This window comes from Planococcus citri, chromosome 5 (genome assembly GCF_950023065.1).
Source record: "Planococcus citri chromosome 5, ihPlaCitr1.1, whole genome shotgun sequence".
NCBI lineage: Eukaryota > Metazoa > Arthropoda > Insecta > Hemiptera > Pseudococcidae > Planococcus > Planococcus citri.
In genome coordinates this window covers 29081131-29559728 of record NC_088681.1, presented here as the reverse complement: position 1 = coordinate 29559728, position 478598 = coordinate 29081131, and the positions used below count along the sequence as shown (strand labels likewise).

The window sequence follows — 478598 nt, the reverse complement described above, 5'->3', positions numbered from 1 at the left end:
TAATTAAATCACAAAGTTTCTCACTAGAAGAACACTACCGAACCGATATGAGTCAAATTTCGTACATTGATTTAAATTAGGGTATTATTTCAAAATATAACGTTGGTTATTTAAAAAAATCATTTTTGACTCCCTTTTTCACAATTTTAAAATTGCTTTCCCCCATAAAACCCCCCAAAATTGAAAATTTCTCGTTTTACCGTAGAAAAGGGTCATCTACATTATATTCGGTATCATTTTGCAAAATTTCCAGCAAATCGGTTCATTTGGAGAAGCTGTAGCCTTGTCAACGGAAATTTAAGCATCAAATTTCATGAATATTTTCATTTTTCACTCTCAATCACCCTAAAAATAAAAATTGTTTGCTGTACCATAAAAAAGGGTCATCTGCATCATATTTAATACTACTGTGCAAAATTTCAAGCAAATCGGTTCAATTGGAGGAGCTGTAGCCTTGTCAACAGAAATTTTCATGAATTTTCATGCTGAAATTTCCGTTGACAAGGCTACAGCCTCTCTTAATGAACCGATTTGCTTGAGATTTTGCACATTGATAGTGAATATGATGTAGATGACCCTTTTTTATGGTACAGCAAACAATTTTTATTTTTTGCGTGGTTTAGAATGAAAAATGGAAATAGTCATCACGAAATTTCATGCTTAAATTTCCGTTGACAAGGCTACAGCCTTTCCAAATGAACCGATTTGCTTGAAATTTTGCACAGTGATGGCGAATATAATGTAAATGACCCTTTTCTACGGTACCGCGAAAAATTTTCATTTTGGGGGTGTTTTAGGGGGGAAAGAAATTCTAAAATTAAGAAAAAGGGGGTCAAAAATAATTTTTTTTCAAAACTGACGTTGTATCTAGAAATAACTCATTAATTTACACCAGTGTACGAAATTTGACTTGAATTGGTTCAGTAGTTTTCTCTTGACACGAAGATTAGTGATTTCAAAAATTACCCCAAAATGCTAACTTTGGGTATTTCAATCTACATCATTTTTTACCGTAGAAAGTTTGTAAGTATACCAAATTAAAGCTCTCGTTGATGTCAACAACATATCAAAAAATCAGATTCGTGCGTTTTTTTATTCGCGAGAAATTCATCATCGAAAATACGCTTAGTTGTTCAGGGAATGTAAGCAGTAAGTGGCCGGACTGTCATCGCGTTTGGTATTATCGTTTTTGGTTTTTTTTTGTGTTCGTTTTTTTTTCTTGCTTGGCGGGGCAGTCCGACCGGACTGCTTGATTCGATCATCTCGACCATGTTTTTGTTTACTAGAAACACGGAAATCTGGTCCATATACTTAATGATATAATCTGCTAACAGGGTATCAGGTATACATATAAAGCTGACCCTTGGCCAGGAATTGTATGGAATGTATCATCGCTCTCGTACGTATCGGATTTATCTACAGAGTAACTACTTATGGGGAGAGAAGACCAACAACGAGTAGGTATTGTAACGGATGCTAATATGGAGACGGATTTGCCGAATGAAGGAGTCCCAATCCGAGTTTTTATCAATAGTCATATAATTGGAAATCGCGAGCGCATGAATTAATCCCCAAAGAAGGGATCGTCGTCGCGATAAAGAAATTAATCATTTTCAAGGAAAACATCAACAGTTTTCCCAGGACTGGATTAAATATACGAATATCGATTGCCGAATAATTTTCAGCATCTACTGTAGGTACCTATATACCATTTTATGTATATAAACTTTAGCCAGCCACCCTACCTGTCCTGTACCTGCCTCTTTTGCACGTTCGACGAAAGGTAATTCTACTTATACCTTTTGTTTGCTGCCTCAGGTGAAAAACACACAGCAGACTTTTAGGCATTCTGGCGGCCAAACTTTCAAACAACGCACGCGTTCGACGCGAACCGACCAGAAATTTTAACGTGAGTAACACGTTTTCTCTTTATTTACTATAACGTCATCGTTTCAAGTAGTTGTGCAGGTTATTGGCAGCATTTGCGGAGATTTTTTTGTTTCGTTGATGTAAATTTTTTTCGCACGTTTTCGTCTCTGTGGTGATCTCGTTGCCGCGATAAAACTTATTTTTAATTTTGTATTTTTTTGGTTCAATTTTTTTTTATTATAATGGTTTTAAACGGTTATCGATTGATCGAGTTCGTTACATCGAGTGATTTTCACCTAATTGACTCGGAGTACTGAGACGAAGCTCGTGATCTGCATTAATTGGATCAAAGATCAGGTAAAATATTCCACCCCTCGAGGTGCTCATTATATTTTCCTATCTTTAATTTATAATTTAAAAAAAAACGTATTCTTAATTTAAAATTATTCTCGTACCAGCAAAATTCCGCCGATTTGAAAAACAGCATGCAGACGTATCGAGTTTCCTGTTCGATCTCTCTAACCCTCGTTCCGTTAAACTTTTATTACCGCACGTTATCGTATTTCGATGAAAATCTTTCCGACTAAAGTGCCATTTAAGCTGAATTAAGTAATTTTTTAATGGCATCGAATCACCCAACAGATTTCCAAAGCTTCAAGAGTACCTACTTTCTCGCTGTCAAATAAACGTCAAGTGGGCAGCAATTAGAAGCTTGTGAAAAAATATTTTTTAAAGTGATTCGACTCTCGCTATCTTGAAATCTTCGTATCGATAAGTGTAACCTTTACTTTATAGAATTTTTCGACCATGTTTAATCCTTAAAATAAGCTCGTTTCCTTCCAATGAATTTTTTTCATCCTCGTGTTGAGAATTTATCGTCGATTTTTCCCCCTCTTATTAGGTGCAGCAAAAAAATTTTCTCATTTTTAATCTTTTTTTTTTTTTTTTGAAACGAGACGGGAAGAGGAATCGACAATAAATTTAAATTCAATAAAGTAAGGGGAAAAAATTCGAATAAAATTCATTTAGATATTCGGCGACCAAAACCACCGTCATGGAAAACTCATCTAGGATAAAAAAAATTCCTCAAACGAATACCATCGTAACTTTACATTCTTAACGCATTTTTTTTTTTTTTTTTGCATAAAAAAATAATCATATAAAAGTTACAAAAATGGTGACTCGTTAGAAGGCACGGCAGGCGGAATAATTTTAAAAGGAATTGAAGTATAATAAAGAATAAGCTTAGTTGTATTCGAATTACGTTCTCTTGCTTGAAAAATTCTCACTGAAAAGAGATCTTTTATGGTTTGATTCCGAGATCCTTGAGATTTTTTGGATTTTTATTCCATTGACCTCTTTATTTTTTTCTCAATTTCTACGCAGGGTTTGTTAAACTTTTTAATATTTTTCCTTTCCTCGTGCACTTGTTTTACTAATTTTTAAATTAAAAAGAAAGAAAATTGATACTTTTTGAATATTTAAATCAAGTAATAATAATTTTATCATAACTTAACTCCAAACTCATCTTATCTTATTTAATTATATTTCGTCAAAAAAATATTCGTCTACGAAATGACAACCATCTAATTATTTTCAACGCACCTTTTACCAACGAAAGTACAATTGTATTCGTACAGTTGTTCTCGTAAAAGTATTTTCAATTATCGTTACATTCTTTTTTTTGCGGTTTACTTTTACCGTAGAAGTTGTTATTTTTTTTTTTTGCAAATCGATAATAACCTAGCTGGGTATTTACGAAACAACGCAATAATTACTCTTTAGCCCACGCAAATCGCAACTTTCCCAGACAGCGAACAATACTCCCAATCATATTATTGAGGAAATGTTGAAAACATGATGCAAAAATTACTCTCGCTTTGTTAAACGACTAAACTCTCGAAACTTCTCTCACAGGAGGGAGGCAGAAAATGAATTTTTTACTCTTTGTGCCAACGATTAGGTACCTACTTCTTCAAAGTGGGAATAAGTTTATTGGAATTTTTATTGAAATTTCTATCCGAAGTAATTGCCCACTTCGGTAGTTAAATTTCGTTTGAACTGAAAATTTCCTCTATAGACGGTAAACTCGTAAATTGGAAGCGTTTATGGGAGGTCTAGATTCGAGTTGGTAGGTCAGTAGTGAACCGTAAGTACTTAGGTAATAAATGTAAACAATGTGGGAGAAAAAAAGTTACATTTTGTTGGTTTTGCACGAGCCCAAAAATAATTAAGTTTTGCTTTACAGGCGAACCTTTTAAATAATGGATTTGTTTTCGAGTCTGAAAATGATAAAAATTGGTTGGTATTTTGATAAAACTATCTAAGTATGAAATTTTGTCCCTAAAATAATTCAAATTTGGAACTACGTATTGAACAAGGGTTTAAATTGACGCAAGGCTGCTCAAACATTTATCACGTCATTTTTCAGTCCATCAGTAAGGCTCGAGAGCCCCCTCCCCCCACATTGCATCTCTCAATATACCATAAAAATTACTGCAGATAGGGTCAATGGTGTTTCATTTACTCAATTTTTTAGCAGGAATAGGAAACCGTCTCATACCTGTGAATTTTTTCAATAATTCGACGACCGAAACGTACCTAATACCTATCTAAAGGAAATTATTTTTGATGACAGAATTAGATAACGTGTCCTTAATTGATTCAGTGTCTCCTAAAATCAACATGAAAATGTTGAAGTCATTGACGCGCTGCCCTATACTCATTCTATGTATCTGTGATGATAGCTTTATTATTTCGAGACATGCAATTTTTTCATTTAAAAATCATCAAGGTAACAATCACTGGATCAGCGAACTTCTTAATTTATATACTCGGCTACCTAGATATCTATTTATCTATAAATAGGAGTGAATAGTAAATATTGGGATGGGTCGTCATTTAATTTTTTCGTGGGGAGGGGTAAATGATGACGTCAAAAGAACGTGGCATAAATTGAAGGCCATAGAGGTAATTTTAATTCCTGCTTTCTTTATTCATCTCTGATTACAATGTGCTTTGCAGAATCACGCGTGAATTTGCTGATAGCCTATTTTGAATAAATCATCGTACGAGTGTCAACATTATCATACTTACCTTGTTTCAAGAGTTATTTCACATAATTATATCGTCACATTTCATAGATTTCTGAAGTACGAGTAGATAGGCACTTTTGCCTCAATTTTTTCCAAGTTTTTTGAAGAATTATAATAAGCAGGTTACAGCTGTATGTTAATCCAAAGCACACCGGGAACGATCATCATTATATAGTCAAAATTAAGATTTTAGGGACCCCTGTAAAACACATACCTATTGTTCTTCCTTATAAAGGAACTTGTCGATCACACAGTCATTAATTTCCTTCATTTTTCCATTGAGCATGAGGATCCATAGACTTGACTCGGGTAGAAAAAACCCAGTTACCAAATCAAAGAATAATTGGAGGTCTTACAAGGGCTTGAATTTTACAAATCATCTTGAAAAATTGCACATTATAAGTAGATAAAAAAAAAACATACCCACAGTTGAATTATTGCACAGGTAGGCCTATTCCAAAAAATATTCATGATCAATTGATTATTTTTTGAGGTTCGGCAACACCATATGTCAATACTTTGTAGTACATATCAATATTTTATTTAAAATATCGACTACTTTTTCATCAATATTTTTCAGTTTGATACTTTGTAGTTATTAGTGTCAAAATTTAATTTTTGCCCCCAAAAATTATGAAAAAAATTGCAAAAACTTGAAAATCCATTCAAAATAACTCAATATTGTCTTCTAACGACTAGAAAACGTTTGCTTTTTTCACACTTCTACACTCTGGTGAATTTCAAAAAGTTCTTTTTTAGATTTTTCATCACTTTTTGGCGATCATTGCAGAGAATAATCCATCATAAAGTATGTACCTACCTACATATCAGGCTCGGCATTTTGAGTATTGATATTTCTGAGGTTTGATGCTTGTTTGCTTGAGGTTAAACATATTTCATCTCAAGAAGTAGTGATACCATAAGTATCGACACTTCTTTCGAGTATTGACAAGATAGAACCAACTATTAGGTATCGATCATTAATATCTACCAGAAGGGGGGGAGCAGTATGAAATCCTGAGTGAAGCTCTCATTAAGGCTTCGTGTGAAAGAAAAGGAACTAGAGATGTGCTTGACTGATTGCCTTGCGAAAAGTTGAAATTAAAAGAGCACTAGACGTCAAGAGGAAAATTCTGACTTTTTTTGCAAATTTGGAATTTTCCACCTCCCACCTCCTCCCCCAAAGTTGTTACCTCGAGTGAGAAAATAATTCCCTATTTTTTATTTTACCCCTATCTACAAAAAAAGTGATGCTGCTAGCCCCCTAAGTTGAAAAAAAAAGTTTTACCTAGGTATTCATGAAAATTCTTTGTTGCTGCATCAGAATTTTTCTAAATAATCCCTTTTTTTTGATAAAAAACTTTCTCCGGCCCTTCAAACCATATTGGCTCCCAAGTAAGGAGTCCCTCAAAGTTGAAAAAATCACAAAAAAAGGGAAAATTTGTTGAAGATATCTCATTTTCACATTAGAATTGTTCTATATATCTAACCCCCTTCTCAAGAAAAAATCAATGTTGGACTCCCAAATGATGCTGGCTCTCCTGTATGGAGCCCCTTCCTCCAAGTTTGGAGGAAAAATGTATGAAAAAATTGATATCTGCAGAAATGTTTTGAAAATTTTTCATTCATGTGTAGAACCTTTCTGAATAGTTGAGCACTTTTTCACCCCCCCCCCCCCCCCCCCGATCTCCTAAATCATGTAGGTTCCTTATAAAGCCCCTCAAAGTAAAAAAAAAATAAAAAAAAAAATCAAAAATGCATATCTGTACTTTGAAAATGCTTAATTTCTGAGCAGACGAGTACTTTTAGATAACCACTTTTTCAAGAAAAACACCCACTGGTCTTCCAAATGATGTTGGTCCCCTTCTATGAAACCCCCAAAATTGAAAAATATTGAAAAAGATGAAAATTGATGTTTGTACTTAGGTACAAATGATATGAAAATTGTTCATCTCTGAGCAGAATGCTTTTAGATAATTTTTTTCTTCAGAAAAACCTTTCCTCAGTTTCCCCCTACAATACTGACCACCTACATAGACACCTCCAAAGTTGATTTTTGTTTTTAAATGGAGGTAAAGTCTTCTCTGCGAGGAAACTTTCAAAAGCCAAATCTCATTGATAGGGATTCTAAGTATTTATAAACACACCCCCCCCCCCAAAAAAAAAAAGATTCCTTCAATTTTTTAAAAAAATTTTCCAATTTCAACGCACTGAAGCACACTGATGAAATATCACAATTGGATCCAAAATTTTTGACGTTTTATTGCCATACACCCACAGGTGGCTGAGTTCTTAAAATTAAATATAAATAGGTACCTACTATCTAGGTATCTAAACACAAATGCAAAATTATTTTCATTATTCGACTACCAAATTTTTTGAATTTTTATACGCCCACTTTTACATTTTATACGCGAAAAAAGATGAAAAGAAACACAAAACCATTTACTTGATCCTAATCATAAAATTTTATCAACATTTTCACCTCACTTTCCTTCTCTTTTTTTCTTCATATCTCGGCTACAACATTAGGTACCTAGTTTTTTTTTCTCTCAAAAAAGAAGGAAGTACCAACGAAATCCCATTCTTGCTAAAAAATTCATGTTTCGTTTTACTTTAAACTTTTAGCTGCGTTGTTTTGAAATTTTTGAATGCGTTAACGAGCCTCATTCTTTTTAGACGACGGATTTACACTCGATATGAAACATTTTTTCACGGTCACAACGAAATAAGATGGAGCAGGATAAATTTACAACTGAATATTTTATTCCAAGTTGAACGTAACACGTCGTATTATACCTACTCTTACAGCTGAACACTGAACAGGATATTATAATTCGAATAAACTGATTCGGGACAATTTGACACACCGAGTCGTGAATTTCGCGAGCAAATAATCTTTTTTCTCATAGCGACGCGACGAGAAAAGGAAAAATATCGCGACAGGAGGAGGATGGGGGTGGAGGGATGGCAGGGGGATGGGGGTTGAACGACGAGATGAGTTTGACGATAATCGCGTATGCCGGAAAACGCTTATAAATGGGCGAAACTTTAAAGTAAACGAAGGAAAGCGGCTGCGGAAAACAAACAAGCCGAAGTCGAGTCGAGTTCATGATAACACGAAAGTGAAAAGAAGCAAAACAAACAAAATGAAAGTAAATACGATGGAAAATAAGACGGAAAAATTTATGCATTTTGAGAAATACCTACTCTTTTGTAGGGTAGTAGGTGCAGGTACCGGCTTTCGTATATTTTTGTCCTGCTTTAAAAGCTCTTCCTCTCAGTGCAGCTACCTATAAGGTTTATAATCTGGCACCTTGGGATAGATATGTTTGTTCAGCTGGTGTTGTATACATAATCGAAAATATGACTTATATTTAAAGATAATTTAAAGTACAGATGAAAAAATACCTAAGGATTATACAAGGCGTCCTACAGAAAAGAGTATATAAATGAGAATATAAGGCAGTGTTGTCATCTTAGCACAATCATTGAAAGATTTTTAAAAATTCGTCAAAAATCGAAAAATGAACTTTGGTAGCTCAAAATTTAGTTCCCAAGTGTGGGTGATATGCTATTTAAGTGAGCCAATTTTCAGCCCAATCGAAGTTGATGGGTTGTAAAAGGTCTTTATTTTTAATCATACCCATCCAAAAGCAAAATATATGACAAACATTTGATTAAAAGGGACATTGGGACACCTTGTATAATAAAGGAAATATACTATGCAGTCCCTACACATTCCATAATTATTTTATCGTATTTAAATTTATCCGATTCTATAGTCACGGTCATCTTTTTGGCGATATCCTATCGTATAAGTGAGTAAAGTGAAACAATGTCAACAAAAGTAACAGTTGAAAGATTTATTAATGCTTCAAATACATCCAGAGAAGTACGAGTAGCTCAGCCAAGAATGATTTTTATGGTCGTCCGAACGAAACACTAGGATGAAGTGGACCTTTTTCCATCTCTTTACCTCGCACGTTATCGAGTTTTGTATATAAATAAATTCACCGAGATTTGTAATTTAATTTCATCAATTCTACCGTACCTACACTCGCTCGACTCCATCGCTAAAAGACAAATTACCTCACTTTTGTCTTTGAAGTCGATTAATACGGTTCCGGCCACGTCTACGATACCCTTACCTACCATCTTTGTGGCGAATCACCTACGCAGCTTTATGGCGTTTTCATTTACTCTCGAATTTGAGCAGAATCGTAAAAAGTTACTGATTTATGAAATTTTAAAAATTGACATCGGACATAATGCGAAAAATGTATATATAGATCGATGACTCTTTTATACAAATTTAAGTACTAACTGTAATATGTGTACTAAAAGTATAAAATTCTCTACTACTGCGTATAATTTTATCGGCTATATAGTATTTGGGTTCTTGTCATAAATAAATTTTTTAACCGTTTAAAAATACAATTTCTTTATGACGTCTTCGCGACGTATGTAGTGTACTTGACAATTGCACGACATAATCAAATCACAAACGATAACCTAGACGAAAGGGAGAAAAATCATTTTATTATACAACATCAAAAGCTCGTAAAAAATAAAACCATGTGAAAGTTTTATTTTCAACGGAAAATGTGCAAAGAAATGACAGCTTTACACAGTTTTTTTTTTCTCTCTCTCAAAACTGCATAATGTTTCAAAAGTTATGTGCATGATTTTGTAAACAATAAAGTCGCTGTGCGAGTGTTCCAGGTTTAGAATTCGGTTTGTTTGAAAATATTACACTAAATGTGACTCATACATGAGGTTTATAGTGTTCAGGACTGTGTATTGTGAGTTTCATAACGATGAAACCCTCAAATATTGGAAAGAATCGTCAAAAATTATTTTATGCATTTTTTTTTCTATAAGAAAAACAGGAAATTTTGTACTTATCGATCACAAAAAGAAAAACTCCATTTTCACATCTCATCCCATAAGTTTACGAACGAGATTTGACTGTGAGAGAAAATTATATCTACCGATTAATTGTTGTAAAACTTTGTGATGATGATTTTTTGCCCAGCATGCAAATTGAAGGAGCTATTATCACATTTGAGGGGTTCCATTGAAAAGGGGCCTTGGTCAATTTTTTTGTATTTTTTTGATTTTTACAGTTTTGAATGTATTTAAAATTATTATTTTTTATTAATTCCATCATATTCAATGATATTGAAAATATTCTTCCATGAAAAAAAGACGATTTGGAAAATGTTTGCTTGTAGAAAAAATTGTCAAGTCTATTTTGAACTTGTGAAAATCAGTGAAGAAAAAAATTGACTTAGACCCCTTTTCCACGAAGCCTCACATTTAAAATGAAACTTGCAAAATACAAACTGGATAGATAGGTAAGGACAACTTTTAAAGTTACATTGCTCCTTCAATTTTGATTACAGGTCAGAAAATCTTCACTATAGTTACAACCTGTCCAATCCCAGCTCATATCCCTAATTTAATACACGATGTTCAACAAAAACCAATTTATGGATAAAAATGCACAACTTTTGTAAACATTTTGTAGAATTTTTTCGAAATTTTTGCAAAACCTTGAGCAGGCTGTTTTTAAGATTCTCTTTCCCTCTTTCTTTCAATTAGTTGCAGAGTGACTGGTTCATTATAATTTACCAAATTGAGCATTTTCATTTTTCACAGCTTTTTCAGCAGCAAATCCCATTACTTTTTCACTTCAAAATAATAAATTAGGCAAAAATGAATTTTTTTTACAAATTTTAAATGAAAAACGTTAAATTTTTGAGCCAAACGCATAACTTTTTTAGCATTTCCTCGATTATTAGCAGTGTTCTTCTAAAATGCAGAACATTTTTGTTCAACGTGTAGGACTTGCAACACAAATTAATCACCATTCACCATGTAATTTTTTTTCAAGATTTGGTATTTGGAAATATTTTTGAAACCGAGTTTTTTTAGTTGTGGTCAATTTTTTTTCAATCAGTGATAGGCTTACGTGATTTAAATTTTTTTTTGTGATATGCCTCGCTCTTCAACACGCTGTCGGAGAAGTATATTTTTTGAAGTTTCAATCAGAAAATATTTAGAAAACATTTTCACAGAAATTGATGAAAGAAACGTACCTATGATGATGAAAAAACAACAACAACAAACGACATAAAAATGTAAGAATTACTGCCAAATTTATTTTGAACTTGAAAACTAAGCGAAGGGCTGTTAAATTTTGTTAATTGGTAACAACTAAAAAGATCCTATAAAAAGTCACAAAACTCCAAAATGGGACATTTTATTCATAAGAGAATAATTTAGATCTGTACATGGAAAAATCAAAAGAGCATTCAAAAATACCTGAATTTCATTGTGCGATTTTTGATGATTTTTTCGCAAATTCACATTCGACTCTTTTTCCATGAAAAAATAAAGAATTCAAAATGTTGAAAAATTGAGGCAGAAATCTGAAATTTGTTTTATTGATGGTGAATTTCATTTCCAATGGCTGGGTCTACCACAAGTCGATTTGAAAGGAGGTTTCAAACAGGATTTTGACTAAGTTTCAGCTCTTATAGATCGAAAGATCACAAAGACGATCAATTCGAATTGATATGTAAACGCCGAATAATATTTTGACTCATTTTATGACGGCCTTCCTAAAACTGGAAAATCCAAAAATCTGCTCGAGGCTCCAGAATAGTTCAAAATCATCTTCAATTGATTTGAAAGGACGTGGGAAAAATTTGTTTCGCAGAATTCCCTCTCCCTGTAAAACTTTTCTGGGGGGAGAAGGAATTTTTTTGACAGAAAATCAGATAAATAAGTATGTTTTTAAAGATGCTGATTCTGATCTTCGAAAATGTTTGACTCTAAAATCTTTGAACTCTCCCGAGGGAACAGATTTTGACAACCATATTATTGCATCTTTCAAAATTTTAGGTTCCAACCTCTCATGAAACTAAGTTTGATTTTGGAATCGAACCAGTTTCTGAACCAGAATTGGTGCCCTCGAAAATTAATCATGATTCGATAGGTAGGTACCTACATACTATATAACTTTTTTCAATGGTTTGAAATTTTTTATATTTTTATCCTTCCTTTAAGTATAGGTCAATTTCGCGAAAGTATTGTTAAAAATTCATAATGTGAAGAAACGGAAAAGGAACTTTAAAAGTCCCTACATAAAGAAGCCATTTTCTCTTAAATTTCCATGCTTGGTCCTTTTTTTCTGGTACGAATATTACAAGAAAAATCTTTCTTAGGGATGAATTTCGGGGAAAGAACTTTCATTCGTAAAAAAATGTTACCCTGCGTACATACTTATGCAAGAATTTTCCCTCAAGTTGAATTTTACACAGAGAAAATTTTTCCTGTGTTGACAGTTTGAAAATAAGATGGATATTTAACCTTCTCGCTTTCTTTCTCAATTTCAAAAAATTTAAACTTTTTTCCTGAATAGTAAACCCCATAAATTTTTGAAAATCAGCCAGAAATCTGAAAAAAAATTGGCAAACCAAGTTTGGCCGGCTTGGAGAAGTATTTTTTTTACATGACTTTCCAATTTTTTGTTGGAACCAACATTTTTTTGGTTAGTTGGGACACCTGCTTCGTGAGTCAAAAAATTGGAACAGTAAGCAAATGAATAAGAACGAAACATTTGACCAATTGAACTCGGGGGGGGGGGCAGAAATAACACTCCCATTTCAAATGTATGGGGTTAAACGACCAGCGAAAAGTGCAGTGTCACAATATGAAAAATATTTCCTAGAAATTAGAATGATAAATCCTCCCTTCTCCTCTTCCCTTATTTTTCTTCTCCTTCAGCCATATGACAATATTTCAGTCTATTTTCCAGGTTTTTAAAAAAAATCAACAAATGAAGAGTGATATTCCAAAACTCGCTTTGTCCATTTTTATCAAAGTTGGGTTTTCAGTGGTACCTGGTAGATGAAGTATTAACCCACATTCCTACATCATCAACCTACCAAAATGAGGTGTTTAACTCACCTAAATAACCAATTCACTAAAAATTAAAAAAAAAATAACGTTCCGAAACGCGTTTTGTCCATTTTTATTGAAATTTTTTTCAGCAGTATTTAGTGGATGAAATGTATACCTACACTCCTACATCATAAATCCACCCAAATAAAGTGCTAAACTTGCCTAAAAAGCCAATTTACCCGTTTAAAGGGAAACTGTTTTTCCTCTCTCCTGAAAAGTTGTGAAAATGGACAAAGCGAGTTTTGGAATATCACTCTTCAAATACTTAGTGAAAATTTTAGACTTTTTGAACAAAAAACTCTATAAAAATGTTGAAATTGGATCAAAATCTTGATTTATTTTGAAAAAAGCAAGTACCTATCCTTGAAAGAGTCAAGTAGCTAGCTACTGATTTACTCGTAGTAACTAATTGAAAATGGCAAAAATGTAATATTTTCATAAAAATGTAAGAAATATCGTAAAATTAATTCAAGTAATTTAATTTTCTCTCGCTTTGCCAGGTACTTTTTCAGTCTGCTCAGCTTAATCGAGAGCAAACGTTTGAAAAATTAAATTAAATGAAACCAGCAAAAAGTTACACCGCACCGTATACTCTCGTCAGCATAAAAAAATATGATCTCGATGCAAAAAACTATACGTACTTTTTGGTTGATTTTTCTCAAATATAATTTTTATTCAACGTCACTTGCAGAGAAAAAAAAACGAAAAAGAAAACTGCAGCAATAAAATACGTACATCTCGTAAATGGTGAAATTTTAAATAAAAATAAGATGTAGCTAAATTAATTTTACCTCTGGTTATATTCCATTCATCGTTGAACAGATATGACATAACAATATCGACACAACACAAAAGAACGAAATGACAGCGAATACATTTCATTCTTGTTCTGCAATCACTCGAGCGTAGTATTTGTTTTGTTACAATTTGATTAAAAATCCTTCGTTTCCGCGTCGCGCGTCGGTCGTTGAAGCAAAATAAAAAGCGCAACTTTTAAAAATACCAACAGCAGATAATACAAAGTGATTTTTTTCTACCTATAAAAAAAAGGAGGAAGAAAAAAAATTAGGGTTGGACTGAAATATCGCGAATTAATTTTATTAATTTTCATAATTACCATCGAGATGGCCTCCAATAAAGATATATAGGTGATGAGTGACACGTTATATAGGCTATACGATAGAGGTAAAAAAATGAACAATGACACAGCATAGCGCAAATTAGTCAAGATCAAAGACCATTGTTCGGATAATTTTTTTTTACTAAGATGTCGTTTGATTTATTATGAAAAGATGAAAAGCCAATGAACTCCAAGTTGTTCCGAACTATAGTGAAATATCAACGAGAAAGCCAATTTCCTACCTTGTAATAGGTTTAATGGGTAAAATAATTTTTTCAAACTTGCCAGCAAGTTTTTTCAAAGTTGAAATTTTTTTTACACCGTTCTCAAGTCATTACAAGTTGACTTCTCGACAATTTCTATTTCACGTTTAAATTAAAACTTCGCCTCGTTTTAAAGGAATGCCTGAGTAAGCTACACAAGAGAGAACCATGCTCTTGCCGTCACCGAATCGAGCTACTAAGCGAGAAATATTCTTAAGAGGGTGAAAAAAAAATTATTAAAATAAGGAAGATGAATGAAGCAGCTTACCATTAATTTAAAGCTAATTTTCGAGTCTTGCAATTGGCATAAAAAAGTATCGTAGCAAAGATAATAGTTAGGTAATGATTATTACGATGGGGAAAAAACCGCCACCGTCGTTAATGTGCAAATGCAGCGTACCAATTGGCTACTTTTGGTTTCACTTTGATTCACATTTATGTATCAACCTACATAATAGCGTACTCAGAATGGCGATATAGAACGTTTTAATGGAACTTGCGCTTCCTTCTTGGTTTTTTTAAAAGTGTAATTTTTTTTCCTAGATATTTTCCAGTCGTGTTTAGCTAGCGAATAATCGAGTTAAATGAGAATCTTCATTCTGCGGATATTTTTCTCCAACGTGTAGGTATCGAGTACGAAATAATTTGAATATCTCTAGTAAAATAAAAACTTCCCATGTACCATTTTCAATAAACATAAATCTCGATCTGTGTTCTTTGAGGAATTAAATCTAGCAAAATGTATCCAGCACGACTTTACAGCCCACTCTCTAAATATGAATCAGTGGAAATTTCACTGATTGCATGAGTAAAGGGTGAAAAATATTGAGATGACTGAAAAATTTGTAAATTCTGTTCATAATTACGAATAGATCAGTAAAATCTGAATTCATTTTACTGATTTATTGGTCATTAGAATATCACTGTGGGCTAATCAGTAGTCTTTTGAAACAAAATACTGATTAAACAGTTACTGTCACAGTTTTATTGAATAATACCAGTAGAACACTGCTAATTCAAATAGTAAATAAAAATTATATACTGTTTAATCAGTAATACTTGTAGAAGTCACTGGGTCATCAGTAAAAATCAACCATTGAATCAGTAATTACACACCAACCATCAAATCGGTAAATTGAATTGATAACAGTTATGCAAAATGGCGAAAGTTGCATTGAATGTTGTAAACATGTGGATAATTTGTGATCTAGTTAAATGAGTTTTTGCAATTAATTGTTGAATAAATGTATAAATTTGATCTTTCATTGGGTGTTTGCGTTCGATGGATGATGTACCTTCCCAGTATATGTGACATGTAGCTGTTTTCAGGTTGGTACAATAACGAACTATAAAAATAACGATGAAGTGATAGTTAATGGTGAATTAGAACTAGTACCTAGGTGTAACATACGCGTAATGTGGTGTATTGATTCTAATTCATCTTTATTTTGCTTTTTGTAATTTTTATGGCTTTTGTTATTATATCAAATAGCTCGCTAAATAGTAAAAAGTGGCACGTCATTCATGAGGAAAGTAGGCTTATGAGAAAACAAGTAAAGTGTTCAACAAACGCAAAATAAAACACGCGCGTCACACGCATGATTAGTTTTGCTTTTTTGAACACTTTACTTTTTTTCTCATGAGCCTGCTTTTCTCGTAATTTGCCAAAAATAACGTGACTGTATTCTTACTGATTTAGCATAGTGAAACTACATCTACCAAAATTTCAGTAATTAAACAACTATTGAATCAGTAAAAAAATCACTGTTCTTTCAGTATTTTTTTAACTGATTCAAAAGTAAAGAATTTTACTGAATTTCAGCAGTAATGTTTTACTGATTCACTAGTAATCCAATTTTGCCTCTTATGAATCAGTGAAACATTACTGAATTTCAGTAGGAAACGACTGATTTATATTTAGAGAGCAGCGAAAAGAACAGTAAGAAAATTTCGTACGAGAATTCTCGAAATTATAAAGCAGATAGGGGTACCACGCTTCATCGAGTATATTCAATTTGTTGATTTCTCTGATTGTTCATCTCATATATATAGCTAGGTAGATACCTACTAGTATTTTTCTGCTTGCATAAGCTCATTTCTCCAGTCCATATTAATACGGGTATGCCTATAGATATTTATACGTCTTAATGACGATGAAGAATACTATAATGAAAACTTATCTGACTTACCCTTCCCTATGGTATTCGTTTCACTAGATATAGTCCGTTCTACGAGTATTATTAAATATCTACAACTTTGGCGAAACAATTTTTATCAAATAAGTATCTCATCGTGGAAAATCATCGAAATATTATAACTTTGATATTGAAATATTATCTTTTGGAGAAACATTTCACCACAATTTAAACTATCTATGCATAATTGCTTTATAAAGCATACTGATTGAAAAGTATGAAACTGGGGTATCTCGACTATGGGAAAGGTCAGAGAAGTGGAGATTTTGCATAAATGGATGCTGGATATTTATTACGTCTTAACAAGTACGTTAGGTACCTACGTAGAACACAAGTTTCTCATGTTTCAAATAGGTACAAGAAATGCGGTATTTTATGAAAATAAATACTTACATAATTTTATGCACCCTTCAAGTAAGTATTCGTTCGATACAGGGTAAGTATGGTCGTATTTATTTCTTAATAATCTGTTCATTAAAGAAGCAACTGAAACTACGTAAGAGTATGTGGGTTTGCAGACTCCGAGCTTTATAAAGCGATCAAATAATTTGGAATCAAATTTTGAATTTATATTTCAACATAATTCTCAGCTCATTTTACAGACGTCTGCGTCCACGAATTGCCCAAGATGTACTTACTAATTATACTTATTTTTAAAATTTGTTGTATTTTTTTTAAAAAAGTAATAAAGGAAGATAGGTAGAGGAATTCATAATTTCGAAATATACACCTTTCAATTAAGTATAGAAAAATATTTACGCAATAAAAGAAAAAAATATATATATTTTCAAGAAAATTCTGAAATTCCAAGCATCAAGTAGGTGTATCACACAGATAGTTTTTCGACTAGTGCATTCCAAGTCTGTATTAAATGAAATGAAATGGAAACATCTCAGTAGTAGGCGGGTCACTTTGGGGGTCCTAGACTTTCCGGCGCCAACCCAAAGTGTCCCGTCTACTTTTTTTTTTCAAATTTTTTTTTTGCATTTTTATTTTTTACATTTTTTTTTTTACACGGATACTTTGGGGGTCCTAGACTGGACTGGCCAAAGTGCCCTGTGTGTTGACGATGTGTATTTGAACCTAACCTAACTGAGGTGTGTTGACTATGTGTATTTAAACCTAACCTAACCAGCACTTCAAAAGCTGAAGTAGAAAAAAATGACTTGAAAAAATGGTTTTGTCTTTTAGTTTTTCGTATATACTGCACGAACCGTACGTCCTAGCAAAAATCTGATGAGAGTGATCTGAAAGAGAATTGAATTCTCTACAATTTCATTCGCGAGAAATTTTTGTAGGACGCTTAGTTTTAAAACTACAGCTCTTTAAAAGTTGCAGTAATAAAAAAATTGCTTAGTTTTACTGAAAATATGGGCAAATCGATTCTTTTTTCAAACAGAGGGTGTAATTGAAGGCATTTTGAGGGTTTTGTAAAAGCTTTCCAAAAGCTCCAAAAGTTGCAAGTGGGGATATTTTTGGAATCAGCATGACCTCAGCTTTCTAGGTACACCAAAATAACTTTTCAGTAACGGAAACCGAAACATAACTTTATTTCGTTATTTTAGCGTTATGGTTATTTGCCTACACTCATACTCATGCTGACTGCTCAGCAACTTGATTCAAAGCCTTCAAAGGTTCAGAATGTTAAAAGTAGTGAAATGTACTTATATTTATAGTTTTCAAGAGACTGCACTGACACAAATGCTGCATTCTGATTGGTTGGCAGGTTAATACAAACTGACCAATCAGAGAGCAGTATTGGCCAGAAGGTATCCTTAGAAAACTATAAATACAGGTGTAGTATGACAGACTTCTCATTATGCAGAACAGCAGAGCTCTGGTACACAGCTAGTCTATGAGTGTATACCCTACCCTGCATTGTTGAATGGTATACTTTACTACTCTTAGATAAAGTATGTAGCCATGTCTATATAAGGTGGAAAACAGCTCTGCTTTTCAAATCAAGACCAGATGGTTTGAAATTTAAATATTTCATCCTATTCTCGAATGAATTGAGGTCTGGCCCTCCACCAGAGGTATGTAGACTGAAGTCTACCATTTTTGGTAAAAGACCAGGGTTCCCTGGCCTTCCTTGTGGTGGTTAATGATGATCATAAACCATCTCTGGAAGTATGTAGAGTTTCTCTACCATTTTTTGGGAGGTGTGTGGAGTACATGAAGAGAAAAACATAAGATGCAGAAACGATCTGTGAAGGAAAAAAGTTTACTACACAAAACATGTTGGTAAATTTTTTTCTGCACGGATCATTTCTGCATGTACTGTTTTTTCTCTTCAGTGTACACATGGAGATGCAGAAATGATTTGTCAAGAAAATAATTTACTACACAAAACATGTTGGCAAATTTTTTTCTGCACGGATCATTTCTGCATGTACTGTTTTTTCTCTTCAGTGTACACATGGAGATGCAGAAATGATTTGTGAAGAAAATAATTTACTACACAAAACATGTTGGCAAATTTTTCTTCTTCACAAATCATTTCTGCATCTACCAATTTTTTTCATATTTTTCCCTCTTATGTGTATATAAGCACTTGTCAGAGTGACAGCTGAGTAAATGATTAACTTGAGTTATGTAACCAGTATTTATAGTTTTTTCTCAAATCTATTTGAGTTATCTGCTTTGTGATTGGCTGAATTTCAACCAATCACAATACAGCAAAATCTTTAATGATTTATGCAGCTGTGTGTGCAGATAAACTTCTGTTTGAAGTGTGTAAGGGAAAAATGACTCTTAGTGATTCAAAGAGAGGCGAATGCCAGTGCAACTGTGCTGTGCTATGATTGGTTGATTGGATTTTTCCAATCAGCCAATCAGAGAGCAGATAGCCCAGAAGGGTCTGTGAAAAAACTATAAATAGAGTTGTGGTGAGAGAGAAAAGTTAATGTGCTCTAGAATGTCTTCCTGCCAACATCTCTTGCTAACTGGTAATACGATGGCTACTACTACTTCAAATGCAGAATTCAATGCGGCTCTTGGAGCTTCTTGTTGTACTGTGGTCAGTCCTTTTCAGGGTTACACAGTACAACAACTGCGTGATGAAGCGAAGAAGAGCACACTTCGTTTTCATCATGCAATGAAAAAAGATGATCTATTCAACTTGTTGAATAGTCATCTTATAGGGAATATTTTCCCTTTTCACTGCAGCTTATTTGATTCAAATAATGCTTGTGAACCAACTGCTGCAGCTGCAGCTCCCATTCAGCCACCTAGTATTGATTACAATCAATACAAAGTGGTTGAGTTGAGGGTTTTGGCAAAGCAGAAGGGAATCAAGAATTATTTCAATATGAATAAACTGCAGTTAGTGTTAGCGTTAGATAATAGTGTAGGTAATGATAATTTTAATTTAGGGGAAATTTTCCCATTTAGTAATAGTTTATTTAATAAATCTGCACCAAGGAATGGTTGGCAACGACCAGGACTGGGTGCTTACTTAGCTACCTTAGATACTTTAGATTTAAATAGTGATAAAGTAGGGACCAAAAAAAGTTTAAAACGTAAAAAATCGACTTCTAGTGTTAAAATTATCAATAATGTAGGTTCTAAAAAAATGAAATTTAAGTTAGTTGACTATAGTGATACCGAAGATGAAGATGATGATGATGCTACTAATCTTGCTGGAAGGCCAGCAGAAGCGATTTCTTTTGTTTCAGGAGTTCCTAGTATTGAAGAAGAATGTCAACAACAACAACTACCACCACCACCACCACAAACTGCAGATAAACTCCAAGATTTAATTGCTGAGATGGAAATCGATGATGATGATGATGATGCAGAAATTATTCAACAACCAACTACCCAGGATTATGGACTTTACACCAACGAGGAAACCAGAAATGCTGTAGATGGAATATTAGCTGAAATGGATGGTGAAGAAGAAAAACAAGAACAGGTAGTAATACAGATGGAGATGGAGGTTGAGGTAGAGGTACCAGAGGAAGATACTCTTGAACAAGTTCTTGAGGATATGGAGTTGGGTGATGACTCAATTCCTGAACCTCAACGAGGATTGCTTAAAGAGTTATTCCCTGAGAATCTTTTACCCAACCTTATTGAAGAAGAACAGCCTGAACCGAGAAATGTATTGGATATATTTTTCGGTTCAAATAATGATCCAACACCGTTTTTGGAACCACATAGACAAGTTGTGGAGCTAGAGATCGATGCTGTGGAGATGTATATAGACCCTCCAGTTGTGAATACTCCTATGGTATCTCGGGCTGATAAGATTAAAGAAATCTTCAGCAGACCCGTGCCGCAGTATCGACCTCACGCTCCACGACCTGGTATGCCCAAATATTACCCAGAGTTTCCAAAACCTTGCATTAAAATTACAAATGAAGTGGATCCTCTGGAGTATTTGGTTACCCGAAAACCTACCAGACCCCAGCGCCTTGATAAATATCATAACGCAAGGGCTGGTGGCGGTGAAATTATTCATGGACACAACAACCCGAATATGATACCAGCTGAACCAAATGAAATTGAAATGGATCAGTTTTTGGAAGATTTGTTGAATGGTGGTGGTGGTGGTGGTGATGATACGGAAAGTACCTCCTCTAACACCTCAACAATTTCAACCAATGATGATGATAGTTCAGATGACTCGACTGACGATGATTCAGATGAGGATGATTCAAATGACGATGATTCAGACAGTGGACCAAATGATGACAACCCTGATAGTGACAATAGCAGTGATGGTGATGATGATTCAGATCATGGCAATCCAGATCACGGTATTCAACCAGTAGAAGAAGAAGAAGAAGCTGAAAGAGTATATATTGGTGGAGGTGGAGGTGGTAATGTTGCCAGCACTAGTGCTTCTACATCCAATACTAATGCTCCTACAGTTGACGCTGCTGCTGATGATACCAATAGTGACGACGATGATGAAGATTTACCTCCAGGTACTGTAGCTTTACAATATATCAATGTTACTCTTGTTGATGCATTGATAAGAGCAAAGTTTGGCCTAACAGAACATTCTTATAGAATTACGTTGAGGAAAAATATTGAAAAACTACCTAGAGTTGATCTCATCTCAAGAGCACTGAATGAGATGATGGAATATGCTAAGACAAAATCCGGTTTCATATCTGGTGATTTCATTGACCTTCAGGTTACAAACCCTGCTCTAAATCAACCGATTCGAACAGGTCTTCAAACAAACGACCATGTTGAATCATTGAAGGCAAAATTGGAACAAATTTTGACTTCGGATGAAACTGTGGATCTTTTTGCATGCAAGTTCCACGTTCAAACGATCAAAATTCCACGGGGTGAAGGCCGAACAAAGATCTTGAATTTGGCCAAGAATAAACATACAAAGACCAGCATCAACCAAATCAAAAATGATGACAAGTTATGTGGTTTACGAGCTGTTATTGTTGGTATGACTCATCATACTGATAAAATTTTGGACGAAACTTTGAATGATTCTCAAATTAAGGATACACGAAAAGGTAAGCCAATTCAAAACAGACTAACCAATAAGTTGCACAATCAATTGGTTGATAGGTATGCTGGTGATGGTTTCACATGTGAAAATGGTTTGACCATAGCCAACATGAAATTTGTTGAGGAATACCTGGATATTCAAATTGTGGTCATTGAAGCCATAGTTAATAACCCTCGAATTTATAGTGGTATTGAAAAAGAAATGAAAATCTACCTGTATAAGGATGGTAATCATTTTGACACAATTAATTCGATGAAAGGGTTTTATGGTAGTGTATACTACTGTGAACTTTGTAATTCAGGTTATCAGAATCCAGATGAACATCCAAACTGTACAGGAGGTAAAAAGTGTAAGCTATGCAATGAACTTGTACACAGTGATGTGAAACGTGTTCTTTGTATAGATTGCAACCGATATTGTGTCAACAAGGACTGCCTGAAAAACCATAAACAGACTGTCTGCAAAGAAGAGTTTAAATGTATTGGTTGTAGCAATGTTGTTCAGCGTTCAGATGTAGACCATAAATGTGGTTACTCCGAGTGTGGGAATTGCAAACAACACGTTGATACAGCTATACATAAATGCTTCATGAAGGACATTCCTGCTATGGGTGGTAGATGTGCATATAAGTGTAAGAATTGTGGTCCCAGTTGGTGTAACAGGGAAAACAAACGTTGCACTTATACCGAAAAATATATATTTTTCGATTACGAGTGTCAACAAGAAACAGGCCAACATGTACCTAACTTGATAATTACACGTGATTTCAACAACAACATATGTTGGTTTGATTCGAACGAAGAGTTTTGTGCATGGCTTGTTGATAAACAGCACAAGGACTACACTGCAATTGCACACTATGCCCGAGGTTACGATAGTTATTTCATTTTGCAATATTGCATAAAGAATACAATTGAGCCAGAAGCAATTTTTTCAGGTAGTAAGGTGATGATGCTGAAGATTGGACCACTAAATTTACGAATCATTGACAGCCACAACTTTATTGCGTCACCACTAGCAGATTTTCCAAAAACTTTCGGATTGACTGAGTTGAAGAAAGGTTACTTTCCTCATCTCTTCAATACAAAAGAAAATGAAAATTACGTGGGAGACATTCCAGCTGCACATTATTACTGTCCTGACAGAATGAAAGCAGAAGCACGCAAAGATTTCCTCAACTGGCACAAACAAAAGACTGAAGAACATTACCAGTTCGATTTGAAAAGTGAATTGTTTCAGTATTGTAGTTCAGATGTTGATATTCTGCGACGTGGATGCTTGAAATTCAGGGAGGACTTTTTGGATAGTGGCAATTTGGATCCATTCTGTTATACCACCATTGCTAGTGATTGTATGGCTTTGTATAGAAGTAAATACTTGAAGCCTAATACAATAGCAGTGGACAACAAGGAGTTTCACGATCAGTTTTCTAAGGTTTCAATATCTTGGCTAAACTCATTTGACAATCCTAATATTGTTCACGCTAGCAATGGAGGTGAGAAACGAATATGTGGAGCTAAAGTTGATGGCTTTGATTCCACATCCAACACAGTTTACCAATTCCACGGTTGTTTCTGGCATGGATGTCCTGATTGCTTCGATGAAGAAACCACTAACAGGGTGAATCACGAATGCATGGGTGATCTATACCAGAAAACTGTGGAGAGAACAGAACAGCTTCAAAGAGCTGGGTACACTGTAGTTGAGATGTGGGAATGTAAATGGAAAAAAACTCGAGAATACTCTAAGAACTGTTACTTGATCAACAACCAAGTAATAGAGCCACTAAATCCACGAGATGCATTCTTTGGTGGGCGTACAGAAGTCTTCAAATTAAAGAAGACAGTTGATGGTGTTGATGGAAAAATCAAGTATATAGATGTCTGTTCACTGTATCCGACCGTAATGTATTATGATCCGTATCCAGTTGGACATCCGATGAAGATTTTGAATCCGCCATGTTACGATCCGAATTGGTTTGGATTTGTTAAATGCAAAGTCCTACCACCTCGTGATCTCTACATTCCGGTTCTTCCATGTCGTGTACAGATGAGTAAGAGTGAAAAATTATTGTTCACTATATGCGTGAAATGTGCCATTGATAATCAGCCTAGGTGTACCCACACAGATGCAGAACGTGAATTTGTAGGTACTTGGTCCACTCGAGAAATGAACAAAGCTATTGAGATGGGTTATGAAGTGCTGGAAACATACGAAGTGTGGCATTTTGACAAATCAACTGATTTGTGGAAAGACTACATTACCTATTTCTTGAAAGTGAAATTGGAATCTAGTGAGCACTCATATCCAACCAAAGAAGCTTATGTCGCAGCTGTGAAATGTGATCAAGGTATTGATTTGGATATTGACAAAATTGCCTATAATCCAGGAAGAAGGGCTGTGGCCAAATTATGCCTCAATTCACTTTGGGGTAAATTTGGACAGCGAGACAACATGGGTAATACCGAATACTTAACGGATCCATGTCGTTTCTATAAAATTCTCCTGGACGATAAGCTGACAAATGTTCACGTGTTTCCATTGTCTGAGGAAATGGTTCAAGTGAATTACAAATTCAAAGATCAATATGTTGAACGCAACTATAAGACCAATATTTACGTTGCAGCTTTCACAACTGCTAATGCCCGGCTTAGACTTTACGATCAGTTGTCAAAATTAAATGAAGCAGTTCTTTATTGCGACACTGACTCAATTGTATATGTAGATGATGGAACCAATACCGTGACAACTGGTGACTTGTTGGGTGAGTGGACTGATGAGCTGAAAGGAGGTTACATTACCAAATTCATAGCCTCAGGTCCTAAATCTTACTACTACAAGACAAACACTGGTAAAGAATGTCTCAAGGTGAAAGGTTTCACTCTACACTATACCAATGCGAAGAAAATCACCGGATCGGTTATGGAACTGATGATTGATAAGGAATTTCCAAACGTGATCACTGTTGATAAGAATATTGTTCGAGATGTGAAGACTAAGCAATTGGTTAACACAGATCAGACAAAGAAGTTTGGTTTCAACTTTGATAAACGTGTGATTTGTGATAATTTCGACACAGTTCCTTATGGTTACATTGCTTAGTGAAACGTTGAAGAATTATATTACAGCTGGCAATGGATAAACGTAGATTGAAAAATTCGATAACAGTGATTAATTTCGACAATCAAGTTAAGAAAAAACAACGTAAAGTAGAAATGTTTCCTGATGTGATCCGTTGCGGTATGTTTGGACCTAGTGGGTCTGGAAAATCAAACTTACTTCTTACCATGCTGGTACACATGAGACCATACAAAAATTTGTATCTATGCTCGAAAACGAGTTACCAGGAAAAGTATGGAACACTGCGTGAACTCATAGCTGGGCACAATAAAAATAAGAAAAGTCGAAAGCAAATGATTAATATCCAAGAACTACAAGTTGAATCACTCCCTGAACCTGAAGATTTGGAAATGGATTCCATTGTGATTTTTGATGATGTACTGACTGAAAAGCAAGATAAAGTTGCTAATTTTTTCCTCAGAGGCAGACATCGTAATATTTCTTGTTTTTACTTGAGTCAAGCTTACACAAAAATACCAAAAAAGAGTGGCATACGTGAAAATTTCAATTACATTATACTGTTTAGGCAGGATTTAGTGAATTTGCGTCAAGTTTATACTGAATACATCACAGATGTCACTTTTGAGAAATTCCGTTCAATGTGTAACAATTGTTGGCGTGAACAGTTTGGTTTTCTGGTTATTGATGTTGAGAGTGATGAATGCAAGTATAAAAAGAAGTTTGAAGAAAGTATAAATACCTGAGACCTAATTTGATAAGGTACATAGGAAATTGGTTCAAAAAAACTATACATAGAGGTACCTAACACTGATAAGTTATTATCATTACTATGGCACCTGCTAATGAAAATTATGACAATTTCTTTGAACGTTATGATTTTTATGACTATAGACCTCCTTCATCTGAGAACATTAACCAGCCAGGTGGGGAGTTTCCCATTACAGTTTATAATGAAGATATCATTACTTTACCTTGTGAAAGTAGACTTGTGTTTACTGGTCAAATCAGTGTAAATACTATAGCCACAGATGGTACTGCTACAGCTGTCACCAACATTGATACAAGTAAAATTGATTTTGATTTGAATGGTATTTTACATCGATTTGAATTCATTGAATACAAAGTTGGCGAACATAAAGTTGATGATATTCGTAAACCAGGTATTTCAACAACCATGAAAGGTCTTGCTTCATTCAGACCAAATATGGCTCAAAGTCTTTCTGGTTGGAATATTTATCAAGGAGCAAAAAGTCTAATCAATAGTTCAGGGTACTTTACAATTATTAAACCTCTTTCTGAATTGATGGGTTGTTTTGAAGATTATCGTAAATGTCTTGTTCGTATACCTCAAACATTGATTTTTCATATCAGTACATCGTCTGACAATAATTGTTTTTACTCAAAGGAGGGTACAAAATACCAAGTTTCTTTCAAATTCACAGACATTATTTGGCGTATGCGCCACATAAAACTGAGAATTGATAAAGAAGCCAAACTTCGCAAAGAAGTGTTGACCAGTACAAATTATACAATGTATTTTCGTCATTGGTTGTATCAAAGCACAACATTACCTGTTGGTACTACTGAATATACGTGGGATGTTCCCGTTTCTCATTCTAAAGTCAAGTATGCTATAATAGCTTTCCAAAAAGATGTTGTGGGAAAACTTGACAAACAAATGGGTAGATTTGATTTACTAAATGTTGAAAATGTGCAGTTGGAAATCAATAACTACTGGTTATATCCTAAAGATCGTTTGAACATCAAGTACACAGAAAATAAATGTGGTAATATTTTTGAAATGTTTAAAGCATTTCCCAAATCTTACTACAATCGACCAGAAGAAGATCCAGTCTGTGATTACATCACATTCCTAACGGATTTTCCGATGATCATTATTGACTGTTCTCATCAACCTGAAGTGATCAAAGATTCTTTGATAAATACAAAAATTCATTTCAATTTTCGAGATGATGGGTTTCCTGATAAAGGAATGGTACACCTACTCATGATTATGGATTGTAAAGCAGTTTACAATCCTCTGAACAACCAAGTTATCACATAGAATTGACAAATGAAGTTTTTTCGATATTTTATTTTTTCAAGATGGCATTTCAGATTTCATTGACTGAAACTTCTTCAATTTTTGATTTTGAATATGCAGATGGTATCAAGTTGAATGGACCTTACGAGGTCTGTTTGAAAAGTTTTGTGACTTATAACAACATACCCAACATATCGGAAGTGAATAACAATATAACTTTTGTGGATGTGGATGTGGATAAGGATAATGAAATTCCTCAGGCTGAGTTTATAGAGATCAGAGACACAAACAATAATATTATCAATGCCAATGCTGAAAGTCTCACTTACGACCTTCCAAAAAAGACAAAAGGAGTATATCCCTTTACTGTACCCACTGGTACATATGAGATTCAAGATATTGTTAAATATATTGAAAATTTGGATAAAATTAAAAACAGTGGTACCTTCTTGAGGTTAAATAAGAACACATTCAAAATGGAAATCAAAAGTCCTTTGCATATTGATTTCAGACCTGCAAACTCAATTGGTCGAACATTGGGCTTTAGTCCTAGACTTTTGGCTCCCAATGAACTGCATCGTTCAGATTTACCTGTGCAGATTTTTACTGTGCACACCATCAAAGTTAAATGCAATTTGATTAAATGCAATGTTGATAATCTGAAGCGTAATGACAATACACTTTATGAATTTCCATTAAAAGTTGAAAGTGGTGAGAAAATCATTGAAAGACCAATTACGTTGTGTTATTATCCTATTGTGAGACTAGATAGCATTTATCAGCTGCATTTGAGAGTTGTTGATCAAAATGATAGGTTGGTTGATTTTCAGGGTGAACAAATTGCAATTACTTTGGGTTTTCAACCAACTAGATGAAAATCGTTAAATAGAGGTCCATGAGCCTGTTGATATTCTAATTATAATGGATGATAAAACAATCAGAGATTATTTGGAATCTGGTAGAGCTCTGAAACAAAAGTTTGAAGAAATGAAATTTGGTAAACTAACCAAACGTATTCAGTTGGAAGAAAGGTTTAAACCAATTACAGAATCATTGCAAACTTTGAATGAAAATATGACAAAGTCTATACAAGTGCAGGGAGACAAAGGTATTCCTTTCATTTTGAATGACTTATTAAAACCAGGTAAAAATATTGATAAACACTTTGGTGTAAGAATTGAAAATAGAGGTTTATTTGTTGGTAATTCCCAATTAACAATCACACCTGATAACAATATTCTTTTGGAATCAGATCAAAGCTTGTATAAAGGTACTCCTGGTCTTTGGGAATTACTCACTGCTGAAAATCCTCAACATTATGATGCTAGAGATTTGAGCAATTATGAACAAATTGTGTTACGTTCTTATGCTTATAGGCGTAAAAATGATAGACATAGCCCATACTATAAAGCTACAAATACTAACAAGTATAGAACCTTAATCAGGCCAATGCTAGTAAAGTACCACATTATTAAACAACAACAACAACAACAACCTCTGTCTGTAATAAAAGAAACTGAAACTGAAGATGAAGATGATGAATTCTATGATACCTCATTTTATGAGGATGAAGATCTTAAAAAAGGTTCTGGATTGCGTAAATTTAATACAGGGCAACCTGTGGAGTATGTTCATTGGAATACTGTTGATGAATTAGTTGAAAGACTGTGTCATTTGTGGGGTGAAATACAATCTGGCAACACAAATCCTATTTTACTCAATGAAATAGTCAACATTATTCAGGAATTCAAAGAACTTTGAAAAACGTTATATAGACTTATGAGCAGAAGAAAATTCATTATTTTAAAATGGATTATCGTTATCAAAGATATCTAAGATGCATGGAGGTAATGCCTGAGCCCGTAGGTACTTCTAGTCCTATTTATGGCAGAGGTATTATCAATTCTATGATTAATAATTTACCATTTGAAATGCATATGCCTGGCTACAATTATTTAGGTCCTGGTACCAAGCTTGAAAAGAGATTGAATGCAGGCAGCCAACCAACAAATAAACTTGATGAATTAGCTATGAATCACGATATAGCGTATTCAAAGTCTAAAAATTTGGATGATCGTCATGCTGCTGATTATGATTTACAAGAAGGAGCTTGGAAACGTGTGTTGGCAGATGATGCAGGGTTGGGAGAAAAAGCAGTAGCATGGTTAACAACTAATGCCATGAAAGCTAAAAGAGCTTTAGGTGCTGGCTTGCTAACAAAGTACCCTGTATCTCTGGAACCAGCAGAGCAAGAAAAACTTGCAGCAGCTGTACAGGCACAGAAAGGTGTTTCCTTAAAAGTTAGTACTATACGTACCAAAGAATCTGTGATGAGTGAGTCCTACTTACCACTAACAAAAAGTCAGATTGCAAATCTTAAAAAAGGTGGCAGTGGTAAGAAAACCATTAGATTATCAGCTGCTCAGGTTGAAAAGGTCAAGTCTGGAGGTTACCTTAAAACAATGCTTCAGTATGGTCCTGCAGCCATAGGTGCTGTTTCTGCTCTTGTTGATCTTTTCAAAAGTAAGGAAAAAGATGGCAAAGGTGTTTACATCAACAAGAAACCTAGAGGTTCAGGAGTTTACATTAATAAAAAACCAAAAAGTGGTGAAGGTGTTTACATTAATAAGAAACCTAAAGGTTCAGGTGTTTACATCAATAAAAAACCAAAAAGTGGTGAAGGTGTTTACATTAACAAGAAACCTAAAGGTAATGGTCTTTTGGATGAACTTCTAAAAAAAAAAAAGCTACTCCATTGAATAATTTGGAATTGACAGAGTATGCCATTCAATTAAAAATACCTTTCTTTAGAGGTGTATTCATGCGTGATAAGTTACCAACAAAAATTTTAAATAATGAATCTGCTATTGTGAATTTAGATTCAAGCTCTGGTCCAGGTACTCATTGGGTTGCATATGTGAAACGTGGTCAAAATGTAGAATATTATGACTCTTTTGGTGTTGCCCCACCAGCTGAACTACTTGTTTACTTTGGAAAGAAAGCCAAGGTAATTTATAATTATGAGCAAGATCAAAAATTAAGTCAAGTCATTTGTGGTCATTTGTGTTTGAAGTTTCTACATAAATACATATGATTTCAAAACTTTGATATTTGAAAAATGGATTTAGCTCTTGAATTGCACAAACCTGTGATTAAAAAATTTAAAACGCGCCAAATCATCACCAAAGGTATTGATCACATTTGGCAAGCTGATTTATTAATCATGACACAGTATAAAAAAGAAAATGATGGCTACACCAATATTCTGAATGTTATAGACTGTTTTAGCAAATATGCTTGGTGTATACCTCTGAAATCAAAGTCTGCCAAAGATGTTACTGAAGCATTTCGAAAAATACTCAAGGCCAAAAGACCTAATCGAAAACCTAAATTGCTGCATATTGATCGTGGTAAAGAATTTGTAAATTCTACTTTCAAAAAATTGTTGAAGGAATATAACATTACCATGTACCATACATTCACTGAGATCAAAGCAGCCATGGTAGAAAGATTTAACAGAACATTAAATGAGAAAATGAAGCTACATTTCGAAGTTAACCAAAATCATCATTGGATAAAAATTCTACCAAAGCTTGTTAACGAATATAATAAACACGACATACATAGATCTATAGGTATGACTCCTGCTTCTGTTACAACAAAAACAGAACCAGTAGTTTATCAACGTTTGTACGGGTTAAAAAAATTTAAATTACCAAAACCTACACTTAAAATAGGCGATCGTGTTCGAATAATTGCTTACAGATATACATTTGCAAATAAGTACTCGAGAAGATGGACAAAAGAAATTTTTATAATTGATAAGGTACACTATACAGTACCCATAACATATACCATAACAGCTTTGGATGGTGAAATAATCAGTGGAAAGTTTTACACTCAAGAGTTACAAAAAACAAAATTTTAACTATAAATAGAGGTATGGATGCTGCTACTGCTCATTATTAAAATGGGTTCGGTACAGATACCTTCTGTTCTACGTGCTGCTGTATTAGGATCTGTTGATAGAGAGATTCAGGAAAATGTGCTGCAAAAAATATTGAGATTCAAAAAATACTATGGCCAGATCTTCATATGTTCTACAAAACCAAATATTTTCAATTTGGACCAAAATGTGTTGACTTTCACCGATATAGGAGACTTACCAAAACCACTGCCACCAAATTCAGTGGTAATTCTGGAAAATATAGCTGCTTGTAAATCTCTTAAGCGTCTCATTAAACAACAGAATGTTTCCTGCATTTACTTGTGCAAAACGTACAGAGAATTACCTTCAGATCTAAGTTGGCCTCTCAATTATGCAGTTCTATTCCAACAGTCTGAAACTGATATTGCACAGTTTCATTCTGAACAAATTTTTGGTATGTCCTCTGCTTTATTTGCAGATCTGTGTGAATTTGTTTGGGATTCCCCTTCTTCAGAAAAAGATTATCTGGTAGTTGATATTTCCAAGTGGATATATATGAAAAATTTCAGGTTTTCGGTTAGGCTTCCTGCGCATGCGCAAATCATACCAAAAAAAGTATAAATACAACCACACTAACAGTTGGTCGTCATTACATCTCTAGCAACCATGGCGAACACATCTCGTTTTCGTGCTATCATCATGGCTATTGTAGAATTATTCTTGTTATGCGTACGACTCTTCAGACGTTCTCATAATATAGATATTCAAGAGCTGCATCCGTTCGATTGGGAAGCTGGTGGTGATTATTGTTGTCTGAAGCATTGTTTCAATACTGCTATGATTACTACTGTTGTTGATGGTCTAGCTTGTCGGGTGTGTGGTTCTTTTTGCATCTGCTACTGCAAATGTGTAACCTATATGGAGTGGCTTCATCGAAAGAAATTACAACAACGTCTCATTGAAGAAGAACTGAAGAGAAGACGTAAACACCCTGAATGCCCAAACTGCAAATGCTATCCCAAACATCTATAAAAGACACTACACTGGCTATTGTCCTTAATTCCAATATTCCATTTCGATTTTGATTCTGAAGCTGAAGATTAGCACTGTGTACCAAGTTATCCCCACCACAACAAAAAAAAAACCCTTTTCAGGGCTATAAATACAAGTACAATAACATCTGAAGCTCATTTATGATCATGGCTTTTGTACCGACAACACGTTGCAGTTCCTGCATGCCTCTGTATCAACCAAGTTCGTTACTACTTTTGTGTGGTAATAAAATTATTGATTGTATCGAGTCAGTAGAGGATATCAATTCTTTACATCTACCAAATACATTAAAAAGTCAACTGGAAGAGTTGGTTCCAGAAGTAAGTTCAGAATCAGACTGTCTGGGGTGTGGTAGCAGCTCGGAAGACAGTGATGATGGTGGTTGTTGTGGCGGTGGGGGTGGTATTGGTGGGGGTTATTTTGCATGCAATCTTTGTTATGCAGACAAACGTTCAGATTGTGACTGTTCAGTTTGCCCTCGTTGTCGTAGGAAAACACCAGAGTATAAGGTAGCCTATGAAAACGGATACTGTAACAGGTGTGATTGCAAATGCTGTAAATTTTGCAAGTGGTGTAAGCGAAAATTCTGCACAATTTCCTATACTTGTGCTAGCGATTACTGTGTCTTATGCCACTACTGCCTCCCCCACCCTTGCAAATACCCAAAGGCCTAGTCATAAATACGAGTGTTTAGTCACTTACAAGTCATTCTTAATTAGTATGCCAAACTTAGTAGAACTAGCTTCAATGACTTCACTAGTGCAAATTGATTGTGCAGCTAGTCCTGTTAAAATAACCTACCATCCAATGGCTCTTCAACTGCAAGCTGCAGATAAAATAATCGACAACATTAACTCGCTATTGAAAATATTACAACTACCACTGCCCAATATTATAATTGAGCACTTGATAGAATTATACATCAAGTACCATGATGCAGGCTACTTCAGTATGGATGAAGAAGACAACGATTCCGATTAGTTCCACAAATTACCCCCACCACTTTCAGAAATGTATAAGTAGAGCTACACCAACATCTCAGAGTCATTATACATCTGACACTCATACACGATGGACGTCTCTATCAAGAACTTTAATGATGTCAACGAGAAGAAGCCCTTTGAAAAATTTACCAACTTTACCATTGGTACTACTTTCAATGTTAAAACGTTTTTCAAATGCAAAACTGTCTACGGACAATCAGTTGTTGTCGAGACAGATGAATATCTGTTTCACTTACCTTCTCGATATACTCACCTATTCGATACAGATGAGAAGTTGCAGGCTTGGAAAGAAGAAAAAAATCTTCGCATCACTTACACAGATCTGCGTGGAAAATCAGTATTCTTAACGTTACACCAATCTTCTTAAGTTTATAAGTTTGTTAATTTTTATAATTGTAAAAATATAAAATGTAAAAAAAAATATAAAGAATAAAAAAATATAAAAAAAATATAAAAAATAAAAAATGTAAAAAAAATATAAAAAATAAAAATGCAAAAAAAAAATTTGAAAAAAAAAAAAAAAAAAAAAAAAAGTAGACGGGACACTTTGGGTTGGCGCCGGAAAGTCTAGGACCCCCAAAGTGACCCGCCTACTACTCATCTCATCTAATTCGTAAAATTCGGTGAAAAATTCGAAATATTTTATTATACTTATATTCTACTTTATAAAAAATTAAAAATATACAGAAAGACAAAACTTTTAAAGTAAAAAAAAAAGAGAAGAAAACGCAGAAAAATCCAGTGGGTAGTTCTTCTTTTTATTCAGCATTCTTGCAATTTTTTACTTGAAACAGATGATATGTGGGTATCTCAAATAAAATAATTGAATTCTTTTCAACTTTTTACTTTACTTTACGATAAAAAAGGATCACTATTCTTGAAAATTTTTCTACAGCTGGGGTCAAATTTTTCCAAATTTTGGCGGCGAGTGTAGAATGGAATAAAGTATGAACTCAGAATCAGAAACATCGAAAAAAAATAAATAAATATGCATAATAGAAAAAATTAAATACTTTCTTTTTTAAAAAAAACTAATTGTTAATATTTTCAATAACGTTTTGTCGATGTACTCGTAGATCTTTACGAGTATGGAAAAAATTGAGAAAATTATGAGAAAGGTACTCCAGTTGATCGAATTAGAAATTTAAGATTTCATTGGGCGTGAACAAAAAATCCAACATTTTTAAAAATATTGATATACTCGTAAATGAGGAAAATAGGTCTTAGATTTTAATTAATCATAATGGTTCGTGATTTGTGAACAGGGACCAAACAAAAGATTGAAAGCACATGCAAAAATACCTCACCAACCAAAATTCTGGGTACTCACATAGATTCATTTTTCAATTTTTGGCGAATTTCCGAAAATCAAATTTTGGCCAAGAAACCGAAATTGAATTAAAATTTTACGAGCTTCAGCTAAACTTTGATGTATATCCAATTTTCAACCTCTTAAATTGATCGAAAGCAGTTTCAAGCCTTTATGAGCAGTTTAGAAGGCTCCAGTAAATTTTTAGAAATCAAAACTTACAAAATCGCACTAACTCAATTTTGAAAGCTGATAGATTTGGTAAGTACCACATATTTAACCCTACAAATCGATTGAAGCAGGTTTCTAGTCCGTTGGGGCTGTCAACCCCCCTCCCAGCCGTTTCTCAGTCGGAATTTTTGGCAAAATTTCACACAAGTCGACAAAACAGAATACAGAAAAAATTGGCGATTCCCCTCTCCAAAAAAAAAAAAAAAAATACCTGACGGTAAAAAAGAGGTGTTTTGAAAAAGAACACTCGAGGGAGGCGGGTCACCTTTACCCTTCTTTTTTTTACCCTGACGTATTTTTGGAGGTAAAACATGTCAAACGATTTCCAAGAGTAGATTTTGCCAGTTCAAAATTACACATTTCTTCAGCAATATCATGGCAAAAAAATTGAAATATGGTGCCAAAATGACAGAAAACAATTTCTAAAAAAATTGCCCAAAAATTGGTTAAAGGCTTCAAAACTGTTCAAAAATACTGTAGGGCAAAAAAAAGGTACATGTCAAATTTCAGCTTTTTAGCTCTTCTTCTTCTTCATCATTCACTCGTATCAGAGCATCGTGACTACGGAGCCTTCCCAATCAGCTGCCTCCAACCTTCTCTGTCTTTGGCCTGCCTATAGTGGATTCCCTAAGGGTGAGCCCTGTAGCCTTTTTGATAAGGTCCGTATACCTTGTGGGCGATCTCCCGAACGACCTCTTTCCCTCTACTTGTCCCTGTACAGTCAGCTCCTCTAGGTTGTCTATGTCCAAAATATCTCAGGATCCTTTTTCTTACAATGGTGTTGAGTCTATCTTTCACACCTAGCTCTTCCAGTATTGACCTGTTTGTTCTTTTCTTGGTCCATGAGATTCTAAGCATTCGTCTATAGCAATACATTTCAAATGCATCTATCCAACTCTGGTATGTTTTCTTCACTGTCCATGTCTTGGAGGCATATAGGAATATTGAGAATACAAGCGTTTTTACAATCTTTATTTTGTTCTCTTGGTGATTCCATGGCTTTTCCACATTTGGTAGAGTTTTCCTACAGCTGTCTTCGCAATTGATGCACGTCTTCTTATCTCATCCTCTAAACCTCCCTTGTTGGTTATTAGGGAGCCTAAATATACAAAGCTTTATACTACTTCAATTCCATCTATCTCTTGCAGCTCAGGTTGGTTGTCGTTCACCCTGTCTATTATCATCATCTTAGTCTTTGATTTGTTCACTTTCAGACCCCTGGCTAGGCTAACTTGTTCAATGTTCAATCTTGCCCATGATCTCCTTCATGTAGTCCATGTTTTCAGCCAGTATTGTGGTGTCATCTGCGTATCTCAGATTTGATATTTTCCTGCCTCCTAGTATAACTCCTTTCTTCCACCCCTCTAGAGCTTCCCTCATTATCCATTCTCCATATGCATTGAACAATATTGGGCTGAGAATGCATCCCTGTCTCACTCCTTTGCAGGTCTTGAAGTGATCAGGCAGTTCCCCTTCTACCTTTACCTGTGCGGTGTTGTTTTTGTACACGTTCTTCATCGGTTCTATCAGGTGCTTTGGTACTCCCATTTTTCCAAGGTTTCCCCATAGTATCTTCCACTCAACGTTATCAAAGGCTTTTTCATAATCAATGAAGCAGAGGTAGATAGTTTTGTTGAATTCTCGAGCCTTTTCAATTAGGATTTGTTCTCTTGTTCCTCTTTCTGGAACAAAACCTGCCTGTTCTGGAGGTATTTGAGGAAGTATAAATGACTTGATACGTTTGTGTATGATATTTAGGAGTACCTTGCTGGCATGAGATATCAGGGAGATTGTTCTGTAGTTGGAACATTCGAGCTTTGACCCTTTTTTATGCAGGGGTATGTATATGGATGTGGTCCAGTCCTGTGGCCATTTGCGATCTTCTCATATTTTGTTACATATGTGGTGTAATATTGTGGTACTCTCTTTGGTTGCTGCTGTTATCATCTCTGCAATTACACCATCTGCTCCGGCTGATTTGTTTTTCCTGAGCTTTTTTATGGCTGCCAATCAGGTAAAATTTCGATTTTCCACAATTTTGGCGACACTGATTTTCAAAAATTCACCAAAAATTAGAGAATGAACTTTAGTGCTTGAAATTTTCTTCAGTGGGACATTTTTGCATGCAGATAGGTTCCTATTTCAATGTACATATAGCTTTGTTTGGACCCAAAAATGTTATTTTTACAAATTCAAGGATACTCCCCTCGTAGGTAACTTTTTTTTTGTCCTCTAAAACCAAAATTTGGGATCCCAAAAATTCAAAATTTTGATTTTGGGGCCCTCACTGTCCTCATTAGGTAAAAGAGGCCCTTTTAATTTACCCCCGAATTTTTTGATCGCCCAAATTTAAAAATTAGCTCCTCCTCTTATTAGGGTTTGAAAAAATCGTACGTTTACCTATTAGGTACCTTCAAATCGTAGATTTTTTTTTGACGAAAACAAAAAAATCGGTATCAAAACTGAATGGAGTGAAATCGTATTTGAAGCAATTTATAAGTTAACACGGCTTTACAAGAATGTTTGCGAAAATAGAAAATGTTGGCAAAAAAAAATGACAATAATTTCGTTATTTATACATAAATAACATACACATACGAGCTTTTGAGTTTTGTGATTCACGTTTTTCGAGTTTTAATAATTTTTTGTGTGATTTTCAGCAATTTTTTTTGTGAAATTTTGAATAAATGAGTTTCTGATCTTTTTTCTAATAGATAGGAAGTATTTACGAGTATCTTGAATAAGAAAAAAATGATGCAAGGAAATCTGGTATAAATTTTTGGGATAATTCAATGAAGATTTTATACACCTATTGAAGTAAAAGAGTACATATTAGCTTAGTAAAATAAAACTCAATTTTTCAGGCATTCGAAAATTTTTAAAACCAACATAGACTGACGAAAATAGCTCAAAAAATCGAGCGTTAAAAAATCAGCAATTTTTTCTGCTTTCGGGCACATTGTAGCCGAATTTCTCTCACCATATCAGGCATTAAATAAATTAAGGTGGCAACACTGTCAACTTTACAATTCTCCCTCCCTTTCCGCATTCAAGAACAAGCCAACTTAAAATAATATTATCTCTACTGTCTACAGCTCTAAACCACGTGACTTTTTCGATTTAATTTACTCGAAAAAGCCAAAGAAGAAAAAAAAATAACGCCGAGTTCATACCAAATTTCGACTAACTTGGTGCCTTCCGAACTCAAATACCCCAAATCTACGTACGTTTGTGTATACTTTAAGTAGCCGAATGACTGCAGATAAAAGAGCAAGAACCGAGACTAAAACACCCCGTACACTACTGATTGTGAAGCATTTCTCGCGGAGACGTTTTTATCAAACTGTTATGTTTTTTTTATCGCTCCAAAAAAAATATACCGTAATTTGATTACGGTTATTTTTTCTTTAAACCTCTCTAATGCCAACAACTCGTCGTGAAAAACTTGACGTTTCAAAAATCTTGATATCTAATCAACGAGCGTAGATTTTCTCCCTGAAAATGGCCGATATGAGAAATTTCCATCAAATATACTTTTGTTTTCGCCGTCCTTTGGAGAAGAAACGCATTAAAAACCAAGCCCGCGGTATTTTCTCCATTTTATTTTATTTTTTTGAAAAATTAAAAGCAGTCCTGCTTCCTGGTGTCGTCATTGTTTTACAATTATAATTCGAAATACAACACGTTAGTGTAAAAAGCAAAATTCAAACGGAAAATTATTATTCTTCGACTCGTCATCGTTATTTTTTTTCGTATCATTTTCAAACCCGGCAAAAAACAAAAAAGCAAGTTGACGGAAAATAATGCGAAAACAGTTGTACGTACATAAATGTTCACTGTCAATCTTAAGTCAATTACGTTCGATAAAAAAAAAGAAAAAAAATTGAGTAAAAACAGCCAATCAATCAAACCTTACACATTCATCTTTTCGTTATGACAATATGACGAATTAAATTATCCATTTACGAATATTCCATCGTGCTGTATTGCCATGCCTATGCCTGCGCCTGCTTTACTATGGCCATTTTTAAAGAAACAATTTTCTTCGCTATAAATATAGCTCATCATTTCAATTTACCTTTGACTGGCAGTCAAATAATTAAATTATCGACCGCTAACCAAAGAATCGAGTTTATTTAAAAATTTAATTCTTAGCTCAATACCTACTTTTGGTGTACGTACAATTCCTTTTTTTATTGTAGGAAAAAAATTTTGTTGCGTGGTACGTAGCTACTGGACGTGCACAATACGACGATGTAAACAAAAACTGCTGTTTATAAGTGTAAACACAAAGATATGGTACGCCTTTTGTCTAGCAAGATGCTTTACAGCAAATCGATATGCACTTTGTATCAAAGTCAATACTTTTAAAAAGGAATGAAAAATTTTCAATCACGAGATAATAAGGTTTGTTAGACAGCCTTTCAACTTGGCTACTTTTTGGTACAGTAGCCATGTAATTGTGTAAAAATGCGAGTGGGTAATTGAATTTCTTTGTGAAAGGGTAGAAAAAAAATTAAATGCATTACGAAAAAGAATATTAGACGCTACACGCTGAAAAAATTGCCTTAGATGTCGATAATGTGATCAAAAAATTAACAATTCGTTAAAAAAAATTATCTATTATATCGAGAATGTTTCTAAAGTCTGAATGAAACGAAATTGAAGAAAAAAAAATTGGTAAGTACTTTTATGTACTATTGAGAATTATTTTCTATTAAAAAAAATCTCATTAAACCCGAGACGCTTGAAAATTAACAGGCTTAATTCGTTTTCGATTCTCTAATGCTATAAAATTATCACCCCCATTTATAGCATGAATAAATAACCAAATAGCAGTTGTGAGTCTTAGCTGAGAAAATATACTTAATTTTTAAAACACTTCCGCTAAATTATTCCCTTTTTCTTAATTGCAAATATTGTACTTAGTTGAAATTCATTTCGCTCGGTTAATTTCCAACTCGGCTGGAGGGCACCTTAAGTGTATCCCCTTACTCTTAAAGAGTAAACGGTACTCTTTTTTTTTCTTCAAAAAACCACAACGACGCTTGATGTTGATAAACCTTTATTTTGCTTCGGAAATCACTTGAGTTGAAAAAGTATAGGGTTAAAAAATTGATCATTCGTAAATGATGAACTAGGCTACCGATACTATAAGGTTGTTAGCGTTAACGCCACGTTATATGTAAAATATCACTAGGTGAGTGTTCTAGAAAAGAACATCAAAGGTCATACGCACTTTTATTTTTACCCTAAAACGTTACACACTAAATTCTTTATAAAACGACTTGGATAAAATTTCACCTTTTGCATACAGGCGAAATCATGTATCTTTCTGTCTACCGATTTCGACTTCCACGCAAATCATTCGAGAGCAATTAAATGTTACTTTGATCGATAAAGGCAAAATTTTACCATATATTCCTTTTAAACGAGCTTCTCACATGGAAATTCCTGCCAACGCCAACGAAAGCGTATGCAACTTAACGTACACGTGTGAAAATAAAGTTGCCCGACCTCTTGTCACAGGTGCGTTGTTTGGGGTACGACTACACACTCGTACGACGAAGGCGAAGGCGAAGGCGAAGCCAAACCAACCAAGTCGACGAAATTACGACTTATTTTATTGGAAATACTTATCTAAGAATTTTCAGCACTATGGTAAAGCTAAACACCTAACCAATCCAAGTGCTGAGTGATTAGGAGACAGAATTTCAACGTTATCCTGTCCCTGTCACTTGCCAGAGACGAAGGTTAATGCTGAAATGATGTGTGGTCGTGAGATTATAATATACTGCAGACTGTCTACGCTGCGGGGATAATAGTTATTCAGATAATGATGTACATTCTGTACTTCAACAACTTTATTTTGTTTATTCGAATAATTTAGCGTTTCGAGTAAGATGTTGTAATGGGGATTTATAAAATGTGAAATGAATTAGACATATTCTTAAAAAGTGTCAAAATATTTTATCTTTTTGAGTAGATAGTGGGTTGAATTGATAATGGATGAGTTTGGCTATATGTAGGCCTCTAATACTAAATTCCACCTTTGTTTCTCATTCTTGTAAATGATCATCCCCCGCATTGTCATCAATCTTTAAAGCTGAGTATTTTTAGAATCAATTGGCTTATTGAATGTTGTAAGGGTTCAATGTCTTCGAAGATGGGTTTTTTATATTTTTATTATTAAAATAAATTATCGTCGAAATTATGATTGTACTTCAGGCGTTTAAATTCTCGAGTTACTATTAAAAGTGAAATTCTAAACATTTAAAAATCTTAATATACAACTACTAAACATGATACGAGGAAGATGGGAAAAAGGAGATATATTTATTTTGCAACAGAAGATAATCTGTGTACATTTCGTAGATTTGTTTAGTTTCCTTATAGAAAATTTGCAGTTCTTTTTTTTCAAAATTTTGCAAAATCCAAACTTGAATAGTTGAATTTACAAAAAAAATCCGTAAGGTTGGCAGCACTATGCCTGCTCGTCTCGAATACGTAGATCTTGAGTAGTTGAACTTTGAGATGGCTAATTAAAATAAATAATCTAATCCACGATTGTAATTTCTTCTGTTTCAGGTTAGTGCAAATTTTCTCTACATGGAACTCATATCATGAGAATAAGTAAGTTATTTCTATGATTTTATGAAAGAATCACTCACTTATTGAAGGAATTCACTCTGTGTCGTTTAAATTCGGGAAGGAATCTGAAGATTGGAGAGAGGAGAAAAAAGAGAGTTATTCGATAACCAATTTCCTTTGCACACTTCGTCACCTGCAGACCTCCATGAATCTAAAAATCAGAAATTACACGAATTTATCCCAGAAAATCGAATGGTACTAACTCTGAGAAATAATTTCAAAATTTTGTAATGTAGAGATAAATTTGAACTCTGAAATTATTTCAAAATTTCATAAATTGGAGGAAATGAGAACTCTGAAAAACCAAAATTTAAAATTTGAGAATTCGAATTCTGAAAACTGATTTGGAATTCTGTGATTTGGAAGAGATGGAAATTTTGAAAATTGAGTAGAAATGTTGTAATTTGGAGGAAATATGTAGAAATTTTGAAAAAAAAATTGAAATTTTAAAATTCTGAGAAACAATCCCAAATTTAGGAGTTTGGAAGAGATAAAAACTCTGAAAAATGATTTCAAATTTTGTGATTTGGCGCAAATATAAACAGTGGAAAACACTTTAAAATTTCATAATTTGGGAGAGGGGGGATGCAAAATCTGAAAAACAATTTGAAATTTCCTGGTTGGGAGATGATGCGACCTCCAAAAACTGAATCGAGATTTCGTAGTTTAAAGGTAGCAAGCTGCGAAAAATGAAACAAAATTTTTTAATTTGGAGGGATAAGGCACTTTGAAAATCAGCTTAAAATTTCGTAATTTAGAGGCAATGCGAGCTCTAAAAATCAGTTTGAAATTACGTTGGTAATTCAGAGTACATTCAGGCTTCGAAAATTGAATCAAAATTTGATGATTTGTAGGCAATGTAAGCTCCAAATATCAACTTGAAATTTCGTGGTTTGGAGACAATGCGAGATTCAAAAATGAATTTAAATTTAATAATCGAAAAATTAAGCAAAATTTTGTAGTTTGGAGACAATATGAGTTCTGAAAATTAATGTGAATTTTTGTGATTTGAAGGTAAAGCGAGATCCGAAAAATGAACCAAAATTTTTTAATTTGGAGAGTGTGCCAACTATGAAAATCAGATTGAAATTTCGTTATTTAAAAACCATGTGAGCTCCAAAAATTGAATCAAAATTTTGTAATTCGGAGGCAATACTATAACTTCTGAAAAGCAATTTGAAATTTCTTAACTTGGAGAGGCAATGCAAATTTTGAAAAACAATTTGAAATTTTGTAATTCGGAGAGATCAGAATTCTGAAAAACAGATTGAATTTTTATAATTTGGAGGCAATGCAAATTCTGAAAATTGATTTAAAATTTCATAATTTGGAAGCAATATGAATTCCGAAAAACAATTTTAAATTTAATTGTTTGAGCAGAGATAAACAAACTCTGAAAAATGAAAAACAATCTGAAATTTCGTAATTCGGAGGTAATGGAATTCTGGAAATTGACTCAATTGTCACTTTTCAATTTTATTCTCTGTTGACTTCATTAAGTACTTTTGTTTTGCCTACATTTATTTTTCATTGCATGTTTTGTTCGTTGAATCTACACTTCTGTCCCAGCAAGCACAATTTGCACTTCTCTCATGATTTCCTTCGCATGCATGTTGAAGAGTCTTGGGGAGAGTGGACTCCCTGTTTTTCAAAATTTTTGAAGCCCATAACTCTGCCAAATGAGCTCTCATGAGATCAAAATGATCATGTAATGAGGTTCTGGTTTGTTTTCTATGTTTTGTATGTATTTTGTAATTTTATTTTTGGATCGAAGAAGTGAACTTTGTGGTAGAATGTTTTGTTAAATTTTGGAAGCCTTTGAAATAAATTGCAGTTATTAAAATTGAATTTAATTGGATTAATTTTTTCTTTCTCCCCCTTTGTCTTCATGTTTCACTCAAAACACAAGCATAGCTCAAAGCTCTCCAGAACTGTCATGATGAAGAGGAGAGGGGTGCTTGCGCTCATCGCCTATATTTTCAAAATTAATAGTGGTTCTATAAACAAGTTCTTTTGCCAGTAGAGCAAAAAAAGTTTTATTTGTCCCTTCCTCGGGCCTCAGCCTCTTTATAATAATGATGAAAAAAGTGAATTTTTATATACCGAGTAAGATACACCAAGGTAGATAGTAATGGCAAAAACAAACATTCAGGATAATTTCCTCGCATCATAACAACTTTTAAATCCACTAAAAATGTTAACGATTCACCTCATCGTAATGATTCCTGTAGGGCTGTTAATACATACGTAAAATTCCTGAAATCTTTTATAACATCACGCGAGTATAAACTACAACAATATGAATTTTTTCCAACAAAGAGTTTGCTACTCTACCTAGTATACCTACCTACCTGCCTTTCTAGTTTAGGAATATTTAGCTCGCGCGTTCAAGTTGTTTTTATCTAACATGGTCCACTTACCTGCAACAAAAATAATTATTTCAGTTAGCGATTAAACCAAAACTTGCGAATAACATTATTAGACAACTTAGCGTATGCTAAACAAACAGAAAACTTTTGAAATATTACCGTTACGAGAAGGTTAACGCTAAAAATCTCTCGTAAACTCGATGAAAATGCTTTAATTTATTTTCGCATATCAACTCTCTAGTCCCTAACTTATAACTGACGAAATTAAGTACGAATATCATTACACAAAAGGTTGAAAGATAACACTGGCAAAATTTTACAACTTTCATTACACGAATAGTACAACTACCAAGGACCAGCACGACACGACAACACGAGTACGAAATACTCATGCAAACGAAAAAGACTCCCGAGTAAAATAGGTGAAATGCCCCTGTCGTCGGATTTTTGAAATTTTGATAAAACATTGTTAAATTTTTCAAAATAACCGATTTGCAAATTTTCAACCGCTCAAAAGTGGTTTTGCGTTGAGCCCTTTTTCGAGAAATAAGATGAGAAATTATTTCGAAGAAAAAAAATTTGTGAGCTTGACTTTTAATCATCACGCACCTAATTCAAAAAAATCATTCTGAAGCGTAAAAAAATGATTTAATCTTCTTTTAGTAACAATTCAACAAATACATGGAAAGGCAAATTGGATTAAAATTAGTGACAAGTTTTTAAAAACGTTATGATTATGAATTACTTCCTATACTGTAGCAAATCAACGTCTCAAATTAGCCTCAAACTGAGTAACTTTTATTCAATTTATACGTACATTTCACATTGACAAATCAGCGGATAAAATTACTTCTCGATATCGTCCTTTGACCACCACTCGGTCAACTTTTCGTTAAACATTTTATAATTCAGGGCCACGCTCGTGACCTCACTCTGCTCCCCCGAGAAAAAAGTAAAATAAGGATTACTACGATCATGATCACGAAAACGCAGAAGGAGCTGCTCATAAGGAATAAAAAACGAACGTTTCACTTTTTTCAACTCATCGTCTACAAATACCATTTCAACAACTTTCACGAGATCATCGAAACGATTATAAAGGATTTCAAAATTTTTAGAGTTTTTGTAGGCAAAGGTGGCCATCCTTGATACGAACTTTCGCTTCACCACCAATCTTGAGGTAAGATCGTTTTCAAAAGTTTCGTCGATAAATTCGCTGAATTTATTCCATTTATTGACGTCGGTAATGAGGCCAATTTCACAAGAGTGTGCTCTTAATTCTTTTTTCAGGAACTGTTCTGTGAATACTTGTGCAGTTCTTGCATCATAAGAACAATAAAATTTTATTTTTCCAGCGAATTTTTCATACTCTTGATCACGGATTAACAAACCATATAAATATTTTTTGAAATGGCGAGACTGCAATACGAATTCTTTCAACGCCAATTGGTCTTTGAAGTCTGGCAAAAATGAGTTCACTAAAAAGTTGAACGATTCAGAACTACACTTGAAAAAAAAAGGGCTTTCAGCTACCTTGAAAATCAGTTTTTTCCTCTCTTCTGAAGAGAAATGATAAAGTAATTTGTTGACAAATTCTAGAAGGCTGGGGCCGTCCAGACAACAGTGAATGTATGAGCACAGCCGGGATTGGACGTGAATCAGGTAATTTCTTTGAGAATCAGAAGCAGTATCCCAAATCTCAACCAATGAAGACATCAATGCAGGATTACGTTTAGTACGAAAGATTTGCTGAAGGATAATTACCGAAAATTCTATCTCTTTGATGTGATTTTTAGTATGTCTCCAAATGCAAAGTGCACATCGTGGAGAATCGGAATAGCACATGAAGAAAGAAAATATTCCCATTCCGATATCAGAAAGTTTTGCAAACAAACGTCTTTGCTGATTGCAATTCATTTTAGAAATTGTTTGCTCCAAAAATGCGCAAGTCGAAGTGTTGTAATATTGGTCATTTATCCCGTACTCGTCGAAAGCTCGATAAATCCAATCTTTGGCGATTGCTACCTGATCATAGTCACTTGAAAGGCTCCAGAAGTAATAGTTTATGAACCGATCACGAATATTGAAGTTCACTGCTAGGGCGTAATATGCCACTTTACACAGTTCATTTCGAAGGTAACAAATCCAATAAAAAAATACCCAGCCGTTGGAACGTGTCATATTTGCATAAAATTCTGCCGGAAGCGAATCCAACGAAAATTCTTTCATCTCTTCTTCCAAGCAATAGACGCTCATAATAATAAATTTATGCACGTTGGTCAAACAGTCGACTTGTAGCATGTTTTTGGCAGTTTTTCTGCAGTCGATTTCACCATTCATCGACCAAACAAACCAGTTAGGATCAATGCTAGGAATATCATAATCGTACTTGGAAAATTTCTTGGGAAATTCCATGTAAAATAAAAAATGTTGCCCCCATTGTTTAATCCTTCGATCAACTTTCAGTAGTTCATTTTCGAGTATATCTCCAATGCAACTAGGAATATTCAAATCCTGTCTCAGTTGTACAAAACGTTCTTGATGAGAACAATCTTGCTCATTTTCAAGCTGAATTTTCTCCGAGCCACTGCACCATATTCTTTGAGCTACTTGGTATGATGTTATTTCTTGTAAGTTTGGTACGTTGTAAAGATATACAAAACGATCGTTGCTGCTACCGACAATACGATTTCCTTCGTGTGTTTGATTAGTGGACATCTTGAGTGATCTGTAATATTTAAAATTAAATTATTGTTGTGCTGGTTTTCAGAAGCCCAGAGTTGGGAGAAAACTTACAATTTAGTCGCTTTTCACTGATTTCAATTCACAGAAAAGTTACATAATTTTAATCACCATAATAGCTTAATCTTATGAAAATACCAAAACTACCTAAACCTAACTCATTTCAAGGCTAAGAAGGCATAGGGGCAACGTTGCAATTTTTCTTAAAAGGTGGATATTTGGAAGTAGGTACCTACTTAATGAAATCGCATTTACATTTTATTTGAATTCAACAACGCACTATTTATGACGAGCGGAGATAGCGACGAAATTGAACATCTGAACACGAAAAAAAGTCATATTTACAAACTACAGACTACCTTGACATTTTTCAAGTAACAGCATTAAAAATTTTAAAATAAAATCTTGCAAGAACGTGACAGGTAGTTAAGAGCATTATTGTGCATTTTCTATGTTTCGAAACCTGATTTTTTTGAGAAGTTTCCACTACTTTATGATTAATTAATGATTTTTACTCTAGAATGATTATATTGTGGGTTAAAATCGCAGACGTCTCTCAAAATAAAGGAGGTTAAAAAAATTATGATATTAGGGTAAAATTTTAAGAGCAGTGAGTAAGAAATAATTTCTTGTGGTCATCCTATGATGAAAAATAAACGCTGATTTCAACGAGCTACTCAGTTTTTCTCTACGATGACTAGACTGGGTGTCCAACAAAACTACAAGACATAAAATCACGACTTTTTCATGATTTTTCATGACGTATTTTTCACATTTTTCCGCATGAAAACAACCTCTCCTCCCCCCCTCAAAAAAATAATAATTAAATATCTTGAAATGCCAGAACATTTCCATTTCATCAACGAAAACTGTCTATATGTATACTTCTCGTTTAATTATCGCAGCTCTCAAACCCAGTAGGTAAATAAGAAGGGTGTCTAGCAAAATCTGAAAACTAAAAAGAGAGTTTTTTTTGGAAGGACATTTTCAAAATTGGAAATGTGCTTATCCTCATCCCCTTTTATTTTCACAAAAAAAATTTTAAACAAAAAAATAATCAAGAAAATACATCAAACAATGGAAATGATCAATCGGTTTTCATTAACAAAATAATTTAATTTTTTACTATTGTAGTACCTACCTATTTAATTGCTTATTTTGACGCTAAAAAAAATGAAAATTCTGAAAAATTGAGTTTTCATTTTTCGGTTGATTTTGATTAAATTACAGGATTATTTGGAAATTCGGGGGAAAAACGATCTTCGGACAAAGAGGAGGACTTTTTTCTGACTTGTTTGAAAAAAAGGTCCCATATAGGCAAAAAGACAAACTTTTACCGGATCAAAAATTAGGTATTTCTGTTTTCTTCATTTTTCTGATTTTTTGAACAAATTTTTTATTTTTATTTTATTTTATGGGATTTTAAAAAAAATTTAAATTGTGTTTCCAGAAAAATTCATGACTATTTCATGACTTTCATGACCGTTATACCGTATACGTACATCCTGTTAGACAATGAGTATTGAGTCTTTAAAAAATGTCCTGAAGGGGTAAAAAAAAATTGGCGCGTTGCCCCAACCTAATTAAATTAAAGATTTTATGAAAACCGAATCTTGTTGAGCAATATATTCTGATTTTAACAGGCTTTTTTAGTTTTTCTCTAACTTCATTAGATCAAAAAAATTCCGAATAATGCCATTAGGGGGATAAAAAATAGGGCCCTTAGCCCTATTTATACATATGTATCAAATCATGTAAAACTTTGAAAAAAAAAATTCAAAATGTTTGATATTTTCAAAAGTTTGAGCAAAAAAGAGGGTCACAAAAGATCGAGCTCATACCTACATATTGTGATCATCATTTGGGTATTTTAGTGCAATTTTGTCATTTTAATATTATTACAAAACCAGTATCGTGTTCAATTTCTAAAATGTGCCTACCTATTGAGTTCATGATACATAGATTGACTATCTCTAAGTAGGTATTAAGTGGGCGATATTCAATTTTCGATCATTTCAGCGATCTGCGTGTGTATTTTCAAAAATAATCTCACCAAACACTTTCAAGATAATATGATTTTAATACTCACTATAGTTAGTTAGCAATAAAAATACATACGTACCTACCTAAGTGAAGTGATCCACGAAATAGTAGTAATCTAACATGAAACTCAAATGAACGCGAGCACGTGTTAATGAACATACAACCAGACAGGTCTTCCTCTTCGTTATAAATGCAATGCATCAAAAGACTACACTAAACGAGTTCCTAGTTCTTACATTCAAAGTCCTAACGTTAGTTTGTACTTTGTACCTATGCTTCAACAGAGATGTTTAGATGAAACCGGAAGTCGAAATGTCAAGATTAGATCTTCACCTACATATGTACATACAAATACCAAGTATGCGCAGCTGCCATGTTTTCCCTTGAGGATAGCCATCTATACATACACCATCCATGCTTAAAACTGTACTAAGTTATCAACCAACACGTTTATGTCTTACATCATTCATTATTGTTACATTTTTCCTATGGAATAGTTGTTTGATTTTAAAGTTTGAAAAAAATTCCTTTAAAAATTTCAAATAATACTTGAAATTTAAATGGCAAATCGAGAAAGTAACAATTCGGGAAATACAAATACAAATGTACCTATGTATCGAAGACGAATTCTATCGTCAATATGAGTAACATTTTTGATGAAATTAATTTCTTTCTCAGCGTTGCCACTCACCTTTAGAAACATTTGCGGATAAATAAAAACAAACCGGGAACAAAGGCAATAACACTGCTCTTTTTTTTTCTCACAGCAGCAGCGAGTTTATTAACAAAGATTACTTATACAAAGAGAAAAAGAAACAGGCGATCTTGTAAAAAAAGTAAAAAAATTAAAAAGCTTTTCTCTCAGAATTCTCTGTTCAGAGCTGTTGACGAATTTCACATCCAAGAAATTTCTACACTTTATTTATTTTAGAAGATGAATCGTCCTTTTTTTCTTTCTTTCTTTTATACAAAATAAAGAGTTGAAAAAAAAAACGTAAAAAAATGCCTCAATTTCAGTCATTTTTTTTCTTCTATACGCAGTCTTTGGGGTATTTCCTGTAAAAGGTAGGTATATTCGACCAATAATAATACGATCGAATGTACATATGTGACATTGTGATTGATGATAATCAGATTGAAATAATTTTATGCCAAAAAATTCAATATTAGTTTCCACACGCGTGATTCTCATAAGCCCACCCAGTAGTGATGGCGAATCAGTCGCAAAAATCACGTCGACTATTTCTATTCATCGTCAGTTTCCATTGATGGCTTTGAGTGATTATACAACTGCATTATTCCGTATGTTCGATCCCAACATTATCAGGACGAAACAATTCGCCAGAATTTGACGAAGATTGACAAACACTTTTTTGATAATCTGCAGGGAATTGCGGATAGAGATTGTACGTATGTATACAAATCAATATGGTTCCTATATGTACTAAAAGCTGTTCCATCTAATGCCGTACATTTCTCGTCTATACTGCCGAAGAGAAACCAACTAAATATATTCGAAACTTTGTGCGACAACGTCGACTTATACGTTGAATAAGTGTTTTCAAACGTGATTGCCTTTTTTTTCACAACAAACAGGTCGTTTTTGCACAAATGCGGGACCCGAGCGAGGATTATTTACGGCGTTTCGAACATTCAATTTTAATAACGCTTTTCAAATGTGTTGAATATGTTGCATAGTGCATTTTCCTTATGAAACGAACGTTCGATAACCTGATGACGCTATAGGCTTACTTTTGAAAAAATCAAACAAAAAATGATGCATGAGGGGGAGAGGGGGTTTTACTAAATTTTTTTTCCAGTGAATTAACAAAATATGTAATGGATTCAATGTTTTATATAAATTTCAAAACCATCTTATTTTTTAGAAAATAATTTACCATTTTTAATTTTGTTGCAAATTGAAGTTTAGATGATGTCACGAGCTCCCAATCTCCAAGAGTTAAAAATATAAGTTGAATATTGCTAAAAGTCTTGGATTTTGCAAATAAGTTTTTGACTTTTTTGTTTCCATTTACCAATAGGATTTCCGCCATTTTCAAAAATTCACCATAAATCGAAAAATCAACTTTAGAAGCTCAAATTTGGTTCTTAGGTCTGCATGATATGCTTTTTCAAAGAGATAAATTTCAGCTTAATCAGAATACACAAGCATGTAAAATTTCCTTGTAAGGGACTTTTTCACAAAAAGATACTTTTGAAAATTGGAACCATGAAAAAAGCTATCTCAATATCTACGTACTTTCATCTCACCATTCTTTTTTCCCCTTGATGAAATTTATATCAATAATTGGTGCACATATGTTACATAAGCAAGCACGTGTATTCATCATGAATAAATGGAAATCAAAAACAGCGAAATATAAACGCAAAGTATAACCAATATGCAAATTAGTTCGCATCACAAAAACCCATCTTCTGTACGCTATTATTTCAAGGTTAAAAAGCAAATTCTAAACGCATTTAGCAATTTGGATGTAATTTTTCATTTATTTCCATGATCCGATTCATTATTCGGCAATTAAGCGTTTTGCTGGTTGTTTTCTTAAAAGCCTGCAACATCGTTTATTTTGTCGTCAAATTTACATTTTCTTCGACATTCTGTTATTTTATAAAATTTCACCCGCGAAATTACCTACGTACTTAAAAACGCAGACTTTGTTTTGGAAAATTAGCTCGCCTAAAAACTAAAAACGGGGCGAAAATACTCGAATAACAGCTATTCGTCATTTATACAGCTAGCATGCGACTAGACCATCAGAAAACATAACGAATCAAATAGATAAATGGGACACTTGTTGAATTTCCCAAAAAGAATACTTCAGGTAGGATAATCGGATTTTTTTTAACGAAAAAATATTCCTCATTCTATACAAAAGCGTAGCTGAGGCGAGCTATCTTACGGATATAATATTCTTTTTAATTTTTCAATATAGTCGGTGAAAAAAACCGAAGGTTTATTCGGCAAGCTTATTTTGCTTGAATGGGCATACAGTTCGCTTTCATTATGTTGGTAAATGGATAAAATTTCAACATTTACGTAATGGTAACTCCTTGTATATATTTTTTGGTTAAAATACGAGCGCATCGTTAAAAAAAGAAAAGAAAAAAGTCAACCTACCAAGATCAACGATATTCCCGAAAGACTAGAAAAAAAAAAAAAAAGAAAAACCATTTCTTCGTGAAATTCGCTGCCCATTTGGAAATATAGATTTATATGAAGAAATGCTGCAAGTGAAACAATAAGCTTTAAGACATGAATTCGCTAAATTTAAATAAATTATTCAAAACGTAATTATTACGAAATAGTAATTCAACATTGAGACAATTTGAAAAAAAAGAAGACATGTAATAAAATTTTCTAAATGTTTTTAAATACGATTATGACATTAATTAAAAAGTTAACGCGACGACAAAAAAAAACAATTAAAAATCAACGATTCGTTTTCCTCATTGGTAATTTTCTAAGTTGATTTAAAATTTTAATGTCGCTGACACCCTTGATCAACATGATTTGAATACCTATAGTTCAACGGAACCTTTTCTATTACTTTCTCTCTTTCTCCTTCCTTTTTTTCACGTTATTCTTTATTTTACCCTTTTACCTAATCGTTTACTTGGTCGTTACCTGGAAAAATCAATATTGGTACTCGTATTTAATGTGAAAAGTTTATTATAAGACCGCAGGTCTACATTGTAAGAATTTCAGACTTCGATGAACTTCTTTTTTGGAGAAAATTTCAATTCTACACTGAATGATTTTAAATAGACTTTAGACTCGCTCAGGTTTTTATAATGGCCGAGCAAATAAACTGAGATTACCTAAAGCACAGAAAATACATAATGCTTACGCTGACCTCGTTTTTAGTTTCAGTGTTTCTGGAATATTCCATTACTGAACAAGATTCGATCTCGACGCACCACGTAGGATCAAATACGACCTAAAAACGCCTAGAAATGAAAAAAGTTTTTTTTGCGATGCAAACGTGCCAATTCGGATTTTTTTGCAATAGCAATGAGCCACAATTTGTGCACTTGAATGTTTTTAGCCTTTTTAAATGCTTTTTAATTCCAGTTTCGGCAAGAAAAGTAGCTAAAAACTCGTCATTTTTTTTTTTTGGTTTTTTGAAATTGGCAACAGTGACCAAAAAAACTGAATAATCCATCTCGACGCACCATAAAGGATCAAATACGACCAAAAAACGCGTAGAAATGAGAAACGTTTTTTTAGCAATGCAAACGTGCCCATTTGATTTTTTTTACAATGACAATGAGCCAAAATGTGTGTGTTTGGATGCTTTTAGCCTTTTCAATTCCAGTTTCAACGAGAAAAGAAGCCACAAAAATTCATCAATTTTTTTCGGTTTTTTGAAATTGGCAACAGTGACCAAAAAAACTGAGCAAGATTCGATTTCGACGCACCATAAGTCCATAAAGGATCCAATACGACCAAGAAACGCCTAGAAATGAAATAAGTTTTTTTTGCAATGCAAACGTGCCAATTTGATTTTTTTTGCAGTGTCAATGAGCCAAAATTTGTGCATTTAGTTGGATGCTTATAGCCTTTTCAATTCCAGTTTTAACAAAAAAAGTAGCCAAAAACTCATCAATTTTTTTTCGCTTGTTTGAAATAGGCAATAACAGTGACCAAAAAATTGGCATCACTGTATTCCAAAAGATTTTCCCACGTTCGAAAATGATATCTTTCGATGTTTTGACTGAATTAATACATATTGAGAAAAAAAATTTTCAAAACACGATTTTATAGGAAAAATTAAGCGGTTTGCAAATTTCCATCCACTCAGTAGAATTTTAAAACCGGTCTTGCATATCTTTAGGAACTGGTTCATTTTTCCCAAAACTTCCCTCTTTGAGAGTCCACATCTCAACTCAAGGGGCACCTCCGGAGCCAAAATAATTTTCTGAGTGATTTCCAACTCAAAGTAAAGGTGTTCGCTGAATTTGGTCAAAATCCGTGATCCACCCTGTATAAACTCAAGATGAGATGCCCAAGTCTCTGGAGAAAAGTGGTCACTCTCAAATGAGACATCCTTGTATGTATAAAACACATCAAAGAGGGACATAGTCTGCAATCTGTACATTTATGATATTCATACCTCTAATATTAATAACAGTCGTGTACCGCCGGACAACTCTTAATCGTACCCGGCATTTTTAATGCGCGGATGGAAAAAAAAGGCCGGACATCATCTCCCCTTCAACACCTGTTACACGCGACGACGATGAAACCGAAATTTTCATGGTCGTGAGACGAATAACACACCCGCTAAAAAATATATCTGCGTATATATATTCGAGAGCGAAGTATAAAAAGCGAAAAAGTTTTAATAAAAGAACAGCGCAGTGCGCCACGAAGCTGCGAAACTGCCGTGAAATAAAACCCCTCGACAAAAGCGTCCCTCGCTTGATTAATGATTCGGCGGGAAATTTTCGCTAATAAAACAACTCGCACGATTATTCGAAAAGCAAAGAGGCGCGGCTACAGGCTACAGCCAAGCATTTGAAAACGGATGTCGCTCAATTAAAAGCCTAACGAGATAAAAAGCTCGTTTCGGCGTATTTCTACAATACATTTCCTGTAGGTACTGCAGCAATACAAATTTAATACCATTTTCAACCCTTTTTTTTTCCGCCTATCTACGATTTAAAAAAATTTCTTTCAATATTTATCAAGCTTTTATATCCGCGAGGCGTCAAATATTCCGACAGATTCCATTTCAAGAGACCCTCGCAATAGATACGTAGGTAATCCTCATACAGGTAGGAGTATCGAACCCCTACCTACTCGTACGAAAGTAAACTAATACACAAAAGTCAAAACAAAACAGCAAGTTCAGGGTATTATTTCAATATTAAAAGTTGAGCTTTTATTTAAAAAGTTTTTTTTTCACTTCGCCGAAAGACAAAGTTACCACGTTGTCTTTTTTTCTTATTTTCTTTTTATACCCTTCGTTAACAACAGACTGAACTTATTTTATTTGTGGAGCTTTGCTTTTCGTTTTTAATCTCCTTTTTTTTATTTTTTTTGGATACGCGCGTCCAAGAATTTTTTAATACTTTGTGAAAAAATATTTGAATAATTCCATCGCGCATCGGCCGGATTTATAGTAATGAAAAATAGCCGAGTAAATTAATTTTAAAAAAACAAATTACGAAAGCGGCGTGATTTTTTTATTTTATCTAATTTTTTGACTTCTCTTTCTTCTCTTTTTATTTTTTCCAACGCTATGACGGAACCGTTTCCTAAACTTGGGGGTTTCAAAGTTTTTGAACAGAAGTTGATTCTCTATCCTTTTAGTTTTAACCCTTTCTCGGAATGAAAATTCCCACTGAAATCTTTTTCACTTTCAACGTTCCTTCTTCAGATTATGAAAGATTGAAAATGAAGTATGCTAAAACTTTACGATCCCGCCAAGACTTTTTGCACCTATTACTTTAATCGTTAGGTAGGTACCTTTAAATTTTTAACTTAATTTTTGTAGATTAAATTAAACGCTGTTTCTCTATTAGACGTGCCTTAGAAAAAACAGCATTAATGAAATGCGCTGTCTCGGAATATACTCCTACATTCTGTCAAAATACCAACCTAAGCAGAAACTTTTACCAAGGAAGGAACCAGAGAGAAGGTTATAACTTTTGAAAGCCTGAATAAATATTAAGCTGTAATCTGGCATAACTGACGTTGAAACGTGTACATATTTTAATACCAGGTTAGGCAGTTTTTGGAATCATATTGGTTTTCAATAAATGGAATTCAGGTGTACCTAATTGATCACAGTATAAGAGATTTGATTCTAAAAATTTGATTGCAACACTGAATTTGAACATTCCATGGATTCAATTTAATCTGGTCAGAGCAAAGTTTTCGTGGAATTAGATTTGTCCATACGTGATGACGTGATGAGATTCAATGTAGGAGGGACCTGAATGGATCTCACTGATCAGACCTCATAAAATCCGAGCATTCTATGGAGGCATCCAATTCGATCTAACCAGGTTTTAATCAGATTAAAATGTGAGAAGTTTGACTGAAAAATTGAACTGAGAAAAAAAATGAATAATAAAGATTCTCTCAATTTCCTCGAAACGATCATTCAAGCTCATTTCTATACCTACATAATTATCACAAAATTGAGGTGGCGTTTTTTCGTATTCCTGACACTTTTAAAATTCCAAAGATGACTAGAAAATATGTACAATCTTTTTTTTGAAGGGTTTAAATCGCGCTAATTTACATATTTTCATCAATTTTACACCATACCTATTTTCAAAAAAATTTAAAATGAGCGTTGAACAGTAAAGTATCTTAACAAGAACTCAACCGACGATATTCCACTCAATATTTCAACAATTTTTTGAATTCTGATGACAATTTGAAGACTATTTTGACTCTTTGAAGGCTAAGGAGGAGAAGTAGGTGTGTTTTTCAGGTTTGACTATCACAAAAACTTTGTAAGTAAACTGGAGACATTAATTTTTTTGAAGCAGTGGTAAAGCGAAGAAGGGGTCAGAAGAGGCTGGATTTAAAAAATCGGCTCATATTCATCATAAAGCACCTTTGAAAACAAAACCAGCCGCAGTATTTCAAAGATGTTAATAGAATTGCATAACCAGTTCGCCGTAAATACGAGAATACATTTTTGATATCATTCGTTCCTTATCAACTTGAACAAAATTGATGGAAGTCTCGCTCAATTTTTTTTTACAAGCTGTCTATCCACCCATCAAGTAAGAAACCCGCAATCAGTGTGGTCCTAACCCCCTCAGGAGGCGGGTGGGAGGGCTTCAATTATTTTCACATTGTCTCGAGGTACTCAACTTCAGCAACGCATACCTCCAAAGCTATGATACTATGATCAAAACTGATTTCACAGTTCGAAAGGGCATTGCATTTTGAACTTTTTAACTAATTTGAAATTGTAAAAAGTTGGAAGTTGAACTTTCAAATTAAAAGTTCAAATTTAAAAATGGCGCTGTAAGTGGTAGCTACCATTTAAAAATCTGAAAAAATGTTCATAGATGTACCTTTGATGCTTTTTTTCGAAATATTCAATTTTCGAGATGAGATCTTTCAATGGAGTGGGAGCAACCCCTCCCCCAAATTTGAGCAAAACTTTTAAAAATAAATCTGGGGCACGTGATATATCGAATTCTATGTTTTTGGTAACGCTAAACACGAATATATAGTCAGATTTTTGATTGGACCCCATCCAGGGCCCTCAGCACCTCCCCAAATGGGGTAAAAGTTCAAAAAAGTGTTTTGTTCGTGCGACACATGAAATAGTATGTTTTTGGTGACGCTGAACACGAATATGACGTCAGATTTTTGATTGGACCCCCATCCACGGCCCCCAGCACCTCCCCAAGGAGGTAAAAGTCAGAAAAATGGTTTCATTTGGTAACCCATGAAATAGTATGTTTTCGATATCGCTGAACACGAATATAGCCTTAGTTTTTCAAATTAACCTCACCCATAGTCCCTAGAACCTCCCCAAATAGGTGAAAGTTTAGCAAATAGGTAATGATTTCCATATTCAGAGTAAGATCGTATTGGAATAGGTACTATTTCATGTGCCACACAAATGAAACAAATTTTTTGGACTTCTATCGAAGGATATGACTCAAAAATGTTAGTCAAATTGAGGCGGAATGACTCTCCCACTACTACAATTCAGTCTTACACACTCCTCTTGAGGTGTCAATACTATAACTGTTAGTCTGTAATACGCTGCATTTTCTAAAAAAAAATAATCGGACTAATTAAAAATGCTTTAAATTAAGCTTTTACTGTTTTGAAAAATTCAATTTATGCTTACGGGTGTTTTGTTTGTATATTTTTGTAGCTAAAATTATCAGGGGATTTGCTGTTCGGTTCAACTTGTACTCTTGAATGGGGTGAAAGCTGCATTTAATATTCAACGAAAAATGAAATTATGGTATGATAACTGTGATGAAAGATGGAACTTCCCTATACACTTCTTTATAATGCTATTTGTTGGTTTAAATTATGTTTTTAGACGCGCATATTTAAGCATAATTTGCTAAATAAGGTATTAGCACAGTAAGTAATTTTGGTATTTGTTGAGGTTATCGTGTGCAAGAGTGCGTTGTTCTTCGGTCAAAGTCACAGCTCGTGGTAAATAATTAATGCGACATTTGGTTACCACAAATCCATTGAACTCTTTAGCTAATACGGTTGGTAGAGTGAGAGGTAGGTAGGTTTGTTAAGTGCACGCGTTTCGTTAAAAGGTATAAGCACTAGGTACGTTGTTTTTTCAGATACTTGAAAATTCACAGCATCTACGAATGCTTTTAAGAATGTAGGCATTTTTTTTACATGTTTATTACGTCATTAATTAAGAAGTGCGTCTGTTCACCTACGCTTTTAATTCATTATGAACGAATCTCTATATAGTAAGCCTTCTTATGAAAATTCTCAACGCCTATTAGGAAAAAAATAAGATTCGAATGAAAATAAACGACTTGTCGTCGTTGTATAAGATTGAAGAAATATTAAACAAAAATTATCGTTTGGCCGAGATCAAATTATCTAAGGAGGAAAAGTCCGACTCTCGTGCTAGGTTTTTAATAATAATTTGTCTCGACCTGGAAAAATTTTCCAATTAACAGAGGATAAAATTATTTTAAAAATCTCATCAGGTTGAGAAAATGTCTCTGCTGTTTTCTCCTTGGAGAAAAAGTAAGGAATATTTTCTGAAACTAGGTAATTTTCAAGATGATACCTACTTTACGAGGCTATGGGTTCGCTGTTGTGATTTACTTTTTAATAATTTAAACAACTTGAAACTCGAATCTCCAAAGTAGATATTTTTTTTTACAAGGTATTTTTGGTATTTTTCAGAATAAACTGAATCACCATTGAAAATGTCTACTCGGAACGTGGCTGGGATTATGAAATTGAATGAAAAAAATATATATATATTCGTGTAACGTGAATCCTTTTGACATTAATCGAAAGAAATTCAAAGCTTTGGGTTTTCACATTCTCCCGCGAGGTGAATGACGATTCGAATGGAATTTTTTTTCAACAAGTCTGTCAAATTTTATTTCGCCTACGAAGAATTTGATATCTCAACAGGTTAATGTTTTTTCTTCCATCATCGAGTAAATCTCATTCGACTGTGATTGGTTAACTGTGATACACAATTCACACGTTATTTTTATAAGAAAGGAGAAAAGCTATCTCGAAAGGAAAACTAGAGATATATACTTCATTTAGACAATAAACGAGATTTTCGTTCGACGTATAAAATTCATTTTGCTTTTCGCTAACATCTTTATAATCGTTAGCTGGCACCAAAAGTAGCATTATAGTTTATTGCGCTTGTGAGAAAGATTCTATCGCAGGTAAAGTTTTTAAGCTGTTTAGTTAAGAGACGCGATAACATCGGTTTGAGAGAAAGTTTTCTATTTGGAAGCAAATACGGAGAAAATTTCCGTAACAAGGGATTGCGAAATGTAAATAACCCTTCAGTGATTACTATTTCATTAGATGGTTAAAATAATCGTGCGGTTTGACGTGTATATTTAAATATGCAACACGCAACCTGTAATTTATACCACTGATAGGGAAGAATTTTCTATTAAAAAATCATTTTCGACGAATTTTCTATCAGAAAACAATTCGTCTAATCGATACGAGCGAAAAAATATAATTTTTATCGACGCCGCTTTCCCGATCGGTGTAATTTTACCTAAGCTTAATGATATGAGTGGTAGATACATACCCTTCTCTTCGTGTTCGGATTTTAGGTGTCTCTCTTCCTCTCCCCTTTCGCCTATTTTACGTAATGGTTTCGCCGCTTTGCTTTAATAAGATATCAAAGTAAGCTCTTCGCTTTTCCTAAATTTATCCATTTGTTCCCCTTCGAGATGAGATATAATTTAGGTAAATATACTGGTACCTCGTTATTAATTGGAAAACCGCATTATTTTAAAATAATAAGGGCATCTTGAGGCGAGTCGAGCTTATCAGAAAGGTTGCCATGTTATAAACTCGAATACTTTTCGCAAACATTGTTATAGAATGGGGATTTTTACCCACGAACGCGGAAAGTATTATTTGAGATGCTTCAATCTGCTGAAAAAGAAAAAAGGAGTGTTCGATATTTCCTCTTATAGGGATACTTATTCATATATTTTCCTTCTTGGCTACGTCATGCTCTTAGGTAGCCATTGAACCCATAAAAATATCATTATAACTTAAAATGGCCACACGGTTGCCAAAGTAAAATCATAGGTGATTAGAAGTGTTCCCATTTCTTTTCCGTAATCGTTTGGTGCATTTTTAATGCTTGACCTACGTCGAGGGGAGCTGAAGTAGATACATGTATGATTTTTTCCCAAAGTTTTTTAGGTATATACGATGGAAAGTTTTTTTTTGGAAAAATTCCACCAAGTCCTCCAACAGGGTGACCTCTGAAATCCATCAATCAATCATTCATTTATTGTTGATGGTAGTTTTGAGCTATTCTAAAGCTTACTACAAATTTTTTAGAGCTTCAGTTCTCGTGAAATGGATGCAAATTTAGTACTTTTAAAAATAATTTTCACTGATAGAAACGTAATTTGAAAAATTTTTTCATGAAGTTTGTATAAACTTGTAGAAGTTTCAAATTGAACAAAGCATTCCTTTGCTTTCTTTCCTTTCGGATACCAGTAGATCTCTCTCAAAAATACAAAAAAAAACTAGTTTCACTTTGAATCACCCTGTAGGTTTATTTGAAAGGACGACAAACCGAGAGGGAAATGGCACTTGATTTAAATTACAAATTTCGTTCTAATATTCCTTTTGGTACCAAGTGTAAGATATTGTAAGAACGACACTCGAACAAGCACGACAAAAATTTTCTTACATACCTCATTAAATAATCTCAACTCGAATTAAAGACGGGTTTGATTGAAACTCTTTACACTAATTTGAATGTTTTAGGCCGTTTTTTATTAATTTGCTCGAATTACAACTCGTCGAGAATTCCAAATGCTCTGTATAAAATTTAATTTCGCGCTCGAATCTATTTTTTCCACAACCCCTTATGACAAGTTCATGAACCACATAGAAAGTTGAATAAAACTCGTAAAAATAAACTTTTTTTTTTCGTCGAACTCAGTCAAATATTCGAGCTGGTAAGACGTACCTCCATTCCGCTGATCAAATCCAATAATGGAAATTCTCCGGTGAATATCCTTTGAAACTAACCTCTATACCAAAAATAAGAACGATAATTCGTTCGAAAATAACCTTTCGAGAAGCCTATTGGCAACAGTAGCGTGTTAGTTTCTGAGTGGAAATTCGTCACACGATAATTTTCCAGTCAACGATTTCATGTACTTATGCTTTTGCTTTTAGCCTTGTATATGCAACTCTCTTATTTACACAGAAAATAATTATAGTGTATCATTTGAAGTGTGCAACGCATTAGAAATATGTATTGCCGCAAAGTGTGCTGCGGCGGCATAGTCAGAATAGGTTTATCTGGTTTATGGGTATATGGGTATATGATGTAAAGATGTACATTCAAATAGTTATAGAACAAATACTTACTTCATTTTCTTACTACATCTCCCATGAGATCTGTAGTAGCCTTTGGTAGAAATTACAAATTCACTATCTTTCAAAGGCTGCCATTTACTTCTTACATAGGTACTGCACCCATAATTCATGTTTTGCAAAAATACATTAGAACTGTTTTCGCATGCCAGTGCAGTATACTCTTATGTCTTAGTTTTTTTGAGATCTCTACCATCGCTGTTCATTAGAGCTTCTAGATTATTGGAACTCATTCACAATTTCTATTTCTTGTGACCCAATAACAATAATTTATTTGCAACATTGTTTTCATTTTGTATTTCAGTCCTAGGTACTCTGTTTATTTGATGCAGCATTTTTTGCATGTGGGCTTCTATCCCTATGGTTCCATCCATACACTAGAGGTCTGCACAGGCCGGTTCTTAATTTTAAATCCAAAAATCAGAACACGTGCTCTAGCACCAGAGGTTTGCACATTCCAAAGTGCTAACTAGCAGTGACTTGAGGGTACTAGTGGTCTGCACCAGCCAGCCCAAAAGTCCAAAACAAGCCCATATGCAACGCTATGCTGCAAGGGGTTGGTGAAAATTGAACGTTTCAAATTGCACGTGAAAAATTGCACGTGAAAAATTGCACGTGAAAAATTGCATGTACTCGTATACAATTAAACGTGTGTGATAATTGCACGCATGTGAAAATAGAACGTTTACAGCGTTCAATTATTACATTCAACTATCTGTATTGTTCTGAAGGCTAAAAATGAAGTTCAGCCCCTATAATTTTGGTCAGTGCACATTGAGCACCCTCTCGACCATTTTAGGGAGTTGTCGCGAAATTCCATGAGTTTGATTTCAAAAATAAATTTTTTATCTGCTCATAAATTCCAGAAAAAATGAAAAAAATTCAAGTGCTTAATACCGTAAATTTAACATGCGGTCGATTTCAGAAGGTTTGTTTCAACCTGATCAACAGCTGGTAGCCATATTTTGAACGTTCAAAAGTTAATTTATACGGTTTTTATGGAACTTTGTGAAAATCTGAAATTTCCAAAATACAACCAGAGGTTCAAGTTCCAGAACACCTTGAAACCGTCTCCAATTGACTCAGCATGTTGAAGTAAATTTTAGCTTTCCACCTTCTTTGAGTAACATTTTGCGAAAATTCCAACTTTCAAAAATCCGCTGGAGGCTCCAGAACTGCTCAGAACGTTTCAAAACTGTATTTTGGGTTGGCGAAAATCTCACATTAAATCATTTTCAGATGTTAAATTTGCAGACATTCTATTTTCACATACGTGCAATTATCGCACACGTTCAATTGTATAGGTGCAATTTTCTTACGTGCAATTTCATACGTGCAATTTGCCAGTCCTCGCTGCAAGTGACTTGTGCAATCACTGCATTCATGTTGGGCGCCAAAGAAAACAAGCCCGACCCAACATCATATCGCACCCCGGGAGTAATAAGGTCACATCTCAAAAAAGTGAAATTTTACAAGAGAGTGATTTTCTTTTTTTTAAAAACTTGATTTATTATTTTCATCAACTTATAATTAATTGTGAGGAATGAATAGCACCTCATTTTAAAGATCTGGTATCCTACCTTCATTTAGCATAAGAACACTTTGAAAAATAAAATCTTAAAGAGGAAATATTTCAATGTTTGGAAAACATTTTGAGTTAGAACCTTTCATTAAAGTTGATGTGGAGGCGAAAGGAAGCGTCCAAAATAAATTTCATGTTAACAAAGTTGTAGAGAATTAAATTTCCAATCAACATAATGTCGTTAGTTTTTTTCTAGAGTGCTTAGTTTTTGAGTTTTTCTCAAAAAACTAAAATTTCATGATGTGTGCAAATTCATTTTTCTGAAAAGTGATCAATTTAAAAAAAAATTTCCATTTGATACAAACCAATAAAATATGCACTCCTTGTGACTATTTCTAACTGACAAACATTCAAAACAATCAAAACTATTTGTTAACACTTTGTATGTATGAAATTTGCTCAAAAAAGGTGGAGTTTTTTGAGATGTACCCTTATAACTCCAAACAACTTGCAATGTTGTTGAGATTTTGAGTTAGGCCATTTGGGTTTTTTACAAGATCTAGATAATGTACCCAACTCAAAGTGTAATTTTTGGTTGAGGGGGGTCATACAAACCCCAAAAATGCAAAAACGTCAATTTTTTTTTGAGATGTGACCTTATTACTCCCGAGGTGCGATATGACTTTTTAGATATTATACAGTCCATAATTTATTGAGTTATCAACCAAAATTGGTCCTCTGAGCCGGATGCAGAATGTCTTCTAGCAGACGGCAATCAACGGTAAATGAGCAGTCATCCGCTCAGCAAGACAATGGTACTGGCAATGATTGAAATTCATCAACAAGCAGTTTCGACGACAACCAGTCATATTGTACCATCATCTATAACGGTCTCAAAAAGAGTACAGACGAAAACGAGCCGATCCCAAATGTTAAAGAAATACTCGAGGAAGAACTGAAAGACCTGCAGTTGCTAAAAACAAAATACGACGAAAAATCGATTGATGCAGAACTGGATGGCAACGTCGATTTGGTTCAACGCGCTGCCTTTACAAAGCTATATAAAGATCAATTTTGGTTGATAACTCAATAAATTATGGACTGTATATCGTATGAGAATCAGTTTACTTATGAACATTATTAAAGAATACAGCTTAAAGTTAATTTATAATATATTTGCTTAGCAAACCTTAAGTAAGACATATTTACCAATATGGATTAGCTGCTAGTGACCCATGAGCCTAATTTACAGCCATTGTCTATGACGTGTAAACATTTTTCAGATTCAGGCATGCGCAGAAGCCAAACCTCAACTATCTGATGAATGTTCAAAACCATTGGCTTATGGACCGCTAGCAGTCCTGAGTCCATATCTAAAAAGTCAATGACCAACACAAATGCAGTGATCACATGAGTCACTCTCAGCATAGTGTTGCATATGGGTTTGTTTCATGCTTTTGTGCCGGCCTGTGCAGACCACTAAAGGGTACTACCCTTTCTTCACCATGACATAAAATTTTTTGGAATTCAGTGCTATTTATTCACATGTTTTTGGTTCAATTTGCATTTTGTTGTTTTGAATTTGTTTTCAAATACAAATTTTCTAGTTACCCTGGTGCGCCTTGCATAAAAAAAATCACTGCAATCATGTCGGGTTGGGCTTGTTTCAGGCTTTTGGACAGAACTGTGCGGACTTCTACTATGCACAAAGTATTTTTGTAAGTTACTCTTCTTGGGTATTGGTACAGTTCACGGGTTTGAAGATTTCAGGCAATGCTCCCTCATTATATTTTTTCTTTATCGACTTCAAAAGGTGTTTCTAGTACTTAGGTGGATGTGACATAGCACCTCCAGAAATTTAACATATCGTCTGAGTTTCAAAATCAAATCATTAGATTGGTTAGATCTCAGCATTTAACCAAACTTGAAACATCCGTCTTCAAGATTTCAAAAAACACGAATGGATATTCAAGCGATTCGATAACATCCATTTCGATAACAATTTTCCATAACCAACGAAAAGTTCAACTAAATTGCATCAATTATTAGGCTACTCTTCCGGTAGGCGTTAGTGCACGTAAGGGTACTGGTTGTGTGACATGCCTACCTTACAAGTTTTACGAATGACGATAGAATTCAGGTCAATTTAGCTACCAAGTATCGCTGAAATATTTCCTTATAAGTCTAAAAATTCCAATATGTAGCTCGGTGATAATTTTGAATAGACTGTTCGTTCTTTTAATATTGAATTACACGGTATTCGTTTATAAAAGCTTCCGTACAATGTGTTGAAACTTTATAAAAGCCAGAATATATGTTTTTATGTGTTATAAATTTTATTAAACTTTCGAAAATACCTATACCTAGGTACTCGTATTTTTCTCCATTTTGATTAACTTATAACCAATCCAATAACGAAACTGTTTCTGTCTCATTTGATAAGAATGAAAAATATTTTCAATATTTTGTAGTTATAGGTATCCAATTCCAAATTATTAAAGTAGAAATATTCTAGTCATGACGATGACGTCTAATATTTTCGCTCGAATGTGAGAAACGATATTATGTTCGAAGAATCTATAATATTTTAATATGATATCTTGAAATCACAAGTCGAGCTTCGAAAAATACAACGAATACTAACACGTTTCCGTGAATAGGAAGGCTTACAATACAATGTACCGAAATATCTGTTATGAAAAATATACGAGTAATTGATCACAGATGTCCATATGGCTGTACTTACGTATTATTGTATTGAATGAAGTTATGAAGCATGTTACGTCCTGTAATATACTTTTACTTTAATTTCTTGGTAGGTACATCTTGTAAGAACGTAACGTATTCGATTTAACTAAAGAAGAAACATAAGCACGAAAAGAATATAAGAGTAATAATGAAATTCGCCCAAAACATCCAAGTTGGTGGGAAATGAGAAGAGTTCGCCGAAAATGAGCACAATTTACCAAAAATGCTGCTATCTTTTAAAAAGAGAATTCCTATGTTGAAAAGTCTTTATGTAGTTTGTTAATAAATGAAGCGAAACAGAAGTTGATAAAAAAACACGAGAATTTGCGATCTTTTTTTTTTCATTTTTTTTTTTTTAGTGAGGTAAGGTAGGTACTTCAAACAACGCTGTTCGTCTCGTGTAAAATATTTCGAGAGTAATTTCATCTATATAGCGTAAGAAAAGCTCATTGCGTTTTCATTGTCACAAATAGGTATTTATCATGGTGGGATGCGATCTTGGTGCTCGCAAGTATCGATAGGTGCAGGTATTATAGATATTATATTTTGGGCCGATTAACTGACGCAAGCTGTCCATTATGTAGTTAATTTAAATATCAATTGGTTTTTAGCTTTGACAAAGGTTTCATTATGTCAACCTGAAATCAGTTCCATAAACTAAGCGAGTGAATATTTTCATTCATTTAAAAGTGATACCTACCTACATAGGTACGTTCATTAACCTCTATTCTATTTTGATACTTTATCTATCATGTAAATCGTTCCATTAGGTATTAGTAGCAATTAAATTAGTATCATAGGTATCTACTTTTTAATTCGGAATGTGAACGTTTCTGCGAATATACATTGTTAATATACTAGATATAAAATACAATACTTTTTCCGAAGAGGTGGAAAGAAGATGGTTAAAATTTTTATACGATAGGTACGTTTTAATTTGACCTTTTCTACAGTTTGCTTAGACTGCTTTAGGGTAAATAAGCAGGAATCGTTACATTGAAGTGAAATTCTGGTAAAAAGCTCGCTAGTAAAATGAGCAACTATTTTCATTTATTTTTTTTCTCGCAGCCTAGTTAATGAAAAGGATTAAAAAGCGCCGAGAAAAATATTTCCAAAAGCTTTTTCTTGTATATTTTTAATTTGTCATCGTCCCTAATGACTACGGTGACGATTATTTTCTGTTTTTACTCGCTCCTTTACCGGCAACAGGTGCGTGTGAAGGTTTACTTTTCAACGCTTCATTAGAATTAATTCCTTGTATGATCGATCATATTTTTTACTTCTGTCTGGAGAACGATACACATTAAGCAAAGTTGTGTTATATTGAACAGAGCACGAGCGCGAATGCTGCTTTTTCACTATAAATTTAATATGATACAAGAGTAAGTATGGAAATTTTCGTGCTTTTACCACAAACTGCAATTATTCGATAAACTTTGGTTTTGTCATCGTTTCATACTACTTCCTTCTTTATGGTTAATCCAACTTGTGTATGTGGTGCCTAACGTCGGTCGTATTTCTCTGGTTTGTTCGTACTATGTACTTCAGACCGAAGAAAATTTGATTTCGTGTTTGAAACTTTGAACGTACTCGTAGCTTATTTGTATCCTCGATAGTTTGCATTGAGTGGTTAGATTGCAAAACGTATACATACAAAACTTCTTGTAATGGGATGTTGATTTCTTCGTGTTAAATTTTTTCAGTAAATTACCATTTCTGAATAGATTGCTCCAAAAAGAGATTTAGATGTGGTTCTTGAGAGAAGTGGTTTTGTGATTGATTTTCTAAACCAAAAAAAAAAATCAGCAAGGTGATTTTTTATCTCGCTTTATAATTCAAAGTTCCATTTTATTATCTTTGAAACGCGTTCAACTACTCATCACTCATCAGTCATCAAAAATAGACTTATCAAAAAATTACTCGAATAAAAAAAGAAAGCTCCAAACATATTGTGCATGATTTCATTTATAAAAAAAATTCGCAATAAGCCTCCTTCCGTTCCTTTTAAATCATGAACATGTAACCAAAAAAAAAGACCTTTTAATTTTCTGCCACTTTAAATAAGTAGGGAATTTTTTGCCCTGTAAATCGACCACCTATAGGCTATGTAATTTTGAACCTTGAAGAAAATAGCTTTTTCATGGCCAAAAAAAAGGACTGCAGACTGAACCAATCACACAAAAATTTCACACAATACATCAGGTGAAGGATTATACGAGGTAATTGGGTAAACCGAATAAAAAAAAAAAAAAGGTAAACAATACATCTATTTACCACCACAACTACCATAAAGGAAAAGAATTTCGTGGTCGAATTCCTTTCAGAGTGGTTGATTCTGAAAACGCACCTAGCGGAAAATTCGACGAACTCTATTAATAAATTATTCGCTGCCGAGTTATGTGTCGTTATTGTATAGTATAGGCTGGGTAATAACTAGTCGCTTCGAAATTACCGCTAATAATGAAGTCATCCATCATAGCAGTGTCAATACGTTTAAGGTGGAATATTGACGGTATTTGTTTTATTAATCGTATACTTATTGATGTGTGATATAATTGATGGTGTATGTAGTTTCATATATGCACAAGTACCTTACCTACCTACCTCTTTATTCTGTATAGTCTGCTATATAAGTGCCAATGTTGTTGATTTTCAATCTGTTATATTATCTTTAAGTGACGAAGAATTCTTAAATTTTGACTTTATAGAGTCGATGTCGTTTACTATACCTATCTTGTTGTGTGAAAATTTTCTCTTCCCATTTTAAATGTAGATACTCGAACAGTAGGTACTAATTAAATTATTATTGGGATACATCGCAACAAAATACAAGGGAAAATAATTTATTCGATATATTTTTTTTCCCGGTATAAGTAAGTTACATCTACTGAATTAATCGATCTGTCTTATATACGCGAGAAACGTCAAAATGCTAAAATTTTTCTCACTTAGAGTAATATCAAAGAAAGACGAAGCCGCTGCATTATTAGAGAATTGCGGTGTTGTAAATTTTGTTTGTGTTTTCATTAGTCGCTAAAATGAATCCTAGCTGTCGTATTGTATAAAAGCTATGCGGTTTTTAAACCCTCTTAATGTGGTTGCCAACTTTCGACTCGAAAATCTCAACGTCAAATTTTTGACGAGCGATATTTGTTTCTCGAGAAATATTCGACCAAACTGCATACAATTTACGGAATGCTCTTAACCTTACTCCATCAACGAGTCAAACAATGATAGATTTTTGTGCCAGTGCTTCGTCTTGGAAATGTACTCGTAGATACTCGAGTATTTTCAATCTTGATGGTTAGAATGAGACTAAATGTTTATAGCGAAACTTTTCACGTGTGTTTTATTTCTTTTTATGACGTAATGCGATACTTTTTCAATTTTTATAGTAATTTTTTGTTTTTCTCTGTGTATGAATTTTTTTTATTCGGAATGAAAATCTGTTTTGGATGAATTTTTTACCCGAATAAATGTACATTTTTGTCTCGACTGGAGACACAAACTAGGAGTACATAGGTCATTAGTAGGAGTTGAGAAGGGATCAGTTGAGCGTGTACATTCCAGAAGTACTTACCTACCTACGAAATTTCAAACCAACAGAAAAAGGTGATGGTTTTGAATCAAAATTATGTTTTGGCCAACATCGCAGTGCGGCGTGTTTTGCCTTAAAATCTCTATTACACGTAAATCGTTGTATTTCAAAGATGTTAATAAAATTGCATAACCAGTTTGCCGCAAATACGCGAGTTCCTTCCGCATGACTTCGGATTCCTTATCAAAAAATGGAGTCTGGTATTTTAATTTTGCTCGACTTTTTTTTCCATGATTTTTGTTTGATGGATTCAGTCAAATAACCACCGTAATTTCCATCCTAACCTTCCGGAAGGTGGGGAAGAGACTTTGTAGTTTTCATGACTTCGGTTTTTTCTATCTCAAGCTGCCGTTTGATCTCGAGACTATTAGTTGAATTTGGAACAAATTTGTCCAGGAAATTTCAAAAAAAAAGTTTATCTAGTTTAAAAATTAATAATCAAAATTTTCAAAGTTCAAAACTAAACTTTCACAGTGAAAGTTCAATCAATAAATTCAAAAGTTGAAAGCAATAAACAAATCACGAATAGAGGCATCTCTCAGCCTTTTTTCAAAAGTTACTTTCAAAGTGAGATCTCAATACCCTTGAGGAACACTGGGAGCTCAGATTGCAATAAAATTTAAAAAAACAAAAAAAAAACACTTTAGAAAACGAAGTCTATGGTATATTGATTGAAATTAATTAAAAAGTGATATATTCAAATAGGTACCCATTTGGCGCATTTATTTCATCAGTACTCTCTGAACTCTTTCCAGTGCCCGTGATGGACAAAATACCCCTCCTGCCCTCCCTCCTAAAATAAGAATAAGCCTCTTCAACATTGAAATTTTTTTGAAAAATCATAAAATGTGATGTAATATGTCGATTTTGACAAATTCGATGTCTCGTTGAAATTCGAATAATATTTTCTGTCGCTTGTGATACGCTTCCCTTCTGATTGAGAAAAAAAGCTCTACTTAGGTACATAACAGGAAGGGACACTGAAAATTGAATCGAAAAACTTATATTTACGAGTAGATTTATAAAATTTTTCGAACTGGATAAAGTTGAATTTTAAAAAACATGCAAAAATATGTACATCACCAGCCAAAATTTCAGGTTCTAAGGTACCTACTTACATTTTTCAATTTTCGGGAAAATTCTGGAAATTTCTGGGCCAAAAATTTGAAAAAATATAAATTTTATCAAACATACGTAGAAAGCTAAAAGGTATGTACCCCATTTTTGACCTTCCAAATCGATTAGAAATGGTTTCGAATCGTTTTGAGCAGTTCATTTTGAGCAGTTTTGGAGCCTCCAGTGATTTTTGAAAGTTGAGATTTCCACAAAATCTTACCTAATGAAGTTGGAAAGCAAAACTTCCTTCATACTCTAATTTTAACATGTTGAGTTGTCGATTGGAAGTGGTTTCAAGTCGTTCTGGAGTCCGCAGTTATATTTTAGAAGTTCCAGATTTTCAAATAGTGTCATAAAAACTGTCCAAATCAACTTTGACACGTATGAGACTGACCCTTGACCCACCTGACTGATTACACATCAATTTTCCAAATTATGTTGGAACTGTTGGAAGGGTCGAAAGGGAATCAAAATTTCAATATACAGGTACCAAATTTCAGCTTTCTAGGTCAATTTAATAAAATTTTGATTTTTTCCATTTTTGGCTCAAATTTTATTTTAAAAAATTTACTAAAAATCAACAAACTATATTATAGCTTTTGAAATTTTGGACTCAAAAAAACGTTCAATTATATGCATTATGGAAAGTGGAATAAACTTTAGTTTTTTGGTGGGAGAGGTTTGTTGAAAAATGAGGGCGAGTCACTGCTAATTCATCCATTGCAATCATGAATGGTTCAAACACTCCCTTCAGATCAGAAAAAAAAACGTTAAAATGAGAACGTTTTCGATTCATTCATATCATTCAACCACAACAAATCGATGAAAATGTACGAGCAAAAAAAAAACAAAAAAAATCGATAGGATGTAAAGTCGCCATAAATAACGATCCTAATTTCATCTTTAAAGGTGTTGCGAGTACCAACCAAGCACCCGTTATGAAATTGGTTTACCTTTATACTCAACTTATAATAAACGTTTCAAGAGTGAAATTTCCAACTAGTCGACCAAAACACGTCCATAATGTATTAATAATTCATGACGATTTTTTTTTCGCGCCAATTTTCTCGCCTTGTGTTGTCGTGAACAAGAACGCCAAACGGAGAAAACTTTGAGAAGCATTGTAAATATAGCCCGTCAAAATACAGTGAAATAAATTGAAAGAGTAACATTTCTAAGATTACAAGGTATAAGTTTTAGTAGTATATTTCGAGACGTGACTAAGTTGATGATATTTTTTTCTCGCGAATAACTTAGGTATATGTGTACTTCATCAGGAAGAAACGCTTTATTTATAGAATTATATATTTTCTTTTCGCTATTTCCGTAGATACTTACTACAGCAAGGTGTAAAATGTTGGCGCTGTATTTTATAGTAAAAATACACTATTGACAAAAAATTATCGAGTGTATTTGAACACATGTGTACTCATATATTATACCTATGCCTACATTCCATACGTACATACAATTTATATGCGTATTTTCCTCCTTGAAACATTAAGATAATAGCTCTCGTGAAAAAGTTCAACGAGTATTAATAACACGTGCCTCGAGTTTTCATTTTTATCCTAAAACAAAGAAAACATGGGCATAGGTTTCTAATATTTTAGGTACGTAGTACGTACGAGTACTTTGCGTACCTGTAGTTGAACTGAGGTTTATGCTCGCTAGTTTCGTAATTTTTATCAAGTTTGATATTTATTGAATAATAAAAATGGGTAGGTATTGCATAAAGCGGCGATTTTTTTATTTGATACTATAAAAAGCTTTAGAGACCCCCAAATGTTAGAAGTATGAAGAATAATGGGGTTCATAGAGCTTTATTTTCCGAATCCAGAAATTTTTTTTCGTGTGTGAGAAGGAGAAAAATTACAAAAACAAGATTAGGCGAGTTTCAAGTTGGAATATTCAATGATAGAAGTTGATCAACACAACTGAAAATTTTTAGAGAAAAAAAAATCACAAATTTTATAGAAACCTCTGCGAAAATAATCGAAATTTGAGTTACGTACATTGGCCTATTTTAAGAATTGATTGCGTCTCCAAAGGTTAATTTACTTTTTTTTATACTTGAAGGGAAAAAAGGGATAGTGTTCTTTACTAGATTTATGATTAAATTACAAATTTAACACGATAAAATTGAAATCACAAAATCCCATAAGCTAACATATAATTAAAAAAAAAAAAAAAAAAAATCATGCAAACAAATTGCTCCTACGCTCAACATATTGTATGTACCTACTTATACATTCTATACCTTGATAAAAAATATATATTTGTTAAAACCCAAACACTTCCTCAATAAAATCAAAAAATACACGAGCACGAAACGATATCTACACATCTACTACCTGTTGTTCCCATCACGAAACAGGAATGGAATTGAAAAAAAGGTAAAGTAGGTGTAATAAGCGTAGGTAAGGTACTTACTTATAGCCTACACAACGAACGAATCAAATTTCGCAGTTTATTTTTGAGATAAAAATAATCCAGACATATTAAATTCAGCTTTCCTGTTTCAAATTTCAGCCTTAAAATCCTGACGTGTGTTGAAAACATTGCGAATAAAATCGATGACCAAAACCGATTCATAGTTAGTATTTACATAATATTATTGTTTGAATTTTGAAACACCATCAATATTCGCAATCTTTTTGGATAATGCATGCAGCTAGAGTATTCTGTAATAAGTGTCCACTGCCCAATAATCTACGTATAGACAGGGCTCGTACTCAATTTTTTCCAAAAAAAAAAAAGCAACTTGAGTAAACAAAAAAAATGCAACTAAAAAGAAACTAAAAACTAACCAAAAAAGTTACAAGTGTGAACAAAACATTTTTTATATAGAAAAAAAATCACAAAAAATATAGAAAATTTACATTAAAAATATTTTTAAAAAATTGTGAAGCAATAAACATTCCCATTAAACTTCAATAATAGAACTAGATTGCAGCTTTATCAATTTTAGCTAAAATCATGATTTTTTGACAATGGTGATTACTGATAAAAAAAATAATACAGGCACATTTTCCAAATTTTTCTTAGAAAAACGAAACTATGTATTTAGCAACGTTTTTCATAAAGTAAGTAATACTTTTTTGCATTTTTTGGCAAAAAAACATGTCTTTTTTGTAAATTCTTGAAAAAAAGGAGACTCTGGCAATTTTTGGAATTTCAAGGTAAAAAACCAAAAAAATTCATCAATTTTGGAAAAAGGAAAGAATTTTTTGGAAGTTTACTGAAAAAAGTGAAATTTATTTTTTTGGAATTTATGCTTTTTTGCAACACAATTTAAACTCACCCAAGGCAAAGATTTGATGATGAAATAGGTACAAATGAAAAACAATAAAGATGTAGGCACATTTTATACGTAGGTACATCTTGGTTTTAAAAAGCTGAATTCATTTTTTAAAATTATAATAAAGAAATTTTAGACACAAACGATTGTGGCGATTTTTCAATTTCAATACTGAAAAGAGGTTGAATATAGCCAACAGGTCGAGAGCTCGAGACCCTCTGGAAGACTACAGACAGGTCTAAAGGTCCATAAATATTCGGAAAAGGGTATAAAAATCAACCTTTTGTTTTCTGAAGATGAGTCAAATAGGGCATGGGGAGGTCAACGTGTGCAAAAAACAAAATCTGTGGCATAAATCGAGTTTTTACCTATCAATTAGGTAGGGATGGAGATAACTTAGAATGCTAAGATTTGTATGTATGTTCGTCACAGTGAAAGTATTTTCCATAGTTTCACTTTTAGCCATTTTCATCGATTTGGGTCTTTTTATGGCCCTTAAAAAAATGACCTTTCTGTGATTTTTAACTTTGACTCTATCCGCTCCAAGGATAAAATTCGCAGCTCCTAGAGGAATCCTATTCTCAAAGTTTGATCTTATTTGACCCATTATAACATGCATCAGGTGAAAAAAAAAGAAACGTAGACAATAACTTACTCAACACTTTTGACAAAAATTTGTCTGAAAATATTTTTTTTTTCAAAATGTTCTATTAGAAAAATTATCCAAAAGTTTTTCAACATTTGTGCAATTCGAAAATCAAATCAGTAATCTACAATTTTCAAAAGCGTTGCTCCCATGTTTTCTACTCACTTCAAATTCGAACTAAACATTCGAATAACATGATGTTTGATGAAAGGTACATGTATTTTAAAATCATCAGATAAACGTCCATATCTAGGTATGTGTGATATGTTTTTTTGTTTTTTTTTTGTTTTTTGTTTTTCAAACCAGCAAGGAATAAACGTATCTGAATCTGAAGGTAAATTTGAACACATTTTTTTAATACTCTCGAATCAACTGGTGTATTGTATGATTTTTCTCCTTCATTTGTGACATTCTCGTCATTTTTTTTTTTTTTTTTTTGACCAACAGCAATAAAGAAAGCACTATGGTACAGTCGCTAATAAAGGTTCAATGCTTCACGTGAAAAATTTCAGCATTTATTACTCGTATTCTCAATTTTACCACTGTATTTTTTTTGCTACCTACTCGTATAAGTAGTACCTGGCTACAGTTGTCCTCGTGGTATCGTTACAGTAAAAAGTTATAAACAGAGCAAAAATATAGCCTACCATCGCACTATGGGATGGTCTATAGTCTACACAACAGCCTATATGTATAGTACATATCGAAAGAAAGTAATGGAAACGATCTTAAGGGAGAACTTTTTACATTTTCTTACCGTAGAGGTATAATTTTAATTGGAAATTCGTTCAGAACTGCATCACGTACATAGAAGACTACTCTTTTCTTTAATGTATTCAAACGGTGGAACTATTTTCACGGTGTTTTATTGCTTAATGGTGTTACAATTGCAAAACGTGGGTAATTCGGCGAGCGGGGTGAAATAAAGAATAAAGAATATGATGTAAAAATGTAATACAAATTTCAAGGCACGCAGTTTTAAATTATGTCATGAAATTTCAAATCCTATACAATATACCTAAGCGGTAAAAAATGCAATAAAAAGGATATTGTTATTCATTCAACCGGTACAAAAAATATATTAGATCGAAGGCCTGGAATCTGATTTAGAATAAAAATACTAAAATACAGTCTACAGAGGCACTTATATTCTCGAGGGGGAATGAAAAGTCGCCAAATGAATGTTTTGTCGAGTTCAGTTTATGGCATGCGCTATTGTATCGTGGCGAAAATACAAAACCTGCGGATAGGTAGGATCGTACAGGGTGCGGCAGCTTTAGGTTATCATTTTGGTAACACTGTTGTGGTCTCTTCCTCGTATCCGAGAAAAAAAATGAATACATGGTTGGAAAGAGGATAAAATGCCATTTTAAAAAAGTTCATTTGATTTTAAAAATTACATCTGCACAATGTTTACCAGTACTTTTTACAAAAGTTGTCGTTTTTCAACACTTTAAAACATTCTCCAAAATTGGTTTTTCAATTGCGGCACATTCAGCACAAATTCTTTCTTTCAAATCTTCCAAATCATGAACTTTGGTTAAATATACTTTTTTTCTTAAAATGTCACCAAAGAAAAAAGCCACAGGCGTTACGAGATCCGGTGACCTCATTGGCCAAGGAATGGAGCCGTTTTTTGAGATGATTCTGTTCCCAAACATCTTCTCCAGACGTTATTGTCCTTGATCCTTGAACAGGGGTGTGCAGTGGCCACATCTTGTTGAAAATAAGAAGTAGACAATATTCGTTTTCTATGAAGAGCAGTTGGGGCCACTGCGCACTCGTTCAAGGATCAAGGACAATTCAACTTTTGAAGAAGATGTTTGGGAACCGAATCATCTCAAAAAACGGCTCCATTCCTTGGCCACTGAGATCACCGGATCTCGCAATGCCTGTGGCTTTTTTCTTTGGTGACATCTTAAGAAAAAAAGTATATTTAACCAAAGTTCATGATTTGGAAGATTTGAAAGAAAGAATTTGTGCTGAATGTCCGCAATTGACAAACCAATTTTGGAGAATGTTTTAAAGTGTTGAAAAACGACAACTTTTGTAAAAGGTACTGGAAAGCATTGTTTAGATATTATTTTTAAAACGAAATAAACTTTTTTAAAATGGCATTTTCTCCTCTTTCCAACCATTAGAGCGGGAAAATAACGTAAAAAAGCAGTGGCAAAAAGGAAAAAATTGGCACATCAATTTTTTCTTCGGGAATGTGTTCGGATGGACCCTCTGAACCACCAAAAAAAAGCCGACTCTCCTATCCCTGGAGGAAAATTTTTTAGGGGGCTGAAACCGGTTCTGATTCACGTTTTTTGCGTTTTACTCCGTAAATATTAGGTTTTTGAGAAAAACTACCATGACGAAAAATGTTCCCCTTTGAATTCTCGACAATTTGATGCTACACTCGATACCCTTTGCTCAAGGGGGGTGTCCAAAAAAAGGGGTGGAAAAAGTAGGTGTTTCAAAAAAGGTCAGTCCAATAAATTAATCAAAATTACCACTTAAAATCATTCGTTTTGGCTCAAATTTTTTTTACAAAATCTACTCACCCAACTACTAATAAAACTATCATTGGTTTGTCTTCAACCCTCCTCGGGGGTTCGTGAGGGTTGCTTGATTTTTCAAGTAACACATTACTGAATCATATATTTGAAAAAGAAATCTGGACGTGCGATATATCGAATAGTATGTTTTCGAGGTCGCTGAATACGAATATGTACTCATTTTTTGCATACAACCCCTCAAAGCCCCTCTGTGCCCCAAAATGGGGGTCAAAATTTTGAAAAATCGTGAAAAGTCGAGTGATATATCGAATGGTACGTTTTCGAGGTCGCCGAGTGCGAATATGAACTTATTTTTTGGGTCCCACCCCCCAATGTTCCCCTGTGCCCCAAAATGAGGGTGAAAATTTTGAAAAATCGTGAAAAGTCGAGTGATATATCGAATTGCATGTTTTAAAAGTCGCTGAGCACGAATATGAACTTATTTTTTGCCTACAGTCCCTCAAAGCCCCTCTGTGCCTCAAAATGAAGGTCAAAATTTTGAAAAATCGCGAATAGTCGAGTGATATATCGATTTGTATGTTTTCGAGACACTGAACTGGAATATGCACTTTTTTCCTGCTCTACTTACGATCCCTCAAAATCCCCTTACGCCCCCTAAATAGGATAAAATTTCGAAAAGTCACCAAAAAACGTGTAATACGTCGAATAGTATGTTTTCAAGATCGCTGATTACGACTACAGACTCATTTTTATTATTTCACTCATTTTACTATTCAAACGTCCTACTAACGCCACAAAATTATCCTCAATGTCTTTAGTAGGCAAGATGTCAATCTTCTTGTCTATCTCAGTGTTTTCATTTCGATTGTTTTCCTGTAAAGTTTTCGATTTCATTTTTTACAGTAGACTCCCAATTATCCGACTTTCAGGTTATCTGGTACGAATTTATCCGACTTACTTTTCGCATTATCCGACCCACCAAGGTCGGATAATCCAAAAAACATCTAATTTTTGATTTTGGAGTGTAAATAATAATGCAGGATTCAGCATTTTGTATTCTAACGGTGTTATTTTCCTTGAAATCGATCCAACTTATCTCAAAAAATTATAATTTGAGTCAGTATTTCATTGTCTTTTATGTACAAAAGTACGTTATTTTTGTTTATTAGTTATTTTTTCGATTCTTTGTTCCTGCTTTGAGCAAAAACTTGATTTTCTGAATGAAAGCTTGTCGTCTCAAGGTTATGCACTTCATTTTTAAGGCTTAAAACATCAATTTTGGATTATCCGACTTTTTTGATATCCGACCCACCTTACACCCCCGATTAGGTCGGATAATCAGGAGTCTACTGTATTGGCTACCAATCGAAAACAAAATGAAATCATTTTTTTTTTGATGGAAGAAAACATCGAAAATTAGTAGTTCGTAGTTCGTGTTTTTTTAAAAAAAACATACCATTCGATATATCAGTCGACTTTTCACGAGTTTTCAAAATTTTGACCCTCATTTTGGGGCACAGAAGAGCTTTGAGGGGCTGTAGGCAAAAAATAAGTTCATATTCGTACTCAGCGATTTCGAAAACATACCATTCAATATGTCACTCGACTTTTCACATTTTTTCAAAATTTTGGCTTTTTTTTGGGGCAGTTGGGAGCTGTGCGGGGTTGGGCCCAAAAAATAAGGCCATATTCGTGCTCAGCGACTTTTAAAACATGCAATTCGATATATCACTCGACTTTTCACGATTTTTCAAAATTTTCACCCTCATTTTGGGGCACAGGGGAACATTGGGGGGTGGGACCCAAAAAATAAGTTCATATTCGCACTCGGCGACCTCGAAAACGTACCATTCGATATATCACTCGACTTTTCACGATTTTTCAAAATTTTGACCCCCATTTTGGGGCACAGAGGGGCTTTGAGGGGTTGTATGCAAAAAATGAGTACATATTCGTATTCAGCGACCTCGAAAACATACTATTCGATATATCGCACGTCCAGATTTCTTTTTCAAATATATGATTCAGTAATGTGTTACTTGAAAAATCAAGCAACCCTCACGAACCCCCGAGGAGGGTTGAAGACAAACCAATGATAGTTTTATTAGTAGTTGGGTGAGTAGATTTTGTAAAAAAAATTTGAGCCAAAACGAATGATTTTAAGTGGTAATTTTGATTAATTTATTGGACTGACCTTTTTTGAAACACCTACTTTTTCCACCCCTTTTTTTGGACACCCCCCTTGAGCAAAGGGTATCGAGTGTAGCATCAAATTGTCGAGAATTCAAAGGGGAACATTTTTCGTCATGGTAGTTTTTCTCAAAAACCTAATATTTACGGAGTAAAACGCAAAAAACGTGAATCAGAACCGGTTTCAGCCCCCTAAAAAATTTTCCTCCAGGGATAGGAGAGTCGGCTTTTTTTTGGTGGTTCAGAGGGTCCATCCGAACACATTCCCGAAGAAAAAATTGATGTGCCAATTTTTTCCTTTTTAAAACCGCTATTTGCCCGCTCTACATGTATTTATTTTTTTTCTACGACACGCGGATGATACAATAACAGTGTTGCCAAAATGATAACCTAAAGCTGCCGCACCCTGTAAAATTAATATTCTTTTTAATTGTGCTTCGAGACAAATGCATATTTTTAATGTACCTAGGATTAAATTTTTCAATTTTCAATTTAAAGTGCCCACCTGTTTCGAAACATTTGCAGCAAGCAGTGTTGTCAGATAGAACGGCCTTTATTCACGATGAGAATTTTTTACACCTTTCTTTTTCAATAGAAAGATTTCGAGCATGTCTTTAATGGGTGTGATTTTCATCAATCAATTTTTAATTATCCTCGAAATTTTTGTACGGAACGAATTTTCGGCGAACGAGGCTTAAATAATGTTGAAAAATAAATATGTGGGTAGTTCAAAGTTTACGCTTCAAGGCAAAAGGCTTCTCAAAGACACAATGTATAGTCCAACATTAACTGAGTCGACTTCACGGTCATAAATTTGATAAAATATTCCAAGTTGTGTTCAAAGTTTTTGCCATGTTTACGGAAAATAAGTACGATATTTTCGAAGCAAGTACAGTTTAACATGTCTATGAAAATTAAAAAGAATAGCTTTGTACATAGGCAAATGAAAGTTTTCGGCAAGTCGTTAAAAAAATGCTCAACTATGTAAATCATTTGTTATACAAAACACAACGAAATATTTCGCGAAATAATACGCGCCCGTAGAGATGTGAAAAAAAATACGCGAGCGAGCAGACAGAAACAAAAATCTCTTTCGGTTATCTTTGTGCGATGATTTCATTTAAACATGTCACTTTTGTATACGCTCAAACTGATCTTTTAGATGGTATTTCAGAACGAAATGTCATCGATATTGAAAACAACCTTTTGTACGATAACGTAAATTTCAATAGTAGAGGTATTTTTGTTACTCGAAACAAAAACATCTTCAACTTTTGTGTAAAGAGTTGTAAACTCGTGAAGAATGTGAAATATGCTGTCTCATGTGAGAATGATTAAAAAGACGCGCTCATTTCTGCATCGTTGTTCCATAGTTTCCTTTTTCACGGCTCGTTTAACTCTCGGCTTGACGCAAACATTGAAATTAGTTTTAATTTTATTCGTTTCGGGAGATTTTTACGTTTTAGTTTTTCTCAAAATTAAAACAAAAATATGGAAATGCTCTGTTCTCATCTATTCCACGGGTAAATTTATATACTTATACATTTCGTCGCAGCGAAATGTCAAGATGCTATTAAAATACGTAGATTATGGTTTCAAATCGCCTCTTATTCCGGATTTCTACGAATGTGTTTTTTTCTCTCTCATTCTCAGTATGTTCAAAAAATCTCTTGTACAAACGGAAAATTCAAAGTATTCGATTAAAGCTAGAAAATCTTGTTGCATAACAACAGGACTACTCGTACGTGTACGTTTAAAGCCACCTATTCTAACAGGAAACCGAGATATTTTGCCATATTTACGATATGTTGACGGTATTTACATTCCAACGTTTCAATAACTTTGACATTGTGCGAAGGAAATAGCGCGACTGGAGTCGACTACCTACAATTTTATTATAAAATTATTTCCCGGAGAAAAGAATTATAATCGGATGTTAACCAGAGCTTTTTTTGTGAGCTACGTTCACTTTGAAATATTTTGGTAAACTAGAGTTGTACATTCAACGTGCATGTTTAGGTTTTTATTTATTTATTTTTTGCTGAAAAATCGTGCATTGTTTCCAACCAGTGAGCATAATGTTTGTTGACTGCTGTCAAAAGCTGTAACGACTACAATCGTTTCAAACTTATTTGCGATTTCATAAACGTATTTGAACTTTGAATGAGTTTTTGATTGGCAAAAGAAACCTACAAAATCGTTCACTTTCAACGCAGTAAGTCTCGGTATTACCCACCTACTTATTTGTCGATATTTTAACGCATTTTGTACCTATCGTATTTGAAATATGTTACAGTACAAAAGTTATACCTCCGAATAGTTATAAAAATATAAAGAAATCGAATTCTTGTTGGAATTGCATCACAATTAAAATAAAAGGCATCCGATTAAAATTATAAAAATATGAAGTCAATGCATCAAGGGTATTCCCAGGTAAAATAGGCTAAATGGCCCTGTTCCCAGATTTGGAAAATTATGATAGATCATTGTTGGGTACTTTCAGAAAAATTTTCGAGCGGAATATCCGCCCCTCAACCCATCCCCCTTGGACAGTATAGCCAAAAAACGCGTTTTTTGTGAAAACAATTAATATCCATGAGTAGTGGGGAGAAAATTCTGATACCATCACGCGGAATGTGTAGTGGAAGCATGGGCCTTTCAACACAATTTTTTTCAAAATTTTTTATCATAGTGGTTGGGGTAAAATTCACAAAAGAAAACTGAACCGCCACTACTCCAGGTTGAAGAGTTGGGCACAAAAACTGTTTTCGCCAAAATGTATCTTTTTACAAATACATACTTTCTTCCTACCGATACATAAAATTAAAATTTTGTCTGCAAAAGGCTCATATTTGCAAAAAAAAAAAACCTGAAAAATACAAGTTTTGTTTGCAAAATTAGGCAAAATATGCGAAAAGTGTAAAGGACAAAAAATATTCAGCATCAAATTTCACCTTAGGAAACGTGTTCAAAAGGTTGTCAAAACGCTCATCTACTGAAGTTAGCAAGAATTGTAATCATGAGCTCTGTGAGTAAAAAAATAGCAAAAAAAATCAAATTCAGTTACAATTCTCACATTCTTTTCAATTTAAACATGTTTCCACAATGCTTTATGAAAAAAAGTCCTTCAAAATGAAAATATCCAAAGTCAAACTTACAAAAAGTTACCAAGAATGGGTAAATTACCCAAAAATTGTTCAGATGTCCAATTCAAAATCAGTACCTACATTGTAGATATAGACACTGGGCCTGCGTATAAGACAACCAATTGCAGGCCGAGGGGAACGGAAATGGTAAGGAAAACTTGAGTAACGCCAATTTATCCCGCTGGGTGATCTTGGCAGCGCTGTACTTCAATGTTGCCTGCAAAATTGAAGTACAGCGCTGCCAAGATCACCCAGCGGGATAAATTGTCCTTACTCAGGTTATTTTGCCAAGATGGCTGCCAGTTGGTTGTCTTATACGCAGATCCAGTGTCTATAATTGTAGAGCTGAAAATGGTACTCGCTGACAGCAGATAACTACATACTGTACCCTTACTGTAAATTCTCACTTCTAGCTAGTAGCTCATAGCAAGTTGAAAAAATTTCACACCTGTTCATATTATAACTTGTAGCAAGTTGAATGCGTTGCTGGTGTACCCGGCATGACATCATCATTGTCATCAAACACTGTCAAACGTCAATCACACATACAAACAACATGTGTCAAAGTGTAACTCCTCCCACTTACGCATTATCAAGTTTTGGGGTGTGTGCCCAGACTAGTTCAAAATCAATTGGGTTGTGCTCGCTATATGCTACTATCTACACCCGAATCAACTTGATACCCGCCACTAGTGGGTTTAGCAAGTATTTTCACCAGATACTGGTTAGCTGGTAGCGTAGCTATTTTCAGCTCTACTACATTGGAAAAAAATACAAATTTAGATTTCAATTTCAATTTTCCAAAATTTTAACAAAATCTTTTTCAAATTCAAAAAGTACTATAGGGGACCCTGCCTTATTTAGACTGCGCACTTTTTTTTTTTTGAAGCCTGGTACTCCTAAAGTATCCAACCAAAATAGACAAAAATTTGATAAGGTCCCTCAGACTATCTACTACTTACCACAAGAAATGTAAAACTTTTGGTTTCAAACTCTTGTCTCAATCAAATGAATTGTAAGTAAAGTGAAATGCACTGATGGCGCAAGCTGCAAATTCATTCCTAAGACAGCGCAAATCCAATTTTAAAGTAAAACTGTAACTATATAGTTTGAATTTGATTGAAATCATCATGTTGAATCCATTAGGATCCCTAATTTACCCCATCTCATTTGTTTAAAGGCTGTTAGAGTTTTTTCATTGAATTTGGCTGACAATCCCACTTTTTTCAATCTTTTCACAATAATACATTTTTATGAAATATTTTGAACAGAAACATGTTACATTAGGCACACTATACATATACACTACTACACGATTCGCCTAAATCTACCAGTTTTTGTTGATGAAAAACTCCTGCTTTTGTGGCTGTGCCATCATACAAAGGACTCGTTATATGAATTAAAATTTTAGTCAATTTTGAATGAACTCATGAAAAAACTGAGTAGCACATTAAAAAGTAGATGAAATATCGCACATTATAAGATACTTTCAGTCACTTTTAGTAATGAAACCAATTTGGAAGAGCTTCCTGACAAAAAATTGCAACGATGAAAATTTTTAAGCAAAAAAAAAACAAAAATATGTTCTCAAGAAAGCAAGATAATTGTTCGAGCAGGTACGACTACGTTGAAAAGTCAAAGATGTGAAGCACAAAGACAGGGTGCAGTTGGTTTTTACATCAGTGTTGCCATACGCCAGAAATTTGAATTGTGTTGTCATAGGGCAGGGTCCCCTACACGCGTATTCAACAAATCTTACCAAAAATTAAAAACTGATAAAAAAAATCCCAAAATTGTATTAAAAAGTCATTCAAAATTCGTTCTAAATCATGGATTGGTTCAAAATCAGATTATTGTCCCAAAATCAAGAGACTGTAATTTATACGATTATAGAAAAATCAGGTCAACGTCTCATGAAAGTGAATGAAAAAAAGTGATTCCAAAATAGCCGAATGATAAATTACACAATTTATATTTTTCAATGGGAATTACAAAACAATAAAAAAATTGACCAACTTGATCCAAATTCGGCTTGACAGAGTGAGGAAAAAAATTTTCGACCAAAATTGACCCATCAAGAGGGACAGATCGTTTGAAAAATCAATTTTTTAGCATTTTTAAAGGTCCTATACCCACACTAAATATTCTGAAAAAAATATAAGTTGTTTACCTTATCCACAGATTAATCATTTCTGCAAAAAATATTAGAACTTTTTCTGATAACGTCAAAAAAAGTATTTTTCGACTATTTCGGCAAAAAACAGAACTTTTTTGGCAATTTAGACAAAATTTGGGATTTTTTATCATTTAAAAAAAAAACTTTTGTACTTACAATTTTCGCAAGAATGGGACTTTTTTGACATTGCTCTGGTGATAAGATTTTTTGAATATTTTTGCAAAAACAGGTGCTTTTTTGGCAATTTTTACAAAAAGTTACGATTTTTTGATTGAAATTTTGACCAACAACAGGGTTTTTTGTTGATTTTTACACAAAATATTAGGACTTATATTTGATTTTTTTTTGACAATTTCGATAAAAGTTGGAATTTTTTTGATAATTTCAACAAAAACGAGACTTTTTTCTTCAAATTGAAACTCCAGTCCATAGGTGGTATCAACCATCAACGATAGATCAACATAACGAGGAATGAATCACGTTCGACGTAAAAGCCAAGTCTATTCATAACCATCCCAGAGTCAAGGAAATTTACCCCTTGCGATAAAACGACCAACGTTTTAAAACAGCAATAACAAACTAAAAGCTTGGAAACATCGAAACAAAAACATAGGTGATCGCAAAATCCTACGATAGGTGTTCCTTTTTTCACCGTAATAAACCAGAACAAGCACAGCAAACAAAAGCGTCTCTCCTGCGAGCCTTCTCGCCAAATGAAAAACGAACCCGTAAAGGTGATCCCATTAAGGAAAATTTTATCCACTTTGTTTTAATAATTCGAACCATTTATTCGGCGAATGATAAATATGGTACATTTCGACGCGTCGAGAACAACACAGAAGTTGAAAATATTCAACTCGTTAGAAGCGTTCGAGGGGGTGAGAAAAAATATTATACCCCCGCGAGGAATGCGGAATTTCCAAATACCAGAAGTATAGGTGTATGAAAAATTATGCGAACACCGCGATAGAACGTGTGGTGTGGTTCGGCGAAGGGGGAATTTTTCGGTATCGTTTGAGGAACGTGAGTCATTACTCGGTAAATTATTCGATTCACGATGCAGGTCATAACTTTCATATCGAAGCAACAGGATCATTGAATGGGGTTGAAAAATAGCGAAACTCGATGCTCGTATTAAATACGTGATTGAGATTTGTCGTAATCCTTTTGATTAAGAGTTGAAGAAAAAAAAGTTTGCCATTGTGTGAAAAATTTCATTTCAATGATTATATCCATCAAATGTAGGTAATAAAACTAAGTGGTTCTCGATTGATCGCGTAATAACAAAGATACCACGTCAAATGTATTAGAACAGAGTTCCTCGAAAGTTATAAACTTTTCCAAGTTAATTTTTACTCTTTTTTTTCTTCTTTTTTTACTTCTTCTTCTTCTTCTTCTTATTAAAAACCTCTTAAATTAAATTTCACGTTGAAAATAACTTCACCATCTTGTAGCAGAATTTACATTCGCTTTAAATGCCAGATTAACGTTTAATGACGTTTTATATACGAATTGTACTAAAAAGCTTCATGGCTGTGTGAACGTCGACAAAAGCTTTCTTTTCCATCTTCGTTGTGTGCCTACCTAATACTCGTAGTATTGCCATTGCCAGTGAAAATGTATACAGGTAAGATTGAAATTCTTGATAAAACTTTTCAGTCGCGTAGTACAGGGGCTTTTTTTTTCTCAAGAAAAAAAATCAATATTGAAAAACTTCCAAACAGTTGAAATATGTATTTATGGATACGAACGAATTAAAAATTGAAAGACGACTCTTTTTTAATTCACACATTAAAAACCACACCAGCGTTCTACGTGCGTATAAATTTCAAGCGTGGTGAAAAATTTATTCCAAGTGACGTACCAAAGGTACCTATCTTCATCTGTAGATACGTACTCCTACATACTTACCTACTTTTTTGTGGTACGCGAAACCCTACACTTTAGCGCAGTAGATAGATTCCTACGTCGCAATATTTTCAAACGTGCTGGAATTTATAATGCTACAGAAAATAAACTTGTGTATGCGTACCTATGTTGATTTTATAGCAAAAATTGGTATCTAATAATACATGATTTATTAAAATAAAAAACAAATCCTTTTTGGTTTTGCTTTGAAATCATTTTAAGTAATAACAAAAAGTTTGCCATATGATATCAAACATATACCTCTATACTCATCTCAGTGTAAAATAACTATACATTTACTTTATTAGATTAAATAATGAGGCTTTTTCATGGATTAATAAGGCGGTGTATTGAATTAATTTAGAATTTATTTTCACTATCGGAAAGTTATACGATGTTAACAAATTAGAAGATTAAATAGAGTTAGAGAAGCCTCGAGGGATATACAGGGTAGTATTTATGCATTCAAGGAATAACTTTTCCCATCGTCTCGTGCGGTGGAATTAACGTTAATAACTTCGACTCGAAAGCAAACTCATAAATTAATTTACTCGCAATATTTTTCACCAAAAACTCGATAAGTATAGGAAGAAAAATAATTTTTAATCCTTATATCGTTTTATAAGCTGTAAGCACGTGTACTTCTAACTTTATTAAAAGTAACTTATATTCGTCCGCTGCTTTTCTCCCTCTTTTCTTTTTTCTTGTACCAATAAAAGTAACAAAAGTTTTTTTTTTCGCGAAGAAGATGGATTGACCGTCGAGAGACGATCTTTCCTTTTTACCAACTCATTTTCAGAGATTATCCATTATATGAAATTTTCAAAATTGAAGTTGTTACTTGTTAGTGAGTAATGCTATTAAGGTTTTCTCCCCTTTTACATAATAAAGAGTTATAAAGGAACCTGGATCGTGTATTCATTTCGTTGCTGGAGACCTTCGAAGGTAAATCAAGAACGAAATTTTACTTTCACGAAGCCACCAGCGCAGCAAATATTCAAATTTCCCCAGAAGTTTCAAATCGTTTTGAAAAGGCCAGTAAGATGAACTTTAGGATCTATCTAAAAAGGTCAAACTAAGATTTTTCAAGTCGTGTGATCGTGTAGACTCACCAGACCATATATTTTTAAAAAAAAACTCTCGTGAAGTAAGTACTTGAAAATTTAATTTTTACACATTTTCTGAAATTCACAAATTATAAATTGTATGTTCTAAAATTCATTTGCAGTCCTTCCAGAGTGATATTAAATTTCTGGAGAAAATTGAAAAATTGCTTGAGGCTCCAGAATAACTAAAAACTAATATCTACGTAGTTGATGTGTGGGAGTTGAATTGAGACAATTATTCACACTGGTTCATTTTTCTCAAAAAAAAATTACATTCATTAAAAGTTTTAAAATTACCCTTAAAACAGCTTTTTTGAATTATTTTTCAATTTTTCAAAAATTCGCTGAAAATCCAATAATGAACTTCAGGATATAAAATTTCGAGTAGGTAGTTACGGGAATTTTAGAACTGGCTCTTTTAATCTATCTTGGCTTCGTTCAAATAAGAGAGTGCCAGTTCAGAGAGTTCCCTCGTAAACAAACTGATTTTCGATGTGAAAAATGGGAGTGAGCAACATAATGACCAAAAAAATGCATATTAGAATGTCGAAAAATGAATAAAATTCATTAACACGCATTTTTGTCTACGACTAAAAATTTGAAAAATTAATAATTTCTAAAGTTGACAGACTTGAAATCTTTTTGAAACTGTTTTCATCAACTTTGAATACAGATAAGTACCTAACTTTTCAAATAGATTTTAGCAAAAAGTTATTATAAATGCCTGATAAAATGTGTTCAGTTTTCAATCTACCTACACTAATAATTTCCTTGATCATTTTTTGGAATAACGATTTTTTTTCAAATTCAATTTTTAGCCCCTTCAATGAATTCGTAAAAAATCTTCAAGCAGAATCAAAAAACGCCACTTCATTTTTTGGTCCAAGGTGGTACGTCAAAAAAAATTCCAAACATCCTTTTTTTCTAAAAATTCATATTTTAGTAGTTCAATATAAATGAAAGTTTGTACGATAGGTGCATCTCTTGATTTTGTTTTTGCTTTTCATTCTATTTGAAGTTGAAAATTACCGGGCACTAAACTCACTCACAGGATCTTTTGACGTAGGTAGCTGGAATTTTAATTAAGAGACAAAACGTTATTATACGAGAAATTAAAGCATAATATGATGGCCTCGTAAAACTTTAAAATGTCATATCAAAATTGAATTCATTTCACAACTATCAAACGAAAGTAATAGGGTAGATGATGAGTTTTCTCGGTACCTACGGTAAATTTTAAAATATGTAAAAGTCATTCCCAGCATTCAAACAGCGTACATATATTTACACACATCAGACCTCCAACTAAGGGTACTATATTTACATTCGTAAACATGTTTCAATTCGTTTCCAAAACTTACAAAAAATTTTAATTTCTGTATTTTAGGAAAGAACATCATCATCAAAGTTATACGAAAATGTTTTCCGGATGAAGAAAAAAAAAAGATCATCAAAAATATACCCAACCCTAATGCTGCGAATAGCTAAAAATACTGTAAATTAACAAAATATTCCGAGCATGTCTTTTATGATTACATTATACGGACATTTCATTTCCATTTCCTAGACAGCCCTGCGCAAAACTCTATCTTTAGGCTGATTCTTATATCCACTACACCTACCTATTTCATTAAAACATTGCCTTAAACCCTATACCGCAGAATATTCTTCAAAGCAATTGAAAACGGTCGTAAAATTTATACAGGTTATAATAAGTCGACTTTCCAAATACCTAACCTAGAAATGAGGCGATAAAATGAAAAAAATCGTAGGTATAATTTGAAAGAATAAAATTTGATTTGAAAAAATATGAGCTTATAAGAGCATAAAACTTTGAAATTTCAAAATAAAATGCTCGATTAATTTTCAAAATACTCCATTTAACTAATTAAAAATACGTTTTACATTTGAATACAAAGACGTTAATTTAACCTTTATATGCATAAATAAGCGAATTGCTAATTATCGAAGTGTATTGTTTTGAAATATTATTAGATTTCGTTCAATCCCCATTTATTTTCTTAAAATACATTTTGTACATATAATGAGAATATTGGATTCGTAAACCTTAGATTTTTACAAATTGACCAACGTGATTTCAACCCACCTAAATATGTATTACAGCCAGCAAAAACCAAGCTCTAGAGAAACCAACCCACAAATACTTTTAAAAGATTAACGAATACGATGAAAAGCTAGGTATACAGCAGTGTACTTACGAATACATCAATTTAATAAAGTAAAATCTTTTTCATTTGTCATATTCGTACGATACAGTTTCAATTTCGCTTGCAAAATGAGCCACATTGAAAAATTCAAGTACCTAGCTAATAATAATATACATCAAAGCGTTTCATTTCTCTTTTTTTTTCAAATTACATTTATGTAAATAATTAAATATTAAATGAAAGCTTTACCTTTTTTTGCTGCTAAAAAAAGAGCTTCGTTTGAAATGAAAGTGTAAGCTACCTGCAACAAAATAAATGTTATTCGTTAATATAAAAAAATTCATAACAAGTATTTACCATCTATTTCATTAAAAACGAAAGAGCTGAACAAATTTGATATCCGCGTAAAAGAGCTACACAATGAATGCATTCTGACAGATAATTCACTAGGAAACCTTAACGAGCAAGCATTCTTTCATAAATCTAATAAATATTTTTGGTGGTCGTTTGAACAAAAAGGAATTCGTACTATAAATCTGCAAACAAATGAAATGACTCGCTCCAAGAAATTAGTGTTTCATTATTTTATTTTCACCAACTGAGGTGGATTTTGCCGCGAGTGGTTTGGAAATACGAGTACGTCTGCCTGTTTGTAATTTGTAACAATGAAATTAAGTGTCAGAAATTGAAATAGATTTTGACGAAGATTGATCATAATTTTAAAAATGACAAATAAAATGGACTCGATGTCGAAAAGAGAAAAAATTTCAATTTCATCGTAACAACTTTTTACCTGAAGTTGAATACGTTATTTTCGAACTTTCTTAAAATAATTTTTAGAATTTTAGTCATGAGCAAAAATTTGTCATCATGACATTGTGTTCACTTTTGACCTAGAATAAATCTTCTTGATAATTTTTCAGATCACGATTTTTTCCAACTGTATTTGTGACCCCCTCCCCTCAAAATTTGAGTGAGGTAGAAACACGTCTGATTCGATCATTTTTCTTCAAATATCCTCTGCTCATTGATGTTCAATGCAGACAACATATTATTAGTCTAAAGTTGCTTTACATCGAAGAACTACCCGGGAAAAAAAGTTTTATAGAATTTTATAAAAAATACCCACTTATTTTCTATACAAAATTTGTCTCTATCAAACTGTATACAACTGTATAAAATTTTATGCAGTTGTATGCAGTTGTATACAGTTTGATAGAGACAAATTTTGTATAAAAAATAATTGGGTATTTTTTATAAAATTTTATATTTGGTTGCTATGAAGACAAATTTTAACATTGATTCAAAATTATTCATGAATTAATGCAAGATCATTTGATGAATAATACCATTTTGTGAATTGTGGGCTTCCAAAGCATCCACTTTTTATCAAAAATTAAGTCCCACGCTCCTCACTTCACTACACATGACACTTTGAGTGGAATATTTAGAAGAGACCAAGAAAATCAATATATAGAGAATGATGCAGTACTTTATCTAAGAGTACTAACTATACCATTTCATTTGATACAATTGTATCATTTTTGATAAACTTATATAAAAATGTATACAATATTGTCTATTTGATAAAATTACATAAATTTTGATAAAAAAAAAATTTAAAAACTAACACCATATTTGATCACTTTTATCAAATTTTATACAGCTGAATCAAATTCTATACAAATGTATACAGTTTTAAACAATTTTATAAACGTTTATACAATTAATGGAAAATATCCATTCTACTGAAAAAAATTTTATCCAATTTTATCAAAGCAATTACTCTTCTTTTTATCAAAATCTATATGAATGTATAAAACTGTATACAATTATATGCATTTGATACACCTTTATAAAAAGCTAATTCAATTTTGATGAAATTCTATAAAATTTTATGCAATTTTATCAAAGCAATTATTTTTCTTTTTATGAAAATGTATAGGAATGTATAAAACTGCATACAATTGTATCATATTTGATACACCTTTATAAAAAGCTATTTCAATTTTGATGAAATTCTATAAAATTTTATGCAATTTTTATAGAACTCTACACAAGTTTATGCAATTTTTATAGAATTCTATACAAGTTTATAAAACTTTTTTTCCTGGGTATTATTATAGCCTTTTTCAAGTGTAATACAAAGGGAAGTCACAAAAAATACATTTCTCAGCGCTGTCAATATCGCTATTCGCTAGGTCAGTTCGAAAGTTTGTTTGTTTTTTCCAACATGTAAAATATACAACGATTCAAGAATGGAAAAATACCCAAGTAATAAAAAAAAGTATTTGTTTATAAATTTATCACATTAAGCATATTTTACAAGACAATAAAAGTTTAAACTTTAAAACAGACACAGCGGGAATGAAGGGTATCGAGGTTTGATAAGTATAGGTGAGTAATGTGATGTACTTAATACTCGTATTTGTGTTTGACTTGAAAAAGACAGTGGCCGAAACGAGCTTTCGTAAAAACAATGTATTTTTCTTGAAAATAAGACGTTCGAGCTTAATAAAAATAAAAATTTCTCATGTTCAGTCTGACAATTTCAACTGTTTGTGTAGTGAAATCAAATTGACAAATTACGTAGGTATGTGAATTTTAAAAAAGGAATCAATAGACGTCATTCATGTAAGTAGATTTTTATGTAGGTACATACTTATTTTTTCACTTTTGCTTTTCTTCTAAAGATTTTATGAAGGTTACTCCAAGCCATGTTGGGGTTGGCAGGGTTTAAGCTATGTTAAATTTATGCATAAAAATTTAATTTTCAACCTGCCTTTCTCGTTTATATAGAATTTAAATTCATGTTAGGTTAGGTTAGGTTAAGGCATGCCTAAAAACAATTTTCGTCATCATTCTCAATTTTTCAATTTTACCTGAAAAAGTTACGTCATGCTGAGTCTTGTAAAACACAGTCAAGGTCATTGAACGTCAAATGTTAAATTACCTATCATTTATCAATTATTATGATTCGCGAATTAAATTGAATTTTTTTCCTTCATACATTTTTTTACCCTGAATTTCCTTGAAGCAGATAAAGACACATTCTCCCAAATGAAAAAACCCGGCATTGTTTTATTTTTCCGAATGAACAATTTCCCGAATCAGTTTTTTCTGAAAATTTCAATATCCTAAATGCACAAAAGTGGGGAAAATAAGTTCAGTTTTTTGCTAAAATTGAAGAAAAGACCGGTTGTTGTTGTTGTTGTTGTTGTTATTTTTTCAGGTCAAACTTCCCAAAGACTCAGTCCTGATTCCAGCCAAAATTGCAAAAAATCCTAGTTCTTTTTTTCTAAAAGTTGCCAAGAAAAATCTGTTTGTTGGCACAGTTATCAAAATGACTGGTTCTTTTTTTTCATTTCTTTCAAATATCAGAAAAAAAAACTTTCAAGTATTCGGTCAGAATTTTCAAAAATTTTGTCAAAATTGCGAAAAGTAATATTTTTTTAATAAAAACTATAGATAAAGCATATTTTTTAAACAAAATTTCAAAAAGTCTTGTTTTATTGACAAAATTGCAAAAAAAATGTTTAGTTGAAATTTTCAAAAAAAAATGGTCGCAAAATACTTCTTTTTTTACCAAAAATGCAAAAAAATCAGTTTTACCTTACCTCATTTTTTTTGGAAAAAATTTGAAAAAACCCTACTTTTTTGCAAGAATAAAAAGATCTATTTTTGTCAAAATTCTGTCAATTAATCTCCCCAAAAAAACGTTATTTTTGTTGAAACTTAAAATTGTCAAAAAGTCTAGGTTTTTTATGCCAAAATTGCAAAAAGACATTTTTTTTAAAGCCTTTACTCATCAACTATTTTTAGGAAGAATTCGTACCCTTTCTTTCTCATTTTTAAATGCAACTATTCTCTGTATAAAGAACTTTCAAAGAAGAATCCAGGAAGTATAATACTCGATGAACTTCATTCATATCACAAAGATGATTAATTACTAAACAAAACCATATGTGAAAAATTTCTCCACTTAACCAAAAGTGGTGTCGGCTTCTTCGTTGAACCACAATGAGCTGGTACGTGATAGTAATTAAATTTCTTCAACATAATTTAACGGGAATAACGGGATCCTCGCTTTGATGTGTTAATCAATGACAAGAGGGTGTTAATTTTTCAATGTGCTACGTTAGTATTTCTTCAGAACCAAGCTCTTATACCATAAAGTGGTTAATTTCCTTATAAGAGGCAAACTGGATTTTGATAAATTGCCTATGATAAATGTATCTAGTAGTAGGTAAATGTAGAGATAGGTACCGCGTATTGTACATATGAAATTGCAGTAATTTTAATTTGACAAATTTCATTTCAGGTTGGATTTGTAATCATTGTCCTATGATACTGTGAAAGGAGCCATGTCCGAAGAAGAGGAACCAACAAATTCTCAAACGCAGCAAGAAGAGTGAGTATACTTGGATTTTCACAAAAAAATACAAATAGCTAATCGTATTTACACTCGAATTATCCGGCACGGTGGTGATGTTTCGATTTAACCAAACCTAATTTAAAATAGTTATTACGTGAAAATGGAAAGTTTTCCATTTGTCTTCTTGCTTAATAGTATACCTATACATAGGATTGAGTTAATTTTGACGTTTCGTAACAACACGGTAGCTTTTTTCTTCACCATTCAAGTCACGAAATTGGTAGCGTTCAAGCGTAAACAACTCCTACTCCGAATCTCAATAGCTTTGTATACGTAAAATCGACGAGCATTTTATGCAAAAATGAAATTCACCGGCGCGTATTCTAAGTTGTAAAAAATTTCCATGTTACCATTGACCTTTTACTAAGTAACATATCGTTCGAAACGCCGAGCTGAGCGTCGAAACTTTTGCCATTCTCTCGTACTATAACACCATGTGTAAGTGCACCATCGTTCGTTCGTAATTATAGTGCGAGTAAAAAACAAAAGGCTAGGTTTAAGAAAATACAATACACACACACACACAGATATCTAATGGGCTATTCAAATTAACGCGGATAAATCATCGAAAAGGGTTACATTATGTTATGTTTCTGCTTTCTGCGCATATTGCCGCAAATAAACGATTAGGTATATACGCGATGGTGTTAGGATTGTTATATTGTGTATCTAAATTCGTTATATTTGTATACTGATTGTTTGTACATATCTACTTGTATACAAAGATGTATAATCGATGTTATTTCGAGGAGCACAATATAATATACATACGTATATCCGAGACTAAATTACCTATTTTCCATTCACCGACATTATAGCTCGTAACACTGAAGTTACTCTTGCACATTTTACATGCTCTTAATAGTGCTAGTTTTACTGTTAACAAAATAGCGATACCTTGTATTTAGTGTGCCGTGAAATTCCTCGCGAAAAAATACTCTCGTACGGACAAATTATGCAACTTGTTTTACATCCTGGTAGGTAGCGAAGACGATGCTTTGCATATTCTCGATTTTAAAAGGGATACTTTTGTATAGATATCTCCCTAGGGGGATTTCGTTTCAACTTTTAGGCAATTTTAAGGTCAAGGTTGTTCTATCTACACCCACATGATACACGAAAAGAAAAAATATAATATACATGTGGAGGTTCTTAACTAATTCAGCATGTACATGTTTTGAAATAGGTAAGTCAACGAACCACATCCAGAAGATAGTATCTCAGGTGCTATGTCGGCCTAGGCAATTTCCATAAAAATTCAAGACCACTTTTAGGGTTCTACTGGGGGGTTGAACATTTTCAAATCGCTTATTTTAGGGTAAATTCACATTTTGAATGTTTTTTTTTTCTAATACATATTTTGAAACAATTATTCCAAAATATCAAAAGTCATCATTTCTGAAACTAGGGAAATAGTTTAGAATGCAGCGGTGCCAATTTTTCGGGCATTAAGTATAATTTGCTTCAAAAAAATCGAAAAAACTAGTCAAAAACTTATCAAACTTTTTCGGTTTTTTGAAATTGGAAATCATGACCAAAAAATTGACACCACTGTGCTTTAAAATATTTCCCCAGTTTCAGAAACGATACCTTTTGATATTTTTGCATAATTAATTCGAATTTGCAAATTTTCAATCGCTCAATAGAAACCTAAAAATGGTCTTGAATTTTGATGGAAATGACCAAAGTCGACGCAAAATCTCAAAAAAATACTATCTTTTGGAACTGTGCCATTTTCCCCAAAACAACAAACCACAATTTTTTTGAAAAGGCTCACTGTTTGAGGACCCATATCTCCCTATCAGAAGCATCTCAGGAGCTAAAAATTTTTTTTCCAAGTGTCTGTCAACTCTAAATGGAGTTCTCTACTGAATTTAGTCAAAAACGTGCAACAATTTCTTTTTTTTGCGATCCATCCTATAATAATAAGCACTAAGCAGTCTTTCAGAACCTTGAAATTTTTGAAACACACGCTCTAAGATTACAAGTGTGGTCTTACATGAAAAACAAAGAAGTAGTGTGAGGTAGCATCCATGCCAGTATGTGATACCTACTATGATTGTGACTGTATTATTCTCCTCCTTGGTCTACGTGTCAACTCCCGCTTAAGCCAAACCCCAAAGTGACTGGAACAGTTCAAGGCTCAACACACTGAACTGGAACTTTCTCTCATCACTGCATAAGTAGCAGGGGCAAAGTAATACACAGGAGAATTTGGTCTGTTATGCTTATGTATGTCCTTGCACTATAGGTGACCAAAGATGGTAATCTTGGGTACCTGATCAATATACTTGAGCCCTTTGTGCGTGCCATGTTGTGATATGTGATTCTAATTGTTGCAATAATTATACATATTTAACTATTCAAAAAGGTTTCTTGCGAACACGGATTCCTGGTCATCATTGTTGTGCTATGTGTATAGTCTCTATTAATTTAGGATACAGTTAGTTATAATTACATCCAGCTAATCTGTGTGTATTGTTGTTAAGGTGTATATTTATGAATTTACTGCGAATATAGGAGTGTAGATATAGGAGTTGTGAGTTCTTATTTTGTTGTACAGATCACCTGTAATTAAGTAGGTACTCTTACGAATATATCAGTTGTGAGTATTGTCAAACCTATACTTGATAGTTATAATAGGTAAGACTACAGTAATGTAGAGTTGAATAAGTGAGAATCCCGTAGGCTATCCAGGAAAATCATAAGGGACGATACGTCTATTCTTCGTGAATATATTCTGACCTTAACCACCTCTCTGATTAATTATCATCTAAACCATCACTACCATTCTTGTCTCTTTAACCCTTCACAGTAGGAGAATCAAACTTGAAACAAAAGATGACCTGATCTTTCAAAATGAACGTAATTGGCATAAAATTTTAAAACAAAAAATTGCAGAAATTCTTCCACGAATAATTTTTTGAAATTAGCATTCCTCCAGAAAAAAAAAGTTGAAAAAAGTAAGTTCTAGAGAGACTATTCTGAAGTGCAATGTTGCTTAAAAATTGAACAGTCGTGGAAAGAGGTTTTTTACCCTCTGTTCTGGCTTAACCTACATTTTCTGGCAGACTATAAGCATAGTAATTTTTTTTTTAAAATTAGGATAAGTCGCAATCTGAGAGTAAGAAAAATTGGAAAGAATGTTCACGAAAAATCAATATTTACAGCAAGTCATTTTTTTCAAGAAATTTTTGTAAAATTTTTTTCAATAAGTAAAATTTTTTTGCAATGGCTCCGGTCCGGAGCTCTTCATCCTGCCTTCAGGAAAATTCTTTTTTTTTGTAGGTGGGGAATTTGATTCTGGGATAATTTTTTCTTCAATTAATAATTTTTGAGTTTTTTCGCCTTATTGTTAGTATTTCTAGACCTGAAATTTAATTTCTATCCCATTTCTCCACCGTCTTGACTGAAAAGTTCTGTGCACCTGATTCATTCCAAACTTGAAAACCCGCTCTAACAATGAATTATGTAGAAGCAGCATTTTGAGCAGTTCTGGAGCCTGCAGAAGATTTTTGGAAATATAATTCTACCGAAATGTCGCCGAATTACATTAGAAGGCTGAAATTAGGTTCATACCCTTTCTTTGACCTGCTCAGTCAATTGGAAATAGTTTCGAGCCGCTTTGACACCTTCAGCGATATTTTGGAAATTCCAGTTGTCTAAAAAATGTGTTCAAATAGGGACACCTTGTATGCAGTTAATAGCTACCTACATTAGTTATCAAATCACTACATCACCTACGTCTCAAGTCTGAACATGTTATTCGAATTAATTTACTTCCTTTTTCCAAAATCACAACAACTAAATTGCGCATAAGAACCAATGTCGAATATGTGTCTAATATACCTATACATTTTATTATAATAGATGAAACGTAAATCATCATTAATAAAATAACGCTGTTGCGAATTCAGAGCAGACAGCTTAAGTGTTGGTGTAGGTAAAGTGTACCGGTAGTTTATTTTTCAATGTTCAACTGTTTGGCATTATATTCTGCGAACGTTATACTCGTAATTCGAATTCGACAGTTTTAGTTTTTTTATATTATAAAGCTTACGCTTCTTAAAAAGGGTTAAAATTTCAGATATTTATCGTCGGTAAAGATGTCTTTTCTCTCACATTATACCTAAACTACGTCGAAAGCGTTTAATAAATCAAGACAAGCGAGGTTAACATAATTTCGCCGCAAACATCGAACAAGTTGAAAGTTTTTGAATTAGTCGAAGCGTGAAAAAATACACTGTATCGAGGCACATATCTATCTATAATCTATGTATACAATGTATACATCGTGTTATGGCTCGAACAATGGAAAAACTATACGTATAGTATGGCGGTTTTATGCATTCTGTCGACGTATAGTATACGTAATGTACTTTACCGAATATTATCGCACTTACGGCAACGTTTTATTCATTATTTTAACGTACTCTCCGCTACACCTTCGCCGTGCTTCATCGTTCCACAACCACGTGAGCTGGCCTGTATTTTACACTTTTCTAAATTGCGTAAAACTTTCAACACTTGTTAATGGAAAATTATAGTTTTATGTTCGGTTCACCTATATCCTGTATGAGAATCCACATGCTCGTGCTCGTGCTCGTCCTCTTTTCCTTTTTGTATTACCAAAATACCTTGTATACGTTAAAATATCGACTTTGTTTCGCGATAAAATTCCTATTTTATGGAATAAAACAACGTGTGCAGTATTAACAACATAAGATACCGATTAAAATTACCACCAGAATGGGTATAAAATTTCATGCATGGGCATGGACAAAATACATTTTGTTAGGGGACGCAGTTCGGATGTTTTGACTCGTTACCTACTTAAAACTGGAGAGGATGAGAAACCTAAAGTAATGAGTTTGGCTAACTGGTGCTATATCATTTTGACATATTTCTTGAAAAATTTATTTGACTTGGTTTTTAAAAAATGACTTTGAAAGTATTATCGTGTTTTTGAATAATAATCACAAAAATTGCACATTTTGCACCCACCGTTACTAGACCTACTCATCTCTGGTATATGAAAATATTAGGTAGGTAGGTACATATTTTCTCCTTCCATAGTCGAAAATTTGATTCAGATTGAAATTTAACTGACCTATTTCTTAGCTAGGTACTAGAATATTTAAAGATGCATGAGGCAGAAGCTATTCGCAAGTTTATAATCCGCAATACAGGTTCCTGAGAAAAGAGCTTAATATAACTCGATCACGTTAATGATATTATCGTCTTAACAGCGTGTATACCTTATCTAAATTTTCATTTCCTCGCTCTATACTTGCGAAAGTACACCTAGAAGACGTATACATACCTACCATTCTAGTCGAGCGGAGGATCACTGAAGGTGATTTTATGCATGTATTTTTTGAGAAGGATATCGTCTATGCTGTATTATTCACATATCTGGAAATTCTAAAGATGGCATCTCACACCATCTCAAAAATAGGAAAAAATCTGTTCACCTATCTATTTTTCCACGGAACTTCTCGAACTGGCACTTTATAATTTGAACGAAACAAAGCTAGATCAAAAGAGCATGACTCAAAACCCTTGTGATCAAAATTTCAGGTCCTCAAGTTCATTTTTGGATTTTTGATGCATTTTTGAAAATTTAAATAGGTATAAAATTTTAAAATTTTTTCATAAAGCATAAATTTTTTTGACAAAATTGAACTGGTGTGTCTATACAATCAACTGACTCAAGTCAAGAACAATCGAAATTTGACCTTTCTGGACCCTTCAGCGATTTTTCAATTTTCCCCAAAAATTTCAAAACATTCTGTAGGGGCCAAAAATAAACTTGAAACAATTTTTAAAACTTCAAAGTTGAAATGAAAGATTAATTTCAGAAACCGAACTCGAACCGAACAAATATTTTTTATATGGGTAGACCTTGATACGATATGACAAATGGTGTAAACCGTAGTTCTCAAAGTGCATTTGCAAGGAAGATAGGGGTTCTCAAAGTTTTGAGGAAAATAAGGATATTGTAAAGTTCAAGTGAGGTTACTTGAAAATTACAAATGGTACATTTTTGATACTTTTGCCAGTTCGTGGGACCATAGAAGAGATTTTTGTTGATGCGCTGAAAATCAGTGTTGCCACTTTTTAGAGTACCGAAAATTGGCTGAAAAAGTTTTAAATGATATTTCTCCATGGCGTTCATCGTGATCAAATATGAACATTCTGAAAAAATTACCCCAAGTTCAACTTTTTATGCTGATTAACATATCAGACAATTGAGGTGGCATTTTTCTTATACTCAATTTTTAAAATTCCAAAGGTCACCAGAAAATACAATTTCTTGAAAATATGGTGTAAAATTGATAAAAATATGTCAATTTGCGCAATTTGGTCTTTTTAAGGAAAGAAATTATATTTTCTGATTATCTTTGGAATTTTAAAAATCGAGAATAAGAAAAAGGCCACCTCAATTTTTTGATACAGTAATCATTATAAAAAGTTGTAGGCACTTGGAATAATTCTTTCAGAATTTTTGAGCATTACATGGATACCTTGAAAAAAGGTAATTTTTGGTGCTCAAAAAGTGGAAACACTGATTTTCAGCCCATCTCTAAAAAGCTCTTCTACGTTTCCACGAACTGGCAAAAGTTCCAAAAATGCACCTTTTGTATTTTTCAAGTTACCCCAACTTGAACTTTAGCATATCCCTATTTTCCCAAAAACTTTGAGCACCCCTATCTCCCTTGCAAAAGCACTTTAAGAACCGCAGTTTGCGCTATTTGTCATCCCTCATCGAAATCTTCTATCCTCATGGAAAATATTTTAAAAATTGCTGACCTCAGAGTGCAAAAAGCTCAGCGATTTGACAGGGAATGATGCAGTTTTAAAATAAAACAATTTTTAGTACGTAAAAAGGGCATCACTTCTCCGCAAATTTTGGAGGTACAAATGCTTTAATTTTTTTTTAAATTTGACTTCCCCTGTACTGAATAATATCTTTAATCATCCCCCTCCCTCAATCAGATCGCAATCAACTTTTACAAATATTTTTATCGAGTACATTTATAAAACACAGAAACCAAAATTTCTCACCTGCTAAGACACAATAAAAAAAAAAGAAAGGCAAAAAGAATTCATCATATAGAAACATTCTAATTGGAAAACACGACTATATGTTTTGAAATGGGATAAAATTTATAGCGAAAATATCACGTTTCGTTACAATTCCTGGCACAATGATACTCGCATCAACGTATCGCCGTATTAACCTCTTTTCATGCCCATGGGATGAAATCATTAGACCGGTGTTTTAATAGATGATATGTCACCAGGGTAAAATTTTTTATTATACCAGAAATATCGTTTATATGAACCCTAAGAGTGTCGATATCGGTAAATTATTTTCGAACGATACATAGATAACATTTTTTCATTCAAATTGAAGGGGGAGCTTCGTACTTCAACTAAGGAAAGATTTCTTCGATATCGAAACATGGATTTATTTGCTGATGATTTCGCATTTGTTTACGTCAATATTTCTATACGTAGCTATAAAAAAAACAACCACCTACAAGTGAACATGATGTGCAGTTTCTCTACTAGCAAAAAAAAAAAAAAAAAGAAGAAAGAAGGTAAAATCAAACAGGGTGTTTTGTGCAAGTTGTATACGATATGAAGAAACTCGCGTAACAAAAACTTTCATCACTAAATTAAACCCACGAGGGTGTTTTTTCTTTAGCTAAAATTAGTATTTTTTAGTTGGGAAATTTTCACCCAAACTTTATAAAACTTGGCCTACCCTCGCAAAACCGCCATCTGCAAACATTCACCTTTTTCTATGAAATTTGAAACACATCTGCGTGTAACGTAAAACGTACTAGGTAACGTTTTGTAACTTGAAAAGCTTGTAGTTTCTATGTGCGATTACACGTATTCACTTTACACCACTTGATGACTCCTTTAATAGGCGCATGAATTATACCAATAATGTAGGTACGGAATATTTCATACAACAAATTATCACACAAAGCTGTTAAAACTTTCGATATTACGTTGAATGTTTTTCAAAATACATTTGAAAGTTTTATCTGATTGTAGTGTGGAAACTAAATCATAATAATAATATAAAATACCGTAGCTACTTATCGAAGCGAGGGTAAAATGGTGAAGGAACCCTATTTTATACATTATTTATGAAAACCGATGTGCGGCAAGAGGTAGGTGTAGGTATCACTTGAAAAACAAGAAAATTTCATTAATATACCTACCCATGTTTAAGCGTCACTTTTCAAATGAGTATGACAAAAAAAATGTGTTAGGTACATTTTTTTAAAAATACGAGCATTTCATCATCGTAAACAAATCTCTCTCCAAGTAGGTACCTTTTATTTAATTTTTTTTATTTTCGCGGCGTTGAAAAATGTCTACCAACACCTACGCCTCCTCTTCTATATAGTTACGTAAGGCATACAATGACAAAAAAAAATAAAGAAAACAATGCTTTGGGAGAACTTTATCAATGAGAAAGGAAACAAAAAAGTACTATAATTATTTGCCGGGTTTTTGTTAAAGTGCGATAAAATAAAACTATCTAGATTTTATATTCAATTTTTATACGAAAAAATAACAAAAGTGGAGTATTTTTTCTCCCAAAGTGAAACTTTTTAATCTTTTATTGCCTTTTGAAATCGATAAAATGTACAGGTCGATTGCGAACTGGTACCTAACTGTGATTTACTTTAAACCTTTCAATTTCCGGCTGGTAAGAGAAAAATTACAAAATACAACGACCATATGATTCAAATAGTGGAAATTTTCATCATACGGATAGACATGTACGTATTATTGGGTTACTTTCAAGAGTAACTTTCGAGCATAAAAATATCCTCAATTGTTTGGCTAGTTTTTTTTCCCCTTTTCGAAAAACGAGAAAAGAAAGACGTCGCATGTCGAACACTGGTTATTTCGCTGCCTCTATACACGTGCTTTTGCTTTTTCTAATCGAGTTACTTAATCCATTCGTTTCGAAATGTAATTGGATATTCTGTTCGATATGTAAACAGTCATTTTTTTCTGCAAAATGTTGTAATTTGTACTTTTGCTTCAATTTTTTTTTTTTTTTTTTGGAAAAATCCATAGAACTGAAAAAAAGCCTGAAGCTAGTAAGCTCAAGTTTTGTTAGGAAATTATTGATTTGATCGTAATTTTTAAAAAAATGAGTTTTACAGCTGATAAAAGACGACGGCGCAATCAAATTCAATCTCTATTCAAAGTATATTTACTCCTTAATTTCTGGGTTGAGCAACCCAATTCACACTTGTGTAGTTTGGGTTGCTACATCACGAGGCAAATTATTCGTCATCTGTTTCAGAACACCCAGTAGGCTATACTAAATTATAAAGAAATACATTTTCGAGCTTTTTCAATAACTGAACAAACACTAATACAGAGAAACTTGCCTGAAAAAATTTTCTAAATACGACACTTTCTCAGCCTTTTCCAGAACAATAACTTTTTCAATCCAATTTGCCATCTTTATTACACCCTTTCACAGTTGACAATTCATTTGGTGGTAAAATTCAACTTCACGGTTTACCTTTTTCTTTCTGTAAAGTATTTTTCAAAAGTTTTATAAATTGGCCAATGATTAGATTTTTTCTATTATTTTATTTCGCCAACTTTAATATAGAAAAGTCGAAGGTCTTTAAAAACAAATTCTTTTCGACTTCTCGAACCTTGAAGTTTTAAAGTCGAAAAACCAAGTCATCGAAAGTTTCAAAAATAAACCAGGATGAAATATATTTGCTAAAAATGTTCAAAACTAGGTGAAAAAACCGTATCGAAAAAGTTTCATATCACGTTTAAGTAGGTATAGTTTGGTAACTATAGAAAAAAAAACGAATCCGGTATAAATGAATCGCGTCGTGCAATTTGTTTACATAAAATAACCCAAGGGTGTTGAGTTTGATCTTTTTTTTTGTGGTTTTTAGGTTTGTCGATTTTTGCGGCGAAAAAAATTCACCTCAGTCGGCCATTTTACGTTTATCATGCATAATAAAACAAACATATACTGTAATTTATGAAGGGTAATTTTCAGTTTTCACGAGTAAGATATTTAAGACGCAGACGCACCGAGTGTAAGTTAAAATATTCTCAAGTTTTTAGCATAATTTTAATATTTTTATCATCACAAGCTGAAACGATGTTCCTACTCGAAAGAAAGTTACTAGGTAACGTATAGTAAATTTATCTTGTTGCCTTTTCTTCTGGTAACCGACTGAAAATGAGAGTGAATGGAATAAAGAAGAAATGATGATGAGAAGGTGTAGGTTTTCAGAATGAAAATTAACCGGGGAGGAGGTAATAGGTACTCTGACTGAACCACACGTGGAAGGCTTTTTGATTAAATTTGCACCTTTATTTGAATAAATGCACGTCGTAATTCCCCCAATGGTGGATGTACATACCCTATGTATAAGAAGATGAGGGGTCGTTGAAGCTGGCAAAAAATTAAAATTGCTTTAATAAAACCAACATTTCAATAGCAGTATTTTTAAAAACAAAATCCCCTCCCTTCCATTACAATATTTATGAAGAATGTTAAAAAATGATGTTAGAGAAAATCATAACACCAGCTTCCCAATGTTCACTATACGTAGGTATTATACGTACATAGTAGGTATAGTTTCCATCTTCAAAAAAAATTGATTCCAGAGCATCTTCGAGTCGCTGCTTAAAAGTAATCTGATTCTATTTCATTTTCGATGGTTCTGAAGATATTTCCACTCAACTTGTAGTAATTTCATTTCCTTTATCACTATCAACGTTTCCACGAGTGGATAAGGATTTCATTTCGTTTGAGGGAAAAATATGAAAAGTTGCCAAAATATGAAAAATTCCTACCCGAGTTGGTGGAAAAACATCAAACACCAGCTATGCATTCATCATTCGTGATACCAGACGCCACACACATGGTGACGGGACACGTTGCTCTTCGTTTCCAAACGTCACATAATTTCTATTCCTATATTGCAAGTATATTTTTACGTCACGTACTCGTTGTGAAAACAATAAACCCTTTATCCGTTCGAAAAACGCCCGTCAACTCTCGAACCCTTACGCAAAATGGAATTTTTTATTCCAACGTATATTATAGACACACTACTAAATAGAGAACTGCGTAAACGACGAGCTATAATATGTGAGAAAACTCTATAAAAAGGCTTTTCCCAGACACGAGTAGGCATTTGAAAAATTTGATCACGAAATATAAATATCGCATTTATGTACACATTTACCCCCATGCCCAAAGATCTAGTAGCAGTTTCATTGTTTCTTCGGAATTTCGCGACGCAGTCGTATTTTTTGAAAAAATTGTGTCAGTGGTACAGTATAGTTTCATTTGAATTTTTTTTTCAACAAAAAAAGTAGATAAGCATGTGAGCAATTTTCTTCTCACATTCTGCACTCATGGTCCAGGTTTTGCAAGAATGCATTAGAATTGTCTATACAATACAAAGCAGCACATACTTTATCCCTTTTCTAATGTTCAGGTTCATTGTTTGATTTCCAAGCACTTTGTGAAAGTTGCTGAATGTAGTCCTAGCCATGCGAATTTGTGTCTTGATTAGGTACATCATGATCTCTCCAATCATTGTTTATTGGAGCTCCAAAAAGTACTTTTTTGTCGATATTTTTCAATTTGATACTTTGTGCCTCAAACCCAAGTTGTGACCTGTGTTTGACATAGACACTGTTTCAATCAGTGGGTGTGTCAGATCCAAGTTAGGACTTGTGTTTGAAACAGACACTTTTTCAATCAGTGGATGTTTTCAGACCCGAGTATGGATATGTGGTGACTGTGGTTGAGACAAATACAGTGAGAGTTTCAAATTCAATATTTCCGAAAAATTTCAAAAAACGAACAAGAAACCTACTACACGTTCTGGCCAAAATCAAACAATCAGAATAAAAAACAACTGTGGTAGTGTTCAGATCCCAGTTAGGACCTGTGTTTGAAACAGACACTGTTTCAATCAGTGGTTGTGTTCAGAGTTGTGGTATCAATCCCAGGGATATTAATAAATATCAAAATTTTATTTTTTGGGACCAAAAGTGATGCGAAAAGAAAAGCTTGCAAAAACTTGAAAATTCCATCAAAACATCTTGATGACTTCTTTACATTAAGTATGTAGGTCTAGGTACTAGAAAACGTTTCAGACCAGGTGCTCTCTTTTGAATGAAGAAAACAAATTATGCTAAACTTGGGCCCCCAAAACCATTTGGTCCATTTACCATTATTTAAATAATGTTAGTAGGTAAATACAGTGAACACTGCTTATTATTATCATGGTTAATGTAATCTATCAATCACTTTATGTTTCCCATTGGGAGAAAATCTGCCCATACACTGAAAAAGACGCCAAAACCAGCTGGTTTATTGACATATTCTGAATATATGCATGAAAAAGCACTGTTCAGAAGGCGGATGGGTGCATCAAAAAAATCTGCTAAAAAATACGCTATGTGAGTATTTTGTAGCGTATTTTTCTCGTGTAAGGCCACTGCGCTTTCAAATTACATGGCGTGTTTCTTCCATCGGGAAGAAACCCACTAACCTGTTTTTTGGCGGATTCTTTTGCATATTTGCTAAATAACACACATAAATGCGGTATTTTACACAAATGTTTTAGCATAGTATAGAAATATTTGCATTCATTCCATCACATGTCTTGGTGGTTAGGTAAGTAGAAAAGTTGCTCACCAATTCTGAGACCCGGGTTCGATCCCCGGCAGAGCAAAAAACTATTTCATGAATATTGGACATTGGCAGAATTTATCATCAGCAGATTTTCACCCAATGGGGTTATCAACATCATTCAGTCCAGATCTTTTGTATCTAGAATTACTCGTCGTCGTCGCCATCGCACTCCTTTACAGGAGATAGCGTATACTTCTATCTATATCAACCAGTTCATAGCGTATCTGATAGTTTCTTTCAGGGTCTTACAGGGAGAGTTGGCCGATGAGTTTGTTGTTAACATCTCCGATTGTTTCCTCCCTCTTGTCATTCTTCCTTTAATTTTCCCCTGTACCGCTAGCATGAAGATACAGTTTTCTTGTATTTTATGAGCTAAATTCTTTAGTTTTCTATTCTTTATATCTTCTACTACGTCTTTCCGCTCCTCTCCTATTCTTGCTAATACTTCCTGGTTGGTAATGAAGTCCTTCCATGAGATCTTTAGTAGCCTTCAATAGCACCACATCTCAGAAGCAGATATTTTCTTCTCGCATTCTGCACTTATGGTCTATGTTTCACAGGAATACTTCAGAATGGTCCATATGTAGCATCGCATAATTTTCTTTCTCAGAGCTAAACTAATCGTTCGATTTCCCAGCACATTGGCTAGGTTGTTAAAGGCGCTTTTGGTCATTCCAATCTGCGATTTGATCCAGCCCGACAAACCACCTCGACACAATCTTGAAAAAAAAAATAGGGTCGAGTTGACTCAAATTCTAAGTCAAATTTGAACCAATTTATTTCCTTTTCATCATTTTTTTCGGCATAAAATCGACCTATTCTCAAAAATTATTGGTATAAAATTGATCCAAATTTTCCATCAAGCATATTTCATATTGAGCATCGTCACATATTTTGTGTAGGGTGGTTGCGGGTTAGATGCCCATAGTCGGGGGTTAGATGCCGGTGTGTCGCGGTTTTTCGAGCCTCACTGCCATAATTTTCATCGAAATGATTTCAAATTTGCGCGAATCGGTAGAGCAATTATTCCTCTATATTATACTAAAAGCGTAATTTTTTTTATCCAGTAGTTTTTTTGCAATTTGAAAAAAAAACAAGGTCACTTTTTGACCGGCATCTAACCCGCACCTACTGGCATCTATCCCCCCAGTGCGGGTTAGATGCCGATTTGGTGAGGGATAGATGCCACTACCCAAAACCCCCCCAAAAAAGGCTCCTGGAAGATTGAATTCGATGAAATTCTTTTATTTTATGCACAATAAATAAAATGAACATCAAAAATTCACAATGGAAGTTTAATTAATGAAAAAATGAAAAAGGTGTTTTTGAGAATTGACAATATGTGTTAAAAATGAATGTAATTCCAAAAATTGACCACGCCAGTTGAAAATATTTAAAAAACCATCATTTTTGGACTTTTTGCCGCAGTATTAACAAAAAAAAATTTCACCTTCCTCACTCCCATTTAATTACTATGGGCATCTATCCCGCTCACAAAAACCGGCATCTATCCCAAAATGATGGGTCAGATTGCAAGGTCAATTTTCATACCAGAATTGAAACAAATTTTTGTAAATTTGCTTGAATATGTTAGTTCAAGGTATATATTTATGCGTGAGATACTTACATGCAGTTTTGAAACACTTTTTGTGGAGAAAAAATGCGTTTCAAAAATTACGTGAAAAAAGTATCACTGGTTTTAGCTACATAAATTTTTTCATTCGCATATCAAACCAGGTTAACAATAACCGTCACAGATCAAAACTTTAACACAAACTATGTTCACCTTAAGGTATAATCTGTGCTAATCAGTTTTCAGAAAGAGTTGATAGGGAGCAATTGGTGACCACACCGGCATCTAACCCGCACCGGCATCTAACCCGCAACCACCCTAGATAATTTGAAGAGTGTGTGTAGTTTTTCAGTTGATTTTTCAATACTTTTTTGTGATTTGATGCAAAATTGACTCAATATCTGTGTCGATGGTTTTGAGTACATTCTATCGACACATTTTTCTGATCAATTTTGTGTCGAGCTTATGTAAAACGACCTTAAATCTTCAGAAAATTGCTCTTCATATTCTAGTGCATATTAATGCAAATACATAATATTATATTGTGAATTGATATTTAAAATGATTTGATGGGAAAAATCCCTGCACCTCGACTCTTTCTTGACTCAAAAATTGGATCTAGATGACCCCTTAGAAATGAAGCGAAATGTTATAACACTTCTTTTCTCCAACATTGAAGTTTTTTGAAAAACTACCTACTTATAGTTTTTGCTACACACTTTATCTGCGAGTAGTGAAATGATGTCAGCGATGAATAATTGATGTCTATTTTTTATCAATTTTCGGTCTACTTTTACTACTACTGTGCTGTTAATCAACCACAAAATTTTGAAGCGATTTTCATACTATTTTCATTTCTCAACAAAAATGAGTCAAAATCAACTCCAACTTCAATGTGTAGAAAAAATTTTATACTTTTAAGAAAAAAATTGATGAACATTTTGTGTCAAGTTTTGACTATTTTCAATTCATCAAAAAATCGATGAAAAATTGATTCAAATTTTGAAGCCTAAAAAAACAATTGACTACAACAACACAAATATGCATTTATTTTTAATCAATTTTCATGCCATTTTCATTTCTAAGTGATAATTGGCTTAAAATCAACTTCAACTTTTATGTGCTAAATTAATGTCTATTTTCAAGGCAAAATCGATAGATATTTCAAATCAAGTTTTCATAGTATTATCATTTTGACAAAAATTGGTGAAAAATAGATCCAACTTATGATTTGAAAAGTAATCAATTTTACTACCATTTTGCAACAATTTTGAATCGATTTTTTACATATTTTCATTTGAGCAAAAAATTGATAAAAAAATCGATCCAGCATTGAAATTTTAAAAAAGGCATCGATTATGATATCACAAATTTAGAACAATTTTTAATCGATTTTCACATCATTTTTATGACTTGGTAAAAATCGTCCTATAATTGACTTCAAATTTTATTTGCATAATTGATGCCTATAGAGAAAAAAAAATCAACTAACATTTGCAGTCAAGTTTAGGTCCTCAGCAAGAAATCGACCTGAAATTGATTTGAATTTTCATCATGAAATTTTGATCGATTCAAGTACTACAATAAAGGATAATTTGGGATCAAGTTTCCATCAATCTTACATTTTTTAAAAAATTCTTGAAAACTATCAGTCGATTATTTTTATATTTTTTGTCGATTCTCAAAATCGTCAAAAAAATGATCAAAAATATTTGCCGATTTCTACTTGATCAAAACTCGACCTCAAACTGAAAGCAGGGCTTAAAACCACCAAAACCAAAACCAAATAAAACCACCATAACCATTGTTTTTAATTGGTTTTAACCACTACCACAACCATTTCAACTTCTTTTTGTAAATTTCAAAAACAACAACAACAAAAAACCAATATATTTAAAAAAAAATGAAAACCAATTCATTTAAAAACAACCATTTGGGAAAAAAATTTGAATTGAAACAACCAAAACCACCAAAAAGTTGTGTTCTTTGGAGAAAACCACAACCACAACAACCATTTCAATTTTCAAATGTAACCATAACCAATTACAACCAATTCATGAAATGGTTCTTTTTGGTTTTTGCAATTTTTTTTCAATTTTTCCAGACCTGTGATGGAAATTTTCTGGTTTTTTGTCTCAAATCATACTTTTAGTAGTCCTGAATTAGTTTTTGTATAAATTTATTTGAAAATCAAAATTGTTTTTGATATCAAAACCACCACAACCACCAAAACCGTTTGAAAATTTGAAATGATTTTTGATGTGAAAAACCACCACTACCTAAAAAAAACTATTATTACAGAACCAAAACCACATCCACACCTTGTTAAAAAAAACTGAAACCATTTCAAAACCAGAACCAGAAAAACTTTGAAACCTAAACCTTAAAACCAATTGGAACCGTTATGGTTTGTGATTGGAAAACCAATTCAGAAACCATAACCTAAAACCATTTATTTTTGAGTCCTTTAAAAACCACCTACCACAACAACCAATAAAATCCAAATGGTTTTAAGCCCTCACTGAAAGTCGATTTGAATTGATTTACAGAAATTTCATTGATTACTGCGATTGGAGCATCGCAGTTTCACCCTGTTTTTGCCTAATTTTTCTGAAATTTCAGAAGTTTTTTCTGTTTGACATCATTTTTAATATTTTATACGTAATTTTTTGAAGTTTTAACATACGTTCAACATTTTTTCAGTTTGCTGAAAATTTCTGCAAAATTTTAATTCAATGACTGTTAACTCTGTATTTGTAAACTACCTACAACCTAGTTATGTCCAAATAATCACTATAAAAAAATTTGTCAAAAAAATCAATTTTTTCAATCAGTTTGTATTATTAGCTGCTTTACTTATGTTATTAAATTGGGCTGGGACAAACGTGGTAACATTAAGCGGCTTTTACTGTAAATCTTTTGAAAATAGAATGAAAAACATTTACCACCCATTGATTGTTACAATTAAAGATAGATAGGCAATTCCAATTTGAACATTTCATCTCTCTTAACAACATTCTAAATAAAATTATGAAATGTTTGAAATTTTATAGCCCAGAATCCAACATAGGTAAGTACATAGGTAGTATAAAATTAACTGGCTTGAAAATTGTTTATCTTATAACTATATTTTCAAAGAGTGAAGTAATGTCGGGACCTTCGCCTGCAAATTATAAAACAAACCAAAAATCAAAATCTCTACTAGGCTCTTAATTTTTCCAATTAAACACCCAAGTGATCATTTTATGGTAGGTGGCCAGTGGCCACATTTGGACACTTCATTCGTTTATATTTTGCCCATGTCTAAAATTGAAGAAACTAGAGCTCTTTGACAATTTTATTTCAATCACTGATAGTCCCTTAAAATTAATCTCAACATTTATAGGGACCTGCAGCATGCAACCGCAAAAAGAGTCAAAAATAAATACTCCATAATGCTCCTTCAATCCTTCAGTCAGCTAACCAATTCTCAGCTGCGAGGTTTGAGTGGCCTATTTCACCAGTCAAATCACTCGACACTTCGAACAGGACACCCTGTACACATGCTTTGAATGGTAAATATGTACGGGTCAAAAATGGTGATAATTTTCAAGTACGGTGTTCATGCGTTTCGCATGTGTACGTATAGGTAAAAAAATCCACAGCGACAAAACTAAATAAATTATGTTTTGTATTTTGATTAGGGTATTGAAAAGTTAGCAGCGATGCGAAGAGTTCACCTCAGAAAACTTTCGCCAAATAGTTGATGAATTTTGCAAACGTCACGCGAATTTCCACCTTATAGGTACATGTGTAAACTGTAAACCTACGTAGGTACAGCATGGCTATTATAGGATATAGGTTGATAAATAAAATCTCCTCGCGTATTTGTCGATATAGGTAGGTACGTACGCGTGAGACCGAATCCGCCTACTAAACTTAATTCTTCATCTTGCGGGGAAAATTTTCAAAACATCGAGTTTGGCCGTACATTGTTTTGGATAATATGAGACATGGAACGTCGCCTTTCGTACGTACTTTTCCAACGAAACGTGATACCTATAGTTTCGGAATTCTGGGTCGGTAGTGCGGGTTTCTTCGGAAGCTGCGAGAGTTGAGGCAAGCTGCATAGGTTAAAATTTCAAACTGTTTGCGAAATTATACGCCAACAAAATACTCGTACTCGCGTATTCGTGTAGAAAGTCGCCAACTATTCGTGTTAGATTTAGATAGGCTCTATAGGGTGTATGAAGTTTGAATTAGCACTAGTTAGTAACCAGATCGTACTTATGTACAAGTTGGCGAATTAATCGAGAATGCGATTTCGTTCGTGACTGCACAATGCATAGCCTATTATTCCATGCAACGTGCGTCGAGTACCTAAACCGTGTGTATTGTTCAATTTAGCGAATAATACATACAACGTACGAGTAAGTACCTACCTAGTTATCTTCGTATCTCGTGTCGGCAAATAATGCGAATATGTTTAACTCGATGTTGGGCAGTAAACCATAAATAACGAATCATTTAATAACAAATCGCAAATAGAAGGAAAACTAGTACATATACTTATCACTATTATGAACTGGATATTTTCCTAAGCAGCACATGTCCTCCTAACATCTCAAAAAATAAACTCGATTTCAAGTGAGGAAAATTCGTCTAAAAAAAAAAAACAAAAAATTGTACACTTCGTATTATTAATTTATAAATAATAAATTACCCAAAATAACACAAAGAAACGAGTACAAGAGTAAAAAAAAAAATAATACATTTCCGCAATATGCGTGTCTTCTTCGCACACATAAAAATAAACGAATAAAGAAACAGGAACTCGTGTTATTAAAATGACAATTTCACCAGCTGAAAAAATGTTTTACATTTTATCACAATTTTAAGCCCGTCAAGTGGAATTTTTTTCTACCAGAACTTTATAATTTCGCGATTCTTTCTCTGTCGTGAGTTTCGTTCTTTGCTTTGACTCGTAAATTCTACGTCATGTGGTATTTTTATGGTCGAGATTGTTTCATTATTAGAGTCTAATGCCACCTTCGTGTTACATGAAGATTGAGTATATAGTTGAATTTTCACGTTACATTGTTTACTCGCGTAGACTTGGGGGTAATATTTTGTTATTCGTCGTAGCGTGGATCAAGCTACGATGTGTTTTGAATTAAACCTATATGATTTATGAGGAAGAAGAAATAAAAATGAGAATGAAAAAGCAAAAGGTGAAGAAAGTCAAAACATACATGGCAGAAATTGAGAAAGGTACCAAGGCACATGAACTCGATTTGTCATTTTTTTAAAACAATATTCTGGCCTATCAATAGTATTTCATTTTCATATTTCATTACGTCTAAAAATACAAGGAAAGAACTTGAGAAAAAGCAAAATAATGGTCAAATATAGCAAATCGACAAGCCTACACAATTCCTACACAGTCTTCGTATTATCGTAATAAAAAACATCCCAACTCATTTCGTTATCTTACACTGCATTAAATATACTGACCCACAAAAGTAATTAACGACGAGGCTCTCGAGTTTCGGGGTCTTTAGCAGGCTTATCTGTATGTCCTACAAATACCACAACATTAAAATTGATCACATACTCGTATCTCACTCCTACACCCAAAGTTCAATAACTTTCCACAAAAAAGTTTATAATTATCGCCAGTATGTAGCACGCATATGTAAAAGATATATTCAACTCGTTCATTTACCAGCACGTAAGAATTACTTTTTCAAATAAATTCGATCGTTTATTCACTTATAAAACGTTGTGTGAATTGTAATTTATATAAAATTGATGAATATTATAATCCGCATTCGGCAATAAATTATGATTAGAGTTTCATTCGCGATTCATCCCTACTCTATAGGTAGGTCTAGGTACCAACAATCCATCGCGAGCAAATAAACTTTGTAAAGATTTGTTTCATTTAATTTACATTAGGCTTTTCATTTCGATTAAGTTATGCTTAAAAGCCAAGCAAAAATTGAACTCGTATTGAATACGAAAAACGTTTTTTAATTACGATGCAGCATTAAAACGTTTCAGCTATCGCAGATTTAAAAAATCAACGATACGCTGAATTGATTTGAACGTCAGGTAGATATTTGTGCTTTATTTATTTATTTGAAATATAAAAAAGTACGTTTTTGTAGGGTGGCGAGTTCCAATTTCAAACAGTATCGCGTTCTTTTATTTGCGAAAAAAATGACTCGAAATACGTTCGGAGAATACCTAACAAATAATTTGTCATTATTTTCTCATTCAAGTTTCATTAATAAAATTATTGTACGTAGAGCAAATCGATATCTTAATTGGAAAATATGGTTGGCAAATTTGAAAATTTGTATAAACTGTTATGGAAAAAGGTGGCCACTGGAACATTAGATATTAATTCTGCTGACCGAGAAAAAATAAAAATTAATCGAGATTTATGAAGGGTGTAAAATTAGTTTTTCACCTTGACTCGAATTTTTCTCTGTAATTATTGATCTAAGAGGGTGAAACTGGAATATTTATAATTTTTGGTTGTTTTATTGGCAACGCTGAGTGTCATTACTTATTAAAAAAAAAAAAAAATGAGAAATTAGAGGAAATTTTCACATAACACACTTTTTAAAAATAAAGTATGAAATTAGCATTTAAAATGGCATAATTACTCGTAACTTAGTATTATTTTTAAATTTCGTGTGACGTCTTTGAATAATCTCAAAGGCATACTTAATATCTAGCAAAACACTTCTTACGGACAAAATGTTACATAAATATTTTTAAAGTCATATCTAAAGCTGTATCAACGTTTCCTCGGCGAGTAATTTTCTTAAATTCGTTTTTCGGTAACTCATTGGTACATTTTTTTGGAAGTTTTATTTCATTTTTATTGAGCATTATTCACGAATTTCCCCATGCAAATATATTTCAAAAAATTAATGTACAAATGATATCTATACCTACATCGTAATAGCTACCCAAAGTACACAAATGTGATTTGGTCAGAGTCATTTTTCAAAAAAGTTGAACATACAAATAAAATCAACAACCAACAAACCAAAACTACTGACTTGAAAATTTGAAATTCGAATGCAATGAAACGATGTTTAAACCTCACACCTGGTTTGAAATCTCACTAAATAAGCAAATCCTGTTCTTAAATAAGCATTTATACACTCGTGCAATTTGGGTTGCTGTACCTACTGTCTAATGGAAAGAGCTAAACTACGGCCGACACACCCGGCATAATTATATTTTCTATAAAAATAACCTCAAGTTTAGAACGCAGAATCACTATATCGTAACGATTGTATGGCATAAATTCCTAAACTAAGGACAACTTAATTAAACTACCCTTTAAAGAATCATAACACAAGGGTTTGATAAGTTTACTACAGATTACGATACGTTCAAATTATCAAACCTTTTGCCTACAGCAGGCGACGAGGCCATCGAAAAGGACGCGCAGTTTATTTTATTTCAACATCAACAACGTTCCAGACACGAGAAAATGGAATCTAACAAAGACTCGGTGTGTTCTCAAGGTTTTAAAAATATATCTGCATAAGTACGAGAAAAAAAATTTAAAGTTTCATAAAAGTTTATAATTTAGTATATGAGTTTAAATTAGTGGTACGAAATGTTTTGTTCGATGATAACATACTACATAATTTTAGCAATAAATAACTACATAACGTTACATATACTGGAATAATGAAAAAACTGATTTCCAACCCAAATCTCGAAGAAATTCGACAATGGCAAAAGTTTGTTCGAAAGTTATTAACGAAGATGCTGCATTTCCTATCTGAAAACCGATTAGAAGGCCGAATAATTTTCTAGTGATGATTTCATTTTATACATAAGACGCGATGTAAAAGTTCACCATGGAGAATTACTAAAGGCTAATATTTGTAGGGGTGCTTTGTGTTTTGTTCGAAAGCCTACGAAAGCAAATCGTAATCGAAAAATGTACTCTTTGTCTTATTGAATAATCTATTCGTCCTTGAAGCACATTTCTTATGGAGTGGTTTGCAACCTTAGGTAGCTCAAAAATTGTACTTTTCTTATTGTTTTTTCTTCAGGGGACGATTTTACAGCACAGAATATCAGAAGTAAAATTCCTGAGGAAAATTATAGGATACAATCAGTGTGAATCGATCTAATTCAAAAAAACTCAAATCTGATTAGTAAATGTAGGTATTTGTAGTCAAATGATTGGATCCTGAGAATGCCCGGATCCAATGAGATTTTATAATTTTCCTCTGGCAAGAGAATCTTTCGACGTGTCCGTTTTAGATTTGAGTTGGGCCACGATTTCTGGAAAGAGGCTAATCTGAAACTCCATAGCCAAACTTTCAGCTGCCCAAATTAATTTTTCGAGTTTTGTCGGATTTCTGAAAGTTCAAAATTGATAATTTCTGGTAATTTGTGTTTTGTTCTAAAAATGTATACTGAGTTGACTACCTCGAATGCCTATGTGGGCACGGGACGAAAAAAAAGGGTCTCTTGAAAATTTTTCACTCCACCGCCCTCCTCTAAAGCAAGTAGGTACCCATGTTTTATTTTCAAAAATTGAGGTCGAAAATGAGTTGTTCACAAAACAGAGTTTTCCATAAAGTTTTTCTTTGTGGAAACCCCTCTTCTTCCTCTTCCTCCTCCTCCTCCCCCCCAAATGATTTCGTTTTCTCAAAAAAGTTTTTGGGAGTAGTTTCACCTAAAAAGACGTTTTCCCATCACAGAAGAAATTTTCTGAATAATAGGTAAGTAAGTACCTATTCTTGAAAAATAAAAATTCTGGAGAAATCAAAAATCGCGCTGGAAGCTCCAGAATGGCCAGAAATTGTGAAATTGAATTTGAGTGAGTTGATTTTTTTTAGAATCAATTTCCACCATTTTTACTGAATCAATGAATCTTTTTTAAAAAAGCATTAGTCGCCAAAAAGGGTAAATTTTGAATTTCCAGAAATCATTTTCGAAAGGTTTAGGTCAAGAACTTTTGTTTCGCAACAAACAATTTTTGGAGAGAGGTTTTTCTCTTGTAGAAAGTTTTTTTTCAAGAAAGTTTCTCACGAGAGACTTATTTTAAAAACTAAAGTTGAATAGCTTTTGTTCTGCGAGTTCCTATTATACCTACATATGTAGTTTCCATTTTTCCTTAAAAAATAAGATTTCCAGTTTTTCTTGAAAAATCAAGACTTTCTCCAAAAAATGAATTATGAAGCAAAAAAATCGCCAAGTTGAAAAAAAATTGTATACCTCCTTGGATCATAGACATTATACTTGTAGGATATCAGGGTTTGGAAAATTCTAATCGTATTTAGAATCTCAAATAGGTAGATATAGATACTTTACATCTCATTTTCAAGGTGTGCCCGCGTCTTCGATTTGAATGGAACTGTAATTTTTGAAAAAAAACATTGTCTGAAAATCTCGTAATCAATATTTCAGCTGCTCAAATTGATTTATAGATTTTTGGAAAATTTCTGAAAATTCAAAATTGACCATTTTTGGCGATTCGTGTTTTTTTCTAAAAAAGTATACTGATTCAGTAAAAATTGTGGAAATTTGTGCTGAAATTGATATTAACTCCCTCAAATCGAATTTCCCCATTACTGGCCATTCTGGAGCCTCCAGCGCGATTTTTGATTTCTCCAAAATTTTCAAACTTCTCCAGAGGACGTGAAAATCAATTTTGTCATCTAAAAATCGAGTCGTATGACTTTTTTCGAGTACGTAGGGAAATTTTTGGAAACCAGTGTGAAACAGAAAAAATTTTAGATTCGAGTGGTTGGTTTTAGACAAGATGCACCCATTGGTAAAAATTTCAACAACAAAATTCGAACAGAAAAATTTTGATTTTTTTGAATTTTTTCCCACAACTACCTATTTGTATTCTGGTCAAAAAACGCTCTTCAGGTGTCTGGCTGGAAATCGCCTCAATGTGGATAAATTTGTTAAACAGGTTGAGAATGAGCCACAACTCGATTTTTAGCTGCCCAAACTAATTTTCGTGTCTTCTGGAGAAATTTGAAAATTCTGGAGAAATCGAAAATCGTGTAGGAGGATCCAGCCAAAACGCCCAGAAATTGTAAAATTTGATTCAAGAGAATTGATATCAGTTTAAGGATTAATTTCCACCATTTCTACTCAGTAACTAGGTACATCTGTTTAGAAAAAAGCACGAATCACCAAAAATGATCAATTTTGAATTTCCAGTAATTTGCAAAAAATCGAAAAATCAATTTGGGCAGTTCTCAAGTGCAAAATGATTTGTTGAATCTAGAAATTGAAGGGGTCAAGTTAGCTACGTATCTAGCATTTATTACCTACTCATGATTATTCTCAACTCCTTTATAAAAACTATTTTAACTCACATAACTCGAAAACTGCGTTAAAAATTAAGCATGAAAAAGAAAAGAAAAGAAAACACTTGTCAAACAGTCGAAGTGTAAAATTAATCCCGTCAAAGGTTGCAAGTAAAAAAGCAATTTAATTAAACAAGGTAATGTTGAAATTAATTGCATCCCGTTTCTGAATGTAATTTCCTTAATGTTGATCTAAATATGAAGAAAGTTACGTACAGTGGTAAGAATAACAAAAAAAATTGTAATTTGCTCGATGTAATATTCGACATTTTCTCCATCTAGGCTATTCGTTTATTATTACGATAAGTGCTTCAGCAGTACCCTTTTTTGTTATGATATGATTCTGCACCGAGGTACTTTTTTAATTAAAAAATTGATACTTTGTTCCACAAGCACCCTTATAAATGTACCAAACAATCCGTCGCGTTAATGATTCTCGCGACGACGTCTACCTACTCGTAAGTGCAAGATTTATAATTTTATACAGTACACGATTCGTAGGTACTTTTATGCTACGCGGAATTCATAAATAAAAAATGAATCGTCATTTTAAGGCAAACTTGTATAAATACCTCGAAGCATATTCGCGTATGTACACAACGAGCAACAGTTAGCTAATCTTTCATAATAAACCTTCCCTCTACTCAGTTTGTATTCGTGTTCTAAAGGAACCTAACGCCACTTATATCAAGGAGAAGAAGGTAAAGAAAGAAAAAAAAAGGAAAAAAATTACAGACTGACTCTATAAGCTGTTAAAATCGCGTTTCTCAACCTAAATGGGGGCAATTTTGGAAATTGTTTTGGAAAAATGAAGCGCTATTAATTTTCTTAACTTTACCTCATTATTGATCTGCCAACACGCTATATTTTCGCATGTAAATTTCGCTATAATTTAGTGCTTTTGCCGGATTAAGGGAAAATATTCGGCGCTACCTCTAGTTAGCTGCTAGGTTTTCAAAAAATGCACAATTTCATTCCCTTCCTTCCTCGATTAAATGAACCCCTCATCAAGCGGCCAATTCTAATGAAAGGTAAGAAGATAATAAGCGCCGGATTTAACCGGTAAAATGAAAAATTATTTTATGACGATATCTTTGGAATTATAAAAAAATATCCCGTAACTACGGGCGTTCAAGATTTTACAAACTTGAGGGTTCTTTTTTACGAATTTCCTCCTGTAGGTAGATAAATTTACAGGGATACGGATTTGAAAACGAATTTTGATTATTTTCATTCTAAATATCGGTAACTTCTTGCTTTTTTATGAGCTAAATCTCTATTACAGTCAGTTGAGAATGACGTAGGTAGAATTTTGATTACGGAATAACTCCTTTTTGAATAAGAAAATAAATTTATTACATACCTAGATCAACAATAACAATTTTAATGTCTTCTAAATTTGTATTCAAAATTAAATTTAAAAAGTAAATTTGCTAAAAAAAAAAAAAAACCAAAGCATTTTACGTAAAATTTTCTAACCAATCAATCGTGTTAAAGAACTCTTTGCATAACTCTAATGAATACCAATTACATTTCCAACCCTTAAAGTAGGTACCTAGGCACACAAAAAAAAATAAAACAAACGCGAAACGTATACGAATGTGTACGAAAAAGATGATACTTATTACTCGGTTTAAAGTGGAAATCGGAGATGGTGTTTTTCATAAGCTACTTATATAAATTTTCACGCTTTGGGAAACTACCTAGCTTTTTTCTCATTTTCATTTCTCCGGAGTGTGCTTGAAATCTGCACGAAGTGGGTAGAAAATGTGAATTTTTACTTTTAGCAAGATGCAAAGGCGTAGATGGAATTTTTAAACGTGTACGATTAAATGTCGCGAATTAATAGTTGGTTTACGATAACTGTTCCTATACCTATCACTGTAGTATATCAGAATATGTTCTGCAACAGTGTATAACTTGAGTGTATTTTTTCCCGCGAATAAAGCACTTCATTTGATGTAGTAGGTCTATTGTTCATCAAGTTGGGGAAAAGCGCGGCCTATTTAAATGCGTAATATAAATGAAACAATGCTTCATTTATTCATTCGATATGTCAAAGTGTCTAATATTGAAGCTGTTTCAGCATAGCAATGTGTTCACGTGCAAAATACACCCGCGTTTAATTAATAGATTGATATCAAAGAGTTGGTAAATTGCCTTTTAATTTAACTTCATTCAGTGCAAACGCATGGATTTCCTATCGACGCGCCAATGCCAATGCGAATGGAAAAATTCGGCTCGAAAAGGCAGTTTATAGGAATCGAAATTTCATAACGACTGTGAGTTTTCTGCATCAGTGTAGGAAATTCAAAGCATACCTATTATTTTACAGAGCAGAAAATTTCTAGTTTGGAATCATCGAGAGACCTTTTCTGATTGTAGCGATTCGTGGATGTAGGGCTTTTTTAGTGGAGAGAGAAGGTTTCAATTTTGATCATAGGCGAAACACATATGCATTAACATAAGAATTCTTTTTTCAAAATTTTTAGTCTTGTAGTTTTCCACATATACCTGACAAATTGTACATCCTAGCAAAAATCTGATGACAGTGATCTGAAAAGGAATTAAATTCTCTACAATTTCACTGACATGAAATTTTTGTAGGACGCTTAGTTCCAGAACTGTACTTCTCTTTGTACAGGAAAATTTCCTGAGAATTTTTGTGGTCTTTTAGTTTTCCACATAAATACCGGCCAATGAACCTCAAGTCCTGGCAAAAATCTGATAACAGTGATCTCAAAGAGAATTAAATTCTCTACAATTTTGTTCACATGCAATTTTTTGCTAGGACACTTAGTTTCAAAACTGTACGCCATTCAAAGAATTTTTTTTTAATGTCTCGTTACATCTATGGAGAGGTTTGATTTCATTGAGAGGATGATTTTGAAGGCGGCATGAATGCTTAGATGCAAATCATTATATTTCTTCAGAGATATGTAGTTCACATTTGTAAGTTGCAATGGAGGTCTTTGTTTCTGCTGTACCATGGCGCCCAGGTGATTTGACAAAGGTATTTGTTCTGCATCCACCAAATTATTTCTATATTTGAAGGTTTTGCAGTGCCCCCATAATTGGCAACCTAACGTCCAAATAAGTTTGATAATAAATTTGTGAAGTAGAAGTTTGTTATTTTTAGCTTTATGTGCCAAAAAGCCAGCTCATCTTTTCAAGTTTAGGTTTCATTTCATCTCATTTTTTCTGAATATGTGTTCTCCCCATGTTAATGTCTTGTCAAGGTGAATTCCCCCATATTGCGTAGAGTTCTTTTATGGTACCTATCATCATGTTGTTGATGGTGACTGGTAAGTTGCAGATTCTGCATGCAGTGAAGATTACATGTTCAGATTTGGATTCATTAATTTTGATACGCCATTTATTTAGCTATCTTTGTAAAAGGTCATATTATTGAAATTAACTAAACAAAAATGCAAATTAAGACGACTCTGGCAACGTGATCGATACCCTGCAATGAAATTGAAACTTTTAAACATATCTCATAAATCTATCAGCATAGGTACTAAAGACACAGATTATTCACAATGGAAAGCTACAAAAATACTTATGAAAGGCACAACTACAGTAGAGAAGCTCATTATAACGCTTTCGGTTATAACACTGATTTCCTCTAGTCCCTAGACAACCCCATTTAAACCAATGTAAAATTAATCGCAATATAACGCTCGTGAGTGATTATAAATCGCATTCAGTGTTGCGGAGTGGAATGAATTTTGTTTCGGGTTCAGGGTTCCGCTCCAGCATAAAAAACAATTCTGTTCTGGTTTCTTATATCATTCCGCCATGCTTAAAAATATCGTTCCATTCTAGTTTGGTGTTCCGTTCATCTTTGGCGTTCCGTTCTGCTCCGACTTTCTTTTTTGTTTTAGAGAAGGTTGCATTCAAAGTACATCAGAATTTTCGTGTCCAGACTTCCAGAGCAAAAATTGAAGTTGAAATACCCAAAATTTTGAAAAATGGTTGAATTCAGAGTGTTTTAATGAAATTTAAAGTCCATCTCACATAAAAGAAGCACCAAAAACACCCAATGAAATTTGGAAGGTTTTACTTGGTGTTTTAACTGTTTAGAATTTGAATTTTTATGAGCTGAAAATGGTCTATTTCATGTCATTTACCATGTCTTGTTATAATTTTCTGGTTTATTGAGGTAAAATTTCAGCAAAAACATGTGTTGTTCACACTACAGTCTTGCAAAACGTTCATTAAAAGTCAAAAAAATTTGTGAGATCGGAGCGTTAAAAACCCATATTTTTATTCCGGTTCAGTTCCGGTTTTGCTCCAGTAAATTTTTTGTAAGTTGCTCCAGGTTCCGTTCCACTCCGCAAAAATTCTCCCAAAAGTTAGGGGTTTAGCATTTCGGTTTGTTCCAATTCGGTTCTGCTCCGCAACACTGCGCGTTTTAATCCTCTAAATTTCTGGAAAAGTTGCGTTTTTTTTATAATTTTGGCAACAAACCCCCAGTTTTACTACAAAAAAGCAAGACTTCCTGAAATTTTTGACCGCAACAACAGTTTTTTCTTGCAATTTTTGCAGTTCTGATTTTTAAAAAAGTAAAATAAACCTTTAATAGAAGCTTGCATCATGCATGACTACATATTCTTACAAACAAAGGCAGATATCTCCAGTTTTCACAAAAGAGTATAGTTCTAGCTTTTTCATCATAATCTGGAGAAGAAAACTTGATTTTGGTAAGCAAGTGATTACTTTTTGGAAAATTCGGAACAAAAAAGCAAGGCTTTCTGAAAATTTTAACCAAAGAAAATGGTTTTGTAAGACTACTGACATAATTATTATTATAGCAGACCTCAAAATCAAAGTAAAATTTCAGATTTTTTGATTTTTAACTGAAATAGTTGGTCAGATTCAAAATAGAATTCACGTTTCAACTTTCTTTTACTACACTTTTTTTGTTTTGAAATGAGAGTTCACGATATTACACTCATCAGTGTTAAAATGAGACATTTGCTTATAGCGCGTTTCGGTTTATAACGCTCTTTTTTCTGTCCCTTGAAGAGCGTTATAATGAGTGTTTACTGTAATTGCGCTCCTATTCAAATAAACAACAGATGGATTGCATCTGACAAAGAATAAGCTGCTACTTTTACTGAATATCTAGAACAAATTTTCCAGCCATATTCCTACACTCTCCAATGAAGAAATCAAAAACTACATACGAAAAAAACACAACTGCATTTCCTAAACTCAAATTCATTCTCTTTGAAATCAACAAAGAAATTATAAGAATGAATCCAAGAAATAGCCCAGAATATGACATCATGAATGGAAAAATTCTACAAGAATTACCAATAGAAGGTAGAATAATGATTATTAAGTGCTTAAGCTAAAACAAAATTCCGAGTGATTTCAACTTACAAGGAAGGGCTCCACTGAATTTGGTTAGAATCTTCCAACTTTTTTTCGCGGACCAACCTAATACTTATTTAGAGAAACTAAGAATACATTGAAAATTTAATAATTTAATGGTTTTTTCAAACCAATATTTTGTAAAAATTTATTGAGAATTTGTTTCTTAGAATGCTATGAAGAAAGTTTGATAAAAGCTTACATTGTGGAGCATTGTGAAACCTGGAAAAATGTCTCCGAAAATGCTTCAAATGACAGGAAAATGTATGTCAAAAAATTGATCAGATATGTATTATCGCATATTTCAGTTGGTCACAGTGAATAATAATAATGATAGCATATGATTGGTTGTTGGACTGAGATAATAACTTTCCACCAACCATATGCATCTACATATGTATTTCACGTTGCCAACCAATATTTTTAATGAAAAACTCTCTCTGGGATTCATGATATTTCTGTTCATCCCGTATGTGTAGTATATAGCGATGTGCAGTACTCGACCTACAAAACGTTTCCGCGAAACTTCTTATTTGTCAATAAAAACATTGTATAGGGATGTAATATGCATAGTTAAATATGAATATAAGAAGAATAATCTTTAAATAATGTGTTTACGTAGGTATTCGGAATTTAACACGTGTTCTGGATATGTACATCTGAGATAATGCCTTGTTGCACTTACTGCTATAAGTAGGTATTAAGTATAATTCTTTGTGCATCGAAACCTTTGGTGCAAAAATCGTTTACTAACAGTTTGGTATCTTATACTCGTTCTTTACAGCTCAATTATTATTGAACCACGTGTTTATTTCAAGATTTTTTTTAAACTAAGTGGAAAATTTTCCATCATAAAGGAGCTCATCAGGTTATTGCACTTCCATAATAAACATTTTTATGGAGTAGGTAATTTTTGGCTTCTTTGTCAGTAAAAAAGAAAGAAAAAAAAAACAACATAAAATTGAACAAATTCATAAGACACGTAGTAAGGTACGTAGTACACGTAATTAAGTGAGCAAAGGTGCCCCATTACGACATGAAAGTATACAAATTTATACCGCGAACAAATTTCTTTCCACATAGTGCTTTTTCAAAGTTGACGTTTGTTCATATTGTACATTCGTGCTATGAAAATAACTAATAAAATTATATAGAGATTCTATTTAATTAAAATCGAATTCATCTCCTTATTCGGGCATAATTAGCATACTAGCGTAACTCGGGCATTAATTAAAATCTTAAGCCTTAGAACGTTAATTAAAACCGAATCGTCGGCCAGTTGCCGGCTTGATAGCCTTTTACCATCAAACGGTGACACTAAACGACAGAATACGCCGTGTTAATCTTTTTTCTTATCTTTTAACCATTCTGTAAGCAAACAGCGGTACACAAATTTCATCTTTTAAACTAAATCGCACACAATCTGCGACGCAGCGTGCGGCGTGCGGTTTTCTTCAACCATAATGTTCATCTTCCTGTGCTCGCGTAGGTAGGCAACGCTATGTACTTTCCACTCGAACGAATACAGATTTTTCAACTGTTGTTTGGTTTTCAAATACCTACGCACGTTTGATAATACATCGCATAACTGATACATACATATATCAATGCCTTTCTATACCTACATCAAACTGGCTGAGAATATTGTCAACTCAGCAGGTGAAAATTATCTGCTTATTGGTGATCGTTCTTTTTTATCATAGGGATGACTTCTTTTGTCGACTTCGATGTATTGATTCGAATGCATTTTTATGGGGAAAATCCAAAAGTATAGAAAAGAAGTGTGAGTATTCTCTTGTCGATCATTCTTATAGCTTTTTGATTCGAACTTTCATTAATCGTTATGTAGGAAAAATGAATCGATTGAGCTATTGGAAGAGATGAAAAATTGGGGGGGGGGGGGGTAATCCACCTCAACAATACGTATTTGTAAAAATTTACTCGCAGAAGTTTTACGAGCAATTTTCAAGAAAAAATAATATATTAGAATTTTTTTGGACATTTGCACAACCGGACTAGGTTTATTGGTATAAAAAAAAAATCGTGTATTTATCTATCTGTAATAGAGAACACGTGTAATGATGCGAGAGGAATGACATTCGATGCTGAATAGACTAATTTTATCCCTTCGAATACTATTTTTTAGACGGTTCTATGCACACACCACATTGCAATAGTTACCACATCATTAAGTAAATGGCGGCAAATTGATATCGAAACATCCCTGTAGGTATTCGAGCTACGTACCTATTGAAAAAATATGCGGAAAAATTATTCTCACCACCGATGCATTTTGATCCACAGAGATCAGTGTAGAAGAATAAAGTGTTCATCTCGCTAATGTATCGAAAAAAAATTATCTTCGCTTCGAACGAGTATAGGATTTAAAACCCCTTTTTTATTACACCAATTTCACAGTATTGTTTTTTTCTCTCGCAAACTCTGCCCTCATTCAATGTATGTTTGTGAACTTGAACGAAAAGCCCAAACCTGGATAGGATACTTTTAGCATAAAAATTTTATACACTCTTTGGTGGTAATTTTTACTCGTATTTCGTAGAATTCGCATCGATATAAAGACCCGGTCGTAAAACTCACGAAGGAGCGTTCATCTCCGGTACATTGCCTTTTATTTGACAAATTCATCGATATTGTATACGTATGTGTGTGTTTTTTTGTAGCAAGTGGCGTGCTTAAAATGAGATTGAAGACGTTTCGACGGATCATTTTTTTCTGACCATAACGACGAATAAAAATACAATCTAGAGTAAGTTTTACATTTTCAGGTCACAGTTTCGAGACAGTTTTTCCGCTTATATTTTGCCAGAGTATTATTTATTTCCCAAACTGGTCGAAGTTGAACCCGTGCTGTGGTTCTACTATACAATCCACGAAATACGATTCGTTGTGAATATTGATAAAGACAAGATAGCATTCGCCTTCTTTTTTTATTTAGAAACTCGGCCTCGAAGTTAGAAAGTCATGCTCAGAAGGTTATCACGAGGTGGTATTCGAGACGAGCATTAATCTTAATTTCGTAACCAATACCCGGAAAATATGCGACGTAGTTGTAATACAAAGGCCATATAACATCTTTTTTCAAAGCTTTTTTTTCTCTCTCTTCTACCTATAAACCTTTTTCGTCGATGACTAGTCTGAGATTGGTGAAACTAGAATGGAAGATATTTTTCCTTCTTTTTCCTTTTTCTTTACGCGTGTACTCGAGTACTTGGAGTACGTGTTGTTTATCACCGAAGCAATGTTGGACATCTTGGGTACCTAAAAAAATTCGCACCTTTTTGAAAATGATTTTTTTTAAAGGTTTATCTTGACTTTTTTGTCACCTTGGTTGTTGATTGAGAGAATAGATGCACCATTTCATTAAAATTCAATAAGCCCGTCCAAAAACCTTAAAATGAACAAAATGGGTTATGCGTTATTTAATAAACTCGGAGAAAATTGCCAGAAATGTTATTTTTATGCGAGATTTCGTACACTTTTTTTATGGTTTATTTTATGCAAAGAATTCTTTCCAAATGTTATACTTTCGTAGAGCATATTTTTTATTCATTTTTGTTACAGCTTGTTAATTTTGGAGCATCTTTTCCTACTTCGTCCTTTTTTTTTGTATTCTTCCGACTACCTCTTTTACGTATACACGTTGTAACTCGACTAAATTGTATTTTACATCGAGTACTTAACTCGACTTAATTCTAATTCATAAAATGTCTTCAAACAGCTCTTCAGAGCTTTTAGCATTATCTGTATCACTTTTTCGAAAATGTAATTTTTTTTCCAAGCGTAATGTAGTAATGTATTCTTTTTTCTGTCACGTGTGTGTGTTTTTTAAATACTGATTTTCGATTTTTTCGGAATTTTTGCTGTTCTGAAATGACGTGTGAACCATTTTTCACGAATAGAAATACTACGTTACTACGTATTATATTTATACACATAGTTCCCTCGCAGGAATAAGTTGAACAAATTCGATGATGCGTGCAAAATATTCAACTATACTTTGTAAAATTTGACTACTCTATTTCGTAGTGCTCATCACGTACGGTATAAAGAATTATGTGAGAATTTTACTCGTGCTTATACGTATGTGTATGATAGTAAATACCGAATGAAAAGTGAAACTTTACGACATTCAGAACACTCATTCTGTTTTAAAATTCACCCATTTAGCTGGTGAATTTTTATGGCTTTCAAGTACTAAGTTATATATACGATATTATCTCTCTTGAAGATGCATTTCAAAGTTGGAGTGAATAAAATGTGGCAAAATTGAGAGAAATATTCGATATCGTAATAAGGAAATAATTGAGACATTTTTCAGTGAAATTTCTCAAGTTACTCAAGAGGAAATATATTGACAAGGGTGTGAAAGGAGAAGAATGAGGAGACGAAAACCTCGAAATTCATCTTAAGATCATGAGTGACATACGAACCGGGATGTTTTCTTAATATTGAGATTAAAATCTGGCATTAGTTTTCTCGAGAAAATATAAATGAAGCATGAAGAAGACAGAAACGTGTAATTACTAATTTTTCTTATAATCAGGGATGCGTCTTTTAAGCACGAAAAAACACTCACAAAAATATGCAAAAATATGCATTTCTTTTAAAAAGTTAAAAATATATTTAATTTAAGGGATCAAATTACTCCTAAAATGCATCGAATCGAGAGCCAAATTCGGCACCTCACAGCAAAAGAATCAAAAATTAAAATTATGCATTTCTCTTTGAACATAAAAATTGAAGTTTTAGGTACTTGGAAAAAATTATGAAAATTGAAGATTTACGAGAAATTCTAAAGCATAAATCCGAAATAAGGAATAATACGAAACAAACACAATGAAGTCAAAAGTGGGCAAATCTAAAAAAAATAGATCATACTTACTTGTATTCGTCATGAACTCATAAACATCTTAGAAAACATACCATGAGGTACAGCACACCATTATTGTCTTTTCTCCTTAAAACATTAACCCAATAAAAGAGGCACTGGGGAAGTTCAATCTAAAAAATAAAGTCATATTTTGTGTTCAGCAGTTCAGCACTTTCGATATTTTTCATCATGCCCCAAAATTGGGGAAAGATGCCCCTTTCTGTTGTCGAGAGTGCTAGATTTGAAAATATCACTTTTTGAATCAACATTCAAGAAAGTGATAATTTTGGATTAAAACGGTTTTTTTTTGCCTCCAAATCTCCATCACATCAGGAAACGATAATAATGTAGGTATTTCAAAAGATGTTAATAAAATTGCATAACCAGTTTGCCGTAAATACGAGTACGCAAGTTCTCGATTTGAACCAAAAATACAATCTGGTAGGTCTGATCTTACTCACCATTCTTTGTAGTATGATTTTTTTTACAATAATCCGATAAAACAACACCGTAATTTCCGCCATAACCCTTCAGAGGATGGAGGAACTTTGCAATTTTCACGAATTCGCGATTTTTCAACGAAACTGACGAACTTCAAAGGCTCATATCTCGAGATTGGTTGAAATTGGAATGAATCCATCAGCGAGATTCAAAAGAGAATAAATGGTCTGCTCAAAATGTGTAATTTAAATTTTAAAAGCTCAAAGTTGGGCGTATGCAGGGAAGGTTTAACTTTTCGTAATGAACTCAAAAATTAAAATGAGCTATTTAAAAATGTGAAAAAATCATAAATTGAAGACTTTTTAAAGCTTCGTTTCAACAAACCTTTTTTCAAAGTGAAAATTCAATATTTCGGGGGGGGGCACAAAAGCTCCAACTTTTGATTGAATAATAGATAAAAAGTGAAACAGCCTATCGACTGTTACTAAATGAGAGGCGAAGAGTTCCAAGACTGGATTTTTTCGATTCAGTCACATTGGTCCTCTCCACCCCCCCCCCCCTTTTCAGTGTTCTAAACGTCATCAAAACACCAAAAAATTGTAAATGACGTGTATTGTTAATTACCTGTTGGGGTTTCGAAGGCATCGACGACCATTCAGTTGAAATATCCGCCAATTTTCAAAATTTAACTCTACAGCACCCCTCCAGTTACTCAAATGTTGAGGGAAAAAAGTTGAAAAATAACGAAATAATGTGTAGCATGACGATAATTTCATAATTTAGAAGTCTGATTTCCCAAACCTCCCATTTTGCAACATGGACAAAGATTTAAACTTGAAAAAATATCTCAAAATTGAGGCAAAATTCTGCAAAAAAAAAGTGCCAAAATTATGGAAAATTCATTATCAAAACTGAATTGAATTTCGAGAAAAAGTTGCATAAAACATCAAAATAATTAGCGTCTCTCCTCGCTAAAAATCAGCTTCTCAAGCTAAAAATTGATGGTCCCACTGAGTTTTGAATTTACCAAAATTTCCCAAAAATTCTCATATGTGAAATTAAATTACCACTGAATTTAGTCGCATTTAGAATCCCATTTCTGATGTGAAAAAAAATATTTCTTTTTTGAGAGGTTCGCATTTTTCTAAAAACGTGGAAAATATTGAAAGTGATTAAGAATATGATTTATGTAGAAAGAAGATACGCCCAAACCGTTGTAGCTTCCTAACGTCCATATTTTGAGATTTTAGTACATTTTTTCGAACAAGTATGGCTTCCAACAAATATCATCATCTTCACTCATGTCCAAATAGAGCCTCTACGTAGGTAATTCAAATGTTGCTAGAGAGGTGTTTTTCTGGGATTGTACCTATAATCATTCAACTTTTTCTACAATGATTTAATTTTTGGATCACATATTTTGAAAAAAAAAAACATTCCTCGTAGGATTAATTTTTTTTCGAGTTTGGAACTGCTCTGTGAGTCCCCATTCTTTGGTAAAAAAAAATGAGCAAAATCAGTGAGAGAATGACTGAGTTGTTTCCTCGTCAACACTACAAACATAGGCTATACAGTAGGTAATATTCCCGTCAAAAAAAATCAGTTCTTCTTAAGAAGAAAATATACGCATTCATTTAATATCAATACAAAATAAAAAAGGAAAAAAACTCTTCAATTACGCTGTTTAGTCAGAAATCTATCCGATCAATGGTACACAGTGGGGAAAAAAAGAAACTCTAAAATGAAAACTTAATCGTATATTTTCAATCGAATTTAACAACGAATCGACGTCGATTTAACCAAGCACTTAAATATAAACCATCGCGTCGAGCAGAGAAAAAAAAACATTCTCCCTCGATGAAAACTCCATTTAGGCAGCAACGCACAAGTATGCCATATTTTCTAAGTAACAAGCAGATAAAAGCCGAATCAAAACATGAATAAAAATTGACCGTACAACCTTGACAATCACGAAATCTTATTTCCTCTTTAGAATTTCCATTTCAATATGGAAAATGTATTTTTACAATTCGCGAAGAGCTTTTATGGGGTTTCGGCCGATGCTGGCTGTCACGAGATTTGATTAATGGTGCGTTATTTCGTCTCTTTAAAGAAAGTACATTATTTCCATGTTGAAAAAAAAACGGTTTATTATTTTATGTACGAGTTCCGTACACTAACGCGATGTATTCAGAAATCGTTTCCAACGATTAAATACTCCTAATGTAGCCCATAATTTTGATGCATTTTTTTTTATTACGGGTGTTTCTTTTCCGGGACTGTACTAGTAAGTATAAGAACACATTCAAACAGGAGTCTACTTTACAGACTAAACATATTCAACAAACTATGTTTTTTCTTTTTATACGTACTACGTATTAACGAAATAGTGAATTTTCCTTCAACTTGAGAAAATTTACACTTTACACCACATTGCGAAAGATTGCGGAGAAAATGAAAATTATTCGGAGTAATCTCGATTCGTATTTGGAAATATGTTTGAATGGAAATTAAACGAGTTTTTTTTGCTCCCAGATGAATTTTTTGATATCTAGGTATAGGTGCCTTGCTTATATAGATCAATAAAATGGTGCCTAATTGTAATTCTTTAGGCGTATCTACCCGATTTTCTGAAAATTTTCCTGTTGACAGGTAGTTGATTAGACCTACTTTTTATAATATAGAGAGACCATCGATAGAGGAAAATTGTTATTTCAATTGCATATAGGAAATTGAACGAAAGCTTTGTAGTTTGTAACCCTTTTACAAAATCTATACCAGTAATTGAGAGATGAAAACATCGATAAAAATTCAAGTACATAGGTACCTGATCACTTTTCCTATAGCTATTTACACAAATTAAACGTCAACAAAAAGAAAGGTCTGTTTAGTATCAAAAAGCTTGATTTTTACTACGTTAAAAATTGTTTGATCTTTGAAGCTTATTCTAATCGTTTGGCGTTTAACGAATGCGAATAAGATAGATGAAATTTCTCGGACCTTCGGGTAATTAACATTAACGTAATTCCCTAGACAAAAACGTTATAGGTATATAAGTTATACATTCTCGTGCACGTGCACGTGGTACGCATTCGTTCATTCGTTATATTGCCGGTAATCGAATTAATCCCTGAGGGAGGAAATCACCCGCTATATGTAATTAATTTAATCTATAGGTCTATCGTGAAACATTCATTTTGCTTCGTTTTATTTTAAAAGCGATACTTCCTCGTTAAAGGCGCAACAAATGGAAAAATTTTCCGTTTGGAATAACGCGGTAGAATTTTACGCAAAACGTAGTTTGCTTCTCTGCGAAATGAAGAGGTAGTAGTGGTTTAAAGTAGATGCACATTTTTTGATTGAAAAGGACAACTCTTCCTCGAATCTACTGTATTCTTGATGGTTTCAACTTTCATCAAAGTTCTCAAAAGTCACACAAAATATTGCAAAATCATTGACTCAAAATGTTGGAAATTGATCCATTTTTTCTACGTTTCTAAAAGTCTGACATAATAAGTAGAAATTCAACTATTTTTTTCTCCAAATTTTCAAATTTCAGTATCAGGGCGACCAAAGATCATAAAATTACTAAAAATCACAGATACATACATAATCATCAAAACTTAACAATAATTTAAATAAAGTTACTAGTAAATCAGCCAGATAAAATCACAACTTTTACCAGAAATAATTGATAATCTGCTGTATGGTAAATTACCAGTAACTTACTAGAAATTACCGGTAATTTACCAAAAACCACCAGCAAATTACCACAAATTACCGGTAATATACTAAAAAATTACCAACAATTTATCAAAAATTATTAGTCATTTACCAAAAATTACCAGGAATTACCGATAATTTACTAAAAAATACCAGTAATATTACAGGTACCTAATTTACTAAGAAATACCAGTAATTACAGGTAATTTACTAAAAAATGCCAGTAATTACCCCAAAAATACTGGTAATCTATCAAAAATTACTTACCAGTAAATCACCAGTAATTTTTAAGCACTAAAAATTACCAATAGGTAGGTACTTGTTGTAGGTAATAAAATTTACTCGTAAATCACCAAAGATTTAAATGGGTCAAAAATAGACATTTTGGATCAAAACATTTTTTTTTTCAATTTTTATGCATTTTTGATTTTATGGAGGATTACAGAATATTGTACACATTTAAAATCGAATCATAAAGGAGAAATTTATTCTTTTCAATAATTCGAACCCCCTCCCCCGTAGGAACAATTACTCTGTAGTCTGCCAAATTTTGAGACTTTCTGGAAAACTTTATTTTCTTCAAACGGAGCAACACCTACCTACGTATTTTTAAAAAATCACAAGATGCTTTTTCCAAATGTCTCGAGTAAAAATTCAATTCTGTGGATAAAATGTTGTCAAAATGACGCAAGTAAGAGCAGATTATAAATCCTGTAGATCGATTAATTGAGATACAGTTCTGTACATTTTCAGAGTAAATCTTATTTCAATAAAGCCTAACTACATACATTTTAATGAAATCAGTTTTCATCCAGCTACTTTACCATCTATACACTTTTCGATAAATACAGCTTTTGCCACCATTAATCTATACGTAGGCTGCGGGTAAACAGTATACCTAATGAAGTAATGGAGCGATTTTCTCCAACATTGTTATCGCTACAGCTGCTCGTAGCGAAAATCGTGATTCCATTTCGTGTATATGTATAGCCAGTTAATGCATTTTCTTTACTTGAGAAAAATCACTATGATAGTAATCTGGTTTGTTTTTCACTCCAATTATAGTCCATCTGGTGGGATAGCTTTGTTTACGATGGAATTTCGCGTGCCATCAAAAGCAGCCCTCGCAGAAAAAAGCTTTTAATAATTGTTCATCCGACAGCAAATTCGCGACGATATCTCGCCGAGTTTGCGATAAACGTCGTTACAATCGCATTATTTCATAAGCCTATGGTATTTGGTGGCGAAAAACTTATACTATACAATCGTTATATTGCTTTTTGTTCGCCAGCTATCCCCTATATCGTGTAAATAAACCCAACATCCGGGTTGGAAAAACACTTTGAATGTTATGCGCCGCCGAAAGCTACGCTGTATAAATTACTCTACTTATACATCGTCATAGTCCCCCCCCCCCTCAACTGGTTGAGTTTTTCGTGGTTAATTTCTCTTTGATTCGTTTGCCCGCAAATTAAACGACGTATTTATTTGTTTTAATTACGATAAATTTCGTTACCAAAAAGAGAGTTAAGGAGGGGCGAAAAAACAACATGAAAATTACGAGCCTCGTTTACGATAAAATTCTTGTAAAATTCTCGCATCAATGAGTTACCTACGCGTAAAAACACACCCCATCTTCATAAATCTTTCATGTGACATATTTTACGCTACAGAAGATCTTGTTTTATTAATTAATCGTATCATTTTGATTAAGAGGTTATCAGGGGAATTAAATTCCAGTAGGTTCTTCATTAGGGTTTATGTCGCGGTATCACATACTGTTTGATATGTCTCCTGATAACACACGTAGTACTATTACCTACTACCTAACCTACCCAAAATGTACATAGGCTATATGTGTTTGACATCGTATGGTATCGTTTCACCATTTGCTCGTGGTTTACCGTGGGCCAACGTTAACCTTTTTTCTGCGGTTTCTTTTTCGACGAAATTATGTGGGATTATTTTGAAGATTGGTAGGATTAGAATTTCAAATAAGTTGCGAATACGATCATACTGTGATTTTTGCTCGTAGGTACACATAAATCTATAGGTTAAAAGTTGACTGTTGTTGCGGTTTATTAATTACTATTATTTCGTTATTGATTTCTGGCATGGGTAGTATTTCTTTATTTTTCAATAAGATAACTACAAAGTTGAAGAATTTAGCGAAGTAGAATTTTGATGAAGATAAGTATAATACTTATTCCAGATTTTATTCAATTTGAGGAAAGAAGTAGATATTTTCAGAGGAAAGTAAGAGTTGAAACTTCATATTGCGATAATCCTAAATTTATGATAACAATGAACATAAGGTTAGGAAGATTCATAGAAAAACAATAAGGTACCTATCTACGTCTTGTTCACCAAAATAACGATTTCTATTCCATGTAATTTTTTTAAAAATAATCATTTTGTAACAGAAATAATTTATTTACTAAACATAACAAATATTTTCAAGAAATTATTTAAAATTTTTCAAAACAATTTTTTGAAAAAAAATCAAAAACCCCGATTATGATATGGATGCTTAAAATCTGAGCTTCTAGGTATACAAACCAACAATATATTTTGGCCAATCATATTGTAGACTTTTTCCAAAAGTTTAGGTGACGAATAAGCATTTCAAAATAATTGAATATCATCTAGACTTTGGTAGCCTCAAGTGCCAAGTACATATCCATGCTGCTCAAGTGCTTGGAAGACGTCAGTGCAAGATATGGCCTACTGATCAACAGGACAAAAACAAAGATGATGATAATTGACAGGCTGGCCAACAACTCGCCAGAGATCCAGAAAGTCAATGGAATCTAAATCGTGAAGCAATGCTCTTACCTTGAATCCATCCTTGAGAACGCATGTGGATGTGAAGTTGAGATATATCACTGCAGCCAGTTCACCAAAACTGTGATGACTTGTTTGCAACAAATGTGGTAGCAATTTGGCAATCAGCAGAACCCTTGAAATTTGACTGGTTAACATGCTGGTCTTCTCAGTGTTCCTGTATGCATCAGAGACTTAGACCATTTGCAAAGGGGATTGACAATGGATCAACGTGATGGAAATGTGATGCTGAAGGTGGCTGCTGTGAGTCCCTTGGACAGCGAAGAGAATTAATGCCTCAATACTCAGAGAAATAATTGGTGTGACCAAACAACTATCTTTGGTGGTCCTTGGTCGGATACTCAAGTACTGTTCAGAAGGTAGAGTAGATCGAGCCAGAGCAAGAGAACGATTATCGACTTAGTGGACTGACTCCATTCTATTCCATCCATTTTGCATTTTCTTTGTGGTAAGGTTATTCCTTGTTTGATTTCATCAGGTGTGGGTACTCTCTAAATTTAAAGCAGTCAAATTTCACTGCTTAGCAGTCACGACATTTTGCCTTTTTAAAGCAGTAGTTTTTTTTACTGCAAAACAGTAAAAAATTACTGAATTGGTCAGTCAAAATGATTTTTTACTGACCAATTCAGTAATTTTTCACTGTTTTGCAGTAAAAAAAAAACTACTGCTTTAAAAAGGCAAAATGTCGTGACTGGCTGACTGCTAAGCAGTGAAATTGACTGTTTCAAATTTAGAGAGTACAGGGACAGAAATTGATAGATTTTTTGTTTGTACAGTTAAAGCCGCTCAGTATTATAACGGTCAATGTTATAAATCGCTTAATGTTATTGAAATCTTTCAGTCCCAATCTTTTATACTTATCTCATTACATTGAAATTCCATTGGTTATTGTAATTGGAGCATCGGATAATGTAAAAAATTTCAATTAATTTTGATGCATTTTTTCACATTTTTATAGAATTTTAAAATATTTTCAACACTTTTCACCGATTTTTTGCCTAATTTTACTGAAATTTCAGACTTTTTTCTGATTGACAATCATTTTTAATACTTTTTTCATAACTTCTTGAAGTTTCAACCTATTTTCAACACTTTTTCTTTCAATTTTTTGCAAATTTTCAGTTTAATAACTACCTACATATTTATGATCATAGGTATAAAAATTTCTGACAAAAACCCCACTTTTTTTCAATATTGGGGTATTCCAGTATGGGTATAGGTTCGAAGCACTGCTTCAAATATGTACATGAAAAAAGATTGATTTTTAGATGTATCTACAAATTTTACTTGTTGCAATCACACTCTTCAATTTCACATCCTCAACAGCACATTTCATACTCTCTTTGTCCCATTTTCACCACTTTGGAATTGTCTTTGTTTCTTAATTACAGTTTTCTCAACATTCTAAGAAACATTGAAACAAAATGGAATAAAAAATGTAGGGGTCCATAGGTACACAGTTCGAATCCAGCTACAGAGGCAAGCTTGAGCATGTAATTTAAAAATCTTGCATGCATTTATCAACATTACACATCAAGTACTGGGGGACCACCAGTAATTAAATTAGCCGAGTTAATAGATCCTGCGCACCATCTGTTAGTGGAATCAAAAAGCTAGAACTAGTTTGAGTGTCAATAGAGGTCAACATCAAGGGACTCAGGTTCTCTAAACAACCTGGCTAGCTCCAAGGTGCTTGTGCAGATGTCACTAATAAGCAAGTGGGAAATTAAATTACCAGGGTTGTTATACTGTACCAGGCCACGGTATGTACCGCAGTAACCTGGTGTACCCAAAAAATTGTGGTACTGGGATTGGTACATGGTATCAGAAAAAATTAATTGTGGTATTGGGATTAATATATGGTATTGGTATTTTTGAATTGTGGTACATATTGGGAATTGGTATATGATATCAGTATAGATAAATAGTGGTATTTGGTATTTGGTACCCTCATTATAGAACTTGGTACGCAGTATTGGTACACTGGGAAACATTAAATTTTTCCCAGTAAGTACAATATGGTCCATTTTTTACTGGTATCCCCTGGTATTGGGAATACCATCCCAATACCGCGGCAAATCCCCGGTTTTTGGGTATCTGGTCTGGTAATAGTGAGGCAAATAATGTTTTTTTCTTCAAAAATCAGTGACTTGGGGTGGGGAGAGATCCTCTAGGTCACAAAAATTCAATAAAAACTTACAAATAGGGGCACCTTTTGTTTGCAAACCAATTTTTTTTTAAATTGTCACTCCAGCAGTCTCTTGCAATAACTTTACCTGCTGCAAAATCTACCTAAAAATCTTGCATTGTCTTTTATCCTCTCCCCAGTGAAATACAAGCTCTGCCAGCACCATCAACACGGCATAAACCCTTCACAAATTCCAAAATATCAAAAAAAAAATTTTTGAATTACATTACAGATACCAATACAATACCGGAAAAAGTACGTGGTATTGGTATGCAGAAGTTAATATCTGATACCGGTATTTGGTAATGGGTATCCCATATTGAGTTTCTGGTATTGGTATGTGGTATTGGGTACTTGGTATTCATGTTCCCTGCATTGGTATTGGTATTTGGTATCTATGATTTTGGCATTGATATTGGTACTTGGTATTTGGTACCCTCATTACAGAACTTGGTAGGTATGAGGTATTGGTATACCGGGAAGACCTAGACATACCAGTTCCCATCGGTATCTGCTGGTATTGGGAATACCGCCCCAATACTGGGACAAATCCCCGGTATTTTGGTATCCGGTAATACCGGTATAACAACCCTGGAAATTACTAGTGGAAGCTCTCAAATAAATTTTCATGAGATGTAATCAACGTGATAGAGGCAATACCAACATAAAGGATGCTGGACCAAATACCCAATTCGGCCTAAGGGTACGCGTTGATTTGCACACAATACTCCCTCAAAAAGTAGTACAACTCGATGATGATGTATACAGTATATGTATACCCATACAAAAAATCTGCTTGGTTCATGAAAAATGAAAACAATTAGGAATGAAAATCAATTAAAGTAAAGACAAGTATCAAAGTATATTCTGAAACTACACATTGAAAGCTAAGTACGTACTTCGCTGATAATTTTTTTTCAACGCTTCATTTAAAAATGCCTCTGTGCAGAATCAAAAAATCAAAAAAAATGCCAATAAGGTCAACTGTTGATAACAGACACCCAATAGGTAAGTTAATATGAACCCAAAATTGTTACCCAGATTGTCGATACTACACTACTGTCATAGTAAATAATTTTTAGTACCCAGTGTGGTCATTTTTCTACACCACGAGGGGTCCATATTTGTACCTTCTCATACTCGTTCAAGGCTTGTCTATGGTCGTTGACTCATTGGTCACAAAAACGCACTTTAAAATAAGAATCAAAGTGCATCGATATTTCATAAAATTAGATTAATAATTCAGCCATTTTTTCCTGGCATGAGCCTGAAACTCGTAAAAATTATTCATTCAATATAAAAACAATAGGTAGGTACTCTCTCAGCACAGTTATGTCGTATAAATGCATTCGCGGATATTAAATTCACGTAACGAGCTTTTAATGCGATATTAAAACTCATCCGAGGATACTTTTCATTTCGCAACGCACACGAAATATTTTTTATTAAATGAAGGTATGCTCTCGGTAATTTTACACCTAAGCAGGACTACAGGAAATATAATTTAATATCTTGACAATATGAAAACCCCTCGATTTGGTCAAAAAAGGTTTAATGCGAACAAAACTGATCTCACCTTGACATAATTTGAATTCCTTGTTCGCATTTTGAAAAAAATGGGGGCTAGGAAGACACTGACAAGGGAGGTAAGCGAATTAGTAGACAAATTTTTGCATGTGTACAAAAAAATCGATTCAATCAAGTTTTAGGTACAAAAATTCATTTTTTTTTAAATTTTTGGCGGACTTTTCAAAAAAATTTTAATTATGCCCATTTTTTCTTGAACAGATTAAAGTGATTTCGAGATGTTCTGCAACCTGCAGCGGATTTTTGAATTTTTCAGTTTTCGAAAAAAAATGGAAATAATAATGAGTTTGAACCGCCAGAAACGATTGCTGAAAATTTTTGTTTCTTTCGATGGAAAATTCCTCAAAGAAAGCATATTGAAGCTCACATGGGGGCTGAATTTCATTCAGTATCTTTGTATTATAATTTTACCTTTTTTCGTATCTATTTTTTCCAAAATTTTCAAATTAATTACATAAGTACTTATAAGTACTCTTATCTGCTAGCAAAAAAAAAAAAAAAAAAAAAACTCACAATGAGTGCGAATAAAATTTCCACGATCTATTATTCACTTCACGAAACGCCATAATGTAGTGATTTTATTTAGCTACTACAATAGCAACGAGGAAAGAGCTTTTTTCAAACGTAAGATTATATTTTTTTTACACAAACGAAGAAACCGATTCGACAAATTGTGAAAATTCGCGTGAAAAAAAAGCTTTATTTGATGTTTCGCGGCGTAAAAGGAAATTCAATGTAACGTAGTTAACAGTAAGCTTTTCTGAAATTATCAACGAGAAGCTGCAGATTACACCGGCGGTACTGGCGCATACCGTGGTATTCTTTATTTGACAGGTTTAATATTAAAAAGGCGTCGACAATGGATTCGATTAAATTTACACCACGAAAACCGCAAAGTCACATTTATGAAATATATATAGTCCTTATTTAAATGTAACCGTTTAAATTGAAAATTTTAAACTTGGCCGCGTTCGAATAAATCAAAGAAAACTCGTTACAGATTCGACGAGAAAACCAAATAAGTTACAGTGTATTTTCGTTAAACAGCTTGTAGTACGATGAATAATTTTATTCTCGTACATAGAATGCGATGCATCTTCGTATGCGCGTTTATTTTATAAGGCGAGAAATGGCAAACTTGGTTATAAGTAGCATTAAGAAAAAATTCTCTCGTACGTAGCTGGTGAAATATTGTATAAATAATTTTTAGGTAGGTACACGAAAGTCTCGGCGTGATAAAATGCAAGTCACATACTTTATACCCAAAAAATCACCAAAATCAATACGAAAACTTCTCTAAACAAAACTCGATGCGCGAAAAAAGCAAAGAAAAAAGAGGAAAAAATCTCGTAAAAGGAGAAACTGTCAAGGGATATTTTTCCTTATCCTTTTCGGATAAATCTCTCAAATACAAGTTATGTATTTCTGAAAAACCAAACAAACAAAACCGAAACTATCGATTTTGAAAATTCAACTATGATAATCATTTTTTCCTCTTCAAAATTCAATCATTTTTTTAAGCAACTGCCAAACGTAATAATTCTTTTAAGCTTATCTGGGATATTTCAATGCCGCTGTATGTTTTTTACCCGAAAAATAAAAATAGAAATCCGAAACGATAAACCTTAAGCAACAAGTGAGAGGAAAAAACCGTCGCAGCAAGCTGCCATATAATAAGACTGAATTTTTCAAACGAAAACTTGGCGAGGGTTGTTTGAATGGGAGAAATTTTTCAAAAAAATCAACTGAGTAGGTACCAAAGTGAAATGTTGAAATTTCTGTAAAACGAGAAGGTTTGAAATGACGAATTTTCAAGTTAACTAGATGGACAAAATTACTAAATTTTTCGCGTAATTATGTAGGCTATATGTAGTTGTAGGCGAGCTTGATTCTTTGAAATCTTCCTGAAACAGTTGGAAAACAAGATCTTTCTGAAAATTAGTTACTTAGTGATACTGTGTACAAAAGTTGTATAAGACTATGACTAATGTTTGAGTTTAAGATTAAAGAGTTCCATTATGTAGCAGAAAGCAAAAGTAATATGCAAAATATGGAAAGACGAGGGTCTTTTAGAAGTAGAATTATAAGAATCCGAATGAAGAAAATACATCTCTGCTTCAATGTGAGATAATTTAAGTCGTCGTAATTGTCAAAAAATGATCCGGGGAGAAAATTTTTATGGTGGAATGAATTTCTAAAAATAAGAAAAAAATATTCTGGACTGAGTCTATGCAAAAATTGATCAGCCTTAGGCCTTAGAATAAGTTAATAATAATTTTTATCAAAATTTAAAAACTTTTCTGAACTTTGACAAAAAAAATGAAATTTTCTGTCACTTCAATGTCGTCAAATTTACCCATAGTTAACCCCCCCCCCCCAAAAAAAAACAAGTATATTCAAAATGTCCCAAGATTTAAAAAATATTCTAATAAAAGATTTTTTTGATTTTTTTCTCCATAAAAGTACATAAGATCTCAAGATTCACCTTCTTCTCCCCGCTCTTCTCTGCCCATTTCATCATTTTATTCAAAAGAACCAGAGAATTGTCAAAAAAATTTCACGCAACATCTAACAAGGTTCGTGTAGTTCACTGAATTCCAGAGTCAATGCATTTTTGTGATTTTTTGACTACTTTTTTGAATTTAAAAAAAATCGATGCAATTATAACCTGCAAAATTTTAGTTTCTTTCCTCGCCTACTCAAGATTTTGTACAACTATCTCATTGTTTTTGAACAATCATTTTTCAAAAAATTAATTAAAAAGTCAAGTGTCCTAAGCATTAGGATCAAAAGAAAACTTGTGATTTAAAAACGTTTTTCCGATATTTTTTCGAACTATTATGGCATAAAGTTTGAGAAAATATTTGTCTTATTTTTTGCAGTATTTTTGTTGTGCTTATTTTATTTATTTTTATATTTTTTTGGTGCTGTTATTTGTTGGGCTTTTTTTTTATTGAGCTTGACTTTCGTTGGGTTTATTTTGTGATCATTTTTTTTGTTTTTTCAGATCCCATTATTTCTCAAGCTGCCATTCTAACTTTCCAAGCTTCCCTGCATCCGAAATAAACTATTTCTTTCCCATTCTTTACCTTGTAAAAGACTCGTACAATTAATAATTCAAATTTGATTAAGAGATACAAATACGTACTTCAAGATGAGAAAATTTCAATTTTTAGATCCACCTACTACAATAATAAAGACAATAATTTGATAGATCCCAAAATAGGTAACTACTACGAGAAAATATAAACTTTCTCGTTCATTTTCCGCGTACTTAATACTAAATGGGAAAAAAATAGGTATCCGCCTGACAAAAATACGTAATCTACGGTACGAAACGAATCCTCGAGGATAAATTTGGCATTGACATTGACAATGGTAAAATTCAAACAAGCGAAAAGCGCAAAAATATTAATTAAGCCTCCATCAAAACGGTTCTTCTCGTTAAAAAGCGTCGTAAAAAGACAAATTTACATAATTACAACAACAAATAGAAATTGGCGAATTTCAATTAATCTTCAAAGTTGAAAAAATTTTAATTTTCTGATCGAAATCTTACAAAGAAAGGCAAAAGAGGATAAGCTGTCAGAAAAATAATCATTGCGGAAAGTTTTTCAATTAAAACTTGAAAAAAGAAATTTTTCATCGGTATAAATTTGAATTCGGTCCATTTTTATTACCTCGTCGTCGTTTTTTTCCCTCTGTGTTTAGCGCTTTGCTGAATTGTAATAAATTTCATCTTGATCTCTTAAATTGATGTGGCTGTAATAACGAAAGATGAAACGTTTCACTTTCGGAAATTAATGACTTTTCTTTTTTATTTCGGCAATTCCGAGTAAGACTGATGGGCTATAAAGAAACACGACGCGACGAGGGGCCGGTAAAGGCAAAAAAAAATATCTATAACGAATGACAATTAATCGCGTTTAAAAACTTGTAAACTTAGTCAATTTACAGGTAATTTACGCGAATCGTCTAAGTCCTTTACTTTGTTTGATAAACCTATCTCTCTCTCTCGTTGGCGTCGCTCATCGTCGTCGCAAGTTGCAAACAACGAGTCAAATTAATGACAGCCGATTTTCACACAGTAAATATTCAAAGCAGCTAGAGGTTAGAATAACAACGACCAAACTTCGAATCAGCCTAAATAACTATTATCCTTCGAAACATTCGCTTACGAGGAAATACAATTTAGATAACTCGCTTCACTTTGTACTATATGCAGATATATAATCTGAATATATGCCGTTGAAACATAACCGTTGTATTTGATTACCTCTTTTCTGCTACATACAATAATGGTAAACGAAAGGGCTAAGCGTCGATACGTTTAATTAAAATAGAATTTACTGGCGATGAGATTTTTGACAGGCGTTTCTAACCGTAACCGTATTGTAATGTCTTTTCTATTAGACGATATCGCAGAAACATATACAAGATTTTGCAACGCTCAACCTCGACTAAAGCAACGATCACATTCGATAGAAATTACCATAAATACTATAAGGAAATCATCTCTCTATCGTTGTACAAGCCATTTTCTCAAACAACTCCTTTGGGGAAAATTTTTATCCTCATACACTCACGCATTTTAGGTATTCGAGGTTCGCCAAATTGCTTCAAACGATATCTTCAAGTTTCAGTTTAAATAAACTTATGTCATTATATCAAATATTAGTTTCATTTTTATGAGAATTGAAGACAGGCTGCAGAAGTGAATACTTACAGTATGGTTAAAACAGTCTATAATAGGCCGAAATTGTCATTTGTGATTATCAGTTCGAATCAATTCGAGTAGGTATTCAATGAAATTAGACTTAAGTAAATGTCTACTTCATTGGAAGCCAATTAATTTTCCTATTGAACTGGTCACTTACCTGAAACAAATCGAATAAAAAGGCATGCATAAGTGAATTGAATGAAATAATAATTAGGTATTGAAACTTATGTTGACACTTTAACGTTACAAAACAAATTCGCCAGTTATAAAATTACTTAATAAGTAGGCATAAAAAAAAAACAGAAAGAACTTGAATTTTTGAAAATTTTTGAGAAGGAAGATCTCATTTTATCTTTTGAACTTACACTCTCCGATTTGAACGAAATCAAACTGGATTAAAAGAACATGTCCTAAAACCCACATATACCCAAAATTTCAAGAACCAAAGTTCATTTTTGGATTTTTGACGAATTTTAGAGAATTGAAAAAATTCACAAAACTGTTTCAAGAGCAATTTTCAACAATTTTTGTAAAATGAAATTGTTTCGAGCAAAGAGAACCAATTGTGAATATTAAGTAGATACCTTCAATTCAACTCCCACACATCAACAAATATTAGTTTTGAGAAACTCTGGAGCCTCCAGCGATTTTTAGATTTTCCCCAGAAATTTCAAATCCTTCTAAAAGGGCCAAAAATGAACTTCAGGGCCTATAACTTTGGTTGGTGCGAAATTCTAGAAGTATAAATTCACAAATAAATTTTTGATCAATTTTGTAAATTCCAGAAAAAAAATTTAATTAAATTTTTCCAAGAAGGTATGCAGCGAAAATGGTCGAAACGAAGCTCAATTAGCACTAATCAAAGTTATACGAGCTCAAGTTTATTTTTGGGCCATTCAGAGTGATTTGAAGTTTTTGAAGAAATTTGAAAACTCGCTAGGGGCTACAAAAAGTCAAATTCATATGTGCATTGCTTTCGCGTCGAATGATCATGTAGACAAACCACGACGGCATGTTTCCGAAATACTCGCTCGTGAATTCGTGATGTACAAATAACATATTTGAATTTTTTTTCACATTTTCTGGAATTTATAGAACTGGCCAAAAATCCTTTTTTGAACCTGCACTCTTAGAATTTTGAGGTAACCGTCTGAAACAGTTGAGAGGGTGCTCAATAGGCATCAACTAAAGTTATTGAATGCTGAAGTTTATTTATACCCTTTCCAGAGTGATTTGTAATTTCTGGAGAAAATTGAAAAAATCACTGGAGGCTCCAGAATAGCCCAACATCAGTATAGCTGTCGATGTATGGGCGTTGAATAGAAGAAATTATTCATATTGATTCACATTGCTCAAAAAATTTTACACATCTATGAAAAAGTTTGAGAATCATTCTTGAAACAGTTTTTTTAGATTTTTAAAATTTTCAAAAATCCGTAAAAATGAACTTTTGCGTTTGAAAATATATTGTTTGCACGGATTTGAGAACATGCTCTTTCGTTCTAAGGTTAGCTTTGTTCAAATTGGTGAGTGTGAATTAAAAATGTTTCATTGTCAGCTCATTTAACCGAAAAAATTGAAAGTCATCAATTTTGCTCAAATTTGAGTTGAAACTTACCTCAAAATTTTTTTAAAAGTTAGTCCCCTTGTATACCTACTTAGACTTACAGGATCTCTCTAGAATGGAACCTCACATAATAAATTGAATTTTTTGCAATTTGTCAGTATTTTCCTATTTCAGCCATTTTTCCACTCAGCATCAACTAATCCATTGTATTTTATTTTTGTTTCAGGTGAGTACGAATTTTCGCTGTGAATACTTATTGTACGTAGGGAGTTCTCCATAAGTATGAAAATAATTAAGTGAGTCATTTCTATAATTCTAAATGCATATTGGTACCGCTACATTCCAAAATGTTTCCCCCTCCCCTGAAACTCAAAGTGATGAGGTCTTCACCGAATTTGGTCGAAATCCTTAGAACCCTCACCTTCTTCCAAACCACCACAATCTGCATCTAGTAAACGACTTATGCAAGCATCACCAGAAACGTCAAAAAGCATAATGATTCACCCACACAAATTCCAAAGTCCACATCTCTATTCTTCAATGGTCGCATGACTTGATGAGAATTCGTCTTACATATTTCTATAAAATAATCCTTATTCCTTCACGTACCTATTTTGTATCCTTTCTCAAAGAAGTTCCCAGGAGTTTTATGATAAAGTCAATTTAAATTTTAATCATATACGTGACTGGTGAAACATTTTTTCAACCCAGAGGAGGATTATTAGCACACGTCGCATTTCCTGCAACGGTAAAGTAATTCGTTGGTACCTAAAGCTGATAATATGTACTTCATTTTGAGGTAACCGATATATTGGAAAAACATTGCAGTCGATCGAAACTCACCGATAGTTCATTAAAAAGTGTATTAAATTCTATATCTACAAATACATGATAAAAAAAAACTTGTCCGCCGAATTCCTACTTCTTTCATAATCCTTTCTCGTGATACGAAATTTAAAATTTAAATTTTTTGATAAAACATTTTAAAAATTTTTACAAATTTATAAATTAACCAAAAGTCGATCTGTCTTTCATCAAAAATTAAAATAAACAAGTTCTCGCTACGTCCAAAATTATTTAATTAAAAACTTCATTAACTGCCACTACATTTCTCAAATTTACACCACACTCCTGATTAGTTCAAAAAAGTTTTTCTTTCTTCAAAAAAGTATCTACCTGCTTATTTCAACAGACTTGATAAGATCAAAGATACCTGGCTAAAATAAGTTAGAACGAACTCTTCGAAAAAAAACGGCAAAAAAACACGACGATAAAACGTCGGAAAAAAATTAGGGAACTGTGTTTTCAAGAAATTAACCTTAGATGAAAGGCGAAAGGGTGAGTTGGAAGAATATAAAAGGCTTCAATAAAATAACCTTTTCTCGTATCTTACGCTGCCCCAGCCCTATCTACATTGTTTCAACTTTTAAATAGGAAATTTTACCTGCCTTTTTTTTATTCGATTATTAATTTATTTTTAAGCCATTAGTTTTATTTTTTGACAGCCGCAAAATATTACCTAGCGGAGAATTGGTCATTTTATTTTTTATAAGAGAACGAAAATTTCAGTCTTTGCTGGATGAAATATAGATTTCTTTTTTAATTAGCTACTTTTTCTCGTATACCGAATAGGAAAATGTTTGCCCCACTCTTCTTTTCCTTATTGAGTACTATTCAAAACACTGTTTTCTTCTCGTATTTTCCCAATATTTGTTGACTTTTAGTCACGAACAGGTCACTCTGTAAATTAAGAAGAAACGTTTTAGAAATCGAAAATTGAAATTTCTACAGCTCGTACAATATTTTAAGGTCGAATGAAAATTGAAAAAAATACTCGTATACCACCACAACTGATTTGTATTCCTTCCTGATAAAATACAAAAAGAATTGATTTCCCATTATCTCGTCTGCAGGATGTATTTAAATATCTGAAACCGTAAATGCCTCAATTCCCTAAAATAAATAAATAAATCTATTTCCACAAAGAAACCCACCAATCGAATCGATCCAACAAAATTTTCCCAAAGAAATATACGTACCTATACAATACACATTTATCCAACCAAACATGGCGAATTTCCGAATTACAAAATATACGTACGTACGTACAAACAAAACTTACAAAATCGTCAAACCATAAAAACTACTCGCAATAAAAACTTTTATTGCACCGATTCGTCCTTTTAAGATTAGGCCAAAGCTGTAACAGTTTTATATACTGGCCACCGCCGTCTTGTTAAAATTGACCAAAATAGTGAGAATTTTCTTCCATCGGAATCCTTATTTATAATGAAGTTGTCACGCCGAATGTCAATGAACGTGACAATCGTCGAAATACGCATTATCTCATAACACAGAGTTTAAATTGAAATAAAAATAATCGTCTCGAATAAATCGAATCTTTATCTGTTTGATTTGGAAACTACCCAACGTTATAATATTGAAGTTCCAATTTTTAGGGTAAAGTTTTTCCCATAGTATAACAAATTATTAATCGAAATTTTAACCAAAATTCCTTACCAAAAGCAAATATTAACTGGAAACTTATTCAATTCGGTAGCGCAGATATTATGCTTCGATTTTCTCAACATTTCTTAATGGTTTTCAAAAGCAAAATGTTTGTGTATTGGAATGAAATTTGCCTATATAAGGTACCTAAAAATCGAGCATACTACTTAAGCATCTTTCGAATATATTTGTAGGTAGATTTTAAATTGATTGTAAATCATCTGATCTGTACCTAATTCCATTACTCATTATTCTCAAGACACAAATTACAAATTTTAACGTTCTTCTGATACGATTTTAATCGTTTTAAATGATTTTTAACTTTCTTTAACGAGAATTATTTTACGTAAAAAATTACGAAAAAGGAACTTTTAATAATAACAACTTCATTGACCTTTACAATGACCGTAGTCGTAAACATAGTGAATAAAAGTTCACCTGAGTTCATCGATCCAAATTGATTTTTTAAAGTCACCGAGTTAAAGATCAAATAAAAAATAATCGCGTTCGAATTAAAATTTTAAAAAATCAATAAATGTATAACAAAATTATTTATTCCTTGACAGTTTCATTATTTGAATTCGTATAAAAAGCTTTCATGGTCCAACATTTGCCCCTTGAAGTGTGTAAAACACACCTAAAAATCGTCAACTTGACTGCCTTTCTTTGGTGTACGTATTTTGTAGGTGGGGGAGGAGGAATATCACAGGATGAATAATTTACTCGTTTCTTTTCTAAAAAGAAAAGAAGATATTTAATAGTCCAAAGTCGTCATTATACCATAAGTTAAAAGTTTTTATGCGGAAAAAGTGCAAAATGATGTTACAACACAGGTACGTGCTAGTAATTAATTTCGAGTAAAATGAACTCGTCGGGAGAAAAAAAATGCTGAAAAATTATTCACTTCTGCACTTCCATTCCCTTCGAGGCCATCCATTTCTTTGTATTCTTCACAATTATAAATAATGAAAAAAGTTCATCTAAACGAACTCTTCAAATAAACAACCTTTAAATACTCACTTATACCTTCTATCCCTCTCCCCAAAACACAAAGTATAATGAAACTATTTAAAGCATATCCGCGAATTTATTCTACATATATCCAAGAAAAGTTTCGTCCACAAACACCTATACTCACACGCACATGCAGATGGTAAAAAAAAAAAACAAATAAAATAGAAGCAGGCTTTTTATATGTATGTACAATATGAAAAATTATGTAGGAAAAATAATGCTTCGGATATGAGAAAAAACTGCATCACGTATAGGTAAAGGCCTAGGATGGATTTTTTTTGAATTTTATAAATGTTGAAATATAAAAATATCATCTTTTGTGCAGCTTGGTAAAGTTTGACAATGACGTCGCCTTTTATTTTTACCAGCTCGTCTTTGAAATGGTTTATTTGCCGGGTTTCGGCAAATGTCAATTTTCATTTTTCTCCTGTCGATGTTATAAAAGAGGTTGGCTTTACCTATTTGAGGTAAATTTTATTAAAACTGTTACCGAATAAATTCTTTGCCTTGTTCATTTTTTTTTTTCAATTTTATAGCTCTGAGAGTGGATTGGAGTGAAGGTCGCATTATATTACCCGAAAAAATAAAATTCATGATGAAAAATTGATCGATTTGAAGCATGAAAATTATTTCATTTGCGGAGGATTTGTTCTGTCTAACGGGATTTAATGGGTTTGTATAAAAAGAGGCTTAAATGAACTTAGACCTTTTTTAATGGAGTACTAAATTATGACGTTTTCAGACTGCATACCTCGTATTATTAGAAAAAACGTAGAAACACTCACCTGGTTTGAAAGAGAACAAACTATGAATTTTGTAAATTGGGTTTTGATTTATGCAGATTATTGACGGGCTTTCCAATAAAACCAGCTATCATTGGTTTCGATCGATTACCTACCTACTTATAATGAGGTTTTCGACACTCAACTACCTAATGATAAATATACAAATAATAGATCGAATACCTAAGATAATGTTAAGTACCAACCAATCCAGTTCAACTCATCTACGCCCGAAAAAAATGCCAACCTCTTAAACATATTTTCCACAGAGGCTTGGACGCGAAATCGTGAAAATTGACACCAAATATCGCAACCAAAAAATGTCTAAATAAAAATGACGAAATTTATGCTAAAAACTTTCCACCAGAAGCACCTTAATCTTGAAGAAGATCTGGTCAATCGCACCAAAGTTATCCATAAAATCGACTTGTCGAGCAAAATTTACAGAGATTTTTTAACAGTGCTTTGCATCAAGTTGGAAAAAATGTACCGACAAAGTGAATCTTATACGCAAGAATATCTATTATTCATGAAGTCCGCGTATTATGTGTATTTAGATACAGCCATTTCATTTGAATTCCACGTGCCAGAATATTTTTTTAACGCCTGCACCTGTTGTTATTTGACATTTTGGTATGGCAACTTGCCCGACGTGAAAACGTAGAGAATACAGAAGGAAACATTTCTATTCGGAGTCAACGAACATGTGTTGCACTCTGGCGGCAAAATACATGTAACACATGTTATCATGCTGAAAAGGGGACATTTCCATACTCACGCACGCTTACACACGCGCACACACGACTTGTCGAGATGCGAATGAATGCGATTCTCTGCAAAAAGTCCCCCTTTCAGCAAGTCGATGGTGGCGCCGCCACGAGATGTTAACGCCGAATCGAATAATACGCATAAGGAATGTGGATTGCCCTCCCCCCGCCCTTTTTAAACAAGAGAAATAAAAGATTTTGAAAATTGAAATTATGAATTCAAAAAACTGACCAGGTGTGCAGGTACAGGTACAACCCCCGTAAAGTTATATCTTCGATTTCAACGTCAATGGCTTCTTGGAGAAACTAGGTTCCTATCTCTTAAACATGAGTTGTTTTCCCCCAAAGTAAGGTGTGTAGAGGTTTTAGCGAAAAATCCACGATTTTTTTGGAAATGCTCCTTTTTTGAAGGCTTATATTTCATTTTTAGGAAGTCAGGACCCTCGAGGATAAAAAATGTTTGCCCGATTTCAAATAGTAAAATTTGAGTAGACCCAAAAATCAAAAAACAAAAAAACAAAATTCCACCAAAGTAACCCGGAAAGTTTAAATTTAGTATTTACCCTATTTTTGACCCCTCCTCCCAAATCGATTGGATAAGGCTTCGGAGCGTTCTAAGCAATTCTGAAGCATCCTTAAAAATTTTTGAAAGTTGAAATTTCCACGAATCTTCACCCAATGAAGTTAGAAAGCTGAAATCAACTTTAAATTTGAAATTTGGATTCATTGCTGAGTTGATTGAAAGAACTTTTAATCCATCCTAGACCCTCTCGCTATTTTTTAAAAACTCTAGATTTTCAAAAAGTGTAATAAAAATATCCTTTGATTACTATTTCACGTAGGTACAAATCTCAGTTTCTACGTCAATTTGGTGAAATAATGATTTTTTTAAATTTTTGACTGAAATTTGATTTTTTAAAATTTGCCAAAAATCGAAAAGCACTTTAGCATCTGAAATTTTGGTCGACGATGTACTTTTTGTATGCTCTTTCAATTCAGATTTGCCCGACTCAAAAAATTTTCATTGAGTAGGAATGCCTCTCTCATTAGATTTGATACGTATATGATGGGACTCTTCTCCAATAAATTTTTTTAAAAAAGTACATTTTTACCACAATAGTTTATTAATAAATAATAATGTTACCTGGAATTAATAAATAAAATAAATATAAGTAAGTAGAGCAAATAAAATTGAACAAAATTATAAAAAAATTACGGCTTAACCTATTTTTTAGAAAATCTGATCTGAAGACAGGTTATTTTTAAAATGTCTCTTCATTCTACATTAATTTTTTTCGGCAGGTTTTGAAATTTTTCACATAGAACTAGAATTCTAAAATTATTTTACCGACTTTGCCGTGAAACGGAAAAGTAAGGTATTGTATTTGTCATGATGGTTGAGGATTTGAGTGGGGGTGGGTTTTCTTGACGTTTTGAAGTGTGCTGATCACGATAAGACATATGGCGCAAAACGAGATAAGTTTATATGTATATTTATTTATTTATATATTCATATATCAATTTATGTATAAATTTGTGTCACGCTGAACTCAAAAGCTCCGAACTTTAAGTCGAAACTGATGATGGCAAAATATTGCTTTGATACTGAACTAGAGAAATTTTTAATTTGGTCGAAATCGGTTCAGCCGTTTACGAGATATGAACGTTTAAGTGTGTTTCAACGTTATGGATAAGCAGAAATTTGTGTAAACCCTTATATCTCGCAAACGGCTCACCCTCAACAAACAGATGGGGTGGTTAGGGTGTGTAGGTTGCAGATTGGTACGCCGAAGGTCGGGTGTTCGAATCCCGCGCGAGTCAAGAGGAGAAAATTTCTTGTTGATTTTTTTGTTAATTTTTTTGTTAATTTTATCCGTCCAAAATTTTTTTGCCATAAAAAATCAAAATTTTTCAAAAATTTCTAGTGTAATTTTTGTTTTAACAAAAAACATTAAGTTTTTGGTAAATAGCCAGTAAATTTTGATAATTTTTTTTTTTTTTGTTAATTAATAGTAATTTTTAGTAAATAAAATGATTAGTTATTTTTGGTGAATTACTCGTAATTAAAGTTGGTCGAAAATTTTGGTAAATTGCTTGGGTAATTTTTGGTAAATTGGTAAAGTTTGGTAAATTGGTAAAAACCTTTGACAGTAAATTACTGGGGTAATTAAAATTCGGTAAAAAATTGGTAAATTAGTGAGGAAATGTCTCGTAAATTACTGAGGTGAATGTTGGTAAATTGCTGGGGAAATTTTTGGTAAAATGGAAAATTGGTAAATTAGTGGGTAATGTCTGGTAAATTACAGAGGTAAATGTTAGTAAATTGCTGGGGTAATTTTTGGTAAATTCGTAAATTTTGGTAAAGTGGTAAATTTTGGTAAATTGATAAATTTGGGTAAATTCGTAAGTTTTAGTAAATTCGTAAATTTTGGTAAATCGGTAAATTTTGGTAAATCGGTAAATTTTAGTAAATCGGTAAATTTTGGTAAATTGGTAAATTTTAGTAAATTGGTAAATTTTGGTAAATTGGTAAATTTTGGTAAAATGGTAAATTTTGGTAAATTGATAAATTTTGATAAATTCGTAAATTTTAGTAAATTGGTAAATTTTGGTAAATCGGTAAATTTTGGTAAATTGGTAAATTTTGGTAAATTGGTGAATTTTGGTAAATTGGTAAATTTCAGTAAATTGGTAAATTTCAGTAAATTGGTAAATTTCAGTAAATAGCTAAATTTCAATTCTGGATAAAAATTAAGCCATTAAAAACCTCTAAATTTTGGTAAATCAGTAAATTTTGGTAAATTGGTAAATTTTGGTAAATAGGTAAATTTTGGTAAATCGGTAAATTTTGGTAAATCATTAATTTTTGGTAAATCGGTAAATTTTGGTAAATTGGTAAATTGGTAAATTTTGGTAAATAGGTAAATTTTGGTAAATAGGTAAATTTCAGTAAATAGGTAAATTTCAGTAAATAGGTAAATTTCAGTAAATAGGTAAATTAGTAAATTTTGGTAAATTGGTAATTTTGGTAAATTGGTAAATTTTGGTAATAATTTTGTTTTTTGTCAACAATTTTCCTGATATATTATTCCACTTGTAATATGACGGTTACGTCTTCATAAGTACGCTAATTTTTATTTGAAAATCAATTTCATAAAAGTGTAATATGATGGCTACTTATGATTGACTATTTTATTTTGTCGATGTTTTCGACTTTTCGTATTCATTAAATCGGTAAATTTGGGTACTTCCGCGCATTTTGATAAATTGGTAAATTTTTAAGTAATGTCTGGTAAATTACTGAGATAAATGTTGGTAAATTACTGGGGTATATTTAGAGCAAAGTCGGTTGATCTTGCGAACTGCGCAAGATGTTTTTTCCAATTCCACTGAATACGAGACCAGAACGAGCCCTTAGTAAGCAGTTATTCACTTTTTATACTACTATGAGATTTCAAAAGCGTGCCCAAGCAGCTCAATTTGATCTTCAATCAACATAAAATCATTATCTGCAAATGAACTTTCTGTCTATCATGTCTTTGAGTATATTACTCAAAGCTCGCGTAGCAGGTTCTCCTCCATTGTGTAAGACCTCTTCAATAACCGATTCTGTGGTTTCATTCTCTGAATGATATTCACTGGCATTGCGAATAAGTATCCCATTATCATTAGTAATAAGTAATTGCAGAAAAAATGATGCCAACACGTACGCGAAGATGGATTTATCGATAAATTCTGATAATATTTCATTCTTACTTGGAATTTCGTTCTCAACAAACGTTTCTTTTAAAGCGGTATAATATTCGTTTACCAAGGAATCCCAATGTTTGTCTCTGGTATCTTGATCAGCATTCACGTACAAAACTTTAGCCAAATCTATTACAGGTGAACCATAACGAAACGTTGCCATGTCTATCATAATCGCATCATTTGGAACATCATTTTCGTATTTGAACATAACGTTGTGACTTAAATAATCGCCGTGAACGATCACCGAAAATGGATTATTTCTGTCACCAGTCAAAATACTTGCCAATACATCTGCGGCATTTTCCAGAATTTTTTGCAGTTGTGGAATGTATTCGACGTAAGTAGGATCTAGCTGCAGATGATCTAATCCACGTTGAACTCCAAATGCCAGCATATCGAAAGATTCCTTGTTCAATTCTCGACAACTTTCTAAAAAATTTCTGGCCAATGGATAAAATAAATTTGGCATGGATTTTTTTGCTTTATAGGAATAAGCGTGGAATTGTCCGAGTTTACGCATCATTAAATTTAGATGTTGATAACTGAGGAATGATTTTTTCTCCGACATTGTGTAACCTTTAGATTTTAAATTTTCAAAAATTAACGTCGATTGATCTCCTTCAGCGTTGAATATCATCTCACCGTGATAAAATTTCGGAAACAATGTTGAAAATGTTGCATCGAGAGTGTTGAAAGTTGGCATAATTTTCGTATAAAAATTTAGTTCGTTGATAAAAGAAAATGAAAGAGTTAACTTCGCTCTGAAGGTGTTTAATGCACGTTTTACAACAACTGGTTCTGACTTACAGACATTTCCACGTTCATCTTTGTAAATTATTTTCCCATAGAGTTGATTCGAATTCAATCCATCTGCGGATGATTTATTTTCATACGACTCGTCAGTTTCAAATTCTAGATATGTGGATTCTTCGCCGAGAATATCAGCACGGTTTGTACACAGATTGCGAAGCACATCGTTTAGCCAATTTTTTTCCATCATGAGCACCATTAAAATCACTTTTTTGAAACGTGAACACCTCTCGAACGATGAATATGACCGCGACGTTTTACAGAAATTAAAGAAATATGTACGTACCAACATTTACAAAATTCGGAGAACCATCGTGGTCAGGCCATAGCATAAAAATTATCATACAAATACTAGATAATTAGATGTGGATCGTAGTGGGTATGGGCCTTTCTGGATCACATTCAAACCAGTTCAGCAAGCCCCTCCTAATTGATTTTTTATAGATTTAGTGATTTTCTTCGTCTTTTCAATAAGTCAATACAAATATAAATTAGTGATGAGGAGCAACAGATGAGTGGTTTTTAAAACTCGACATTTTTATTTAGGATTAATTTTAAGACCTAGAACAGGTTACTTTTTATACCTGTGAAGAATTTCACGTCGGCGAAAAAATAACAAATAAAAGTGGCTAGCCAAACTTTTAAGTAAAAAAAAAAAAAAAAAAAAAAAAAAAAACATTAATAACAACTAACATAATTCTTGTAAATTCTTGTAATGGATTTAAAAATCAATTGACATTCTTACAATGAATATTTTCATCTTATTCCTAATGATCAAGTTGGTTGTTACACATTGTAAAATATACCTACCTACATAAGTTAAGTAAAGTATGTACTTAACCGACAAAAGAACCATAAAAGGACGCACGACCAGAAACTGAACTTATTTGAAAACAAACAAGATTCTTTTAATATATATAGATGAACGTCTACTTAGCATAAAATATCGACAATTATACCTAATCACTGTCACGTCCGCCAACGATTTACATAGTCAACGACAGTTCAGGCATAATGCGCTGATTTCAGCGTTTTTATAAAAAGTGGCGTGATCGCTCCAAGTTTGCCATCCATGAGCAAATTTGTTACCTAAATTCTAAGAAATCATATGATCGCATAATCGAATACGATCGTATGATTTAACGTTTTTTTTTAAATTTACCTATTTAAAACACGAGAGGAATGTGACGATTTCTTTACTATAAGGCTTTTGACGTATTGCGGGTTGCATATCGGTTTGCCTGAACTTTATCGGTTTGGTGGGCATTCTTATCAGTGAGTATCAAAATTTCATATTTTGAGCAATTTTCACAAGGTGTTTTTGAAATTTATAGCTTTTATTTAGTTTTTCCTTCAATTTTGAACACTGTTAAATTCTGTGATTGAAAAAGATCCGCTCTTTGTCGAGGTTCAAAGACGTTTATCAACTTCTTCAAAACTCGACGAAGATGAGAGGATCTTTTTCCATAACAGGGTTTAACATTGTTTAAAATTGAAGAAAAAACTAAATAAAAGCTATACATTTCAAAAACACCTTGTGAAAATTGCTCAAAATATGAAATTTTGATACTCACTGATACGAATGCCCACCAAACCGATAAAGTTCAGGCAAACCGATATGCAACCCGCAATACGTCAAAAGCCTTATTCTATACCTATTTAGTATTTACCATAGATCAACTCATAAGTAGGAGGTACATACATACACAGGGTGTTCTAGATAAGAACTCAGAAAAAGCAACAATGTTTCGTAAACTTCAATCGAAAATACGTACTACATACAATTTTTTCCATAATCGATACGCCTTCCTTTTTGAATCCACCCTTAAAAACTTCCAATTTACTATTTTTATTTCTCAAATTCAACCATATCTACTATATGGAAAATGAAACTGGCGGATTTTCTTATGATTTATTATCGTTATCAAAACCTTTCTTGTGTAAAAGTTTTCTTGAAAACCCAAAGGAAAAAGCGTCTACGAGTACGTTGTAACATATGGCAACGCAGCAGCGTAATCAGCAGTATCACGGCGCCGATTTTACTCTTTCTTTAAAGGTATGATCTCAGAATGCAAGAAGTTAAAAAAAGATATTTATTTATAATATTTTTGACTGGTATTGATGTATCTACGTTTTAGTATCTATCTAAGTACAATCGATTTATTTAATAATAGCTTTAGGTACGTAGAGAATGAATAAAATGAAAAAAAAATTAGATAAAAATAATGAAAAGGATTCAAAATTTTAAAAATAAATTACCATACAGTAATCTTAATTTTTAAAAACAAAAAACAACAACAATAACAACACTGAAAATACGTTCGAATAAACTAAATAAGTTAACCATTTTAAAGGCAATTAGAATGAAAAATTTGAATTTTTTTCTCAATTTTTTAAATTTATGTGTTATTTTTTAGAAGTTTTCCCAATTTGAAAACTTTTTTATCGAGGGTCATTCTACGTCAATTCGACCAAGAAGAGGTGAAGGGGAGTCGGCGATTTTTTTGAAATTTTCCTGGGGAAAGACTTTCCGAAGGGATGACCAATGGCGCAAATCGCAGCCCTCCAATCCCGGAACTTTTTCCAATAGTTAGGGGTTTTGAAAGGCTTTTTAGTGGTATCATAAAAATCAGTGTAGCCATTTTTTTTCGTACGAAAAATTAGCTCGAAAAGTTTCAATACGCGGTTTTCATATCATTCTGACTCTCAAAAATTCTGATTAAAATATGTATATTATGGACAACATTTCATGCTGAACATCATATTAAAAAATTGAAGTAGTGTTATTTTGTAAAGTCCATTTAAAAAATTGGAAGTTTGCGAAAAAATGTAACTTTTTGATTTGAAACATGAAAAAAAGTTTTGACTAGTAAAGTTGACCCATTTGACCCCTATTTTTACGTATCCGTTGGAAAAGTTGAAAAAACATTTTCACTCGATGAAAAGAACTTATCACACAAAAATAAAAATCTGAAAAAATTCAATTTTCAATTCCAAACATCAAAAAAAGTTAAAATTTATTCAGTTTTCTAATTTTGACCTCTTTCTGACGTATTTCATGAAAAAGTTGATAAAAATTACACTCATAGAAAAAAAATTAGAATTCGTTTATTTTTTCAATTCACTCAGAATTTTGGTTTTTTTTGTAATGTGAAAGAGGGTTTTCAACTTTTTCAACGGGTACGTAAAAATAAGGGTCAAACGGGCTAACTTCACCAATAAAAACTTGTTTTCATGTTTTAAATCAAAAAATCGAATTTTTTTCGCAAACTTTCAATTTTTTAAATCGTTGTTACGAAATAACACCATCCCAATTTTTTAATATGTTGTTCAGCATGAAAAGTTGTCCATAATATATTTTTTTCAGAATTTTTGAGAGTCAGAACGATATGAAAACTAAGTTTTGAAACTTAACGAGCTAATTTTTCGTACGAAAAAAAAGGTGGCAAACCTGATTTTTATGATATCACCAAAAAGCCTTTCAAAACCCCTAATTTTTGGTAGGAATTGCGGTTATGGAGTAATCCACTGCTGAAATTGATGATATTTCAAGTTCACTGAAAACTTTGACACTCCCTAGCAGCCTTTAAAAAAGGGCTAGAGGGCTGGGATTTGCACCATTGGGCATCCGTTGGGAAGGTATTTCCGCAAGAAAAATTTCAAAAAAATTGCCGATCTTCCTTACCACTTCTCAGTTGAATTAACGTGGAATGACCCTCCCGCCAAAACTCAATCTCATCAACAATAAAATTAATTTTTCTTAATATTTATAACACGAGCTGAATCTTTGCTTAATCTTATACTCTAATCCTACACACGAAATTGAAACCGAACAGGCTCACTTACAAATAAACCCTCTATCGATCATATCTTTCAAAATATTACCCATAGCTTCGGTAGCTGGCTTTCCACCAATTGTGAATTCGCGTTCAATGACACTTTCTACAGTCATATTTTCTGGATGCATATCAAGAACATCGACAAGAGGTGAATCGTCGTCATCATCAGCCATTAGATAAGCCAAGAAATCCGCAGCGATCAAATACCCATAAATAGATTTATCAATAAATTCTGCTAGTATTTCAGTTTTACTGGGAATTTCGCTTTCAACGAAAGTTTCTTTTAACGCGGTATAATATTCGTCTATTAAAGAATCCCAGTACATGTTTCTGGTATCCTGATCAGCATTCATGTACAAAACTATAGCCAAATCAATGACAGGAGAACCATAACGAAACGTTGCCATGTCTACCATGATTAGGTCATTAGGAATACCATTTTCGTCATATTTGAACATCACGTTGTTTCTTAAATAATCACCGTGAACAATAGTCGATATTGGATTAGATCTATCACCTGTTAAAATTCTTACAAATACATCGTGAGAGTTATCCAAAATTTCGCGTAGTCTGGGAATATATTTCATGTACGTTGCATCTTGCTGCAAACATTCTAATCCACGCTGTGCAACAATTGCCAGAATGCCAAAAGATTCCTTGTTCAGTTCTCGATTACTGTCTAAAGAATTGTTAGCCAATGGATAAAATAAATTGGGAATAGATTTTTTAGCTTTGTAAGAGTAAGCGTGGAACTGTCCGAGTTTACGCATCATTAATTTTAAATGTTGATGACTGAGGAATGATTTTTTCTCCGCCATTGTATAACCTCTTGATTTTAAGTTCTCCAAAATTATCGTCGATTGATCACATTCTGCGTTGAATATCACTTCACCGTGATAAAATTTTGGAACCAAGGAAGAGAATGCGACGTCTAGAGTACTCAATGCTGGCGCAACTTTCGTATAAAAATTCATCTCATTGATAAAAGAAAATGAGGTGGTGATTTTCTTATCCCATATTTTTAGTGCACGTTTAATAATAATTGATTCGGATTCACGAACATTTCCGTGTTTATCTTTGTAAATAATCTTGCCGTAGAATCGATTTGAGTTGCATCCATCTAGAGGTGATTCGTTTTTGTTTGACTCGTCGGATTCAAATTCCAGATAGGCGGATTTTTCTCCAAAAATATCTGCACGAGTTGTACACAAATTAGAAAGCACATTATTTAGCCAATTTTTTTCCATATTGAACACTTTTAAAACGGCAGATCAACGGCACTATTTTCTAAACTTCAACTTGAACACAACAACAATTGCCTATCTCGGACGATTTAAGTAAGCAAGTGACTGTGTATAAATTTACTCAATGATTAAGATATGAATATCACAAGCAATAGTGGATTACACATTTTGCAATCATCTTTCATAAGAGACCAAATTATTTCTTATCAGACTACAGCGTTGTTTACTTGATCTAGGTAGGTATGTAGAGATACAAGTAGGCACCAATGCATAAAAAAAAATTATTGTGTATTTGTAGGTATGTACATATTTAATAAGTAAAAAATAAATGATGAAAATTCGTCTTGAAACGCAGAATAAAAAAACATACTAAAAGTGTCCACCTAGAAATGAAGAAAAATGTGAATGAATGCTTCTAGACAGGTCGAGAATGAGCCACAACTCGATTTTTAGCAGGGAACATTAATTTTCACACCTTCTGAAGAAATTTTATTCTACTTATCTTGACAGGTCAATATCTCATAATGGAAGGAATTAGTGATACTAATTTTTTGGTGATTTTGCAAACTTTAAAAAACTGAAAAAATTGGTAAGTTGGGGGGTTATTTTTTTCAATTTTTTGAAATTAGCAATAAGAACCAAAAAATCTACATGCCTTCATTCCAAAATATTTCCCCAATTTCAGAAATTATCATATCTTTCGATGTTTTGGCTTAATTATACCTAATGCAAAATAGTTAAGAAGAAAAAATTTTTGAAACAGAAATTTACCGAAAAATTAATTATTTATGTACAAATGGACTAGACGAACCGGATTATTGACAAATGAACCCTCTATCGATCATATCTGTCAGGATATTACTTAAAGCTTGTGTAGCTGGTTTTCCACCAAGCTTTAAATGGCATTCAATGGCGATTTCTCTAGTAATTGTTTCAGGATGGAAACCATCGTTTGTGTCGATAGGCAGATCATCATTATCAGCAGCCATGAGGAACATCACAAACGTTGACGCGATCAAATACACAAAAAATGATTTATCGATGAATTCTGACAATATTTCATTCTTACTAGGAATTTCATTCTCAACAAAAGTATCCTTTAATGCGGCATAATACGCGTCTATTAAAGCATCCCAGTGCTTATCTCTGGTATCCTGATCAGCATTTATGTACAAAACTGAGGCCAGATCGAGAACAGGTGAACCATACCGTAATGTTGCCATGTCAATCATTATTAAATCATTGGGGATATTATTTTCGTATTTGAACATCACATTATTTCTTAAATAATCACCATGAACTATAGTCGATGTTGAATTAGTTTGATCACATGTGAGAATTCTTTCAAATATATCGTTCGAGTTCTCCAACATTGTGTGAATTCTTGAAGCATATTTCACGTATTTGGGATCTCTCCTTAAGTCATCTAATCCGCGTTCTCCGCTAATTAATAATATATCAAATGATTCCTTAGTGATGTCTGGATGAGTTTCCAATAAATTGTAAGCCAATGGATAAAATAAATTAGGGATAGATTTTTTAGCTTTGTAAGAATAAGCGTGAAATTGTCCCAGTTTACGCATCATTAAATTTAAATGTTGATAACTGAGGAATGCTTTCTTCTCCGACATTCTGTAACCTCTGGCTTTCAAATTCTCCATAATTATTGTCGACTGGTCCCCGTCAGCATTGAATGTCACCTCACCATGATAAAATTTAGGAAACATTGACAAGAATGTTACGTCAAGAGTGCTCAATGCTGGCGCAATTTTTGTATAGAAATTCATTTCGTTTATAAAAGAAAATGAAAGAGAAATTTTCATACGTGGTAATTTCAGTGCGCGTTTGACTACGACTGGTTTTGATTTACGAATATTTCCGTGTTTATCTTTGTAGATAATTTTCCCATAAAATTGATTTGAGTTGTACCCGTCCAGATGAGATCATTTACTATCATTGAATTCGTCAGGTTCAAATTCTTGATACACAGATTCTTCTCCAAAATCATTAACACAATTTGTACACAAATTAGACAGCACATCGTTTAGCCAATTTTTTTGCATTGTGAATACTTTTTAATCAACTGATCACTTAACGACACTTTTTTTTACTAAATTCAATTTGTACATAACAATTGAATGTATACGTACTATAATGTTACAAAGATTTTTATCAAATGAGTAACCTACTTCTAATGAAAAAAGTGAGCTAGTGGCTGGGTTTCTGTTTACACAACAATTAGAATATAAATCACTAGTGAGAGTAGATAAGTATACATTTATTTTGTAATTATATTCGAGGTGAACCAAAATCGTTTCTTATTTCTTATCGGACTTTAACATCGCTCAAGTCACGTAAATGGCCTATACGTACCTGAAATATAAGTATTCTATCCCCCCCCCCCAGCTTTAACTAATTATAAGATTGATCCTAAACTGCATTGTCCATTGCTCGTGGATCATATTATTCAATCAAATACCTATCTTCATTTTAAAAATTCAGAATTATTGTACCTTCAGATGGGATCAGATTGGATTACTTGTACTTAGATCCAGAAATTCTGCAGGTTCAATTTGATCTGACAAGATCTAGTCAGACCAGAACAGATCAGAATTCTAATTGGGTTCGATCTGCTCAGATCTGATGTTAAATCCAATAGAATAGTGAGTTTTGATCGGATCAGATTTTTTCAGACTTGATCAGATTCATGATCTTCCCTTCGTGTCATTAAAAAAAAAATAAACATTTCAAAGAAAACTGCAAAGAGAAAATAGAGCTGAAAAGAGGAAGATTTTTCACCAACCTATCTTGAATGATTAATGGATGATGGATTAAACATGCTTTGAAAGCACCCTGAAAGAATTCTAAATTTAATTCTGAGGCCTGAGCTAGACTTGAGGCAAATCTTAACACTTTATTGGAAATTTTTTCAGGCAAAGAGGACGATGATAGAAATTTGAAAAAAACAAAAAACAAAAGTGTGTTTCAATTAATTTTCTATTGCTAAAAAAATTGATACATTTATATATACCTACTGATGACGTTTGTCGATGTGCTCATTGACAAATGAACCCTCTTTTTATCATATCTTTAAGAATATTACTCATAGCTTCAGTAGCTAATTTTCCACCCAGCTTTAATTCAAATTCAATAGCATCCTCTCTGGTAATAGTATCTGGACGTACTTCATAAAAATCTACACCAAAAAATTCATTGTTATCAGCAGCAATGAGATGCATCAAAAAATCAGCTGCGATTAAATACGCAAAAAAGGATTTGTCGATGAATTCCGCCAATATTTCATTTTTACTCGGAACTTCATTTTCAACAAACGTTTCCTTTAAAGCGGTATAGTAATCGTCTGTTAAAGAATCCCAATATTTGTCTCTGGTTTCCTGATCAGCATTCATGTACAAAACGGTAGCCAAATCTAGCACAGGTGAACCATAACGTAACGTTGCCATGTCTATTATCATAAGATCATTCGGAATATCTTTTTCGTACTTGAACATGACGTTGTTTCTCAAGTAGTCACCGTGAACAATCACTGATAATGGGTTAGCTTTACCGTCAGTTAAAATTTTCGTAAATATTTCACTGGATTTTTCCAAAATTTTCTGCAATTTTGGAATGTATTCAGCATAAGTGGGATCTTGCTGCAGATATTCTAATCCGCGTTGCCCTTCGATTTCCAGTATATCCAAAGATTCCTTGTTCAGTTCTCGAGACGTTTCCAAAAAATTATTGGCCAGTGGATAAAATAAATCAGGGATGGATTTTTTAGCTTTGTAAGAATAAGCGTGGAATCGCCCGAGTTTACGCATCATCAAACTTAAATGTTGATAACAGAGGAATGATTTTTTCTCCGCCATTTTGTAACCTTTGGCTTTTAAATTTTCCAGAATTATAGTGGATTGATCGCCTTCAGTATTGAATACCATCTCACCATGGTAGAATTCAGGAAATAATGATGAGAACGATACGTCAAGAGAACTTAAAGCTGGTATAACTTTTGTATAAAAATTCGATTCATTGATGAAAGAAAATGAAAGAGTAATTTTCTTACGCTGGATTTTCAATGCACGTTTGACTACGACTGGTTTTGATTTACGAATGTTTCCATGCTTATCTTTGTAGATAATTTTTCCATAAAATTGATTGGAACAAAATCCATCAAGAGATGATTTATTTTCATTGGGTTCATCATGTTCAAATTCTTGATATGTAGATTCCTCGCCAAAAATATCAACACGGCTGGTACATAAATTGGAAAGCACATTGTCCAGCCAATTTTTTTCCATTATATGATTGATCACTCAACGACACTGTTTTATTTTCGCGACACTTGATTGTTGTTTTTTTTTTTTTGATTAATTGAATACGACATTAGAAAGAGAGTTACTATCTATGTACTAAGCACCTTCTCTGAGTTGTTATATAGGCACGTGGCTCGGTAACAATAAAGCCACTCGAGAGTCGAGAATTATCATTCAAATTACATATTATCAGTAGATTATAGTGTTCAGCACACATGTTTTGCAATTGTATTGATACTGATATAGTGAACCCAATTAATTTCTTATCGCTTACTTTAACATGGTGTGTAAGTCGGTCAATGCAAAATATATCCAGTCTATGTATGTAGGTAGGTATTTACCTATACTCATAAGCACGTACCAGGACCTATCCAAACTCCTAAAAACTTTTCAACTTGACAAAACTATAGATCAAAAGATGATGCAAAAATACAAAATTTCAGGTGCTAAAGTGTATTTTTCGATTTTTGGTGAATTTTTAAAAATCAAATTTGGTCTAGAAGTGAAAAAAAATAAAATTTTACAAAATTGATCTGAAAAGCTGAAATTTGGGGTACCACTTTATTTTCACTCCACCAAATCGATTGAGAATAGTTTCGAACAGCTTTTGAGCAGTTGATCCCATTCAAGAAGTAAACAAGTCAAAAATAGGGTCTTGATTGAAGAATGAAATTGCTGGACAAAACTACAGTTCTGAACTGGAACGTACAGACATTGGAAAAATACCCATCTCTAGTATACTTTCCAGCTAAAGCTAATTTGGACAGATGATCTGGCAAACTAGAAGTTCCAAAAAAATCGCCGAAGGCTCCAAAACGACTTTAAACTATATTCAGTCCACTAAGCATGTTTAAAATAGGGTGCGAAGAGAATTTCATCTTTCCAACTCGATTTGGTGAAATTTTGTGGAAATTATTTCGAAGTTTCAAAATATCTGCTGGAGGATCGAGAATTGCTCAAAACGGTTCGAAAATGTATTCAGTTGATTCGGAGAGTCGAAAATAAAATAAACCCCAAATTTCAGATTTCTTGGTCAATTTGGTAAAATTTTGATTTTTTTCATTTTTGGCTCAATTTTTTTTACGTTGATTTTTAAAAGATCCCCCCCCCTTAAAAAACGATAAATGCACTTTAGCACTAGGAATTTTATTTTTGTAAACGCTTTTAATCTAGCTTTGTCCTACTGCACCACTTTTATGAAAGAAAATTGAACATGAGCAATTACTTGGGTACTAAAAAAATTAGAGGAATGAAAAGGGAAGGACAAATTATAGGCATATCAGTTGGACAAAAAATGCAAATCAAAAATTTGAAGTAAAAGGGTACTATATTATATTTTACACTATGTTTAATTCTAGGAATAATGCTTATTGACAAATGAATCCTCTATCAATCATATCTTTCAGGATATTACTCAAAGCTTGCGTAGTTTGCTTTCCACCAAGCTTCAATTCAAACTCCAAAGCAATTTCTCTGGTAATCGTTTCAATACTTTCACAAGACGTATCGACGACAGATTTAGGTAAATCGTTGTTATCAGCGAACATGGGAAACATCAAAAACGTCGACGCGATTAAATACGCGAAAAACGATTTATCAATGAATTCTGACAAAATTTCATTTTTACTTGGAATTTCGTTTTCAACAAATGTATCTTTTAATGCAGCATAATACTCGTCTATTAAAGCATCCCAATGCTTATCTCTGGTCTCCTGATCAGCATTCATATACAAGACAGTAGCCAAATCAATTACAGGAGAACCATAACGAAATGTAGCCATATCTATCATCTTTAGGTCTTTTGGAACACCATTTTCGTATTTGAACATCACATTGCTTCTCAAATAATCACCGTGAACTATCACTGATATTGGATTAGATCGATCACCAGTCAGAGTACGTTCAAACGTACCAAGCGAGTTTTCCACCATTTCACTGATTCTTGAAACGTAATGACAATAGGTGGGATCTCGTTGCAAATCTTTAATCCACGTTTTGCAACAATTGCCACAGTATCATATGATTCTTTGTTCAAATCTAGACAACTTTCCAAAAAGTTGTTGGCCAAAGGATGAAATGAATTCGGTATAGATTTCTTAGCTTTGTAAGAATAAGCGTGAAATTGTCCTAGTTTACGCATCATTACATTTAAATGTTGATAACTTAGGAATGATTTCTTCTCCGCCATTTTGTAACCTTTGGCTTTTAAATTCTCCAGAATTATGGTGGATTGATCCCCTTCAGTGGCGAATATCACTTCACCGTGATAAAATTTGGGAAACATTGATAAGAAAGTTACATCAAGGGTGCTCAATGTTGGTACAATTTTTGTATAAAAATTTAGTTCATTGATGAATGAAAATGAAAGAGTTATTTTCCTTCTCGGTATGTTTAATGCACGTTTCACAACAACTGGTTCTGACTTACAGGTGTTACCGTATTTATCCTTGTAAATAATTTTCCCATAAAATTGATTTGAGTTGTATCCATCTGGAAATAATTCGCTATCATTTGACTCGTCTGGTTCAAATTTATGATACGTACATTCCTCGCCAAAAATATTGACACAATTTGAACACAAATTAGAAAGCACACCATTCAGCCAATTTTTTTCCATCATTAACACTTTTCAAAATAGATTATTAACGATACTGTTTTCGAAATTCAACGAACAGAAACAATGGAGTACTACGTTGAAATGATAACTGATTTCCTTTCATGAATTTGAAGTGTGAAAGTGGCTAAATGACAATAACTACACTCATTTGTACCTTACCTACGCTTGGTCCCACGAGATTACGATTTGAATTATTGATAAATATTACACACTTCATGGGCATAATGTTCAACATGAATCGAAGATATTTCTTATCAGAATAATATCGTGTAAGTAATTGAGTCAAGGTAAAGATACCCACATTTCCTATCTACACTACTTCATATTTTTCTTCATCAATCAGGTACAAATCGCCAATTCGCCATAGTCAATTCATTACTCATAGTTCATTCAAAGGTATAGGTACGTATATTATTTTAATGAAAGATTGCAATCAAAAGATGAAAAAAAATAAGAGCAAAAACTATCTACTATTTTCATACATTATAATTTTTTTAAAATAAAAAATGAACATTTTTCAATAAGTATAGAAAATACATGATAATCTTATTCATATTTTGTAAATAAAAAAATATTCAATGAAAAATTGAACGAATCAGCCAAGACGATGTCATAGCTTCAAAATAATGTAAGTAGGTAGGTATTTATCACAATAGGTATCAATAAACAGTACAATCATTTACACAATAACTTGCTAAACATCCTCGTAATTAAATTCATATCAACTTGTATAGCTAATCACTTGCAAATAAATCCTCTATCGATAATATCTTGAAGTACATCACTCAAAGCTTTCGTACCTGCCTCTCCTCCTTTACCCAACACAGCCTTGATCAAAACTTCCTTGGGTAGCTCGTGGAATCCCATTTCATGACGTCCAGATTTCATGAAATTCCTCGCATCAGATACAGTAGCACCATCGGCAGCATCATTCGCAATCAGGATAGGCAGAAAATGCGAAGCTATCAAATAGGCGTAAAAAGCCCTGTCAACAAATTCGCCCAAAATTTCCTCCTTTTCTGGTACTTTATCTTTGGGAAAAGTTGATTTCAAAGCTTCGTAATACTCGTCAATCAGCGTATCCCAAAGCTCATCTCTAATCTTCTGATCAGTATTCAAGTACAAAACAGTCAATAAATCGATAACAGGAGACGCAAATCGATACGTGGCCAAGTCCATAAAAATCATATCTTGAGGAACATTGTTTTCGTATTGAAACATAACGTTGTTTCTCAGGTAATCTCCGTGAATGATTACAGAATTAGGATTTTTAACATCGCCGGTTAAATATTCGACGCATTTATCATCCACATTTTCCAACATTGATTCGATTTTAGGAGCGTAGACTCGATAAGATGGGTCTTTTTGTATCAAGTGTTGAAATCCACGCTGAGCCAAATGAGGTAAAAAATTACACATCTCCATATTTACTAAAGGGTTAGTCTCGGTACAATTATTAGCTAAAGGATAGAATAACTGAGGAATGTCGCGTTTAGCTTTATATGAATAGGCGTGAAATTGGCCGAGTTTACGCATCATTATAATTAAATGAGCGCGATCGAGGAAGGATTTCTTTTCCGTCATTTTATAACCTTTGGCTTTCAAATCCTCCAAGATAATCACCGATTTGTCTTCTTTAACGTTAAATACCATTTCACCGTAGAAAAATTGCGGAAATAAGGATACGAACGATTTATCCAGCGTGCTCAATACAGGAACTATTTTCGTATAGAAATTCAACTCGTTGAAAAAAGAATATGATATGAACTTACTATGTTTTATTTTCGGCGTTAATTTGAACATAATGGCGGCCGATTTGCGTATATTTCCATTTTTATCTTTGTAGACGATAGTTCCGTAAAGTTGAATCGAATTTAATCCATCTTGAGACGCTTGATTTCTTAAGGTCGTCGACTCGTCAGCTTCGAATCCCACGAATGTACTCTTGTCACCAAAAATATCTCGACAGTCGGTAAAAAAATTTGAAACGGATTTTTTAACCCAGGGGTTTTCCATTTTTTGAACGCAGCGAAAAACAAGTCAAGATGAATCTAAGTATCTGTACTTTATGTCTCTGTTTTGATTCGTTTATTTGCCCGAGAAACAAATAATATGCAAGACGAACAGACTGCTCTGAAAAAGAATGATTTTCAACCAAATTCAAGTATTTAATTGGGTGAACCTTACCTATCACGTGTATATTATCGACGGTTTGTTTGGATAAATTTTCAAATTTCTATCTCATTAGTGATTATTTCCTACTTCCTTACGAATAAAGCGTAGTTTATTCACATAATTTTAACACAATTCGGCTTCATCATAAGATAAATTCAATAATTTGCATGCATCTTGGTCGTGTTTGTCACGATTGTCGATAATTATATTTTCCACAGTGGGAAGGTATAGATATGATCGTACCGTTCATCATCCACTCACAATATCAAAGCTCTGTAAGGGTCATAGAGCATGTACCCGTAAACTTGGAATAAATAGTGGATACTTATCACATTCATTGATTAAAAAAGAAACTACATATTAAATGAGTCTTTCATATCTAATTTCATAAACAGTCCAAACTTTCTGCTTTCAACGAGTATAGGTAGGTGTGTAGTAGGTACCTAATCGATTTACATAGTTTCAATTATAAACAATATTTTTAAAAAAAGAAGAAAAAACCGTATCAATGCATTTATTATCAGTAGAAATCACTGACGTCAAAGAAAATCGAATCACCCAAATTAAATGCTGAACTTGTTGACTTTACCAGCCACCGTTAATTTAAAATGCAATTAAAACGCTCTAAAATCGAAAAAAAAAATAATGAGAAATTACTACGTATGTAGGTATATTATGCACTTTAATCTTGAATTAAAAATAAGCAAATAAATACACGTGATTTTTTTCCGAAATACCAACTCATTTTAAAAAATTGCAAAATATTTTTTGAAAGGTTGAACAACATCGAACAAAGGGAAGGAGCATCGGTGTAGCCACGGGGGTGGGGGCGGAATGGGACGATATCTCCCCTTTTGCGGATGAAAATTTGAAATAAAACATTGTAAAAATGGACGTTTTTTCGTTTTTTGGACCAATTTTTCGATAGGTAAATTTTCTTTGCTTTTTTATGTCTAAAAACCTGGTTTGGCCTCCTTTTTGGTAAAATCCTGAGTAGGTACGCTACTGGAAAGGAGGCAGCCCACTACTTCAATGTTGGAAAAATTCAACTTGAATTCTAAAAAATTGGGTAGTTTTTGGAAATGAAAACAATTTTTTTACTCACAAAAATCAGGAAAAAATTTTAGCCAACGCAACTGAAAAAAAAAGGAAAAAAATTAGGAAAATTCTGCATTATATTTTTGTAAAATTAATGTACCTACTTTCTTTGAATAAAATTTTTAACATTTTCATCCTTTCAGGTAAATTCTAAAAAAAAATAAAGAAAGAAAATGTATCACTGAACATCAATTTAAACATGCCAACCAAGTTGGGATCAGAAAATAAATTTTAAATAAAAATTTAGTAGGTACCTACGTTTATTGAAAATATCAAAAACAAAATGTTTCCTTTCATTGGAGTGTGCAATTTATTTTCAATATTTCTTTTAAATAAAAACAGCAAAATGTTTCCCAAAATTTAAAATTTGAATTTTTCGACGTTTCTTGAAACTTTTTTTTTCAAATTTACATTCCTGCGTCCTCCTCTGTGTCTCCCAAAACAAAAGAAATACTTATTTCAGAAGAATATTGTTCACCGAAAATCTCCCTTTTCCCCCTCCCTACTTTTTTGAATCAAAAACGAGGTACACAGTATAGCCGCAAAGATCCATTCAACAAGCTAATCTAGCGAATTGAGGTCAAGATTGTAGAAAACTTTACAATCAATAGCAAACAAAACGTCGTATAGTTTTGGTTCAATTGATTTTTTTCTGAATACATTAAATTCTGCAGGTCTTTTGCATAATTTTGAGACAAATTTTTCGACTTCTTTGCCATTTCTCAATCAACTTTGAAATTCTCAACTTTTACGTTACCTGTTTCTATTTCACAGTAAGTAACTATTAATTTTTTCCAGCCCACCTCTCTCATTCTCACATCGATTAAATTGAAAAATCGATTTTTTGACAAGCTCTTTTCAATTCACAAACCTGTAGTAATTCTACAGCATTTTTTTCAGTTTATGAGAGCAGAAAATTCAACTCCTTAAAAATTTGATTTCAAAATTGAGGTAGCGAACAATTTTTAGGGACACCTGGCTCCCACCCATGAGGTTAAGTTTTTCAAATTTCTCTTTAACAAAAAAACAAAAAAATCCAATTTTTTCGATAAATCGATTATTTGAAGAAAATTATTGATCAATTGTTAGGTACAAAATTTAAATAAATCGATTATCAATCGTTAATCATTCAAAACATATTAATGAATTCATATTCTTTCTGTTTATTGTTCATCTCGAATTTTCGTTTTTTTGGAGGGGAGGGGAGGAGGGAGGAAAGGAGAGAGGGAAGGTATTCATGCTACATTTACAACCTTACAGCGGTAAACCAAATTAGATTTTGTTGAAATTTTCTCGTTTTTCAAAAATAATATTTTTTAAAAATGAAAATCGTGCAAAAAAAATGAAAAATTGAAAATGTGTTTTGAAGAACTGATTTTGTGAAGCCATTCAGGTAAATGATACTCGATTATTTCGACCGTTTTTGAAACATTTTTGAAGACTTCACAAAAAAACTGATCCCCTAAAAAACACCCATCAACACTTCGAACTTTGTAGAAGTGTAGAAGTAACATTTGAAACTAAATTCTGAGTTTGCAATCTGAATCTATATTGTTTCAGCCCTTTAATCGCCATTCACGTTAACTTAATTTTGATTTTTGAAAAAAAGTACAAAAACGATTCACTCGTGACAAAAATCTTAATTTATTTACAAATAAATCCTCTATCAATCATATCTCGGAGTATATCACTTAAAGCTTCAATACCCGCATCACAGCTCGCAGCGAGGATCATTTCACCCAAAATTTCCGCAGGAATCTGGTATAGTCCCATATCGGGGTATTCTTGACCCATTACACGATCGTAATCCGAAAGAGGTATATCATTATCTTGGGCAATAAGACTAGGTAAAAAGTAGGTTGCAACGAGATACCCGTAGAAAGCTCTTTGATTAAACTCTGATAAAATTTCGCTTTTATCAGGGACTCGGTTATTGGCAAAAGTTGTTTTCAAAGCTGTGTAGTACTCGTCGATCAGTGTACCCCAAAGTTCATCTCGTGTTCGCTGATCGGTATTTAAATACAAAACTGTGATCAAGTCGATAGCAGGTGAACCATAACGATAGTTTGCCAAGTCAATAAGTACCATATCTTTAGGAACATGATTTTCGTACTTAAACATGACATTGTTTCTTAAAAAATCACTGTGGCAAATGACGGATGTAGGATTCTTCAAGTTATCGTTGGAAAGAGCTTGGATGTAAATATCGGTCGCATTTCGCAGCATTTTTTCAATGATAGGAGAGTATTGTTCGTATTGCGGGTGTTTCTTCAATAAACAGTCAAATCCGAGATGATCTATGCTTGGTAATAAATCACTATGTTCGTGGTTCACATAAGTGTTTGTTTCTAAACAATGATTAGCCAGAGGATAGAATAAATTCGGAATATCATTTTTAGCTTTATAAGAATAAGCGTGAAATTCGCCTAATTTTCTCATCATTAAAATCAAATGATGACTATCGAGAAATGATCTTTTGGGCGCCATTCGATAACCTCTGGATTTCAAATCTTCCAAAATTATTACTGATTGGTCTCCCGAAGGGTTGAAAATCGTTTCACCGTAATGAAATTGCGGAAATAGGGATGGAAATGATTCGTTCAAAGTGCTGAAGGTGGGAATTACTTTTGTGTAGAAGTTGATTTCGTTGATGAACAAATTTGAAATAAACCTGGTATTTTTCACCTTTGGAGTTGCTTTGATTACGACTGGTTTTGATTCGTGAATGGTGCCAGATCTATCTTTATACAGAATTTGTCCGAAGAATAGAGTGGAGTTGTACCCATCTGGTATCGTTTGGTTTGCATCAATTTCCTTGAATTTTTCGTACTTGCTTTCATTTCCAAAAATGTCTGTACGGGTTGAGACGAAGTTTGAGATCGCGTTCACCAAATATTGCTCCATGGTTGAAAAAAGAGTTTGAAAGGATCGTATTTTAACACTTCACTGTATACGAATTTAATCGCGAATTGTTACGTGAAAATATTTACATTTACGAGTAAACTGAATGAAATCGACAATCACATGAGTTATCTAATACTTATGACGATTGATTCGTCTCAACAATATCTGTTATTTCCAATTCATCTCTTTCATTTCATTGAAAAATAATCAACTTGATATGTGAACCACGTGTGACTTTCTTGCACTTTGCCTGTCTCGATTACTCGTTCATTCATTCTAGTTTGTGATAATTTTTTACAATAAGCAGTTAGCAAAATGTAGCTAAATGCCTAATTAAGTATGATAGTGTCACACATATCTTGTGTACCAACATAATTTGGTTAATTTACTTACACGATGATTATGCAAACAAAATTAAACTTGGTGAAGAATACTTGAAATGAGCAAAATTACAATTAAGAAATTTAGATTACACAGAATTTATCTCGCATATACCTACATGTAATTTCTCAAACACACGAAACTCGAGACAGACTCAAATATCTAGACAAAAATAGATCGATAATTTTTACAGAATTTTTCAGTTGAACCACGCTGAAAAAATGATTCAAGGGTCACAGAATTTTGTATCTTTTTTTTCAAAAAATTGGGTAATTAATTCCGAACTAACGAGTGAAAATCTTTCGAGATTCTAAAACCATGTGTTAGCAACATCTGATTATGTTTAGAATCTTCACAAGCTGCAACGAGATATCAGCTGAAAATTTGCAATTTTTTGCACACAATTTTCAAACGTTTTTGTCATTTTACTGAAAAATATATAGGTACCTACGAGTACTTATTTTGGGGAGAAAATGTAGAAGAAGGAAATTAGTAGAGAATAAAATTTTCAATTTATAATTCCTCGTGAATTTTTTGATACGATCAACAGTTGACAGGGTATCAACTTGAAAATAATTTGTTCATAATTTTGAATAAATCAAAAATTCAAAAATTTGTAAAAAAAAAGCGGAGGAAGTCGCTATACAATTTTGAAAACTTGAACAAAACCAATAAGCTAAGTAGATTTAAAAAGCATGTTCTAAAACACTGGTAAAAAAAATTTCAGGTCCTAAGGTTCATTTTTGAATTTCTGGCGAATTTTTGAACGTCTTAAAAAATCAAAAAAATACAATTCTGAAAACTTGAACAAAACCAATAAGCTAAGTAGATCTAAAAAGCATGTTCTAAAACACTGGCAGAAAAATTTCAGATCCTAACATTCATTTTTGAATTTCTGGCGAATTTTTGAACATTTAAAAAAATCAAAAAATCTATTTCGAGAACGAGTTTTAAACTTTTTACATAATTTTTTTGAGCAAAGTGAACCCATGTGAATGGTTGAGAGAGTGTTCACTATCCAATAAGCATCTGCTAAAGTTATATAAGTCCTAAATTTATTGCTCAGCCCCTCCAGAGCAATTTAAAATTTCTGAAGAAATTTGAAAACTTGACAAACTTGACTTACTGAAGGCTTCAAAAAAGTCGAATTGCGATTGTTTTCGAGTCGAGTAATCCTGTAAACACACCAGACGATATCTTGTTCGAACAACTGCTAGTTAAATGCACCTTCTATAAAAATTTGATTTTTTCACTTTTTCTGGTATTTGCAAACTTGGATCAAAAATTCACTTCTGAACTCACACTCCTGGAATTTCATCTCAATCACGTAAAACAATCAACAAGGTGCCCAATAAGCGCCGACTTAAGTTCCATGAGCTCAAGTTCATTTTAGGACCTTCCAGAGCGATTTGAATTTTCAGGAGAAAATGGAAAAATCGCTGGAGGCTCCAGAATGACTCAAAACTGGTAGTATCTAATTATTGTTGATAAGTATGTGGAAGATAAATTTGAAGGAATTATTAAATTTGGTTCACTTCACTCCAAAAAATGTGGATATGTGTATATTTTATAAAAAAGTTTAAAAATCGCACTTTGAACAGCTTTTTTGAGTTTTCAAAATTTTTAAAAATTCACCAAAAATGCAAAAATTGAAATTTTACATACGGAAGTTATAGTACATGCCCTTCTGACCTGGCTTGATTTCGCTTAAATCAGATATTCTCTGTTCAAAAATTTGCCACATTAAATACTCCGAAACGAACAAACTGTAAGATGTACTCTCGCTAGTCATTTCATACTTAAATTCTATTGGGGGGGGGGGGGGTATATGGAAAAAAACTTATCAGCTAGTTCTTCTTTGAAAATAGAAATAAAAATTCAACGCAGGGGCGTTAAATGCAAAATTTTGCGCAAATGTCGACAATTTTGATAAAACGTAAATAATCACGTTATACACATTTGAGCAAAAAATTTCTCCTTTGTTCGCATTTTCATTTATTTTGTTACCCTTCGTTGGGTAATATCTAGTTTTTTTGGTAAAAAAAATAACGCACACTATATAACGATATTGCAACAAAGTGAGATACGTATAAAATTTAATGACTCTAAATAGACCTTTTTATATCATAAAACTACCGAAGCGATTATTATTTTCATTCTAATACTCAATCGTTGGTACGTTTAAAGGAGAAAAAAACCTGGCGTAAAATTTTTCAGAAAAAAAAATGTTTCTTTAAAAAAAATTGGTCTAACGCGATCACTCGAATGGAATACGCAATTTGGTAAAGCCGTTCTATTGATAATTCAATATTTAACCATCTCAAAGGCTGGTAAAATAATTGACGCTATTAACCGCAAGCCGTGAAAAAAAAGGTGAAAGAACTCTGGCCCGACATTGTTAAAAATTATAGACTATTAATTTGATTTTGTATAGAATCACGTCGTGTTTATAAGAAACTTGTAATTTTGCGGGTGTTTACTTTGGAAGACGAGGCAACGAAATTACGTGCTTGAAAAATATTCGCGAAATTACGCTAGGTATTTCAAGTAATTTCATCGTGGCGAAAATTTGATAATTTTTTACCACCCTTGTTTGGATTAAATTTTTCATTTTTTTTCTCTCTTTCTCTCTCATGTGAACCGTGAATAAGGCCGCAAAGGGTAAAGTAAACCGTTGATTATTTCAAGGTCGTTAGGATAATTTTTCTATGAACTACATAGCTATTAATTTTCAGCATGTTTGGCTTAATTAATAATTCATTCGAAGCTTTGTAACGCCACTGAATTGAAAATTTGGATTTTATTTTTTAATACACCTATTGAAATAAAAAAGTTTTGTATAGTTTGTGTTTCTGCAGTCTCAAATAAAGGTTATACGTAAATGGGAAAATTACAGTCTACAAAAACACAAAATTTAGTTTTGATAAATAAAATTATGTGGCTGCCTAAGAGATTAATTTATCATGTCTAAACTTTAAGTACCTACAAAAGTTCCAAAAAATTGGAGAAAATTACGAAATCTAAAGTTTTTTTTGAACCTGGGGGGGGAGGGGGAATTGAGTATCATTTATCGTCAGAATTGACTATAAAAATATAGTCTGAATAGGGCGATTGTTTTGATAAACTATCAAAATTGAATTTCTCTCCACCCTTGAAAAAAATTAAATTTTATAATTTTGATATTCTGTGCAAAAAAAAGTACCCACAAATTTTCTAGTTATAATATTTTTCATCATTGCATTATTCTTTGGAGGCAGAGAACAAACAAATTAAAACTTTCATGGAAAATTCATCATCATAATTAGTAAATATTCAAACCTTGAAAATAAAGTACCACTCCATTAAACAAGGAATAGGTATATCTTAATCATACGTCAAATGTAATTTTATCAAGTCGTGTTTAGGTATTTAGCATCGTTTAACAATAAAGATGGCAACGCGGATTATTTAATAAATAGACGAAAATGGAAATGTCGCATTTTCAACGTGAATCTGTCGAACAACCAACGGATTAGAGTAATTGTTTAGATGTAGAATTTTACTCTGCTATATGGTAGGTATTATAGTACCTATCCGTATATTTGTCGACGTTTTATCCTCTCACATTTGTTATATTTTAAGTGACGCGAAATGCAATAAAATAACTTGAGGATTTTCTGTTTGTTGTGTTCCCAACAATGCCACGTGTATCTGTGAAGATTATGAGTGGCAAATCCCTATAGATAGGATTCAGTCCTTTTCCTTCGGATAACGATACATGTGATACAGATTTTAAACAATGTAAAGAATATAGGTGTATCTCAATAAGTATACATACAATGTATAGATACGAGAATGAAACGCCATCCAATTCTGCAAGAGCTTCCTATGAAATCATCTTTTGTATTTTTTTTTCAACGTTTTTTTACGTTCTCGACGGTAGGACGACAGTATTATTGATACTTTTTGTCACTGATGAAAAGAACAGGCTTTTATAGCCAATTTCTATACTAGTATTGACGTTTTTTTTTGTTCGGGAGTTCCTATTACTATAGTATGTACCTATGCGAAATAATTGCTGGATTATGATAAAAAAAATAAAAAAAAAAACTTGTCAATCGTTGTAAGAGAAAAAAGAAATGAGCTGGAGTTCAGATCATTCAAAAACTGATCAAATTGTGTTGATCAAAATCAATTTTATCAGAACTGATCTGGCATGAGAAATTTCAAAAAATTTCAATTTTCAACAAGAATTCTCAAATTATGGGGTAAAAAAATTTAAGTTTTAGTTCAAGTGAGCTGCAGATTTAGCGATCCACCTGAAATTCTCTGTGAGTTAATTTTGGATCTTTACGATATTACAAGGATTTTTTTTAAATTCTCCAAATTCAAAAAATAGATAAGTTGAAAGTTTCAAAACGCTTTAAAACTATTGTAAAAACATCCAATCCTTCCTTTTAGATTTCTCACCTAATAATTTATTTTTTTTTATCGTCTCTTTAAAGGGAGATCCTGAACATTTTTCAATTTTTGAAGGATTTTTTAAATAATCATTGTGCAAAAAGCGTGAAAAAAATCAAAATTTCCTCCTAATTGAGTAGAAAGCTGAAATTTGGAATGTTACCTCATTTTTGATCTCTCTAATCACTAGAAAATTGTTTCGAACCGTTTTGAGCAGTTCTAAAGCCTTCGAAATTGATTTCAGGAATTTGAAATTTCCACAAAATTTTACGTAAGTTGAAAATCTGAACACACGAGTAAATCTCACTTAAAATTTTGAAAAAAATGAGGGGTAGGGTACAGGGGAAAACCAGATCGCAGTCGAATTAAATTCACATTGAGAAGTAAAAAAATGTAGTCCACTAAGATTTTGAAAAAACTTGATTTTTCGTAGTAAAAGACTTTTAAAAAAATAGAAGAGGAGAGAGAAATAAGCCGAGACCATAGTTGAGGCAAAAGAAAGAAAATTTCAACATCAATAACTATTTAGAATGCAAAAATTTTTCATTATGTCATCTTGACAATCGATTTTTATCGAATTCAAGTTGTTGCAAACACTAATAATTTTTCAATTTTTTGCATGATCTTTTTACGAAATGAATGACCTTTTCAACTCGTAACTTACGTATCTCTTGATTCTTTTCTATTATGTCTCGAGTTGTGTTTGTGGAATGTCGTGTGATATATTTCCAGTCATTATTCAAATTCACTGCAAAATTGGAGCATTCTGATATGTACTTTAAAATACTGTAAAACAGATGTTTAAAAAAGTGACTTATCTGGTTCTTCCCCAGTACCCTTCAATTGTTATTTAAAATTTTGTACTAATCGAATTTTTCATGATTATTATGAATAAATTTCTTCCTACGAGTGACCTTATGATGATTACAACTGTGTAACGTGTAATCTCCAAGTCCACAGCTTGATTAAACCAAGTTGACAGTTGTATGTAATTTCAGGTGAATCCAATTTAATCAATCACCTTATAATGGTTGTTACTGTGGTTTCAGATAATCAACACTACGGCGCTTATTTACTTAAATAAGATACCCTATGATTGATATCTATATTCTATCGCTGTGCTATAAAAATACGTAGGTAGAAGATACCGATACCTAATCAGTTCATCTCATCCATAATATTTTTTATCGAATTTTTAAAATCCATTTTACGATGCTATTCGAGCAAATTGAAATTTATTGGGTATAAAATAAACTTTTGTTCATTGACTGCAGTTTGGATTAATTGCAAGTTTTCATTCACAAAATGTACAGCCTGAAAAATGTTTATTTTATTGCTTCCATATTTTTTTAAAAATCGTACCTACCTAATTTCAATTTTTTTTTCAACCGTTAATTTCTTAATTGCTGAAGAAAAAAACGTAGCCGAGTAAGACTTTTTAAGATGAAAATTCCGATAATGACCTGAAAAAACAAAAAATTCGCCGAAAACAATTCACGAGTCTTTCCTATATAGAAGAAAAAAACCCGACTTCGTTTCCTTGTGAAAAGATTCGAAGGGAAATTTCTTTTGAAATGAGATGGAAAGAAATATGATTCGAACATTACTACCAATCTGTTTAATGTTTAAATATCAAGTTAAATATTTATTCGTTTTATCGAACTTGAGAAACTATTTTTAAACGAAATGTTTATTTAAACGAGCCTATTGAACGTGAAAATTTACTTTTTCTTAATAACTTTAACGGTATAAATTTCGTATAGCTCGTCGAAATGCGTAAATTTTCAACCGTAATAAATCATTACTGCAAACAACATGGGTACCTACCTACCTAATACATACCTATTGGTACAGCAACAAGGGAAAAAAACTTATCGAAAATGCGTAAGTAATTACAAAAATCTAGCGATTTTCGATTTTCTTCGAATGTAGATAAATAAAGACGAGGGTAAAATTATAAAAAAAAAATATACGTATGTAGCGAAATCTTTTTTCGACGAGAATTTGCGTCATTTCTCAAGATTTAATAAGACGTAAATAAGTAACTACGAGTACCTATCAGAAAATATACGCGAGTTATACTCGTACTTATAGTTAGTTACATTCTTCTGCGATGATTCGAAATTTAAGACGAACATGAGTAAATGACGAGATTAGTTACTGATCGTGGAATAAATGTTTATTTATATTTTACGAAAAGCTTGTGCGGAGTAACTCGTCGCACGTGGGAATTGTAAAGCGTATAATTCAGCTGACAAAACATACTGCAACGACCGAAGGTATATGGTGCTGGTGCTGGATAACAACAAATAACGAAAATATTTTATTTACCTCGCGTTACATTTACGCCAGGAGCATGGGTACGTGAAAACGCAAACGCGAGATAAATGTTTTATAATGTTTTAAATACTTCCTGCAAGATGGAAGTCTTTTGTGGAAAATTTTGCAACGAAAACCTCAAGAAATATTCTATTTTTTGTTCCTTTCGCAAGAAAATTTTTACGAGCCATTAATTTAGAACGAGTTCGAATTTGGCACACTGAAAGAATACGTCACGATATGTCTTACTACTTCAGACGTAGATTTTGAACTGTCTATGTTGACTTTTTGATTTTTGGTGAATTTTTGAGCACCCTCTAGACCGTTCCATGTGACTACACTGCAAAATTTCAAGAGTGCCAGTTCAAAAGTGAATATTTGACTCTCGAGGGCAGAAACTGGGGGCTGTGCTCTGGTACTCAGAAATCCAATTTTCCAATTTTTTGTAATTTCGATATTTTGGGAGCCCCTGGAAGACTAGAAACCTGCAATTTGCACCAAACGTAACGTTCTGAGGTATATATTCAATAATCTAGATGAAAAAGTTAAATTGAGCTCCCTGTATATTCGTATTTTTGAACCTTGTTTTTAGAGCACCCAATTTTAGGCACCCCTGAAAAAAGCGTTTACGCATATGTTTTCAAATAAATTGAAGAATTTACGTTTGAAACACACTAACACGAGCTCAATAATTTTTCGTTTGATTTTTCCTGTAACTTACAAAATTGAGCTATTTTGGGTCAAATTCTGAGACGTAACTCTTCAAAAAGACGTTAAAATTACGTTTTCACGATTTCAACAAAATAAAAATCTCAGAATTTGACCCAAAAAAGCTCAATTTTGTAATTTACAGGAAAAATCGAATGAAAAATTATCTAGCTTTTGCTACTGTGTTTCAAACGTAAATTCTTCAATTTATTTGAAAAAATATGCATAAACGGGTTTTTTAGGGATGCCTAAAATTGGGGGCTCTAAAAAAAGGGTTCAAAATTACGAATATACGACACTGAGAGCTTAATTCAACTTTTTCATGTAGACTATTGAATGCACCTCAAAACGTTACGTTTGGCGCAAATCGCAGGTTTCTAGTTTTCCAGGGGGTTCCAAAATATCGAAATTAAGAAAAATTGAAAAATTGGATTTTTGAGTACTAGCGCAAAATTTTATTGAGCTTAAAATTTGGTAGGATGGAGGCCTTTCAGATACTAATAAACTGTAGAAAGCTTTTTAGCGGAGCTCGAAAGGGTAGGTTCAAAATGATGGTTCCAAAATTTTTCAAAAATTAAAAGCCCCCAATTTCTGCTCTCGAGGATCGAAAATAAAAAAAATCTCCTCGTATAACGTTTACCTATCGGGTTCAAACAGATATTTAGCGCTAAAAAAGTTTTTGAAAATAATACTTACTTAGTGGGTCCTAAAATTTTTTTTTATCAACACCTTTGAGAACCTCTGGAGCCCAAAAAATTGCCATTTTTGGGTTAACAGGGTGTCTACCGGAATTTTTCGGCCGAAAATCACTATTTTCACTACCTTTTTCACTACCATTCAAAAAAAAAATCACTGTCTTCCAAAATATTTTTACCCCCCCCCCCCCCCACCAGAACGATTTCACATTTTTTTTTTTGGTTTGAACTTTGTAATTTTTTACATTGGAGTAAGTACACGTTTTCATCAATTTGAAATCAATTCAACGATTTTATAACCATTGATAAATTTTTTCAAGTTGTTACAATTTTTTTCACGTGTACATGTTAAAAATATAAAACGAGCGAACTCGAAAAATTGACAAATCAACTACATATTTCAAAAAAAAAATTCTTTCAAATATGAAAGATGAAGTTTTTTTTTCATTTTTAGCAGTGACTTTTCAGGGTGTCTAGTCCAACAAAATTTCAAAATAAAAAAGCAGGACTTTAGCACGACATTTTTTAAACACTTGGGATTTTTCAAGCGGGCCAGGGAGTGGACGAGGCACAATTTTACATTAAAATTTTTTGCTTTTCCAATGTCTTCAAACACCCCAAGATTTTTTTCAAGCAAGCGGATGTCAAGAATATAATTTTGTCATTTCAATTTTTCATTTTATTTTTACCTTTAAGGTTCTCGTTACTGTAATGAAATTGGGCGAATCAAAAACTTTTTTCAAAATAAAAAATCAAAAAAAAAATTAATGGAAAATTTGAACAACATTTGGAAAAAAATATACCAATTTTTCGAAAAAGCTATGGAAAATTAGTACTTTGAGGGGTATAAAAACGTTGCTTTCTTGAGTGACGAATGAAAAAATTTATTATTTTTGCTTCCAAATTTTAAAACTTGAATGATTATTTTTTAAAAAGTAAATAAATAAAACTGTTAAAAAAAGCAAACGAGCCCGAATGAAGCGAGGTCAAGAACGCTTTCAAAAATTCATGTTTCAAGAAGTAAAAAGTTTTTTTTTATGGAGGTAAAGGAGTATTTTTCTGATATTTGAACAATAAGTTTTTTATATTGAAAAAGAAGAGCAAAAATAGCCCGAGCGAAGCGAGGGCAAAATTTTTCAAAAATACGTAATTCAAGTTCTAAAAAAGTCAACAAATGAGCCATTTTTTAGAAAATTTTTCTTGAGTTGAAAATCGGATTTTCCACTTTTTTTTCATTTTTCACTACCTTTTAAGCAAAATTGCTGAAAATCACTACTTTTTCACTACTTTCACTACCGACTTTCAAAATCACTACCTTTTCACTACTTTCACTACCTGGTAGACACCCTGGTTAACTAACCACGGATTTGTATTTGAGACATTTATTACAACATTTTAAGAGGGGTTGAGTAAGTCGATCACTAGTTGGGGCCAAAAAATGGCTTTATCACAACTCTTCCTTTTCTGTTGGAATGGGAATTTTTGAGATGTGTATGGACTCATGCATCTCGACAAAAACGATCTTACCGGATTCGAATTTCAACATTTCGAGCCATTCTGGAGCATCTGCCACGATTTTAAATTTCTCCAGAATTATTGAATATTTCCAGAAGGCATGGAAATTAATTTGAGAATGTAAAAAACGTACATAGAGTGAATTTTTTACTATATCATCTATTTTTGAGTAAGTAGGGTATTTATATTTTTCATTAAGTAGATAATGACCATGTTTTTTCATTGAGACTAGAATTCAAGTAAGAATTCAAAAATTAAATTTCCTGAAGATTGATTTTTTTAAAGTGTTGAAACCTCTTCAATACAAAAAAAAAAAATCGTCTAAAAATCTATTCAGAATCGAAAAATCAGCCTAAAATTGTTTGAAAATCTTACGTTTTGTTTAAGTTTTCCGTTAAAATACAATAGGTACTCCAATTTGTCAAACTTTTAGAATGATTCTGATTCTGAATAAATAATACTCGTACTAAAATGTTATCCACAGGCAATAAGTCAAGTTTGTATTATAAAAATTACCTACGTTCGCCGACAAAACCGAACATCTTAACCTTCTTCAAATCGCAAAGTAGTCCATTTTACATGTTCCCTTTCAATTTCACTACAGCTCACCTATAATATAGTGAATAAAAGGTTGAAATTTGAAAACCCAAGACCAAAACCGACACAAACGGTAGCATAAAGTGACGTGTGTGCAAATACAAGTAAGTTACGAGTACTACCTCTACCGAACATATAACGAAAGCCTAATCCATAGTGAAAAACTTACGACTTATACGTCTCGTAAATGGCACTTTAAGAATACGCCGAATGAAAAGTGACATTAAAAGCATAAATGAAAGTAGACGTACGAGTATACGTAGACAAGACATACCAGATGAAATACTCAATGGTTAATCTTTTTGAGAAAAAGAAGGCAAAAAAATCACACAAACACTAAAACACCCGAAAGTGCTGCATCACAACATATTTAAGATACATCTACTCGTATCTCTGGAGCTACGTACGTTCGTATTTTCACGATGGAAATCTATGTAAGTCGAGTATCTAGTATACGTCGACGAGATAAAAATAAAGCCAATGAAAAAAGACCGTCGACACTTAACACAATAATAGGGTTAAACCTTGAGACTACATCGTCGGTATGAATAAAACTTTTTCAATCTGTTAACCGAATGTAAAGTTTTACGTATCAGTCGGGGGTGAGGTTATTCACTCAAACATGACCTGGAAAACTTGCTTATGTTGTATAGATTCAATAAACCTATAATAACGAATTTAAAAGCCTTATTCGTTTCATAAGTGACGTAGATTTTGCAACTTGGCTGCAAAATAATCGATTTAAATAATAATTTAATTTAAAGTTAGGAACGCCGATCCATATACCTACAAGCTTCCGCAGATGCGATAGATCAAATTAGCTCGTGGGTTTCTAAAAAAAGGTAAATTTTGTGAGTGGCAGGGAGTTTTCGAGCATTCTACAGGGTGACCCATGAGTAAGATTATCCTTAAGTTATTCAATCAAGTTGAGATTTTCAATTTTGCATGAAATATATCAAAAACTGAGGCTTTCAAAAAAAAAAAAAGAAAAGAAAAAACAATCGCATTTAACAGGAGGAAAATTTTATGCTCTACAATTTTATTGGTTTTCATTTTTTTTCGTGGGATCTTTAAGCTTACCAACGATTTTTTTTCATTGAAAAAATCAAAAAAATGTTTCTCATTCGAGCAATTAAAAAATTGAAAAAAATTTCAAATTCATCACAAAAAATCAATTTTGAAAAAAACTAAGGATCCTACCAAAAAAAAATGAAGATGAACAAAATTGAAGAGCACAAAATTTCTCATCAGATGAGTGAGATAGCTTATTTCTAGAAGGTGTTCTCATAAGATATTTTGGGCAGAAAGGAGGCAGCTCAATTTTACCGAATGATTTTCTTCTCTTTTTTGGAATCTTACTACCAATGAACCACCCTGTATACCTAAAAAAAACTGTTTTTTTGCTCTATTTCCGAGCAACATATTCTTTGAAGAATTTTTTCATCGTTTACAAACCGATCACGTAGGAGTAAAAAAATACTGCTGGGTATCGTGTGGCTGTTCCGTAGACAATATTTTCGGGTCAGGAACATAGGTTAGTCATGACGTTGAAACTTGCCCCGTATACAGCGAGGTACATTAGCCCAAGGATGTGGACGTGTTATACGTTCACGTTTTCCAGTTATTTTACGGATACAGCCGAGTGCGGCGGGGAGGGGGCGAGAGAAAAGTGTAGTGGAAAAGGTCGAATGGCAGAACCATTTACACGCTACAGGTTATTTCAATTTGGCCATTCGATGTCGTTATTGTTGAAAAATATCTCCGACTGGCTATTGATATGTTGTTAATTTCACGCCACCCAAGTACCCTTAACGTCATGACGTCTTCGCTTTTACCAGAAATTATTTCGCAAGAAGCATATGTGTTTGAAATACGTATCTGCGAACACAGAGAAAAGTTTTCTTTCTCGTTTGCTGCAGATATCCGACCGGTAACAAGACTACGAGAGCTATTTTTATTTAATTTGGTCTTCGGACCATACGCAGAACAACAAGAAGAAAACGCAGAGATCTGGTATTGCTTAAGAATAAAACTGGGCAATGCTTTTTCTAATGTGACTGAATTAAAATGTAGGTACTGGATACTTTTTCATTTTGTTTTCTTATCAATGTGTAGGTAGAAGTATCTCTGCGTCATGGCAACTTGTTGATTTAGATTTTGCTCACAATCTATCTGTGTATATGGGGTATCTTCCCATGTAAAAAAATTTCCACCATTTTATCTTATCCGTTTTCATACTTTTCATATGAAATTTGAAACAGTTGTATTTTTACGAAAAGTTATGATTAAATTTCAAAAACAAAGCTTGGATGTCAAGTATTGGTACGTATAAAGTAACACTACCGCAGCAAACGTTTGCAAGACAGGGGTGTAAAAACTTCAGCTCCGATTGTCTAGTTCGTAGATATATTTATTTAATACGCAGATAGATGATCTAGATAATATCTGTGTTTATTTTAAATGCACATAGTAGATATCCAAGTTACACCAAGGGAAAGGAAAAAAAACTCAAGACTTATGCTAGCAAACTCGTTACACATCGATTTATTATTTACCACGGAGCTGAATTTTTTATACCTTTGGCTAAGTCTAACATTTAGAGTACGTATTGCAAGTGTGAGAAGTAGGTCATTTGGTGAGCCGAAAAGTTCATCCAATCTCTAGCTACTAAATTTGATGATGTAAGTATTTTTAGAGCAAAGGCAAGGTATATATAAGGCAATCGAAATGAGATGGGAAATGTTTGTTTAACACGATAATTGTATTAGTCACGATTTCATTGAACCTTTTAGATAAGGGAAAAGACAGCGGAGAACTATTGTACAAATCTAATACAGCCTTTCGTGTCAATGAAGTTAGACGAAATGGTATTGGAATCTTCCCTACCGAGTTGGTTATTATGCCTATACAGTTTTGCACTGATGATATGGTTTTCTAGGCTGGAGATGACAGCCGTAGCAGAAAGTAATAAGACTACAAAAACCTAACTGAAAAATCATTACGTTAATGTAAGTATCGAGTACCTATTGATGAAATGAAGAAACAAACGACGGTTCATTCGAAAGTTCACGAGAGTTGCGAAACAATTATCAACTATTTTTCAAGACTTGGTCATTTTTTTTACGAAATGTCCCTTACTGTGTAAGAAAAAACTAAAAATAACTAGTTATGAATTTTAAGAAAAAAATATGAATATTGAAAAAATAAAAATAAAGAAACTGAACATTTTTTTAACCTAAATATTTTTAAGGAAAGAAATGGAGAGAAAATATTTTTTAAAGGAGCACAAGAAACGAGCGAAGTAGGTAGATCCAAAAAATGAGACATGAGGGGTTTTTTCCAATTCACTAAATTTTTGAGATAGAAGATTTTTGGAGCATGGATATTGCACGTTTGTTAAAAATTCAAGATGTGACTCACTTTCTAGTTATTTTACATCAAATTTAGGATATTTAGACATCCATTAATATTATACACATGATTTTTCAAAATTTTGAAATTTACCCTTCTCCTCTTTTAAACTTAATTTCGAGTAAGGTTGGAAAATGATTCAAAATTCAGAATCAGCGATTCCAAAAATTAGTATTTGATCCCATATTGTAATTTTTTTGAAATTTTAAAAGAGAACAGCAGATCAAGAAGGGCGTATCGGCTCCAGCTGGGATTTTGATATCAACTGCTCAGCGGAAGTTGGTCCCTGTGGTTTAAAACTTTCGTGACAAAATTTAAAGATCACGAGATCATCCCTTGCCCCTCAAAAAGGGATGAAATTGACATTTTGTGTTGACAATTTCCATATTTGGCAGTTTTCAACTGATGTTTTTTTCAACTTGCTTCAATGGCATTTTTGGTATAACTTCCTTCAGAAGTGACTACAATCACAAAAATTATAAAAAATTGTTTCCCACCAAAAATTGGAGGATTTTTATCAAATTCTTTTGAGATTTTCATTTTGAGTTGGAAGTCACCCGAAAAAGTTTTTAGCTCCAAAGATGCTCCTGAAAGGGGAGATAGGTATGGCTCCTTAGAAGAGGCGGAATTCCAAAAAAAAGTCGTGGTTTTTTCGCTCTACCTCCTATTTGACCTGTTTTGGGGAAAATGGCACCGTTCCAAAAGATAGCATTCGAGATTTTGCGTCGACCTACGTCATTTTCATCAAAATCCAAGACTACGTACTTCTGAGGTTCCACTGAGCGATTGAAAAATTACAAATCACTCATCTATTTTGAAATGATCATAAGCCAAAACATCGATAGATGTTGTTCCTGAAACTGAGGAAATAATTTGGAATCCAGTGATGTTGCCAATTTTTGGTCACATTATTGCCAATTTCAAAGAATTGTAAAAAAATAGTCAAAAACTTATCAATTAATTTTTTTTTTTTGAAATTGGCAATTTATGATAAAAAATTAGTACAACCTGAATTATTTTCAAAATTTTTTATACATGTGGAAGACCTTCAAAAATGAAACAAATTGTTTCATTTTTTTGAGATTTTCACCACCTAAAGTTGTCAGTTTGGTTCGAAACTACATGGTCATCAACCTGAATTTGAACCAAATTCGTTGATTTTTTCCATCGTTTTATGATGTCCATTGAAGAAATTACCTTCCCTCCCTCTCTGTTTTATATTCATCCAAAATTTTGAAATTGCCCTCCTCTTTCGGGTGGGTTCAATTTATGGGAGTGAGATTCACAAATGATAATGAAAAAATCGAAATTAGCGACTCCTGTAATTTTCTCGAATTTTGACCCTCCCCCCGCCTTACGAGCTCAATTTATGGCTGTCGTTGAAGAAAAAACTATGGAAAATTCGAAAAACTTTCCATTTGAATTTATAGGCACCCAGTCATACTTAAATTTTCAAAAAAAAATTGAATTGTGGACTCCTCCCTTCGCCATCCTCTTGTGTGACCACCACATCTGAATTTTTGATTTTTAAATTTTCAAATTTGATTTTTGTCACGCTAGCCAAACCTAATTAATTCAACCACTGCACTTCCACACCCTTCCCTTCCCTTAATAAAACACGATTTTTAAATTTTCTTATGAGTTCCCAACTCTTGATTGCCTTTAAACACAGCCTTAATTTTTGGGATCCACGATTGAACATAATAAGAAAATTTCTGAGCGGAAGGCAAGAAGGTAGGAGAGAAAGGTAGGGGGAGGAAGAGCGTCATAGACTTTCAAATACTGCCAAAGAAGCATATCTCATCTTCTTTTCACGATGCTCTGCAATATTTACGGGAAACTGAGTAGGCAACTTATTTTACTACTTTTTTTCATACATTATTCACGGCACACTGAGTATGCAACTTATTTCACTTCTTTTTGCATAATCACGACAAACTGGTTAGCCAACAACTTTACATGTTACTTTTTAATGAAGAATTTTCATTGAGATACGAGTCAATTTCTTTTTCCAAGCTTTCGGAATTTTTTTTTTAGTGGGAGGATCTAAAATAAAACTATCTGTTACGTTTATTTTCATGAATACTACGCGAAGAAATCTGGTTAAATTTCTAAGCAGTAATCTCAAAATGGAACAAAACTGGATTGAATTACTTTTGAAAATGATTTGTTGCACTCGTCAGTTTTTCGAACACTTGGGTCTTATTGTATTTTAGGATTTATTGAACTTCATCAACGCTAGTATTACACGCAAGACTTACAATTAAAAATTACTTCAAGTTTAATAATACTTCCACATCATTCATACACCTACACCAAGAACAAATTGCAAATACCACTCGACATGACTCCAAAAGTACCTAACGAAATGAATTAAAAACTTCTCGCTTTTATTCAATTATACTCGATAAGTTTTCGAGCCATAGAATTAAGTCATAAAGTACACGACGCGACGTTAGGGAGGGCGTACAACATACACCCAGTTTGTATGTACATATTATGCTGCTACCTTATGTGTGTACTATGCATGGAAACTACATACCCGAGGTATCATTAAACGTTAAATAATAAACAAGTTACATTCACATAAACAACTTTTGACACCAGTGTATACCCTATATAAAATGATTGAAGTATATATACGAAGGTAGACTATTAAAGATCTTTAACAAAGTTATGAATAATCTAATACGCGTATAAGCATTTGCACTTGGAGTGTTTTAGTCAATTTACACTGTGCATATAACAACCAATTACCTAGAAGAGGATTTAATTAAATACCGATCTTTTACACTTTTACGTAGGTAGATCAGTCAAAGTAATAAGTAAAACGTATACGAGTAGCGTTTCATTATTCTGTCGGATAAAACAAGTTGGCAAAAACGAGACCACTTCGACTTTATACGCCAAGCTGAAGAAAAAGAGAAATTCGGAAATAATTTGACATTTATTAATTTTTCATCTCGTTGTATACTCGAGATAACGTCTTATTCTTGCTCATTGCTTAAGGGCGCATAATATTGGCATGCTTTTCATTTTTCAACCTCCGATACCCCAATCAAAAACGCGATAAAGATCGCAGCTACCGCAACAATAAGACGGATAAAAATCGCCATTTTGAGGTTAAATTTTAATTTCAAATTTATCCTTTTCGAATACTCGTACTATATACGTACGTCATTATACAATGGTGTATATTTTCTTATAACTTATCTATTTTTTTTTCTTTTTCTGTTCGCAGGAACACGTCCGTGAATTTGACATCTACCAAGTAAGTTTGAATCCATCAAATGGTTTTATTCATCATTACATATTGTATTAAAGTGCAACGCTATCGAAAGATCAAAATCGATTTGGATTTTTACGAACCTCATTAAGTAATGCCAGAAAAAGGTATATTCGAACACATCAACTATACCTACCTATAGTATGTTGATATCGTGACGTTATTTATGGTTACGATATTACGCAGATATTAAAAATTTTATATTCTTGAAGTACCAACATAAGTACTAATTTCGCGTGTTGATTCGCAAGTACTTAATTCTCGTTAAAAATGAATGAGTTATAATTAAAAATAAATGCAAACTTTATTACTTATAAGGTAGATGTATAGTATGATAATACTTTTTCGGCGAAATGGGAGCATTTAGTTACTTTTTCAGTGAATTTGGAGAATATTTTCCAAAGAATTGTAATTCAAAAAAATGTGTGAACATTCCAGTTTTGAAATGTATTGATGCGGGTACTCTTCTGCCTTAAAATAAAAAGAGGTCCTCATTGTAATATTTTTTTATACTCGATTCAATTAGGTATTTGGAAAAATGTTGACAAAAAATTGTTCAAAGATGATACCTTTTCTGGCGAAAGCTGAATAATTCAAAAAATAATAATATCCCTTCCATCTCTGATGATGAGTGAGAAAAAAATATGGCAATATTTTTTCAGTTTTTGAAATGTGAAAAATAAGTATGTGTAAAAAAAATCAGAAAAAAGTTGACGAATATTGAGATTAAATCTTATCTATTAAATTGGAATTGAATTTGAGCAATAAGGTCAATAATATGGGTAGTTGTAAACGGAGGATAATTGTGAACAGGGCATTTCGCTTGTTGGGGCCCCATTCGGGTTTCGAACTAAAATAACGTCAAAAATAAATTCTGGAGCCCAAGAAACGTACATATTGATACCCCACTCAACTTTTTCAAAAATTTACCCCTCTGCACCCCCTCTCCTGTGGCCCCATTTAGGGTTCGAACTAACCAAGATTATTACTCGCGTACATTATACTAGAAATGCGTTTTTCCATTAAAAACCACCCTGTGCTGAGGGCCTGCTGCTGCAGAAGGAACAACACTAATTCTTGTACGAGAGCCAGCGTTCCTCGACTGCAAACTATAACTATTGTAAGCACAATTTTCTATTCAAACGAGGGGTAGGGTAGAGGGCAATAAATTTTAAAAAGTAGTGATCGTGTGTAAATTTCAGTTTTCCTGACCCTTCAGCCCAACACATAGTTCACACCTAAAACAGCGACAGTGGTGCAATCTAGAAGCGACTCTTTGGAAAGAGGGGGAAGTCTCTAATAATGCGTTATGTTGGTGTAGATAGGTTGTATGCTCAGCTAGATACAAAGTTTCTCGTTTGCATATTATGTACTTCGTTTTTCATCAGCCATTTATTGTGTTTTTGCCCATCCTTCAAATTTTATTTTTATTTAATTATTAAATAATAGATACGCATTTGAAAATGAGATTGATATTGTCATTACTATTATTAATGATGCACTCGTGTTTATTGATGATAGATTGTGTACGTATTAAAAATCCCTGTCGTTTTTGCGAAAGCACTTGTTGTTTTAATAACCCAGCACTTGCTGATGAATGTGTGAGAATATCCTGTTGTACTGAAGGAAGTCCTACTAAACCGGTTAAACGCACTTGTAAAGATGCATGTGTCCGTCAACGGATATATCAATGCGCCAACGATGGTTCTTTGTGTGGATTTTGCAATTTTGGGGAAGAGACCAGACGTGGTGACAAGTGCTCCTGTTTTAATAAGCATAACGTGTATTGTAAAATCGTTCCCAAAGATTAAAGATTTCAAGATTCGGGATTAAGCACACTGGTGGTGGTGCAAGAATTAGGTAATACATATAATATAAATGTAAAAATGTTGCATTTTAAACACGCTGATTTTTTTTGGCGAATTTGTAATGCAATTTAAAAATATCAATTAGACAATTCAATTCGGACAGTTCATAACGGCATGAGAATAAAATTTTAATAATTAATTTTTTATCCAATAAGTTCGTTAATAAAATCATAGATAACCCTATTCTGTTCATTACTCTGCTTAATCCAAAATACCATGATTGTATTCGATTCGATATTCGTCTCAATTTATTTTACCTCAGGAAAAAATCAACATTTCATCAAATTGGCCATGAAATGTGGAATTTAATATGTATTGAACCGATCAGCAACGGTTTCGAACCGTTTTGAGCAGTTCTAGAGCCTCCGGCATATTTTTTAAAGTTGAAATTTCCACCAAAAATTTACCCAATTAGTTTGGAAAGCTGAAATTCATTTTATACGCTTATTGCAACGTGATGAGTCGATTGGGGTAGTTTCAAGCCGTTTTGAAACCTTCAACAGTTTTTTGAAAATTCCAATTTTTGAAAAAAAAAACGAACAAAATACTCCCAAATCAATACAACTTCTGCCCTTATAAACGCGATTGGTGTCTGTTGGTGACCAACTTGACTGATTGTGATTACTGATTACACACCATTTTTGCAAAATCGGGTGTAGTGCCCGTTCGACAACAAATGTTTCTCCAACGATTTTGTGATTAAAAATTTTTAAAATACATAATACGATTCTGAGAATTTTTATGGCACTTCTTGAAATATGGAATTTTCAAAATATACGTATTGATCTTAAAACTACCTTAAATCGACCTTTACAGAATAAATTTTCGCTTCTCAACTTCAAAATTTCAATTTTCAAAAATTGATTTTTTGCCGATATTTCAACCCATTTTGATGAATTTCGTGAAAACTTCTTCAAAAACTCAGAAAATCATGGCTTATTTCGGGGTATAAAATTTCCTAAACTGCATTTAAAAAGTTCTGATGGGAAATTTTGATTTTCTGCAAACATTTTCATTCATTTTAATAGGTCTCATGGATACCTCTATCAAAAGTCCAAAAACCCACGACTCAATTTTGAGCTGGATACTGATCAAAAATCCTCAATTTTAAGCATTTTGACGTCACTCATAATATCAATAAATATGCTAAAAAGAACAATAATATAAGTGAAGGGTTCCTTTCCAAGTCGGCCTAAGTCCATTTTTTTCGTTTCGAGAAAAACACAAATAAGTGTTTTTCTCGCCCTTCCGCTTCAATAATAAATGATGTGATTATATGGTTGTGAAGCTTGATCTTTCTGCTTTTAAGTACCGTATTGGTATTTTTTAAATTTTGCGTATTTTCAGCTCCAGAGCGCGTCAAACAGTCAGAAAAAGTGGACTTAGGCCCATTTGGAATTATCTGATTTTAAAAATTTCGAAAAAGAGCTGAAAAAACGCGTTTTTTAAAAAAAAATTCACGAATCATTAATTTAATACATTTCTGAAACAATTTCATTTGAAGCACCTTCAAATTTCGTCTATTCTGAAAAAAAAAAAAAAACTTGAAAAAAAACCGGCACAACTGCACTTGTATACAAATACTCGTAAAAAATGGATTTAGGCCACTTTGGAATAATCAGCTGTTTTTTCGAGCCGGCAAAACAGCGCTCCTGAGCGAAAAAAGTAACGCCAGGTGTTGGGACAAGGTGATAAAGGTGTTAACCGACCTGTACCAGCAGATGGCGCTGCTAACTCAAAAATGATAAAAATGGACTTAGGCCGACTTGGAAAGGAACCCTTCAAGTATAAAGTGTGAAAAATTTTATTGACTATGAAATCATTCTAATACTAGGTATGAGCATCCAATAAAAAATAAAGTATGCGGTTACTGATTAGAAGTTTTGAGCTCTACAACTTAATATGTACATACAACGTAGTCTACGTTTTCCTTGAAATGCCTGGTTCAACTATAATTTTAAGTTTTATGTTTGAAAAAAAAGGAGAAAATCGGTAAGTGTGTAGCAGGCATTGCAAAACGTTGACGCACATTCTTTTTCACACTGACATTCGTGATAATGTTAGTCGGATTGCAAATTACGAAATGCACGTCGCTTTATTACCGTGATAATGATTGCTTAATTCCATTGTTCAGTGTTCAAGAAAAACTATAAAAAATTCAACCTTTCTTCAGAAAAATTCTACGAGAAGTATAAATACTTTTATTGAAATTAATGCGTTAAATTATCCCATGGAAATTGTTTGTGGTCACTAAAGAGATCTTCGTGTATTTGTAAAATAAGTTCTGAACATATGAAACGATAGCTTAAAGTCTATACTTTCAGAAACCAACGAATTTGACGAAAAATGTTTATTTAAAGTCGAAAAAATGCGTAAAAGATACTAGGAAGGAAAAAAAATAAAATCTGTCCACAATCACGTACCTAGGTAGATTGACCTTAACTTGGATAATAATTATCTTATGTCCTTTTTTACTCTTATGACGAGAATGAAAACAAAAAGTGAAAAATAAAATGGAGTTGATATTTATCTCGAGTTGTAAAAATTAAATCTAAACGTCTCGTTGTCGTTAAAAATAAGCTTTAATGCAAAATAAAATCGAACCATTTCAATTTTCGCTGAAAAAAATGGATTAAATTCGAGTAAGTTTTAGAAAACTCGATTAAAACGGATAATTCCAATTGTGGTATAATTCCATCCACTGTTGGTGCTCGTATCTGCAATTTTAAAGATTATCCTAGAGCTTATTTGAAGTCGAGAAAGTTTAAAAATTCAACACGTGTCGAAAATCTTTTTAAGAAACAACTATTTGTGATGGTTTAACGATAAAGTGAAGTGAAATGTTTCAATTTTCCATTTTCGTAATACAGTATTTCCAGAGCATCTACCTCAGCTAATAGGCTGGGTACCCGTTGTCAAAAAAAATTGCTTAAATACTTACAAACTCCCGAGTCCTTAACTTGATCAAATTTTTATTGATAAAACGATTACCTAGAAATTATAAGACTAAGCCCAACTATTCACTTTGATGATACCCTTCCTCACACACGTGTACGTGCCTAGTTCCCAAAATTTTCAAAAATGACGACCAGCACGCACAACACATTTCATTTTGAAACCCCTGATGAAAAACTTAGTTCATTAAAGGTAAGTATAAGAAATACCATTACGTCTGTTGTGCGTATACGAGTGGAGTATATTATAGGAGTAAAAATCTCTCGACGCTTACGTTGGTAAAATTAATTAAACATACGTTATGAAGTACGTATAATTACCTTTTGTACAAAATTAAAGCACTTCTTACACTTCGATGCCTTTGAAATGACGTAGTAATAAAGATACGCAGGCATGAACTACGAATAGGTATATCTCAACGATATAAACCTCAAAAACACAATACTACGCGTAACACTGGAACGCTTTTAACACCACCCTCATAGAACTAAAATCAGAAATGAATATTAAATTCCTTAAAAATCATCGAAGCCTGTAAATTAGTTCGATTAAATTTAAAACTTGACAAAAGCGATTTCCTTCGCAGAGCCTACAATGTGCATGGCAAGCGAATAAAAACAATGGAAGCTTAATTCAATTTTCTTCGCCAAATAAGTACATTATTATAACTCGGCTCGTCACAAAATGTCAAGGCTGTTTGCTTAACCCGTCGTAAAATGAAGATTACTCCTCTATTTTCTTCTCTCTCCTGATTCTATCACCTCGAGACTTATTTCCTTTTCCAATATATCCCATCGCGATGCGTTATTTCACTTCTAACACCAAAGATATAGCTAACGTAAAAAAAAAAAAAAGATATAGGTATATGTGCAAACTTTAACAAATGTAAATTGCGAAAAATAAAACCTTCAGTATTCGATAAATAAGTAGACAAAATCGAAAGCCTATTCAAAATATTTTCTTACAAGCCACTTTTTTAAAAGAATGGGTGGAGGATTCGATAAAATGTTGTATATATAGGGAATATGTAAAAACTGCAGGAGAAATTTTGGATCCTTGACTTGAACCGTCACTTTTCTTCCGGGGTTTCAAATATTAAAATTTACATTGAAAACAAATTTTAAATGGATGTAAAGTCTCCTCTATAAAGAAAGTCTCAAGTCATGCATAAATATGTTTTTTGCTCAAGATGAATCAATGTTTATAATTCCAAATTAAAAAAAAAAAAAACTGACATATACATACATATCAAAAAGCTATCTCTGAATAACTTTACCTATTTGATAATTTCTTAATACGTGATTCATTTACTGTCTGTCTGGCTACTTGAAATCACTGAACTACTTTTCTAGCCTCTCATAGCTGTCTGTCTGCCCATCTGGCCTCTCAAGGTTATCGACTCGTCTGTGTGACTTCCCAAGGTAGCCTGTTCTCCTGGACTCACAAGGCCACTGATCTACCTGTCTAGTTTCTCAAGGTTTTATGTCTGTTTGCCTAGCCTTCTAATGTCATTGACCTGTCAGTATGACTTTCTCAGCTCGTCAATCTGTCTGTCTGTCTGTCTGTCTGTCCGTCCTCCTAAGTTCATTGACCTGTCTGTCTAGCCTCTTAAGGCCATTGACTTGTTTGTCTGGACTTTCAAGGTCACTGACCCACCTGTCTAGCCTTCCAAGGTCGTCTGTCTGCATGTCTGACCTCTTAAGATCATTGACTCGTCTGTCTGGTGTCTTGAGGTCATTGACCTCCCAGACTGGTCTCTCATGGCCTGCCATCTGGCCTCTTCAGAGGGTCATTGACCCATATATCTGGCCTCCCCAGGTTGTCTGTCCACCTATCGGACCTCTCAAAATGCTGTAAACATTGTTAAATTAATCTATTTTTTCCAAGTTTTGAAAAGTCTGATACAGTATTAAAATTTCAGAGAATGTGAAATAATATTAAAATGCCAGAAATCAGTAATTTTTGTTTTTTAAAGTCTAACATAATGACTAGGATTTATTGTAGACATTCTGAGGAATTGGACAGTTTTTTTCCAAAATTTTAAAAGTCTGTTTGATGTAGATCAGCATCACACGGATCAACATAAGAAAGCCATCTTACCCAGTCTTTCTGTAGACCATTTCAATTTATTAGTAAAAATGATGGAAATTGGTCCTAAAACAAATACAGTGGAGTCTCAATAACTCGAAACTGAAGGGAGAAAGAGTTAACTTCAAGTTATTGGAATTTTCAAGTTATCACAAGTTTGAATTAGATGGAGGTTTTTTTTTACCATGGAACATTGGAATGAAGTGGAAACACATATGTGACGTGCTCTACGAGAATCGACCTTAGGTAAAAAAATGTGTTTTGAGAAACATGCCTTTAAAGTTTTGAAGTGTGTTTTCGCCTTATTTTCGGGTAGGTATGCAACAGAAATGTCTCCAATAGTTTTGTCTAGGTCCCCTTTAGCTCTGTGACTGTTCGTGTAAACCAGTCATAACCACTAGTTCCTATGCTGCCACGCTAGCCGCGTGGCGCAGCTGATGGACTATCACGCGAGAGGTACTGAGTTCAAATCCCCCCTAAGCCAACAATTTTTTTAAAATTTTTTTCGTTTGTTTTTTTTATTTTAATATTTTTTCAAGCAGATTTTTCACTGAAAATGAAATTTATTCTACTTTTTCTTCTTTTAAAAAATTAATGAATTAACAAGTTTTTATGAAGTGAAATACACGAATGGGGCTTGATAAGTGTTTGTATGCAAATTAGGTTATTTTTTACTGCCAAAATCATAAAAAATAAAAAAAATGAATTTTGAGTCGATTTTGGCCCTACCCCTCAACTTTGGGGTCGATTTCTGAGGAAAGTAAAAGAGATAGGAAGTTGCGGTTTGCGCCATTGGAAAGAGCGTCTTTTTTTCTATACTAATTGCTCATTAACTTGAAAACCCTTTTTTTGACCTAAGGTCGATTCTCGTAGAGCACGTCACATATTATACCTGTGTATTTAAGTGAAATGTACATGTTTATGGACATAAATGTAATTTAAGTAACTCCAATGTGTTTGTAAAAGAGGTTTGCATCAATGAGATTTGAATTTACAAGTTTTTTCAACAAGAAATTCAAGTTATAGAGGCAACGTTGGCAACGTTTGACTTGCAGAGGTTTTTTCTATATTTTACAAAAATTTCACTTCGAGTTATCGGAAGACTTTTTACTTTGAGGTAAAGACGTGAATTTTACATTGAGTCTTATGGGAAGTTGAACAGAAACAGACTTTGCTTCGAGTTACCGGAGTTTTTGAGTTAACAGAGTTTGAGTTATTGAGACTCCACTGTATCAAATTTAATCAGTCGCAGCACACTCTGATCTGACTGTAGTTACAGAAAGACTGCCAAGTGCCATTGATGACATTGACTCATAGGCATGAAAGATGGCATGTGAAAATCAACAATGACAAATCTGAACATGTAATATTTTCTAAATGAAACATCAGTTACACTCCTTATTCCTAAATGAGCGAATAATACCAGAAAAACCAAGCATGAAGTAGGTACCTTGGTATGCACCTGGACAGAAAACTTACACGGAGAACCCATATTGAAAAGAAACTAGATGAAGTCAACCTAAATCTGCATAATATGGCATGGCTACTGAGTAAGAAAAAGTTGCTTCAGAATAAGCTGTTGATTTATAAAACATTCATTAAACCAATTTGGACTTACACAGCACCCTTCTGGGAAACAGCTACAAAAAAGTAACATTGAAAAAATATGTACGAGTATAGCCATGGTAGAATAAATGGCTGCGTAAAGTTACCTCTGCACCCTGGTATGTTCACAATGATCAAATCTATTGGGACCTTAAGACACCCAGTGTGATAAAAATTTGCAATAAGAATTAAGATACCACCAGAGTCACCAGCGAATACCAGACCACCCAAACTCTAAAGCAAGACAGCCAGTGGATGCACCGTAAATTCAACGCTTAAAACGATGTAAACACATGACCTAAAATGTTATAAATTTAAATTTAAAAATTAGTTTATATGTAGATAGCAATCGTTAGGAAAAGTAATAAAAATGTTGATGATGAGTTGATGACGACTTCAAATTATTTTTCATGCATTCTAGAGAAATTTTGAAATTCTGGAGAAATCACAAATCATGCTGGAGGTGGCTTGAAATAGCGAAATTTGAATTTAGAGAGTTAGTTTTAGACAAGACACGGGGATCTAACAGTCTCATACCATCAACAATCAACATAGATCCCCTTGGCATCCTTCCAGCGCTTGCCTCTTGATACCAAGACCAAAGGAAAAAGTTGAAAGATGAAGATTCGCAATTTCAAAAATTTTCTCAATATTTATGTTTTTTGATTTTTTAAAATTCTTTAGAGGGTTAAAAGCTTTTCAAAAAAGGCTCCCTTCAGATCCGTCGGGAACAAAACAAATCAAAAAAACGAAATTCTTCTCTTATAAATAAAAGCAACTCTAATGGGACGCTCTGAAACATGTACTCCTCTACATCAACACGAAGATAGCAAGAAGATGTAATTCAATCTGAGTTCGTGTGGTCTGAGCACCAACTTTTCGCAGTCTCGAATAACGCAAGCTGCACAGATTAGGGTACTTGTTTTGTTTATGCGCTTGTTACGGTATAAGTGAAGTTGAAATTTTATAATTTATTAATCTCGATCGAAACATAATTCATTTATAAAACTAACTTGTCATGCTAACTGGAGCGGTAAAGCTTTACATCGTGAGCCGCGTAATTCAACTTTTACACAGAGCGGCCGGGCCCACAGATGACGAAGGATTTTTAACGAACGTTTGAAAAACTTTCAAAGTCGAACTAACCAAATTGATGTTTAAAAATTTATTAAACCTTTGAAATCTTACCGCTCTCTTGAAACTGGAAAACTCGCCGATCGAGTGTCGTATAAAATTTGATAGGTTGGTACATAATGTATAAAGATTTTTTTAATAAATTAAGTTTTTATCAAAGTGTCTCGATCATTTTTCTTTTCTTTTTCTTTTTCTACTTCACACTGAATTCATTTACCACACAATCGAGTAAGTAATACGAGTAGATTAGTGTTTGTAAGTCTACTTCTAAACTTGAAGAAGGTACTTCAGGTACCTATAGATAACGTTTCATCCTACCTTGAAAATTCTACAAATGGAAAATCTGTGCCTTTTTTCTAATCGTTATACTTTTCTCACCCCGCAAAAATTTCTCGCCATGAGTGCTTTTATTGCTCGAGGGAAAAAAAATCCGATTTCAACACTATAGTTGGTCGAAGGCAAGGTTCGTATATCGAAAGTAAACATGATTAATGAACGAGGCTGTAGTCCATTGTACCTTTAATTCGAACCACAATCGCCCTTTCGACGACACCTAGTTTGGCAAAACTTTCTCATTGCGAGATCGATTATTTCTACTTGTTTCCTCGCATAGATATAAAGATGTCTTACTTAAATAGGTGAAATTATAGTCGTTGTCGATGTTATAATAGAGGAAATGTACCATCCAAAGATAATCGAAGTTTTAATGACCGTATAGATGTGAATTTTATCGAGGTGGAAAATTTGCATTTTTAATACTTTTCGTCGTTTTCGAAGTTTGGTGAATTTTTTTAGGCAAAATTCACTTCTTTTAGGGGTAGTCCTATTTCAAAAATATACTCGAGTAGAAATTAATAAGTACCTATCACAGGATGCAAAATTTCAAAAAATAACAATTTTACTTTAAAATAATTGAAAATTTTCTTGCATTGAAAAAAAAATTGTAAATGATTTTAATTTTTAAGACGCTTTAAAAATGAATTACCTTCATAAAATTCCAACGAAATCATCATCAATTAATCGAATACGAAACACCATTATTAAAAACGACTTTGAAATTTCTGTTCACAGGGTATACAAAAAATCAGCACAAAATAACAAAATCATATTATATTTAGGCACTAGAGATATCGTAGTATCGGACAAATCAGCAGATAAAATACAAGGAGTCGTTTACGTCGATCCGGATTACCTCAAAGACAAAAAAGTAAGTACTCGGAGTCAATTTTCATCAATTTTTAAACTTTCGACGAAGGAACCTGCATCGAGTATAAATTTCGTCGACACGCATCCGAAGAAAAATATAAAATAAATCGTAGAGAAATTTCATCACTCATATACCATAAAGCAGATTATCTTGTATAAAAACAAACACGATCAATTTACTCGTCGTTTTAAGGCAGGAAGAGAAAAGTACATCATCGAGACTCGGCGTTTGGTCGCAACAAAACGTTCTCAATTTATCACAATACCATCCAAATGTAGCCATTTTTTTTTCTCTTAGAGTGTTTTTTTTCGGAAGTTGATCTCGTAAAAGAATATTTTATCTGCGGTGCGCAGACGTTCGACATGTTAGCTCGTTTATAACGTTTCATTTAGCTAGAATCTCGTTGGGTAAAAGTAGTCGAGTTTATACACATCGAGCGACTTAAGACTTATTAATCTTTCTATCTGGAAATAAAATTTACTGTTGTAGGTCTACGGGCAAGTAACGTTGACTTTTCGATACGGCAGAGAAGACGAAGAAGTAATGGGACTAAAATTTTGTAACGAAGCAATTATGTGTTTAGTGCAGCTGCATCCACCGCATGAAAAACTTCCTAAAGCACCATTGACTCCGTTACAGGTAAAGATGAGGAAGGAAAAAAAGTAGAAATAAATAAAATAAATATAAAAAAAGAGAGGAAATAACGACGTTTTGTTTAAAAAGCGAAAAAAAAACTCTCCGTTAAGCAACTGAGGTTCGCTTCATTAAAATATTAATACCGCTACAGTTTTGGTTATTTCATTAAAAATATAAGGCCGCTGGTTGATTTATAAGGTAACGTAAACGTCGAGATGGGAAATATAACTCGAATCAATTTTCACGCTAGCTTTCCTTCTCGTTTTCGCGCAATTTTAATAAACCTCTAACAAAACGTAGGTACCTACAACATTTGTAAAAATAATTAGTTCGAATTAGTAATCGAATTCCAAATGAAAGACGAATTCACCCTCAGATCATTATCCTTATTACACGCTAATGCCTCAAATTGAAGACCATTGTAGTAGGTATGCGAATATTTCACCGAATTTCATCGTATAAAACAATTCCCAACGAGAACCCTTCAAGATATCGGAAAATTGTACCTAATTTGATTCGAGAAAAATTTCCATTCAAGAAATAGGCAGCAACAAGATGAGATGGAAATACAAAATTATAACTACTCGTAAACTAATACACATTGTGGGAAAATATTTTCTCATACTTTTCTTTCGTTTAACGAGGAAAAGTATCTCAACAGGCAGAAAATTTTTTGAACCCGACATAAATGAATCGAAAAAGCATGTGAAAATACATCTGCATCATTAGCAAATGATAAATAAAATATTTGTCCCAAAAAGGCCAAAAAATCAAAAATTTTACCAATTGACCTATGAAAGCTGAAATTTGGTATGTACTCTATTTTTTCAACCCCCTCTCTCCTCTCATCGATTGAAAATAGGTTCGAACCCCTAAGTTTAAATTTCCACAAAATTTTGCCCAATGATGTTGGAAAGGTAAAATTTACTATACACAGTAATTTTAACATGCTGAGTCGATTGGAGGTGGCTTCAAGCCTTGTTGGAACCCTTAAGCCATATTTTGAAAATTCCAGATGTTCAAAAAGTGCCATAGAAACCGTCTAATTTCCAAAATATGGATACAGGACCTCAAAACGGCTTGAAACCAGAGTTGAGCAAATTTCTTTTGAAAATGAATCAACTCTTCAGTCGATTCAACCAACTCTTTTGAAACTTTTTTTTTTAAATCAACCCCTTTCTGATTCTTTTTTTAATCAACTCTTTCCTCTCCATCCTCCCTCCCAAAAAATTCAAGTCTTTTATTCAAGTAAGTATAGATTTTTGAAATTTTAAATGGGACATTTTTAAAGATATTTTTCACATGTTTACCCACCTAATAGGTAAGAAACCCGCAATCAGTTTGGTCCCAATCCCCTCAGGGGGCGGGGTGGGGGCCTAAATTATTCTCACAATGTCTCGAGGTACTCAACTTCAGAAGCGCATGCCTCCAAAGCTATGATACTTTGATCAAAACTGATTTCACAGTTCGAAAGAGCATTTCATTTTGAACTTTTTATGTAGTTTGAAAGTTTCAAAAGTTGAAAGTTGAACTTTCAAATTGAAAGTTCAAATTTCAAAATAACGCTGTAAGTTTGAGCTACCATTTAAAATTCTTAAAAAAATTTCATAGGTCTGCCTTTTGATGTTTCTTCGAAATATTCAATGTTCGAGACGGGATCTCTCAATGGAGGGGGAGTACCCCCTCCTCCAAATTTGGGCAAAACTTTCAAAAAAAATCTGAGGCATGTGATATATCGATTTGTATGTTTTTGGTGACGCTGAACACAAATATGACGTCAGATTTTTGATTGGACCTCATCCACGGCCCCCAGCACCTCCCCAAAGAGGGTAAAAGTCAAAAAAATGGTTTCATTCGTGTGACACATGAAATTGGTAGTACCTATGTTTTCGATATCGCATGAACACGAATACAGCCTTAGTTTTTTAAATTGACCTCACCCATGGACCTCAAAACCTCCACAAATAGGTACAAGTCCAACAAATAGGTAATGATTTCTATATATGAGGTCCAATCAAAAATCTGACGTCATTTTCCACCAGTGATGATTGTTTCAGAATTTTTCGAGTACTAGTTGCTGATACATGCGGTTATATAACCATTTGGAAACGTGATTTTTTTCTGCATAAAGTAGTCAAATTTGATCAAAAATTGTTTTCCTTGCAATATTTTATCAAAGACGCCAAACTACACCATCAAACTGAATTTGGATCAAATTCGTCGATTTTTTCTGTTTGACGATTTTTATTTAAAAAATTGGATTGTGCCATTTTGGGAACACGTGACACCCCTTTCGAGTGACCTAAATGCCTAAAATTCATATCTAGACTAATATCAACTCGAACTACGTCATACATACATATATTTGCAATTTCAGAGAAATTAAAAATTTTCAATTATTTTCTACTTGTAACGGGTACATTTTTCCAAATTAGAAAATAATCATCTGATGAATCCAACTTCATTGGGTAACATTCTGCGGAAATTTCAAGTGTCAAAATCTGCTGAAAACGGTTTGTAATCATTTCCAATCGATTGGAGGGAGGGGGGCGAAAGTAAGATGTTTACCAAATTTCAGCTTGCTACGTCAATTTTGTAAGATAGGTATTGATTTTTCAATATTTTTGGTCCAAATTTGATTTTCAAAAATTTACTTGGGTACCAGAAATCGAAAAATGCACTTGAGCACCTTTTCGATTTATTTTTGAATATAATCAATTTAGTTACCAACTCGTCAAAATGAAAACAAACCACTGCTCGAGAAAATTTTTCACAATCGTTTATTCAAACATAACAGCTAAAAAATCTGCGATATGTTGGCAATTGATACCTAAGTAAGGTACATTAAATTTGTAAGTTCAACGACAACATCTAAAAATCAGTACTTCACTCGAATAACAATAAATTCCACAAGCACTCGTATTTTTCTCTAGCGCGACGAAACTGCATCACGTTCGTGTAAACACATACTCGAAGGGGTGAAGACCCCAGCATCGTATTAACCCTTAAATTTACGTAGTGTTGAGCTCACGTACTAGGTTAGAGGTACCTCTTGGAACACCTAAGAAATTTATATTACACGCCATACGCGCGTTGGAGGAGCGGGCGCGGGTGGTGCTACGAGAAACATAAGTTGTTGGAAGCCAGATAAAAGGTCGTTTGCAACTTTGGTTTTGCTAATGTCAACAACCAAATCACTCTCCGGAGATTATACTGAGGTCTTTAATACTTGGTTAAATGTCATAGGTACTTTTTATAACTACATTCTTGTGAAAAGAGTACGAGAAATCCATTAAGTAATGTGAAAAAATTGACCCCCTTTTAAAACATTTATCTTCATTCTATGCAACATTATAAAATAAACGTTATTAGCCGCGTGAAAAATTTCCGACGAGACACGTGAAAAAAAAAAACAGATTAATTTTACAAACGCCCCACATACTCGTATTTGCCCCGTTAAAAACCAGCAACATATTTTACTGATAGATTATACTACAATATGTATACGTAGATGAGAAATTGAAGCGGTGTGGGTGGGCTAACACGATTTCAAAATGTTACGTCCATTTATTGCCTATATAGAGAACGAATCAAAGGCGCGTTCGCCTTCGCCGCAGCCGTTATAATGGTTAATAACGCGAAAAATACCCTTGGAATAGACAATTTACGGAGTACTATATGTACATATGCAACTGTGTAGTGTGTACTTTCATACACGAGTTGAAAATAAGTTACATTATCATTTATCTGAACGAGTAAAAATTACGCCAACCACCGAGAGAAAAAAATAAAAGCGTAGCGGGAAAGCCGTTACACGGGTGCCGAATTTTTCGATGAAAAAAAATTTATCATTTTCAATTCCCATAAGGCTACCATACAGCCAGCCAACGTCAGTGAAAAAATGAACATTAAAACTAAAAAAAAAATTGAAAGGCAGATGATTCGTGGCAAGATGGGGTCGTTTGGAAATCCTGGGACTGGACTATTGTATTCATAGATAAAAATGACTGATCAAAATTTTTTTCGCGAAAAATTCCATTTGCTTGCAAGGGTTTCTTTTGAACTGGCCCTCGCCGATTTGAATGAGACCAAGATAGATCAAAAGAGCCTGTGTTGAAAGCCCCACAACCAAAATTTGAAATCCTAAAGTTTATTTTTGGATTTTTAAATTTTTTTTCTTTGTGATCAAAAAATCCTTTTTGAAAGAGCACTCCTGGAATTTCGCAATAACCCGAAAACGGAATAGAGGATGTCCAATAAGCACCGGCCAAAGTTACAGGTCCTAAACTTCATTTTTGGCCTTTTTGAAGTGTGTTGAAATTTCTGAAAGAAATTGAAAAGTCGCTGAAGGCCCCAGAATGGTCTCAACTTAGTAGTTTTTGATGCCTTCCAAAAAAAAAAAAACCGTTATTACGAAAAGAACCAGAAAATTTCATTTCAAATGTGAAAAAAAGCTTTAAAACTTTTGGCAGTTAGTGGCAAAAAAATGATACTTAAACTATTTAAATTTTCTTCAAAAAAATTATACTATTTCACAACTTGTAGGTGATAAACCAACTTTAACATAAAAGCGAAGATTTTTGATATTTTTTTTTCAAAAAAAGCGAGATTTTAGCTATTTTAGCAAAAAAAATGAACTCTTTTAGGCACTTTTTAGAACAAACATACACTTTTTTGGATTGTCCTGCAAAAAAGCGAAACTTTTTAGCAATTTAGTAAAAAATCTAAAACTTTTGTCAAATTTTTGAAAAAAAAATGAACCGGTTTAAAAGTTACGCTACGTACTCGCAAAAAATGTCTGCAATTTTTGACTAAAGTGAGATATTTTACAGCTTTCAGCAAAGAAAGTGGATTTTTTTCGAAAATGTTGATAAAAGATTAGACAGACATTTTTTGGAAGAAATCGAGGCTTTTTGTTAAATGTTTGGCAACAAAGCGAGACTTTTATTGAATCATTTTTGGAAAAAAAGTGAGACATTTGAAATTTTTTGTGAACAAACGACAATTTCTAGCGATTTTTGGCAAGAAACAATACTTTTTTTCAGCGTCAAAGGCAAAGCTTTGATATCGCAGCACCAGAAATAGGGAAATGTAACCAGTTGAAAAACAATAAAAAAGTGAATACTTTTGTGAATTATTCACTAGTAAATATTTTAAACTTTTTTTTTCTAGTTAAGAAGAAAAGAATTTTTGAAAATTAAGAAAAAAGTAACTTCAGCAACCGAAATTTTGAAAAACCGGAACCAACAGTTACTTTAAGAAACTTCAGTAATTTCGAAAAAAAAAATGAAAATCGTCATTAAAACATGTTTTTTAAACTTCTTTAAATTTTCAAAAATTTGTCAAAAATCCAAAAAAAAAAAAACTTTTCTTGATCAATTGATCTAGCTTGGTTTTGTTCAAATGGGAGAGTGTCCACTGTCCGTTCATTAGATTCTCTGAAGTTTCTGACTCGAATAACCAAAAAATATTCCAATCAGTAGTTATTGACCATTATTGATTTGAAATTCACCACCATTAATCAATTAGGGGGCGGGGAGGGGTTCAAAATTCACGAATAAGTCAATTATCATTGTTCTATTCAACTTTGATATTTTTTCAAAGCATCTAATTCATCGATTTCGGCCAATAGAAGACTTCTGCAACATATTTTTTTAAAAGTTTTATTCATTAGTTTCTATTCTACGGGCTTTGTTCTGAAATACCTTAAGTCTGCATAAAAAACTGCTACCAGAATCACTAAAATTTTTCGATTATAATTTTTTAATATACTTAAGAGGTGAGTAAAAAATGTAGGTACCTAAAATGACTATTTTTCTTGAGCCTTCTTCAAATGTTTGCCCACCAACAGAATTTCATCTTTCAAAAAATTGAAGCAATTCATCAAACATCAAGAGCAGAAAATTTTTTTCAAATTAAGTACATAAGTTATGTCAAGATAGGACTATTTTCCCCATATCTATTCATAGTTTTACGATTCTGGGCTCTGGCTAAATCGAAATTTGAAAGCAGCACAGATTTTCAATGGGCCAGCATAAATAAATGTTATATAATTCTGAAAATTTTAGACATTTAAAATACTAGCAGTATAAAGAAACGTTATTTTCGCTGTTTCTGCGTATGTACATATTTACAATAGCAGAATTTTCATGGGGAAAAATTCGGTCAGCAGTGTACAAAAATCGTAATTTTTTCCATTTTATCGAAGCTACTCGTATCTGCACAATGCATGGGGTTTTCGCAACATGGTTGTTTTGTTTTAAATAGCCTTTAACTCGTTTGCAATGTCAGCATAGACAACGTATCAACGTAACTTATACTTTTATCTCTTTTATCGAATAAAAATCTACGCAGTAGAGATAGAGAGATGGTAAGTTTATGTGACATTTTTCTTCGGGCATCGTTTGTGTTCGGCGACACTTGGTTTATTTGATTGGCCAAAGTGAGCAGAAGCGTGAGAGACTCTTTCATGTTAGTATATATCCTCCTGTTAATAAAATATTTGCTATATGACAATTTCGTGTAACTTATTTTCGATTGTACGCTCGCAGTACCTACTTACTCGAGACTCACATAGCATAGACAGAGACATAGAGAAAAGGTTTTTGTTATTTCTCTAAAATGAAATGAAATATAAATGTCCTCGGCTCGGTTGACGTTAAAGTTATAGGCTGCTGCCGAAAACAAGTGAACGATTATAATTGTAATACGAACGCCCGCAGCGAGAGGCGCTTTTCAAACGCAGCACTCGTATTATTCAAATTATTCATGTCCACGTTTTCCATAAAAGCTTTCCTCTCTTTTTGGCAAACGAACGAGCAACGAAAACTGTATCGTTTATTGTTTAGACGGCGCGACGCGACGCGATGATTTTCATTCATTTTTCTTGTGTGTAGGAAGCGCTGCTCAAACGACTCGGACCAAATGCCCACCCGTTCATGATGGAAGTTACACCGATGGCACCACCCAGCGTGCAGCTAGTTCCGGCCAAAGAATATAATGGAGCTCCTATAGGCACCAGTTACGATATCAGAGCATTTGCAGGTATACATCTAATGAGTTCAATTACTAAATCAACCGTTCTGTTTACATCTTCGAGAATCGATAACGCGGCGCGGCGCGGCGTGGTGGCGTGGCGGTTCGCAACTCGCAAGCGGTATCCGCAAATGTGTCGCGTGTGAGGTGGAAACGCTGACAAGGCTATAATTCACTTATACTGGATGTTCGGTTGCGGTTTACCGCGCCTTCTATCCGGCGAAGCGGCAACCCTAACTAAATACGCGTGAATATATTTGTGGGTCTATGGAATTTTAAACGGCGAATCGAAGGAGCCCTCCAAAGTGGAAAATTTTACAAAAGTGTAAGAGGTGTTTCAAGGTAGAAGTGCCGAAAACTTCTTATCCAGTGACCTTGTAACTCTTACTGTGTCTATGTAGCTATAGGTACGGTTCCCAAACTCCATCTTTATACGTACAAGGACAAAACAAGGTTTATCAAAGAAATTTAATTTCCAATTCCCCAAATTTTTTTTTTGTTTTTTAAATGGCATTTCGTCGGGAAATTTTCAGAACTAGATTATCATCGGGTTATCGAATAAGAGCTCAAATAACAAAACTCTTGCAAAAATACACGTAAAAATTCTTAGTTATTTAAAAATTTTGTTGAAGTTTTGAAAATTTATTCTTTTAGCCAATTATAATTTTTGAAGTTCTTGAACAAATAAAATTTACTCTTTTCCACAGTGCAAAGGCTGAATTTTCCCCTTGACCTGAAATTTTAATTTAGTGGATATGGTACTTTCAATCTCGATCGCTTCATGGAAAAGGAAGGATTGAAATTTAGAAAAACGTGATTTTCGTGTTCAATTTTCATCTTGCAAGTTTTAAGTCAATTTTTTCCGGCCAACAAAATGACCTGGAAAATCGCTTTCAAGGTTTAAATTTTCTTACACAAGTCCCTATGCACTTCAATTTGATCAAGAAACAAGCTGGTTATAAGATAAAAGTAAATATGTATTAGAGTTCGTTGCCAAAAAAAAAGTTGGAGGATTTTTATCAAATTCAGTGGGCATCTTCTTTTTAAGGTTGAAAGTCACTCAGAAAAACTTTTAGCTCCGGAAAGTGCTCCTTGAGTGGAGATATGGGTTCTCAAAGAGAAGTAGGTAATAATTTTCGAAAAAATAGTGTTTCGCTCTAGGTCTCATCCAACCCGTTTTGGGAAAAATGGTCCTGTTCAAAAAGATAGTATTTGAGATTCTGCATCGACCTATGCCATTACCATCTAAATTCAAGACCACTTTTAGGGTTTTTCAAAGTGATTGAAAATGTGCAAATCGCATGGAGGAAGGAAGGAAGGAAGGAAGGAAGGGAGGGAGGGAAAGAGGGTAAATTCGTGTTTTGAAAATTTTGTTTTTTCAAAATACATATTTCGCATTCAGTAATTATGTTGATACATGGGAAGTCATCATTTTTGAAACTAAGGGAATATTTTTGAAAGCAGAGGTGTCAATTTTCAGCCATTATTTCCAATTTCAAAACATTAATAAAAAAATAAACAATTCAATTGTTTCGATTTTTTGAGATTTTCACAGAGCACCTACCCAATTTTTTCTAAAAAAAAAAAAAAAAAACTTGAAGTTTGAAAAACTAGGTAGGTACCTACTTAATAATCAAAAAGTAACCAAAAAAGTTAAAGAGGAGCTCGAACGTGAGAATTTTTGGCAAATTTTCGACAAAATGCCAGAACGACAATTTCAGCAAAAAAAAGCAGAACACTTCGCTAATTTCTCGCTTTATTTTTGGCAGAAAGCGAGACGTTTACAATTTTCTGCAAAAAGGTGAGATTTATTGTTTATTTTTGGCAAAAAGGTGAACAATTTTGGTAATTTTTAATGAAAAGCAAAGCTTTATTGTCAATTTTAGCGAAAATGAAAAGTTTGTGGCAAAAAAGCGATAATTTTTAGCAATTTTAGTCAATAAAAAGCAAAATTCTGACAATTGTTAACTTCTGGAAAAAAATAAAAAAAACAAAACTTTTGTCTAATTTTTGAAAAAATGAAATTTTTTGAGAATTTTTTGCAAAACAGCGAATATTTTAAGCATTTTTGGAAAAAACTGGAACTTTATCCTGGCAATTTAGTGAGGCTTATTGAAATTTTGGGTGAAAAAGTGTCAACAATTGCAGGCAAAAAAGAAAATGTTATTTTTTGGAAAAAACGAGACTTTTTCTGGAGATTTTTGGCATAAGTGAGCAATTTTGGCAGTTTTTGAATAAAAAGCAGGGTTTTTTGGCAATTTTATGCAAAAGGTAAGTCATTGTCAATATGCCAGTAGAAGTTGGGGCTTTTTAGCCACTTCTTTGAAATATCGAGACTCCAAGACATTTCTAAATACAATTATTTTTCAATTTTTTTTTTCAATTTTAAGCAATTTTTTGCGGAAAAAAAGAAACAAACGACAAAAATTTCGACTATAAGGGCAAAACTTGCAGCTATTTTTGGCCGAAAATGAGACTTTATCAATAATTATTTCAGAGCTTTTCAGTAATTTTTGTTGAAAAAGCGAAATTCATCACTTCATCAGCAATTTTTAGCATAAAAGTGAAGCTTGTTAAAAAGTTTTCAAGAAGTAAACATTTTTGGAGATTTTTGAGAAAAGAAAGATTTTGAAAATGTTAGCAAAAGTGAAATATTTTTGACAACTTTTGGACAGTTTTTGTAAAAAAAGTAAGATTTTTTGGAATTTTTTGCATGAAACGACACTTTTGTCAATTTTGCCAAAAGGCTAAACTTTTTACTAGTATTATTGGCAAAAACATTTTTCATTTAAAAAAAAAAACAACAACATATTGCGAATAGTTATTTTAGTTCAACACTACAACTCGAAAATAACCATTCCAGGATCATCCAGCCAGTTTTTAATCTTCTCCAAGAATTTCAAATTGCTTAGTAGGGATCAGATTTTTTCAAGATTTGATAGATACTAAGTATACGAGAAAATTGAAAAGTAATTCTAAACAGACATGGTGAAAAAAGCTCTTCAAAGTGATATTTTTCTTATTGCTGTTCAGGAAAGCTCCAAGTTTCGAAACTAGACATTGAATTTTTTTCCAAGTTACTTAATGGTATGAAATATATTTTATTTAAAAAAAAAAAATCACAAATAAAAAGACGACGTTACTAACGAGTTAGGAAATGATACGTACATAGACTAACTAAAATTGTATTCAAAAAACAAAACACAAAAATTACATTTTTTTTAGGCATTTGCCTCTTCAAAAAAGATGGTCGAGGTGAACAGTCAAACATCAAAACAGACATTAAAAATTTCAGAAATATGTACAAAAACTACCTACGTAAACATTTTATTGAAATAGATTTTTTTTGAAACTTTCAAAATGTTGAAATTTTAAACTCATTTGTCAATTGGGACGATGGGGGGGCCTTCTATACTGAATGATGATAGGCAGCAATTCATTGAACCAACACATCACCCCTCTCCTCTCTGTTCACCCAACATAATAAATTTTCTATGACAAGTCAATTTCATCATTATTTAGCTATGTATTTCACTGGAAACGAAATTCAAGTACACCACTGATCAATATTGCAGATTACAACCTTCGTCGATGTTTTACATAGGTATTTTCTGGTACTCTGTCTCTCTTGCTCCTTTTTTCTAGAAAAAATAACTTTCACGATGACAATTCATTATTCGGGTATCGGGTACGATTTTGTCAAGTCAATAAACTAGAATCCTCCTTAAATTACCTCTACACCAATATCTGCAGAAAAAAAAGAGCAGACCTAATATATTTTTTAAAACCAATTTATACGTGGGAATGGTTAATAAAATTTAAAGTGCCATCGTTTTTTCTTTATTTTTTCTTTCGTGAATATAACACTGCGTGATAAAGTAACCTAGATAATATACCTAGTGTAGGTAGGTAATATTATCTCGACTTTCAACATCTTGGAATTTTTTCGGGAAGCGAGGAATTTCGAAATCACGAGCATATTTGTCATATTTTTCCACATACAAGTTCAGTGGGTCTCAAAACCATCCCAATTTTAGGATATTTTCAAGCACTCAACCACCAAAAAAAAAAAAAAAAAGGTAGGACGATTGTAACGAATTACGTAACGAATTTTCGGAGATCTATTAAATTTTCAATCCACCTTCGAGAACAACTCGAGTTATAAAGTTTAACGTTTCGACTGCAGGCAGCAGATAGTACGTAGTAAGGGGTATAAGAGAACTACTGCATGACAGCTTTTCCTTAGGGATTTTAAAACACGCAAATCGCGTTAGATCTTCATTGGATGTTTCCTCCTAATGCATTACTAATGTCTTAAACACGTCATTTAGATAACCAAACGGGTCTTTGTGATGATACTTTCTTATAATAAGAAAATATACCCGGCATACTTCTACTCGTATATGGAATGAATTAAAATGACTTAGAATCCACAATAATATGGAAAAGTTTTCATCGAGTATTTTCATCAGAATCGAATTTCAAATCGATAATTGATATTTTTTTCGTAATGAGGTTCCATTAGGAAATCATTAGACGGTCGTGCCAACTGTCCTATAGTCAGTTAATTGAAGAATACGCGAGCTGATTCGTTTCTAAATTGGATAGGTATAAAATTACTTTTGAAAACAGCCTATAAATGCAGTAGCTTTTCGCGTAGGAGTGATCAAATATCTTAGGTTACAGGGTAAACAAAATACACCAAAACAAAACTCTTGACAAATGAAACAAAAAGAAGGGACCTAATTAATAGCAAAGATACAGTTTCATTGTTATTAGATGTAGGCACTTAGCTAGCGTCCGGGTAACTACGTATTATACTTAGTCTGTCATACTCGCTAACAAACTTCAATAGATAGGTATATGTGACACCTTATACACAACTGAAACACGATAATCGAATCTCTTTGGTCATTTACACTCGGTGTGTGACGTGTAATTTGAACTTGCCAATTATCTAGAATCATTTATGACGTGAATAAATGAATATTATGCACTTTATTAGTAATTGTGAGAAGCAGAAAACACCCATATCCGCTATTTTTCACAATTACCAACCTGAAATACACATAGGTATAGGAATATAGTAGGTACGTACATGAAATTCGTCGACACTGGGATGATATTGAAAAATGTGAAAATAAATCCCTCGTCTTCGAGCTCACGTTCTATGAGATTTGAAGAGGAAAAAACAATATGGTTATAGGAATACCTACACGAACGCGTATCCCCATATGTGAACGTGGTAGGTGGTGAGAAAAAAACACCGTGGAAAAACACTTCTTACGGAAAGTAAAAAGCTTAACTGAACAGTAAACAGATACAATATTGGTATATCTCGTTATTTTGTAAGAGCTTAAAAAGCCATTTGTATGATCGATAATTGACACATTCTTAGATAGGTGAAGTAAAACTAAATCCGTGAAAGAAGAAAGGAAAGGATTCAGTTTTTAAAATACATACCTGCTTGTAATCAAACCAACTATTTTTCAATTTCTGAAGGCTTGGCTTATCAAAATAATTTTTTGATTTTATGAGAAATTTTAAAGAAAATTTCCATATACTCAACATGGCATATAATATGAAAAACTTACAAGGGGACCGGTTGAGGTGTCCGCTCAACATTTGAACAAGACCGCGATTTTTGGGAAGAACGTCGTATAGAACTTTCATAACCAAAATTTCAGCTACCTAAATTAGTTTTTTGATTTTTGGAGAATTTTAAAAATTTTAAATTGACAATTTTCGACGATTTTCAAATTCAAATTCAAATACATATCTTTATTGCAGCTCACAGCATGCATTAATAGATACAAGTACAATAACATTTAGCATAGTACAGCACTAAACATTTTTAAAATCACTTCTTTTTCACTACTTTCACTACCTGTAAAATACCCTGCATTTTGAAGAAAAAAAATTGCGTAAAATGTTACGGAAATTTCAGAATTCAATTTTCAAAAATATGCTGGGATGCTCCGGAACTAGCACTCAAAATGGTTCGAAACCATTTCCAATCGATTTGGTGGGTTGCAAATAGAGCACACACCAAATTTCAGCTCTCTTGACCTATTTGGTAAAATTTTGATTTTTTTTAAATTTTTGACCCAAGTTCGATTCTTTAAAAATTCATTAAAAATCAATTTAACATCGTTTGTGAATTCAAAAATTTGATCTACTGTTTACAAATTAGTATTTGGAAAATCAGATCACCTCAGTTCAAACCTGATGGACAATTTATTTCAAATAATTTTCAAATTCCGTAATTTTAGATTTTTTTTTTTGATTTGCCATTGAAAATAAAAGGGCACAAGTGTTAAATGACTTAGGTAACTTTTCTCATTAAGATTATAAAATTACTTACCTGATTATTCTCATAGCAAGTTCATATTATTCTACCATTTTTAGAAGGAAATTTGTACTCACCTGAAACAAGGAAAAATTAAGATGGATTAGTTATAGTTATAAAATTAATGATCAATCAACAGTGATGCATAAAATAATAATGGTCGAAGGCCAACGTAAAAATTATGACGATCACGACGTTTAATAATAAAGAGCCAGAAATGAATATTCACAAAGAAAGTATGAATCATGAAAATTGTAAAATTGATTGTGAAAATCGCTCAGCAAAAATATCAAAAATTGATGGGCCATCGAAATACGATCAGAATTTGAGAAAATGTCTCATTTGGGATATGCATTAAGTAATTACTTTGTTAATTTTTCTTGCAGCGACTCGAGCCGATGAAAAACTACACAGGAGGAATTACGTCAGAATGGGCATCCGGGTAATACAACGGGCAGCGATGCCTCCTCAGTCATCCAACAATAATTCGTCACAAGTACCTCAGTCCGATGTGCCTGCTCCACATGTAGTGCTCAACAAACCATTCCTTCTGAGCGAGGGTAAAGTGAAATTGGAAGCCTCTTTAGATAAAGCTGTTTACTCACATGGCGACAGTATCCAAGTTAATGTATCAATCACCAATGAAACCAAAAAGACGGTTCGACGTTTAAAGGTACATAAAATATTTGTTTACGGCTCGTCTCGTACACATAAGATGGCAAACGAGTTACATAAGGGGATGACGATTCCCCTTAATCCGTTTTCGCCCGCTTTTACAAAAGTAACAATAATTTGATTTTGGTGGCCCAATTCTAACCTATCCATTTGTGTGCTTCTTTTTTCCACAGATACTAGTCATTCAACACGTCGACGTTTGCATGTTCTCAAATGGCAAATTCAAAAATGTTGTAGCCATGATCGACAGCAAAGAAGATTGTCCATTACGGCCAGGAGCCACATTAACTAAAACTTTCGTTTTGAATCCGGCCAAAGGTGTGACCAAGAACTGGATCGCTCTTGAAGATTCGTACGTCAGAGCTCCATCATCACTGGCGGCGACTGTAGTTTGTAATTCTCCCGACGAACGAAATGTGTTCGCTATTTACGTGTCATACTATGTGAAAATAAAAACTCAAGTTGGTGCTCTTGGTAGCGACGTCTCAGTCAAGTTACCATTTGCGTTGACTCCTTCTCCAGCCGATGCTGAGCTGCTGGACCAGTCTCCGGAAAGATACTCGCCCATTCAGAGCACATCCGCGGATCACGTAACACCCGGAACAAGCTTTGCCCAGGATATGATAACTGTCGATACAACGCAGCCAGAAAGATGACCTTCGATTGACACTAACCCTGATGAGGGTGAGATGAATTCCATAAAGACTAGACGTCATCGTACTAGACAGCCTACCAACGACTTAGCTAGCAGGTTCAATATACAAAACGCGCTATGTTGTATGATGTTCTGCAGAAGAAAAGAAACAACTTGAGAGTGTGTTGAGTCGAGATACCGAGTGATCTCAGTCGATATAATATTTTTCTTCACTGCACAATAATCATCTCATCGTGTTTCCAATGATCTTGTGCAGTACATTGAAAGAAATGGTACTTATCTGTGTTGTTTTCTACTGCGTTATTTACTTTTATTTTTCGTCATCGTGCGTAATCTATATTATGGATTTTTAAATGGGGAATTTTCTTCGTTAAATGATCTAAAAATATGTACTGTATTGTTAGACCCGTTCGCGTACGAGTGTTGTGTGAATATAGTGGGTGTCTAAGCATTGTTTTTCTATGCAAATGTTGTCCCGGTGAACCCGGTGAACCCTCACACAACGAAAGAAAAAACGCTTCGACTACGAAATATTAGTTAAATTCACGCTGTACCCGTACGCTTATTAAAACCGAATATCTCACCATGAACCGGTCTATTATTATAAACGATTATCTATATAGTGAGCTAATACAATATTTATGTTCACTGCCCTTTTTTTTTCTCAACGTGAAACGTTGAATTATGCCGAAGGTCTATCCAATATGAAACAAAAATACATCAAAACTATCGTTAATTTTTTCTCCTTTTTTATTAATCGACGCAATTAGCATAATAATTCACGCCAATTTTTAATTAAATCGGCAAGCTCAATATTACCTCGAAAGTCGAAACAATCCCCATATTCTTCTTTGTAATGGCTACGCGTAGCATCAAGACGATTAATTTACACATATCCCTAGCGTTATTGTAAATAAAATGAAAAATCTTTCTGTTACAACTGACTCTTCAATGTGTAGATAGATTAAGGTAATATTTATGTTCTAGAAATAGATTATCAATCATATGGTAATATAGGTACCTTTGTACACTATACGTTTAGCGAACCCAATGAATTCTATGTGTATTTTCCCCTTTTTTCTTTATATAATGTGTCGTCAATTTTCGTTAGTGTTTTTAGTACATAATCGTATTAACAATCGGCGAATTTTTTCATAATAAATAAATTTGTTTGAAAAATGATTTACCATTTTTTGATCTCCTGTTAGATAGATATCGATGTAGGGCTGATCGGAAGTCTCCAGCAATTTCAAACCGCTGACAATACTGCTACAAAAACGACAGGGTAGTGGGTACCTAATTCCATCCACATGACGTTTATTTTTTATGATCCTACAAAAGGTATAGTGATTCCGCCTCCGCCGTAGTATTTCAAAGTTGGTATGTCCATTTCGACGAAGCATCAAAGAGTTGACATTGATCTGAAATAAGTAATTCAAAATTTAAAATGCTTACAGGGGTAGTCAAAACGAAGCCATTACGAATCTACGATACCTTATTCTATTCTATTAGTTATCAAAGGTACCGTAGAGGAGTCCATAAAGTCAATACCTAAGCTTTTCACCAGCATATAAAATGATTAAAAAAATTGAACAGAACAAACGAAAAATCACACCGGAAGAAAATTTTGATCATTTCTAGATACACGCCGAACCTCGAAACTGATGAATGTGCATCTGCAATATTATGTTGCACTGTATACTGAAAGTGAAAGTGAAAGTTAAACTTGAAACCAATACCAAACTCCGATGCTTTCTTTCGTACCTGTTTCTTGTTTCTTATCACCATTCTACAATATTATAATGGCGGCAAAACAAGCCTACCGGGTGACTAAGAATAAGGGATTTCGGTAACTTGGCGTTCATTTTTGTAAGTATTTTGTTCAGAGCACAATATCGTTCTGTTCAGGTAATGGTAAATGTTCTAATGTTCAGAAAATTTTATTGTTTATCGTTCTGTTCGTAGTGTTCTGTTATGTTCTGTTCACCAGCCCTGTTAAAAAATGAGTCGTCGCTTCGTCAAATTTTTGAGTTTTTCATTTTATTTTTTTTCTAATCAAAAGTCGTCAAAAGTTCAAAACGTGAAATTCGATTCGGACCACGTTCCACAGAGTGCGCTAGCGTTGCGGTTCGTGATTGGCCAGTGATAGTGCTTCGTTGTTTACCTTTTCAAATTTTCTTATAACGAAATTTGGCGGAAGCCGGAAATTGGCTAGTTTCTGATCAAAAATTGGCAAAATTGCCCAAAAATCTCGTTTTGTTGACAAAAACTACCCAAAAGCCTTTATTTTTTTACAAAAATTGCCAACTAATGTCTTACCTTTTTGTCAATATTATCAAAAAATATATATATACCTACATATATACATATAAATCTAATATGTATCATGAAATTGCAACGAAGTCTCTCACTTTTTCGACAAAATTTTTAAAAAATTCTGTTTTTTTACAAAATGGCTAAAAAAAATTGTTTTTTACATAAACTTACTTTTTTTAAAAAGTGGTAAAATTTTTTAGTTTCCTGTAACAAAATAACTGAAAATTATCGCTTTTTTGAAAAAAATTTTGATAAACACTCGAATTTTCTCCCATTTGAATTTGTCAGTAATACGAATACGATTGATTTTTTATGGTATTATACTCTAAAAAATTACTTTTTCAAGCAAGAAGTGCTCAGCACTCTGATTTTTTAAACAAAAATTGCAAAAAATATCACTTACAAGAGAACCTCTTGAGGAAAGAAACCTAATTGCGATACCTGTCCTAGCTTATCAGAAGATGAGATGATTTTATTCAAATAAAAAACTTGAATCTCGAGGAAAAAAACAGTGTAAAACAAAAAAATCTCGTAAATTTATTGTTCTCTATAAAAAAAACACACACACAAATGATACAAAAAAGAGTTTACAAATCATAAATATTCAGCGTAAGTGGAGACAAGAAAAATCATGGTTTAGGACATGTTTTGACGCGCGGAATAATATTCGTATCCAATTTTCATCAAGTATTGAAACGTTTTATTATGCCTCAATTCTCCTAGATCTTCGGATTCGATGATTTTCTCCAGTTCTTCAGGCAGAAAATCCAAAACTCGAGTATCTTGACAAAACAAACACAACAAGATTAGCAAGTGAATGACGTATGATTCGAGAAATAGAACAGATATTTACCTTTTCCCAAGCTGAAACTCACAATCTTGAAGAATAAGAAATTGTGAATATATTCGATTGGATCATTTGTATCGATTTCTTCTTCGGGCCAGGTATCTCTCAAGATCGCTTTACACCATAACTCGTGCCTTCGTATGAACAAAACAAAACATTGTAAGAAACATTACAAAAAAAAATTCTCAATAACTTCTATAGTAGATAACCAACCTTAAATCTTTTTTTTCAATTTCATCATCCACGAAATGAAGTAAATCTAAGCCTTTGATGAAATCGAGTTCGGTAGCCGATGTATTCTCGTCGCAAACGTAAAACTGCACAAAAACCAGAAGAAACAAGTTTTACTTTGAAATATACAAATAATAACCCATCGAATCTGCATTTTACTTACCCTAATCAATTCAGCGGGTAAAAATACTCTCATCGTATCAAAATCATAACCGAAAGCCGATAACACTACTTCGGGCAATTCTTCTTGATAGCCGATCAACGCCAATTCTTTATTAACTTTTTCCATAATATTGGCATCGTTATTGGAAGACGCTAACAAAGCTAATTTACCCAGTGTAAGCATACTCTGCAAAATAATTATTAAAAAATTAAAATACGTAATTTCAAAATATCGTTAGTTTCATCCATGCTGAAACAATTCGAAATTACCTTTTTACGTTTCAATAGTTCAATTTCTCGGAATGCTAAATTTAACAAAACATCGGCAGCTTCTTCGAATTTATTAACGAACACAGCGTGTAACCAAGCTAAACTGAGATGATCGGCTAAAAATCTGCTCAAGGCTTGTTGATGTTTTTTATTCGAACGAAACTGGCTTAATAATTTGCCTTGTTTTTTCTCGCGAATATACCAAGTGAATAGAAACTGAGCGAAATCCTGCAAAATGAATCGAAAATTGGAATAAGACCATAATAATCAAATTTTGGAAGACGAAAAAAATGAAAAATCTGGGCAAACCTTTTTCTCGTATTTATCCATATAAAACATCAGTCTGTCTTCATCGTCAGTTTTATCGCAAATTTTCACCAATACAGTAAAATCTAAATATTTTTCAGCTAACGACGCAGCTGGTTCGAATTCACCTACGTCGTCTGTAGAATAAATAAAACAAGCGATTAAATACATACATGCACATCGGAAAACTTTTACACTCAGTAGAAGTATGTACTTACATAAAGCTTGTATCAAATTCAATCTTTCATTTTCGTATTGATTTAATAAAAACTCGTGGCGGACTTTACGATTGGAAACGCTTTCTACGTGAATTTTCCATCCTTCCAGAATAATGCTATCAATAGAGACGAGCTGATTGAGTAATTCTTGACGTTGAGTCAACGCTGAAGCAAGTTTCACTCCGTATTTCATCGTGAGATCCGACTAAAACAGAGAATTAAAACAGATTACGTAGAATAAGAGCGAAATAAATTAGCAAATGTAGAAGTAATGCTTACTTGTAACAATAAAGCGTCTTTTAGTCCATTCAAACCAGGTGCAGCAGTCCATGAAAGCATTTCTGTGCTGAAATTCGACATAATCGAAGCATCCGGCACGAAAACTATGCCTTTTTCTTGTCTAAATTGAGATATTTCTTCGAGAACTTTCTGCAAAATTTATCAAGACCAATCAAGAAAACCATGAATTGTAAAGTACGCATAAGTGAACAATGAACATGAATTGATTAGTACCAGTAAAATTGTATTCGTGTTGCTGATCGTTTTACCAACGCTTTGTAGGCTGTGATCTGCACAGACGAATTCTTCGCAGTAATTACACAGTTGGATTAATGCTTTGTGGACAATGCTAACCTGAAAATTTTTATAACAAAAAAATTAAAATTCAACCATTTTTAAAAAATTACAGTCATACAATGTCAACTCGACAAAATTTGAAATTCCAAAAATTATTTTCCAAGTTCATTTTTATTTGAAAAAAATTTATGATCTAGATCGGTAAATGATTTTTGTGAACTGTCATAAAAGTAGGGCCTTCTAACTTATTAAAACATTAAATATAAGTAAACTTTTAAAATCATACTTTTCTATAAAATAAATCGTAAATTGTTAATCCACCAACAGGAGTCATATCATTCTGTTTGACTACTTCCTTAATCACAGCTTCCAAAATCTGCGGATATCTGCAGCAAAAAAAAATCAGTACTACGGTCAGAAAATTGACATGTTACGAGAGTAAAAAAAATTGAACACCAATGCTTACTTATTTTGTAATTTTCTCAGTACAAGAGCAGCTATTAATTTCTCGGCTTGTTCGGCAAATATGTAAGTAGTAGCCATTACAACGTTATTCCATGTAACCGCTCCCAACTGCAAATTAAACATACAAGCGTATCATTTCAGTGATACAATGAAACATTATTCAATACAGTTCTTTAAATTGATAAACGTACTCGTCCCCATAATCCCATCTCTCGCATGAACGATATAAACCAATCCAGAGCTTGTTGTTTTTCTTCCAGTTGACTTTGAATTTGTAACGACAAAGTGCTGTTTAGATTAATTTTCTCTGCAATAAATGATAACGAATGAACTTTACGCTCGTATAAATTACTGTAGTTGAGTTGAAATAAATGCCAAGGTTTACCTGAAGATTTAATATCAGCCCATCGAGGATCTTTGGCAGGAACGTCATCGATCAAGTCAAGACTAACTTTAATAGCTACTAAGTCCAGAGCCGAATCAACCTGAGGAGATGTTTCTTCTACCGGAAAAATTTCTTTTATCATTGCCTTAGCCTGATTCTGAAATTAAATTTCAACGTTACCTATCGTTAATCGAATATACTCTTCGAAGAAAATTGACAAATACAATCACATGGCCGAACACATACCGATTTTTTGCTAACATAATACAAAAAGGCCGCTTTTAGGCAAGCGTTGGTATCTTTGTTGAGTGTAATATCCGCGACATCGGATTCTTGAAATTGTGAATCGGATAGAATAGATGGATCAAAGCTAGCAGAAGAACTGAAAATAAAATAATTAATATACAACCGATATTCACAGATCCCAATAATGAACGAACATGAAATATCCTACCTGTTGGCCAAATCAAACGGTGTTATCAGATCCGACATGGTAACCGCGATAAAACCGTGATTACGTGAGAAAAATACTGGTATGCGATTTATAGAGACACCTCCGAGAATGTTAGCTTCCGGTATATCGATTTTATCAACTTCATCGCATCCAGAAACAGCTGAAAAAAATCACGCTAGAAATTACCCTAGAAGTAACAGTATTGATCTAAAAAGGAAAATATCTGTACCTGATGAAGAAACAATATGCAGATGATTATACATGTAAACAGTTTGACCACTAGTCAACAGATAGATTTTTTTCAAACTGTGATCCGATTGAAACAGCGGTAAATCGATATTTTTTATTAAATGGAACGACGTTGCTTGATTAGGAGCCGATGGTGCACTCACGTCAATAGTAACTAGATAATCACAATGAATTATTTTCACTAAATTTTCTTGTCAATAAGTAAAATATGGAGATGAATTTACCTAAAGCATAATGTAATCTGGAAGAAACAGCTCGATTTGAAGCTACAGCTAAGATAATGATACTTTCACTGTGAGAATCAAGAACTTGCATATCCAAAAAACATAATTCAACTTCGTTGTCATCGGAAGCATTCTGCGTTAAAAAACAATAACCGTTAGAAACATGATAGAAATACCGAACTCTATAATACACACGTATCCATACCCAAATATTCTGGATAAAATTATCCACCACGAATGAATCCAATTTACTTTCATACACGAGTCTTTCCTGTTCGCCAACAACCAACGACCATTTTTGTAACGTATGACTTGCCAACACAAAAAGATGGAATTCGCTAGATGAAGATGACACGACAGGTGTAGATGTTTCATTCACCACAATTCGGACCAATTTCTGCAGACAGAAGGTATTACTCAAGCACATCCGATTGAAAGTTCATCTAATTGATGAAGGAAAATATTTATGATAACTTACATTATCGTTATTCTGCATCATGTGCATGCCACCGAATAAAATGGACGAAAATCGTCGCCCAATACCACCCAACCAACCAGTGGGGGTAGAAAGAGGTCTACATGTGATCGAATGTCTACCACCGATATTATTCGTTTCTACGAGCAGAATAGTGGCCGTTGTTGTAGCCACAATGAATCCGATATTGGGAAGACGTTTGATTGTTTCACATTCTTGACCCTGGATCAATAATAATTATCATATTATTAACATTTGAGCACCACTGGACGAGATGTGTTTCAAATTACCCACCTGTAGATTAGCATTGAACTCGATGGATATTCCTTCGTTACTGATACTCGGCCAGTAGCGAATTAATCCTTCAGGCGACACCACGATACAAGAAATCGTCTACAGCGGGAGAAAAAATCACAATAACAGTTACATCAGACAAATAGAATCATTACACATCGTAATCAATGCTTACCTGATTCCCATGTGAGCTATAAACACATATCAGGTTCGAGGAATACGCTAAATCCGACGGTGGCAGAGTTAATTCTTTACACATTGAACCGAACACATGTTTACTACCAACTGCTTGCCATATTAATAAACGTCTACCGATAACAAACCAAGCCCAGCCATCATGAGATATCGAAGCACTGCAGATTGTACTTCCTGAAGAAACAGATTATATTAGCGTTTACGTAAAGCTTAATGGATTGAATAGAATGTTATACTGACTGTCTGCGAAAGCTAATGCTTCGGTGATTTGTACGGGAACCGGAGATCCGTAACTTTCGACATAGTGATAAGGTGTTTTGAAGATTATCTGAGTAGATTGAGTGGACCGGCCAGAAACACTTCGGCTGGAAAGAAACATATAAGTATTAGGATTATGAAAACTACTAAAATATGAGCTTCAAATTACCTCTTTTTAGGTGTATAGAATAAGCTGGACTTTCTCCCAGGGTGTTTTGATAACCGCGAAATGTTCTTATAACCTAAAGAAATATCACTTTCATCCATTGTTGGGGATGATTTGGAAAGCACATGAAACCGCAAATGAACTAAATTACGTATTTATAGGGTTATTATAGAAATAACGAATAGTTTTTTGTTTGATTTATGAAATTTCTAAAAATTTTCCGGTAACGGCAAGGCGGCAAAACATTCGATAAGCGTTGAGTAATTTTCACGGTGAAATATTCGGTTTACATTTCAGAGAGAAAAAGTACAGAGCGACTCTACAGGATTTTTATAAAAACTAAAAACATTCAACTATTTTCTAGTCTCGGCCGCTCTGTTTTTGCTTGGTACGCTAATTATTGCTATCTTTCGCTGTTTTATTTTTATCACTGAGTATTCTTGTACCAACATTGTTCCTTGTAATTCACCTGTAAACTAAGGAAATGATTCATTCAGTACATAATTCAGTCTTCAGTTATTTTACCTAGTCTGTAAACTGTTGAAAAATGCGTATCCTGAACCGAGTTTTATTCCTACCTCGAAAACAACTCGCTTTCCAACAGCTCAACACCGTCGCAAGATCTCATCGTTTACCATTACCAGCCTCACCGGAGCCCAAAAATACCAACATCTTTGTCCTTCTTCGCAGACCGTATTCGACTTCGAAGAAACCTGAAAACAAACTAGTCGAGAATGTATCCGGAGAACAGAAAGCTGTCCAAACAACGGTAATTGAAAATATCAAAGAAACTACAAAAACAGTTTCGTATTTAGGATTCGTTCTAGTCGGATTCAGTATCGGACTTTCAGTCATCTTTGCCATCTGTTACGAACTGTTCTCCGGTAAAAGTCCGAATAAGATTTACTCTAAAGCATTTGATTACGTGTCGAAAGATTCGAGAATACAGAACGTCATAGGTGATCAAATTAAAGGATTTGGTGAAGAAACACGACGCGGACGAAGAAGACATATCGCTCACGTTTCGTATCAAAAAGACGGCATGAATTTATTACGAATGAAATTCTACATCAAAGGTAATCGTGAGAGTGGTACTGTGCATTTGGAGATGTTCGAGAACGAGAAAGGAAAGTACGAATATCGTTATCTGTTTGTCGTTACCGATGGTGTGAATCCTAAAAGTATCATTTTGGAAGATAATAGATATAAGGCTAGTGCTACGGCTCAAGGTAATGCTGTAGCTTTCCCAGCTCTCAGTACGGATTTACCAGAGCTAGATCTTTCGTCTAAGTAATGTCAAAATGTAAATATTTTGTATTATATTTGTAGGTTAAATACTTTCAGTTTATTTTGATATATTTGTAATTAATTATCCGGATTAAGTACTTAATTGTGTTTCATTGTACCTACCGTTTTTTTTTTGTTTTTTTTTTTTTTCTAATGGAACTCCAGTGATACAATTTGTGCTTGTAGAGTTAACCTACATCTACTTAGTAATTTTATTACTCTCGATGACATTTCCTCGAAATACGAAATGTAATTTATTTGAAAAAATAAAATTTCTTGAAAGATGATGAATTATATTCTTTTGTGAAGACTTCCATGCAATAATTTATCAAGTTTTTTTTTGAATTCCTGATGAAACATAAACTATACGCAGATTATTTACCAACGAAAAATGTAATTTAAATCGACGAAATTCAAGATGAATCTTCCTAGTCTGAGATGAAAATTCTCATTTTATTACCCTGTTATCATCTCTGTACGTTATTAATTAATAACTCTTTACAAATTACTTTTATTTTGTCAAGCATTATGCACAGATAGGCTAAGCAGATAAAGCTGACAGAGGTAAAAACATCATTATACTACTACGTTTTAGATTTCTGCTCGCAGGTATTAGAAATTTCGACTCACGGTCATTTATATCTCACTTTTTTTTTTTCATGCAGTTATCTCAATGTACACTATTTGAATTTATGCAGGTAATTTGAAAATAACAACAATAGGATAAATCCCACCATCATCGCTACCTACTTGAAAAAAAATTGGTTTTAAAAAGCTGAAAAAATTTGGGCACTTGGAACAACTAGCGCGAAGTAGAAACACATTTTGCCCTGCTTAATAACTTGATGGGGGCTATTTATATTCTACGGATGATCGAAATTTAACCATTTAAATATTTATTCGTGTTTTAAATATGTAAGCAAGCAGATAGTATTTTTATTTTACTTCGATATATAAAAAAAAACTATACGAGTATAAGAGAATAAATTTAGTTTGCGATCAATACTCACTCGGAACTGTATATGCGGATAATTTTGTCGAGTTAAAACAGTGGTCTCCAAAGTCGAACACGTATGTTTGAAATGATTATTTCTGCAGCTGAGCGGTGTTTGTTTTTAGTATCAAGTAAATCTTTTCGGTAATCTCACGAGTGTGTTTACTCAGTGAGTGAATTCTACGTTTTTTAGTTGAATAAACTTGATAACGAGGAATTTATGAAATAATCGACGATTCTTTTTGGAGTTGCATTTTAATTAATACCTACCAACAAACGTTTGGTGGTGCAACGTTGAGAAGTTCTGCGGAGCAATGGGAAATGATAGCTGCTTTTGTTTCTATGAAATATGATTTTTTTATTCTCGCTTTTTTACTACATCGTAGGTACATGTATATACAACTTACCCATATTCAATGGTATTAAAAATTCATAAGAACCTTCGTGTACTTACACACGAGTCCTGTGAGTAGAGTAAAAATCTTCTTGAGCGATTAAATCGACAATTTGTTTTCATACCTAGACTTATGTTCAGCATGTGACACGAACTTTACACTTACCGATCATTGAATTTAATCAGCTACGAACGTCGTTACAAACTGGAAATTTTTCAAGAATGAGCAAATAAAAAATCGGAATTTTGTTCATGTTTTTTTTTTACGTATTTTAATACCTATCAGCGCTGTCCCATTCCTGACTGACTTTCTTGACCCTGCATATTTTGGTACCAACCAATAAAACAAACTAGGTAGGCCATAGAAATAGCTGTGTAATTAATTTTTGTCTCGTCGATTTTACCACAGCAGCAGCGTTCAGTAATTTGAAAATTTGTAACGGTAAATTTACCCCATACAAAAGTACTTCAAGTTCCTGTTTTAATTCGCCAGCATGTGGTTGGCCATTTAATTTGTCAGCGTATTTACTTTGGCTGACACAATTTACAATTTATTTCGCAGAGACAAACGTTCGTACGACGTTTCTTATTTATTTTATATAAAGTTGAGTTTTTAAAAGACCATAATTACGGTATAAAAATAATGGTAAAGAAAAGTAAGTATTTTTTGTAGCTACTTTTACGTCTGCAAGGTGGAATTTTTTAATTGAAAATTTTATTATATTTAAATGCGAGTGGAAAGCAAAATTTTTACAAGCCGTTGTTTCATTTCTTCACAGTTGAAGAACATACACACTTGAAAAAAAATATTAGGTACCTATGCCAAAACAAAGAATAGTACCTAACACTTGATTTTTAAATTTTTTGAAATCAAAGGATACATTTTCAAGACTCCTTTTACTGAGACGCAAAAAGAAGCCGGAATTTGGAACGAGAATGACGCTGAAAAAATAATTGTATTGTTTAAGCTTTAGAAATGAGAAAATGTAAATTAGATTCGTTATTGAAATACTTAGTTCAACTTTTTAAAATGAAGCTTGAATTAATCACTGTGATGATGAAACTGTTGAAAAAATATAGAAGATGAAACGCTGTACCTACCTATAGTTATAAAAATATTCAAATGTTTTAGGTCCTTTAGCTATAAATAAATTTTCAAATAATGCTTCAGAGACAATAATTGTTTGGGTTGTAGGTATTAGAAGCTGCTGATTTTGCTTGATTTATTTTTATTATTTTTGTTATGTTTTTTAATTTTAATTTTTTACTTCAAAATAATGTAATATTTTTTAAAAATTACCTATAAAAAATGTTTTCCAACTTCTAACTTAAAAAAAAAAACAAAAAAAAACATTAAAATACAAAACGCTTAGTCAAATGAATTCAAATGAATTAAACTACCTACATAAAATCACATAATAAATCATACTTATTCGTTAAATACTTGAATAATTTAATTACCTGCGGAAGAATTTACCAATTAACAAAATTTTTATATTCAAAACAACAAATGAGAGTTCTGAGATGCTACTAAATTTAGTACCGTACCATAAATTAATCTCAAGTAAACGTTCATTAAAGTCATATTTTTATAACAGCAAAAATATTAGTACATCACCAGGCTCGACGATATCGCGAAAAAATTTTCTTCTCAGGTACTGGGTAATGGGGGTAGGTGGGTAATTCATAAAAAATAATCGATTCAGTAAACCATCGACGTTGTAGGTACTGTAAAACACGCAAAAGGCACTATGTAGACCTTCGTACGAGTGAATTTTAATTCGAATTTTCTTATCGAATGAATAAAAAGTGAAAAAAAATAATAAAAACTTTACGTTTTTCCTTCGACAATTTATTCTTTTTATGCAATGTAAGTAAACCTTGCGGCACACTGGCGAGTTTAATTCTTACATCGTAAAATACCGTTATAGTTTTACATTTGGTTAAAGCTCGCGCGAAATGAGCAAATATACGCTAGAAAACTGGCAGTACAGCTTTGCTTCTTCGTCAACGAATAATTCATGAGGGTGAATTTTACACAATGAGGTTATTCAAACGAAATTTTAGGTACTTTTTTTTTGTAAGTTTCTTGGCATCAATTAGAAGGTACCCGACAATCCAAGTCGTTTCGTACTTGATGAGAAATATTATCTTTCAACTTTCTAAATGAAATATACTATTAATCGTTTGTCTAATTTTAATGTGCAACAGACTATACAATCATAGCATTTCAGGTAAAATACAAAAGGAAAACAAGATTTTGGTACGCTTATTTCGTAAAATTTGTAATAAAAATTAAAATACGTAGGTACATGGGAATTTTACTCGAGTGAATATACATTTTACATTGTGCGATTAATTATAACAAATTATAGTTTATATCACGATATTTATTTACTCATTTAATAATAATTTTAAATTTATGTTTAAGTTCTATGGCATCATTGTTATTAGAATGCGCGGTGTGTTTGAAGAACGTCGAAATTTGAGTCAGTCTCGCAGGAGTCTAAGAGGATCGTGCTAATCAAGAATGGAAAATTAATCTCCTGAGCTTCTGCATTTTAAATATCAATAATACATACTTTCAACTTGAGTGATGATTTATCAGTTTCAGAATTCCAAATAAATAAGTATAATCAAATTTATTATTATTATGCAGGCACATACGCGTAGGTATTGTAGCAACTTCACATTTTTAATAAGATACCATCTCGTGAAAATCGAGTAGCTGAGTAGGTAGGTTAGGTTAGTATAAGTTTTTGAGCTGAATTAAATATCAAGTAACAAAATCGAACTCTTTTTTAGTCACATTGTTTTATTAAATCGTAATTAGCAGCCCCGTAAACTTTTCTAAGCCTTTGAATATTAGAGCAAAGCTGGAATAAATTTTTGTAGGTAACAAATTTTTGATGATCAACATCACCCATCATTTCAAACCTAACTTGGAACTTGTCAAAAGTTTCCAAAATATGGAATCTCGTAAGTAATTTTCTGGATAGGCAACTCACAAGGTGGTTCAAAGTTTAAAATTTGAAATTTCAGCCTCAATTGTAAAAAGGGTAGTGATTTCCAAAACAATCACTTTCGTGATTTTTTCAAAAAAAAAAAAGTAAGGTAATTGAATTAGCAGCATATTCAGGTATAATTTTACCAAAGGGCTTTTCTAAACATTTAATTTTTTTTAATGCGTTGAGATTCACTTTTCACGTTTTATTTTTTTATTTTTTGAGGAAAAGAAAGTGAATGAGACCAAGAACCTTTACCTAATTTAAAAAAAAAAAAACAGTAGGTAGTGGTTCGCTTTTTTCTCCTATTTTTTTTTTAAATTCAAAACATTTTGGATTTTTAAAATTGATTTACAAAAAAAAAAAAAAAAAAAAAAACTGAAAAATTAATCTATTAACTTTGATTGTAAAACTATAATACATTATTGATTCAAAAACATATGTTCATCATATTTTTTTAATTGCATGAGGTAAATGAAAAAATTAGGACTTACATGGACTCATCACTTTTACTTTTCATATTACTTCTTGCCTCTTGCCTAAAAAAATCGTGAATTTAAATAAATATCCTAAGATATATTTTTCCAAAATCAATTTTCTTCATTTTTAAATAAAATAATCATAACATAATTGTCGAAAAAACTTTTTCTCATTTTCTTGGAACATATTTTGTGACCAAAGTGAAAATCTGAGTTTGAATAGGTAGTTACTAGGTAAGTACCTGATCATTCCTTCCACAGGCACTAATGGTTTTAGAAATCAGACATGTACTTACAGTCTTACATATTGAACATATTCGTGACTCGATTCTCGATTTTCATTCAGCAATTTCGATCCTCGTAAAAAACGACACCTTTAATAGGTACATATAATGCCATTGAACTTACATCGTAAACAATTTATTACCCTGATGTTTAAACGAACTTTTACACGTACAAATTTAATAAATCATATTTAGTATTTCTTATACGTAATATTGAGCTTTTAAACAACTTATACACGTAGGTAAAAGTAAACTATGAAAAAAAAATACCTATATAATACAAGCGTATAGTATAAATATAAGCCAATCACCTGACTGTAAAAAGGAAAAGAAAAATCAACTATAAAAAACGCGATATAGGTACGTAATAAAATGTTTTTAAAAAAATCAATTTTCTAAGTATGTAATACAGGATATTCGCAACATGTTGCCATCGCGTACATCCGATGTACCTATATAGGTATACAGAGGGAGGTTTATTCGAGATAAAAGCTGGGCTTGGTTTTCTTTGTTCTGGGAGTAGGTAAAAGAGGCTTCTGAATTTATTCGTCGGGTAACGAGAGATATAAAATGTGAAAATGGTGGTCCAATGTACATTTGAAATTCGATTATAAGTTTCGTTTCACGTCGAAGATTAAATCGAGCGATAAAAATTTACATAATGTAATAACGAGAGAGATGGAAAGATGACTGTAGAGCGATGATGAGAGTTACACAGTACGTATCAGCGAAACACTTTTTAATAATTCAATTCTGCGTCAAAAAGGCGTTTATAAACGAGTAGCAAAACATCACGTTGGTAAAATTTTCACGTCAATTATGACTGGGGGTGAATTTTTATCCTTGGTTTGGGTCAAAATTCACATATCGTAAATCAACAGTTGACTAATGGATGTATGATGGCTGTTTTATACGAAGGTGGTTTACAAATTTATATTCTGAACAGGAACGCGAGATGTGATGGCCGGATGGGCCACATGGATGATACGAAAAAATAAAAAACCAATAGTAATTTCAGCTTTACATAATGTCTTAATCTAGTAATATGTCAAATTAGTGGCATTAATACGTGTATTTCGTATTTCGGTCATTTATTTAGAACTGATAGGAAAATATTATAAAAACTGAATAAGTTTAGAGAGTCTCTTTAGAAATTGGTGCAGGTAGACAAAGTTTACGCTGCATCGAGTTACCGTGTAGTTGCAGATCGATTAAACTGAAGGGACTTAGTTTATGGTTACCTACTTCAAGTTGGTCTAAATAAAAAATACCAAGAGCTGCAGAAGTACGATACGAGCTGAGAAAAAATCTCAAGGGGTATGATTCGAGCTCCTTCAATTTAATCGGTCTGTAGGTTAACTACATTGTTGGACTATGGGTTGTCTAATCAACTTTCCTTTATAGAAACTTTACGATGGTATATTTTGAATAAACCACGTTATTTGATTATAAAAGGTGAACCTTTTTGTTTTTGTTGTTTTTTTCTTCCTTCAAACTCGTTGTTTTTTTTTATTGATCAAATAATTACTACAATAACACTGCTTGAGGTGTAAGGTTTTAAATGTATTAATATTTAGACGTGTTGGTTGCGATAATTTTCTGTATTTTTGTGATACATTCGTTTAATCTGGAGTGATTCTCGATTTAAAAGTAATCACCATAACAATATTCAAAAATAAATTTGATTTTTTTTTTTTTTTTGAAAATACGTAGGTTCTTGAAACTATTTTTTTTAATTCGAATTAAAATGTAAATAAATATGTAAATGGGACGACCATTCACAGGAAAAAAAACATCAATGGATTAATAACATTTTTTACGAAATTGATTCTAACCTGATTTCAATTTCTCAAGTACCTATTTTGAGACCCACTTGCAATGAAAACAACAAAAAAAATTGTAATGACAGTTAAAATGAAGTTGAGCATTAAAAACACAACAAAATTATTTTTTAAAACAGTATATTTAAATTTTTTGGTATTTTGGGGCCCACTTCTCTAAAACAATAATTTTGAGATGCAGTACTTTTGAGAACAATAATGCCAAAATTTACAAACAAATTTCTGGGAAAATGTTGAATTGTAAAGTTTTTTTCAGGAGGTAATATTTTAGGTTCCTTAGCATTTTGAAAATGACCTTTCAAGACAATAACCAAAAAATAAGCTATTTCATGTTTCTTAGAATTTTTTAATCTATGTACTTGTACTTACTTCCTCTGAAAAAATCAAAAATATTTTTCAATTTCCATTTTTTTTGTTTTTTTTGAAAAAAAATGGAAGTAAAAAATAGAGAAATACTATTTTTTTAATTACTCGTAGAATTTTTGTACTCTGGTAATTCAAAGTTCTCAGCATTTTAAAGCTCTCTTTTCGTAAAACGAGCCTTTTTTTTGTTAGAACAAAACTTAATTTTTTAAAGAAAAGTGTGAATTTTTTTGGTTTTATTTTCAACCCAAGATTTTGAAACTCACATTCACTATAAATGATTTGACGAGTTCAATTTTTCCTTCAATACTTAGTTGAGCTTTAAAAATATAGGATCTGATCAGGTCTAAGATGAAAACTCTGATTTGATTAGAGCAGATCTTGTCTGATTAGATGAATCAGACCTCACTTATTGGATCTGATCAAAACTTTGATCTAGTCATATCAGATGAGACGTAATTTGGATTCGAGGAGTGTTCGGGGTCTGATACAGATCTATTCAGATCTGACCTGATCAAATCCATCCAAATCTGGCCTGATCAGATTTATTCAGAGCTGGCCTGATCAGATCTATTCACATTTGAGCTGATCAAATCTACCTGAATCTGGCTTGATCAATCAAATCTATTCACATGTAATCTGACATAATTTTTCAAATACTCGTAACTTTCATGAAACTTTTGAATTTTTTCAAAATATTGTTTCTCGTAAAGTTTCTAATTTTCAAAACATTTAAACGACTCTGATTTTTTTTGCAACTCAATTTTTTTATTTGCTTTTTCCCAAGAAACTCGAATTTTTGCACCAAAATCTAAACTATACCAAGAGAACTTTTTAGACTCAAAATATTGGAAAATAAAATTATAAAAAATTCCGATGAAAATAAAATACCATCATATTCGACGAACATCAGCAGATATTTCACAATTTTTTTTCTCGGATAATGAACGTTTTACTAATACTCGGCGCTTATAAATTAAATCAACAACGCGAAAAATGATACCAACAAGATAGAAAGCTACACCAAAAAATGGAAAAAAAATATACGTTACTTTGTAAAACTTGTAAGGGAGAAAATTCTTCATCTCAAAGCAATAATGGAAACACATTAATTCTCAAGCTATCGAAAAAGTTTTAAAAGTATATGGTTAAGAAATACTCCTCATCGTCTGAAAAACGCCGAATACTTTAATATTTACATTTCGTCGATGTTCTCTCGTTCATTCTAATCCATTCGTAGTGGTGCTCAAAAAAAAAAAGCTCTCGTAAAATTCTCACGAAACAGGTACGTACGTCTATACGAATATAGGTAGAAAAAAAAATCACGAAAATGTTGTATTTTTATTATTATTAATTTTTTTTTCATCATAAATACAAACTCTTAGTTCGTAAGTCAGCTTATTACAAGTAGGTATAATTTATGTCAACGCTTATAAGCTGATGACGATCTCTAATGTAGTAAACATTCCAAAGCACTCGACTTTTTTTCGCGTTTTATAATAACCAGATGATTGGCAATTAGCAATACGATCGAGCGACCAATAAATAAAATATTCACAAAAGAAAAAAAAGGGGGGAAATCAAGGTAATTATCATTAACACACAGGTACATACGTAAATTAGTAAAGACAATAAAATTTCTCTTTAAACATATGAAAATAAAAAAAAATTAATCAAGCTCGTGTAGAAACATTTACAATAAGTCACTCTTTTTTTTTTAATTCAAAATTTCGAGCACTAAAACACGAAAAAAAAAAATAAGAATACTAAAAATATGGACAGAATTTTTAAAAATTCGTGGCAGAATACAATGAACATAAAATGGTGAGCTTTAAGCTATTCGAAATGTTTGTTTTTTGAGCATTTCTCCGCCGCTAGTTCTCCCTTTTTTATATTTTGTACTTTACGAACCGCTCAACGGTTTTGATTTTCCTACACGAAGTCTTCTCTTTATGCGTTAGTTCTTCAAAATACAATCTTTTAAATACATACTGATTGAACGTTGAACAAATTCAATTCGCTCGTTTATTCAACGTAACAAGTAATTTCAAGTTTAAGATTTAGGCCGGTGTTACACTAGCGAAAAGTAATTTTTTTCACTCCCTCGTACCAGCTTGTTCCATTAAAAATGATCCATTTTCATTTCAAGTCTTGAAACGTGGTGGCAACACTACTCAGATAATCGCATTCCAAAATGTACTTTTTTTTATTCAAGAATTACGATTCCTTTCGAGGTGCTTTAGTATTGTAACATTTGGGAAACCTGGCGCAAAAATATGAGCCTATATTTCACGAAAATTTCATAAATCTGCTCTGAGAAAATTTGAAATTCTTTTTCCTCCATATAACCATAGCATAGAGTATAACATAGTAAGTCCACTCGTTCAGGTAATTTGCATAATTAAACAATCTCACGTAAAAACCTCCTATTTCTTCTCACCAAATAGCAAAAAAAGAGTAAAAGTTGAAATTACTTCGGTAAATTTCGAACGTTAAAAGAAATAAAATTTGCCCGATGAAATTTCCACGCACGGTAGTAATTTTTCAACGGCTAAAAAGATAACCTACATTCAACTACAGTTCTCGGTTCAACATCCCCAATCAGATAAAAATTTTCTCACGACTGCAAAAAGTTTTGATAACACATATCAGCAACTCATACATCATTCAAAGCTTTTCAAAGAGAAATTTCCACAATATTTCAACCATACACGTTGATGTTTTTTTATTCTAGCTAAAATAAAAACCGAATCGTATTATTTTTTCTTCTTCGTTGTGTATGTTATGTCGTTGCTTCCTCTCGTCGTATGTATTCGAACAAACGACGAAACTTTTACGTTTATATAACTCGTATGAAAGGCACGTTATTGATTTGGACGACTGTTTCGCTTATTCAGCGTTCCTTCGATACATAGGTTTAAATTTAGCACGAAATCATTTTCTCTGCGAATTTAAGTAAGTAAAACACCTCTTTGAATTTTCTTCGCATAGCAGATCTACTATAGGTACGTTACTGGAACGACTTCAAAGCTGGCACAAACAAGACTGATGAAAAATTAATTTCGAAACGTTGCCTACTTTGCCCGGTACAAAATTACCTAATGGTCGAATCCTTACGGGAACATTTTCTATGGTGTTTCGAGCTCACATTGATCGTAATACTGTTCACGAAAGTATTGAACCAGTAGATAGAGGAAATTTTCTTGAAAATTCGCGATTCTATACGAGTGAAGTAATCGTATTAAATAAATTAATATTTTCTTTTTATCAAATACTTGTATCGGTAAAAATGCATTCGAAGAACATTTTTTTCATTTTTTGCTGAAGTTGAAGCAAGAATTTGAAAGAGAAAATTAAAAATTAGAGTTAAAAATTTGGAAAGGTGAAAATAGAATTTTTAGAGGGATGACATTTTTACCAGGTCATCTTGACTTTGAAACATAACTTCTGTGCAACCCTCTTTTCATATTATTCAACTCAAAAAAACATCTACACAACGATTACCCCTAATTGGCTCCTAAAAATAAATAATAACTCGTATATAGGTGTTAATAAAATTGCATAACCAGTTTGCCGTAAATACATCAACTTTCGCCACAAACGAAGTTGAATCCTTTTTTGTACCTCTAAATTATTTTTTACGAGTTTCCTTTGATTGTATGCTAAGGTTGCCTCCATTAGTTTCGTCCAACCCTTTCAAGATGTGAGGCGGGGGAGGGGCCCGAATTTTGAAGGCTCGTACCATGATACTGGTTAAATTTTGATCAAATCTGTTGGAGGGGTCCAGAGAAGAACAAATGAAAAGAAAAGTTGAAAATAACATTGAAAAATTTGAAAAAATTACGATGAAAGATTCATATTTTTTATCCTCTTTTCAATTGACGAATTTTCAAAATGTGATCTGAACGTATTTTGTAGTACATATAATGGTTTTTAATTTTGATAAAAATTTAAAAAATGTTAAAAGCAAGTGACCTACGTATTTATTAAGTAATTGAAAAAAGCATGAATCGAATTATAGATTTTTAAGGGCGCTCACTTCAATTCAATCAACAATATGGCCTGTCAACCAAAAATAACCTCACTAGAGTATGAAGGAGTTGAAAAAGTTCTGGAGAACACTAATTTCAATTTAGATTCTTTTTTTTTTATTATTATTATTATTATTTTTTTTGAAAAGAAAATCATAAATTTTTTTAACCTCCCTTTTTGAAGCTTGTTTTGGGATCAAGGTCAAATAATTTTCAAAAATCAATTCCGAGCACTTAAAAATCTAAATTTTGATACCCATGTTGCATTTTTTGAAAATTTTCAATCTTGTACTTCCCCTCTGAAGCTCATTTTGACGTTTGGGGTCAAATGGTCTTCAAAAATGAATTCTTCGCCCTTGAAACCTCCATATTTTTATACCCATATGGTAGATAGTTTTTGAAAGTTTCCAATTTGGAACCTCCCCTTTGAGCTATTTTTTGGGGTTTGGGGTCAAGTCTTCAAAAATGAATTCTGTACGCTTGAAAACTCAGATTTTGATACCCATATTATTGTATATTTTGAAAAATCATCAATTTTGCACCTCCCTTTGAGGCTGATTTTGGGTTTTGAGATCAAATGGCCATCAAAAATGAAATCGGTGATCTGGATCATTGTTAGTGCTCAAATAACCCCTTATTTTTGGAAGTAGAGTCCTACAATTCCTCCACTTCTTTGAAATAAAAAAATGGGAAAAAACATTCAAAAATTACCAAAATGTAGAAAGAATGGCTTGACAGCATAACAAGATTAAAATCAAAGATTGGGTTAGTGATTGTGGGAGGGGGTGGGGTATTCGCTAATTTTGGTTTCCATTCAGCACCAACAACAATAATTTCAACATGGCGATCAAAAGTTACATTTTTCTGTTCACTGATTTCAACTTTTCGACTCATTATTAGGCTCAACTCCTTTGGGTCTCGAATGAATGTCTGAATTCCGAAAATTTGTGAAGCCCAGCCTGAAATTGAGCTCCGAACACCAGTGTAACTGACAAAGAGTTCTGATCACAGAATTTTAAAAACATTAATAGGGGCACCAAATAGTGCATTGTTTCAAACTCCTCGATTTAAACTTTTTCATCAATTTTTTTTAAATTTCCAACGCCAAAAAGGGTCCAAATGGAAATTTATATTTAAAAATTTTCAGGATGGGTAGAAGTTTAATTTTTGAATCTGTGATTTCGGGGTTTTAAAATCATTTTTAGCCCAATTCCAAATTCAGTTCAAAATGGGGGGGAGGGGGAGAGGGGGTGGCAGCACCTTGAAGGAATTTCCTAGGGCACATTATTCAATAAGGGTGGCATTTCTTTGAATGACGATTTCTCAAAAATTACATGTTTCGATAAAGATTGAAAAACATTTTTTTTTCATCTCATTTTTAAAAAAAAAGCATCTTGACTACCTTGATTTTTTTCAAGGATGATAGTTGATAGGGACAGGGAAGGAAATGACGTACATTTTTCGGTATCGGCTCCAAAACTTGCGTTGAAAAAAAATAATAATTCTATTTTAGATTGCTTGCTGCTTTTGATGTGATGAAGTAATATTTTATGGACTTTTAATGGCATTTGTCTGGAAACATTCAGAAATGTTTAAATACCTTCGTTTACAACTTTTCTCTTCGTGACATTTGTTTCTATTTGAAAAACGTCTGAACTTTTGGAAATTTTTGAACTCTAAAAGATAGTTGTACAATGTACATAGATAAAGTAAGTACCTAACTAAAGGAACAGAAATTCTCAATCATGCTTGAAAAATAAATAAAATATTCTCAGAAATTATCCAATTAAAGTTCCTGATTCCTATAACTTATTTCATTTAATGACTAGAAATATTCAAAATCACCAACTATTCGAATCTATATGTAGAAGGCAAGTTGTTTTCTCGCACCCTCAAAAGATTCTCATACTTTCGTTAACTTCGTTCAAATCAATTCACCATCTCTACCAACTCAATTCTTAATCTGAACTTTATTCAAGCAATATTGCTTTGTTTTTGTTTTTTCCCTCATATTTTCCCACACACACTGTTCTCTTCAACTCCTACATCGCCTTATTACAATAAGATAAAAAAAAAGAACCTCTATTTCGAGATTTTTCTTTTCTTCGACAATGATAACATTTTCAAGACTGTGCAGTATAAAACGAGTAAATTATTCAAAAAAAAAACATCATTTTAGAACATTTAACCTTTTCTGCGTTGTTGTTTTTTTTTGTTCCTTTTCTTTTGAAAAACATAGGTAACCAAGTTCGTTAAAAATTAAACGACAACGATGCCTGAATCCACACACCTAAATATATCTATGTATTTTGGTCCCTTCGAAAAAATTTAGTACATCGAAACACAAATAAAATGTGAAACGAACGCCGCGTTTTGTTTCATTCTTTCTTTTTCACGAAAAATATACCTTGCTTAGAATTTCATTCGGTTGAAAAATCACAATACGCTAGTGTAACTCGACTGTGAGCAAAATAAAAAACCCCAACCACGTAGTAACATCTGAACACATCAAAACGTACAAAAAATATACACTCCTTAAAAATTAAAAGGAAAAAAATTGAAAGAAAAAAAAGAAAAAAATTACGGCCAAATTAAACGTAAATAGGAACTAAAAAAAACTATTACATCGTCTAAACGAAAGAAAAAAATCGTATAGCGAACGAAAAATTAAAAATAAAAGTAAGTAGAGAGAGAGGGAAAGAGAGAGAGAGAAAAAAAACAGAAAAAAAATTCTTAAACGTTGTGCATGCGAGATCGAATTTTGATAATACGTCACGCCAATTCAGCCTTCGAGATTTTTCAAAATACACCGTAAGTAAGTACAGCACAATACAGAAATATACCGTACTTTTGTAGTATACTTTCGTGTAGAAGTGCAAAAGGGAACAAAAGACCATGCACTTTCGATTTGTACATTTTTTTAAACTACGCATAAATTAAGCGGTAAAATTACAAGATCGTCCGTTCATTGCGCTTTCCACTTAATATCTGTAACACCTTGGAAAGATTTCTTCAAAGCTGCGCTATCGGCCCAGGAGGAGTTAAGATACACGTCGTCATCATCTTGTTCAAGTTTCTGCAAAACACAACAGAAAAAAAAATAATAAACTCTCGTAGGTCGATAAAATACGTAACCCCGAATACAACACTACGGGATATAAATTAACTCGCTGCCAGCCTCCGTTTTCCACCAAATAAACGCTTCCGCTTTGGTTCTCTCAAACATATTGCTATATATACACATAAATACGAAATCCGTACGCCGAATTACCGCCAGTATTTGATCTTTTAAAACCCCAACACATACAGATACACTCGTTACCGAGATAAATGCTCGGCAAACCATTGCGAGAAACAAACACCGGCGCCATTTTTACCTACAGCGATAGCATCGTCAGCAGTTTACTATATGGTATACGTTGTAAATGTGAATTTGGTATGCGAAAAATTGCCCCAGTTTACGTAGATGGTTCGGTCTTTGGAGCTGTATTCTTGAATTTAGCATATTTTCCAAATATTTTACCAATTGGTAACACTGCACTGGAGGAACGGAAAAGGCCCGGTTCACACGCGGCACAGTAAACCCCGATGTCCTTGAAACACTACATGGTAGCAGGGCATGGTTTTTTTTCAAGCCATCACATTACTGGAAAATTATGTAATGATCATAAATTAAGAGAGTGAGACAGAAAAATGGCCTGGTGGAAAGAAAATAAAAAATGTATCCTTCTGTTTCATCTTAGGGATGGCTGACAATTTTCCATTTCCAGTTCCTTAAAAATCCCAAAGATACCAAATACCAAAACAGGAAGGTACATATTATTACAACTCTTTTAGAAGAACTTCTGTATCAAACTGAAAAAAAAATATCCAAAGAGCATCCAGAGATATCTACACCACCAGGATAAAATTTAAGCAATAAACATTTTCTGATTTTCAGGTTTTTCAAAATTAAAGATGTTTTTGAAAAACTGCTAATAGGTCCATTTTATGTCTAATTTTCCTGGACCATAACTCAAGGGTGGATGGTGGATCAGGATGTGGGGCCACACAAGGAATCCGTTTAGGGGCCCAATAGTCCGTTTCATCCCCCCAACTCCACAGATTTTAAGAAGATCTCAGTCGCAGCCGTTGCCATTTCAATGAAACTCTCTAAAATTTAGTACATGGCTTGGTTTGGAGATGGACTTTTTTTCACGGATTTATGTGGTGTAAGTGGGGACGATCTTGACTCAAAATTTGTGTAGGAGAAGGTGGAGGGAGATGGAAATGGTCAAAAAATTCAAAAAATTATGATAAATTAATCGATAGGAACTGAAAAGTAGCATAATATATCCAACAATCAGCATCCAGGAGCAATCTGGAGGAGAGAAATCCAACATTTTTATGTTTTTTTTTTTTACCTTGAAAAATCATAGGTCACACCTCCATCCCTTCAAGTTGACTTGGGAGGCTTTAAGCAGTTCAGGAGTGCTTCGTCCTACTCCTCCTCTTTATCCCTCCCTCCCTCATGCCCCGATGGACTTAAGAGGCTGAAATTTAGAGATTGCATACGAAGGTTGCCTTAGATGGGCCTTTTAAAAGGTTTAAACTTTTCAACCTCTCCACACCACTTTCCAGGAACAAAATATTGAATTTTATCATTTTTCCCACAGTTTTTGATTTTGTGTCATCCCTAGAGCCTCTTCAAACTGACCTAGAAGGTCGAAATTCGCCATGTATACCTTTAGAGTGTACTCCAGAGAACCTTTTGAGAATTTTGACTTTTCAAAAGTATTTTCGCGCCTTATTAGGCAGTTTTCAATTTTTTATCCCTAATATCCCTTACAAATTGACCCAGGAGGCTGAAACAGCTCATAGCTATAAGATTATTTTTCAAAACAACGTGTTTATTCGGAGTAGGTAGATTTTTGAAAAACTACATCAGAGATCAGAGAAAAAGAAAACTTACTGGATATTTTATCAATTTTAAAGTGTTTTCAATTGTTTTTACGGCATTTTAAGAGTTTTTATCTTGGTTTTGCCAACCTGAGCTCAATTTTACTGAAATTTCATCAATTTTTCTTAGTTTTAATGACGAATACAATTTGAGTGATATTTTTTGACCAATTTTCAATGACTGTCCAAAACTTGTTTGTCAATTCAGGAATTTTTTACGGAGCTTTTCTTATGATTTTTGAAATGTTTCATAAACTTTTGTTTGTTTCCAAGTGTTTTTATGACATCTTAAGAGTTTTTATTTCAGTTTTTGTCGACTTTAGCTCAATTTTACTGAAATCTCGTCAATTTTTCTCACTTTTAATGACGAATACAGTTTAATGACATATGCTAGATTTCATTATAAGTTGATAATATTTTTTTGACCAATTTTCAATCACCTTCAAAAACTTTTCTGTCGATTGAGGAATTTAATTTTCCATAAAGTTTTGTTTATTTTCAACTGTTTTTATCACATTTTAATAAAAAAAAAATTTGCTCAGTTTCCATTTTTTTTTTTTTTTTTTTTTTTTTTAATAAGAAACTTTCAAGGTTAATTTTAGCAATTTTAATTTTACACAGTTGATTTGATACTAACTCATATATAGGTACTTCAATGGTTCTTACAAAATTATATTTTTATGGCATTGTTGCAATGTTGTTTCAAATTTCTGTCAACTTAAGCTAAATTTTACTTACATTTTATTAATTTTTTTGATAATTTTTATGCTGAATACACTTTTTTTTACCATCATTCTATTCAATTTTTGCAAGATTTCATTCTAATTGTAAGTTGATAATATATTATCAATCTTTCGTAACTTTCAATAATTTTTCAGTTCTAATATTTGAGGAATTTTTCACGGAATTTTTCTACATTTTTACAATTTTTCATCAACTTTGGTTCATTTGTAACTGTTTTCGTGGTATTCTAACAAATTTTTAAGTAATTTTTTTTCTATTTTTCCATATTTTTTTTCGAGAATTTTATCGTGAATTTCAAAACATTTTTATTCTACAGTTATTTTGATATCTGCTTCTGATTCTTACAAAATTGTGATTTTCACTTTTCAGAAATTTTCTGTTATTTTGAGGATAAAATTTTGAATTATTTTCAAGCAATTCTCGCAAAATTCTAAATTTTTACTATTTTTCAAGAGGTCTTCATAGTTGAAAATTTGTTATTTTCGCAGATTTTTTTGAACTTTTAGAATTTTAAAAAATTCAGCAAAACTCCAAAAGTATACCTACCTTAGTGCCTGGAATTTAGATTACAGTGGTTTCAAGACAAGCTCTTCTAATTTAGCTCGATTTCATCAACGTTGATATGAAATACGTCAGGTTCAGCTGTTTCTTTGTAAGAGCACAAAAACAAATCACTAGGTATATTATTCTTATTATGGGTCGGAGCCTTTTGACTTTTTAATCAAAAAAAAAAATCCATCACCATTTGGCTTTTTGGTGTACCGTTGATTCGGATACTTTCCTTATAACCACGCTCTGCTACCATGACGCATTCCAAGCATCTCTGGTACTTTTCCACAAATACCATCTACAAGGACACAACCTTCTTCATTTCTTTCACCTAGTTTCGCAAGCTGACTAATGAAATTGTGCGAGAATATACAATCACCCTCTATTCAGTACACGCGTAAAGCTAAAGGCGTTCCCTGGTGTCAACTAAAGTGAAATTCTCGTTAAAAAATCGTTAATTTTCTTCATAATACAAAGGTAATTATACCGACGTAACAACATACGCTCGAAATTCTCACACGTAATATACAACGTAGTCTAATTTAACCCGTCGCTAATTAACCAACTTATTTTACGTGCGAGTTGAACAAAACGCCTATGCTAATTTCAAAAGGCACTGACAATTCGTGTTATTCGCGTAAATGTTTGCTTGTCAATAAACGCGAGCGACCGTCCGTCGTAAATCTATTCATCGGAGACCCCGGCGCAGCGAATGTTTATGAAAATGTGTACTCATTCAATATACCAGCGAGAAGGTAAGCTAGCTTATACTATACATCAATACCCCTGAGCGTTGGTGAAGTACGAGTACGAGTACAATTTGACTTACTCGACGAACGTTTCGTTTTAAATAAGTATTATCGTATGCTCGTGAATGTTACATCGTATACCTATTTCGTATTAACTGGATGTTGTGAATGAACAGTCGTACATACAAGAAGGAAATGAAAATAGACAGGCTCAGTTACAAATACGAGTACATTCCAAAATGGAGAAAAAATAATCGTGACAACGTCTTTTCAAAATGTTGTAGGAGTCGATTGAAAAAACAATTTTTGGGCAGGTTTTATTTTCTTTTTTTTTTCATCTGCCCATTAAATTGAACCCGACAATAGCCATAAATCCAAATAATTAGCTCAATATGCCTTCTTCTTACCCTTACAAGCTCAGAAATCAAATATTGTCATCATAATTAAGTCCACGAATAACCCTAAAGCAGACTGAGATATTGAATCCGAAACTAAACGCGAAAATTTTCTTTTTCAAGATGACAAAATAAAACCAAACAAGACATGGTAGTGGTTGATTAATAACAACACGACAGTACTAATGCTAAAAGCATTTTCATTTTCTAAATTACACCGCTACTAATTATTTTCCACAAAAGTAATACTTCAAAAAGAACAATGTCTTCGTGGCAAATAACACATCGAAAATTAAAAACATCTCTTTTAATTTAGACCACTAAGTGAAGTACGTTTTGGAGTTTGGACATATGATGTCCTTAGAATACAAAGAGTTGAAAAATGTGCTGAAAACTTTTTCCTTTTTATTCACTTTTTCTTAGTCGACGATGTCTAAATAGCGTCTCTCTAATCGAAAAACACTCGACAATTTTTTTAAAACAAAAATATAAACACGATTTCAATTCGAGAAAAAAAAACTTGAATATGTAGGCCTATTTCAACTAAAAATTAACTCTTCATTAAAAATGAAGAAAAACTAGACAGCTAAGCAAAGCTTAGCTGCAAAGTGTGCGTAGCTAGCTGCCTTTTCTACAGCTATAACCGTTATTACATCTAGGTAGTGCATAAGTGAATCACCATGTCACAGTGATGAGAATTTTTGAAACTCTCACTGCTTCAAAATAATAATTGTTTTTCAGTGTTTTCATATTTTCCAAATTACAATAGGTATTTCAGAATAATTTATAAGCTTGTATTGCTTCTAAATTAAGAAATTTCTAGTTGTTTTTCATAGTTTGCATTGTTTTAAAATTTACAAAATTTCAAATCGATTTCCCGAATTCCCCATCGCTACAATTTCATAAAGTTTTCAATAAATTTTCAGAATTTTGCATTGCTGCTGAGTTAGGAAATTTGCAATCAATTTTTAGAATTCACATTGCCTCTAAATAGTCAAATTTTGAATAATTTTTCAGAATTCTTATTGTCTTTAAATTAAAAAATTTCAAATTCAATTTTCAAGTTCATATTGTTCACAAATTGTAAAACGTTTACTCAATTTTTGGAATTTACATTGCCTCCAATTTTTCAGAATTCTCATCTTGTTCATAAATATTACAATACTTATTTTATATAATTTTCAAGTTCACATTATCTGCAACTTACAGAACTTTTAATCAATTTTTGGAATTCTCAGCGTCTCTAAATACAAATTTTCATACTATTTTTTTTAGAATTTCCATTGTCTTCAAATTTATAAATTTTCAAACCAATTTTCAGAACTTGATTTTTATTCTAAATTAAGAATTAAATCTTATAAAATATGTTAAGAATTTGAATTGCCTCTAAATTACACAAAAAAAATATGGGTAATTTTTACAAAAAAATTTAACTAAATACTGGTATTTAGCACAATTAAGTACCAGATCCCATTTAATAATTTTTACTGTAATCATTTAGTAAAAATTATCATGTTAATAAATTTTGCTATAGGTACCTACCAATAGTAAAAATCATTTTGTTTTAATAATTTTTACTAAATCATGATAATAAAAATTTCATGTTTCAATTGTACAAAAATTAGTTTAATTACTCATTTTGAAGTAATTTTTAAATTATAAGTAAAAAGTTAAAAATTATTCATGTCAAGGTAATTCTTTTAAGAATTAAATCTTATAAAATATGTTAAGAATTTGAATTGCCTCTAAATTACACAAAAAAAAATATGGGTAATTTTTACAAAAAAATTTAACTAAATACTGGTATTTAGCACAATTAAGTACCAGATCCCATTTAATAATTTTTACTGTAATCATTTAGTAAAAATTATCATTTTAATAAATTTTGCTATAGGTACCTACCAATAGTAAAAATCATTTTGTTTTAATAATTTTTACTAAATCATGATAATAAAAATTTCATGTTTCAATTGTACAAAAATTAGTTTAATTACTCATTTTGAAGTAATTTTTAAATTATAAGTAAAAAGTTAAAAATTATTCATGTCAAGGTAATTCTTTTAAGAATTAAATCTTATAAAATATGTTAAGAATTTGAATTGCCTCTAAATTACACAAAAAAAATATGGGTAATTTTTACAAAAAAATTTAACTAAATACTGGTATTTAGCACAATTAAGTACCAGATCCCATTTAATAATTTTTACTGTAATCATTTAGTAAAAATTATCATGTTAATAAATTTTGCTATAGGTACCTACCAATAGTAAAAATCATTTTGTTTTAATAATTTTTACTAAATCATGATAATAAAAATTTCATGTTTCAATTGTACAAAAATTAGTTTAATTACTCATTTTGAAGTAATTTTTAAATTATAAGTAAAAAGTTAAAAATTATTCATGTCAAGGTAATTCTTACTATACTTATGGCTATAGGTAGATAGAAAATTAATGAAATGAATTTTTAGTTAGCAAATGATATCATAATTCATAACTCAATTTCAGCATTATTTTTGCCCCATTATCATGTACTACGTAGGTAGTAAACTCCAAAGCATTTACCTATCCGATTTTCCTATGAAAAATCTGTCACCTACCTACTTACCTCACGGGGATTCGAACCTGGGTCCCTAAATTTCCTATTCCTACCTACATGCCCTATCCACTCAGCCACCACATCACTACGAAGGTTACGGCATTAAAATAATATATTTGTTTGGTAAACACCCCACCAAGCCTCTCCCACTTGAAATACACAGCTGGCAGACTGGGGGTGTAACAGGGTACAATGCAACGCAGCTGTTTATAAAATGATGAAAGGATAAGGCTGGGGGTATAGCAGGGTACAATGAGCGGCAGGTGGTTTACAAGTCCCCTTTCTCCTTTTTTAGGATTTAATGCATTAAAATAATGAACTAAAATTGCAATTACTCAGCAATTACCCATCCGAATTGAATGAAAATTAATCTATTCCCTCCGCCTTAATGATTCTCAAATGGTGTCCAATAGGTACAAAAAACGGTTGGATAGCTTAAGAGAACATTCAGTTCCAATAAAATTTCATTTCTCAAAGCGAAACCAATAGTGTGCTACGCACACTAAAAATTGTCGAATTAACGCTATCATTTTAGAATGCAGATCTACCCTTTACCATATTCTTGAGTATAGTGTACTAAATTCACAAAAAACATTTGAGAAATTCAAAAACAAAAAAAAAGACTCGAGTATCTAATCTGATAAAAGAAACACGTCAACATTTTCAAAACATGGTCAATCAACGAAAAATCGCGAATACTCGAGGAAAAAAATACCTACTTGAAAAAATAACGACGACTCGAAAAAGAAAAAAAATACGTAATATAACCGATTTGTCACCTTAGTTTCCATATATCTGTCACCACCCGCCGTGATAATATTGATTCAATAAGTGAGCCAGCCGTACTTGACGTGGTAATATTTGAAAAAGAAAAGAAACATCGTAAAACGAGATATTACCATCATTTTCATTTTTTTCCCCTTCAAATTGAACGAGGAAAAAATCACCTCATCAGCCATCACCATTTACAACGTTTCATTCGAAAAGTTATCTTTTCCTGCGTGATTTTTAAATGACAAATTTCAACAAGGTACATTACATACCTTATATAGACAGAAGGAAGGACTTGTAAGTAATCGAATTATTTCATTGTTAATTCGCAATTTTTTTTGTTGCTAATATTCGAGCATTAAATACTTAGATGTGGTATTAAAAAAATCACGGTAGATATGTGGAAAATTCGTCGTAATTCCCAATTATAAAATCGAAAACTTTATCGAAACGTGAGCCAGAGTCACGTATTTTATTGAAAATATATTCCGAAATCTAATTAAATAAAACATCTATGCCAAGATACCGCGTCTTAAAGCGCTAAATCCGCATAATGGAATGTTTGATGAAACATCTGCATATAAGATGAATCGCTCGGTAAACTACTCCTTTCACGAGGATAAACGAGATGAGAGTGTCGCACAAGGATAAAGCAATGGTGAAAATTTCCTAACCGAATACGCTTTTTCATTTGCTAAAATTTTACGCCATTTTTCATCTCATCTCATTCTGTATAATTCTGCAGCTAGGTAAAGGTAGAGATAGGTGAGGTGAGAGGTACGTGGCATGGTACCTACGTATGTATCATTTTCGCGAGAAAAAAAAATATTATTTTCACTGTGTAAGCCTGGGAATTATATTCAATTTTATAATAATATTTCTTTCAGAAAATGAAAAATGAGAGTTTATTATTTTTTTGTATGCTGTTATTTGTGCCTGAAACAGGTTAGTACCATAAAAAGTGCGGTAAAAATTGCTTTATAATATTCCATAATACGTTCGCATGTCATCCTAATTTCATTTTTAATCTCCGAAATCCCCCAAAAAATGGTGCAATAAATTGCAGAAACCGATTAAAAAATTGATTTTTTCAAATTTTTTCAACTAACAAGTGAACCTATTGACCACTCACACGGAGCTACCTTTTGACCATTTTTTCTTAAAAAGTACGTCATATCAAGACCTACAGAACAGTTTCAAACAGAATTTTAGCCATCGAGGGTCCATGGATGATTTAAAGTTTCCAAAATGGTTCAAAAATTTCATAAATTGACGAAATCAAAGCCAATAAAAACACATTTCTGACCTTTGAATTACAATCAGATTAGGAGGCTAAATTTTGGCATAAGTTGAGGTGATTTTTTTTTCAGGAACAAAATTTTTCTGAAAAACTGTCCCAAAATTTCGAACACTGGCATATTTATAGGTTAAATTCTGCATCACTCGACAAGAGTGAGACAAAAAAACTCATTTTTTGAACCGGAATGCTAATTTCTGAGAAATATTTTCTTACCACTGAAATCTCAGCGTTTTGGGGGGGGGGGGGTTCCTATTTTTAAAAAATTACACTTTAAAAATTGGTTTCAGCCCATCCAACTAAATCAGAAAATTTTTCTACTGTAATTTTTATTGCAAAAAAATTTTGAAATTTGGTTTTTAATCTATTCGCGAACCACTCAGAAACCATTAATGGTGACTTTAAATCATTTTAAAACCTTGAGAAAATTTTTGAATTTTTGAATTCTTGAAAAAAAGAATATGAAAAATTCAAATAAAAATATTTTATCTTTTCAACTTTTAAACTACCTACATATTTGAGCAAAACAGAGCAAAAATTATTCAAATTCGTATCTATCACCAAAATTGAATAAAATGTTGTCAAAATCACATGAAATGTCATAAAAAATCAAAAAGTGACTCAGCAATCACTAAAACCCAACCTATAGAACCTGTAAAATTGAACAAAATGGACAAAAATTGCTTTAAAATTTGTTGAATACAAGAAAAATTCAGTAAAATTTCACAAATGTTACCCAAAGTACATATATCAAAGAGTTGAAAATTATGAAAAAATTTCAATTGAGCAGAAAGTGTCAGAAGTTGACGAGCAAAATTCAGCAAATTATGCAAAAAATGAAAATTTCGCAAAAATAAATAGAATTGGGCAAAATGTTGCAAAAAATGAGCAAAATTGTGCAAAAATGACCAACATTTTGTAAGATTTGGCAAAATTAGGTGAGTAAAATAGATACAAATTTTGCAGGAATGAGTATAATCGGAAGTTTGAAATAAAAATTGCAATTTTTTTAAAAAAAATAACAAGTTGTGAAACATTGAGCAACATTTTGTAAAAATAAGCTTATTTAGACAATTTTTTTTTTAAAGTGCAGAAGCAAAATTTTGAAGAAATGAGCAACATTTATAAAGAACGTTGCAGAAATGAATAAAGTAAAGCAAAATTAGGGCTACATTGAATAGCGAAGCGAGGCATACTTAACATTTGGAAAATTTTTAGTTTAAAATATTAGAAGAAGCGCTTTTATCATAATTATTTTTAAAATATTCTTTCAAAAAAAAAAGCATTTTTGTACTTCAAAAACAACTTAAAACAGAAAAAAAGAAAAAAAAGTAGATAAGAAAATATTAATGTGTTTTTGCCCGAGCGAAACGAGGTCGAAAAATTTTCCAATAATTTTTCGAATTTTCCACTCACTAAAGATTATTTCTACACACAATTTTATCACCAGTCAGGTGGGAAAAACGACAGCATGATTTCAAAATTCCACAAAGAATTGGGAAATGAATTGAAAAATTCATAGTCTGATCGAAAAAAAGTAGGACATTTTGATAAATTTATTAAAAGAAGGACAAATGCGGGACCAGCAGGACTGTTAGATACCCTGTCCCCCTCCCAATCTTCAATGGACAAAGTCAGGTTTTCCCACGAAGCTCAAACTTTCATTTTTTTGGGCAGGTTTTAAAATAGCTCATCTGACATGCAAAAATGTATGAATTAAAGTACTCTAAAGAAATATGAAAAACAAGTGAGAATTTCATTTTAAAAATATTGAAAGTTTGAACAATTGAGGGGTTCCATAAAAAAGGGGCCATAGTCCATTTTTTTTTTTTTTTTCATTTTTACAATTCTGAATGTATTTAAAATTATTCTTTTTTTTATCAATTACACAATATTCAGTGATATTGAAGTGTTCTTCCATGAAAAAAAAACGATTTGGAAAATGTTTACTTGGAGAAAAAATTTTCAAGTCTATCTTTTTGGCGAATATTGCGACTTTTTTGCAAACCTAATTTTGAAATGAAAATTTTAAAAATTTTCTGATATTTGCATGACTTTTCCACGAGGACGAGATTCCCACATTTTTCCTGGGTTTTTAGTTTTAAGATTTTCCAAAGAATGTACACCAGGACACCCTGCTCAACCTATAATGGATTGAAATTCCCTGATGAGAAAATCGTTGCGAATTACCAGACAGAAAAAAAACCTTCAGACGATGCCACACTTTGGCGAAAATTAGCGAGTAAGTTTACTTTGAATGGAGCATTTTTTGAAAAAAAGTACATTTTTTTACTTAGGTTGTCTGATGCTTACCTAAACGCCTTTTCTGCGATCAATTCTGATGAAAATTTAAAAATTAAAATTTTTCAACTTATTTTAGTTGCTTATTAGAAAAATTAAACCAAAAAAGTAAATTTTCACAATTTCATTGAAATTTAAGTATGTACATATACGAATCCAGCACTTAAAAAAATCCAAAAGACAGTCTGAATGGTTGGTGGAGAAGTGCTTTGAAACTGATGAAAAATCGAAATTTTTTGCAATCCATCAATCATCAAAATCCCCAGTGGAAGACTTGAAGTAATATTTAATTTCGAAGTGAATGGGCCAAGGCGAGATTCAGAAACTCAAATATATCAATTTTCTTGTTTGGGAGGAAGGGGTTTGCCGAAGTTTTACACAGGTAAACGTATCCCCAAAAATGACACAAAATCGATCCTATGTACTTTGAGGACCCCTGCTCGAGTCCCACGAGCGGTTAGATGGCTCAACATTTTTCAGCCTAGGTTCCCACTTGGAGTTAACTTTCTCACCAATTTTTGTTACAATCCAGAAGGTATTTTTTTCACCCCTCCCCTCCCATTCACACACATAAGCAAGTAAAAGTGCAAATGAACAAACTAATACGAAAATAGTCGTAACGTTAATCGTACCTAATTCGATAAAAATATTTGATAAACCGGCGGGGCAATTTTTCAGCAAATCAACAACGGTATAACAACATTTTATACGACATTTATAACGTTGTATTATTCTCACGTGGGCTTTTTATTCTTTTTACATAGATTATCATTTATTTAGTATAACGTACTCGTGATAGTTTTATAAATAACTTTTTTACACTTTGGTAAAACATTTGGTCCGGAACAGAGTTGAAGGGTTAGAGGGCAAGAGGAAACGTAGCGCACGGAGGAGTGTGTCCGGCCATCACGTCGTCATCCACCTTTTGTCAAGTCTACCACCATCGATCAATCTGATACTATTTGCGACAAACACGTCATCTGTGCGAGTTTAAAAACCACTTAGAAAACAATCTCGGGGTCATCCATCATATTTCGAGAGCGAATTCGCGAGACGTGGCAGGGGGACGCGGGGCGTCATTTAATATTACGCTAGGAGCGACGAGGGAGGAGGGGTGGTCATTATAGTTCGTTATACTCGTATATAATCAATGTATGCGTAAGTATCGAGTACATTATTATAACACACAGATCAGAGATACAACGTATAAACTTACCCATTCATCGAAGACGAATAATTAAAGGCTAGAGAATCGAGACTATCTCTGCTGAGCATATCGTCGACCATGGCGTACTTGTACTGGTGTCCGAAGCTGGCCATATCTTCGCGAAATATATCACTGGCCGGTGTGAGTACGCCGCTGGTTGGAGGCGCCATAGGCGTCGAGAGCGCCAGCGGCGTTACTTGTACGATGGTCTTGGAGGTGGCAGTAGTGTTTCGCCGGCACGGCGTACTCTTCTCCGTTTTCGGATCGTTGTATATGAAAAAATAGGCGATGGTGAGGTAAATGACGGACACGACGAACGATACGATCGGTATGGCTACGGCGCATATTAAATTCGTGTGCACCTGTTCCATGTCTAATTCGCTAACAACTAAACTAGGATCGGCGCGACTATAAAAACAACTAAAATTCGAACCGACGTTCACGTGGGTAAGGTTGAATATGGTACAATTCAAATACGGAGGGTAACCACAACCTTTAACATTTGGAAATAAACGAGCACCGTGAAACCATTTGTACTTCTTGGTATCTTCGAGGGCAGCGGCCGAATACGTATTGGATGCGGCTGCGGACTCGTCCAGCGGGTACTCTTCGTCTTCGTCGTCTCCGGTATGAGACTCGAACGAAGGTACCGTTTCGTCTTCGACGTTGGTATTCTGCAACACCATCGAGTCCGGTATATTCGGATGCATGTAATCGACCAGAATCTGCGTACATTCGTACACTTCTCTGGTGCATCCTTCTCGGCACGAGGTCCAAGTGCAATTCGATAGGCCTCGTTTGCTCTCGGTTTTCATCGTTATGCAGTGAGCGGGCTCTTCGTCGAAATCCATTTTGATGGTCGTGTAGGCCGGCTCGATGATAAACGGCACCAGGAACATGAATCCGAAAAGACTAAAAATGGCCACAAGTAGAAAAAAAGCAGTCGTGTAAAATGTTAGTTTCTCTTTCAAAGTCGGCGGAATTGGAATAATAACCTCCGGCTCTTCGGCCATTGTCTGTAATTCATCTCGTTTCCGGTCCCATCGTTTTTCACGCGGGACCTTACACGATTCTCAGGCCGGACCGGATCGCCGCCGGTTTCATCGATTTATCGCTTCAGCGCCTCATTCGTCCGGTAATCGTAATATCGCCATCGCCCAGCTCGCTGTAAAATTTTACCAAAATTACATCGTTGTCTGGAAATTCACATTCGATGTACCTATAATCTCATCCCTCCTCGCTCGTTCTACCGCACAGCACACATCATAGACAGAGCACAAAGTATATATAAATAACGACTGAGGTAACGAATGGTAAAACGATAAGGACGTTGTTTCGCGTATACTTTTAAAAGCTTCCAACTGACGTGTTATACATAAATGTACCCACGAATCTAGGACACATTTATACTCCACATCAAGCCCCATGCTTGCTCAGCACTCTTTCTCTTCCTCATCTGTGCGTTTATTCAAACGTGAAATCTCCCAGTTTCCAGCATAGGTAACAATATAACGTAGGTACATTTTCTCTTACCATATGCAATCGATTCTCTTTCTACCGTCCATCATTTATATGTACATAGTCGTACAACTCTTAGCCAACCTCAATATTCGAAAAATTATTCTTTCCACTTTAGCTTTTCCATACCCTCGGCTAAATGAGAAGAAAAAAAAACCATCTCAACAAATATCACAACGTGTAATCCATCCCCCTTCCGTTATATGTATTATCTCACATCGTGAAGAATTCTACAATGCGAAAGTTATACTCGGGTTTTCGAAAAGGTCAGTTTTTTCACTACAATTACGTTAAAATCAATAAAACCTTTCCTCTGTCCCCGCAAAGAAAAGAAAAAAATATAAAGGATAATATTTTCAATCCTCGAAATTGTAGTAGGCAATTCTTTCGACATTTTTGTTGCACAAAAGGTCGTTCATTCTTTTCTCTAGAGGGGCAATTAGATTTACAGAATAGACGACTTATTCGACATGTTCGAACGAGAGAAGCTATACGTAAGGGACCTATTTTTGAAAAACTGGCCAGCACGTGCTATATTTATGTAGGTACGAGAGATAGTAATGCGTTACAGTATATTCGAAGGGATAATGATGTTAATGAATGCGGGCAATTGGTATGTCGTTCGAAATAAAGATGAGAAGATGACCGCTTACAGATGCGCAGAAATTGCCAACTATTTTTTTTTTAGAAATATTTGGCAGACACTTCGATATTCATATTCGTAAGATAATCTAGGTCTATACATCAGAGGGGGAAGGGGGTTGCTCATTTTATTTTTATTTATGGTTATAATTGTATGCAAGTTCATTCATCATTCCACTGTAAATTGAAACCAAAAATGAAGTCAGCAAGTCGCAAAGTTATTTCAGATAAGAGTTTGCCTCATTCACAATGTAACCCGCAACAATACTGACGTCACTGCAGACCCAAGTCCTCGAAAATGTATAAGAAAGTACTGTTTTTTTGAATGATGTTTCTCCAGAACGGAGGAACTTTGGAAAAAATTTGTAAGAACATAATTTAAAGACATTGTAATTTACTGTCTATTGGTGCAATAATTATTATCCCACGGTATTCGATTGTCCAGGTCTGTAGTGAATGACGTCACAAATTTCTGCTGCGTCTGGCGAATGGGCCGACCTATTATCTGAAATAACCTTGACCAAGTCGAGTCGGATTCTCCAATTCTTCTCAGATAAATTTAGGCCAAAATCTATTAACATAAAATAGTTGAGCTGAACTATGAAGGGGTAAAGTTGGTCGGGAGGAGGGTGAAATCACCTTTTGAGATCGGGATATTCTTTCTGAGCATTTCTACTTTTTGATCCAAAACCAAAAAAAGTGAATAACGATTACTCCTGCTCCTCATGTCACAGCGTTCCAAAAATGTAGTTCGTACATGTTAATAAAATTGCATAATCAGTTTGCCGTAAATACGTACGAACTCATCAGAAAAATACGTGATACTTTACGCCTTCGTTGTGTAATAACTATCATCATCAGGTTGTTTTCAAAGATTGATTTGAAATTTTGTATCAAGGTAAAAGTACTGAAGGACAATAACCCTGAATTTTTCCAACATTTTTTTGCCCCTCAAAAACTATTAAAATCCATTTTAAAAAGTTCAAATCGCTTTAGATTGGTACATACATATGTGAGGGCGCATACGGAAAGGGACCTAACGACCAAAAAAAAAAAAAAAAAAAAAAAAGTTCTCTGAAATTGTTGTAGGAACCCTTTACAGAGTTCCTACAACAATTTCAGAGAACTTTTTTTTTTTTTGGTCGTTAGGTCCCTTTCCCCCTTTCCGTACGCGCCCTCACATATTTGAATGTCGTTTTTTGTGAGAATTCCAAAAAATCTCAATTTTTTTCTAATAATAGCATTAAAATTTCGTCGTTTTGTCAAAAATTTCCCAAAAATCTGCGATTCTTGCTAAAGTTGCTGGTGATGCCTTTTTTCAAAAATTTCTAAAAATTCTCACTTTCATTTCAAAAATTATTTAAAAGTTGCGGATTGGTTTCACTTTTCTGTCAATTTTCTTTTTTCCCAGTAATTGGCAAAAAGCCTTTTTTTTACGTTTTTTAAATAAAATGCTCTGTTTTTCTCCTTTTTTTTTGGTAGACTAAATTGTTTTGCTCACATCTTGTAACCAATACCTTTTATATTAATTTTTTGGATTAAGTCTCTCAGTGCACCTTTGTCCTTCATATTTTTAAAAAATAAAAGGAGCTGATGAGACCGTACAAGAAAACCTAGGTATTTGTTCAAGAGCCAAAACAGAATTGGAACCCCCCCTCCCCCAGAACGCCTTATAATCGTTAGTTCAGTAAAAAAAATTCAGTATAACAATAGGTGATTTCCTATTTTTCGTCCCATTCTCCTCTTTGAACCATTCAAGAAATTTGTTTTTTGGCCCAAATCGAAAGCCAAAATTTCAGGCACTGAAATTCATTTTTTGAAAATTTATTTGAGCTAAAATTAGAAAAAATTGAAATTTCAGCAAATGGACCTAGAGAGCTGAAACTTGGTTTATACGCTATTTTCGACCTCCCGAGTCGATTTTGATGGGTTCAAACCGTTCTAAAGCCTCCAGAAAATTCTGATTTTTTAAAAAATTTTTCACAAAAGGAGAAAATTTTGGATTTGAACCGGTACGAAAAGATTTTGATAATACGTGCTTGAATCGATCAAAAGAGTCGCAAAAAGATGGTAAATCCAAATTTAGGTGCTGAATTTTATTATTTTACACTTTATTTACAGTATTTTTTCGAAAACTGGAGAAACCAAAAACCCGCTGGAGGCTCTTGAATGTTTCGAAATCATCATCAATCCACTCGGAAGGTCGAAAATACGGTATAAACAAAATACGTATCAACTTTCTATGTCAATTTGCCGAAATTTTGTTTTTTTCTAATTCTGAGAAACCGAAATCCGCTGGAGGCTCTACAGTGGTTAGAAACCGTCTCCAATGGACTTGGCAAGTCAAAAATAGGGTATAAGCCAAATTTCAAATTGTATCGTTCATGCATTCGTAGACGATGATTTTTACATTTTTTTTTCTTTCAAATACGTATACTAATCATTGGAGAATTATTTATACAATGTTTTTTCGAAAACTGGAGAAACCGAAAATCTGCTGGAGGCTCCAGAACGGTTCAAAACTATCAGCAATCGACTCGGGAGGTCTAAAATAGGGTATAAACCAAATTTTAGCTTTCTAGGTCAATTTGCTGAAATTTTGATTTTTTTTCTAATTTTTATTGCCCTTTGAATTTTTAAAAATTCGTCAAAAAATCAAAAAATGATACTCAGCACCTAAGATTGTGGCTACCTAGTGGTGCATTTTGGAGTCTTCTTTTGATCACCCTTTGCCAGTTCCGAAAATGTTTGTGCCAGTTGGGATACTTCCCTTGTAAGAGAAGAGATTAAATCCAAGTAATGATTACTTAGATATTTATGTATACATATTTGAACTCGGCGATTTCAAATTACCTGCTTAGTATGTACTTGTATGTATGTATGTATGTATGTATGTAGTAACTGACACATAAACTCATATTGTAATAATTTCTTTCCAACGACTAGATGTGCTCTAATTAACATGCCAAAAATATTAAACGTAGGTACAACCCTTATCAAAATTTTGAGAAAAAAAATGCGATCTGTGAAATTTTAAAATAAATCTAAAAGGCAAGCCACATAACAAAATTTCATCCAAATTCATTCAAAGCACAGTGTAGGAGAGAAAAACACACTGAAAAATATATAAACTTCATATCAATCACACCTTTTTACCTGTCTGAAACGAATAGAAAGGTAAATTCGTTGGCTCGATGCGAAAAACTTACTTAATCTAGGGCTTCACACGAGGCTAAGTGAGAGGAAAAAAACATCTCCGAAAAACTAGCGATAAAAGATTAATGTATAAAAATCAGCGGTATAAGGGTAATCTGATAGCGAATAAGATACGGTCAAAGAATAAACTTAAGACGGGTATCTTTCTCGTGGCAATCTATCATCACACCCGGTGCACTTCATATAATCCTGACACCGAGCAAAGTTATACGGAAAAGTGGAACGTGGCGATTTAAATTTTCATTCGGGGTACGAAATTGCTGATGATATTTCTGCGCCAGGAGGACAGAAACCGAAACGGAAATATTTCCCAAGAGAACGAACCGCTCGTAATTTCGGAAAAACGTACAAAATGCTGAAATTTTCGGACGAAGCGATGATTAAAAGGGGGAAAAATTGTTCGATATAATTTTTCGCGAATTGGTTTCTCTCTCGGGAGGGTTGAAAAAAAAATAGCTATTGATATTTCACTACCGCGTAAACAGAGGACGACATACAAACATACGAGTTAAGATACAGCTATACGAATCGTAAATAATAAAACAAGCCTCGTGTAAAGGACGATTCTTCGACGAAATATCATCTCAATTTCATTCGATTCGGCAAAAAGTAATCTTATACGATTGTTAAATTGATTCGGTGGCGTATTTCTCCAACAATGTCAACGTTTCGTCTTTGTTTGCAAATGACCCTTGAAAAAACTGGGGCATTTAGCGGTTAATTTGAACCGCAAACTGCTGGAAATCTTCCAATTGCCAACATGTACGAGTATCTTGACTTTGCGCAAACTTCAAACTATATACACAACGACGGCAAAATTGGCTAATTAACGATTAAGAATTTTACCCGCAGTCAAATCGATTTCAAAGCAGCATAAAGATGGCGAATTTATAAAAACGCTTGCCCCGGATGCTCCTTCGTCGTCGTCTCGTTGCGAGTTTTGCCAACTACTGTTGTGAATATTGATGAGCTCACTCGATACAGCATAAAGACATAACCGATTTGCGCCTTTTTGCACCACCATGTGCTTGTTTCTTAGTACACTCGAAGCTTGCGACGCGAATCCGAGTAAAACTTTCGCAGATAAGACTGCTTTACATATTTAAATTAACCTTATCGAATACTCCATGCGGTAATTTTCAAATTACGTTGTTTAAACGATACCTGCAGATGCCATATCGTTGTCCGTACTATAAACTCTTACAGCTCAAATTTTTCTTTCTCAATAACCCACCAAAACTATCCCCGTTGTATGCCGAAACCCTTTTGTACTACGATGGATTATTTCTCTCTAATCGGTGAATGAATTTTTAACCCTAATTAAAATTCGATCGACTCGGTTTAAAAATAGGTAAAGGCGAACACACCCTTCATCAATACTCGCCATTGATTGAACACGCAGCATTAAAAATAAATTACTTTATTAAAGACAACCCGTACCTACAAAACAATCGAATTAACGCAATAATCAACGAAAATAATAATAATGAAAAAAAAAAAACGCGACAATATCTTTTCAAAGTAATTAATTCCGGGAAGGTGAAAAAAAAACAGGGCAATTCTTCAATTTATAACTTCCCAACATAATCAAGGACATATCTTCTCATTAAGAGGAGTTTTTATACCGAACTAATTTACAAAACGACGTCGTAATTTCGTATTAAATTAAAAATAAAGCGGGGTTTCTTTTTCTTCTTTTTGCTAAAGAAATATTTTCGTTCACGCTTCGTTACTTTTATAAAATCTTAGAAAAAAGAGAAAAGCTTTTTTGTCGCCTTTTATGCAGTGCGAACGTCAGCAAAAACGAGAAAAAATTAATATAATTCGAAGGTATTATTAATTTTGCTGTGTTGAAGAAGATTATCTTCGTCGAATTTCACATTTTCGACGTCATTTTGAACCATTCTGTTTTTACTCGTTTTCTTCTATGAGTTTAGATTTTTTCAAAAATATTGGTTCCTTGAAACTTTGAGATTTGCATACTTAATTGGTGCTGGTGGACCGAATCGCCAAAGTAAATAGAAATTTAAATACAATTTAGAGGGTTTGATTTTTAGAACAAGGTTTGAACTTGAGAGAGTGAAAGCAAAATATTATACTCCCCCATCCTTATTATCCTACTTACATTGTCATGCAATCAGAAATTCAAAATTCTGAAATTATTATCTATTATTTCTTTTAATTTTTTGTTTCGTAATAATGGGTCGTTCTTTATAATTTTTGAAATTTAATTAAGCTCAACAAAAAATCATGGCCAAATAACCTCAACAAAATGTTAAACAAAATCGAAATTTAGGTCAGTGATCAGTTCTTCCAGCTCGCGGTCACCTTGCCATAATTTTTTCTGGGTTCCATTAAAAATTTCTAAATAAGTTGGAGAACGTTTTAAACTGACACACTTCGATTTGAATGAATCTGAGCTAGATTGAAAAAGCATCCTCTAAAATCCTCGTAACCAAAATTTCAGAAACTTGAGTTCATTTTTGGACTTTTGGCAAATTCTTGAAAATTTTAAAAATTCAAAAAAGTGTTTTAAGGGGAATTGATAATGGTATTTTATCCTACTTGACAATTTTTGAGATTTATTTCCCGAGCAAAGCAAGGGAAGTAATTAAAAATCGTCGAAAATCACTTTATTTGACTAGTTGAATAACATATTTTATCCAAACGTGGGAAGAAAATGCGCATTTTATCACTCGAGCGACTAGCGAGAGTGAATAAAGTAGCATTTCATTGTACTAGTAGGATAAAAAATGTTATGCATCTAATGAAATTTTTTTGAGCAAAGTGAAACAATGTGGATCATTTTTTAAAAAACTTCTAATCACTCTAAGAAAGGCCAAAAGTCAACTTTAGCACCAAAGTAACTTTGGTACCCGACTGGTTGAAATTATTGTCTTGAAATTGTAAAAATGCCAAATCAAAAATTACTTTTTGACCAATTTGAGACATGATGTTAATAAACATCAATCATAGTTTCAAATGCAAAACTTAATTTTTGCTCCTTACAGTGATTATGCTAATGATAATTCCAACAATGATAGTCAAGATGAAGATGATTCTGTGCGAGATACAGACTTGACTAAATGGCAATTATGTACATATTACGTGGCCAAAATTGTTTGAAATCTTGAGAGGTCAACGACCTCCCTAATTGCATTGAAATCGAGATTTACTTGGCTGAATTAGAAGCTTCACCAAAGTCATATGTGAGGGCGCATATGGAAAGAGACCAAATAATGACCAAAAAATCAATTTTCTTTTTCTTCGTCAAATTGTCGTAGGAACTCTTCAAAAATCGAGTGGAACCCTCCATAGGCCCCAATTTTTATCATTTCATCAAATTTTCTTACTTTAAGGCGAAGCATGCATAAATTTATTACTCACAAAAGTTGAAAAATGAGGTAAAAAATTTGAAAAAAGATGTAAAAACACTTAAAAAATGAAAATTTTACAAAAACTTGTGACATTAAAAAGATATGAGTGGAAAGAATCATAAAAGATTTTTTCCGGTAGTGGAACCTGAATTCAGGACTTCCGGCAAGATGATCCATCAATACAGACACCTAGCCACCAGTATCAACTTATGAAATGTATTTTATAATAATACTTATATAACTAATTTTATTTTGAAACCATATAAAAAACACAAGTTGAACCGAAAAACATTGCCACAATTAGCCTCAAACAATTTTTATCAAAACTAAGACTCTAAAATTCTGATAATATCAACTGAATTGCTCACTTATCAACTTTGTAGTGCCTAATTTGACCAGTACAGGTCATTGGAGGATGTGGGTGAATGTGTGGTAGTATGTAGGACCTTCAAAGTTGGAATAGCCATACGTAATCTTACCTTAAAACAAGGGAAATAATGCAAAACTTTAAACCTCCCTCCTTTGAAATTTTACTTTTGGTCATATGGTCCCTTTCCATATGCGCCCTCATATGTGAGGGCGCATACGGAAAGGGTCCATTCGACCAAAAAAAAAAAAAAAAAAAAGTTCTCTGAAATTGCTGTAGGAACTCTGTAAAGGGTTCCTACGACAATTTCAGAGAACTTTTTTTTTTTTTTTTTTTTTTGGTCATAAGGACCCTTTCCGTATGCGCCCTCACATATATGCGGAAGCTGTTTGAAGCCAAGACTGTTCCAAATCGAAAGATACTATGGATATCTCCTAGAAATCTATAGCCAGTAACAACACGCCGAATCTAGGTTTTAGACCTTGGGGAAAGCGATCAGACATCAATATGTCTGATATTCCCTATCGATCATCAAGCAGCAGTAGACAAGCTGCTGTATGTTGCCAGAGACACAAGCCTCAATGTACCTGGCGTATTATCGATATCTCTAGAAAATCCAACCTTCAAAGACATTGGCTGTCTGAAACAAGTAATTTGTCACTTGTCCGGTATGATTGGTAGACCCAATGCTGAATTTTCCAGATGTCTGAGTACGTTTCACTCGACAACTGGTGTTGCTCGATATTTCTCAAATTAGAGAAAGTGTTGAAAATAATGTAAAAATTGTGTCATTATCTGTATTCATATACGTTGTAATTACAGGTAATTCTCAAATGAATTCTTTTGTTTTCGTTTCCTAGAAGTCAATACTTACTCGCGATTCCGATTTCGAACTCGCTAACTAATGTTCGGATCACGCTAACGTTCGCATTATGGCAATTTTCTACAGTTTCATTTTCTTGTATGTATTTTGTATCGTGTAAATATGTTGTTTTATAAATACATTTGATTATTTTTCACCGTGCATAGTTTGTATTTTATTAAAAATGAAGCTAAAATTCCTGCCTTGTACATACACACCTACCTATTTAAGAAAATTGAAATCCATCTGACAAAAATCCACAACCTTTTCGCCACAAAAACATCACTCATTGTTCGCGTTATTTACGTCTAACTGAGTACTCTAAATCGCAGATAATTCATCGTCGTATTTCAAAACAAATGAGCTAGATGACGAAAGTAATCCCATCGTAGCGACAATATCTTAAATTAGTTTCACCAATCCTTTCTCGTGGAAACCTTTCATCAGGCCACGAAAAAGCGTCGACATTTATCGTACATAAATAAAATTACCGAAAATAAAACACAGAGCCATCAGCCTAAGACGAGGACGAGGACGACGATATCGCATCAAAACCTCAAATTGTCACCACAGCGAGAGGAAAATTACACAATACCGCAGACTCTTAAAAGTCAAAAGTTTCAACGTTTAAATAACATTGAAATATTAATAAGCCGCTAATCACCTCGTGTCATTCATATAAAGAGACCCCCTTTTCAACTCACACGCTCATACATCGTATAGACAAGAAGATCCTTCAAAATATAGTATGTATTTAACCTAATACGCCTACAAAAGGACTAAAAAATAAACCCATAGCACGACGTGTATACGTTACCGACGAGCTGAGGTAATAAAAAATTCGATTTTTTATATGTATACCTACGTAGACGTATAATATACGTACTACGTACCTATGTAGTATGTAGCAGTGTGGAAAAAATTACTTTCACTTTAGTAATAAGTAATTTCATTTTGAATACGGTAAAGTTCGACTTGAAAGGTATTTTTACGATATCGTAAAAATTTCTTGCAAGATGTACTGCGAAATTCGTATAAATAGAAGTGGAACAGACTTGGTAAGCTATTTCTTATACTCGTAGGATTGAATTTCATCTTTAAGAAAACTGCACCCCTTAGGTACCTCTATGTACGAGTAGGAAAACGAAACTGACGTAAAGAATTAAGTTTTCCATTTACCCAGAATGGCGACGAGGCGACGAAGTGAGATCATTTTGAAACATGTAGGAAAACAGATTGGCTCGAACAACCACGTTTTATACGCTACTGCTTTCGGTATAGTAGGCGAAAAAGCTCGTTGGCGAAATCGTGACAATTTTAATATGTACACGAAATTTCGCGTGAATATGCCCAAATGAGTTGGCAAATTAACCCGCAACATTTTCACGACATCTTTGTTATAATATATATTTTTATGGCAACGTTGTATGTAGCAAAGCAACTAAACAAGGCACCGTTTTAAACGACACGACATCTGCACCCAAAGCGAATGTTTCAATTCCTAATGTTGGCAATTTTGCGGTTACGGAGTCTTCGCCATCGATGTATATTTTTTTTTCTTTTTCGGTTTCGCTAACGTAGCAGCAAGATCATAGCTGCATTGAAAAAAAAAGTAGGTACTTGATGTTATATCTTCTTAACGGATCTAGAACGCTCCCACCCCTCATCGTGACCGAACAAATTCAACCTCAACCAATGCTACAATTTATAGCGACCGCTGAAAATAACTCCGGAGTACGTGCCAAACGGCGACGTTGAATAAATTGCCTATCAGCTCCTTAATAACATAGGCAACTTATTCCCTTAAACGCTTAGCTTGTAATTGGCGCCTACTTTACGATGTTCCGTACACACGATATAAATTTTGACGGAATAAATTGACTAAATTGAGAAGCAGATTCGAGAGCGGAGGAAAAATTCTTTTGGTGTTGAGTTGTCGTCTGAATTTTAAATAAATTCGCTTATTATGCGAGTTTCGTCATCAAAGTGAATCGAGATAAAGCTCGAGATCTTGTCGAGGTTCACGATAAATGCCATCAAAATGTGTGTTTAGAATCCATGAAAATTAAATAGCTTCTTTTCGGACTTTTTTCTGTACGACTGTTCAAAAAAATCCCTTTCTTCCTCCACAAAATTTTGATTTATTGATTTGCTTGCACAAAATATTAAAATATTCTCATAATTACATATTTTGTCATAAAATGATACAGGATCTCTCAAAAACTCGGACCTTTTCTTCAAATAACGAAATCTACAGCTCCAAATAAAATCTGAGCAATTTACTCGTAAGTTGATTTTTCGTGTTTTTTTTGCCATTTTTGAAAAGGCTAAAATAAGTAGGTACCTATGTAGAATTTATGATATTTTGATAATTGAAAAGATTTTTATAACAATAAGTAATCATAATACAGAGCATAAGAACCTGAAAATCGGTTTGCTATGAAACTTTCAATAAAATATGAGGTACCGTCACACAATCTAACTACCTTGTACCGTCACAAAATCTAACTACCTTGTAATTTAATATTTTTTTTTTCAAAACCACCTGGAAATACCACTAAATGATTACACAAATAAGAATTTTGGCGATTTACTCAATTTTGAGGAAAATACTCAGGTAGTTAGATACTGTGATGCTAACCATTGGTACGTGTCACAATATCTAACTACCTTCTTTTTTTCGCTGAAAATACTCAGGTAGTTAGATACTGTGATGCATACGCGTCACAATATCTAACTACCTTTTTTTTTTCGCTGTAAATCGGGGGAGGATGTGTGCGGTGGTTCTCCACTACGACGAGGAACATTCTCGTGATGTTAAGAATGCCAAATCAATGAATCGATCTATTTTATTTTGAAAAATTATGAAAAAATTTGCAGGTATGTGTTGTATGAATTCATGTTTTATTTCCTTTTTTTTTTTTTTTTTTGTACAAGCCGCTACAATATGCTATAAAATATGTACCAAGTATAACATTCGAAAGCTGTTACAAAAAAACAGGTAACTACACAATGACTAGAAATAATTAGAATCCATATTCCTCCCATTCTGCAAGATGGCGAAGCAAAAAGTAAAACGTTTCCCCTCCATTTTTTTTATTTTTGTAAAATTGCCTCCACATGTATTTTAATTTTATACCTGCAAATTTTTTCATCATTTTTCAAAATAAAATGGATCGATTCGTTGATTTGGCATTCTTAACATCACGAGAATGTTCCTCGTCGTAGTGGAGAACCACCGCACACATCCTCCCGCGATTTACAGCGAAAAAAAAAGTTAGTTAGATATTGTGACGCGTATGCATCACAGTATCTAACTACCTGAGTATTTTCAGCGAAAAAAAAAAAGGTAGTTAGATATTGTGACGCGTATGCATCACAGTATCTAACTACCTGAGAATTTTCAGGGGAAAAAAAAAGGTAGTTAGATATTGTGACGCGTACCAATGGTTAGCATCACAGTATCTAACTACCTGAGTATTTTCCTCAAAATTGAGGGAACCGCAAAAATTCTGTTCCCTCGCCACATTTCTGGCAATTTTGCAATATTTTCAAAAAAAAAATTGCAAAAATTGCGGGTAGTTAGATTCTGAAGGCTCGACGTTGAGTGGTGTATTGGGTAAAGTTACATATGATCTTACTGCAGCAGAAATTCATGAAGAAGAATACTTCTGAACAATAAAGTCGGTATCCATAGATATATTAATCGATGTGACCAATTTTCAGCTGCTCAAGTTGATTTCGACAGCCTTTCAAAACGATTCCAGAATCTCGGGAAAATTCAGTTTTTGCTAGAACTTTTGAGTGAATTTGAATCGAACTAGGGAGACGATTTTTTTTGTGATTCCTTTTTTTAATGAAGAATCAAAGTACCAGTGACATTACTTTGGTATTTGTCAAAAATTTGCAAAATATTGAAAAATCAACTTGAGTAAGTAGCTCTTTTGTTGAGCAAAATAATGTCAACTCTATTAAGTTGATCAATGATTAGGTTGAAAAAATTTTCCAGATTCATTTTATTGTTTTGGAAAAATTGATTTTGTAGGTGAACAAAGCATTTTGAGAAAAAATCAATAGAAATAAAATTGTGAGGAGCAAAATTTTGCATCAGTAAAGTTCTATCACATTTTTGAAAAATGCGATTTGAAAACAAACTTTACTAGTGGGAAATTTTACTTCCCATCCCTAAAATTGTCGATAATTAGCCATCAAGACCCAGTCTCCTTTTTGAAAGAATATGGGGTCAGGGTGACTTTTGTTGAAGGCGTATTCCTCTTCAATTTTCTTCAGTCTGCATTTCTCACGAATAAAAGTTTCAATCACTTGATGTGGAGTCATATCAAGAATTCTTTGTTTGTCTTTTTTGACTGTGTAGACTGCCTTTTTGGCCAAAGAATCAACGATAATGTTCGTAAATTCATGCTTTCTCGCAAAAACATGAATAAATTCAACTTTATCAAACTCTTTATGTAATTCGAGAATTTCTTTAAACAAATGCTCATGATGCACAGGTTTATTTCGAGAGTTCTTCCAATTATTTGCTTACCAAAAGGAGCAGGTATTATTGAGCACTTTTATCACATAATTTGAATTGCTTAATAATTTTACTTTTTTAATATCATTTTCCTTGAGAACTTCACGGGACAGAATACTCACTGGAAAAAACAACTTGAAGCGAAATTCCTCAATTGCAGATCCGATAGCAGTCAAGAACCCTACATTTGATTTTTGAAAATGGTCCTGATGAGAAATCAGATGCCAAATGTGTTGGATTGTGTATTTTCAGGTCGTTTGCTTCGTTCAGCAGCGCACTTTTCTCATGCTGTTTTCACCACTTCCTACAAGACTACTTGAGATGCCTTTCTGAAATCTTTCTTACTTATTACAATTTCTCTATCATCTTCACGATCAGACTCTTCAATTGTTTGCTCAAGACATTGATTTTTTTTTGTAGAAAATCAGTTTTTATGAAATAAAAAATCTTGAACATTGATACAAAAAAATTGATTTTCCAAACAAACAAAAAAAATGCATCATGAGACTTCTGTCAAGACTTTATTGGCTCATATAAGCACGTTTAGTTCATTTATTTTATATTCATATTTGTATCTTTGTGTATGGGTTGACTATGCCAGAATAAAACGCTAAAAAACACCTAATCCAACAAAATATTGGTCATTTACCCTCAACTGCTTCAGGGGAAAAACCACGAAAACAGTAAATTTTACTTTCTACTTTCTTTAATGGCAGGGCAATGACTTACATAAAACAAATAAAAAAATGAATTGATTTCATTCAAAAAAAAAAAAAAAAAAAAAAAACATAAATTCTTATTTATAAATCTCGTTGAGAAGGTCTTTAACCTAAAAGGCAGTTGAAATTTTTTAGAAATGAGGGTAGAAAAACTTTCATTGTTATGTAAAATGGAGAGTTTCTCGAAAAATTATTTATGTATCGTAATTCAAAGTTTCGCCATTTCATAATACAAACCACGTGTGAATCGACCTTTTTTCTTGAAACACCTTCCAAAATGACCATTAATAGCTACCTAGCTTTAAATTACGGTTGTATTCGATGGTTTTATAGGTTTCTGCACATTTATCCTCTACACGATTAAAAATTTAAAGAAATTTAGAAAATCGATACCAATTGTTTTAATTACAACTTTCGAACAAAATAATAGGTATAAAAGTTTCACGAAAAAAAAAGGTCTATAGAAAATAAAACGTCATTTTGGGAAAAAAGTTTTCCTTTTCCAACAAATTATAACTTTAAGTAGGTAAAATTATATTTTCACGAGAAATGAATAATTTAACAAATTCAGAGTGTAGGTTTACGTATTTCTGTAACGAAGGAATAACATTTTAAATGATCGATTTAAACGTAAACCGTATAAAAAATTCCCATTTTAATTCTCCCTCCTCCTACAATCTCGTTTTTAAATGGTACGAAGCTTTCTACTATAAATCTCACCAGGAATCTTCCAACGTAAATATCCCATTTACTCCAATTTTACCGACGTGCCATATATTGACTGATTTCAAACCATCTGTAAATTTTCTCAATGTGAAAAAAATGTCTAGTTGTGAAAAAAAATTTCATCTCGATATACCTCAAGGTACCAATGAGAATTCATCCGAAACACAATTTCTTTTATATTACTCTCCTTGTGGGAAGATTACCGACGCGGCGACAAAAATCATTCTAACGTTTTGAATTAACTTCACGTAATTTCCTCTTACACTTTATCTTCCATTATTCGTCTTTTAAGAAAAGGGTAAAAGAGAACAGTACGAACTCTTTCAAAAAAAAAAAAAATGAACAATTCTAAAAATTAATTTAAAAAACAGTATCTTGCTTTAGAAAGTAGAAAAAAAAGGTAATTTTTATTTTGCGAGATTTCGTAACAAAAACTAAAGAAACATCGAACACGAAAATTTTCCACAATTCGCTGCCACTGTCTCGAAAAAGAACACTTTCATCGTAACACCGAGTGAACTTTTATTTCATATGGTAAAAAAAATACACAAGCGTAACTTTTTCTCGTGAAATGGATATCGGGCGAAAAAGTGAGAAAAAGGTCGTGCAGCTTTTAGGGTAAAGACTCGAAGACGTTCTTTTAACGATAAGAATATTAGTCGAGTTTGGTCTTCGATAAGCTGCGGGGGTGTTGTTGTTATCTAAGTGACCAACACCTACGTTACTTTTCGATGTACTTGTAAACATGAATGATACTCGACTCGATGTTCAATTAAAGATCTTCCATTTGGAAAATCTTTTCCTGGCTGTAAAAAGAGGCTTTTCTCGTGTTTTAAAAACGACAACCGTTTATACTAATTTTTATCCTATTTTTCGAACCCATGGACAGAGTATACCGTAGCTCGTTTTTTTTTCATTTTTTTTTTTACTTTTCGGACATCGTTGATCCGTTTCTAAATCTCAAAAGAATTCAAATAAAAGTTGAACTCGTAGGAGGTATTTTTAGTATTTTTTCTTTAGCTAGCATTTTAGCATATCAAAGTAAGTAAAGGAAACCAAGGGTGTTTCACAAGATTATAAAAAGCTTTTTGTATAGCAAATATTCACGTCCGAGCCAGGTCTCGTTTATACATCTACGTTAGCTCGTGATACAGATTTTTGAATTATAAAAGAAAGATCAATCAAACAGCTTTCGTACCCATAATGTACAAGAGCACCCTGTAGAAAGAATTAAATGAAGAAAAATGAACGTGTCGGTCTTACAGACCGTCAAGTTGCTACATAGAAAAAAAAACCACCAATGACCCTCGTAATGATCTTACATTTACGATCCAAATGGCCGATGAACTTTTAGAGAGTACTTAAGGCTAACATTTTTCTCGTGATACATTCCACGAGCAAATTATCGTCATTAATCAAGACAATGGTTTGATTACAAGGCTGCGTAAGCCGACGTAAGGAATTTTCGGTACCCCTGACACAAAACGAAAGATCACTCGGCACGTTCTAAATTAGCGCACTTCAGTGAGATAATATCGAAGGACGTCTCAAACAGTTGAGCTTTAAAGAATTCATGAAAATACCTCTTTACAAAAATCATTAGTACGTCATAAAGCCGAAAGGATCTGGCAATTTAATTATTTAACACTTTAAAAACCTTAATTTTCGACATCATGAAGGTAAACTGAGTAGGTAAACGAGACTTTTGAGTTAATTTTTTAAACAAATTTCCAACGATTTCATTACTCAAGTAGCAAAAGTTTTTCCACCTCGATTCATTAAGGCGTCTTTTCGTTTTTAAGCTTTCCAAGTTATGTCTTATGGAATAGTTTTTCGTGTTCTCGGGCGTTCGTTCTTCGGGTCTTATCAGCAAAAAAGTCATTACGAGAATCCGACGTGAGACTCAACCACTTTTTGATTTAGTTTTTATCATAATGAATAATATTGTACCGTTTTATAAGCTCACCAAGACGAATCCAACAGAACAAAATTTTAGGAAGCTCGTAAGGAGCTCAAAAAAAATTAAAAATTTCCCACGCAAAATCTTACGCAAATTTTTAAAAATTGAATACCTACTACGATATTTTTTCTTGCAGTTATTTTGGTGAATTTCAAGTACTTACTCTATAATTAGGTATTTTTTTAACGTTCATTGTTCAGCTCTTATCAGCTAAAAGGTCACTATGGGAATCCGGCATGGGACTCTACCATTCCTCAATTAAATTATCATCATAATGAATTGAAGTGTTGTAATTTTTAACAAAAAAATCCTCGAGTGCCCCCCTTCGTCATTCGTCTTCAAGAGTTCTTAAATGAGCCAAAAACAGGCAATTTATATACAAAATTATTAAATTAAATGTGCCCAAATGCATATGAGGTTTCAAAAAATAAATTATTCAATCATGTTGAGCTTTTAAATTTTTTATACACAACTTTTTAAAACACGAATCCTCTAAGAAAAGGCTCAATCTGATTCTAATGGTAAAAACTTTTGTTTTATCATTTTTTTTCATTTTTTTCATTTTTATGGTAAAAAAATCAAAAAAAAATTCGATATAAAAAATCAATTTTTAACAAAAACTGAAATTTTTACGAAAAAAAAATACGTAAGAGAAACAAAATTGTAGAACATGAAATTTTACATCAGGAAAGATGTTTTTTTTTCTCCAAGAGACTTTGTAGAAGCTGAAAGGTAGCACTTAAGAATTGATTGTGATGAAAAATAATTTTTTTCCAACACAAGACACCAATTTTTGGCGAGAAAATGAAGAGAATCAAAATTTTAGGCCATGAAAATTTCTCATTTGTAAGATGTATGATCAATTTTTTTCAATGAGACTTCAGAAAGCTCAACATGACTGAACTTCTTGTTAAAGGAACTTCATGTTGTAATGTGTAGGCCTATGAGTCATTTTGGGTATTTTATAATTGTTCACTCCAAAAATGACTCCCCCCTCTCCTTCCATGTTTCACACGCCACTAGTTCACTCTTCACACTTCAGTGGAAAATTCAATATTTTTTCTTTACAAATCAAAAACGTATTTTTTGCAGAATTTTTTTCAAATTTTTCAAAGTTGAAATGGAAAAACATAAACTAGCAAAAAAACAACTTTTTTAATAAACGCAAACACAGAAAAAAACACTTTTGTAAATTTTTTGATTTTGAAAAAAAAATGGAAGAAATTTTTTGAATTTGGAAAATGGTTTTTAAAGTAGACAGGGTATTGGAAGTTTTCTAACCAAAACGCTAGAATCGTACTGAAATTACTCAGAATTTTTTCATGACATTTGGCAAGATATTTTTTACCCCCCTCCCTCCGTTCGTTCAGTCTTTTTGGGCCAAAAAAAGAACGTTTTTCAGCATTTTTTTAAATTTTTGCTGTTTCTTGTTGAAACTAGATTTATGTACTCTGACTCTAAATCCTTCTTTTCCCTCATTAAAGAAACAAGAAAAATATCACGACTGCTAATTTCAATATTTCAATTTGATATTCGCGTCGATGTGAATTTCTTTCCCAGTTAGGTTAGTAAATTGCTCATCGTCTGAAGTGAAAACCCGAAATTTGGATCAAATATCCCCGAACAGGCCTATACTGTATTTTCAGAACCAATTGGGACCCAATTATTGGTTCAATTACGCCACTGCTTCCAGTTTTCACATTATTCTGCATTCATCGTTAGCTCTCATCACCTGAAAGGTTACACTGGGAATTCAGCATGGGACTCAACCATTACCACGCCTCAATCAAAGTCTGATCATAATAAGTAAATACATTATAGAACCCTATTCGAATCTCGATTGAAAAAATTCTCATTTTTTTCAAAAGCACTGACGCATTTCACCCTTGACTCGAATGTCACGCAAAATAAAAATTAATTAAAGTAGATGGCAGTAAATTTGGTTTCATTCCCTCCCACTTAATCCGTGATGAGCTCGAGGAAGCATAACGCTTTCAATTTTGATAACTCTTCCATCTCAATCCTCAGTTAAAGCATTCAAAAAAGTCCTCTGTATATGCCTACCTAATAAATATTATGTACGTGTGCAAATTTTGGGACACATGAAAAATGTTCAAATTTCCGAAGTATTTCACAAACGATTCGAAAACGTCGAAGAAAAAACCTTGCAAACTTTATGAAATTGGGACTGTTTGACTTCTCACATTTAGTCAAAAAGGCCTATCTTGAAAGAGCTACATCGTACAAAACTTCTGCAACGCTTTCAATGTCTACGAGCAGATATAAGGTGGGCATTATGTATGAATACGAGTATGAACTTTCGCACAGATCTCGATAAGATTTGTAATTGTCTACTCGTAACATTAAACGAGTCTCGTATAAAGTTAGCAACATTTCAACGTTTCGTTATACGTATAGTATCTTGAAAACAGCGGATATGCAAATTAGTACACAACTTTTTAAGAGATCTTTTATAGCGTTAGAAAAAACCCTCGGTTGATAGCGAATTTTGCATATCAGCTAAAGTAAAAGTGCTGCAGGACTTTGAACTTTTATAAAAGTTTAATAACACCTTGAATATAATCTTAGTAGATGGAATATGCATCATGTAGATTTTTTTATTGTTCTTAATGAGATCGCTGAGCAGAAATTTTAATATAACGTAATCGTACCAAGAATATGTACCTAATTATTTATACCAGGTGTTCTGTTAGTGGTTCTGAAATAATCTGCCCTGTAAGTACTTGATGCAGCAGCTCATATCACTCATAAGTGAATGGAGCTGCCTATACCTTGTGGATGAAGGGGCAAATTGAAGATGATGAAACGTAGTCTATCCAACATTATCACCTACAGTTGAAAATTGAAAGTTTTATTGAGTTCATGAATACTAAAAATTAATCTTTGAAACTTCTTCAATTTTAAATATAGGAAAAATATTTACATAACCGATTTTCCAGAGGTTTTATTGCTCAATGAAAAAAGGATTTCGACTGAAATTAAAAGGAGATATATGCACCTGAGCTTCATAAATTTTCAAATTCTGTAGCTCCTTCAATCTTGACCATAGACAAAATTCACACAGAACTCAAAAAAGGACCTTTATTTTTTCCATCTGATAGGTAGATGGATAAATTCAACTCATCTGTAAAATATTTACACAGATATACATCATTTCAAGAAAAAATATAATTATACCCCTTCAAATTTCGATGTTAGCAACTCAACTAACACGAATGTCATCCAAGTTGCAGCATCAAGAGTCAAATTATTCCAAACCATCGACAGAACACCCCGTATATTTATCATTAAAACATTCTACATCGATTAAGATTCACTTAAACATTAATTGAACCGTAATCGAGTATTTTTTAATCAAACGAATTCAATTTCCATTCGATCGCCCCGTCCAATTAAACTTTTAAATTAGCATCTTATACAAAGAAACACTCGTAAAATTCATTCCAGGCCATAAAAACCCTACAGGAAAAAACTACCCATTAAAAACTCCCTCGACAAAAAAGACAATTTACATAACAATACAAACAGGTTAATCGTCCAATAGATGAATTGATTCGAATAATGGAAACTTAGCGAAACAATTACCCAGCAGTGATAAACTTTGCCAACAATTCTACAGAATTCCTCGCCATAGTAATAGTTTTTTAGTCGTAGTAAAACTGCGAGCAAAGTGTTTCACAGAAATTCTTAACAAATGAAACCGAGAAAGAAGCGATAAAAATTAGCAACGAATACCGCAGACTCTGGTATTTTTCAGCCTAGTGAGGCTCACAGTGAGAAAAATACTAGCTCGAGGTAAGATTTCGAATATTTCATTACCCAGAAAAAGCTAAGTGAGTGCATTAAGAGCGAATACCTTAAGTTACATTGTGTACATAATCCATACATGGTGAGTTTTTTTTATACATTGATCGGTTTTTGTTGGGGAAACGTAGGTATCACGATATATACTTATAGGGTAAAGTTAAGTTCACGTTTAGCTCAAAAAACATATAATTTGTGACCGATAAACCTCGTATTGATTTTATATTTTGTATCTAATAATGTCTTACGCGAGTTCCATCGTAGGAGAATTTTTTTCAACTCGATTCTAATTAGAGAAAAGGTACCTAAAAGTCAGGTATGTGAAATAAAATAAGGTGAGATGTGGAGAAGAAAACAATTACAGCGTGGAATGAATTAATCCAGACCCTAGGAAAGAATATTTCGAGACATTAAAATAGATCAAAGTGTATCGTAGAAGAAAACGAGATAGAGAAAGAGAGAATAAGTTGATAAATAATTAAGGTATAATTTCGACGCGGCACAAAATTCATCCGGAGGTTTACCGACCGTAATAGATGTTTAAAAATTAAATGGTATTTTCGCAATTTATACTATTAAAATTGCACCAGCTATCACCACAACGTCCATACTTATCTATCTCAACACACGTAGCACAGAGCATGAGGAACACTCTTATCAATAAATCCTCGTACAATTCGATGCATCTCAACATGGTTATCATTGCGTCACCGTCGAGTTTTACCATTCGTTGTACTCATCGATGCAATATGCAGCACAAAAACCAAAACATACCGATTTGAAACAACCACACACACACAACACGAAGAACTGGCTAGGTTGAAAATAAAAAAAGCACAAATTCTCTTTTTCGTAGGTAAAAAAAGGCCCCAGCTCGCGGTATAATTATCGACTAGTCGAACGCGTAACACAAAACAAAACGTATTACGAAAACACCAGCACGTCTGAGGTCGGATAGCGAAATACAAACGCCGGCGAAACGATCGGCAGCCTTTAAAGCACTGCCGCTGTTAAGGCTAGTCGCGGCGAGGCGCCCTAGCGTCAAGACGCCACGGCTAACTCCTGCCCCGTCGCTCATCTGCGCCTGCTATGTCGGTTGTGACGACGCCAAATTACCGTCACGGCGCCGTGCTTTACTCTTAACAAACGAGTTCGCCACTTTTTTAATTACACTTAATCCTTTTTCTCGTATTGTGTGCTAGACGACTACGACGACGATGATTCGGACTCGGACGCCCGCCGGATTAGCCTCTCGGCCAAAACCCCAAATATATCCAATAAAATCCTCTCCTCCACGCCGCCGTTCCATCATGAGAGCCTCGAACCCACACGGTTCGGACTAATTGACCGACAGAACAAGGCTTAAAATTTTACTCCAATACTTCATCGATATATGTACTACTATACGATACTCGATACATTCGCATCCACAACCATGGTCGTCGTCGTTGGCGCATTATTCTTCAAAATCGTACAGCATACGATACGCAACCTCCCTTCGGACACCATCCCTATCGCGGCGCTGCCTTTTTTCCTTTTTTTTTTTTGTGCAGACTGCATTACTACATGTATATATACGAGTCCGCAACCACAAAGGCGCCATCGTTTTATCGAATCATTATAAAGTAGTATAAAGTAGTATGCAATAGTATACTATATACGAAATTTCCTCCCATCCTTCCTTCCTTCGCGCCTCCTGCTCATGTTCCGACGACCGACGGCGACGACGACGTCGTCGTTGGGAAAAATTCACCAAAACGCGCCGCAACAATTTCCCTCGTAACGGTATTTTTGCACGCGAATAATAAAAGTTACTTGTTTGCGTAACGTTTATGGCATACTATACCGTGTACCGCATACAATGTGTCGAGGTGGGATGAATTGGGAGAAGGGGTCCTATACATGAATCGCCCCCGACACGAATTATTATGAGAGTGTGGTACGAATATTTTAGCGACAAGGACCAGACGACCAGACTTAACGGTATTGTGTAGATTAGATAGGCATTGTAACGAGTCTCTTTAGCGGAATTTTGAACCTGATAAGAGAATTTGGGCCATAGTACATCAAAAATCAAATAATTACCCAAATACTCCTAAAAAATGAAGAATGAGAAAAAAATTTGAATTTAAATTGAGAGATTGAGAAGTTCTGATCATTCAAATGGCGAACGTAGTCCATACTACTCAAGTGGAAGAACAAAAATAAAATCATTATGATAGATAGCTTATCTTCAAAATCGAGTACTTGATTGAAAATTTCTGAATTTGGGGTATCCTAAATTTTGAAAATTCCAAATTCTAGAATTGTGTTTCCCCTTTCAATTTTGAAGGTGGGCAATTATCATGATAATATCTTTGATTCGTCCATCCGAGTACTGTGAGTTAGGAGAGTTATTTGAACGATCCAAAGATTTTATTAATTTGACAATTTTTTCAAAAATGGTCAATTTCAGTTTAGTATGTAAATCACGTGTAACTCATTCAAATCATAAATAAAGTAAAGTTATAGCTTTTCTGACGTCCAAAATCCGATTTTGAAATTCCAAAATTACTTTTACGCCGCAGCTCGTGAGTTTACAAAAATGTTATGTTTTGCACATGTTTCTGAATGTGTTTCCTAGGTCTGTATACCAATTTTTAGTGTTTTTTTTTTCAAGTGTAAAATGTATACCGAGCTAGAAGATCGAAAATCCATACTTTGACAGCACTTTTTGCCCTAAAAGCGCACCTCATTTCAGGTCTAAACTTTTTTCATTCCGAAATTTCGATTCAGCGATTCATATCATGAACTCCAATCTGTGAATTTACAATATTTTCACGATAATTCTTCTAAATGTCAAGAATTCTCGTTTTCAGACTAAAATCTGTAATTTTTATATCCGATCAAAAAATCAAACTTTAAAAAACTGAATAAAATGTGCATTTCAGAACCAGTCTTTTCGCAATTGAGTAATCTCGCTCGTTTTTTAGAAATACTTAGCATTTTTCAATCAAATTTTCAGCCATGTCACTTCCATGTTGTTTTTTTTTTAAATACCCTACTCAAAATTTTTAACTAGCAAAAAACCTAAGGAAATGTCGATGAAAAAATTTCAAAAAATTAATACTGTAAATTAATACATTACATACATATACTCCTGCATAATGTACATATATATGCCAAGTAAATTTCAAAGTTTTCCATGCACCCCTCCTCAAAGATGGGTATAGATTTTTGAAGTTTTAATATCGGAGAGAGGAAAGGAGGTCAATATCTCCGGAAGGGTAAAGGTTGAGAGTTCAAAAATTTGTATGGAGAGTTTTTACATCAGAGGTAAACTATGGACCACTTTCGACTCAATTTCGGTCAAAGACCGATTCCATCACCTCACAGAAAAAATTCTCTTTATTTCAAGAAAATGTTTGTTCTCATTCCATGTCGAAAAATGGTATGTGTTTTGTTGATGGAGGGGAGAAAATTTTTAAAATGTTGGTAAGCATTGAAAATTTTTCTATTTTATCGAGTTTTTTAGCTCAGAAAAATCCTATGAATAATCGCTGATATTGAACAATGAGATAGAAAGAAGATTCTTAATGGTGTAGCTCTCAAATTTCACTTTTCAGTATTTTATTGAGACATTTTTTAAACAAATTTGGCTCGCAAAAGTACGATTATACTGGCATTATATCAAAATTGGACCCCTAAATGTGATTGTAATTTGAATATGACCAAGAATGTATTTTTCAGAATAATATTCGTAAATAGCATTCGACTTTGTATGCAAGCAATTTATGCAATTTTTAGACTACATATTTTGTCAGAATGCAACCAAACGGGAACCGGAGTGACTGAGGAGTCTTCTTGTAAGTTTTTTGGTTCATTTGAAGCTGTTGAATACGGTGATGTCACAATTTGATTGAAAAAAAAACAACAAAGAAACAGAAAACAAGTTTCCAATTTTGCAAAAATTTTCAATAAAAATGAAAAATTTTCTATCTACTCGTATTTTAGTATTTATGTTTGTTTTCCGTTTAATTAATGTAATTTCGTTTCCTTCTGTTCCAGTTTAAATGATTAGATACGTATTTCAGCATCAAGAATTAGAAGGTTAGAAAATCAAATGATCCGTTTTGAATAATAAAAAAATCAAAAAATTAAATGATTTTTAAAAATATTTTTAAACATTGCATAGAAAATCACCATCAAGAGAGAAACAAAAATTAAAATTGATTGAAAAAAATTGCAAAAAAATATAAAACTATAAAATCACTGCCCATCAAAAAAAAAACAAAAACAAAAACAAAAAAATCGTTTTCATTCGTTGGTTGTGATAAATATTGAAAATTATGATCAATTTGGTTGTTTGATCGGTTCATATGTACAGGCGGGCAAACATATAAATTCGGTTTTTTATGAATAAGATCAGTAATTTTTGGTTTTCAGCTGTTTTCACCTTTGAAAAACTTCTTTTTAAGATAAAACTTGAGAACGCATGATGGGATTTGAATTCCATAAATTGAAATTCTGAGTTTAAAAATGTAAAAAAATCCACAATTTTAAGTACAAATCGTCAACCTGAAAACTACGTATGAAATCAGAACAATAAAAATTATAAATTTTTACGTCTCAATTTTTAAAAAAATTATTGTGATCCAACTGTTCAAGCATTTTTTAAAAATTTTCTAATTTCGACAAAATTCTTGCTGTGCGAACACCCCAGTTCCTTGCCCCCTCTCCTCCTCCTCAATTTCGTTCCTCAAGGAATCATGTTTTTTTTTTTGGATTACTAAATAATCGCATGACATAGGTACCTATTTCTAAAATTTCAAAAGTTTTATTAAGATTTGAAAACTTGATGGGTAGGTAACGTAAATTTTTCATCTTCTTCGTTCTTTAATTTTCCTAAACCGGTCTGTTCCTTTTTTTTCATGATATTTGAGGAATTGTAAAATCGCTCCAGCTATTAGATTCAGTGAGAAAAATGTCACATTTTTAAACTATTTTCAGTCATTCAAGTTTACAATGGGTTTGAAACCAACACCAATAAATCAACATTCTGACGCCTCTAAAAGTTGATCCTCAAACTTTTAATTTTTGGGAACAATTTTGAAGGTTTCGATCTTTGACCACGTGGATCAGTATTTAACCTGCATTGTAGTCTAATCGAAGCCTAATAGGTACGGTCTAAAACTTCATGAATATTTTCAAAGAACTGCAAAAATCTACTCACTGTTATTTGAATCTAGTTGGAACTCTACAACAAATCCTAAGCCAGGATAATTCGAGAATTCTGATCGTTTATCCTTCGACTGCACAAAAACACGCGTAAAGTTGAGAATATTTTTGTTAACATTTCTATAGCCCTTTCAACTCGAATAAGAATAAAGATGACCTATTTTGTAAGACATGAAAAGTACTACAAAATAGGTTACCTATACGAAAATTTTCGCCATCTGCATTACGGAAAGAGTGAAGCTGAAGCAGTTTGATAATGTGAAATAAATGACGTTCGATATGGAATATATTCGTCCCTTGTTAAATATCAAAGACGACAAATATTCATATTTTTGTGCTATTCGAACTTCTGTATTATACGACGTGGCGTGGAAAGCGATATACGAGTACCTCTATCCTCGTTGCATTGCTCATTCGATGAGAAATTATTTTTAAGTATAATTCTGCTGAGAATTTCGATCTCCTCTCTTCTCCTCTCCTCTCCTCTCCAGCCCCATCAACACTAAAAAAAATGTTCGACGAAATAATGTAATGCTATCACTTTAAAAAAGAAAACAATTGGATTTTCAACGCAAAAAATTAATAGAATCTCGTAGGTATTCTTCGCTAATCCAATCACTTCGACATAGACGATTTGATTTTTCACGAACTCGATTAAGAAATTTATCAACGATTGAAAATGATTTTTCACATCGATAACGACAGGAAAACTCATTCTAATTTAGGCTTACAGAGAAAGAAAAGCGAAACGAAAAAAAAAATTAGATTTTCTCTAAACGACTTCGGATCTGTACTACGTTGCGACTACTAACGACCGAATAAAAGATGGAAGTTTTTGATTCGCGCCAGATATCTTGACGTTGGTTTATATAAAATAACGACTACGATTACAACGAGATCGGTTTCTTATCAATCCAAGCGCCTAAATACTGATTGCCGCGAGAAGAAATGAGAAATATAGCATACTCTGATAGGATGAAAAAATCCTGCAAGTGTGCTAGTCGAGCGTAAAACGTCTGTTGGCAGCAGCATGTGTAGTGTAAAAACAATTCATATAATACTGCCTGTGCTTACGTGGTCATTTATTATTCGCAGTATTGCCCCTGCAAGGGATGAGAAAAACTATGTGGTATACATCGAGAGCTCGTTTATTACAGATTTTTCTACATTTCCCCAGCCATGATGCTGCGCTGAATCATCGTAGCGCGAAATATGTCGTAATTTTTTCTGCACAGAATGCGATATTACGTATTTGTTTAAAAAGCGATGAATTTATAGGACGAGTGTAACGCCTGTGTGGGTAAATATTTCGAACTGGGTATTACTCTGTGTTTCTGATCGATCCCTCGCAGGTATCTAAGTTATCCATACCTTGCAATTTTTTCTGCGTTACACTTCTTTGGGTCATTTTTTGTAGCATTTTGGGAATTGTTTGGTTAAAATATTCGAATTCGGTATTATGAGAAATTCTAAAATACGATACCACTTTCAGTCATCGTCGCCAAGACTCGAGTACATTCTTTAGAATGATATTATTTGAAAATAATACTATTTTGGGACCAATTGAACACTCAAACCGTGTCACAATGTTTTCAAAACGTTCAGATCTGAGGAAGTAAGCAAAAAACGAAAAAAACCGCAATTTTACTGTTCCACTTATTACCATAATTATAACGCATCGCATGATCGAAAACATCCCAACGTTACTCTCGTGGGACTCATGTATTCGAGTAATTTTTCTAAAAAGGATGTCGACCTCGAATTTTCCAACGAGGAAAAAAATAAGCTTTTCGTGTTCCATGTGTAATGGTCTCCTAAACGCGAGCACGAGTATAGTGAAAAAAAATTATTACGATGTAATTTAAACAACGTAACTACAATTTTTCCCCTATTTTTTTCATCAACGAGACGGTAAAATCGAGTCATTAATAATGTATCGTTAATGCGCCTAAAAACTCAAACACGAGTCAAAAAATAATTGAAAAATTTTCATTTTTGTTCGTTTCAAATGACCCGAGTTTATAATAAAACACCCACTCGTTACATAACGAGTTAAAATACACCAATAGACATGAAACTGGCTCAGTCGATCGTACGTAGTAGGTATACCTACCTATTCTTTCAGTGTGGAAAATTGACTCGAAAATAGGTAGGTATATTTTTAGTCCACCAAGTCCAACATTTCCTTAAAACGAAAACTCAATTTTTTTTTTCGTATTCCGTGTACGTTTGCTTTTTGGAAACTTTTCTCATACTCGAGTGAAAACTTCGATGTAGGCGGAGCGTTTACTTTCTTTCTCTCAAGTTGACGTATACTTAAAAAGCTATTTTGACCGGTTTAAATTACAACAGTAACAAAAGTCAACTCACTGTTTGAAATATGCTTCTACTTTGCTACCAGATATCTATATACTCGTTCATACACGTACCTGAAACACAAAGACATACCATAAACATTAGTAAATTCTTCGTTCGGCATCATCGTGTGTAATTTTAAACTTAACGTATAACAACTAATACATAGAACATAGGTTAAAAAATCTAAACGAAATCGCAACATAAGAGGAAAAAAATACACCACGATGAAGTTTAATAGAAGCCGAACCAAAGTAACAGTTGGAGCAGCATTGATATATCTTCATTGACATCTATCTCGTTGAAAAAGAAATCACCGAACTCCCATAACTCATTTACTTTGAAACGAAATTTTCGCCATAAGTTTCCATAGTAAGGTAGTTTGGTAATTTTTACGTAATTTACCGATGAAAGTAAATTTCCTCGAGGCACGATGGTAAACTTATAAACTTAGGTAATGTTTACCAAAATTAATTTAACGTCTCGAGTATTTTCTTGTTTGCATTTATTTTTAGCGAAGTATTTCTACGTATTAGACCTGTTTTAAACTTAACACCGCGTACTCTTGCGGTAAAATAAATATTAATTGATTTGCATTGTCGAGTGTTCTTATGTACGTACGAGTATAAGCTATAAAATGACTACCACCTATCGAAACATCAACGTGCTTGGAAAGTTGATGGGTTTGTTTCTTTAACAGGAGTCGAGCCGAGTGCAACATAAGGTATAAAATTGCTGTTTGATGATGTAATAACGTTGGAAAATTGACACCCTTTGTGTCTGTCTGGCTTTCCAAGTTTTGATATTCTTAATCTTCGTAGGCGTACTCGTACTTTCGAGATATATTTTTCGTTCGCGGATTACTTTATGAAAGGTTAGGTTAGGATTACATTTTGTGAATTTTTTTATCCTTTGCAATTTGAGTATGTATATTATATCTAAAATTATTGAAGATCGACTAGGAAGGGGTGACATAATATTGATCTAGTCGTTTTAGAATTTATAGACATTGTTCACATACCCACTTTCTGTCTGATTCAACACCAAAAAAAAGTTTATAACGATAACCCTTGCTGCATATTTCACTACCTAGGTATGTACTTTCGAAAAATGCATTGTAATTCATACGTGTTAATAAAATTGCCTAACCAGTTCGCCGTAAATATGAATGAGTAATACTACACTGACCTATTCCATATCAACTAAAAAAAAAGAATTCGCGTGTCTTCTGACTTCGCTCAAATTTTTTGTAAGATTTTACTTCAATGGTCCACTAAAATAACAGACTATCAAGAGTGGGAAGAGAGGGGGAATTGTAAACTACAGAATGGTTAAATTGGAAGCAAATCTGTTGACTAAGTTTCAAAAGAGGACAAAGTTTTAAATCATGTATAATTGGGAGTTGGTGAGTTGATTCCCAAAATGAAAAAAGTGTCCGAATTGATTCCCACCTTTTCTTTTCACATGTCCGAATTGATTCCCACCTTTTCTTTCAACATGTACGAATTGATTCCCACCTTTTCTTTTCACATGTACGAATTTGATTCCCACATTTTATTTTCGAGTGTACGAATTGATTCCAGCCTATTAGCGTTACCCAGGAGACACCACGAGGAGGTTGGCTCAAAATCCCTACAACATTGCAAGTATGTTTGGAGTTATAAGGGTACATCTCAAAAAACTTTACCCTTTTTTGAACAAATTTCGTACATACAAAGTGTGAACAAACAGTTTTGATTGTTTTGAATGCTTATCAGATAGAAATAGTCGGAAGAAGTGCATTTTTTGTTGGTTTGTACCAAATGGAAAATTTTTTTTAATGATCACTTTTCAGAAAAATGAATTTGGCACATGTAATGAAAATAAATTTTAGTTTTTTGAGAAAAACTCAAAAAGTAAGCTCTCTAGAAAAAAACTAACTACATTACGTCGATTGGAAATTTAATTCTCTACAACTTTGTTGGCATGAAATTTTTTTGGACGCTTCCTTTCGCCTCCACATCAATTTTAATGAAAGGTTACCTATAACTCAAAATGTTTTCCAAACATTGAAATATTTCCTCTTTAAGATTTTATTTTTCAACGTGTTTTTAAGCCAATTGAAGGTAGGATACCAGATCTTTAAAATGAGGTCCTATTCATTCCTCACAATTAGATAGGTTAATATTATAAGTTGAAGAAAATAATGAATCAAGTTTTTAAAAAAAAGAAAATCAGTCTCCTGTAAAATTTCAATTTTTTGAGATGTAACCTTATTGCTCCCAAGGTGCGAAATGTAATCAATTCATTCATACGCAATAAAAAATTACATGGGAATTAATTCGTACACTCGAAAATAAAATATGGGAATCAATTCGTACATGTGAAAAGAAAAGATGGGAAAATCAATTCGTACATGTGAAAAGAAAAGGTGGGAATCAATTCGGACACCTTCATTTCAAAACAAATCAAACGGGAATCAACTCACCTACAGCCGTATAATTATGTTCTTTGGTCAAGTTGACTTAATGCTTGGTTAGACATGATCATCCAGATCAGCTCTTCAGCCTGATCCAGACCGAGCCTCAGCCATATGCTGAGATCTTCCTCAGCCTGATACCCCCCTACGGTCAGATGTGTCTGTATGTAAGCGGGTCATATAGCCAAAAATTTGATCTAACCACGTCTTCAGCCTATTCTAGTCCTCCTCAAGGTCGAATGTTTGTCTTTTTGAGGTCATTGACCCGTCTGCTTGTCTTCTCAAATTGTCTAGCTTCCTCGCTAGCCCCTTAAGGTCATTGAACCGTCTGTCTGGACTCTTAAGGTCATTTACATATTTTGTTCAGATTCTCAAGGTCACCAGTCTACTATTTCAAGGTCACTGACCTACATATCTGACCTCTTATGGTCGTCTGTCTGCCTGTATGACCGTCAGATGTTGTCTGTGAACCTACCTAGCTTCTCAACTTCTCAAGGTCATTGATCAGTCTGTTTGAATTCTCAAGGCCGTTTGTTTGTTTGTTTGCTGTCTGGCTTCTCAAGGCCATCTGTCCGACGTTCTGACATTTGAAGGTCATTGACCTGTCTGTCAAACTTCTTAAGGCCGTCTGTCTGCCTGTATGGCCTCTTTGGGTCATGGACCCTAGGGTGACCCTTAAAATGCAAAAGTAAATATTTTTTCGGTCTGACCCCCTAAATTTTTTAATTATATCATAAAATTCTCGAATACAAAATTTTAGCCCATTTGGAGGTCATTAACCCGTGCCGAATGGCCTAGAATGTTTAAATGGGATTTAACATAGGTTTTTAAGTGAAAATTGCATTTAAATTCCTCTTAGCCGCCTAAAAAATAATTCCGAGGGTTTTTTACAAGAAAATGCCACAAAAGCATGTCAAAGACCATATAAAACAATAACAGGTTCATGGGGACCCCCCTACCCTTCCTTCCCACCCTGGAAATATTGAATTTTCCCCTATATTTTTAGGGCAGGAAGGAAGGGTAGAGGGGTCCCCATGAACCTGTTATTGTTTTATATGGTCTTTGACATGCTTTTGTGGCATTTTCTTGTAAAAAACCCTCGGAATTATTTTTTAGGCGGCTAAGAGGAATTTAAATGCAATTTTCACTTAAAAACCTATGTTAAATCCCATTTAAACATTCTAGGCCATTCGGCACGGGTTAATGACCTCCAAATGGGCTAAAATTTTGTATTCGAGAATTTTATGATATAATTAAAAAATTTAGGGGGTCAGACCGAAAAAATATTTACTTTTGCATTTTAAGGGTCACCCTAATGGACCCGTCTGTTTGGAATCTTAAGATTATTTACCTATCCGTTGAGATTCTCAACAAGGTCATTGATCAGTCTGTCTGAATTCTCAAGGTCGTCTCTCTGTCTGGCTTCTCAAGACCATCTTTCCGACTTTCTGGCACTTGAAGGCCGTTGACCTGTCTGTCTAACTTATTAAGGCCGTCTGTCTTGCCTGTATGGCTTCTTTAGGTCATTGACCCGTCAGTTTGGCTTCTCAAATCCGTTTGTCAGTCTGTCTGGTATTCTATTATCCGTTCAATATGGCTTCCCAAGGTCATCTGGTTTTCTGTATAACCTCTTAAAGTTAGTGACCTATCTGTAAAACTTCTCAAGGTCGTCTGTTTTCCTGTCTGGTCACTTGAGATCATGGGCCCATGGCTTCTCAAGGCTGTTTGTCTGTCTGGCTTCTCAACGTTGTTTGTCTTCCTGCCTGGCCTATCAAAGGTCATTGCCCCTCCATCTGACTTCTCAAGGTCGTCTGTTTGCCTATCGGGTCTCCTAAGGTCATTGCCCCGTCAATGTGGCTTCTCAAGACCACATGTCTGCCTGTCAGGTTTTTTAAGGCCATTGACTCGTCAATGTGACTTCTCAAGGTCTGTAATTGTCTGCCTGTCAGGTTTTTTAAGGCCATTGACTCGTCAATGTGACTTCTCAAGGTCTGTAATTTTTTCAGGGGTCTCCAAACAAAACATACCCACTGGTATGTATGAAAAATATGTCAATAAAATTCAAAAAATGATACATTTTAGGTGATTACGGCTTCATGGAGCCTCCGATAATTTTATTTCTTAAAAACTTTTCCCATATTGGATAAATTTTTTGAAAAAGTCGAAACAGAGCCAGGATTTCTTTTTTTTTTTTACATTTCAGTCGACAATAGGCTATTCCAAAATATATCTAGGTACTTTTACTATAAAACCCATTTTCTTGAAAGAAAAAATTTATGGGTCATTTTTTTATGTATCGACGAAATAATAACGAAGAAGAAAGTTCAGCTGAAAATTAACTGTGGAAAGATATTGATTCGAAATAATACGTGCCTATTTGCAAAATAGTACTCATTTGGAATAGAAATGAAGTTTCTTCTCCAGATAATCTTATACGGTTATACTTATAATTCCAGCATCTCGAAGCGAAAACGTTGCAAAAACTTTAATAGTACTTTACTTACATCTTTGTGATACGAATAGAAAATATTTGGAAATAAATCTACCCTCATTCGGTTGCCGGGAATGTCCCGAATTGTAGTATAAAACCTTTCAAGTCGACCGATTCACTTAGATTATGTAAATTTGTAGAAATAAAAATAGAAAAAAAATCACTCCAATCAAATTACCCGTTCACTTTTGACAATTTGTTCGGCGGTTAGTTTATTTTCAAATCTTCGGTTTCCACAATAATAACGTTCAAAGGTTCATGTCAAGTCGGAAATCGACTCTGAATTTGATCTCGTTGGTTAAAATCGTACTTTGGATGGATATGTACGAACCTTTACCTTTACTTATTATATATATAAGAGTAAGACCGTGTAAACCTTTCAAACACCGTTGTTACAAAGACCATTTGAGAAAGAAATCTTTTAGCTGGGTGATAATTTTAAACGAACGCCGAAAAGCTTCCTTGGGATTATTGTTGAAACGGTTGAAAAATGTTTTTCGTTAGCAAATTGTTAAAGTAATCTTATCGAAGTAATAAATAAATAGAATAGCTCGTGTACATATAGTCATTGGTCAACTTCGTTCATATATATTTAGGTCCAGAAGCATGTTTTTAAATTTTATTATAAATAGACCACCTTACTTAGGTTCCAACGACCTTTTTTCTTTCCTTTTCGCAGAATACCGAAGTTGTTCGGGTTATTTTGAAAATTACATTTACCGTAGGTATAGCGAATGATATTACCTAGCAGGAAAAGGATTTCGTTCGTTTGAATCTTATACTTATACCTACGTACGTACACCATACTAAATATTAACAGGAAAACCCTAGGTTGCTGGTCAATTGAACGTCACGGCATGAAATATAAACCAGGGCTTTTGGGATTCAAATGTGTATACTACACGTAGAGAAATATCTCCATCAGTTCAAATCCTTTGCTTGCTCGTTATTTATTGGAAAACGTTAAAAAATAATCAAATTTTCGTTCATGTTTCGCAGAAAACCCGGCGTTCGTTATGCAATTTTATTAACGTCGCGTATTTACGGCGTATTGTGTATGCAATTTGTTAACATACTTCTAACAATATGATGCAATCTAACGTCTCGTGAATTAACCGTCACGTACTCGACGGTTTTTTTTCACTTCGCGTTCGACGTTGCGGAATAAAAAGAAAGCGAGCTTTTCGCATGGAAAAATATTCAGTTATTCGTTTTGTATAAAAGAATGGCAAAAATTTCATCATTTAATTAAAAGAATGTAAAATACCTAGCTCTTTGTTACTTTTTTATTGTAATTTGAAAACGTTGTACTTTGACGTCGTCGACGGATACATTTTTTGTACGCTAGATATTCCATTCGTTTTCATGCTATTGAAGAGATGTATAAGGTAACGTTTTGTTGACGTTTCTGAAACGTTATTGAAGTATCGTGAATTTCTACATCGGAGAGTGGCTGGATTCATTGTCAGATCTTTATTCTTTGAGTGAAATAATGTGCTTGGAATTTCCTCTTATTTTGCACGACATTCAGAAGCGATACTAAAATATGCCGGACCCGGAATTGGTTAAATTTGACTTTATTCGTTCAAAATACGAGGTATAAGATCGAAAATATCGAAGGGACGGAAATATAATGAACAACAGTTTTCATCGAATGCACCAAGATAAGAGAAGGAAAAATGAAATGAAAAACATGAAGGTGGCGTTGACAGTGGTGGAATAATTCAGGATCTTCAAAAAAATTATTCTCAATTATGTTTGACACTTGCAAGAGAATCACTTCCAGGCGGGCTTATTTCGAGCAGCAATTTTTGACTATAGAAATCAGTCCAGATGTGGATAAACTTGTTATACAGACCGAAAATAATCCAAAACTTAATTTTAAGCTGTCAAAATTAATTTCCGCGCCTTCTGGAAAAATTCAAAAATTCCGGATAAATTGAAAATCGCGCTGGAGGCTCCAGAATGTTTCCAAATTGAGAAATTCGATTCGACGAGTTAATTCTAAACAAGATACAGCCATTCGATCAAATTTTAAAAAATTTCCAGTGAACAGAAAATTCTTATTTTTTTGAATTTTTAGCTTTATAAATAATGCTGGTCAAAAAAACCCTACCTACTCGACGTGACCGTCTGAAAATTAGCCCAAATTCAGAAAAACTCGTTAAATAAGTCGAGAATAAGCCACAACTCGATTTTTAGCTGTCCTCATTAATTTCTGCGTCCTCTGGGAATATTCAAAAATTCTAGATAAATTGAAAATTTCCCTGGAGGCTCCAGCAAGGCTCAAAACGGAGAAATTTGGTTTGGAGGGAGGAGGTTTATGTTCAGAACGAATTTTCATCATTTGATTTTTTTCAAAAAAGCATAAATCGTCGAAAATAGTCAATTTTGGATTTTCAAAAATTCCGCCAAAAATCGAAAAATTCACTTGAGTAGCAAAAACTTTGGTTGTGGTGGTTTCAGAACATCCTCTTTCCAAAAATTCATGGTCTCATTTAAACTGACGCTGAGAACTCCATTTGTACCATTTCCAGCCTTATTTCGATCCCCTCCCAACATTTCCTGAATTTCAGTTTTCTTCCTCAATCTGGCAAAATATTTGAAATCTTAAAAATGAGAACGTCAATGAAACTGTCTTATCTTAGGCAACTTCTAAGAATAAATGTTAATAGAATTGCCTACTCGATTCGCCGTAAATCCGTTCGAAAACATTTTGGTCATATTTGTCGATTAGGCTCTTTCGATCGAGCTTTTCGTACTTGCGATGGTCTTTTTCCAATATTTTAAAATCACCGTTGATCCTAAAATCCAAAATATTTAAAATGTAGTTAAAAATGAAGCTAATTAACCGTTTTTTCAAACAGTTTTACTAAAATGTTCTCGTAAAATCACTCAGTACGCTATTTTGACAACTGATATTCCTGCAACAAATTACGAATGAAAATAAAGCGGCAATTTCCGAAGTAATTAAATACCATCGCAGGATTAATTTCGATTCCGGAGGAATTGCTCGAGTTTAAATTAGCCCATTTTTAACTGCTTTAAAGACGGAATAAAATTAACTGAAATTAGGCCATTCGAAGTGAAATTTCGTACAAAGCTCACGTTTCGTTAATTACCCAAAAACCTCGCACATAAAGAATTCTTTCAGTCATTCTCTTTGCAATAACCTTCGAAACTTTACCTTTAGTCTACAAAACGATACCTCAAAACTATGCATTTTTTCACTCCATTTTATCAAACCCATAAAATTATTTTCAACACAGGTATCGAAAGTACCCACAGGTACAAAAAATAATACCTATTTTCAATTTGCATACAAAGCAAAAAAAAAAAGGAAAAGGGCATATGCAATATTTGTATCGTGCATTGTAAGTATACGATAGTCTGTTAAATTTTCCAGGTTAATTACATTTTGTCAGGTAAACTTGTACATACAAACGCAGCAGCAAACCATACCTACGCGGTTTTTAACAAATATACAGAAAAACAATGGTCAAAAGGTCGTGCATTCGATGTCGTTAACAAAAAATTCAGAAATTCCGAGCCAAACGTCACCAGCTGAAATTTGAGCATGCGCCTTCACTTATCGATTATACCGCATTACGTACAGCTACCTTACAACTCCGCCAGATGGGGTTCGCTTCACAGTAAATTATTCCGATATCGCGATACCGAAAGCCTATCAAGTTTTTCTTTTTCTTTTTCCATCTCGTTGTTATAAAACAATGTATAAACAAGTTTATTAGTTTGATTTAGTGAAAGATGATTCGAAATTGAATAATTTGTCCGGCAATAACGAGAATTCGTCGATACCGTAGAAGGTTAGTAAGTACCTAAGCTTACTCGATAATTCTCTTCGTATTCTCTTTGCATACCGAGCCAAGTGTAGGAGCACGTTCGATGCGAAAAATTTTCCACAACTGCTAATAAATAATTCACACTTCCAACTACTGTGACGAATGGAAACCTCGAATTAAAGGTTTTAATAATGATAAGTTCGAGCGCTTCTTTCTAACGATGTCGTTGCATGCGTATTTACCAAGTTTAAAATAATCCTAATGTCTTATCAGTCACACTATTGTTAGAATATTCGTCGAATGTATTTCCCAATAATAAAAAATGGCGACTCATTTGATAGCTTTACTGTGGGTGTCATAATGAATAATTTCGTTAAATAAATTTTTCGTGTACAGTTTTCGATTTATAAACATATCATTTTCATCCCTAAAAGTATAACCAAACCAAAGTTTTGTTTATTTTTAGTTCGCGTAGGTAGGGTGTTTTTTTTTTGGTCGGTACAGTTCTCGTGTAAATTCATTAAATTTACCTACATTTTTTAAAAAATTTATTAACGTATCAAATAAGATGTTCTATAGAATCTAAATTGAATTCAAGACTGCAACAAGTGCCGACCAATGATGGTACATTTTAGCCATAACATAACAGGTTAGCTCCTCCCCTTTTTAAATACTAGGTAGGCCTGTCACAAAAGAGAGGAAAAGAAAAGTTGAGTAATTTTTTTAAAAATTAAGTTAAATTCCATTCTATGTATGATTTTTTTTAAATCTCCAACATCAATTTTAAAATGAACGAGCCCTACAATTGCATATTTAGAAAACTAGAAGAAAACACCTCTCAATTTCCGAATTTTTATTTAACCTGATATTTAGTCCTTGAATTATGAAGGGGGGAGGGAGATTTTCACAGTTGCAAACCGAAAAATTGCAAATAATTCGAACTTTTCTTTCAATTTCACAGCTCAAAAGTACAATATTCATCTCAATAAATTTAATGCAGGACGTATCTGCTGCCAGGTACGTAGGTAAGTTGATGAAAGTTGCATCAATTTCGATTTTGACCAATCAGAATTCGGTATTTTGAAATCAATATCTAATCTTAAAATTGTCATAAAAATGGTTCAAAGTTGAGAAAATTTGATAAAATCTTAAAATTTATCTAAAAATGGTTCAAAATGAAAAAATTCTATCGATTATTGCCAAAAGAAAAATTAATAAAATTGGTTACTGAATGGTTGAAAATTGAGAAAAATGTCATAAAATGGCAAAATTAATCCAAAAATGGTTGAAGATCATAAAAAAATTGATAAAGTGAAGAAAAAACCAGATTAAATATCATGAAGATTGCACATAAGAACGCAAAACATCCCGTAAATTCATGAAAAGTCGGTTAAACTTGCATAAAAATAATTTAAAACTGGGTCAAACTCGAAAAAAGTTCAGAAAATTGTCACAAAAATCGTTGAAATGTCTGAAAATTGACAGAGATAATAACAAAGTTTACACAAATTGGCAAAAATCACACATTCTTCAAAAATAACATGAACTCACCAGAAAATCAGTGAAATCGATTTAAAATAATTTTAAAAAATTAGACGAGAAAGAGTTGGTCAAAAATCTTTAACATACTGGTAAAAATAATGCCAAACTTTCCTGAAATTCCAGATAATTTCGTATATTTTTTAAATCTATTTTCAATGTATTTAAATCCATATATTTTTTGAGGAAATTTCTTACAAATCAACTTTTTTATTTTATTTTCAACACATTTTTTTATAAATTTAGCTCCTGTATTCTTTCACACACTTTTCTTATTTTCAATCATTTTTACGCTGATTTTACTGATTTTTTGACAACTTCACGCAAAGTTGGTCACATTTATGGCAATCATTGCAATTTACGTAACAAAACTTCAGCATTACTATTCAGCCCAGTTAAATTTAAGCCACTGATTTTCTGAACAATTTTGTAAAAAAAAATCTGTCAATGTTCTGAGCATTTCTCGTAGTGATTATGAGCTTTTCATGAATTTTCCTCCTATTTTAGTAACGATTCATGGCATTTTCAAATTCATTGCCGACAATTGAAGATTATTCGTTCGTGAACAATTTGATCAAAAGCGAAAGTTCGTTTGCGAATGAATGAATTACTAATAAATCAAACCAGATCAAAATATTATACCATAAAATTTGACTTTACATAAATTTAATCAACAAAAATTTGAATTGACTCGATTTGATTGCGAACGATTGGCTCAGAAACTACGATGAATCATTTCAAAACGACTGAATCACCTCGAAATCAAATTAATTGTAGACGAACTATTTGCTGAGAATCAATCAATCGTTTGAGAACGACTGAATCACAACTAAATCAAATCCAGTGAAAGAGAATATGTCAAATTTTTACTTTTTCAAATACGTACATTTGATAAAAATTGAAGATGTTTTGTTCGTGAATGGTAAGAAGAGAAGTGATAGTGAATCCCTTTTTACTACCCCCTGACTTTTTAATGATGATACGCATTAGATGATAATTTTTAAAATAAAAGAAAATAAATTGAAAAAGCTAAAATAGAAGTATTAGCTCGAATATTAATGGAAGTGGAAGGCAACAAAGCAACCAAATTCTTTCATGTTTTTCTCGCTTTGAAAATCCAATTTTAAAAACAATATTTTTCTTGCCAAACTTTCGGAAATTATTCCAACTCAGTTTTGCTAAAAGAAAAACATATTATTTTTCATTTTAAATAACGTAAAACTTTCCAAAATTGAAAAGCTGCGGATCGATGAAAAAAATATAAATCATTGAACGAAATAAATAAAAATACATCTTAGATAAACAAAACAAAACAAAACAGAAAAGTGTCAAGAAAAACGCAAAAAATCAACGAAGCGAAGTATTAAAAGTCATAAGATTTATAAATCGTTCAAAATTGCATCCAGAGAGCTCTATGCGTACACTTGGGCAGCTAAACGAACAAACTTTTCAAATAAATTTTAAAATACGGTACAGCCCTTAAGAGGGCGTTTTCAAGGACAGCTTTTGCAATACTAAGTACCTATGACCGGTCTTCACACCGGCACTAATGTCCAAGTATCGCCACACATTTACACAGTATAAAAATGTGAAAAGTGACAAAAAAAATTATATGTGAGTCTGGCACACCCTAATTAGGCTTTTGGGACACCGAAATTTTTTTTTACGAGTTCTCGTACATTTACCCGCTCTTGTGACAAATTTAATCCCATAAAATAGAAATAAATTGTAGAAGCCTATTTTTTTTTTTTCATTTCCAAGAGAAAATTTTACCAACAAACAAAATGTCTGAAATTGTATCTCGAAAGCTAACATTTTTGTAATAACGACATCGTTCGTTATTTTCTAAAAAAAAAAAAAAAAAAAAAAAAAAAAAGGAAAAGAAGGATGATAAAACATCTTATAGCTGGTAATTTTATACACCAGAGTAATAAGAAAAAAATTGAAATTTGAATTCGAGATATTTTTAAATACGAAACTTTGGCGAAAAATTACCAAACTAGAAATCTTAACGTTTCGAATTTCTCGTTAAAAAGATAAAAGCTCGGAATAAATTGAATACTGAAACCCGATAAACTATTTCGGTCGCATGCTGCACATCATTTCTGGCAAAAACGAGCCAAACGAAACGAAACGAAGTCAATTTAATACACACACAACTTGGAAATATAGAGAGAAACGCACGAAACGCAATAAAACTTTTTGCTAATTCTGGCCAAAAATTTCTCCTAAAAACCACGAAAGTGTTTGCCAATAATTTACGATACTTTTCTGGTAAAAAGTCACGCCCTTCTTATAGAAAAGGTACAGCGATATTTTTCGCTGTTTTGGAAATTGTTTTACGATGTTTTTCGATACATAAAATACAACCAAATAAATAAAAAAAAAAACTACGTAATTCGTAAGAAAAAAAATGTACTCTATTCCTACGATAATTGGAAGTTGTAAAATGATTGAAACCGTGAAACATTTCAATTTATCCAAATAGTTCCGAGTTGGTAAAATGCGAAAGTAAATTCCATCAACGACAATCGTTGTGGTTTGCATGATAAAGAAAATGAAATAACCGTACGCTGCATAAGGTGTGAATGAAGACAACTAGTAAGCGAAAAAAATCCCACTTTTTTATAAAATAAAATTAACGAGTTCGCGATTAATTTGCAACTTAAGGAGAGAGTTAGCGTACAAATGAAAGTTTCGCAAAGCGCCTTCCGAAAATCAACGTAATCAGCGAAATGCTGGAAAACGCATAAAGCGGCGAATCCAATTTACGAATAAATTACAACGTCGACCTAATTTCGGCGGCTTTGTACAGTGAATGCTTTTCATTTTGAAAAATTACTCGTACATTTTACTTCTTTTCCTCAAATAAAGACCTTGGTAAAGGTCAGAAAATACGCTAGTGCGTTTTTCTTCGTAGTATATCACTCGTTTGAGCAAGTTTAACCCAGACGGTCGCCTTTTAAAATTCCACCGACGTTTTATCTCCTACAAAAGATCGAGCAGCGACGAATGTTTCACAAAACGTTAAACGAATTGTTTATCCGCTAACTACGTATAAAAGCTCTTTTGACGAATGATGTTGATGATAAGACGGTATCATGTATCAAGCATCATTGATACAAAAACAGAGGTAGATAAATATCTTGAAGGAATTTTTCAACCGCAATCGAAAAACCACGAAAAAATTTAGTAAAACATTCTTTTCGAACAATTTGAGCTCTAAAAATAGGATACACTTGAGAAGCTATAGGAACAAAATTCAATAAGTGCGTGTGCCGTGTATCTCTTTACTTTAGAAATGAATAGGTCTCGTTCAAAGATCTATAGGCACTCTGAAAGAAACGTCCCACACAGTTTTAGTTGCCTTTAAAATTTAAAAGAAACCTAACTTTGGTAGCTGTGGGTGAGAAAATAGTCTTCTTTATATAGTTTTTTGAAATATTTTCAAGGTGACCCGAAAATTGAAATCAGCATTTTGGAAAACCCAAAAAATCTTTTCAATTTTACAAAATTTGAGAGCTATTCTGGGAACCAATAAACTTGCATCAAAACAATAACTTGAAATTATTGGAAATCAGCAAGTATTACCACTAAAACTCCAAAAAATCACAGGTAACACAAATTTTTGTTTTTTCGAAATTTTGAGGATAATTAGAGGGTTCAGAAATTCTGTTTCAAAAAATGAGCAGAAATTCGAAATTAAGATCTCTGAAAACTCAAAAATCTGTAAGTAGGTACACATAAGTATGCATATAACACGACTTTTTCAATTTTTATGAATTTTAGGGGCTCATCGTAAAATTTAGTGAGCTCGTGTCGAAAAAACAAGTTGAGATATTTAAAATCAGCATAAGTAATCGAAAACTCAAAAATTCATCGAAAATTGATCAAAATTGAGGGTAAAGGGGAGAGGGAGACTGGAGAGTGTCAGATCAAAACTTGGGAGAATGACCCGTTTGAATCCAAAATCAGACTTCATTTAGAAATCAATAATTGGACTCGACGAAATGTTGTGTGTTCCACTACCCTCTCCTCTCTGAGAATTTGATTTTAGTTTTGAGGGCAAAATATCATCTGAATGAGAATTAGTGACTAGGAAAACTTTGATTTTGACATCCATATTGGATTTTTCAAAATTTTGGGTTTCAATACCCTTTTTCCTCTGGGAAGCTCAGTCTTGATTTTAAGGTCAAACGATTTTGTTTTCAGATATGCTGATTCTGAAAAGAAAATCGTTTGACCTATCAACAATTTTTTCATTGCCTCCTTCTTTGCCCTCCTCATGAAGGTCGATTTTCGGAAATATGATTTAAAAATTTCCAAAATGTAACCATGAGATGGCCTCCTGGAGATATATTAATTCATTTGATGACGCTTTTCCTCTAACATTCGATTTTTTTTAAAGCAGTAACGCTAATCCTCCGAAATTTTAATCTGATACTCCCCCCCCAATTTTGTTCAAATTTTGAAAAAATAGAAATAAAATAATTTTTTAATATGTACTTGAATTTACACTTACTTTTTTTATGTGAGCCTCGAGGTACATTTTTTGTCAAGCTATCCAACAAACAGAACAACGTACGTGTTGAAGCAGCACAAAAGCAGGACTTCTAACAAGAGATTTATCAAAATTTCTAATTTTGGGGGAGAGAACAGTTTTGAATTATTCAAGCCAGAATATTTTGGAGTCAAAATGTTTCCAAAAAAAGTAAAAAATTCTTTTGAGTTCTTTTTTTTTTTTTTTTTAATTCAAAATTTTGTAAGAAGAGAATAAATGGAAAATTATGCACAAAGTTTGATTTTTTGGGAGGGGGAGAAGGGCAAATTTGGCAGAACACAGGTCTTCTTGACACCGATTGAAAACGAGTACTTCTCAGTTTTTGACAATAAATTGTAATATTTTAAATCATTCTAATGTGATCGAAATCGAGAATTTTTGACCAAACTTCTCTGCTGAGCCATGAGCATTTACGTTATTTATTCGTATTTTAAGACGATTTACGAATGGATTGGGATGGGGACCTCGAGAAAAAAATTGGTAAAATAATGTAGAAGAATAATTATCGAACGCTACCGCTGGTATAGATATTAGGTAGGTACCTATATTTTTGAACTGGTCAAAAAACACTTCATCAAGATGACAATAGGCTCACACCAATCAAAACGGAGTTATAAAAAATTGGCGATGAAAAGATGCGAGCTTGAGGGAAAAAGTGATGAATAATTAACAACCATTATACTTAAGTTTTAAAAAATAATAATAATTGTATTCATAAAATAATGAAGGTAACTATCATAAAATTCACATTCGATTCGTTTTCACTTTGAATAATTTCTTAAACACGTTATCAAAATTCCATCATAGGTAGGTAACAAGTCATTAGGTCTAATACTTGATTCCCATCATTTTAAATGATTTGGTGTGTTCAATTGAAAATATCCTACGTCCTTCTTCATCTTTATAATCCGAATAAGATATTTCGTTATACATTTTGAATCCAACTCTCTCAGCTAGAATTTGAGACTCAATACGAGTGAATGTAGTCATACATCCTTTCACATCGTAGGCGTTCGCTAGTTTTTCCAAGCAAAGTAGAAGATTGTAGCCTATACCAATCCCTTGGTAATCAGGTTTCACACATAGGCCAAGTCCTTTCAAAAATACATCAGTTTCTAAAATTTCGAATGGATCACGATTGTGGTACAGATCACGGAATATTTTTTCTAGTTTTCCCATCGCATTTCCAGTCAACTAAAATGCATAAAACAAGAATAAATATTACTCGCCATTTACGTTCCTATCCTATTCAACAAAAAAACTACCAAAATCAATCAATCTTACGATACGAAAATGAATAAAAAGCTTTCATTTTCTATTCTATCGAATTCATTTTTTAGGTAAACATTCAACTTGCTTTCGGTTGGGGTCCATCATCCTTGGAAATTATCCGCAGCTTCTGCAACCCAACCATTTCAGGTTTTGAGTTTTCTTCATCCAATACAGCAATGATACTGACGCGTTGCTGTGAGGCCTCACTTTGTTTACACATCTCATTATTGGCACTTATCTCGTCTTCTAATAATTTCAGAGATCTATTTGAAATTTAATTATTAGGCGAAGAACTATAAATTTTCATACCTGGGTGTAGGTACTTCAATTCAATTATTATTAACATTACAAAGCGAGCTTTCATTGCAACTGTTGGATAAAAAGAGAGTCGCCTTGCTGAAAAAGTATGACTTCGCGATTTTGCTGCAAAATGAAAATTGTTGTCAACTTTTTACGAAGAGAAACCAGGACTTGTCGCCGATTATTGGCAAAAAATATGATACTTTTTCACAATTTTTGCATGAAAAGCGGGAGTTTATTTTGATTTTTTTGACAATAAAGTGATACTTTTTAGAATTTTTTGGCAAAAAGCAAGAATAACGATGTTAGCAAAAAGCAGAACTTTTTCGGAATGGTGCAAAAAAAAATGGTATTTTCGAGACTTTTCGTTTTGTCACTTTAGTGGCAACAAAAAAAAAACAAAAAAACTTTAGTAAATATCTACCAAATGACGATTTTGAAAAAAAAAAACAACTATTGAAGTTATAATCAAGGTTTTTAGACTTACCTACAAATAGGCTCATCTAAATAGAAATAATTTCTCAGAAATTCCAAACTTTCTTCAAATCTATCTGGAGTCAAATCTACAATTTTCATTTTCAACACTTTACCATCTTTTGTTTTTGTTGTAAATCGATGCCATGTGTTTGGATATGGGATCGATGTTGGTCTTTTCCATTTATTCCACACCGGTAATTTGGGTATATTTTCCATTAGTTTTAATGTTCAAGTTTACTGTAAAACCGCGATAGGTCTATATTCTGAAGGGGAAAAAAATGTATAGATATATCTAACCGCAATTATTTTTATTCCGTATTTTTTCGCATAATTAGTTTAAATCCGTAAAACATACCTGCTTGATTTTCGTTTGAAAAGTAGTGCTTTCCTCACTTCTTATCCTACTAATACTTATAATTCAATTGACAATTTCAATCCAGGCTTATTCGACCTGAGTCTTTATGCCCACCTACATGATTCTCGCCAATGATATTGCTTTTCGTGTGAAAATTTCAAGTGTTCAAGAATTATTATCATAATAAACGTTATCGGACTGGTTTATACATAGGTACTCAAAATGAGTTGTTTCAGATGAATAAGTGGATATTTTTGTCGATTTAAACTATTACCCACTTACGTACATGCAATAATTCATTATTTAGATATAATTAAAAATTGACTTTCAAGGTTGCTGAGAGGTGTGGTTCTGAATTCAACGACGATGGTTGAATTTTCGAAAAATAAAAAAAAAATGTTCCAAAATCCTCGCAAGCAAATTTTAGCAGTAGATGTGAATAGTATAATTTTTTATGAGAAGACATTCTTTTATTAAAAACGTGATATCTTAAAGGTGATCATGGGCTAAATTGTTCGACGTAGTTTCTTTAATAAATCAAACCTCCTCAACGCGAATATGATCTCAAATTCTGGGAGGGGGAGTCGACTTTCAGAACTAGAGGAAATTTACAACGATTTTCTATGGAAATAGGTAAGCTCATAGGCTGGCAATTTTGAATTTTTTTTAAATTTGCAACTTGTAAAAAAAACACACTCTTTGATTGGCTGACGTTGCCTAAGATTTACCTACAATTCAACTGCTTTACCTCTAATCATTCATAATTTCGAACTGAGTCTGGAACTTTTGATTGGAAATTTTGAAAAAACACAACTTCTTAGACAGCTAAAGAAAAAACTCAATTCTTTCTGGATATCTTGGCAAAAAAATAGAAATTTCTCACATCTTGGCAATTTTGCAAAAGCCTTTTTGATAATTTTGGCTATTTTGACAAAAACACAAGACCTTTCTCAACAAGTTAGGCAACAATCAGTAAGTACTTACTTCTTGATAATTCGCCAAAAATTATAATTTTTTATCAACTTTGGTAAGAAATGGAACTTTCTGAAAATTTTGACAAAAATGGGACTTTCTGGCAATTTTGAATGAAAACGGGACATTTTTCAGCCATTTCGACAAAACGAGTAACTTTTTTCGTGCACTTTGGTCAAAAAACAAGTTTTTTCAGAAATTTTTGAAAACAGGGGACTAAACAGCTAAGACAAGAATTGATACGTTTGGATGTACATAATATTATCAAAAAAGCTAAAGATGATTTCTGGCAGAACACAGAACTTTTTTGTTTGTGTGAAAAAACGAGAAAAAAAGACTTGTTTGGCAATTTAAAAAAAAACCAGTATTTTCTTGATAATTTTTACAAAAAACAGGACAAAAGTACGAGTAAAGAAAGCAAGATATGCAGGACTGATGAACACGCCTGTGTGTGATCTGTTGTTTGTTGGATATTCAGAGGTGCCGATTTCAAACTTGAACTCGATTTTTTGCTATAAGCTTCCTGGATCTTCACAATAAGCTCCCAAATTTTATAAAATTGAAAAAGTCGCGTGATCTTTGCTTTATTGAGGTTTCAAAAGCACTGATTTCAAATTTCGAATCCATTTTTTTAACCAGCCCCCTCCTTTCCTCTTCATAATTACTACCCAACACGAAAAGATTTTTACAAAGCATATAAAGGAAGTCATTTTCTTTTCTCCAATCAAAATCAAGTCCTGAAACGTGACTGCAGTTATCGGACCAGCAATTTTGATTAATTTAATCGTTCGTGTGTAGAACCCTTCAATATTTCAGTTAGGCGACTAAACTTATTTTGTGCGAGGGATTTCCCAGCTCCGATGAAAAAAGAGTCATAAATAGCTGACTGAGTAATCGAGAAGTTCCCTTATTGACAGTACAAAAAGAAATGAAATCCAAACACTCGATCTGATGAGAAATTCGAAACATGCTATAACACATATTTTACAGAACGATACCTCTTTACGAACATCGCCTTATCACATGGGATTAAGATGACAGAAAAACTTCACCTTCTAATTACCTATCTACGAGTACTTATATTCTTGTTCGCTAGCTCGTTTCTTTTCGCAATTAGAAAAATTTTCGATGGGTCACTCTGATAACAAAACAAAAAGTAAGTAGATTAAACAACTCCTTCTTTGGTTGGGATCGATTTTAAGAAAAGTAAAACTGAAACATCTTATTTAGAAACCTAAATGATGGCTATTTAGAAAGAAAACTACTTTCGTAAAGATTATCTCTTTGGGTCTAAGGAAAATCCATGTTTCACATGGTTGTCAGAGAATAAAACGAACAGAAAGGTAAATTTACTTCCACGCTAAGGGTACATACGTACGAGATCTCAAACTATTGTTAGCTATTTTTTTCATCGCGTGTAAGCCTACAAGTAGAAAAAAAATGGCGTCTTAGGGTCTTTTCTCAACGAGCTAATAACTTTGATAATACGATACTTTTCAACGCCGTTGGCGAAATGCTGTTTACTGCGGTATGAAAAACTCCACATGGAGAAATTTCATAGCCTGTTTAATTAAAAAAGAAAAAAAATCTACTTTTTTTTAAAATGAAACCACCTAAGTCTTTAGTGTACTCGCCGTATATAAATATGACAAAAGACTTATTATGCGCAATGACTTCGCTACGGGGTACTCTTGTAATTTCAGCTTCACCCTTTATTAAGCAATTCTAGGGCGAACGACGACATAGTTCATCTTCCCACCTACCCACGAAGTAGAAAACTTAAAGCAGAGATAACAGCCATTCGCAATTTAAACCTTGCCAGTAGAACTATATACGTAGGTACTAGAGTTTTGCTCAGGTTTCTTAGTTATATGGAAAAGTGGCTCGCCATGCTTAATTACAAGTATCTCGTTACATCGACGACGACGCTATGCTGCTGGTTCAAAGGGTAAAAGCATCGATGATTCAAAGTAATTTCGGTTTTTGTCACAAAGGCAGACAAGGCGAAAAGTTTTTACCATAAAGGTTCGCCCTCAAGGTCGATATAATTAAGCGCTAGTCCTGTGCTCGAATTCGCTCACATTTGAGGCAACTTTTCAGCTCGCAGCCGTAGGCAAAATCGAGCTGTATCTTTTCCAGTGGGATTGAAAAAATTTTCCATACGGGTACGAAATACGTAATTTACACCTGTTGCCGGAACAGGTCTATAAACTTGAAAGTATCCACGCAAAAAGAGCTCTCTGCGTTTTAAAAAGATGAGCGAGATTTCAATCACCAAAGCGTATATATTCGTAGAGCTTTTAAAACGAAACCTCTCTATATAAATGTAATTTCATCCTAACATTTTTGTCAACCATTTGACGAGCTTAACAGACAAGAATACCGTGAAGGTTTTTGTTATCGTCGTCGAATCTTTCACCATACATAAAATAGTGATCGGTATATGGAACGCGATGACATAAGTATCAAATAATCCGAGCGTCATATTTTCCAACATTTTCGTCAAGATTTTTTGCTACAAAAAATAGCGAGAGGGAAACGGAAAGAGAAAAAATATGAAAAGTAAAGCTGCTTAGAAAACACAAACATGACATTATAGGTGACAAACTCCTTCATCTTGGTATAAAAAACCAATTTCCTCGCAGCGATGTAAAATATGAATTATTTTCAATTTTTACTTCATTTTTCATTCTTTTCCACCTGATTTGTATCAGATAAGCGGGCAAAAACATTGAAATATTAAACAACGTGAAATGAATGAAACACGATCAATCATGGAATCAATTTCTCGCGTTTGAAAAGAAATTCTTCGATTGTGATTCTGCGAATAGATTCAAAAGTCATCGAATTATGAATTTCTGGCATCGATTTCATTTTTTCTTTTTCTTATTTTCAAAAAGTATGACTTCAAACCCAAAAAAATTATTAAAAGTTGATCATTCGAGTTTGAGAAATTTCAATTCGTGATTTAATTGTTTTTTTTTTTTTTGAAATTTTAGGCCCTTAAAATGATTTTTTTCTCGTATCGAAAGTGAGCTTCAAAACGCAATGATATCTATTTTTATTTTCTTTAAGCTCGTAGAAAATGACTTTACGAGTAAAAAAATTTTAAAACTCCAAATTCCACCCTCATTATGATAATTTTCCAATCCGGATACAAAATTTGAATACAAACAAAGAACTACGTAGGAAAATTTTCCACGAAGCTCATTCTATATGCATCAATTTTGATAAATTCTCAACACGATACAAAGTCAATAAAATACCAACGTGGTTTTTTTCAATCGCGATTTAAAATCTGGCAGCTTAGGGCTGAATTTTGAATAACCTATATCCAATCCTTGTAATCGGATTACAGTATAAAGAAAACGCCCAAGTTGAAGCTAACTCGATAAAAAAAATACACTATGGAAGAAGGAAAAAAGGTTTTATAGGAAGGAGATACTTTAGCATACTTTGTTCAATGTGAATTTCAAAATATTGTGAGATCGTTTCTATCATGTTGTTTAACGAGACATAGCATCGAAATAATGCAGCATTATGATCATAAAGTGAAGGCATTCTAATACGCATAAAGTAATGAAGAAGAATATTCTAGAGTATAAGCTGATGATTGTTTCATTCAAAATGAGAAATTTTTAAAATATAAAATTTTCAAGCAACTGACCAAAAAAGCAACACAGCTTTTATTTTTAATAAAAACATTTTCCATATTTTTTAGCTTCTACGAAGACTAATTCAATATACGAGATTAAAAATTTAATGAAATTTTAAAGCACGATATTCTGAAAAAAGATAAATTTAAAACTTAAGTAAAGAAGGCTATAAATTTTGTGAATTTTTCACCAAAAGTATTTCGAAGAAAATGTGCATGTAACCGAGTTTTGAAACTTTCTGAGTACCTATCCCACATAGTAAAGTGCAGAAGCGAAATTTCGTCTTACAATTTCCTGAAAAGTTGAACTAGCAATCAAGAATTCTCGCCACATGAATATTACAACGTTCAAAGTTAAAGAGAAAGATTAGGTACCGTCAAAGTATCCAAATCTAGAGCTTTATTAATGTTTAACATGGTCGTGGTCTAAATTTCTTCTACGAGAAAAAACTTATTCGCTATACTTAAGAGAATAAACATCAAGCTAACTTGTACATATATCTACTCGTAGTATGTTTAAACACTTCATACATCGAAAACAAATTTCCAATCGTAGTTTTCTCATTGAAATGCCACTCACAATCAGTTCACCTACATAAAGTTTACAATTAAACGATTCTTTTCTTGTTTTATTTTCCGAAGCAAAATCGTACAGTCGATATCGTACTTGAAATGAATTTTTACCTTATTTATTTTATACGAACAACGTATTCGAGAATCGGGTTTTCGACAAATAGCCGCATTACCGAGACACGATTTCAACGTCATTTATAATTTAACGTTAGCGACGACAAAAATGTCTCTAGGAGACATTTGCCAGTCGCATCAATGACATAATAATTTAACGTCAATATGAGATATCGACTGCTTTGAGAAAGCTAATGAAGGACCTATATTATAAAATTTCTTTCTCACATTTATGAAAAATATGGAGACAAAATAAGTTTGGCAGAAAGTAAGAATGCAGAAAGATAGGTAGGTAGGTAGGTGCCCATTCTCAGCTCAATATAATTTCCACCATAACTATAATTCTTCACCCGGAAGCAGATGAAAAAAATCAATTTTTTTCAATTTCCCGATGATTTAATTTTTTTCTTTTTATTGCGATGAAAGAAGATTGTGTATCATTGTTCCAGCTTCCTGCAGCTTTTTCATATTCACAAATGGGTAAAAAAAATATATAAAAAATGAAATGGGCCAGTGAAAAAAAAAGAAAATTTATGACGAGATTCGAAAGACTATCGTTTCTAATTTCCATAAAAATACCAAACGTTTTCGTAAAACGAAAAAGCCCAAACTGAATGAAAACCATACTTGAATAAATTCGCATCTTATTGCATGTGTGGATGATTTGCAAAAATGAAAATGTTTAAATAATAAATCGCATGTTTAATATCACCGCAGATAAATGTTCTATACGGAAAAGGAATTCGAGAATGATGAAATTTATGATTTTACGTTAAAAAGGGCTACTATACGGCACAAAATTTTGAAAGAAAAATTCAAAATGAAATAGAGTATGAGATTTGTAACCCTTTTAGCAATTTCAAATCTTTCCCGAAATATTTTCCTCAACACCCCCTCTCGCTCCATAAACCCCTAAATTGCCGATCAGCTGTTTACATCGAAAAAAAAAAAAAATTTAAAATTTTGAGGTTACGAAGTGTTAAACAAACAGAATAAAAGCGTGGAAGGGGTATCAAAATTTATGGATGTTGAAAAAGGTAAAAAAATCAAAATTCTGCAAGAAAGTGATTGATAAAAATTTTCAAGATTTTTTTTGCATTTTTGAAAGAAGAAGGATTTTGACAATTCAAAGTAAAAAAAAACAGGACCTTTTACTTACTGTAAAATTTTGGTTAAAAAAAAACTTTGTTGGGAATTTGGTAAAAAGAAGTAGAAATTTTTGGAAATGTTTGCAAAAAAGCAGAAATTTGATGTAATTTTTGCAAAAAGTAGGACTTTATGAAAATTTTGGGACAAACAGCAAGAATTTTTGGCATTCTTGTCAAAAAAATAAAAATGTTTGGCGATTATGGCATAACTTTTGACAATTTTTTTATAAAGCCGATTTCTTTACTTTTTTTGGTAAAATTTGTCAAAACGCAAGAATTTTTTGAAAATGTTGGTGAATACGTACAAGATTTTTTGGCATTCTTGAAAAAACAGCAAGAACGTTTGGCGATTTTGGCAAAAAAAAGTGTAGAGTTTTCTTTTGGAAATTCTAACAAAAATCAGGAATAATTGATAGGTATGTATATACTCGTAGTAGATACATTGTACCTATTACAGACAAATGGTCGGATTTCTTGGCAGAACTTTTTGAGATTTTTGGCAAAAAGTAGGATTTTTTGGAACTTTTGCCAAAAAAAAGATTTTTTTGCATCAAGTATTACAGTAAGTATTGGAAAAAAAGCAGGAGTGTTCAGCAATTTTGGGAAAAAAAGTGGGACTTCGTTTGAAAATTTCGACAGCAAGCACGAATATTTGACAATAATGAGAAAAATCAGAACTTTTTAGCAGAACTTTTTGAGATTTTTGGCAAAAAACAGAAATTTTGATCAATTTAGGCAAGAAGCGGTTTTTTTAGAAATTTTGGCAAAATACTGGATTTTTTGACATTTTTGTGCAAAATTGCAAACTTTTTAGCTGTTTTGGCGGAAAGTAGGAATTTTTTCCTTTATTGAGAAAACTAGAAAAGACAGGAGTGTTTGGTAATTTTAACATAAAAAGGCATTTTTTGGAAATCTTTGTAAAAATTAAGCAGCAATTTTGATACTTCTTATTGGCAAAATGAAGAACTTTTTGTCAATATTTGCAAAAAGTAAAACTTTTTGGCAGTTTTGGCAAAAAATGGATTTTTTCAAAAAATTTTGACAAAAAGCAGGAGATTTTGGAAAATTTTGAAAAAAAGCAGGTCTTTTTATAAAATTTGGCAAAATGTAGGAATTCTTTGAAAATTTTTGGTAAAAAGCAAAAAATTTTGACTATTTTTGGAAAATAGCCAAATTTTTTTGGTAACTTATTTAGTAAAAAGCGGGACTTTTTAAAAAAATTTTGACAAAAAGCAGGAGATTTTGGAAAATTTTGAAAAAAAGCAGGTCTTTTTATAAAGTTTGGCAAAATGTAGGAATTCTTTGAAAATTTTTGGTAAAAAGCAAAAAATTTTGACTATTTTTGGAAAATGACCGAATTTTTTTGGTAACTTTAGTAAAAAGCGGGACTTTTTTAAAAAATTTTGACAAAAAGCAGGAGATTTTGGAAAATTTTGAAAAAAACAGGTCTTTTTATAAAATTTGGCAAAATGTAGGAATTCTTTGAAAATTTTTGGTAAAAAGCAAAAAATTTTGACTATTTTTGGAAAATAGCCGAATTTTTTTTGATAATTTTAGTAAAAAGCGGGACTTTTTTGGAAATTTTTCGCAAAAGCTCAGGACAAAAGCTGATTGAAAAAACGAAATCCGCAGGATTCCAAGAAGTCGCTCCTTCAAACTCTTCAAATCTTATGCCAAATCAAGCTTAAATATCAATTTGGCCAATTTTGTAAAAATGATTCTGGCGGAGATGTTCTTAAAGCTCGAGGGAGGGATGAAAAATAAAAGTCATACATGCCTAAAATCTATGAAAATGGACTCGAATTCTCTGAAATGTATTTTGCTTTTGCCTATGGTTTCACCCAAAATCTCGAGATGCTAATCGAGTGCAATATCATGGTTCATTCTTAATCACTACATTCTCAAATAAAATGCGAAAAAATTCGCAGAAATTTCCAAAAATGCAATTTTGTGGTAGAAAATTACAAGGTTTCCTAAAATTATATCAGACCAATTTGAAATTTTAGTAAATTGAAATTTTTTGGTTAAGTACGTACGTTGAGTTCAAGTGTTGAACAAAAACTTGACATTTTTTGAAATTTTTCTTTTCAAAATTCAGCTAAAACTCAATTTGTACTGTCCTTATGAAATGTATAAATTTCAGTTTCAAAATTTCCCAATCTATTTCGTACCTATCTTTAAGGTTTGAATTTGACTTAGGAAGTGTAAACCCATACATTTAAATAATTTTTTTCAAATTATTTTTGGGTGTCAGAGGATTAACTAGCCTATTTTGATATTTCATTTACTATATGGCAATTCACCTAATTTTTGAGCCTTTCCCCAAGATTATAGTTCACTCGAAACCATTCAAGTTATTAATTTTTTGATCCAGAACCCATTTAAATTTAATCTACCGTCACGAGAAATTTATAGTTCGCTATAAAAACTGAGAATTCGTTAAAATTTGCGCACTGCGGCAATATTAATTTCTACCCTGCGAGGAAAGGTTGGCGAACAGATAGAGGTACACACTACACAACGTCTCACCAACCAAGGTACACATTTAACTCGGGTAAACCCGTCCGGTGAAAAAAATTTATCACTGAAACTGTATCGTGTTCCGATGATCGGTTAATTTGTACTAAATCCGGAATAGACCATAGACCCACTAACCCAATTTACGTATAATACAGCCAGCCAGTAGGGCGAGAATATAGCGCGACGCTAGTCATCGTATACGTACGTAGTAGACTGATGATATTCAGCGTACGTACGTAATACGTATAATAGTAATGATACGATAAAAGCTCGTAAGCCCGTATCCCTATCCGTCTCACTTAAAACCTACCACCGCCACCAATCGCCCTACATATTTATCGTCGAATAAAAAATGCTAAAACTGTCGATAATTGAAACAAAGTAATTCAATATCGAGGTACGAGAACATAAAATAATAAAAAAAAAAAAAGAAAAAAAAGCGCACACACTATCGAATAAAAGAAGGGAAAAAAAGAGGAATCGAGTCGAGCCGAGCCAGCCGGTATGGTTTGAAAATAACGTTAACGTAAAAGGTCTGCGGAGGGTTGACGTATAAAAAAGATAGGCACTATAGTAACACGATGTCAGCTTATTAAAGCGCTTGCGCTGCATATACCAACAACGCTGCGGAATACCATCGAAATAAGAATAGCACAGCTACCTCTATTGATCAGAAACGGCGAGAATTCCAAAGAAAATCAGGACACAAACGGTTTTCTAAATCGTGCGGGAGTATTACTTCTCTCGGCGTTACAGCGATAATGTTATCGTAAGCATGAAAAGTACGTAAGGGTAGAAAAAAAAAAATATTGGCGCTCGTACGTCGTCGTATCGTCGTGCCGATACATGTTTCCATCGTGGTCGGGTTTATTATTAATCGTAATACGATGTGATCGGCGCGCAAAATTATTCTCATCTAATATCAGCGTAAGTTACCGCGAAGTGACTGTTTGGTTACCGTGTATTTCGTGATATATTATTCGTTCTCGATATGGATCGAAAAAAAAATAATGATCTAGTGCTCTCGATTCGTCTGTAATTTCTCACCACCACCATCATCATCATCTGGTAATATGCCAAAAAAACGCAAAACGCCGGTCGAAGAGCTGGTCGTACCACCTCAAGATCATCGAATCTGCGGTACGATATGCGTCTGCCAGATGACAGCGATCCTCAGCAGTGTGGCCATCGTTTACTTATCGGTAGCTATATATTTTCCATCGTTTCGAGCCTTCTATTCGGGTATAATCGAAGATCCGGTAATGTGCAGCACATCCAAAGTGGTCACTGTTGACAAATGTAACTGGGGATCTTGCGGAGAATGGTGTCTGAGCAAGACGTCCGGATCGTGCGTGCAGATCTACGTAAACTTGCGTCAGAACGGCACCACTTTGGATTTTCAAAACTGTACCAATTCTTATAACAAAACGTGCTACGGGATAGATCAAGATAACGTTAAAAGATACAGATGTAAGTTGGAAGAATGCAAAAATCTCACCGGTACGTTTAATTGTACGACTGGCTCGTGTATCAATATAACCGACGTATTCGAGTGTATTTTCCACAACACCGAAGATCCTCTGAATTGTACCGGACCTCGAGGTAAGATAAACTGTATGGATATAGATGGTCTCAACACTTGCGAACACGGTATCTGTTCCAAGATAAACACGCCTTATAACTGTGATCGTAGATGCGTCGATATTCCCACCAGGAATAAAAACGTAATCTTATTAAACGGTGATCGAGTATTTTTATCTCAATGTCAAAAAGTCTACGTTGAAGGAGCCGAGCGTGAGAACGGCTCCTGGAATGCTACCCAGCTGACGACGGTGCTAGCCTCTTGTTATTACGTAACCTCACCGGTAGACAGTCTGCAAGCGATCGATTGCATCAACGGGACCATTGTAGACAAGCGAGCCATCTCCGATCGATCGAATTTCACGTTTCTGCACAGTTTAACCATTTTGAACGAATCGCGAACGCTACAAGAACGCGAAATAGCTCCTCCGGAGGTAGATCTGCTCATAGCCAACGATAGTCGTCTAATGATCAATTTGGAAGGCTGTGTTAATACGCTGAAAGACGAATGCAAGCAATTCATCAAAGAATACGGCAAAGATGGCGCTGATCACAATGCCAGAGCCAGATTTCCGTGCTATTATTCTGAAGAAAATCCGTCCATGGTTGTGTCTCGTTTCAATATGGAGGTCACCTATCGGGAATTCTATCTGGCCGCCATCATACCGGCTGTGTTGCTGGTGGTGTCGTGTTTAACCTTGATATTATGCCAGAGAACGGTCGAGGTGGGGGATGATGCTAAAATGAGATTCAAGAGGAGAGGCGGCGGTGCTTCTGCTCAGGCTGCGTCCAATATTGATACGATTGGAGACAAAGGAGGAGGATCTGATCGGCTAAGCGTAAATCTCTGAGATCCGTTACGTAAGTTTTATGCCTCTCTTCGTCAATTACCTACTATATTCGGTATTCGAATAAAACTAGAATTGCCATAAAAGGTTCATTCGAAGTGAAAGTGAACTGGGAATTACTCAGAAATAGAAATTGTACTTTGGCTTCAAAACAATGAGACGAAAGTTTCAGATGATTAAACTTCACGCCAATGCACCAATCAAGTTTTGCCCAAAAGATTGTATTTTCCTCACTAGTTCTACGACGCTTCATTCAAAGCACAATAATATTCTTTCCCCTTCGTCCCTTCTTACAACTTTAAATCTACGTTATTCGACCTTGATCTGAACAACATTGTAAGAGGGAGGGGAAATCGCAAAATATCCATAAACAGGCCAACAAATAGACAAAAGATAGCCTTTAATTAGGTCAATAAACGCTTTATAAAAATCAACTGATCAAATTTCAGCATTTCAAGTCAACTGAAGGGGAAAAGCTGGAAGTGGGACAAGTTTTTCCAAGGTTAAACAATGAAAAAATGTATAGGGATTCACTTTCAAATATAACATTAATTTTTGAATATGTTACGAAGGAATTTATTTTCTGTCAAATAGAGATCCACATCAAAACTTATGGTTTGATTTGAGATGATCAGCAATATAGCACTAAGAACGACAATGACAATAATTGGGTCGATTGAATCTAATCAGATAAGGTTTGTTGTATGTATCTGAGCAGACCTGACTTGTTAAGCATTTATCTGAGAAACTGATGAGAAATAATTAGAGCAGATCAGATCTGCAGATGTTTATACCGATTTGATTAGATCAGATTTGACCTATATTTGGGCTCGTTTGATTGGATCTGATTAAATAAGATCAGGTCTGGGAATTCCCTTGATTTAATTTGATCTGACTGGATCTGGTTAAATTCAATATATTATTCCTCTGGCATGATGATCAATTTCAAAGAGGCCAGATACATAAATACTTGAATGATAGTGTTTTGATTTAAAAATTAATGTAAATTTTTGCACAAATCATTGAAAATTTACTTACTTATTGTCACTTTCTAATCACTAACAAGAAAATTTGGGCTCACCTGAAACAAAAAACAAAATAGTAGACCGTCAATTGGTGGGTTGATAATCATCTCATAGCCTCAAATAATATAAAAATACACATAATAATCTAAAATCTAGGTACGTATGTACACAATATGTCATTCACTTGATGTACACAGGTAGGTACTTGTCAAATAAACAATTGGAGGGGGGGTGAAAGAATGCAAAGGTATTTCAAGGTCAAAAAAATCATTGAATCTACGTTTTTTGATTGATGTTGAGCTGAGTGTTGAACGATGAAGAGGGAAAAAATTCTTCAAATCAAAGATGGATAAAACCAGTCCGAATCAGTTTCTTGAAATTGTCAACTTAACACATTTTTCTTTTTCAAACCCCCACCCTCTCATTCTAGTAACATTAGAGAAGAGATTCACAGAAAACGATGAGCCCGCTCCCCATTCACCTTCAAATACTTATGTTGATACCTACCAGTCAAAAATTGGTATGTACGTAGAAATATGAAATTTTGAGAAAATTCCATAAATTTTACCCAATTTTTGTGCAAAAAAAAACATTTTAACACATATTATAAAATTTTTAAAGTTTTAAAGTTCAGCCAAAATTTGAAGGAGTAGAAAGCTAGAATAAAGAATCGAACAACAAACCAAGTTGAAATTCAAACTTGACACATTCAGAAATTTTTCACAAATTTTTGTTAGAAAAAAATGGATCAAAAACCATCTCTTTCCTAGTTAATTTTTTGTAGAACAGGGGAGAATGAAGGGGCTTTACTGTGAATCTTTTGGTTCTCGACGACTTCCGACTTGATTAAAAATGATAAGTCTTGCAGTAGGCATATTTCATATTTCTTTTGCCCTGTGTTTGGGATTTCTAGCCCTTTTTTGTGAGCTTCTAAATGAAGTGAGGCAGAAATTGCCTTTGAGGTGAGCGAATTACTCGAATTGAATTTGGTGAAATCAGAAAACTTGAATGTCGATATAAAATGTAGGGACCAATAAATTTTAAATTCTGATATTTAAAGAACCCCTGAAAACAAAAAATAAAAAAATGAAATAAAAGTACAAAAAAATATGGAAAATTGATCTTGAGTACAACAACACGACTTAGAATTTAAAAAAACACCTCATTTGCACTTATTTTTATTTGAATAAACAATTTTCAGTCATTTTTATAAAATTTCAGGGTATTGTTACTGGGTTTAAAGTACCCAGCAAACTCGATCAAAGGACAGAACTTTACATCTCATTACTTCAAGGTGTATTTACACATCTTTACCCATCATTTTCCAATACCCCAAAATTCAATCCACCTCATTAAGTATCCTTTGAAAATACCCACCTTCGAAATAACTCGAATTGAAACATACCGATCAATTAAACCAGCACACAGCGAGTAAAATTCCCACACGTGGAACACAGATTACTTCACGGCTAACATCCTTGACTGTTCGTTGACTAAGAAAATACAGCGTAAAATGAAACGACAAATTTCAAAAACCAAACATGATTAATGTCTTTTTTTCGCTTTGATATGCGACGCAAAAATGACGTTAAAAAAACCTACCTCCGCAATCTACCAAAAGCAGCGAATAGTAGATACATAGCAGGGTCGTGTATAACGTTTTCATTGATTTTATAGGGTATATCGTACACACGCGAAATATCGAAATTACGATACCGAATTTTAGGTTGATAAAAAAAAATAAATCGCGAAGGACATTCGTGCGAACTGCGAAGCTAAGGTGGGTATCTCATAGATAACCTCTAAATGGCCAATTACTGAGAATCCTTTTAGAGTATCTGGCTGCAGTTTTACCCTCTCGTCGTGAATTCTTTCGCACTTCCTTCACCTTTCCGGCGTATAATATTATCCTTGTTCGTCGTTTCTTCTAATTTAGCACCCAACAGATATAAATTAAACCACAATTCAACCTAATTGTTTCAATTCAACTCCCTGTATACTGCTATAGCATATTACTACAACAACAACGCGATGGAAAAATTCGTTCACTAAAAAGAGACAGACGTTCGTGTAGTTTTGTACGCTACGTTGAATCATCATCGTTCTACAATAATCGTCCCAACAGGATCCGAAATTACTATATTTTTTTAGATATATTTTTATTACGTTCTACGAAGAAAAATGACCGACATTAAGACACGTTTAAACTGACATTTAGCGTCGTAAAATGTTCGAAAATAAAATTGCCCTTTATTTAAGAGCAGAAATGAAGGTGGACGTGGTTTAGGTTTTAAACAATTACCACCGCTTGGTTCCTGGCTGGGCTTTTTCAAAAAAAAAAAAAAAAAAAGGAAAATACAGAAAGTGAAAATTACTCGACTGGAACTGGGTTATATCATCTACCTTACGACAAGTCATAAAGAAAATGTTATTATTTTTTGACTTTTGAATTGCTGTTTTCCTTCTTTGAAAATTCGAAAATAGACAATTTTCAGTATCAAGTATAGGTACGTTTGATGTTCAAAAGCCAAAGCGTTTAATGGTTGGATGCCAAAGAGAATTATATATTGAATTAGGTGAAGGATTTCTAGAATCGATTCCAAAGTTATTATAAAATCATCTCGAGTTTTCCTTCTACTAAAGAAATTCGCTTCAAAATTATGGAAATTTCTGGCCTGTGGTTCTTCACTGGTAGGTAAGACATGATTTATGCATCAATAACGACATATTTTGGAATTTGAGAGAAATAAAAGGAAAACTTGAGCTCACGGACAGAATGGTTGGCGACCTTCTCCCCTCCGTTTCCTTCCCATTTCTATTATTTTGGTCGCAGACTACTGAGGCACTCTCTGGTGTACGGTGCATCATGTTTTGCAGTCTGACATATGACAAAATGTGGTTGAACTGGTAGCAAGATACCTGTCGAGGTTTTAGATCGTCACTCACCGCCGATCGTGACGTCGCTCCGCCCACTAGAAGTAGGGGCTTTTCCTTCCCTGACCTGGAACCAGTTTACTCTCCCTTCCAACTCCTACTGGGGAGGGAGACGGAGTGATTTATTCATCAGTTTTGATTCAACTCTCGCATCGAGCACACGTTTCAGTGTTTAAATTTAAAAATATATATTTTTTTTTGATATATTAGAATGGAAAAAGTATCAATAAAGCAGGGATGGTAATTGTAACCATAATTTTTAACTGAAATGAATTTTAACCGCTAAAATGAGGCAAAAACTGTAACTGTAATTGTAGGTAACCATAACTTAAATTATTAATTTAAAATTTTTAAACCATAACTGTAACCGATTAATTTTTTGTTTTGGTTACAGTTATTTTTTAAACTCTTTTTTGTGTGTGAAATATCCCGCGTAGCACTGACGAGATCATCAGTGGCCTCGACAAAAGTACATATCACCATGATTTTACATGATTGTTGATTGAAAAAAGTTGGAACATTATCCACAATAGGGTTAATCTAACTACGTTTACAATAATTGATTAAAAATTAACACTATTTTCAAAACTTATGATGGAAATGCTGATGATTGTCATTGCTGTCTACAATTCTATCTACAATAATCTGCAAGACTTCAGCATATTGTAGATACCTTTGTAGACCTTATTCAGGCCATCTTGTCGATCCGAAGTTGATGTCAATTGTCGACTATAAGATCAACAAAAGCATCTACAAAATTTTGATCTTGTACTCGTATTTATGTGTTGCTTCTGTCGATCTTATAATTGACATCAACTTTGGCATCAGCAAGACAACCTGAATTTCAATATTGATTATAGGGTCTACAAAAGTATCTACTACTGTATAGATCTTGTAATCGACATCAACCATCTTGATGAGGAAGTTGATGTCAATTACAACATCTATAAAATATCTTTAGAAATTTTGAGGTGTTGCCAACACATTTGTTGATGTCTGAGTCGACAACGCAATAAGAAAAATTTTCTTTTCAAGACCTCTCTGGACAACAGTGGCAATCTGGCAATGGTCTAGTGGTTAGAGAACGTGACAGAAGTGAGCAGAACAGTGGCAAGACTGGCAACCTAGGTTCAATCCCTACCCACGGCAGACTTTTTTCTTCTAAAAAATTTTTTTGGGAGGAATATTTTTGAGATTACATAATTTTATTTGAATTTAAAAAAGAGTTTTAGGCACATATCGCACACTTTCAATCAAAATTTGCCATTTTTACACTTGAAAAAATCGCTTGTGCTACGTGGGATGACATTTATAATAATTTTTGAGAAAAAATGGCACAATTCCTCCAAAATTTCCTTTAAACTCAAAAATGCATATTTTCTGGCTGGGAAATTGTGGTTTTTTTGCTTTTTCCAATTTTCCCATGCAGACTTTTACCCAGGCTGAGGCCCCAGTCATACTTTTTTAAAATTAAGTAAAAACCATAATCTTTATTTTTAACCGTAACCCTTAACCGCAACCATCATCAATAATTTTGAAAAAAAAATAATCACTAAAAAATAACTGATATTTTTTTCCATTTTGGTTACCATCCCTGCGAAAAAGTATCGATATCACCTGGATATCATCAAGGTCCTCAAAAACTAAAAAGGCCTGAGTAAGGGCACTGAATCCCATGAGAGGCCTGAATAGACCCCTTTGGCTGTTGAATTCATTCTATCAGTCTCTCATACACCACTTTGCTGCATAGTGGCCAATTTTCATCACAGAAATATTATACAAGAGCTCATTCTTTCGCACCTTTTTATGAATCATCTTCAGCCCAAAAATACCCCAATATTAAAAATATCCTTCCGATGTTCTGTTTACAGGCATTCCCCTCCTGGAAGACAGCCCTACGCATCAACACAGTTTACCATTGAACGAATACTGATGCGAGCAGGGTAGAGCGCACTAATCACACACAAGAGCACATTGAATATTCAAAGCAAATTGATAAAACGACAAATTCATTCATCGGCAGAGTCCACACCAACGTGCAACGTGCAAATCGGCTAGAAGAAAAATAATGCAACCATCAGAATAATTTGCCACTTGATCAAGTGCGCTGTATAATTTCAAAATTATAGGAAGGGAATGCGTACCAATAAAATCTACTAATTTTATTACCTAAAGAAAAAAAGCCTAGAGAGAAAAAAAAATTCGTCGCCTTAATTTAGAGGATCGAATACGCTTACGAATCAATTTTTATAGGTTATAAAATTTATCGATTTAAATTTACCATATTTATTATTATAATTATAGCCTAATGACAATAAAACTAAAAGGAGAAGAAGATTTGAGAAATATGACGTTCGTAGAGAAAGTAAAATTTTACATGTCTCTGTGTCTGGGCGTGACGGCTTTACTGTCTGTATTCGCATTCTTATTTTTGATCCCATTCGTCGTCGATCCTTCGATCACAACTATAATGGCGAATTTCGACGCTACGCCGGTTGTATGCACAACTGCTAGACATATTTATGCAGAAGGACTCAGTAATTGTACATGGGCCTCTTGTAAAGAAGGCTGCACGTCGGCGACTCCACGATGTCATCAGGTGTACGTTAACTATTCGCAGATACCTTATGAAGACTGGGAAAAGGTAGGTGTAATTTGATTCGGTGTTTGAAAATTGATAAGCTAGATATATACCTACGGATTATAAGATATAAATCTCATTAAATTTTCGGCGAATAAAAGAATTTCATTTTCGATTGAGTATTATCGAGGCGGAAAATCGACTTGGAAAATATTCTTTCTGGGGTATTTTCATCGCAAAATTATTAAATTTTATATTAAAAATATTTTCACAGTAGCGAGCGAGTTTTTAAAAATAAATTCATAGGCTTCAATATTTTTGAAAGATTGTAAAGGCTAAACCAAAGGAATGTGGCGAAGTATGTACTTTGGTATTTACTTTTTAATATAAATTTTATCGAGATAAAATTAAAGTTTGATGTAAGTTTTTCAATTTTTAAAAACGTGTTTTTATGAATTTTGGCAATTTTTCACTACGGTGATAGGTAACAGAATAATTTAATTTGTAGAAATGAGCATTAAATATTTAGTTTTTGAAATGAAAAATGAAAGGTAGTAAAAAATCCAGGGCTCCATTCCATTCGTAGATTTGAAAAACTGAAAATAATAATTGAAAAATTTCTTAAAGGGCTTTCTCAAACATCTTATTTTAATAGAAATGACTGAAAATTTTCATAATTTTAAAATGATCAACGTAAACAAAATGAAATTTACTCTATTTTTGAACTGTAAAATCGATTATTGACAGTTGACAGTTCAAAACCATGTTCAGTAGATCCAAAATTCCAAATGGAAAATATGAATTGTATTTCAACTCTCTACCTCGATTTCATGAAATTTTGATTTCTTAAAAAATAGGGAAACGAGCCTTTGATTTTTTTTAAATTGTCAAAAATTGAGAAATAAAATCAAGCTTTGTCAGTTCTGCTGGAATCCATCGACTTGATTACTGCAAGAAATTACCTAAATGGTTGGGAACAAATTAGAAAATTTTTGAATTTCAACTTTTTTAAAAAGAGATTTCCAGCATCACACATCCTTTGTTTTGGGAGGCTAAAATTTTATAACATTTCGTCCACAAAAATCGATTGCAAAAAGCTCAAAAAAATACAGAAACAGGTCGTGAGTAAATTTGATGATTCTATATGTACAATTTCGCCACACACCAAACATATGCGCAGTAACCCATCAAAATACATTCGTTTTCCATCACGACAGACGTTTAATTACGCGATTATTTTGTTCCCTAGGGCGGATTAAACGTCGACCAAATAAACTGGGTCGTCGGACCGGTGAAATTTTTCATCAACACAGAAGGCTGCGGGTACCCTCCGCGAGTAAACTGCACAGAATTCTCTAGACGTTACGGAGCCGAAAGGGACTCGGTCGTATTCCCTTGCTATTACAGCAAACGATACCCGGAAGACAAAGCGGTGGCTCATTTCGACTGGAACGACACTGTGAAAAATCTAGTCATGGCAATCGGTATACCGAACGTGTTATTTGGATTATCCATCGGTATCTTGAGCTATTGGTACTGCTGGCCCAGTCCTTACGACAGGCATCCCAATATACTCAGCACAACGTACGCCACTTTCGACTCGGACAGCACCAGAAGTAAAAAAATCAAGTAAGCGTTAAATGTACACGTTGTTTTGAGTAGTTAGTACTCGTATTTATACAGTACAGTAAATTACACAGTACAGGTATAGAAGTACGAGTAAAATCCAAAAGGTCTTCTCACCGCAATCTTACTCGTCTGCGTAAATCTTTTACGAGGAAATTGCGGTTTCTATTCCTCCCTCATCTATTCTCTCTACCTCCCATCCATGTTACGCTGATGAAAAGGTACACGAGTACGAATTTCCGAATCATTGACGCTCATTTTCGACTAAGCTGCGAGTTTCCGCGTTATTAAACGATAAGTCGACGACCCTTTCGTACGATTACGACTTTTCGATTCACCCCACATTCACCTGGCTGGCCAGAAAAACTTTGCTAATTCGCAAAAAATTCGTTTTAAATTCTCGACCGAGAATTAATTTACGCGTAAAATTGAGAAAAATCAAACGAAAATTCGCAGCAGTTGGACCAACAACGACAACAACGACTCCACCGGAGCGAAAAATATCCGCTTTTTTTCGAGCGTTAAATTTTAATTACCCGAAGAAAAAAACATAAACCCGATAAAACATTAATTTTTACCCCGCCGTCGCCTCGTTTGAAATTCTTAATTAAAATTTTGATAGAATTTCACCGCACATCGCGGCCTGGCCCGCCAAAACATGAAAATTTAAACCTTGCAGTTTTAACTTTGCGAAATATTTATACCGACGACGACGACGCTTTAAAAACTTACGACAACTTTTCAAATACATTAAAAACCAATTTACTTCTTATCAAAAACTTGACGCAATATTGTTGCCGACAAAATCAACGCAATTTTATTCGTAAAAGTTGGCTGATGTTTTAAAAGCGGATTTTTTTTCGTATTATTTGTATTAGGTATACCCCCAAAAAATAACACCGCATCCGTTTTCAAACGTCATATTTCAAATGTACAGCGAAACAACGCGCGAATTCCAATTTATCAAACAAAAAGCTTATTGAGATGGAAAGAAAACTAATCAATTTGAAGGGGAAAAAATTCAACCATCGCGTCGTTTCATTTCTAAAATGCGAGTATATTTTTCTTTTCGACAAAGAGAAAAAATACGATATGGTTAAAAAAAAAAAGAAAATGAAAAGAGAAATATTTTTTCACGATTAAAGATACAGTATAGGCAATAGGCATAGTGGAATATTTTCAAAACAAATAAAAAATTTTCCAATTCGAAGAAGCGTGAATTCGAATTCGAAAACATGAAGGAATACGTTTTTATAAATTACTCGAGTTTACGATTTCGAGAAAGTTTTGATATTTTTTTTAGAATTTTCACAACTTTGTATTTGTATGTACGAAGACTGAAAACGTTGAGAAATTACTCGATATTGAGAGATGTCAATTTTTAAAAAAAATTTCTTTTAAAATTATTTTATATCTCTCCGATTTTATAAAAAATGAAAATCAAATACGACTATATTTCATGGACTGAGATTAGATTTTATACTTTTAAACTGGGAATCAAATTAAAGAAAGTTTGAAAGAAAATTACCTCTGACTCTCAACAGCCCTCCAAACTTTAATTTCACGTCTCAATTCATCAAATTGAAATGTCTAAATAGGCCAAAATTTGGCATGAATGTTTAGAGGGTACCGAAGACAAGCCTTTTGAAGATTTCGATTTTTCAAGCTTTCCACTTACTTTACCAGAAACAAAAAGGCACCTTTTCGCGATTTTTCCGCAATTTTAAGTTTTATGTCTCTCCTTTCTGAATGAACTAGAAAGTTCAAAGGCCATAGGAGGATAAGAAGGGCGAATCTGCCTCCAAAAGCTCTCAGGTGGATGTTTGCATGCGAGTAGGTATCATCGAGCAACTTCAGTGCAAAAATTTTCAGACCTCTTCCAGCCATTTTTGAAATATTTCTCCTCTTTTCTGAAATGATAATAAAAATTCTTTCCTCAGCCCCATGTGAGTCGATTTTCTCCAATTATTTAGTATGTGTACATTGCAGACAGATACCTATTATGAGGGTCATCCCGAAAAAAATTTGCTCCCTACCCTCGTGTTTTCCTTTTGAAATGACGTTTTCAACTCATTTTATTTTTTTGAACAGTGAAAGTAACAATAGTAACATTTGGAAAACTGGTTTCTTGGGTGCATTTTTGACCTCTAAATATCATAGGTATATTTTTGTCAAAATTTTAGCTTCTGTACACCCAGGTCAAAAATTGAAAACAATTGTCCAAGGACCAAATGGGAATTTTTGGAGGAAAAGTCTCAGCTTCCACCCCAATTTTACAAGTTTTGAGTATTTGATTTGTTTTATTGTGAATCGAACCCCTTGAACACGAATATGACGTCAGATTTTGAGCAGCATACATCCAAGTTCCTCCAGAGCCTCAGCCCCTCCCCACTCCAATTTTTACTATTCCATGGTACCCACCCCCCACGCAAATATTGACCCAACAGTTCTTACAAGGGAACCTCTTGAGATGTCACACTCCGATTTAAACGGGACCGCGATTTTTGGAAAGAGCATATGTGAGGGCGCATACGGAAAGGGACCTAACGGCCAAAAGTAAAATTTCACAAGAGGAGGGTTTAAAGTTTTGCATTATTTCCCTTGTTTTAAGGTATGATTACATATGGCTATTCCAACTTTGAAGGTCCTATACATTATCACACATTCACACACGCCCTCCAACGACCTGTACTGGCCAAATTAGGCACTACAAAGTTGATAAAGTGAGCAATTCTGTTGATATTATCAAGAATTTTAGGGTATTAGTTTTGATAAAAATCGTTTGCTGCTGATTGTGGCAGTGTTTTTTGGTTCAACTTGTGTTTTTTATATAGTTTCACATTAAAGTTAGTTATATATTGTTAAAAAATACATTTCGTAAATCGATACCGGTGGCTAGGTGTATGTACCTTGCCGAAAGTCTTCGATTCGAGTTCCGCTATCGGAAAATTTTTTTAATGATTTTTTCCACTCGTGTCTTATTAAAGTCACGAGTTTTTGTAAAATTTTCATTTTTTACGCGTTTTTACGTCTTTTTTCAAATTTTTTGCGTCATTTTTCAACTTTTATGAATGATAAATGTATGCATGCTTCGCTTAAAAGTAAAAAAAATCGATGAAATAATAAAAATTGGGGCCTATGGAGGGTTCTACTTGATTTTTAAAGAGTCCCTACAAAAATTTGGCGAAGAAATAAAAAATTGATTTTTTGGTCGTAAGGTCCCTTTCCGTATGCGCCCTCACATATAGTCTAAAACTTCCAAAACCAAATTTTCAGCTGCCCAAGATCATTTTTAGATTTTTGGCGAATTTTTGAAAATTCAAAATTGACTGTTTTTGGCGATTTATGCTTTTTTTTAAAGTACGTACTTGATCAGTAATAATGGTCAAAATAAGTCCCAAAACCAATATTAATTACCCAAGTCCAAATTTCAGCATTTCCAGCCATTCTGGAGCCTCCAGCGCGATTTTCAATTTCTCCAGAATTTTGAATTTGCTCCAGAAGGCGTGAATATTCAGTTGGGCAGCTAAAAATCGAGTGTAATATACAACTCGATTTTTAGCTGCCCAACTGAATATTCACGCCTTCTGGAGCAAATTCAAAATTCTGGAGAAATTGAAAAATCGCGCTGAAGGCTCCAGAATGGCTGGAAATGGTGAAATTTGGACTTGGGTAATTAATATTAGTTTTGGAACTTATTTTGACCATTTTTACTAATCAAGTACGACTTTTAAAAAAAAGCATAAATCGCCAAAAACAGTCAATTTTGAATTTTCAAAAATTCGCCAAAAATCGAAAAATGATCTTGGGCAGCTGAAAATTTGGTTTTGGAGGTTTTAGACTATGCTCTTTCCAAAAATCGCGGTCCCGTTCAAATCGGAGTATGACACCTCAAGAGGTTCCCTTGTTAGGAGCAAATTCACTTTTCTGATCTATGGCCTTTGGCATGTACACCTGGAGGGTGCCTCAGAGGTGCCTTCTGAAGGTTTCGACTTTTCAACCTATCTCACCACTTTTCAGGTACAAAAACGTCGACTTTCGTCTCTTTTCAACAGTATTCAATTTTCTCTGTCGATGAAGAAAAGGAAATATTTGCAAAAAATTATCATTATGAAAATTTCAAAATAGATTTTAAAGTCACGAAAGATGAAAACCAAAAAAATTGAAATTGGGGGTATTTGTACAAGAAACCTTCACGCTAAACTTCGAATAATTTGACCTGAGAACGCTGAAAAGATAGGAATCTACGATGGGCTCTATTCAACACCACGAACATTAAGTTACAGAAAAACTTGAAAAAATCCACTTAGTCCATTTCCCAGATTCAGCCTTCAGTTATTGAGAGCTGGAGGTTTAATAAGAACTCTAATAGATAAAGTACTTCCCCTAACTCGATAAAGTTGAAAAATAAAAATTGATTAGCAACGCACGTAAAATTCATATTCTCGCAGCGAAAACTTTTAAAAATAGAAATCGCTTCGAAAACCGAAGTGAAACAAAAATTACGTCAATCTAAAAGACGCGAATAAGGGGAATAAAACTGATTATTTTTTCAAATGAACCACAAAATCGAGCTCACGAAGACCGATAGGAAAACTTGCTCGCAATTCTCCGACTGTTTTAACGTATTTCTTCGATTGGAACGAATGAAAAATTAAAATTCGTCCTGCGTATGATTTCCATTACGACGCTCATTTATATTTTCCGAAGCGTTGAAAAGAATTACCGACCTTGTTGCAAGTTTCATATCGCACCAATGATAAAAGGCACAGTTGAGAGGTGATGGTTATATAGGGAAGTAGGTAGGCAAAGGCACTGTGCACAGGGCAAGGTAGGGTAGGGTACGGTATGGTATACGTAGGAGTACCTACAGCATAGGAGGTGTATCATTCTAAAAACGACGAAAAATGATATATTCATCGACGGCAGTACGCTGGGTACACGGTTGATAGTATTTCTTCGACGACGTAGGTAGGTAAAATGTTAACATGAAATTTTAACACACACGTGAGACTCGTAAAACACACACATACCACCTCCGGTGTTTTTAATCCTCGTATCATTTTCGTCGCTTTTCTAAAACTCTGTCGGCATTGGAAAATATGGATTTCCTGCACAGCACACAGCGAGCACACCAGACGTAAAATAGCGAGAGAAGATTGAAAAATACCATTATAGATGCGCAAAAATTATCTCATTTTTCACTTTCAATATGAATAACCGTAACCAACTCGTATATACATGTATCTGAATGTACTAAAAGTGCTCTTACGTCTTTGGGGGTATAGTATATAGCACAAGTAGGTAGGTATGTAATTTCTATACTCGTACATATATTTTCGCTACACTTTTACAGCCAATCAGCGAGCTTTTACCGGAGAATAAAACACGAATAAAACATTTCCCGACGCAATTTGGGCGACGAAATTAATTTCCAAATGAAACCCTGTATAGCGTTCCAGCTCGTTGTAGGTGTTTCAAAATACAGTATAAAATATTTATCATACAAAATAAAATCGCAAACGAGGGCCGATAATTACCGTTAAATTTTTCATTACACTCGTATATATCTAGATACGAGGTATAGGTACGATAGCGAACAATGTGCAATCGACTGCTCTTCGTCAGGCTGTAATTTATGGCTGTAATTTCGAAAAGAAAATCAGCATCGTAAAATCGGCGCAATTTCATTGTCTGTCGATAAAAATGATGTTACGTGAATTTTTACTGCAGCGCTAACTCGTTGTTTTACCTTTTCTATGATTCTTTTTTTTCTTGTTTTATGTAAGTAGGTAGTAGAATGTTTTCGAGAATAAATGGCTTGATCAAAATTTAGCCATCAAAGGGCAAATTATAGGTGTAATAAGTTGATGGATTTTGGCAATTGGCTCGTTTAATTGGTTTAGTTTGATTCAATTTGAGAAGTACGAGTACATACAAGGCTTGACGAACAAAAAAATTACGAATTCTTTTTTTTAATCCCACCCCTTTTCAATTCACAAAAAAGAGAGGTGCCCTAATCCGGGCAGAGAAAAATCAAAAAAGCATCACAAAATAGATCACTGAGCAATATTTTTGAAACTGAATTCAATTTTTTATTTTTTGGCAAATTTGTATAAAAATTTTAAACAGGCTCATTTTTAATTAAAAATTCAGAAATTGATCACATTGAGAAAGAAATCTGAAATTTGATTCCCGCACTTTTTCTGACCACTCCGAATAAATTTTTGTACTTTCCAGTTTGAGAAAATTTTTAACAAAAAAGCCAAAATGAAATTCATAAGTTGAATTAAGTATTGTCTTTGGCACCCCTTCAATTAATTTAGACACAAATTTTCGAAAACGTTTTTAGCTAGCTGTTTTGTAGCCTTCAACGGATTTCTAAGGTTTTAGAAAATTGCTACCAAAAAAAAATCCAAAATCGAGTCCAGCACCAATAAACCTCGAAAAACCGCATTTTTGGCTCTTTCGATCGATTTAGCCAAAAATTCATAAAATCTCTTCTGCTGCGTCGCATTCAAGATTTTCTCTTACAGATTATTTTTTTCTAAGAAAACGTCTTCGTGTACAAAAGCATTAATTTATAAAGAACTGAAATTCAATTTACACTCTGTTTTTTACCTCCAAAATTGATAAGTGATGGTTTCGAGCCATGCTGAAGCTTCCAGTAAATCTTTTTATATTTTCCAGTTTGAGAAAATTTTGAACAAAAAAGCCAAAATGAAATATTCATAACTTGAATTATTGTCTTTGCCACCCCTTCAATTAATTTAGAGACGAATTTTCGAAATCATTTGTAGCTGGTGCAAGTTTATAATTCCTAATCGTTCATTACGAGAAATAAAAAATTCAAAAATCTGCTGGAGGCTCTGGAAAAGTTCACCAAGGCTACCAATTGATTTTGGAGGACAAAAGTTCTGTATAAACCTTCCAGCTTTTCAAGTTCATACATTCAAAAAACACAAATTTTTGAAGTTTTCCAAAAAAAAAAATCGCTAGAGAAAATTACAGATTTGAATGACTGTGATTTTGAAAATTTGTACCTACAAAGATGGTAAATCTGAGTCTATAGAGTCCAAATTTCATAATGGCATTTTTTATGACAATTTTCCAACAACTGGAAAAACCAAAAATTCCACAGAGGCTTCAGAACCAATCGAAACCATCAACAATCATTTTCAAATGTGAAAATATGACAGGAATCAAATTTTATTTTCAATTTTCAGTTGGTGTTCAAATTTCAATATTTCAAAAAACCACCAAAATTCGAAGAATGACAGGTTCATTCGACTATAGATGGTCATTTTTGGATGCTCTTTTAATTTTATAAAATCTGGTAGGATGGACTGGATGATACTACTACGAATCGATTTGAAAGGTTGAAAATAGGACAGAAACCAAATTGCAGTTTTCTTTTTCATGATCAGATGTTGAATTTTTGATGAAAATTACATTAAATCAAATTTCAGCTTTTCTTGTCGACGCATTTCTAAACTACAAATTTTTCAATTTTCCCAAAGAATTGCTAGAAAAAATATAGGATTCGAATGACTGAATTTAATGTCCAAATTTCATTATTATGGTCATTTTTATGGCAATTTATCCGAAAGTGGAGAATTAAAAAATCTGCTGGAGCCTTCAGAATAATTCGAAACCACCATCAATCGATTTGAACAGTTGAAAATAGGGCATCAGAAACCAAAATTCAGCTTTCTGTTTCAATTTGATCAAATTTTGAGTTTTTCGTGGAAAATAGCCCAAATTTAAGCATTCAAAAAATCGAAAAATGATACCTATTCGGTCCCTGAAACTTGACTAGTTTTAAAGATTGTTATCTTTTTTTGTGATAAGAGAACTCTCGGTTAATCAGGCATTGATTTGCTCATTTTTCTCAAGGAACATAAAATCTACAGGGTAGTTTATTTTTAAAAAATAAATGAAAAATCAACTGAGGGTTTTAAATGAAAAATTGTTCAAAATAGCATGTGATCCGATAGATTCACCTTGATCAAAAAAAAAATCATCAAATCCATCACTTACACTTTAATTAGATCTAATCCTACGCAATGTAATCTTGACATTATCTCGATCCAACTATTCAAAATAATAGATATAATTTAATACCATCATTTTTTTTCCACAGATTATCCAAACCGAAGCTGACCTTCGCCGATGATCGAAACAACTCCGATAGTTTGGTCAATTACAAAATCCACAGCTTGGACGACGAAGACGACGACGAATCGGACAGCGATGATATAAAAAATGACTGATTGCCGTACACATAACGTAACTGGACGTACCTACACCGCGATATTTTATATTTACTACGAAAAAAAAATTGTTTAAAAATTAACGCCATCTTGATATGAATTTTTTTCGATTGAGTATTTTCATACTTTTATATTTTATACCGAAACCTTTTGCTACTGAAAAAGGTATACCGTTGATTTTATTGTTGTGACCTCTTAAAATATACATCGTTTTCAGAGCGTTTCCAAGACACGATCGAGTACCCCAAAGGTCCCTCTCAATTCTCGTTTTTAAACGTGTGAAGTGAAATACCAACCCTTCCATTATACGCACATATCTGTTCGCAGTAAAAGGAGCATACCTTTCTCTAAACGACTTTTACGTGCTGACGAAAAAATAATCTGGCGTTGAATTTTCAATCTTCCTCGAGAGGTTTGACATTTCATTTTCAACTTAAAAACTTTTCAAAAGTATACTCGAAACGATGAAGTTTAGTTTCGAAGCGATTACTGCGCGTCACTCGATCAGCTCTAACGCTTTTCCAATATACCTACTCGTACTCGTACTGAAACCACATACACACCTTCTCTTACCCGCAAAACTTTCTATACCTATGAAATATTTCTACTACGTTTTTTTCATCTAATTTTTCAAAAAGCTAACGCGTTTTTTTTTCTTTTCCACAACTACTTCCCCTCCACTGGTTCCTGTTAATTTTTAAGTATTTTTCTCTATATTCTTACGTTTATTTGTTATTTTTTTGTTTAGTAATGTATAGGGCTTTCATTATATTTATAATCCCGTCCTTAATATTACAATTTGGCTTCAACCAGTGTACCTAACACAAATTTCTCTCCATAGAACATTACTACAATTTACAATGTACTTCTAATGACTAATTAAAAACAAGTACCTATGTTGTTATTGTGTATTTTTTCAACGTATTTCGCCATAATGTGTAATTATGTAAATTTCTTATCTAAGATTGCGTTGTATTATTTTGTTTTTTGTTATGTAGGGAATAAAAAATTATCAATTTAAAAAGGTGCTTTGATTTTTTAACCCTAGATCATTATATTTTGAAAAGTGTAGCAGAATTGGCATAGAGATACCTACATCATACTCTCTGAATTGAACAGAAACAAGCTAGATCAAAAGAACCATATCCTAAAACCCACGTAACCAAAATTTCAGGACCTCACGTAAATTTTTGGATTTTTGGTGAATTTTCAAAGATTGAAAAAAATTCAAAAAAGCTGTTTTGAGAGAGATCTTAAAATTTTTCAACGAAATATAGTTTTTTTTTTCAGCAAAGCGAACCAATGTGAAAAATTTATTCAATTCAACTCCCACGCACCAACAACAACTAGTTTTGGGCCATTCTGGAGCCTCCAGCGAATTTTTAAATTTTCTACAGAAACTCAAATCGCAAAAGTCAACGTTGACAGCTCAAAATTCAATTCTGAAGTAAAAAATGGCGTATTCGGTGGACTAAATTTCAACTCAATAGGAGTCAACAATAGATTGAAGAGCTTATACTTTTTTAACAAGAAAAAATTACGACTTCGCGTCAAAATACCGACAATAAAATTGAAGTCTTTCTTTCGCAAAAAATTGTCAAGAATATTGTTTATCTTATAGAAACTAATTTAAAATCATTCCAGAAGTTATTTGACATCTGTAAGACCGTACCTTGATTTTAAAAAGATATTAATCACTCGAGTTTCCTTTCTAAAATGATGATAGATAGGTTTCTAATGAAACGTATCACGTTGGAAAAAAGTTTAAAAAACACTCCCTTATTTTTTTCAATTTAATTGACAGCTCCATCAAGTAGATCAAAGCCGTTCAAATTCAGTAGTAAAAAAAATCATCTCGGCAGAATCCAGCTTGCTTGGTTGTAAAAACAAGTTTTAAAAATTCTACTTCGCCGTGGATAAAGTCGCAGTAAAACTAATTTCGATATTTTGACGTCTGAGTGGAAAATATTACGCACTTAGTAAAGCGATGTTTTTAAAATTAAAATTCCTTTTTTCCAGGATTATCGCGTTTCGTTTCCTTAAAAGAATCGATTTGTAACTCATCTTTAAGCCAGTTTTTAAAAAAATAAAATAAAGAATAACTAATGAAACTCGTTCAAGTTACCAACTGTAGTACCTGGAGTTTTAATATCATTAAATCCATAAATTTCCATTAATTTCACCTTTTTTTTTAAAGCGTGAAAAATGAAGGGAAAAATTCCATATTATACTATCGACTCTTCTGCAAAACGAAGTAAGTACCTACCTATCTACCCACCAAATTATCTGAAATTGGAGAAAAATTGAATTATTTTTGTCGATTACACTCGGGAGAAAAATTTGAAAAAATTCATTACTGAATAAATTCAACGTTGAACGTAATTTGTTCATTTACCTGGTAATTTCCAACAATTTCGTTTTAAAATTATTTCTCTGGAACAAAAATTCATAAACGAGCAGCTGGCGCTATCTAATTTCAAAATTTGGTATACTTTCTAACGAACAATAATGGAAGAAACTTATCGTGACTTATTTTTTCATAGTTTTAATTGAAGATTCAGAATCTATTTCAAAAGGTGCAAAAAGAATCTTATCACTAAAAATTATCTACTCTTCAATAATTGATTCAACACAGGATCTTCGATGAATCTAAGAAACTAAACTTTTAGAACTGTGTCTGGCACACTCAAATTGAACGAACCCAATCCGAATCAAAAGAGCTTCCCTAAAACCCCCTTAACAAAAATTTTAGGGTCACAAAGTTCATTTTTGGATTTTTGGCAAATTTTTGAAAATTCAAAAAAGTTATTTCAAGGGCAATTTTTAAACTTTTTCATGAAGTGACGACGAATTCCAATGCGAAGAATTCTATCATTCAATTGTCACACATCAACAACAACTGGTTTTGCGTCATTCCGGAGCCTCCAGCCATTTTTTAATATGCTCCAGAAATTTCAAAGCGCTCCGAAGGAGCCATAAAGTGGACCTTTGAAATTAAAAAGTAAGTATTGACAATTTCTGGAAGCTCCCGACTAGAAAACAAAGGCAATTTGATCTTTTTGGAACCTCCAGCAATTTTTCAATTCCCTCTAAAAAAAAAATGAAAAATCTAAGATGACCCCAGGATGACCCAAAACTATGATGTGTGGGAGTTGAATTGAAGGAAAGGAATTATTCACATTGCTTTAGTTTACTCAAAGAAAATGTATGTTGAAAAAATTCAAAAATCGCTACTGAAATAGGGGGTTTGAATTTTATTTTCAACAATATTCGGGTATCCCAATCAGCAAAAACGTTTTGAACCGGACAAAGCTGGATCGAAAAAGCACGCAAAAAACATCACCAACCAAAATTTCATGTTTTAAAGCAAATATTTCAATTTTTGATAAATTTAAAAAAATTTAATTTGGTTTTTATATTTTAGAACTGAAATTCAGAGTGTACCCTATCATTTGACCCAAAGGATCGATTGGAAACTATTTCGAACCACTATGAGCAATTCTGACGCCTCCAGCAGGTTTTTGAAAGTCGCAATCTCCACAAAATTTCACATTGGAATGTTGACATTGTTGACATTTAATATAAACCTTTCAAATTTCATCGCTGGAAAAATATACGGTCTTAAACTGGCAGAAACCAATTTTGGAAAAATGTGTGTAATAGGTCAAGTAGTTGGACAGTTTTTATGAGCTTTTCTTGAAAATCTGGAAATTTCCAAAACATTCTTGGCCCAATCGACTCAGCATTTGAAATTTTCAACTTTCCAAACTCATGGGTTGACATTTTTTGGAAATTTCAGGTTTCAAAAATCTACCGGAGGCTCCAGAACTACTCAGAATTGTACGAAACCGTTCCCAATCAATTCAGGGGATAGAATATAGGGCACGTACCAAATTTCAGCTTTCTAGGTAACTTGCGTGAAATTTTGATTTTTTTTCTTATTTTTGGATTTTTAATTTTTTTTAAATCATCAAAAATCGAAAAATGTACTTGAATGCCTGAAGCTTTGGCTGGTTGGGTATTTTTATATGCTCTTTCGATTTAGCCTCGTTCAGTTCAAAATTCTTTAGCTGGTTGAGATACCTTCCTATTGAAAACCTACAAATAAAAATTCAAAAGCTCTTGATGAGAGCGAAGGCCTCATTGCTGAGCAAATTTCGCCAAAGTTTAATATTGAAAGAATGTGCTATGAAGCAAAAAAAAAAAAAAATTACCAATTTTCAGTACCTATTTTCGGAAGTTTTCAACCCACATCAAACATATAATTACCTATGTGTACTTTTAAAAATTCAGTAATAATTACCGAGTAATATTTCATATTTTCCTTCTCAATGGCTGAAGGAGAATAAAATGACCTTTCACCTCAATCCTCGCACACCATCAGATGTAATTTCTTACTGAAACGTTCCTCTTTCAAATTATTACAATTTTTAGCTTTTAAAAAAATTAAAAACTTGTAAGTTATTGTTGTTGTTTAATTCAATCTTTTACAGACAGCTCATCTCATTTAAGATAAAACAGCAATAACACGAGAAAATTAAACTTTCCAAATTAAGCTTTGTTCTAAAAAACTATTAAAATTACAGTAAAATCCCCATCAACAGTAGACAGTAGACACATCCATTCATCCTTTAGGATACACATAATTAATGAAACAAAAAATGCGAAAAATTTCTCAAATTCAATATTTTTCCCAAAGTAGACATTTTCGACACCATTGCCGTCGCAAAATGAAGAAAAATATAAAGAAACGCTTCGAGAAGGTTGGTTTAAATTACTATTTTTTAACGACATTTTGCCACTAATTATTTTCGCATAACCTTTCTCGTTAAGGTTTTTTCTTTCGCTGCGAATACGACACCGTGCCGGTTTTTAATAAATTTCAAATTAAATTTTCCGGTATGAGGAGCCGTATTATTAATATAAAATATTTATTAATGTTTAAAAATGTTATTTCATTATATGTTAGCAGGGTATTGTCCCTAATTTAAAATGTCATCGAGAAGGGGAGAGAGACATCTAACGTCTCTAAAAATCTGAAAGAAAATTCTCATTTTTTCCCTTAACAGTCACGCTGCATTATTCGATGATGGATTCGCTAAGATATCAGCAATATATCACTGTTTTGTGCGCACACCGACGATTAATTTTCATCACAACTTCCTACGTAAAAAAAGTTGGAAAAAAAATTAGTAAAAATATTCACAAGTAGGGTATACCAATTTCCACCGGGCACATACGTTGAAAAGTTGTTCAAAAGCTCACGATTTTCATTCGCAAAGTAAATCATATTCGAGAAAAAAAATTCCCCAATGGATCTCTCGGCGGTGGGTTATTAATAAAGTACAGGAAAATTTTCGCACTAAAGGGAATATAAAAGGATACGAAAAGTGTGCAAAAGTTGCCAACAAATGCCGCATAAATCAGGTATATGGAGCGTAATGTGCGAAGGAAATTGGCTAAAATACAATAGTACCGGGTGTAAACGTGATTAAAAATTTACACCGTATTACCTACAACAACATCTGAAAAAGCAGAAACATTGAGAGGTATACTATCATGTATGGTAGGAAAAAAAGAGAAAAGGAGATTATACCTTAGAGTGGATTTATATACTCGTGATTTTTTGCAGTATACGAAGATGGTTTTTTAAAAAGTACATTACGTAGGTTTCCTCGAAGCTGTATCATCGAAGATGTAAAACTTGGAAACTATTTTTCTTATACGCTGTTGAAAGGTTGCAAAGGAAGAGGATTTACACGAATCGGAAATTCTCATAACAAAGGTACGCCTTTTAAAGTGAATTAACGAGCGATATTATTTTCCTGTTGGTCGACCATGTAGGCATAGGGAACACGCGATTAAATTATTCAATCGTTAAAAGCTGCTATACCTTTTAGTTGTATGTAGTATACTATAAACACAACGCCAACGACCCGAATAGAATCATTTCCTATGTAAGCATAATCTTAGTCCATGTTACTCAAGTTTGAAGAAAAATAGTAATTTTAACCATTTCTACACACATAAAAGGTATCCATAGAAACAAAGTTTGAAAAATAACGTTAATTCTGATTTTTTCTCTCTCTTTTTTTCAAGTTCCGCAATATTTGTGGTTTGAATGAAAAATAAATGAACGACGTCTTTTGGCTAGATGAACCAAACACACGCCAGAAGACAATTTATAAAGATTGCATGTTTACCAGATTTAAAAAATTAGCGCAATAAAGAAAGCAGAGATGAAAAAGTGCGAAAAATTAAAAAGAAAACTTTGGGGCAATATTTTCAGGTAGATATCAACACTTTCTTTGATAAGTACCTATATGTTTTCTTTTTTTTTGTTTTTTTTTCTGTGGAAAAACCTTCAAAATAATATGAAATATCTATTGCATGGTTCCAAAATCCAGTTTTATCACTTTTCAGGTAGAGAGCTTTTTGAATTGGAGCCTCTCTAATTTGAACGAAACCAAGCTAGTAGATCAAAACAACATGTCCTAAAACCGCAATCACTAAAATTTCAAGAGCTGAAGTTGATTTGTGGATTTTTGGGGAAAATTCAAAAAGCTGCCTAAAGACGATTTTGCAACTTTTTCATTCAATAAGTATAAATTTTTTTTGATGTCAAAACACTATAAACATAAGTTGTTTAAAATGATGAAAAAAAATGGATAAACTCTCATAAAATTCACGAAAACGCAGCTAAAAACTTCAAAAACAGAAGCAGGGCTCGAACTCAATTTCTTCCAAAAAAAAAAGTTGGGCATTTTAAGCACCTAAAAATTTTTTTAAAAATAACGAAACGTGAGCAAAAAAATTTAATGCAGAAAAAATCAAAAAGTAAACTTGATCAAGACTATGACAATATTAGCAAAGAGCAGATACAATTTTTGTCAAAAAAGTGAACTAATAATTCGTAACTTTTTGGTAGAAAAGCGAGACTTTTTGACCATTTTTGTAAATTTTTGACAAGAAGCAAAACCGACTATTTTAGCAGAAAGGAGGTTTTTTTTGGCAATTTCTGGAAAATGAGCAAGACCTCCGCAATTTTTGCAACGAAATTGAGGCTTTTTGGGGATTTTTTGCAAAATAGTGAATTATTAAAAACAAGATTTTTTTTTGGAAATTTCGACAAAAACAATAAATTATCTATTTTTTGCTAATGTAGGCAAAAAAGCGAAACTTTTTAGCAAGCTAAAGCAAAAAACGTGAGAATAATTGACAATTTCTGGCAAAACAGTGAAGATTGTTGACAAGAAACAAGACTTTGAAAAAGTGACACGTTTTCGTAATTTTTTCCAAAAAAAATTATATACCTACTTGACCTCATAATTTTTTGGTTAAAAGAGCGAGACAATTTAGCGAAATGATGAAAATTTTAAGAAGTTTTCGACATGAATCGTGGCTCTTTCAACTTCAGTAAAAGGCAGAATGGTTGGCTATCTTAAAAAAAATCAAAACTTGGTTATTATTTTTGAAAAAAAAGTAAGTCTTTGAAATTTTTGTACGAAAATGAGAATTGTGAGCAATTTTTTTGATCATTTGTCTGCTTGTCTGACCACTCAAGGTTGTCTGTCTTCCTTTCTGGCATTTGAAGACCATTAACCTGTCTGTCTGGCCTCTCAAGGTCGTCTGTATGTCTGCCGGACCTCTCGAGGTCACTGAACCTATCTGACTAGCCTCTTTAGGCCATTGACCCGTCTGTCTGGTTTCTAAAGGTTGTCTGACTGACTGGCTGGTCTCTTGAGGCCCTTGACCCGTCTTTCCTGCTTCTCAAGGTTACCTTTCTTCCTTTTTGGTCTTTAGAGGTTATTGCGTCGTCTGTCTGGCCTCTCGAGGTCACTGACCTATCTGTCTATAGTCTCTTACGACCATTGGTCCGTCTGTCCAGTTTCTCTAGGTCATCTTTATTCCTGCAAAGGTTCTCTTAAGGTCATTGACCCGTCTGTCCGACAACAAAAATTGACACGAACTGCTGGAAATGATGGTGGGTGAAATATTGATGAAAAATTAACACAGCTGACACAACTACGATCCATTATTATCTAAATTCCGTAAAAAGTATCAAAGTTAAATGGGCTTGAAACTAGGAAGACAACCATAAAAATGAGGTGACAATTTTGAGAATTACAAAAAGAATTCAATAGTACTGATTTTTTGAAATTTAAATCTTCAAAAAAAAATCGTCATACCTGCACCCTCTCTCGTTTAAGTGGTTATGGGTATGTGGATGCCAAGGAATATTTTCAGATATCATCAAAAATCAGAAAAATTGAAAAACATCCAGAAAAATGCCCAAAATCAATACAAAAAAAAATAAGAAAAATTACATTGGTTAAAATAGCCAAAATTACGAATATGCGATAAAATTACATGAAAATTTAGCTACATATTTTGAAAAACATTCGCCCAAAATTCAACTCTAGACCCAATTTTTACAAATCTGTACGCTTCAATTTTTTTTGCAACGCACATATCGTTGCATTGTAAATATTTATAATAGGTTACCTATCTCTGTCTTTAAAATGCTGTTGTGACTTGAAAACCGTCTGGATAAATCATTCGGACCCTTACCCCCCCCCCCACTTCCTCAGCTCATAAGTTCATAATGGCAACGTTGGAATTTTCACAGGGAGTTTTTTATGGACTAAATTGAAATAAAGATTTTTAAGAAGCTACATAACAAAAACTCAACCCAAATATACATTGAAAAGTGTTGAGAAATACACGATATTTTGAATGAGAAAAATTAAAGCCCACACTGTTTCGAAGTTGGCGCATTTTCACACATTCAAGACCCTACAGCAATTTAAAAAATATCACAATTTTTATATGTATCTCAAAACTCGTCATTCATTAAACTTGAAAATATTCCATAAAAACAGTGAAGTCCACTTCTAAAAAAATTTTACGACTAAACGCGTCTCAAAATCTACTTCAAGTTTTCTTCTTTTTTTCATACGTACGAACTGTACAGCTCTTTCGATCTCCATAAATAAATTACGACTCCAGATAGAAATTCTCGCATGGTTTTCATCTCAGGATATAATTTTTTTTTGCCTAATGAATCATGCATAGAACCAGCCGACAGAAAGTCGGAAAATTGAAATACAAACGATGCTATACCAACTTTCACTTTTTTAGTTTTCGTTTTTGGAAAATAAACCACATACTTCGAAGTTGATATGCAATTATGCATACCAACCATTCGTGTAAAATATTTGTTCGGTTTTGAGAATTTTGATTCAAAGGAGAGAGACTGAGAGAGTAAAAAAATACGACATTTGATTGGTCATTAGGGTAAGGTCGTGTAATTTAAAAAACGAGAGAGGGAAATACTCCGAACAGTGGCACGTTTAACTCATTGTTGGAAAAAAAATCTTTGGTAAATCACGTACACACGTAAAGCAAAATTTTTACTAAACACTCGTAACCTAGTCATTTAAAATACCAGGCGAGGGGGGGGGGAAGAAGTCACGAGAGGTTTTGCTTAAAGGGCGAAAACCATGCAAACGACAACAGAACGTGTATCGAAATAAGTATACGCCATTCATTTATATCGAATACTGATTATAATAAACATAGTTTCATTTTCAATCACGCAACTCCTGCGATACTCGAAATAGGCAAAATATTGACACAACGCAACACACTGTTCGGCAGTATCTTCTTCCAATACATTTCAATAGCAATTGGTTCAAATTTTAATACAGGAAAGTTGAAGGAAAACGAGGGATACGTGATATTATGATCAGCACTATGCTATTCATCAACACACGAGGTAAAGTTGCATAATTACTAAATACTCGTTGAAAAAAAGGCGACCTTTACATTACATTTAGAAAAAAAAGTAGGTAATCAAAGGGGGTACAGTAGAGTGGGACAAAAGGAGGAAAATTCTTATAATTTCCATAATTCTCCGATAACGTCTCTCTTTGGCTTGTACTCGTCAACTCGTACGAGCGTGAGGGTAATTGAACGGAAACGAACGTCTTTTCACTTTCAATTGAGGCAGGTTGTTGGTAATTCGTGGAAAGAACGACTGTTGCCATGGGTTTGCGCTCACCCTGAGACGATTTTCCACGCATGCTATTCGAGTCGCGAGGTAGTTTACGATGCGTTCAATACAGAAAGTTGTCGCCTGTCGATGGTATGGAAAGTTTAACATTCGCAGTTGAACGCCAAAAGTAGACGCCCTGCTTTTTTTTTCTCCAACATGTTGCCATCGAAAACTATTGTTTTGACTCGTGTCCGCGTATAAATTATCGTCGTAAAAAAAACGCACCATTTTTTTAACCATCTATATTAACATGTGACTGGCTCGGTGATCAATTTAAATTGTTCGCGATGGGTCGACGACGCGATAAATCTAAACCGCGAGTGATACCGGAGCAAGATAGAAAGATATGTGGTACTATATGCATCTGCCAGATGACCATGGTGCTGAGCTGCGTATCTTTCGTGTATCTCGGAGTAGCCATTTATTTCCCATCGCATAAAGCTTTCAATATTGGAATGTATCCGTCGCCAGTTATGTGCCAAACGGTTAACAGCAGTCTTTCGAAAAATTGCTCGTGGGCTTCGTGCGGAGAATGGTGTTTGACCAAGACGACCGGATTTTGCCCCCAGTTCTACGTCATGGTCAGACAGAACGGAACCAACATGATGTTCGAAAATTGCACCCGGATGGCTACCATACCATGCCCTCCGGTAGGTATATAGACCATCCACAAGCTATTTATGTACTCGTATTAGTCGAAATTTGAGTTGTTCGTTTAAAATCTAGTACTAAATTAAAATTGACACTAGATTGGTATATGGCTTTTTCAAACGCTAAATGATTGACGATAAAATCGATACGGTACGATGTTGTAATTAATGGATGGTTATTTTAGGCTAACGAAGAAATACCGAAAAAATTCAACTGCAATAATCCATTAGAATGTGCCAATCTGACGGGTATATTCAAATGTCGTCTAGGACACTGTACCAATTTATCGGAAATTTATTACTGTAGGCATCAGACTCTAAATGGCTCCGTTATAAATAGCGATACAGATAATTTGAAACTTAACGGATTATTCGACTGTTATCGAGCCAAGTAAGATCCTATCTTTCCATAAGTATTAAAATAATCACTTTCGTGATCTTGTTATTGTTTTTTTTTTTTTTAATTTAGATGTCTACAAATCAAACATAAATTTAAATGCGACCGTTATTGCGCCAAAATCACGACACCAACTTCAAACATTTATCTTAAAAGTGAAGACAACCTATTTACCGCCGAATGTAAAAAGGCTATCGCGTTTAATGAAGCCAAAGGTCGAGAACCAAGTGAACCGGTCCCTGCTACCGAGATTTGGACTGAAGAGAAAGCTGGAGGAGCTTTGTTTGGATCATGTACCGATATATCCAAGACAAATGATAATACTTTTCAGTAAGAATACATCATTTTTTTAATATAGATCTCGTAATACGGGTTGTTCTTTTTAAATTTTAAAAGTGTCAAATAATCTGCCTGGCGATACCGCAACAAAAAATAGACAAAATGTTTAAAATGTAGGGGAAAATCCCAAATTCCTCTCATCAACTTTTTTCACAATTTCACTCAAAAAATCAATAATATGTAACTATTTTCAGTTTGTAATCTCAGGGGAAAATAATCACATCTGAACCGGTCTGGTTGGACTAAATCGGTTTCAGGAAATGTCCGGATCTGATTTGATCTGGTCTGATCTCATCAAACAGGTTTCAGAAATTCTGAAATCAAATTAGATCTAATCAGATTCTATCATGTTTTATCACTTTTCCCTGAACATCAGACTTATACTCAAATATACGACTAATTTCCTGATTTGATCAGAGATCAAATTCATTCCCGCCTGCTCTGAATTCAGATTCTTCAGAGTTTCAAATGATTTCCAAATCTGATAATATTCAAACGCCCCCCCCCCCTCCGAATCGGTTTCTTCTACAGAATTCCAAATTATCCAAAGTTGATAATTATTACATTCCCAGCTGAAAATGATTAGATCTGAATAGATCGGATCAGTTTGGGGCTCTCCATGGCCATGGATTCAATTAGACTTGACTGGCCAGATCAAAGTTTTGATCGGATTAGGTTTGTTCAGACTCAATCAGATCCAATAGAGGAAACCTTACTGATCAGACGCGATCAGATCGGAACATTCCTGGGATCCAATAGATAGATGAAAACAATTTATTGGAAAAAAATTTTCTGGTTGAAATCATTGCAGTTGAATAAAATAATTTTTCAGTAGGTATTCTAAAAAAATCGCAAATTTTCAAATAATAATAAAACATTTTTTTTTTGAGGGTATAACTGGTATAAGCACTTTTTTTTTGGTAAAACTAGGTACTTGGTGTATGTGGAATTTCGTTATGAATGGATTTAAAATTATCAGGGCTCGTGCACAATTTTTTCCAAAAAAAAAAAGAACTTTAGTGACCAAAAAAGTTTAAAAAGTTGAAAAACGCGAGCAAAACATGTTATAGTAAGTAGAAAAAAATATCCGAAAATAGAAACATTTCAATTGGATTTACCTAATGTAAAAAAAAGAAACAAAATATTTCAAGTGAAATCTAATAATGAAACTCGATCAAGGCTTTGAAAATTTTAACAAAAACTCTGCAGGGCTTTTTGACAATTTCAAGCAAAAAGAGATTTTTTGAGCAATTTTTGAAAAAAAAATTAATTACACTTACCACTACTTTTGAAATGAAATTCCACTTTCAAACTTGAAATTAAAAAAAAATTAAGTCATATAGTCACTCCTGTATTCTCAATTACTCTCTAAGAAAATACCATGTAAACGCATTAGAACTCACTTCTGAATACAATAAATTTTTTCCGTGGGAATTAATTTTACCAAAATTCAATCTATCTCTATCCTACCTATTACCAAAAAAAAAAAAATATCCATCTGATTTCATCTAAGAAAAATATGCTGAGACCATAGCAGAATATCACGAATTCATTTTATTCTTCACAGATGGTTCTAAAAAAGAATTTGAATATGTAGGATATGCTTTTTCTATGGATGGTAGAATTACCAACTTCAAAGCTCACAGATACCTACTCTTCTATTTTCAATTTAGAATTTTCTGCCATACTCCATTGCCTATAAAAGATCTCTACCTCCAAAAACCCCTAACAAAAAAGTCCTGATTCAATAAGACTCACTTTCTGCTCTTTTATCAATTCAAAACAAATTTTCAGAACATCAACTTGTTCATAGGATCCATCAAATTATTTATAAACTGCAGACCACTAATACGATTATTAAAATGTTTGTCCCAAGTCATGTAGGCATTGAAGGAAACCAGGCAGTAGATGAGTCAGCTAAAACAGCTGTTACCCCCTCTGATATTTACTCTGTGATCCATGATTATGATATTAACATTCTAAAATTCATCCAAAACTCCAACAAAACCTGTGGAACTCAAAAACAGACCACAAACTATTAGATAACTCATCACAAAAAATCAAAATTTGAAAAAATTTAAAAAATGAACGAATTTTCATTCTTTTGCTACGAGTGTGATTTTTATCAACTTTTTCATGAAATACGTCAGAAAGAGGTCAAAATAAGATAACAGAATAAATTTAAACTTTTTTTGGTGTTTGGAATTCAAAATTGAATTTTTTTGAATTTTGATTTTTTTTTGTGACGAGTTCATTTCATCGAGTGAAAGGGGTTTTTCAACTTTTTCAACGGATACGTAAAAATATGGGTCAAATGGGTCAACTTCACGAGTCAAAACTTTTTTTCATGTTTTAAATTTAAAAAATCGAATTTTTTCGCAAACTTTCAATTTTTAAATATCGACTTTACGAAATAATGCCATCCCAATTTTTTAATATGTTGTTCAGCATGAAAAGTTGTCCATATCGTAATATATTTTTTTCAGAATTTTTGAGAGTCGAAACGATATGAAAACTATGTTTTGAAACTTTTCGAGCTAATTTTTCATACGAAAAAAAGTGGCAACACTGATTTTTATGATATCACCAAAAAGCCTTTCAAAACCCCTAACTATTGGTAAAAGTTCCATTTTGGTAGGTATCGCAGTTATCGAGTAATCCACTGCTGAAATGGATGATATTTCAAGTTCACTGAAAACTTTGACACCCCCTAACAGCCTTTAAAAATGGGCTAGAGGGCTGCGATTTGCGCCATTGGTCATCCCTTCGGAAAGTCTTTCCACAGAAAAAATTTCAAAAAAATCGCCGACCCTCCTTACCACTTCTGGTTGAATTGACGTGGAATGACCTGAATGCGAGATTTTTTTGCTATGCATTTTCGACAGAAGGCGAGACTGAAAATGTCAGCAAAAGGTCGCACTTTTTAGCACTTTTTGTTAAAAAATTAAAATTTAATTCTTCTGTTTTTTTTTCAGTGCCTGGGACTGTATAAATGGTACGGTTGTGCAAGATGTAGCGATACCTCAACCATACATGAATTTCACACAATTCTGGGGAATATATAATAACAGCACCAAAGAACTAGATCCAACTCAACGTTTCATGCCAATGCAATACAACCTCGCAATTTACAATAAATCAAAATTATATATAAATTTGGAAGGCTGCGTCAACACTTTACGAGGAGAATGTAAAGAATTCGCTCGAACTCACGGTAGAAATGGTAGCGATGACACAGCAGACAGCAGATTCACTTGTTACTATAACAAGGTAAGTATCGAGGAATTTATCAAATTGGTCGTAAATTTGACGATCGCGAGATTTTTCATTTTCACCACCAATAATATACTCGTATTTTCATTTTACACAGAACAATTCGGAGTTCGCTTTGGCTAGATTCGACTTGAATAAAACCTGGTTAGAGCTGATGATCGCAGTTTGCGTGCCAGGCACATTGTTTATAGTTTCATTTGTAACTTTGATGATAATTACGCAAACTGTTCGAGTCGGAGACGATGCGAGAATGCGTTGCAAATGGTGCAACGATGCCAACACCGGTGATACCGATTTACGATACGAAGCGATCGAGAAAACCGACGAAGATAAAGATATACGATTTCGAGAATCTGATAATAACGAAGTAGCAATGCAACATTTGAGTTCGCATTCTAAAAAAGAAGAATCAAAAATAAATTTACTCGATACCGAGAATCCTAATTATGTGAATGCCTAAAAATTACCTACTGTAACTTTTTTTTCAAGGGTATATGAAAGAGGGTTTTTCTAATTTAACATTTTTTTCCATTTTATTTTCATTACTTCGAGCTTTTTTTTGGTTTTTCATTTTACCTATTTTATTATGTATTTACTATCTCTTTCGTATTTTAATTATTAATTAAGAATTTACTTTTTTAAAAATGTGCTAATATGACAATCTGACATTATTTACACAACATTTTTACTCTTTTAATATTATACTCTTCATAAAAGCTCAAATTATTACCGTATTTTCCGTTTGAAAAAATAATATACGAATTTGCTAATTTTACTGACTTTTAGTGGTAAGAAATAAATATTTATTCGATCGGTCAAAAGTAAAATCAAAAACAAATTGTTTGAAAAAAATCGTATTACAAAAAAAAGTTTAAAAATACTGTACATTTTTACAAAAAAGTACAAACTACTTTACATCCTTTTTCACGGCGTATTTTTCAAATGATGAAAAAAACGTAGGTAATATCGTATAAAAACATTAAATTACAAAATAAATAACACGCAATCGCCGAAATCACAAGCCGAAATGTCACACAGCTAATTGAAAAAAAAAATTGATACAAAAATCAATTTCCAGTTTCCACTCGACTTTGCTTTTTTCAAAAAAGCTTTTTCGAGCACGTAAATTATTAGATAATGAATATTAGTCAATATTTACAGGAGTTAGTACGAGTTTTTAAATCCAATGACTTGTTTTAATCACATACCTTTAGCTCTTCCTGTCTTCTAAAAGCATGCAGCATCATCAGCTTTTTCTCTTCTTCAGTCAAAATGGATTCTTTTGGCGGGGGACCGGTACCGGATTTTGATATTTTGAGAACTACTTTTGTTTTCTCATTTCTGCCCAAGTAATCGCTGAGCTTTTTGCCTCGTTCTAGTAATTTTCCAGAGAACCAAAGCTGAGCCAAAGCCGGATCAATTACCTGTAAAATTATCAATAAATTAGAACGGCAATGTGACTATATGTATTTAATACTAAAACATATATAAATAACTAGAGAGTCTGATAACTTCGATATCTTCTTCGGTATTTATTAATGATACTCACAACCCTGAGCCTGAAATAATCTTTGCAGATTGATACAACGTTCCCTTCTCATCTTTCAATACCTACGACTACGAACATTTCTTCAATAACGTTACGAAATTTTTGAATTTTCGTAAAAAACTTGAAAAAACTACACGAAGCTACACCACTATAATGAAATAAACATTTTGCGAATAAATAATTCACGATACAAAAATTGGGCAAAAAACATCGATTTGCTTTGCTATGTTTTTCATGGACCTCCAAGAGCACTCACCCTCGTCAAAATATAACTATCGAACTACGTAGGTAATCAAAACCGTTGGTTAAAATTAAAATACCCAATTCAAACGCCATTGAAATTTTCCACTCAACGATGAACAAAATTGTTTCGTGTACATCGATTTTACATGAAATTACGACGTCAAGTTCGACATAAAATATTCAAAAAGAAGTATTTGGCTACGAAAAATAACAGCTCGGTTACTGTTTATATCGAACTCTCAAACGCAACAGATACTCACTTCTAACGAAGCTTGTGTGCCGGTTAAATCTTCGCAATTTTCAAATTCCAACCGGATAGGATCATGCGGCGGTAAATTCATCGGATATACGATCGTTACAGTTCCTTGTAACATATCCAACGTCTCTTGTATTTTCTTTTGATTCAAGAAAACTCCAGCTTGAACTTGTTTCTGCGTTACAATATTACATTAAGAAACCCGAATTAAAGTACATAAATCGATATCAATTTTTCTACCCTTATACCTTAGATATGATAGCTTTCGCTTCGTCGACAGCTTTCATAATTAATTTCTGCATACTTTCGTCGGGTTGTTTACCATTTCTGCGACCGACAGGATCTTTGTTAAGAGTCCAGTCACCACTGGGTAAGCATTTTTCGCCCCATTCGTCGACGAGTTTAAGTTCTTCGACTTGTTCTTCGGTAAGTCCAGCTATATTAGAAGGAAGCATTGTACCGTGCTTACTCAACTGCTCCATGTCTAGAAGGAAATACAGAAGAAAAAAAATAGAATTAACATGATGAAAATAACAAAATGTGTAAAACGATAATTAAAAACATACCGTTACAAATTCGGTTAATTTTCAGTCTTCCGTTGTATATCATGGTAACAGAATTGTAACATTCGTCGACGGTAGTATTTACCGAAGAGTCGTATAAAAATTGACTTTCGTCGCCTTTTTTGATATGTAACTGCACCATCTGAATAAAATAAGACATGAAATGCGTAAATTAGCCGGTAATAATTCTTTTCGGTATATTCGTTAGTCTATGACTGGCAAGGCTGCAGTACGAAAGGTGATAATTGAAATGGAAAATTTAAACCATAAAAACAGAAAAAAATAAAACTTACCTTCTAGATAATATTTAAAATCGTAAAAAGGAACTTTCTAGTTAAAACCATGCGTTTAAAAGGTATGTTCGGTATGTGAGAAAGTAATTAGATAAAAAACCGAGTCGTTCGACACTAGAACCAACCAATTTTGAAGCCGACAATTTGTAATCGGTAATGTTTATGATAATGAATGAAAACAAAAATGTATCAACAACAATAGCGCTTTTTTCACCATTTCGCGTCTGTCTTGCTTTGTCTGGTTATGGTTACGCGATTCATTCCGCACCCCCCATGAAAACATGAAACGCCAGGGTTGCTATGGTAACCTTTATCAACAGTTTCCGAGATCATTTTCATCAACAAAGATGATGATAAATTCCAAACTCCAGAAGTCTACTAAATTTTAAGCTATCAACGAACATCAACTTTGTATGTTTGAATGAGACTATAGGACTTAGCACTCAGTTGCCAGAAAATTGTATCGAACTCCACAATTCACTTATCAATTCTCTCATTAAATTGGAAATTAAATACCAGCTTCAGATACCTATAACTTTTGAGGTGCCTCTTCGACAACGAACATTTGGGGAAAGAGAAAAATATCTCTCAGCCAAAGAAGAGATGATTTTATGAGAACCTACTTCTTGTATGAGTCACACCAGAGGTTGAGCTCGATGACCAACGATTAATTTGCAGCAGATGCAGAATGAACAAGCTATTCAAAAAACAATTTCGGTTCGAATCAAATAATGAATACATAATATACTGAGATTAAAATGCTTTCGATTTTTTATTCGTAAATTACTCATGTACGATAATGAAAAATCAACATAGGTATAAAAAATACAATAAAAAAATTATGCAAAATAACAATTCGATACGTAAGTAATTTGGTAATAAAGCACATTAAAATACAGGAAATACAACCGTTTGGCTAAGGATCATTATAAGTAACTCATTCGTCATTTTTATGATCATCGTCGCGTTGTTGCGGAACAACTTTATCGTCAGTCTCTTCTTTTCCTGATTTTTTATCGAGTTTTCTGTGAGATCTCGAAGAACTATCACTTGAGCCGTCTTCGTAAGGACTATCGAAATGTTTCCGACGACGATTATCGCGACGATTTCTGCTGGTGAAACTTTCCGATTGACTACTTTCTTTATCACTCGAACGTATTGAACGAGTTTCATCGGAGGAGTAACTTCTATGACGATTTCTTCTACGATGATCAGGACTACGACTTCGATGACGATCACGACGATGATTTTTTTTGGAAGACTTATATTTGCCGTGATCAGTATCACTGTCAGTTGTTGATTCTGTTAAAGTTTCATCTGATTCGTATTTCTTATATTTTTCAGACCGCTTTTTACGTTCTGGAAGAGGCGAGCGAACAGGCGAGCGTCGCTTATTTCGACTACGAGATCTTTCTTTGGAATTGGCGGATTCATCACTATCTGCCGAGATAGTTTTTGAATCAGAATAATCGACAGGCGAATGACGATCGCGTGGTGTTTTTGACGATGATGATTTCATCACTTTACGACTATCACGGCTCGTAGATCTTTCTTGATGGGGTTGTTTACTAGACCGGCAGCTTTCTTTACTAAGAGATCGTTTTGTGTGAGGAAGTTCTTCTACTTTTGACGACCGATGACTTTCTTTACTAATCGATCGCTCATTTCGAGAATTTTTTACGTTTGGGGATCGACGACTTTCCCGACTTGAGGATCTTCTCCCAGTTGATTCTTTCCTCGACTTATGACTTTCTTTACTGGCGGATCTTTTGTGGCGAGATTCTCTACTCGAACGACGACTGTCCTTGTTCGGAGATCGTTCTTTTACTTTCGACGACCTGTGACTTTCCTTACTGATAGAACGTTCTGGATGACTGTCGCGGCTCGTCGATCGTCTTTTGGAAGCTGGCTTGGATGATGAATAATTCTCTCTGCTAAGAGATCGTCGTGTACGAATTGATTCTTTGCGCGAGTCAATACTCTCTCTACTTTCCGCTCGTTTTCTTCTGCCCTTACTTGAAGATTGTTCTTTACGAGAGCGTCTTTCAGATCCACTCGTCGATTCGCTTTCACGACTCGAGGATCTTCTGCGATTTGATTTACCCGCGTACTTATCCTCACGACTACGTAATCGTCGTCTTGAAGATTTGTTATCTTCTCGGCTTTTAGATCTATCTCTCAAGGCTCTTCTCTCTTTTGTAGAATAGTAACTTTCTCTGCTGAGAGATCGGTTTTTATGGGATCGCCGTTCATCCCTACTTCTTGATCGACGACGACTTTCCCGACTAGGTGATCTCCTGCGATGTGAATGGCGAGTTGAATAACGACTTTCAGTACTAGGCGATCTTCTTCTATGCGACTCATTGGTCGAACGATAACTTTCTCGGCTATCGGATCTTCTATTAGATAATTCTTTACCGGTTCGACGACTTTCTCGGCTTCTGGATCGTTTTGCAGGACTACGACTAGAACGGCGACGATAATCGAGAGAAGCCTTGAAATGATCCTTTTGGCGAGAAGTTGACGCGCCATCATTGATATTTTTAGAACGATTCATTTTCTTGGAAATTTCTGAACGCGCTGATACACTTAAACGAAGATTCAGCTGTCTTGATATTTTGTCGATCATATCTTCATTATCATCATCTTCGCTTTCGTCAGACGAATACTCTTCTTTCGACGGTTCATTCATTTTGTTAAATAATCGTTGTAAAATAGGATGACATTCGCTTGATTCTTTTGACTTAGCCTCGAGCTGATTGCTTGATTTGTCGGAACGACCTTTTCTCGATTCTGTACGTTCCTCTTTCTGCGATTGTAATTCAAGCTTAGCCTGGTACTTTTCAAAAAATTCATCGACAACATTTTTTTGAGGTTTTGACGACTCATCTTCCTCGTAATATTTTTTAGCATATTGCTTATCGAATCGGCATTCAACAGGATTGTAATCCTCGCGAACTGGTTTTTCGGCGGTACGTGATGAAGAGCTTTCCACTTTACGCACGTTCATGTCTTTGAAATTACTACGAATGTCTTTTACGAACGTTTTACGAAGATTTTCTTTTTTCGGTCGCGGGATAGTAACGTTCTGATAGCACAAACGCTGCATAAATTTCCTACATTCGTCTTGTTCTTCTGAATTCAACTTTTCTTTATTAGAGCGATCGGCGATATCACTGAGCAAAATTTCCAACAATGAAACTGGAAACCTTTGACGAAGCACACCAGATTTGAAAGTCTGTAAAACAATTCAAATCAATTACTTCAAATGAAATAAGCGTATACTATTTTTAGATTAAATATAACTTACGCTTATAATATCATCGTGATCTACAATCAAGTAAAGCAATTTGTTCATATAATGAATCGCTTTCATCAGATCGTACTCGATAAATAAGTAATAGGCTTCTATTTCGGCTAAAATTTTTCGATGTTTCATTTTATCATCATACCGATCAAAAAGCTTCAACAAGCCATCGATTAATTCTTCGGCATCTTTCTCGATTAGAAAGTTAACTCTGATGAGATCGATTTCTGCACCGAAATTCTTGCTTTCGGTAGCCTTGATAAGGTATTTTTTCGCCTTGTCGTAATCCTGTTGAATACAAAAAATCGGTTTTAGACTCAACTTCACGAAGTTCCATAACAAACAAATGGAGCAATATGTACCTCTTCGTGCTTCATATAATACAATGCCATAGCATGATTGCCGAAACTACTGTCATACGCAATTTCCAATCCGCGTTCTATATATTTGCGAGCTAAACGAACATCTTGATAAGGCGGAACAAGTTTTAACATTCCTTTACCGCATCGGAAGAGTAAATGTGCATTGTTTTTATTCAGACTGACACTTTTCCTGAAAGAAGCAATTGAACGCGATTATAAAATGTCTAATAAAACGAAACAATAACTTTCTTATGAGCCAACATACTTGAATAATAAAGCCGCACGATCATTTATCATGTCATTTTTCTCCGCTAATTTTCGTCTTTCTTCTTCATTTGCGAGTAATAACATTTGTGATTTTTTCTTCGTTCGGCTAGCAGTTTCGACGTACACCTCCGCAGCAAACGCCATAAATGAGGCGTCTTCTTTCAACTTCATCGCCAATTCCAACGCTGCGATTTCATCCATAGATGGAATAGCTACGACACTCTCCATCCTCCTCAATCGTCCTAGGTACATTCCCTTAAGAAAATGCCATTGTGGATTGTCGTTATCAATTTTTGTCGCTTTTTCGATGTATTGAATGGCGGCTTTGATGCCTTCGTAGCCGAATTCAACGTAAAGATGAGCACGTACAGCCCAAATACCGGCTTGATTCGTAGGATTTAACGCATCATAAGGAGTAACTTTTTGTAAAGCCTAAAAAAAAAACAACAGTCGAATCAACTTCATGTTAGAGTCTTCAGTTAATAGTACACATATATGTTGGTGTTTCATACTTGTAGAGCCTTTTCCACTTGATTTGTCGAATGCAGCATTACAACTCGACAGCTGTGCAAAATATGATATAAAGCATCGTTGATTAGCGTGAAATACACATCTTGGCTTCTATTCTTCATCGACGTTAACAACATCTTCTCCATTTCATCAAGATTTTTCAGAGATTTATCAATCAACCGTTTGTTAAAGTTATTGTAGCATAAGATCAAATGAATGACAAACCTGAAAATTGAATATTAAATAATCACATAAGCAAGTTTAGAACTCGTCATAGTAACCTCAATGAAATTACTTTCGAAGTTTGAATCCTGAAGCCTCGTCGAACACCTCATCCACGTTCATAATGTCTTCCACAGAATCAGAGTTGTATGAGTTGAGCGAATCTTCAGGTTTCCAAATGAAAGGACAGTGCAAATTCATTATCTTAAGCAAGAGATCGGCATCTCTTGCATTCATCTCTGAGGATTGATCGTCTTTCTCTTGATTATCCTCAGAGTCTGGACTCGCGTTCATAGCAGATACAGACGATAAAAGATCGGGTGGATTCAGTTCTTCGGCAACAGATGCCATACTGCAAGAGTGCAGGACTGTAGAAAGTGATGGTGAAAAATAAATGAAATACTATCTCCTTCAGAAAGCTATCACAAAGGGTACAGTTGTGATTCTCTACACATTATGAAAACTTCATAACCACCAAATAATTAACTAAACGAAATAATTACTCAACATTTCAACGAGACCGCTAATAAGAATTTTGAAATTTCAAATTTGGAAAATATGCGGAAAATGCGGATAATCAAAGATTACAAATTCTGATAATAATAAAATAGAACTATGCATAATAATATTAATAATGGATAAAAAATCTTATAAAATACATTCTAAGAAGATAAGTATAAACACACTTTACGATGCAACAGAAACCTGCAAAATTTCCTTCACCTTAAAGCTTATTTTTCAAGAGTTTATAACAAACAATAGCTCCAGGAAATCAGTTGATTCATCGTTGAATTTTCAATTTCTCCAAAGTTCACGTTGCAGAAGTACAGATAAAACAGTTTGAGAAGTCGGATGTTCAAAATGTTTGGATAAAAATGCCGTCTTTGTGATTTAATTACTTCATTTGGTTCGGTAAGTTCTTAATATTTCAAAATATTATTCATATTTTCCCATTAGTTCGATTGTACTCGGCCAATATTTCAAGTGTTACTTTGCAACTTCGCTACACTTCGTAGTTCTATAGGATTGTACTCTTATTTTTACGAACCTCCCTAGCTGTAAAATGTTTCTTTTTATGAAGCAGTTTTGATTAAATGCTTCCTTCGTCAGCGGTGATATTTCTTTGAAATCACACATTCATTTTTCGGTAAGTGTTTTTGGTATTCCTACTGTTTAATCGTAAATTCAAATTTTGTTTTCCTAATCAAAACTGCTTCAGATCATTACACAATATTACATAATATTTTTTTTTTCTACAGGTTAATTGAATCAAAATGCCGCAGAATGAGTACATGGAAAGGCACCGTAAACTGTACGGTCGCCGACTCGACTATGAAGAACGTAAACGTAAAAGAGAAGCTCGTGAACCTCATAAACGGGCTGAAAAAGCTCGTCGATTACGTGGTCTGAAAGCTAAATTATTCAATAAAGAAAGACGCAATGAGAAGATACAAATGAAGAAGAAGATCAAAGAACATGAAGAAAAATTGAACAAACGTAAAACTGAGAAACCGAAAGAAGGAAACTTACCCGTATATCTACTCGATCGAGATGTTCAATCGTCTGCCAAAGTTCTATCTAATATGATTAAACAGAAACGAAAAGAAAAAGCAGGCAAATGGGATGTTCCTATACCAAAAGTGAGAGCCCAAGCAGATGCCGAAGTATTCAAAGTTCTCCGTTCTGGTAAAAGTCGACGTAAAGCGTGGAAACGAATGGTCACCAAAGTTACTTTCGTTGGAGATGCGTTTACCAGAAAACCACCGAAATTTGAACGTTTCATTAGACCGATGGCTTTACGATTTAATAAAGCTCACGTTACTCATCCTGAATTAAAGACGACATTTTATTTACCCATTTTGGGAGTGAAAAAGAATCCTAGTTCTCCTACACATACAAATCTTGGAGTCATTACTAAAGGAACAGTCATCGAAGTTAATATTAGTGAATTAGGTTTAGTCACTCAAAGTGGTAAAGTTGTATGGGGTAAATATGCACAAGTGACGAATAATCCCGAAAATGACGGATGTATTAATGCGGTTTTAATTGTTTAATTTATAATTACGTTCTTTGTATTATTGAGATAATAAATTTTCATTTTTAATAGTTTGTATTTTTTCTAATCTTGCGGTACAAAGTTGCAAAGTAACATTGAAATTTTGAGATGGGTCATCTATTTGTATGGAAATGTAGTTCTGTTTAATAATTTTGAGTTCTGTTTTCATCTAGGCTTAATCAGAAAACATGCAAATTTTCGTCAAGACGCTAACGGGTAAGACCATCACCCTAGAGGTCGAACCTAGCGATACGATTGAAAATGTGAAGGCTAAGATTCAAGATAAAGAAGGTAACTGAATAATTTTGAGTATGGAAGTGAGCGAAGGTGATTCTTCGGAGTTGATTTAACGATTTATTTTCGTAGGTATCCCTCCTGACCAACAACGTTTGATTTTCGCTGGTAAACAACTCGAAGATGGAAGAACTCTTTCTGACTACAATATCCAAAAGGAATCGACTCTGCATTTAGTATTACGATTGAGAGGTGGTGCAAAAAAGCGTAAGAAGAAGAATTACTCCACGCCGAAAAAAATTAAACATAAGAAGAAGAAGATTAAGCTCGCTGTATTGAAATTCTACAAAGTACGTTTCAATTCGAGTGATGAGTAATTTTTAGCTTCGTTATTTTACTCAAATTTTCATTTTTATAGGTCGATGAAAACGGTAAGATCTTCCGTCTGCGTCGAGAATGCCCTCAAGAGCATTGTGGAGCCGGAGTTTTCATGGCTGCGATGTCCGACAGACATTATTGTGGTAAATGTGGGTTTACGTTAGTGTACGATGGCGATGAGAAAAAGTGATTTTATAATGTTAATATTTTAAAATAAACATTTTTGATGTACGTCTTTATCTTCATTTATTTCGTATGCGTAACTTGATTTTAATTGAAATGAACATATTGGTTTCTTCATTGATATACAATAGTAAATCGTCGATATTTCTTCAAATAGATCAATTAAAAGAGAATTTGAACGTGGAAAACATTTACTCAACGTTTTCATATTTTACAAAATACTTCTTTGATGAAATGGTCGATACAGAAAAAAAAACAAGCTTATAATGAAAATATTTACAACGTAATCAAAATTCATACAAATTATGTTAACGTCTATCTCTATCTCGTCGATGTCTCTCTCTTTCCCTGTGTTTACGACGATCACGGTCTTTCTCTCGTTCACGATCACGCTCCCTTACACGGTCTCTATCTCTACCACGATCTCGATCTTTCTTCTCTCTGTCTCTTCGGTCACTATGAACATTACGAACAGGACTTCTATCTCGAATAGGTGACTTTTCTTCTCTGACAGGCGACTTTCTGCGATGCCACGAACTACTTTTACTAGTTTCATAATGTTTTTCGACTTCTTTTTCTTCTTCCTCTTCTGAACTTTCAAGCCCTTCTTCAAAATCGTCATCCAAGGCAGATACTTTGGCTTCAAGTTCGTTATTTTCTTCTAAAACATGACGTTTCTGGATTCTAGGCAAAATGACATCACATACTCTTTCTTCGCGTAAAAGGCTATCGATGAATTCATCCATGTGTATAAGGTCGAAAGCACCATCTCGTTTCTGAATCCTTAATTTACGACTGTCGGCAAGTAGCGGTTCGAGGTACTTATAGCAATCTAAAGACGATCCGACTAATCTCATGTAAAATGCTCCCAGGGCACGAACATACTTGAACTCTTCGTTTCTAATAAACTCGACAATGATATCTTTTTCGGGCTGAATTTGCAGCATTTTCAGAGTCAGGCAGATGAATGGTGTGGCTCTTATATTACCTCCGAAAACTCCTCCAACGAAACGAAGACCCATAGCTTTATCCACAAGCAGTTCGGCTGAAAGAGCGAAGCATTCTTCTTTCCAGTATTTGCTGTCATATATACGAGTCCGGATGATTTTTTCTACCAAGTACTGCGGATTTGTACCGCGAATAGATTTCGCATCTTTAACGGTACGATTAGCCATTTTTACAACTTTAAATTACACAATTTTCACCGATACAAATTCGAGTTTTTCATTTTATAATTTTCATTTTTTTTATCAAAAAGTTTACGATTGTTTTTGTTTGTTTTGCAGTTTTGAAAAATTCTGGATAGGGATCTTGGCAGAAATTAGTCAACTGACAAGAAATTTCGAATCGACAACATGACGAAATCCAAATTTCGCAACCATTTCAGCATTTTACTTGAATTTTATATCTCTTTCACCAGTTTGACACAAATTTGAGGTGAAGTACCTAAATTTGCAATTTTTTTCATTAAAAAAAAGGAAAATGTGAGAAGGTTTTTAGAAAAAAAAAGCTGAAAAGATTTCTTCCTATGACCGGGTCACGCGTATATGGATTCCTTACTTGGAAACTGGTCATGCTAAGAAATACTGCCTTATGATTGGCTGTAGGAACGCGCTCCGCTGTTATCAGTTATCACTTGACTGATTACCAGCAAATAATTTATTTTTTTCGCCCTTTCGGCAGATTATTAATTGCTTATTAATAAATACAATTAATTAATTGAAATTTGCACGACTTTCATCGTATTCCTATCAATTGAACAAAAACCATTTGCCACAAAAGTTTCAGCGCCAAAATAAATTCTACAATTTGAATGAACTATGCAAGTGATCGAAGTTTAGATACAATCATTGACTATATAGATATACTACGTATATGGACTGCTGATTCTTATCAATTTAACGTTGGTTATATGGAGAAATCATGTAAGCAGATTTTCAAAAGTCCACTCAACGAAAAACGGTGTTCGTTGCCTGAAAACGCTGCTCATTGGCTCTCACAGTACGGAACCTTGGATGCGCGCGTCACCTCGCGTCATCCTCGCATACAATTGCACGTAATCTTCGACTGAAACCCTGGTTTTTGTTGCGTGGACTTTTATGTTTACATTTTACACTTTGATAAGGGTTAGCAGTCCATATACGTAGTATATCTATATAGTCAAAGGATACAATGATACATACGAGTATTTAGTGAATCAACACAAAATCAATGGAATAACTGAATAAGCGAGATTCGCATCATTGGTACTTGTAAGTTATGATCATTGGTCTCTACTAAAGTGCTACAGTCACTACTCCAAACTTCACACTAATTCATACTCAATCAATATCAATACTTATCCGCCTTATCACACTTGACACTATTTGCTTACTACATTACGTACATTATGCTGAAATAAGATCAAAGATGCGTTTATTTCAACAGGAAACAAGTAATAATTTGTCAATTATCATTACTGCTTCTTCGCGAAACGAGGCCTGTCCAAGAATTCTTCTATATTGACTCGATTATTTATATTTAGGTACGTTGTGTTTGCGTTCCTTTTTCAAAAAAAAACTTCTCTATTCTTCAATGTTATATTTTGGCCTTTGGGTAACACATTTTTCATAGCTATAATTATTATTTGCGCTATTTTTCACTTCACACTTCACAAACGCAAGATGAGATGATAGCATGCTCACAAACGCAAGATGAGATGATAGCATGCAAAATGCTAAGTCCTTAGAACACGCCCATTGGCATTTTGGCCAATCATAAGGCTGTATTTCTTAGCATGACCAGTTTCCAAGTAAGGAATCCATATACGCCCGGGTCACTGGTGCTTTGAACGAAAGTCAATCGCCAAACTCATCCAGGATTTGCTTAAGTCCAGCAGAAAATAATCAATTCCGAAAAAATGGAATATTTTTTGGCGGTTTTCAGTCTTTTGGTACCTTATTGTGATTAATTTCATCTAAAAAATCGGATGTAAAGTATTATTTCATAGCAGCAGTTGATCATTAAACCATAAAAATGAGTCTGTGGGTCGATAAATATCGTCCATCCAACTTGAACAAGATAGATTATCACAAAACACAAGCTCTACAGCTGAAGAATCTTGTACGTTCTACTATTCATCAGGTATGAACTTCGTTTCATTTCATCTTTTAATTTGAACGTCGTATTTACAGGTACAACAAGGAGATTTTCCCCATTTGTTGTTCTTCGGACCTTCCGGAGCTGGTAAGAAAACCAGGATAATGGCTTTACTTAGAGAATTATACGGCGCCGGAGTTGAACGGCTGCGTATGGAACACATGAATTTTACGGTAAATTGATTCGTTGTCTTATATCAAATGCTCAGTAATACAGATGTTCATTCGATGCTTCTGGTTTCACAGACTCCCAGTAATAAAAAACTAGAAATCCTTACTGTCGCTAGTAATTATCATATTGAAATCAATGCCAGTGACGCCGGAATGTACGACAGAATCGTAGTAATGGATTTGATTAAAAACGCTGCTCAAACTCATCAACTCGATTCTACTGGTCAACGAGAATTTAAAGGTAACTTCCATCTGGTTTATGACTAGCATTCCTCAGTCTGGGACTAATACCTCTTCATAATTATTTTCTAGTAATTTTACTAACCGAAGTGGATAAACTTACCAAAGATGCCCAACAAGCTTTACGTCGAACTATGGAAAAATACATTGCTACATGTCGATTAATTTTATGCGCCAATTCTATATCGCAAGTTATTCCAGCTATTCGCAGTAGATGTTTGAGTATTCGTGTTCCTTCGCCATCTCAAGAAGAAATTGTTACTATTTTACAGGTATAAAATACTCGTATTCCTGCGATATTATTTTTATTTAGAATATTTATTTTGTGTTTATTTCACAGACAATATGCAAGAAAGAAGGTCTTGCCATTCCAATCGAACTAGCTCAAAGAATTTCGCGAAGCTGCGAAGGAAACTTGAGACGAGCTATTTTAGCTTGCGAAGCATGTAAAGTAAATCAGTAAGTATTGTGTGAGCATTGAAGTAGTTAAACATTTCGATAATTTGAGCTGAAATCGAGCGATACGATTTTTATAGCTTATTTCTAAACGGTACGTTTCATTAAATTAAACACTAGAATTTTTTTTAAATATGTAGCGAAATAATTCTACTTGAGAATTCGAAATGAACTAATACCTCCGAATACACGTGGGGAATAACGCTTACGAAGATTTATATTTAAATGTACCGACACGCTTGGATAAACCACAAGTTATCAATGAAATGAACCGGTTGTATTCATGACCTCTCCCTCACTTCGTTACTCCGCGTAGAACATAACACACCTCGAAAAATCATTTTATGTCCGAGAGAAATTTTCTCGACTTTGAACATTCGTTAGAATATTTACATTTGTAATTACGTTCATGAGCGTATGCATTCATCAAACAGTATAATTTATTACGTTGCGTAGACGACCTTCATAGATTCTCAATGCTGCTTCTTAATTACATTACATTTCGTTTCAGGCAGCCGTTTGAAAAAGATCAGAAAATCGTCGAACCAGATTGGCAACTTTATATCAACGAAACAGCCAATGTTATTTTGAAGGAACAAACGCCCCAAAATTTGCTGAATGTACGAAACAGATTGTATGAATTGTTATGTCACGGTATTCCAACTGACATAATATTTAAGGTAACGCATCGGGGTGGAAGGTTATCGTCACATAGATAATTATATTTTTGACCACTGTTAGTTTCGATATGCATTCTATTGTTTGCATTACCAAGTGTTTTTGAAACAGATAAGCCAAAGTATTATAGTAAAATTACGCAATATTACTGCTCGTCGTTTCCAACTCATTTGTACGATTGAGATAATGAAGTGATTTTAGGAAATTTATGTTCGAGTAAATACTTTATCGTTGTGGCTGAGTGCCCCCTTATGCCTTATGGTTTATTGTGCAATAATTTATTAGGTTCTATACCGATGTCGCGCGATTGTGGGGACTTGAATTAATTGCGCAAATTATCGGAAGAGTATTTAATATTTTACTTGACCTATTAGAAATTTTCTTTTTGAATTTTTTATAATAATTGAATACTAATTAGATACACGTGTCATTACTTGTTACGTAATAACAATTTTGTGTATTTTTATTTCATTGCTATAACCGGTCTCGTATGTTCTTTTTTTTCAGCATTTACTGAAACAATTATTGAGAAAGTGTGATATATCGATAAAACGAGAAGTAATCGAAGCTGCTGCGGATTACGAACACAGGCTGCATCGCGGAAACAAAGTGATTTTTTACTTGGAAGCTTTCGTTGCCAAATTTATGGCGATTTATTTACAGTATATCGAGTCAATGGGAATGTAGTCGAAGATGATAATTATTGTATTAGAAAAAAAACATTAATTTTTTTACGATCATTATTAAAATTTTTTCACAATTCTAGTCAAGAATTTATTAACGATTTGGTAAGAAATAATCGCCGAACGCCGAGGAGATGAAAATCAAAGACCGTGAATTTGTGCTAATCGCCAGTTTAATGACTGAAAAATTAATAATTACACAATTAAAACAAGTATACATTACATTATCCTTATACCGATAAATACTACACACATTATTACAGATAGATTATAAATGAAAAAGAAATTGATAGGAAAAAATGACTTATAAAATAAGCTTAAAAAGGATTACAATAATTGAAAATTAAAAATTGTAACAATCAACAAACACCATTCTTAAAAATTCACAAACAAGTGATGCGACACATTTAGTTGAAAAAAGATAACTACTCAGAAGTTGCCTATAGGAATAAAATAAATAGAAAACTCTCCACGTACTTCAGCGTAAACTTGAAAAGCAAATGAAAAAAATCCATACGGAACACGATTCTTCATATCACAATAATAAGTTGTAAAATATTAAAACTAGCCGTCGACGAAATTCATAATTAAGATTAAGTATAATTGAAATGAATCCATGGTTGATCACTTCTAAGTAGTTTTAACGGAAATACAGTACTTTAATTTTGCGAATTCTTCGAATCATTACATTACCCTGTAACTTAATACAAACACGCGTACATAATTTGATTAAAACGTGGCTTCGAAAATAAATTCTATCATTTTAATCGTCTTTTGACTTCTGGGCGGTTTCATCTTCTTTAGGATTAACTTCATCCTCTTTCGGATTCGCTTCACCTTCATCATCGGAATAGCTGTTATGGGACTCGCCCGGTTTCAATAGTTTGCCAACGTAGTCGTATTTCTCGTTAAACTGCATTTCCCATTCTAAGACTGATTCCATTTCAGATGGTTTTAGATCACTCAGATCGTCGTATTTGTCACTAGGCTCATCCAATGTAAATGTAGCTAAACCTCTAGACGCATCTCGACCAGCGAATACTGCGTAAGGTCCTCCAGGTCCGTAATACCTTTTTCCGCGAGTTACATCGAATACTTTGTTATTAACGGCGACTAAAACTCTTCCTTCACCTTTGGTGCCATCAAATTCTTTGAGTTCTTCCAAAGTGAAATCTCGTTTCTTCATCGGAGGGGCCGCAGTAGACACGTACGTGACCGGCTTATCAAACTCACTTCGGCTTTTGAAAATTTTCCATATCAAGTAGAAAATGATCCCGAGTAAGGGAATATTGATAAAGTAAGTAGTAAAGGTGGAAAACGTACCACTGCTTTCTGGTAAATCTTCAGCCATTTTTAAAAGCGATGCGATGTAATTTCCGTTGGGTATCTGCTACAAAATTTGTACGACTACGGATCCACCTTATGACAACATTCGTAATACTGAACTATTGATGTTTAGATAGCGCGAGTTCATCGACGAAGAATTATTAAACATAAAATTCAACTATAAACCGTCATCACATAACGATGATTGGAAAATGAAATATTCAAATTTAGTTCCAAAGTTTGAAATTGCTTTTTAATTTTTTGATGGGACTTGTTGATGATAAATTGTAGGCTGTGTTCCATTTCAACTACGCAGAAAATTAACGCCTAGAGAAAGAAACCCGATGAAAAGCATTGAAGTTCATTCCAAGTCGGAAAGATAGCGCTGTTCTAGCAAAACATCTTTATCAGAAAAATTTCGTCGAAAAGAAAAACAGAAAAAGAGACGAACGAAAAATTGATGTTTGATCTCAGAAATGATGCTATTTTTTGATCCTGCGCGTTGATTGAATATTAATCGTTCAAATGAATACCATAACTATTTCGACATCTCGTTCCAAAACCAGCATACTCGATAAATCTTTGAGCAAAGGAAAAGGGGAAGTTAGTCTGACGTGTTTCGCTCTCCTATTCTCAGAGATTGTTCAGTACTGTCAAAATCGTTCTCATACCATTCCAGAGCTTCAAAATAAGTAATTATAAATTTCATTACTTCGCTAACTTACTTGTTATCATCATGTTATCGTTCACCTTTCGTTAGACTTTCAGAATTTGGAAAAGATGTTGGATCTAAACTGATAGACGTAGTATTCATTCGTGAAAAGAACTACAAAAGAGAAACAAAACTACTCAATATTCTCATATTCATCAAATCCACATTCTGGAAAGTAAGTCCCATCGTTCAAAGTCCCTAATCGAACAGCTTGATTTACATAATATGATTTTTTTATAGAATTTATTTGGACGAGAAGCCGATAAACTGGAACATGCTAACGACGATGAGAGAATGTATTATTTGAAAGAGAAAGATCCTCTCGTTAATAAATTCATATCAGTTCCCAAAGATAAAGGCGTATTAAATTGTGCTGTGTTCACTGCAGGAATCATCGAAGCAGTTCTTAACTCATGTGGATTTGTAAGTGTTATTGTACCTATTTCAAATACTTCAAATTTTGTTTCGTGTATGTTTCATTATCATGTTTTTGCAGCCTTCCAAAGTGACCGCTCATTGGTATAATGGAACGACGTACATGATTAAATTCGACGATTCAGTTATCGCCAGAGATAAACAAATGGATGAAAAATGAATTTCCTGCAATATAAATAAGTTTATACACGTTATATTAATAAAGTTTTATTACATATTTTTGCTGTAAATTACTGTTTCACATAACTATATAGGCTGGAAAATACGAGCATGGATAACTACAGAAAAAGCTTAAACATTAGCATAATTTAATAATGTATCGTTTATTTCTTCGAGAATTTCGATTTCAAGAAAAAGAAAAGACCGGTGCCGAAAACTATACCCAAATTAATTTTGGATGCCTGTGAAACAATTACAGAGTAATTAGCACTGGAATATTAGTTGAATGAGAAATTTTACAGTAAAGGTCATTACCGTAGCACGTCCTCTGGGTGTTTCAGCGTTGTAGTATTTCGAAAAGCCTTTGAATTTTGATTCATCGTAAACGTAATCAGCACCACTGTAATAACTTCCATCTCCTGCCATGATGACGAGTAACCTGAATCAACACACAAGATGATTACGAAAATGCTCAAGTTATTTATGGAAAAAATGCAATTTAAATGATACTTGAAGCAGTACACTAAAGGGAAATTTCTATATACCTATTATTCGTGTAAAAAAAAACAATGGAAACTTACTTTTATTAAGCTTTTAACTGAATATTTGACTTCAAAAATCGATGAAGGTTAAAGTTAATAAAGTTTAAATTTACAGAAAACGAAAAGCTTTGCAAAATTTTTATCAGTTTTTCCAAGCTGAGTTATGAGAGTACCTAGGAAATTCGAATGACCAAGCACCAAGCAAAAGCTGAATTACTTTAAAAATCAAATTATAGAGCGCAGCTCGATCAAACTCGCGCCAAATTTTATTTTTTTTTCTGAAACAACAAATTACATTGAACAACTGTCACCTTTAAATTAAATGCAAAAATTACTCTTCAAAGTTCAAAGGGGATCGAAAATAATTTTCTGTAATTTTCATTTGCTCCAATTTACATTTACAATTCCAATGATTCTTCTTCGTTACCACTGCTTTGGCTATACCAGACCAGATCCAAAACCTGGCAAATTCGGCAAGTCAGTCGCAATTTTTCATCAACTGAGGTTGAGGTTATTCACAAGAGACACCTGCAATACCTGCATTCATCAATCATTTTCATGATCTTTGATTTTACGTTTACGAACGTTTTGAATATTTGAATCATTTACAATTCGAGAACTTCATTCGAAAGTCAATTTTATTACCTATTGTTGAAAATGTCATCCAATTTTTAAATATTCATTCTCATTATCAATATCACATCACCATTCCATTTTATTTTAATACGAATTCGAGTAAGTATCAGAAAAATAATCATTTACGAAACGATTTACACGTTAATATTCTCAAATGAATTACCTGCGCCTATGATATCAAGTTCAAGAACATTTTCGGAGATGTTTTTTATTAATTTCAACTCGTACGTCGTACATCAAAATGAAAAAAAAACTGCGTAAAAATAGCAGTGTCGGAAAATGTTAGAAAATCTACAAGAAAGCCCAAAATATATCAAACCTATCCATAATATGTAGGAAATTTTAAAACCTACAAAAAAAATAAATAAGATTGAAATTTCTTCATCGATTAATTTTCATCTTCATCCTGCTCACTTCCATCTTCATCCTGCTCACTTCCATCTTCATCTTGCTCACTTTCATCTTCATCCTGCTCACTTTTATCGGTTCCTTCTCTGGATGAACCACCAGCAGATGATCCAGCATCCTCGGGTGAAATGAGATTTGGGAATGAAGGTAACTTTGACTGGTTGATGACTGGCGAAAAACTGAAAATAAATAACACAATACCTATATTATGTATACCATGAAAAGACACAAATTAGGTACAATAAAAATTTTTTTTAAACACTCACTATACTAAATAAATCGATTCTAGCCAACTCGTCAAGTTTGAAAATTTATCTAATTCTTCTCGTTTATCACAAATACCGAATATTGGCACTAAATTACCATTGATCCGACGAATAATTCTGTACGAGTTGTTTGTACCCTGGAAAAACTATACACGAATTTCTTAGTAAAAAAATTTAATATCAACACCATATAACTGTAGCTGTTGCACTTACAGATATTGACAAATAATAATAATTTCCCTCCGAGAAAAGGCAAATATTAAACACAAAGAATTTTTTCTCTTCGGTTTTAATGAACTGGCGTGGTGTGTATCCAAGAAGGATGGAATTGTTGCTGTATGATATCTTGCACGGCCAAATTGCGTTTTTTTCTGGCGCTAATTGTTTGATAGAATAAACATCGTTTAAAATTGTTAATATTACCGCCATCAGTCGACTTGGTTCGTTGGGTTTTTCCGGGCACCGATCGAATAAAATTACTAAACCGTTAAGGATTTCACATTTCGGTAACACAAATTCTATAAACATGTAGGTAAGTTTAATTATTATAGAGTTATTTTTACTAATTACCAACTAATGAAATGATTCCTACTAACCAATTGTCGTAGAAGAATCATCGTCCAGTTTTCTTTTTTTTGTATCTTTAGGGAAGTCTTTGCAAAAGATCGGGTTAATGGCCCTCTCGTTATCGAATTCCTTCTTTAAAAGTTTATTTTTTGATATTTCCTTCCGTACAAAGGGATATAAACTGAAATTTAAAATTATTAGATTTACGTGATACTATTGTAAAGAAAAGCAAAAAAAAAAAAAAAAAAAATACAAATTCAAGCATTTACTCACAATTTATTTTCAACTACTTGCAAATACGATCGAATATTGAAAAATTTGGAAGGATCTTCGTCATTTTTTAAAAATACTGAAGGCATATCCGCATCTTCCGAAATAACCACCTCATAATATGCCATAGGAGTATTCACGAACTGTTTTAAATGGACAAACAATTTCAATATACAATTATTAATAATACTTTAAAGTACATAATTCAAATAATAACTAACCTGCAGCATAATAATATACCATCCAGTGGGCGAAGAATTGCGATTTTTTTCTTCAAAAATGATCAATTTTAATTCTTCGTTAAAATATTTGAAATCTGCAGAAACGCTTGACGTGATGTTCACTTCGCAAGGCCAATTTTGGTCATCGATACCAGCAGTTTTATTGCAAGTTAACAAATTAGATAAAATACAATCCACTATGCCGAATAATCTTGCCAGCTTGGAGGTTTCACATCCTAAGGCGTTCAATTTGGAAGTTAACTCCTTGAAATGTATGCGTTCCATCTCCTCCGGTATCCCTGTAAACATTAACATTGAACAATGTTTAAAATACAACACATTGGTATTTCATTAAATGTTTAACATACTTCTCTGATGATGTTTATTATGAATTAAAAAATTTTCCAACTTCGAAGAAACGTTTTTCAACAACAATAGTAGACTTATTCATATTCACATACAATAAGTCAATGAATATCACTATATCAGTACTGAGTACATGCGGCACATCTTGTGTGATACTGATAAGGAAATAAAGGACAAAGGAGTTAAGTATCCCCCCCCCATTCACCACATGGCTGAAATTATGGCTTTGGCTGGCGGTATATTTTTGCATGCTGTTTCGATCTAGCTTTTTCCGGTACAAAAATTTTTCTACTGAGAGTAAGTAGGTAGGTATATAGTTCGGATACCTCTCCCGTCAGAAGTCGAAATATTTTTTCAAAACAATTTTTATTGTTTATTCTTCAAAGTCGTCATAGCTCCTTCAGTGCATCATTGTTCTCATAATGCCTCCGATCTATAGGTAGATTCAATAGGTAGGTACATAAATGAATAGTAGATCTCGCCGATTTTATTTTAATGAACAGATACAAATAATAGATCTTAAGAGTCTTATAGTCATTTCTCTATCAAGATGCTTCCTCGTATCGAATTCAAATAATCATCATATTCTACATCAGCTGCATTAAGTTTTTTTCGATAGTTCTTAATCCATCTTCTGAAAACATTTACGTAAAATTGCCTAGCTAATGTAACGCTTTCAGGATCATGTTCATTTGTGGCTCTTAAATCTAAATGATGAGCTGTATCGCGTAGAATCACTACAAGAATATTGTTCGATAATTTCTCAAGGACTCCTCCGCTGGACCAAGGATCTAACAACCCATTGCTGTAGAAATCAAACAACTAATTAATATTTTCGTGAAATCAAAGAGATAGTTTTGCCTACAATGAAAATGAAACTACAGCCTTCCAAAATTCACATTAGATACATTATTTCGTTTCAAATTAGTACCTAAATTAAGAAATAAATAGGTAGAATAGATACCTACCTAAATATTATGTTTGATGAATAACGTAAATCTTTTCCACCGTATACTTCCTCTATATATCTTTCATTTGGTACTGCTTTGTAGGTTTTGTAACATTCTTCTGCATACTGAGTGAGATTCCATGCCGCTGGTTCAAACATATCAGTTATACCATTGCTACAAAATGGCATTATGATCTCCGAACAAGCCTTTGGTTGCAAAAAAATGATGAATAAATTATGAAAGGGCTCAATAATTATACACTTGTTACTTGAGTAATTTTAAAATATATCCTATATCGAAGAAATTTATTATTATAATGTACCTAATAATTAGTACCTATCTATTAGGTACTCAATGGGTTCTTGTAAATAGGTACCTGAATATTCCATGTTGTAGCCGCAATATCGCCAAATGGATCGGTTGACCAATCAAAACATTGTGTATTTCCAGTGTAATTCAAGTAAAGGGAAATAGATTCGAATATCGCGCTCAATAATTCATCATCTGGTATCGAAGAGTTCAAATATTTACACATTTCCTATCACGGGTAATAGAATATTAATTAAGTACCACAATTATTTAGAAACTTGATGTGCCAGTTTAATTTTGTGTAACATGTCAGAGGAGATGTTTCTTACATTGACAGGGTTGGCAGGTAAAGGCATCAGGAAATCTGTAGGGTACGGGTAGTTAACCATACTAACAGCTGAATAAAGCTCGCTCAAAACATTAATTAGTTGAGTAATGTTTTCTTCGGATTTGATAGGTGCGCATAGTTTCCAGTTTTTGGTAATCCATTGCTTGCCATCATCTGTACATTATCATTTTTTTTGCCACAGACATAGGTAAATGAGTAAGTAGTCCATTTTTTTATGTACTAAGAAAAGATCTTGAAAATTGATCATATTACCTTCTGCTAATAATTTACGTAAAACTCTCCAGGAATTTCTAATGTTCTTCACACACTGCGGACTCGAAGCGTTGAAAGCATCGGTCAATACCTTATTATAGGAATCGCAAGGTGTTATGCCAGTAAATTGTAAAATAGGTGCTGATGCGGCTAAAGCCCTGAAAACATTAAAATGAAATGAAATGAAATGAAATGAAATATCTGTAGCTCAAAATGAGGATCGTTGATCGTATCTGTATATATTTTCAGCCTGAACCTTAGTGAGCAGAAAGTACCTATGGATTTGTATTCTACTCGTCTACTCTGATCAAGTTGAAAAAATTCAATATAGTTCACTGTACAGGTCTGAGAACATTGAAAATGATTTTCTAGTTTTCTTTGAAAAAATCGACCAAAAGAACATTTTCAACTATAAAATTCACTGCTACCTCTCATCTCCCCTCATAATCACTTCCCACACCTACTTATCACTATTGACCTACCCTTCAATTACTGCTGGATACTTTATTCTCATCCACGCAGCCAGCATACCGCCATAAGAACCACCGAATGCGATGACAGGATTTGCACGTTTACGACTACTTCTTACTCCACTGTGGGGGCTAAATTTCTGGTAATTTTTCAGCTCGTATAATACGTCGGCGTAATCAGCCAGAGCTTGTTGGGTTGACAGATATGAAAAATAATTGGAATCCTGTGAAGGAGGAAAACGTGCTTTATAAGTGCCTTATTAGTAAGCCTACACATCATTTTTATCTTTATCTAACAATGGAATAATTCAAATATATAAGTATGCATAGCTAATTAGCTATATTAAGTATTACTGGGAAATACTTTTACTGGGTACTTACTTTTGTATAATTTTTAGGAGGTAATGATTTTCCATAATAACGATGTTCCGCGAAAACAATTAACGCTTTGAATATTTCTGCTGACTCCCAAAGAAATCCCTGTTAAAAAAAAAAAAAAAAAAAAAAAAATGCATACAGAAAAAACAGAAAAATTGGAAATGGTGGACGTGATGAGTTTTTTATTTCAATTCAATTTCTCAAACGTATAGGTAGAAATCAAATTTTTTGAGCTGCCTTCAAATCAATTTGTAAGCCTTTGGAAGGAATTTTTTTATTGCATTGAAAAAAGGTAATTACCTATTTCAAAAATAAGTAGGTAAGTATCTAAGGCAAAATTTTTAGCTGTTACACGATTGTAATTTGTAAGGTGTACTTACATTTTATAAATAATAATTCAAAAAAAAACTATTTTGAAATTTTTCTAAAAATTGTAAAAAAAAATTGGCGAATTAATTACAGCAGCTCAAATCTCTCCAAGAAAGTAGTTAACTCTTAGTTCATTTCATTTATATTCGAAACAATATACCCAAAAATACAGGCTATAAAAACAAAACTATATTTACTGTGTTTTGAGCAAACACTTCGATATCTCCTTCGTTGCCAGTGTAAAAAAATATAGGTCCATAGTTGGGTTTCCAGAAAGTATCATTGATCAAATACCGTAACCTGAATGTTCGATTGTCAAAAAATGAAAAATGATCCAGCTGCAAGCAAAAAATAATAACAGGTGAGGTTTACTTTTGCGAATAGTTCACTCGTGTTCATCTGTAGGTATGGAAAGTACGGGTAGGTATAGGTCATAGAATACGACGACGACGTATCGGATATCACGCGCTAAAAGTGTTTTATCGAATGTTCCCGATAAAAAGCATACGTATTTAGATGCTACATTAATGCCATTATATTCTATTTATGCATTAATTTCGAAACGTGAACGTGAACGTGAACCTTCGAATGAGGTACCTAATTGACGTTAATTCAAGAAATTCGCCAAAATTAAATCAAAAAGGTATCTGCGAATGTCTCGTGTACCTATTGTGAGCATTTGGTAAAATGATACATTATTTTTAAAGATCTTAGAATTTCATTTAAATTAACAAGTATGCATTGAAAGTGGTGAAAATTTTATAAATGCCTATGGGATCAATCTTATTTGCATTATTTAAAATAAAATCAACTTACCGGTACATCGATGTATTTGGTCTCATAAGTATACTTTCCATATGAAAATGAAATAAAAAATAAAGCTGATACGAAATAGATCAATCGTGTCATTTTTTACTACATATAACAATACGAAATAAAACTGAACACGCTTATGATCTCAACCGCTTCGTATGCAAGATCAAAACTAAACTGAATGAGTAGCTTCCGATCATTAAATAAATGCGCGACCTTTCCTCATATCACTTATGGATGGGAATTTTACTTTTAAGGAAATTGTGAATCAATACAATTATCATCGTTTGCATTGATAACGAACGATGAATTTATATCGTTGTGTTTTAACGTTCAATAAATAAGTAGGTACCTATCCTATGATTATTAAGAATAAATTGACAACATTATTCACAGTAATATAGGTACTTAAATGTACAATACATGTTTTTAAGGCGCTGTAGATTTTGTATAAATGATGAAGAATTATTGGAAATAGACCATTAAGCAGCTAAATACATTATTTAGATTTCGTTTCGATAAAGATTTAACTTTTAGGTGTAAAATGTTGACATCAGTGTTCTTTTTTTACTTTTTTTTAATTTATTTGTTTTTAAAAAAATTGAATATCTATATAGGTATTGAAAATATTAAGGTGGGAAAGTAAGTGCACCAATAAAAAAGTGTTACTAAAAAATTTTTGTAAAAAAAAAATGCTTTAAACAATATGTAACTAGGTATATTGTATTTTGTGATGAGGGAATTTCTACTGCAACTAAAGAATCAAAGATACCTGCCTTAATAACTATAATTTCACAGGACAATGAAATATCATTTTTTTTTAAGTTTCTAGGGCACATGAGTTGAACTGCCCCTTGGTTTTTTGATTTGGCCATGCTAATCCATTGCCACAGGCATCCCCATTTAGTCCAAAAATTATTTTTTTGAATACCAATGCTGAATGACATAATATAATGGTGTGTGCTGGATTTTTTGGTACACTGAATCCGAATATCAATCTCGTTCCTGGAACTTACTACCTTGATTCGTACTACAAATATGTGCTCCCTTCTCACTATTTGATCGAAAAATTCAAAAAAGAAGTAATGGATTAAAAAAAACACCTTCTCCCTTTATCTGAAACTGTTTAAAAACCATCAAGTGAGGTATCTCGATGTCTCATTCATTTATTGATCACAAATCGAACAAGTTTCAACAATCCTATACCAACCACAATATCAATCGACTTTATGAAAAATCAAGCATTCGTATTTGTTTTACGATAATTTCTAATCCATCTTCTGAAAATATTTATATAAAGCTTCCTCGCCCTTTGAACACTCGGAGGATCTTTTTCATGCGAAGCCCGTAAATCCAAATGATGGGCAGCGTCAGGTACATCATAGACCACCACAGACGAAGGTGCATCTTTTGAAGTGACTCCTCCACTGGACCAAGGATCCAATAACCCATTACTACATTCAAAAAAAAAGAATTTGAAAAATTTGACGAAATAGAACATCGCTTATCGGGTGGTTCTTTTTACCTACCTAAATATTATATTTGATGCGTAACGTAAGTCTTTTCCACCATATTCTTTTTCGATAAATTTCTCTTTTAGTGTTACTCCATAATAATTGTGACATTGTTGGCTGATTTCTTTGAAATCCCAAGTCGATGGTTCGAACATATCAGTTACACCATTGCTACAGAAAGGCATGACAATTTCTGTGCAAGCCTTTGAAAAGGAAAAAAAAATGTTACCGATTAAAATTCTTTGAAGATTATTAAATTTAGTAGGTAAGTAATGTAGGTAATTTACTTGTACACCCCATGTTTTCGCATCAACACTACCATATGGGGCAGCTGTCCAATCCAAACATTTTGATTCTTTTTTATAATCCACGTAAACTGATATAGCTTTGTAAATCGCATTTAACAATGATTTATCATCCGCGAATGAGGAATCCAAATATTTACACATTTCCTATAATCAATCAAATAAATCGTTAAACAAATTTGGCGAGCAGGAGGGGTCCTCTTCGAAAACTGCAATTATAATGAATTGATCTCTTCAGATGAACTCTTGGAGATTCTTACCTTAACTGGATAGGCTGGCACAGGCATCAAGAACTCATTCGGATACGGATAATTCACCATTCCAACAGCCGAGTATACTTCAGTCAAAACACTTATGAGTTGATCAACACTGCTCTCTGATTCAAGTGGCTTACATAAATTCCAGTTTTTACTAATCCAAGTTCCATTGTCTAATGGAAGTCAATAAAGTATTTAAAAAATGGAATTTTTTAAAAGCAAATGATTTGGTATTAGGGGGGGGGGTACCTTGTTTAACATTTTTTCGTAAAGCACCCCAAGACTTTTTAATATTCTGAACGCATTGAGGACTGGTATCATTAAACACGTTGGTTAAAACCTTATTAAATCCGTCACAAGGTGACATGCCGGAGAAATAGAAAATTGGTGCTGACGATGCTAATGCTCTGAAAACATAAATCGATGAAATTTTTAATAGATTAGGTAGGTAGGTATTGAAATTGATTAATATAATTATTCTATTGTTTGAAGTTTTGAAATTATAGGTAGGTACCCTTCAATTACTGTAGGATATTTCATTTTCATCCATGCTGCCAACATCCCACCTAGTGATCCTCCAAAAGCGATTACAGGGTTGGATTGTGGGCCAGTATAATGTCTGCCACGTTTCTGATGATTTTTCACCTCGTGTATCACGTCGACGTAATCCGCCAAAACTTGATTACTGGTCAAGTAGGAATAATATTCGTACGGGTTGTTGGTAAGGTTACTCTAAAATTGAAAATTGATTTTATTGAAATGTTATTTCAGTAGGTACCTACATATCAGATATTGAAGCACATATTGTGTACTCCTTTTTGATACTTACATTTGAATCTGAAGGTATAAAGTCATTAATAGATGGCAGTGATCTTCCATAATAACGATGTTCGGCAAAAACAACCAGGGCGTTAAATTTTTCGGCAGTTTCCCAAAGGAATCCCTAGGATGCAAAAAAATCTTGAGCTATCAACTAAACTTTAGAATCTTATATTTACAACCTTTTTCAACACGTGTTTCTAAGACTCCAGTTTTATTCAATTCAAAACTGATTAATTTGATTTGTATTCTTTGAAAAAATTAATTTTCAACAATGCCACATGAGTGAGGTTTTCATGATAGGGAAATATACTCTTGTACATTACGTAGAATTAATTCACTTGTATAGATACCTAATCTAATTCTAGTGATTTGAACCTACAAATCAATGTTTTGTAGTTCATAATACTCGAGTTGAGTGTTCAAAGAGATAAAACTGGGGAAATTATTTTTAATTACCAAGAAATGAAATTGTAATATACATGTAGGTATCTGAGTGAAAGTCGTGTAGGCAGTAAAATATGTAGGTACATGTTCAATCAAAAATATGAATACCTATTTGAATATTTTCCTGGTAAAACGTCATGCGTAAGAGATTTCTAAAAAATAAATCAGATCAAAGAAGTAGGTAATGAGTAGGCAAAAAATTGAGTAGGTAGGTAGATTTTACAGGTAACACGTCAGTAAACGAATTTTTTGAAGTGGAGATGCGAAGAGGGCAATATTATTATTCGTTAAAATCATGATAATTACCTACTTGGAAATCAAAATAATAAAATAAAATCAAGAATAGCGATGGCATACCTAGTTACCTACCTTTATTTGCCCCTATTACGTAAAAATATTAAAAATGAGTAGGTATAGCCAAATAAATTTTTGAATACGCCAAAAAAATTTGTGCGTATATAAATGAATACCTACGCTATACCGACTGTAATACGATCTATTCAATATTAATCAAAGTATCTATCTGTTTATTGTCTTACTGTATTTTGAGCAAATAGTTCAATATCTCCTTCGTTTCCAACGTAGAAAAATATTGGACCATTGCTGGGTCTCCACTTATCGTCATTGATCAAATATCTCAATGGAAAGGTCTGGTTGTTGAAGAATGAAAAATGATCCAACTGCAGCAAATTAAGTAACAAATGAGTCGTAGGTATAACTACAATTAAAATACTTAAGTATTCGTAGACGATACCTATCCACCAAATCTTGTAAAAATTTGAAGACATTCAACATAAATTTTTAGCAACTTGAATAGCTTGGTGTAGGTAATAAGATGTTTTTTCAAGAGAAAAAACAACTGAAAAAATTGCACTTAAAATTATGTAAACTTTGATAAGAAAGAAAATGAAATCTTCACTGTTGAAAACTTGCTGTATGAATAAAAAGTCTACTTACTTGGGGTTATGACCCCAAATTAAAAAAAAAATTGATCTCAACAATGACTTTGAAATCCACTTTTAAAAATTCAAATGATTGTGCTTACCCAGGAAAAATTGTGTTGGATCCAATAAGATTCAAATTAATCCAAGTTTTAAGAAAATATTCAAATATTCAATTGGATCAGATTGGATCTACAGTTGAATTCTTGATTTGAATAACATGGCATAACATAATGACGCGATCCAAAAAGATCTAAATGGATTCGTTTGGATCTGTTTGGATTTGATCCAATTCAATCCCATCCAAGCCTATCAAAATGAACTTACCTATTTTAATCTGTTTGAATCGCGCCATTTTTTTAGATCAAATCGGATCGTAATTGAGATCTAATAAACTTTACTATAGATCGCATCCAATCTGATCCATTTGAATTCTAATTCCATCGTATACCGAACACAATTACGAGTATTTAAATCCAATTTGAGTCCAATTCGGTCTAAAACTTTCTACATTTTTTTTTTTTTTTTTTTTTTACAAAAAATTGTAGAATTCTTTATCATAAGGTTATCAAATCTTTAAAAATTTGGAAAAAAAGATCAATGTTTAACATTTTAAATATTTTTGATAAATTACTTGTAACGTTTTAGTAAATATTACCTACTGCTATTTTTTGGTAAAGTTTTGGTAGGTAATTCATGTTCATTTATTGTAAATTAAATTACCACAAAGTTATGGTAAATTACTGGTAATTTTTGGTAAATGTTTGATATTTTTTCAAGTTTTTATTTTTTAAGTCTGGCATAAGGTCAGAAAATATACTGAATTTTTTTGCGGATCAACGTCGAACGGATTTTGGTCTTGAAAATGTTGTACAAGTTCCTGGCGTAAAAAATACATTCATGTCAAAATATTTGCCTGGTTGGTAAATTACTGGCACATGATTTCTGTCTGGAAAGGCTTTAGGTAGGTGTAGGCACATAAAAATTTACAATTTTGAAATTTTCAATTTTTATTACTTCAGCTTACTTAGCTCACTAACTAACCATTTTTTTATTTCTCACAAAAACATCTATTTTGCTACTTTTTTTTTTTTTTTTACTGAAACACATTCTCTATTGAGCACGTTGGAGCGAAATTGTGCAGACATTTTTTGGCATATTTCAATCTGATGAATACAGGTTTGTACTTTTCTTCCTCAATTGTCAACAAAATATTGTTTGAATAGAATTTTTAAAAGATTTACCCTTCTCCTTCAAATGTTTCATCACATTTTTTAACCAACTGTGGCAAAACTCTACAGAGATTAGGAATTGAAAAATCGTAAACTGAAAGGCAATCAAAGAATTAGTCAGTTTTTTTCTCTTCGTCGTATATTTTCAACCACCCTGCTCATCTCTATTAATTAATTTCTCCGTCTTCAATTTACACCAATGACCTATTTGAATTTCCCCTCCTACCACATTCAAAATATCTACAGGTAGACTACTCACATTATACAAAAATTAATCAACTTACCGGTACATTAATATACTTAGTTTCATAGCTATACTTTCCATAGGAACACGAAACAAAACACAATCCAATTATCAACCCTGTTAAAAACATTTTTACAAATTTTCCTCAACGATCCTCACAACTGCTCGATATACAAGGTTGTCTTCGAATAAAATATAATTTATAATAACAACTGCAATCGTTCAGCAATAAGTACTCGAATTCTCTTACAAGTCTCATAGGAACACTTGTAAAAAAAAAAAGAAAAGAAAGAAAATAATCCGCAATTTTCTCTTTATTGATTTCGATAACAGCATGTTCTTCACTGCAGTGTCAATCAACATGAAGATGAAGTTACTAAACGACAACATCAAGTACCTTATTCATATTATACGAGTACATACCTACACCTAAGTATACATGTATTTTCGAAGAAATACACCACACAGTCATCGTGTTGAATGTCGAAATAGACATTTAGCTCATTAGTGACACTACCCCTAGATTAATCAACTACCTACCGAGTCGAGTCGAGTATTTCTACCTAATTTTTTTAGAATAAATATGTCACGCAAACGATACCAGGTAAAAATTTAATTAAATAAAGTAGGTAAAATCGAGTCGAATTACACTCGTGATTTTTTTTACCACCTTCATCAAAATTTATTATACCTACATGATGATTGTTTTCAAGTGTTTCAAACAATTTTTGTTCAAATTTTTATAATAATATTTGGAAAATTCTGAAATTTGATACAAAAAAAATTATTTATTGCATAAAAACAAGTTGTCAATCATGGTTTTTCAATTTCCAAATAATTTCTTTTTTTCGTGTCAAGATTGGCTTTCCAACTTGAACGTCGTAATTTTCAGAGTATTCCAGTTTTTTGCATTTACTTACTCTAACCTCATATTTTTCCATAGTAAATGCAAAAAATCCTTTGATAACATTAAAATATTTCAAAAAATTCAAAATCGACGCAACTCCCTGAAAGTACAGGCAAAGACCTAGGCAATCCTCCAACAGTCATTAAAATTCAATTTTTTAAAAAAATTTCACAAATACTCAAAAAAGACACTCTTACACTGTGTAGGTCACCGGAAATGGGTGTGATTAAAAATTGCGTCATTTCATGGTATGAATGATGGATCGAAAATTATTTTTTGTGTCAAATGGTGCTTGATAGTCTGTACTTATCACCTCCACCAGGTAAAAAAAATCAGAAATTCACTATGGTGACGTACAAGTCTCGATTTTGCAATTACCCCTCGTGAGATTTGTTTCCATCGGTTATTAAATATTAAAAAAAAAAAAAAATACACACACAATAAGTACCTAAGATTCTCACGTAATCTCCAACTACCAATTAAACCTTGCTCAACATCGTAAAAAAAAATACACACAACCCTGCAACGCTAACAATAAATAATTTATTTCAAAGTAAGTTAAAAGAAATTTTGACACACACTTTACCATTGTAACATGTTAACCTTATAATTAATAGCGTAATTTATAAATAAAAGCAACAAGAAAAACTCAACTGAATAGGTAAGTGTCATACATCTTTACATCTTGAAAAAAAAATAATAAGAAAAGTTTCCATCATCACGAAACCGCATAAACCGTCAAGCTGGATTAGAAAAAAAAAGGAAAAAAAATTGCGTAATATTGGAAGCAATATATTGCACAGTCTTTGCCATAATGAATTTCTCTACCTAATTGTTTCGTATTAAAAATTTTTAATCTACATAAAAAAAGGTATACTTCTCCAATAAATGCCTGAAAATGTTGACATTCAACTTATAACCTAATTGGTAAAATAATTTATCACTCGACACGCTACAAAACAGACTAGCCGCTTGTACAACTTCAATACAAAATACTCTGGTTGTTTGCGATACACGTGGATTGTTTCATTAAACGTAATTTTTTACATTGCAACATTGCGTAAAAGTAATTTGAAAATTTCTACCTTGTTTACGTAATTTCTATACGTTGCCCTAAAATACATACAATGATATTAATGGCGACACGTACTCGAGTAAAAAAAAAAGAGGAAATATTCAACAACGATAACAAACCTAAAATGAAAAAAAAGCCTAGAGTGTTTCAAAAAATATAAAACAGATACGTGCAAACGAGTTGACTAAAAAAAAAAAAAAAGGAAAATAAATAAATAAACAGGATATCACCGAAGGAAAAAAAATCGTATCAATCGGCTTAAAAATTATGGAATCGTTCAGACAGAATATGGATCACATCCTTGCTTATTTAAATTCTGGTTCGAAGATAAAAATCAAAAAAAAAAAAAAAAATTCAAAAAAAAAATACACTACATATTCTTAATAATAAGTATAATACTAATATTAATTTATAATTCATACTTCGAGTTGAGGATAGAATAAGAGCAAGGAGTACAGTGATGGGAACCGAAGAAGGGCAAGGGACGACAGGATGGGTAGCATCGAACGTCTAATCAAATCAATTCTCTAAATACGATAAAGGAGAAGGGACGAGGAGAAAAATAAATCAAATCGGCGGAATGATGATACTGTTACATAATCAACAACAGATATACAATATTTAAAAAAGGGGACCATTTTCCCTCGAAAAGAAAAGAAAGAAAAAACGAAACGAATAATAAATCTTTATCAAATGCACTCGACAGAGCAAAAATAAATTCGCTTATTGAGATCACTAATCAAAGCGAAAGCGTATAATGCTCCGAATTTGAAAAAAAAAACAACAAAAACAACAACGTAATAATTCGCCGATTTTTTTTCTCTTTTTAAAATATTTTCGGCGATAAATTATACTACTCGTAATTGTATATGTGATTAAAAACAAATAACAAGAGGAGAAAAATTTAATAAGTTACAACTAAAACGTCGAATGTAATCGCGCGCATGACACCTTTAAAATATTATTTTTTAATTACTTCTTTTAAGTACAGCAGAGAAAAAAAATATATAGTCGAAGAAAAATACAATAACCCATGGTAAATACTTCGCGTTGAAACGAAGGTAAAATTTACGGATACCGATGTACCGATCATTTTTATTCCGTATCCGCTTTCATACCTCGGACATTTCCGGTATTTCGTTGCTGTAATCAAATCATCATCGAAAAAAAAATTAGTAAAATGATTTATTGTTAAGTTTTTCAACGTGATTATATTACTATTTGGAGAAGGAGGGGAGGGGGGGGGTTAAAAATGCTCTTTCTAACGTACCCGATCTAATTCTTCTTTCGTTCTTTCTTCGATCCTTCGAATATCGTCCATGGTAAGTCCATGCCAATTATCCATCCAACAGAATACTTGTCTGAAAGTAGAATAAAATGTATGAATAATAATATGAAGTGAACATAAGCGATATAATTATAATTATCGGATTGACATTTTGTGCCTTTAAACACCGAAGTAGGCAACTCCAATAACTCTTCAAGTCAATCTGGAAGTGACGATGAGAAAATTCAATGCAGTTTCATAAAAAACATTTTTTTTTTGACATGATTGTGTTTTTTGCGCCGGGATAGTCTTCCCAAAATTTTTAAGACCGTAATTTGCGTGACGATAATTCTCCCTGATCTATTCGACGCTGACTTTTGAAAACTTGGAAAAAAAATTGCTCAATTCTTCGTGATATCTGACTTTTAAAAATTTGGAAAAAATATGCCATAAATCCTCGTCATTATGTTGGACTTTCAAGAACAAAAATGACTAATTTCTGGCACTTTGAAATTATGTTATATCATATTCTTTGACATTTTAATATTATTATATCTGACTTTCAAGAATTTGAAAAAAATTGCATTCAATTCCAAATATTACGTCAGACCTTTGAAAACTTGAAAAAATTACTTATCTTTTTGAATTTTTACTTGCATTAAAGTGGTCTTTCAGATACCACATCTGACTTATATGAACTTGAAATAAACTTACTAAATTACATGGGGGGGGGGGGGGGTCCGACAACAGGTGGACAGACGAACTAGAAAGGCCAGACAAACGGGTCAATGACCCTAAGAGAAGAGACAGGCAGACAGACGACCATGAGAGGCCAGACAGATAAGTCAGCGAGCTTAAGAAGCCGGGCAGACGGGTCAATGACCTTCAGAGACGAGACAAGCAGGTATATGACCTTGAAACGTTGGATAGATAGGTCTGTGACCTTGAGAGTCTAGCTAGACACACGAGTCAATGACCTTGAGAAGCCATACTGACGGGTCAATGATCTTAAGGGACCGGACTAGCTGACAGACCACCTTGGGATGGTAGACAAGTAGGTCAGTGACCTTAAGAACCCAGACACACCGGTCAATGACCTTAAGAGGCTAGAAAGATTGACAGACACACAACCTTGGCAAGTCAAACAGATCAGTCAATGATCTTACGAAGCAAGAAAGGCAGGCAGACGACCTGGGAAAGCCATAACATACAGGTCAACGACTTTTAAAGGCCAGACAACCTTGAGAAGCCAGACAGACAGGTCAATGACCTCAAGAGGACATACATGTAGGTCAGTTTTCCGGTTCGACTTCCAAAGAATCCAATATCAATAAAAAACCATCACGAAAAATGACTAAAATGCCATTTTGCATCTACGTACGATTACCTTAATCAATTTTGTAGTGATATTTTTATTTTTTCAGCGTCTTGAGGGCTCTCTTTAACCTGAGTAACCAAACACGTATTACAGGGTCCAATTTTTAAGGAAACACATCACCACAATAATGTTGAAAAATTTATACCGCAGCTGTAAATTCGTAAGCCATTTCCCAGTTATAGTATTCTGATTTATCCATGATTTTGAGGTCTTCTTTTCAATATGAGCAAGTATAAATATTAAATAATCATAAAGATGTTTTGGAGCGCAATTTTCATCAAAAAGGATCGTAAAAAATTGGGGGGGGGAATCAATTTCTTACTTGAAAAATTTCATTGGTTTATTTTTCAAGCACATTCTACTTTTCGTATGGTACATAAAAAGATTCACTTCCAACATGATCAACCCAAAGGTTTTTTGGGGCCCAATTTTTATTAAAACTTATCGCGAAAAATTACAACAAATTCGATTTTACAGCTACAATTTTGTACATCAAATCTTCGGCCGCATATTCGAATGTACCGATTAGTAGAATATAATAGAACCACAGGGGGTAAAAACTGTATCCGAATGTCCGAAGCGAAATGACCGCCAATGTCCCAAAAGGTGTATCCGAATGTCCGAAGTAAAAAAAACCTTGTGTGACTAGGGATTCCCAAACTATCTGGGTTTTGACGAATATGGAACCCAATGGAAAGTACAACTACATACATACCTTGCATGTAACATAAAAGTACTTAGATAAGCGTAAGGTCGATGAAGATGGGCTCATGAAAACCCAAAATGGATTTATGAGAGGCCCCACTCCCAATCCTGGAATTATGATCGACTGTATAGCCTAAGCCTTATTGCATTTTTACTTCAGGAAAATCAGGCTAAAAACCATTGAGAAGGCACAAAAATTTACTTTTTTACAGCTGAAAAGTCTAAACCCTTAAAAGGCATATCAAGGACCCCCTCAAAACGCACATGCAAATTTTCCAGCCTTCCAAGTAGATTTGTGATGTTTCTCTTCTCCGAATTGCTCTAAAAAGTTGATTTAGATTTTTTTGACCTTTATCGCCTGCTTTTGTTTCTCCCTCTCAAGAATTTGGACCTACCTCAATTTTTTAGCCAAAGTAATCTCCACTCATATTTTTCAAATCCAGCGTAAAATCACACAAAATATGAAATTCCTCTGACTATAAAGCTGAAATGTTCTTATAGTCCAAGAAGAGAGGGAGAGATGAAAAAAAAAATTGTTTAAAACGTATGTGCCTATAATCTTGATTGAGAACTGAAGAAAATTCTAAAATATCTTTCTTGATCTTACAATTACGAGTAGATCATTTCATGACTATTGGGTATACCTTTTCTCTGATATCTAACATTTGCCTATAGGCTAGTACGATTCATTTTAATGATTTCTAAATTTTCAAAACGTAAACCTAAATGTTCTTTCTCAATTTCAAAAATCAAAACAATTTCACAGGTAAGTTTTCAACTATTTTTTCAAATTTTTGAAATTGACAAAAATTATTTTAAAATTGGCACCACTGCCTAACAAAATATTTCCCTGGTTTCAGGAATGATATCTTTCTACAATTTAGCATGATTATTAATTAATGCGAAATATTTGCCAAGAAAAATTTGTTGAATTATGTACATTATATTCAACAGATGTACCTAGACCCACTTTAGAAACCCCTGTAAGCGAAGAAATCCAAACGGACATTCAGATACACTTTTTGGGACATTCGCGGTCATATTGCAACGGACATTCAGATACAGTTTTTACCCCCCATGGTTCTACTGATAACCACTAATCGGTACATTCGAATATGCACCGAAATCTTCTAGCCCTATTTTAGGTCCCTTTAGCGCTTTAAGGCCTTATTTCAATCTGAGTAACCAAAAGTGTATTTTAGAGATCTAAAAAAAAATTATTGAGCAGTTGAGTTGCAATTTTGTAAATAGTTTTTTAGTCATTTTTAAAAATTCTTTTAAAATCCACTTTTAGCATAAATGACAAAAAAAAAGCTTCTTTGGGACTTGATTTTTATTAAAACAATAATGAAAAATGACAAAAAATTGATTGTACGACTATAACTCGTCAGCTTGAAGGCAACAGAGATTTTGCCCAGAAAAAAAAAAGATTCTGGTACAATTCCCCGAATCCATTATCTCGACCAGACTGACATTTCCTGGAACAGTTATTTCTCCGAATTCCATTTCCGTAAATCCAATTCCTCGAATCCCATTTCCCCGAATCCGATCCTCCGCATTAAAATTACCCGAACGACTCTTCTTCCGAATGGTTTTTTTTTCTCAATTTGTATGCATCTTTGTGTATTTTATGTAGGAATCGCTTTTCCCTTCAAAGTAAGAAACTTGCCAAATTTTTTAAAATTCCAGGTAGGTACTTGATCCAAAACTTGGAAGTTTTTCTAAATTAAGAGTGGGTTAAAAACCTACTTTAATTGTGGATGAATGCATAAAAATTGTTTCCATTCTTTTTTGATGTGTTTTTTAAAAGGTTTTCAGGTGTTGAGCATATCAAAAATTTTCCAAAAAAGGGTGGGTTGTGGAATCATGGCTAGATTTTTGCATCATAATTTGATTGAACCTTTTAAAATTAAAAATATTTTTTCGGAACCAAAAAAGGATGCATTACACTTAATCAAAAAATTGAAATTGATAACAAAAAATACGCCCTGAGTCGTTTTTATCCTTCCTTTCCAGAGCTATGAGAACAATTTCGATCAGAGTTTCAACATCACATCCGATTATTTTTCCCTGGAATATAAAAGGTTTAAAATTTTTTCTATCAAATTTTGTGAGTTCGGGAAATTTTGTAAATTCGGGGAAACGAGATTCGAGGAATTAGATATTCGGAGAAATGTCCGTGTTCCGACTTCCGAGCCATCAGAACTTCAATAGTGATGCGGTAAATTGTATTTTTTTTTTTTTTTTTGGACATAATCGCCGTTACCTTTAAGGCGACGAACTTTGCAAAAGTTGAAAAAACCCCCTCACTCAATGAAAAAAACTCATTACAAAAAAATCAAAATTAAAAAAAATTCAATTTTCAATTTCAAACATCAAAAAAAGGTTAAATTTATTCAGTAGTCTTATTTTGACCTCTTTCTGACGTATTTCAAGAAAAAGTTGATGAAAATCGCATTCATAGCAAAAAAATTGTAATTCGTTTATTTTTTGAATTTTGATTTTTTTGTGATGAGTTTCTTTCATCGAGTGAAAGTTTTTTTCATATTTCTCAACGGATACGTAAACATAGGGGTCAAATGGGTTAACTTCACCAGTCAAAACATTTTTTCAAGTTTCAAATCAAAAAATCGCATTTTTTCGAAAACTTTCAATTTTTTTAAATTGACTTTACGACATGTGTAATGCCTAATGCCATCCCAATTTTTTAATATTTTTTTTCAGAATTTTTGAGAGTCAGAACGATATGAAAACTACGTTTTGAAACTTTTTGAGCTAATTTTTCGCACAAAAAAAGTGGCAACACTGATTTTTATGATATCACCAAAAAGCCTTTCTAAACACCTACCTATTGGAAAAAATCCATTTCGGTAGGTATCGCGGTTATCGAGTAATCCACTGCTGAAATGGATGATATTTCAAGTTCACTGAAAACTTTGACACCCCCTATCAGCCTTTAAAAAAGGGCTAGAGGGCTGCGATTTGCGTCATTGGTCATCCCTTCAGAAGATCTTTTCACAGAAAAAATGTCAAAAAAATCGCCGACTCCCCCCTCACCAGTTCTTGATCGAATTGACGTGGAACGACCCAACCGGCTGTAGGATTAGAAAATTGAACCTCGAAATTGCCACCTGAGATTACTCTTGTTCATTTCAAAAAGAGATTCAAAATGAAATGTGACAAAGAAAATGATCTTGATAAAATTTCAGAAAATTAATCATTTTTGGGAGGGGGGCGTAAAAACCTTTTTTAAACTTCAAAAAGTTAAGGACTTTGAATTTCGCCATTAGACAGCTGAAATTTTTACATGTGAGCCTCCTCAATTTTGAATGAAAAAACTCAAATTCGAATAAGAATCCACATAAAGTTACTTTGTTGATGAATTTCCGACATTTCATAAAACCATCCCTCAAATTCTCAATATCGGCAACCCCAACCAATAAATCATTGGAAACTACATATAAACAGAACACCCAGTATGAATAATATTGTAAAACGTAATACATTTTTGCTCACCTATGGAAAGTGGTAAATAACCGTCTTTCTGATCTTTGAATAATATTTTCTACTCTAGTCTGCAATCCGAACCATTTGAATTCAGCAGTAACTAATTTATAACAGGTCATAACCGGATCCACCTGCAAAAATCCATTAAAATAATATTAATTTCAAACACTCGCACTTCTCGACTAATCGATAAAATCCGCACACGAGTAAAAATACCTACCCTTTCGATCCAATTGCCAACCAAAGGCCCTCGGTTGGTTTTTTTACTTTTGAATAAAGACGGATCTTCATCCCTTTTATAATCATTCGGAGCGACTGTATCGTTACTAATATCAATATGAACTATTTCTCTTTGTTTTAATTTATCTTGTGGCAACTCGTGAACCTAGGTTAAGGACAGAAAAGTATTATAACGAGTACTTCGTACAAATAGACTAAAATTCTTTTTCCAAAAAAAGTATAAGCGTAAATGAAAAAGCGATTAGATGATGAAAAAAAAAATGAAAACCGCGCTAGCGATATTATTATTCCAAGCGTAGGTGTACAAAATCTTACATTTTCCTGTTCTCCTCTGTCGGCTATATGAAAAGACTCGACAACAATTTTGAAATTTTCTTTCATATAACCGGGATTCTATATGTACGATTCGGAATGGCAATCAATATGTGTATGTGTGTGAGAGGCAGACAGACAGAGAATATATATGTGCGTGTGAGTTAATCGTATCAGCCACAATGAACACAACCAATCACCGAAAACAAACACCGAGAAAAAGAGAGAAAAAAAAAAGCAAACGTAAAGATAGAGAAACAGTAAGAAATACCACAATGTGTTAAAACGTACAAAATACAAAATGAAATTAAAAATTAGCTCGTAGGTATAAGAGTACGTAAAGTCCTAAGGGGATGGGGACTTGTTAGTGAGAGTGAGACTCGTCTAGCTATATTTTTCTTCTACCCCCTCCCCCCATCCAAAATGATACACGGTGTGCTTTTTCACATATAAGAAAAATCCTTTCGAAAGGTTGGCTTTTCGACCCCGTAAACCCATCGGGGTACAGGGTACACGTTATTAATCCGTTACAAACACCGACATCGTCAACCCCTCTAATACGGTGTCTTTGAATAATCTCGTTAAACTAATTTGTAAGCGTAATTATACGCGTCGTATGGGCCTACTACTCGTACACACAGCCTATATAATATTTCGTCGACGAAAAATTAATATAAACGTTACGAAACTAACTCCCCTAATCGCCAGATTGCGTCTTTCTCGTATACACGACCGTCAAACTATACAGCCAGGATGGCATAATAATATCGTAAAATTTGTGTACGACACCCACTATAAGTTATGAGGTAACGATTGTCGCTCTATTATCGCTAATTATATCCCAATGTCGCTTTGGTACGTAATTTTCAAATACAATATTTACGCGTGAAAATTAATCGGATACACAAAAAAGAAGGCGGCAACTGATAAAATTTTAATCGGTTTTTTATTTCCCTATCATTTCACGAGCCATTGCCAAAAACAATTCGAAATTATCGAGATACCATTTTTCCGTCGTACACGAGTAAAGCTTCGCATATACCGAACGAAAAACGCTGGAAAACCAACCTATAAATAGAAATATTCCTGCGGTTCCAAATTTCCCAAAAGGGTTTCTTAAAAATTAATAAACTCTGCGCAAAAAATTACCCACCTCTCTTACCACTTCAAAGTGAAACCTACATAACTACCATAGCTAAAAATAAAATCATATACTCGTACATACAGTATATATACTTGAGAAACATGAAGTATTCGATAAAAATCGATTGCGATATTCGACGATGAAAAAAATTTTCACCGAGCCATAGAGACAGGCAGAGAGAGAGACAAGAGACCCGCCAGCAAAAGTTGGTATTTCGAGAGAATTATGCTCCTTCGAACTTTCAAGGTAGGCAAACATACGTGTACATTTTATTACGATTTTATGCTAATTGATGACATTTTATCAAGTTTCCCGTTTCAAAATGGATGAACAGTTCGCTACATGTTGTGATAAAATCTCGGTAATAATTCTATTTTACGGAATTACCCATCCATCCGTCGTATTAAATCGACCACGTTTTTTTGATATGGTTACGCATCGTAAAATTTTACAAGCAGATATACCACAGCGATATAATTCAAAATGACCATTATCGAATCGCGGATAGAAATCGATTAATCGTTACTTTTTATGAATTGAAGTAGGTCCACCATGTACCTACCTTCAGCTACCATACTCGTTACAAAGCTGAGGTCGAGCATTTTCGAATTTAAAACAGTTTTTCGATTGAATCGATTACAACACATTGAGAAATTATTAGGTAATTGAAAAATACCAGTAAAACATTAATCGAGAAGCATTTGTTCATCGAGTCTTCGAAATTCAATGAGTAAAAAAATTGAGTAATCGAACAAAGTTCATTTTGAAAACTTGATTAAATAAACTTGATAATATCGTTACTCGAATCGATTATCGACTAATTGTACTGATAGAAGTTTTTTCTAACTTTCCAAAATCTTGTCACTGAAAAATCGATTACCAAAAATCAATAAATCGAACAAAATCGATTCCAAAAAATCGGTAATCGTCGTTACTTGAATCGATTATCGACTAATTATACTTATAAAATTTTCCCCCCATTTTTCCAAAATCTTATCACTGAAAAATTGATTACCACAAATCAATGATTCGAAAGTCGATTCAAAAAAATCGATAATCGTTGTTACTCGAAATCGATTATCGACTAATTGTACTGATAAAAATTTTTACCCCATTTTTCCAAAACCTTGTCACTGAAAAATCGATTACCAAAAATCAATGATTCGAAAAGTCGATTCAAAAAAATCGATAATCGTTGTTACTCGAAATCGATTATCGACTAATTGTACTGATAAAAATTTTTACCCCATTTTTCCAAAACCTTGTCACTGAAAAATCGATTACCAAAAATCAATGATTCGAAAAGTCGATTCAAAAAAATCGATAATCGTTGTTACTCGAAATCGATTATCGACCAAGTGTACCGATAAAAATCCCCCCCCCAGTTATCCAAAATCTTGCCATTGAAAAACCGATTACTAAAAATCAATAAATCGAACAAAGTCGATTAAAAAAAATCGATAATCGAAAATATTAAATCGATTATTTAAGATGCGAACAAATCGATAGCACCCTAATCATAAACTCACAAATGAGTATAAAAGATCGATTCCATAAATGTAGTAGAAGAATAAACAACCAAAAATAATGGTGATCAAACCCATACAGGGTTTGGGGGCGGGGGTCATTTTACAGTCTTTACTAAAAAATCACATTCTATTTCTGGCATTAGGTTCTCCGATTTTGCTTGCTCACAATTCATTTTGTGGGTTCTGCCAAAGAGGTAGGTCAGAGCACTATCATAATTTCTCCCCTGACCCCCTCCCCCTTGAAGAAAGGATCTAAAGTTTGTTTTCTGATTTTTTGTCAATTTAGACTATTTAGTATTTAGAGCAACAAAGTGAGAATTTTGCAATTTCTGGCAAAAGACGAACTTTTGACAATTTCAGAAATAGAATAAAGGGCTTATTTTTAGTACGTAATGTCTGTAAAAAAGCGAAACATCAGAATGAATTTGTGGAAAAAGGAGTGAGACTTTTTAGAATTTTTTGCAAAAAAAACACAACTTTTAGTAATTCTTGGCAAAAAATGAGACTTCTTGGGATTTTATGAAGGCAAACAAGACTGAAAGTAATTTTACCAAAAAGCAGGGTGTCTTGACAATTTTGCTAAAAAATGAAAATTTCTGACACTAAATTTGCAAAATGCACGATTTTTACAATTTTGGCAAAAAAGGCCTTTTTGGAAATTTTTGAGAAAAGGCGAGACTGGAAAATTTTCTGGAAAAAAAGGACTTGATAGAATTTTTGTTAAAAATAAAGACTGACAATTTTAGCAAAAAACAAAACTTTTTGGCAAAAAAGTTGTGCTATTCTGCAACCTTCTGATAAAAAGCGGAACGTTTTATTAATTTTTGAAAAAAATCTCAAATTCGGAGAGCTCAATTTTTGGGGAGAAGAGAGTAATTTTTCTGAAATTGGTAAAAAGCGAGATGCTTTGTCAATTTCTTGTAAAAGGCAATCAATTTTTTGCAAAAAGCAAGTTGTATTAAAATTTTTTTGCAAGCTACAATTTTTCGGAATTTTAAGCAAGAAATGAAGGTTTTTGGAAACTTTGAGAAAGAGGGAAATGCTGCAATGGTTGCACTTCAAAAATTTTCAATTTTTATGCCAGGATTTTTCGAAAAAATCCTTTTTTAAGGAATATTCATCTCCCTAGTAGAAAACATCGGCCTCACAAACCAAATCTAGCCCCCCCCCCCTTACGGGTGTAATAATCTTGTAATTATAAACACCCCCAAACAAAAAAAAAAAAAAAAAAACTTCTATTCATCCAAAAATTTTTTGAAAATTTCGTTCATTTCGTTTTTTGATTTTTTTTTTAATTTGGGGAAGGAGCATTCGAATTTTCGAAAAAAGCCACCGACTTCTCCTTTACTCAATTTTTATATCATTTTTCAAATTTTGGAGGGCTGCACATTGTCTCTATAATTTTTTCAATATTTTTGAGGCGGACGTTACTGAAAGGAGGAGGAGGTTAAAATCAAAAAATTAATTCAAAATCTGAGATCACTACCTCTAAAAATTCATTGAAGTACATACATACAAATCATGCAAGTTTTCGATTTTATGAAATTTGTAATTTTACTGTGGTGAAAATTGAAAAATCTGAACATTCACCACATCATAAGTAAGTAGCTGATTTTTAATATTTTCTGAGTATTCAAAAATTTTCCAAAAATCCAAAAATGAACATTTTAGCTTTTGAAATTTTCATTGTCTTCGTCGGTGTGGAATGGCTCACTTGAAAATTGAAATACGCTCTTAAAATGAACCAATTGGCGTCTGGATTCAAAATTGTTCATTTTGTTTCATTTTTTGTTCAAATTTTGAAGTTTGATGGACCTCCATCTGAAGAGAAAAGAGGAGCAGAATGATCAAGTAGTCCACTGAAAAAACTCTCTCGTATAATAGGTAAAAAGATTCAACGAAGGACAAGTATTATTTAGAGATTTTCTCACAAAATTATGGCCTTAAAGACTTCAAAAAATAGGAAAGATAACGGTTAAAGATTGATTTGATTTCTCTCTTTTGAACCCTAAACGTGCTTTTTTTCATGTCATTGGGTTATTTTTCATACATACAGTCGCATGAAAAATGTAAAAATGAAGCTATGGCAGATTTGAGCGTATTTTTACGAAGGTCACATGAGTGTTCCTATACTCGTTGTCTACATTCTCATCATGTTGAAAAAGGTTTTAAAATATAGATATTTCAAAAAAAAAAAAAAAAAGGTGACAAGCTTCTTGCAGATCTGAGAATCTTGAAATTCGATATTCGTTTTATTCATCATTTATTTATTTATTTATTTATTTTGGTTGCAAGTCGTTCGATTTCAGTTCATTACCAAGATGATTTAATTACCTTAATTTTATCAACTTAAAAACTTCCAACACTTTGAATGAAATATGAAAATTACATTTAAAAAAAATGCCAAGTAAACATTTGTAGCGTTCTTGTACCCAGCATTGGTACTCGTGTTTCATAAAATTCGCTTATTTTTTCATTTTTTCATTTTTTTTTTTTTTACAAAAAATGTCAAAATTGCAAGAAGTTTTAAAATTTTTTCACAAGTAACTTACATTTTTTAAATAAAAAATCTAGTCCAGTAATTTGGGCTTGGACGTATTTAAATTAAACCCCAGATTATCGTATTGTTCCTAAGGGATTAAAATCAGACCACTACAGCTACGAGTACGTAGCCAAGCGTTAAATCTCAGTACCTACGCACGAGTACGAAGTACCTACTTATAACCGGAAAATTTTTTCACCAAAACTTGTAATTGAAAAAATGTTTTTCCGCGAAACGGTATTTTTTGACGTAACGAAAATGATAATTGACAACATTGAACCACCAACATAAACGGTTTAATCATCAGAGATCTGGTAATACTTGTCGTGAGCCGTGTAAAAGGTCATTATAATTTTGCTTACGTTCGATATTTCAAACGCCGCGGCGAGAAACTTTGAAACGTTGTGGTCTGCAGCGTTAAATTTAGGTTACGTTTTTTCTTCCTTTTTTTTTTTTTTTCATTTTGCTACCTTTTTTCCCATCTCTGTCTTTTCACGTTGTTGTAGGCGTAAATATAGTGTAGAAAAGGTTGAGAATATGTTTATTTGAAAACTTTTTGGTCGACTTTTCCGCTTTTTGATCGAGAAAATAAGGAAGCGCCTACTTTAAAAAGTCTATGCTATGGAAGGTTGTCTTGTCTACGTAGTACGTTTTACACGTAAAAAAGCAACTATGTAATTACAAAATATGGCCCGGATATTTTGAAAATTGTTGTTTTTGATGAAGCGTAATGTTAAATCGACGAATTTATTATGATCCAAAGCAAAACCGTAACCAAAATAAATGACATGTTCGAGTGTTTTTCCAGTTAATGTAAATCTACGTAATTGGGATTGAAAAAAAATGACATTATAATGTATATTATGTGAATTAATAATACTGCGAATCGATTTACTAAAGTATGTGGGTTGTCTATACGCAATATGACCCTTCCTTCTCTATCATAAAACCATAAATGTACGTATTTTCCTTGTTTGAGGATAAATTTACCATTTTTTTGGATCGTTTTGAAGGAGAATAATAATTTTTTCGAATCCTTCGTTTTATTCTGTGTACTTCTCAAGTTGACTCAACAGACACGATTTAAAAGAACTGTGACTCGACTGCTTTTTGCGGAATTTTTTATCGATATTATGAATTAAAAATTGCTTCATTCATTATACGTATGAGCAAATGCTTACTTAGAGAACCATTTGAACTGACATTCTCGGATTTAAACGAAACCAAGCTAAATGGAAAGAGCATAAATCCTAAAACTCTCCTGATCAAATTTTCAGCCCTCAAAGTTCATTTTTGGATTTTTTTTTTGAAAATTCTTGAAAATTTGAAAAAATCTTGCTCAAGGACGAGTTTTAAAAACTTTTTCATAATTTTTATTTCATGAAAAAATTTGAAAATCACCCTTAAAACAGCATTTTTAAATTTTCAAAAATTAGTCAAAAATCCAAAAATGAACTTCAGAATCTGAAATTTTGGTCAAGGGGGTTTTAAGACACGATCTTTCGATCTAGCTGGGTTTTGTTCAAATCAGAGAGTGTAAGTTCAAAACGTTCCCTCGAAAGCTGGAAAAAAGAGTACTGTAGGGTGTTTCAAGCTATATAGAAAAAAAAGCTCACTTATTCATAATGCAACCAAAACGGCGTGCCAACCTCAATTTTGGACTTCGGTCAAATTTTCAAGGAAAAATTTTTAAAAATCATGTTGCATGTCCTTTGTAGTGTTTACAATCTTCACAATTTGTCTGAAAATTCCAAAATTCTGGTGAACTTTTTTTTCAGTTCTTAAAAGTGCTAATTGCGAATTTTGACTTATTTTTTTAATACAAATTCCTAATAACTTCATAATAATCGCCAATATTTAAAAAATTGCGAAATATGAGCGACGTAAAATTTGATGGGGATTTAAAGGTATTAAATTGAGGTTAAAAAAGCATAGGAAAATTTTCCCATGACAACAGGTAAGTTTGGAGTATCAACTTTTCAAAGCTTAAAAATTAGCACGATCCTTCCTCATTTCCTCTCCTATGTAAAAGTGTCGCAGTTTGTATCAGCAAACTGGCAGTTGGTAAATAGGCCTCGAAGATGCTAAAAAAAATCAACACGTGGTCTAACTTTGAAACCGAAGGGAATACAAAGATAATTTATTAAAAAGCAAGTTAATTAAGTGGACTGCTACATAAGCGGCAACTAGCAACCAGCAACTGGCAACTTGGCAACCAAATCAAAAAATTTTGATTTGGTTGCTAGTTCCAGCCAATAACCGAGCAACTTCTTATCATTTTCGTTCCACTGACGCGAAACGAAGTTGCTAAGTTGCCGAGTTGCCGCTTATGTAGCAGTCCACTAAGAAACCTTCGTTCAGTTTTTACCTATGTTCGTATTTTAAAGCCACCATCGAGGTAAAAAAGATGCGAAAATAAAAATAAATAATTCAAAACCAAGTTATCAACATTTTTGATTCTTTCATAATGAAAGTTGAACAAAAAAGTATATTAATCTGGGTCTTTTTTTTAATGGAAAGGTCGTTATAAAAACACTTTTCTGTTTTCTGGCTTCCCGTTAAAAGTAACCATTTTACTTGAAAGATTAATTACACAGTTGATCGTCTGATTTGAAAATTTATACCTATTAAATAATCGATGATACGTAGTTTACAGTTCATCGAATAATAAAAATAGGCTTTCATATCACAAAACTTTTTTCTGTTTGACTTGAAAACTAATATCAAAATCTACATATATTAGAGAAAGACTTCTTTTAAATTTTTTTCAACTTCTTAGTATATTACCATATTTCCACTTCAAACTAGAAAAAGACAAAATGCATTAAGTAGGTACATAAAGTTTTTTCAATATTATTTTTTTCGAAGAATTTTTTCAACACAATAGTGAATCCTTAATCTACCTTCGAGACACTCAAAAATTTGGCAATTGATCTTTCGCAACCACCAAAACCAGAAAATTGTAATGTACGATAGCGAGTTTCAATTTAATCGTACGGATTCCCTGCAGTCATTCCAACCGTAATTTCTCCTATTTTAGACAAGAAACAGTATGTACAATTAATTGCTTCAAATTAGACCGAGGAAAGTTCAATGCTATAGTTTGAAACCTTCAAAACCCCATCACTGTAAACTAAAGAAAACACAAGGTTAATACATTAATTCGGATACGCTGGCAAATATTTCGCTAATTTTACTACACTCGATTGCAATTTACAATACACGTACAGATATACGAGTACATCCCACAATACTGACCAAAAAATGTAAAAAAGTGACAATTTTTCGCGTTTAATTTCGTTCTACATACGTTCCTTATCAAATTTTTCTATACCTGCAATTTTATGCTGTAGCTCGCGAATATTCGATCAATTTCGCCACATAATATACGAGTATTCGACGACCCTTTACCATAGCAAACTGAAAACCTCCGCGTTGTAAAACAGTGATATTGCTCTTCCTTCCGGTGCACGTAGATTTTGCAATTTCATCTCACATTCTTCCCTTTCTCCATCTGCCTTGCTTGTACTCTTCGACGCTAAATTGGAATAACTCCATAATTTGAGAAAGCATTTCAGTAACTCGGGTTTATTACAACATACCAAGTTACCAAACCAACCGACTAATAAAACGATTCCTAGTATAATATAACGAGAGTCATTTCGCTCTCTCGCCAATCAGCTATCAACTCGTATGGTATAGTGTTGGTATGGTACTTTTTGATTCACTTGTTGTACAAACCGATATCTGCGAGTGAGTCATTACAAATTTCGAACTTAATGAGCCAGTCGCTTTTATACTTAGTTTATATAGAAAACAAGCCCTCCGACGACGTATAAATTCATATAAAACAAGTCCGGTAACCTAAAGCCAGAGCGACGTTAATATTATCGTCGTCTTGACATTAGACAAGGCCAACGATTCGCGTTTTGCGGTCGAATACCGCGATTCGAACCGAAACGACGTGTAACGGATTAAAACGTCCCTGTTTTTAGCCTTCGTATGCATGTACATTTCATAGGTATACATTCACATGATGAAAAATACCCCACTTTGATGACGATATCATATAGCCAGAATAATATGAAAAATATCCATCCAAGTAAGTGGAACCATTCAACAAACACACCGAAAGATATGTACGAGACCAAAAGCAATCACCAAACAGAATGAATGAAAATGAGTGAAAAAAAGTTGAAAAAGAAAAAAAATCATTCGAGAGTAAAACTGATAAAATGTCTTTACTCTGGGCTCAAAAAAACCAATCGTGGAATCAGTATTGTTCATTATTTGCATACCTTGAAAAGAAATATTAGTAGGTAATAGAAAAATCTGTCCATCAATCTTTTCACTTCATGTACATTATAAATGGTTTGTTTTGAGGAGAAAAATCTGCATCAATGCAAAATTGATAAGAATGGGGGCTTAGGAAGGGGAGGGGAGGGATTTTGAAAAAATTACGCACCAGAGTAGATCAAAAAAGTAGTTCTTAGGAAAATTAGAAGAAAATAACGAAAGTGGAGCAAAGATGGAAAGAAGAAGTGAAAAAACACTGATAATATAAACTTAAACCTTAGATTTAAATATACATAAATCTGAAGCCATCATTTTTCACAAATTTCTGAATTTTCATAAAATTTGAACCAAAAATTTGAAACCTAGATTCAAAACTGAGCATCACACAGAAAAAATGTACTGATAACATGCTGATTACCTGCGAAATTGTATAGAAAAAAAACGTATTCAAATTTAAACCAGTTTTTGACCATCAAACTCCGGCGAAGTATACATTAACAGCGAGTCATACACCGAATTTGAAGCAACCTTTTAATTTTTGCAAATCGCAACTACCTACTTCTCCACCCAAAAAATTTCTTTTCACTTTGGAAGAATTTTCAAACGAATTTTGAATAATTTTTTTTCTAATTTTTAAGAAATTCTAAATTTTTAAGGCGGTGCGAAGAGGCTGAAAATGGTTTTAAAAAGTCAAAATATGTAGTAATCAATCAGAAAGAAATAAGAAATTGTGCACTTCCAAAACTAATCAGCGGAACAATATTCAAAAGGAGTAAATCTATACGTTTCGTGTATTTCGACCTAGAAAAATTTTGTATCATGTCTCTACTCCTCCGAATTGACTCGAAGAACTGAAATTTGATACGTTCCTTAAGGAAATGGCCTGAATATGCGTTTTGTGGAGTTTCAACTTTCCAACTCTTCCTCAAATCTTCCTAGAAACAAAGTTTTAGAATTCGGTATGGTAATTACTAAATCCTCCGCAAAATCGGCTAGAGGATTGAAATTTAAAATGTAGGTATACATTAGAAGGACATCCTAGAAGTTTCAACCTTTCAACTCCTTCGCACTCCCTCCCATGTACAGAAAAGTGGATTTAGATGCCTTTAATAACATGAAGTTTTCAATTTCCTGTCTACATGGGAGCCCCACCCCATACAAATTACCCAAAGGACTGAAATTTAACATCAATGTTTGAAAGATATCTTGGATATACTTTTTGTGAGTTTCGATCTTTCAATTTCTCCCACTCTTTTGTGCCCTGGAAACATTTGATCTTGGTGCTGGGAAATTTCGGGCTTGACTATTGCTAGAGCTGGTGGTTGTGAAGCAGCGATTCGATGACTCAAAGCACGACGGAGCGTCTAAAGGAAACATGGACAGATTCAGCCATAAGGAAAGCATTATAGTTTAAAATTCAACCACTATGAGTAACTGGATTTATCGGCAAGGTAATAGTAATCAGCATAGGATTTAAAACAACATCTATACAGGATGAGTCATAAATAGATGATATGAATTATTTTCAATTTAAATTCATTGGTACCTAATTAAGGTGTCTACTAAATCGAAAAAGTGAAAATGGATGACCTTTTGATAACTTTTGGAAATCTTTTTTTCCAAATTACGTACTTTGATGGGGGGGGGGGGGGGGGGGTATACAATTTTTCGCGCTGATCATACCGAAAAAATAATGAAAAAATACCATAATTTTATAGTTTTCGTAATTCTTTGTATGAGATTTTTTTCACGATTTCATTTAATTTCAATACTTAATCTATTATTTCCGCAATTTTAAACTTTTTTTTCATAACTGAACATTTCTGCTCAATTTTGTTACAATGTTTTATCGATTTTCAGCCAATTTGAACAATTTTTTTTGGCATTTCAACAAGTTTGCAAGCAGTTTTGCAATGTTTTGCTCAATTATGTCAATTTTTTCACTGATTTGCGGTAATTTTCAGTAACTGGGAGGTCAATTTAACAATAATTTTTACATTAATTTTTGAATTTTCAGTAACCAGGGTGTTCACTCATTTCTGGAGATGATTTTCCCCGACTTTTCCAAGTTTTCCCGACCAATTTTTCATTTTTCCAGACCCTTTTTTCAAAATAAAAACGTCGTACTTTTAAAACTACCCCTCTTTTGCATTAAAAAAAAATCACGCTTTTAATACGTTAGGTTCCAAGCCCAAACTAAACGATTTTTGAAATTCCCTGACTTTTCTAGGTTTTCCAAAAGTGTGGGCACCCTGGTAATTGTGTTCAATTTTTGTCCAAAAATATGACTTTTTGATGACTTTAATGAGCTGGCAGACACTTTGGAACATTGATACGTTAATGCAGAGAATTTCGAACTAGGATCAGTAACACAAAGTACGAACGACAGATTTACCAAATAGTCGAGGGAAAGGGAAAACGTCGCAAAATGAAAATTTTGGCTTTCATTGAGCACCAAAAAAATAACTTTGAGAAAACATGTTATTCGCCGATTTTTAGAATTGAAGAAGAAAGCATTTTTGTAGTGAAAACGCAATTAGATGAATTTTTGGCTGAGAAGGGGAAGGAGGATTTGCCTAACTTGCAAATTGAAGGAAATAAGAAGAGATTTTGAAAAAAAAAAGATGGCAGTTTTAAAAATCTATCCTAAATTTAATCTGACAAATAATGCTAGGCCCCAGAAAGCACATGTTGTACACTTCCAGAAAACGTAAGAAATGCAGACATTGTACGAATTTCTACTTTGTACAGTTACGATTAATTCTTAAATCTCAAGAATTTCAAGAAAAATTCATGCACATGCATATTTCACCATTTTCACCCTCAAACAAACTTCTTTACACGATTATTTGATTTTGTAAACTCACGTTTTCTGAAGACCCTCGATCATTAATGTGAAACGTCTCAATTGTGACAGTAATATCTTTTGTGATAACTTTTCGATTAGGCTATGAGAAAAAAAACCACAGAATATTTATGGTATAAATTCTATTAGACTTCTAAAAATCGGGATGACAATTTAAAACCTTTTTTTTTTTTTTCAATTGAACCGCTAAGCAAATGGATAAGAGTGTAAGCCCCAATGCAGATTCTCTTCAATTTCCCCAAGTATACCTAGTTTTATTTATGTAGCTGGAGGAAAGAGCAAAACTGGATCCCTCAACACCCTTTTCTCCAAAGCATTAAACACCAATGTCCAATATTATTCCCATAGGCATATTCCACGATTAATTTTTTTTATCCCAGAACAGGAGCATTTCACCATCTTTACCCTCAAATGCCCCTTTCCATATTGTTATTTGATTTTTCCAACTCACGTTTTCTGAAAACCCTCGATCACCAACGTGTAACGTTTCAATAATGATAAAAAATTTCTCTTTCATAAAATTTGGATTCTATAAACAAATGAGAGAAAAAAATCACATTCGGGAATGGCATGGTATAAATTGTAAAGGCTTCTTCTGAAACTCAGGTACAGGTAGAGATAGTATATTATTATGGTATAACCTACTCTCTATATTAAATACACTAGTAAAAAAAAAATTGAGATAATAACGACGTGGAAAAAACCTCCCTTTTTTCAGACGATAGAAAGGGAGACTTTTCAGCACACGCTATTCTTATACGTAGTATAAAATACATTACCGTTATAATAGTTCTACAGTACGGATACGCGTTCCATGCTTCTTCGTGTATTTCTAAAGAGCCTTTTGGCGCTATCATTTTAATAAAGGCGGGAACTTTGCTGCGAACAAAAATATACGATAAATAATAAGTATAAACATCGTGTTTGCAGACTATTCACTTGGTGTATGCATTATATACGTACGTACGTACTACTATACTACCTACAATACATATACGACTAAGTACACGCTGCTTTTTCTCTCTTTTCGCCTTTAAAACTTAAAAGGCTGTCTAATTAACTATAAAAGCTTCCACAAGTATACGAGGTTATGAAGTGTGGTAGTGCGGCGCGCCACTCTTGACAAATAACAAATGAAATTAACCGCGTATACCTACATATAAACTCTCGTGCTTCGATCAAAACAAATTTCCTCCTCGTTTGATTTCAACAACCGCAAAAGCTAAACTACCAACACATAATACGTACAAAAGGTACCCGAATCACTTTTATCGCGATAAAATAGCCTTATTGATGGAAACTGTTGCCGAGTAAAAACAAATGACTTTGACGTGCCACGAGAATTTATATCGTATACAATATTCTCTACTATTCTCCCGAGCGAACAATTCAACGTAACGTTGAAAAATTAATTAGAAATTTATTGAATAATGAGCAGCATTGCTTTGAAAAGTTTTTTTCATCTTTTTTTGGTTCAAAAGAACTGCTAAATGTGATTTTAAATTTAAAAAATGCAATTTTAAAATTTTAAATTCTATTTTACATTTTTTTTCCGAACAAATTTCGTTCTTCTCATAGATGTCAAGTCTAAGTAAATCCTTCTGACGGATTATTCGGCAGAGCTTTTTATTCTCTCACAACTCACAACACTAATGGGTCATCCCACGTCAATTCGACCAAGAAGTGGAAAGGGGAGGAGGGTCGGCGATTTTTTTGAAATTTATCCTGTGGAAAGACCTTCCGAAGGAAATCGCAGCCCTTCAGCTCCTTTTTAAAGGCTGCTAGGGGGTGTCAAAGTTTTCAGTGGACTTGAAATATCATCCATTTCAGCAGTGGATTACTCGATATAACCTCGACACCTACCAAAATGGAACTTTTTCCAATAGTTATTTTGAAAAGCGTTTTGGTGATATCACAAAAATCAGTGTTGCCACTTTTTTCGTACAAAAAATTAGCTCGAAAATTTAAAAACATAATTTTTCATATCGTTCCGACTCTCAAAAATTCTGAAAAAATATAATATTATAGACAACTTTTCATGCTGAGTAACATAATTATTAAAAAATTGGGATGGCATTATTTCGTAAAATCGATTTTAAAAAATTGAAAGTTTGCAAAAAAAATGCGATTTTTCGATTTAAAGCACAAAAAAAAGTTTTGATTGATGAAGTGGACCCAATTGACCCCTATTTTTACGTATCCGTTGAAAAAGTTGAAAAACCCCTTTCATCTGATGAAATGAACTCATCACAAAAAATCAAAATTCGAAAAAATTCAATTTCCAATTCCAAGCATCAAAAAAAGTTTAAATTTATTCAATTGTCTTATTTTGACATATTTCTGACGTATTTTATGAAAAAGTTGATGAAAATTACACTCATAGCAAAAAAAAATTAAAATTCGTTTATTTTTTGAATCTTTTCAAATTTTGATTTTTTTTTGTGATGAGTTCATTAGTCATCAGTCATTACATTTCATCGAGTGAAAGGGCCTTTTTCAACTTTCTCAACGGATACGTTAAAATAGGTATCAAATGGGTCAACTTCTGCAATCAAAACTTTTTTTCATGTTTTAAATCAGAAAATCACAATTATGTTCGTCTTATGGTCTTTCGGAATCAACATTTCTCTTGTTTTAGAACACGGATTTTTTTCTGGAAAATTTCGAAAATATCGAAAAATTTTCATAAAAACTGAAAAAAGGAAAAATTTGAAAAAAAAAACACTTGAGAATTATAGCGTGTCCACAAAAAAAGAAGTTACAAAAAAACCTATCTATACACATTTCTTGTCAAACATTCGTAAGAATTGGCTTTTGTCAAAAAATGAATTCATGTTTCACCTCATCATAAAACTCAAGCTCATTCATGGTGAAAAAAAAATTATCACTCGTGATGTACACGCCATAAAAAAAAATTATTCCAACAATTTTAAAGAAATAAAAACTGTCAAAGCAGATGCTCCATGATGCTAGTTTCGTAAGAACGAGGAAAGAGAGGTTACATGATAAGATAGATTTTACATTGTATTCGTATCTAGACTTACTCAATATTTTTGTATATTGTATGGTTATCAAGGTGTGAGTCATACGTCGGAGTATGTAATCACACTTTTCGTTCGGCGCGAGTCAGCTGTCAATTTTGTACCTTATGTTGCATCATTCGAATTGTAGCATTGCAAATAAACATTTGATACAGTCCAACTTCATTATTTACATGGTCCTTCGGGCCGGATGATGTAAATAGTCAAGTTGGACTGTATCAAACGAATGAAAAGTTTGAATAGATACTCCGACATATGACTCACACCTTGATAACCAATTAACCATACAATACAAACTACGTGTACAAAAAATGGCTCGTTTCCTAGCTTTTAAAATGAAAATAATGTTACTCAGAACAATTATGTTTTTCCAATCTCACTCTTTCTCACAATAATAATTGAGTAAAATCCATGGGGCGATCAACTTGTAGAAAAAAACATATGATTTCAGTTTATAAAAAATGATATAAAAAAAGTTCCTTTTGAAAAATATCAGTCACATAATGATACTATGAATCAATATTTAAAAAAAACCATCATTATTATTAATTGTTTTTCAGAACGAAATCATTTGGTTTTCCCTAAAAATTATTGGTTTTCCAGTCAGTTCTCGAAAAATAATTACAGATAGCAAATTACGATGGAGCAGAAGCAGATGTCAAAATGATGAAGCAGGACATTGGCAGAATATTTTTCAAGTACTTCAAGCAGTACTCGTACAGGGTGTCTACTGGATTTGAAAAATCAAATTCCTTGCTATTTCCTTGTTTTTCCTTGCCATTTTCCTTGCTTCAAATTTGAGTATAAAAAGACACCCTCCCCCCCCCTTATGCACAGGTACTCGTTTTGTAGGAAATTTCTTGGCGTTTTTGGCGTCCAATAAACGGTAGAGCGAAATGTGCCACCCTGATACCTACCACCACACCCCCTCCCACTATATTTTTTAATTGTCACATTAGCAGAAAATACCTTTTGAAAGGGAAAACAAACAGAAATTTTTCTTGGTACTGAAATCAAAAATTCGTACCTTTTTTCGTCGTTTTTGTGATGCTTTCGAACTTTGAAAATTGAATCTAAGACGAGAAGAGAAGGGCGAAGAGCAGCGAGCTTTTTGATGTTTTTGAAAGAAATTTCCCACCTCTTTTCGCTATTTTGTGCTACATCTCGTACATACAATTTTGCGTTTTTTGAGGTACAACTCTGAGATTTTATAACTTCCGATTTCAAAGCAAAGTGAGGGCAAACGCTGTTGAAAATTGATAATAATTCAAGAAGTACCTATAAGACCATTATTTTCTATTTGAATGTTTTTTTCAATTTTCACTTTTCGCTTTTGACTTGTTTAATTAAACACTATTTGTGAAACAAAATGATTTAAGAAAAATAAAATAATTCAGCCCGAGCGAAGAGAGGGCGAAAATTTTTGAAAAGAAGGAGGGTCATTATGGGCATTTTCGTGCCCCTCGCTACTTCGAGACTTGAATGGCCTTTTCTCATAGGGGATGGTCCCTAGTATTAATATTAGGCGATATTTTCCCAGAAAAGCCCATAGGGGGGCTGTGGGGTGGGCCCAAAGTCGAAAATTTCAAAAATTTTTAGAACCACTGCTCGAAAATGTAAATAATTAAAAGTAGCGAATATATGTTGCTTTAAGGGTAAGCAATGCAGCACGTAACGCTTTTTTCATTTTTGACCTTTTTGGGGGTTGTGGTGGGGGTATTTCTATTATTGAAAATTTTGAAACCCCCTTTTTTGACCCTTCCCGTCGAGCCCCGCTAATGCCCTTTTCATGGTTTATTGCTACTAGTAGTAAGTTCAATTGATATCAGTTGCAACCCCCTCACTAACTTGGCTCATATCGAAAAATTCAATTTTTGACTTTTTTTTGAGGTCCATATTTTGGGAAACCATGAAAAGCTATCGAGGTCCGGTTTGCGGCAAATATGTTGAATTTTACTTCTTAATCGACTGGCATGCTTGAATTTTTATTTCAAGTCAATTTTTGACCTCATTGTTGCAGATCACTTTTGGGGGTGGCGAACTTTGAGAACCCCTGAAAAAAGTTCTAAAGTGAATTTTTTCAAACTTTGAGCTGAAATGGTCTTAAATACATGTGTTTAACCAAGATGATATGCGAATGCGATATTTTAATACAATTTAGTCATTTTGGGTGATTTTATCAAAAAAAGTAGTGTTTTAACAACAGGCATAGCTTTCCGGCAAAAGTTAAGCTACGTGTATTCGTGGTGTAGTCCAGTCATTAAAGACATTTTTGCAGCAAAAATTAATATTAAACCGATCTTTCGCAGATATTCTTCACAGAGGTCCCCTCAACAACCTACTAAAAATCCTGGCCCCTACGGGGTCCGGAACCCCCTCAAAGGGAGTGGAACTTCCCCCGAAATCAGTTTTTCGCCATTTTCTCCCCCGCATTGCATTTTAGCGAGAAATAAGTGGCTAGATAAAAGAATCTACGTCGAATTTCCGATGTAATGATGTATCAACTTCCCTTGTATGTTCAAGAGGGGCGAAACTGCAACCATTCAAATGAAGGGGTTCTCTGAAAAATACATAAAGGCTATAGGCGCCTAAGAGGGGTGAAATGGTCACCGAAATCGTTCGAGTTGATATTAGCATGGGAGGTAGGTACCATTGAGAAACTTCCGCGTGGAAAGTTTCAGATCCACACCCCCTCCCCTTTTTGGAGAGCCCCCCTTTTCTGAAACTTCAATAACACTTTTCTCAGCCCCATTCCAACCGATTTTGAAAATTTTTCAGTATGTTATGTATATCCTTATTAGGTATCCCCACAAAAAATTTTAACCCCCTCCCCTCATATTTACCATTCAAAATGGTGTAAAAATGTGTCATAGGGAGGGTTGGGGGTAAAATGGGAATTTTAGGGAAAATAACTAAGAATTAATGAGTAGGGTATAGTTTTCTTATGATTAGATACCGTTGAGCACGAATATGACGTCAGATTTTTTGCTACACTCATCTACCCCTCTACAGAACACTTGGCTGCCTCAATTTTTATTTTTATTATTGTTAAAAAGCATAATATTAGTTGAAATACGCCATTTTGAAGGGTAAATATAAGGGGAGGGGGTTGAAAATTTTTGTGGGGATACCTAATAAGGATATACATAACATACTGAAAAATTTTCAAAATCGGTTGGAATGGGGCTGAGAGAAGTGTTATTGAAGTTTCAGAACTTTTGCCGGAAATGCTATGCCTGTTGTTAAAACACTACTTTTTTTGATAAAATCACCCAAAATGACTAAATTGTATTAAAATATCGCATTCGCATATCATCTTGGTTAAACACATGTATTTAAGACCATTTCAGCTCAAAGTTTGAAAAAATTCACTTTAGAACTTTTTTCAGGGGTTCTCAAAGTTCGCCACCCCCAAAAGTGATCTGCAACAATGAGGTCAAAAATTGACTTGAAATAAAAATTCAAGCATGCCAGTCGATTAAGAAGTAAAATTCAACATATTTGCCGCAAACCGGACCTCGATAGCTTTTCATGGTTTCCCAAAATATGGACCTCAAAAAAAAGTCAAAAATTGAATTTTTCGATATGAGCCAAGTTAGTGAGGGGGTTGCAACTGATATCAATTGAACTTACTACTAGTAGCAATAAACCATGAAAAGGGCATTAGCGGGGCTCGACGGGAAGGGTCAAAAAAGGGGGTTTCAAAATTTTCAATAATAGAAATACCCCCACCACAACCCCCAAAAAGGTCAAAAATGAAAAAAGCGTTACGTGCTGCATTGCTTACCCTTAAAGCAACATATATTCGCTACTTTTAATTTTTTACATTTTCGAGCAGTGGTTCTAAAAATTTTTGAAATTTTCGACTTTGGGCCCACCCCACAGCCCCCCTATGGGCTTTTCTGGGAAAATATCGCCTAATATTAATACTAGGGACCATCCCCTATGAGAAAAGGCCATTCAAGTCTCGAAGTAGCGAGGGGCACGAAAATGCCCATAATGACCCTCCTTCTTTATGATTTGAAAAGTAGAAATCAACTAGGTACATTTAATGAGAAAAATTACAAGAAAAAAAATGGAAAATGCATTATGAAATTGGAAATTTAAGAGGAACTTTTTTGAAAAATCCTTGCTATTACACAGAAATTGTCAAAATCCCTGCTATTTTCCTGCTTCCTTGCTACCTAGAGTAAAATCCCTGCTATTTCCTTGTTTTCCTTGTTTTCCTTGCCAGTAGACACCCTGTCGTACAAACTTTTTTTTCCGAAAAAAGGTAATTTGAGCAATCAAAAAAATTCGGAACAGTAACCAAAAAGTGACCAAAAAATTTACAAATTTTTGCTCTAGTGAGAATTGTTTGCCAATTCTGGTAAAAAAGCGAGACTTTTAGTCAACTTTTGGAAGAGTCGAACTTTTTGGAATTTTTCGCTAAAAACACAAATTTTCAGCGAAACTCGAGACTTTATAGCAATTTTGACAAATGAGAACCTATACCTACCTAATGACAACATTTTTTGCCATTTTTGGCTGAACATGAAACTAAAATTTAAATAAAAAGCAAGGCTTTTTAGCAATTTTTGAAATAGCTAAACTTTTTGACAATTTTTAGCAAAAAAGTAAGGGTTTGACGATCTTGTGAAAAAATAACATTTTCCTTTTTTTTTGTAAAAAAGCGAGACACTTTAGCACTTTTTTTATAAAGCTAAAATTTTTTCAATTATTAGTCAAAAAAGCTACATTTTTTTGCAACTTTCAGTAAAAAAAAACAAAACAATACTTTCAGACAGTTTATGACAAAAAAATGAAAAGTGACAATTTTTGAAATTTTCTCTACCAATGATAGCAATGAAACGACAATTTTCAACATTTTTTGGCAAGAAACAAGACTCTGCGGACAATCACACAAAAAGCGAGACTTTTGCCATTTCTGGCAGAAAACCAGACTGAGACAATAAGGCTGAAAAAGCAGTGTGGCGTTGGAAAAGATTTAAAAATGTGGGTATACTTTCGCAAATGATTCTGATAAAATCAACATTTTTTATATTTTTTTTTTCTTCAAGAAGTACCCAGAGCCAAATTTAGGATGAATTACTCGTATATTAAAATTAAAATTGAAAAAATAACTTTCTCAAAATTGTAAGTATACGTCAAATTTTCGCTTTTTCAGTTGATCTTTGGAAATTCCAAGATTTTTTTCGAGGCGGAGTGTCAAGAATGCCTTTACTAAGACATTTTGCAACTTGTTTTCTTTTTTGGGAGGGGGAGGGGGAGGGGGAGAGGGAGAGGCTAGTCAAAATTTTACAAGTGAATTTTTCGTTTTTCTAATGTTTTCGGATACACCTATTTTTGGAAAGGGAGTAGGAGGCGGGGGTGTTAACAATACCTACACCATATTAGTTTTTATTCTTCAAAATACCTACATGTATTTTAAAGTGATTTTGAGGAGTTTTTAAAAAATTTTCAAAAAAAGTAAACTGATTTTTTGAAAATTACTTTAGGCAGGTAGATATTTGAAAAATAAATCAATTACGTTCTTTGAAAATTATTAATAACAGAGGAAAGGAATGTATGTAGTTCTGTTCCAGCGAAGCGAGGACGAAAAATTTTTGTAAGTCAAATTCCTGCAAAAGAAGGAATTTTCACCTTTTGGTAGAAGCGGACTGAGAAAAAAAATGAAAAGGGCAGTTTTTTTTTCAAAAAAATACCATGATAAATTTTTAATTTTAGAATGAAAGCATCAAAAGTTGCTCATGGAAAATGAATGAAGGTTTTTCACAAATTCTTATTTATTTATAGGACAATTGGCATGCTAGATAAAACTCGTTAATAAACACAATAATATCCGTAATTATCAGTAACAAAATTCATAAAATCAACTATTATGTTTATATTAATGATCTTTGAGTTGATAAAAGCATTTTAAAAGAAGTATAAAATTTCCTGTCAAATTTTTAAAATTTGCCTCTACATAATATTTAGAGAGTTGCAATTTTTCAAGAAAAATCTAATGAAACAATAAAAATTGAAAACTCGAGCAAAATAATCGCGAAAAGAACACATTTTGAGATCATTCAACTTCAGCAAAAAATGGAATTTTTCATTCTCAAAAAAAACATACCCATACTTAATAATTTAATCACGTATAAATTTTAACGCGAGTAGTACTAAGTATTAGGTATAAAACAGCTGAAAAATTTTCCAACCCGCACGTATGTACAAACATTCCCATTATGGCAAAATTCTGATAAGTGAAACGTAAACAACAAGGAGTACGAAGTACAAGAAACACCACAATTTCCCAGCCATGGAACAAGAAGACTTATAACAATCATCCAGCCGAATTTTGATTTTTATAAGACTACACGCGACCTTTGAGTTGAAAAGTCATACTCTGGCATATCTTTCGAGCAACCCGAGCAGAATAACTTGCCGAACAAACTTCGCCAACTTAAATAGAACAATCAATGATCTTCTCGAAACACAGTGCTCGGAGCAGGGAACAGGAAAGGGTTGTCTGCAGGGTGAGAAGCGCGCGTACAGCCCAAAGTACGTGTAAACTTGACGCCCAATCGTTCCAAAAAAATATACTATAAAAACGAGATTAATCCAGCATGCGACATTGACCCGATTTTTAATTTTCAAAATCGTATCGTCTGTTCTGTTCCAACTTCCATGTTCCAATTTTCACTCCTCTCTTTTTCAACTTACAAACTCCAAGAATTTTAATACACTTAGTTTGATTGCTTGCCTGGTATCTCTATACCTACCTAAGTTATACCCAGACTTACACGAACTCGACAGCAGCGCTGCCATTGGCTGTACAGTAATTTTTCGCAATTTAATACGTTACATAGCCTAAAATATAATTCAATTCTAGAGCCCTTTACCAACAAGGTTTTGGTATGGTATTTGTGTTTTAGCCTGTTTTTCTTCTATCACCGCGTTCCACCATTTCTTAATTACAGCTCTCTTTCTCTCTTCTCCCCTTATATACCTATCTCTCCCTTAGAGTTTCGCGAATACAGAAATTTTTTCACTCAAGGTAGTTTTCGACATAGAATAAACCAACAAACAGGTTATATCGGTGTGTATACTGTGTGTGTATAATTTTACACTAAAATATTACCCAAGGTCGGATATAATACTGCTATATACTAAGCTATACGGTGGTAACAGTACTTCCACGTTACACCTTATATATTATTTCTTCAAAAAATTCGAAAAAAATATCATGTACTTCCCTCTTGAGGATACTCGAGTGATTTTTTTCGTCTACCGGAAAATTTCGCAGGTATACGATCGTAAAATTGTAGTGTTATTTTTTCATGTTGGGTAATATACACTTCATTCGTGTAATTCAAACACGAACTAGACGATTAATTAGAAAATTAACAACTTGGTCTTCGTCACCTCATCTTCCTTGTGAGCTCGTTTACTCCCCCTCGCCCTCATTCTACCCTTTTTTCCCTTCTACAAACTATACACGAGTATACACATAGACGCTGGCTGTCGTCGCCTAATAAGAACTCACATACACGTCACTAGGTCAATAATCGAGGTACGCGTGGAATACACTGCATATTTATTCAAACACACGATATTCACCGGTTCCAAATTAGGTCATTACTCACAGAATCGGCTGATATGAGATATCTCTCTGTACTTTGAGTCGATTCAATTCATTATCAGAATCAATTGTTTTGAAGATTCTTTTGCACTGATGCAATTTCAAGGAGGGGATGAACAGAAACCTAATCTGAAAAGGATATCAAGAACGAGATTTTTAAACACTCAAGTTGTGATTTTAGTGCGATAAAATATCTGAAATGATATGGAATTTTTCGTTCAAATGTAAAAATGCTCTATTGTTCTGCACTGAAAGTCAATCCAACATTGAAAATGGTCCAAATTATCATTTAGCTGCGTTTTTTTCAACACGGATGTGTTTTGTAGCAGATTGGGAAGAGGAAAGCTTAATCATGCCATTCTATTAATCAAAATTTTCAAAAATCGATGATTTCAGAGCTTTTCCTCCAAACAGAAACTGTTGAGAATTTTTTGATGCTCTAAAAGTTTTTCCAACAACCCCTTCATTCTCCTCTTCACAATATGGTAATCCCACAAGAAAATTCTTCCGCTTCAAAAATCCCTCTCAAATATAAATACGACGCCAAAAAGGACGAAGATATTCGATTAGGGGAAAAACACGCACGCAAATCTTATTTCCCAACAAAATTGAAAACGCGAAGATTGATTTACACAGGCTAGTTTCGACTCGGTCTATTGTTTCAATAATTTTATACCTATACCTTTAGGTATAGAAAAAGTAGAAGAGTAAAAACGTAACGATACAATATCGAAAATTATTATTTTCGTCTATAAATACAACATATCCAGGTACCCTGTCGTATTTACACAGTAAAGTGAAAAAAAAAAACAATAAAATAAAATAAAAACAAAAAAATACACAGAGAACGAGAAAACGTCACCAAATCGTATTCGTACGATATAATCGAACCAACCACACAACAAGCCTATCCCTCGATTAGAATTTCATTCTTGACCGACCGAAAGCACGAAACCTCATAAATTCTTATCCAGCTCAAAATACGCGCGAGTATTTTCAACGCAGCTAGAAGGGTTGAAAAGCTAGTTTTTTTTTCTCCATCGCTATGTGTATGCACTTCACAATCAGCAAATTCGGCGTTTCCAACAAATTTATCACGGTTTTATAACAAAAAAAAAAGAGGAAAATCCCTTATCTTTGTTTCCTTTTAAGAGTGAAAAAAACTCGTACAAGTAACAAAAACAGAATATCGAACCGCGCCGATAACGTTCGAGTAAATTTATATTTCAAAGGAGTGAGATGAAAAAAAGAAAACATTTTTTTTACTTACATTTAGCCTTCAAAAAGAATATGGCAGAAATTTTTCTGAATTCCACAATTTGTAAGAAAAAAAAATTAATGTAGATTAAACTATTTTTTATTTATTGTGAATTTTTTGGGAATTGAAATGTGAAAACCTGAAGGTTGAACTTTCATCACAAAAGCTCGAATTTTCCCAAAGAATACAATAGTTAAAAGCTACATAATTCAAAAATTTGAGCAATTTACAGTGAAGATATTTCTTGCTTATTTTTTTAAATTAACTGATTTTTGAAATGGGTTGACACTTGCGAGAGGCACCAAAATTTCCAATTTTGACTAAAATTTGAGAAAAAAACTATTCAAAAGCCCATTTTTAAAGATTAAAAAAATCAAAATTCGATCGAATTGAGGTAGAAAGCTGAACTTCCGACGGATTTTTGAATATCCCAGTTTCGGAAAAATTATCTACAATGAAAAGAGCCAGCATGACAATCATCACTAATGAACCAAAATGTATCGCATTTGCGATCTTCTTCATCGATTTTGATACAAATTTTCAAAAATCGTTTCATAACACTCAAATTCCTGGTAAACTTTCTGCAGAAATTTTAATAAAAAAATGAAAAAATTCGTTGTTCAAAAATGTACGTATCAATGAAAAGCTGGAAAATTGGGGTCATAAACCCCATTTCAATCTCCAAAATCGATTGGTGGCCCTTTCGGGCTATTTTAGGGCCTCTAGCGGATTTTTGAATTTTCCGGTTCTCTGAAAAAAAATGATTAAAATATGGATTTGAATTGAACATGCAGAAATGGTTTTTGAAAATTTGTGCCTAACAAATAAAATTTTTCCAACAACAGGAAACTCCAAAATCCGCTACAGACTCCAGAACTGCTCAAAATCACTACCCATCAGTTGCGGAGGTCAAAAGCAGTACCAAAAAATCTCAGCTTCTTACTTTGACGCGATTGCAAACAAGGACATTTTCATTTTTTCCAAAAATCCAGCGATATATCTGAATTATTTATGGGAGCTAATTTTCACTTCAGCCCTTTTATGGTCATTTTTCCGAAGCTGGAAAATTCAAAAATCTGCCGAATGCTCCAGAAAGAATCACTCGAAACCAGCAATAATATCTAGCATGGATGTACCAAATTTCAGATTTCTACCGTAATTTCATCAAATTTTGGGTTTTCATGAAAAATGGACCAAATCGAAATTACCTATCAAACATTCTTCAAAAATTGAAAAATGAATATTATGTACCTAAAAGTTGCCCTGCGATGTACTTTTAAAAGCCTTTTCTGGTTCTCACTGAGCCTCCCCCACCCAAATTTTTTAAAAAATTTCAAAAACATCACGTGACATATCAATTTTTATCAATTAGACTGCACAAAGTTGAACATTCAGTTCCTTTTTCGAATTCGATCCTTCGGTATCCCAAAGCGTTTCACTTTTTTCAAAATTGAAGGCTAGTAAAACTGTGGAGAGGGAGGGGAAAAGGGTCAATCAACATTTTTACTTTTTCATTGAAAAAAAAAAAAGATAAGAGAAATATAATTTTGTATGTTAGAATGTGCAGTGGTAGCATTGAGAACATCATTTTGGTATTGTTAATATTTTCGTTCTGTTTCAAACTTCCCAGAATTCTTTGCTTCGCAGTAGAGTAAATTATTATTTTTTTTTAAAATAACATTTCCTGGAAGGGAATTTTGAAAATTCATTCAAGTTGAAATTTCCAGAAAGTTCCAATTTTTTCACAGAAATTCTTTCACACTAAGTTCACAACTACCTATTATATGACATTACTTAAGTATATAAAGAAGCTTATTTGAACATGTGAGGGAGGGATGCAAGGAAAGTAAATTTACACGAATGTTTCCTGTTAAAATAAATCACTCTGAATAATTTGCATAAATTTACAAACGATTTTATTTTTTTAATGAAGAGGAAATTTTTGAATTTCAGTAAAAAAAAACTACCGATTTTAATTTTACTAAAACTTTTTCTTAAATATAATTCTAATTTAGGCGACCGGAATTCTCCAAGACAGAAAAGAACGTATGAAAAAATCTGTTCATGAGCCCAAAGGACAGAGTGAGAGAAATTAAAAATTATATGGAATCGGTAGTACATATATTTTTTTGAAAATCGTCAGTTTTTTTCACGATATAGTTGAATTTAAAAAAAAATTACTTTTGCTCGTTCTTTTTCACTATAATGATTTTGATTACCATTTTTTTTTCGTTTGTTGTATAAATATTCAAATATTCGAATGACGTACGTAATTAATTATCACAAAATTTCACAAATGAACGAGTAGTTCTAAAAATGAAAATAAAAAAATTATTCATAAAAAAATCCAACCATCAAAATTACACCAAATAGATATTTTTGAATCCTATTCAACACATCAGCTGCGTTACCTATTCGAACGATTGAAAAATTGATCGGTAATCTTGTGACATCGATTGCCCAACTTTCCAGATATCACAATACTAAATACCATAAATATTGTTCTTGTTTGATTACTTTAGATTTCCAAGTCTAAAGTACTCGTTAATTACTCATTATTGAAACTCCGTGTTTCCACACTTAATTTATTCGCCAAATATTTACCTACGATACGAATGAGGGAGGGAGGGATAGGAAGAGATTACTCACTTACTCTCTATTAAAACCGCAAACTTCACTCAATCGTCGAAAACCTACATTCGAACTCTATATACGAATACGTCCAAAAATGGGGTAAAAAATTGAATCACGAAATTTCGCATTCGGAAAAGCGGAGTAGAAACATCGGCTGAACGAGAGAGAAAAAACCCAAGGCTACGAAATTACAATAAGTATATTGCAGATTGAAAACTCTATTAAAATTGGATTTAAGCATCGCTACAAAAAAAAAGAAGAGAAAAATCAATACAAAACGTGCAGCTTAGACAATTTATAGTACACGAGCAGAGCAGAGCACTGCACACTCGAAAGAGCAGAAACCCTCTAAACCTCCCCGTACGCGGAAGGCTACCACGTTGCATCAACTTTTGAAAAAATTTCATTCCATTTCGAAATGCTTATTGCCATCGTCGTCGAGCTTCCTAAGGTAACTAACTACATACATCGTACCTCTCTACCTACACGTTGAATTTCACGAAACCGAGAACAAAGTCCGGGGTTGATTTCATTAATGGGGCAAGGGAGGAGAGAATACCTACGTAATAATAACAGCTGCCAAACATATGGTGTTTAGTGAAAAACGACAACGTTTTAAATTTTTCCCAAAAATGAGAAGACGGCAACACGAAACATTGTGATAAATTTCGAGCTCATTATCTTTTCGACGAGAATCGGCTGAAACTGAAATAGGTCTCTGAAGAATATAAAGACCATTTGTAAAATGCATTTTTCGCGTTCAACGATCGTTGTAGAATTTTGACGCTGGTTTTTGCACGAATAATTACGAATGCGAAACAGGTATAAATGTAATACATTGCTACTACTGCTATTTGCTTTGAAACTCGAATACACACGACGGTATTTACCGCGATGAAAATTGCCCACTCGACGCGCCAGCAAAATGAATAATCTGATCAAAACAAAAAAAATGAAAAATCGCGAACCACTCGAGTGAAATTTTTCTTTCTAGAGATTCGACTCGATTAGGAAATTTCGTCGATTTTATGGTAGCAGCTTTGAGATTCGATTACCTCCGCGGAGCAGTTTTGATATTAGCGATTATAATGTATCATTGTAATTAATCTTGAAATTCGTGTCGACCTTGTATTCCATGAATATGAAGTATAATAAGGTTGAACGAGAGAGAATGATATCGGTATTTCAAATCAAACCAGCACAACAGTCGACGGTATTCTACTGTGCTCTTCATTTCTTCGGTATTATAATAAAATTCGACGACGAGCATATTTTAGTCGCTCAATAAAACACAAAGTATTCCAAGATATCTCCTCGTACTCTTCCGCAGATTGAATAATTTTTTTCTCTTAAAAGAAAAAACGCAGAATAAAACACGACGAGTCATCACTTACACGTGTACTCGAGAGCATGGTAACAGGATTAAACTGGAACGAGGGATAATACTCGACGATGGCATCTCGGTTACATTTTAAAGGCCTACTTTACATAGAACATGAGTGACATTGAAAGTGAAAAAAATAACCATTGATGTAATCGTGTTGACGATGATGCACGTGTCACCGAACACCGATTCGATGGAAATAAAATATTCCACGTTGCATTGTTATTTCGAGTACTCGAAGTAATATCAATTTTAATTATAATTCTAGTAAATAAATGTTAATTACCTAGCCAAATGGTAGATTTTGTACGTATACTGTCCTTCGGAATATCTACCGCTAAGCAGCGGATAGTTAGTGAAGGGCTCATTCTTCAGAACTTCGATCCCTTCTCCACCGCCGGTTTCATTTTTGCTGGCTTCAGCGACAGAATAAAGCTGCGCCACTTGATACTGAAAAAGACAAGAAGAGAAAAAAAATGACACGAATTAAACCCGGAAATCTTTTCCACAACGTAAGGCAGGCCTACTGGTAAATATTTCCTTAACATTTATTCTTGGCAGACGCGAATCTCATAAAAAAAAGAACCCCCTCGTCGTACAACAGTCTACATCACCGGACGAAAGGTCAAGGATGAAGACCAAAGGCATCATGCTCTTATAAATTAACCAATATAATAATTTATCATTCTCGTAGGTACTTTTCATTTCTTCTGGTACGTATTGTTAGGTGAAAAAAAATCGATTACCTACGATAGAATAAGAAAATCTGAACGAGCGAGGAGTGATGATGGTTGATTTGAAAACAGTATTGTCATTTTAGTCCTCTTAATGTATTCGCAAGTCATAAAAATTTACAACGTTTCAAGGATACATATCTATATAAACGATGTTCATCGCCCCGTAATAGGATACAATTTTAGTAATTATTTTTCCAGTAACGTGGTTAATGAAAATTGGAAATTTCGCGTGACGTTTGGCAAATTGCGATAATGGGTCTCGAGTATGTTCACGTATTTTTCTCATTACCAACGCGTAGCTATGAGTAAATATTTGAAAATGAAATGAAATCATTTCGAAAACTTACTTCTTCGACGGTCAGCGGCAGAGTTACTCGGCTGAAACAAATAATATCGTAATTAGAATTTACATATTTGTTAAATTAATTTAATTAGGTAATGCTACATAAAGCTAAACATTTTGGTAGTCTTATGAGCCGTGATAATAAGGCCACACAATACGATTATGCAAACTTCACCCAGAAATTCTTCGGCTGGCTTTGATTTTTGAAAATAAATAACACGATGCTTCATTTTCTTTGGTTTATCATCTTGTAAGTGTAAAGCTTAATCACGACGGCGACGGTTATGAAATTTCCCAAGTGTTATCATTATAGCCCTCAGAAACACAACGATGTGAAAATTCAACCAAAATAAAATGAAATTTCAACATTTTACCCAAATGACGAATTTCATCGTAGACAAAGATAATAAAATGGTACAATAAATTACCCGTACACGTATAATTGGAAATTTATAGATAAAACCTACAGCGTCCTGTGTACTTACAATTCTTTAATCAACATGCCTTAAATTTTACGGAACTGAGACACAAAATGCAAATTCTTAAGAGCAATTTTACAGCATTAGAAAGCGATTTCGGATTAAACTCCACGAACCACGAAAACAATTTAATTTTAATCACTATTACACATCAATTCGAAAAAACTCGTACACGACTATACGACTATCTGAAACGATGAACGAAGAAGGAAAAACACTACGAAAATGACAATGATATCGACCAATACAATTGTGATCCAGGTCATGCTGAAAGTTTTGAGCTTTTCGACGTGGAATTTCAAAGTTCAGAAAAATTACCGTAAATTACGGTAATTTTGGAAAAGTTTGACAAATTATTTGAAATTTATCGTAATTACGTCGTAATTTGATAAAAATTATCGTGCTTGTACGATTTCTGAAATTCGGATTTGTTCGTTTCGATTCGGAAATCCTCGTGCAACTTGCAATCTTTCGGAACTTGGATGGATTTCCCCACTTTCTTGTGATTGTTTTTGTAGAATTTTTCTTTTGATCATCGGATGTTTCATTTAAAAAATTTAATTAATCAAATTAATTACCATACTGTTACTGCTTTGTTGTTTTAATTTTGAGTATACTTATTTTTGCTCCGTACAATGTACATCTCGCGCTTTTACATTTGCTTGAATATCGAAGAAATTTCTTTCAAAATGTTCTGAAAATTAATTATCAATGAAACTTTATCAATTAGATTTGTGATTACAAATCCGGGGAATTGAAGAAAATTTCCCGATCATCTTGCGTCGATTCATATATCAGGTGCATTGATAACATTTCGCTTTAAGAAATTAATCTGCAAGGTACGTAATGACCTAAATTGAAGTTACAGTAGCCTAATTATCACTGTCAAATTAATTTGTCTCGTCTGTTTATCTATACTGTTTGAATTTCCGTTTGTTTTTAAATTAGATTTCCTAATGGCTGATGAAAGCGGTGAAATCATGGAAGGACATCTTTGTCCTATATGTACAATTGATCTCGGATCAATTCCCAAACTTCATGCTCACTTTCAAGAAGAGCATTCCGATGACATCAATATCAAGAAATTTTTGAAAGGTTTATCACGTTCCTTAATGTATTTTAATCTACAGCTTGCATATTAATAAAGTTGTATATGCATAGGAATGGCTGCCAACGTGCGAAAAATCATGAAACAGAACACCGAAACTGACGAATCCATTAGGCAAAGAAGAAAAGACGTAATTTACAACCTGGATATTTATAATAAACCCCAGTCTTTAGGTAAATTGCCATTTTACGTACCAATCCTATTTGAATTTATCTCTAATAAAGTTATTCAATTCGTAGGAGCTACTAGAAGTCATTTCGAAGCTTTCAGAGAAATTAGAAATAACAGAGTGGAAGGACTTTCCTCTGAAACTAACAAACTCATTATTCGTTTAGATAAACTTATTAATAATGCTCCTTCGGATTTATCTAGAAGAAAATGTAAGTTCATTCCTGCCCATGAATGTTGTTCGTGTACGTCATAGATTGATATTTTTAATGATTTTAGTGCACGAGCAAACGGTCGTACCATGGGTAGATGGTGAAGATGTATCACGATGTCCAGAATGCACGAAGTCTTTTAACTGGACTCGTCGTCAACATCACTGTCGTTTATGTGGTTCGGTGATGTGTAACGATTGTAGCTTCTTTTTATCTTTAGTGAAAGCTAGTACGTTGTCACTCATCTGCATGCGAATATTATCTTATGTTCTACGACTTGAAAAATTAACGGCTTGATCTGTGTTTTGTTTGTAGAACATATTTTATCTCAAGGAGTTGAAGAAAATGGTATTAGCGAAGATGATAACGAAGAGAATAGTTTAAGAGTGTGTCAATATTGTACGAAATTATTAGAAAGTAGAGAATCTATGCAAGCGAGCCGCAACTGTAATCCCTTGATAACTCAATTGTACGACCAAATTCGATCTTATTTAGCGGAATTAGATAAAGATATCGAATTATATACTGAAATGAGTCTTTCATTGAAGTAAGTTTGTTATTGTGTAACTAAAAACAAAAATCCATTTCGAATGTACAAAATCATTGATTTTTTTATAGTGACGGTCGTTCGACTTACAATTTGAATGACGCCAAAGAATTATGGGATAAGATTATAAGGCATTCGGAGAAAGTTGGTCTCATTAGGTGAATATTAAAATTAAAAACAGTGCAAATCTAGGACTTATGGACCATGATTCAAACCGTGCTGAATTTCGTATGTTTCAGTGGAAAAATAGCTTCGTTAGGAATGAATGATCCTAAAAAAATTCCAACAGATAAAGAACTCAAGTTACAAAAATCCATTAGTATTGGTGTCAATGGATACATTCAGTCGAAAATTTTAACATTGTTGGCTTTACCTTCTGAGGAAATTTATAAGAAATTACAAGAAGAACGAAGGTGAATATTGTAAATTAATTAATATTCCGATGTGTAATTTTCTACATTTTTCTAATCTGTTTTTACATTATCGTTTTTTAGGCGTAGAATTGAGCAAGAAATTCGGGAAAGAAAGTTGGAAGAAATAACCGATTCTTTATTGTCATCTCAAATTAGAACTGAATTTGTGCATTGCAAACCAATTTCTGACAAAGTATGATTTTTTAAGTAGTAATTATTTTGGAAAATTCTGTATTTCTCATAATATTTTCGTTCTGGATTAGTTACAGAAAGATGTAACTCTGGATGATGGATGGATTCCTGATGCCACCGGAATGTATCACAATGACGATCCGATTATTGAGCAAATGAACAACATTAGAAGTTACATTAAACAAGCTAGGTAATTTTTTTTATTACTACATCACTTGTTTTTCGATCCTACGTAACTTGAAGTTGAGAAATTGTGTATTTGTTTCGTTGTCTAATTTTATTTATTTATTTTATTGTGTACAGGGAAGCTTATAAATTCGATGAAGTTGCGAGCTTGGAAAAGAATCTAAGGGAACTACAAGAAGAATTCTACCGGCAACAACAAAGTTGTTAGATTATCCTTCGTAGACATTTTTATCCATTTTACTGAAACGTATTATCCCGTTCCTATTTTTAATACGCTTATTTTCAGAAGAAAGAAAAAGAATATGTACGGATGACTACTCCACAATTACCTAGTTCATTATTAATACCATTTTTCATTTTTTTTATCGCAATATTTATAACTATGTTGTTATTAGCATCGAATGTGCTGCACTTTATACTCTGCTGAGATACTTTCAAGTATATTTTTTATTTCTATCATTACTTTTTTTTTTTTACGTTCAGTCATCTCATCAAGATTCATTTCATGCACATGACTATTGACTTTGGGAACTGTCGATGTGAAAAATGTTGATTGAACATAAACAGTTCTCTGTTAGTTGGATGTCTATATTATACTCATACGTTTGTTTTGAGGGATTTGAGAAACCTTTTTTTCTACTCGATTGTTGATTTATGAATTCCACAATCCATGGGATTAAAATCGGAAAAATTCAGGAGTTGCTTCTAAAGGTTTGCTATCTACAGCATATCTGTGGCTTGTCTCGTGCAAAATATTCGATCGGCAGCATAAAAAAAATGTTTAAACATTACAAAAAGAAATCATGCACATGGTAGGTCATAATAACTCTAGGTATTTTTACTGGACAAATAGTTGAATAATCTTTCGTGAAAAGAAGTAAGAACGAAAAAAGAGAAACAACCATTAATAAACTCCACAATCCATGGGAAGGAATTAAAATCATTATTAAATAAATTATTTGCAAACTCAGGAGTTGTTGCTTTTGGTTTTTTTGACAGGTAGTTGCAAGTTGACTGACGAAATTTTTAAAGACATGACAATTCTCTTATCAGCGAAACAGCATCAGCGCATTCTGTGTTCGGCATCTCGTACTTGTACGTAATCGAAATCGAAGTGCTCCGTTCCAATTCGACATAAACAACGAAAAGTTATCAAAAGTTGAACTTTTTAAATGAATTTTCTGGTAAAATGTCTCTTTACGATGATTTTGACAATTTTAAACAGAAGACGGATCAAGTTGCTGGTTGGTCCTCCGGAATTAAATTATTCCAAACGAATCTACAATTGAAGAAAGCAGCCCAAAATCAGGTAAAAAATGTGTTGTTACTTGGAAGTATTATACCTCTTCTGTCACGCGAAAAAGGTCTAATTTTATTATTGATTTGACAATATTCTAGGTAAAACGAGACACAGTTCGAAAAACAACTGTAGCACCAGTTTTCGATTTAAAGAATAAGAAAGACGAAGAAATCAATGGAACACCGCTGTTACCTTCTACTTTATCAATTTTTCCCCAAGCTACAGCTCCAAAAGTAATATCAATAATCGTTTGAAGAATTTAGTTTTGTATTTTATTCTCATCGAACTTCTTTGCGCAGAGTGTTAAAAATATTGCCTGCGTTGGAGAACCACAAGCTCGTGATATGGATTGGAACTTCGAAGGCAACGAGTATTCTCCATTATGGCCAAACGACTACGATAAAGTTGTAAAAGGTATAATATTATACGATATTGAATTTATATGGATCGTGCTTTACTATAAACAAAACCGAACAATCAGATTTAAGAGAACTTCGAGATCGTGAAAGAGAACGAGAAGAAGAAGAAAGAAGAAAACGAAGAGAGGAAAGATCTAGAAACCGAGACAAGTATGATATACTTTTATTCTTTTTTTTTTTAACCATTAGTCGTACCCATTCGTGTGTAAGATATGATTCTAATGGATCAGATCTGAAACGGATGATCGACGTAAAATTGGCAGGAGGATTAGCGAAAGCTCAGATGAAGATGCTGAACCAGACAGACCCACTCGTGGAGGTGTTGCGATCGCTCCGCCGCCAGTATTACAAGACGCGTCTTCCCTCGATATTACTCCTCGTGCTAGCGGTCCCGGCGGAGCATCTGTGGCTCAGAAAATTATGGCTAAATATGGATTTAAGGTTTGTGCCAGTTTTGATAACTTATTCTCACTGACTATCGTACATATTTTTTATTTCTTCGTATTTATTAATTTTGTAGGAAGGTCAAGGTTTAGGTAAAAAAGAACAAGGTATGTCGATGGCATTACAAGTAGAAAAAACTAGTAAACGAGGTGGCCGAATCATACACGAAAAAGAAATAATGCCTCCGCCTCTGATGGATTTTGGTCCTTATCCTACGTCACCTGGTTTTTCAACATCTCCTACATCATCAAGTCAAAAAGATGAAAAATCAGATACTACTTCTATTACCGAATTAATGAAAACTCCTTCGAAAGTAGTATTATTAAAGGTAGAATTCGTTTATTAGACTAAATATTTTATATTGTATTTCAAGTGTTACCACTGATCTTGAATAATATTCTCAGAACATGGTTGGACCGGGAGAAGTGGATCAAGAACTCGAACCTGAAGTTAAAGATGAATGTAATACGAAGTATGGCGATGTTGTTAAAGTTTTAATACACGAGTTACCCAACGGAGAGCAAGAAGAAGCCGTTAGAATATTTGTAGAATTTAAACGAATCGAATCAGCTATTAAAGGTAAAATTTCCTTTCCATCATTCTCGTGTGATAACTAGTGCAGTGAGTTAATTTTTTTGTAATGTTTTCAGCTGTTGTTGACCTAAATGGAAGATTTTTCGGTGGTCGTCAAGTCAAAGCGGGATTCTACAACCAGGAAAAATTCGCCAGTTTTCAATTATTGGGATGAGCATCCTGTTTCAATATAAAGCATTTATTTTACTTATTGTCACCTGATCTGGTTACTCGGATAAAATTCGTTATTCATGAGATCGTGTTCCTATTGTAGGTATTAATTTCGAATTAATTTTTTTTTATTGGAAAAAATGACTATAATGGACGAATAGATACATTTTTATAATGCAGAGATTGCCAGGATGCTGCAAGCATGTAATTCCTTCTTTTTCTCTATGTATTTTACATACCTTGTGTGTATCCGTAGAATTTAATGTTTCGATGATTTGTAAAAAATTTTTGATTGAACTGAGAGATATCATTTTAAATTGATTTTTTATTCAACTTTTTGTTTGCTAATTATGACTTTCTTTATTGTAAACATTATTTTCTGCGTTCAACACCAATGTAACGAACAAATGAGAGTAAATATACCAATTAGCAAATAAATTTTCGTATTCGTGATAATTAGACAACTCGTACAAATTAATTAGAATGCAAAGACAAAATACTTTATTGTACACTTGAGAAAAAAAACTTAAAAATTTAATTTGAAAACTTAAAAGGTACCCTGTTGCATGAAACTCACACTTCCGTTAATTTCAGCGGTGATTTGTTTTCCCCAAAGTGATGCCTATCTTAAATGTACATCACACGGTGTAGAATACGTGAAGAATTTTGACAGTTGACTAGAAATGGGTTCTAATTTGAACCACATTCACGAAGTACACGATTACCAAGCGATACTGGGGGACGATAGTTTTGCAACATCATTTGCTCCGTCTGAGCATCCGGCCGACAAGCTCGCAACGAACGGAAAATATCCAACTGAAATTTTAAACATAAAAATTACCGTTAGACGATTTATAAAACGTTTAATATCAACAAATGTGCAATTTTAGAATAGAACGTATCAAAGACATCTAATTTTAATCTTTCGAGCATTTTTCCGTCTCGTATAGCGACAGCATTTATCACGAAATCGTTTCCCAAGGTGAAATATCAATACTGCACGTTATTTTATCGAATCATAAATGAACTATGCTAATTTCCAAACAAAATAGTCTCGTACATAAGCGATAAATAAATGTGTCAAACCTGTTTTTCAGAAATTTTAATGGGCGTCTTGAATAAAATCCATATAACACTTTCTAAACAAGGCGGCGTTGTCAAGGAACCTAAATAGGTCCAATAACTGGTATCTTCTGTAATTATTATAAACGAAACAATACTAATAAATTGGAATCCATTGAAAGTAATTTCTACACGGCTAATCAACAAGTATAATAAGCAATTCAAATAGCTCGTTTTTTTTGTTTCGTTTTTTCATTGCGTACCCGGTATGAACTTTTCAGGGTCGATTGGTGTGGTAATTTTTGTCGATTGTCCTTTGAACATGATATTCGGGATTAGATCGCAAATCTTTTGTACTTCTGGATGATCTTCATCTCCTACCTGTCATAAAACATGATTAAAATCGGTTTGATTAAATTAGGCAGTAGATAGCTGCGCCTTAGTCGATTCAAGTAGGCAACATAAAATACTTTTTAAAAAAAATGAAATTGAAACTAGAATTTTTTTGAAATTTGCCTTTTTTTTAGAAAGATCACGATGTTTATTGATCTCTGATATATTTTTTTCAAATCATCTTCATTATTTATTAGAATAAAGAATTGCTTACCTCAAGAAGAATACCTAACACAGCTAAACCATCGGGCTTTGAGCAAGCTTCTTTGAATGAAGGATATTTATAATAATTCCAATGAACCAAGTGAAGCTAAAACGAAAACCAAACATGAGTTGCAACGTAGATGTATGTGCATCAATGAATTTATAAATATGTAAGCTAAGATGTATGATTGTACCTCTCCAGCATAAGCTTTTCCATCGACAGTGTGCTCGGAACCTTCACCATTATCACATCCCCAGTGGCAATGAAACTGTTCTAACTTGTACTTGTTACTCAAAGGTCCTCCGCTCAAATCTGAAATAAAAGTCGAGTTTGAATTTTTTTCAAGCTTTGCATAATGATGTTGTTAAAAGGAGTCTCGAGTTTTTGGCAATGTGTTGACAAGATAATAATAAATTTGGCAAAGTATAACTCTATAATAGGCAGAGAAAGAGCATAGTGAAATAACTTGAGTAAATATCTTCATTAAGAACTTGCAGCATCCGTCAATACACGACTTTTTATTAGTTCGATAGATCATATTATCATCTATCAGTATAATACATACAACTTTCTTCTATCACTTACATACTTATTACACACAAATTTTTAATACGAAAAGAATAACCTTGTCCTCTCTCATGCTGACAGCATATATAGGAAATAACCAAAAATAAGTACTAAACATTCTTCGCTTCGACTTGTTTATATTTTCGATAAATTAAGCCATCAACGTTCACTTATTCACATACACACAGCGAATCCAAAAGTTGAAAATTTTCAAATATCAACAAACGTATTTAGTTCGAATTGACTAACGACTGCAGTATAAGATAATGGGATCATTGCCAAGATCATGTTTTCTTTCGGTATTTTTTTACTCACCAGATCCAGCGCCGTCAACATCTATTCGCCAACAGTACCCTGGGTTTGTTATACTCAAGCAGTTCTCCGGTGCAAATTTCCAACGCAAAGGTTCATTTTTCAACGAATCGTCAGAAGTTGCTTTTGATGTTTCTACGTCTACTGGTGATTGACGGGAACCTGCTGCGTCAGGGAAAAAGAGTGGCCATGTTTCAGGTCCTGAAAAATAAAAATAAAACAAATAGGTAATAATTTATAATTATAAGTAAAGAATGACAAAACAAGCGCCATGTATATTTTCTCGAGTGCCTAATTGTATTTATTATCGACAAAGTAAACAGTTGTATGACGAAAGCAACACTATTGTATGAAAATTACGAATATTTTACAAAGCATATTTTAAAATTTCGTATCTCTCTCTTCATCATTTTTTTCGTATTTGTATCCATCAAGTGACAAGTAGGTATTTTTTACAATTTTTTTTTTTTTTTTTTTAAATCATAAAATTGTAGTTTTTTACTTTTTAGATATAGGTACTTAGGTAGGATCTAGGATAAAGTGCATTGGTGCTAGTCTATTAAGTATACCGGGTGCTTCGTTCGAAGCGTTGAATGATTCGCCTTGTTATGAGGCAGCTAAAACTGCACAAATGTAAATAGATTTGCCGATTCTACGAGTTGAAGGAGCAACGATTATCAGGTAAACATTGAGCGTTGATAGCTTCAAACATTTCAGATAGATTGAATGTAATCGTACAATGTTATAGTGAATGGAGTACACAATTACACATACACAATAGAGAAGTTCTTTTTATAATTGTCTGTTAAATTTTAAAAGAGAAGAGCTTTTGAGTGATTGAAATTTGCTCCGTACTAATTAGAAAGAGGAAATGAGCTTTTTTTTCAAGAATCATTATTAATACATGATTACATGCGTTAATGCGAAGGTGATATTTTTTGAGATGTTAAAGGAAAAACCTAGTAGTAAAAAAGTTTCATAACCTACAGAACATCGATCAGTAACTGGGTCAATTTACGTTTTTATTCAAGTTTTTTCAAAATAAATTCTAAATTAGGTACTCAACTTATTTCAAAAAAAAAAAAAAAAAAAAAAAAAAAAAAAAAGTATTTTAGATTTACTTAACCATTAATGCAAATTTTTTTCTAATCATTTCGCAAAAATGAAAAAAATTTGCACCATCTGAGTACCCCTCTGTAATACGTAGAATGTAGTACGTATACATACTGACATAGATGCACGGAAGTAGAACTCATTTTAACTTTCCTCACCCCATCCCCTTTCGTGAATAATCCTAGCCAGGCCTCTGGGTATACGATACATACAGTCAGTCACATACCAAGATACTCGTAATTATTCATTTGCAACAAAATACTTGAAAGAAAAACATATCTGCACGCAACTAGTAGGTACTGGCGTTTTTTTTTTTTTTTTTTTTTTTTTAGGAAGCTAATTATTCCTTTCTGTCAACTATGTAATTTAGTATCATTAATTAAAGCAGATAAGACATAAAAATAGACGCCATATTCAGTCCTATAATTTTCTCCATATTATTTCGTAAGATTTTATATGTGATTTTTAATCTCTTCTTGTTGCATAATACACATGGACATGTACTGTGTATTACCTACTGAACTAAAGATGAATTCATAAATTGGTAGTATGTTATATTTAGACTACAAGTAGGTAGTAAGTACCTAATGTACATATGTAATAAAATACAAGGTAGCTAATCTTTTTTATCATCTAGACATAGGTTATGGTTATGCTGATTTCACTTGATTGATATTTTTCAAAGTGAAAAGTGTATCTTACCATCCTATGATCTAGGTAGATAGGTACTTTTCAACATAGGTAGTGGTACATTGAATAACAGCCTATGTATCAATATTTTCTGATATCAGCAGGCATATAATAATTTTTAATTGCGATAATTCAGATCAGCCCGAGCGAAGCGAGAGCAAAAGCTTTGAAAAATTTATAATTTGGATTGTAAAACAAAATTCTGGAATGATCTTGATTTGAGAAATTGATTTTTTTTACATCTTCAACATTTTAAAGAAAAAGTTATTAGAGAATTCTACACCTGTTTGTGAAATCATATGAGTACGAGTAAAATTCGCTCGAGCGAAGCAAGGGCGAAAGATATTGAAAATTCACAATTTTTCAGAAAAAAAAAACAACAATTATTTTTGATGTGCATGAGATGACAATTTTTTCAATTTTTTGTACTCTTGGTAATTTTAAAACGCCAAAGTTTGAGTTAATAAGCTCAAGCGAAGCGAGGGCAAAAGCTTTTGAAAATTTTTGATTCAATTTGCAAAAAGGATTTCATATAGTTTTTATTCAGCCAATGCAAGCCACCGACTTTTGAAAGGTGGCGGCGGCTAAGCCGAAATCTGTATGCGAATGGTACAATAAATCCATTATTAAAATACAAAATTTTATATAAAATTACCTGTTCAATATCATCAAAATATTTCTTTTCTATGTAGGTAAAGGTGTATCAAAAAAAAAAAAAAATCCAAAAATGAACAATATTACTTTTAGGAAACGTAGATACTACTCTCAATTTTATCATAGACACTTGCACAAGGTAAAGTACGCACTTTGGCTCACGAGATTTTTATTCTTACTAAATGAACGTAAACTGTAATCTTGATTAGACACTCAAAATCATCAGATAAGCAATCTTTTTATCGAGTGATTATTCAGACCGATTTAAAAAATAAAATGAATCAATCAAAATCGTCTGCTCCTTAAATAGAAACCTAGTTTCATTCATGATAATTTTTCTCAAGAATGAAAACTTATGTGTTATCTCACTACCTATAGCCATAGGCATATGGTTTTACAGCAGACTATTTGCTTTTGCAAGCATCATTTTCAATTTCGCAATCAAATAGTCCGACAGTAGTATGGTTTCATTTGAAGAATAAGGTTTCTATACTAACTTTGTCGCGTTATTTTTATTTTCTTTATTGATGCAATCATCAGGTCATTAGTTTGCACCACGATTAAATATTGCTTATTAGAGAGTCTAGTTTCGTAATCAGAATAGCAGATGCTTTTCTACCATTATACATACACTGATGTATTTGGTCTTGAATTTGTATCTCTACATATATCGAATTCGTTCGCCTGAAAATTATTCTTTACCAACAACTGTGTTTAAAAACAAAAAAATTAAAAATGACAATTTAAAGTAATGTGAAATAAATTGAAATTGATAGCATTCGGTAGTAAAATAAGGAAGTAGATGTAAGACCACAGTGTGAACTATCAATTTTTTAAATATTTAGCGATTGTGTGAATAGGTACCTACTAAAGTATCAAAATGAAACACAGTTTTTGATATCTTGGCCAAAAATCTTCTGGATTTAGTTAACGTTTTATTACTGTTTTATGACAAGTAGGCAAGTAGGTAGGTACGTTGATACTTCAGTAGTTCGACTTCAAAAAGTTATATTTATTTTGGATTTAGGTGAGTTACTTCGTCACCAAACACGTATGTAGGTATTGAATCAGGAAGGTCGTAGTCGACGAAAAACCAAACGGAAAACATTTTTCGAAGTGAAAATCATAGGTACCCATATACTACGTAGGTATTAGTGTAGTGTGCAAGAACCAAAACAGATGTACCTACTACATATTCTAATACACTCCAATTTTTTTTACAAGCTTTGTATATGTGATAGTCAGACATCATGGGGATATATGTTACCTCTATTGTGTACACAAATGCACAACTGTACGTATTGCGATCCCCACCATTTTTAATATTAATATTGTACATTTGCATGTACTCGGTACGTATTATAAAAGCGATTTATCCGCTTATCATTTCAAGGGCATGACAAAACAGCATATATATTGTACGTATCGCCGCAGTATCTGTTTATATAGAACACTATCTGCCACACTAATCAACACTATTCGCAAATTTCCGCACAAACGCGAAGAGATATTAATTAACAACTGTCGTATGATTTTTTTTTTGCTCCTCTGGGTCTGACGAACAGATAACAAAGAAGGCGTGAAAAATCAAACCTCTCTGGTATCCTTAACTTTTCCCAAGGTGTTTGTGAAATAGGTAAACGTGAAAAAAAAAATGAAAACTCAAATTTACATATCAATCTGAATTTGTCTGAAACCAAACGAGTCAATTTTTTGAAAATATCCTTGAATTAATATCATCTACTTCGTATAAGATTTATATGTTATGTATCATGTAGAAAATGACAAACTTCGGAACCCAGCCTCAAATAGAAAAAAATGCACACGGTCTTGAAACAACTTAGCAAATAAACTATTCATCCGCGTTAGAATATTTGTTTTTCGAACCATAATTCAAAAATTAAAAAAGAAAAAAGTGCCCGCCTAATTTATTACAACGCACGTAAAAATAAATTGCCACGATTATTGGGCTAAAAGCCAAACACAAGATGCTCGACTCGAAGAGTATTCCTTAGGTGCAACTTCATTAACTTCAAAAAATAGATATGCATTCAAAGTGTTCAGCTATCGCCTCAAGAAAGTTTTGAGGTGCTTATTCGAAGCCTGAATTTTTAAAAAGCTGTAATTTTTCATTTATAATGTTAATCGTGCTGCTAATGAACTAGAATATGTTGAAAATTTAAAACATATGGGAACATTTTTTACTATACATACAAGCGTACCCATCATTATATACCTACTGCTACATATAACGTGGGGAACATTTTAACAAAAAATTTAAATTCATTAGATACGTAGTTGGAGTGGACATCTGTCATTCTGAATTAAATTCAAAATGGAAAAAATTATGTAGGTAAGTACCAGTAAGTTCAAGTATACATGGATAGATCACATCTAATTTATACGCACATTGGATATGTCTATTGCCTATGGTAAGTAGAAAAATAGGTCTCGATGCAGTTCGTACCTAGTATTTTAATTTTTTCATTTCAATTCAAATTTATTTATGCTCACTTTGAGTTTGAATCTACGCTATACGGTTCGGACGATTAATATGCCTCATTAGATTTTATTAATTACGTTAAATTTTCACCACTCTATACAGAAGAAAGTAATTATGGGTTAATTATATAGCTAATTTATTTGCAATTATACTAATTACCAGCTAATGAACATTTTCAAATGGACATTTGTAATATTCAATTGTGACAATTTATACGCTGTCAACTCAAAAATTCATTGGAAATATGAAGGAAGTAGATACATGAGTAGAAAAGGGACAACTTTTGCACGAATAAAAGTTATGCTCTCTTCCCCCTCCGCTCTTATACTTTTGAAAAAGAGCCTATACCTTATACATCGATGTTATATGTAGAATGGCCTTTAGTTTTTATTAAGGGTAAAAGTCCCCTATTCCGCCCAGTGCCTAATCCCGACCACCATGCATATCTCGTCTGTTATTAGCGCTACCTATTGAAAAGTGATATACACGTGTTCCTCTATCACAGACAATTAATTTGAGACATTCCCGGCCACTGTAAAGCAAAAACTCGCGAAATAAATTGAATTTGAAGAAATTCCATGATCAAAAAATTGTTTTTCACCATTTTTTATCACCAAAAATTTTCAACTTGTTATAACTAATTTTGTGGTGTTAAATATGATTTGTGATCGTGATTAAAGTGAGATTTTGATGGTATTGCCATTTTTGTAATCAATCACAGGTATGTATAGAAAATTTTTACAAAAGTGTAAAACAATATGGGTCTCCTAATCCCGACCACCCATAAGATCATGTAAATTCAGTCAGGGTGGTCGGGATTAGGGTACCAAATTCAGTCATTTTTGAGGTGCCTCAGAAGAAAATTCCAAAAAGCCATAAAGAATTATTCTATAACCCCAAAATTTTAATATGAGTTGGGGGAAGGTTCAATCCATCTTTTAAGCCATTTACTGTATTTTCATGTGAAATAGTATTTTATTGGTTGCTGCACTTTCAAATGTGGTCGGAATTAGGGTACCTAACTTTTGGAGGTGGTCGGGATTAGGATACCAAATTTTGAAAAATTGTTTTTGAGTTGTTTCGGAAAAAAATTCAAAAAACATATTAAGGATTATTCATTTGGGCCAAAATTTTGATATGAGTTAGGGGAAGGTTCAACCTACATTTTAAGCCATTTACCACGTTTTGAAGTGGAATAGTCTTCGATTGGTGGCGGTTTTACAAAAAGTGGTCGGTTTTAGGCGACTTCACCCTTATGTAAATCGGTTTATTTAACCTAAAAATGAGATTCTGAAAATTTCAGCTCGAAAAATAGATTTTATCCTACTCGCACCCTCCAAACTTTTCATCAAAAACGTTTTTTTCGAGAATACTTCTTTGACATGAAAATAAGTATACGTAGAAAATAAGTGAATTAGGTATGATCTAGTTTTCTTCAGATTACCTTTTTGATCATAAAACTTGAAAATTTGTGTGAAGTGTGATCATCGCGGAATAATTTCAACCCCATGAAAGTCAATTTTGAGGAGAGAGGTTCATGTGCTGCAGAAGTTTTTAAAATAGGTTGCCAAAATTTCCCAAATTTGAGCAATTTTTTAAAATTTTAATATGTTTAATAAGGTAAGACGTTTTGAGATGGATTAGGAGGGAAATACGGAGAAAAAAGAATAAGGTGCCTATATTGTGCTCTTAAATTAGTATTTCAATCAAAAAATTCTTAAAAACTACTAAAATTTGTTTGCTTCAATAATCTTTTAATTTTTGCGAATTAAAATAAATAAGTACATAGGTCTTCTAAATTCGTACTTATTTGAGGCGTGAAAAATAGGCGTGAACGGTTCGCCGGAAGAAGGGGGGAGGGTGAAACATTTTCTCATATTCTAACCGTTTCCGAATTATTATTTATTTTAATGCCAAAAAACCTCGATTTCGATGATTATTCGCACTTTTTTAGATTTTTGAGGCATAGGTACTAAGTATCTTCCTCTCACTGCCACGTCGTGGGGTAAAAATTATTCTCTGAGGTTCACTTCCTTACAATAACTGATTTAAATGCTGAAAAAATGATGCAGCGATAAAACATTTTAAAAATAATGAAATACTGATTCTCCAAGTGTTTTGAGGAATTTCATCCCCTTCATCTTCCTTCCTTCGCAATACATCTTTATAGTACCCCATACCCTGAAAGCCTCTACAATGTTCATTTAAATGTGTACTTAGTGATGTTATGCGCATATTATTTCGATTTTATTATTATTTGATTCTCAAAGATTGAAATATTTGAAAAATATGTTCTTCAGAAAATTCTTATTTTTCCCTTTTTTTCATGATGTCCTGTTTGTTTGAGACTTTGTACTCGCTCTTTTCTATTTTTTAATCGTGGAACAGAAATTTTGAGACTCCCTGTTCTGAAAAATATTGAGGTATTTTTGGGAAAATGATTTGTTTTTCATATTTTAAATCAAACATTTTCAAACTTCCCATTTATTCTTCCTTTATTTTGAAAATTCGAATTTCTAAACATTTTCTATCAAGTGGTGATAAATTTTGGGAAATAGATCTAAACATCTGAAAATTTTGAACTGAAAAAAAAAATCAAAATGCTTTTATAAGAAGTGAGAAAAATCGATAGTAATAATATTGAACCTCTCCCCCTTCCATTCGAATAAAATTTGAGAAATTGTCCTGCTTTTGTCTTTTTTTCTATTTTTCAATAATGGAACACAAATTTTAGGACCCCCCCTCTGAATTATTATTTTGGAAGTTTCGATTTCGAAAAATTTTCTCTCAGCGTCTCAAGTGATGATAAATTTGAAGATGAAGAACTAATAACATCTGAAAATTGTTCGCTTATTGTGAGGTTTCTGGTTTTCAGGGTCTAAGAAAGTCAATCTCAATACTAAAACAAAATACGAGTAAGCAATAATGACTGAAATATTGATTATTTTCAAAATTTTTGGGGGCATTTGACTCTCTTCGTCCTGATTCAACCACGATCCTCGCATTTAAAATATTGATTACCTATTGAAGTTCTTACTTTTTTTTTTCTGTCAAAAATTCTTATGTCTCAATCTCAAATTTGGGTTACCTATTTTCACAATGTGGTACTGATAAATTCTCGTTCTTTTTGGGGATAAAAAAGTCGACCAAGCCATTTTTTGGTTAAAATGTTCAATTTTGGACTCCATTCGGGGAATCCTAGCTCCCCCTAACAACCTCTTCAGGGCCAAAAAAGATAGCAGTGTTGCCAGGTATGGTGAATAGGTATGTGTTTAGAATTGGTGATAAGTACTATTTTCGTGATGGAATTGGTAAATCACTCAGTAGTAATCTTTGCTTACGTCCTCCCCCCCCCCCCCCCATCAAAAATTTTATAGCTTTTTATCGAAATTACTGCAAACTGTTCGGAGAATTTTTAAAAAAACTGTCAAAGTATATATCCAGTTGAATTGAAATTGTCAAAAAAGTTTTGAAATTTACATGGGGTTGAAAAGTTCAAAATCCCCAATGCTCTCAATGAAGAAATAATTTTAGCCAAAGAAGTCAGTTTCAAGTGACAGAAGGTATGAAACTGATCAAAGAACTCGAAATTCCCTATTTTCTCTCTTTCCATGGCCTAGATAGCTCACTTGAAATTTTCAACATCTCATTTTTCTAGTCAAAATGAACCAATTTAGCAATAGGTGGGTATTTCTTAGAAAAGATAAAATCCAAAAAAAAATTGCTGCCAAGTATATGAATCGAATAAACAACCTCATATCTACACTTTTCCATAGATGATATTATTTTTTCCTAAAATTTGATAAAATCTCATAAACTCGAGTCCATTTACCATACTATATCGATTAAGTAATCTATAAAGTTCCATCAAACACATATTATAACGCGTTTGATAATCATTTTCCTTCATTTTTACATTCACCGAGCTATACTTTTAAGGCAAAATTATGGCAATTTATTAGAAATAGACGGCTTTTATTCTACATAGATACCATCACAGTATAGGTACATTGATACAATGACGTTGAACTTTCGCAGTAAAAAAGTTTACATAGAGACGTACTCGTACTCGTATTATGCCTACTGCTAACCTAACATTACCTATGAGCCATCGATCAAATGCCTGTACCTATAAAGTAGGTATTTGAACACTTGGTTCAATTATTATTTACGAAAATAATGATTCCACTGGGAGAAAAAAAATTTTCACGTAATATGCAGCCTTTTATATAACCTATATGTACCTAACAAAAGAAGAATTCAATTAGGTAAATTGATACCAAAACACGCGATGTTATTTACCAAAATATTTTAATTATGCCTTCTCTGTTTGTCGTAACGTGGTAATTACTGTTTATTGTGTTACAAAACGTGCAATTCTATTATCAAGTGAAGAAGTGATAAAAAAAATAAACCGTTGTGATTGTAATGGCAATATATAGAGGCATGGAGTAGAAAAAGCCATAAGTAAACATATTAACCTATTGGTACATACAACCGCGAGTCAAACTGATAAATGCATATTCGAACTTTATGTACACAATATACTCGTACTCTAAAATGGTGCTCGTATTTCTACGAATAGGTAGGTACAGTTGACCAGGTACCTATCTACCTACGAGGCTTAAAAAATGATGGTATTTATACGAAAACCGAAACAGTCTGGTACGAAACACAAATGGTACGTAAAAAAAAACACGATTCGTACATTCAAATTTAGGTACTTATAAGTACTATGAACGGAAGTTTATTTTAGACAACATCACCAATCGGATTAGGTAGGTATTCCCTTAAAGATCATAGCCTAGTAACACTTTTACACCTATAATAACTACTTTTCTAATTCTATTCATTTACACACGACCTATAGTAAACAGTTAAACGTGGTTTAACGCTAAATAGTCCTCTAAATGGAAAGATTTTTTAGTGTTGAGACGTTGCCAAGTTTTGGTCACGATTTTAAAGAATCAATGACCATACTTTGATTTTATAATGCATAAATTTCGAATAATCCATTTAGCAACATGGATACCTATACCTACGACTAAATACTACGTAGACAAAACAATAATCTCTCGCAGACCGCAAAATTGCATGAAATATTTTCAATTAAACCATAGAAAGTGACAAATTACGCAGCATGATGCTGATACCGGCGAATTGAATGGCATAGAAATGTTTGTTGATAAACAGATAGGTAGATAGATAATACGTTTCTTTAACCTTGATAGAGATACAGAGAGACTGCAGCAATAGAGATGAATACCTATAGGTACACGTTGGTTGAGCTACGGTACACACCTGTTGTAGGTATCTTTATGACTGTGCAATTAACCCAATGCAAATGATTTTCCGGTCCGAACGTGCGGCCAACTCATTAGGCCATTAGCCTTTAATCTTATTGGTAATGGTTCAATTAACGTTGTTAAATCCGCGTATAAAAAAATGTTCGCGTAATGTGTTTCCTCTGTTTATACGACTCTTTATGAACCTATATGTATTATTTGTACGATGAACAATAATACAATACGAAGAAATATAACACCAGTATTTTGATGACGACGAGTGAACAGTAGAATATGATTTTTTATGTCGTAGGTGTGTGATTTCAATCTTTGTGTACCTCGATGACCTATAGACAAACAAACAGATCGAATAGGTTCTTGTGTAGGTATAGCACGTGACGACGTCGAAGAATATGCATACCGATCGGTAGTCTTATAGCCTAGGTGAAAAGAAAGTGATCACATCGCAGCTTCTGGCTATGGTTGTTGACCTCGAGGTGAGAGATATTGATGTAGTCGCCTCCAGCTCGAGTTTTTGTGCTCTCTAAGCATATCTTATGCGTATTTTTACTGCTAATAAATGCTTCGAGGAATTATTTTCTATACACGATACTCGTACATTCGACTTCATGAAGTACCTAGACCTACCTACTCTTTGAAAACCGCAAACGAGTCGTATTATCTGGTGCTCTGTCAGCGTTAAAATTTATTTGTCATTTATAGTATGTATGACGAAGTTTGTACGCTAAGTAATGAAAAAATTATTCATTTGATTATGCTAAAGTCACGCGAGAAACGACAGATACCTATAGGTAGGAAGAGGTACTCGCAGAGTATTGCGGTAAGTGCTCCCAGTAGGTACCTATAAAGAATCATAGCTAGGTAAAATAGGTAAAATGACCTTGTCCTCAGATTTTAAAATTAGCTTGTGGAAGTTGTTCCCTTTATGATCTAAAGCTCTCGTGACAAAATTTTTAGATCGCTTCTCTACCCTTAACCTCTCCAAAAGGGGTGAAATTGCAAATTTTGTTGAAAATTTCTATCATTTGGCAGTTTCCAATCGAATTTTTTCAAACTTGCGGAGATCTAAGACACGTGTACCAAAAGTTATTTTTGGAAATTTCTTCAAACAGTCATATTCTCTTAATAAAACGCGTATTTTTAGCTTTTCATAAATACAGGGCTAAAATTCAAGTTTTTCTAAAAAAAAAAAAGTAACATCAGCAATCAAACGAGGCCAGAAAAGTAACCACAAAGGTTAGGTATAGGGCAGGAGTATTGAGCAATGCATTTCAACGTAGAAAAAAATCATTAAAAAATCCAGGACAATTCAATTAAAAACGTAAAAAAAACTACAAATAAACATCTAGATATATATTAATTTTAATTAAAATCTAGACCATGAGACTAGATTAAGACTTTGACAACTTTAGTAAAAAACAGAACCTTTTTGACATCAACCTTTTGGAAATAAAACATGATTTTTTGACAATTCTTGGCATAGAAGTGCGAAGTTTTAGAAATTTTACACAATAAAGCAAGATTTTGGCAATAATTTTGATAAGAGGTAGAGTTTTTTTTCCGGCAAAAAAGCGAGACTTTTGAGCAATTTTTGTGAAAAAATGAGACTTTTTGGAATTTTTGTCAAAAAAGAGACAATTTTCAGCAATTTTTAGCAAAAAAGTGAGATTTTTCAGTAGGTGAGTAATTTCATTTTTAGGTAAAAATTTTTTTTTAAGTAGATAATTTGGAAAAAAAAATATTTGTCAATTTTTGGCGGAACAAAAAACGAGCCTTTTTGGAATTTACTGGCGAAATAGTTGATGATATTTTTGTAGAATAAGTGATGATTTTTTTGCACCTTTTTGGTAAAAAAAGTGAATTTTTGTTTTAGAAAATGCTTGCAAAAAGGACATGATGATAGTTAAAGCAAAAAGACAAGGCTTTTTACCAATTTTTGGCAACAAAGCAAGACTTTTGGTCAATTTTTGGCCGGGATGAGACATTTGGTATTTTTTTTTGGAGGGGGGATGAGACATTTGGTAATTTTTTGGAGGGGGGATGAGATATTTGGTATTTTTTGCAAACAAGAGACAACTTTTAGTGATTTATTTGACCAGAAACACCATTTTTTTGCAATTTTGGCAGAAACTGAGACTTTTTGCTGTTTTTGGCAACAAGCAAGAATTCGACAATGTCAAAAATGCAGGGTAACCAGTTCGAAAAAAATAGGAAAGTGAATACTTTTGTAAACTATTCACTGTTAATATAATATCAACATAAGTATTTTGTCTTTTCATTCAAAAAACGGGGCCAAGATTTGGAAAAATTTAATTTTTGAAAATGTAAAAAAAGGAACTTTAGGTACACCTTAAAAATATACAAAATTTATTTTTCATACGAATTCCCCCCTCCCCCCTCGTCAATTCTGATCGAAAGACATTTTTTCTCGCAATCAAACAAGATTCCAAACTACACCATCAAATCTAATTTGGGCCTTTGACAATTTTTATACTTGAATTTAAAAAATTGAATCGCTCAATTTTGGGAACTACTGATCGCTCTTTGGGGTGAATCACCTGGTTAAATTATCTTTATTCATCTCTAGACCACCTACATCAACACGAAGTATGTACCTACCTGCATCTGAAATCGCAATTTCATAGAAATTAAAAATCTTTGTGGGTGTTTTTTTACCCATTAATGAGTTGCATTTTTCAAAATTGGGAAAAAACTTATGAAAATGAGTAAGTAGAAAGGTACATGCAAAAATAGAAAATTTTCAGTTTTTTTCTGAAATTGCAGTATACGAATATATGATTTATTTCGAGTTGATGTTAGCCCGATTTGAATTTAGGCACGGTGCATGGGCCCTCCATAATGGATGGTCAAGTCAGGGGTTCCCAAAATTACGTGATTCAATTTTCATTAATAAAAATATCAGGAACCTATGAAACAAGTGAAATCGACCAACTTTGTCCAAATTTGAATTTAATGATGTAGCTTAATTTCGTTTTGTGATACATTGCGAGAAATTTTTTTTGACCAAAATTGATCAATTAATGTGGAAAAAATCGTATAAAAAATCAGTTTTTTTTTGCAATTTTTAAGCTTTCTATTCGCATAGAAAATTCTGAAAAAAATTATGCCAAGTTGAAAATCTAAAATTGTGCGTTTTGCCAAGAATTTAAGTTTGAAAAAATTTCCATAATTTTCTATAAATAATCCTTATTTGTAGTGTCTAACATCGCTGCAAGTTTGAAAAAATTCAGTAAGAAACTGCCAAAGATGGAAATTTTAAACAGAATTTGCAATTTCACTCTTTTTTAGAGGGGTCAAGGGCGAAGAAGTGATCCAAAAATGTTATCGTAGGGGTTTTTAGACCATAAAGAACAAATTCCAGTGGTTTATTTTAAAATGTGAGGCAGTGAGGACAAGGCTATTTCACCCCTTTTACCCGGCTATGCTTTTTTCTACCAACCCGGTATTCAGTGAGGTAGGTAGACTTTTCCATTACCATATAGTTTGAATCAATACAGAAAAATACTAGCTTGATCGTACCCCACTGATAACACGGAATCCGAAGTAAAAAAATTTCTGTTAATGGCAGATTTGATTTCCGAATTATAAAAGCTCGACTTCCTTATCGAACTGACTTTGACTTTGCTGTTTCGTTCTTTCTTAGTGCCAATTTTAAAGCAACGTATGTACAGAAACATTCGATGTTCTTGCATACAAATGACAATTGGCAAAGAATTAGTAGTCTGTAAATATGCGAAAATTGTGCATAAGTACGAGTAAATTCTCGGCTGTCTAAATCAGTGAATTTTCAACATTTAAATCCAACGAACATCTTCAATTTTTAATTTCTTTTTTATGATAATGATCCATAAGTACGTTGCATAGACACTTCATACAGGTAAATATCTGAGCATAATATTCCTACGTGTAGGTACTAGGTACACCGTATTTCATAAATTATTCAAATCGCGCCTTCAAATAAATAATTTTAAAACAAACACGCATTATAGCGCAGATCTTGTCGTACGTTTTTTTTCTGCAAATCTTCGCACGTAGAATCACCACGACATCGACACACGCTGTCCAACAAGTCGTCTCGCAAATCATATTAAATGGCTATCCGAAATAATTAATTACTCTCGTTGACTGTGCAGAACCATAGGTGCATGAGTTGATTTCCTAAGTGCTGATTATACGTATAATATGTATAAAAAACTATACTTATTTACTTTTCGCTACAGAATTTTTTAATATTATCAGTTCAATTGAATTCTATATACGTAGACATACTACTTGTTCTTGACCTTGAAGGAAATTTCACGTTTTAACCTTCGAGCAGCGCCCATCTGCGGCACTTTTTTTCAATGTACTGTAATATAATCATAAATTTTTCTCGCATGTTTTAAATTATTTTTGAACTCCTCATATTGTTTGCAAAACTGGTTTCATAGCTATGGTCGCATAAATTAATAGGTTGAACCGAACTGCAGATATTTATGCGTGTTTACTGTTATTTATTGCGACAGAGACAATTCTGATTTTAGAGTCAGACTGGTTGATAAGCGAGTCCGAAATTGAATTAATATGCATGATGCGGATTTCGCGTGCAATTATGGTAGAAGAAGATACTGCGCAGAGATTTCAGTCGTTGAGAAGATTCCATTTCCATGGACAAAGTTATAACTTGCTAAGTCTGATGCCTGATGATATCGTTTTGTAGAATTCGAATTGGATCTGGCTGCAGATGAATCCAGTAGATTAAGAGTATAGGTAGGTCTATATATTTTGCTCGTTTGAAGATCTATTCCTATTCGTATTATTTCGCTTGAAATTTGTTACATTTATCACAGATGAATGATGTTCCATGATAAGAAAAGGACATCGGCGAATCATAGAGGTACACAGATCCAGTAGATTAAGACTAAGTGTATCTAAATTGCTCGTTTGACGATCTATATTCGTATTATTTAGCTGAAAATTTGTAATATTTGTCACAGATGAATGATATTCTATGATAAAGACGTCAGCGAATGCATATACAAAATAAAAACATAAGTATAGGTATAGGTACCTTAAATACACGTAACCAATCGTCAATTGACTATTAAGTGTACATATTACGTAGATAAGGTACATTTACAGTCGGTTGTAAGGGGAAAATTATGTAGGTTTAGGTACATAATGTTTTCAAATTATGAAAAACTGATAACCCTGTAGATTAATATGTACAATTTCCGGGTACCTAATTATAACAGCGGTCAGATTTTTTTAACTTTAACCCAACTCCCATCGATTCACAACTAGGTATCAAACTTTTTCAACTTTGAAATCTCCAAAAAAAAGTATACGTAGGTAATCAGATAAATTTAAGCCCATACCATGTCATCGGTTAAGAGTTAGGTAATTGACTGCGAAGATACAAAAAATTAATAAAAATGAACATTTTCAGCTCGAATTATTCAAGTACCTAACAACTTTTAATAGCGTGTTCTTTACAAAGTCATCGGCAGGAAAACATCTTCGCTGATATGATAAAAATTGATAATGCAGCAAAAAATGTTCGCATCGGAGATAAACAATTATTTCCCTGTAGTATGATATATAAAACAACAATATGATAATAAGATAGGTACCTATTTGCTTTTCGTTAAAAAATCATATCATTTTAACCCGTTTCCGACGAGAATAACAGTAATAATTATCACAAAACATTATATTCGTCTACTCTTATCACAATTTGCACGCCGCACTAATTTTTAATTTTTGTATTAGCACTTGATATTTGATATAGGTAGGTACTTATCCATGCACAATACGATGCATATCACACCAATAAAGTTACTTATATAGGCAACATAAAAAGAAAAATATAAAAGATTTTTTTACACTGAACATGTAGGTATTAAGGATGAAAAATTAAAAGTCATTTCATCAAAATCGTCTTAAAATGCGTGAAAACTCAAAATTAAATTGCAGAATGAGCAAAGAAGTTGAACGATCAAAAAATTGAACTCTGGGAGTAGAGGGGAAAGGGATGAATTTTCCCTTCAAAACCCCAATTAGGTAGACAAATTCAACCAGACAGACTATTGCATTTAACAATTCCTCGTTTTTTTTTGTCGTTTTTGATCTTAAGCATGAATTTTCAGACCAACCAAGCGTTAGTTTAGACTACGAAAAAAATAAATGTACCTAATTGAAATGGCAGGAGATGAAATTTCCTATTACGAGTAGTAAAATTCATTAAACATTTGAGGGGTTCCATGGAAAAGGGGCCTTGGTCAATTTTTTTTGTTTTTCTGATTTTTACAATTCTGAATAATATACTCGTATTTAAAATTATTTTTAAAATTAATTCCACCATATTCAATGATATTGAAGTGTTCTTCCATTTAAAAAAAACAACAATAACGAATTGGAAAATGTTTGCTCATAGAAAACAATGTTTAGCCTATTTGAACTTGTAAAAATCAGTCCAAAAAATAGACCAAGGCTCCTTTTCCACGAAGCCCCTCATTTTTTGCTGGGAAATTCACTTCATTAAGTAGATATTTCTGTTCCTAGTTCAACAGTTCAATTTTCATTTTCTGCCAAAAATTTCTTGAAAACGAAGGTTTTTTAAAAACAAAAAACTAATTTATGGATATGAAAAATTCCACAGCTTACAATTTTATTTTTCTAGACGAAAAAGGGATTCACGAAAAATTGAATGGAAACAAAATTTCAAATCAAAAAATAGGCTTATGGTTTTGAACTTCGAGGAACTTGACACAAAAATTCAGCTTTTTGATACTAGAATGTCTCATAGTGAATTTTACACCATACGATTTCATTTTTTTTTTCAGTGATCCAGTGGCATAGTCAGGATTTTCTCAAGGCAAGGACAAAACCAGATTTCCAAGTAGGTACCTATAGGTATACAAAAGTGAAATTTGAGATATTTCGAAAAATTCTTCATTATTATCCGAGTATTTTATAAAAGTGGGGACAAAATTATGATTGAGTGAAATTTTTTCAAAAAAATATCGTTTAAAGCGCAAAAACCACAATTTTTTGTAATTTTTTCATAATTAATTTTCATTTTCAAGGGAGAAATTGTCCCATTCGCCACCCTTGGCTACGCCACTGTTTTCTTCAGTTTTTTTTTGGTGATGTTTCATGTTTAGACAGCTCAGAAAATCTATTTTTACGGTCAATAATAAAAATTGGAGAAAAATTTCAATCAAAAAGTTTGTTCTGTGGGAAAATTTTACGTGATGGAATTTTTTCACTTTTTTGTTCGGAATCAGTGTCAAAAAGCCCTATTAAAATCACTAATAAATTTCAAACAATACTCTTTATGCCCAGGCAGGTAAAGTATCATTGTGATAGAACGAAAGTTATAAGATTCAAAAATAAAAGATGAAACAGTCCTCAAAACAGGCAACTGTTCCAACGAATTGGATTTAAAAAACAGCAATTTTTAAAAATAAAAGATGAAACAGTCTTCAAAACAGACAATTGTTCCAATAAATTGGATAAAACAACAGCAATTTTTAACAAAAGTCATCACAAAAATGTAAAAAAAAAATCGTTTTTTGGGATACTAAATTTGAGAAGAATGTCGTATATCCAATCAATTTTTTCATTTTTAAACTAAACATCAGTTTGATAAAGGGTTCGGTTTAAAAAACACGCAAGACATTTTTTCATTCAAGGTAATTTTCATTTCAAAGATTTCCCTATAATGGGAAAAAAAATGGTGTCAACCAATTAGAGAGAAAAAAAAGAGAAAAGGAGAGAAAGATTTTATCATTTCTCTATAACCTGATCATTTTTAAAAATCTGAAAAATTGTTCATCGATCTTTAAATTTTGTGAATGTTGAGCCAATTGAATAGATAAGCAATTCGTTGACAAATATCTGATGGAAAAATGAGAAGATTGAGGCAAAAGTGCCAAATCTTGATCTGGACCGGTGCCAAATTTCGAAAATCTTCTATATTATTGAGCCTTATACTCGTAGCACAAAACTTTCCACGAAATATAGGTTAGAAGGTGATCAAGATTTCGCATCCAGGATCAAAATTTAATGCTTTGCCTTATCGAAATTGCATCAGATTGTGAAAAATTGCACGCACATGAAAAAATAGTTTAATTTGAGTGAATGTAGAAAATTACTAGAAATATCCATAAAAGCATTTTCCAAAAGTTGAAAAAAGTTTATCTCGAAAATCTTCACAAATTGACAGAAAATCAGTAAAACTTGATAGGTTTGAAAAAATTGTTAAAAACAACGAAGTCGAAAAGTTGATGATATCGCTAAAATGAGAAACAAATTATCTGTAATTTTTTCCAGATTATCATAAAAAATAACTGCAGCAAGAATATAACTTCGTGCTTAAGTATTTAATAAAGCATCCTTATGATTTTCAACCATTCCCCCCCCCCCAAGTATTTTTACTGATTGAGTCGGTACCAAAGGTGTAGAACTGTAGACCTATGTTACCTAATTTTAAGCAATTTTTCTGATGATTTTTTGCAAAATTTTAGCCACCTTACGTAAGATACCTAGGTATTCATTTTTTCGTGATTTTCAATGACTTTTCTTCGAGTTGTTTCGAATATTTTCCTTATGGATAGGTAACAATATTTTAAAGATTTTTTGCGAGTTTCAGTACCTAATTTTTCTAATTTCTTCAGCAATTTAGTAAATGGGTGCTATCTTATCAATTTATTGATTCATTCCAGCTCAAAAAAATTCACAAAAATGAAGAAAACCTTTGATTTAGGTAGGTACCTATTCATTTTCAAACCCTTCACCACCCACTAAATTTTTGGCCATTGTGATCAAATGAAATATGAATAAAATTTTTCATAATGATGACTTTTGTACAAAAACAAAAATTCAGCTGTGTTAATAGGTTCTTTAAACGTAAATATTCTAGTTATTATCACGTATCTATATCCAAGTTGCCAATCAACAATCCCACACATCAATTGGTATGTGTTATAATCTACTATTGTGTATTACTTCGCAGTTTACACTTACACCATTGAATGGTGAAAAAAACAATGTTTTTATAACACGTTAAAGATGAAACTAGTTAATAAAGGTAACCTTATTTGGATATTTGCCTATTAGAATTCTTCTCTAATCAATTAACACCGCGTGTTTATGATCGGTATCTTGTTCTATAGCCTATAGTAATTTACACGATCGCGATGCCCCGGCTTAACATTATATTTTTAATAATGAATAAAAAATTATGAATGAATCGACGCACTATAGACACACAGATATTGAATTTCAATATTTTTTCATTTGCTAAATTGATCATTAAGGTAATACACGCAGACAGACTATAAGTAGGTAGGAATATGTACCTACAAATGGACGTATTTCGTGTCCCTTTAAACTTTTTTTTCCAAATTACCAATGGAATCAACACGTATAGAGAGCTCATCAACAACATGAGCACGTGTCGACAAAAGATCAGTAGTGTGAAAACAACGGTAAAAATGAATACAATTTCTAAAGTGGAGTTTCCTGTACTAATCTAGAACATTATATTTCCTGCTGTTTCACCTCCTTCATAACTTTACACTGTGCGTTTGGTTTGCTTGCTGTTCGGACAACAAGTGAGTGAAGAGTGAAGGTCGCTAAAATGTTTCGATTTCCGGTTATTGTGCGCTTTTTTTAAAGTCAAACCTATCGAAAATGTTTGTTTTTCAAAAGGGGTAGATATTGATATACCTCGTACTACTTGTACTACAGGTATCCGTATTCTCTCAGGTACACAATACACATTCCAGACCTCTTATCAATGCTTACGTCATAATGATAATTATCCATTATCTGCCTAAAGGAATTGGTAAAGAAATTATCGAGTGGATTTTTTTTACAAAGGTTGGTTCAATTTGCTCTTATAACCTATTTGATTCTATCGAGAGCGAGAGTGACCGAGTTGACATGAGATGTTTTCGATTGGGAATTTTTTCCCCCTAGTTTTATAGGTTTGATTATTATGAAAATATGAGCTTTGATGTTGAGATATGTTTTGAGAATTGGCCTTATTGAAGGATTTTTTGAGATGAAATAATATTATTATGACTATGAGAAATTCAAAAAAATTACAAAGCAATTTTTTTTATTGGAATAGCATTTTCAAATTCTTAAATTGCATTTCCAGAATTCAAATCAGATTTTTATTCATTGAAACTTCGATTTTATTTGCTGCTCACAATGAGTATCTATCCGCCCTCCCTCCTTATTCAATTTTTTTTGAAAAATGTGTCAAGAGGTCAGATTTTGATGAGAAAAAAATTTTCATGGCACAGAATTGAAAATAGGTATCCTACTCAAAACTGAAAATACCAATAATGGAGATCTTGAAGGAACAGAGAGACATTTTGGCACACACCTCATCTAAAATCTCTATCAGATTTTGAGATAATTGAAAAAATGAAACTGTTATGCAATAGAAAATTTAATTTCCAGCAAAAAAGCTCATCTCTCACTTTTTGCTTGTCTTCGATGGGGTGCAAGGTATTCAAGAAAATTCAAAAAATACCAAAATGAAAAGTAGAGTAAGTGAATTTCTTCATTTTTTGAATTTCAGCTTGACTTTCTTGTTCAGTTCTGAAGAAAGTTTAAATATCCAAAAGACCTTTTTTTTGTTTTTTGGTGGAAGATTAAATTTTCTGCAAAAAAAGTGCTCTCACATTAAAATATTATCAAAAATTAAAGAAGCCAAATTAAAATGAAAAAATTGAAAAAATCAACTTGAAAAAAAAATAAAAAATAATTTTCCTTGTTTTAAATCAGTGCAGCTATTTCACTTTTGAAAATTTCCATTAAAAAGGTTGTTTGGCACGAGTAAACTATTTTCAAAACTGAAGGAGGTAAATAATCTTGAACCCTACTTTTCATTATGGCATTTTTTTTACATTTTTTTGAGTACCTTCTAAACTTTGAAAAATTTTGTTTGCTGAATCGAGTTTTTAGGACTGATTAACTTGAATATTTCCTCCCAGCTGGAAAATATCTTCAAGTTATCAAAAAAATTTTCCGAGCATAAGTAACAAGAATTTCATAGAATTAAAAAAATAAAAAACACGTCAAATCCGATAAAAATTAAGCTTGTTTAGAATGAATTTTATAAAATTGAAAATTCTCTGTTTTCCTCGCAGATTTTTTTGAAAGAAAAAATAGACCTTTCTTTATACTTCAACTTGCTCATCGTCATTCTTACAAAACGAATTCTTTCGACCAATCTCTGAAAATAGGTACTGAGATGGGAGGAAGTCGCTGTATGGAAAAGAATCAACAATAATTAATGTTCTTCATAGAACTTTATCTAAATGATCTTACGATTGAATGATGAAATTCACAAACAAAACGTCAAAAACGTGATTTATTTTTTTTCAGACAAACGAAAACAGACGAAGAATACTACTATCAAGGCTATAAAGGAATTCAATTCAATCATACAGAATCATAGTCAAAGGTTACAAAACGAATCGGTGTTTCGAGCTAATTATTTTGGGCTTCTTTCCTCTTCTGTTTTTTCCTCAATTGCCAAAATCTAGATTTTTTTTAAATTTCAAAGTCATTAAGTAAATTTTTTTGCATCGATTATCTTCTCATTTTTTAAAAATCGTTTTATTTAAAAAGTTTGTAAATGTATCCAACTTTCCCAAATTTTTGATTCCATTTTTTTGTTATTCAAATATTTATCAACATCAAAAAATATACCGATGGCAGCTTTTTTGAGTTAAATTCTTCATACTGGAAGGCAAAAAACACCAAAAAATGAGGAAAAAATTAGCAAAAACATGATTAGGTATACGTAAAAGTGAAAAAAACTTTTTTTTGTTACTAAATTCAGCTAAAATTCTAAAGGAGATCGTTCTTCAACGAATCAAGTATTTCAACGATTCAGGGATGAAGTGAAGATGCGGAGATTTTATTGCACTAATTCGCACCCAGTGTGGCAATGCATTTTAAGGGGAAAAAATCTTCAAATTCAATTTTCTCGCGTCAACATAAAATGAAATATTTTTCTACTTTTGCCTCTTGAACCCAATTTCGGACGCTTTTAGAAGTAAACTGCCTTCAAGTTCTCACTCAGTGTGGTCCTGTTCATTGTTTTTTTTTTTCACGTTAATTTAATTTAATTACCTAGTCATCGAAATCTCATTTGCGTAATTAGTTGATGTCTAAACGAAGTATCTTTTCCCTGATCTCAAGGAAAATATGCTCAATTACTTAATATTAATTGAAAATATCGTGCCAAAAGAGCTGTTTGCTCTCGATAGGTAATATTTTCGTGGGATTTTTTTTTCACAAAAGCAGTATGAAATAATTTTTTGAATTTTTAAAATGAAATTCGGAAATATATTTGGCTTTGTTGACGGTGAGAAGTGATGAAAAAAATAATAATTATAGGTAAATATTATCACAGTAGAACAAATTGATAATTTCTTCCAAATTTTGTTTCGATCTGATGATTTTTAATTCAACGTACATAGGTACGTTGGAATAGCTAAGTACAAGGTATTAGGTTGGTAAGCAATGTTGTGATCATGTTCAATCACTGAAATTAATCGAAAGCTTTGAATCGCGAAAGTAACATGTTGGTGAATAAGAAATATCCGGTTTTGTGATTTTTTTTTTGACGAAATAATCAAGTCGATTCGTGTTTATACCTACGTAATATTTAATTATCAATCGAAGGAAGTAAAAAAACTATACAAAGCCAGTTTCTGATCGAAGTAGGTATAGTAAGTCAGAAAAAAAACATTGTTAGATATAGGAAAGACATCGCGAATTAGGTATTATTTACGAGTGCTCTCAGAGTTCAGGTGCAGCCTATTTATTATTTTCGCAAATTAACCACGAATTTAAATTGTGTGAAAAAAAAATTTGAAAAATATTTTACTCACCATTATCTTTACCATAACCCCATTCTTGGGCCATATTTAACAATTTGAGAATACTTTAACGTAAAGTAATAAAAAATTTCTTGTTATCACTTGAACAAGTACGATACTGAAGTAAGGCAAATATGATAGTACTGACTCAATATAAATGTACTGGGAAAAATAAAATTTCTTTTAGGAGGGAGTCGCGTTATCACGTTTGCTAATTGTCGAAGCACATGGTTATGTACCCCCTCCTATCAATACACGCTGAAATTATTTATAAATGAACGTATTCGCTAAATTACATCGCATGTATACGCATGCGCCGCGATCGACGATTCGAACATAACTGAATAGTGAATCGTATACACACGATGATGATTGTGTGAACAGGTAAGTCCCAAGACTTGACAAGGTGATAATTGTTGCCGGTGTTGGGTTATGAAATGCAGATAGGAGGTTTTTTTTCAACGATTATTTCGTACGTAAAGAAATGTCATAAATTGTTGAATTTTTTTTCAATTTTTTTTTTTAGTGTTTGGAAAATTGTTTTTTTGAGATGAGATTTTTTTTGGTTGATTGGATAGATATTTATTTCCTATTCCTAATTTAAAAAGATATGGCGTTGACCTTTTACGTGGCCCTTTGGCCTTTTCTTACATAATTTTTAATTGGTATCTGGTATGATATTAAATTTGGAAAAAAATGTTGGTGAATTACCAAGTATTGTAGATTTTTTTAGTTTAATTTCATTATTTTCATAATTAACGCGTTTGATATCTGTTAATTATCGGTTTTGGTGGTCGTGTGCATTCTGAACGTTTCCATGTTGTTTTACATCATTTTAAGATAACAATATGGAATGATTTTTGCTATTCAAAAAGAAAGTATCCAATGGTAATCTATTTTTTTTTCAAAAATAAAAAATAGAAAACGTATCAATTTTATTGCTAAATGCAGTTTAAAAACTCATGGTGTGGTGCATTAATTAAGGAAATTGATTAGTTGGTAATAAAATGAAAATAAAATATACAAGTTGATACCATTTGAATTGTTCTTGCGCAATGAGCAGCTGGAAAGAAGAATTTTATGATTCAAACACATGAAAATATGACTGTCTAAATAATAGTGTGTTTTTATATCATTTAAATTATTAAAAAATTCACATTTTCAAAACCAAAATTTATGCAAAATATGCGACATCAATCAAAGAGAAAAAATATCGTTTCAAAGGGAAAAAGAATGAATTTTGCTTACACAAACGAATAAGTGAGTATCGGTACTTGAGAAAGAACCCTTCTGAAACCATAAGTTTCAAAACACAAAAAAATCATATTTTTGAAAAAAGGCAGAAAATCTCCAAAGCCAAAATCTTAGTAAAGTCATCCAACTTGATTTCTTGATTTTTGGAGAATTATTAGAAATCAAATAGTTAGATACATATTACAAATAGATGAGTTAGACTTCGACAAAAAATCCCATAATTTTATCATGTACAATATTTTGAAATTTGATAAAAATTATCTTTCTGGAGGCTCGGTGTATAGTTTAAAATTGAAAAGATTAAAATGAACCAGAAAACAGCAAAAAAAAATTAAGCCCAAAACACATTTACGAGTACAAATGTGGTAGGTTTTCCAAGCGGAAGACACATTTCTGGATTGAACTTGGAAAAATTGAAAAAGCATCCAAAAATACACCACCAGATCAAATCAGTGCTTTCAATTTACAATTTGACCAATTTCATAGGCATATGGAAAAATCAAAATTCGATCAAATTGAGGTAGAAAGCTAAAATTTGGTTTCGTGTGCTATATTTTGACCTCTCAAATCGATTGATGATGGGTTTGGACAGTTCTAAAGCTTGTAATGGAATTTTGGATTCTTTTGCTGAGAAAAATTTTCATAGGAAGATATTGAAAATAAACGTAAGCACCTGCACTTTTGGATTTAGAATTTTTGTGACTTTTGCGATCAATTAATGCATTAATTTTAAAAATGTGTGCCTACTTTCTTTAGCGATTATTATACCTAAAAATTAGCTGATGGTTTTTAAATAATAGCACGGAAATATCATCAATCGGTTTGAATGATCGTAAATAGGATTTCAACTAAATTTCAGATTTTTACGGTAACACCTTCGTAAAGGAGAAATTATTCTTTTTTCTTCACGAATCGTTCGCCGAAAAATTGGTACCTTAACTAACTGTGAAAAAGATTTTTAAAAATTGTTGTTGAAATCGATCAAACGGGTCAGATAGACAGTGCTTACCTACGAGTTTAAGCTGAATCTCATTTTGAGAACTCCAAAATTCCACTGAAAGTTTCAAATGGCTCAGTCGATTCGAGACGTCAAAAATAAGGTGGGGATATCTACCTAAGTTGAAGTTCAATTTCAGCTTTTTATTTAATTATGATCAAGTTTTTACGAGTTTTTCTCCTTTTTTTTGGGAGGGGATGAAACATTTTTAAAAATCTGAAGAAAAAAATCAGCAGGAACCTGAAATCGTCCCATTTGAATTTTTTTTTTACAATATGATCAGTTGAAAATTTGGTTTTTAAGCTTTGAACTCTTTTTTAATACTCAAGGGCTATCTTGTTCGTAAGTGCTTCAAAAAATGCATTCAATGATTCTTTATGCCTTTTCCCTAAGAAACCATAAACTATACCTACCCAGAAATGCAGCGGTAAGTATTTGATTGAAAACATAAATTTTGAAATTATATGATGAGTGAGTATGCGTTTTGAATGAATTGACTTAAAATTTTACTTAGGTACCTACTTACGATATGTCCAAACTTTTTTTTCAGATCAATTTATTAGATTGCAGCGGTAAAAGGCAAACGAAAGCTGGAACTTTCAGCGGCTTGAAAAGGGATAAAATCATTCCTCACTTCTTGGTCTATCCCCAATTCGCTTCAGAAATCAAATCGATGAAATTCCTTAGAAGCGTAAACTATCATCAAGACAGTCATTTATTTTTCACGAAAATCTCGCTTAATTATTAGCTGTGTGTTTGGTCAAATTCAGTGTATTACGTCCATTTTCTGATTTCTTCGTAAAATATTCATTCTTTAAGGGGAAGGGTACCTGAGATAAGTTGAACTATAATAATCATTTTTCATGAAAAATTCACGAGCATATACGTAGGTAGGTAGTTAAAGGTGGATATTGAAATTATGCTGCTTACTTACACACATTGTTTCATAATTTCGAAAAATATCTTTAGGTATCCAATTCATTCGAGTTCATTTTTACCTTAGATAAGGCACGAATTTTATTACACATTTCTTTGAAACGTCGTCGCATTAAAATATTTTTTACTAGTGATTAGGAATTTTTTTTTCTGGAAAAACTACTGTAAGTTTAGAAACGAGTGCTGCAGTGATGAATGAATTTACGAGTATTGCATCAACAAAATAGGTAACCTTGGAATGTGTCATTTCGCGATTTTTCAAATTTTGCAATCTTGAAATACGTGGGATGTAATTCAAGATTTGTTTTGAGTACACATTTTTCACATTTTGTTTTAGAAATAAATAAGATAAAAAATTTATGTGAATTGTAGAAACTTGTGCAGAATTGAAAAAAAAATGAAACGAAACAAAATTTTATTTACCTATTCATCATAAATTTGGAATCGAAATTCAAGTTACCGACACTGGAATTAAATCGAACTCATTTACTTACTCTTTGCTGTATTAAAACAATTTTTTCCGACAGAAATATTGTTCCAAACTGTTCATCTTCGAGCTTCTCTTTGACGCAATATTTCTGTTCAAGGACAAAAAGATGACTCAATTATTTTTTCAGCTTGGAAAATACTTTGCAAAAAAAATTTTCTCGTCGGTTTATCAGATACCTACCAAAATCACCAAAATTTGATTTTGTACCTACCTGTTTCAAAAATGATTTAAACTTTTTAAGCTCTCGAGCTCTCATGTAAACTTTAAAACTCAAAATTTCTCCAGAAAATCTTTTATAGCGAACTTCGTAACAAATTTCATTTTATAATGCAGGTAGGTAGGTACCTATCAAAATTAAATTGATCAAATGTGAAGTAAAACCAAAAATTGATAAGACTGTCTTAATTTTATACGTGATTTATGTGATGCGAACGAAGCTTCTTGTTAGAAAACTTCAATTCAGATCCTACTTTTCAAATGCTAAATATATAATTCAAGTTGAAAATTTTTTTAAACAAATTTTTGAAATTTCGAGAATATTTGAGGTAGATATAGGTTTAACAACTCTTGGAAGTTTAGTATTTGGCCAACTTTTCGTAAATTTTGGATGTTTTTTTAAAATCATTTTATACCATTTTTAGATGTTTTATCGTTATAATTTTTTTTCACAATTTTTATGCCATTTTTTTCTACGAAAAGGATTTTGAAAGCGTAGATCAGATTATGACTGTAACGGATTTCAATCAATCTACTAATATGATTTTTTTTCCAATGGCAAAAAAATGATAATATCAAGATTTAGATAACAATATGAATTCATGTCTTCCTTGAAACCTAATTTTATGTCCAAATTACAAAATCGTCAACTTTTCTATCAAAAAGAAAATCTGCGATCTTGTCATCTTTTTTGGTGCATATATTTAAGTAAAAATGTACAATTACTCGTACATAAAGGTAGGCTCTTTATTTTTCTATTCTATTGTTGTCTTACCCCACCTTTTTACAAGGTCAGGGGTATTCTCGCCTGAGCAATATTCCAAAGCAATGAACTTGATTATCAATGAACTCACGTTAATGGAATGCTTTCTTGTTTTTGTTCGTAACACCGCAAGCTCTCTCTGTGCTGTTGATGTGGTACCATTTGCTTCTGTATACTGCATAAGTGCTTGCCTTTCTTATAGATAGGTAGTGTTAGCATTGATATTTTTCAAAATCTCGAATAAGCTACGATATTGGATATTTTTTTTCGTTAAAAAATTTCCTCGTGTTTTGAAATCGTAGAAACAGAAACGGCGAACTAATGATTCGTATTATTTAATCCAAATTTATTGTTTGAATTTATCCGTATACATTTCACGTCTCGTAGTTATAAATTTCTTTGGTATCGATTCGATTTTCTTTTTCTAATATTAATGCAAATGAATTCCTAAACTAAAAAACACAATTTACCTTTTACAAACTTTAAAGTTCCGAATTATAGTGTATGCGTGGATATTTTAATTTCATAAAGTTGTCCGTTGGTAGTTTCGAGATAACTATACATTATAATATAATGCAAATGAAAATCAGAAAAATGCCTTCGAATAGCTATCTATGAGAGTACCTATAGGTACAATTACCTATATTTTTTTAATATTTATTTTTTATGTTTGCAGTGAATGGATATTTAAAGTTTTATCGAGAAGAATAATTTGCCTTATTAATTTCAGTTTTTCTTACACGTGACACCTACCTGTAGTTCTATTTATTTATTCATCCTAATTGGGGAATACAAGATGTAGGTAGGGAGGTAGGTAACACAAAATGGACTTTGATTAATTTCGTCAAAATGAATCTCTTAAAAAATTACAACGGTTGAAAAAAACATCACGATTTCTCCAAATTTAAGTAAAACGTCTGTACGAAATATACAGAGGAGGAAAGAAATAAATAAAGAAAGAAAAAAAGTCAAAATCAATGAAAAAGAAAACGCCTCTGCTTTGACGAGTATAAGAAGATGATATAATTTTGGTGATTATTTTTGCTGTCGTCTTAACGTCAAAGCATGTTATTTTTATTTTCATGTTGATTTTTGGTCCGACGAGTCGAAACTGTTTCGTTGATTTACGCGATTTAATTTAAACCTCGCAAATCGAGTGGTGCTGGTTCCGAAAAGGGTTGCGAATATTGCGAAACACGAGTTAGTTTTTTCCACTTTCTTTTTTATCGGGCTGCTTTTTCCTCATTTTTCCACGATTGATTCAAACGCTCTGCGAGTGGTAATCTCGACGGTTTGTGAAAAACTTTCTTACACGTCGTCTATTACGAGTAGAAAAAAGGGGAAAGTGTGTCGCGATGAAAGTCACGACAAAATGCCAAATATACAACTTTACCTGCCTTGTTAACATCGTTAAGCTTGTTGGGAATCCGCGTAAGTAAACAAGCTACGTGAAATTTTCGCCTTAATAGTTTTTAAACTATTGTCCCGAGTTACTAAGGTGAATATGTGACATGTGTATTTCGATGTATAGGTAGGCGTACCTACGATGTCGAGAAAGAATTTATTAAGTTGTTCGTGGATTGAGATTCGGCGTGATTACGTTGTATTGTCTTCGTAAAAATATACAATCTACCTATCTACCTACCTACAATAAATTCGTTAATTCAATTCACCACATGAAATAATTTTTTTTATAATTTTACCCATTGAGGGATGTTCTGTTCTGTGGGCCATCGGTGAGGTTAATTTGAAAAACCAAGACTATAATCGTGTTCAGCGATATCGAAAACATACTATTTCATGTGTCATACGAATAAAACAATTTTTTCGACTTTTACCCCGTTTGTGGAGCTGCTGGGGCCGTAGATGGGCTCCAATCAAAAATCTGACGTCATACTCGTGTTCGGCGTCACCAAAAACGTACTATTTCATAATATGTCACGCGAACAGAACCCTTTTTTGAACTTTTACCCCATTTGGGGAGGTGCTGGGGGCCGTGGATGAGGTATAATCAAAAATCTAACGTCATATTCGTATTCAGCGTCTCCAAAAACATACAATTCGATATATCATATGCCCCAAATTTTTTTTTGAAAGTTTTGCCCAAATTTAGGGGAGGGGCTGCTCCCTTTTCATTGAAAGATCCCATATTGAAAATTGAATATTTCAAAAAAACGTCAAAAAGTACATCTATTGAAATTTTTCAGAATTTTAAATGGCAGTGCTCACTTACAGCGCAATTTTAAAATTTGAAATTTCAATTTGAAAGTCCAACTTTCAACTTTTGAAAATTTCAAAATAACTAAAACGTTCAAAATACAATGCCCTTTTGAACTGTGAAATCAGTTTTGGTCAAAGTATCGTAGCTTTAGAGGCATGTGCTGCTGAAGTTGAGTACCCCGAGACAATGTAAAAATAATTGAAGACCCCCCCTCCCACCAGCCCCTTGAGGGGACTGGGACCAATCTAATCGTGAGTTTCTTACTTGTTGGATAGGTAGACGTTGTAAAAAAAATTGAGCGAAATCGAATGACATGACTCGAAAACGTTGGTCGAATTGAGGTGGAATGACCCAATTTTTGGTCATTCTTTCAATCAGTCATATTTTTCTTGAAAGCCCACCATGTTCTATCAATGAATCTGAGTCCGAGTGAGATGCCCATTTCTCCCTCCCTCGGTTTGGGCCCGTCAAACAACACCCCTCTTCCGGGAGGAAATCCTCAATACAAGCATGGGAATGAGCCAGAAAATTGTTCTTGTTCATACGTAACCTGCGATGACAACTTTTTGGAATTTTGAAAGTCAAGCACAAGTTCACAGTTACATAGTTAGGTACATATTTCATCGTTTGCGCAACCCTACCTCAACAGAATAATATTTTTTCAATTGAGCAGCACTATACCTACCAACTTTACCTAGACAAATCATTGCCGTACAAACACGATTTGGTGCATCTACTGATTAACGAGTAGGTATCTACAGTAAAAATCATAAATTCATCTCGTAAAAAAAATTGTAAGTACATATTTTACCTGATGCGAACTGGTGATAAATTATGATAAATTTTGCATTTGTGAAAATGAAACGCTATCGATAACGATGTTGATTTTTTTGCAAATATTGGTACATTACGTCATGCAATATGCAAATTACTACCTATGTATTATATGAAAAAAGGAAAGTTGATTCAGCACATCATCATTTCACGAGTCAGTCATAGGGCCAATAAAAACATAAAAGGTATTCAAAATGATCGCGACAAGTAACCATTTAATTAGAAATGTTTGTAAGAGTTAGGTACTCAACTTTTCATTTTCTTGTACGTTTTTGTCATCAAATTGGTAGAAAATGCAGCCGGGAACTCAGGTTCATCAAATGGCCTAACTAAGGATCAGTTTTACAAGTTTGCTGGATAAGTAAGATGAGATACATACAGGGTGTTAAATAAAGCGTGGGCAATAATTTCACAATAGATGCAATGCAACTCGAGCAGACAAATAAAAAACGTTATGAATTTTTCAAAATTGATGAATTTTGGTTCAAAAATGAGGTAATTTCTTCAATACGCAGACAGTAAGAAAATGTTTGAATCATTCAAAGGATGTTCTTAACCCATAGTACTCGAGTGGACGAACAAAAAAAGTTATTATGACCAATTGCCTATCTTCAAAATTGAAGGGGCAAACACATTTTCAAAATTCAAATTTGGGGCACTCGAAATTTGGAAATTTTGAATCAAGTTTGCCCCTTCAATTTTGAAGATAGGCAATTGGTCATAATAACTTTTTTTGTTCGCCCACTCGAGTACTATGGGTTAGGGGCATCACTTGAATGATTCAAACGTTTTCTTATTTTTGATGAATTTTTCAAAATGGGTAAATTTCCAGTTTTGCGGAGCACGTAGCGCCTTCATTTTGCAATATAGGCAACTTATCATAATAACGTTTTTTGTTCGTCTACTCGAGTTGCATCTATTGTGAAATTATTGCCCACGCTTTATTTAACACCCTGTATAATCAGACTAAGTGTTTAGTACCTAATTAAGTAATTATGAACACACATTAAGAAATAAGTATTTGTAAGCGTAATTTGTCCATGAAAATTTTCAAGGAATACAGATGCTTGTGAATATGATGATGGTTCGCAATTCCAAAAAGACGTGTGCAACAAAATTGCTTTATTGGAGGGATTTATCAAATCAGGAACTTTGACATTTGAAAAAGGCTTCCCAGCGTGTTATCCTTTTAAACTTCAACTTCATGACGGAAAAGGAACGACCCAAATTTCTACAATATTGCTCGAATGTGATGCGACACAAGCAGACTTTTATCTCAGCCAAGGACAGTCTGAAAATGGTGTTTACGGTTGGAATGTTGACGATGGCATAGCTTACCCCGCATATGACATACCTAATGTATTTAAATGTAAACATACACTGGCTTGAAGTTGTCTTAAAATAAATTCAAAAGCATTAAAAATTAAGTACCTATCATGCAAGTACATCATATGTAAGTTGTAAAGCAGCTGCATCAGAGTGCATCACAAAAAAATAAAGTAAAATAAAATTAATGGAAGGAGATTTCTTCATTTTGAGCTACCTATTGAAAATCAACGAGGAAAAATTTCAGCTCCAGAATGTACCCCCAGAAGGAAAATATGAATCTTCAGAGAAGGAAAATTTTCAAGAAGTCTTGGTTTTTTCATTCTAGCCCTGAGAAAAATGGCCCAGTTCCAAATAGTATTTGAGATGCTGTATCGGCCATTGGCTATATCAACATAACAATCCAAGATCACTTTTAGGGTTCTACCAAGCGGTTAAAAGTTTGTTAATTGGTCATTTTTTGGGATAATTCGTGTCCTGAAAATGTTTTCTTCTCAAACAATTCGTAGGTATCAATTATGCCAAAACATCGAAAGATATCATTGCGTGAAATTATATGATTTCTTGGAATTTTGAAAGTCAGGCACAAGTTCAAAGTCACATAATTCATCGTTTGTAGGTACAACTAGGTACACCAGGCAATAGGCATCTCAGCAAAATAATATTGTTTCATTTGCGCAGTTGATGTACTTATGCAGAAGAATAATGACTGCCAAACAAATAGAGTGTGGTGTTCTTGCCTATTTATACGAGTGCAAGTAGGTAGGTACAGTACAAATAATTATTTCACAAAATGAAAAAACTATGTGTCACATGTTGAAAAAAAGGCTGTTCACTACTTTTTGGTAGGTATAGGTATAACTGGAGCAGTTATTAGTAGCTTTAGCTCACAAAAAGGTCATCAAGTAGGTAGGTACCAGGTACATTTTAATGGGAGCATTCAAACATGATAAGGTAGGTGCTTTCCTTCACCGTGGACAAAAAAATCACGATAGCCACGACGAAATACCAAACTGTACTATCCACGACGTAAGAAAAAAAGAACTAAAATTTGTTTTACTGGTGATAAAATCAATAATTTTTCAATTTTCAAAGTTGTGGTCATCAAATACTTACCATTTGAATATTTTCTTTTTTTCAAGAAAAAAATGCCTCTTTTAAACGTGAGAATGATAAGCCACGGCGATGGATCTGGAAAATGGTAATCTGTACAATTTTCACAGATTACAATTCGGAGAATGGGTGACTGTATTTCCTTGATAATTGTGAAATGGGCACAGCACTGCTATCATTGAAACAATACAGTGTAGCCATTTCACCGCAAAAAAAAGTCGAATAGGAGAGCCAGGGAAAAATAAACAAAAATTGGCCACGGCGATGGAGCAAAAACTGGTTACATCTTTTTATGACCTCGGTTTCAGGGTATAAGTATCATTCTGAAAATTTGTATTGGTTCTATCATTTGAAGAGTCCACGGAAAAAAACAGGTAAGTCATTTTTTTTCAAAAATGAGTTTAGGGTTGAATTAAATTCACACAGAGGAGTAGAAAAATGTAGTCCATTTAGATTTTGAAAAAAATCGATTTTTCGTGGCTAAAATGGCCTTTAAAAAAAAGAGGAGAGGAGAAAAATGAGCCGAGATCAAATGTGAGGCGACAGGAAGAAAATTTCAACATCGTTAACTATTTAGAATACAAAAATTTTTCATTATGTCATCATAATAATCGATTTTTATCGAATTCAAGTTGTTGTGAAACACTGATTTTTCGATTTTTTGCTTGATTTTTTCACGAAAAGAGTGACTTTTCCAAGTCGTGACTGGCGCATCTCTTCATTTGTTTTCAACAATGCCTCAAGTTGTGTTTGTGGGATGTTGTGTGATGTATTTCCAGTCATTACCTTGATGAAATTCAAATTCCCTACAAAATTGGAGCATTCTGATACTTCAAAACGCCGTAACTCAAAAGTTTGAAAAAGTGACTTACCTGGTTCTTTCCGTGGACTCTTCATTTACTCTGGATATCACACAATAATATGTATCCTTTTTTTTCTCAGAAAAAGTGACAGTGTAATTAATTTTTGAAGATGAAATTGAAAAATTGAAAGTGGTTACAAGCCACGACGATGGAATTTTCGGGGTTTGGGGGGGACTTGCCCAATAGTGGAGGGGGGTTGGGGGGCATGAAACTATATGCACGTGATGCCCGAGGTGGTATCTACACAATGCCACTGAAAAAAAAATTTCAATTGTAAATAGTATTCAAGTAAACCACCTGTTATATGATTTTTAAACTTTTTTTTTGAGAATTACCCTTCAGTAGAAGAGGCTGGCGGACTCTATCAAGATTTTTCCCCGAAATTCTATTGTTTAAACACATGCAATAGAAAATGTGTTTTTTCAATTTTTTCAGCCCTTAATTTCAAAATCTTGGATTTTTTTCTTGATGACATAATTATCTACACGTCAAAAGGAACGTTTTAAAAAAAATTGGTTGAAATCAGTTCTGTAGAAGAGGCTGGCGGACTCTATCAAGGTTTTCCTTCAAACATCTTTTAAGGATTACGTTCTACATTCTTCTTCTGTGTAGTATGAGGTGAGATGATTTTTTCGTTGAACGTTTTCCCTGCATAATCCCTTGAATGTTTGGATTCTAAAAAAAATCACAGTAAGACACTAATGGATTGAAGAGTTGAAAAAATTTCAAAATGATCCGCAGAGTAGGTAACAACTTAATAATGCACGAAAGTTTACACAAATTCATCGAAAAAATGAATTCATATGACCTTTTGAAATTTTGAAAGTCGAACCTATACCGAAGTCTACGATCACACACTCAATCGTTTACATAGCCATGTAATCTCAATAAAATAATGTTGTTTTAATGGCGCAGTTGCAACACTGAAGGTGGAAAATTTCTCCCAAATAAAATCATTAATTCAAAAAAAAGAAAAAAAAGTCTAAAAAAACATATCAAGACTACCTATTGGGTTTCATCGTATATTTGTATTTCAATTTTATTGTTTTGTTACTGCGGCCTGTGTTCGAACTAATGATAAATGAAAATTTTCACAATTGTGATAATAAAACGACACCAGCAAAAATGTTGATTTTCAAATGAAACACTCGCAAGTTCGTCATTCAAGCGGCTCTCTCAAAATCTATAAAGAAAAAAGAAAAACATCGTTTCTTTACAGTCCATTAGTCGCGGTTAGTCGTAATAAAAACGTAATTTTCAAACTAATCATCAACTCGATTCACAAATTAGTGCCTAAAAGATGTTTATAAAAATTAGTGCATTTATTATCACTTGGTACATTTTTTCAACGGTATCGGCAAAACCGCCCAAGGAATTAGGCCAAACAGCTAATATAAGTGAGGATCAATTCACCGCTTTTGCAGGGTAAGAAATGAAATTTATTTCAGTACCAACAAAACTCTTAAGTAAATGTGCATTAAAACAATAATAGTCCGTGAATTATTCTAGGCAAACGGATCCTTGCGACAGTACTGACACGAACTTCCTGAAACAAATATGCGACAAGGTTGCCATAAAGATGAACTACATAAAATCAGGCTCCATGAATTATTACGACGGATTCCCCAAATGCATAGGTTACAAAGTCGAACTTCAAAAAGGCAATGGGCAAAGGGGAGGAACGGCACAAGTACAAACCCTGCTGCTTTATTGCAATGCAAAAGAATGGCAGTGTTTGCTCGGTAGAGGACAATCTGCAAACGGCGTGTACGGTTGGTCTTATACAGATTCTTTAGCTTACCCTCAGGAAGATGTACCTGATGTATTTAAGGGTCCAAATCAAGTGGCCTAACAATTCTTTTATTGCTAGAAAGTTATTATCTAAATACTTAATCTAAATAAACTTTTTTGCATATTATAAAAATAGTTTAACAAGTACATAGGTAGATTTCAAAAAATTTGTCAGACAGAAGTAATAATTTGAAAAAAAATCCAACAAAAATTATCTTAGAATTTTTCAAAAAATGAATTCGAATCAAAAATTATGCATCATATCAAGCTGAAACGAAAAAAATTCCGACCGACAGAATTTTTTGCAAAAAGTCGTAGGCTATATTTCTTGCTAAGAAAAAGTCCAAGAATATTTTTAATTTTCATTCCATTTTTTTTTAATTTTGGGAATGTATAATTCTTAACTTTAACTTCTTCAACTAAAACTATACCTAATAAAATTCAACTTATATTTGTTTACGGATTCAATTCGTGTAAAGTGTAAATTCCTAGACTAAATTGAGAAAAAAATACAGAGCATTGAAAAATGAAATTCCTAAATGAGAACAATTTTTTCCATCATTTACCTACCTCAAATGAAGCCACAATAACGAATCACGTGCCAGACCCAGGTATTCCAGCTTTAGTCTCGATTCAGCGGATATCGATTTAAAAAAACAACAACAACAAATTCTGGATCAATCAGCGGTTAGTTTATCTGTAATGCTAGAGCACCTCAACTTTTGGCTATTGCGAATCTCCAAAATTCATCATCCAATGATTACAGATCAGGTAATTTTTCCAATTACAGCCGTTTCTGAACTTCTTCAACAGGTTGTTACATTTCAGGCATACCAACTTATTTATACAAGGTAAACGCCATTCAAAAGAAATTGAGTGACTCCTGGCGCAGAAATTCTCAGGGCTTCCGTTCTCCAAATTTCACACAGAACTGAAGTCGAAATCAAATTATTTGAGCACTTTTCTTTTTTAATGTGAGACTTAAAAGTCCGCAATTGCCGATATTGAGTAATACGAACAAAATTTCATTTAAATGAAACTGTCCGGCTCCTGGCGCAGAAATTCATAGCACTACCCACTCACCAATTTTCGATTTTCGCACAGGACTATAGCTGGAATCGAATAATTTGTGTCCACTACGGATCCTACAAACTCTACGATAACCCTGGCTTGGGGTAAGGTACTCGCAGGTGATGATAAACCCCCTCATATTTAACATCAGGGTAAATAAATACGTATGACACATGAATCATAAAGAAAGTCCAGAGTAGAACGAATCAGGGTGGTTGAAAAATGTTTTGAATTTTTTTTCTGGAGAAGTAAGGTTCTGAAAATTAATTAATTAACAATTCTAATCACGCAGACAACTCAGTAGATAGGTACCTATCTAATTATTTAAATATTTTAATTAATTTTTGAATCCAGCTTACTATATACTCAAATATAAGGAGCTCCCAGCACGTTTTCAATGTTCTTAAATTATTTTAAATTGCTCTGGAGGAGTTAAAAATAAATTGTACTCGGTGGACATCTTCAATCTTGAGTAGGTATGATTTTCTGAATCAGTAGAATATGTGCTGTTATTTATTAGTGGAACTATTCGAATCGAAAACAGCCTACTGGAGCCTCCACTGAGTTTTTAATTTTCTTTGGAACATCAAATTGCTCTAAAAGATTCAAAACAGAGAATTTTATCTCTTGAAACTTTTTTTTTGGTACACGTTGAGTGAATTATAGAAAAAATACAAAAAATCTATCCAAAAAAATGCCATATCACAAGCAGCTCATATTTTGGATATCTTCTCTTGCATCGCTGAAACCACTCGACATTAAAACAAATAGGTACCTCAAGTGTGTAGGTAATCTGAAGGCTACAGTGAGTTTTCGATATTTCCCAGGGATTCAAAATTGCTCTAGAAGTGTAAAAAATGAACTAGTGTTAGTGGATTCAAATGATTTTTTTTTCGCAGTTTCATTGTAGGTACATAATATGTTTATGCTTCAATTTTATTGTTTTGTGACGAATTATTTCCACTTGAACTGATGATGACAACTTTCACAATTGTGGTAATAAAACGACACCAGCAAAAATGTTGATTTTAAATGAAACACTATAGCAAGTGCGTCATTGAAATGACTCTCTTAAATCTATAAAGAAAAAAAAACATCATTGCTTCACAGTTACAAATTAGTTGGTCCTAATAAAAAACGTAATTTTCAAACTCATCAAATCGATTCACAAATTAGTAGGTTCTTGAACGATGTTTGTAAAAATTAGTGCATTTTTCATTACCTCGTACATTTTTTCAACGGTATCAGCAAATTCTCCCAATGTAAGTGAGGATCAATTCATCAGTTTTCCAGGGTAAGAAATAAAATATTATTCAATACGTATTTATACGCATTTCAATAATCACAATAATTGTAATTCGTCTGTGAATTATTTAGGCAAAAGGATCCTTGTGACACCAGAACCACGACTTACCTTCAACAAATATGCCAAAAGGCTGCCGCAAGGATGAACTACATATGTGCACGCTGCATTATGAACTACTCTGACGGGTACCCCAAATGCATAGACACTAAGATTGAACTTCAAAAAGGCGATGGTAAAGGCAAAGGAGCCGTTCAATTACACTTCACGCTCTTGGATTGCAATGCGAAAGAAGGAAATTTTCTTCTTGGCAGAGGGGAATCTACAAATGGCGCATATCGTTGGTCTGCTGAAGATGGTGTAGCTTACCCTCAGGCAGATGTAGATGATGTATTCCCACTCGAAGAAGTGGGCACCGTACAGCCTAATAATACAGGCGAATTAGGTGAAAAATCGCAATAAAAAAACATTTTCACCTAGCAAAGATTTTTATGCGGGAAATTGTCGAGGGTGACCCCCTGAATAATTCCTAAGAGTTACCACCCCGTACCCCTCTTGCTAATTTTTTTGTGGGGGGCTGAACCCCCCCCCCCAAATGGGGTTTTTGCAGTTTTCTCCTCAGGGGTTGATTTTACGTCAAAAACAGTTCAGTACTTTTTTGTTCATCGTCAAATTTCCGATCGTTGATATATCACTAGATCGGAAATTTGACGATGAACAAAAAAGTACTGAACTGTTATTGACGTAAAATCAACCCCTGAGGAGAAAACTGCAAAAACCCCATTTAACGGGGGGGGGTTTCAGCCCCCCCACAAAAAAATTAGCAAGAGGGGTACGGGGTGGTAACTCTTAGGAATTATTCAGGGGGTTACCCTCGACAATTTCCCGCAAAAAAATCTTTGATAGGTAAAAATGTTTTTTTAAATGCTAATTCTCCTGTATTATAATACGTTTTGTTTATAAATTTTACTGGAGAGCGTTTTAAAGTTTGAAATGTTGTTCGGCTCAAAAGTAATCATTACCTATTTAACTGCATATTTCGCAAATTTTACAAGAGAGAGTTGATGAATAAAAATTCAAGGTCAATCCAAAACTCACATTTAAAAATATCAAATAATTCTTCAAAATATGAATTTATTGAGTAAGTAGTTTCCAAAAATTAATTCAAGCACAAAATTATAGATCAATTGATCAAGCTAAGTAAAATGAAAAGAATTTCCGCCTCCTTTGCTTGCAAAAAATCCGAGTTTTATGACATGATAAAGTCCAACAATATTTCCAACTTTCGTTCAAATTTTCTTTTTAAGTGAGCTTTCAATTAATTTCTCAAATTATATCACGAAGTAAATACAAACTAACTTTAAAATGATCTGCTTAGAAATCTATACCTATTATGGCCTACGGATGATTATTTCTATATTTTTACGTGTAAGTAATCTCAATCTATGAACTAATTTCATTTTGTGTAATTTTCAAGTTCAACTTCTTCAATTAAAACTATGAGAAAATTTGACTCCTTTTTGCTTATATGTATGTACATTCGATGCGTGTAAAGTATAGACTCTAAAACTTGCCAAACGGTTAAACTCGAAATACCAGCTAAAAAAACAAAAAAATTACAGAACGCCGTTTTTTGCCTAAAAATTAAACCCTAAAAGCTTCTCGAGGAAAAATGACTTCACTTTCGCGAAAACAATTGGAAAAATTCCTATCTACAACTTAGTTTTGTATATATCTATTCTTTAAACTGCGCGCGATTCGAATTGGAAAACAATTTAAGCGACGAAGAAAACATTGTAAAATTAAATTTACGCACGAAATTGTGGAAAAAGCCGGCAAACCGTGCTCGGCATGAAACAAAACAATTGATAAATTATTCAAACTTTTATTCTTGCCATTATAACGGATGAATAATAAAAACGGAAACAAGTGCAAATACTAGCATTTTCATCGGATTCCAGTTGTCTATACGCATTACAGCGCCAACGAAAAAAGCGTATTTTAATCCGAAACGAATATTTTTCAAGGTGATCGTTCGCGATGAGGATAAACTAACCGATGTCGTGTTGCGAAATAGCTCCAAGGAGCAGGCGCTCCTGAAACATTCACAGGGCAATGTATCTGTTTCTACTACTTGTAGCCAAAAACAGGACAAAGATTCGTCTCGGCGCCGCCATCGTGAACGCAGACTTGAATTTATTCGTTATTATGTAGCCCAAGTTGGCTCACTGGGTTAAGTATATCGTTCAAAAAAAAAAAAATTTCCCCATTGTGTATTTTTCGCATATATATCAGATAATGAACAAAGGAAAGGGTAATATGATACACGAATATTGTTTTTTAACTGATGACACTGCAGCTGAGGCTGTCAACTTTTAACATTTATGTCTCGGAATTACTTCGTTCTACGTATATGACAAATTCTTCGAGATAATTGAGATAATTTCCAGTTTGTTTTGGAGCGTGAGGAAGTCAGATGTTGGGGTAAAAACTAAGCTAGGAAACGCGGGTTGTACAAGAATATAACGATGATGTTTTTCTTTGACAAATTTCAACTATGCATCGTCGTATACCTACCTACTTGTATATACTTATACAAGAAGTGAAATGAAATTTTCTGAAGAATTTTTATTTCATCTCCACTGGGATCAGTTGGGATACCCTTTCTATATTATTGACCTATCAATTCCTCTAGAGAGATCTTATTCTAAATTTTAAAATTACTTTCCAGGGAAAAAATGTTGCTGCTATCACATTTGGGAACAAAAGAAAAAAAGAAAAAAAGAAAAAAAAACAGAAATTGTGTAACTCCTGGCGCAGAACTCCTCAGATCTTCCCCCTCTTATTTTTGATTTTCGCTAATATCTGGGTACCTGTTTGAGTTAAATTAAAAAATTATTTTGATATTTCATTTATTTCATTTACTTGTAGAAAATGATTGGCCCTAATCATGCCTCAACAGATGTATAATTTGATGAAAACGCTGATCTGAAATTTAATTGGATCTGAGCAAATGTCTGGATCTGATCAAGTCCATTCAGATCTAGTCAGATCAAATTGGATCCATAGAATATGTTTGCATCACAGCTGATCACATCTGATTAGATCGAATTATTTTCAGCTAAGTTGAAATGATTAAATGTACTATAATTTAATATTCAATGAAATTGGTATTTGGTGTCATTTTCTAGTTGATGATTCAATTTAAATTATATAAAAATGATTATTTAATTAAGTACCTACGTACGCACGCGCACCAGCATTAAACTGTAATCAAATTATGAAATTAATTTTAATGATAAATTAAGTGTTGAATTAAGTATTACGAGTAGGTTCCTAAAAGTATACATTAGGTACCTAATTTGCACTGAGTAAATTAAATTGAATAGAAATAAATAATTAAAAAACATGAACCTATGTAATAAAACATTTAACTCATAATCAATTGAATTGAATCACATTTTGAACTATTACTAAAATTAAACCTCAAGTTCAGATTACATTACCTTATTACCTACCTTATTTATTAAACATTAAAATAAATTTCAAAAGGTTTTATCACCAGTTCAAAAAATTAAATTTTATTACATGCAGGTAGGTATGTAGTTATAGGTACCCAGCCTACTAGGGTAGACCGTCTTTGACTACTTGTTTTGGAAGGAGGGGAGTAGAGGATCTCGGTTGGAGAGTGGAATCGATACAAAGTTGTGGGGGGCCTCGTCGTTGGGAACATTTTGAGGCTACTAAACGGGCATTTCGTCATCATCATCGTGTTTCAAAAGTTCAAAGCTTCCAAATTTATCAAGGGACCAAATTTTTTTTCGAAATTTTTTAAAAACTCATTTCAATTTATTCTTTAATTACTTAATTAATCAATTCGTTCGCGAATGATTCACCAAAAATTATTCAATTTGTTCACGAACGAGCCACTTATACAAATCAATTCGTTCGTGAATAATTCATCAAAAATTGAGTAAATGAATCGATTTGTTCGCGAACGAGTCATTTATGCAAAATAATCCATTCCTTCGTGAATGATTTAAATCAAAAATGGACTGAATGATTCGATTCGTTCGCGAACGAGCCACTTATACAAATCCATTCGTTCGTGAATAATTCATCAAAAATTGAGTAAATGAATTGATTCGTTCGCGAACGAGTCACTTGTATGAATCCATTCGTTCACGAACGGGTCACTTGTACGAATCGATTCGTTTGCGAACGAGTAACTCATACGAATTGATTCGTTCGCGAATGATTCACCAAAACTTATTCAATTCGTTCATGAATGATTCACAAAAAAATATTCAATTCGTTCGTGACGAACGAGTCACTTATATAAATCAATTCGTTCATGAATGATTTATCAAAAAATGAGTAAATGAATCGACTCGTTCGCGAACGATTCACTTATACGAATCAATTTGTTCGCGAATGATTCACCAAAAATTGAGTAAATGAATCGATTCGTTCGCGAACGAGTCACTTATACGAATTAAATCGTTCGCGAATGATTCATCAAAACATATTCAATTCGTTCATGAATGATTCACAAAAAATTATTCAATTCATTCGCGAATGAGTCACTTGTACGAATCGATTCGTTCGCGAACGAGTCACTTGAACGAATTAATTCGTTCGCGAATGATTCACCAAAACTTATTCAATTCGTTCATGAATGATTCACAAAAAATTATTCAATTCGTTCGCGAATGAGTCACTTATATAAATCAATTTGTTCGTGAATGATTTAAAAAAAATTGAGTAAATGAATCGATTCGTTCGCAAATGAGTCATTTATACGAATTAAATCGTTCGCGAATGATTCATCTATAGAAATCAAACAAATCGTTCAATCGCCAATCGGTTGTGAATGATTCGATTCGATTCGATTCACTTCGCTTGAAAACAGATCGTCAATTCCTACACAATAGTATCACAAAAACCGAATTAATTGTAAATTAATTGATCCTTTTGCGAATGAAATGAATGATTCACCAAGAAATCGATAAATTTATTTAATCACCAATGGTTCGTAAATGATTCGATTGTAAACAGATCAATAGCTGTACAAATGTTTCAAAATAAATGAATCAATTTGTTCATAACCGATTTTTATTTGAAGAAAAGTCGGTCTTCTCACGCTAAATGCGTGAGTGTTTTTTTTTCTATTTTCAAGGTAAGTAGGTAAATTTTGATTGTCCTCTTTTCAATGACAAACAATCTTAAAAACTATTGTGGTCAATTACCTAGATTTTTGGAGACGTGCGTGTGCAAAACTTCGTAGTGAAGAAATTTTAGTTGCTCCTGGCGCAGAACTTCTCCAAACTTTCCATCCCACAATTTTCGTTCTCAAGGTATTGAATCAGGCCTAATTATTTATTGAATTAGATTACTTAAGGAATGCTAAATTCAGGCACCCACAAAAATAATTGAATTACATATGATCCGGTCGAACAGATTTAATTAGACCAGAACTTTGGTGTGGCCAGATTTGGTCAGTTTTTCACACAGCACAATAAAAATTGAGAAGCGAAATGTGGCAAACATCTTATTGCGTAGGTAGGTACTATTTCCATGATTTTAACATTCTCCTGGCCGCTTAAAGGTTCGGCAAACATACATACCTACTTATCTGAATTCAGCTGCTGATATTTTACGGTAAGTGGAAAGTCTCACTTTCACGCCAGAACTATCTCTTCATATCAATGAACCGGTTTTGAGCATCGTTTTATTTCGGAGAAAGCAATAAATTTAGGGTTAAAAATATACCTACTTACTTACGTAGTTAAATTCAACCCCATCTCTTCAGCTTCTCTTTAACGCAATCAATTCATCCCAACTTCTTCCGCGTCTCACACTATTTTGTAATTTTATCACAGGTAAAATCATCGCAGGTTGTCGAGACAAAACGTTAGCAAGATTTCGATGAAAAATGAACGCGTTTCGTCATAATTTTATTCGTGTTTCGCGTTATTATTGCTTTGAAGTAATTAACCCGTCGGCGAGATTTTGACGCTTTATTTTCTATAAATTTTATTTATTTAAGAGATTTGTTACTAAACTTAATAATTGGGTACGACGTTGAATTAAACTTTTGCAAAAGCTTTTAGCTATTTGTTAATGAAGCTTATTAATTCCTTTCTGTATATAAACCAAAAGATATAAACTAGAAGAAAACTTCGGTAGCGTGACGAAACTTACGCCTCGTTTATGATAATTCTACGTCGGCATTTTTTTCGTACTCTTTACTCTCCCTCCTTTACGATGAAATGTTTACTCGAGTACAAACTCATTCGTTTACTTAAGCTATACCTATCTACTTTTTATAAACACTCAACTACCTACCTGAACATTTGCAGCGTTCTTTATTCAATTACATATAACGTCAGAAGGAGGCATCGGTATACCATAGTGCTCAAATGATGAAAAACTTTATCATCAATTGAATGCTCGAGTTTTATCGTTTAGGTACTTTAGTCTTGTTCATGTTTGATAACAACATGTCTCGTAAGAGCTATTTGCATAAAGTGTACTCCTCTTTTTCCACATTGCAGCACAGTTGCATTCATTTGTATAAGAGTGTAGTACGTATAAAGAGTAAACACTCGGGTGTGGTTAAATTAAGTAATTTTCACGCCTATTTTCAGTATAACTCGATTAATTCATACCTATAAAATTTTAATTTAAGCTATTTCCCTCGCGTTAAGAAAATACGTACACCAAGAAAGGATTCTCGTTACGCTATAAAATGAATGATTAATAAGTACACGCGCCGCAAATAATTACAAAGGACGATTAAGTTAACTCTATTATAGAGTATGGGAACCGAAATTCTTATCGTATTACTCGAAAACTATATAATATACTCGTACTATACCTAGACCTACACCTTTTGTTAAATAATTTTCATCATCGTACAGAAGGTATAAAATTTTTCGACGCGGTAGGCATCTCTTAGATAAGTAGTAGATAGCTTTTCGCATGTGAAGTTCAACTTTTCTCTTTCAATTAGAATAGGTATAGAGAGACGCGTAAGAGATGGAAAACTGTTAATAGCCTCTTTAAAACGATATTAATCTTTTTAGTAAACTTTTTGCCAGTGAAATTCCACTTCTTCGAATTTCATTAACAACTTCTAGCTCGCGTCAGCTATCGCATTATAGTAGGTACGCTGGCTGGCAACGGCATTAAACGGAGATGTGCTTTTAGTACAATTATCCTGGGTATACTTTACAATTTGAAAATTGTGAACTAAAAAACCCTACACTTAGGGGATTTGATTTTTTTCCTTTCTTTTTTAAATGGTTCACGTGTTCGTGTTCGCAATTCCGAGCTTCATCGATGGTTTTTTATTCTTTCGCTAACGAATTAATGGAAACCATCTGATGATATCCCGACTTTGAATCAGTTTCGACTATAAAAAAGTAAAAATTCGCAGAGATTCGACTCGCTCGTTGGAAAAAAATTCAATATCTTTTCGCTAGAAAAATTACTTAAAATAAATCTGCGTTGAAAACGAACGATAGTGTACGCGATTTAATGCGTAGGTAGATATATTTCTAGAGAATTTCTCATTCTCCTTCCGTCTTTTCATACTGCTGTAGTTGATGGAATCGTCTCGATGGAGTGGTGAAAGTGTAATTATATCGGAACCACGTGCTGCCTAGATTTGCTTTTTTCGTGCCTACAGTACAGTAGTACGAATGTTGTGGCATCTACCTTTAAATCGTGAAAAATTAATCCGATCGAAGATAATAAAAATTGAAATTTATACATTAATGTTTTTAATAGAGTCCGCTGCTTTCTCAAAATAAGAGTAATCAAAAGTTTATAAAGTTTTTTGTTGGAAAGAAGGCACTCGAGTGATTTGATTTTTAGCAGTGATTCGTTTTGAAATCGAAAATTGTAGGGTGAAAACTTCGGAGGATTTCTGCGCCAGGAGCTGCACAATTTTTTCTGTATAAAGTTCTACATTCACGTATCTCAGAAAATCAAGGTAATTGGGGATATTTGTATGATGGCCGTTGAAAAGAGGACTTTAAATGATTCGATTTCAGCAGCAAGTAGGTAGTGGTAATTGTTTAATCAAAAATTGAAGAGTGGAAATTTTGAAGGTTTTCTGCGCCAGGAGCCAAATCTTCCACATGAAGTATTGTATTCCAACATATCTATAATATAAAATAAGGGTAGTTGAATAGTTCATGAATCTCACAATGATAATTATTTTTTTTTCCAAGAGAAAGGTGTAACCCTTATATGGTTTTTAAACATGAAGTACACAAATCATTTTCCTGCCATGTTGATAAATGTGGTAGAAAAAAATATTAATGGGCTCTGAAAATACCGTGGGAAGCCACACAGGCATCATAGACCACCTCAAGAGGCCAGCCAGACAAATAGACGACCATGGGTCAATGGCCTTGAGAGGCTAGACAGGATGATATATGACCTTGAGAAGTCAGACCGGCGGGAGATGCTAGACAGGTAGACAGATGACATTGAGAAGCTATATCAAAAGGTCAATGACCTTTAGATGCCAGATTGGCGGATCAATGACCTCAATCATGCAAATTTAGAAAGATAGACCAACGTCATTGAGAAGCCAGATAGACGGGTCAATGGCCTTGAGATACCACTCGGTCGGGTCAATGACCTCAAATATGCAGCTAGACAGACAGATGGGTCAATAGTAATGAGAGGGTAGACAGGCTGACTGACGATCTTGAAAAGCCAAGACAGACACGCAAACAACCTTGAGAGACTAGACAGGTAGGTCAGTGACCTCGAGAGACCCGACAGGCAGCCATACGACCTTGAGAGAGAGGCCAGGAAAGTGGAATGACAACTTTGGAAAGCCAGACATGCATTCACAGGCATTTTGAGAAACCAGACAGACGGGTCAATGACCTCAAAATACCAGACAAGAAGACAAATGACCTTGAGAAGCCAGACAGATGGGTTAATGATTTCAAGAGGTCAGACAAGAAGACAGACGACTTTCAGAAGCCATGACAGACGGGTCAATGACCTTGAGATTCCAGACAGACAGGTTGATGACCTTAGGAGGCCAAACGACAAGCGCACTGACAGACAGACAGCTGACCTTAGGTAGCCATACAGGTAGGCAGTGACTTTGAGAGTCCACGTACACGGGTCAATGACCTTGAGAGGCCAGTAAGATAGACGACCTGGGTGGAAAATGATCAAGCACTAGCAGAAGATCGTAAATTTGCATACAGTTTCAACACCGCTCCTCTCAAGTACCCCAAAAACTGAAATATTGGTATAAAAATCACTCAATTTACCAACATTTGATGGTGGACAAGCATGAAAAAAAAACAAAGACAAAATTAAGTTTCACCCTGTAAAATTTTCCTGCCGGAAAAAGTTTTATTTTGAAAAGCAAAATGGACTTTTTGTATGGAAAATAGGTATGTACTTGAAGTTTGAATTCAATCATTTTTGATCACTTTTTCATAATTTATTTTTGGTAGGTATCCTAAAAATTTGGTTATTTATAAATTTGCACACTAAAACGAAATGTTTTAGTATCTACTCGTACATCACTGCAAGCCCCAAAAAAATGTAGAAGGAGAAAAGTGGAAAACATTTGCAAAGTTGGTTTTAGAAAGAAACATACCTACCTACCTAATCGCCTCTTTGAGAACTCATATCTCTCCTCCAGGGGTACCTTCGGAGTTGAAATTTTTTACAAATCACTCAAGTTCAGAATAAAGGTTTCCTGTGAATTTATAAAAATCCTCCGACATTTTTTCTCGCGATCCTCCCTAATCAATAGGTAGGTATGAGAGCCGTGAATGGTCTATTCACAGATATCTCTTCATCGTTCATGAGAGTATACACTACGTTTACGTACCTATCTGTCTTTGAAAATCAAGTCGAATAAAACAACTCGCCATTTTTCCAACACTACTACCAAAAAAAAAAAAAAATGCACTCAACAAGTTGAAAATCAACGATACAGCTTCATCATGACACTCACACAGACGATAGAAAATTACCTCGCGCATACATCACAAATTAATAATCATGCCACATTTGATCGACACGAAAATAATGAACAAATCCGGATCCGTATACGTAGTATTTTTTCCACGTAACATCGCGTAGATAGGTAGAAATAAGCATGTCGTTGTGTGGTATAACAATGTGGAACTTGGGATGTTCCCGACGCGTGAATTTTCACCGGAAATGAATTTCGGTTGATGTAGTTTGAAAGTTTAATCAACACTTTGAAATTGAAATGATGACACAAACTTTACATCGGTACACGGGTTTCTTATACTCGTGAACCAGCAGCAGCGAAATGTGAAATTCTGCAACTGTATTAAATTTCATTTTCGCTCGAACTTATTCGAAGGCGAAAAAAAAAGACTTGCTAGACGGAAATGTAAAGGGAAACTGGAACGAAATAACTAAGATTTAAGAAAAATAACCTACGCTGTTGAAATAACTGCTGAAAAAATGTGGCAATAAATTTCAACTTGTTTCGTTGCGAAAAATATGATACTACGTGCAGCGACGTGATTAATACGGCGAGAGTTGCAAAAATTTAAAAGTTTTATTTCTTCAAACGGTCGTAATGATTGCGCGCCTACTTAAGCTCTTGTATACAGCAGCTCTTTTTCGGCGAATAGGTACTTGTAGTGTGTTATGGTATAGTTTGGCTCTGGCTACGCGCCGCTGTATACAGGGTGTTCTACGTATCAAACGTAGGTACTTATAGCAATATGCCATATTGCGTTAACAGTGCTAGGAGGAGAAACAAAGTAGGCAGTTTGAAAATTTTTTCAAAAAAAAAAATAATTATTGAACATAAATTTTAGGGAAGAGCACCACATGAGATTGCAATGTACCTAGATACCTCTACCTACCTACCTACCTACCTACCTACCTACCTACCTACTTCAATGTGCAAGTTCGAAAATAAATTTTGTGTAAAATTTTGTAATGGTAGGAATTGCAGTATTTTCTGTCACTTAGGGTAAATGTGCCTAAGTTTGCGCGCTTCCTAAGATTGCGCAGTAACGATTTCTCAGAACCAGTGAGAGTTACAACATTTAATACCGCCTTTACTTGAAAGAAGAATCAAAATGACCATACTTCACGATTTTTGGTGATGGTAGCACCAAGTGTTGCAAATTGACAAGCGAAAAACTTTTTTCTCAAATTTTTTTATAATTTTTCCAATAAAAGCGACACGCGACAATTTTTATAGAAATGGCTGTAGAAATCTAAATAAGCTATTTTTAGATTCGTCATTATCTGGGGATTATAACAAGCACATATTTCAAGTATTTTCTGCTTCAATTAAGTTTCAATTTTTCAATTTTTTAAAAAAGCACCCCTGTGCCTAAGATTGCGATTTTCAGTTTTTGTTACTTTTCTAGACTAATAATGATACTTTTCGAAATTTTCATTAAGAATTCAATTTATTTGAATGAAATGACACCTTCTATATGTGTATCGAGTTTACTCCTTGTCAAAAGCTAGGGAGAAATGGGTGTAATGCTGTAAATACCAGATATGAGCGCATTTCCAGTGTGATTCACTCAGAAGTTTCAAATGCACGTTCACGTGAGACATTTTGTTTGCTTTCATCATTAATTAAACAATATTGACGAATTTCTATGTTTTTCACTGGTGCACAATCTTGGGAAGGTGAATGCGCAATCTTAGGAAGGCATATTCCTAAGTTTGCGCATTTGACTTTTTTTGGTTTTTGGTCAAAATATCAAAAACTAAATCGATTAAAAATTTCATTTCTGGGGCAAATCATAGCCAAATGTTTGAAGAACCTTCTGTAAAAATTTCAATATTCTAGCTCCTTTTCATAAAAAGTAGTGACTGTTTGAAAATTAGGTGCGCAAACTTAGGCACATTTACCCTATGTGAGAGAAAATCGTTCTGCATTCAGCTGCAACTCATTTTAGTTCCATAAATATGCGATCTGGCGGATTAATTATGTAAAAGCGCCATCTGGTGAGTTAGTTCTCTCATGATCAACGAGCAACGAGTTGTGAGAGCAACGAGCCTATAGACACTGGAACTACAAGATGAACAACTGCAGGTCACAGGTCACAGCGGTAAGGGGAATCACGTAAAATTTCATGAAAAGTTTTTCCAAAGGGTCCCTGTAGAGGCTCTGATCGTCGTTTTCCCACTGGACGACGCGGGTGTTAGCGCGGCAAAGGGAAGTATTTGTGAGCAATAGTTTCAGTAGTTTACTCGCTAGAGGCGCTGATCGTCGTTTTCCCAATGGACGACGCGGGTGTTGGCGCAGTAAGGGGAATGAAATAACTTTTTACCGGATCCCCTAACGTCTGTGCCCACCAGTTGTTCATCTTGTAGTTCCAGTGTCTATAAACGAGCCAAACGCTAGTCATTTGGCAACTCTCAATGTGTAAGCATTGGTACATCAGCATTCCGGAGATGAGATAGGCTTGTACCCGATTGGCACATTTTTGGTGATATCTGACTACTCATTTCTGCAGTCAGAAATTGCCGTTTTGACAGTCAGATTCGTAGTCTGACTACAATCAACCAATCAGAAACAAGTATTTTTTTGAAATTCCAAGATGGCGGCGACTCGTCAGAAGACTGAGTGGAGATCTGAGCGTGGATCTGACTAGTCAGATCCACACTCAGAACCACAGTCAGATATTGCCGTTTTGGCAGTCAGAAAATACATTCTGACTGATATGTGGTCATATCCCTATTCAGATGCACTGTCTAAAAAATGCCGTTTTGCCAACCGGGTACCTATTCTCATATTTGCGTAAATCTAGTTATCCAAACTAGTTGCATTAGTCCAGTCATATTTCGAAATATGAACTGGTGAAGCAATGATCAAGTGATCTATTTCGAAATAGATTGAGTTCCTGTTATGCTGATTGAGATTGTCAAATGCACTCGGGTGCTTGGTTATTACATAAAACTTCAAGTTCATCCTTATCTCAAATCTCTTTCAAAAGAGTAACGTAGATGGACCTTCCCCAGGGCTTGAAAACCAGATAGATATTGCTCTCGGTTTTGGTTTTGGTTTTATGTTTTTTGAAAAAGTAACAGTTTTGGTTTTGGTTTAGGTTTTTTGAAATATTATCTCTCTTGTTCCAGTTTTGCTGAAACTGTTTGATTTCAAAGGAATCGGTTTCAGTTTTGGTTTTGGTTTTGGTTTTTTCCTTTTTTCTCCATTTTTTAGAGGGAAGAAGGCCAAGAAAGTGATCACTTTTTCAAATACTTTGTGTATGTGACTAGAAAGCGGCACTTTGGCAGTGCCAAATTTGTCATCTTTTTTCATTTTTCAGGCCTTTTCACCTTTATTAGCATCAGTTTTTACTTTATTTTTACCAAAAATGCAGTATTAATTAGGCTAATTACCTGAAAAATTGCAAAACCAAAACCAATTCAGTTTTCAATCCGTTATGCTCTTGGTTTCAGTTTTGAATTTGAGAAAATAACGCTCCTGGTTTCGGTTTTGGTTTAGAGCAATTTCAATCGGTTTTTGGGGGTTTTGGTTTGCAAGCCCTGACCTTCCCACATCCGTTTATTGTTCCCGTTCCCCATGGTGATGTGCTTTGCACTCCTTATAGGCATTTGGAATGCTATCTCTCCTTTTGTAATACTGCCCAGGCTCAGTATAATTAGCTTGAGTAGATTATTCATAATCATGTGATATTCAACGAATAAACATTGTATTAATGAATAATCGAAGGAATTTTATTTACTAAGGTACATGTGTGTTCTGTATATGTTTGTCCTATTTGTTTGTAACCGAAAAGTAGGTACTGAGGTGGTGAATCGCCAGGTACTCACGAAGCTCAATGAAGCTAGGTGAAGCTCATTTGATGAGCTTATGTACGAGGTTTATTGCATGTGCACGAATGTGCAGAGTCTACCTCCACAAATAGCATTGAGAAGTATTTCAATGGAAAAATTCAAAAATAAATTTCAGGTGAAAATTTCACAATATGAAATTGCAATGTGTTTCAATGGATCCAATTCAATCAAAATTGATCTAACTAGATCCCGAGCAACACGCAATCTGTCGACCTTATCGACATGGGACACCCTGTATTATTGTTCCTATACAATACATACATCCTCGATGTACACTTGCCCCTATAGTACGCTCGCTGCAAGCGAGTTCAAAGTACCAAAATTTTAATAACGTTTTTCATAACAGTACGAAATGTGGTGTAGAGATAGGTAGGTATGTGTAACGTACAATAATAGATACAACAGAGAGAGTATTGTATACTCATACAATATCCTCGTATATATGACCGGTACAAAGTTGGGCGAAATCTGCCCGTTAGTAAGTATCCCTCGAGATAACACTATTAAACATGTATGAAGCAATTTCCAGCTTGTGTGATATCAAGGTCGAGTTTAACTCATAGCGCTAATATCACATTTATATTGCCACCTATACCACTGAAGGGATTTTAATCCGACATCATTCCCATAATAACGTCCTCGCGGGAAACTTTAATTTCGCTTTCTTGAAAATAGCGATTTTTCAAAGCACCAAGTAAACCAAGTCGAATATAAAAATAAGAAAGTGAACAGCGTCAACGGAGCTTAAAAGAGAAACGTTGTCGGAATTAGTGATTTTTTTCTGCTGCTTTACTACATCCTACCTAGATAGGTAGAGGTAGCGATGTTTGAGGCGCGCATCATTTTTCGGCGATGAGCTTTACTTTTTACTCTTAACGGTGTAGATTTTTAACGCAATTAAAAAGTTAACATCGATTTTGATCTTTTTCACTCCTTTTTTTTTTTTTTTATTTATCTCGCGCGTTTTCCATTTGAACTTAATTTTTCTCCATTTGAAGCTCGCTTATACGCTACGAGTTGTACAGTGTGAGATATAAATACGCCCTTTGGGAAATCGTTGTTAACTTTTCGTTGTGTTTTACGACAAAACGACTTAAAAGCGCCATTTTTTCTAAATATTTTACACTCGATGTACGATGCTTAAACGTAACAGATTTACACCGTAATCAAAACGCCTAAAAAGCATCCCGAATCATTTTTTCAACGGCTGTAAAAGCTACATAGTACGTACAATGTTCGAGCTTGAAATACGTGCAACTTTTTTCAAGAGTAGGTAGGTACCTAGTACCTACTACCTAGAACTACATACTGTTTTTTCCCCAATCTTACCTGTTCCTTGCGATGGAAGTGAATACTTACGTTAGAGACTTAATCGACCATTCTTGTGAAATTCGGCATCAAATGAATTTAGGTATTATCATTTTTTTTTTTAAATCAAAATGTCACCACCCAATCAAAAATCGAATAAAATTTTCTAAAACCTTTTCAAATCGAAAGGAAAATCCAAGTTTTTAAAAACATTTTTTGCTTTAATGACATTTTGAAAATCAATCCCTATTCGCACAGTGGCAATCTGATTGGCACTTTTTTTTGCCATTTTTGGCAAAAGAGTGGTAATTTTCATTTTTTCAGATGCGAAATACGTACGTAATTTTTTTCATGCCGATAAAGAAAAGAATATTCGCTTACCTACCCACCTAGGTATTGTTTAAAATGGAAAGAAAAAAAGAATGAACTTTTAAAATCAGTTCGAATAAGCCACTAGGTACGAAAAGTCTTACAGCTTTCAACAAGTAATTAGGTACCTACTAATCTTTCTTGGCACCTGAGTGTTTCCATCAGGTCAGATTTTTAGTTTGCATAATTGATGTACAAGTTCGAGTTATACTTCCTTGTTGAGTGTTAAGATAATGAAGATTAACATACCCATTACAGATTACTTAGGTTACTTTCGCTTATATTATATTTATCAACGTGCAATGGAAGATCCTCGATGGTTTGATTTTACGAGCGGTTTGGAGCAAAATCAAAAATTGTAGGACGTTATGTTCTGAGGATTTCTGCGCCAGGAGCCACTTTGTAATTTCTTTACTATGAAGTTTTACACACATATACCTATCCCTGAAAATCAAGGTAAATAGCTATTTTACAAGACTTCCATTGAGAAGAGAGAGGGAACTCAAATGATTTGATTTCAAATCTGGGCAATTTTTCAATAAAAAATTAAAGGGTGGAATGTCTAGAGGATTTCTGCGCCAAGATGAGTCACACAATTTCTTCTGAATGAAGTGTTGAGCATAGAACAAAAATAAAGATTGGTAGGATTGAGGAGTTCATGAAACTCACATCTCACATCAAAATGAAAGCTTTCAAATACCTATGTACATAGTTCGATTTTATCTGTGATGTGATGTGATACCGAAAATTGGTGGGTAGAAAGACATGAGAATTTCTGCGCCAGGAGTCGTACAATTTCTTCTGAACAAAGTCTTACATCACATTAATCAGAATCAAGACATCATTTTTGGGAGAGTTCGTGAGAGTAAGGTTGAAAAGAAAAAGCTCAAATAAGTAGTTGGATTCCTGCCTTAGTGCTGTGAACAGAAATTGGAGGGTAGAAAGTTCTGTAGGTTTCTGCGCTGGGAGTCACACAATTTTGTCTACAATGAAGTTGTTATCGTTAAAGTGAGAAGGATCGCCCTAGGTGGAAAATGTGTAGAATGATCTCCTTATTAATTTTGTCAATAAATATCCCTTTAGTGGGGAGATTTATCAGATACCTAGCTAGCTCTAATAGGCATAAGATTCAAGTAATTCAACTGACTCTAATGTACACAGAATACATAGCAAATGAACATTATTTATCACAGTTTTCTATGTACAAGGTTTATTTTATTAAAGTTTCAACAGCATTCATCATATACATAATATACGTATTAGCCAAGTATATGGTATGTAACAAATGCGATTCATTTTAATAAATGAGGTAGGTACCAAAGAAGGTACAAACCTCTGAGGATCATGGCAATTAACAGACATTGATATCTTATTCAACTATATTTTCGCTATAATCAAATATGCAAAAAAGAGTGAAACATTCGTAGGTATCAGATCATTGCGTCTTCAACCTACATACAATAAAATCACTTCATCAATTAACTAGATTTGACTATAATTAATTTAGTGGAGACATCACCATGTAAGTCTTTACTTACCAACTGTCACTACCACTGGTTTTAAACAGTACCTTTCAAAAACAATGGTTTTAAACAGTGTCTGTCACTACCACTGATTTCAAACAGTGTCTTCTTCAAACACTGGTTTTATCAAGTGTCTGTAACAAAAACTGGTTTCAATCAGTGTCTGTCACAAGCACTGGTTTCAAACTGTGTCTGTCACAAACACTGGTTTTAAACAGTGTCTGTCATTACCACTGATTTCAAACCGTGTCTGTTTCAAACACTGGTTTTATCAAGTGTCTGTAACAAACACTGGTTTCATTCAGTGTCTGTCACAAACACTAGTTTCAAACAGTGTCTGTCACAAACACTGGGTTTAAACAGTGTCTGTTTCAAACACTGGTTTAGGACAGTGTCTGTCACTACCACAGGTTTTAAACAGTGTGTGTCACAAACACTAGTTTTTTTTACATGGGGTTGAAGACACCCACTGATTTAAACAGTGTCTGTCACTACCACTGGTTTCAAACTGTGTCTTTCAAAAATACTGGTTTTAAGCAGTGTCTCTCACTACCACTGATTTCAAACAGTGTCTGCTTCAAACACTGGTTTTATCAAGTGTCTGTAACAAAAACTGGTTTCAATCAGTGTCTGTCACAAGCACTGGTTTCAAGCAGTGTCTCTCACAAACACTGGTTTTAAACAGTGTCTGTCACTATCACTGGTTTTTAATAGTGCCTTTCAAAAACACTGGTTTTAAGCAGTGTCTCTCAGTATACCACTGATTTCAAACAGTGTCTGCTTCAAACACTGGTTTTATCAAGTGTCTGTAACAAAAACTGGTTTCAATCAATGTCTGTCACAAGCACTGGTTTCAAACTGTGTCTGTCACAAACACTGGTTTCAAGCAGTGTCTCTCACAAACACTGGTTTTAAACAGTGTCTGGTCACTACTACGGATTTCAAATGGTGTCTGTTTCAAACACTGGTTTTATCAAGTGTCTGTCAGTCACTACCTCAGGTTTTAAACAGTGTGTGTCACAAACACTAGTTTTTTACTTGGGGTTGAAGACACCCACTGATTTAAACAGTGTCTGTCACTACCACTGGTTTTAAACAGTGCTTTTCAAAAACACTGGTTTTTTAGCAGTGTTTCTCACTACCACTGATTTCAAACAGTGTCTGCTTCAAACACTAGTTTTATCAAGTGTCTGTAACAAATACTGGTTTCAATCAGTGTCTGTCACAAACACTGGTTTTAAATAGTGTCTGTCACTACCACTGATTTCAAACAGTGTCTATTTCAAACACTGGTTTTATCAAGTGTCTGTCACAAACACTGGTTTTGAACAGTGTCTGTCAGTACCACTGGGTTTAGACAGTGTGTGTCAAAACACTGGTTTTTTACTTGGGGTTGAAGACACCCACTGATTTAAACAGTGCCTTTCACAAACACTGGTTTTAAACAGTGTCTGTCACTATCACTGATGTCAAACAGTGTCTGCTTTAAACACTGGTTTTATCAAGTGTCTGTAACAAACACTGGTTTCAAACAGTGTCTGTCACTACCACTGGGTTTAGACAGTATGTGTCACAAACACTGGTTTTTTACTTGGGGTTGAAGACACCAACTGATTTAAACAGTGTCTGTCACTACCACGGGTTTTAAACAAGTGCCTTTACTGGTTTTAAACAGTGTCTGTGACTACCACTGATTTCAAACGGTGTCGGTTTCAAACACTGGTTTTATCAAGTGTCTGTAACAAACACTGATTTAAACAGTGTCTGTCGTTACCAAGCTGCTGACCGTCTCACCATCTCTCTATCCTTAGCCT

General features: G+C 33.3%; 30 protein-coding genes, 1 long non-coding RNA gene and 1 pseudogene across 45 annotated transcripts; 12 read left to right on the top strand and 20 right to left on the bottom strand.

Annotated features, from left to right (window-relative positions):
- Positions 1-1867: 1867 nt before the first annotated feature.
- Positions 1868-218199, top strand: LOC135848145 (arrestin homolog). Its single transcript, XM_065367951.1, has 8 exons — positions 1868-2226; positions 93517-93606; positions 190766-190795; positions 201532-201667; positions 202157-202306; positions 209200-209347; positions 216074-216360; positions 216536-218199. Exons 2-8 carry the CDS (start codon positions 93560-93562, stop codon positions 217016-217018), a joined length of 1281 nt encoding a protein of 426 aa, XP_065224023.1. The 5' UTR covers positions 1868-2226; positions 93517-93559; the 3' UTR covers positions 217019-218199.
- Positions 25912-27147, top strand: LOC135848353 (uncharacterized). The gene has a single exon (XM_065368253.1). The coding sequence runs from the start codon at positions 25912-25914 to the stop codon at positions 27145-27147; it is 1236 nt and encodes a 411-aa protein (XP_065224325.1).
- LOC135847045 (uncharacterized) lies at positions 28935-35621 on the top strand. The gene has a single exon (XM_065366426.1). The coding sequence runs from the start codon at positions 28935-28937 to the stop codon at positions 29883-29885; it is 951 nt and encodes a 316-aa protein (XP_065222498.1). The 3' UTR covers positions 29886-35621.
- On the bottom strand, positions 44298-48754 carry LOC135848123 (uncharacterized). Of its 2 annotated transcripts, none has more exons than XM_065367913.1 (2): positions 48536-48754; positions 44298-46399 (listed from the first exon to the last, which is right to left on the bottom strand). In XM_065367913.1, the coding sequence occupies exons 1-2, from the start codon at positions 48655-48657 to the stop codon at positions 44518-44520; spliced, it is 2004 nt and encodes a 667-aa protein (XP_065223985.1). In that variant the 5' UTR covers positions 48658-48754; the 3' UTR covers positions 44298-44517. The 2 variants fall into 2 exon arrangements, with proteins under 2 accessions (XP_065223985.1, XP_065223986.1); XM_065367914.1 differs by having other exon boundaries at positions 48540-48754.
- On the bottom strand, positions 89451-218829 carry LOC135848147 (uncharacterized). 2 transcript variants are annotated; one of them, XR_010559317.1, is made up of 3 exons: positions 218512-218829; positions 218205-218438; positions 89451-89496 (listed from the first exon to the last, which is right to left on the bottom strand). It is a non-coding gene; the product is annotated as an uncharacterized LOC135848147 (long non-coding RNA). The 2 variants fall into 2 exon arrangements; XR_010559316.1 differs by having other exon boundaries at positions 218569-218828.
- Positions 153748-155822, bottom strand: LOC135847019 (uncharacterized). The gene has a single exon (XM_065366397.1). It carries the CDS (start codon positions 155555-155557, stop codon positions 154211-154213), a length of 1347 nt encoding a protein of 448 aa, XP_065222469.1. The 5' UTR covers positions 155558-155822; the 3' UTR covers positions 153748-154210.
- LOC135847020 (uncharacterized) lies at positions 155932-160451 on the bottom strand. Its single transcript, XM_065366398.1, has one exon. It carries the CDS (start codon positions 160349-160351, stop codon positions 159104-159106), a length of 1248 nt encoding a protein of 415 aa, XP_065222470.1. The 5' UTR covers positions 160352-160451; the 3' UTR covers positions 155932-159103.
- Positions 160451-162506, bottom strand: LOC135847021 (uncharacterized). The gene has a single exon (XM_065366400.1). The coding sequence runs from the start codon at positions 162169-162171 to the stop codon at positions 161164-161166; it is 1008 nt and encodes a 335-aa protein (XP_065222472.1). The 5' UTR covers positions 162172-162506; the 3' UTR covers positions 160451-161163.
- On the bottom strand, positions 163328-164790 carry LOC135848275 (uncharacterized). Its single transcript, XM_065368155.1, has one exon. It carries the CDS (start codon positions 164647-164649, stop codon positions 163405-163407), a length of 1245 nt encoding a protein of 414 aa, XP_065224227.1. The 5' UTR covers positions 164650-164790; the 3' UTR covers positions 163328-163404.
- Positions 165979-167676, bottom strand: LOC135846992 (uncharacterized; annotated as a pseudogene).
- Positions 167750-169439, bottom strand: LOC135846990 (uncharacterized). Its single transcript, XM_065366368.1, has one exon. The coding sequence runs from the start codon at positions 169295-169297 to the stop codon at positions 168020-168022; it is 1278 nt and encodes a 425-aa protein (XP_065222440.1). The 5' UTR covers positions 169298-169439; the 3' UTR covers positions 167750-168019.
- Positions 172175-173722, bottom strand: LOC135846991 (uncharacterized). Its single transcript, XM_065366369.1, has one exon. The coding sequence runs from the start codon at positions 173456-173458 to the stop codon at positions 172199-172201; it is 1260 nt and encodes a 419-aa protein (XP_065222441.1). The 5' UTR covers positions 173459-173722; the 3' UTR covers positions 172175-172198.
- A 1018-nt stretch (positions 218830-219847) lies between the features above and the next one.
- Nup133 (nuclear pore complex protein Nup133) lies at positions 219848-225367 on the bottom strand. Its single transcript, XM_065365726.1, has 23 exons — positions 225112-225367; positions 224925-225049; positions 224665-224858; positions 224490-224588; positions 224199-224417; positions 223926-224117; positions 223721-223853; positions 223477-223650; positions 223248-223407; positions 223040-223175; positions 222794-222950; positions 222600-222715; positions 222410-222516; positions 222230-222329; positions 221881-222000; positions 221647-221796; positions 221368-221572; positions 221153-221286; positions 220844-221071; positions 220575-220760; positions 220394-220497; positions 220187-220314; positions 219848-220115 (listed from the first exon to the last, which is right to left on the bottom strand). Exons 1-23 carry the CDS (start codon positions 225207-225209, stop codon positions 219970-219972), a joined length of 3411 nt encoding a protein of 1136 aa, XP_065221798.1. The 5' UTR covers positions 225210-225367; the 3' UTR covers positions 219848-219969.
- Positions 225368-225507: 140 nt separating this feature from the next.
- On the top strand, positions 225508-226682 carry LOC135846558 (mitochondrial import inner membrane translocase subunit Tim21). The gene has a single exon (XM_065365727.1). The coding sequence runs from the start codon at positions 225656-225658 to the stop codon at positions 226400-226402; it is 747 nt and encodes a 248-aa protein (XP_065221799.1). The 5' UTR covers positions 225508-225655; the 3' UTR covers positions 226403-226682.
- A 3280-nt stretch (positions 226683-229962) lies between these two features.
- Positions 229963-345641, bottom strand: LOC135847353 (cilia- and flagella-associated protein 298). 3 transcript variants are annotated; one of them, XM_065366827.1, is made up of 7 exons: positions 345380-345641; positions 345090-345228; positions 344772-345007; positions 344528-344698; positions 343684-343899; positions 282669-282727; positions 229963-240862 (listed from the first exon to the last, which is right to left on the bottom strand). In XM_065366827.1, exons 2-6 carry the CDS (start codon positions 345226-345228, stop codon positions 282716-282718), a joined length of 774 nt encoding a protein of 257 aa, XP_065222899.1. In that variant the 5' UTR covers positions 345380-345641; the 3' UTR covers positions 229963-240862; positions 282669-282715. The 3 variants fall into 3 exon arrangements, with proteins under 3 accessions (XP_065222899.1, XP_065222898.1, XP_065222897.1); XM_065366826.1 differs by lacking the exon at positions 282669-282727 and having other exon boundaries at positions 345380-345637; XM_065366825.1 differs by lacking the exons at positions 282669-282727; positions 343684-343899; positions 344528-344698; ... (1 more) ...; positions 345090-345228; positions 345380-345641 and adding exons at positions 253345-254500; positions 275856-277206.
- Positions 291265-328783, top strand: LOC135847351 (protein tipE-like). Of its 2 annotated transcripts, XM_065366824.1 has the most exons (4): positions 291265-291429; positions 317151-317923; positions 319110-319489; positions 327630-328783. In XM_065366824.1, exons 2-4 carry the CDS (start codon positions 317588-317590, stop codon positions 327757-327759), a joined length of 846 nt encoding a protein of 281 aa, XP_065222896.1. In that variant the 5' UTR covers positions 291265-291429; positions 317151-317587; the 3' UTR covers positions 327760-328783. The 2 variants fall into 2 exon arrangements, with proteins under 2 accessions (XP_065222896.1, XP_065222895.1); XM_065366823.1 differs by lacking the exons at positions 291265-291429; positions 319110-319489; positions 327630-328783 and adding an exon at positions 309358-311333 and having other exon boundaries at positions 317151-317590.
- On the bottom strand, positions 298188-304465 carry LOC135847354 (uncharacterized). 3 transcript variants are annotated; one of them, XR_010559155.1, is made up of 4 exons: positions 299910-304465; positions 299565-299817; positions 298790-299040; positions 298188-298699 (listed from the first exon to the last, which is right to left on the bottom strand). XR_010559155.1 is itself a non-coding variant. In XM_065366830.1 (4 exons), exons 2-4 carry the CDS (start codon positions 299768-299770, stop codon positions 298334-298336), a joined length of 750 nt encoding a protein of 249 aa, XP_065222902.1. In that variant the 5' UTR covers positions 299771-299791; positions 299910-303813; the 3' UTR covers positions 298188-298333. The 3 variants fall into 3 exon arrangements, 2 of the variants coding, with proteins under 2 accessions (XP_065222902.1, XP_065222901.1); XM_065366830.1 differs by having other exon boundaries at positions 298863-299040; positions 299565-299791; positions 299910-303813; XM_065366829.1 differs by having other exon boundaries at positions 298863-299040; positions 299910-303808.
- On the top strand, positions 337848-343246 carry Teh4 (tipE homolog 4). The gene is made up of 5 exons (XM_065366822.1): positions 337848-338466; positions 338652-338857; positions 338936-339193; positions 342178-342472; positions 342573-343246. Exons 1-5 carry the CDS (start codon positions 338104-338106, stop codon positions 342933-342935), a joined length of 1485 nt encoding a protein of 494 aa, XP_065222894.1. The 5' UTR covers positions 337848-338103; the 3' UTR covers positions 342936-343246.
- Positions 345642-346122: 481 nt separating the features above from the next.
- On the bottom strand, positions 346123-350636 carry LOC135849319 (trichohyalin-like). The gene is made up of 6 exons (XM_065369699.1): positions 350121-350636; positions 349828-350050; positions 349314-349747; positions 349049-349238; positions 348690-348974; positions 346123-348617 (listed from the first exon to the last, which is right to left on the bottom strand). Exons 1-6 carry the CDS (start codon positions 350396-350398, stop codon positions 346317-346319), a joined length of 3711 nt encoding a protein of 1236 aa, XP_065225771.1. The 5' UTR covers positions 350399-350636; the 3' UTR covers positions 346123-346316.
- A 185-nt stretch (positions 350637-350821) lies between these two features.
- Positions 350822-352946, top strand: LOC135849322 (ubiquitin-ribosomal protein eS31 fusion protein). Its single transcript, XM_065369704.1, has 4 exons — positions 350822-350959; positions 352277-352394; positions 352470-352687; positions 352756-352946. Exons 2-4 carry the CDS (start codon positions 352292-352294, stop codon positions 352903-352905), a joined length of 471 nt encoding a protein of 156 aa, XP_065225776.1. The 5' UTR covers positions 350822-350959; positions 352277-352291; the 3' UTR covers positions 352906-352946.
- On the top strand, positions 350830-352153 carry Ip259 (NSA2 ribosome biogenesis factor-like IP259). 2 transcript variants are annotated; one of them, XM_065369702.1, is made up of 2 exons: positions 350830-350959; positions 351307-352153. In XM_065369702.1, exon 2 carries the CDS (start codon positions 351322-351324, stop codon positions 352099-352101), a length of 780 nt encoding a protein of 259 aa, XP_065225774.1. In that variant the 5' UTR covers positions 350830-350959; positions 351307-351321; the 3' UTR covers positions 352102-352153. The 2 variants fall into 2 exon arrangements, with proteins under 2 accessions (XP_065225774.1, XP_065225775.1); XM_065369703.1 differs by lacking the exon at positions 350830-350959 and adding an exon at positions 350968-351194.
- A 125-nt stretch (positions 352947-353071) lies between the features above and the next one.
- Prp38 (pre-mRNA processing factor 38) lies at positions 353072-354190 on the bottom strand. Its single transcript, XM_065369701.1, has one exon. The coding sequence runs from the start codon at positions 354071-354073 to the stop codon at positions 353207-353209; it is 867 nt and encodes a 288-aa protein (XP_065225773.1). The 5' UTR covers positions 354074-354190; the 3' UTR covers positions 353072-353206.
- Positions 354191-354757: 567 nt separating this feature from the next.
- RfC38 (replication factor C subunit RfC38) lies at positions 354758-358341 on the top strand. Its single transcript, XM_065369388.1, has 7 exons — positions 354758-356000; positions 356072-356209; positions 356282-356447; positions 356519-356718; positions 356787-356905; positions 357414-357582; positions 358088-358341. The coding sequence occupies exons 1-7, from the start codon at positions 355914-355916 to the stop codon at positions 358265-358267; spliced, it is 1059 nt and encodes a 352-aa protein (XP_065225460.1). The 5' UTR covers positions 354758-355913; the 3' UTR covers positions 358268-358341.
- Positions 358342-358418: 77 nt separating this feature from the next.
- LOC135849128 (membrane-associated progesterone receptor component 2-like) lies at positions 358419-359871 on the bottom strand. The gene has a single exon (XM_065369389.1). It carries the CDS (start codon positions 359612-359614, stop codon positions 359027-359029), a length of 588 nt encoding a protein of 195 aa, XP_065225461.1. The 5' UTR covers positions 359615-359871; the 3' UTR covers positions 358419-359026.
- Positions 359872-359986: 115 nt separating this feature from the next.
- Positions 359987-360953, top strand: Trs31 (trafficking protein particle complex subunit 31). The gene is made up of 4 exons (XM_065369390.1): positions 359987-360281; positions 360350-360476; positions 360542-360724; positions 360798-360953. The coding sequence occupies exons 1-4, from the start codon at positions 360115-360117 to the stop codon at positions 360894-360896; spliced, it is 576 nt and encodes a 191-aa protein (XP_065225462.1). The 5' UTR covers positions 359987-360114; the 3' UTR covers positions 360897-360953.
- On the bottom strand, positions 360928-364511 carry LOC135849126 (uncharacterized). Of its 3 annotated transcripts, none has more exons than XM_065369386.1 (9): positions 364174-364511; positions 363806-364104; positions 363588-363727; positions 363344-363495; positions 362961-363265; positions 362748-362893; positions 361441-362660; positions 361211-361334; positions 360928-361137 (listed from the first exon to the last, which is right to left on the bottom strand). In XM_065369386.1, exons 2-7 carry the CDS (start codon positions 364088-364090, stop codon positions 362462-362464), a joined length of 1227 nt encoding a protein of 408 aa, XP_065225458.1. In that variant the 5' UTR covers positions 364091-364104; positions 364174-364511; the 3' UTR covers positions 360928-361137; positions 361211-361334; positions 361441-362461. The 3 variants fall into 3 exon arrangements, with proteins under 3 accessions (XP_065225458.1, XP_065225456.1, XP_065225459.1); XM_065369384.1 differs by having other exon boundaries at positions 361477-362660; XM_065369387.1 differs by having other exon boundaries at positions 361477-362660; positions 362748-362884.
- A 125-nt stretch (positions 364512-364636) lies between these two features.
- On the bottom strand, positions 364637-368258 carry LOC135849125 (lysosomal Pro-X carboxypeptidase-like). Its single transcript, XM_065369383.1, has 9 exons — positions 368065-368258; positions 367446-367586; positions 366883-366981; positions 366514-366725; positions 366032-366189; positions 365760-365932; positions 365498-365659; positions 365140-365327; positions 364637-364976 (listed from the first exon to the last, which is right to left on the bottom strand). The coding sequence occupies exons 1-9, from the start codon at positions 368155-368157 to the stop codon at positions 364706-364708; spliced, it is 1497 nt and encodes a 498-aa protein (XP_065225455.1). The 5' UTR covers positions 368158-368258; the 3' UTR covers positions 364637-364705.
- A 953-nt stretch (positions 368259-369211) lies between these two features.
- Positions 369212-374067, bottom strand: LOC135847696 (lysosomal Pro-X carboxypeptidase-like). The gene is made up of 9 exons (XM_065367358.1): positions 373861-374067; positions 371943-372083; positions 370967-371080; positions 370652-370869; positions 370387-370544; positions 370141-370310; positions 369863-370027; positions 369591-369778; positions 369212-369515 (listed from the first exon to the last, which is right to left on the bottom strand). The coding sequence occupies exons 1-9, from the start codon at positions 373948-373950 to the stop codon at positions 369299-369301; spliced, it is 1461 nt and encodes a 486-aa protein (XP_065223430.1). The 5' UTR covers positions 373951-374067; the 3' UTR covers positions 369212-369298.
- Positions 374068-376688: 2621 nt separating this feature from the next.
- vib (phosphatidylinositol transfer protein vib) lies at positions 376689-413306 on the bottom strand. 4 transcript variants are annotated; one of them, XM_065367363.1, is made up of 10 exons: positions 413098-413306; positions 412617-412647; positions 411819-411982; positions 396368-396467; positions 396040-396117; positions 383215-383292; positions 382880-383044; positions 382669-382790; positions 377073-377163; positions 376689-376945 (listed from the first exon to the last, which is right to left on the bottom strand). In XM_065367363.1, exons 1-10 carry the CDS (start codon positions 413112-413114, stop codon positions 376898-376900), a joined length of 894 nt encoding a protein of 297 aa, XP_065223435.1. In that variant the 5' UTR covers positions 413115-413306; the 3' UTR covers positions 376689-376897. The 4 variants fall into 4 exon arrangements, with proteins under 4 accessions (XP_065223435.1, XP_065223436.1, XP_065223437.1 ...); XM_065367364.1 differs by lacking the exons at positions 383215-383292; positions 396040-396117 and adding an exon at positions 395590-395670; XM_065367365.1 differs by lacking the exon at positions 383215-383292 and having other exon boundaries at positions 413098-413305.
- Positions 413307-413592: 286 nt separating this feature from the next.
- On the top strand, positions 413593-416376 carry Rbsn-5 (Rabenosyn-5). Its single transcript, XM_065367359.1, has 11 exons — positions 413593-413930; positions 414040-414186; positions 414253-414372; positions 414439-414579; positions 414647-414808; positions 414895-415126; positions 415198-415284; positions 415366-415539; positions 415621-415732; positions 415803-415921; positions 416035-416376. Exons 2-11 carry the CDS (start codon positions 414048-414050, stop codon positions 416123-416125), a joined length of 1377 nt encoding a protein of 458 aa, XP_065223431.1. The 5' UTR covers positions 413593-413930; positions 414040-414047; the 3' UTR covers positions 416126-416376.
- Positions 416377-417003: 627 nt separating this feature from the next.
- Spf45 (splicing factor 45) lies at positions 417004-419262 on the top strand. 2 transcript variants are annotated; one of them, XM_065367360.1, is made up of 8 exons: positions 417004-417226; positions 417316-417450; positions 417517-417631; positions 417699-417786; positions 417867-418077; positions 418157-418408; positions 418485-418659; positions 418731-419262. In XM_065367360.1, the coding sequence occupies exons 1-8, from the start codon at positions 417107-417109 to the stop codon at positions 418826-418828; spliced, it is 1194 nt and encodes a 397-aa protein (XP_065223432.1). In that variant the 5' UTR covers positions 417004-417106; the 3' UTR covers positions 418829-419262. The 2 variants fall into 2 exon arrangements, with proteins under 2 accessions (XP_065223432.1, XP_065223433.1); XM_065367361.1 differs by having other exon boundaries at positions 417005-417226; positions 417900-418077.
- Positions 419263-419302: 40 nt separating this feature from the next.
- Positions 419303-444838, bottom strand: CAH1 (carbonic anhydrase 1). The gene is made up of 7 exons (XM_065367367.1): positions 444556-444838; positions 421367-421564; positions 420678-420796; positions 420494-420589; positions 420150-420267; positions 419911-420017; positions 419303-419640 (listed from the first exon to the last, which is right to left on the bottom strand). Exons 1-7 carry the CDS (start codon positions 444587-444589, stop codon positions 419515-419517), a joined length of 798 nt encoding a protein of 265 aa, XP_065223439.1. The 5' UTR covers positions 444590-444838; the 3' UTR covers positions 419303-419514.
- Between the last annotated feature and the right edge of the window lie 33760 nt (positions 444839-478598).

Bases quoted from the DNA above. Each gene is read 5' to 3' on its own strand.
- LOC135848353 (XM_065368253.1), top strand. From the start codon at position 25,912: ATGGCACCTGCTAATGAAAATTATGACAATTTCTTTGAACGTTATGAT.
- LOC135847045 (XM_065366426.1), top strand. From the start codon at position 28,935: ATGGATTATCGTTATCAAAGATATCTAAGATGCATGGAGGTAATGCCT.
- LOC135848123 (XM_065367913.1), bottom strand. From the start codon at position 48,657: ATGCATTGCATTTATAACGAAGAGGAAGACCTGTCTGGTTGTATGTTC. The intron at 46,400-48,535 runs GTACGTATGTAT...TAAATATTACAG, and splicing joins GGATCACTTCACTTAGGTAG to ATCACTCAAGATGTCCACTA.
- LOC135848145 (XM_065367951.1), top strand. From the start codon at position 93,560: ATGTCCGAAGAAGAGGAACCAACAAATTCTCAAACGCAGCAAGAAGA. The intron at 202,307-209,199 runs GTAAAGATGAGG...TCTTGTGTGTAG, and splicing joins CACCATTGACTCCGTTACAG to GAAGCGCTGCTCAAACGACT. The intron at 209,348-216,073 runs GTATACATCTAA...TTTTTCTTGCAG, and splicing joins CGATATCAGAGCATTTGCAG to CGACTCGAGCCGATGAAAAA.
- LOC135847019 (XM_065366397.1), bottom strand. From the start codon at position 155,557: ATGTTGGTACGTACATATTTCTTTAATTTCTGTAAAACGTCGCGGTCA.
- LOC135847020 (XM_065366398.1), bottom strand. From the start codon at position 160,351: ATGGAAAAAAATTGGCTAAATAATGTGCTTTCTAATTTGTGTACAACT.
- LOC135847021 (XM_065366400.1), bottom strand. From the start codon at position 162,171: ATGAAAATTTCTCTTTCATTTTCTTTTATAAACGAAATGAATTTCTAT.
- LOC135848275 (XM_065368155.1), bottom strand. From the start codon at position 164,649: ATGGAAAAAAATTGGCTGGACAATGTGCTTTCCAATTTATGTACCAGC.
- LOC135846990 (XM_065366368.1), bottom strand. From the start codon at position 169,297: ATGGAAAACCCCTGGGTTAAAAAATCCGTTTCAAATTTTTTTACCGAC.
- LOC135846991 (XM_065366369.1), bottom strand. From the start codon at position 173,458: ATGGAGCAATATTTGGTGAACGCGATCTCAAACTTCGTCTCAACCCGT.
- Nup133 (XM_065365726.1), bottom strand. From the start codon at position 225,209: ATGGATGAAAGTGATATTTCTTTAGGTTATAAGAACATTTCGCGGTTA. The intron at 223,854-223,925 runs GTATGGATACGT...TTTTTAACGCAG, and splicing joins ATTTTATCCAGAATATTTGG to AATGCTTCCGATGACAACGA. The intron at 220,761-220,843 runs GTAATTTCGAAT...ATTATTTTGCAG, and splicing joins AACTATTGAAACGTAAAAAG to AGTATGCTTACACTGGGTAA.
- LOC135846558 (XM_065365727.1), top strand. From the start codon at position 225,656: ATGCGTATCCTGAACCGAGTTTTATTCCTACCTCGAAAACAACTCGCT.
- LOC135847353 (XM_065366825.1), bottom strand. From the start codon at position 254,348: ATGGCCGAAGAGCCGGAGGTTATTATTCCAATTCCGCCGACTTTGAAA. The intron at 240,863-253,344 runs GTAAGTTTATAC...TGTGTTTTGCAG, and splicing joins TATTCGTCTTCGATGAATGG to AAACTTGAACAAGATGATGA.
- LOC135847354 (XM_065366830.1), bottom strand. From the start codon at position 299,770: ATGGAAAATATACCCAAATTACCGGTGTGGAATAAATGGAAAAGACCA. The intron at 299,041-299,564 runs GTAAGTCTAAAA...AATTTCAAATAG, and splicing joins TTAGATGAGCCTATTTGTAG to ATCTCTGAAATTATTAGAAG. The intron at 298,700-298,862 runs GCAAGTTGAATG...TATGCATTTTAG, and splicing joins ATGATGGACCCCAACCGAAA to TTGACTGGAAATGCGATGGG.
- LOC135847351 (XM_065366823.1), top strand. From the start codon at position 309,965: ATGCCAAAAAAACGCAAAACGCCGGTCGAAGAGCTGGTCGTACCACCT.
- Teh4 (XM_065366822.1), top strand. From the start codon at position 338,104: ATGGGTCGACGACGCGATAAATCTAAACCGCGAGTGATACCGGAGCAA. The intron at 339,194-342,177 runs GTAAGAATACAT...TTTTTTTTTCAG, and splicing joins ACAAATGATAATACTTTTCA to TGCCTGGGACTGTATAAATG. The intron at 342,473-342,572 runs GTAAGTATCGAG...CATTTTACACAG, and splicing joins TCACTTGTTACTATAACAAG to AACAATTCGGAGTTCGCTTT.
- LOC135849319 (XM_065369699.1), bottom strand. From the start codon at position 350,398: ATGGCATCTGTTGCCGAAGAACTGAATCCACCCGATCTTTTATCGTCT. The intron at 350,051-350,120 runs GTAATTTCATTG...TTCAATTTTCAG, and splicing joins TCAGGATTCAAACTTCGAAA to GTTTGTCATTCATTTGATCT. The intron at 349,239-349,313 runs GTATGTTGGCTC...TGCTTCTTTCAG, and splicing joins CGTGCGGCTTTATTATTCAA to GAAAAGTGTCAGTCTGAATA.
- Ip259 (XM_065369702.1), top strand. From the start codon at position 351,322: ATGCCGCAGAATGAGTACATGGAAAGGCACCGTAAACTGTACGGTCGC.
- LOC135849322 (XM_065369704.1), top strand. From the start codon at position 352,292: ATGCAAATTTTCGTCAAGACGCTAACGGGTAAGACCATCACCCTAGAG. The intron at 352,395-352,469 runs GTAACTGAATAA...TTATTTTCGTAG, and splicing joins TAAGATTCAAGATAAAGAAG to GTATCCCTCCTGACCAACAA. The intron at 352,688-352,755 runs GTACGTTTCAAT...TCATTTTTATAG, and splicing joins CTGTATTGAAATTCTACAAA to GTCGATGAAAACGGTAAGAT.
- Prp38 (XM_065369701.1), bottom strand. From the start codon at position 354,073: ATGGCTAATCGTACCGTTAAAGATGCGAAATCTATTCGCGGTACAAAT.
- RfC38 (XM_065369388.1), top strand. From the start codon at position 355,914: ATGAGTCTGTGGGTCGATAAATATCGTCCATCCAACTTGAACAAGATA. The intron at 356,906-357,413 runs GTAAGTATTGTG...ATTTCGTTTCAG, and splicing joins GAAGCATGTAAAGTAAATCA to GCAGCCGTTTGAAAAAGATC. The intron at 357,583-358,087 runs GTAACGCATCGG...CTTTTTTTTCAG, and splicing joins CAACTGACATAATATTTAAG to CATTTACTGAAACAATTATT.
- LOC135849128 (XM_065369389.1), bottom strand. From the start codon at position 359,614: ATGGCTGAAGATTTACCAGAAAGCAGTGGTACGTTTTCCACCTTTACT.
- Trs31 (XM_065369390.1), top strand. From the start codon at position 360,115: ATGAATACCATAACTATTTCGACATCTCGTTCCAAAACCAGCATACTC. The intron at 360,282-360,349 runs GTAATTATAAAT...ACCTTTCGTTAG, and splicing joins ATTCCAGAGCTTCAAAATAA to ACTTTCAGAATTTGGAAAAG. The intron at 360,725-360,797 runs GTAAGTGTTATT...ATGTTTTTGCAG, and splicing joins TTCTTAACTCATGTGGATTT to CCTTCCAAAGTGACCGCTCA.
- LOC135849126 (XM_065369386.1), bottom strand. From the start codon at position 364,090: ATGGAACGCATACATTTCAAGGAGTTAACTTCCAAATTGAACGCCTTA. The intron at 363,496-363,587 runs GTGAGTAAATGC...TTTAAATTTCAG, and splicing joins CAAGTAGTTGAAAATAAATT to TTTATATCCCTTTGTACGGA. The intron at 362,661-362,747 runs GTGAGTGTTTAA...ATTTATTTTCAG, and splicing joins GAATCGATTTATTTAGTATA to TTTTTCGCCAGTCATCAACC.
- LOC135849125 (XM_065369383.1), bottom strand. From the start codon at position 368,157: ATGACACGATTGATCTATTTCGTATCAGCTTTATTTTTTATTTCATTT. The intron at 366,726-366,882 runs GTAAGTACCCAG...CCTCCTTCACAG, and splicing joins CTCCTAAAAATTATACAAAA to GATTCCAATTATTTTTCATA. The intron at 364,977-365,139 runs GTAGGTATCTAT...TGATTTCTACAG, and splicing joins TCATCAAACATAATATTTAG to CAATGGGTTGTTAGATCCTT.
- LOC135847696 (XM_065367358.1), bottom strand. From the start codon at position 373,950: ATGTTTTTAACAGGGTTGATAATTGGATTGTGTTTTGTTTCGTGTTCC. The intron at 370,545-370,651 runs GTACCTACCTAT...TTATGTTTTCAG, and splicing joins TATCCTACAGTAATTGAAGG to AGCATTAGCATCGTCAGCAC. The intron at 369,779-369,862 runs GTAAATTACCTA...TCCTTTTCAAAG, and splicing joins CGAAAACATGGGGTGTACAA to GCTTGCACAGAAATTGTCAT.
- vib (XM_065367363.1), bottom strand. The intron at 383,045-383,214 runs GTAAGATTTTGT...TCCTTAACCTAG, and splicing joins ACAGAGGAGAACAGGAAAAT to GTTCACGAGTTGCCACAAGA. The intron at 382,791-382,879 runs GTAGGTATTTTT...GGATTTTTGCAG, and splicing joins TTGGCAATTGGATCGAAAGG to GTGGATCCGGTTATGACCTG.
- Rbsn-5 (XM_065367359.1), top strand. From the start codon at position 414,048: ATGGCTGATGAAAGCGGTGAAATCATGGAAGGACATCTTTGTCCTATA. The intron at 415,285-415,365 runs GTGAATATTAAA...CGTATGTTTCAG, and splicing joins GAGAAAGTTGGTCTCATTAG to TGGAAAAATAGCTTCGTTAG. The intron at 415,922-416,034 runs GTAATTTTTTTT...TATTGTGTACAG, and splicing joins AGTTACATTAAACAAGCTAG to GGAAGCTTATAAATTCGATG.
- Spf45 (XM_065367360.1), top strand. From the start codon at position 417,107: ATGTCTCTTTACGATGATTTTGACAATTTTAAACAGAAGACGGATCAA. The intron at 417,227-417,315 runs GTAAAAAATGTG...ACAATATTCTAG, and splicing joins AGAAAGCAGCCCAAAATCAG to GTAAAACGAGACACAGTTCG. The intron at 417,632-417,698 runs GTATAATATTAT...CCGAACAATCAG, and splicing joins CTACGATAAAGTTGTAAAAG to ATTTAAGAGAACTTCGAGAT.
- CAH1 (XM_065367367.1), bottom strand. From the start codon at position 444,589: ATGGCCCAAGAATGGGGTTATGGTAAAGATAATG. The intron at 420,590-420,677 runs GTACAATCATAC...TTTTCGTTTTAG, and splicing joins GAAAAGCTTATGCTGGAGAG to CTTCACTTGGTTCATTGGAA. The intron at 420,018-420,149 runs GTACGCAATGAA...TAATAATTACAG, and splicing joins CCCTGAAAAGTTCATACCGG to AAGATACCAGTTATTGGACC.